At 46.7% G+C, this 576,716-nt stretch overlaps 1 protein-coding gene across 4 annotated transcripts; it reads right to left on the bottom strand.

The window, feature by feature from the left end:
* Window positions 1-158,090: 158,090 nt before the first annotated feature.
* CNOT10 (CCR4-NOT transcription complex subunit 10) lies at window positions 158,091-576,220 on the bottom strand. 4 transcript variants are annotated; one of them, XM_085630583.1, is made up of 20 exons: window positions 575,311-576,211; window positions 569,216-569,310; window positions 558,937-559,098; window positions 524,331-524,481; window positions 520,333-520,407; window positions 458,477-458,625; window positions 445,611-445,694; window positions 435,713-435,796; window positions 393,562-393,679; window positions 392,684-392,833; window positions 353,389-353,591; window positions 267,768-267,889; window positions 262,950-263,123; window positions 228,541-228,621; window positions 188,035-188,148; window positions 181,867-181,997; window positions 181,077-181,112; window positions 180,200-180,327; window positions 168,903-168,978; window positions 158,091-158,369 (listed from the first exon to the last, which is right to left on the bottom strand). In XM_085630583.1, the coding sequence occupies exons 1-20, from the start codon at window positions 575,330-575,332 to the stop codon at window positions 158,212-158,214; spliced, it is 2,313 nt and encodes a 770-aa protein (XP_085486709.1). In that variant the 5' UTR covers window positions 575,333-576,211; the 3' UTR covers window positions 158,091-158,211. The 4 variants fall into 4 exon arrangements, with proteins under 4 accessions (XP_085486709.1, XP_085486710.1, XP_085486711.1 ...); XM_085630584.1 differs by having other exon boundaries at window positions 228,541-228,618; window positions 575,311-576,208; XM_085630585.1 differs by lacking the exon at window positions 520,333-520,407 and having other exon boundaries at window positions 575,311-576,220.
* Window positions 576,221-576,716: the final 496 nt, after the last annotated feature.

Below are 576,716 nucleotides of genomic sequence, written 5' to 3'. Positions count from 1 at the left end.
CTATGCCTTCGGAGTAGCGCACGATTTCGGCCTGCTCTGGAAGGAAAGAGGGTTCTTAACGTCGCATGGAGTACAAATAATGCATGGGGAGTTAGTTCATAATCTTTTAACTGCATTGACATATCCGAAGAAAATTGCCATTGTTAAATGTAGCGCCCATAGGAAGGTAGTCGATAAAATTGGAGAAGGGAATGCGTTAGCAGACCGGGTGGCACGGGAGACTGCGATGCAGCCCGGTGCTACTGCCATGTATGTAGTGAAGTCACAAGTAGAAAGATGGCATGATGCGAAGGAAGAAGTACGAGAAATACAGAGGACCGCTTCTGACAAAGAACGGGAGCAATGGTCCAGTGAGGGAGAACTGGATGATGAAGGTTGCCGGTTGGTCCGGAGTATGTTATGTATCATTTTTGTTACCTCCTGTATTTCTGGCACCTGCATCCTATCATAAGGATTTAAAGTTGTTGAATAATGTGACTGTAAATAGGTATAAACGTACTTTATCAGTTGATGATGTGGATCAAACTGACACCAGTTTACAGCAGTATATCGACTTCAATCTAGGATTGTTTTTCTTCGTTGGAGCTGCCCTAAATAGTAGGAAAATTCGAAGATTAACACGAGTGGTAGAGGCTGTGACAAACCAAACCGCTGCTGCTCTTGGGAATCTTACGGAAGAATTACAGATTACCAGAATTGTTGCATTGCAGAATCGTATGGTGTTAGATGTTATGTTAGCTGATCGAGGTGGAGCTTGTAAAATTATCGGAAGTAGTTGCTGTGTGTTTATTCCTGACCACACACCTTCAGTCTACAATGCAATTAACAGGTTGCATAAAATTGCAGCTGAAATCCATACAGAAAATGGCACTTGGTCCTTTTCTGGATGGTTTTGGGCATTGATCACTGCTTGGGGTTGGAAGGTTTTGACTGGTCTCTGCATAATTATAGCAGTTCTGTTTTCTTGCTGTATCTGTATTCAATGTGGTCCTTTGCTCTGTTCCGTATGTGTATCATTTTGTATCCCCGATAAGAAAGCTATTGCCAATGTCACTTACCAGAAACGTTTAGCTAAGGAAGTAGAAGAGATGATGATAATTGATATATATGATGATTATTCTAACAAGCCGGATGTCTTCAGTAAATGCTGAAAGGGTCGTCTGTTGTAAATTGCAACTTCACTGTGATTAAGCATTTACTAAAGACATGAATTCTCCTCCCTTACACATGTTTCTTTTGTTATGTTGACTGAAGTCTGGACTCCATTTTGTACTGTCATGTCTCCAAGTGCTCAACACAAGGAGAGTCTTATCTTTGTGTTAGTTGCTCTTGTAATCTGCCTAGTAACAGTCTATAAATAGTTCCTTTGTCCGTCTGGCGCATGCCCAGACTTGACCACATCTGTTATCAGTTAGTCCTTGCTTGACCATGTTTTCGCGGGCTTAAGGAGTATGTCAGCTCCGCCCACATATTGATCTTGTATTGAAAATGCCCATAAAAGGTAACATTCTTCGCCTCATGTTGTATCCTCCCACTTATGAGCCCCTCTGTTGTGTATAAAAGGGGACCGTGTATGCAAGTTCTTTGTGCTACTCTATGCAATACTGAAGGGTATTGTATGGATTGTAGGACCACCCTTAAGGGTTAATAAACCTTGTCTTTGTACTTTGCAGTTTCCGTGCCAACTTCCTTATAGATTCCTTTACAGGAGAGCGAACCCTTGTGTCCTGCGGGCCTAGCTGGGGCCTGTATTCATCAGGTGGAAGCAAACTGCCTCACATCTCAGCACTCAGTTTGCTCCAAGGCACTGTAATATCACTGTGTACAAAGTCAAATCACCTAAATCCTATTATTGGATTTGAAATTCTGAAAAACAATTATTGCAAACACAAAGAATTCAAACTAAAGCAAAATGGAGACCATTTCTGTTGTTTTTCTGCCCAGAGACAAAGAACAAATTAAATCTGTCTTTATGACTAGCGAAAGAGCACTTAAAATAAATCGGTCTTTATGACTATAGAAAGGGCACTTAAATTAAATCTGTCTTTATGACTATAGAAAGGGCATTTAGATGATTTCTAGCTAAAAATCATCCTATTATGCCAAGCCTTTGAGCAATGGGGGCCTGATGTATCAAATCATTTTTTCCATCCTGTGTCTATGGATAATGTCTTAGTATATATGGGCTTTCGAGCTCTTGAATCTGTAATGGATACAGTGTTAAGTAATGCAATGTATTAGAGAATGCACTGTTTTCCATTCTAGTCTCTATGCCCCTGTGCTTCTTGGGAGTTTGATGGGAGTGATGTCATACTTGAGAAATGTGGGTTTTCATACTTTATTTAGAATTATGTTTAAGGGTACCCTTATTGCACTTAGAAGTCAATCAATCATTAGATTATTTATTTGATCCATTAAATTGAGATCATAAAAGCACAGATAAAAAGTACAATAATCAACAAACAGTTACTATTCATATTACATAAAGTCCATGTAAACAATTTCAGGTCAAATATCCTATTGATTGTTTTTAAAAAGTCTTATGAAGAAGAATATATACTAAAAAAAAGTCTGGGGTATTTTATACCGTTTTGGCCATATGAAAAGTATATATAAAATTACATATTCATTTCTTCAAATTGATGGATAAATAGGTTGATAAAAATGCCATGCCTCTTATAAGCCCCACACCTTCTTCTTTTTCATACAGGCCCACAATAATTTTGCTACCGAGAAGCAGACTAAAGGATCAGGTAAAGATTTTAAAAAGTTAAGTGCAACCCGACATTGTTTAAAATTGTAACGTTTTAAAATCAGGACAATGTAACTGTTCCTTTCTTTCTTATAGAGCCGCAGAACAAAACTAATTGCAAATCAGATTGGGGAGAATGGTTATCACAGGGACACAGGGTCAGATCTGAGTGCTTAAACCTCCTCTCTGGGTAACCTAGCATCAGTGGTATCAGATTTATACAAAATCTCAGTATTATGAATTTATGCTGTGCTATATTAATGTCTGCTAGGTAGAAAAAACCTCTATTCATCAGGGGCGGGTTTAATTGATATGCGAGGACTGCCTGTTTATCATAGTTCTTTTCCATTCGTTTGTATTGTGCCCTCAGCATAAATGTGTTAATCAGCTTCTGTTTCAGAACCTTTCTGCATGCAGTTGGGTCCTTAAATAATTCTACAATCCCCATAGCAGACAGCTCTGATTCCACACAGCTCAGCCATCTAATCCTACGATAGGTTTCCAGTTTTAGACAGTTTCTTATAAGGTTTTGTGTTAGGTTCACCGTATTCCTACACCAAATCGAGAACCACAGTAGGATCGGGGCTAGTCTGATTGAATCTGAGATGTAGGCCAGACCCAGTTCAGTATGTAGAATATAGTTGGAATAGGAAGATGGGAGAGACACTAGGGACTTAAAAAATCTATTTTCAGTGATTTGCAGCAAGTCTATAGACGCCATACCCGAGACGCCTGCCCCATATACTGCTGCTCTCTTTGTCTTAGCCTGGTAGATGTTTTTAATTGTGACTAATGGTCTGGCGGCCAGTTTTTTATAGAATTACTTTATAGTTGTCAGGCTCCTCTCCATTCCTAGAGCCCTTTCCTCCACCAGATTTGACCATGTTTTTTTTTTTTCAAAAAGGACCCCCAGGTAAGGAAAGGTTACTACCACTTCAATTTTTCCAGATTCCATATGGAGGTGAGGGGGTTTGTCTCATTTGCCAGCCCCTGCTATGATAGCAAATGATTTTGTTTGATTGACTTTCAAATCCAATGAGTCCATAGAATTCGCATATGCTGTTACAAGACGTTGGAGGGCTAGGTCCGTTCTGGCAATCAACACCGCATCATCGGCGTAGGCCAGTATTGGTAACAAATGTGTATCGAACACAGGGATATCCAGAGAAGCACCCAGAAGGGCTACCTCTACACTATTTGTATAGATAGAGAAAAGGAACGGGCCGAGGATGCATCTCTGCCTTACCCTCCCTAGCGATCTTAAATGGGCGGGTGCATTCCTCATTTTTAGAATAGCAAACACATGCTGTGGCGTATGAGTATAGTTGTCGAAAGAAATTGATTATGGCTGGCTCAATCCCCATCTTCTCCATTATATGCCAGAGCTTAGAGTGGGCCATGCAGTCAAATGCTGCTGAAAGGTCCATAAATGCCATATACATTTTCCCACCCTTCACTCTGGTACATTTATCTATTGTTAGCAATAGATTCAGACACTGGTCTATAGTGCCCTTTCCCCGCTGGAACCCATACTGTGTCTGAATTAAGATGTTGTTCTCCTGGGCTCACCCCTCCAGCCTAGATAGGAGGAGTCGGACCATAAGCTTGGCCATTGTGTCCAGCAAGGAAATTGGCCTATAGTTCTTTGGGCCTTTCTCCCGTTTTTTATAAATCGGGACAATTACGCTAGTTTTCCAAGAAGGCGGGGGACCGGTTTGTTATTAAAAACATGGGTCAATAGAGAGACCCGGAGGTCTTGGCTTTCCTGGAAGAAATCTATCGGGACCCCATCAAGGTCTTGGAGCCTTTCCAGCGTTGTAGGCCACCAGCCCTCTTCTCACTTCTACGAGTGAGAAAGACAACGTACCCTGTAATATAGGATCTATATTAGTAGGGAGTAGCACAGAAGAAGCACTGAAGGCAAAGATGTTTTCAAAATGTGCCACCCATGCTTCCTCTCCTACGTTAGTATCCAGTGTAGGGTCCTTAGGATTTCAAAAACAGGGTGCATTTATTTTCTTCCAGAATTCTCGGCTGTTTCCCACTTTTGCTGCAAACTCAAGTTCAGACCACGCCTCCTCCCTCATAGCCCTTTCCCTTGTTCTTCTTGCTAGTTTATAATCGGTGCGTAATGATCTTGTTTGGTCCGCATTTCTGGGTTGGGCTTTCAGGGCTTTAATGAGCGCTTTTCTAGTTTTTGTGCAGGGGGAGTCGAACCAGCGCTTACCCGTTACACTGTTTGGTGATTTTATGAAGGGTAAGTGCCAATTTTATTTTCTCTACTCGATATGATTCCGGGAACTAGTTTAAGCTTGTCTATTTCGGCCCATTTTAATTGAAAACCATTTTTTCTTACCAGGTTTGGGGTTCACATTTTCTGATGCTGGATTACTTCCCTCGTTGCCAAACTTAACTGTAATCTTAGGATGGCATGATCACTAAAGTTCGTGAATCAGTTACCTACACGAATTACTTTATTACTATTGGGATTAGTGACTAAGATAAAATCACTAGTTGATTCATAATCATTTTGCCGGAAGGATATCCATGGGTGGTCTTTTCGAGAATTCAAATTATTAACTATTACCATGTTCCCGGTAAATAGTGTCCTATTAAGACAATTTCCATATTCACTATGGGTGAAATGAAACATTGGGTTTCCCACCGGATCTTCCAAGCCACCAACACGATCATGGTTGTACTTACACGGATGTATGTTAAAATCATCCACCCAAATAATATTTAGAAACTCATTTTTTGTGAGCTTTATGTATTTATCTATTGCCCTGTTCAACTAAAGTACCACTAGGTGCATGTCTCCCCAAACGTGTTATTGTAATAGTTTATTAAAAGCCAAATGCCTTTGTTAGCCGTCTCTGGAGTGAGCTGGTGAAAATGAGCACTCGTACATTTCTATTTCTTGACTTTGATCGACAGTGTTTTAGAGACTAACGTTAGGCGGCTCCCCTTAGCCCTCCCTGATACTGATGGTGTTGCCACTGTCTGAAATGAGCGGTAACCATTTACAAAAATGGCTTCCGTTGCCCATGTCTCCTGTAAGCATGAAATGTCCTGGTCTTGCCAGAGATTTTGACAATGTTTATCACCTAATTTTTGTGCGATGCCCGCCACATTCCAAGATGCTAGTTTGAGTGAATGTTTATTTACCCTCTCCTGCACGTCAGTAATTTTAGGACTCCCTTGGGTTAAGGGATCCGGAGTGACTGATCTGTCAAGGCCCTCTATAGGGTTATTATCATCTGGTGGTAGTCAATCACATGCTTCCAGGTCAGAGAGGGGGGCAAATCTATTCTCAAGGCTCACCCCCAGGGGACCAGTGTTTCCTGCTAAGTTAAACCATGTTGAGCTTCCCCTTACTTGGACTCTACGTTCTTCGGCCACTAAAGAAAAGGGCCAGTAGAAGTATTCCAGCTGTGATCTGTGTGCCTTGGGTGGGACTTTGTGTAGCTGAGCCAGGAGGGATCTAGCTACAAGATCATTATTCAAATTTATCACCACACAGTCACCCGGTATTACTTTTATGGACGTACCCAGCCACCCTATGCTTCTTGCCATAATAATTTGATTAGACAGAGGGCTACCACCTCCCCTCGCGTAAAATAAATAGCGCGACAGCCAATGGAGGGATTTGTCCATTAATTGATTAGTTGTTTCTTGCTGATCCTCTCTCAAGGTCGGTATGTTTGCCAAAACCAGTACGAGTGGGGAAGCTGCCGGTGGGCGATGCAGAGACTGGTACGGAGTAGCAAACTTCCCCGCCTTGAGTCTTTCCAGCCTCAGAAAATCCTCCCTCCCCCCAACCTCAAGCGACGATGCCACCAGTCTATTTGAAATACTACTAGCCTTTGGCTTCTATGTTATATCTTCCATTGACTTCTCAGATTGTTCATTGGACTATGAGGGGTGGATTTGGTAATGAAGGGAGGGGGTAGTTTCCAAGTTCTCAGTTTAGTATGTGAATAGGCCCAAGTTGCCATATGCCTGATCTGGTTGATGTTGCTGAGTTTCAGTTTCTGACAACTGGGACCTCGCCTGTGAGTGTGATAGAGGACCACGGCCCATCCCAGGGCGTAAAAGCTCGGAAGGCTGTAGAATGTTAACGGCCTGGGCCTCAATCTGAGAAAGTCTTCCTTCAATCTGAGTTAGTTTTAGTAGGAGAGGACGCAGCAGCGCGGAGACCATAATTTCTACTTTCTTCCACGTGTCATCATCGATCATCCGTAGGTGTGGGATAGGAGGGCTGATAGTACTTGAGTCAGTTTCATTAGGTACAATCCGTCTTGATTTTACTGTTCGAGTGGCTTTCACTGGCTTTTGCGGCCCACCACCACTTCTTTTTTTAACTGGTGGGTCCGTGTTGGTGTCCAATTGTATTTGCAAAGCCGACCCCCTGGTAGGCATTTTAGCACTAGTAGATGTCGCTGGAGGGAGTTCTTGAGGGACAGTCACCACATGGTCTGGTGGTGCTGTTAAGTGGGGCTGTATGGGTACATTGTCCATACTTTGGGCTCCTAAAGAGGAGCGTTTCTGTGAGGTCTGGGGTTCCAATGATAGGCGCCTCTCTGTGAGTTCGATTTCATGGGTAAGATAAGACGCAGCCCGTGTTAGAAATGCATCAAGGGTACCTGCTACTCCGCCACCCGCCTGGTCGCTCTGACCCTTGCGTTTAACCATTTTTTAAGAGGGGCAGTATATTTAAAAGTGAGAAATAATATTTGTACAGTACCTCACTAGGATTACCATTGTCAGAGGGGGGGCCCAGCCCAGCCTTCTCCGGGCTCCGATAGGCATGGACGGGCCCGCCCTTGGCCTGGGCTTTGCCCGGGCGCATCCCGTGCCGCGGGTCTGCGTCGCGGCTAAATGGCGTTGATGCTGGCCAGAGGAATGACAGGAATCCGAGTTGCAGCGAGAATCCGGTGAACACCAGCACAGGCACCTCTCCTCTGCTCTGCCCCAGCGGCTACCATAGCTAGAAAGGGCCGTGGTGATATTGTCTTTCTATAATAAATATATTAAGCCTATAGATAAACCAAACAATGTTCCGTTGGCGCATGGTGGCTGATACATAAAGCACTATAAATCCAAGAAGATGAATATTAGATGAGGGAAAGATTATGGAATTCCATGGAAAGTCCTCCCATTAGAAAGTTTGTTTGAACCAACACTTGAAAGACACACCAAGGAAGCATCAGCCACGAGATTAACAATGCTTTGGATGTGCTGTGATGAGCTCAAGCTTATGTCGGCCTGTCCCGTAATCTTTCAGAACAGTGCTTAATTTGTAAAAGAATAAGTAAGTGCCAGGGCTCTCGTCAGGAGACCACTGCAGCTTGCAACACACATTGCTCCTTCCATGATGACAATGACAGAACCAACACAGCTACAAGTGAGACAATTTGGACTATTTCTTGCCTCCAAAGCTATAAGAATGGCTTGGTCTGCAGGTAACAGTCATTTTTAATTTACGTTGAATTAATAATTACCTGCAGTGGAAGTCATCTCCAAATTAGCCAGACAGCACCACCTTGTGGCAGACTGTGACAAGTGCCGTTGTTGACAATTAAGTGCCGGTGCTGAGCACCGGAAATCACCGGCTCAAATTAAGCACTGATTCAGAAACCAATTGTTTCCTTGATCTTTGAGTGAAAGGATTGGTCTTACTATTCAGTCTGCTATCCTGGACTCCTGGCTCTCATTGATGACTGGACACACATACCCAGGTTATCTTCCAGTTGTGTGGGGCATTTTGGAATTTGTTAATCAAACCTAGTTTACCCCTCTGTCTCAAGGATAAGATGGTCCTGCAATGACTGGTGTCCACTGTTTCCTCCACTTCCACCAGTCTCACCATCGAGGCTGTTTTCTAGATGGTCAGGTAGAGGGACACAGCTCATGGCAAGCTGAGAGAAATCACTGCTACACTCTACACAGTTTGGTTTCATAAGGAGGGAGCTGTGGCTTTGCTTTCCATATCACCTGCTCTACTGGAAGTAACACTTTTGTTGATATGGGGTTCCAGGCTTCCAAGTGATTCTTTGTTCTATTGAATCTCTCAGGGTTTGTGTTGGGAATCGAAACCTTCTCTGCAGGTTCACTCCCTTCTATACTCATGTCTTGCATCAGGGAGAACATAGCACATGGGTCTGCAGTGATCAGATAGCCCCACAAAGACATAACAAAGGGCCCACTCCTGGAGATGAAGTGCTGCATTTGCTGTTTTCAAGGCTAATCTAGAGCTCAGTTGCATGTTCTCTGGTGGTGGTGTTTAGGCAAAATATTGAGTTCAAAATATCAAAACACATTAATATTGGAAAAAATATTTTGATGCATAAATATCGTGGTATAGAATATCGTTGTCATGAATATAATTTTTTGGGTAAGTTATATTGTTTTTAAGAATATTGTTGTGTTTAATATCACTTTCAGTAATATACTTGTCAAAAGTATCAAATTTGAATGTGTTTTAATTAATATCTTAATTTTATGTGTTACTATGGTTGGTATAATTGTCACTAATTTTTTAATATAAAGCCTGTGAATTTAAGTGATTTAGCATTTTTTATTTAATTGTTATTAGTAATTTATACTGTTTTAGAGAGCTGTTCGGTTTGTAGGAGAATAAGGTGGAAAGCTATTTAAATAAGAAATACATTAATTTTATTATTAATTTATTTTGTATTATTTATTTTTAAATTAATTAATTATTATTATATTTTGGTGTTCACAAGAGAAAGAAAAAAAAACATCCAACACATTTATTCTAGTTGGTACTAATTAGCACCAGTTAAGTGTGAACAATAGTGGGAGCTAGGTGATTTCAGGTAAACAGTTGGCAAGATATGTAAATAGGCTGGCAGAGTTTTGGTATTGTTAGGTTGCGGAGATATGGTTATAAAGAAGGAGCGATTGTGATCTATGAAATGAGGTACGAACCATTCACAGAAATACAATAACAGTGATTAAAACAGATAGGCATATGGCTGAGAGAAGGCTATATGCAGAAACAGAAGGCATGCAGAGGACTGAAGGTAAGGAGAAGGTCACTCCAAAGAAAGAAAGGACACAAATCAACCGGAAGCAAGTCAAGCTCAATGGTTCATGCACGGACTCAGAGGTCTAGTGGGAGAAGGTTTTCTGAGATAGGCAGCAATTTGAGGATGTCAGCTGTAGAAAGAAACAACATTATATTGATCAGTGTCCTGGGCACACAGCTTAAATGTGAGAGTCCAAGAGTACGCATCATTTAAACATTAAGAGCGGGAACCTGCTGTGTGCCAAGCCTATGGCAGCCCTTTTAAATATAGGCCAGACTCTCCCAACCTTAGTACAGGGTCTGTACACTGGGTAAGAGAAGTTGGGTAAGAGAAGTTTGTGAAGAAAAAAGAAAAAAGCGTGACTTAATTATCTTCCCTCACTATTGTGTATTAAAGGTTATTTCACTAACTCACAAACATTTTGTTATTTGCCACTGGCTGAGAGCATCTCGCCAATATCAGATTTATACTTTGTTTGCTACCAAATCTCAATCTTGTTTATAACAGTGGAAAGAAATATACAGCACACCCTTATATTTATCTCAAAAGTCCTTAACTACGTGTAGGACAAATTTGATAGCTTCATGTTTAGTGCGCCAATGATCATATACTGGTTCTTTAACACTATTGAATCATCCAATTCCTTCAATTGTATTCAAAAACCAGAGTCCACATCACTGGATTTTCTTCAAGACGTGATTCTTTTTATTATTTCTTGATGATATATCCCAAAACAAAACTGCCAACACGTGTTTCGTCTCCCCTTAGACTTTGTCAAGGCTGTAATACAAGAGGTATATTTCATTTGTAACTGCCGAGTAAGAGATGAATACTCAGATAGTAAACATTACATCAACAGTCTATTACCGGTATCCAAACATGAATTGGTGTACTTTACATCGTACAAAAATTCTCATTTTGTTTGTTTTACGCATCTCAACCACCTAGTTCTTATTAGACCTATTCTTTCTTTTTGGATACGTCAAAAACACTCATTTGTGTTCACTTTTATCCCTACAAACCCCAAAGAAGAAAGAAAGAGATTTAAATACTCAGTCGTTGCGTGAGTGTATACAAAGGGTCAAGTGCCCGAAAACAATCACCAAAAGGAGTATTAAAATAGTTTTTAGAAACACCCGAATTTGTGAACAGGAAAATATGTTCCATGAGAGAGACCTATTTATGCATAAGGCAGCGAATAGCGAAAGTTTTCTCCAAGATGTGCCAATTAAGACCCAAAGTGTGTAATTATTGACGAATTCGTCCACCTACCAAAAGGCAAACTGTTTCTTGATCAAATAGTGTGTCCCTTAGGCAGTTGGAGTGGTTTCTCATACCACTACCAAGATTAGTCCTCGCAACTCTATTAAATGGGAAGAAAATTGTGTTGTGAGGGCGTATTCGAAATTCTCATAAGTTTTATATCAAATATCACTCAAGCCAATAATGCTACCATTTCAACAAGGTAACATCATGAGCTATCTTTAAAATATTCAAACGTATAAGGCAAGTATATTGTACACTTTATTCTTAATTCCTTTTCGGCCTATGTAAGTACCACAACCATCTCCATCTAGTACTTGTTATATTAAAATAAACAAAGTAGATACGAAGGACGTGTTATAATATGAAACTCCTGTTCGTACTTTCAAAACGACGCACTTAAAAGGTTAGACCTTACATATAAAAACTGAGTGCTGGAGTGAATGTAATGTCTGAAATGATGGAAAATTGTACAATGTGTCCTACAAACATGATTGAAAATGTCTCCATTGTCAATTTATCGAAACATGAGTTATCGGATGCTGAAATTTCTGTTTTACAAAAGGGATTACGTTTTTGCCCAGTATCCAAACCTAATTTTGCCCAAATACATGTTGATCTTTTTAAGTATGTGCGCAAATTAAAATTAAAGAAGTTTTTTGATGCCAACTACAAACCGTGTCAGATACCACTATATACTGTGACCACAAGTGATAAGACAATTAAGGATATACAAGCTCTGCAGATGTTACTGTCATTGATGATAGCATGGGAGCTGCTCCAAGTATAGCAGAAATCTCGGAAGATTTAGAGAGTGACATGGATTATAATTTGGATAGTAGTCTAAAGCCAAAATCAAAGTTTGTACCCACATTACCTATGGACAATATGATAGATTGCTTTTATAAGGCTGTTACACAAGATCTATACAGACTAGAAGATAAAGGTATAAAAAACAGAAGGGCTTTAAGGACAACTTAAACAAAGCAGAAAGAGCAGCACTTGAGAAACTTACAGGCTAGACTGATGTAGCAATTAAAGAAGCAGACAAGGGGGGCAACATTGTCGGGTGTTTCTAAAAACGATTTTAATACTCCTTTTGGTGAATGTTTTCGAGCACTTGCCCCTTTGCATACACTCACGCAACGACTGAGTATTTAAATCTCTTTCTTTCTTCTTTGTGGTTTATAGGGATAAAAGTGAATAAAAATGAGTGTTTTTGACGTATCCAAAAAGAACGAATAGGTCTAATAAGAACTAGGTGGTTAAGATTCGTAAAACAAACAAAATGAGAATTTTAGTACGATGTAAAGTACACCAATTCATGTTTGGATACCGGTAATAGACTGTTGATGTAATGTTTACTATCTGAGTATTCATCTCTTACTCGGCAGTTACAAATGAAATATACCTCTTGTATTACAGCCTTGACAAAGTCTAAGGGGAGACGAAACACGTGTTGGCAGTTTTGTTTTGGGATGTATCATCAAGGAATAATAAAAAGAATCACGTCTTGAAGAAAATCCAGTGATGTGGACTCTACTTTTTTAATACAATTGAATGAATTGGATGATTCAATAGTGTTAAAGAACCAGTATATGATCATTGGCGCACTAAACATGAAGCTATCAAATTTGTCCTACACGTAGTTAAGGACTTTTGAGATAAATATAAGGGTGTGCTGTATATTTCTTTCTACTGTTACAATTGTGTTTACCCAGCCTTTTGGTTGAGTTGTTGGCACCTCTTGGCAGTAGGTGCAAGGAAGAACGGAAAAGCACCCCGTAAAGAATATAGACACATGTGTAAATAACCTCACACTATAATTGTAAATGTAAAATGATTCATGATTGTGCGGTTCCAATCCTGTGAGAGGATACACTACTACCTAAAATCTCAATCTTGGTTGTTTCCACAGCATAGCGAAGCAACCACACATACCAAAGGTACCCAGCACTAACATCCCAAGTGTATGCTGTGTGTGTTTGTGTATGTTGCCGGTGTGGTACATGCATAGTATGTATAAGTGAAGTAAAATAATGTAAGACTGAGGATTCCATTTTGAAAGTCCTTGGCCTATCAGTGTGCAAAGATGGGGCATAGAGGTGAGGTTGTTTTCCCAGACAGTGGGAGTGTATTGCTGACAATCCTGAAGCAGGAGGGGAGACATAAAAGTGCGGACAGAAGAGACAGGGCTTAAGGAATGTCATTAGGTCATTTGGCTGAGAGGAGCTCCCGATAAGTCTACGTGCATCACAGATACTTGGTAATCAAATTATAAAAAATAATACTTTATTTAGACAATAAAGTCTATCAAAGTGCCTAAAATTACAAATAACCTTAGCGTAATGGTTATTATCACAAATTTTTCAAGGGTCTCTATAATTAAACAAGTAGTTCATAATTCATCATCAATACACACTGGTGAAAATGGGTAAAATACATTTCAATGTAAGGTTGGTAACTCCATTAAAATGCCATTGGTTCCAAAGAGAAGCAATACTGTCACAGTATTAGAAGATTAAATGATTAAAAGTGCAAATATTCATAAATCCTCCACTTCCTCGTTTTGGGAATCAGAGTTTATTTTTAGTTGCTTCTCCCCGCATCCTAAACATTTTACCAGTTTTGTGATCACTTGCGGCAGCTCATTGTTCAATAGAAAAGTAACTACGGATGGTAATGTCCGTGTCCCCTCCTTGATCCATAGGAGCCTGAGGAATCTTCTGCACTCAACCGATTGTATAGGACATAGACAGAGCAGATGCATTATTGACTGCTGAGATAGATTACACAGCCGACAAATTGTTGACTCTGGTTTGTCCACCCAAGGTGGAGAGAGATCTATAGATGCAAAAGTTCCCATCTGAAGCTGCAGAAGTTTCTTCTTATGGTAGGTGGAGAATGGTTCGTTAATATATGTTTGCAAGCCTTTTCTGTCGTAACTACTGAGGACCAGGCAAGCGTGTTTTCTTTTAGCAAATGCTCTTTGATCTGATTTTCATGATAACATTTTTACATTTCTGTTCAGGAGTGTTTTTTTAACTGTAAATTAAATAATTTTAAAAGTCATAGCTCCCTTGATTGATTCTGAACAAGGGCTACGTCTAGGGCTTGCGACCATATGTTTGTATGTTTTGTGCTGTCGAAACCCGCGACTTCAAGCCAGATGAGATGTTTTAATGTTCCTTGCACAGCAGATCTTGTAGAATGTAGGTATTTTACTATGCTGCCCCCCATTTGTACAATCGTTTGATCCTGTAGTGTGAATTCCAGCATACTTTGTTCTGTGCCCTATTCAAAAAGGATCCCAGTTTTCCTGTGTAAGCCTCTGAACCAGTCAGTCAATAAATCTTTATTTGGCTTAAACAGCCATAAAAGAAAACAAATAAAAATCATTCAATACATTAAAAACATCACATAAGAGATCCATAAATCTTGTAAATACATGGGGTACAGTGCATTTCTAGTAGGCTTAAAAACAACTAAGTAAACCTCCATAATCTCCCGAAATTCAAAGCCATAGCCTTCAAATAAACACACTTCCTACAATTCAGCATCTGGGAGAGCTTCCTAACACTAATTCGAATTTACAAAAAACATTATCACAGTATAAATTAGCCAACTGGACATTATTTTAAAAAATCCTAAAAGAAAAGGTCATGCGGCTCTTTAGTTAAAACAGTATCACTGGGACAACTAAACGTGTTCTAATTCATATCTTTTCCTATTGGCCAAAGATACTTTGGTGTGACTGGCTATTGCACTACAGATATCGGGGTAGCCAATTTAGCAGGCTCAATTTTCTACAGTACCTCGAAAGAGAACTTATTTGTGCCCTTGGATATTGTCCGAAAAGCACCTTGCAACGAGGCTAATTTTGGTTTTAGTGACTTCAAGTGTAATAACTGACCTTCTTTGTTATCTAACCAACAGCCCGGATATTTATATTGATTTGCGATGGTCAGGCGATTGTTATCAAGGTGCCAGTGATGTTGTTTTCTCTTTTTCCGACCAAAAATAACTATGATTGTTTTTTCATAGTTCATCTGCATATCATTTGCCTGGCAGTGCGTGACTAGGGCATCCAACAATCTTTGAAGTCCCACTGGCGTCTGACTGAGCAAGACGATGTCGTCCGCATACAGCAGAGAAGAGAGTTTGGGAGCATGACTGTTAACTAAATTTAATGCAGGACCCAGGTCGCACATATACAGGTTAAAAAGGGTTGGTGCTAAAACGCACCCCTGTTTGACACCTTGTTCCGTGTTAATTTTGTCTGAAACTGCCATGTGGCCTCCTAGTTTTACTCTTGCCCACGTGTTGGAATAAAGCAGTATAATGCATTGCAATAAAGGTTCTGGGATTTTCTAAGCTATAAGTTTGGTCCACAGTAGGTGACGGTTGACGCGGTCAAAAGCTTTACTGTAGTCAATGAAGCAGACACTTGGTAGATGGCTATAGGGTGAGGGGGGCAGAAAGGGGGGAAGGGTAGGACTGCAGTCTCCATTGCTGAGGGTGAAAATGGTCCTTCAAGTGAAACCAGTCTTTTGTCTATATTCCTGGTTACTGCGAAATATCCAGGTGCTGAAAGTTCACACCTCTTTGTGCATCTCATGTGTGCATTCCTGGGTAGAGAATGACGATTCTCCATTTATTATGCAGAGAGAATCTTTATTTTTTGTCTGCTATTATGTTCTTCCTCATAGCAGGGATTTCATTAAAGACAAAAGGAGGCTAACATTATGCAAATACTTTTATTTGCTGCTCAAACCTGCAGCCCTTTAAAGAATGTAATTACATCACAATATTTAGAACATTAGCAACATAACAAGTAGACAGTGCACGCTCCAATCTTCCTCTTGGCTGCGATGACACAGCTGTACGACGTGATGATCCAGTTAATCCTTAACATTGTTATCTGGGAAAAAACACAAAAGACACTGTATAGTGAAAGGTATAGAGACGGATTAAAAACAACTTATTAGAGATAAGCATTACCGAACCCAAACCTCTCAGGGAGAGGAGGGTGGGATAATATTAGCCTCCGTTTGTCTTTAATGAAATCAAGATTCTCTCTGCATAAATAAGGATGATGGGATCAGCCGCGGGAAATCCGCCGCTAATTCCATTACCCCGGGAAACCAAACCTGGGATTTCCAAAAGAGAGTTACAAGAATGATGGAGCACGACTCTAGTCTCAACCTCTGAATCATTGAGAAGGGGGGAAAGACGTAACTCTTGATCCCCTCCCAAGACTGGAGAAAGGCATCTACGCCTGACGCTTTCGGGTCTAGCCTCCAACTGAAGTATCGCTGGACTTGGTGAGTTAGTCTGCTGGCAAACAGGTCTACATGGATTGGGCCCCAAAGCTCTTGGATCAGGGAAAAGGCTTCGGGATTCAATTTCCAGTTGCTGGAATCGTGGAGAAAATGAGAATTCCAATCTGTTCTCAGATTCTGAGTTCCCGGAATGAATTCTGCCCTGAGAGAGATCTTTTGATCCCAACAAAAATACCATATTCGCTTGGCAATATCTGAGAGATTCTTGGATCTTGCACCCCCTAGGCGATTTATATAAGAGACAGCCAAGAAATTGTCCAAGTGGTTTAGGGTATTTGAGTTCTTTAGTAACTCTTTGAAGCTTATATGTGTTCAAGGCTTCCAGCATCTCCAGAGAGTTTATGTGAAGGGATTGCTCCTCTCAGGACCACCTCCACCCGGTCCCTAAATTGTTTAATCGAGCACCCCAACCATGGTTGCTCGCATCTGATTCTAGGGTAAAATCTGTGACGTTTCCGAAAATAATATAGCTTTCCCATTCCATGCAGGAAGGTTTTTCAGCCACCAGTGAAGATCTTCTCGGGCGTCCTACGAGAGGGGCAGTGAGTCTTTGTACCACAGGCTTTTCCTCAGACCCAGAGCTTTTAGTCTTTGCAGGCCCCTGTAATGAAGGGGGCCGGGAGAAATGGCCTGGATAGAGGACGAGAGGAGACCCAAGACCCTGGCTAGGTCTTTCAGACAGATAGAATCCTTTGAAAGAACAAGTGAGACGTGTTTTTTTTATCTTGGTAACTTTCTTGTGGGGAAGGATTAGTTTGGAAAGAATAGAATTTACCTTGAAACCGAGGAATTCCAACTCTTGTGTCGGAACTATAATAGATTTTTCCAAATTTATGATGAAGCCTAGGTCCCGAAGAAGGTCTGCGGTCATTTGTAGATGTTTCTGTAGTTCTAACTCGTCCTGGGACATAATGAGGATATCGTCTAGGTAGATTATTAGGCGAACCCCTCTCTCCCTGAGGTAGCTGACCACTGGCCGCAGGACCTTGGTGAAGCACCAAGGTGCTGAGGACAGGCCAAAGGGGAGACACTGGAACTGATAAAGAGTTCCTTTCCATGTGAACTGAAGATACTTTCAGAAGTCCTCGTCCATGGGTATCGTAAAATAGGAATCCTTGAGGTCCAGTTTTACAAGCCAATCCTTGGCTTGCAAAATGTCCCTCAAAAGATGGATACCCTCCATCTTGAAGTGTCTGTACGTTAGGAACTTGTTGAAATATTTCAGATTTATGACAGGTCGCCAACCCCTGTCCTTTTTTTGGACTAGAAAGATGGTACTTAAAAAACCTTTTGAAATTTCTGATGAGGGGACTTTTATAATGGCCCCTTTGTCTAGCATTTGAGATATTTCCAGCTCTATCAGTTTTGAATTTTTCTTGTCTAGATTTGTTTTTTTTGCTTTGGACGGCTCTTCGCAAAAATCTATCTTGAACCCCACTACAGTTTCCAAGACCCACGGGTCTTGAGTAATTCGTAACCAGTTGTGAGCAAAATGCTTCAGTCTCCCTGACACCTTCAAGGGGAAGGGGGATTTCAGGCTTACCTTGATAGGATTGGTTGGAGGATCTTGATCTGCCACCACGGGCTCTTGAACCCCTTCCTCTCTGGGGGTAGAAGTTGGAGTTTGAACGGTAGCCTCTATAGGGGCGTGAGCCTTTTAGTCTTGTGTATAAAACTGGGACCTGAAGGAGACGCGGCTGACAGGTTGTCCCCTCCTGTCAGCCTTTCCAAAAAGTGGTTGTCCCCCAAAAACTCTGCGCATATTAGATTGTGCCTTGCTGAAGGCGTTGATGGTGGACATGTACTTGCCCAAGGATTTAACAAAGTTATCACCGAATAAAAGCCCTTTTGCGTCGCACATGTCCTCCTTGGCAGATAGATCTGCAAGCTTGGGGTTCATTCTGAGGATGACTGCCTTCCTCCGTTCGGTGATCAAATTGGCATTGGCATGCCCAACGAAAAAATGGCCCGTTGGGACCATCCTTGCAGAAGTTCGGTATTGACCGGGGTATTGTTGGATCTAACCTCTTCGGTCATGTCGAGGATTTTGAACAGGGGTCCAAGAACGTCAAGAAGCTTGTCCTGACATCGTTTCAGGCATTTTTCAATTTTCTTCCTGGGGTCCCTCCCCGATTTGAAAAAGAAGGTGATAAGCTCGGGATCAAGATTGGGGGTGCTGCAAATCTTGTCCTCCGAAGAGGGGCGAGAGCACTCGTTCCGCAGCAGGTTACGTGTCTCCCTATCCAGTGGTTTCCCCACCCACTGGGATAGGTATTTACCCACATAATCCATGGGCCACCATTCGGTGCTGCAAGGGTGGCGGGTGGCAGTAGGATTAAACATTTCCCTGCCGAGGGGGTCTTTGACAGTGAAAGATGAGGTGGAAGGATGGTCTAAATCCTCATCAAGATCCTCAGGGATATCTGGATCGAAAATAAACTTGTCCATGTCCTCATAGTCTGTACTTTGATGATTAAATAGTAAGGAATCGTCAGTGAAATTATTTGTCCTGTAAAGGGCGCCACGTTCTATAATGCCGCTACGAACACCTCCTCTCTCTGTCCCAAGGAACTGGGATCTCTCTATTGTGCTGCCATGAGCACCAACATCTTTTGTAGGACGAGGGCTACCAATCTCTATTGCATGGGTGAATACCTCTTTCGTGTGTTTTTTTTTTGGGGGGGTACCTTACCCCTTTTTGGGGGACCAGAGGTAGAGGGGGAGTCTCCGTCCGAGAGAGAAAAATAAATCTCCTCCAAAGGGGACACCCTCTTCCTCTTAGACAGAGAAGCGTCAACTGCTTCCCTGATGACAGATTTAAGCTCTTCCCCGATAAGCCTTTTTAGGCTATCTCCCAAAAGCTCCTTAGGGGCCTGTTGAGGGACGTTTGTGTCAGGGTACATTTTAGAGTAGGATAAAATGAGGTACAGTAATAGTCACAGTAGTGCAGGTAAGCACTCAAGATCAGTTGTGGTACAGTATATATATCTTAATCAGTAAAAGGCCTTTATAAGGCTTACTCACAGAAGTGCCAGTAAAGCACTCAAGATCGGTGTCAAGCTTGTTTGCAAGGCAGATTTCTCTGGCAGTATGAAAATTCGAGCACAGCGTGAAAAGAGGCCAGCAGGTGGCGATCTTGCTCTAAATATTGAGTTTCTTTTAAAAAGAAGGGGGAAGAAGGAGGCTCCGGCTCGGTCAGTCACTGCTACGCTCTCGAGACAAGGAGGTGTAACCAAGGCAACCCGACGCCGAGCCGGAGGGGAGCATTACGTGGTGCGCACCAATTTAAGCCATAAAGACACGCTCTCACGTCTCCCAGCTGGTTGCTAAGAGACGCAGGAGTCAAAATGCGCAAGCTCCGGTTCGTTCCCCCTTTTTTCTCTCTTTTTTTAATTTTTTTTGCTGACGCTCGTAAGCTGAAGTGAATAAAGGGCAGAAAAACTACGAAAACAACGAAACGGGCTTAAAGCGGTAGAGAAGCCCGAGTGCCAACAACTGCTCGCATGAGTATTACGAGCAGAGGGGTTTGATCAAGCAGACAAGACACACTTACCTGGTTAAGGAAAATGATCGCGAAGCGATCGGAAGGCATAAAATTAACTAAGAGACCATTCCCGGCCATAAATTGGACAGGGGAGTGCTGAGTAAAGAAAGGGGGGTTAGCATAGGCAGGATAAGGGACACAAGTCCAATACATAGATCAAACAGTACATTCCTAGAAACGTAAAACTAAAAGATATCAATCAAATAATTATCGAATAAGGACAATTAAGTAAAAGTCATGCCACAAATGAAAAAAAGGTACTTAGCTGAGTCAGAGCTGCGAACAAAAGAGGAAGATTGGAGCGTGCACTGCCTCCATGTTAGGTTGCTAATGTTCTACTTATTGTGATGTAGTTACATTCTTTAAAGGGCTGCATGTTTGGGCAGCAAATAAAAGTATTTGCATAATGGTAGCCTCCGGTCTTGTAATGAAATCCCTGCTATGAGGAGGAACATAAAAGCAGACAAAAAATCTAATACATCAAATCACACTTTAAATCAGAGCGAAGTCTGATAAGAGACCACACATTTGTATTTTTAAATACTGTATAAGAGACAGAACTCTAGAATATAAGTAAGCGGCCCATGTGTAATGGCATCACACCTACAAAAGAGAACGTTTTGAGAAGTTCCATGTATTGAGCCATCAAGCCCATGGTCCAGAACATCACACTAGACACGAAGGGGTTTATATACAAGCCCATTGCACCGCCGTTGCATCACTTTTTTAGAAGCACCAGCGGCGCAGTGTGCCTGCCCATATTTACAAGTCCACGTAAAGCCACCCTGTGTGACTTTTCATGGCCTTGTATTTATGTCCCCCTTTAACACCTTAGTCCGCGTGAAAGGGGCGTTCCATGGGTGATGCTGTGGGTGTTCCCTGACAACATCCATGGAACCTGATGCATTCCCAGATTTACAAGGTTTTTGGAAACCTGGGAATTGGTCAAATTCCCCAGGGGGAGACGTAAGGGTGGCGTAACGAGCAAAAATACCTTTATTTCTCCTTGCTTTTCCTTTTTAGGTCTCGCCTGACCCAGCGCATGCGCTGGCCTGGTGAGACTTTTTATGAGGGCTCAAAAAAGTGCTACCACTGTAGCCTAGAGCTACAGTGCATGTGCGCGGGGGCGCACGCCTCACTTTCGCACGGCCGCTTTGATGTTTGATCGCGATGCGATCACTTTCACTTTGGCGGCCGCACGGCCGCTTTGATGTTCTCCGTGAGCCCGTTTTTTTTCTCATGTTTATTACTTCTATGTAGTAATGGTGGTACCCGTGAGCCACCATTACTACAGAGCAGTAATAAACAGTAACAAGCATTGGCATAGCTCACTTTTGGGACCTTATAAGTATTTAGTTATGCAACTGTTGCATGGCTAAACACTTATAAGGTCCCAAAAGCGAGACCTATTGGCTATGCCAATGCTTGTCCTATGTGTGCTGCATCCTGCAGCACACATAGAAAGAGGAAAACACCTCTCATGATTGTTTTTGTGCAGGAAGGGACACCTGCACAAAAACAAACACCCCAACAACGCAGACACCGTTGCACCATGGCGCAAGGGTGCCTGCATTGGCGCATGGCAGCCCATTGTGCCCCAGCACAGGAGAAAAGGACAGGATGCACAATATCTTATAGATACAGAGCATTCCTGCCCTTTTCTTTTGATGCACGGCAGCGCAGGAGGAAGGATGGCCGCGCAACCGTATGTCAAAATATTGTAAATGAGCCCTAAGTCTGCAGTAGATGGAAAATGCCCGAGGTTATTAAAGGGGGTGCAATTACAGCAAAAGTGCAATACAGCACACAGAAGACGGTGTAGCACTGCTGCGCTTGAGTCAAGCCTGGATAATCGACTAAGAACCCATCGTCACATGAAGAAGGTGGCATCATCACTACATTTCAACACACATTTAATGTTTTTTATATATTTATCTAGCAGTGGCGGCTGGCACGGATCAGGGGTGGCACGGCAGGGGATTAGGAGGGGGTGTAGGGAAAATAAATCAACCCACTGTATTTCCGCGTCTCTCCCCCGTCGTCTCTTGTGTTGGGCCGGAAATTGGAAGCACCCAGGCTCCCCTAAGCCAATCACAACACTGTAATGCAGCGTTGTTATTCGTCTGAGCACTGTGGTTCGGCGCGCAGCCAAGGAATGGGAGCCTAGGCATGTTCTCAGACCAGGCTGTAATGCAGCCCGGGTGGAGAACATGCAAAGTGCGCATGACTGTTTGGCCTGCCCAAGACGGCCGGCCAAATATTCATGCGCACCTACAGAGTGTGGCCAGGGCTCCTCCCCCTGCTCTGAGAGCAGAGCAACCTTGCCCGCCCGCAAAGCTGCCGCAGCAGGAAAAAAGAAAATTATAACGTCAAGTTATTATCATTTTTTTGTCTTTTTTTTACACTGCGAAAAGCAGTGGGGCAAAGCTCCTCCGCCTTAGCGGAGGAGCTGTTACTCTAAATCTAGAGAATACAGGATGCTGAAATGATGCCTGGTAAGTGGATTTCCGTACACATAACATGATTTAAGCTACTCTAAATGAGAGACGAACCATTAAAGGGATCAGACAGATAACAGCAGCAAAAAGATACGTGACTACCGTCAGGCTCCGCGCGCAGCTGAGAGGCACGCCCTGCGCCATGAAGCCCCTGAAATGCGCTACAAATGCTGATAACAAACATAATGAAAGGGCTACCATTGATATTTTTTATTTTACATGAAAAACATATTTTAGATTTTCACTGGTTAAAATATTTTATTTCGTGGACTGAAATAATCTCCTTGAGTTATAGAAAATAACTCCCAGATTTGACCTGATTCCCCTTCGGCCAATCATAGCCGACCCTGTAATAGCTGCATAGATGTCTGGTCCGTATGTATGGTTCCCAGGAGACAGTGCGCCCTCACATCCATGTCACCGTTCTTAAGAGAAGGACTGTGTGAGCACTTGTTCCTACCGCGTCCACGAGGCGCAGTTTTCCATCTCTGAGGCGCTGAATGAAAGTGCTTCTCTCAGCATATCAGGCGCATACAGTGTTTATGTACAAACAAAAGCTATTATTACCACAACTGTCCCTCTGGAGCAACTGCAGGCTATGTAGCTGTACAAATATACAATTTACTTGCATGTTTACTTTCGGAATAGCCTTGAGGACCATTTCTGACCACAATGCAAGACAAACTTCCAAAGTTGCATGACTATACAGACACAAACTTCCAAATGAACAGAAAGATGCTTAATGTATAAAGGCAAACCATTACCATATGTTGTAAAACGCTTATTTTGCTTCAAGGCACAGTTTGAGCCTCTGAAGTTCTTGGCGAGTAGGGTCGAAAGAGCTGGAAAGGTTTTGGGCCAACCCCGAAAGCAGGAACAATCATCATGTGTTCAGTAAACATGTGAAGACCGACCCGGTGAAGCAAGCTTTAAGGTACCAAGGGGCACAGAGCGTGAAGGATGCTGGGTAGTGGACCGTCCACTGCGTACCCTGACCGGTCTGTGACCATTCCCCGCCTTTCAAACATCCCAGACCGCCAACTCCCTGTGAGCAAGGCATTAGTTCCAACACCACTTCCTGGATGCATCCGAACTTGAGGGTGCAAAGATTTTTCAAGTCTGCAAAGTTTCATACATTTTCAGATTTTCATATTTCTTCAAAGTTTCCTGATATAAGTTCACTTTTGCCTGCGTAAAGTTTTTCGGCGTGCTGCAGGATCTTTTTCGCCATGTTGCAAGATCATTTTCACTGTAACCAAACCTAGGTAAGATGGACAATGCAAGCACACTTTGTTCTGCAGGTTTACCTTTGAGAACATAATTTCTCATAAAAGTCATGGGGGCATATTTTCAAGAAACACCGTTAAAATTATCGCCGCTTTAGCGGCAGAAAAACTGCCGCTAAAGCGGCGATAATGGGCTTGATAATATGACCTTGAGAATTCCCATAGAAGCCCATGTTCTGGTGTCAACATGGGCTTCTATGGGAATTCTCTGTGGCATATTATCAAGCCCATTCTCGCCGCTTTAGCGGCAGTTTTCTGCCGCTGAAGCGGTAATAATTTTAACGCCGTGCTTGATAATATGCCCCACGGTTTTTATGCAAATGCTGGTAAGCCTAAAACTTTGTGACGGACTGAAATTTGAGAACATTTCGACAGAGCTTGGTGATATCGTTACAACTTCATAAAGCCATAATCCAAGCACCGATGACCCATTCAACTGGTCTCAGACTCTCAACTGCCTCCAATGTACACCTCTCCCTGTTCCCTCTCCTACTAACAGGCTTCCTCAGCTCTGAGCCTGCTGTTGAATGTAGGGGGGAGACTGCAGACTCTGTAGGGAGTGGCAGTCTCTTGCATTCCTGGGGCTCACTCTGGGTCCCAACTACAGGCCTGATTTACCTGAAGTATAAGTTTAGACAAAAAGTCTAACTTTAGTCCTGAAGTCTAACTTAATACTTGAAGTCTAACGTTAAACCTGAAGTCTAGCTTTAGACCTGAAGTCTAGTTTTAGACCTGAAGTCCGAGTTTAGACCTGAAGTCTAACTTTAAACTTGAAGTCTAGCTTTAGACCTGAAGTCTAGATTTAGAACTGAAGTCTAACTTTAGACCTGAAGTCTAGTTTTAGACCTGAAGTCCGAGTTTAGACCTGAAGTCTAACTTTAAACTTGACGTCTAGCTTTAGACCTGAAGTCTAACTTTCGACTTGAAGTCTAACTTTAAACCTGAAGTCCGAGTTTAGACCTGAAGTCTAACTTTAAACATGAAGTCTAGCTTTAGACCTGAAGCCTAGCTTTAGAACTGAAGTCTAACTTTAGACCTGAAGTCTAGTTTAAGACCTGAAGTCCGAGTTTAGACCTGAAGTCTAACTTTAAACCTGAAGTCTAGCTTTAGACCTGAAGTCTAAGTTTAGACAAAAAGCCTAACTTTACTCCTGAAGTCTAATTGTAGTTCTGAAGTCTAACTTTACACCTGAAGTCTAACTATAGACCTGAAGTCTAACTTTAAACCTGAAGTCTCAACTCAGTCTTAAGGTCTAAAGTTAGAACTCAGGTCTAAACTTAGAATTCAGGTCTAAGTTTATCTTTGTGAACCGGGCCCTACATCTTTACCTTGATTTGTAACTCTCTAAGGCCCTTATTCCTCACATTGTAGCTCCTCTGGTTGCCATCATAAGTCCTCCCTTGCTGCTCCTTTCTCTCTTCTGCCCCCTTCTTTCTCCTGCTGCCCCCTTCTCTCGCCTCCTGTTCCTTTCTCCCTTCTGTTGCATCTTTCCCTCTCCTGCTACTCCTTCCTTCTATCGACTTCCCTTTCTCTCTTCTGCTTCTGTTCCATTGTATCTACTACTGCCGCCTTCCACTCCTGCTGCTCTTTTTTCCTTTCTGTCTCCTTCCTTCTCCTGCTTCTTACTCCCTTCTTGTGCTGCTCCTTTGTCTCTCTTGCTTCTCCTTTCTCTCTCCTCCCCCTTCCTTCTCGTGCTGGTTCATTCTCTCTCTTGCTTCTCCTTTCTCTCTCCTCCCTCCTTCCTTCTTGTGCTGTTCCATTCTCTCTCTTGCTCCTCCTTTCTCAGTCCCTTGCTGCCCTAGTCCCTCTACAGCTTCTCCTTTCTCTCCATACTGCCCTTTCTCTACTGCTGGTGCTTTCTCTCTCCTGCCTCCTACTGTCTCATGCTGCCCCGTTCTCTGGCCTTCTGCCCCATCCCTTTCTCTCTCCCACTGCCCCCTTCTCTTCCCTGCTGCTCATTTCTCTCTCTCACTGTCCGCTTCCCTCTCGTGCTGCTCCTTTCTCTCTTCACTGCCCCTTCACTCTGCTGCTGCTCCTTTCTCTCTCCACTTCCCCTTCCCTCTGCTGCTGCTCCTTTCTCTCTCCACTGCCCCTTCCATCTGCTGCTCCTTTCTCTCTCCACTGCCCCCTTCCCTCTGCTGCTGCTCCTTTCTCTCTCCACTGCCCCCTTCCCTCTGCTGCTGCTCCTTTCTCTCCCACTGCCCCCTTCCCTCTGCTGCTGCTCCTTTCTCTCCCACTGCCCCCTTTACTCTGCTCCTTTCTCTTTCCACTGCCCCCACCCCTCTGCTGCTGCTCCTTTCTCTCCCACTTCCCCCTTCCATCTGCTGCTCCTTTCTCTCTCCACTGCCCCCTTCACTCTGCTGCTGCTCCTTTCTCTCTGCACTGCCCCCATCACTCTGCTGCTGCTCCTTTCTCTCTCCCACTGCCTCCTTCCCTTTGCTGCTGCTCCTTTTTCTCTCCACTGCCCCTTCACTCTGCTGCTCCTCCTTTCTCTCTCCACTGCCCCCTTCCCTCTGCTGCCAGCTCTTTTCTCTCTCCACTGCCCCTTCCCTCTGCTGCCAGCTCCTTTCTCTCTCCACTGCCCCCTTCCCTCTGCTGCTGCTCCTTTCTCCCTCTCATTGTCCGCTTCCCTCTCGTGCTGCTTCTCTCTTCCATGCTGCCTCCTACCTTCTTCTGCTGATCCCTTGTCCCTTCTGCTGCCTCTTTACTTCTCCTACCCCCCCAGTCTCTCCCTGAGGTTGGACAAAACACGTGTCGGCTGAATGATCTGTACCTTTTATGATTGAACCACCAGTGGTCCATGTTTGATGGTGCTAAGACACAACTCACCACTTTCCATGAGTTCTGAACTACTGATTTTAAGAGGAGTTTAACAAGGACTAAAATGCCACTGAGTGGCTGAAATTAAACTTATCAGGGTGCCATATGAAGAATTTGTCTTTTTACAGGTGCAAGAGTGCTCCATTATTTATGTGTTAAATGATTTGAGCAGTGGTTAGATTTTGTGGGATCACGCTTAGGTACATGGTGGCAACAGATGTACAATATTGTGGAAGCTCCAATTCATAACAGAACAGTGCTCCAAAGGTGGGAACATGAGACACCCGCACCACAGTTGCCTTGTTTTGTATATGGTAGCTAGAATCCCATGCCCCAATTAACCGGTTAACCAGTAAATAAATGTTTCATTCTGTGACTGGGGGTGAGTGTCTGAAAAGTTTCAGCGCTCCGTCCATCATCTCCTTGTGTTTGCTTTGTTTGCCCTAAAGTGGCAGGGTATGGCCAGACCTGGGTCCCTTTCTCACTTTGCCACTGGATTCAAGCTAGCCTGGCTGATTAAGGGTGTTACCCACAAACTGGTCCCAGGATGCTTGTTTCCGGTTCAGGGAAGACCTGGCTTGGCAGTTCGGGCTGGACTGTTCCCATGAGGCACAGGGTCAAGACTGATTTGCATATGGCTGGGTCTGATCTGAGGTGGCGAAGTGAGCTAAAGAATGATGATGGATTCAACTCAGATCTGTGACTGGGAGTTGAGTGTCTGAAAAGTTTCAGCGCTCCGTCCATCATCTCCTTGTGTTTGCTTTGTTCGCCCTAAGTTGGCAGGGTATGCCCAGACGTGGGTCCCTTGCTCACTTTGCCACTGTATTCAAGCTAGCCTGACTGATGCAGGGTGTTACCACGAAACCGGTCCCAGGATGCTTGTTTCCAGTTCAGGGAAGACCTGGCTTGGCAGTTCATGCTGGAATGTTCACATGAGGCACAGGGTCAAGACTGATTTGCATATGGCTGGGTCTGATCTGAGGTGGCGAATTGAGCTAAAGAATGACGATGGATTCAAGCCAGATCTGTGACTGGGGGTGAGTGTCTGAAAAGTTTCAGCGCTACGTCCATCATCTTCTTGTGTTTGCTTTGTTCGCCATAAGTTGGCAGGGTATGCCCAGTCGTGGGTCCCTTGCTCACTTTGCCACTGGATTCAAGCTAGCCTGGCTGATGAAGGGTATAACACAGAAACCGGTCCCAGGATGCTTGTTTCCGGTTCAGGGAAGACCTGGCTTGGCAGTTTGGGCTGGACTATTCCCATGAGGCACAGGGTCAAGACTGATTTGCATATTGCTGGGTCTGATCTGAGGTGGCGAAGTGAGCTAAAGAATGATGATGGATTCAACCCAGATCTGTGACTGGGGTGAGTGTCTGAAAAGTTTCAGCGCTCCGTCCATCATCTCCTTGTGTTTGCTTAATTTTGTAACCTCCATTTCCCTGAGCTGATCGGCACGTCTAATGTGTAACCAAGCTTGTTTCTGTCCGTTCACAATGTCCAAAACTGGCCCACCCGCACCAGCTCATCTGTGGCATCCCTTATCACATTCTCTTCCCCATTGACACACTTGCTCCATCCATCAGCGTCTTCATCCTACAATCCCTGCCGACCCCTCTCAACAACCGTTTTTCAGGGTGGTTGGAAGGGGGGATTAAAATTGCCAATCAACCCCACTGACTTTCTGGTAGCTGCCGTGCTATGGTACCAGAAAAGGTGCTAACCCATGCCCCCTGCCCACTTACTCCCTAAGCCCCACCCCCCAACTAGAACTAGCCAATCCTAACACTGCAGCCCTTGGACTCCAACACCCACCTGAAAACCATGGGGTAGGGATCCGATGTCGCCTGCTCCCCAATACCCCATTCTTCTCTCTCCTGCTTCATCCTTGCCTCTTCTTCTTCCAGGTCAGCCAATCAAATGCCTGATAGTTGCTCCATTCTGTGAGATACAGGCATTTTAGCAAAGACTATTCTATTCACAATACTCTTTAATCACTTAGCACAGAATAGCATAGCATAACATACAATAGTACTTCATAACACTGCAAAACGTATAGACGACATACTCAGTGCTTTAAGTGGGATGAAAAAACTAGGGGGTCTCGCCAAGGGGCATGGCCAATGTAATTAAGGGCGTGGCTTAAAACACGTAAGCTAAAAATTGGGGCTTAGAATAACAACTTGTATTGTGCTGTTTCTTTCATTGCATCCAGATATATAATACAACAAGTAACATCATACCTATAACAAGTCAGGACTATTGGCTTTGTCAATGGTTGTTAGTTGCATAAGATAAATAAGCAGCAACTATGGCTTGTATATGATATTGAAAAAGCTTCCACTTAAAACCCTGGTGATACCACGACAATGTTGCTGCTCCTGAGTTTCAAAAAGAAAAGGGAAATCCAGAGAGAAAATTTTCTCTTCCCTTACAACGCTCACATGGCATGACGTCATGCCGTAACTTCTCCACTAGTGAGAAGTGAGCAGTGTGAGCACGTTGTCACTGCAGTCCGGACAAAATGGACCGCCTGTGCCAGGGCTCAAAACAGAGCCTGATAGAGACCCGTTTCGAGGCCCCCTTTAAAAAACTGCTGGTGCTGAGCACCGGTGAGACCCGGCCCACTTAAAGCCCTGGACATACTGTAATTCAGCATTAATGGTGACATTACATAACATAGCACTGAATATCATAGCATATATATTGCAAAACGTATCACAGCCTTAGACGACATACTGTAATACAGCATTAATGACATTACATAGAATAGCACTGAATCGCATTGCATAACATAGAATACATTGTAGCCCTGCAAAAGTATCACAGCGTTAGACGACACACTGCAATATATAGCATTAATGACAACATTACATACCACAGCACTGAATAGCATAGCATAACGTATTATATTACGTCATAACACTGCACAACGTATCACTGGCTTAGAAGACACACTGCAACAAAGCATTAATGACGACATTTTATAACAGAGCACTAAATAGCATAGCATAACATTATTTTACGTCATAACTCTGCAAAACGTATCACAATCTTAGACAGCACACTGTAATATAGCATTAATAACAACATTACATAGCATAGCATTCAATGGCATTACATAACATATAGTACATCATAACACAGCACAATGTATCACAGCCTTAGACGACATACTGTAATACAACATTAATGGTGACATTACTTAATATAGCACTGAATAGCATAGCACATATATTGCGTCATAACACTGCAAACCATATCACATCCTTAGACAACATACTGTAATACAGCATTAATGGTGACATTACATAGAATAGCACTGAACAGCATACCATATTATAGTGCATTATAACATGACATAACATTGCAAGACACAAGATACTGTAATATAACATTATATGATGTAACATAGCGCAATATAACTTGACAACATTACATAGCATAGCAAAGAATAATACAACAAAGAATAGCCTGTCATGACACTGTTGGGCAGATTTACTTATTTTTTCACGTAGCACACTGCAGCAGCCGCACTCTATTTCCCTTTCACTAGCGCCGGTGCTGAAATCAGCTGCCGTATGCCACGGAGACATCTTTGCACCATGGTGCAAGGGTGTCTCTCTGAGTCTAGCATAGGTTTTGTACTGGAAGGAAACCTACGAGTACAAAATACTATGCAGAGACTCACTTTAACCCTTTTCCCTCTTTGTATGTGTGGTGTTAAGTGCAGCACACATGCAAAGTTGGAAAAGGAAGGAGAAATGAAAGCATTTCCTTGCGCCTACTTGAAAAGGGTGCAGTTTTCTGACGCTAAACCCATCACCTTTATTTAGTAAATTAGGTTTAGGGTGAGAAACCGTGGGTGATTGCATGGGAACGCCTAGGCACCACCCTTGTTACGCCACATGGCGCCAAGTAATGCTTTACTTTCTGTTCGCACAGTTGGCATTACTTTGCAGTTATTTCCAGCGCTAAGCAAGTTTAGAGCTGAAAAGTAAATTGGGCAAAAATTATTTAGCGTTGATTTGCGTCACTTTTGTGAAGCAAACACGTCTCAAAATCTTAGTAAATCTCCCCGTTTTGCTTAACAGAAAACTACATAACACAACATAGCACAGTCTAACATAGAACTGGATAACAGAACATTAAACAGCAGAGCAGCACTCCCTTACGTTTACTTGCACGAGGTACCAACACTAGTCATAGAACCACTGCTCGTGAACTACATTTTATAAATGAATGTGCTATCCTCCACCCCCTTGCGAATCTCACCATGCCCAGCACCACTCTCACGGCCATTATTCCCAAATATTCTACCGATCATTTTATCACAAATCTCGTTTTCTCTGTCAACTGCATAGCGCTCTGAAATCGCCCAGGGGTTGTCCGCGCTATGGGAATACAGGGCTCCTGTTTGAGGACGCCTCAGTAGCAGGTTTTTTAACTCGAATCTGTTATTACCTCACAACCTGACTTGCTTTTGAAGCATCATGTATAGGGGCCGGGCAGTCTGACCGCGTCGAGATACACGGTCATCCATTATCCCATAGTGAACATGTTCACCAGCGCTCCTGGTGCTGTGTCTCGTGTGAACGGGCGTCACACGGCGTCTTCGTGTGCTGCACGGGTTCTAAGATGGCTTCTGATAGCACTGGGTTTCCCGTCTCTGTTGTTACTGCAGGTTTGTGTGAAAAAGGCAGCTTTATTGAAACAGGAAAACAGGAGCACATCACAGAAAACAACCTTAGCACTACCTTACAAAACTACAACCTCACTATACAAAGTTACGCACCTATGTTAAGCTACCCCCCCCCCGCACCCAAGATATCCCTCCCCTTCATAACAACTCAATACATCAACATTGTATATGCTCCAGGGGTAGTCAACTGCAACTGAGACCTCTAAAATCCCTTCCCTCTTTCTTACATCTATGAACCTCTAGTCTTAACCCATTAAACTTCCTACAGAACCTTAGAGTACCTGGCTCGCCAAGGCGCAAACTTGCCTACCCGTTCCCTTTCAACCTAAACTGCCGCTGACAACAACTATAAACTCCAGTAGACAACTTAACAGCATACCCCTCTGCACACCTGAATTCAACCAATGCGCAGCCGCTTGATAATTAAAGGGAAACAAGAGGAAGACCTAATACCAAAGCCTTAGGACAGGGACGGGTGGGAGGGGCAACAAAGATAACTACCAGGTACCAGCCACGATGTCACCATACAAAATGGTGGCTGGTACCTTAAATGGCCGTAAAGTAGCCCAAAACCAGCCCAAACCCCGAGCAGTCATCTGACTGTTCCACTTCCCCAAACTTCCCGGGGGTCAGACCACCCCAGGTGCGCAACGCCCATAGGGCTCAAAGGGCTTCAGCCCCCCCCCCCACCCACCCCCCGCTCGTTGTGTGTCTCATCCCGGGCTGAGACAGCTTTCCGGGCTGGCTGGTCTAGCGACCGTCTTATTGCAGCAGCACTTAACAGGCTTTAAAAGACCATTTACTTGCTAACGAGACATTGTTGTGTTTTCGCCCCTTCTTAGAGCTCCTAGTGAAAAAAATTGACCCCCCCCCCCCCCCGAAATTTGGCTCTAGTTGCGCCCTATGGTCAGCTGCCCCCCAAATCCCCTTTCTTCCACAGAAAAGGTAAATTGTTCTTATGTATTTCATTCTTGCAGACCTGCAAGTAGACCCCGGTAATGATACGCTTTTAAATACAATATACGGTTCATAGATTTCCCACATCTTTATTGTTCAGAAAGCCTTAGAATTGTAGCATTTGTCAATGACTTTCCTCCTCCCCTTACTTAATCCCACAACCATGATTTCTTCTTCCTCTTCTTTTCTGCTCACATTGTACTTACCCCTCCTTTTCACTACCCACTAGTTTACACTTTTGTTCTTTTTCCCTAAAACTTGAGCCTTCGTTGATTTATCACGTCTTTTTATTTCGTTTTTTAATTTTAATTTCATTTGGCTTTTGTGTAGCTGTCTTGACCCTCTTCAGGATGTCTGTGCATTTTAAAAAGTAAAGAAAAAACATTTCACAGCCAAGATATAACAAATATTTGCCAAATAGTGTAAAACAAGAACCGTATGAGTGGGGTAACGAGTGATATAAAACATATAGGGAGACATGCTATAGCATACTGAATACTGTACACAGCAAACTGATGCCCCCAGATGTCAGGTGACCAAGATATTGAAAACGTTTCATTAAATATTTTCAATGCTATAGGGTGGGATTATAACTAATAAGACAAACATCCTGAATGTTGATTTATATAGGGCTACGGCATTGTATAGTGGGATTTAAAAATGTCTGAATTCCTGAATATATGTATCAAAAATATTTATTGGCTTATTTATCATGGTTTTTCATCGCCCTCGCACCACGCAAGCTGACGCAAACGAGAACGCAGACCTAGAATATAATCTACAAAGCCAAGCGAGGTCACCTTGCACCATGGCTCAAGGGGGCCTGCGTTGGTGCTAAGCAGCAGTTTGTGTGCCAGCACAGATAGAGAAAAGGAATGAGCCATATAATGTTAAATACGGGACACTCCTGCCCTCTCCCTTTCATGCAGTGCTTCGTTACATTGCGTGAATATTTGATGAAGAAGCCCCCGTGCCTTACTCTAGATTATGGTTTTAGAAGGAAGGTAGAACAGGGTGTGAATTATTCACAACTCGTTTTTTTTCACTGATCTGTGGATCGAAGTGTTTTTTCGGCTCCTTTCCTCTCTTGCAGCCTTCTTCCCCTCTCTATTAACTGCCCAACACCCTGTGTCTGACACCGCCCCTCAGGATGGCTTATACCTTTCGTCTCTTGTAAATTACTTATACTTTTGTACCTTTTTATTTGTATTTACCAAATACATTGTATGTATATATCATACCTATCGCTGTACAATATGTTATTGACCCAAACAAATGTCAAGTCTGAACTATGCAATATCCCACAATAGCCTCATAATGTTGTCTGTATCATATTTAATTAGTATTTAATCCTACATAAAGCGTTCTAATGCCTTCCTGGTCTGGTGTGTACTTAAATATAAATACATATATATATATAAATACATTTATAAATATACATATAAATAGTCATAGATATGAATATACATATAGATATAAATATATATTTGAAGCAAATCCAATTGGATTTGTTTCAAATATTTAGACGGCTGCTGCCGCCGTCGCTAGCACCGGCACAGTGAGGCAGGTAGTGAGCAGCAAAATCAGCTGTCATATAATATTATAAACATAAAATATACACATAGATATAAAGAATATAGATATAAATATACATATAATCATAAACGTCTCCCAAGCCAGCTCCCAGGAATCTTCCAAATCGATAATCTAGTGGGGAAAGCAGGAAGAACGGCACAGACCAGTACATCATTTTGAAGATGAATTTATTGTTCCCATATTTTCAGTTTCAAGTGCATAAATAAAGTGCACGATGATAAAAAAAGAAAAGCCTACGGGTTTCGCCCGAAGCCTTCAACTGGGCCATAGAGAAGTCATATCTAGAGTGTCTTTTAAAGGACACTGCCTCTGATTTTCCTCCACCATTTACAGAAACAGCAAGTCTAAATGTAAAGAAATTTCAATATGCGGTTTCACATCAAGTTGCACCTCTTTCTTAAATCCTGCCTACCACAAAAGATCTAGGTCATTACATCCCAGTTATCATTTACAAGAATCGAGTGCAGGATGACAAACTACTTTTTCTAACATTCCTTTAAAGTACAGAATCCCAACTGAAATTGTTGGTTACCTTGTCGTCCTATCCATTACTTTCTGTATTCTAGGGTATTCAAATAGTAAAAAAATATTTTTTGTAAAGTACCTGATTATTGCTATATTCCCCTATTGTTCCAGTACTCCTTCAAGTTGATCTGTATCTGTATTGAAGCCTATTGTCTCTATGATATCAGATAAATCACCATTGTGGGATTTGGAGCAAACGTACTAAAAAGTCATTTATTCCATTCTTTCTTTCTTTTCTTTTATTATAACTTTATTTGTATTGGAATACTATCTTTTTCACTTCAAAGTGTATAAGTCATTTAAGACAAGTCACCCAATCCCAATAAAGTGCTAGATTGTCAATAAAGCTCTTGTGGTACTGTATGCAATGACGTACTTTAAGGTTAAAGTGCAATGTGCTTTGGAGTAACTAATCATATGTATTTGCTATATACTCACTTATAGTTTATAATCCTAGTGAGATATAAGTGGTCTTTATAAAGTGACTAGTGACCAGTTGGTCTACTCTGTGCTCACCTAATAAAGTGACTGGTGCCTAGTTTATATTTAATCCAGTCCTTTAAGAGAATGAATTTCATAGTTAATAATCCTGATAAAATACAGTCTTGATAAAGTGTCTAGTGTCCAGCTGATCTTCTATATAATCTTCTAAAAGGTTACATTTTAACATTCTATATAAAATCATTTAAAGGTAAGAATCAAAACATTACATAATTAAATATTCCATGAACTACTATCCACTTTTAATACCTTGTGCGACTACTTACAAAGGTAAAGTGCAATATGTTTGTGATCTAAATTTAGAGTTTTTGGAATATATAAGATCAAGTTCTTATGAAATTCCTCATTCTAACGAGATCCTACCCACTGTATTGTTCCACTCAAGTGTTCTTTCTGTTCTAATTAACAATGACATTAAAATCATCTCTAAGAAGTGTCCAGTATCTAGTTGACGTACAATAGAATACAAAATGGTAAGAAATGCATTGTCATGGTGTCAATAAGGACTTTCAGATTTGTAGATATAAATATAGAACATCAAAGAAATCTGATTGTATACAGCAGAAAAACAATCTCAGAAACAAAAAGCCAACCAAAATGCATACCCCTCTTTCTGTTCTAAAATCTCAAGGACTCTTGTTCTAAAGATGTACAAATAGCTCAGCATCTATGTTCAAACCCCATGGTACTTCAGTCCCTATGGTTATAATCCATCTGGACTCTGCTCTCTTTAGACCTAATTCACGATTCCCTCCACGCTGCTTCTTCGGGATTTGTTGAATGCCATAATAATTTAATCCATTCAAATCCCCGACATGTTCTTCCCAGATGTGTTTGGCTACTTCACTTTCTGAGAGATTATAGTCCATGATATATCTCAAAGTCTTATCATTTGTAGTTTTCTTTTCCATTTTTGGAACTAATAAGTTATCTCTGTTACAAGTTTCCACTCTACCTTTGGCATGTTCTAAATCAGACATCAGGATACCCTCTTCTTTGAAACCTAGTGAACATGTCTCTGATCTGTTTTTGAATTAATTCTCGTCGGAGCAATTTCTCCTTGCTCTTAGAAATTCTCCGTATGAGCACTATTAGCAAATAAAATACTGTTGCAGTTGGTCGGTTTGCGATACAGTTTGTACAAATCTTGTTGCTTTCAATATAAACTCTGATATCCAAAAAGTCTATTGTAACTTCAATCATTTGAAATGTAAATTTCAGTTTTTGGGGGTTATGGTTTAGAGATTGTAAAAATAATTTCAAATTCATCTTTGGCACCTTCCTATATTAAAAACAGATCATCAATAAAACATACCCATAAACTTACTTTTTTCATGATCTCACTGTTCTTTTCTGTCCAAATATGATCAGCCTCCCAATGCCCCATAGTAAGATTGGCATAAATTTGAGCGAATGATGTGTCCATCGCTCTTCCTTTACTCTGTAAAATGTACAATCAAATAAAAACACATTATTTGTCAGGCAAAATTGCATCATATCAAGAAACATGTGTGAATGTGTAATAAACTTAATGATCCTGTTTGTAAGTAATATTCACAAGCTTTGAGGCCATCCTCATGTGCTATTGATGTATAAAGTGAAACGACATTCACTGTGGCCATGATATATTCTTTCTTCCAAGGTATACCATTAATTCTATTTTTAAAAATCCATGAAGTCTCTACCATATGAAGGCAAATTGGCTACATAAAGAAATAAGATGTCGACAATTCTGGAGGCATACTCCAACAGGGAGTTATAAGAGCTTACAATGGGACATCCTGGGGGATTGTCTAAATTTTTATGTATTTTTGGAAGTACATAAATTGTTGTTGTAATAGTGTGAGTATTTTTCAGATATTGTAATCTTCATCCTCCAGTAGACATTGTTCATGCCATACTTGTAGCTTTTGATGGAATTCCTTCGAGAGTTTTTATCTGTTGAGTCTTAATTCAATCTCTCATAGTAGTTCGGATCGCTTAACTGTCTTCTGACTTTTGATAGTAGTTTAAGTGATCCATCGCCACTATATTCCCTTCTTTTTCTGAAGATTTTATGAAAATACTTTTATCATTCTCTAGATCTTTTAAAGCCCATCAATAGTCTGCAGGCACGTTCCTCTGTTTAGAGCACATATTACTTTTTTCTTTTAATGAGATCTTCTTTAATTCATCTGATATCAGTTCCCGAAAAAGATCTACTTTGTTGCCTGGTGGTAGTTGTGGACAGTATTTTAATTTCGGTTTACATCTGCTGGTCAAGGACTTATCCTTTTCTATGCCAATTGTCTGTAAAAACTCTTGAGTCGATGACCCTTCCAAATTAATTTTTCTTGAGGAATCGCTTGATTCTGATTTCAGGCTAGACAATGCTCTCATAGTCCCTATATCTTTTGCGGTTAATGTTGTTAAAATCTGTGGAGGACTACATTTTCTTGTATGTTGGTTCGTTGCAAAGTATTTTTTCAATTTTAATTTTCTGCAGAATTTATATAAGTCCACTCTAGCCATAGCTATGTCCATACCGACCATAGGACAAAATGTTAAGCCTTTAATGAGTATGTTCTTGTGTTTGACATTTAGAAATTTCAATGACAAGTTAATAACCAAATCTTCATCAAATCATGAGACATCCTTCTTGTTTATTTCTTCACACCTGTGCCACCTTTTCGTTTGCCTCTTCCGAATGCGCCTTGTTCTTTTTGGTTTTCTTCCGTGTGGACTTCTCTGCCTCTCCCGCGAGTTGTTATCCATAAAAGGCGCATTTCTCACAAAAAAATCCATCTTCGACCGTACAAATATAGGCCTCTCATCCCCTGAGCTCACCTCGGAACTTTCCACACTTGATGGCAGTCTTAATTTTTCTTCTTGCAATTGATCCATCGTTTGTTTGTTATATTTCACATCGTACCATCTGGCAAAAGTGTAAATTCTTCTGCTGGCATAATCCACTCTATCTCAATACATTTTTCGATTTTCTTCAGTTGTACCTCTTTTTCATGTTTGTCTAGTCTCTTTTCAAGTTCTTCTAGGCATTTCTTGCCCTCTACTGTTTCTTGAAATTTCTCTAAGGCTTTTTCTAGGTCTTTGACCTTTTCCATCGTTACTGAGAGTCTTCGTTCTGCATGTGTGAAGAGAGTGTTGATCAATTTCATTGAACATTCTGAAGTGTCTGTCTACCATTGTCAGAGTAAATCCGAATCCATATTACTCTATGTTGAAAGTACAAAAATCCTTAAACCTCTTGGTACCCAACCACATTCAACATATTTCTTTAAAGTTGCACTTTCCCACCATTTGTTGATCTCCAATGTCCGGGCTTGTTCCAATTCTCTTAAAAGTTTTTTAGGATTGTCAATATTTGTTCATATTTGTGTCTTTGTCCCCCCAGGGTCTGCTGTTTCCTAAAATCGCCCACACTTCAAAGACTTGGAAATATTTTTAATCCAATCACCTTGTCAAATTAGCACCATCTACTCCAAGCGCAACCCGGGTATTAATTTTAATCCTTACACATTCTCCATTATCCCGGTTCGGAAGACCAGACAGACGGTTAGTGAAACGCCATTTCAATTTCCCACATGAAATTGGATGAAACAAATGAGCGGAATGGGAACTGCTCACTTCCCGACCGGTTCCCCTCCTGAGGAGTCACTTGGCCGTTCCCTCCCACACCGCACCTCTGTGGTTGCGCACTGATTCAAGTATTTCTTCATTTTACCATTCACACTAGCCAGAGGTGGAGAAGCTTCACAACAATATTCTTTGGCGTGCGCCGGTACTTGCTGCCAACTCATATCCAGGTGCACGTTCTATGCGGCCTGACCACTGCAAAAGAAACCATAAACGTCTCCCACACCAGCACCCAATGATCCTCAAAATCAACAATCAAACGGGGAAAGCAGGAAGAATGGCACAGACCGGTACATTATTTTCAATATGAATTTATTGATTACATATTTTCAATTCCAAGTGCATGAATAAAGTGCAGGATGATAAAAAAAGAAAAGCCTCAGCGTTTCTGCCAAAGTCTTCAACTGGGCCATAGAGTGGTTACCTCTAGAGTGTCTTTTAAGGGGCACTGCCTCTGATTTTCCTCCACCATTTAAAGAAACAGCAAGTATACATGTACAGAAACTTCAATAAGCGGTTTGACATCAAGTGGTATCTCTTTGTTAAATCCTGCCTACCACAAAAGATCAAGGTCAATACATCTCAGTTATCATTTACAAGAATTGAGTGCAGGATGACAACAAACTATATTTTCTAACATATATGTTTAAAAATACAAATAGATATAAATAGACATATAAATATAAATATATATAAACATACATAGAGGTATAAATATAAGTGTGCAACAGGTACTGAGATTTGCATTGCACCATAGTTCTAATCGTGTTTTTACTAACTTCTGTCGAAGATATGTTCTCACTGGACTTTCAGTGTGGCCACTGCTATTTTTCAGGGATCATTTCTTTGTTAATTCTCTGCTATTCTGTGATGTAGTTCTTAATTTTGTTAATCTTTTATCCTCATTCTAAGAGAAACACTAGATATTTTACATTTGTTGTTTGTCACATTGGTCCTAAATCTTTTGTCTTTTCTGTGAAGTGTTTGCTCAGCCTAAAGATAGATGCAAAAACAACAGTTGATGGACGGAATGCAGAGCAATGTCATACATTCACCCCAGTACAGAGATCTGGGCCTAAATCCATCGTTTTTTTGCTCACCATGCCATTCCAGTTTGAACCCAGCCATATGCAAATCAGTCTTGACCCTGTGCCTCATGGGAAGAGTCCAGCCCGAACTGCCAAGCCAGGTCCTCCCTGGACTGGGAACAAGCATCCTAGAACCGGTTTCGGGATTTCACCCCTCTTCAGCCAGGATAGCTTGATTCCAGTGGCATGGAGAGCACGGGACCCACGTCTGGGCATACCCGTCCCACTCGGGGTAACAAATGCAAAAACAACAGTTGATGGACAGAATGCATATGGCCCTGTCTGAACGGGGTGGCGGAGTGAGCTAAAGAATGATGATGGATTAAACCCAGATCAGTTGACTGTGGGTGAGTGCTTGCAATGTTCAACACTCCGTCCATCATCCCCTTTGGTTTTGCTTTATTCGCCCCAAGTTGGCAGGGTATACCCAGACGTGGGTCCCTTGCTCACTTTGTACTGGATTCAAGCTAGCCTGGCTGATGAAGGCTGATTAGCCAGAATCCGGTCCCAGGATTCTTCTTTCCGGTCCAGGGAAGACATGGCTTGGCAGTTCGGGCTGGACTATTCCTATGAGGCACAGGGTCAGACTGATTTGCATATGGCCATGTCTGAACTGGGGTGGCAGAGTGTGCTAAAGAATGATGATGGATTAAACCCAGATCAGTTGGCTGGGGGTGAGTGCTTGCAATGTTCAACACTCCATCCATCATCCCCTTTGGTTTTGCTTTGTTCGGCCTAAGTTGGCAGGGTATGCTTAGACGTAGGTCCCTTGCTCACGTTGCTACTGGATTCAAGCTAGCCTGGCTGATTAGCCAGAAACCGGTCCCAGGATGCTTGTTTCCGGTCCAGGGCTGACATGGCTTGGTAGTTCGGGCTGGACTGTTCCCATGAGGCACAGGGTCAGACTGATTTGCATATGGCCATGTCTGAACTGGGGTGGCGGAGTGATATAAAGAATGATGATGGATTAAACCCAGTTAAGTTGACTGGGGGTGAGTGCTTGCAATGTTCAACACTCCGTCCACTATCCCCTTTGGTTTTGCTCAGCCTAAAGATAGAAGCCCTTAAGGCAATCTTCTTCCCAGTTGTTGTTACTATGAATGCTCCCAGTTGAGCTGCCAGAATATTCTGTAAGAGTCCTATACAAAATTATAATAAATAACCCAAAATAGCTGCCAGGAGATTACAGCTAGAATTACATTTTTGCAGGTATCTCTTTCCAAACTTCCATAAGCATCAAGCAGCTTTCTTAATAAGACAAGCAACACAGGCGTTTGTCGACCACTCATTGCTATGTCAAAGCCTCCTTTGGCTGTAAACACAAAATTATTTTGTCCCTCAAGTAATCTGCTAGCTCTAATTGAACAATCAGATAGACAGTTCACACATATACACTTCTATAATACCTCTGAATCCAAGCATAGGAAGCTGCAAGAAATGTAAATGAGATTGATCCACGTCTTTGGACAGCGAGGAGAGCGTGGGTGTGTGTGTCTGTGATGACCAAAATCCAAAATCCTTTCCACAATTATTATGTTTACGTCAGATCTTCCCATACTTGCATACCAACATAAACTGCTAGTCATCTTCACACTCACGATCTCCAAGCTTGACTATGCCTACAACCTATACCTTGGCGCGCCCACAACCACACAAAATACATCTCACCCAAAATGCTGCTGCAAGGCTCTTCTCCACCGTCACCCAAGATTACGCATGATTCCAGTCCTGTAATCACCCCTCTTGCTACCTATGGCTGGAAGGGCAATGATAAAGGCGCTCTACATTGTACACAAAGCCTCAAGCTGAAAAGGACCACTATACTTACAAGTTAAATCCAAGCAATCCAAACCAAACAAAACACTGTTCTCCAGGCGTGAACCACTTATCATCTTACCACCTCACCATAAGAAATTCGTAGGAGGCACTGCTTTCTCAGTACAAGCAAGAAGCTCTGGAATTCACTCGCAGACAGCATTAAAAGCACCCAGGAGCAGCTACACTTCTGAAGACAATTGACGACTTGGCTATTTCCTAGATAACTGCACCATCTGCGTCACCACAGAGCCCAGAACACAGCTGCACACTTAAATGAAACCCTCAGCTTACAAAACACAAATTGCAAACAACTCAACCAGCAAACTGCTTTCAACATGTAGGTAAGCTGACCTATGGTTCGCTGTGGCATTATATAGTTATGTCCTTCCTATATATCAGTTATGGCTCACAATACTAAAACCATAATACAGAGAGGTCAGCAACAAATTGTAACTTTTACCTATTAAACAAGCTTCCTAGGACCGGTTTCTGGCATTTCAGCCGTCAGCATACCCTGCCAACTTATGGCAAACAAAGCTTGTTTCTGGTCCAGGGAAGACATGGCTTGGCAGTTCGGGCTGGACTGTTCCCATGAGGCACAGGGTCAGACTGATTTGCATATGGCCATGTCTGAACTGGGGTGGCAGAGTGGGCTAAAGAACGGTGATTGATTAAACCCAGATCAGTTGACTGGGGGTGAGTGCTTGCAATGTTCAACACACCGTCCATCATTTCCTTTGGTTTTTGCTTTGTTCGCCATAAGTTGGCAGGGTATGCTCAGACGTGAGTCCCTTGCTCACTTTGCCACTGGATTCAAGCAAGCCTGGCTGAAGATGGCTGAAATGCCAGAAACTGGTCGAGGAAGCTTGTTTCCGGTCCAGGGAAGACATGGCTTGGCAGTTCGGGCTGGACTGTTCCCATGAGGCACAGGGTCAGACTGATTTGCATATGGCCATGTCTGAACTGGGGTGGCAGAGTGGGCTAAAGAACGGTGATGGATTAAACCCAGATCAGTTGACTGGGGGTGAGTGCTTGCAATGTTCAACACTCCGTCCATCATTTCCTTTGGTTTTTGCTTTGTTCACCATAAGTTGGCAGGGTATGCTCAGATGTGAGTCCCTTGCTTACTTTGCCACTGGATTCAAGCAAGCCTGGCTGAAGACGGCTGAAATGCCAGAAACCGGTCCTAGGAAGCTTGTTTCCGGTCCAGGGAAGACATGGCTTGGCAGTTCAGGCTGGACTGTTCCCATGAGGCACAGGGTCAGACTGATTTGCATATGGCCATGTCTGAACTGGGGTGGCAGAGTGGGCTAAAGAACGGTGAAGGATTAAACCCAGATCAGTTGACTGGGGGTGAGTGCTTGCAATGTTCAACACTCCGTCCATCATTTCCTTTGGTTTTTGCACTGTTACATATATGACACAAACATACAACCATTTTTTTAAATGTAAGAAATGTAAAGTGCAGGAAAATGTTCTGCAAAAACTGATCCAAGTCTGAAACATTTTTCAGCACTTTACATTTCTCCCACTTAATGAAATACTGTATTTTTCAGTTACACAAATGGCCACAGGGAGCAGGAGGCTTTTTGTAAATACAACACTTTGAATTGGGAAAAAATAAAAATGAAGAGTTAACTTAATCATTAAGTAATTGTTTCATTTTAATTTCCTCCCTTTTAAAAGCATTCAGAAATATAATTGTGTTCTCACACTCCAATATTGAGTTGACAAGTACTTTTGTTTAAGAGTTAAATACCTCAGTGCTTCAGTTGTTCACCTCTGTGCCCCCTCCCCAGCCTGGGTCATGATTCTGACTGAGCACTGCTCGTTATCAGCCCCTGCTATCTGCAGCCTGATGATAATAATGTAAAATAAACACAGCCTTCCCATAACCTCAAAAGGAAAATGTGACCCTGTGCTTATTTAAAAATGAACTGAAGGCTGTGAGCTACTCTGAAGGTGTCCAGGAGTTACAGGTAGCTCGCGTTCGACTGGATGGAGACACCTGCATGTAGGTAAGCACTTTAGCGCCCCACAGAGGGGTAGTAAGCGCTAAAGAAATGCTGCAATACAATACAATACAAGGGGCACTTCAAAATGTCAGCAGGATCCTACCAGGGCAAGAAAACAAAGACTATGGTTTGAGAGATGTTTGGTGAGTGACATATTATTGTATACAAATACAGCAGAAATATCAATATGTCCACAGACCGATTATAGTACACGATGAACACAACCTGGTGGCCGCATGGGGCTTTGGAGATGAGGGGTTCAGTGAATTCCAGGTGCAGGTGTTGGAGTGAGCTCTGACAGTTAAGGTGAGGAGGGTTTCTACTGAAGGTGGCTTGGACAGAAGAACTCAAGTTTGAGGCGGTAAATGGAAAGGTGATGTTGGGCCTCAGGTGCGAAAGCAGCAGAGAGCCATTCTTAAGGACTTTTGCTTTCGAGTTGGTGGAGAGTCGGTCACACACGAGGCATAAACTGCCTAACGTTTGACTGACTGCCGCGGCCCTGCTGGCCTTTCAGAGGCACCGATTTACCGCCCGGAAATGAGTTGATTTCCCCATAAACGCGAAGGCCCTCGGTAATATCCGAGAAGAACCATCTGCTCTCTTGAAGAATGGGGTCCACTTAGAAGAGAGCAGGGGGGGGGGAGAATTTTATTGCTCCCTTTTAATTAATTACTGTGACACACGCTCTAAATCCTGTTCCATTGATTCTGCCGCTCATAACAGAGCTATACAGACAGTCGATGCCAGCTGTGGGCCCCCACCGGCTTACCAAAAAGCTTCCTGGAACTGGGTGATGTACACAAGATGGCGGCGGAAACAGCATGAAAAGAAGCGGCCAGGGAGCGCATTCCATGCAGTACAAGGCAGGCTGTGGGCGCTTTGCTCTGCCCACAAGAAAGCCGCGTGAACTCACCGAAATGGACCCCGGTGTGCCTCACTGCTCCTCTGCGTGACTCACACGGATGGGAAAGGTAAACCCTGACAAGGGCTCGCTGCTTTGTTGCAGCAGCGGGCGCTACCTGCCAGAGGGAATTCCACCCCACACTCCTATATTTTTGTGCTCGGAGCCCGTCCATCCACAGACTTCTTTTTGTTCGTTTTGAAAGGAAGCGAGATGTAGATGTATACAGGGCACAAGTCCTAAAAAAAGAAGTGGGGGGACGCTGTCACCGGAAGTGACGTCACAACAGGAATCTCATGAAAAGAAGTGGGGGGACGCTGTCACCGGAAGTGACGTCACAACTGGAATCTCATGAAAAGAAGTGGGGGGACGCTGTCACCGGAAGTGACGCCACAACAGGAATCTCATGAGTATTCATATGCCTTTAGATGACGGGGCATTTCACAGCACTGCTACCCCTGGTCTGTTCCTCGATGTCCTTTGCAACCCCCCCCTCCCCCCCACTCCCCCGAGGGGGTGCCCCAGTTGCACAAAGAAGTGCTCAAAAGTGCACAAGATACAGAAGGACACACATTCCAAGCGTTAACCGTCAACGCCTGCTCACTCCGCCTCCCAATCACTCCAGCCTGCACACACCACCGGTGCCTCTTAAAGTCTCCAATTACAAATATTAGCATATCTTTGGTAATTTACGGGAAACTTCCCTCCCACCCGGGCTCTCTGCTCACACAATGCTGTCCAGCTTTTGGGCAGGGGGGACGGCGTCCACCCGGAAAAACCTGGTAAAATAAGTGGGGGGACGCCGTCCACCCGCGTGGTACCCCGACTCGAGCCCTGGATGTATAGATGGATGTTATTGCAACACATAGCCGAGTTTAAATTGTATTTTCAAAAATGCCTGTATATATGTTTTTAGGCAACATAAGGCAAATCGTGCTAAAAAACGCATCATTTAGTCCGCATTTCCTCAAAAGGATCTTCGGGCAGAAGAACCCCCAAAGCTTCTGGGGAGAGATAGCTTGGCATACAGTGAAAGGTCTGACATATCACGAGTGCCCCTTCAGGGCCATTGGGCCCAATTACGAGTGACCAGGATTGAGGGTCGACATTTCTTGCACCTGGTAAAATTAAATACCCTCGAGTTTGGAATTTACTGGCTGCTATAAATGCCCTTATAACAAATTACACTTCCAAAACGAGCAGTAAAAGACACATTTTGATGCTTTCTGCATTTTCCATCTAGTTAGTATTGATTTGATCAAATTAACCTGGTGAAAATTGTGGGGGGTCGAATTTTTATTGCACCCAATGAATGTCCATGTGGGAAAGACTGCATAACTAAGAGTTCGGGTACATGCAGTAACTAGGCCTCAATTTTGGCCTAGCAGCCATGTTCTATAAACTAGATGTCTCTGCTGTCCTCCCTCTGTACATTTCACTGTTTATTATTTCTGCAGCACATAGTCATACAGAATCATGTTTGTTTATTTCTTGTCCTTGGGCATTGTTCGTGCTGTTCTCGATTAATCTTCCCCGAATTAGTCCCAAAACTGTAACTATACTTCAAGATCCTTCCGTTAGTTCACTGTTCCCTATTCATTCATAACAGTTTGCTGTTGTTCAATCAATCAGTCAAATAATTTGTAAAGCGCACTACTTACCCGCAAGGGTTTCAAGGCGCTGAGGGTGGGGAGTGGGGGGGTGCTGTTGCTCGAACAGCCAGGTCTTGAGTCGTCTCCTGAACGTTAGTAGGACTTCGGTTTGTCGTAGGTTGAGTGGGAGGGTGTTCCAGGTCTTGGCGGCGCGGTGGGAGAAGGATCTGCCTCCGGCTGTGGTTCTACGGATGCATGGGACGGTAGCCAGGGAGAGGTCTGCGGAGTGGAGTTTCCTGTTGGGTACGTAGAAGGAGAGTCGACTGTTGATCATGCATCTAGTTTATTCCACCATCCCCAGATGGCACTAGCATAGAGAGGGTAGAATTAATATTATGTAATGGGATAGTGCTGAGGTGCTAAGGCAATATGACTCAATAAAACTGTTCTCTGATTTGCTGAGAATGTAACACATTTGATCATACCACAATGAACCTGCAGTTTTAGCGATTTCCCATGCAAAAATAATGTATAAAAAACGCTTGTTTTTGGGGATGAGGCAGAAGACGTTTTTGAAGACTTAGATGCTGCTAGGGAACTTGTCTGTTTCTCTCTTGATTTTGCTGCCCAGTTAGGACTTTAAATATTTTTGATTTTTTTTTGTTGCATATTTATATAGCGCGAACTCGACCCGAAGGTATTGGAGCGCTTTACACGAGCACCGTATTTACATTACACATTCAGGCACGGGGAGATTAAGTGATTTGCCCAGAAACACAGGATGTGGACGCGACCCCGAGGCTCGAACCCTGGTTTCCAGCACCAAAGTCGGCAGTCTAGCCGACAGACCTCATCCCCTCCCCTCCTGATTCTGCACTTCTCTGTAATGCTCAATTTGCTGAGAGTCTTCATGGCATTTATTCTGTACCATATCTTTTAAATTTTGTAATAAATCCTCAACGTTTATTCCACTAATCTTGAACTCAGTTATTTAGTGGGTCCTTTTACTTAATTGAATGATTCTCTGATAAGTTTGATCTGTTGGAGGTGCCTTACCTCAGGGGACACAGTGCCTCATGACATTGAGGTTTAACATTGTCTTCGATTCACGGAATTGTGGGTGTTCTATTGATGTAAAGTGTTGGGGTATGAAAACTGCGAGCTCTTCTGTGCCCACAGCTCTTCCACTTGGTCAATAATGTGGACTCATGTTGGACAGCTTAGCTGTTGTGACTGCTGGAGCCTGGGAGGTTCTGCTTAGTTTTGCCAGCTGTCCGCAGCAGATGAAGGTGGGCACCTCAAATCCCTCCCACTTCCTTTTACAGTGTGAGGTTCATCAACGCTTCTTCCCATCTCCTTTGTGTTTAAGACTTCTTATGTCACTCTTATATGGATGTGATACAAATTGATGTGCTTATAAGTGTTCATCTCGCGTGTCAGTGTCCTTCATAAGGAAGTTACAAATACTGATAGGAACCAGTATCCAAAGCTTGATGGTGTTACATTTGAAGGTTTGCTGGTGCACTATAAACATCCTCAAAATTTGCTGCTCTACCAAGTCTTCTTGGTAAATTTATGAGTTATGTCACAGCAAGGCTGCCAATTTCTCAGTGATTTGAGACAACCCCCTTTTATTCAACCCTACAGATTGGTGTGGTGGTCAGAAATGCCTTCTTTCACTTATATCTGTATTGGGAGGGCGGGGGCTCTCTTTATAAACCCAGAGTATCAAACTAGGGGAGTGGTTTCAATAATTAACTCAGACTGGATTATGTGGGGTTCTGTTCACGTCTTGCTAAATTTTAGCCTCTGTTTATCATTTATCAATATTCAGGGAGAAATAAAAGCTAGCATTTGAGTTTCGAGGAAGGGATTACGAGGTGTCACTCTAAAGGTTGATCTTCATTATTGATACAGTTACAAGGGTAGTGTTAATTTATTTACAAAGTTTACATGAATGAGTCTTGACTGTGTTCATTTAAAAGTCATTTTAAATAGTGCCTTCTTTGTAACACTCTAATGTGGGAAGCTAGATATTAAAATTTACACAGAAAAATGATGGGCTTTGTCAATGCAGTTTATGTACAGGTTTGTAAACGTTTGCAGTCAGTACAAAATGCTAGAGATTGATTGCACGTCTTCTACATGACCATATCTCTACGCCCTCAATCTCTGTATCGACAGCGGTGAGGGGAAGGGGGACTTTCAAAATAGTAACTTCTCTTTAAAATGCCATGGCACTAGTATATCCGGGAAAGAAGATCACCCCTAATGTCTACCCTGTAGAATATTGATGTTATGCGCACTAGGGCCTTTGTGGTTCTGGGGCGGACTCTGAACAGGAACTACATCATACGCGGGGAAGTGTTAGGGTGTAGGGTAATGTTGAGTATGAGATAATGTAGATTTCCCTAGTAATTTAGGAAGGAGAGTCTTAATTTTATTAAAGACACAGAGGCGGGTATTATGCTTCTCTAATGTTTATTGGATAGCAGCAGTCAAGAACTTTAAAACACTACAAATCACATGAGGCTTAGAAAATGCTAATGGGAAAATGAAACACTGTGTGCACCACAACCAATAGAATCCTCTTAACGTGTATAACCCACTAACTTGACTGTGAACAGTCCTCTGTTCTTGTGCAGGAAGTTAATGATAATCAGAGAACAAAGGAAGCATAGCTAAAACAATGGAAAACAGTTCTTTGTAAAAGTACATGAACCTGAGTCTCAAAGATGCAACTGGTAAAGGAAAGACAAGAACGCCAGGAACATTGGTATATGAAGAACTTGTCAGAGAGGAACCAGAAAGTGCGGGAACGTCTTTAGGAGGAAGGTGGTAACAATACAGCAGCTGTCAGGGTGGGAACAAAACACCAAGTTAACAATGTGTGGAGGTGGAATAATACTCGCCTCTGTGTCTTTAATAAAATCAAGACTTTCCTTCATAAATTACTAGGAAAATCTACATTGTTATGCAAGACCGAAGGCTCCTATTTGTTCAAAGCATGTTAATTACAAAAGAAGATGCAGTAGGAACATTTTTACAGCAAAACATACGAAAGACATTATCATTAGTTAGAACAATCAGTTGATCTCAGAATGTCCTGGAGACGGGAACCTGCCCAGAAAGCTTTGAAGGCGTTGACTCCTCTGGAAGAGTGTACACCAAAATTGAAAGTATTGAAGCCTGCTTAAGACATCACCCAATGAAATCCAGCGATCCAGGGTGGGAGACGAAACAGGTCAGTGGGGTTTTCTAAAAGAACTGAAGAGTTAGGAGCACGAGGACGTTCTGAGATCAGATGTTTTGTGTTGGTACACTTTAAGGCATTGTCCAATATAGAGTTTGGGTTGATCAGGAAATTAAGGGTAAAACACAGCAGTTGGATTGGTCTTTGTACGTCTTTGAACTGAGAAAAGAACACCAATTGTGGGTAAATTGGTGAAATACAATATCCAACGCTTTAACATCAGACAGACATTGGATTGAGAGAAGACATAACGACATAGTACGTTTTTCAGATAACATTTTCAATGAGAGATCATTATTATCAGGCCAGGAAATAAACAACTTCAAGAAAACATTCACATCCCACATTTTGCTGTATTTTGGTATAGGAGCATTACAAACTTTTACTCCCTTTAAGACAGATTAGTGGATGTTCTCCAAACGGTATTCCATTGATAAAGGGATGATTTAATGAAATAACTCATCTGTACAGATGTATGGTATGATAAGTCTTGCCTCTACTAGCCTCAGCTGCAAGGAAGGTAACAATGCAGACTATATCTGCTGAAAAGGGATTGATAGCTTTTCCTCAACACCAGCTTGCCCATAAAGAGCAAGCTGATTTGTAAGCCTTAGTGGTACCTGGGGCCCAGGATTTGTTGATATACCCTGAAACTTCTGGCGAAATAAAAGAGCATGACTGGGAGATCCTGCTATTATCCAGGCAAAAAGGCTGAGGGAGTTGTCTAACACTAGTTTGTGATGAAGCCAGGAGGAGGTTGGGAAAGGACAGTAGAAGTACTGGGTAGTCGATCGCCAGTTCCAGAAGAGGAGGGAAACATACCTGTGACTGCCAGAATGGAACCACTAGCACTAATGTTGCCTGTTGGTGTCTGGCTTGTGCTAGAATGCTGTTGATCATCATGAAAGGGGGAAAGCATAGTTGGTCGAGTGGGCCCAGTCTTGTAAGAAAGCATTTGTAGCTAAAGTTAGAGGATCTAGATGCCAACAGAAGAAAAGAGAAATTTGGGAATTGAGTCTAGTGGCAAATAGATCTATGTGGGATGGACCCCATTTGTGCATTAGCGACCTGAGTATCGAAGGGTGACGTTTTCAATCGCTTGAATTGCGGAGATAACGGGAGTCACAATCTGCAATGGTATTGAGATGTCCTGGTAAGTACTCTGCACGTACTGACATTTTGTTGAGAAGATAAAATTCCCAGAAACTCTTTGCTAGCACTGCTAGAGGTCTGCATCTGGTGCTGCCCAGATGACTGATGTAACAAACTGCTGTGATATTGTCCATACTCAGGAGAATGGAATATTGAACTGTTTTTTGCTAGGCTTTTGATTGCAAAGGAGCCTGCAAGCATTTCTAAACAATTTATATGCAATCGGGACTCCTCGTGAGACCATGTACCCCCAGCCGAGATTGTTCCAGATTGGGCCCCCAATCCGGCCGGCTTGCATCGGATACTAACACAAGATTGGGGGCTGATGCAAAGATAGTTCTGCCGTTCCAGGCGTCTAAATGGTCTAGCCAACACTGAGGCTCTAGTTGAGATTCTGGATCTATGTGGGTGGAGTAAGAGTAGGCCAGACATCTGCATAAGTGTAGGATCTTCAGTCTTTGAAGAGCCCTATAATGGAGCAGACCAGGGAAGATGGCCTATATGGAGAAATATTCTCTGTAGAGATCTGAAGGAAATGAAGGAGCTGCGAAGTGTTTGGAGAATTTCTGATTTGATTGCCTTGACCTTTGCCGAAGGAAGATGAAGGGCAGCACAAGATGAGTTTATTAGAAATCCTAAAAACTCTATTTGAGTTGTAGGGATGAGTACTGATTTTTCTGTGTTGCTAAGAAAACCCAACTCTGAAAGAAAGGAACACATGAAATGTAGTAGATATTGCAGAGTCTGAAGGTTTTGGCACATTAAAAGAATGTTGGCTAGGTAAATGATTAGCCTGACCATCCAGTTGTGTTGAAGCAAAGAGTCCCTGAGATGTAATTTTGTTTCCAGCCTGAAATGATGGTAAACAACAAATTAGTTGAGTTTGATATTTATTACTGGTCTCATCTTTTTGTTTTTCTTTTGTAGTCAGAAAATAGAGCTGAAGAAACCTGAAGGATCTGGGGATGAAATTAGCATTGCCTGCTTTTGTAAAAGAGGTTGTATTTCTTGCGAAATTAGGATGGACATTTTGGAGAAAAATTTTGGAGTAGGAGGGTACACAGTTCGGAAAGGCTTTGCATAAAACTCTATAACATAACCTTGTATTGAACTTATAACCCAAGGATCTAAAGTTAGAGTTTGCCATTTTGAAAGAAAATATTGTAGATATTACTCCTACAGGAGTTTGGCCAGAACACGGACTCACCTGGCTGAGAGTTGGCTCTGAAGCTTTTTTGCCCAATACCTCGATACACTCTACCTCTTTGGGGGTAGAACTGATGTCTGTATTCTTGAGAGCCAGAGTAGTAGTTTGAATTGTAGGAGCTTCTGGGTCCCTGGTTACAATACTTACAGCCGGTAAAGCAGCTCCTGCCCCTCTAACGGCCCTTGCGAAAACCTGCTGTGAAAACACTTTGCTGGTGGGATCGTCATCTCAGTCCAACATTAGACCTTCAAATGAGTGTGTTGATCCTCTACTTTTCTCTAATTTGGTGGTCCACCATATTTGATCACCTGGCCCTTCCTCATACATTATCAGTAGTTCCCCCATACAATTGGCACCTAAGAGTCAGAGGCATCAAACATGACTTCTCTAGAGAGTCCATGGTGCTTTGGGATTTAGGAAAGACAGAAAGTGGTAAACCAGGGCCCAAAGCAACTAGATAAATGGGAGATGGAAGGAAGGAGCTAATTCAGATGGTCAGACGGTTGGAAATGGAGATGTGCCATGTAAAGAGTGGACTGATGAATGTAGGGGATGGGTGCACTCGAGAAAATCACAACTCTGGCTGTTGCAGGTTTGAGGGTGGTAATAGGTGTGGCCGGTGTCTAGAACCTTGCTTTGATTATTGCAGTAGTCACCGCTCAGCATGTACATCAAATTTGTATTTACAGTTCTTATAAGACATCGACACAATGAATTCTGCATCACCAAAATTGACATGTATTTCCCTTGGAACACTGTGAGTGGTTAGAATCGCCTAATGGGTGTATGCATCCCTTCCTAGCCTCCTCCTACACCCTACCAAAATGAGGCAAGGATTTTGTGGACATCTGTTGTTTTCTAGAACAAGTACCTCTTGCAACATTAAACGTTATCACGTATAGTCATTTTGCTTGTACTTTTCTTGATTAAAACTCTTGCTGGATCAGGATCTGAGTTCTCCTTCTTTTGCTTAAAAAAAAAAAGAGAGGTGTCTGGAAAAAAGTAAACAGGTTTGCCTTTTAGCTTTATTTTGTTCCTGTAAGAGACCATCTTCAGTACACAATATTTGTGTGTCTTCATCTTTAAAAACTGTATTCTACTCTTCACCAGCAGAGTTTCCCATTTAAGCCTAAAACACCTCTTCACACATCCAGTCAGATTTCTCTCAAACTTCTCCACCATCCAGGGTTTCATATATGCATACAAATAAAACCATCTTCTTTTGAGACTCCCAAGATGTGCAGGTTCTTGTCCCTGGCTGTATTTTTCCGAGAGTTCCAGTCAATGGTCCATGACACTTGAGTGTTTATGCACTATCCTTAGGCCATCTTGAACATCATTGATATCATTTTGAATTTGTTGCCGGGGAGTGCTTGAGTTGCTTTCCCAGTTGTGATACATTTCTCTTTAATGCCATTACAATCCCCTCTAATGTGTCAGATTTGGAGTTCAGGTTAGATGTGTTCTTATTTATTCTATGGAGTATCTTCATCATGCCAGGGTCAGTGGTCCAAACGTCTTGAATGTAGATAGACACCTGTTCTCACAGTCCTCATTTTGTGTGCTATGCTGCTTCCTGGGAGAAAAGAAAAGTGACTCTTTGTCCCCTCTTTCTAGTATCTCTGAGAGGGATTAGGCATTGTGTTAACTGTATTAAAATTCAAGAACCTGTTCTGAAATTGACAGCACTTACACTGCTTGAGAAAATGATGGTCGCCACTCTGTACTGATACTGTGGTTCTCACCCACGCCAGCAGCAAGTGCTGTCTATGGTGTTCCTCTGCTCTACTATTGCATCTCGCCCGCTCATGTGCCCGAGTCTCAGGATTTACCACGCGCCATGTGCACCCTTCCTCACTTGCACCTCTTCCATGCCACCCTGGACCAAGTCATATCACCAGTCTCGCCTTCACATGCCGCCGGGTTTCTAGAAGCCCAGATATGTTTAGTCTTTATGTAACCCTTGTACAAATCTGACTCAAAGCAGCATCAGTCAGCTCACTGGGGGATCACAAACGGCAGACCTATGTCCAGTGTTCCAATGTTGTTCCATCACAATTTTGGCAACCTACCAGGTTCAGTACAATTTTAATCCATTTTTGCAACAATAGAAAGGTCATTTTATCAGGTCAATATATTATTTATATAGTCTCCACTCTGCTTGGTGGTATTATAATTACATGAAGTCCATGTCCAATCAGTCTTCAAAGGACGCTGTTGTCTCTCTCTCCCGCTACTCAGACTCGCACACAGAAAAACATTCCTGGCCTGACGATCTGGGACCACCTCCGAAAATATCTAAGAAAGTAATTACCATGGACTCCAAGTTATCAATGGATACCCAAGTGAACAAATTAAGCAGGTTAAGCTTCATTACTATGCTAACTCTGAGATGCATTTTCCCCCACCTGGGATTTCTACAAAAGGTCCTAGCCACTATCTCTCTAGTACAGTCTAAACATGATTACGCCAATGGCCTCTACCACAGATCATCTTTATCAGCTATGAAAAGACTACAATGGATTCAGAACTCTGCTGCTAGACTACTCCAACATGTAAAGCCACATGTCCACATCTCCCCTTCTTCTCTCCTGAGGCACAGCCGGGAGATAGCCTAGCGTATTGCACAGTACTTTTTAGATGTTTGGAATTGTTGCTCTTTACCTGCTTGTATTGTCTCCCTGCTCCCCTGCCTGACTTCTTCCCCAGCAGCGGACCTAGCGCTGAGGGACAGCTCGTGGGAGTCGTGCAGGCGCCATCGGCCACGCTGTAGCAAGGGACACGCCCCCCTCAAGGCCACGCCCCCTTGTTGTTTTTAAATCGCGCGCTGACTTGAGCTCGCCAGAATACTTCTTCTCTCCTGAGGCACAGCCGGGAGATAGCCTAGCATATTGCACAGTACTTTTTAGATGTTTGGAATTGTTGCTCTTTACCTGCTTGTATTGCCTCCCTGCTCCCCTGCCTGACTTCTTCCCCAGTAGCGGACCTAGCACTGAGGGACAGCTCGTGGGAGTCGTGCAGGTGCCATCGGCCACGCTGAAGCGAGGGACACGCCCCCCTCAAGGCCACGCCCCCTTGTTGTTTTTAAATCGCGCGCTGACTTGAGCTCGCCAGAATACTTCTTCTCTCCTGAGGCACAGCCGGGAGATAGCCTAGCGTATTGCACAGTACTTTTTAGATGTTTGGAATTGTTGCTCTTTACCTGCTTGTATTGTCTCCCTGCTCCCCTGCCTGACTTCTTCCCCAGCAGCGGACCTAGCGCTGAGGGACAGCTCGTGGGAGTCGTGCAGGCGCCATCGGCCACGCTGTAGCGAGGGACACGCCCCCCTCAAGGCCACACCCCCTTACTGACCTATAATAATGTGCATGCACTGGAAGCGCAGCGGACGAGCGCAGCGGGCGCATAAGGCAAGCTCGTCTGCGCTCGTCCGCGCCCAGTCAGGGCCTAGGGCCAGTCCCCCTGCCACCCAGCCCTTAGAACACATACACTACAGTGCCGAAACACTCCACAGGCTTAGGACATCCAATAGTAACTGCAGTCGACACTGCTATCAAGCCGATACCCTCCCGTCTACCTGTCCTGAATGTCACCACTCTTTCAAACCTAAATCAATTATGGTACCGTTACACGACTTCCGCATGTTTTTACTAAACTGCCGTTCTCTTCCTAAACATACAACTGAAATTGCGCTTTTAATAGAGGAACTTACACCAGACATTCTGTTCCTTACAGAAACCTGGCTATCCCCTGATGCCGATTCAGCAGCAGTTATAGAAGCCCTCCCAACAGGCTTCCAAATTTCCCGCCAAGATCGACCTAAAGGGAGAGGGGGAGGCGTGGCGATAGTTCACAAAGAACATCTCCACTGCCGAGTGGTCTCTGAAACCATCATGGATTGTGAGAGTCTTACTTTCAACGTTGAACTATCACCCAACAGTTGCCTCTCTGGCACTCTTGTCTATCGCCCTCCTGGCCCCCCAAAGCAGTTCCATGTCAGCCTACCATCTAGTGTGGCTGCACGACTTAATACCTCATCTAACTTCATCCTGCTAGGTGACTTCAACTTTCATTTTGAGTCATCTTCAGACCACACAGCCGTGACCTTAGCTGAGGATCTAGCAGCTCTGCAACTCTCTCAACGAGTCACCTCCACTACCCATGCGAAGGGCCATTTGCTGGACCCGGTTTTTAGCAACTGTCCTGGCCTTTCAACCAGTCCACCTATCCCTTTGCCCTGGACGGATCACTTTCTGATCCCCATTAATTGGACTGTGTTTAAAACCTCTGATCCAACACCAACCACAAGACTCACAAGAGCTTGGTCCCATCTAGCGGTTGACAAGTGGACCAGCAAACTCAATGAGAATCCACCTATGATCACTAACAATCCCGGCCTAGCTAACCAGGCCTACCTCAATTGGATCACCCAATCTCTTGACACCATTTTGCCTAAAAAGAAAATCACGCTTAAGCGCTCCCACAAAACCGCCCGTGGTATACTGAGACTCTCAGAGATAAGAAAAGACTCTGTAGGAGATCCGAAAGACGTTGGCGAGCTGATTTCTCTATGGATAATAAAATCCTCTATCGAGAAACTATCAGCGAATACAAAACGCTGATAAAGGCTGCACAAGCCTTATACTTCTCCTCGCAAATCCTGCATGCTACATCTAAACCTATGGACATTTTTCACATCATCAGGCAACTCACTAAACAGCCCCTTAGCTTGCAGGTAGACAAATCCACTACCCACTGCAACAACATTGCCCAATTCTTTCATCAGAAAATTAGCTCTATTTACTCTACCTTTTCCCCGAAAAACCCTTCCCCCTTACCCCAGTCCGCGCCCCCCCCCCCCCTCAGCTTACAGCCACCCGCGCTTACTCACTTTCCCCCTTTGGATCTCGCCACTCTGGAATCCTTAGCACAAAAAGTAAAATCTGGTTCTCCTGATGACCCTGCCCCTCCAAACATTATAATGGCAGCCTCACAGGCCACCCTACCCATTATTAGGGAGGTCTTAAATGCCTCCATCTCTTCCGGCACGGTCCCGACCGCATGGAAGCAGGCTATGGTGAGAACCTTATTGAAAAAGCCTAATTTGGACTCTACCAACCTGAGCAATTATCGCCCCATTTCTCTGCTCCCATGGGTCAGTAAAATCATGGAGAAATACATAAACCTTCAACTAATAAGCTTTCTGGAACATCATCACCTATTGGATCCCTCCCAGACAGGCTTTAGACCGAAACATGGGACCGAGACCGCCCTTCTCATGGTCACAGAGGAAGCGAGAAAAATCCTGGATCAAGGAGGATCAGTGGCAGTGATCCTCCTTGATCTCAGCGCGGCCTTTGACACGGTCAGCCATGATACTCTGCTGTACCGTTTATCCCAGGCCGGGATCAAGGATAAAGCCTGGTCCTGGTTCCAGTCCTTCTTAGAGGACAGATCTTTTCGTGTGTTTGAAGGCGAGTCTGTGTCCTCCAGCAAACCTCTGAACTGCGGAGTCCCTCAGGGCTCCTCTCTGAGCCCTGCACTCTTTAATCTGTACATGAGGCCGCTGGCTGACGTCGTCCGCCCATTTGGAATTAAGATCATTTCATATGCGGACGACACGCAGCTGGTGGTCTCTATGACACAGGCAGCCAATCCATCTGCTCGGGGTGGGCTCAGAGAATGCCTGGAGGAAGTGAAGAACTGGATGTCCCGATCGTGTTTAAAACTGAATGGGGATAAAACTGAGCTTATGCTACTAGGCCCTTCGGTTTGTAGCCTCCCTCCGTCCATGTGGCCGCCAAGTCTGGGATCCCCCCCAACTCCTAAAAACAGCATTAAGAGCCTTGGAGTCTGGCTGGACAGTTCTCTGTCCTTTAACGTTCAATCCATAAAACTCTCAGCCACCTGATTTGGCATCATGAGGATGTTAAAAAAAATTCTCCCTCTCCTCCCCCTGGAAGCCAAACAAGTGGCCGTACAAGGCTTAATTCAGTCACGCCTTGATTTTAATAATGTACTCTATCTTGGCGCCCCTGAATCCACTCTAAGAAGGCTTCAGACAGTTCAGAACTGCGCAGCACGCATTCTACTCGACCTCCCCCGTAGACAGTCAGTGAGGTCCGGACTGGCGTCCCTTCATTGGCTACCGGTACGCCAGAGAGTCATGTTTAAAGCTATGTGTATAGCTCACCAAGCCTTCTGGAATACTGGCCCTAGGATTACGCGGGACCTAATTTCCCATTATATGCCCAGCAGAAGCTTACGCTCCAGTCAGACCTTTTTGGCAACAGCCCCCAGAGTTAAAAGAGCTAGAGCCGGAGGCAGAGCATTTTCCCATAATGCTGCCAGGGCTTGGAACACTCTCCTGTTGCATCTTAGAGCAAACTCCAACCTCACAGCCTTCCGAAAACAACTGAAAACTTTTTTATTTCATTCAGTCTAAGTCCCCTTCTCTCCCCTCTTGGGCTTCAGTGCGGATTATGGGTATTCTTTAGCGCTTGGACGCCTCCGGGCAGCAATTCGCGCTCTACAAATGTACATCCTATCCTATCCTATCCTATCTTTCTTTGTTCAAGCAGCCAAACAATGGAATTCATGGCCCCTAAACATAAGATCCACAGACAACTATCTAACTATAGGAAGGTAGGATCCTTCTAGCATGGTTACCCCCACATTTTGCCTGGTGTCAGTGTATTTATGACTTAGTCAGCTGGGATCCTGCTAATCAGGGCACCAGCAACTGTGCTTTCTCCCCTAAATTGACACGGTAAGTACTTTGGTACCTCCACAGTTAGCTACTGCTGTACCCTTATAAGTCCCTAGTATATTGTACTAAGGTACCCAGTGCCTAGGTACACCAGGGGTCTCCCATGGGCTGCAGCATGTATTGTGCCACACATGGGAGTCCACTTAAACTGTGACTACAGGCCTGGAATTGCAGTCTGTGTGAGTTGGCGCTTGCATCTCGCACACCAGGTGTAAGTTTCCTTATATCTGAGGTCTCTGCATTTAAAACCTATAAATCACCCCTATTGCAGGCTCTTCAGTCCTGAGGGCAGGGCACTTGGTTATAAGCACCTGCATGAGCAGGACACCCTTACAAACCCCAGAGTTGATTCTCCAGGCTTTGTAAGTGTGGTCAGCCATTTTTAGACATATAGTGGACATCTGTCATTACAAGATGTTTAACTATATAGTGGCTGCACCAAACCCGGTCATGTTTGGTATCAAACATGTTGGAATCAAACCCCAACATTGATTCCAGTGTTGGAAGTATGATCCCATGTACTGGGGGCTTCCTAGGGGACCCCCTGTACTCCCGGTAACAGCCTTTCAGGATCTTCAAGCAAGCTAGTGCTGCTGCTGACCATAGACACGATTCTGCCCTCCTGCTGCTGAGCTGAGCATGAGCAGGGGAAGGTAGAACAATAGGATTCCTGTCACAGGGAGGTGTGACCACCTTCCAGTCAGTACTTAGAGTATTGGGCTGGGGTGGGGCTGCTTGCCAGCACCACCAGACTGCTTTCACCGGTGCCCTCCTTGCATACTTCCATTTGAACCAGTTCAGGGAGCCCTTGGCTACCACTCTGGTGCGAAACTGGACAAAGGACATGGGAGTATCCTCCCCTCTGTCCAGCCCCTCTTCTGGGAGGGACCCCTGAGTCATCCTAACCATTTACGTAGGGTATTTAAGGGCTCCCCTGTGTGTGTGGGGGAGGTTCTCTGATTCGCAGTGGGACAAGACTCAACCCTGAAATTACGTCGCTCTTCAATTGTCTGGACCACTTCAACTTCGACCGTCTGTGCACTTTGGACTTTGTTGGATTTTGACTGCAACCAAGACTGCACCAAGGAAGGCTCCTGCTCCTCCTGATCTCACTGTTCTTCAAGTCTTCTTTTATCTGTGTCTGTGCTTCATCCAGGTTCTTCAACAGACCTGTGGACATCAAGGACATCCAAAGAAATCTGCCTTGGAGTGATGGAGTCACTCCCCTGCATCTGCAGGTACCGCAACAAAGCTGACTGGTCTCCTGCTCCTGTCGTCCTACGGACTTCTCAAGGCTCAGTAACACAGGAGGCAGTTCTGCAACTCCCTTGAGGCCTGACCTGTCCTCTGTGCAATTTTAAGGCCAGTATCTCTCGTCGGAACTGCTGTGACCAAACCCCTGTGCACCACGTTGACTTGCCGTTACCAAGGCTTGTTGGCTCTGCAAACCAGAGATCTTCGGGCTACAAGAAGCTCTAGCCTCCAGCATCTCTTCCCTTCAAGATCAGCATCCTCACCACATCCTCTGAACCGTGGGCCTTCATCTTTGGTGAGCTGCTCGAGTGCCTCTTGCGACTCCTGTGCCTTCAGCCTGTGAGTCTTCCTGAGGGCCTTCTCTTACTTCAGTGGGCTCCCCTGCTTGTTTGGGCCTGCTCTGACTCTCCTGCTGTTGGTGAGTCCCTTGGACCTTGCTGGTCCCAACGTTGCTCCTTCTTTGTTCTCCACGCCAGCTGCGGCTACCAAGGCTTGTTGGTGCTCTCGCAAGACACCGACCTCTGATGTGGGACACCTCATGAACAGCTGCTGGTCTTCCTCAACTATGTTGTTTGCCGCTGCCAAGGCTTGTTGGTGTCCCTGCTGGACACTGACCCCTTGGCTCTCGACATCCGATGTGGGCCAGCCCGTGAACGGCTCCTGGTCTTCTACAGCGTCGCCTGGTCCTCACAGCTGCAGCTACAAGGTCACCGTCGACTCTTCAGAACCTCTCAACATCGGTGGGCATTGTGTATCCGTGCCTCCTGGGAACCTCCTAGTGGCATAGACTCTGTCCTCTCTGCTTGCAGGTTCTTCACTTCCAGAATCCACCCTTGGATTCCACCAGACTCCTTCACAGTCTTCTCCTTTGAAGTCTTCCATTGTTGTCTACTGCAGGTTCCAACTTCACTTCACTCCTTTTGTACTTCGCCTCAATGGTGTAGGTAACCTGGTTCCCGGGGCATCCACGGGTGCAATGGCTCTCCAGCCTTCTGTCTTCCAAAGGGTTTCTTTGGGGTCCTCTGGGAAGGGTCATTTCTCTTCAAAACTGCAACGCAACTTCTCTATTGATTTACATTGAGTACGTGGCTGTGTTTCTGTAGTGCTCCTTTTTGCGTGGGTACCCCTCAGTTTTTGCCTGACCCATGATGCACTTTGACTTGGTGTGCCCTGGCTCCCTACCAATCAGGTTCCCAGGGCCTGTCTTCTTTCCCAAAGCTATACCTTTGTTCCCACAATTGGCATATCTCTGGCCACAGGTAAGTCCCTTGTAATAGGTACCTTGGGTACCAAGGGCACTGAGACCAGGGAAGGCCTCTAGAGGGTGCAGCACCTATTGTGCCACCCTTAGGGGCCCTGTACCTTAACACCCACACACTGCCATTGCAGGCTGCGTGTTTTGGTGCAGAGAAAAGTGAAGAGTTGACATGGTACACATCCCTGCGTATCATACCTGCAATCCTCTAGGTAAGTTGCCCCTCTAGCAGGGTGCACTATACCACAGGTGAGGGTACAGTTGCATGAGCACTGTGCCCCTACAGTGTCTAAGGCCACTCTTAGACATTGTAAGTGCAGTAAAGCCATAAAGAGTATATGGTCTGGGAGTTGGTCATTACGAACTTCACAGCTCCATAATGGCTTTAATGAAAAGTGGGAAGTTTGATAGCAAATTTCTCAGCACATTAAACCCACACTGATGCCAGTGTGGGATTTAATGTAAAATGCAACAGAGGGTATCTTGGAGATGCCCCCTGAAAAACAACCAGCCCTGGTCTGGTTCCTGAATGGCTGCCCGCTATGTGTCACCACCAGACAGATTTCTGGACCCCTGGGAAGAGAGCATACGCTCTCTGGGTCCAGAAACAAAGCTCATCCTGGGCAGAGGTGTCATGCCTCCTCCCCCTGGATGGGCTGTGTCAACGAAAGGGGAAGCTTCAAAGGCCTGCCACCTTTGTAAGCTGACCTTGCCTTTTGCTGCACTCAGCAACTGGCTCCAACTGGTTCTGACCCCCACTTTCGGCTGGAGAATTGGCAGAAAAACCAAGCTAGGAGGAGAGGAGTGCCCACCTTTGCCAACCCCACCCCTCAGGTGGGGAAGGCAAGGTGAAGCACACATCTCAGATTCCTCCATCTTGGAGGATGGCATAATAGGAGGTGTACTCACCCCAAGAAAGGGACCCATTGGTACCAACCTACAAACCCACACCCCTGTAACACCCCTAAATTTAATATTTAGGGACGACCCCAAACCTTGCCTCCTCAGATTCGAGGAAGAAGGCAGAAGAAGGACCGAAGAGCTGTGCTGACCCTGGAAGAAGAGGACATCAATTGATTTGGTCCCAGCCCTTCCGGCCTGTCCCAACCTGACTACAGCAAGAACCTCGGCATGTCCAGCAGCCCCCCAGAGCCAGGAGGACCGGCCCTGCAACCATCTTAAAGACTCTGTCTCCCGTGAGTATCGCATTTGCTCAAGCACAGACTTCCAACACAGAACCCGGATCCAGCAGGCTCCGCGGTTCTGCACCACTCTGCACCCGATGCGGCCTGAGTTTGAATGGCCCAACAACACAAGGAGGTCTCCCCAACGATCCTAACCAGGGATCTAGTAATCCCTGACCTCCCTCAAGCCTCAAGACAACGCCTGCAGCCTCAACCTGAAGGGTCCCCCTGACTGCGACCAGAACTGGTGAGAAGACCTGATGCCAAAAGACACCCCTGCACCCGACGCCCCACAGCCTTGGGTGGCCCAACCGACAGTGTCCAGGCATCCCCTAAGAACCCAACTTACCTCTCCAGCCAGTGGTCCCCTTCAGGAAGTCTCCCTGCCCGAGCCTGCAGCCTCTTTGCCGAACCGAAGATCTCCATTGGAATCCACAGGGTCCCGACTTAACTTGGCACTCTTCACCCAGTTGCTGATGGTGCAGCTCCTGTGCTGATTGTTGGCCCCTGCAGTGCTGATTTTAACCCTAGGAGCTTTGCTCCCACACCTGAGGGCCTGCTCATAAGGCGCCCCTGACCGGAGACCCCCTTAGCCCCTTTGGCTAACATTGGGCCCCTGCACTCTGCACCCGGCCGCCCCACTGCCGCTGGTGGTGCAATTTGAGTGCCCATCTGAACCTTGTGGAACTTTGGTTCTAACCCCCAAAAACTATTCTTGCAGGTTGTTTACTTACCTGCAAACCGATAACCTTCTTTTTCCCATAGGAACCAATGTTGTTATGTTTTGTTCCTAAAAATGTTGTCGAGCTAACTTTTGTATGAAAAGAAAGTAACTATATTGCAAACCTTAAAAAGTCTTACCTTTGTATTGAAGGATCCACAGTGTGATATCTAGGCCTACCACCCAGAGTAGTCGATGTAATCCAAAAGTAACGCAAAAGTAATCAAACGTAATTACTGTGTAATTTAAACTGTTTTTCAAGCCTGTAATGATTTCAAATCCATTTCCAATTTCATTACTGTGTAAAGTTTTACAATTGAAAGTACATTTTACCTACCTGTACCAAGTCATGCTTCGTTCTAGACATAAAACAGAAGTATACCTTTATTAAATACTTACCAAATTGGTCTGGATTCTCTGTCTCTGTGTGTGTGTAATCAGTTCTTGAGTTAATACAATAAATGCTTAACACACCCTCCTGATAAGCCTAACTGCTCACCCGCACTACCACAGGGAGAGCTGTTAGTACTTGTCTAATTTAGCCTCTGCTATACCTCTGGGGACTCCCTGGACTCTGTGCACATTATACCTTACTTTGGTATAGTATATACAGAGCCAGCTTCCTACAGGTTCCACTCTGCACACAGCCTCTGTGGGGTTCCTGAGTACTTACCTTGGGTGGTTCCTTGTGTCCCCGGATCCTCTGCGTCTTCTGGTCCAAGTCCCGTTCTCCTTTGCAGACTCTTCCCTCTTCTATCCCCCGCATTCTCCTTTTCAATCCAACTAACAGACTCACATGTCCACCACTCAAATTACATTTCACTATACTAAGCCACCACTAATTATTTTTGGGTTCCGGAGTAGCGTGCTACTTGCCAAAAAGCACTTTGACGCCTCATCAGGGGTAGTAAGCACTATACAATTAAAATACAATACAATTTTGAAAATTTGCAGTGGTGCCTTGACCCAATTGCCTACAAGGCTTTCATCAGGGCCCCGGAAAGTATGAAATTTTGCGGCCACAGCGTTGTTGGCATAATTATGGACTTGCTACATTTGCCACATAATCCATCGCCTGCTGCATAATCTGCAAATTTGACCAATAAAAAGTTTCTAGCTCAAACGGATCAAAAGTTACTAAAAATGCAGCAACGCGTGTTGCAGCGTGAAGGGGAAGACTCTTCACAAAGATTCACTGGTCACCTTTACGTTGAGTTAAACAGACACTAAGGAGGTGAAACATATGCTGAGACATTAACAAGTGTGACAAAATAGTGAAGTAATATCAAGCTGTTTAATTCGCACTTTCTTCTAGCATAATTTAGTCAACCCTGCCGCATAATGTGGGCCTCACCTGCCGCATTATTCCAGTGGCTCTGGTTTGAATATTGCATCAGCACTGCTTTTCGAGACGCCTCTAAAGCTGCTTTTAGTTTTTTTTTCTAAGGTAGTCTACACAAAACACGACAAAAACCGTGTTCCGGAAAAGAAGGAACCTTTTTTTTCCTGTTTATATCCTTCAGCGAATTGTTACACAAACATTATGCAATTTTGGCGCGAACATCAGCAGCCGTCATTCATCGCAGGCCTGCGGGCTTCCTAATTACGTAAGAGGCAGGCAAGCCATTGAAATACAAGTACCCATGGAAACACCCCCTCGTTAACTCAGAACATTTACTCACGCAGACATTCTACAAATGTTGTTTACTTTCTTTCACCTTTACCTGTCCCACGAGACTGGGCTGGGCGGGTTACAGCTGCCACTCTTGCTCTTGCGGAAGTATTAACCCGTTGTCAAACCCTCACCCCTAGGAAGATCAAACGCGAAACATTATTGGTTGAAAAATAGGGGCCTTTTCCATCAACCTCACACCAAGAACCCCTAACAGGACAAAAACCTGTCTGTGATTATTGGACATGTTTGAGAGAAGTCTGACTTTGGCAGGCATTAATTAGTATGAGGTTAGCTGGGAATCGAATATTTGCATACTCGGAGCATCAGATGGTACCTTGAGAGATTCTGTGTATAGAAAAAAAACTTCTCTTTACCCAGTCCAGCATCTCCAATGCTCCCCAACGATTGGCGTTCTAGAATGTTCCTTTGCTGATGGCTGCCTGGTGTTTCAGACTCATGGCCCCTGATGGCCTATTTGAGGATGCTTGGAACAGCACGGTGCGCGGATTACCTTGATAAATGCGTCTCTTTTGCTGCACGACACTGTGGGGTGTTTCCGTTTATCAACACTCTTTATTTATTTCAAGGTTTTATAGAAGTACCTACAAGGCCAAATCGGGCATCCGAGCGCTTTACACAGGTCTGTACCCGAAAACTCTTATTTGCTTCCTCACTGAGTCACCTGGTGTCATCAACAGCTGTGTCTTTTGCATTAAATAGGCCCTTATTATATACTGTCTCGGTCGCCACTGACCCTTGTCCTGAGGCATTAACACCGGAGTAATGTCATCAAAGCCACGAGAGATGAGAATTCACTTTCCTGTGCATGGAACAGCACCCACAAAGCTGCCCGGGCCAACTCTTTCACCACATTCCCTTAGATGGGCCATTCAGTGAATGATGTCACAATAGGTCTAAAAACCCTAAGAGACCACATCAAACAAAAAAACTTTCTGGAATGACTACTGGTCATGATTGCTAGAAATGCGGGACTGGTTCAAGCCAACTGCGTTTGTTCTTTACATTGGATTCCTCAGCTCATCCGCTTTCGGCATCTCCAGAGCATGGAGCGCTGCTCTAGGGTATGGGACCCTTGGACTTGGCTAAAGCCACCTTAGCCAGCGGAGTCACTTGGTAGCTTGTTTCCACGTTTCTGAGTTTAACAAGGGTGTGGTAATTTGTACTTTAAGCTCTTAGAGCGTTACGTGTGTGTTCTTTATTCTATATTCTTTAACCAAGCTTTGTTCACCTTCAGCATTTAACACTTGATCCTTGTCTACCTTTGTTTCCATTGGTTCTCTTTGTGGGTATTCCAATCAGCTGGAGATTGTCCTGGCTGATACGTGGATGCTCCTAATAAAGTACAAAGTTCAACTCCTACCTTAGGTGGACGCTACTTCAAAGGGCATAAAGGAAAACATCATACAAAAGCAGTAAAGGTCCTGAACATGTTTCCAACACCTTGGAAAACAAGATGATTAAAAAAATATATTCAAGCTAGTTGACGAGTGGATTTGTTACCTCCTCGCCATCCCTCCTTGCTACAGTAGTCATTTGATGAGCATTAGCTCCTTACACAAAATCTTAAAAGCAAAACAAATTCTAGTTTCTCCCATCCCTCCCCAAGATGGCTGACTTCCTCTTCCCCTGAATTATTATACAAAAAGTAAGTCCCATGTTTTTGTCCTCCTGCTTTTTTGGTTTCTGCAAACGGCCTTTAAGCAAATTGCAGGTAAGTGGATTGATTATGTAATTACTGAAGAGAGGTTTCGCTTAAGCAGACCCAGAAACCCTTTGCTTAAATCATGCTATAGGGAACTCGTTTTTGCTTGAGGCGGTGATGCAGATTGGGGTGTACAAAATCTCCCTACTTCCACGGATAGAGTAATTTCACAGTTACACGCACATACACTCACCATACACTAGGGCCCATTTCACTAACATACACTCAAATACTCCACCAGCATTGAACCTGTGGAAAGAAAACTCCTAAACACCCCACATCTACACTGAGGTCGATAAGACCTAGTTATTGTAATTGTCATAATCTAAACAATCTATACAACAATAATCAAATAGAGTACTCAATAATCGACAAGAAATAATCACCAACACCGTATTTAAAATTATGATTCTTTATCTAAAATTAGTCAAAAGAAATTAATCAGAATAAATCATTTTCTCATAATTACCTATTCTAGCTAAATGTCAGAATGGGTCATCAGGACAAGTCTCTCAGTAGAAGTCTCCCGAGTCACCGTCCTCACAGCATCGATCCTCACCAACGCAGGTTTGGGAAGAAAAATGGCAAAGTGGCCAAGACCCTCTCTAGGCTAACAATTTTTATAGTATTTTAAACAAAAGAAAGCAACAAAAAGTATTCTTCACGTCCGCTGAACCTCTGAGCAAAGCGAGAAGGAAAGGATGTAGCATCGCTACATTTGGAAAATCTCCGCTCAGGAAAATCACAAAAATAAAAAGACAGAACAGGAACCAAAAATAAAAAAGTAACTTTTAACATCCACATTTCCTCGGCGATGACACAATGAGCTCAGAGTTCTTTCTTTATGGCTCCTTTGTCCTCCGAGGCTGTTCCGATACATCTGGAAACTCGCCCAGAACTGCTGCTGTCCTCACGGAAAGTTTTAACCAGGCAAGGACTGTGGTCAGATGTCTCGTGACCATATTCAGCAAGGCCCTCTCATCACAAATCTTTCACTCGAGGCCAGGCTGCAAACGGCAGCCATTTTTCGTTAGGCCAAAATGGACCATCTTAATTAAAAGAGACAAAAACAACGTTACCACAGCATAATGATTAAACAGTGTTAACCCCACTAATACCCTTATGTGTATGTAATTATCTAGCTTTTGCAACACAGAAAATCATTAATTCAAAAGCGTTTCGTGCTTTAAAATAAACAGCACTCAGCAACGTTTATTTCATAAAACATGCACATCTATTAAATAGCAATACGAAAGCATCCCCTCGTGTCGGTTTTCTTCTCATTAGTACGTTGGTAAGTTTAAACATATACACAAAACAAATAATTAGTGATTATTTTTTTTTTTTTAAATTTTTTTTTTTAAAACCTTTATTTAGCACTGTGTACAAGACAAATACGGGCTTACAACCATCCGGCCGGCCTCGACACTTCTGATGCTTGATAGCAAAGTACGCGTCCACTCGGTGGCACGGCAGCACCTAAAAGCATACGACCTATGTTGCAAAATCCACGTGCACTGAGTGGCAGGAGACAGTAAGGTTAATTTTAAAAAGTTTTAAAGTTAAGGAGATACAGAGCTAGAACGGATCAGTGCACAGAACAGACGAACATACAATAAATGGGTAACATCCAACAGGAGAGTCAACTAACAGTGAACATATCTAAAATGGCGGCACGAAACTATAATACCAGGATATAGATACGCAGCGAAATGTGCCTCCCAGCCGCTACCCTCCTAACACCATTCCCCCCCACTGACCCTAGAAAAAGACGTAGGAAAAGGACAGAAGAAAGAAAAAGAAGGCCCATAGTAACAAAAAACGTATCGAAGAAGACCCCCCACCCTACACGCATGCCGAGGCTATGGCCTACCCCCCCCCTAGCTACGTGTCTGTCGCCCCATAGGAACCCGAAATATAGAATTAAGGAAGGAAGAAAGGAAAAAAGACCATAAAGCGGGGAGGAGCCCACCACACTGCCGAACTCCCGGGCTCCCGCGCCGCTCATACATCCTGCGCCATGTACAGAACAGTATCAAAAGACCCACGTAAACCCGGTGGTCCCGATTCAATAACACCCAGCACTTCAGCACTTCACAAGTCCTCCCCCCGGCAGAAGAAGGAAACAGGAGGCGAAATCGCAGCGACATGTAACAAAAACTGGTCATTAAAGACTACTCATCCAAAATTACAAAACGTGTATCAGTCCAGGGCCCCGTATGCCGATCCAACCAAAGCGACAACCGGCATGCCATCACCCCTGTCCGGACCGGCAGATATGATTCAGGCCCGTCCATTGCTGCGAGTCACCTTCAGCCAGGACAAAGAGACAAGATGGCCGCTCTCGAGGAAAGGGGACAATGAAGACGTATCGCACCACAGGGTCCCAAACGCAGCAGTAACATGCCACAGAGGCTCGAGCGATAGGTGCTTTCAGGGTAACATCTGGCAAGGGAAGCGAAAGGCTAGGTCTCAGCAGATAGTTCGTAGGCAGAGTCACAACGTTCAAAGTGAAGGGTGTCCCTGCAACTGTATCCGTGTCGATGGGTTGACGCGTTACATTGTAGCCAGGAGGACTCCGCACCACCAGCCCCCCACTCTGCGACATTGTTTCACCTCCAGGAGAAACCAGGGGCGGCGGGGGATCCTCCAGCCGGGAACGTCCCGTTGCAACCAGTGCCTCATCGATTCTCCGGGTCAGCGCCCGGCAAGTACTCTGCATTGCCCCTTTTAACGCCACAAGGGCGGCCAATACATCCCCACAGGTCGGGTCCCTCTGTACCAAGCATCGGTCCGCACTATCCCGCTGTTCCTCCAATGCGGCAATCAGCTCCGGGGCACATGGGCGCGCAGACACTGCGAGTCCAGGGTCAGCCAGCGTCTCAGCAAGAAGAGCAGACGCCATTGTCATCTCCACTGCGGGCAATTAGTGACGGGACAAAATTGACTATGATCCGAGGATGTAGACACCGGAAAAGCGTCGTGCTCCACTCGGGAGCTGCACCGGGCGAGAGCGCCCCACGGCCACCGCGAGAACCGGCCGTTCGCCGCAGGAAGACGCTACAAAATGGAGTCCGCTCGCTTGTCTTCAGGGTGGCGGAGGAGAGCTCGCATTAGGGGGCTCCGACGTCGTCCACACCACTGCCGGCGCTCGGGGGAGTCCGACCCGGACGGAAGGGTCTGACTCCAGTCGCACGGCCAGCATTTCCTCCCCCGCGATCACCCGCAGTATTCCAGCTCAGCACCCCGTCCACATCCCTCGGCGTCCAGCGGCGGCCATCTACGCAGGGACCCGTGGGAGCGCCGGAGGTCGTAGTAGGCACCGAGTCAGCCACCAAACCCGCCGATAAAGGTGTCAGGAGAACGCCAGTCACTTCAATGCCGGTAATCCGCGGCGGCCGGGCGGCGCAGGTCAGGAGGATTAATCAGGATTAACAAAAGAAGCCGGACGGTCCACGGAGCCGGGAGCTCAGGCGTCCGACCCGTCGGCCATCTTGGCTCCTCCCCAATTAGTGATTATTAATTAGTAATTTAATTATGACAAATAGACAAACCAGAGCTTAAAAACCCAATAGATTTTCATCAGAAAATCCTGCTCCAGCAATCCCCCCTTTGGTGATTTTATCACCAAATAACCCCCAAAAAAAATTTAGTGAAATTTAGTCCCATTTTAGGAGAAATTGGAAATGTCTTTTTCCTCCTTACACAACACTACACACCAGACACTCTTTCATCATCCCTCTTTGTTTCTAAGTAGACACTCTCCCTTAATTCTTCTAATTCAATTTCTTGTGGTTCTCTTTTCAACCTTTTATTTCTCTTTTCATTATTTCTTTTAATTAATTTCTTTTTCCCTCCCCTGTTTTTACAACACAAACACACCAATCTCAATATTAATAAAGCAACAATTATACAAGTTAAAGGAAACAATATCTTACCTATAATAGTACTACCTATTTTTGCAATAAAACTCTTAACAGCTATCACCTTATTAGCTAATTTAGTCCAGATACTTTCAGCTTCAAGTGGTACTAATTCTTCATGCAAATCAGTAATATTTTTTATATAAACCTTCAGGGCTTTGCTTTCGTCTGGAATGTAAGTGCAACAATGTTGAACTTTCAGCATTCCACAAACTCCACCCTCCTTAGCCAATAGAATATCAAGAGCAAGTCTATTTTGCATAGACATGGCACGTACGGCAATTAGTTCCGTATTCACCAAAAGAAACCCTCCAGCGGTATTTGTCGATAAGCGATCCACCACTGTTGACAGTTTGCGAATCCCATAAGCATTTAAAGAAATTCCCACTGCTGGAATTAAAGCTCCAAAAATGTCACCCACTATTTCAGACCAAGTTTCCCTCTTGAAGCGCATTAGTAAATTAATATGTTCTACATCTTCTATCTTATCTATATGAAAAATCTTTGGAAAAACCAGGCCCACATAACACATGCCATACCAATGGTCAGGCAACTTGTAATAAGCCTTGTTCCCACAAACATAATACACTCCTGGAAAAATTGTATCTTCTCCACCTCTGAAACCCCATCCTGTTGCAATGAAGTATGTATCATGACATTCACTAGTCCCAACAAAATATGTATCATATTGGGATTTCCCTCTTGTAATGCACAGCTTACCCTTCTGTGGTGCATCTAAAGCTAAAGTTGGACTAGCTCCATTTCTCAATTCCTTTCCCATCTCAATGTCCCAAATTGTCTCACTCACTTTATATTTCCCTGCCTTTTCATGCATACTCAATCTCCTTTCCTCCACCATGTTCAGGAAAGCTTTCTCCTCTTCTTCCAAACTACAAGTTAAATTATTCTTAAAAATGTAATCTAATGTTAATTCTTCTTTCTCAATAAAAATCTCACCAAAAATGTTAGCTTCTTTAGCTGGATTCAGCTCTTTGTTCATTGGCAAGTGCCCAAAAATACTATCTTTGTTAGACATCTTATAATCTATTTTCCCTAACAGATAAAAAACACTACTTAATACACTACAAGAAATTCCATACGTAGCTGGTAAATGGTGATAAGTAACACCCTCTGAAACGGATGCAGGTAATTGCATACAAACGTAGCAATCCCTAACTTCCATTGTTTTCACATATTCGTATAGCAATTTTGAAAAAACATTACTAGAAAAATCATTAATTGACCTATCTTTATGCATGTAAGTATTACTAATTCTAGTTGGAACTACTTTTTGCAAATTCTTTTCTACATTTGTCTCATTCTCAGTATGTATTTCAAATGTACCTATTGAAACTCTAAATGTAACTAATAAAGCTAAAATACCCCATAGTAGCATTAATAATGCAGTACAGCAGCAGCACATTCTACACCATCTTCTTAAGAAGACACATCTACTTTGATTATTCTCTATGTTAGCCATTTTACTACTTTGACCTTGTCTTTTGACTTAGCCTCTACTACTCCACTACTGTAATTTCTCAAACTTTGGATTACTTCACTTCAGACAGCTGAATTTCAGACTTTCTCCTTTTCACTTTCTCCAAGTGATTTCTTCAGTTCACTCAATTTGGATATTCATCACTTTTCACTCCTCCTTCTTCAGCAACATCAAATTGTATCAGATCATCAACAACATCCTGTGCATCTGACTCTTCTCCAATGTCAGTCAGGATAACTTTTAAGATTCCAACAGATTCTTCCTTTTCCTCAACCACTTTTCTCAAGATCCCCTCCGGATTGTCTCGATTCACTGTTTCTTCTTCTCCTTCTTCAGACAGTGCCACATAAGACCATTCCGGTGATCTGTACTTTTGGTTGGGTCTTCTAATTCTCTTTATTTCCTCAGGTTCTCTTGACTCCTTTTGCTCCTTCCTTTTTACTTCGTTTTGACTCGACACTTCATTCACTTGTTCAGCTTTCGATGTATTCCCTCTTATCAGTCTGTATCTCAGCCTCTTTACTCTGTTGTTAGGCCAAAAATCTCCTCTTACAACCTTTTTCGGTCTTGTTTCTGTATTATTTCTTTCTCCAATCCAAGTTCTCTTTCTCAGAACTCGACCCTCTGATTTTCCATTCTCACTTTCATCCGATTCTGTTTCAAATGCCTCTTGTTCTTCAGCAGTTTTCTTTCGCTCCACAGTCTTTTTCACCACTATTTGAGACTTCCCTACTTCTTTCCCTCCTCGGGTCTCCGACACGCAATCTTCTTGCTGTCTACTTGTCCCTTCACCTAGCTTGTCAAGAATATTCCCTACACCTCCTCGGGGGTCTTCCGCAATCTGTCCCTCTCTATCTTCTTCTGACCCTACTTCTTCAGGTATAATCTCAAGCGGTTCTTCAATCTCCTCCTCTTCTGATTCAGGAGTAATTTCTGTGAAACTGCTCTTTTCTATTCTTTTTCCTCCACTGCTTTTTGGAACTTCAGGCTCTCTTTCAGAATCTGATTTCCTTTCTGAGATTCTCAATGGTTCTCTTGAAGCCTTTTCTGCTTCTTTTCCTGAACTTTGATTTTTTCTCACTGGTTCTGGGTCTTCATCATCACTGGAATCTGACTCTTCAAAATACTCTCTACCAGTCCCATCCTTTGGGTTTGGAACTCTCAGAGTATGACTCGCATGCACCCAGTTTTTCACACCAGCACACTTCACTGCAGTCGTCGTAGTTAGAATGACTTGTCTTGGTCTTCCCCACCTCGGAACCAAGCAATTTCTTCTTCTGTGAACTTTAATCCTCACCCAGTCTCCTGGACTCAGATCATGAGCTTGCTTCTTCTCAAGTGTAGTAGCTTCTTCTCCAATCTGGTGAAACACAGAATGAACTGCGTCAGCCAGGCCTTTACAGTAATCCAAAATCATGTCATCAGTTATTGTCATCAACTTATTGACAGGTACATATGCATGTCGCATTGCACGTCCCATTATGATTTCATGCGGACTTAAACCAGTAGTTCTATCTGGAGTAGACCTAATAGTCATTAGCACTAGAGGCAAGACATCCGGCCGTTTCATACCAGTGGCTAAGCACATCTTACCAATCCTGTTCTTGATTGTGCCATTTATCTGCTCAACCACACCAGAAGCCTCTGGTCTGTATGCACAATGTAGCTTCTGCTGTATGCTCAATGCTTCACAAATCAAACTCATGAGTTCATTATAGAAGTGTCCACCTCTATCAGACTCAATCGTTACCGGAAATCCATACCTAGGAATCAACTCTCTTAACAGTAACTTTGCCACTGTTACTCCATCATTTCTCCTAGTTGGATAGGCCTCAACCCATCTTGAAAACAAACAGACTACCACTAGTACATACCTCAGTCTGTTCACTTGGGGCATTTCAATGAAATCAATCTGCATTCTTGTAAAAGGACCTCCTTCTCTGCCTATTGTTCCCAGACTCACCACTGTCTTTTTCCCAGTGTTAAATTGCTGGCAAATCAAACATCTTTGACAGATACTTTCCGCAATTGTCCTGAACTTTGCATTGTACCAGGTTTGCTTAAAAGACCTAATCATTGAATCCCTTCCCAAATGTCCCTGGCCATGATACATCCTTGCCATTGCTGACAGCATGGAGTTCGGCATTACTGGTCTGCCATCTCTATAGACCCAAACATGGTCTATCTCTCTTGGGGCACAACCTGCCTAAATCCAATCTTTCTTTTCTTCCTCCTCTGCCTCATCCTGCAACTGTTTCACTTCATCCCACGTCTCTAAGATATTAGTAAACATCACAGAACAAAAAGACATTTCACCTTCTCGTTCCCGATTAATGGACTGGTTATTCTTGGCGCAATATTGAGCAATGTCATTTGCATAACGGTTGCCCACTGTCACAAAATCATCTCCTTGTCCATGAGCAGCACATTTTACAACTGCTAATTCTTTAGGCAGCTGTATCGCCTCAAGTAGTTTCCCAATCACTTCAGCATTCTTTTTTGGAGTCCCACTCGACGTCAAAAAACCTCTTTGTAGCCAAAGTTGGCCAAAGTCATGCACAACTCCAAATCCATACTGACTATCAGTCATCACAGTCGTTCTCAAATCTTTCCCAATTTCACAAGCTTTTGTCAATGCCACTAATTCAGCAACTTGCGCAGATTTCACTCCTTTCAATGATGATGCTTCCATTACTTCTGAAACCTTACACACTGCATATGCTGCACATAGCACACCCTCATCATTCCTCAAGCATGATCCATCCACAAACAACACATGATCACTCTCATGCAAGGGAAGATCCCTTATGTCTGGTCTCGGTTTTGTACAGTAATCAAGCACATCCAAACAATTGTGATCATCTTCTGTTTTCACACCCACATTTTCAATATCCGGCAACAATGTCGCTGGATTCACATTCACACATCTCTCGAGTGTCACATTTGATGCTCCCAGAATGACTTTCTCATATTTAGTCAACCGACTATGTGACATGTACTGAGTTCTGCTTCTTGTCAAAAGAATTGCCACATTATGAGGTACGAATACCCTTACAGGATATCCCATTATGATTCCCTCACTCTGTTCTAGGCTTCTGCATGTTGCAGCCACAGATTTCAGACAACCTGGTAAACCCACAGCTACATGGTCAAGTGTCGATGAGAAGTACGCAATAGGCCTTCTCAGTAATCCATGCTTCTGAATTAACACTGAAAGTGCACATCCATTTCTCTCACTGCAGTACAATTCAAATTCTTTTTCATAATCTGGCATACCCAAAGCAGGGGCTTCACACATTCTGCTTTTTAACTCTTCAAATGCTGCCATTTGTTCTCCATCTAGTTCCAATGGGTCTGTCATCTCACTTTTTGTCAGCTTAATCAGTGGCTTTGCTATCAGCGAAAAATTAATTATCCACTGACGACAATAACCCACCATTCCCAGGAACATTCTCACCTCTCTCTGGGTCTTTGGGGCCTTCATTTCCCTGATAATTTTGATCCTGTCATCAGTCACTTTTCTCAGACCTTTCTCAATATTGTGTCCAAGATAATGCACTTCTTTCTTGCAGAATTGCAATTTGGCTGGAGATACTTTTAACCCTCCATCTGCCAGATGATTCAGTAAAGCTATAGTATCTACTTCACAAGCTTCACGTGTCTTTGATGCCACAAGTAGGTCATCAATATACTGCACTAATACTGAGTTTTCAGGCATGATCAAACTCTCCAATGACTTTTTCAATAACTGATTGAATATTGAAGGACTCTCTGTATACCCCTGTGGGATACGACACCATGCTAAAATACGCTGGCCAAATCTAAATGCAAAAATCGGCTGGCTGTCATGATGCAATGGAATTGAAAAGAAAGCATGACACAAATCAATCACTGTATACCACTCAGCATCATGTGGAATCTGATACAAAATCACTGATGGATTTGGCACAATAGGACAACATGCCACCACAATTTGATTAACTTTTCTCAAATCCTGTACAATCCTGAACTTCCCATTAGGCTTCTTTAGCCCCATTATCGGTGAATTACACGGACTACTCAGTAGTTCTCTCAGAACTCCCTGCTGAATCATTTTCTCAATTATAGGAGTTATTCCCTCAATTATTTCTGGTGTCATTTTGTACTGAGGAATGTTAGGATAAGTAATTCCCTCTTTCACTGAAATTTTCACAGGATCTACATTATTCATCAATCCCACATCCTCTCCAGTAAAATCCCAAACTGTCCTTTTCACTGTGTCTCTCAGCTCTTGAGGCAAATCCTCCGGATCAAACACAGCATATGCACCAATTAACTCACTCTCTCTATTTTCTAGAGTCATTCGGTACAAAACATGCTCATCTGGTGTTTCAAAAGCTATTCCATCTGGTGTACAAAAAATTGTACAATTCATTTTACAAAGTAGATCCCTACCTAACAGGTTCACTGGACTTGTGTCACAGACGATAAATCTGTGCATGTCTGAAAATTTCCCTATTTGTACTCTTACTGGTTCAGTAAGACGTGTTCTGATTTGTGTATTAGCTACACCAACTACTTGGATTGCTTCATCCGAGAGAGGAAGATTTCTAATATCTGTTGACCTGACAGTTGATCTTGTCGCACCTGTGTCTACTAAAAAAGTAACACCTTCTTCATTTATTTTTCCATCCACAAATGGTCCTGCCTGGTCTATTTCTAGAGTTGCACCAAGTATGCACTCTTCCTCCTCTCTTCGGCACCGTCAATAATCACCCTCAGATTCACTCCCTTCATTCTTTAACAAGTACTGTTGTACCTGGTTAGAACGCCTTGGTTTGTTTACCTGCTCATCATTGTAGAATCCCGAATCCGGATTATACTTTTGTGATCCTCTATTCTGCGGCAAGGGCGGTTTTGGCTCTTGACTCTGCTGTCTCACAACTTTCTGCTGTTGCTGCTGTTGATTATTCCCCTCTTTCTGCACCTGTTGATTTAAGGATTTTCCCTCATTATTCACTAATGGTGGATTGGTACACTCTGATCTCCAATGTCCCAGTTGGCCACAGTTGTGACATGGGAACTTTTTTTTAGCTTCCTCAAGATTCCCCTTTCCTTTCCCTGCATACCTAGGTCTATTCCCTGCATTATTTCCTGCATTATTCGCCTGTTCCACCAACTGTGCTTCCTGTCTTTCCGCAACTTTCACTTGTGCCCACATTGCTTTTTCTTTCAGCTTTCTCTGTTTTGCTTCAATCTCATCACTGAAGTATTTTGCATGTCCCAGAATCTCATCTATTTTCTTACTCTGCCAATCCACAGTATGCTCACGAATTCTTTCAATAATCTGAGGTCTCAGGCCATATACAAATCTGTATACAAAATGACTCAAATCCTTGTCACCCAGGTGTTCATCTCCACTGAATTGTTTAAATGCCAGTATCAGCCTTTCGTAAAAAGCATGAACTGATTCTTTTGCTTCCTGATGTGTTCGATCTATTTTAACCCAGTCTGTCTCTTTTGGAGGTACTTTATTTTTCAGGTGTACGATCACCTGCTCATATTTTCTCATTACTTCTGGATCTGGTGCTCCTGTTCTCTGATCTCTTGGATATTCCTCAGTAGGCCAACTCACAACTATTTTACACTCAGCCCACAAGTCTGCTGGAACAATTATATCAAACAGACTATTCAGGTCAATCCACAGCACTTTTGACAATTTCACAAACCTGTCTACCTGCCTATACCACTCGACGGGCTTTTCTCTCAATCGAGGGAAATCATTCGTAAATGATAAAATATCCTGTCTGGTCCATGGAACATGTACATATCGTCCTCCAGGTATTTCTCTCATAGGATAAGTATCCACTGGTTTTTCCTTTTCTCTCACAGGAAATGCTGAATAAGTCCTATCCCCTGATTCTTCTCTCTTTTTGTACCACCTATCCTTCCACTTCTCAACATCACCCCATTTTCGCAATAAAGCGATCATCTCTTTAATCTGTCCTGTTCTACCAGTACCATTCAAATTTTCAATATCTTTATCTGTGAAATCCATCCTGTAAGACTTCTGCAAAACTTTCACTTTATCAATGTCAACTCCATAGTCATTTGCTATTGCTCTTAATCTGTCATGTGTATTTCTCGCTCTCCAGGTGATATTTTTACACATAAACAACAATTCACCATCATGATGATTTTTTAGAATTTCTGTTGGAACTGTCCCTGCAACAAGCTCTTCTAATTCTACACGTAACCTAGCAACATCAATTGCTTGTGAATCTTTATCCCTCTTTTGAAGAACTTTCATCCATTCATTCAAATCTTCAGCTGTTATTTCAGTAGATTTTCTCACTGGAACCACTTTCTTCTGCGGTTCTAAAATTAGCATCCCTGAACAACTAGCTTCACCAGCATCCAGTCCTGAATTAGACTGTACCTCTAATCCTTCACTACATGTGTCATGTCTGAATTTTCCTGCCCTTTTTCCTGAATCTCCTGAAGGACCAGCCAAACTTGTCAATCTATTCCCAACATATGGAATAACCAAACCATTCTCACCCGTCCTCTGCTTATCAAAAACAGGCATAACCGGACCTATGGTTACGGGTACCGTAACAGCGTCTAGATTCTTTGTCAGTTCTTTGATCTTTTCAGTCAATTCCGATGTAGTTCTGGCTAATTCTCTCGTATTTTCGCCACTGCTTCTATTCTCTCTTTCCCTGAAAGGATTACCACTTCTTAACTCAGGTGTCACATTTTCTGTCTCAATGATACACACTGTATCTTTTATCGGAGAAACAACTGGTGTACTCTCTTCTGGTTCCGGTCTATATGGAGGTGGTCTTTTGTAAATCATGTCGTTCAAAACCTCATCCTCATATTCATTAACTCCATATCTTCTCACTTCTGCCTCAGGAACCCTTTCTGTTTCCTCTTCAACTGTTCTCATAGGATATAATCCCTCTGACATACTAGCATCTCGCCATCTCGTCATTCGATCATGATGAGTTTCATGACCATGTCTCCTCCCGAACATATACCTATAGTTGCCTCCAGACCTCTGTTTCTCTCGCTCATGCACTTCCTCTTCCCATTCCACTAAAGCCTCGAACTGTGTCGGCCTTGGTCTTGGGTCAAGACATAACATCTTTTCCCGTAAATTTTTCAACACGGCCAGATTAAATGAACCATGTTCTGGAAATGCTAAAACTCCATCTTCCTTGGTATACCTAACCCAATTTTCCAACCATATACAGGTATGATACCCATATCTCGCAGCCATGAAGGATGCAGGCGTTTTCAATGGAGGTAACAATTCACCCTCTCTCGTTTTAACATCTTTATCCTTGTCGAACCAATTTTTAATCTTTCTGAACAAAGATTTTTTCTTTTTCTCTTCTTGGTAATACATTTTAACGCTTACCAAAACTTTCTAATCCCTTCCGTAATACAACTGCACAATATGATTTTTTAACCAATAACAGCGCGACTCACACTAACGCACCAATCCTGGAACGTTTACGTCACTAGAATAGCTCTACCAATCCTTGCGCGGCTCACACCAACGCACCAATCTCAGCGCGAGCACTATTCTGATCTAATATCCAATCAGAGCGCGGTCTGTTTGACGTCAGCAGTCGCTGCAGTCGCTTCTGTCTCCTGTCTCTTGTCACTCGTCTACCCCTCCTTTACAAAATTTCTCAGTAGACTCCGTGTCAAATTTCTACAAAATCTATTAGTTACAACATATAAACATCTCCATTGTCTGCTTCGCTAACCACAGAATAGTAAAGAAAATCTATTTCACAAGAATCCTGTTGACACAGTAGCACATCCCTCTACTCTGCCCTTCTAACATACATTCATTAATTGTTTCCTCTAGGACTTGTCCAAAGAGTCTTACAATCAACTAAATATATGAACATTCACGCACATTCATACAAGAAAATATAGTACATACACACAGAATCCTGCTTTTCCCGAGAACAGCGAACAATCTGCTCCACTACAGAATTATAACACACATTAACCAAGCAGCTTACTTCTACCCAGTTTCTCAAACAAGCTCAGAGAATACCTATTACTTCTCCCGCAATAAGCTTTAACGGCGAACCTTACGGATCCCTGGGACTTAAAACCAGAGTTTCACAGATAACCTTCACTACCATACGCACTCCTTATATACCAGAAATATCTCTAATAGTAACATACGACAATGTCACTGATTCCGAATCCAGACAATGTGACGCGCAACTTCAATTGTCACACGTTTTCTTTTCCCTGCATACATACAGGACCAACAATCCCGTCTTTCCCGAGAGCAGCAGATACTTCCCTCTGCCCTACTACGGAACTGCTACTAGCTCCCAAGTTCCAGAAGCACTACATATAACTCAACATGACGACTCCAACATATAGTATTAGTACATATACCAACATCAATCAATAATCAATAATCAATAAGCTAATGTACAAGCAATCTAATCAGATCAAGACAATCATCAATAACCATCCTCACTCTGCTACCAGGAACTTGATGCAGATTGGGGTGTACAAAATCTCCCTACTTCCACGGATAGAGTAATTTCACAGTTACACGCACATACACTCACCATAAACTAGGGCCCATTTCACTAACATACACTCAAATACTCCACCAGCATTGAACCTGTGGAAAGAAAACTCCTAAACACCCCACATCTACACTGAGGTCGATAAGACCTAGTTATTGTAATTGTCATAATCTAAACAATCTATACAACAATAATCAAATAGAGTACTCAATAATCGACAAGAAATAATCACCAACACCGTATTTAAAATTATGATTCTTTATCTAAAATTAGTCAAAAGAAATTAATCAGAATAAATCATTTTCTCATAATTACCTATTCTAGCTAAATGTCAGAATGGGTCATCAGGACAAGTCTCTCAGTAGAAGTCTCCCGAGTCACCGTCCTCACAGCATCGATCCTCACCAACGCAGGTTTGGGAAGAAAAATGGCAAAGTGGCCAAGACCCTCTCTAGGCTAACAATTTTTATAGTATTTTAAACGAAAAAAAGCAACAAAAAGTATTCTTCACGTCCGCTGAACCTCTGAGCAAAGCGAGAAGGAAAGGATGTAGCATCGCTACATTTGGAAAATCTCCGCTCAGGAAAATCACAAAAATAAAAAGACAGAACAGGAACCAAAAATAAAAAAGTAACTTTTAACATCCACATTTCCTCGGCGATGACACAATGAGCTCAGAGTTCTTTCTTTATGGCTCCTTTGTCCTCCAAGGCTGTTCCGATACATCTGGAAACTCGCCCAGAACTGCTGCTGTCCTCACGGAAAGTTTTAACCAGGCAAGGACTGTGGTCAGATGTCTCGTGACCATATTCAGCAAGGCCCTCTCATCACAAATCTTTCACTCGAGGCCAGGCTGCAAAACGGCAGCCATTTTTCGTTAGGCCAAAATGGACCATCTTAATTAAAAGAGACAAAAACGTTACCACAGCATAATGATTAAACAGTGTTAACCCCACTAATACCCTTATGTGTATGTAATTATCTAGCTTTTGCAACACAGAAAATCATTAATTCAAAAGCGTTTCGTGTTTAAAAATAAACAGCACTCAGCAACGTTTATTTAATAAAACATGCACATCTATTAAATAGCAATACGAAAGCATCCCCTCGTGTCGGTTTTCTTCTCATTAGTACGTTGGTAAGTTTAAACATATACACAAAACAAATAATTAGTGATTATTAATTAGTAATTTAATTATGACAAATAGACAAACCAGAGCTTAAAAACCCAATAGATTTTCATCAGAAAATCCTGCTCCAGCAGCGGCACTAAGCACAAGCTGGAGACCCTGCAATAGTGAGCTCAAAGCCTGAGAAATAGATCCTGTTTTAGCAGATTAAAGGGATTTTAATGCTCTTAAAATACCACAAACATCAAAAGAACTTTCCCCATGCTTACGGGAGTGCTGCTGTTCCAAGCGAGAAGGTGCTCAATCTCAGATAGAGTGCCAAGCTGACTCCAGGCTGCCAATGCAGGTCTTCCTTTTCATATAATTCCAACAAGGGTTGTGACCATCGATGACAGCCGGCTGGGGTAGGGTGCCACCTTGGAGTCCTGGTCAATACAAGCTAAATGGAATCAAATTCAAGCCTTCTATTCTTTGAACTTCTGGGAGCTCAAAGCGGCGCACTTAGCACTGCAGAAACGTTCCCCCATCTGTTAGATCATCATGTCCATATAAGAACAAACAGAGTAGTGATTGGGTACTTGAACCATCAATGGGGTTGCAAAGCCCAGTCTCTTTGGTTATTGACACATGGAATTTTGTGAGTGGGCAGAGTCCACCCTCAAATCCCTGAGAGTGGTGTATCTCCCAGGGAGGATGAACTGGGTAATGGACAACCTAAGCCGAGTCTTTCTCATAATGAATATAATATCATTGATGAGGGATGCATTCCGGAGGGTGCAGAAGATGTTTGGGTGTACGACAGTGGACCTCTTATGCCATGATAGACAATGCAATGGACTTCTCCCATGCTTTATGCACAATTATTCCTTATTCAAAGGCTAGAAAATTGGACGCAATGTCGTTCAAAGGGCCGGCAGATCAGGTCTATGCATTTCTTCCCATTCCAATGATCCCCAATGTACGACATAAGATCGGGGAGGACGGGGCTGTAATCCTTCTAATAGTTCTGGGCTGGGGAGATGTCCCTAATATTCACTTTTGTTGGAGATGACATTTCACAGCCCCTTTGGGAGATCCCGATCCAGTCATACCCCCTAATCGGGACTCCGCTTCCTTTTTTGATGTGACAGAAATTACACCTTCAGGCTTGGCTCTTGAGAGGGTAAAGCTTTTGGCTAAGGGATGCTCGGTAGAGGTCGTAGAATGTATCCAGAATTCCAGACGCACTTCTACCATGAAGTCCTATTCAAGGCATTGGAATTCCTTTATGAAATGATGCAAGGAGGGTGGATATGAAGCTGTATCGGTACAACCTATCAAGATTCTAGATTTTTTGTCAGATGGCTCCTACTACTCCTCGAGTCCAGTGAACAGCACTTAAGGCCTTCTGAAGTCCTCATTTGGACCATCTAGATCTGTCGGCATCTAAAAGAGTTTTTTTCCTGATGAGACCAAGGCTGTTGTATCCTCCATTTTGGGATCTTTCCTTAGTTTTGAGGGCTCTTCAGCATCTACCTTTTGAGCCTTTGGAGAGAGTGAATATCAGGTTTTTAACTTTCAAGGTAATCTTTTTGGTGACCATTTCCTCACCTAAGAAAATTGGGGAAGTGGGGTTATTTTTTAAATTAGAACCCTTTCGAAGAATATTTCAAGACAAAATTATGTTGAGATTAAACCTGAAGTCAGGGCCGTTTTTTATTTTGATAGCTCGTTCGGTTATTGCTTTTGTCACAAAGATCCTTTTGTTACTTGAAGTTCATAAGCAACAATCCTTCTAAGACAACATAATGATCAATGAACTGTCATTAAAGTGCTACATGCAAATTGAAAGCCATAGGTTTACAACCTTATTGTGTTTCCTTCAATGTTTCATCATTCTAAAGTTGCCAAAAAGAGTTCCTTTTGGTATCAATACATTTTTACTAGAGTTATGACTCAATCTTTGTGTTACTGTTATGGGGCAGATTTATTAATACTTTGCACCAAGTGTTCATCACAAAAGAGAAGCAAACCTGGTGCAAAATGTTATTTTGGGGCTTACTTTCAAGCGTAAATCCTGAATTGTGTTTGACAGCAGTCCTAAAGTAACACTAAGTAGCACTATGCGCTACTTTACGTCAAGGAGGCATACCACGCATAGATGTTTCCATGCACTCACCCATGGATTTTGACGCAAATCCCTATTTGCTAACTTTGGTGGAAAGGTATTGGCATAAAAAATTACACCTCCTCCAGGCAGGCGTGCACCTCCTCGAGGCAGGCCTGCAAATATTTTCAACTTTGCATGTGTACTGCACCGCCAGTACAAAAACAAAGTGGTAAAATGCTAAACTTTGTCAAAGCATAGAATATTCTGCTGGAAGGGAACCATTCTAATATAACACCTAAGCTTGATGTTATGCAAACACTGTGGTGTAAGGGTGTGTGCATTGTTGCAAGGCAGCCTAAGTTATGCTAGCACTAGCAGAGGCACAGCAGCACCATATCTTATATGATATGGTGCTGTTGTGCTCTCTCCGTTCCACGCAACGCAGTGCAGCAACTTTTGTTACTGTTCATCAGAATCTGCCCTTTCATTTCTTCTGACCAAGCACTCTTAACATCACATGCCAACCAGTTTGATGACATGTAACTCCTAAACCTTGTAGCCATGATTCCCTTAAGTAAAATTTCCTATACATTGCTTTACACATGTATATGACCCATAGTCTCTGTATAATATTTTTGTAATGTAAAGTGATCTTATAGTCTACTTTGGGATGACTAGCGCTATAAATTAAATGTGAGAGAGGGGCATAAGGAGAGATTGGAGGAACTATTGGAGGGTGGTAGCGATGGAGTCCACAAAGACGAAGGTTATGTGGAGGGTGCCAATAAAGATTGTTGCGCCGTACTCCATGAACGCTAAAGTTGACCCTGCCTGAAGTTCTGTCTGTTTTCTTCCCTAACCCTCAACCAGAGGAGGAGGCTGTCTTTCATTACTAGATGTAAAGAGAGCTGTTAAACTCTATCTAGAGAATATGGAGGCTTTCTGAAAGTTAGATAACCTTTTTGTTACTATTAGTCCAGTAGGCACTGGACTTAAGCCATACAATTCCACTTTGAGCGGATGGATTAAGCAGACGATTCTGCTGGCCTATGAAGCTCAAGGTGTGGAGTTGAGTAGGCATGTTCAGGGAAGGTCAACAAGGGACTTGTCTCCCTCATGGGCATCTTATAAGTGGGTATCTATAGAAGAAATATTTACTACAGCCACATAGTCATCATTACACATGTTTATGTATCACTATAGGCCAGTGCTGGCAGACAACTCTTCTAAGGAATTTGCGTCTGCTGTATTGAATGCAACTGTTAGCCTATAATATGTGAGTTTAACATACCATACTGTGAAATCATTCAGGCTGTTAATGACTAAAGGCTTTATTTTGCATGGCATGCACAGATCACAAGTTTGTTTACATTTGTATACGATCACGAAGCCGATGTATGTGTTGGTATCGGCTCATCTAATGACTACTATAGCGTGTAAGACTGGTGAGGAGGTAAAACCCGGTTTACTTATGGAGAATCTTAATTAATCCAAGACTTCCTTGCCACAGTCAAGTTTCCCATTCCTCTCTACCCTTTCTAAGTCTGCTTCAGTTAATTTTGGATCTGTGGAAAGGGACAGGAGGTGGGAAAGTTGGGACTTCCTTTTTGAATAATAATTCATGGAAAGAGGAAGTCGGCCATCTTGGAGTGGGATGGGAACAATTACAGTGTTTTCTTCTTGGAAGGGTGTCTGTGAGAAGCTATTGCTCATCAAGCTGGCACTTTTGTGCCATCAGACGAGACTTTTTTGATGTTCCTGTGGCGCAATGTGCCACAGGCATATATATAAGGTCACATACGTAAAGCCACGTTACGTGGCTTTTCAAGGCCTTATAAATATGTTCCCAAAAAACTGTGTGAAAGGGGCATTCCATGGGTGTTGCTGGGGGCGTTCCCAGCAACATCCATGGCTTTTTGACACAGCCCCAGATTTACGAGAAATCGTATGTCTGAGGCAGTGCCAAAAACGTATGCCTCCCCAGGGGAGGCGTAAGGGAGGCACAAGAAGAAATATCTTTATTTCTCCTCATTTTTCCTCTTTCTATGTGTGTTGCATTCTGCAGCACACATAGAAAGAGGAAAAAGCCTTTTGTGCTGTACAGAAATAATCATCCCCGTAACGCAGGCACCTTTGCACCATAGTGCAAAGGTGCCTACTATGGCGCATGGCATCCCATTGTGTGCTGACGCAGGGAAAAAGGAAAGGAAATCGCTGTATCCAATAGATGCGACACGTTCCTGCCCTTTTCTTTTGCCGTAGGCCTGCTGCGCTGCCCTACTGCAAAATACCCATAAATGAGGCCCCTAGTGACTACTGTGGCGAGGAAGACGTGGGCTCATAGTAATGAAGATCACGGGTAAGTAACAAGGGCATTACTGCTCAAAACTAAGCGTAAACAAGGAAAGCTAACAATATAGTTCGAAAAAGAAAGTTGGGAGGGTAAACAAACAAACACAAAAACAAACAAAAAAAGGACAAACCATTCATATTTTTATTTTTTATGAAACCTTTACACATTCGACATATATAAGCCATGATCAAATAGTTAAGTTGCGTTTAGCGCGCAGCACATCCCTGATCAATAAACAGCATAATTATCTCATACCATCATCTTGAAGCAACACCAATTCAAATTGAATCGCCCTCATTCCGACCCATGGGCGAATGTCTAAGTTGCAAAAGCCATAATTTCACGGCCCAAGGCCTGGGCTGATCCCGGCTCGGCTCAAGGAAAATACCCCTGAACTGCCACCGATCAACCCATAGTTTCTGATGCTTCTGTTGGTTTCCTCTGGCCTTGTATATGGGTCTCTCCAGACTCATGCAACGGTCCATCCCCCATTCCACTTCTTCCACATTCCTAAAATGTAAGCACAACAACTGTTAAATATTTTAACTTGTGTCTTCATAGAGATGCTGAGTTTCACTTTTATAATGTTTAACATTGTGAGATAAAATCTTATTAGCCAGCCATTTATTTAAATGTTTTTAAAACACAAGCTTGTGACAGAAGCAGCGTCATAGCACTGTTTGTTTGAATTGCTTTATTATTATTATTTTGTAACATAGCTAGGTTAATGGATAGTCGCAGCGATTAAGGCTGGGTAGACTTTGTATACTTTAGCCAGCTATTATGGTCCGAATGTGGACAATGTCACAATATTGAATGATTTGTTTGCTTGCCTTTCAGATTTTGTGGCCCCTTTGATTAAGGGAGGCAATTTCGATGTTCTATTAAATAACACCTTAGATAGGTCGTTAGCCCGCACCCAGATTAATTCACCAAAAAAAAGGGCCTATTTATTGTCCATGTTAGACAATTTAAATTGCTGTGACGTGACGATAGGTAAAAGGTAAGACGAGAAACTAATCCTTTTATAGCAGGAAATAGGGTCACCCCTCAAGGTTAGATTATTTTTTCCTGGAGGCCACAGAAGTAGAAAGGGTAATGGATATTGAATATCAACCCATCCATGTTTCTGACCATGCGACCATACGTTTAAAATTATCATCACGTACTGCTTTAAGAAGATGGACATTAAAAAGAAGGCTACTTTTGCAAGCCAAATTTATGAAAGGGATAGAGGAGGGTGCAATTGAGTTTTTCAGGTGGAATTCGACCTCAGCCCCTACTCACAAGGTGTAGGACGCTTTCAAAGCTTGGTTAAGGTGAACTCTAAAGAGCTCCTCGGTGGCCTGGTTAAAAGAGGAAAGGAAGCAAATCTCTCTGTTAGAAGAGAAATTGGCGTCGGCCGAAGATAACTTAAAGTCAGGATACGTTCAGGGGCATTTAAGGAAGACCTTAGAAGAAAAAGTTGAAGATCTACAAAGCCAGTATAGAGTGAAATTAGAGGAGAAATTACAACAGCAATGGGAAGTGAGTAAATTGAGGGAATATGAGCAGGAGGAGAAATGTGGGAAATTGTTGGCCATGAAAGCTAGAATGGATAGGTATCGCAACCACATAAGGGGAATAAAGGTAGATGAAGAGGATAGAGTGATGGAGGATGCTGAAGGGCTAGAGTAAGCATTTCTAAAAATAATTCAGGACTTATATATAGAGGACCTCGAGGTGGATGAGGCTGAGTTAGATCAATTGCTTCTAGGGAAACAATTACCAAAACTGAACAGTGAGGCCCAGAAGTGTCTCAATCAGGAAATAATGGTGAATGAAATCCTCACAGCAGTTAAAAAGCTTAAAAAGGGGAAAGCAGCGGGTCCAGATGCGATTCCAAATAGAATTTATATAAACCTCGCAGAGGTATTAATCCCCGTTTGGCTTGAAATATTTAAATATCTATTAAGTAGACTCCCTCGTGCCTGAATCCTGGAATGAGGTGGTAATTTTGCTTATTTTAAAGCCAGGTAAAGATCCCGTGCAATGTCAATCATATCCTCCAATTTATTTGTTAAATTGTGCCTTGAAGATTTTCACCAGCATTTTGGCATCCCGTTTGAGTAAGACAGCTCGGGTCTTGATTAATGAAGATCAGAGAGGCTCCCTTACAGGAAGACAGATGAGGGAACTCACCCACACCCTGATAGGATCAATAGATCTTGCCTTCACTCAGGGAACTCCCCTTGCAATTATAACCCTCGATGCCGCTAAGGCTTTCGAGCGCGTGAACTGGAAATACTAGAGATGCACATTAAAGCCTTTTGGGATAGGTGAGACATTCAGGAACCTCCTGGCCAAAAAATACATGGCTCCTCGAGCGTGAATTTTGGTTAATGGGTTCCTTACAGCTGGGGTAAAGATAGGAAGAGGCACCAGAGAAGATTGTCCTCTGTCATCCATACTTTTCGATCTTTATATTGAACCCCTGGCACAAAGCATAAGACAGAATAGCGAAATTAGTCCTTTTAGCATAGGAGCTTTCTCTAGGAAGATTGCTCTGTATGTGGACGACTTGATGTTGTACACTGTGGATATAAGCTAAGCTCTTCCGAATTTGATGGCAGAGGTGAGCGTGCTTGGGAGGCTATCAGGTTATGAGATAAATGATAGTAGAAAAGATGTGATGGAATGGAATCAGGATGATGGTGGCATAAAACTCTCAGAGGAACTGAGATACCTGGGTATAACAATTTTACAGGACCCAGAGGAAATCTCCAGGGTGAATCTAGAGAAAGTTTTTAAGGCGGTAGAAAAGATTCTAAAGAAGTGGCACAATCTCCCTCTTACCCTGTATGGCCGGGTTAACTTGGTTAAGATGTCTATCTTACCAAGTTCTCCTATTTATTCAATAACATCCCACTAGGATTTGATAAGAAAACCCTCTCAAGAATTCAAGGTAGAATCACCTCCTTTATTTCGGCTGTAAAAGGGGTAAGGCTTTCTTGGAAGAAGCTATGAAGAAGGCTAGGGAGTGGTGGGCTGGGGTTCCCGAACTTTCAACTTTATTGTTGGGCATATCAGATGAAGAATAGTAGAATGCTTCTGTACCGGCCGGTGTCAAGAATTCCTGTCATACAAGGGAAACACGCCCTTATGTAAACAGGAGAGCTGTTACATAACTCAAGGAAAACACGCCCTTATGTAAACAGGAGAGGTGTTACATAACTCAAGGGAAACACGCCCTTATGTAAACAGGAGAGCTGTTACATAACTCAAGGGAAACACGCCCTTATGTAAACAGGAGAGCTGTTACATAACTCAAGGAAACACGCCCTTATGTAAACAGGAGAGCTGTTACATAACTCAAGGAAAACACGCCCTATAAAGGGAGGAACCGGGAGGTACAACGCTGTCGGATATTGTGTTCACACCGACGTACCTGCTTCATGAAGAGCAGTGTTCCGGAGTGGTGCTCCAGTAAGGCAAGAACGGAGGTAGGTCGAGTCGTTACTCCCTGGGCCGTGTCTTGCCCCATCGTCACCTGTGATGGACCCGGAAGCTCTACCGGTCAACCATTGAGCTTCGCTTTTTGACTCGGCTGAGTCCAAGCGCAGTGGCGCTTTTGCTGGTTGGAGTCGTAACTCCCAGCCCGACCAGAGACACAGGGACTGCCAGCTGTAACGCACACCAGGAGGTGTTTGCCGCGTTACAGACTCGGAAGTCCACAGGATCGATCGAGCGGCTGCTCTCGGTTCAGTCTTCTTGCTTGTGATTGGGGTATCGGTGACGCATCACCAGGAGGTGACTCCGCGTCCCAGTGCAGTCTGAGGAAGAGGTTGAGCGGCTGCTCCCTTCAGGTAGAGACCCCGGCTGGGTGTTTCCCTGACTCCTCGATTCTCCCCAACACTCTTCGTGCCCCTCACAGCCTACCGATTGGCATTGTCGGCCATTTCATTTCTGCCCTCTGTTGGCATACGCCGGGACCGGCGTATATGCAGAGGACGGTTAGGACCATCCGTGCTGTGGGCTGGTAACGTACTTAGCCTGGAGGATTCCAGTGACTATAACTTGTTTATTCTTTGTATTATATTTGCCTTCATTAAAACAACTAACCCTTCACTAGTGGTTGCGTCCTCATTGTCGTGTCTGTTAAACGATCCTGAGACGTTCAGGGCGTTACAAAATATCCGACCTTAATAACACTAACTGTCTCCCGGTCGATAACAGACATGGCAACACTTGATGATGTGCTGGCTGCTTTAGCGGCCATGCAAGTTGAAGTGGCTGCCTCTAGGCAAGAAACAGCCGATGTAAAAGCCAGACTGGATGCTATCCAATTGGACCCGCTCACGCCCAGCACCTCCCTCACGAATCAGACCCCTGCGGTAGTAGTGGAAATGCCGGTAGCCATCCCCTTGGCGACACCAGAGAGGTACAGTGGGGATCCTAACACAGTGCAGGTATTCCTCACACAAGTGGCGCTACATTTATCGTGCAAACCAAAGGCGTTCCCCACGAGTCAGGCTCGTGTGGCTTTCCTTATATCCTATTTGGCTGGAAACGCGGCACAATGGGCCGTACCTCTGGTGAGCAGGGACGACCCCCTCTTATGTGATTGGGGTGCTTTTCGCGAGGAATTCCTGAAGGTATTCGACAGAAGGGCTGACTCGTACACGGCGGACCGTGAAATGCTTGAGTTGAGACAGGGATCCAACGACCTGGTGCAGTATCTCAACGCGTTCCGAAGGCTGGTTGCGGAAACCAAGTGGCCTGTTGCTAAACAGACGGCGCTCTTCCATCAAGGGCTGTGCGATGAGCTCAAGGACGCCGTGGCTCATATTGACCCTCAACCCAAGACATGTGAGGGCCTTATCAACCTGGTATTACGGCTGGAACATAGGCTAAGTGAAAGAAAGGGGGATCATGGGAGAAAAGGAAAATCCCTTCCATCCTATGTGACGGTGGGAAGTCCTGAAACTTCCACCGCATCCAAGGGAGAACCCATGGACATCGGCGCAATACGAGCGAGCCTCACAGCCACGGAGAAAGAGTCACGCCGTAAACAAGGATTGTGCCTATATTGTGGCAAAAAAGGCCACTACGTACGTGAATGCCCTGCCAAACCGAAGACGTCACGTTATCGGGCCAACCGGTCGGTAACAGCCGTGGTGGACATACCGGCGGAAAACTAGAGGACTCCAAGACCAGAGAAGGGACATCTCGGAGTCACTCATCCATCCCTTCACTTTCCAACTCGGTCACTAAGGGACAACGACACCTGTTTATCACGGTGCACGTGGGAGTGCATGACCAGTGGATACCCGTTGTGGCCATGGTGGATTCAGGGGCCACTGGCATGTTTATGGACCACAACGAGGCATGCAGGCTAGGGCTAGTGCTTCTTCCCAAAGCTGTACCCGAAGACGTCTATGCTGTAGACGGAAGGCGATTGGTGACGGGGCCCATCGGGCAGCACACGGGGGTCCTTCCGATGAGATATGGGTGGAACCATTTGGAACAAATCGATTTTAACATCATCCGAGCGCCCCAATATGGCGTCATATTGGGATTGCCGTGGCTACAGAAACACAACCCCTTTGTGGATTGGCCAACACATCGCATCGAAATGACGTCACCGTATTGCATCCTGCATTGTGGAATAAGAACGGAATCCCTTGACGCAGATGAGAGCGGGAGTCAGACGGTGGCTACAGCGGCAGAAAAAGATGTGGCTCTCCCCCAGGCTTATCACAGTTTTGAGGATGTATTTGATGAGGTGAAGGCGGAAGTGCTACCACCACATAGACAGTTTGACTGCCAGATCGACCTGGTGCCAGGGGCCAGCGTTCCCAGCGGCAGGCTGTATGCCCTGACGGAGCCTGAAAACGTGCATCTCCGGGGGTACCTGGATAAACTCCTCAAGCTAGGATTCATCCGCCCGTCCAAGTCTCCGGCCGCCTCGCCACTCTTCTTCATCCCGAAGGCTAATGGGGAGCTGAGAGCCTGTGTGGACTTTAGGGCATTGAATGCGATAACCATAAAAAATCGGTACCCCTTGCCTCTCATCAGTGTACTTCTGGAACAGGTCAAGAAAGCTCGTATCTACACCAAGTTGGATTTGAAAGGGGCATACCATCTGGTGCGCATGAGGGACGGAGACGAGTGGAAGACCGCCTTTAAGACCAGGTTCGGCCTTTTTGAGTACCTCGTCATGCCGTTCGGTCTGTGCAACGCCCCGGCAGCCTTTCAGTACTTTTTGAATGAGGTATTCAGAGAGGAGTTGGATATCTACGTGGTCGTATATATCGACGACATCCTCATCTATTCGTCCAGTGTGGAGGAGCACGTACACCACGTCAAAGCTGTGCTCCAAAAGCTGAGGGAAAACATGCTGTTTTGTAAACTCAGCAAGTGTGACTTCCACGTCACATCCGTGGAATTCCTCGGAGTGATGCTGAGTCCAGAGGGACAGGAGATGGCAGAACGAAAGATCAAGGCGGTGAAAGAATGGCCGGTGCCCCAAAGCGTGAAGGACGTCCAAAGTTTCATTGGCTTCGCCAACTTTTACAGGCGGTTCATAGATGGATTTTCAGGAGTGGTGGCCCCAATCACACAGCTACTGAGGAAGTCCAAGGAGTTTGTCTGGTCCCCTGAAGCGAACAAAGCCTTTGAGGCCCTGAAAAGCGCCTTTGGTAAGGCGCCGGTGTTGGCTCACCCCGATCCGGATCTCCCCTACGTGGTGGAAGCGGACGCATCGGATGTGGCGCTGGGGGCTATCTTGTCCCAACGCAACCACGACACAGGGGTGCTTCATCCCGTTGCGTACATGTCCCGCAAACTCAACGACGCCGAACGCAACTACCATATTGCGGAGAAGGAGCTTCTCGCAATCAAGGACGCCTTCACCGAATGGAGGCATTGGTTGATGGGGGCAAGACATGTGGTATCGGTGTACACGGACCATCGGAACCTACAGTTCATGACTGCCACTAGACACCTTTCTCCCAGGCAGCTGCGGTGGATGATCTTCTTTGCGGGGTTCAACTTCCGCATCACATATCGGCCGGGGACAGAAAACCGAAAGGCGGACGCCCTGTCCCGTCAATCTGCAGTTAAGGAACCATTGCCTGCGACCGAGCGTTCCATCATTTCCCCGAGGATGGTATTGGGGGTTATTCAACCGGATACTTTCCTGAGGGGAATAAAGAGAGGGATCAGGTCATTCGCATGGCGGAGGTGGCTCCTCAGTCACAGAGAATGGCAGCTGAAGGACGGGATACCCCTGAAGGGCAGGTGCCTATTGATACCCACGCCTCGGCTAAGGAAACAAGCATTCATCTGGTGCCATGACTCTCCATGCGCAGGTCATTTGGGCTTTGAAAAAACGGTGGCTAGCATGGGACGGCATTTCTGGTGGCCAACCATGAGAGTGGATGTCAGGAGGTGGGGACAGGAGTGTCCTACGTGTGCTACCATGAAGGCCGACCATGGCCGAACCCAAGGGCTCTTACATCCACTTCCAACCCCGGATAGACCATGGGATAGCATATCACTGGACTTCGTGGTGGGCCTACCGGTAGACCAGGGGATGACGGCAATACTGGTGGTGGTGGATTACTTGACGAAAATGGGGCACTTCATCCCCTGCAAGAGAGTCCCTACGGCCGGGGAATTGGCGTCACTACTCCTAAAGAATGTGGTACGACTGCATGGATTACCTGGGGTGATCGTGTCGGACCGGGGGTCGCAGTTTACTGCGCAATTCTGGAAGACTTGGTGCACTGCGCTGCATGTTAAGACCGCCCTGTCCACCAGCTACCACCCTCAAACGGACGGCCAAACCGAGCGCCTGAACCAAACGCTCAAACAGTATCTGCGATGTTTTGTGGACCAGGGCAGGGAAGAATGGGTCGACTTGCTATGGGTTGCAGAGATAGCCTATAACAACGCCACTCACAGCTCCACACAGTCATCTCCGTTCTATAGCAACTATGGCCAACATCCCAGGTTCTTGCCATTTCTACATCCGTTCAGAGAGGACAGGATTCCCGCCACAGCGGACAGGGTGGCACACATAAAAGACACATTGATGCGCTCAAGGGCTGTCCTAATAGAGGCCAAGAGAAGATACAAGGCTGCGGCAGATAGGAAGAGAAGGCCCGGGCCACTGTACCGCACTGGAGACTACGTCTGGATATCCACAAGAAACATGAGGTTTCGAAAGAACAGTGTGTTCCATCCCAAGTACATGGGCCCCTATCGAATTACCAAGTGTATGGGTCCCGTGAACGTGAAGGTGTGCTTGCCCCAGTCATTGCGGATACACCCTGTCTTTCATGTATCATTGCTCAAACCAGCACCCTCCAAGCCGTCTGGGACACCTCGGCCGGTATGCGTGGAGTCGGAGGTGGAGTATGAAGTGTCGGGCATACGGGCGTCCAAATGGCGCAGGGGGAAGCTGTGGTACCTGGTTGCGTGGAAAGGCTATGGCCCGGAGGAGCATTCATGGGAACCGGCTGAAGGGGTTCATGCTCCGCGCTTGGTCTCCTTGTTCCATCGGCGTTTTCCTGCCAGCGCTGGACCCGTGGGGAGCCGCTGAGAGGGAGGATGTACTGTCAAGAATTCCTGTCATACAAGGGAAACACGCCCTTATGTAAACAGGAGAGCTGTTACATAACTCAAGGAAAACACGCCCTTATGTAAACAGGAGAGCTGTTACATAACTCAAGGGAAACACGCCCTTATGTAAACAGGAGAGCTGTTACATAACTCAAGGGAAACACGCCCTTATGTAAACAGGAGAGCTGTTACATAACTCAAGGAAACACGCCCTTATGTAAACAGGAGAGCTGTTACATAACTCAAGGAAAACACGCCCTATAAAGGGAGGAACCGGGAGGTACAACGCTGTCGGATATTGTGTTCACACCGACGTACCTGCTTCATGAAGAGCAGTGTTCCGGAGTGGTGCTCCAGTAAGGCAAGAACGGAGGTAGGTCGAGTCGTTACTCCCTGGGCCGTGTCTTGCCCCATCGTCACCTGTGATGGACCCGGAAGCTCTACCGGTCAACCATTGAGCTTCGCTTTTTGACTCGGCTGAGTCCAAGCGCAGTGGCGCTTTTGCTGGTTGGAGTCGTAACTCCCAGCCCGACCAGAGACACAGGGACTGCCAGCTGTAACGCACACCAGGAGGTGTTTGCCGCGTTACAGACTCGGAAGTCCACAGGATCGATCGAGCGGCTGCTCTCGGTTCAGTCTTCTTGCTTGTGATTGGGGTATCGGTGACGCATCACCAGGAGGTGACTCCGCGTCCCGGTGCAGTCTGAGGAAGAGGTTGAGCGGCTGCTCCCTTCAGGTAGAGACCCCGGCTGGGTGTTTCCCTGACTCCTCGATTCTCCCCAACACTCTTCGTGCCCCTCACAGCCTACCGATTGGCATTGTCGGCCATTTCATTTCTGCCCTCTGTTGGCATACGCCGGGACCGGCGTATATGCAGAGGACGGTTAGGACCATCCGTGCTGTGGGCTGGTAACGTACTTAGCCTGGAGGTTTCCAGTGACTATAACTTGTTTATTCTTTGTATTATATTTGCCTTCATTAAAACAACTAACCCTTCACTAGTGGTTGCGTCCTCATTGTCGTGTCTGTTAAACGATCCTGAGACGTTCAGGGCGTTACAGCCGGATAGTAATTTAGTGGGCTGTATGTTTCGTGCTATGCTGGCTAATACATCGAAGGAGGGTTTTATGTACAAATTCGGAGCTCCAAAATTCTTCAAGAAAATTAGGTTGAAAGTTCTGAAGGCCACATAAACAAGCATTTGCAATGCAATAGGTCTCGCATTTGTGAGACTTTGAGCTACTGGAATTGTAAATGACAAACTTTTTATCTATGCGTTGGTTTTGAAAACATAAATAAAAGGCATTGTCATTTACAATGCCAATAGCTCAAAGTCTCACAAATGCAAGACCTATTGCATTGCAAATGCTTTTTTGAAGGTGGTGAAGGGGGAAAGTGTGTTGCCTGTGTTGAGGGCACTCCCTGTAGTAGGAGAAGACATTCGGAAGACCTGCAGGGCGTGTGAGGAGCCCCGAGGTGAACGCGAGGTGGCAGGAGCCCAACCCGCATTGAAGAATGTGCTGTGGAGATATCCGGCATGAAATGAGCCCCGGAGGGGAAGAGATGCAAGGCGAGCGAGGCCGGACTGCCAAGATGCTGGCCGCCACCGCAGACTGCCATGAGGCCGAGTGACGCCCGACAAGTAAAGGGCAGGAGGTGAGCCCGTGGAAGGCGAGAGGTGTTGTGGGGCTGTGGCGAGCAGTGAAGAGAGCCTAATGTGGGAGGACGGAGAGTGGAGTAGCTGCCCACTCTCCCGCCCCCGCGAGGAAGATTAACTCGGCCCAGAATGGACCCAGCAGTCTCCGGTGCCAGCTCCAGCTCCCCCGCACAGCGTGAGTGAAAAGAGAGACAGTGTGAAGCCAGTGGCCGGTCAGAACAGCTGTAGAGAAGTACCCAAAAGGGGAAAGAGGCAGCCGCCTAAGGCATGAGTGGCAGCAGGAGGTAGAATGACCCCATCAGGGTGAGCAGACATATGGTGGAGTGCCACATGTGCGGCGGTAAAGATAATGTGAGGGAGAGGGACGCTGGGCAGCGAGGCAGTAACGGCCTTGTTTACAATAAAAGGAAAAGACTCACTGTTCACTGTGGAGAAAAGGAGGGGCTTCCTGTGGAGTCCGGTCCCCTGTGTTTCCTGGGAAGCAGCCAGATGGGGAGGTGCTGTTGGCCGATAAGGGAGCCTTTGGCAGGCGGCGTGCGTGCAGGAGAGCAGCCTTGGCGGTAGTGCCCCGCCCGTAGGAAGAGTGCGCGCATGGCCGGCTGGCACAGAAGATTAGGCCCCACCACTCCTGCTGAGAGGTCCCAGCGCAGCCGGAGCAACGAGGCTGTAGGAGAGTTGCAGGAGCGGCCGCAAGAATGAAGTGGTAACAGAGCGAGGCCAGCAGCATGGGGCGAGCTGCTGAGGCCTATCTGAACACTGTAGGGACCCTGTCAGCCCAGGAGGTTTTCAATGTAAAGGGTCAAAGCGCACAAGGGGGGCCGGGTGTGTAATGTCTGCAGCCAAGAGGTGCCCAAGCTTAATGTGCACCGAACGACCCAAAAAACAAGAGAAGACCGGCGGAGCGTGGAGCGTGCACTTTGCGGGGGCGGGGGAGCGGACCCTTTGAAGTGCTCCCAAAAAGCGGAGCGTGGTGCGCACCCTTGGCGGGGGAGCGGACCCTTTGAAGTGCTCCCAAAAAGCAAATTGCATGGCGGCACGATGCACGTGATTGTGCGCGTGCTAGCCATGCAATCCGCTTTTTGGGAGCACTTTTAAAACTCACTTACAATAGTCTCGCTTTGCGATCGCTTACGCGATAGCAAGGTGAGACCTAAAAATGTTGTACCAATGTCGATCTCTGATAGGTATTCCCTACTATAGTCTGTGGGCACCAGTATGGGACTATCCTGGAACTCTGGAGTGTTTACTGGATTGTCTGACAACACCCCTGAAAAACTGTGGAATTACACAGTGGGGGAGATGGTGGAGAGGGGTATGTGCCGATCATGGGAGGTATGGAGAGACCTAACTGGTGGCTGACTTTCTAGGTTTAAGTTCTATCAAGTATCTGCTTGGGTAAGAGGACAACAGTGGTCAACCAAGGAGAAAATCCCATGGAAAGGGACCTACAGGATCCAAGACCAAGGAAGAAGAAGGTAGCTCTGTGGTATGGGCACCTGCTTGCAGCAGCAGAAGAGAATATGCGGCCCCCGCATCTGGTCTGGTAAGGCTACCGTCAACTGAAGAGTTGGAGGAATTATGACAAGTATCCTTAAGCACACTTTATGCTGTAATCAAGTCCCCTGCATTAAGAAGGAATCACTTCTTTACTTTGCACAGAATGTATTGGTCACTGGTGAAACTGGCAAAGATAAGAGGTGGTGGAGAGGCTAAGAGTAAAAGATGTGAAGTCTGAGAGACAGATGATAATCATGTGTTCGCCAATTGTCCAGCACTAGAGGAAAGTTGGTAAGACAATATCCGACATTGCGGGCGCAGAGGTAGAGGTAAGATCCACTTTAATTGTGTTTGGCATATGGCCTGAATCTATCTGGAAGGGCTTTTCCATGCCCCAAAAAGAGTTAATATTTTATTTAGTGCTCCTGGTAAGAAGGGAGATATGTAAAAGGTGGTGTCAGAACGCAGCCCCCAACTGGAGTGAGTGGTAGAATTCTGTGCGATACTATAGGGACCTGGATCATAAGTTGAATATGAATAAAAGGAAGCCTGGACTGGGGTCAATGTGGAATTTATTGGACGTTAACAGAATAGCATGAAGTCCTATGATTAAACCTCTTGGTCAGTTCGTGGTGTGAGGCGCTGGGGCTCCCCAGCGTAAACATCGGTGAGAACGGACCCTTGATACAAGCACATGGGTCTGTGGCAATCAAGAGTACGATGGCTTGTAAGAGGTAATACAAGGAAAAAACAAACAAAAAAAAACAAAGCTAGGTTAGAGTAGTTCTCGATATCTTAAGGTAGAAAGAACTAGAGATCTGGGGCTGCTCATCCATTGGAACGTGGGGGTGTTGACCCCCCAAATTTTGAGCCATTACATCCCAGACAGCCACATTACTCACATATTTTTCCTTGAAATACTTTCCCCCCTAGTGCCATTAATGTTACTTCCTTTAGGAGAGGGGCCTCGAAGCTCTCTCTCCAAGCAAAGCAGTAGGTAGGTGTCTGCTATTGCTATGGCGTCACGCGCGATGGGGTGGAATAGGAGGATCGGCTGTGTTAAGCGAACTAAGCTTGTCAGATTGGCCAGTGTTTTTGCTCTGGCCAGCCTGACATGCGCATTTCAGGCTTTCGCAATCAATGCTACCAAGCAGCTAAGAGAGCAGAGACTCAGCCCCATTGGTCTTCGACGATGCGCTGTGTTTGCCTGTCCAAACCAATCCTGGCACTGCTCTTATGCTAGTTATTATAAGCAGCATAAGAGCAGTGCTTGGATTGCCTGGGATGTGATTACCCAAAATGCACATCTTAAGAGTCAGGCAACATGCGAGGTTGGAGGATTTAATCTCGGAAGAGTTTACTGTTCGAGGGTTTGTAGCTGAACATGTGCCAAGGTAACAGTGTTTAATTTGAGCCAGTGGTTTACGGTGCTCAGAACTGGCTCTTAATAGTCAATACCAGTGCTTGTGACAGTCTGCCATAAAGTGAAGTTGTCTGACTTATTTAGAGATGACCACAAAAACAGTTAATTGTTAATTTAATATTCATTCAAAAATGACTAATCCCTGCCACCCAAGCCATTCTTATAGTTTTGGGGGCCTGGAACAGTCTGAATTGTCACACTTATAGGAGTCTGATGGTTAGCAGTTGTGTTGTTACTATCATTGGCAGCAGTGGTAGGGGCAAGGTGCAGTGGCCGCCTTTTTTTTTTTAAATTAAGCACTGCAAGGTAAGATTATGTCAGTAATCTGTAGAATTAGATTGATTTTGCAGGGGTGATCAGGGCACATTGTGCTTATATTTACATGAAGCACAATACTTGACAGTTATAAGCAGATTTATCTTTTATGCACCTTACCACTTTCTAAGGTTACCAGCCGCCACTGCCAGAGTTGTGCATCCAACACCCTGATTGGCCGCCCACCATGCTTCTAGCGGTTGTAGCAGATTTGTATAATCAGATGTGCCCTGCTGTTCGTAGGACCACTATGGACTTGCAAGGTGACAAAACGGTCTCTTTAAGGCACAGGCTGGGTGGCTGATTTTGTAGGTTTGTAGTTTTGCGATCTCTTTCATTGAATCTCTGCCATAGTCAAGGTTACACTAATCCGGGCTCGAAAACACCAAGGTGCTCTGGTAAGTTCACTGTGATATGGATACTGGAGAGGAGTTGAATCCTTCTCAGTGACATGAGATAAAAGTTGGTATTTTTAATTACTGTGGTGATTTGACCATTAAAGGGCAGTTTCTTACCAAATTCCTATTTTTTCTTTTTCTCAGGTATCTCAACTAAGTTGTCCAGTAACAGCGGACGAGGTACTTCTGTGTATTACTTTCAGACAAAGCTCTTTCACACACGAGAGGATTCATTATATTTGATTTATATGGAGCTTACTACTGCAGCTTTGTAGCGCTTTCAATGCACGGCTTGTAGCAGGGCTTAATTTGTTAAAAATAAATTCTGTGCCAGGGCACTCGTCAGATGGCCACTTCTGCTTGCACCACCCATGGCTGCTGTCAGTTCTGCCAATTATAGGAACACCCAAACTCCTAACCGTAACACTCGTACAAGTGCGACAATTCTGACTTTTCCCGGACCCTAAACCTATAAGAATGGCTTTGCCGACCGGTATTAGTCATGTTTAATGTATATTGAATTAATAATCAACTGTTGTTGTACTAGTCTGCAGATTAGACAAACATCGCCACCATGTGGCAGACTGTCATAGGTGCTGGAAACCTCCGGCTCAAATTAAGCACTGGTTTGTAGGCTCAGAAGGGTGAAAGACTAAGTGGAGCCCCCAGTCATTAAGGTCCCGACTTGGAAGTTGCAGGCCAATCTTAACAATAGTTGAGACCACTGGCTTGGTTTACAGCTCCCATCCACATACTTGCCAACATTTGGAAAGAGGAAAGAAGGAGATTTTAAAGAAATACATCAGGGGACTTTATTTTCCCCATTAACTTCCATTGAAGTGAATGCAATTTCAGGCCCTGGGCAGTTAAAATAAAGGCAATTTTGGCTCAAAACATCAGGAGTCCCCCACCTGAAATGGTGTGTTGGCATGTATGCCTTCGTCACCTTGTTGTTATTGCTGTTGACACCCTAAGTGGGACGGGTATGCCCAGACGAGGGCTTACTGTGTCACAGAACTTGAGCTACACCCTACAGGTGATCCCTAAGTAGGGCAAGACTGGTCTGGGGTTGCTAGTGACCCCTTCTGAGGGGGCCTCGCTTGGCCGTTCAGAACGGCCTGTTCCCATGAGGAGAAGGGTTGATACTGATTAGCATATGGTGGGCATTTGTCGAGAGCAGCATGGTGGGCGCAAAACACTGGACTGGAACATATTTATTTTATTGATTTGCTGTTTTACACAGAGCAAAGATGACCAAAGGGTGTCAGAGAGCTTTACACGTAATTTCTAAAAGCGCTACATGTTTTAATACATTATTGTGACGCAGTGCTTAATTTAAGCCAGTGTTTGCTGGTGCTCAGCACCGGCACTTAATTCTCAACACCAGCACATATGACAGTCCACCATATGGTGGCGCAGTTTTTCTATGTTTGAGTTTAACATATCAGCAGCCTGTTTAACAATTAAAAATACATAATAATGAATAATACCAGCACGTCCAGGCCATTCTAACAGCTTTGGGTGGCCAGATATAGTCCAAATTGTTACACTTGTAGGAGGAGTGCGCTGATTAATGGTTGTATTGGTCTGGCCTTTTTCAGTGCTGGCATGGGTGGTGAAACCTGCAGTGGTGGCCTGAAAAATACTTTGGGCCCAAGCACTTACCTTTTTTTTTTTTTTTTTACAAATTAAGCACTGTGAGGCGTGACGTGACAGCTGCAAGTTTGGAAAATGGTCCTGCGTATGCAAGAGACTCATCCAGTATAAAGCTTCCGGCATTAGCTGGAGACAATTCAGCGCATTACAGGTTTCAGGCGGGAAGATTTCAGCCCAGCAGAAAATATGATGGTGTGTTCCAGACCGATAAGAACTGAGCCTGGGTGGAATATTTTGTCCACCACAGAATACCCAGAATCCTGATGTTCCACTTTCTCTAGAAAAATATTAGTGTTCTGCCCTGATGACACGCCGCCACTCCCCGCTTCTGCTCATGCGCAATAACCGAATCTGCAGATCCCTTAGTTGCGTCTTGCTGCCGAGGCGTCACTTACTCCTGCAGTTCCACTCTCGTCTCTCGCTCAGGGAATACAACGTTTTTCTAAATCGTGCCCAGTGAGAGCGAAATTTACAGTGCTTTGTTACCAAATATACTGTAACATTTTGATGTATATATTCAGCAATTCATCAGAATATTAATTGGAATCGCCCCTTGTTTACGATGTCCACAACTTCAGTAAAATACGGGAAATGTGCCTGTCTATCACACCTACAAACAAATGAATCCCGTCTCCGCATTTCAACATTAGGTGTTATTAGTCGAATGAGTGTTGTTCATTTCGTCAATATTAGACGGACGAAAGACCCTGCATATCTCTGCAACGGGCACTTGACCCAGAGAGCAGCATCGCCACGACAACCCAGAGACTCATCTATATATAAAACAAGTTCTCTTTAGTTACCATGTTTCATACTAGTTCGTTCACTTTTTGGTCCGTTGCTCTGGCAAACAGTATTTTTCACCTTTCGTACTCGATGCTTTAGAGATTGTATTCCATTTTCAGGTATATTTATAGTTGACATTACGAATACATTTTGCATTGTATAATAGTATTAATAGCCGTTATTACCCCTCCGCGGACGCCGAAGCGCTTACCCGCGCGGGCTGAGGTAGGGTGTGCTTGTTGCGGTCCTGTTTCTCGTGTTTCTCGCGTTTCTCGCTCGCGCCTATTCGCGGCCGCTCGCTTGTGCTAGGGCGGTAGGTCTTTGCAGCGTTGACCCAGAGCGCCCTCTACCGTGCACACATAGCGCATAGCAGCAAGAAGACAATGTTCTCTGTTGCAGTGGAAAGATACAGTGGAGTAGCCTTCCGTAGTAGGTGTGTGAAGAAGGACGTCACGGGCCGAGGGAAAGACGGATGGTGGCATCTAGAAGGGAAGATACCATGGCATAGGCAGAATAACATGTTACTTGGCACCAAGAAGCCCAGGGGCGTAGGAGACACAACATTTCTGGGGGGACATGGACAACCTTGCGCGCGTGTGTGTGTGCCCATGTGTGCGCCTGTGTGCATGTGTGTGTGTGTGTGCATACGTGTGTGTGTTTGTGTTTTGAGGATGCTCGCTGCAAGAATGGTGAAGCACCTAGCCAAATGCCCCGGTTACTTTCCGGTAATCTTCATTACTCGGAGTATAGTCTTCCTCGCCACATGACTAACAAAGTGAGCTTCAGCTCCACACCAGAACCCTCCAAAGCAAAAAATGTCAGCCTCCCATGCCTCCCCAATATGGCCGACCCATTACACCCTTGACCTCTATCAGAGGCGGGCCGGCCCAACCCTTCAGCCTTTTTTTTTTTTTTGGTTCTGCGCACGATTACTCTCCAGATGCGCGTTCAGGTGAGTGGTTCCTGCTGTTGCAGGTACATGGGTCCCTGGTTGGTGGTCCTGCTCTAGCGGACCTGTGGGATCTAGAACCCTCCCACCTTCCTTCCCCCAGTGTCCTTCAGGGCCGGTTAGGCCCTGCCTTAGCGAGCCAAGGGTTTACAGAGGGGCGGCCGGTGTGGTCTGGGGCTATGCCTTGCGGCTCCCTCTACCACGCGTCCGTGTGAGACAATGGTTTTGGCTTGACATTGACTGTCATACGTTGTTTTTGCCCAAGCTTCCCGTGGGTTGCTCCTGTTGTTTGTGACAGTGTTTTCGGCCTTGCTGTGCATACGGGCGGGGCTGTTTTTTCCCCCCTTGTCTAATGTTTCCTACACGGGAAGGGTGACCCGGCAAGAGGGGTACCTGTTCTTGGCTATGGCCTTGGGTGTTGGGCAGGGGGTTCCGGCGGGCCGTTCTGCAGTCCCCGGCCGCGCCCCCTGTTTTCCTGATGGCGGTGGTGTTCCTTCATACAGGTTCTCCCGCTCACTGCAGCGCTGTGTCCCGCATTGGTGTTCCGCGCGGGACACAGTGGAGACCCGAGGTCTTTGGGTTCTGCGTCCAAACTCCTCGGAACTCAATGGGCTTACCTGTTTGCCGCCGGGACAGGTGCAGCTCCCTGGCCTGGCCTGGCGCTGGCTTGTTCCTCGGTCCTCCGCATTGATCCCTCACCGGTGGGTCTCACTAGGGGTCGAGGTACCCCCGGGGGCCGCATTTCTAGTCCGGCATGCGCGGGCCGGGCCGGGCCGGGCTCATCCCGTTTCCCGCGCGGCCGTTTCACTCCCTGTCCCGTTGGAAGCCGCAGACTCAGCCTAGTCCTTGTCCGTGCCTGTTTGTTTCTGTCTGATTTGCCAATTTAAAGTGGTTTTAGTACTTCATTATCATATGGCAGGTGATGTTTTTAACACCACTTTAAGACCCCTTCCTTACCCTCCCTTCACCCTCTGACCCCTGCTGGCACACATCATCAAACCCATCATTTGCCTGGGCAGCCAAACTAAATGTGATTTAGGGGAGCTCCGGGAGGTCCGGAATGCTTGTGTTCAGGGGCGAGTCCCTGCTTATCCAGCTACTGACCAGTGAACACAAAAGGAACCCTCTGCTGCCTCATTCAATTCACTACTATCAGCAATGGTGCCAAACGTCTCTCGCCCAAGGCGCTATCTTAGCAAAGGCCGGCTCTGCCTGCAGGGCCATTAAAGGTAGCGCTTTTGCACGCTAAAGGCCCTGTGAATTAAAGAAGGGAGAAAAGAAATTATTTTGTCTTCTCGTTCACCCCCCACCCTTGTCGCCTGCGTCCCCCCACTGCAAAATCTGGGGGGGATATGTCCCCTGCATCCCCCTCACTTCTTACGCCGATGAAGAAGCCCGTGCACTTAAAACACATAGAGGCTTATTTACAAGCCCCTTGCGCCGCTTATGCGTCACTTTTAATATGGGAAAATGTGACGTACTGGTGGTGCAAGGGTCTTGTAAATAAGCCCCATAATATGTCATGTTAGCCGATATATCTTTTCCGCTTTGTTCATCTTCCTTCCTCTGTAGAAACAATTTGCTTGCTGAGTCTTTTTTTCCACAGCTCATTCTTTTCAACCCTGATGGTGCAATGAGAGCAAGTGCAAATAAACAAACAAACACTACATGTCCCAGGATTCATCATGATCGATGAAAGCCTTGGGCTGGAAGCAAGGCGCCCTCGTGACATGGAGCCATACTATGCAGTACCGTTGGTGTCCCAAAGCCTTGACTACATTGCACGTCTCTCATTAAGTGCAAGTTTTACTGGATGACTCTCCAATGGTGACGTAGTTGCACAGTCATGACTTGGACTTTGGCTGGCATAGGCTATAATGTGTCTCTCAGCATTTGGATGTTCATTGTGTTGAGCAAGGATCGCGCTCGACCCCACTCGGCTTGCGTCTACAACAATCTCAGTATGTAGCTTGGGATCAAAGTAAGACATTTCAGTTGCATCTTCAATTGCATGTTTGACTTTCTTGAAACGTCGATCACATTCGGAGGACCAGTGGAAGGGAACATTCTTTTTTGTCAACACTCGTAATGGGACACTCACTGTGGCAAAATCACAAATGTATCTGGAGCACTAGCTGGCCATGCCTAAGAAGGATCGCAGCATGGTTACATCTTGTGGGGACAGGTGGATGGCAATGCTTGTACTTTTTCAGAGTGAGGATTCATCCCCCTTTCAGAGAAAATATGCGCAAAGAATTTGAGTTTGTTTTGTGCAACTCACACTTTTCTGCATTTATCATGAGACCTGCATCCGCAAGCAAATGACACACTTGTCTAAGAGCTTAATCATGTTTGTGTGGCCCCAAACACTAATATATCATCATTGTGGTTAAAAGCATGTTTGACAGGTTGGATTACTCAGCGAATGACATCGTCAAAGATTTCTGCAGCCAACGACACACCGAAACGGAGTATTTTGTATCTGAACAAACCAACATAAGTTGTAAAAGTAGTAATGTACCTACAGTTCTCTTCCAGCTCAAGTTGGTGGTATCCTTTGTTCAATTCAAGGCGGGAGAAGACTTTGGAGCCATTCAGCTGTGTAATCATGTCTGCTGTGTGTGGACCTGGAAGTCTTTCTCTCTCGTTGGCCTGGCGCATATCAACACAAATGCACACTGCACCTCCACTGTCCTTTTTTGGCAGTACCACTGTAGGCGAAAACCTTGTCATCAGATCAATGGAGCGCTCGATGATTTCATGCTTTAATAATGTTTCCAGCTTTTTCTCAACGACCTCCTGTATATGAAAAGCAATCCGATGGTGTCACTGAGCAACAGTACGAATGTCCCCTTTAATGTGAAGTTGCACCTTCATTGTCTTGACTTTCCCTAGTGCATGAAATAACTATGGGAATTGACTCACTATTTTAGAATATGCATGGAGGTTGTAGTGGATAGATATCAGTCCCATGTCAGCAGCAGTGCTGAAATTGAGTAGACATGCACTCGACAAAGTATCTTGGAGAACATGAACTGGTACTTGTATCGTCATTTTCCAATGCCTCATGGTCGTGACAAATGACCTTTGACTTTGCAATGGCGTAAGCAGCCCACATGTACACCTTTGTTTTTGACGGCCTTGGACATGGTACTGGAGACAGTTTGTTGTATTTGTATGCCGGCATGATATTGATTGATGCACCACTGTCTATAATGGAAGTTGTAGGGCAGCCATTCATCTTTAGTGTGATGTTGGATCATCGGCCAAATGAGTTGGGTCGCTTCACGTGGTGATCTCTCTTTGACTTGTGTTCTTTGCAAGCAGCCAATCCTACATGAGCATGTTTTTCTGCAGTCGCCATCACCATTGCACGCCCATCTTCATCACTGTCACTCGATGATCATGCTGAAGAACGTTTGGAAGATGAAGTTGATGATGATTGACTTCGTTGAGTCTCTACTTGCCTCAATTGATGTTGCCCTTTAGCCTGGTGGGCGTGGCTAGAAAGCTTGTGGATCTTTCTGGGGCCATTTTCTTGTTGTGACGCACTTAGTTTCTTCTTTGCTTTGCAGACTGTTATTAAATGTTTTCCTCTCCCGCAGCCTTTGCATATCTGTCCAATGGCAGGACATTTACCTCATGTGTAAACAAGAATACACATTGGAAACACAATTTCTTTTTCTTCTGCGACATTGTCTTCTAGCCACCACCTTGTGTTTCTGCTTACTTTTCATTATCAATGCTGGTTCATTCTGGGTTGTTCCAGCTTTCATATCCGCAGCCTGTCGATTTGCATGTTCCACAGCTCTCGCTGTCATCAGTACCTTTCTAGAGGTGTGTGTCTCTCAGCATGTGTCTTTTGAGGGAATTGGAGAGGCAACCATTGATGACTCTAAGATGCATGGTTTCTTTGTCATTAAATTCACTGAAGTTGCAATGCTTGATGAGGGTATCAAGTCTTTCGACAAACTCATCCATTGTTTCACCAATTTACTGTCTTGCCTGGTTGAAAATGTATCTTTCATAGTTGACATTTGGATTGGATTGAACTTGGCTTCCAACGTTCCCTTGATTTGACTGTACGATATTTCATCAGCTTGTGATATTTTCTTGATCACTTCTTTCATACAATCACCTGCAAGGATCTTTAAGTATTCAATGATCTGCTTCTTCTAGAGCATCTATGAAGTCATCAAATGTTTCGATCCATGTTGTCCATCTGGCACCAATATTCTGCTTTTTGGCATTATCGAGTGGCAGTGGATGTTTCAGGAACGCAGCTGCTCCGTATTTTGCACCATTTTCTGTAACCATGGGAGAACTTCAATTTCTTGAAGACTTTTTGAGTTGTGCATAGTGCCCCTAGCTGCCTTTTTGGTCGTTTCTGCCGGGACCAACTGCTTCATCAGCACAACTCTTGTGTTTGCGCTCGAGTTGCCTCTCCAGATTTTGAGGTTGTACGGTGCTTTATCTGTTTTTCGCTGGTGAGTACATTTAACGTTTGTACCTGACTACCACTTCCTTTAGCATTTCTTTGTGCCTGATCGTCTCTGCCTCTAGCACTTTCTTGCACCTGACTGTTGCTACCTTCAGCGCTTCTTCGTACCTGGTTGTCGCTGCCTTAAGTGTTTCTTTGCACCTGGCTGTCACTGCCTTTAGTGCTTCTGCTTTGTATGGATGATGGCTCTGTGTTATGCTGTGGTGCAGAATCTCTTCTTTTGGCCTTACCCTTGGTTTTTCTGGTGGGCTTTCCAACAGTGCTTCTTCGTAGGAGCTTCACCTTTTTTGAGGGCCTTGTACTAGCTAGAGTGGTGCTTTGACTCCACACACGCCAACCATGGCTTGCTTCTTGGGGCGCACATGGCACGCACAAGCAGTTTGCTGGACCTCAGCAAACTCTCAGGGAGGTCAGTCTTGTTTCTTCGGGGCACGTATCCCCTACTCGCCGCCAGTTGTAGCATCCACCCCAGCTTTGGAGCATGGAAATGACTACGCCACACCCAGAGCTCTGTAATACACACCTTTATTCTTCAGAATAAAAACCATTAACTGAACGCACTGCGTCATAGACTTTATTGACCACACCCAGACACACCCAAATACCTCTGAAATGATTACCTAACTTTGTAAGGCGTCGGCTTAGGACCACAAGGGTCCTACTGCACATGATCACACGACACTAGAAGAGCCATAGGCAAAGGAGCGGAGTCAAGCATCAATTGAGAGGTGAGTAGAGGAGTGCATTCTTGAAGGCAGTCAGAGTGGGACGTGCCTTGCGGGACGTATATAAAAAGCTTTCAATGCTGGTGATCTGCATATCTCAGTGAGAGTGTGCCTGTGTGTGTTTAGGATCACATGATATGTCCACCCATGATATAATGGTTGCCCTGGAATAATGGTGTGCACCTGGGAATAATGTGGATATCCATGGCAAAAAGGTGATAATTCTTGGCCATTGAAGGTATGGTGGTGCACAACCCTGGTATAATACAGGACTTGCATAATCGTAGTAATATGTGGCATTTTATGGCCTCCAAATGATGATACACAGACAGGGAAGGAAGAATATATCTGTGGCAGTACTAAAAAATGCCAATTAAATGTTGCGACCACACATGCATTTACAATAAATTACTGGCTGGATGCGAACGGGGCCACAGCACCCGGTACCTAGGTGGGGCAAGAGATGGAGTATTTATTAAATATCTTACGGAGCTCACACACATGCTGTAGAGTTCCTTGTGAGTCCAGCAATTTTGTAGGCAATAATAACAATATTAAGATAGCTCTGGTGGTTAATGTACCTGCTAGAGAGAGATCAGAGTTTTGTCTAGTCCTAATTTTGATTAATTAAAAAGTAACACAGAGGATTAATGTGCCTGCTGCAAAGCACATGTAACATGCATATTACATAATTGTATTTTGTGTTGATAGTTCCTTGAGCTACTGCTTCTATCACAGAGATCCTTTTGTTACTTGCAGGTCTTAATATAGCACGTCTTAATATAGCGCATCCTAATTTAGCAAAAGAGCTATGAACTGGCCTCAAAGAGCTTCATGCAAACCACATGCATAGATTAGAACCTTATGTGTTTTTCCCCAGCCTTTCATTATCCTAAGATTTCTAAAAAGAGTTTGTTGGGGCAGAAATACATTCTTAATAGTAAAGCCAACCCCCACCACTGTTACATTTTAAATCCTGAGTTTGTGCCTCTTCATTCAAGCACTCTTAAAATGTAACGCCTATTAGTATGGATGACATGTAACTCCTGCACCTTGTAGTCCCCATTGTCTTATGGAACATTTTTTATACACTGATTTACACAGGTATGATTCATTGTCTCTGTATAATGTGTGTGAAGTAAAGTGCCGAGATACCCGATATTGGTATGAGTAGCACTATAAAAGAAATGAAATACATGTGAGAGAGGGTCTATGGAGAGATGAGGAGCAGCGTTGGAAGGGGGTAGTGAGAGAATCTGTGGAGACGGTCACTGCGGGCACTAACAAAGATTGTCGCACCGGGCAACACCAGCACTAAAGCCAAGCCGGCCCGAAGCTGGCATTTCAGGACAAATATTTTTTTCATGAAACTCAGAATATTTTTCTAAAACCAAAACTCGTATTTTACAGCAAAACGTGTATGTTCATAAACTGAAAAGCTGCTGGTATGGGGGAAAGTTGATTACATTTTCAAAGGTGTATTTGAAGCTAACATTTGAGTGAAGACACTATTGCTAAGATGTTATCCTGTATAGCTGGTGTAACCTTCCAGGGTCGGAACCGGTAAGGTTTCTAAAACCTGAGCAGCAGCATTGCTGGGCGAACCTGTAAAACCTGTATCTCTGCTGCCAGCGGCCGCAGGCTCTTCTATTTGTTTCCACTTTGCCCCTTGCAAGCAGTTTCTTAGTCACAGCCTGTAACTGAGTGTCTGTTTAGAAGGGGCAAGGTCGAAAAATGAAAATAAGTGAATGCAAAAGGGAAGAAAAGTGATAAAGAAAAGTTGAAAATGACTTTTTACTCTATCACCTCAGAATTTTTTTAAGGCTCATTATGCTGAAAAAGATAGGAAGAGTCATGTTTCCTAGCATCCCTTCAAAACCAATGTGAAATGCACTGTTTGGGTCTGTCCTTTCAACATTTTTTTTCAGTGGGAGTTCCATCTTTGGATGAAAGCAGGCCTTGGAACTTGCTCAGTAAACTTCCTATGAGGTTTCTTTCCCCCCCACTTTCAAAGATGAGCAGGCTCTGTTGCAGCTATGCTATGCTATGCTATGCTATGCTATGCTATGCTATGCAAGGGCTGCCCTTTTCCTAGTTTCTCTGGTTGAAGGGAAGGACAGCAGAGTGAGTTTGATCTGCGGGAGTCGAGAAGCATCAACAGACGTCAGAAGACAAACATCTTCTAGACTCATAAGAACATGCAGCCAGAAGTAATTTGGGACCCCCAACCCCCAGAAGATGGACATGTTCATGATACCAAAAGGACTGCTCCAAAACAACTCCAGACAACAGAGCGGGCAAGGTGCACGCAATAGATAACGAGAGCTGGACACCATTCTGTGGGAGGCCAGTTACCGCTGTAACTGGTCTATAAAGTTATAGTTCAAACAGGAGGCTACTGGAGCTAGAAACGGGCTAGCATCCATAGCAGGTCTGCTGGCGATTTCACCCTTCAGTGGCTGGTCTTTCTTAACTGGCTAGTCGTCAACTGGTTTATTTGATGGGTTTACTCACATAACCTAGTGCACCTACCGCAGGTGATGGCTCCACCTTGCAACAGGGGACCAGGCATTTAGGGTTCATTGCTGAAACCACAGGATGCACAGCAATGGTTCAACCGGTTCCAAAAGCAGAATCACCAGCCTCAGTTAAGGGCGCTCTACCCGAAAGATCTAAGTTGGCAAGGAAAATCAATGTGTTAGTCTGAGTCTGGAAAGTGGGTTTGCTAAAAGACTAGGGGGCAGATTTACAAGCCCCTTGTGACACTTTTGCGCCACCGTTGCGTCACTTTTGTGACACAGTGGCGGTGTAAAAAGTGCCTCCAATTTACAATGTGACGCATCTAGGGAGATGCGTCACATTGTAAAGCCCCGCGTCACATTATACCTGCATCAGGTATAACCAGGGCCGGCTCTAGGGCGGTGCGATCAGTGCGACCGCACCGGGCGTTGACTTGGGGTGGGGGCATCATTTTGAAAATGTGTATTATCATTTTAAAAGCACCTGCTGCCTCGTTCCTGGCCTGAAGCAACTTTCAGACAGCAATTAAAATGTCAAGAGAAGTCAGGTGATTAATCGTTTTTCTGGAAAGAGACCGGAGGTTTGTCTAGTGGAAGTTTTGACTCATCCTAAGGTAGGGCAGAGGGATAAAATGCCTGCTGCTAAGAACCTGTACCGTGCAGATAACGAAGTGTATATAATGTAAAAAGGTCAGTGGGTTACGGCTTCTGTAAGAGAGCTCCTTTTGGTACTTGTCGTTTAAAAGGCAAAATCGTAATACAGAACATTGAGCTATTAACTGTCATCCTAGAGCTGCATGCAAACTGCAAGGTATATGTTAGAACTATATGTATTTTTGCCCAGTCTTTCATTATCCTAATGTTGTGAAAAGGGTTCATTTGGGTAGAAAACAATTCTTACTATGAAAGAGAACCCCATACAATGGTGTTACATTTTAAATTCAGAATTTGTGCCTTTCCTGAAAAACAACTTTAACTATATTGCCTACCAGTATCAATGACATGTCACTCCTACACTACATCTTGTAGTACTGTCTGATGTAACATCTCCTATACAGTGATTTACACACATATGATTGTCTCTGTGCAATGTGTGTGTGGTGTAAAGGGCTCTGACACCTTATACTGGTATCACTGGTACTATAAAACTGAATGAATCTGAGAGACAGTGTTTATGGAGACTTGAGAGGCACTGTTAAAGGATGCTAATGAGGGAATCCGTGGCAGTGGTGGTCATTGGGGGGAGCGCCAACAGACATTGTTGCACAGGGTGCTACCAGCCATAAAGCCGGCCCTGGGTATAATGTATGCAGGGTGGGCGTTCCCATGCAGGAAAGCCTCGTAAAAGTGACGCAGTGAAATCTACAAGATTTCACTGCGTCACTTCTAGGACGCAACTGCGTCAAAACCTTACGCCTGCTTGAAGCAGGCGTAAGGAGTGAAGCAGTGTAGTGGGAATACGCCTCAACATGCATTGCTGGAGTTACGTCGTGCTTGCGACACAACTCCAGCAATGTGTGACTTTTGCCCCAACAGATGCGTCAGAATTTCTGATGCTTCTGTCAATCCTTGCGCCATGGTGCCCGGTATTGTAAATACGGCGCCTCCATGGTGGCACAAGGATTTCTCAGGGTGGCACAGGGAAAGTAATGCATCTCTACAGAGTGAGAACGTGGAAAGACCCAATATACCCTTGGAGGCTTGGGCAGTTAAATCAGTGTTGAGTAAAGGTGCCTACAAGGGATTTTATTTAAGAGATATAACTTCAATTATATTGTACTTAAAATTACTTGATGGTTCAGTCTAATCAGATCTTGAGCCTTAGAAAAATCGATGCATACTCAAAAATTCAGAAATCTAAACATTCAATAAATGTCACAGAAAAAAACAGAAAAAACACGGGGATATCTTCTTGTAAATACACAAGATATTTTGATATAAACCAAATTCGGGAGGGGAGACTCAAAAGAAATTAATTCAGCAATAAATCATGAAAGAGGTATGTGCAAATTATCCTACAAATCATGAATATCAACATCTATTCCAACATAATCAGAAAAGTAACATGTCTGACGATACAGAAATCAGTCACTTGAGTATACTGAAAATTTGGGAAATAGATGATAGAGTTGGCGTTTCGGTCTTTCGTGGTGATTATCCGTTAGACCATCTTCAGGACGATGAGCATTGCATATAACAATGACCCTTATTAAAGATCCGGTATTTGAATTGGACCCAGCAGGATTAAAACAATTTCCAAAGGAGTCAAGTTAGCTCCAAGACTTCAATATCGGAGCTCTCACTGGTCTGGTATTTGAATCGACCCAGTAGAATAATGACAGTTTTCTGGAGGGTCGGATTTGCCCCGAGATTACTATGTTGGAATGGTCGTTGAACTTATGAATGGCTCGCGCACGGGCGTCAGTCCTGTGGCAGCAGTGCGCGAGCCATCATCTATTTCCCAAATTTTCAGTATACTCAAGTGACTGATTTCTGTATCGTCAGACATGTTACTTTTCTGATTATGTTGGAACAGATGTTGATATTCATGATTTGTAGGATAATTTGCACAAACCTCTTTCATGATTTATTACTGAATTAATTTCTTTTGATTGTACCCTCCGGAATTTGGTTTATATAAAAATCTCTTGTATATTTACAAAAAGATATTCCCATGTGTTTCTGTTTTTTCTGTGGCATTTATTGAATGTTTAGATTTCTGAATTTTTTACGTATGCATCGATTTTTCTAAGGCTCAAGATCTGATTAGACTGAACCATCAAGTAATTTTAAGTACAATATAATTGAAGTTATATCTCTTAAATAAAATCCCTTGTAGGCACCTTTACTCAACGCATCTCTACAGATGCGTCACTGTAAATCTGCCCCTAGGACTCCCTGAAGGGGATCATCATGTTTAGGACCAGTCAGTAGCTATGGGACTCTGGGACCCCATGCTTACACACATACACATCCTTTTGTTATGTTCAGAGATGTATAGGGGAAGCTAAGGTGTTTCTGGGGATAAGTAAAAGATAAAAAAACAGAATAGCTTAAGTTCTAGAGTGTGACTTTGGGCCACGTGACAGCTACGGAGAGCGATGTGAATGGGAGATGAGCAAGTGAAGGGAAGCAATAGAGGGTTGGGAGAGGGATTTAGAGGAGAAATGAATGTGGGATGAAAGAGAAGAGAAGCATGGGACAAGGACAGGCACATGGGTGCTTGTGCAAGTAAGGTTTCTGGACCCTTTTGTTGAGCCAAGCGGTTGGGAGAGACCCACCAAGTCATATACGCTGGGTCGCACAAATGTTTGGGTCAGCTTGGGGATCAGGTGAGGTGAGGGAGCAAAAGGGTACCCTAAAACAGAGACACCTCAAAATGTATCTCAATTCTATTTCCCACATTTCACTAGATCAGAAACCTTGTTAAATCGCAATTTCAGGAGTCAATGTGTCCCTGCGTTAAGGCACCTATCAAAACATCAAAATCAGAAAAATACGATTCATCAATTCATCAATTAATTGGGGAGACTGAAAGGCCCAAACAACAAAGCAGTTCAAGGGGGGAGGGTTCAAGGGACAGATTTAGAGACCACTACGAATTGTATCCCCTATCAAACATGTTATAAACCAAGAAATCCTAGGGTCTAATCACAAATCAATAGTAAATGTGAACGAAAATACTTCTAAATTAAGAATGTATCTATAAACAACAATGGAGGTATGCTCATGGGGTAATCTAAGGGCAGATCCCTTTAAGGACGTAATCCCTCACTCACCATAGGTGACATGCTTCATCATAGGGACTCTCCTCCCAAAGGAAACACCTAGTTCCTTTGAGGGCTACAACCCCCTCACTGTGAGGGAGTAGCTCAGGGATGTTTTAATGGAGTGTACTGGGTATCCTAAACCCACCTATGACGAGTCTGACGTGTGAGTGAGGACGCAGCGCAAATGATAAGCTAGAAAAGTGTAAGTGAATGTTAAAACTGATCACTAAGCAAAAAACAACAATTTTAATCAATATCTGCCTAGTGTCAGGATTAAAATAGCAGTACACCAACGGTATAAATTTGAACCGCTAGGGTGTGATGACAAATGGTCGACATGTTTCAGCCGTATCAGGCTTTCATCAGGACCTATGCAAATAATGCTGCTGCTCTCAAAAAACGTGAAAAAGTAAATAAATGATTATAACTTCAAAGAATATTTGAAACCAATCTCTGGTCTCTCAGTGAATAGATTTCTCCATACCTATAGGGGTAAAAAAACATACACAATGAATTCCAACACAGTGTATGTTATGAAGCACTTGAAAGACCAAGGGACCTGACAGAAGTAAGCCCACACAGTATAGAAACTCTTACCCGCTATTGCTGGGTATGAGACCTCACCTACACCTGGCAACCGCTCAGGAAGGGAGCACCGCTCTAGAAATGAACGAGAAAGGAAAGCAAACTAGGTTGAATGTCCCTGAATGTACCAACTATTGGCATGCATAGTTATGTACCATCGCTATATTGCATGCATGAGACCAAGCAACCTGTATAAATTCAAGGAGAGATGACTAAAAGGACAGTTACAGGAAACACAAAATGTAACATCAACACTGGAGTGTGACGTGGAAGCGTAGCTAGACCAAGAAAAGTGTTCTGAAGAGTCCTTCAGAGTAACAGCTCTGTCTTTATATTCATACGCTATAGTCTTAGAGCCCAGAAATATAATAAAACAGACGTGTAATGATCATCCGTATGGCCCAAGCAAGTAAGTGAGAAACGAGTCTGGAGATACAAAAGAGGAGAGACCATCATGGCGGTCTTACCTGTCCGTCGGTACTTCTTGGCAGAATGAGCCTGCTGCCGGAGGTAACCAGACGTATCAGATGTATCAACGGTATGGTACACTGGGTATTTAAAGGCGGGGTTTCACACCGTCTGGTTACCTCCGTCTGCTCCAATTTAGGAATTAATTGAAGGAGCACCTCTTTAAAGAACACTACATCAAAATGCACTAACAGTCCACAAACCAGCTACCGCACTTTTTGCATTTATGCTTGTTGTTGACCCTGTAGAGCAGTTTGCTGCCTTTTGGATTGCTTTGTGCTGTAGGAGTAAAACCTACGTATAAATACCCTATGAATTCACATGAAGCAGGGCTCTCGGTTTCCAGATGCTATTCCTCGGTAGCTCATCTAGTCCAGGTTTTTTTTTCTTTTCATGCTTGTACTGATAAGCCTACAGACCTTATCCGAATACAAAGAAAAAAAACTGGATATACTAAGCTACTCACACTTGGAATCAGGAACCGTGAGAGCTCTGTGGTTTCCAAGGTTCATCCCAGTGTAGGTCATCCAGTTTGGGTTTATTCTTTGCACTCTGGTACTTGTAGTCCTGTTTATCCCACTCGAAGCTCAGCACTGCAGTCAGCAGAATGCAAAGAAAAGCCCTGGATGGATGACTTAAGCACACATGGGCCTGGAAACCAGTAGGCTCGGCCATATTGGATGGAGAGACCAATGCAACTGGTCTCGTCAGCATCCTCTTGATACAGCACTGGCGGCCCCTGTAGGACAGCACCTGCAGCCCGCGCTACACGCGTTCAAGGCAGCGTTTGGCTACCAACACCCTCTTTATCCCTAGGCTGGTTAACCCTTGAGTGCCTACAAGCAAAATGGCAGCAAATGTATGCAGCCTTTACAACCCCTGGCCACAAGTTAGCAACACAATTATATTTTATTTGCATTTTACAAGTGTGCCAACTGGCAATGTGTCATATAACAAAGGGATATTGGAAATGTGTTTCTGTGGCCACAGCATTCCGTATAAACATGGATTTTCCTCATTTGCACATAATACACCATCTGCTGCATAATTTGAATATTCCCCTGAAGGGGAAATTTTGTTTCGGGCTCAAATGGGTTTTAAAAAAAAAGCACATCATGTATTTCTGAGCGGTGGCAAATTCTTTGAAGAGAATATCCAGTGCCCTTCCAGTGCTGGCAGCTGCATTCGGGTGTTACAGTGGTACGAATGTGGCACAGCTCTGGCCAGACACTTTTAAGAGTTGCTAAAATGACAAAATAAATGAATAATACTGCTACTAATTGTGCCACATTATGCTGCATCAATAAATTTCCTTTCCTAGCTGCGTAATATTGTTAACTACTGCTAGATAATTCCAGTACCTCTGCACATACCATCGGCCACTCTGTGCTTTTCATCCAACATGTTGCATTGTGGGCTTGTGATTTTAACGCAGCCATTATAGGTTCAAAACCCAGCACACAAAGTGCTGTTGGGTACAAAGACAGAAGTGGCCAGGGCTGTTATGCAAGCCACTTGTCGGCTATGTTGTAAATGTTTATAAAGTCATATAGTCAATTTTAAAACCTGCTCGTTTCACATCTAAAACAAAAAGTACATTCTGTTCACATATTTTGTGAAGCTTCACTCTTTCATTCACGTTATGCATTAAAACAAGCAGGCAATGCAAGTCATTTTTCCTGTGCTACAATGGAAAGTTTAATATCGAGCTTCATTACACAAAAAAAGTACAACAGGCAGTAGGGCAGTCAGCGTATCATGGCCCGAGTTCAAGGAAGGACACGTCACTTCTGGCCACTGTTGAACTGTGAAATACAGCAACAGTCAGGGTTTAGTGGGTCCTCAGGTCCCTGGGACCCGGTGAAGCTGAGCCCTTGACAGCATGTTGGGGGGGGGGGGGGCAGCAGCGCAACCTTCCCTAACACACAGAATAAGCAACAGACAGGCTGCAGAAGCCAGAAGGACCTCACATGGTTGCCTGAAATGTATTCAACATCTACAACTCAGGTGGCTAGCCCACTAAAGAGGAAGTGAGGCGTTAATGGACTGTTAATACACCTAGTATTCTCTTCCCCCAAAAGCACGCCTGCTCTCGTGTCTCGCTCGGTCATTGATTCTCACAACTACTCGCTTGAATGTGTTTTTATCATTCATCCCCTTCCTTTTTTAAACGTATGAGCCTCACACTTTCCTCTTCTCAAGCCCCCACCTTCCTTTTTCTATCTCACACCTCATCCTCTCTCACTTTTCATTCGCACATCCATTCCTGTCCATCCCCTGAAACGCTTCTCTCTCTCTCCTTCTCACTTCTCTCAGGCTCAGCACACACACTACTTTCAGACAATTGACTCTCATACACTCCTCTCACATCTTGCTGTTACATATTTTCTAGTCTGCCCTTTTCGCACCCTTCCTTTAATGCTCCTCCTTTCGGTGCCACACACTCCTCTTACCAGTCCTTTTTTGTTTACTCCCTCCCCTTTCAATTCTATGCTCCTTCACGATCACATGCCCACATTCTATTCCTTCTTTCAGGTCCTTTCCCCCACCCCTCTTACTTAGCCTTCTCACAAACTCGGCCTCCTGCTCATATCATTCTTTTTCTCAGTTCTTGTTCCTCACAAGCACTTTCCGGTTTAGTCCCCTCCCTCACACAGATTCAGACTCCGAAGGATTGCTGTGTTCTTATGCTTCTTATCACCAGCTTGAATTTTGAATAATCATTTGTGAAAATTCCGCTCGTGAAAACAAAGCTGTGTTCCATAATTTGGCAACATCCACTTACCGGCCCTGCTGATGATGTCTGAAGAGACAATCCTGGGCGGGAAGGTAGACTTAAATCAACGCAGTGATGATTTCAAGATGAAACATGGATATTCAGTTGGGAAATTGGAGCAACATGAACGTTTCTGGCCATTTACAAAGTACTGGATTTGTGTTGATTCTTTGGTTTTCCATGTACTGAGAACGAGCCGTTACCTGGAAACTCATTGTTGGTTGGAGCAGTCTAGACACTAAGGGTCCTATTAGGATGGCGGGCGGACTTTCATCTGCCTGCCACCGTAGCGGTGCTGGGACCGGCCGCCAGTGGTGTGGTGGTCCCGAGGCATCCTCTATTCCCAGCATTGTGGCGGGCGGTGCTCACAGCACCGCCCACCACAATGCTGGGAATGCACGTCGTGCATTGGCATGCACAAGGTGACAGGCACTGTGCGGTGCCTGCCACTTTGTCCGTGCCAATGCAGGGGGGTACCATAGGTAACCCCCATGTGCCCCCCTCATCCCCCCCAACATCCTGGGGGCCTGCAATGGGCCCCATTTGCGAAATTCGCATGCCTCTCGCCACCACGGAAAGGCTTTTCCCTGCATGCACTGTAATATGGATGAAGGTGTCTAACAGACACCGTCACCATATTCAAAACTTTTCCGCCCAGTCGACTCATCTACCGGGCAGAAAAGCAGCGCACGGTCTTCCCGTCCGCCGCTGTACCCCCCAGCCAACATAATCAGGCAGGGGGTAAATTGCTTGCGGGCGGAGTGTAATGGCGGGCGGATCGCCACCGCCATACGGGCGGTGGCGATTTGCCCGCCATTGTAATAGACCCCTAAGTAACTATGATCTGGAGAGGCACACACCTGCCAACCTCTTCATTGATGCTTTGACCGGAGACCCAGACTCAGTGCTCAAGGCTTTAAGTGGGCTGGCTCCTAAAATGCAGGTGCTGGGACGGGTCCCTATCGGGCTCTCCATTTCTGCCCTCACCCCCAGGGTGAAAAAAAAAATATTAACTCTGGACTGCAGCAGTGCCACCCTTCACTGCCTTTGACGTACCTTCAAAGAGACGCGTTATAGTTCTTTCAGTCTCGCGTGTTAGAACTGAAGCATTTTCAATATTATATACAACGAAGCCACAGTAGTTGCTTATTTATCTTGTGAAACTAACAACCATTGGCAAAGCCACTAGTCCTGACTTGCTGTAGGTGTAATGTTAATTATTGTATTATATATCTGGATGCATTGACAGAAATAGCAAAATACCAGTGGGGCAGCACACTATGCTAAGCACAGAGTTTTTAGCTGTCGTGTTTTAAGCCACACACTTAATTACATTGGCCACGCCCCTTTGAGTGACCCTCTAGTTTTTTCGTCCCACTTAAAGCCCTGTCAGTGCCGCACACCTGTATAAAATGTCGAGGCCGCCAGTGTGCTTACACCATGGCGCTGAGATCTGGGGTTTCAGTAACCTATCTAAGTTGACAACAGCCCAGAATAAATTTCTGCGGTCAGCTATTGGTCTTCCACAATCCACTCCGCGAATACCCTTATTATATGATCTGGGAATCCAGCCTATAGAGGATTTGGCAGGCTACAGACCCCTGGCGTTTTGGCGCCGTTTGTGGACCACACCTGAACTATCAATCTATGCTAATGCCCTCCTGGAGGTCAAAGGGTTGGTGGGTTCGCATAGGATTCCTTGGTTGTCTGGTATTAAATCCCTGTTGACAGATCTTGGAATGGGCGACTTATGGACCCACCCAGACACTGCGGCATTTCCGTCGAAAAATGCCCTCAAGGTGGCCTATTGGGGTTTTATTAAGAATAAGAGATATGTTTCCCCCCCAGGGTCTTCAATGTCTGTTTTATTTTTATCTTTTAAGGATGAGTCTGTCTATGAAAGCTACTGGGATACTATTTTGAAGCATTTTGATCGCAAATTGTACCACCAGTTTAGAGTGGGTGCCCTACCACTGCGAGGTCTCACTAAAAGCTGGAGTCCTCTTGGTAGTGACAAGTGCCCCTTTTGTGTAGATATGATTGAATCCTTGGATCATTTTCTCTTTTGCTGCCCAACCTATTTACTCCCCCGTCGTGTTTGGCTTCGACCTGTTTGCAGACTAATGAGCACTCGTTCTGCACAGGTCGCTGGTAGGATCTTGAAAACTGACACAACAGAACCCATAGTAATAGGCGTTGCCAAATTTATTAGTTGGGCACGAAAACTTAAATCAGGACCTGTGTTATAAGACCCTATTTGTCACCAATATGCACTTTATTTGGATTATGAAGTTAAACGGCGTGTCCCTCATCGAATTTTATCATGTTGTGATTACTCTTTAATTCATTAATTTATATTATTATGTCTTAAGATTTTAGAAGTTTTATCTTGTATTGTGTAATAAGAATTATTATTTTTTTTTTTATACATGAATTGTCTTTTTTTAAATTGTGTATTATGTCTTTTATGATGTGAATCGAATAAAGACTAATTGACTGACTGACTGACTGACTGGCTTACACCATCACTCTAACAGAAGGGTTTTGGCATCAGAGTGCAAAGGAGCTGTGTGGGGAGATCTAACAGTGGTGTAAGTGAGTCAACCAATGCAGAAGACCTCTGTTCCATAAAGCTATTGCATTTCCTGTCGTGCCTTAAATGTGCAGGTGCTGTCCGATACGGAGCTCCCGAACTTTTGTAGTTCGAAAGGGAGAGTGGTACCAGTACTTCTCCCCTGGTCTTCAATACTTTTTATAGAAGCCTACCCGTACCTCTCAGTAGCAAACACGTGCTCTGGGACAGAGAACTCGCACGTCTCTTTTTCCATTTCAAGCACTGGTATTCTGCCTTCCTTTCACCTCCTCCCCCATCTCTGTAATTTCCCTCGTTGCCATGGTGACAAGGGGATGCTCTGCTCACTTCCCGCTTGTAAAACATTTTCTTTCCAGACCTTGCATAGTCCAGCGGAGCTCGCCCGTGTGCCTGCCTCTCCTACACAGGGTGCATTTACATGTTGGAGTAAACTTCGTAATAAACGAGCGAGCATCAATCCGGGAAAGCAGACCCAGAACGGGTCAATATCATCACTTTGTGCCATCCAATCAGGGGAGCCCCGACTCCCACAGCGATCTCCACCTGCTAGCAACGGGTCAATGGCCATTACTCTTCGAGTGAGGCGCCTCGGGCCATTAAGCTCACTAATTTAAAAGGGGGAGTAAAAACGAAATTTATAAAATATACGTTAATCTCATTAGCGCCTTTCAGTCATTTGTCTCCCCAAAAAAGTAACGACTCGTTTAATTACAAATATAAATGGCAGAATACATTTCTTCATATATAATCTCGTGTGAACTGATTGGGACTCTTGTCTGTTAACTTGCATCTTTTTTTAATCCCCTCATGTGTGTACATGCACAGTTTTTGGTACAGAAATTGATAGGGGTGTAAGTTTGCTTTTTAAAGCTTCCAGTTTTGGCAGGCATAGCTTGACCTACAAAGTGGAAAGTAATTTGCCCAGTATCATGTAAATTGCTCATATTGCAGAGGTAATTGTCTGTTTTTCCTGTTCCGCATTAGTGGAAAGAAGCTTATCCTCTCACCTAGCCCTAAATCTCCAACCGCCACCAACAATAAGGGCTCTGGGATGTCCCTTCCATGATGTCTGGTTAGGTTGTACAACCCATTGTGACATCATTGACTAAAAGACCTCTTGGACCACTAGACAACATCTCCCTATGCATGGCAGTATCTAAGTGGTCTCATCAAACAGGCTACCCAGAGAGAAGCACTGAACCTACAAGGCCTCCTGTATATATGGCGTTATATATGGGTGCATCAGAATACCTCTCATAAACCGTAACATGTGCAGTGAAAACACATGTCTAAGAGGGAAACCAGTTCTGCGACTCAGAATCCCCTGGTACAAGAACTCCACCACGAAGTGCTCCTTCTTGGGCAATGCCCTCAGAACTTTGAACTCGCAACAAATATATGCCTAGCCATCTCGTGGAGAGCCATTTACTAATTACCTGTAAGTTCAGAATCCATGTAGCATGGGTGACTGGTCTGTCTCTGTCAGTCTAACAAACTTGATACAGCATCTGAGATCTGCTCTTCTCCGATACACACTGGGAATCCTCTTTCCTGCTCTTCTCATTTTGATGTGAAATAGGTTTACAATCTGTAAGATGCCCTGGTCACCCAGTGAGGGTCAAGGGCAGGCTGTATAAAGTCAAACACTTTAAAATCTAAAACATAAATGTAGAAGTTTCAATAAAATAAGAGGTGCTGCTGTAATGGTCTATGCTTCATTCAACATCAAACACTGTATTATTGCTGCTCACAATCATACTTCCGGGTGTTGACCCAAATAACATCCGTACGGTAGCTACCATGCGCATTAAGTGCTCTGGCACTTAACAACCACCCACCTCCCACCAAGTTTAACCATTTGTGCATTGTCAATTATTAGGCACGGGAAGCTGTTAATGGGCACTACAGCAACAAATGATGTATGGAATGCTGAATAAATCTAACATTCTTTTGCGGACTATGCCACCCCAGTTTGGACCCAGCCATATGCAAATAAGTCTTGACCCTGCTCCTCATGGGAACAATCCAGCCAGGTCCTCCCTGGACCGCAAACATCCTATTGTTCTTTTTGCGTTAATGGGTACTAGGCAGTGCAATTACTGATACATGTTGTTCTGGATCCCCACATGCAGACAAGCTCTTACTTGATGGTTCTTACACCAGACTCACTTAACATTGATTGCAAATATTTTCCATGCTGGCCTTTCACATTGGTGCAATTGAACAATTCCTGGAATGCAGAGCTACAAAGAGAACAGACATCCTTCAATCGGGTGTGCTATTCTAATTTCTCTTGTTGCCTTCAAATGGCGAGACCCTCTGCTTGCATAAATGACTTTACTCGAATACTTAAATGTACCAGTGGCCTTAACCCAGGAGGAAATCCAGTACACTGAGATTTGTTCCATGCAGAGTTCTTGCAGTCTCTTGAGAAGGGAGTGTTGATCAGTTGCATCATATAGGGCTGACCGGCTCAATACTAGAAGTGCAGCGATGACATTTCTGTTGGTTACTTTCTTCAAATCGTCCCAGAATGAGATCAGAGTAGAATAAGTGCCTCAATCATGCTAAAATCCAGTTTGTCGCTTGAACGTAGGTTTTTTTCCCCACGAAAATCGCACAGCTGGTTGAATGTGGCTATTTCTATCAGTTTTCCAAGGAACAGACCATTGAGATTGGTCAAGGCTGGGTCAAAGTTGTTGACCAGCTCATGCGCGAAGAAAGCAATAGTCATGTGTATGTTGGTTGGCATCGTCAACTTTGTCTTCGCTTCAGACAGTTCTGAACTAGGGCTCTTGCGGATGAGATCAGTTCTAACGTCTTAAACTGCAGGTCCTTGTCCATGGAGCCTGTGGTGGTCAGCAGGTAGCACAAGTTCTTTAAAGGGCTGCATGTTGGCGCAGCAATAAAAGGTTATTGCATAATGGTTGCCTCTGGTCTTGTAATGAAATCAAAGGATTTGGGAAAGTGTTCTTCCTGCTCTTCAATGAGGTTGAGTAAAGACTTAACCAGGGTAGTGGCTGCTGGGAAGGGATGGGTATGCTTTGGTTCTGAATGGGCTTGAGGAAGGCTAGTCAGTCTAAGATGGAAAGGTTGTCTAGAGTTTAGAGCTAGAAGCAATGGGATGAGAAAGAGGAAGAGAAGTGGTAGGGCCATCTCTTTTGTCCAGACTGAGTGCCGATAATGAATTCCTTTGTTGGGGGATATAAGATGGATAGATACAAAAGGGGGTGTTGAGAAAATGCTGGTCATTGTGCTGTTTCCGAGTATCTGAGATGGTTGTGGAAAGAGCTCGATGAGAGGAAATGATAAATGGGTGTTGTGAAGGGACAAGAGAACCCAGGGCAGCAGGTTCAGAAGGGTCGGTGTAGGCAGGAGAGACAGGGTGCTAGGGACTCCGAAGTGCGTCAGAGACTAGCATAGAGAAATATGCGCAAGACTAGAAAAGCTGTAGGAATGACAGATGTTGGGAAGGTGAAAGACTGGAGGGTTAGGACACAGAAGAAGGATGTTAGAGCAGGAAAGCTAGGGTGGAGGTAGGAGAAGGGAGGCAAAAGTGAGAGGTTGTTACAGACTAAGGCTGGGAAGAGGCAGGATATGTCTGCAGTGGCTCTCATGACCTGTGCTGTGAGACACTGCATTGAGGGATCCCATACCTTATGTGAGCCCTCCATCTTTCCCAATCCGGGGTAAGAGGACATTGCAATAACCCACAGGGTGCGGGTGTGACATCTCCAAGGAGCAGGCCCCCTGGTACCCCTAGGCCTGTCTCCTGACCCCGAATTTTGAGGCCTCTGGTTCATTTACCACCCCTTTCCTACCAACCAACAGCACACAGGAATGCCAGCACACAGGAATGCCAGCACAGAGCACTGCAGACGTCCTACGAGCGAACAGCCTCTTACAGGTCTTACGTGAGCATGCTGCTCTCGTGAGAATGCAGCAGCCGTCTTGATTGTGGTCATGTTTAAAATTGCACCCAGGAACATCACCACCTGTTGGCTTGTTGTTACCCGAGCAGATAAGTGCTGTTCCTGCACACGACCAGGTGTTCTTTGCTTTACTGGGGCTCACTTACCTGTACAGCCTTCCTAGTGCTCCAAGGCTCCTTAGATTTGTCGAGAATGCTTCATTTACCTGCTTCAAACCACTGCCCTGGCACTTTCACTATGTGGCACTGCAAACACTGAACCGTGTGCGAGAATGTGTGTTTGCTCTGAGGCTATATGTGAATTTGAGGTCGTGAAAAACATGCCGTATGGAAAGAAATCCGACAAATTGATTTTCTTCGTTGAAAATATTAATAGTGAAGCATTCAAAGCAATTGAAGAAATGTGCATTAGTTTAATACTTATATGAACTATCAGATGCCTTTGGGTAACCTCCACAAGTTGTTTATGTTGTCAAATTAGAGCTCCAGAGGAGCAAGTGGAGTGCTGAGGGAGCACCTGCGTTGGGCATAGCTCCTATATTACTCCATAGTTTTTATATGTCAAGAAATGGTTCAGGTGTTAAAAAGTGGTGTTGATAGTCTCTTTGACATATCTTCCCATCTTGTAGACCACCTCTAGAGCCTTATGTCATCATCCACCCCTGGAATCAGACAAAGGAGCGCCTGAAAACCATCTAGAGGCCATGAGAAACATTGGCCCTGTACAAAACATCCATATTCCCATCATGCTGCCACTAACGCCTGCAGTTATTGGTGTGAGACGGTAGCACCAGAGCAGCACATCCTTTTCACAACGTGAATCCCCCGGACAACAGGTCCAGGGCCTCGGGACCTGAGAGTTGTTGAATTAGCAGAGATTATTTGTGTTTGAGGCTGAGGTAGTCTAGGGGTACTGAAAGAAAGGTAGCTACAGTCAAGGATGAGGCCAATACTTGACCGGCGACCCAGCCGCATTGCCGCCAGTCGCTGTTGTGTTTACAGCTATTGTTAAAAAATGACAATCAGAGAAAGGTACTCAATTCCAATACTTTACCCACTCATGTATAGCATGAAGATGAAATCAACAACGGAAGCAGTGATGCTGTTGAAATCAATGATCTTCAAAGGAACTTGAACGAGTACAAGGGAATTAAATTTGGTGCATGTGCCAATTGACAGCTACCCTCAAAGTGGTCTGTTAATATTCTGCTTATTTTGAAGCGTGAATAAATGCTGATTTTTGTCCTACTTTGCTTCAGAATCACGATACCCTTTTAGAGTTATTCTAATGCAGAACTAAACCGGAAACAGTTTCTATGAGCGGTAAAGCAATGATCCATTGCACATTTTACCATTCAAACAACCACAATACAATGTAATAATACAGCCGGGCTGTATGACAGCACCTCCCACAGAAGGACCTTCCAAGATCCTTCTTCTGCAGTGCTAGTATTTCTATTCAGGGCGATCAAAGCAAACACAAGGAGATGATGGGCGGAGTGCTGAAACTGCGTTGAAACCATCATAGTTCTCTAGCTCACTTCGCCACATCAGTTTACACCCAGCCATATGCAAATCAGTTTTGACCCTGTTCCTAATCGGACAGTCCGGCCCAAACTGCCAAGTCTGGTCTTCCCTGGACCGTAAACAAGCATCCTGGGACCGGTTTCAAGGTAACTCCCCTCATCAGCCAGGATAGCGTGAATCCAGTGGCAAAGTGAGCAAGGGACCCACGTCTGGGCATACTCTGTCGACTTAGGGCGAACAAAGCAAACACAAGGCGATGATGGACAGAGCGCTGAAACATTTGAGACACTCACCCCCCCAGTCACAGATCTGGGTTGAATGCATCATCGGTCTTGACCCTGTTCCTCATGGAAACAGTCAAGCCCGAACTGTCAAGCCAGGTCTTCCCTGGACCAGAAACAAGCATCCTGGGATTGGTTTTAGTGCAAGTGATTCAACCCAGATCTGTGACTGGTGGTGAGTGTCTGAAAAGTTTCAGCGCTCCGTCCATCATCTCCTTGTGTTTGCATTATTTCTATTTGGCCCTGACTGTATGCTACAGAGGGCAGGCGGTAACCTAAAGTGTATCGTCACGCAGAGGGGAGTGACTACTGCCTCCTCAAAAAGCTTCCACCTTTTGGTGTGCATGTGCCATTGAGGTTCTAGTACATCTCACCATAGGTAACCTCCCAACACATGCTTTGCGTCAATGAGTTTCCCACAAGGAGCCCATCTTTTTCTTGGTCCTTCTCATCTTTGTTCTTGTATTCTGAGTAGTTCCTGTTTTTTTTTGTGGGTAACCCAAGCTTTCTACCCAGTTTTGAAAAAACAAAACCATTCCCTGTCTGCTGATCTGTAACATCCTATGCTCAAGCACTGCACTGCCACAGTATTATCCAGAGTCGCGCAGAACATGCAACAAAGGCCATCAACCATGCAATGTGGTGTGTGTTAAATGCTGGTGTCAATTGCCTGTTCAGTGAAGACAAATTAATTGCAGAAAAAAGTGCCAGTTCTCATTGATACTCTTTCTAGATCTGAGACGCTCATTACATCCCGTCCTCACGCTAACTGGTTGTTACCACCTATTCTGTAGAGAAATTGTGTCAACAATGGTTGCAACATTCCACTTTGTCTGCAGTGAAAAAAAATCTCAGAGGACTTGAATTGCAAGATTTCTTGTTGGATCCTAGGTCTCCACATTTTAAAAGATTTATTTATGTTACCTATAATGAAATATGGAAAGTTTCACAAATGGAAGGTGCTGTGCGTTTAAGACAAATTGATCAAGAACAGTTAGAAAAAGCACTTGCTAGCATGAATACGTTGTCAACTCGTATTTACAATTTGAATAACATTGTAGAGTCTGTTATTGACATTATACAAAATTACATGTCTACTTTATACCATGAGCAGAGTTTGCTTAAGCCAATTATGCAGTTGAAATGGACACTACAGGTCTTAAAATCTTGCTGCGTGCCCTTGAAATACTTTAACTTATATGCTTTATTTATATGCTAATTTTATGTGGAAGGTGAGTCTTTTCACGGCCCTCTTGGGCCAACTTTGGTTCTCCTTTTAGTTTTACATTTTACATATTTTAGCAGACTTTGTCTTAGCCCGGTTACCTTTTAAATGTTTTATTTCTGCTTTATGATTCTAAGTAATGCTGCACATGTTGCATGTTTTTAGAGTCGCTTTTCCTGTGGAATGTGGATTGACGGAAGTACCAGAACCGAATTTACGCCACATAGAAAGCCTGAGCCACCAGTGGGTGCGGATACCTGTTCATCAACTAACAGTTCTCCTTCTCAACATTTATGCATCATCACATTCCAATCAAGAACACGCAAATTAGAATAACACAAAATCTTCCTCTTTACCCATAATCATAACATAGAAATATGTTACTATATATATATTTTTTAAGGAATAGGGGTAATAAGAGAGAGACAAAAAGGAAGAAGGAAAGGATGGAAAATGGGACATACACTAAATTGCTGTACGGAACAGCAAAATATCTTACAATAAATGTAGTAACTTAAACCAAAAAAGATCAGACGTCAAAGGTAATGTCAAGAATGAACCCTCAGCAACCTACTACAGAAAATTCATGTGAGAACTCGAAACCAGCAATAACCTTAAATACACAGGCAGTGTACAAGATCTTCTTTCTTTACTCAAAATACACTTTCATCCATGATCTTGCAGTCCCACATTGTCCTTAATAACAACACCATCCATTGCAAAATGATAATAAAATATTTTGAGAACAAATACATCATCCCTCTTCCGAGTCTCAACATTTTAGGCACTTTCACCACTCTTTTTTAAATTTCAAAACCTTGAGGCGTCTGTTATACTATATTTCGAAATAATGTGATCAATTTCATGTATTTAGAACATTTGAATTGTCTTTTTTTTATCACCTCAGAGTCCTTATCCTCGCAAGGTGACCCTACTCAGCCATTGTGCTCTTAGCTGCATTTCTCTTGATAAACACTCCCTACCTTTCTACAATCCTACTTCTCTATAATCCACTTGCTGCATCCTCACCCATGTTATTCCTTCGAACATCCACCCATGAGGCACACGTTACAGAATGAGTTATTCTGCCCTTGAATAGTTCAAACGGTACTGTCCCGGTAATTGAATGCAAAATCAGCATATACCTGTCCAGCTCCTTCATTACTTCCTCCCTCCAACACTTGTTGCAGAGCCTTGTTCTTTGTACTATCTATTTCATAATCTAAGTTACATCAGTTATAAGTTACATTTGTTGCAAGAAAACATTTAAAGAGCATAGAGGACGAGATAGATGGAGCGTAGAAAAGGGTAGTGGAGTAAGGTAAAAGGGTAGGAGGGAGATCCGGCGGAGAGACGAAGGAAAGTCTGCCTGAGGTCCAGCTGGGTAGGTGACGGCCGAGGGGGAAGTCCACAGCCCATCTCCTCTATAGCTATCAAGGTAGCTTCACAGGGCATCGGCCAAAATGCTAGGTCTCAACAGTCGGTGGCAAGTTCACAGATTCAATGACCAGATGGGGGATATGCTAGAGGTCTGGTCGATGTCCAATTTGTGTCCAAGAGTAGCACATAGTGGTAAAGGACCACTGTGGTGGCCATCTTGTGGTCAGGCAAGGGATAGTCATTCTACTTCTGGGTGCAGATTAATCCTTTGGAGTCATGATACATAATTTCTAGTACATATCGGGGTAACCTCCTTTCTAGTATCATCTACTATGAAGGGGGGCTGTATACTGTTGAACTGGCAATATGACTCACTCACTCCCATTTCACCCCGTTCTGGAGACAACAGAATGGGGGAACCTCTTGGTGTGTGTTTACCGGTCTGTGATTCTGGATGTTTTAAGCGGTCAACCAGTGCTTCCCAGGCTTGGGCTCTATCTATCGGGCCAATGCCTCTCCTGGCTTCTCGCATCAATCAATCAGGGGAATTGTAAGCACGCTACTCACCCATGAGGGTCTCAAGGCACTGAGGGGGAGGGGGAGGGGGGTCCGCAGATCTGTTAGCTGAAGAGCCAGGTCTTGAGGGCCTTCCTGAAGATGTTCAGGGAGGGGGCGCGTCTGATGTCTGCCGGTAGTTCGTTCCAGGTCTTGGCTGCAATGTGCGAGAAGGATCTTCCGGCTGCTCTGGCTCTGTGGATGTGCAGGGTTTCGGCCAGTGCGAGGTTGGAAGATCGGATGTTCCTTTTAGGTACGTAGAAGTTGATTCGGTCATTGAGGTATTTGGGTCCGTTGTTGTGTAGGCATTTGTAGGCGTGAGTGAGGATTTTGAAGGGGACTCTTTTCTCCACGGGGAGCCAGTGGAGTCTTCGTAGGTGTTGGCTGATATGTTCGTGCTGGGGATGCAGAGGACGAGTCTGGCGGCGGCGATCTGTATTCAGCATCAGCAACTCTCTTTCATATCCCACCCATCTCTCAAGTTCCTTCCTCCATGCATTGACACAGGGCCCCCTGCTGATTTCCAATTCCTGATACTTTCCTGTTAAGCTAATATGTATGGCAGGTCTTGGAACCTGCTTGTTACCCTTGTTTTGGAAATGTAAGGGAACCAGCCGAGCAGGTAGTGAACCGGGGATCAAGGGATTTTCTTTCTACCACCCCAGCAAAAGTCGCCATTATCTCTTCCCAATAAAGTAGCAGCTTAGAGAAGTGCCAAACCATATGCACGAGGTCTGCTTCTATGGACCCACACATCAGGCAAGTGACATCTGTTGTCTTAAAGTATCTATTAATAGAATCTGGTGTGAGGTAGGCTCTATGGAGCATGAAAACATTGATTAACTTGAATCTAGCATTCCTGGACAACTTGGGTATTCTGCCTAGGGGGAAACAACCTAAACGACGAAGTTCAAACAACGACTTAGTTTAACAACGAAGTTTTAACAACGAACCACGACTCTTCAACGAGGTACGGAACCACGAAGTCTTGAACCACGACACAACTCTTCAGCGAAGTACGGAACCACGAAGAATTGAACCACGACTCTTAAAGGAATTCCGGAACAGAATCACGAAGTCTTGAAGGATAACGTCATGATTGTATCTGGGAAGTAAGTCAGGAACGTGACTTCTCTCCGCACCCCTACATATCACATGCAGTTTGATTCGGCAGTGTTGGAGTGTTATGTCACTCATCTCCGCCCCCTCACCCCTATGAACTGCACAGTAGAGAAACTGCAAATGACTAACATAATGTGGAAATGGAACCATTTTTGGCACAACAATTAATTTTCGACCTCCATGCCTTCGGAAAAGCATTGCTGCAAACATAACGGGGAGTGAAAAAAGAGTGTTGGGAAGCAGTCTGCATTTATCAAGTTTGGTAGCACAACGTGGGAATAGCGTATGTGTGAATTATTGCCTTTTTCTTGTTCGTCAGGTATTTTAGAGTATGTCTTTGTTTGGAAAAATATGTTTATTTAAGGAATCTTCAATTTTAAAAAAATGTATAAAATATTTAAATATTTTTACATTATTTAAAAGAAAATAAATCAAGAACATGCTGTAAGGATCGCGGATGTTCTGCAGGAGCGTCTGGAGTCGTGAAGAAAGTCCACAGTCGTCCCCCGCGTTCCTCCGACTCTATCAAACTCTAGAGTGCGGAGAACCCACTGGGGAAAACAGGGAAACAAAACAAGGATAGTTGGGGGGATCCGGTGGGTCTTGATGGGTGATTCTGGTAGGAGGAACAGCAGGAGCGGGATGGATCTTGGCAGGAAGAATAAGAGGGCCTCCCAGCAGGAGTATCGTCAGCTGCTTGGGTATTAGTCTGTGGGAACATGCAGGTATTACTCTAGGTAAGTAGTTCCTTCGCGGGCAGCGTGTCTTTTGTGAAGGAGTATGGGAAACCTAACCCCCTGCTCAATGGTCCTCGCAGTAATCACCACTGGATTCCTGATATCAGCTCAGGAGGACGTAGGGGATGGATATGAAGCCAAAGGATATATACTTGGTGAACGTAAAGGGAAGTAAATGATACTGGGGGCGTGATACAGACACAAAGGAAAGACTCCAATTATACACAACCTTGGAGTCGCCTTAACAGCAGCCAACAACACAACTACACACACGCTTGATAAGGCTTCAGTCTGAACTCTCTAAGAAATGTAGCGCGGGGCTGAAGTCACCAAGACAGGAAGCGCTGGCAAGGGGGTTCACGCTCCGCCTATCCCCTTCTAACTCCCAGGTAAGGAGCGACGCGAGACAGGAAACCCCCCGCACGACTTAGCACCCAGCAGACCTTACTTGACTGGTACCACAACCAGAGGGAGCGGGCGTAACCCTCGCAATAGCTCCTGGAGAGAGAGAACACCGCCAGCGCCACGCTCCACCAGGATCCACAACGTAACCAACACCGGAGCTGGGAATCGTCGGCGACTCGCAACAGGAAACTAGAACTACAGCAACCGGAAGTCAGGCAAGAACTCTAGGGACGGAAATGGGGCTCAATGCTAGAACGCGAAGCGGCGCTTACACGCCCTTCGCCCTTTAAATACTCACTGCCTGTAGGGGCTTAACCGCGGGCATGACAGCACTCTCCCCTCACAACGCTCTCCCCCTGGCTTAGGTTTATGGGGGTACCTCCGATGAAACAACCTTACCAACCGGGGAGCATGCACGTCACAAGCAGACACCCAAGAACGTTCCTCCACCCCATAGCCTTTCCAATGTAGTAGATACTGAAGTGTGTTACCAGCGAAGCGGGAGTCTATAATGGTTTCCACTTCGTATTCTTCAGCATCTTGAATGGTAACCGGCGTGGGTCTCTTAGGGAGTCGTGTACCAGGTTCAACAGGTTTGAGCAATGATATGTGGAATACAGGATGGATTCTAAGGGATGCAGGCAGTTCGATTTTCACCGCCACCGGATTGACCAGCCTCACCACCTTGTAAGGTCCGATGAACTTGGGAATGAACTTGCGAGGACCACTGAGTCTTATGTGTTTCGTGGAAAGCCACACCTCATCCCCAGGAGCATATATGGGTTCCAACCTCCGGTGTAAATCTGCCCCCTCCTTGTATCTCACTTTAGCCAAATCAAGGTTTACCAATGTCTGTTTATGTATGTCGTGTAACTTCTGTACTAGATCATTGGCGGCAGGAGTTGGGCTGCTAATGGGAATCCCTATAGGCAACAGCTTGGGGTGAAAACCTTGTGAACAAAAGAAAGGAGTATGGAGGGTGGAAGAATGTGGGCTGTTGTTATATGATATCTCTGCCACCCACACCCACTCATCCCACTCCGCTGCTGAGTGTAGGGCTTGGTTCCTTACATATTGTTCGAAGCATTGATTAACTCTCTCGGTTTGGCCATCAGACTGTGGGTGATGACTGGAAGAGAGTCTAACGTCAATCTGCAGCATGGCACAGAGGCATTTCCAAAACCGAGACACAAACTGGGCCCCCCTATCAGAAATCAAGACCGAGGGAAGGCCATGGAGCCGTACAACATGTTGCAGAAATAGAGAGGCTAACGCTGCCGCTGTGGGTAACCCCGTCAAAGGAACGAAATGGGCTGTCTTCGTAAAATGATCCATCACCCCAAGCAAGGTGTTATTCAATCGTTTGGTGACTGGTAGTTCCACTATGAAGTCAAGTGATACTGTGTGCCACGGGCCAGGAGGTGAAGCAAGTGGGAGCAGTAGGCCCACCGGATTCTGATGGGAACCCTTGGTTTGCGCACAGACATGACATGACTTCACATACTGTTCTATGTCCCTCAACATAGTGGGCCACCAGAAATGCTCTCTTATAACCTTGGTAGTTTTCTTAATCCCCGGATGTCCCGACAAAGGGTGCGAGTGATACCAATCCAAGACATGTGTTTGTAAATCAGAAGTGGGCAACACCACCCCCCCGCGGACACACACCAAACCATCCGTACTGACCCACTCCTCAGACCCCACAAAGTCAGGCATGTCCATCGATAGTTGACATTGCCGAATCAGAGCCCTGAAGTCCTCCTCCCCGAACACCCCCCCTACGACGCGCCCTTCAGGGATGACAGGGGGCGCGACGTCAGGTACATCGGGAAGCTGAAATCCCAACCGGGATAGGGCATCCGCCTTGCCATTCCTCCTCCCAGGGCGGAACCTGATAGTGAAGTCATATTCACAGAAGAACTGGGTCCATCTGAGTAGTCTCATGGACAGGGCTTTGGTGGACTTAAGGTACTAGAGATTGCGATGATCGGTGTATACAACCACCGGAAAACGCGCACCTAAGAGGTATTGCCGCCACTCATCAAAGGCCTTCTTGATCGCTAGGAGTTCTTTGTCCCCCACCGCATAGTTGTATTCCGCGGGAGTGAATTTGTGGGAAAAGTAAGCTATGGGATGGCACACCCCGGTTTCCGGATCGGCTTGACTCAGCACCCCTCCCACTGCCACCTGAGAGGCGTCCACCTCGACCACATAGGGCAAGGCCAGATCTGGATGTCGCAAGACCGGAGCGCGCGTGAAGGCCTCCTTCAAACTCCGAAAAGACGTGTCAGCAGCAGCCGACCAAACATACGGAACCCCTTTTCGCAATAGGATTGTAAGGGGATGTGCCAACTCCGAGTACCCTTGAATAAAACGCCGATAAAAATTGGCAAACCCCAAGAACTTCTGCAGGTCCTTCACGGTAGTCGGGGATGGCCAGGCGAGGACTGCCTCAACCTTAACAGGATCCATACGAAGTCCTAGTGGGGAAACAATAAAGCCCATAAAAGGCACTTCCCGTGTATGGAAAGTGCATTTTTCCAGCTTGCAATACAAATTATGTGCACGTAAGCGTTCCAATACTCGGCGGACGTGGCCCACATGTTCGGCCATGGATGAGGAGAATATTAGTAAATCATCAATATAGGCGATGACATGGAGGTCCAGCATATCCCAGAGGACTTCATTGATGAAGAACTGGAACACAGCTGGAGCGTTACAAAGCCCAAAGGGCATTACTAAATATTCAAACAATCCGTACTTCGTACAGAAAGCAGTCTTCCATTCATCTCCCTCCTTGACACGCACTAGATGGTAGGCGCCCCGCAAGTCTAATTTGGTGAAAAAGTTAGCATTGCGTACTCTGTCAAGGAGAGAGGAAATCAAAGGCAAGGGATACCTGTTTTTAATAGTGACCTCGTTCAATCTCCGATAATCGATGCAACACCGAAGACCCCCCTCACGCTTAGGAATAAAAAACAACGATGAGGAGGCAGGGGATCTGGACGGCCTGATAAACCCTTTCTCTAACATAACGTCCAGGTATTCTCGGAGGTATGTATTTTCCTTCTCGGTTAGGGCGTACACCCTACTGCACGGGATTCGAGCTCCTGTCTCTGAATCTATGCGGCAGTCGTACACCCTATGTGGGGGAAGGACGTCCGCCTCCTTGGGATCAAATACTGTGCTCAAATCACTATAACAGTCGGGCAGCTCAGGTACGGGTTCAGTCCGGTCTACCATGGAGGTCGCAAGGGCTACTGTTACACTAGTATCAAGAGGATCAACATGACGAAACCGGAGTGTGGCTGCCTGCCAGTCAATGATTGGGTTGTGTGTCTGCAACCAAGGGATGCCTAAGAGCACCGGTATCTGAGGTGAGCGGATCAAGTCAAATTCAATAGTTTCGTGATGGTCCGGGTCTATATGCATGTGGAGACTGCATGTCCTGTGGGTAACTGGGCCTGAAACGAGAGAACGGCCATCAATCGTAATGACCGCATTGGGCACCTCTTTTTTGATGCAGGGAATTACATTGTCTTTTGCCCATTTCCCATCCATAAAATTACCAGAGGCCCCAGAATCGATCATGATGGCCACATGCAAACCTAGCTGTTCTACCGAGAGGTAAGCTGACACATAGAGATGAGAGACTGATCTGGATTCAGGGTCAGAGGAGGAGACTGTAAGGTTAGAATTGCCCAGGAGTCCTGTCTCCACGCATCCCAGGCTTTCTAGTTTCCCGAACTCTTAGGAGGTACTGGTTTAACAGGGCATGACCGCAGGAAGTGACCGGCCTTCCCGCAGTAGAGGCAGAGTCTGTTGGTTCGTCTCCTTTGTCTTTCTTCGGGAGTTAATGGCCCTCTCACTATACCTATTTGCATAGGTTCACTATCACCGGGACCTTTAACCACCTCAACACCTTTTGCCTTGGTGGGAACATATCGTGGATCACCCTTCCCTTTTTCCTGCTTCCGTTCCTGAAGAACAAGTTACTTACCTTCGGTAACGATGTATCTGTAAGAAACATTAGTTAGTTAGATTCCTCACCTTAGAATATCCCCAGGCGTCAGACTGGATCCGGAAGATTTTTCGTCAGCAATACCCCTTGCGCGTCGCTAGGCGTCGTCTGCGGCTCCGCGTCCGTCGTCGGCGTCGTGCGCCGGGATGACGTCGTCGGAGTACTTAGACGCCGCCCTCGCGCGCTGACGTCAGTTCTTGTACATAGCCTTCCGCGCCAGGAACGCAGAGCCATGCAAAGACCGACACTGGTGGCAAAAATAAAATCTAGGGGCCTGAAAGGACAACCTTAACCCTAGATGTCAGTTCGCAGAACGGGGAGGATGGGTGGGTCGGTGAGGAATCTAACTAACTAATGTTTCTTACAGATACATCGTTACCGAAGGTAAGTAACTTGTTCATCTGAAAGAAACACGTTAGTTAGATTCCTCACCTTAGAATAGATACCCAAGCAATACCATCCCCGGTGGTGGGTCTGCGAACCAAGATCACACCAGAAAGTCCTGGAGGACAGAACGGCCAAAGAAGCCATCCCTCCGGACTTGGCTGTCAAGGCAATAATGTCTGGCAAACGTGTGTAGCGAAGCCCACGTCGCCGCCTGACAGATGTCCTGCAAAGGGACTCCCCATCCCAAGGCAGTAGTAGCCGCCGTGGCCCGAGTAGAATGGGCGCGCAGCCCAGCAGGAGGGTCCTTTTTAGCCAAGGAATAGCAAATTTTTATACACAAAACGACCCACCGAGAGATGGTCCGTTTGTGCACAGCTTTCCCCTTCTTAGCGCCCACGTACCCAACAAAAAGCTGGTCGTCCACCCGGAACTGTTTTGTGCGGTCTAGATAAAAGGAGAGCGCACGTTTTGGGTCCAGACGGTGGAGCCTCTCTTCCTCTTTGGAAGGATGCAGAGGCGGAAAGAAGGTGGGCAAGGTGACAGACTGCCCAAGGTGAAATGGAGTCACCACTTTAGGAAGAAAGGAGGGACGAGGCCGAAGGACAACCTTGTCCGGATGAACAGACAGAAAAGGAGGCTTTGAAGATAAAGCCTGGAGCTCACTCACCCGTCTAGCCGAGGTGATGGCTACCAGAAAAGCAGTCTTAAGAGTCAGAAGACGAAGAGGACAATTGTGAAGAGGCTCGAAGGGAGCGCACATCAAGAATGTCAAGACCAGATTCAAGTCCCACTGAGGCATTACAAAAGGGACCGGAGGGAACGTGTGTGTAATGCCTTTGAGAAAGCGTGTAACCACAGGGGACTTGAAAAGAGAAGGCTGATCAGGAAGCCGCAAGAAGGCGGAGATGGCAGCAAGATAACCTTTCAGGGTGCCCAGGGCAGAGCCCTGCCGGGCCAGAGAAAGAAGGAAGAGGAGAACCTCAGAAAGAGGGGCGGAAAGGGGATCCACAGCCTTTGCTGTGCACCATGCCACAAATTTGTTCCACCGGCAGGCGTATACCGACTTTGTGGAGGGACGCCTGGCTGCCAGAATGATATCACAGACTTCAGGAGGCAAGTCAAATGGCATCAACTGCCGCCGCTCAATCTCCACGCATGGAGGTGGAGGCTGGACAGGTTCGGGTGGAGGACCGTCCCCTGCTGCTGCGACAGAAGATCCTCCCGAAGGGGCAGACGTATCGGAGGATCGGTCAACATACTGAGTAGCTCGGGATACCAGTATCTTCGTGCCCAATCCGGAGCCACCAAGATGACTTGGGCCCGGTCGTGCCTGATCTTCTTCAGCACTCTGGGCAGAAGTGGTATAGGCGGAAAGGCGTACAACAGACCGCAACTCCACTCGTGACGAAAAGCGTCGCCGAGCGAGTGCCGCCTTGGAAATTCCAACGCGCAGAACTGCTGACATTGCGCGTTCTCTTCGGTGGCGAATAGATCTAACCAAGGCTCTCCCCACTGCTGAAAGAGACCTTGCGCCACTTCGGAGTTCAGACGCCATTCGTGATCCATCATGCACCGGCGGCTGAGTTCGTCTGCTCTGGCGTTCAGAGAGCCCGCCAGATGTTGAACCACTAGGGTGACGCCCTGGTGTTCCAGCCATGTCCAGAGGCGCAGAGCCTCCTGACAAAGGGTCCACGACCCCACCCCGCCCTGTTTGTTGCAATACCACATGGCGGTGGTGTTGTCCGTGAACACCTGCACGACACTTCCCCTGACAGAGGCTTTCAGTGCAAGCCGGATCGCTCTCAACTCCAACAGGTTGATGTGGAGACGAGACTCCGCCGGAGACCAGAGGCCTCTGATCTCCGCCTCTCCCATATGGCCACCCCATCCCAGGAGGGACGCATCCGTCACTACGACATGCTCCGGTTGGGGAAGGGAGAGGCTCTTGCCCTTGACCCACTCGCGGTCCGTGAGCCACCACTGCAACTGTTGTGCAGTGCCCTCCGAGATCAAGACATGGTCGGACAGGTTGCAGTGATGCTGGGCCCACTGAAACTTCAGGTCCCACTGCAGAGCCCGCATGCGCCGCCTGGCGTGATGCACTAGTAGGATGCAGGAGGCCATCAGCCCCAGAAGCCGCAACACTAGCCTGACCGAAACCCGGGACAGAGGCCGAAAGATGGGAATCAGGGCCTGTATATCCCGGACCCGCTGTTCCGGTGGATGGACCCGGAACTGCGCCGAATCGAGAACCGCTCCGATGAAGAGGAGCTTCTGAGAGGGACTCAGGTGTGACTTCGGCACGTTGATGGAAAACCCCAGCAAATGCAGGAGATCCGCCGTAGTCTGGAGGTGGGAGACGACTGCCTGGGGCGAGCCCGCCTTCAACAACCAGTCGTCGAGATAGGGGAAGACTGGAACCCCTGATCTGCGCAGATGAGCTGCGACCACCGCCATCACTTTCGTGAACACCCGAGGGGCACTGGTGAGGCCGAAGGGGAGCACGGTAAACTGAAAGTGCTCTGGGCCCACCGTGAACCGCAGGTAACGCCGGTGGGCCGGCAGGACAGGGATATGGAAATATGCGTCCTGCAAGTCCAACGCTACCATCCAGTCTCCGGGGTCTAGGGCAGCTAGAACCTGAGCCAACGTTAGCATCTTGAACCTTACCTTTCGGAGGAAGGCATTGACGTTCCGGAGGTCCAAGATAGGGCGTAGGCCCCCTTTGCCCTTCTTGGGAACCAGAAAGTAGTGGGAATAACAACCACGACCTACTTCGGGACTCGGAACGCGCTCGATGGCCCCCTTGGCCAAGAGGGCCGAAACTTCCTCGCGGAGAAGATTCAAATGATCCCCCGAGATACGGTGGTGCTGCGGTGGCATGGCTGGAGGGGTCGTCTCGAAGGGGAGGGAGTAGCCCCTTCGGACGATTTGCAGCACCCACCTGTCCGATGTTATGGACCGCCAGTGGAGCAGGTGATGGCGAACTCTGCCGCCCACTGGCGTGGAATGGGCCTGAAAGCTCGGACTAGGAGGGCTTTGAGGCGGATGCTGCCGGGGTGGAGGTGGGCTGACCACGTCGTCCTCCATTTCCGCCACGGCGGAAACCACGTCCGCGACCGCGCGCAGGTTGGTTCTGCGGCTGGTGGCTTTGCAGACGCGAGGAGGCGCCCCTTCCTTGGCCACGAAAGGGGCGAAAAGCGGAGGTGTGCGCCCGCGGAGCCGAGAGGCCCAAGGACTTGGCCGTAGCCCGGGAGTCCTTGAAGCGGTTCAGCGCACTGTCCGCCTTCTCACCAAACAGGCGAGTGCCATCAAAGGGCATGTCCATGAGGGTGGTCTGGACTTCCCCGGAAAATGACGTGGACCGCATCCAGGCGTGGCGGCGGAGCGCCACCGTGGTGGAAATCGCCCTACCTAGCGAGTCCGTGGTGTCAAGCCCACAGCGTATGGCGTGCCGTGCTGCATCCCTCCCATCGGCCAAAGCCTGGGTAAGGCGTGTCCGGGCCTCCTCCGGACACAGGGGCAGCACGTCCTCCACCGTATCCCACAGAGAATGGGAATAACGGTCCAAGAGACAGGCGGTGTTCAAAGACCGCAGGCCCAAACTAAGGGACGAGAACAGTTTCTTGCCAAACTGCTCGAGTCTCTTGGAATCCCGGTCCGGCGGAGCGGTCGGGAAGGAGGATTGGGAGGTAGAGGCCTGGATAACCAGACTCTCGGGGGTGGGGTGTTGGGACAGGAAACTGGGGTCGCCCGGAGCAGGGCGGTGGCGCCTGGCGACGTTCCTATCCACAGGAGGAACTGTGGAGGGCTTGGACCAGGTGCCCTGCAGAACGTCAGTGAGGGCCTCATTGAACGGCAGCAGAGGCTCAGTGGAGCTTGCTGCGGATTGAAGCACCTCAGTGAGGATGTTAGTCCTCACAGCCACGGCAGGCAGCTCCAGCCCAAGGGCTGTGGCCGCCTTGCGCAGCACCACAGAAAATGCTGCACCCTCCTCCGAAGCCACAGTCGGAGAAGTGAATCCAGTGTCCGGCGAGGTGTCCAGCCCACTGGCCTCCCCCAGTTCATCTGCCCAGTCCTGTGAAAGCTGTGACTGAAGAGCCATAGGGTCCTCGAACCCCTCCCAGTCGCCCCCGTCTTCCGATTCCTGACAGACAGGAGGAATGATCGGAGCCGGACTGTAGAGATGATAGGTCTCAAGCGGCGCCGGCCGCGGCGTCGGTCGACGCCGTTGCGGCGTCGGGTCCGGAATAGAGCTAAACTGGGGTTGGACGCCGTCCGGAGTCGGCGCCGAAGGCGTCGGCGGCGCCGGAGGCGAAGGCGAAGGCGTCGGCGGCGGCGTCGGTGGTTCATTCGCCGGCGCCGGTGGAGGAGCGATTAGGTTAACCGGCGTCGACGGGGGCCCAGGCATGGGCCCCGCGGGGACCTGCGGCGTCGAGACCGGAGTCTGCGCCGGGGCCGGAGCCGCCGGCAGGCAAGGTCGCCCAGTCGAGCCCGCGGGGCCCGAAGGCGCGCCAGCGGGCGTCGACGGCGGGGCCAGTCTCCTCATGGCCGAGAGGTAGGCACTGATCTCCGCCGACGTCGCGTTAGTCCCAGGGACCGGAGGGTGTGGGGATGAACGCGGCGCCTGCGGCTCCGCTGGAGCCGCGGGGGTGGAACCACCCTGACCCTCGGCCGTGTCGCGCGACCGGCGAGGGGAGTCCGAAGAGCGATGTCGCCTCTTGGACTTCTTAGAATGTTTGGACTTACCCGACGACTTGGAGCCGGACGATCGGTGGTGGCGTCGGCTAGGGCTCCGCGAGCGATCCTTGGACCTCCTCCTGGACCGGGATCGCGCACGACCCGGAGCCGAGTGGCGAAGCTCGAGAAGCTTGCGGGACCGCTCCCGCCTAGCTTTCGAAGTCAGGGCCTGGCAATCGGAGCACGACTCCGCGTCGTGGTCGGGGCCTAAACAGTAAAGGCACCGGCGGTGGTGATCGGTCACCGACATCAGTCGATGGCAATCCTCGCAAGCCTTGAACCCAGGCATCCTACCGGCACCAGATGTCGACAGACAAGGATCAAAAATGATCAAAAAAGATTTAGTCAAAAAAGACTAAAAGGGGTAGCTCTCCCGGATCTGCGCTTACTGGCGCGGGAAAAAGAACTGACGTCAGCGCGCGAGGGCGGCGTCTAAGTACTCAGACGACGTCATCCCGGCGCACGACGCCGACGACGGACGCGGAGCCGCAGACGACGCCTAGCGACGCGCAAGGGGTATTGCTGACGAAAAATCTTCCGGATCCAGTCTGACGCCTGGGGATATTCTAAGGTGAGGAATCTAACTAACGTGTTTCTTTCAGATTACGGTGTTCAATCTTAACCACAAGGTCTATCAACTCAGGACAGGCTGCAGGAAGGTCCACTATCTGTGAAAGGGCGTCTTTTAAATCATCGCGTAGCCCTCTGTAAAACAGTGCACCACGCTTTTCTTCGGGCCAGTTAGATTCAACTACCAGTCTCTGAAATGTAGTGATGTAAGAAACCAGGTCTTGATTGCCTTGTTTCAAGGCCAATAACTCAGAGTCTGCAGAGTGTGTATATGTGTGCCTATCGAAAAGCTTGCGGAACTCTCTTAAAAGCGATGTAATTATACAATAAAGGGTCATCCCGGTCTACTAAAGGTATGGCCCAGTCTGCGGCCGCCCCACTAAGGTATGAAACCATAAATGCAACCCGGGCCTGATCTGTGGGGAAGCAGGTGGCTTTACAAGAAAAATGCAGCTGGCAGTGGCTCAGAAAGGCGGCGCACCGTGAAGCATCCCCTGAGAACCTTTCTGGAGGAGCTAACGGGATGGATGTAGGGGTGGTGACCTGTATCACCGGGTTGGTTGTATCGACTCTCCCTCCCGCAGCCCCCGTCTCCTGTCGTTGCTGGAGGGTATCTATTCTGGCAGATAATGCCTGGGTTTCCGCTTGCAAGTTGCCGAGCATGCCGGCGACATCCGCAAGCGTAACCACACCTAGTTCCATGACGCTCGGGCAGAATATTCTATTAAGGCTTCGCGTTCTGTAAGGATCGCGGATGTTCTGCAGGAGCGTCTGGAGTCGTGAAGAAAGTCCACAGTCGTCCCCCGCGTTCCTCCGACTCTATCAAACTCTAGAGTGCGGAGAACCCACTGGGGAAAACAGGGAAACAAAACAAGGATAGTTGGGGGGATCCGGTGGGTCTTGATGGGTGATTCTGGTAGGAGGAACAGCAGGAGCGGGATGGATCTTGGCAGGAAGAATAAGAGGGCCTCCCAGCAGGAGTATCGTCAGCTGCTTGGGTATTAGTCTGTGGGAACATGCAGGTATTGCTCTAGGTAAGTAGTTCCTTCGCGGGCAGCGTGTCTTTTGTGAAGGAGTATGGGAAACCTAACCCCCTGCTCAATGGTCCTCACAGTAATCACCACTGGATTCCTGATATCAGCTCAGGAGGACGTAGGGGATGGATATGAAGCCAAAGGATATATACTTGGTGAACGTAAAGGGAAGTAAATGATACTGGGGGCGTGATACAGACACAAAGGAAAGACTCCAATTATACACAACCTTGTAGTCGCCTTAACAGCAGGCAACAACACAACTACACACACGCCTGATAAGGCTTCAGTCTGAACTCTCTAAGAAATGTAGCGCGGGGCTGAAGTCACCAAGACAGGAAGCGCTGGCAAGGGGGTTCACGCTCCGCCTATCCCCTTCTAACTCCCAGGTAAGGAGCGACGCGAGACAGGAAACCCCCGCACGACTTAGCACCCAGCAGACCTTACTTGACTGGTACCACAACCAGAGGGAGCGGGCGTAACCCTCGCAATAGCTCCTGGAGAGAGAGAACACCGCCAGCGCCACGCTCCACCAGGATCCACAACGTAACCAACACCGGAGCCGGGAATCGTCCGCGACTCGCAACAGGAAACCGGAACTACAGCAACCGGAAGTCAGGCAAGAACTCTCGGGACGGAAATGGGGCTCAATGATAGAACGCGAAGCGGCGCTTACACGCCCTTCGCCCTTTAAATACTCACTGCCTGTAGGGGCTTAACCGCGGGGCATGACACATGCTCATTTTTTTAAAAGCCTAACGTGTCTAATATCATTGATTGTGCTTGCGCAGAGGTGCACATTTTGAAGGGTTTGTGATTGTCACTTGTTAGGTGCTTAAGCAGATAAGCACAGCCTTTCATCTCAATCTGCTTAATTCTGCTTGCTGATGGACACATCTTGTACATGTTTATTTAAAAGAACATACTGGCATCAATGAGTAATGGGTCATTTAATCTTTTTTTCGTGGTTAAGGAAGTTGTTATAAAAAAAAGTAGCGGTTAAGTATTGTTCGTTGTTTAGAATTCGTTGTTCAGGAAGGTGTGGTTTAGGGAGTAGTTGTTAAGTCATATAACCCTGCCTAGGATATCTGCCCAATTGCCCTCAGGAATCTGTATTTCTAAGTTTCCCTCCCATTTTGTCCTGAGTGTGTCTAGTGGTAGTAGTGCATATCCTCTTATCGCTTGATATAAGGCTGTCACTGCTCTATAGGTTCCTGAGGCTGTCGCCATGGACTGACAGGTTTTGAGTAGTTGAGGTTCTTCCAGGCCCGTTTTTCAGTGCCTGTGGAATGCTGTCAACGCTGCCCCATGCAATAGGAAGTGGCCTTGTGGTAGGTCAAACTCTGTTCTGTATTCCTCTAAGGGGATCAATTCCCCATCCCGGAAAAGATCTCCCACTTTTGTTGCCCCTGCAGTCAATCCTTCCCAAGTTACCTCGTGTGGTAGAGTATTAAGCATGGTGATGGGGAAGTCAGGCGAATAAGGGATTTTACGCCTTGTCTTTTGGAGGCATCGGGCGAGCACTTTCTCATGACTTGAAATTCCCTCGTGACGCCGACTGCACGATGCCTCATTTGCAGAAGCACCTCAAGCAGCCGGTCCAAGGCAGGAATGAATGGTCCTAATGCTTTCTACGGGTTCTGTCTGTGTGCTACCCACTGCGTAAAGCACTGCCGTTGTGCAGCCAGATAATATGTTTAAAATTCAGGTACCGCCAGCCACCATCAGTGACTGGTCGCTGCAGTGCCGTTAGCGCTACTAGTCTGTGCCCAGCTCCCCATATAAACCTAGTGGTCAGGGAATCTGGTTTCCTAAACAACGCTCTTGGTATCCACAGCAGCAGCACAGTGAAATAGTAGAACAAACGCGGTGGCGCCACCATCTTCATCAGCACCGCTCTGCTGGCCGCGGAGACTGGAAGTGTTTTCCAGAACTCCATATTTTTTTTCAGCTCTTTGACAGCTAGCCTACATTTCCCTCTAGGAGATGGAACAAATTTGTTCCATCGGCAGGCATAGACCGTTTTGGTGATGGGACGCCTGGCTGCCAAAATAACATTACAGACTTTGGGAGGAAGGACGAAAGCTATCAACTGCTGCCGCTCAATCTCCATGCCAGAAGGCGTAGAGTTGACGGCTTCGGGTGGAAGACCCTCCCCGGCTGCTGTGACAGAGAATCCTAACGAAGGAGCAGCCTTATTGGCGGATCGACACTCAGTTGGAAAAGCTCGGTATACCAGACTGTCAGGGCCCAGCCAGGTGCCACAAGAATTACTTTGGCCCTGTTGTTGCTGATCTTCTTGAGAACTCTGCGCAGGAGTGGTATGGGCAGAAAGGTGTACAGGAGACCGGAGCCTCACTCAAGACAAAAAGCGTCTCCAAGCGAGAGCTGCCTTGGAAACTCCAGCACGCAAAACTGAGGACATTGGGACACTGCTGAAGGCGACCTTGTGCCACCTCCGGAGGGAGACGCCATCCATGATCTAATAGGTATTGACAGCTGAGTTAATCCAACCTGGCGTTCAGCGAACCTGCCAGGTTTTGAACCACCAGGGATATGGCCTGCTGTTCCAGCCAAGTCCAGAGATGCAGGGCCTCTTGAAAAGGGTCCACAACCCCAAACTAGCCCTGTTTGTTACAGCACCACATGGCGGTGGTGTTGTCCGTGAACACTTGTATGAGCTTCCCCTTGAAGGAAGGAAGGCTTTCAATGCCAAATGAATTGCTCGGAGCTCTAGCAAGTTAATGTGGAGTCTAGATTCCGCCACAGACCAGAGTCCTCTGATCTCCACCTCTCCCAGATTGCTGCCCCATCCCAGAAGAGATGCATCTGTCATTAATGTGAAGTCTGGTTGGGGAAGAGAGAAAGGTCTGCCTGTGACACAATCGCGGTCTGGCAACCACCACTGCAATTCCTGTGCAGTTCCCTCCGAGATCTGGACCATGTCAGAGAGATTCCCCTGATAATGCGCTCACTGGAACTTCAGGTCCCACTGCAGAGCCCACATATGCTATCTGGCATGTGTCACTAACAGGATGCAGATGGCCATGAGGCCCAGCAGCCTCAGAGTCATTCTCACCTAAATCCAGGATAGAGGCTGAAACATTGGGAGGATAAGAACGAAACTGCGCTGATTCCATAACAGCTCTGGTGAAAGGGAGCATCTTAGAGGGAGTCAGGTGTGACTTTGGCACGCTGATAGTGAACCCCTTCGGGAGGTGGGAGACAACAGCGCTGGGCAAGCTTGCCCTAAACAGCCAGTCATCGAAATAGGGGAAGACTGACACCCCTAATCAGGGCAGATGAGCTGCGACCACCACCAAGGTCAAAGCGGAACACGGCGAAATGAAAATGCTTGTGGCCTATCGTAAACCATAGGTAGCTTCGATCAGCAAGCAGGACGGGAATGTGAAAACAGGCATCCTGCAAGTCCAACCCCACCATCCAGTCTCCCAGGGCGGACAAGATCTGAGCTAATGTGAGCATCTAGAACTTTTCCTTTTTGAGGAAGTAGTTGAGGGCTTGTAGATCTAGGATGGGACAGAGGCCATTGTCCTTTATTGGGACCAGAAAGAAGTGAGAACAACAACCACAGCCTACTTCTCACACTGCAACCCTCTCTATGGCTCCCTTGGTCAAGAGAGTCAGGACTTCCTCCTGTAGCAAAATGAGATGGTACCCCATCAGCCAGTCGTAAGCTGGAGGCATGGCGAGGGGGGCAGACTTGCACGGGAGGGAGTAGCCCCTTCCAACTATCTACAGGACCAATTTGTCTGATGTGATGGTCTGCCAGAGGTAGAGGTGATGGCTGGTCCTGCCATCAACAGGCCGCCCATGATCAAGGGCAAGACTACAAAGGAACCTCTACAATATACAAGACTAATACAACTCAGGGTCCTGCACCGCTCATACTACCCCAGCACATTGCTGTATTGATGGGGAAAAGGAACAGTCATCGCACTGCATAAGAGGCTGCCAGGCTAAGGGATCCTTCTTTCATATTATATGGGAATGCCCAGTTATTAACTGTTTTTGGCTGGGAGTGGCGACAATAATGCCAAGAGTCACGGGAGAGGAGGTACCTGTGGACACCAAAGGACTTTACCTGATGATCAAGGGGGAGGAGGACTGGCCTAGGCACACGAGAATCTGGCTGGCATTAGCCACTGAGTGATAAAACGTAACACCGTGCGCAGGTGGGGGTCACATATCCCCCCCAACGGTGACAGAATGGGAGACCGATCTTGATCGGTGCCACCAAGCGGAGGTTATACATGACAGTAGGGTTTGCATGAAAAAATGTGATAAAATATGGTCCCCTGGGAGAAATATAGAAACATGGGCGAGGAATCAACAGTATGTCAGTCAGTGGGTACACCTGAGACTCTTGAATGAGGAAGGTACAAGACCAAACATACTGCCTACTCTAATTAGGACCCAACTGTGCGGTAACTTACCAGATTTAGACTGAGATGATGGTAGCATATTGACCCTGTTACAATGTAATTTATCATATTTGAACATCTGAATGCATGTGCTCGTCTTTCATTATGTGTAACTTCATGAACCTGTTTAATAAATAGATTTTTTTTTAAAGGGCAAGACTAACAGAGTTTGAAGGCTTGGGAGGGGGGAGATGGGTGATGGACTAACCTGTCACCTGGCCACCCGACCCATGGAGTTGAAACGAACCGCACACTCGGCCGCGCAGAGGTTGGGGAAGTTGCGCGGTCTTGCGGCTGGGATAGGGCTGGCACAGCTGAAAGCTCCTTCTGTAGCCCCGACGGGCATGCAGCCACTGAGAGGCCCAAGGACTTGGCCATAGCCCGTGAATCCTTAAACCGCTCCGGCACCATGTCTGCCTGGTCTCCGAAGAGACAGGTGCCATCAAAGGGCATGACCATGAAAGAGGCCTGGACATCCCCCGAAAAGCCAGAAGCTCTCAACCAGGCATGATGTCAAACAGCCACAGTTGATGAAAGTTCTCTGCCCAGCGAGTCGGTCGTGTCGAGACCACAAATTATGGCGAATTTTGCTTCATCTCCCCCATCTGACACTACTTGGGAGAGGATGGGCAGGGCTTCCTCCGGGACCTGTGGCAGCACTAGCACAACTGTTTCTCACAAGGAGTGGGAATAACGGCCAAATAAGCATGCAGTGTTCACAGGCTGCAATGCAAGGCTGTGGAAGAAAATATTTTCTTACCCCAACTATACAGCCTCTTGGATTCCCTGTATGGGGGAACGGAAGGGAAGGTGCCAAGGGAGGTAGAGGCTTGGATCACCAAGCTCTCTGGGGTTGGGTGGGTAGTGAGGAAGCCTGGGGTGCCTGGAGCAGGGCGGTGGCAGCGGGCAGTTGCCCTATTCACAGGAGCCCCTGTGATGGGCTTGGACCAGGTTACCAGTTAGACATCTGTAAGGGCCTCATTAAATGACAGCAAGGGTTTCAAAGAGGAGACACCAGGCTGCAGGACCTCTGTCAACTTATGAGTCTTGATCGCCACGGAAGGGAGCTGAAGGTCCAGGACCTTAGCCGCCCTTCGTACCACCATAGCAAATGACGCTTCATCCTCCATAGTCACGGTAGAGGGAGAAAGGATGCCAGAATCTGGATAGGTGTCCAGTCCACTGGCTTCACCCAATTCCTCATACCAGTAAATTTCCCGATATGGCTGGTTTTCTAAATGGTCCAGCGACCCCTCCCAATTTTCTCCTACTGCTAGCCCCTCAAAATAGGGCTCAAAATTTCCCTAGGGCCTGGAGGTTTTATCAGCCCTGGTATTGCGTCAGTGGTCACAAAACCGGCTCCGGGTCGTCGGGGATCAAAATGGTGTGGCACCGCTGGGGGCACTGGGAGCATCGGCTTTAGAGCCGGCGCATGGGAAGGTTGCAATGGCATGACCAGCGCCGGACTGGATCTATTCCGGATCCATAGGGGGACATCGCTGTCAGGGCTGGAGCTGCAGAACCAGATGGTGCTCACTGTGATCCCACAGGGCCTGAAGGCATGTCGGAAGGTTCAGGTCACCGCAAAAATGAGGCTGATGACCTCATAAAACTCTCGATGTTAGGCGGGGGTCACTTCAGCTCCCAGAAAATCGGAAAGGCGCGGTGCCGAAACAGGTGCAGGTTCCGAAGAACGAGGCCAAGAACGCCGAGGCTTCTGTCATGTCGGACGACGGACAGGGAAAAGTTGAAGCATGCTTCGAGTTCTTGTGCTTTTTGCTCATATTACCAGAGTGTCCCGATGATTTGTAGTGGGATGAAGAAGCATTGTGATTCCTAGAGTGGGGGGACCATGAACGGGATCTCCTAAGAGTTGTGCAACGCGGTGCCGACTGCCAGGCCACAATTAGCTTTAGGTAGCACTCCCTGAAAGCCTTTGGAGCCATTGTACGGCAGTTGGAGCACAACTTATAAAGTCATGGTGGCGCTCCAGGCACCACAGGCAAACCAGGTGCGGGTCCGTCACCGACCTAGAGCGGAGACAGGTGCCACACGATTTGAATCCAGAAGTCTTCCTAGACGTGAGGAAAACACCTACACACCAAAAAGGGGTTGACTAAAGTAAAAAAAAGCCTGTCAAAAAGTGACAGAGGGTGGCTCTTTTCTCGGATCAGCTCTTGATTGGTGCGGAAAGAAAAGAACTGACATTGGGGCGCCGAGGTGATTTCTACATAGATGACGCAGACATCAATACGCACAGACGATGCAGACCACGTCATATAGAGCCGACAGACGCCACCTACTAGTGTGCAGGGTTATTGCTCTAAGAAAAATCTTCCGGATCCAGCCTTATGCCTGGGAAATCTAAAGGTAAGGAATCTGCAGCTAGCTGTCCATCAGATAACACATCTATTCAGGGGCTAATTCACTAGTAATAAGTGTTAGTATCCACGGTCATCCCGAACTTGCATGTAGGTTGTATGTGTTGTTGTCACGCCCTTTGATGGACTTATTTTATTGAGTCGGGACCAGGGTATTTCTCCATTGAGCCCCCTTGTGTTTGTGTGTAGTCTGAACTTCCCTCGTTTCCTGTTCAAAAGCCTTTCTTGGTTTTCAAGAACTAGCCATTTCAAATTTTTGGGAGTAGGATTCTTCTCAGCTATAGTGGTTGGCCAATTTGGTTGTGGATAGGCAGAATCTAATTGTGCTCTTATGCCAGTTTATTTGAGTCTTCACAGTTCTTATCATGCCTATATATTGCAACAATAAGATACACACAATTGTTGTTACAGTTGGTATGGTGGCGGAGTTGCCAATTATGTGATAGGCCCGGAATTAATTTTGTTGCTTCATTTATACGGCAGATGGTACATAAACTCTCTATAAACATGGTTGGGGTTGAAAATCAGCACAAGAAGGTGCTAACCTGGTGGATCATAATTTAACTGCCCATTTGTCCTAAATGTTATTAAATGTTTGGTCCTTTTTGGAAGTCACATCCCTGACCAGGCACAGACTTGAAGTGTTCCTTACTGACTCCAGATTTATCTGGGAATCTATACCATACCACCCACTAGAGTAAGACTTGCAATGACACTGGAGAAGTAAAATGCCTTATGGGAGCATCTTGCTTGTCTAATTAGAGTGCAGTAGTATTGGTGGAATGGGACTGGCCTCAGAACCTAAGATAATGTCCCAAAGCAGCGTCATTTTCAGACGTCAAAATAGATGTAAAGAACCGTGCTTCAATCATAGCACAAAAAAGTCAAACGTTTTGGCAAATATACCCACGTGAAAGGCTCTCCTTGACATCATTAAGGCCAAACAAGACCTCCTCAATTGCTTTTACCCCGAACAGTCTGCTTGCTGAATAGCCTTCAAGGGCCTATGATATGTGTTATATGTAGAATAAAAATGGCCAGATCCATACCATATTTTCAGACTATCCATATAAACAAATTGTTATGTACTTGTAATCATGGTTCTGCATCATAGGGATCTTCACTGAAACCATAAACAACCAACCCCTCTCTCTTACTGTTATTGAGCTGGGTGCATTGAGGGTTATCATAAGACAAACAGTATACCGGTCTCTCTAAGCAGTTCAACTCAGCATTGCAGCCCATTTTAAATATCTCTTATGGCTTAAATAGAAAAAGTTCTCTAATTCTGACCAATGGATTTTTGGATCATTATATCCTTATGCTTGAGATTTTGGTTAAAGGTAGGCCTAGGCTTCTCCCTAGGTGGCCTTTTGATAAAACCCTTCTTCTGGATCACATGTGGAAACAAGAAATTAGATCTTTTACAATATATTTTACAGGATTATTATTAATACAGCTCAGATATTCTCAGTGTGGAAAGCATTTAAAGCAGGCCTTAGGAGAAAGGTTACCTTCTACGAACCTGTTTTATAAATAACAGGTAAAGAAGATCTGGGAGCTACAAGATGCAGTAGACCTTGCAACTAATCAATATTATTAATTTAATATAACATTTGGCAAAAAGGCCTGGTCGCGAGCGAGACAGAATTTTAGGTACCTTTTTTGCTGAGGAACTACTTAACAAGAAAATCTTTCAACAGACGTCCTACAAGAACAAGCATTGGCATAGCCAATAGGTCTTGCCTTTGGGGCCTTATAAGTGTATAGACAGATCTATTGGCTTTGGTAACGTTTTTAATATGTGTTGTAGAGCATTGTGAATGTTGTGCAGCATGTTTATAAGTTATAATAAAAAAAGTGTTATAACCATTTTTGTCACCTTATATATAACCTAGAAAACATTATATATACAACTGAAGTACCTTAATAAAAACCAGAATTAACACCAAAGATGTGTTCTAGTTTTTTATTTATGCAATGCTGTCAATTTTTCCCTGCCTGTTCTAATGCTTTTTTGTTATAGATTTTATTGTTAGGTGGGGGCAGTTCATCATAGTAACATAACGTGTATTTGTAAAGTGCACTTACACCCTTAAAGGGGCATCTTGGTGCTGAATAACACATCTATTGGTTACCCTACTCAATAGTACTCATTTTCTCGACCTCAAAAAGGACGAAAGGTTGAGTGAATATGCAGGGATTTGGACCTGTGACCATGAGGTCGAACACAGTCCCCTGCAGTGAGCACAAATACATGTAAAATCCGGGAAATATGGTCTAAGTTGAGCAGAGTGCATGTGTGTATAGCACAGAGTAAGTGTACAACACAGAATATACACCACAAATGGAGCACATGGCAATATGTTGTAAAATATATGCACAGCAGAGTTTACAGTAGGGCCCTGTTGTGGTAATACATACTTAGAACTTAGTGTAAGCAAAGCGCAGGGTAGAAAGGGTGCATGTAAAACACAGGTAAGAGGGCGGTAGATGTACAGCAAAGAGACCACAGAACAAGGCAGGCCACGAAACACAAGTTGGTAGTATATTGCACAGAAAACATGCCTAGCACAAAGCACGTGCACACGACAGCACAGAGTACAGAGTACATGTAGAGCATGCAAGGTCGATATGGAAGTCATTCAGGTGGTGGTAGCACGTTTAAAAAGGGTGAAAAGACATAGAAACATCCGAGTACACGTAAATCAAGTACCAGTAGAAGAGAGTACACAGAGTTAAGCACACAATACAAGGTAAACGCGGAGCACGTGCTACACGTACAACACAGAGGACACAGAATGGGTGAAGGAATGAGTGGGCGTGGAGTAAGTTAGTATGATGGGGAGAAAGGGACGAGTGGATCTTAGTGGAAGAGAGCTGGGAATGAATGAGGGCAAGAAGGGGTGATTGATGGCTGGTGGAACAGGGAGTGGAGAGTAAAGAGGGAGAAGGTGAGTGAAGGAATGGGCGTGGCTATGAAGGATGTGGGGAGGTGGTAAAGGAGGAGATGAGGAATGAGGGAGGCAAAATAGGGCGGTGAGGATGGGGTGGATAGTATAAGGAGGGTGCAAATGCACGAGGGGAGGGGTGTGGAAGTGAGATGGGGAGGCAAGATAGGACTCAAGCCAAGAATTGGAGTGTCGGGGGCAAATGAGTATGGGAGGGCAGCGAAAGGGAGTGTGTTACCTTTTCAGGGTGAGGGGTAAAAGGGTAGTGCGGAGTGGATTCCTAGAAGAAACGTGGGAGGTGAAGTTAGGGGTTGTGAAGTGGGCGAGGAAAGCATCTACGGCTGTGGGGGTGAGAGAGAACTTAGGGGGCTAGAGGGACGCTGGGGGGGGGGGGGGAGGCAAGGCAGAGCCGAGGTAGGAATTTGTGAGTGGAAGTAAAGACTGAGTTGACATGAGAGGGCAGGGGGAATGAGAATGAGGGGAAGGAGTTTGGGGGCATTAATTGAAGATGTAAAGGGGAAATAAAACCGAGAAAAGAGGTAGAAGTGAGAGAATACAGATGTGAAACTGCTGGAGATGGTCGAGAGGCTGCGGGGGCGGGAGGAGAGGAGGGAGGCATGGTCAGAGAGGAGAAGTCGGGAGTGAAGAAAAAAAAAAGTGCGGCTGCTAAACTGAAAGCGACCGTGCTGTGTTTAATGATCCACGACGAGGAATGCAGCTGGCACCCTGCGCGCCGCTGCTCGCTCCCAACCGCTGGATGCCGTGGGAGTGAACATTTACTGAAAAGGTGGGACATGCACCCGCCTTTGGCCAATTGCATGCTTTCATTTTTGCAAGACACACGCAAAGGCCAATAGAATGTGTGGAAGTTGAAAAATCAAGCGGACAAGTTTCGAGAAAGTCTGGAGTGATTCCAAGAGGCCTCCCCATAGATCAGCGCATGCGTGCTGAGATAGGCTTGACCTAAAAACAAACATATCGCTAGAATATTGGCATGGTCGATAAAAGTAAGATCTAATATGAACACCCTTCAAGAGATGCTGGATCCAGATACAAATCAGGTAACTCAAAATGAGGTCACACAGACGTTATTTCTTAATCACTATAAGGGGTTATATCAGACCACGGTCCTTGTTTCTCAGGAAAGGAAGGGAAGTTTTCTCGCTTGAGTATGTCTTTCGACACTATCAGCAACAACATTTTAGGACTATGGTAACTTTCAAAGAGATTGACAAATTATTAGCACCGTTAGCAAATGCTACAGCTAGCAGCAGCTATGCCATTCTGATGGAGGCACAAGTTCTTTCCTCATTTGTTTGTTAAAACCAAGAAAGATACAAACGGTAGCATAAAACCTAGTCAGTCACAAGCGATTAGTACAATGGGTTATAATTCGCAGTGGGCAACTAACCTTAAAAGAATGTTGCTGTTTTCCAGACGCATCCTTTCCTTTACAACTCGTCTTTGTCTTCAGATTTATTCCTTTGTGCCTGAGCAATGTTTTCGATGCCAATCTTATTCCACAGGAGATTGGTTACTTTCTTTTTTTATATGTCCCACATTGATAGGTTTTTGGGAGAAAATGTTTCTGTATATCTGCTATAAGCTAGCTAACTTTTTTCACCTGACTCATATAGTTTTATTCAGATACTCTGGGAACAAAGTATCTTATTGAATCTAAACACAATTTTATATTTGTTGCTGTTTCAATCATTAGTGTTGTAACAATGGAAATCGTGTGAAATATCCTCTATGGAACAATGGTACACTAAAAGGGTGCGGGTCAGAATGTCTGAATACTTAGTTATGAGAAGTAATTGTTTAGCTACATTTCAAGAGACTTTGTGCGATTTTGATGAACATCTTGAGGCATAATAAGTATAGCATTCACAGCCACAGTGGTGATAAATGCTATTATGGAAAAATATTATTTCCTGATTATACAACACATCTTTTAATAGTTTTGCTTTCGGTTTCTGATTCTTTTGTAGTATCTAATAAAATGAAAGTACTTAATTTGATGTCGTACTACATGAACTCGATTGGTTTTATAGTGTCTAAGCCTAATCCACTCTACGCATAAAATTATTGGATTGAATTATGTATTTTAAATTCTCTTTCTTGATACAAACCAATAAAACTATTTTAAAATATCTATCCTTGCTAGCCATGCACTAGTGTTCCTGTGGATTTGTTGTTCTTGATCTAGAGGCTAAGCTTGGTCAATAACACTGCTGTGATCCTGAAGTCCTGTGATGATTTTGACTGAGAGTCTGCTTGTATCACCCAGGCAGCGAGATGTAGATAAATAAAGATCTTTTCTTCCTTAAATGAGCTGCAACTACTACCATACTTTTTTTAGAAAGTTTGAGGTGCTGATTTTAGACCAAAAGGTAGCACAGTAAGTAGATAATGCTTGTCTCCTACTTTTGGGGCACACATAAAACAGGGATGTGAATTTGTGTGCCCTGCTAGTATATTCCACACAATCATTCACCTCTTCTCTGTGTGCGGTTAGATTGATGAAGAGCCAACATTCAGATTTTTATTTCATTTTTACAGAAAATGTGTTTATGAACAGTAGATCTAAAATCAGTTGAAATTATTTGGGTTAACTTTTCCTCAGTATGAGAAAATATTATGAGTAGACTCCATTGTTGTGTTGGCTTTATGGAACCTTTTCTTTTGCCCGCGCTTGTAGTAAAAGAGGATATTTCGGTGACGGTTTAGGTGTAACAGGCGGTGGAATAGCCTTGAATCGAATTGAGAAACCCTTTTGAATGAGGCTTAACACCCATTTGTCTGTAGTTAAACACTTCCACTCTTACAAGAATTAGGTCACTGCAACCCCTACAGGAGTGGGAAACTGAAGGTGGGTGTTAATGCATCACGGTCTACTGCCTGAAGATTTTCTCCCTCTAGAGTGAGATGTCTTCGGATGGGGTGGTGAGGTTAGTTTTTGGTACCTTCTTTGATACTGCCACTGTAGTTGTGGGATTTGAACCCTCCCATAGTAATAACTCTTGTTCTTTCGTCTATATTTTTGATTGAAGACCATTTCTGTTCTTCTAGACATATCTTTGTTTGATGAACTTTATCTGTTCTTCTAGACCTACGGCTTTCAAAGTTTCTGCTTCATTCTTAATATCTTTCGTGCGCAGGCAGAGGAGTGTGGATCCTGAAAATGATAAATGAGCAATCTTTAACTGTGTCTTAGCTTTAAAGAGGATACATGAAACCATGATGATCTTCTTAATGAGATTCCATGACAATAGACAGTTGCTAAAAGTTCATCCAAATCCACTGCAGTGCTTATGACCAGGTTATATAGTAGATAACCTTAAACCATCTCCATGAATCTTGTTGCCTACGTGGTAGTGAATCAGAGACTAAAGATTTCATGTTGTCCCAAATTTCCCTGCGGTACCGGTCAAGGAGAACTGTAGCACAAGCATTTTTTAAGTATGTGGAAGCTGTCCCACACATCTTTTTTCTGTGTTACATTTAATCTATTACTTTCTAGCTCTGGAGGTGCAGTGGACCCTGGGGCTGATGTGTATTTTCGCCTGACAGCTGTAACAATGATGGAGTCAGATTTTGGTTCAGATTTAATGACCGTAGGGTTTTGCTGAGGATTATATTTTCCCAGAAGACAAGAATTTGAAGTTTTTAAATTTGCAGTGGTGAGAAATCTTTCTTCTGCAATATGTAGTAGACCCAGCACTAGAAGTAAGAGTGGTCTTGCAGTAACACTAGGTTTAATGGTTTCTAATAGAACAGAACGGCTGGTTGAAGTCTTAAATGGGGTGTTTAATTTTACTGCTCCTCTAACTAGAACATCCTGAAAAGTTGCGATATCGTTCAAGTGAGATGCTCTACAAGGAGAGTGTGAGGGAGAGGTAGGAGTGCAAAAAGTATGAGTGATATCTATTAAGGAGATCTAGATTGTGATCTAGAACAAGAATATAATCTTTGGTTCTTAGTGCTATGTGTTTTGGGGGGAGCGGTAGAAACAAGAAATAGAGGCTTCCACTTCAAATAGAAGCTGTGGATGTGGCTTTTGACACCTTTCTAATTGGTGAAAGGTTCAAGGGCTCCAGAGGTGGAACCTCAAATGGGATTATTTGGTCTTAACGGTCAAAGTGGCAAAGGAGCGGTGTCCGGATATTCCAACTTTGTAACATGGTGACTTTTAGAAAGTGTAGCTTCTTCAGCAGTCTGTGGAGGAGAACTCCAGAATGTATTGAAGGCAATGCAGACCTCTCTGGGGATGACAATATTATCTGAGACCTTTTTGGTGGTGTCAAAAAAGATGGAGATGGCATCATTCCAGTCCTATTTCACGTTGAAGGTGATTGAGACACTGTGGACATAGGCCTTTTCAATATTGGAGAGTGATGCGCAGACAATGATTGAACTAGAAGCGGAGAATTAGTCGATGCAGATCTGATCTGTGCCAATGATGCTGTGCGCAGTGATCTAATCGAAGTCGACAGCAAAACTCTTGACGGTGGAGATCTTGAGTGTTGTCGAAATTGAGGAGTTATAGCTGATGCAACTCATGACAGTGACCAAGTTGGAGCTGAGCCCTTTGACAGCGATGCTGTAGGTCTCCAAATGGATGTTTGGTGTCAGAGGAATTATATTCATGGCTTTATCTACCAGGAGTTTTCTCATCAGAAGATCTCAGTCTGTGGTAGTGTTTCTCAGATGGAGGCACACTGACGGCCATGATAAAAGGGAGCCCTTTCTAGCCTACTCCTTTTTCTTTTTCCTTAATCTACCTGCATATCCTGCATCAAACCTCTCATTCTGACGTCTTTTCTGTCTCTGAGTGCCCCTTTTGACATTTTCTTAAAAATGTCACTCCTTGAATGAATGGTCAGTGGCTGCTTTCTTCCACATGAAGGGCAGTTGGTTAATAAGAATTGCATTCTGACAGAAACTATATATCAGAGGCAGGACAAACAGTTTCCTCAACAGGGCAGATGAAAAAAACGTTGAGTGAAATCAGTTTTAAAACATTTTCTTACTGAAAAAATAGAAAATCTGAGGTGTGAAACTTCACAGTTGTTAAGAGATCCTGATGAAATAAGCAGGGATTAATGTTTACATTGATTAATTGCTGTCAAAATTTGGCATTGAGCACATCAATTCTATGTCAACAATAAGTACATGAAAAAACAATTCTGGTTCCTACTCTTGATACTCTTACATGCAATAATCCACATGTAGGAAACATGTCTGTGTCTCACAGTCATGAAGAGGACCTAATGAGACACTGAAGACTTGCAGATGAACGTGCAATCGCTGCCCCTTGTTTGTCCTTATTTATATGCAATTGAAACAGCTGGAAACTGTGAGAAAATAACCAAGAGCCATGGTTATCCCATTAATCATACATCCTTATTTTGTTTTATACATACACATCTTTATAAAAACGGTTTTGATATTTTTCTTTTTCAAGACATTTACAAAAAAGAGATTAAAATTATTATATTTATTTGATAAGTAAAATTTGATTAAAAAAATAAACTTCCCACACACTAAGGGGAGTCCAGGATGACATTTATTGATGCAGCAGATGAGACCCTCAAAACCCCCTAAGAGTCCAGACAGTAACCCTCCTGTGGGTTTTAGGTGGTATTTCTGTCCATCAAACAGATTGGAGATCACTTCCTCTGCACTGTAGTGAAGGCTGGCATCTGAATAGGCTGCATTGGTGGATGAATCGGCTGGAAGACCGGCTTCTTTCGGACATCTGATAATGTCTTTACAGAAGGCAGCAGCTGGTTTCTTTTGATGATCTGTAGGGCGAGCTGAGTGTTGCCTGCAAGAGAAGACCAAGTTTAAATAGTCTAACATCTTGCATTCAATTTAAACATACCTATTCACACTGCTTTACAAGCATAATATCGCCACATCTTGGCACCAAATGTGAATCTGAAATTTTTTCAAAACTTGCTTAGTGTCCCTGGCATTGTCACTTCTACTTATTCGCACTGCTTTACAAGTATAACCTTGCCACATCTTAGCACCAAATGTGAATCCGAATGATTTTCAGAAATTCCAAATTTTCTTTGGCATTGTCACTTCTGGGCGGCAGAAGTAGCCAATGGAAGAGGTGTCCTTGAGTTTCTAAAAGGCATGTAGTTAATTTACACTGAACACTGGTTGACTATCAGAAATGTACATGGGGTGTAGTGCAGATCTAATTCTAGACAAGTTGCTTTTAAAATTTCTAGAAAAAAATATTTTAGTTTAAAGTTGAGTGTTTGGCGTTTAGTTAGTGCCGGGTATCGGGATTAGTGTCAGGAATATAACCTAGTCTTTGGATTAATATAGGGGTTACGGTCTCACATTGTGTACATTTATAGGGCTAATGCAAACTTAGATGTTAGATATGGACTTACTTAGAGTTAGGTTAAAGGTCAGCGTCGAGTTCCGAGATAGTGCTTGGGAGTATAAATGGTGGGAGGTTAGTAATCGTGAAACAGTCAGGTGTACGTTTTGAGTTAGCCTCTCCTCCACTTCATGGAACCAACATTATAACAATTGTCATCAGGAAGCACTTGGGTCGCACAATTATGTGACATTCTCCAAGTATCCATTCTAGTTTTCCACAGGCCCCCAGATGCAGAGCCTAAAAAAAATAGCTTGTGACAAGTGTGCAGATTCCGAGACTTGGTTTCTTATTAATAGCTAGAGTCCAATTACAGATACCAAAGCAGTACATATTTGGAGGTGTGTCTGTGAGTGGACTCAAACCAAAAGGTCCTATAGGACTAAGCGGCGAAATGCCCCATGGCAAACCTGGCTGTCCAGACAGTAGTGCTCTGTCTAAGTATGGAGTGATGCCCACGTAGTTGCCTGACAAAATTCCAGGACAGAACCTCTGCGTGCCAAAGCAGTGGTAGCAGCTTCCCCCCTGGTGGAATGAGCTCGCAGTGCTTTTGGAGGCTGCGTGTTGGCCAATGCACAGCATATCTTAATGCTGCGCACAATCCTGAGGTGGATAGTCCACCTATGCACGGCCTTGCCTTTTTTGTTCCAGCAAACCCTACAAAGAGCCGATTGCTCACTTGGTGTTCTCTGGTACGATTGCTGTTAAAGCTCAGTGCTCTTTTGGGGTCCATGCGATGGGGTCCATGCGATAGTCTCTCCTCATCCGTAGAGGTGTGAGGCAGAGCATAGAATGCTGGCAGGGTGATTGTTTGACTGACGTGGAACGGCATCACGACTTTCGGCAAGAAGGATGTTTGCGTCTGCAGAACCAGTTTGTCTAGTAAAATGGTGGTTTATGGTCGGTTGACACAGAGAATTTGAAGCTTGCTTACACGCTGTGCTTATGTTATAGTGACAAGGAACACAGTCTTGAGAGTGAGAAGCTGTGGATTGGCTCAAATGGAGTACACCTCAAATATGTGAGGACCAAGTTAACGTCCCACTGTGGCATAACAAAGGGACAGACCTGAAACAGATGTTGTAAGCATTTCAAAAAAACGCATCACCACTGGGGATTTAAACACGGAGGGCTGATCCAGCAACCACAAAAAGGACGAAAGATACCCTTTAATTGTACTGAGAGCAAAGCCTTGCCAGGCGAGAGTCAAAACAAACACCACCACATCAGATAAGTTTGTCTGGAGGGGTCTATCTACTGTGCGCCGCACCAAGTCACAAATTTCTCCCAACAACAGGCGTATACAGTTTTTTTCCCAGAGACATCTTGCTGTCAGGATGAGATTAACCAACTCTGGAGGAAGGTTAAAAGTGCTCAGTTGTCGCCACTCAATCTCCAAGCATGAAGGTGGAAATTGTGTAGGCCTGGGAGCAGAACCTTGTTTAGTTGCTCTGACAGCCGATCCTCCTCAAGGGCCAGCCTGATCAAAGGACAGATGCTCATAACAAGGAACTCTACATACCATTCTCTCAGGGCAGAAAACGAGGACACTAGTATGACTTGGGCCCAGTCGGTCCTGATCTTCTTCAGAACTCAGAGCAGAAGAGGTATTTGCAGAGAGGCATACAGAAGGACCAAGTTTCACTCTAGGTGACGTGCAGAACTGCAGATATTGTACGTTCTCGGTGGTGCCAAACACAACTAGCCAAGGTTTTCCCCGTTAGCGGAAGAGACCTTACACCACCTCTGGGAGCAAATGGCATTTGTGATCTGCTAGATGTCAATGACTGAGTTCGTCCACCATGGTATTCAAGGAGCCAGCCAGGTGGTTCACCACCAGGTAAATGCCTGATGGTCCAGCCATTTCCAGAGTTGCAAGGCCTTCTGGCACAGGGCCACTGCAGAGCTTGAATATCCTACCTGGCGTGCTTGACCAGTAGGATGCTGGCCGCCATCATTCCCATCAAAGTCAACCTCACGGCAATCCAGGATTGTGGCTGAAAGGCTGTGATCATAGCATGAAAGTCCTGAACTCTTCTTTCTAGGAAAGGCGCAAACAGAACCGTACGCAGAATGGATCTGAAGGGGAGCATCTGAGAAGGAGACAGATGTGACTTCAGCACGTTAATGGTGAACCCCAAAGATGACAGGAGGTTTGCTGTAGTCTGGAGGTGGTTGACAACTGCCTGGGACTAGTCCACCTTCAACAGCCAGTCATCGAGATAGGGGAAGATGGCAACTTCTGAACTCCGAAGGTTTGCTGCCATCATTGCCATCACTTGAGTGAACATCCGAGGGGCGCAGCTGAGACCAAAGGGGAGCAACACAAACAGAAAATGCTCCTTTCCCACCATAAACCGTAGAACAAGTTACTTACCTTCAGTAATGCAATATTTGGTAGAGACAATATCTAGACACAGATTCCTTACCTTTGAATAGATACCCAAGCAATACTGTCCCTGATAGTGGACTGCACATGATAAACTATAAAGTCCTGCAGGACCGAACTGGCAAAATGCCCATTCCTGCGGACCGGACTGTCCAGGCAGTAATGTTTGGTGAACGTGTGCAGGGACCCCCACGTTGCTACCTGGCAGATGTTCAGGACTGCGACTCTACTTGCTAACGCAGTGGTTTCAGCTATAGCTCTGTTGAAATGAGCCCTTAAGCCCTCAGGGGGCAGCTTCTTGGCCAGTGCATAGTAGATTTTAATACAGAGAATGACGCAGCGCGAAATGGTTAATTTCTGCACCGTGCCGCCCTTCTTCGCTCCAACATACCCCATGAAGAGTTGGTCAACCACCTGGAACCCTCGTATGCGGCCAAGGTAGAACAACAATGTTCTTTTTGGGTCCAGACGGTGGAGTCGCTTTTCTTCTTTTGAGATGTGTGGCAGAGCGTAGAAAAGTGGGCAAGGTGATGGACTTACCCCCATTGGAATGGGGTTACCACTTTCGGCAAGAATGGAGGCTTGGATGATAAAGCCTGCAGCTCAACTCACCCTACGGGGAGATGCCATGAGAAAGGCTGTTTTGATTGTAAGCAGACTGAGGGGACAATAATGTAAAGCCTCGAAAGGAGCACACATCAGGAATGTAAGAATCAGATTAAGGTCCCACTGATGCATAATGAAAGGGGAAGGTGGGAACATATGTACAAGACCTTTAAGAAATCTATTTACAATGGGATATTTAAATAAACAGGGTTGGTCAGGCAGCTGCAAGAAGGCAGAAACATACCATTTCGGAGTGCCCAGAGCACAGCTCTGCTGGGCAAAGGTCAAAATAAAAAGTTAAATATCATAAAGGGAAACAGGAAGACAGGCAAAAATCCTTTCTGTACAATAATAATACAAATTTCATCCAACGGCAGGTGTATATCTTTTTGTTGGTGGGATGCCTGCCTGCGAAGATAATGGATAGTGAACCCCAGCAAACGCAGTTGGTCTGCCATAGTCTAAAGGTGACCTGGGACGAGCCCGCCTTCAGGCTCCTGTCGTCGGGATAGGGAAAGACTGCACCCCTGATCTACGCAGATGAGCTGAGACCACCGGCATCATATTGATGAACACCGAGGGGTGCTGGTAGGGCCAAAAGAGAGCACAATGAATTGAAAATACTCGTGTCCTACTGTAAACCGCAGGTAACGCTGATGGGCAGGCAGGATGGGGAAATGGAAATAGGCGTCCTGCAACTACAAAGCTACCATCCAATTTCCCGGGTCCAGGGCAGACAAAACCTGAGCCAATGTGAGCATCTTGAACTTCTTTTTGAAGAAGGGGTTGAGGGTTCTCAAATCTAAGATAGGGTTAAGCACTTTTTTCTTTTTGGGAATCTGAAAGTAGCAGGAATAGCAACTACTGCCTACTTCTGACACCAGAACCATCTCTATGGCTCCCTTGGCCAAGAGAGCGGTGACTCCCTCGCGGAGCAAGGACAAATAATTTTCCGTCAGCCGGTAATGAGATGGAGGCAAAGTGGGAGAAGAGGATTCGAAGGGAAGGGAGTAGCCCCTCCGAACTATCTGTAAAACCCGCCTGTATGGGGTTATGAACTGCCAGTGAAAGGGGCAATAGGTTGACTGGGGATTATGCTGGGTAGCTGCTAGGCCCAAGGACTTGACCGTAGCCCGCAAGTCCTTAAAGTTCTCCAGTGCTGAGTCTGCATGGTCTCAGAAGAGAGGGTTGCCATCAAAGGGCATGTCCACGATGGAAGCTTAGATCTCTCCTGAAAAGCTCAAAGCTCTCAGCCAGGCGTGGCGTCTAATTGCCACTGCCGACAAAACCGCTCTTCCCCAGCGAGTCAATCCTATCCAAACCACACCTAATGGTGAACTTTGCTGTGTCTCTCCCATCCGTGACCACTTGGTAGAGTACAGCCCGGGCCTTCTTCGGGACCTGGGGCAGCACTTGCGCAACCATATCCCACAGAATGTGGGACTAGCGTCCCAATAAGCATGCAGTTTTCACCGACTGCAATGCAAAGCTGGTGTAAGAAAACATCTTCCTACCCAAGCTATGCAGCCTCTTATATTCCCTGTCTGGGGGTGCTGGAGGAAACACACCATGGGATGTAGAGGCTTGGACCAACAAGCTCTAAGGGGGTGGGGTGTTGGGGGGGGGAAGTTCGGGTACCCAGGTGGGCAACTGTTCTGTTCACAGGAGCCCCTGTGCTGGGCTTGGACTAGGTTCCCAGTAGGACATCTGTTACAGCTGCATTAAAAAGGAGCAAGGGTTCGGAAGCGGAAGCTCCCAGTTGTAGCACTTCCATCAAGATGTTAGACTTGACTGCCACCGAGGGCAACTCCAGGACCTCAGCTGCCCGCTTCACCACCATGGAATATGAATATCCCTCCTCCATAGCCCTGGAAGGGGGAGAAAGCATACCAATATCTGGAGATGTGTCCAGACCTCTGGCCTCACCAAGCTCCTTACACCAGTCCATATCCTCTTCCAACTTGTATTTTAAAGGGTCAGTGAACCCTCCCATTCTTCCCCAATGCCTAGCCCTTCAGAATAGGGCTCAGGCTCTGACCTGGGAGTCCTGTTGGCGCCGGTCGACGTGTCTCTGTGTCGTTGGTTATCAGAATGGGGCTGGCGCCGCCAGTGGCGTTGGGAGAATTGGCGTCGGGCCGGCACCAGGGAAGGTTGCTGTGGTATGACCGGATCAATGTGAGCCAATCTGAGCGGAGGCCGGAACCAGATGGGTCCCCCTCTGACCCTGCGGAGCCCTAAGGCACGCCTGAGGGTTCCGGCCGCTTAACTACATAATGTATGGCCATGTAAAATTCTTTTATCTGAGCGGGGTTGCCCTGGAAAAGCTGGGAGGCTCACAGTTGGCCCTGGCAATGATTCAGAAGAACCATGCCTCGAACGTAGATGCTCCTTCATCGCGTCAGACAATGGACGAGGGAAGTCAAAGTATGCTTTGACTTCTTGGGCTTCTTCCCGAATGTCTTGATGACCTGGAGTGGAAGGAAGAAGACTTGGCGCTCCTGGAGCGGTCCGACGACCTCCCTCTTGATCAGGTCTGAGATCTCCAAGGAGTCACCCGGCGTCGCCTACTGGGCCGCTATAAGCTTCAGGGACCACTCCCTCAAAGCCTTCAGTGTAATGGCCTGGCAGTCCGAGCATGACTTGGTAGTCACGGTTGCACTCGAAACACCACAGACACACAAGGTGGAGGGCTGTAATCGACATGGTGCGATGACAGACGCCACACATTTAGACCCAGCCTTTCTCAAAGAAATTCGTGACTCAATCAAGAGGAAAAATCCCCCCCCCAAAAAAAAAACTCAACTGACTGACACAGAAAGAAAATAACTGACATCAAAGCGCCGAGATTGCTCCTATATAGGAGTGCGGACCTCAGTTTCGGCGCAGACGATGCCCATGATGCCACGTAGAGCCGATCAACTCCACCTATCAGTGTGCAGGGGTTCTGCTCATGCAAAAAATCTTCTGGATGCCATCTGATGCCAGGGCTATTCAAAGGTAAGAAATCTGAGGCTAGATGTCTCTATCAAATGGTGGCTGATGGGCCTGCAGCTTGGGAATATGGAAATAGGTGTCGTGCAGATACACCACACTCCTGTCTCCAGGGTCGAGGACTGGTAAGGCCTGGGCCAGGGACAGCATTCTGAATTTGTTCTTCCGGAGGAGTTGAACATAGGCTTCAAACCTTCTTTGGCACCCAAAAGTAGTGGGGATAACAACCATGGCCGACTTCTGCCACAGGCACCCTTTTGATAGCCCCTTTGCCAAAGTTGTTCTGGGAAAGGAAGAAGGTGCAGCGGAGTGGCACTGAAGGAAAGAGTGTATACCTTCTCGACAGGCTGCAGAACATACCTGTCCAATGTTACGGCCTGCTAACCCAGCAAGAATCCCTGGATCCTGCCTACATCCAGGTGACTGTGTGCCCCTAAGAGCACGCTTGAGACGTCTGGCAGAGAGCAGAAGAAGGAGGGGTCTGCAGGGGTTCTATGGGGGTTGAGTCAGTAGGCCAACTGGCTAGTTGACCCTGGGTGCTACCTCGGGCATGAAATTGATCGGCAGATTGCTGAGGTTGAAATGGCTGCTGGTATGGGGTGCCTCTGCCAGCGCCATGAAAGGATTGGTTGGGCTGGTGCAGCTGGCCAGGCGGGGCAGATAAGCCCAGGAAGTGTGCTGTTGCCCTGCTCTCTTTGATCTGTTCAAGAGCGGAATCTGTCTGGTCCCCAAAAAGCGAGTCCCATCAAAGGGCAGCTACATAGGGCCCGCCGGCACACCAGGTAGAGTCAGAAGGAATCTAATGAGTCGTGGAGCATGGCATTGAATCCGCCTAGGTGTCGCAAATGGCCCTGAAAACTCAGGTTGTGCTGGGATAAGCTGAGAGATAGGCTTTGAAGGCAAACGGTTTCAGTAGTGTGATCAGGAAGAATGGTGACATCCTTGTACCTTCTCAGGTGTATGAGAGTGGCAGGTTGAGGCCAAGTGGCGCCTATCGAGGCTCTTCATGTCATTTCCTGAATGGAATGGAGTCAGTGCAGAGCCACATGGTGCCACCCATGGGAAAGCAAAGGTAGTTCTGGAAAAGTTGCCAGTTGGGGACGTCTGGGGAATATCTAAAGGGTGAAGACTCTGTGATTAGAAGTCTTTACTAGAAACACTAATCCACTAGCCAACTTGACGTAAAACATTAACACACACACCCAGTGACAACCAAACACTCATGGTCCATAACGCACCGGCATAGGTTGGCAGGAAAGTCACAAGCACCAACTCTAACCATACAAATTCAACCGATCAGAAGAAGACAAGTTACTTACCTGAAACTTTAGCTTTCCAGTATTGGAAACTTTCATAGATTCCCATGCTTGAATCATTCCCCGTCGTCAAGATGGGAGTCCCCGGTATACATAAAATAGCATTAGAAACCATTACAAAAAAGAAACTAGGCCTAGGCCCATTCTAGTTTTGTAACATATCCACCTCTTTTTGTAAAAGAGACCAAATAAAATGAACAACCAATCAGATCAGCCTCACCCTCTAGAACCTTCCTGAGAACCTCAGACCCTCAGATTTTCTACCGCAAGTTGTGCAAGGGAGTCTGCACTGAGATCTGCCTAGTTTTTTCCTGTCAACCTTTTTCCTACAGTTTTTTCACCTGTTTTTCTTCAAGACCTGCTTAGACTACGTGTCAATATGTCTGACAAGGAGAAGAAAGCCCTCTTTAAAGTGTGTGCAAATTGTGCTAAGAAGAGACTTTATGTGGAGGACAAGCACAAAGATTGTATTTACTGTCTGTACCCAGACCATAAGGCAGCAGACTGTAAGATACGCCAGACCTTCTCAACGAAGACTTTGCGAGACCGAGAGGGGCGTCTCTTGACCTGGCTCCAGAAGCTTAAGTCAAGGCAGGAACCAGTCTCCAGTGATAGTGATGAGGTCTCCATCGCTTTATCTTCTAGGAGGTCTGTGAAAAGGGGTAGGTCTTCTCCTTCACCTTCTAAAGACCGTCCCAGTAAAGCCTTGAAAAGGAATTCTCATAGGTCTGGAAGGCGTAGTCCTAGCAAATCTCAACGAGGTGTAAAAGAGAGGGAAGGACTATCAGCAGGAGTGACATCAGAGAGGAAGTACAGCTCAGTTCCTCCATCTTCTCCTCCGGCAGCTCCAAAAGCCTTCATCTCTCTCTTCTGATGGCATGCGGGTGAAGACAATTCACTCGTCGACGACTTTCTCCATCCAGCAAGGCACTGTACCTTCACCTATCTACTACACGATCTCTTTGGGTCCTGCGAGCTGCCTTCCAGTATTTAGGGTGTTGGATGTCCATGTACCATATACTCAAGCTCTCAAGGAGTTACTGGGCTGCGCTTCTTTTGCTCACTTGTTTGGCAGACTGTTTGTTAGATCCTTTGTTTAGATTCTCTAACATAAGCTAACGACTCCCTCCTATGGGTTCCCTCTATTTTGCCACTATATCAGAATTAGAATCTTTATCATTATGTTACTAAAATTGTGAGTGGTTCCTATATTAACAAACATAATTCTAATCTTTCTAATTTAGAAAAATTACAGAAAATATTAACTAGAGCAGAACTACATTCAAAATTCCTTACAGGTTCTTTAAACGCAAACATTGCTCCAGTTGGCCTCCAGGTCAAATATATCCCTATCATTTTTAGCAACAGATGAATTCAAGACAGTTTCACCTTTGGTACAATAAATACTCATGCTAGAAGTAAAAATCCTTGGTAATCAAGGCATAACTAATCTTAAAGCAGTTCTAGACAGATTACAAGCAAATATCAAAGAACTTGAAACAATATTTTAAAATAGACACTTCAGAAGGGCATTAGACGTTATAACAAAGAAAGGATGCATTCTTATTTATGTAAAGAGCTCAATCAATCCACTGGTTCTTTCTGAGAGAGGTACTTTCCTTGCCACCAAAGTAGTGACATTTTCAGACACTGGTTCAGACTCAGACAGCGATTATACCTGAATGTCAACATCGGCATCACTCATTTCTCCGAACCAAACACTCTCCCAGGAAGAAAAAGAGCCTAATGTTGACATTCAAAAAATGATTAGTGGATGTGCAAGACACTTATTTTCCGATGCCAGCTTGGAGGTCCCAAAGGTTTCTGGGACATCTTCGGATTCTGGGGTGTCTTTGCAATGAGGACTCCCTCCTTTACCCCCCCCACCCCTCTCAACTTGAGAGAGACTCAAATGCATACCTCCATTTGCCACCATAAGTATTGCATACAGTGAGTCACAGTAGGATGAAGTGCATAAGAGAGGATGGGCAACAGACCAGAAGCAACAACTATAAATCCTCAAAGGATGATTAGCTCAAGAGTAATAAACTATTTCCCATGTGGGTTATCATTCCTCCCCCCATCTACAACTTCTGCTCTTAAGAGTTCACTACACAAGAAAAACATACAAGAACAGATCCTTTTCTTTTCAAACTGCAAATTCTCAAAGGAGAAAAAATATTTCAAGAGTTGGTCTAGATAGCGGCACTACTTGAGAAAGGTCAGTAGCAAAGGCTACAAGTTGAGGTCCAAATTAATAAAAAAACACCCTGAGACTAATCCAGAAATGTGGGAAGGAGAATTGGAAAAGGAGGCGTGGGGAGACCAGGTTCCATACAACATGGGCATGGGTTCAAGTAATGTAACAAGGTCTCTTGTATTGAGAAAAGAAGGATCTCTTTGCCATGAGAAAAAGATCTTCTTGAAATCTCTATCATGTGTTGCTTCTTCTACAAAAAGCGTCACTATCTCTTCTTTTCAGGGTGCCCAAACATACCAGTTTGTCACATTTACTTAAGGTGACACGCCTATACAGAATAAAAATAAAATCACTTTTACAGCAGTAGTTATGAAAGGGAAAAATAAAAAGATGATGGGTACACAGATCCGAGTTAACATAAGGATGTGTCTTTAAATATGCATTCTACACTGACTTACCGTTCTGTAGTTCAAGATAAACTGCCAGCAGAATAGCCTCGGGTGGAATTTCTTTGGGGTGAATCATGGAAGCAGCCTGAAAAATCCATGAACTGACATTAGCAAAAATACATACACACCGTCTCAAATTGAAGCCAATTTGGAGCTGAAGAAATGCAAATACGGAGATGTGAAAAATTACAATGGCATATGACAGCTCGATACCTGGGTTAGAAAACCTGAAAAGGCAGACACAAACTTTCATACTACCAAGTGGAAGCCATGAGCATCAAAGTGTGATAAGTTTGCCAATCAACATTGCACCTAGAAACATTTCAGTATGAAGTCTATACTACATATTGCCATAATTATTACTTGTATTTACTTCCATAAAAGGTGTTTTACAGACTGACTTAGCATTGTAAAAATTGAAATGGCATTCGTGAATCTCAGTTTACAGGGATTTAATTTGACCAAAGGATTATCTGCAGATAGAATTAAACAAATGATCTGTAGAAAGATACACAGAGGTGCCAGTCCATAATGCCACAAGTTTTGAAACAAGTACACAATTAGAATCCAGGACACACGTAGCCGGTGCAGAATGATATCCTCAATCAATTGTAGAATAGTGCAGCTGTTAGCTTTAGGACAGTTTATCATAAATAATGCAAATTGTAGATCAATCCTAATATCAAATTGATTTAATGGAAGGAAAACTATATCACAATTGCTAATGTAGGATATTTTAAAATTCTGTGCTCTCCCACCATCTCTGAAAAACTCAAGCCTGACACAAGCAAAGCAAACTTCTTAAAAAGAACCCCACTAATGGAAAACCCTCGAGAGCTATCACCGAAACTATGAAAGAGTGAGGAGCCTAGCAATTACAACAGCAGCATGAACACCTGCTACAACCATAAAGGCAAATTTGATTAAAACAAACAACCAGAATATAAGTTCATGTCAAGAGAGCACCAAACCGGCAACCACAAAGGACCCAAACAGAACAAAACATTCTAGCAGCAATCACTTTCACAATCTCAAGAAAATAGATTCTATCTGCATCAGTCATTTTTTGGATGATTAACTCTGAAAGATGGGCATTTTATTACCTGTGCAATTCCACTACTCATTACCAGGAAACAGCACTTAGTGTAATTAAGGATCAGAGAATGAATTATGCACAAGTGGTGTGAACAACTGAGCTGCAAATACTAGCGATACTTGCCTCATCCTACAGAAAAAAAGGATTCACTATCTAGGATTCTGTATCTCTAAATTGGGAAAAGCAAGTTACTATTAATAGCACTCCAAACCTGAGAAAATCTTTCACAAATTGTGCTAAACTGCCCATATCACAGCACAGAAAATTGTTAATTTCTCAGCCTTTTAGCTATGTAACTGGCTAAAAGCCTTAGCTTCACTAAGGGGTTCTATAGGAGCATTTAACAAAATATTCTACAAAAATCGTGGCGTGCCAAATAAGTCTCATTCTTTCAAGTGTGTTGGGTAGCTAATCTCCAGACCTTCACCCACTTACAAATGGTACATTTTCAGTCCACCTGTTCTAAAAATTTGCAAATAAAAAGTAGGCTTTATTTTTCTTCAGTTCAAATAATCTGGATTAGCAATATGACAAGGCCTAGTATCAATTTTAGGTTTCGCCTGAGACAGCACATGTGCTGTTGCTCCAAAATCTTTCGTAACCCCAATAAAAACTTAAACTGGGCTTAGGACCCGCCCCTTGAGAGCTACTGACCTGGCCAATGTTAGTCATTAACTAGGGTCATACAGTCATAGGATCCTTAAATAAGAAGGAAATTCTGTGTCACATTTGAGTGACATAACCTGTGGTGAGCCTATTGTGTCCCCAAGGAAGCCTATGGGGCTCACAAGAGCAGGCATGCAAAAGAGACCTCTCTCCATTTCTTTTTTGTCCACCTATTTAAGGAAAGAACCAGCACTATATCATTGCCCAAGATGACACTTGGGGGTGGGTGATGAAGGAATGTGGCTTTTTGATGGCCGAGCAAATATCTCTCCTGTGCAAAGAGCGGCATACCAGTGCTGGAACACAGCTCAAAAGGGCATTCCGTGTAGTCTGCTATACCAACAGCAACCAGCAAATGAACTGGAACTGTTCTAACCACTTTAGCTCTATGAGCAGGGGACACTTGTATTTCTATGCTTCCCCTGTAGTTTCAAAAATTTGAAAATAGGGCGATTTATTGATCTGTCGTCAGCCAGCGATGGCTTCATCTTAGCGTTTTTTTCTTTACTTTAAAACTTGTTGCACAGCAGTCTGTGCTGATCGGTAACATCACTAAAAAACACTGACCAAGCCAAAAGAGAAACCTATTGGCTTTGCCAATGCTGGTTTAAAACGCATAAAGTTGCTTTCTTCACTTAAACCTTCCAGTTTTTGTTCCTGTACCTTTCAAGTAGAAACTCAGCCCTATAGCATCAATGGAAACATAACTGGATAGGACAAGGTGACAAAATAATTCTTTGGGTTAAACATATCTCACATTAGAAGTACTTCTCAGATCAAGTTTCTGATGGATACTTAGGTGACTATTTGCACCAACAAAGGTACATAGGATTGGCATACGAAAACGATGGGAAAGGTTTTAAAAAAACACATGCAATCATCCTATTGGTGCACAAGACCTCTGCCGACAATAAATCTAGGCACAGACCACTTTCCTCTTATCCAGATCTGCTCTCCAGGTGTGTTGTGCAGGATCAGTCCGTTTAAATATCAATAATTTGCTGGTGCCAGCTACGTAAAGATCCTCAATTTTCTCACTAAAGTATTAAGAACTGAAAGGATGACAGCACCAGAAGAAGGCGAGAGAAAAGATTATTTTTGGTTTTGATGCTGGCATGCAGAAAGGAAAGGAGTCTCAGTTTTTTTTTTAAGGAAGTGCAACATTCCTCAGGAGTTGGTAACGCCACAGATCTACACGCAGGGTCCCTAAAGAGACCAGTTAATAGTGGGCACCACATTCCTGCTGGTGGGATGATAGCAGGAAGGTTTAAAAAAATATATATATATTTATTGCTTTTTAAACTTTGGATAAACATCCGTGCTTCCCACAAGATCCACTAATCAATCATATTAGCGCAAAGCAGCTACAGAACAACTTTCACAAGTCTCTATCAAGATAATGTCCATCTAGGTGATTACATTCCAATCATTTCAGTATATTCTGTGGCGTATAAATGTGAAATAGTGGATAGTTCTCCTTCACCCCTGGCCAAATTACAAACTTATGTCATGGCTATGTGAATTAAAATGGCCTTTTCTGTCGCCTGATCATCTAGAGTTATCTCTAAAATATTCGTCATCTGATCATATCGCACCCACCGGGGAAGAGTCCCAACGTCAGTTCTCACATAAACCCTGTGGCCACCAAAGAAATGTTATTGTCTGTCTGATGTGCGAAGGTAAACAGTTCCCAGATATTTTTCAGTCGGGACAGGCTGGCACAAGAGACCAATATTCTTCCATTAGTTCCTGGCAGTATGCAACACCTTTTAACCATCTTTTTACTTGCAGAGCAGTGCCACATCTCAGTACATAGTCGCTCTTCATTTAGCTAAAAGAAGCATTAACACTGAGTTTACGCACACCAGGTGACATCTCATTGAGGTATCTTAATATCACGACCAGCAGGAAGGGGTGGTTCGAGTTCCCAGTCATATTACCTATGCAGTCGCCAGCCTGTACTGTTTTAAGTTACCAGGTTGGTGGAGGCGACTTTATCGGAGGGAATACTCTGAATAAACCTTTAACCCCTCCAGTGCTCATGACGTCATTAGCACCAGTGGGTGTGTGCTTATGACTGAACCGTTCCATCAGAGCACCCGCCCATGGGGTGCGGGGGGGGTGCCCAGCTAGGCCCCACAAACAAGGATGGCTGCCACCCCGAAGCCCCCTCGGCAATCCCATGACATCAGCGTGGCGACGTCATCAAGAGCCGCTGGACTCGCTGGAAGCCATTTACTTCCAGGTTTCAGAGAAGCTGGAAGGTTTTTCCTGTCCGGGGCGTGGGGTGGAGTTTGGGGGGTTTGAGAAATAGCAGGGGGGCGGAAGAGTTCTGTGTTGCATAGAGGCATCGAGGGAAAGGAAATAGTTTTTCCTCCCCCCAGATGTCTCATTGCAGCAGAAATGCCCACACCAGAGTTTCTTTATTAAGGGAATGGAAGTGACCCCTCGGGCAAGGGTTGCTTCCTAGTGGGGGGGGGGGGGGGGGGGGGGTGTTTATCTTTGTGCATGGGGGCGATTCCTTGGGCAAGAATAGCCTCCCAGTTCTTTTTTTATACTTGTGGCCATTTTCTGCCCCCCATGTGGGGGGATCGGCCCTATTTAAAGGCCCATCTGCCCACGGGGGAAGGGGTGTTTAGAAAACCCACAAGCACCAGGGATATGTATATATTTATGTTTTGGGGTGGCCCCTTGGGCAATGTTCGCCCCTATTGGCGCTAATAATTGTTTTAATTACTTTTAGCCATTTTCTGCCCCCCTCTGGGAGCAGATCAGCCCTATTTTGAGGCCCATCTGCCCCCCCCCCTCCGGGGGGAGGGGGAGACAACCCACTAGCACCAGTGATATGTATATATTTATATATTTAGGTTTGGGGGTGGCCCATTGGGTAAGCGTCGTCCCAATGGGACGAGGAATCGGTTATTTACTTTTTCTGCCCCCTTGGTGGTAGATAGGCCTTTTGGGTAGTGACATAGCGTGTTATAATGTTAATTCTTTTACTTCTTGTCATTTGCGATTGTAATGTTTTATTTCTCCTTTTTTTCTCAAGGTTTTTGCTCTTTTAACTGATGTTCCAGGTTGCGGTTTTGTCACTGGTAGTTCTACAGTTTGTGTAGTTGCATGTGTTTGGTAAGAAAAACGTATTTTGTACTATTTACTCTAAATGAGTATCATTTCCCTGCATGAATGTGTTTTTGTAAATGGTGTAACAATGGCATTATGTTTAGCTTCTGTTTTATTGTGTGTGAAATTCTTTTTGCATTTGTGCTCGATGTGTATTTTGTTGTCTTGGGAGTCATTTGCTTTGTATTTTCTTTCCAGTGGGATATCGTTGGTTTTTGCTGTGTCCCTGTAGAGTAGGTGCTGGTGACTCTAGCTGTGTCTGGCATAGTTTTTGAGTATATAGATCTTTGTGATAAAGCCACACTTTGCTTATTACTTATTTTGCACAGTGTTGGTTGTTGCGGACTTGTTTGTGAAGTCTCCTTTCTTAGTAAGGCTTATGGCTAGCCGCAAGATGACTGCTCTGCAGGTTGTTGGTATGCTTTTCGAGTCTTCCTCTGACCATGATTATGAGACCGACTCTTCATCTGAGGCAGAGAAGGGGTAGAAGATGCTGGCAGTGAATTTTCTGTCTGAGAGGAATCATCGGACGATGAAGATACTCTCAGAGCAGATGAAGTGCCTGTTTTAGAGGAGGACATTGATGTGCTGATAGTGCAGCAAGAGGCCTCTGGACTGCAGCCTGGAACTGCAAGGCTTCCCATTGTAAGAGCTGACCTCTGGGTTGCCCCAGACATGGTGCAGCCGGAGTTGCCTGCCTTTACTTGTGTCCTAGGTTATAGAGTGGATACTGTAAACTTTTTGCCTATACATTTTTTTCAGTTGTTTATGGACGATGTACTTTTGGAGGAGATTGTTAAGCAGACTAATTTGTATGCTGAACAGTATTTGAGGGACAACAGTGCCATACTTAGGTCCCACTCTAGAGCTACCCAGTGGACTCCCACAAATCTGGACGAGTTGAAGTTCTTGGGTTTAGCTTTTTTGATGGGCTTGATAAGGAAGCCATGAATGTTTTCATATTGGTCTACGAGTTCCTTGATGGCAACAGCTATATTTCCGTCAATCATGAGTCGTTTTCGGTATTTGCTTCTGCTTCGGATGCTGCATTTTGTCGATAATGGTTTAGCGTTGCCACAAGATCACTCTGATTGTGCCTGTCTTTTTAAGATTAGCCTATCCTTGATACTTTGTAGATCGAATTTCTAAGATCTATGCTCCAGGGAAAGAAATATCTGTGGGTGAGTCTTTGGTCTTGTTCAAGGGCACGCTATGGAATTAAGATGTATATGCTGTGTGAGAGTAGGACTGGATATGTCTCTAATTTCAGGGAGTAGGCCGGTGGGGATTCCAGGAATGACCCCCTGGTTGTCTGTCCACTTTTGGAGCAAGTGAGAAAATTGTGTGGGAACTTGGTAGAGGACTTTTTAACAAAGGTCACCATTTAGATGTAGATAACTTCTACACTGGTGTGCAGTTGTTTAGGGAATTGGTCAAAGTGGACACTGTTGCTTGTGGCACATTCCGCTCCAACCATAAAGGTTTCCCACAATAACTTGTTTGTCAAAAGCTTGAGCAGGGACAGTGCAATGCGTCGTGTAGTGAGGAACTTTTAGCTGTGAAGTTTGCAGACAGTAGAGATGTCTACATGCTGACTACCATTCATAATGAAAGTACTTCACCTGTGACCGTTTGTGGTCAGGTTGCTGAAGTGCACAAACCTGTGTGCATTTTTAGACTATAATAGGCACATGGGTGGTGTTGATAGAGTAGATCAGAGGTTGGAACCTTACACCGCTCTTCATAAGGCTTACATTTGGTATAAGAAGATGGCTATACATCCTTGACACTTTGCAACTTTAAATGCTTTTTGTTGTGTTCAATAATTGTTCTCTTGAGTCAAGGATGACTTTTGCTAAGTTTCAGGGGTTTGTGATAGGCAGCCTTGTTGTAGTGGAACAAGCAAGGCTCAATGCTGTGACAAAAACTGATGCACACCCAATCCCTGGAGCAGATGAACTAACTGACAGGTTAGGGGCAGCCAAATATCTTAGTGCCTTTGATCTCACATATGGGTACTGGCAGATAGGTCGGACCCCTGGAGCAAAAGAAAAATCAGCCCCCAAATGGGCACTTCCAGTTTACTGTGATGCCCTCTGGACTAAAGAATATCCCTGCCACCTTCCAACGGTTGGTGAACAAAGTCCTTGATGGGCTGCAATCCTTTAGTGCAGCTTATCTTGACAATATTTCTGTCTACAGCTCCACCTGGCAGGATCACCTGATCCACCTTGGCAAGGTCCTTGAGGCTCTGAGAAGTGCAGGCCTCACTACCACGGCAAGTAAGTGCCAGATAGGACAGGGAAAGGTTAAGTACTTGTGTCACCTGGTAGGTGAAGCCCAAGTTCGGCCGCTCCAACCCAAGATCCAGACAATTGTGGACTGGGTAGCTCCAACAACCCAGGACCGAGTCAGGGCATTCCTTGGCTTGATTGGGTACTATAGGAGGTTTGTGAAGGACTATCGGTCCATAGCAACTCTCCTCACAGAACGTACCTCCAAACGGATGCCAAAGAAAGAAAACTGGACAGTGATGTGTCAAATGGCTTTTGACACTCTGCTTCCTTCAGAGTGTCAATGCATCCTTCAGAGTGTCAATGCATCCTTCAGAGTGTCAATGCATCCTTCAATGTGCTCTGCCTCAGTCCTAAAAGCTCTAGACTATACCAAGCAGTTCATTGTGCAGATAGATGCCTCTGAGCATAGGATAGATGCAGTCCTAGGCCAAAGAAATGATGAGGGACATGACCAACCTGTTGCTTTTATAAGCAGAAGACTACTCCCTAGAGAACAGTGTTGGAGTGCCATACAGAGGGACGCCTTTGCTGTGATCTGGGCCCTGAAGACGCTGAGGCCATACCTGTTTGGCACTCACGTCCTAGTTCAGACAGACCACAGGCCTCTCAGGTGGTACAACAGATGAAAGGTGAGAATCCCAAAATGCCAAGGTGGTCCATATCCTTACAGGGAATGGACTTCACAGTGGAACACAGACCTGGGACTGTCCATGCCAAAGCAGTAGGCATTTCAAGGTTCTTCCACTTAGAAGATGAAGACTCTCCAGGGGGAAGGTTAGTTTCATCCCGTTTCATTTTGGGAGGAGGTCATGTGAGAAAGTGCCTCTTTTGCAAGATTAGCCCCCCACTTTTTGCCTGGTTTTGATGTAGTTTCAAATGTAGTGCACAGAGTTCATGCCAACCAGGTCCCCCTGTACCAGTGCTCCTTCCCTAAAAACAAATCCCTAATTGGCATTTCTACACTCTGTAAGTCCCTAGTAAATAGTATTATGAGTAGCTAGGGCCTGGGAGCTGAAGAGGGTCCCCTGGAACCCTCCCCCCCTCACTGGGAGCATGCCACTGCCTTTGCAGCTTGCATGCCCACGTGAGGGAAAAAACGACAGTTGACATGGCACCCTGCCTGGGTACCATGCCAACTAGCACTGCCTGAAGGCACAGGTAAGTCATCCTTCCAGCAGGCCTCAGCCCTAAGGCAGGGTGCCCTATACCACAGGTGAGAATATGTGCATGAGCAGATATGTCCCTACAATATTGGGGTTCATTTTCCCAATTTTGTAAGCGCCAGTGAAGCCATAGAGAATACATGGGCTGGAAACTCGACAACTCGAGTTTCAATGGACCATGATGACTTCACTGAACACATGAGTGTTTACTATCAAACTACTCCTTTCAATAAATCCAAACTGATGACAGTGTGGGATTTATTGTACCTCAGAGGTGCCCTCTGAGAATGGGCCAACCTCAGTGTGGTCTCCGACCGGCTGCAGGCAGCCAGCCACCACCAGACATGTTTCTGGATCGCTGGGTAGAGATCCTCTGCTCTCTGGGAGCAAAAACAATGAACATCCTGGGCAGAGGTGTGATGGCTCTTCCGCAAGGAAGGCCCAGTGCTCGAAGAGGGAAGCTTCAAGGGCATGCCACCTTTGAAAAGTGAACCCCAACCTCTGCTTTGGGCAGGAACACTGGCGAGAAAAATTCAAAAGAATAGGTGTGCCCACCTCTTCCAACCCCACCCCTAAGGTGGGGCAGGCGAGGTGAAGCACAACATTCAGTCCCCACCATCTTGCAGATGGGGAGACCCCTCAAATCAGGGCTAGGTCTTTCCCTCCTCCCAGATGGCAGAATAGAGGGTGAAGTCACCCCAGGTTAGGTGCCCATTGGCGATACCTGTTAATCACCTAAAAATGCCTCGTAAATTTAGTATTTAGGTGGCTCCCCTAGACCTAGAACTCAGATCTGCAACAACTTAAGAAGAAAGAAGATGACCCTGCAGATAAGACAGAAGACTACTTCCTTGGCCCCAGCCCTACCGGCCTCTCTCCAGATTCGGCGAACCTGCGACCTGTCTTGCAGCCAGTGACCTCTGAAACCCCTGGGAGGATTGCTACCTTCGAAAAACAGACTCCCGTGGACATGCAGACCCTGTCCTGAAGAAACCTACTCCAAGGACTCCGGAACCAGGCGGATCCGCGTCTCCTGCCCACTCTGCACCAGACGTTCACGGCGTGAGCTGAGTGGCTCACCTGTGCAGTGAATTCTCCCCAGTGATCCTGACCTTATATCCAGAGTTGGCTGACCTCTCCTATTCTCAATGATGGCGCCAGCAGTGTGAATCCAGAGGCTCCTCCTGACCACGACCCGATCCGGTAAGAACACTCCAACGTCAAAAGGCACCCCTGCACCCGAAGCCCCTGGGCCTTGGTGAGCTGAACAGACGGTGCCCCTACGGACCACCTACATCCCAACTTACCTCTGCTGTTGTTGGTCTTCCTCTTGCAACCTCCAGTGCCACGCCTGTCGCCTCTTTGCCGTAAGAAGAAACCTCATTAAAAACCATTGGACGCCAGACGTCGAAATTACACCCTGCACCAGACCGCCCCTGTGCTGTTGCATGTTTGGTGATGCTTAATCTAACCCCCAAATCCTGGCCCCTGCAACTGATATACTTACCTGCAAGCAATGTGCCTCCAGGCTCCACCCCCCCCCCCCCCCCACTCCCCTCATCTCCACTGGAAAGCATTGGGCCGAACTCCGATTTTAAATGGAAGAAATTTAAAGTGAGTAAAAATGTTTCAATGCTTTCTCTACTTTAAAAGCAAGCCAATTAAGTCTTAATGTTTTATGAAGCATGTTTCTTTACTTTAAATTCCTCACATTTAAACAAATGACTGCATTTTCCTGTTACACATATGGGCTGGCACCATGTCTACAGGCCACTGGGAGTAATATGCCTGCTGTTTGAAAAGACAATTTGACAAGGGAGATAATTAAAACAATTAGTTTTATGTAATCCATATAAACAAAGATAACTCTTCATTTGAATTTTCTCCCATTCCAAAGTGTCGCATTTACACACAGCAAACATCTTGCTCCCGGTAACTGGTAGACACGCTGCCATATTTATAACTGAAAAATACAGTCATTTTTTATTAAGTGGGATACATTTAAAGTGCAGAAAAATGTTTCATCAAGTGCAGAAAAATGTTGCTTATACGAACATTTTTTTTCTGCACATTAAATTTCTCTCATTCACAAAATGTTTGTATGCTTGTGTTGTACATGTAAAAGGGCCACCTATGGCAAAACCTATGTCCTGTGCCACAAATTCATACAACACAGGCTCGCAGTCACCCATACACATATATTCCATTCGTTCACACACGTTCATACATCCCCACACCCCATGCACTCACTGATGTACATGGCAGCCCTATCAATGTGCAAGTTACTTGGCCTTCAGTAGCTGAGGACGATTTTCAGTGATAAGAAGTAGCTCTCAATGTAGAAAAGGTTGGAGACCCTGTAGTAGATACACTCCTTATGAGGATCTTCTGAGTGCAGCCTCTTCTTTCCACAGGTCCCACAAGGTCTAAAGAGTCCTTTCTTCAAGGACTCTGACATGTTAATGTCAGGTGTAGAAAAGTGAAACAGCAGTAGTAATCTGGATAAACTAAATCTGGATAAAAGCTGAAGAACTGAGCAGAGCTTAGGGAGACTCCCTTTCACACAACGTGTGAAAATCTGAGGGAAGATGCCTTGGCTGGGAGTGTTCTAAAGTGTGCTAGTGCCTAATTGGACGGAGATTGGTTCTTTATAAATGATGTAGCTAAGCTATTAACGACAATGTATTTTGCCACTGTAAGCTATGTATACTACTTCTACTGCTTATATCAGAATGTCTGGTGCAGAGTGGGCAGGAGACGTGGACCTGCGTGGTTCCGGAGTCCTTGGAGTAGGTTTCTTCAGGAAGAAGTCTGCATGTCCATGGGAGATTGGAGTCTTTTTTCATTGATTCGATATCAGAGCAGTGGAAATCTAAACCGGTTTGTCACTACTCTAATATCTGATAAGTAAATAAGTTTTCAAATAGACAACACAACATTATAGTATTCTTTTGCCCTTACCTGGTGGAGACACTTGCGTGCTTTGTCGTACTCGCTTCGTAGGCAGTAGGCACTGCCGAGATTAAAAAGCATCATTGTCCGTGCAGTTGTGACTGACGCTGGGTAACAGTGAGGCGTCTGCTTTCCCGCTTGAAGGGGAAAAAAGACAATGAATAATTTCAGCAGCCTAGGGAGACTACAATACCCTCTGTAACTTTTTTTCAAACACTTCAAAAGTAGTCTGAATACTAGGTAATACAAATTAAAATTAATTTTCCACCCGTACCAAGATATTTGACTTGGAAAACTGTGACTAGAGAGAACACCATCAGGAATGATGAGGGGGACTTATTACCTCACTATCAAAATGGTGTTTCATATCACTGCTATGTATATCGTATCACAACAGTTTGAGGCCATGTTGCTTGAACTCTGGTATGATGTACTTCAATTGCAGATTCCGTACTGCTTCACTTCTAGGTCAGAATTTTACCTCAGGATGTCTAACATTCCAATTCAAAAACTTCTGACATTTGTCCCCCAAATTTGGAAATCTAAAAACAGAAGCTACACGGGACATAAGCTATGCCTCTCGCAAACGTAGAAGCTCATTTTGGAAAATGTTTGCAACACTACTACATAAAAGGTAACAAATGCATACCATCAAAGAAAATGTTAAGAATTAATGACTGTGGGGTGAGTGGGAGGGGAATAGAATTTAAGAGAAGCTGAGATACACAAATATGTAATTGTATGGACAATGGTTTGCGATTAATAAAACAACACTATGTAACAAAGGCCCTGAAGCCTATCTTTACAATTCCACAATGCCAGCTACCCCAGAATTGCATACTGTTTACTAGTGAAATTTTCGAATAATCTAAAGCATTTTACTTACAAGATTCTGTTGGCTCAGTTTCTCCTTTGTCAGCCCCTGTAGGGAAGACAACACACATAATAGAAAAGTTGGACTCTGCTAGTAACTTGAAGTCAAATGCCTCTCCAACAAGATTCCTTTAACATGTCTATAACTAAGGTAGTGGTGGATGCAACAACCAGACTCTGTGTGCTTTAAAAAGAAGGTAAAGAACAAGTGCGTGATGAGTCTTTAATTATCTAAGGGCATACAGCAATGGCGGGACCTCATGTTGCTGGTAGCACTTGCAGTGTAGGGGTGCATGGGTGACTATCCTCCAGATTGAAAAACAAGTGTGCGAAGTTCAGCAGGATGCAAACTGGTGGTGGCATATATGTGCAGAGCTTAAATTCGGAGTCAGTCACATAAACTTCCCAAAAAGAAGGAAAGGACTAGAGTATGAAAAACAGCAAGTTGCTAAGCACAAGCAAAATATACTCCAATCCACACAGATGAGCAGAAATAAAGGGGAACAGGCAAAGGTGTGCATCCGCAGGGAAGGAGTATGCCTGCCTTCAGACAGTGGACATATAAATAACGATTAGAACATTGCTGGTTATGCAAAATTTACATGAAAATTAATTTTAACTTCAAGAGTTTCAAAGGCTAACAGCAACCAGTTTCTGAAATGGCAAATACTTGCCAATTTTACTCCAGTTATCCAACCAACAAAATAATGGTCCGTGGTTAGTAATAAAGACCTTCAATTTATGCACAACATTGATTCTAGCGGGAAAATTAATGAAAGCATCACCAGCTTTTTTCAAGTTACCCTGATCCTGGTCGTTGGAGGAGATTCCCAGGGAGACATCTGTGACATTCTCAGGATTTAAGTGTGTGATGGCATCAGAGATTCTGTCTAGAGAGATCAGGGCCTCAGCTGCATACAAGTGGCCCAGAAACCTGCAATAGCCAAAAACAGTGGTCAGTCAAGCACCTTTCACAGAAAGTCTGTTGCAAAGCCTCCATTACGGCTTCAGAGATATTTCGTGAAACATTTGCTGTTAACTTTACAGACAAAACTCACAACATTGCCGATGTTCTTAGGCTCACCAATCTCATATTCTCAAAACTGTACTCACCAGACTCCAACTCTTACTTGCTTCTAGAGTTTTGCTCCATTTCTGGTGGAGACAACTAAGTCTTCACTTTCATCACTTAAATCTTGATGCCCTCTGATCTTGATCTGTAACATTGGATTCTTTTGGCTGCGGATATATTAATTCTGGTTGTGGAAGATCTCGTTAACCTTTCTTTCAGTACTGCTCTCGTTCGTACTGCTTGGAAGAAGGCATTAGTGGTCCCTCTTCCCAAACAGCCATTGGCCCATCTTATTATTTTCCATCACAAAGACTATTCTAGCACCGGCCTTTAGCATCCATACTGGCGGAGAAAGTTGTCAATCGTCAGAAGAAATCATTAGTATTAAAAGCACCCTCAATGCCCCAGAAGCTGGGTTCTGACCTGGTCACTATGGTTTCAGTACTCAACCAACTCAGGTTCACTGTGGATCAAGATGGAGGATTTAGTTCATGTGGATCTCACCTCACTGGAGCCTTTGAAAACAGGATCTCATGGAATGCTCACTTTGCGCTTGCATGAGACCGTGCTAACTACAAGGTTCTGAACTGGTTCTCTTCATTCTTGCTGGTTGCATTGAAGTAGTGTACCTCCTTCAGATTAGTCCAGTACTGCATCTATAACACATGATGCCCCATAAGGCTCTTCACTGAGCCCAATACCAAAATCTGTGTGGTATCTTTGGCCGCACTGATTAGATCATTCAGTCTTTTATTTGTGAGATGTGCAGATGACTCCCAGATTAAATCATAACTTTACAGCAAATCTCAAGTGGGTCAGAAAGCATCTACAATGTAGATTTTTGCTCAATAATCACCTCCTCTATTAGTGCATCAGTACTGTTCAGTTGTTTTGCCAGAATATTCCCCTCAGCACGAGTATGCCTTTGCAAGTAACTGTGCACTTCATTAATATTTTTTCAGGAGCACAGTATGCATGTGTGAAAACATGGGTGTATTATATGGTGTGGTTGTGTGACCTCACTGTGTAATACACTTACCAACCTGCTTAGGTCCAGTAGGTTTTGCCTGGAAAACTTTCAGCTCAACCCTCGGTTAACTATGGCAATGAGTAGCAAGGCTTACGCAGAGAAACTAGTGTCAAGCATTTAAAACACAACGAAAACAATTGCAGAAGAAATTGACACGACACTCAAGAAATCCAACAATTTATAAAAATAGACTATATTTTTATAAGAATTAAGACTAGAACGAAGAAGATCCAGCCAGGGGTTCAGGAGATATAATTTTACAAGCAATAATAAATCAGTGCAAATTCCCTAAACAGTGAACAAGCCTTGGCAAATTCAACGAATTGTAAACTCAGAAATGTTTCCAAAGAAAACTTGGGTAAGTGCCAATGCAGTCAGTTGGAAGTACTTGGGACAACCAACCCCGGTACGGAGCTAGTCAGGGGGGGCACAAAAGAAGCAGTCTTCTAGCAGTTGTAGGTACTTTATCTGCATTGCAATGGATTCTTATAGAGTGGCCCTGATGCAAGGGATGAAGGATGCTGAAGATGCTCCGAGGATGCTACGCAGTGAACGGGGCTCTTCCTGCAGGAATCCTCAGTCCATGAGGATGGTGCTGGGGTACTAGTTGCAGGGTTGACGTTCCACGAAGTCCTCTGCAGTCTGGCTAAAGTCCAGTCGCCACTGGACTACCAGTCTCCGGTTGTCACACTCGCAGGCCAAACCTTCCATGGTCAATAATTTTCTTTCTGAGGGTCCCAGCAACTCTCCAACAGTACTCCCGGGCTCAGTAAACTCAGGTGCAACTCTGTGTGTTTGGTCTTTGTCGCTGCATGGAGGCAGTGGTAGCAGCTTGAAGATTTTGGGCTGCCAACTTGCACCAGCAGGCTTCTTCAGCTATTGTGTCACTGTGCTGCGAACAGGAGGCCAGTCATCTGGCCATTGGAGTTCTCTTGCCTTAATTGGGCTATGGGGACGGTTTCTCCTTGAACCAGACACAGCAGACACAGTCCCTCTCTTCGCTAGCCAGCAGGTGCATTCCTTGTCGGTGTTGCCACTCTTTGCTGGTCCCTCGGTGCAGCAGGGCAGTCCTCCTTCAGCCCTTCTTCTGCATCGGTTGAGATCTGAGTGCTAGGGGTGCCCTATTTCTCTTCAGAAAAGGCCCTCAGGGTAGGATGCCGTTGGTAGCCAATGGGCTACCAAGTTCCCTCCCTCTTGATGACCACTTCCAGGGAAGTGTGGTATTTGGCAATCCCAGGATGCACCATTCTGCTCACTACCAACATGGCAAGACCCCTCTCTCGAAACTCCCGAGCTCCTTAGCCCACCCCCAGAGGTGTGGCTACTAAGGGGCTACATCCCCCTGGAAAAACGTGTTTGACAACTGCCTTCTCTCCTGCCCCCAGTGCCAGCCTGTCTACTTAAACAAAAGACCAGCTCCTTTCCCAAGTGTGACCCATTTTTCCTTCAAAGGCAGCTTCACCTTTCAAGCTCGCCTTTTGGACTAATACCTGCATGGCTTCCTGCAGCAGGGAGGTTAACACCTCTCTCCCATGCAGGTACCTACTGTGCCCTTTCCTGGGAGTCTTTGACACGCCTCCCCAGGAGGGCAGAAAGCAGTCTGCAGGAAAAGCCCCAGGTACATCAGTAAACGAGCACTGGAAACCTTGGGCAACTAAAGTGGCAACTTCTAAAGTTGCACTTTACCCACCAGTGGTATTAAATTCGATTTAATCATTAAATCGGATTTAATGCCTTGATTCTTTTGATACCAAACAGTACCAGCCTTAAGTAGTTCATTGAGACTACTGGGGTCCCAGTCTGTATTTCTGTACTTGCCAATGAGGCTACTAACCCTTACACAGTAAAAACGACAATTTAAGGTTTTCACTGATGGAACATGTAAAAGTATATGTTCCACTTTTCTACATAAGGCTTAGAGCTTGTTAGGCATGCCTTGGGATGATTTCCATATATTAAAAAAGGATTTGGGGGCTTTGCCATTAACTTAATGTTAAGAGATAACAGTTTATAACTGCCCATCCAGTCTGTAGTGGCAAACTGCGAGCCTTGTTTTATCTTGTCCCATTCAGGATGACAAAACAAGTGCTGCAGTCCCTGGGGGACACTAATGGACAAGATCTGGGCGCTCCTGGTATCATATGCTAGGGACTTACAGGTAAGTTAGGCAATGCCATTTGGGGACAAGTCAATTAACCATTTACCATTGTAAGGGTCAGAGCACATGCACTGCGTCCTGTTTAGCAGCGCTCAGGGCATTTCAAAACCATTAAACCAGTACCTAGTAGTCAAAATTGGGGGCAAAAAGTTAGGGTAAACCTGCAAAAAGCCTGCTTCCTTAAAACATGCACCACACACTTACATGTTTAATAACTGCAACAAAGCAACATAGCACAGTAGACATTTTAGAAGGAAAAAGTAGTGCTGAGAATGATCCCTGTAATTATCAACGCAGATCTATTTCATGGGGAGTTATTTCGAAAACGGCGCTTAGCAAGCACATAAGACTGGCATGGAAAAGCTCAGACGACAATTGCTTCTCAGTCTGGCTTTTGGGCAGTGGTTGCAATGGTTCATCAAGCCCCAACGTTTCAAAGAACGCATGGTTAGGCACAGAACAGTTATTTTCAGCCTTTGTGGTATAACATTTTCCATCAATCAAATTTTAGCTGCAACAAACGTTGAAAATGCAAAAGGTGCAGCAGGTGCCACCTATGCAGCTGAGAATGAGGTAACACTATTGCTTTCCAAGGAAATGCACTATGTGAGATTTCTTTTGGCACTGCCCCTGACATCTTCAATCCTTGCCCGGCAGGCTGAATTGGGGAATATGATCAGTCTCCGCCTCCTACTTTTATGGTCGAGGATTTGGATAAATCACAAGTACAAAGTTTCAAGCAGAGTCTGAAGGATTTTATGGACAAAATGAGAGATGGAAATCTGCCACGATTTAAGCATGCCACATAGTTAATTCCGAAGTATAAGTCTGCAAAAACATTACAGAATCCTGAAACATTTTTAGGACTGATGCGGATAAAGCACAAGGCAGATGTCTAGCATGATGATTTCATATTTTGAAAGTAAACAAGAATTTGGCATGGAACCACATTTACATTATATTCTTAGAACATCAACGCAAAACTATTTCATATTTAGCTTGCGAGTCCTCCTGTTCGGATATACGGCAGCACTGTGGTGGCAGAATGTAAATTTGAGTTGTTGTATTTACAAAGGTTTTGGTGACAAATATTTTTATCATTCTCTATTTGTGCCTGAGGTACAAAGAAAGCAGAGACATGGAGGGCTTGCAGTGAACAAATGTTTTACATCAATAGATAAGTAGGCCTTTCCTTGAAATAGCTTGAGGAAGTAGGCACGTAGCTTGAAAACATAGCAGGCAAGCTTTACCTACGTTTTTAAATTAGCCACTTATTATACAAAATCTAGATTCAAATTCAGAAAAAAAAAAAAAAAATTGCAACCCCTGATATAAAGTACCTTCATGCTACAATAGGATTATATTTTAGGTGAAGTTGTCCATTCTCTTCCAACTTTTTTATAAACTGAAATTGTATAATCAAATGAAATGGCTACAGATCATTGCCAAAGTTGGTAATGCCCATGCTTTACAACAGGAACAAAAGGCACTGGCAGAGCCAATAGTCTCAAAGGCGAGACCTATTTGTGTTGGTAATGCTTGTTAGGTCTTGGCAAAACACACATGTGATTCTGAGCAAACCAGCTAATCTCCCAATTAAGGAAAAACGAAGAAAAGGTATGTAATTTGGCAAAAAATTGACACACAAAAAACACAATTATGCGCATGTCCATGTCTTAGTAAAAATACATTTGGAAACAGACAACATCTGCTACAGTAAAAAGAGCGGAGAGCATCAGGTTTTACAATAAGCATCCATTTGAAAGGAGAACAGGGTTTTTTTGAAGTTTGTGGGGCATAATAAAACATAGCTACAAATGTCAAGAGGTTCAACAAGGACAGGGAAAAATAAAAAATAAAAGTAATACCTCAATCACAGCCCAATCAGCAGAAGTACAGCAATCAAGCTGAAGCAATCAGTACTTGGTCCATGCTTCAGCCGAAAGAAGAGGAAGTAAAGCCAGCACGCACTGGCCTATTAGAAGGCAGCAAATAATTGTCACAATGAAGCCAATGAATGTTAAGCAATGGGCTGGCTGCAAGTCCCTTGTTGTATACAATATCTCTCGCAAGCAAGACTGCATCCAGCCCCTGCGCTATCACAGGTGAGACCTAAAAAGGGATAGACTTTCAGAATGACACTTTGGCCCGGTGCTTAATTTGAACCAGTGGTTGCATTTGGGGCCCACCGTTACTCATCAGAAAGGAGGAAAAGAAAGATAGAAACTCAGTGACTGAAAAAAGGGATGAAAAAGAACCTGAAAGAGCAAGATAAAGGGGTTGAGAATGTCTGATGGTGGGTGAAAGGGTATGATGTGAAATCAAACCCTTGCTGCCGTATAGCACTAGATGTGGTCTTCTGAGCAAAACTCTGGGCCCAGGCACGGATTTTAAAAAATAGGCACTGCTTTAGGCCTCTGCATTTAGTCCATATATAGAAGCCGTTTGGCAACTAGGATATCAGATTTAATTATCTTAAGGAGATCAGCACAACCAACACTCTACCACACGTTATTGTAAATCATAACTCTCTGTATTTGTAATAAAGGGCATACATTACAAGACCATACCATGTAAAGCAATGGCAGGCAGAGGGATCACAAGCAGATGGTTGGACAACTGTAAACAAGTGACTCACATAAAATGTTTGTTAATTTCCCGACATAATACTAAACTTAAGTGACAACAGGTGCAGCAGAGGGATGACTTACTTTAAGGAGCCTGATAGTTTTGGTAGCTGAAGAAGCTTTTCCGCATGATTCAAGGCCATGAGGTTGTCTCCCAATGCCAGAGCAACATATGCACTGCAGGCAAGAATGGAACACCTACAATAGGACACAGAAAATAGTACTGCAGTTAAACAAAAGACTCCTTTACAGAGCAAGCCTTCAGGTGTGGGCTGCAAATCTCATTTTACTACATTGAGTGCATAGAGTAGTATAGCTTCTTCAGCAGTCACAACCAAGAATGCACTGCAAAGTCTGCTACACAGTAGTCAACTTATGCTCCTGAAACGAAAAACCTTCATTTATCCACCACACAGAGAGTAAATGATGTATTGTTGAAAGTATTTATGTAAAACCACACTTAGTCACTTCCAGCATTGTTTCCTGGCTAAACCACAACCTCCCTGCTCTCTGGTCCAAGCAAAAGCCTTTACGACATGGACTTGCGGTAATAGGCTCTTCAGCATTTGACATAATCTAATGTCTGGAGAAGAGGATATTAATAATTAAGCGGTCCCAATGGATATACATAAAACACTACCACACAAAAGCAGCCCACCGAGGAGTCCTAAAATATTGTGTCAACACAGGAATTTTTTATGAGTTTCCTGCAGCACGATCATTGCCCAGTATCCGGTGTGCGAAACCTTTAAATGTTATGGCTTAACATCAAACAATAGACATTTTAATGGGTGGGTTACCAGAAATGTCCATGTTCACAGCTTGATTTGTCACAGGGCAGCCTAGCCTGCCTGCCTCTGTGCCTAGAACAGAAACCCTGAATATGCCTTTTCTGAGCTTCAACTTTTCTGCCAGAATCCATTTCAATGTATAACTGGGTCACAAGATCGCAAGGAACAAAACAAAGCCATAATATACCAAAGCATGTGTAGCACTTTGATCCCCTGAAACCTGATAGAGTGGAAGTGATAGGATTGTAAAACATACCTCATATCAGTGTCTTAAAATTGAACTTAAGAGATAATTTAAAGCAGGCTGTATGTCCTCACTGTCAGCAAGACGATGAGAGCTAAATGATAAGCAATGTAATACATTTCAGGACCGTTAGGAGATTTTTTTTTTTTTTTTTTTTTAAGTTAAGCTATATTTAAAGGGCAGGCAACACCAATAGACCTAGCTACCAAATGAAAGTGCTGCATCCGTCACCTTTAAGAATAGGCATTCTAAAACTTATCATCCATGCACTGTCATTCATACTTGCACTCTTGAGCTCTTCCACAATAAAACACTCGCACAAATTGAACAAGCAGACGCAAGATAAATTCTACAAGCAAACGGAGAAAAACTGAAAAATGCAGCTACCTAATGATACTTGCAAGTTATGGCAAAAAATTACATTTAAACTTAGCAGCCGACAGCCATCTTGGAATGATGCTGGGAACAAGGTAGCCGCATTAAAATGTTAACACAGTTAACATGTTTTGATGCAAAGTGACAACAGTCTAGTAACATAAAATCAACGATACCCTATGGACAATGCCACTCTAAGGCAGCTGCTCTATGGCATCTGACATAACTTTCTCTAATGAACCAGTCAGACCTGTTGTATTATCATTGGCTTGTTACTGTAACCAAGGCAGGCTTTATGTACTTAACAAACTTTACAACAATGCAACCACCAAGCATACAGTCCTAAAATTACAAAAATATATAAAAGTACAGCTGGCAAAACAACATGCGCTTACTATTAATATGGCTGAAGAAGGATTGGCATCATGCAAATCTACCCCTAGTGTTTTCCCAGGGGGAAACCATCACCAATACCCTGGCATACTACAGAAAGTTGTGCTTCCACATAATAAATGACCTCTCTGCAGACTTTCTGCTGTCCTTTACAAACCGTTAATATACTGGGAAACTAATTGTAAACTGTACTTAGATTATTGTCCTTACCGGCAAAACCTGTTCCACCAGTCGCTTAAGCACTACAGAATGAGAACTGTAGTCACGATTTAAGTGTTTGTGTCACTGTGCTGGGGCTAGCAATATACTTTCAAATACTATTTGTTAGTTAATGATGCCCACCAGAAGATAGGTTCATTTATTCAATACACGAATCAATTTGTTTTATGAGCTTGGACAGGAAGATATTTTTATTAGCAGGGAGGCAGAAAGCTGATCATCTCTGACAGACAGCCTGATTTTTAGCTCTGGGTTTTGACACCACATTTGTCAAATACATCTACTGCTTGCTATGCATAGAGTGAGTTATGGGTTTGCGCCTTTTAAACCATTGGCTTTCCTAGGCCAGCCTCTTTCAACCACTGGCTTGAGACTTTGTCAATCACGTCTTGGCTCAACCGAGTGAAGCATTTATGTGTCTCATTTTATATGCTTGGCTGCATCCTGCCTCCGCTAGAGTGTTTGCACTGGACTGCTTCAGGGACTACTTTACACAAGCCGCCATCTCTAAAGTCTCCTCCTGGCTTGTGTCCCACTGTAAAGTGCTAACAGTGCATGTGTTAGCTCATCAAACCCAGGCATATTGGCTTTGCCAGCGCTTGTCATAAACCGAGACCAAACACACAGCATTTATGACAAAAAGAACGATTTATTTTATATTTTATGAAGAGAGAGAAAGAATGCAAGTCATTTTAGACAGACAAGAAGCCAGATTCAGTTTATGAAAGTTGATAATCGTGGACAGACACACAGACCGATTCATTTTTAGGTGTCGCCTAGCGTTGCAGCACGCATGTGCTGCAGCACGCATGCGCTTCACGCTCTGCGAGACATTGTGGTAGAGGAGATTTCAGAAGGGGACTTGAAGCCCCGCCCATCATTTTCATTGGCTGGCGTCATCGTTTATGCTAAACGGTGGCCTCCGATTGAAAATGATGCTTCTTTGTTACTGCCGTGTCTCCTTTTAGACCGGCCCATCCAGACTGGATTGTTTGCTTAACGGCTGTCATAAGAGTATTTCTTATCTAAAGGAGACGTGTAGTGACGGATCACTCAAAAGGAGCCACCCTGGACTGGATCATATCCAAGGACTCCGTAGTCAAACTCATCTCTATCGACCCTTGTGACTGGTCCGACCACCACACCATCTCCTTCATCCTACCCGGATCAATCAAGACTAAGCCCCTACAACCGATGATTCCCAAACGCTGGATCAGGGACACCAAAAATCTGGACCTTACGAAGCTGGAGGCTCGCTGCAAACTTGAGCTCTACCCGACCTCGAACATTACCACAATCAATGACCTCTATGACCATTATTCGGCGTCTATGTCGAACATTCTAGACGACCTTGCCCCCCCTGAAACTAAAGAGAACACAAATCAAAGACAGAAACCCCTGGTTCTCCGCCTCCCTCAACTCAGAGAGGAGATCCCTACGTCAAGCCGAAAGAATATGGAGGCAGTACCCATCTACCGAGCACCTCAAACTTCTCCGGCAGGCAAGAAACTCCTACAACAGACACATACTCAACTCAAAAAAAGATTACTTCAGATCCGAACTGGGGAATGCCACGAATAGGCCCCGCAAGCTCTTTGAACTGGTTAAACTTCAATCAAACAAGCTGGCCAAAACCCCTAAAGAATCCCCGAAATCTCTTATATCTTCGGATGAATTCTCCTCCTCCTTCGCCGAAAAAATTGCCTCCCTAGGAATCGAACTTAGTACCGCCTCTTGCGCTCAACCCCCTCATGACCAACTGCCTCCCCATGCACCCTCATCTTCGACCTTACCCAAAAACAAAGCTTGCTGGACTGACTTCAAAGTCTACGACGAAGACTCCATTGCTAAAATCCTACATTAAACCCAAACAACCACTTCAATGACCTGCTACCATCCAACTGCCTCGCTGCGGCCTCCCGTGCCATTGTTCCTTGCTGGACCGCGATGATCAACGCCTCTCTCCAGTCTCCAGCAGGGATCGATTCCGGACCCCTTGAAAGCCGGCCAAGTCCTTCCTATTCTAAAAAAACCAACGCTTGATCCCGCCGCACCAGACAATTTCAGACCCATCTCTAATATACCCCTACTAGCCAAAGTGTTAGAGAAATGCATACAATACCAGCTCAGTCAACACATCGACAACTTCCACCTGCTGGACGACTTCCAATCGGGATTCAGACCAGGGCACAGCACTGAAACAACCATGCTCCACATTGTGGACGACGCCCTCCAAGCCCTGGACCAAGGCAAAACATGCCTCCTAATCCTTTTAGATCTATTTTCCGCCTTCGACACGGTCAATCATGAAAAACTACTTGAACGCCTTAAACACAGGATGGGTCTGGATGGCGTTGTCCTTGAATGGTTCAGGTCCTTCCTCCATAACCGATCTCAAAGATTCCTCATTGACGGCAAACTATCCGCTCCCACCCCGGTCACGGTTGGAGTCCCTCAAGGCTCAACCCTGTCTCCTACCCTCTTTAATCTTTACTTAGAGCCTCTCACTGAAGTTCTACGCTTCGCCAATATCTCCTACCACATGTACGCGGATGACACCCAAATTTACATCAATATCTCCTCACTCAAGGAGGTCCTCACCCTGAACGAAACCCTGAAACTAACCGTTCAGTGGCTTGCCACTAACCAACTAAAACTCAACGCCAAGAAAACTGAATTTCTCCTGATCTCCCCATCCAAAGCCAACCCGGAGCTACAGGTGTGGTTCAAGGCCATCACAGCCCTAAATTGTCCCCCGACCATCGTGGACTCCGCCAAATCACTGGGCATATTTCTTGAATGCAACCTGAACATGCGTGACCACATTAATTCAATGGCCAAGGCAGCCAGATTCCACCTGAGCTACCTCTGGAAATTAAAACCCTTCATCGATGCTCCAGATTTGAAAATGGCAGTCCAAGCTCTAGTCATATCCAGACTGGAATTTGGACGCTCCACCCTCACAGGCCTACCCAAGCGCTCCTTGGCACCGCTAAAAGCCTGTCTCAACGCGGCAGCCAGACTACTCACCGGCACCAGGAAATTCGACCACATCTCTCCACATCTGAAAGCCCTAAACTGGCTCCCTCTAGAGGCCAGAATACAGTTGAAACTGGCGTGCATTACACACAAGGCCTTATACGCAAACTCCCCTGCATACCTTTCACAGAAGCTTGTGCTATCGGGAGAAAACAGGAAATCTCGATCCACTAACAGTCTCCTGCTCCGACCCGCCCACTTTCGTAAAAAAAGAACCTACAATAGGGCATTCACCGGGGCAGCACCAAGAATTTGGAACTCCTTCCCGCCCGTTATCAGAAGAATCCACACTCTTGCTCGCTTCAAGAAGGAAGCCAAAACCTTCCTCATGGGTAAATTCCTGTACTAAGTCCTCCTCTCAGCAGATATGACTTGCTGCTTGATTCCATGACTATTGCATCTTCCGCAACTCTCTAACCGGACTCCATCGAGACCCAAGGGGGCCACGGTCTCCGCCAACCCTAGCTTGAATTTTAAGCTCTCATGTGTGCACCCTTTGCCCCCATGCTCCCTCATCCCCCCCCCCTATATGTTATATTTCTCTGCTTTGGATACTTTACTGTTTGCACTGTTTCTCTATGATGTTTTTTTCACCTGTTAACCATGTAAAGCGCTCTGATACCCTCATGGGTCATGTTCGCGCTCTATAAAACACTAAAATAAATAAATAAATAAATGAATAATAAATGTTTCCGAAGTCTGTTTTTTTTAGCAATGTGATTATGTCAGCCAGTGCCGACATTACAAAACAGCACCGCGCACGCCGAAATAAAACATTCACGCTACTGTATTTTTCCTCACCCTAAATCTAATGTTTAGTCCAAACAGATTTCTGTGCTAATATACATTCACCATCTCCCCCCTCTGCCTCCAGAGCACACGTGTGCACCATGTCCCCCCTCTGCCAGCCGCCAAGGCTCCCTTCATCTCTTTAACCAGTCACTGCTCAACACAAAAATCCAGCCTTCCTTTGTTGTTTATTGAGGTCTCAAGACGCCCCTTCACACCCAAGGGGTTCCTTTCACTTGGCCTTGCTGTAGTGAAGTGCTAACAGTAAAAAAGGTGTGAGATCACTATCACTGCAGATATAGGTGTGAGATCACCATCACTGCAGATATAGGTGTGAGATCACCATCACTGCAGATATAGGTGTGAGATCACCATCACTGCAGATATAGGTGTGAGATCACCATCACTGCAGATATAGGTGTGAGATCACCATCACTGCAGATATAGGTGTGAGATCACCATTACTTCAATTATAGGTGTGAGATCACTATCACTGCAGATTTAGGTGTGAGATCACTATCACTGCAGATATAGGTGTGAGTCCACCGTTACTGCAGATATAGCTGTGAGACCACCGTCACTGCAGATATAGGTGTGAGACCACCGTCACTGCAGATATAGGTGTGAGACCACCGTCACTGCAGATATAGGTGTGAGACCACCGTCACTGCAGATATAGGTGTGAGACCACCGTCACTGCAGATATAGGTGTGAGACCACCGTCACTGCAGATATAGGTGTGAGACCACCGTCACTGCAGATATAGGTGTGAGACCACCGTCACTGCAGATATTGGTGAGACCACCGTCACTGCAGATATTGGTGTGAGATCACCATCACTGCAGATATAGGTGTGAGATCACTATCACTGCAGATATAGTTGTGAGATCTTTCTCACTGCACATATAGGTGTGAGATCACTGTGAGAAAGTGGCTCTGTATAAACTGTTCCTTAATAGGTACAGGGTGTACAGAGTCCACAGTGCCCCAGGGTTTGACAGAGGTTAAAGTTAGATATAACCTTACTCTCTAAAGTGGTAGCTTGGTCGAGCAGTAAGGCAGTATCAGAGGACAGTGTAAAGCATTTGTTGTACACACTCAGTCAGCAAATGGTCTCACACACTCAATAACTGAACTCTAGGCCAATGGTTTATATATAAAAAATATATGCTTGTTTTATTTTAGAACCAACACTTGGATTTAAAATATACTTTCTCAGGATGAGATGTTTCATATAAATACTTTTGTAATATGCAATTGGTTTTTGTAAACAGTTACAAGTGGTTGCAATAGGCAACTCTATTTTAAACACAACAATGCATTGAGCTCAATGATAAATTCAAGTTATTTGTAACAGATTACTTTTTAGTTTACTTTTGGAATTCCAGGACTGGATCCTAGATTCAGTCCTGGGTCAGTACTCAGAATCAAGTGATGAAAGTCGACTTAAGTACTGTAATGATTTTTAAACAATATTTAGCTATTTTAAAAGTTGACACTTAGAAAATATTTCAAGGAAAACAGTCAATGATTCCCTATAGAAGAAAATTAAAGTGCAGGTACAGTATGTTCTAGTTACTTTTGTAATCCAGAACTGGGTGCCTAGACTCAGTACTGGGACCTTTATCCAAAACAGGTAAGTAATTACGTTTTCAGATATTTTACGATTTTTGAAGAATATTTAAAGATTGCAGAAATCGACACTTTGAAGAAATTTCACAGAAAAACAGTCAATGGTTTCCTATGGAAGAAAATTGGGTTACAGGTAAGTACAGTTGTAAGTATTTTTCAGAGTCAGTGCTCGGCACCAAGATCCAGCACTGGGAGCTCACCTAAGAGCAGGTGAGTAATTTCTTTTTTGCTACTCGGCTGATTTTTGGTGAATATTTTAAGATTTGAAAAGTCCACACTTTTTTCAGGAAAACGCCAGTCAATGTTACCCTATGAGGAAAATAGAGTTATCGGTTTCAGGGTAAATACTCGACTGGCAGAGTTGAGGTTCTGGGCATAGACTCAGGGGTCCCCCAGGGTCAGGTAGGTACAGTTGGTTCACCCTCAGCGACTCTAGGGCGGCCGGGTGCAGAGAGAGTTAGGCCCAATGTTATCCTATGAGGGATAGGGGGGGCGTTGGTTGGTGGCTGCTGACTGGCAAGCCACGCGGCTGTGGGAGCTGGGCTCCTGGTCACTTACTCAGGGCAAGTGGGGAAGTAGGTAGGTGTAGAGTTTTCACTGCCTTGGCCACTCGGGCGGCTGGGTGCAGGGTGCTTTTGAGCCTTCGGGCGCTCAATGGATTTGAATGGGAAATCTCCGGTTTAGAAAAAGACTGCAAGCTCGGGGACGAGGACTCTTCAGGTACCACCACCACTTCGAGAGGTAAGTTAGGTAGTTGGAGATTAGGTAGGTACCCCGGGATTGGGCACAGGGGGCCGCGGGGCGCCGCGTGCAGGGGTGCCTTTTGGTGTCGGGAAATCTTTTTTTTGATAAACAATTTTTTATTGGAGATTTTGAAAAACACAGTATTAAAACCTTGCGCCTGACAACCACCACTATACATTCACACAGGTTGAAAGCATGCCCCCCCTCGTCCCCACCCGAGCCCTGCCCCCCACCCCTACCCCCAAAGCACCCAATCACAGTATATTGCCCAACCACTTCCCCCATACCCTACGGTATTTCTTAGGACAGCCCCTCGCCTGATAAAGAGTACGTTCCTGGGCCGCGCACCAGTCCACACCAGCACTCCATTTAGCCAAAGTGGGCGGCCGTGGGTGTTTCCATGCCGCTGCAATGTCTCTCTTTGCCACCATGAAGGCCGTCATAAGGAACAGTTTCTCTGCACGAGTGCCTTGTAGACCGTCCGTGATGCCCAGCAGGGTGTGCCTAGGGTTATGTGGTACCTCCCAACCCAACACCTCCGTGAGGTCGGCCTCTATGCCCCTCCAATAATCTCTCAGGTCCGGACAGGACCACACCATATGGATAAAGTCGGCCGGGTCAAAGCCACAGCGGGGGCAAGATGCGGTGACAGAGAGGCCCGCTCGGTGTAGACGTGCCGGTGTGAGATATGCAGTATGGAGGTAGTATATCTGAATCAGCCGCAACTTGGCCGAGGCCGTCACCAGCCGGGGGGCCATTAGGGCGTCCCTCCAGTCCACCTCGTCCAAGGGCCCCACCCAGCCCTCCCATCTCTCTCTCAAGCCATCCCGAACCGCGGGGGTATTGTTAATAAGTGAGCGGTGTATACGGGAGATACCCCCCCTCCCCAGGTTACCCAGCAAGACCTGAGCTTCAGGGGGACTGTGGTCTGGCAGTCGAACATCTAAAGGAGTATAAGTGCGTATGGCATGGCGCAGCTGGAGGTACCTATAAAACTGTGACGTGTGAAGGGAGAAGCGTTCCTGTAGCTCTGCGTATGAGCACATGCGCCCCCCCCGCCAGACGTCCCCCAATTGGGAGATGCCGAGCAGGTCCCATGACCTAAAGCCTTCCAGGGCAGTAACGTCCCGCAACAGCATCCCGTGCCAAAGGGGAGTGGCGCGAGTCAGCCGCCCAGTCCACCGGGTATGGCGAAGCGCCGCTCGCCAGGCCAGGAAAACCGCCCTAGTGATTCCGGGGCAAGAAGAGGGGATGGGAGCTCCGTACAGGCGATCTAAAATGCAGGGAAACCCCAAATCGGCTAGTTCCAACCTATAGGCCGGGTCGGACCATCCCCCTCCGAACCAATCGTGAATGACGAGAAGGCGAGTGGCCAAATAGTAGAGGTATAGATTGGTCATACCCAACCCTCCATCAAAGGTGGGTAGGCGACACGTCGACAAGGCCAGCCGCGGCCGTCCACCGCCCCAGAGGAATCGAGTCGCCAGTCCGTCCAGCTCGCGGAACCAAGGCCGCGGAAAGGACACGGGGGTGTTTTGTAAGATGTACAGGAACCGGGGAAGGATCATCATTTTGTAGAGTGCCACCCTCCCCAGCGGATTGAGCGGGAGCGGTTGCCAGCGCGTCAGGTCAGCCTTGGCCTTCTTGACCAGGGGAGCCACATTGAGGGCCCAGCTCAGTTCCGGGAGCAGAGAGACCCAAATGCCCAGGTATTTAAAGGACAGCCGGCGAAGGGGAATCCTGTCCTGCCAGTCAAAGCATTCCCGAGAGGGGTGCAGAGGCACAAGGACCGATTTGTGCGAGTTTAAGAAGAGGCCAGACACGCGGCCAAAAAGGCCCAAGAGATGGAGGGCACGGGGACCAGATCGCGCCGGGTCGCTGAGATACAATAACACGTCGTCCGCATAAAGGGCTATTCTGTCGGGCGCAAGACCCGGCCACTCCCAGCCCCGAAGAACAGGGTCTGTGCGGACCAGGGCAGCAAGGGGTTCCATAGCGAGGGCAAAGAGGAGAGGCGACAGTGGGCATCCCTGCCGCGTCCCCCGACCGATCCGAAACGGCGTCGACAACGCCCCGTTAACTAGCACTCGAGCACGAGGGCGCGCGTAGAGGACCCGCACCATTCCGACAAATTTGGGGCCGAAACCCATATGAGTCAGGACCTCAAATAGGTAGGACCACCCAACCGAATCAAACGCCTTCTCAAAGTCGGCAAGTAGAAGGGTAAGATATGGGGATATGCGGTGGCGATGAGCCAGGGCCACGTGAAGTCGACGGAGGCAATGGCGAGTACCGCGGTCCGGCATGAAGCCACATTGGTCCGGGTGCACCAGGTGGGGCAGAAAGGGCCGAAGCCTCTGTGCCAGGACCGCCGCGTAGAGTTTGATGTCCGTGTTGATGAGAGAGATCGGTCGGTACGCTGACCTATCGCAGGAGGGCGGCGCGGACTTGGGCAGGACCACAATCGTGGCCATATCGGCCTCTGGGCGGAAGGAACCGCGTTCAATCGCATCAGCGTAAAGGGCGCTCAACCGGGGGATCAGGAGGTCCTTGTAGGCGGCGTAAAGTTCTTGCGGGAATCCATCCGGTCCCGGGGTCTTCCCCGCCGACGTGCGCCCAATTGCCTCCCCAATCTCCTCCAGAGAGATGGGCACCTCCAGACTCTCCCGGTCACTGGGCCGAAGACAAGGCAGTTTGAAATTGTGAGTTGCCAGCAGCGAGGCTAGAGACAAATCCGACGCCCGGGCCCGGTATAGTTGAGCATAGTATTGAGCGAAGGCGTTGGCCATGGCCACGGAAGTGGACTGAAGCTGGCCTTCTGAATCAGTGACCGCCGGTATGATGCGCGACGCCCCGGGGTAGGTAACCAGCCGGTGCAGCAGAGCCCCATTCTTGTCCCCCCACCCGTAGACCCTCGCCACCGAGGACCGCCAGAGGAGCTTGGCCGCATCCATTGACCGTTGGTGAATCTCGTCCCGCAGAAGCCGCAGTTAACGATCTACGGTCGGATCCCCATCTGCGGACAGAGACTGCTCCAAACGTAACGCCCGAGCCTCGCAAGCAGTAAGTTGCTGAAGCTGCGTCTGGCGGTGCCGCACCACCAACGCCTTGGCCGCCCCCCTGATGGTGGCTTTACCCGCCTCCCAGAAGGTGCCCGCCGAGGAGACAGATCCATCGTTGTCATTAAAGTACTGCGCCAGCGCGGACCCTACCTCTTTGCAGAGTTTCTTATCACGGAGAAACCAGGCGTTGAAGCGCCACATTTGACGGGCCCCGTGGGGCGGGGGCCCCAGACCCAGGAGGACAGGGGAATGATCAGATATCCCTCTAGGAAGAATGCGGACATCTTGGATGCCCGCACACTCGGTGGACGGGACAAAGATTGCGTCGATCCGCGCATGAGTGTGGTGAGCGGCCGAGGTGTGGGTGTATTGCCGCGCGCGCGGATGCCAGATACGCCAGGCGTCGCACAAGCCCTGAGCCTCCGCCCACCCCACCAGCTGTTTAGCCCGCGCGGCGCGGGGCGTCGAGACCGGTCCAGAAGAGTCAAGCAACGGGGCAGAGACAGCGTTGAAGTCCCCACCCAGAACCACAGCACCCGGCGGTAGAGCGGCCAGCAGGGACGCGGCATGGGATAAAGCTTGGGTCAACCCGGTGGGTGGCGCGTAGAGCGAAAGAAAGGTAAGCGGCCGACCTTCCAGTGTGCCACAGACTGCGATCCCCATCCCCTGGGGGTCACGGGCCACCCGGGTAAAGACAAAGGGAACAGAACGGCGCAGCAGGACGGCGACCCCCCGAGACCCGCGGGAGAACCCAGAGTGCCACACCCGATCGTACCCGTATCTGGCCAAGAAGGGACACCTCTCGCCTAGCAAATGGGTCTCCTGAAGAAGGAGCACGTCGATCTCGTTACGGTGAGCATATTTAAGGACTGCAGTGCGTTTGAGTCTGTCTAATAGGCCATTCACGTTCCATGACAGGATGCGCATAAGCGCTTTGGAGGGGAGGTCATCCATGGGAGCGAGGGGAACAGAGTATGCCAGAAAGGAAGCGGCCAGAAGAAGCCAGGACCACGGGTCCTCCACCAGGGAGGGGCGATGGACCACGCGTGAAGGCAGGCGGCAGCAAGGCGCGCATGAATGAATGCAAGGTGAGGCGCAGCAGTGTGTCGAGTGTGGTGTAGTAACAGACGCCCAAAGAAAACCAAAACCAACCCAAACAAAACAGTCCCTTAAGAAGAAACGGCCAACAAACCCCCAACCCCAGACCCCCACCCCCCACCCTACACTTCAAAAACGGAAGCATCTGTCGCCCGAACAACCCAACAGGTACGAGACCCCAAGCCTAGATGCTCGGTTGTGGAGAACGTAGTGGACCCCTCCAGAAGAACGGATTTCAATGATACGTCCCAGGTAGTTGTAAGAAAGCGTAGGAGTGGAAACCCCCTCCACCCCACCATCAAATAAGGCAATCACCCCTCCCCGTAGAGATTTGGCTCAGTCAGCAAGTTACATGGCGGGACTACGGGAGAGGTCAGACAAGTCAGATTGTATGGTGAGGGGGGCGGGAGATCCCCCCGGTCCGGGCGACAGGCGGCGCCGGGGACCCCCAGCCACGTGAGATGATGCACCAGAGGAGGCCGAAGAGTCCCTCACACGCCTCTCAGAAGCATTGGCAGACCTGGTTCGGGCCACCGCCCCTCCGCGGCGCAGCCGGGACTGCGTGCGTTTCCTGCGCCGAGGCCGTCGGGCTCCAAGCACCTCCCTGCCCCGGGCCCCCGTAGCGGGCGATGTCGCCGCGGCATGGCGCAGAGGCTTCTCCTCCGTGAGCCAGGTCCAGGCTGCCCGAGGGGTATCAAAGAAGAGAGTCTTGTCCTGGAAAACAACACGGAGGCGGGCCGGGAATTGGAGCTGGTACTGAAGACCCAGGGAGCGCAGCTTTTGCTTCACCTCTGTGTAGGATCGGCGCTGCTCCTGGACCTCCCGGGTGTAGTCCGGAAAAATCATGATTGTGTGATTGTCAAAGGTCAAGGGGCCACGCACTCGCGCTTCCCGCAAGATAGCGTCCCTGTCTCTGAAGTTGAGGATTCGGAGGATAAACGGGCGCGGGGGAGCTCCCACAGGAGGTTTGGCCGCCAAAGACCGGTGCGCCCTCTCCACCACAAACCAGGTCGACAGCCCGGTCTCCGGCATCCAGGACTTGAACCATTGCTCGAGGAAATCATCGGCGCGGCCAGATTCCACTCCTTCCGGAAAGCCCACCAGGCGAAGGTTGTTACGACGGGCACGATTTTCGGCGTCCTCTGCCCGCCTGTGTAGTTCTTTAGAGTGGGTGGTGAGTTCTCTGACCTGGTCTTGCAGCAAGTGAATGTCGTCTTCCGCTGTGGAAATCCGGGATTCCGCCTCCGTAATGCGGGCCGTGGCGTTGCGGAGGTCCTGCCGTAGGAGCGCAACGTCGACCTTCACCTCGCCAACCATCCCCTCCAGGGAGGTGCGGGAGGCGTCGATGGCCTGAAGGATGACGGCCAAGTCTTTATTCGGGGCCGAAGCCCCCCCCCCCACCCGGAGGGTCCGAGCTGGCAAACTGGTCGATCCTCGTCTGGTGGGACGTACCCGGCAACTTGGATCCCCTCTCCTTGCCCATGGCGGACCGAAGAAGTAGGGGTCCGATCCGTGAGGGGGCCCGGAGGACAGCAGGCGACTCCCGCTCCACGAACGCGGCACCGCTCCACACAGGCCAGCGAGGGAGGAGGTCGGGGGCAAGGAGGAAGGGCACAGGCACCCCCCGACCGCCTCGTCAGGGTCCGACCAGGCCGCCGTCACCGCGGCGCGCGCCACGAGCCAAAGCGGTCACCCGCTATCCAACGGTGGGTTGCTGGGGGCCTCCGAGGCGTCGTCTGGTCAGGGCAACAGGAGACACCAGGGCCGAGAGCCCAGCCCCCCCTAGATCCGGGGGCAGGAAGGGGCTCGAAGGGGGGGGCCCCCCCCGCCAGCAGTGGTCCCGGGGCAGCGATTCGGGGGCGCAGGGGGTCACCACCCCATCCAGCACAGGTTGGCGCCAACAAGAAACAATTAGTCCAAGTGCTGCACCCTACCGGGATTACGCCAGGGAAAAGCGGCAGGAAGGGGCCCCCTCAAGCCGCCACAACGCGACAGTTCCGATCCCCCCGACCTGGGTCTCTCTCTCTGTGCGCGGGCCGACCTGCCCGCCGATGAGGGCTACACCACCCCCAAGAAGCGCCCCTCCAGCTTCTCCCGTCCCGGCTCACCTCAAAGTCACCGCCAACCGGGGCCCAGATCACAGCTCCTCCGGGCGTGAGGCTGCCAACAACGAGCCTGCGCTCCTGTAGGGCTCTCCCGGATTCCAGCAGCCAGGGACCCACCAGGGGGGGCACAGCGGGGCGGGCAAGGAGGTCCACCTCCCAAGAGGCAGCAGCGGCAGTCCAGACCTCCAGGCGGCCCAGCGCCGCCAAGGCGAATGCGGGTCGATCCCCCCGCCGACTAGGGCCCCTTTCCCGCCAGGTGAGCGCCGGTGATCAGCGGCAGGGGCAGGTCAGTCAGTGGCAAGCGTGGGGCCTGTGCCCCTCGTGGCGCGCCGGGGCCTCGCGTAGCGGGCAGCGCCGCACACAGAACCAGGAGGAGGCAGCCAGGTGCCGGCGCGGCTCGCGGGCCGGCCAGCTCCACCGCGGGGGCGTCGGATGTCTCAAAACTCGGGCCGGGGGTAGTGCGTCAGTTCCTCCACCCGCGCCGGTCTGCAGCCAGGACCTGGGACGGCATCAGTGGAGGAGGATCGGCGCTGAGGGGTCCGGCAGCCGGGAGCCTCACTCCGTTGCGGCCATCTTGGCCAGCGCCGGAACCGGAACTCCCGGTGTCGGGAAATCTTACCCTCTGTTGATTGGGGTAGGGGGGGCACCTTGTTCTGAGGCTGCAGGCTTCTTCAGGCGTGTCGAGGGAGGTCCTTGGGTGCCGGACTCGGGGTCACAGTCGCCGTGGGGTCGTCCTCTGGGTCTTTGTTCACTCCGGCACTGGCCAGGCTTGGCTGGTGCAGTGTGCGCTGAATTCGCGGTTCCGGGCTGCTGCCAGGGATTAGAGGTAGGTTTTGAGTAGAGCCTCTACTCATGGGAGTCCCAGGGGCTTAGAGCCAAAAGGTAGCCAGGTCCTCCGGGGTTGGTGAGGTTGCTGGCCACAAGAGATGCCGGGTTGGAGCAGGTTCGAGTGTCGACAGGCCGGTAGGGCTGGGGCCAAAGCAGTTGATGTCTTCCTCTTTTTAGCAGCTGCAGGGCAGGTCTTCTTTCTTCTTGCTCTTCTTTGTAGTTTTGAATCTGGAATCTGGGGAAGGAAGGTTCAGGGTGCCCCTAAATACTAGATTTAGGGGCGTTACAGGTAGGTGAAGGGCAGGGACCAATGGGTCCCTGTCCTGGGGTGGGTACACCCCCTATCCTGCCTCTCTCCTGTGGGAGGGGGCAGTAGCCTAGTCCTGATAGGGTAGGGCTCCCCATCTTCAAGATGGCGAGAGCCCGGAGATGTGCTTCACCTCGCCTCCCCCACCTGAGGGGTTGGGTTGGTAGGCTGGCACATCCCCTGTCCTTATTTGGGGTTTCCGGCCAAAGCTTCCTGCCAGAGTGGGGGGTTGCAGTGGCCTGGGGAAGCTCACAGAGGCGGAATGCCTTTGAAGCTTCCTCCTGTCCATCCTGGGTGAGGAGATTTAGCACCTCGCCAAGGATGTGCATTGTTGCAGGCCCAGGAGAGCAGGGGCTCTCCCACCCAGGGGTCCAGCAACATGTCTGCTGGGTGGCAGCCTAGGCAGCCTCAGAGCAGACGTGGATTGTAGGTTAGGTTTAAGGGGGCACCTCTAAGATGCCCTCTGGGGTGCTGGGTACATTAAATCCCACATTGGCATCAGTGTGGGTTTAATGTGCTGAGAAGTTTGATACCAAACTTCTCAGTCTTTAGTGTTGCCATTATGGTGCTGTGGAGCTCGTGTTTGACGAGCTCTCAGCACCATGCACTCTTAAATGGCAGCACTGCACTTAGTGTTCAGGAATGGACCTGGGCACTGTAGGGGCATAGGGCTCCTGCTCCTGTGCCCACACCATTGGCATAAGGCACCCAGCTAGAAGGGTGGCTGGTGTATGCCATGGGAGTGTAGGTGATGGGCATGGCACACAGGGATGTGTGCCATGTCGACTTTGTTTTTGTCTTGCACCCAAACACTCAGTCTGCAAAGGCAGTGTGTGTGTGTAAGGGTACATGGCCTCTAAGGGTGGCACAATGAGTGCTGCAGCCCTTAGAGGCCTTCCCTGGTCACAAGGTCCTGGGTACCTAGGGTACCATTTACCAGGGGCTGACATGTGGCCAGGGTTTGCCAATTTGGGTTTGGTTTGTTTTAGGGAAGGAACATAGGCCCTGGGCACCTGATTGGCAGGAGCCCAGGGCACACTCAGTCAAAGTAAATTCAGCAATTAAGCAAAAAGTGGGGGCATACCATGCAAGAAAGATGGCACTTTCTCAAAATCACTATCACTGCAGATATTGGTGTGAGATCACTATCACAGCAGATATAGATATGAGATCACTATCACTTCAGATATAGATGTGAGATCACAATCACTGTAGATATTGGTGTGAGATCACCATCACTGCACATATATAGGTGTGAGATCACCATCACTGCAGATATAGGTGTGAGATCACCATCACTGCAAATATTGGTTTGAGATCACCATTACTTCAGATATAGGTGTGAGATCACTGTCACTGCAGATATAGGTGTGAGATCACAATTACTTCAGATATAGCTGTGAGATCCCCATCATTGCAGATATAGGTGAGATCACGATCACTGCAGATATAGGTGTGAGATCACTATCACTGCAGATATAGGTGTGAGATCACCATCACTGCAAATATTGGTTTGAGATCACCATTACTTCAGATATAGGTGTGAGATCACTGTCACTGCAGATATAGGTGCGAGATCACAATTACTTCAGATATAGCTGTGAGTTCCCCATCATTGCAGATATAGGTGAGATCACGATCACTGCAGATATAGGTGTGAGATCACTATTACTGCAGATATAGGTGTGAGATCACTATCACTGCAGATATAGGTGCGAGATCACCATCACTGCAGATATTGGTGTGAGATCACCATCACTGCAGATATAGGTGTGAAGTCACCAACACTGCAGATATAGGTGTGAAATCACTATCACTGCAGATATTATTTCAGATATAGGTGTGATATCACTATCACTGCAGATATAGGTGAGATCACCATCACTGCAGATATATAGGTGTGAGATCACCATTACTTCAGATATAGGTGTGAGATTACAATCACTGCAGATATATGTGTGAGATCACTATCACTACAGATAGGTAGAATACCCACGTGTTCGGTAAATGGGAGTTTAAGCTACTGGCATTGTAAATGACAATGCCTTTTATTTATGTTTTAAAAACAAAAACAAAAATAAAAGGCATTGTCATTTACAATGTCATTAGATCAAACTGGTGTAAATGCGAGACCTATTGCATTGCAAATGCTTGTTTGAAGAGAGCAGGGACTTTTAAGGCATGGACAAAGCAGGCAAATGCCCTGGGGACCACCTTGTAAGCCCCCCACCCCGAAACTCCGCTTTCCTCCGGTAAAGTGAACTTTTCTATCTCACTTGCATTTCTATATCTCAACAGCTCTCTTGTTTCTGCACACCTGTACCGGTCTAGCTTTCCCAAGTATAAGGTTAAGGATGTTAGGGGCCTCTGGAAAGACCTATTTTAACTGTTTATGTATGACCCAATTAATCCAAGTTTAACATCTTGTGGGCCTGAAATAGAAGACAATAGATAATAAAATGTAAATTTGTTCGGAACTGTCCCACTCCCCTAAAAAGTATCCTGCCCAGGCCCCAGAAACTGACACTGGTAAAGAGAGGCCAAAAGTCGATCATCCAGTACAGGCAGGCAAAGACTGGCTGGACAGACCATTCGAAGACCATGGATCCTCGGACGGACAGTGCTTGCGGACAGTTAACCAGACAGAAGACGGCGAGGGACACTGCTCGGGTGGTCCATCAAAGCTGCGCTCGAGGCCCCACAGACGTCACTCCGTTCGCGCAGGCACGTGCAGGTCATGAAGCATCCCGTGACCCCTCCCCCACCGGCTCGGCCTCCTGTCCAGGGCCCAGATGTCGCGTCAGATGTGCGCACACAAAAGCTTCCGATTCAGACAACAGAACGCGCCGTTTGTCAAGGCTGTCAGAAAGGAAACCTCTGAAAGGGCCAGCGCCTAGAGGAAATCGTTGGTCACGGGCCGCTTTGGGTGGGAGGAGGCGACCAGCTGTTTGACGCGGACATGAAAGGACGTCCGGCGAGGGCTTCTGGAAGCAGCGAGAGGCGATGGAAACGTCAACATCTTCCTCACACTGAGGAGAAGCATGACCGCACTCGCAGAAATCTGCTTTATTATTGCAACGTCATTACATTACTCAGGACTTTTTAAAGATGAATACACTTTAAAAAAAAAATTACACTGCATGACAGTGAAAATTCATTCCCCCTCCATGAATTATTTTTAAGCTTAAGCAATTTCTATCTGAAATTTCAATAGAAAATACATTTGTGAGCACGTGTCTGTTCGTGTGTCAAAACATGTATGATGTTATGTGGTCAGTTGTTGCACCACATCTATTGCACAACGCTTTGTAGGTTAATTCACGCTCATTAGGTCCATGTTCATACGAGTTCGATTTTATGGACAGCGCTTAGAAACAGCAATTCATGGCAGTGTTTTTGTCACTGTGCTGGGGCCAGCAATGTACTTGCAAATACTATCCGTTCGTCAATGATGCCCACATGGGAAACGAGACCCAGGGAAACTACGTGGTTTGGCTAGGATCACAAAATTTAGGCAAGTAAAACCGGAATTAAGCAGGTCTTTTGGCTCTAAAGATCAACAATTTTACCACCAGACCGTAAGTGAGTTGCACCGCGGGTCTTTGCACACAAGTATTTACCTTCCTTTGCTCAAGTGCCGCGTGGCGCCTCCAGGCCGCCCATGCTGTATATTCAAGCTGGACCCGGTATAATCATTCATGGTGGGAAAGTGGGAGGATGGACTGAGGTCTAGGGTACAATGGCCGTGATCGGTTGGATTTCTTTCTAACCTGGCCTTACTGCACGTGTGCCCGGCATCAATTAGCTCTGTGATCAAAGCCTGTTCTTCCACCCCTCTGGGGGATTCCCATCCTGCTGCAAGCTCGAGTCCACACCACTCTGGTCACGGAGGTCGTCCTTTCCCGCACTGACTAATGCAATTGAGCCTACCAAGGCATCCTGGCAGAAAATGGCACACAACATAGACACATGACTCCATCTCGGTCTTAAAAGATCTCTTTCCACTGACTCCTAGTGGGTGGGGGATGTGAGGGCGAGCGCGGAGAGACAGCCCGGGACCAGCTATGTCCCATCCCACCCCCCCCGGATATCTAACGCAAGCCAAGCCTCTCATACCCGCGCTGTTATATCAGCATTGGTGAGGTCTACGAATAGCCTCACATAACAGCCTCGGAGGCTTGAGATCTACCCTGTATTTTTCGGAGGCGCGGTGGCTGTCGGTGAACGGGCACTACTGCGGGCTGTGGCTGGGGCAGACGGCCGCTGGCTGTGGCTGGGGCAGACGGCCGCAGGCTGTGGCTGGGGCAGACGGCCGCAGGCTGCGGCTGCGGCAGACGGCCGCAGGCTGCGGCTGCGGCAGACGGCCGCAGGCTGCGGCAGACGGCCGCAGGCTGCGGTTGCGGCAGACGGCCGCAGGCTGCGGCAGACGGCCGCAGGCTGCGGTTGCGGCAGACGGCCGCAGGCTGCGGTTGGGGCAGACGGCCGCAGGCTGCGGTTGGGGCAGACGGCCGCAGGCTGCGGTTGGGGCAGACGGCCGCTGGCTGCGGCTGCGGCAGACGGCCGCTTGCCCGCTGGCTGGGGCAGACCGGCTGCTGGCTGGGGCAGACCGGCCGCTGGCTGGGGCAGACCGGCCGCTGGCTGGGGCAGACCGGCCGCTGGCTGGGGCAGACCGGCCGCTGGCTGTGGCTGGGGCAGACCGGCCGCTGGCTGTGGCTGGGGCAGACGGCCGCAGGCTGTGGTTGCGGCAGACGGCCGCAGGCTGTGGTTGCGGCAGACGGCCGCAGGCTGTGGTTGCGGCAGACGGCCGCAGGCTGTGGTTGGGGCAGACGGCCGCAGGCTGTGGTTGGGGCAGACGGCCGCAGGCTGTGGTTGGGGCAGACGGCCGCAGGCTGTGGTTGGGGCAGACGGCCGCAGGCTGTGGTTGGGGCAGACGGCCGCAGGCTGTGGTTGGGGCAGACGGCCGCAGGCTGTGGTTGGGGCAGACGGCCGCAGGCTGTGGTTGGGGCAGACGGCCGCAGGCTGTGGTTGGGGCAGACGGCCGCAGGCTGTGGTTGGGGCAGACGGCCGCAGGCTGTGGTTGGGGCAGACGGCCGCAGGCTGTGGTTGGGGCAGACGGCCGCAGGCTGTGGTTGGGGCAGACGGCCGCTGGCTGTGGCGGCGGCAGACGGCCGCTGGCCGTGGCGGCGGCAGACGGCCGCAGGCCGTGGCGGCGGCAGACGGCCGCAGGCCGTGGCGGCGGCAGACGGCCGCTGGCCGTGGCTGGGGCAGACGGCCGCAGGCCGTGGTTGGGCTGACAGCCGCAGGCCGTGGTTGGGCTGACAGCCGCAGGCCGTGGTTGGGCTGACAGCCGCAGGCCGTGGTTGGGCTGACAGCCGCAGGCCGTGGTTGGGCTGACAGCCGCAGGCCGTGGTTGGGCTGACAGCCGCAGGCCGTGGTTGGGCTGACAGCCGCAGGCCGTGGTTGGGCTGACAGCCGCAGGCCGTGGTTGGGCTGACAGCCGCAGGCTGTGGTTGGGCTGACAGCCGCAGGCTGTGGTTGGGCTGACAGCCGCAGGCTGTGGTTGGGCTGACAGCCGCAGGCTGTGGTTGGGCTGACAGCTGCAGGCTGTGGTTGGGCTGACAGCTGCAGGCTGTGGTTGGGCTGACAGCTGCAGGCTGTGGTTGGGCTGACGGCTGTTGGCTGGCAGCCTTGGCACTTGGTGTACCTGGAGGAGGCTGAAGTGGAGGAAGCAGGACCCGGCAGGGTGAGCTCACCCACCCACCGATAAAAAAGGGACACGTTTTAATCAAGCTATAAATATATACATACATGCATAGACTTGCCAAACTAAAATAAGCTCACTTAACTTACCCTGCAAAGGCCCCCAGACGCCTGAGAGACACCCCGAGCACTGGCACATACCTGGCACATTACCCAACGGAGATCAAGCCAAGGCAGGGTTGTGTCCTCAGAATTTTCCAGAGAATAGCTATCCCGACACCTTCAAAAACAAATTAACAATTCTACTACCATTTTCTTTCAAATGGCCAGCTGCCACCATCGACAGCGCCAGAAGCATTCTAGCTCCGACTGCATGAAGTGTCAAGAAGGCCAGAGCCCCTGAGTTCAGTGGCGCCTCCATTTAATCACCTCTCGCAAAAACCATAAAGAGGTCGAATTAGATCCAGAGATTTTTAAACAATAGAAAAATACAAAAGAGGACCCGTGTAGTCCCCACCTGAAGGAAAGGCACATAGGCCTGAAGCCTACATACTTGTTACATCATATTTTACTTCTCTTTCGGCATCTAAGTGCAAACTCTTCAAAGGAGAACCCGCACCGCCCTCCTGTTAATCGCCTATGATAGAGAGCAAAATAGGTTTAGAAAAAATAAATTAATAAACAAACCATCTGTTTCGCTCATCACATAAAGAAACAGGAACCAGAGTCTGCCGTCAACTACTGACCACAACTCGGGGCAAGAGATCGTAATTACAAATGCACTAAGCCGTCAAACCCAAGGCAAATCAGCAGCGCCAATTACTGCGAAACCTCATGCTAAAACCGAAAAACCCAATACGAGTATATTTTAGCTCCTAGAACAACAAGGAGAACCACGTTAATGCCCTAGTGGGCACCCAAGGTTTTAGCTGAAGACCTACCTTTCCCTAAGACATGTCCAATATGGAAATGGAAAACACCTCCATGTCCCCTGCATTGATGGATGTTTGCCTGAGCTAGCTTTTACTAGGGCCCTCAGTGGCCTTGAGTCCTCCCCTCCTGTGCCGCCAAAAAAGGGGCACAGGGGGGTCCCCTGAGGTTAAGCTAATAATAAAGTACCAGGGGGAAAATCACGATTCCACTGCGTCAATCGGCCAAAGTCCATCACTCATTGCACAAATCTAGCCCTAAGGCAAACCCACTAAATGGAACACTGCTACCTACGGAAGGCACGCTCGTCACAACTTATTCCTGGACGGATGTAGGGAATCACCAACATTCAGGCCTCATGTCAGGGCAAGCGGGCCTACTTTCAACGCATCAGCTCATGCAAGGAATACCGCAGAAATCCAGGAAATCTCAGAAGAGGGACCACGCTGCAGACCAGAAGCACACCAGTGAATCCAGTCTTGGAACCAAACACCACCTGAACTTCTGAGGCATACATACAAAAGTGCGGCCTCCGACAGACAACGCGACTTAGGGTCCCAGAGCTGAAAAGAAAAAGTGTGCAGAATTGATTGATCTTCAGAGTGATGTAAGGACCCTATAAGTTAGCCAGACTTGTTGCGGGACGTTGGTGCCAGCAGAAAAAGTAGGGCCATGCTCTAGCTGATTAATTAGGGCCCCAACATGTTCTTGTTCTTTGATTTGCAAGCGTGTAGGATTTCAATGCAGTCTTGCTGATTCCTTGCACGTTGTGCCTCCCAGATAGCATTTTTCAACTCCTTCCTTAGCTCTGAGAATACAGGCAAGTGAGAGCCAGATGTTTGTACGTGTTGCTTTGCCTTTACTACTTTTAGTGCTTGCTTCTAATGTTTAAGTGGACTGTTAAACTACCTGCTTTTAGCCGACCGCAGGTAGAGCAGCTGTTGTCATTTGTTTGCTCCCAAGAAGCCTTTAAGTTCTTCTTGCATGATTTCCCACAACGTGCAAGGAATCAGCAAGACTGCATTGAAATCCTACACGCTTGCAAATCAAAGAACAATAACATGTTGTGGGCCCTAATTAATCAGCTAGAGCATGGCCCCACTTTTTCTGCTGGCACCAACGTCCCGCAACAAGTCTGGCTAACTTATAGGGTCCTTACATCACTCTGAAGATCAATCAATTCTGCATACAGATCACAGGAGTGACATGCCAACTCTCTCCTTCTCCCAAACTACAACTGGAACACTAATAAAGAAAATCAGAGGAAACGGGGTGCCAGGCCCAAACGGGTTACCAGTCTCAATTTACAAGCACATTCCAGGCTTGTGGAGCAAGCTATCCTTTCAACAATACAACTTTTGTCTACAAGAAAATTCCATGCCCGAGTCCTGGCACGGGTCAATTCTCCATCCAGTTCACAAAAAAGGTGGTTACTCGGACCCATACAATTACTGCACGGTTGAGCTATAAGACACTGACTCAAAGATGTATGCTGTTATCTAGTTACAGAAACTGGAAAACTGGGTGGAAGAAACTGGTCTGAATCCACGCATCCAAATAGGCTTTCCACGCAAGTCCAGCACGACTGGCAGTCTTGTGCCCTTTCTAAGCTTATAGAGAAACACATTCAGAAAAGGAAACTCCTCTACAAATGTTTTTTTTACTTTTCAAAAGCTGTTGACAATATGGACTTGAATTTGCTGTGGCATAAATTGGTATCTTGGAACATCCCGGCCAATCTTCTTTGAGCAATGAAGCTTTTATGTTTCGAAACCTGGGCAAAGGTGAACTTGAGCACGAACAAGGGCCTAACCCTTCCAATCTCAACTGGACGAGGCTTAAAGCCCAAACATTGTTCACACTCTTCATTTCAGACCCGAGTAGAACACTGGAAGAGGCATGCTCACACCCTCCAAAATTGGGACAACTGCGGACTGGCTTCCCTTATCACTGCTTTTCAAAAATTACACAGTAAAATGCCTATGCCAACTTGGAAACCATTTCTGGTGGCTATTAAAGCAAAACGGATCCCAATTTTGGCCTAAGGGGCAGTAGGCTTCCCAGGAAAGCGAAACTAATTTCTGAACAACGCTCAGAGTAAGGTCTTCCGCTTTGGGTTCCATCTACCGAAGAACACCCCAGCTGCACAAATTCACTAAGAGCAAGGACTGGCCACCAAAGCACCCTTCTTAAGCACTAGTCATCTCTAAGAACGGTCGGCTCAGATGCAGTAAATGTCTCATATGGAACGAGTTTCAGGACCGCAATAAAACGTACAGCTGGGCACATGCCAGAAGTGAGGCTTTAGAGGTGCAAGTCTCATCACCTCTGGGAAGCATCCAAGGCTACGAGTCACGCATTATACAAGAAAGCACCAGTACACACTTGTTCATCAGAAAATTGTTGTGAGTATTAACCATGCACATAATCAGCCCTGTGTCTCAGAACTGCTCTCCGAGCTTGAATCACTATCATCATGGAACATACCCAGCAAATGAGTCCACAAAATGATGGCATCAGCTGCCCCTTACTCAGCACAAGACACTCATGTGCTGTTCTTCTGCCACTCCCCAGTCCAAGAGATCTCACAACCAATGGTCCAACAGGGGGACTCTCGTGCTCATCCACCCAATGGCCACCCACCTCTTCGTCAATAAGAGGGCAAACTGGGCAAGTCTGTAAGGGATTTTACTTCCTTTAGGGTGCACCACCACTCCCGACAAGCAGGCTAGTGGTGTTAATGATATTCTAATTCCGATGGCTGTCTCTCTGCATGGCACTACTTGTCCCCAAAAATCCAGGACCTTTTCGTATTCCCACGATAGGTGTATGAAAGTAGCCCCAATCTCATCACAGATCCCACACTTGGCTCCTTCAGTGGGATCTATTTTATTCAGACTATGTGGAGTGACATAGGTACAGTGCAGAAAATGAAAATGTAGTAGCTAAAATCTGTTGTTGCAGGACACAGTATGCACAAGGCCAGATGCACAAACCCAATCAGAATCTGAGATGGGCAGGCCCAAATCTCTTTCCCAGGCCACACGTACTGTAAAGTGTCGAGGTGGCATATCACTCCTAAGCCTTGTAAAAGAGGGCAATTAAGCGGGGTCCATCTGCCCACCTAATAAGACTATCAAGTACCCCCTGAGGGGTGCGGTGCCACCGGGAAATCGGTCCAGAGCTCCTTTGCTACAATCTCCAATTTAGCATAATATCAGAAGTGGGCTGGTCCAACCCCAAAAGAGTCCTGAGCATCCTGGAAAGTAATAAAGGAGTCTTCGGGGTACATATTACCCGCTACCAGACACCTTCCTTTGTTACATAGACGTGTCTATATCTATATTCCTAAAGAAGCCAGATCCCACAAGCTTACCTCCCTGCTGAATGGTGCCCTACGGAGACCCTTATGGGCTACTTTCCGCCAAAGTTCCGCTGTGATTTTAATTAGGTATGGAACTGAATGTTCTGACCTGCCCCCTCGCCTCAACAACTAAGGCAAAGTATCACCTCCGAACTCGGTCCCCAGGAGCCATTTCTCCCAAATCTTAGACTCTGTGAGCCATCTAGCGGCATGGTGCAAGTGTACCATATAATAGTAGAACTGTATATCCGGCACCGCTAATCACCCATCCTCAAAGTCCTCCTTGAGTGTAGCATAGAGCATTCCTTTGTATGCTATAAAGGCGTCTTCGTCTGTGCACATAGTGGGGCCTTCGGCCAGACCATGCTCTCAACATTCTGTTTTTCTAGACACTTGTCTAGATTCTCTTATTGTGTTGCTCAACATTCTGTTGACATTCAGCCACGCTGTGCACAGGCTTTGGCTGTCCACAACTGCGGCGGCCTCCCAATCCCCACCGCTCATGTTTCTCCTCCCCCCCCCCCCACCCCCCACCCCCCGGATTGTCATAAATCTTTAAATCCTTGTAATGGGTTTAACTTGCTAACTACCGGTCACATTTGAATATTTAAGTAGTGCTAAACTTATACGCCACTGACATTTTATTGCCTCCATTTAACTTTGCCCCTTTGGTGAACTAGCACAAAACGAGACATACCAGTCAAAAACCAAACCTTCCAAGCCCAGTGCATATTCACATAATACAGTGCCAGCGCTATTAGCAAATGAACACTTTTTGTTTTCAAAATCACCCACCTTTTTAACTCATGCCCCCTGTTGGTGGATCAGCATGAACTTAAAAATACTAAATGAAGGTTAAAGATGCTCTGACAAATTTCGTGCAGGTACATCAAAAGCAACAATGTAAATATTATTAGTAAATCAAAAATACTTTGCCCCGTTTGCTGGACCGTCACAAAACCTAGTATACCTGCACTGAGTATCACTCGTTAACCACCTACCAACACTTGACATGGGTTAATCAAACAGCGCCAAAGTTATAAGCAAATGAACATTTACCGACCCTTCGTGAACTATACCACCCTTTTCTGGATTGGCACAAAAAAGGACTAACCAAAATATAATAAAATAATCCTTATTAGCTTCTTCCAAATTTTGTGCAGATTCATCACACAGTGCCAAACGTATTAGCAAAAGAACACTCTACCACCTTTTTATCTGGGCCCCCTCCTCATGGATATGCACAAATCTCAAACTACCAATAGCAATCTGAATGTATTTTCTGCCAAATATCAGATCCATTCGTCAAATAGTACAAAAGTTATGAGCAAATTAACAAATAGTTTTTCAATTGGCAAGATATACAAAAGTGTTAACCCTTTTAAGCCCACCTGGCACTTTTTTCAAATGCTTATAGATCAATTTACTTTTAAACAGATCTTCACCAAGAAATAACTAAAAACAAGCGTTTACAATGCAATGGTCTCGGCATTGTTAAAGTTAGAGCCATTGGCATTGCTCATGACATTATTTTTGTTTATGTTTTTGTTTTTAAAACATTTAACCCCTTGTGTGCCCCGCCCTTTCCCCGCCCTGTGCCGGGCGTTGAATTAGCGGGCGGGGTTCATGACGAGATAGTCTCGTCATGGGCACAGCGCAACCGCGGCCCATGACGAGACCATCTCGTCATGGGCACTCAAGGGGTTAAAGAAACGGCATTGTTATTTACAATGTCAATAGCTTAATCTCTCTCAAATGCGAGACCTATTGCATTTGCACCCACACACAGAGCCACACACACAAAGCCAGCTACCCACACAGAGCCACCCACACAGAGCCACCTACACAGAGCTATTCACATAGAGCCACCTACACACAAATAGAGCAACCTACACACAAATAGAGCCAACCACACACAGAGTTACCCACACACAGACAGAGCCACCCACGCATAGAGCCACCTACAAAAAAAGCCACCCACATACACACACATAGAGCCTCCCACACACACACACACACAGCCACCCACACTTACACAGAGCCACACACACAAAGCCACACACACAGAGCCACACATACATACACAGAGCCACATACACATACACACACAGCCACACACACATACAGAGCCACACACACACACATACAGAACCACACACACACACATACACATAGATCTAGACACATACACATTGATCTTGGGAGCCAAAGCAGAAGTGGCACCGTTATTTCTAGATCTTTGCATTTATCACTAAAGATTAAGGATTTAAAAAAAAAAAATAACTAATAAAAGTTGACAGATTATCTAAAAGGTGGAAAAGACGTTTTGAGAGTTATGATTTTTGAAGCAGCGAAATAAAAAGGAAAGAAAAGTGTGCGTCTGTGTGCGACACTCATAGAGAAGGAAATACATATCTACAAGAATGGAAAGGAATTGAGAGGATGAAAGAAAATGAAGTGGGAAAGAAAAAGAAATAAGAATAATATATGAGAAAAGAGGATAAGAAGAAGCAAGAGAAGGAAAGTATGTGTGTTCGGGTGAGACTCACTGGAGCGTCATTTTTCATGTGCACAGATCTCTGTCCTAAACCCGTGCGATGTCTACTCCCGGTCGTGTTTTCAGCCACTCACTGGGGCTCTAATAACGGCTGGTGCAGCTGTGCAAGTGTTAGCGTGTGGTGAGACACGACGCAAGACACACCCTCTCAGTGAAGGGGGGGTGGGGGGGGAGGGGCGGCTCCGGGGACACTCGTGCATGAGGCAAGGAATCAAAGTGCTGCCCACCCACAGTTCCCCAACAATTTTAAGAAGTGTAAACAATGAAAGCGCTTTAACTGGTCTGGGGATAGACTTTGCCAAAACACTGACGAAATCTAGAATTAATACTTGTTAACCATCTGCGCAGCGAGGTTATTGCTACCAGAAAGGCTGTTTTCATTGTCAGCATTTATAGTGAGGCCTTGTGGATGGGCTCAAAGGGCGCCTTCATAAGTTCCGTCAGGACTATGTTGAGGTTCCATGCCGGCAGCGGAATCCTCTTTGGTGGCACTATCCTTTTTGCCCCTTCCAGGAATCTCTTTACTACTCGTGACGTAAAGAAACTTTCTCCCGTCTCACCTCGTGTGTAGGCCACAATCGCCGCTAGGTGGACTCTTAGCGAAGACTAACATAGTTTGTCTTTTAGTAGATGCGTGAGGTATCTAAGCACTGTTGACTCCCTTGTCAACTTATTTTGCAGTTTATTTTTTCTGCACCACAGTGTGAACCTCTTCCACTTTTCCCCATAGCATTTCCGTGTGGTCGGTCTCCTTGCCTCCCGGAGCACTCGCATAGTGCTTTGAGGTAGCTTAAGGTGTGCAAAATCTATGTCTTCAGGAGCCATGCCGCTAGGCAGAGGCTCTCTGGCTCTGGGTGTAGAACTTTTCCGTTCTGCATGGAGAGTAAGTCTTTTCTTTTGGTGAACCTGTGTGGTGGCCCCTGTGCCATTTCCACTATTTGCGAGTACCATGTCTGTGTTGCCCACAGTGGTGCCACTAGGATCAGCGTCATGTTGCTGGTCCTGCACTTGTTGAGTACCCTGTGTATCAGTGGAAAAGCGTAGGCAAATATTCTTGACCAATTTATCCATAGGGCATTCCCCTGGGATAGTTTTCCTGGTTGTCTGGATGCGAAGTTTTGGCATTTTGCATTCAGGTGTGTTGCAAACAGGTCTATTGTAGGTGTGTCCCGCCTCTTGAATAGTTTTTGCGTTTCCTGCCCATTGAGTTCCCACTGGGATGCTGAAGACTGCCTGCTGAGCCAGTCTGCTTCTACATTGTCCTTCCCCGGTAGGTGTATGGCCAGCAGGTCTATTTTGAGCGTGATGGCCCATCTCCAAATTTCCTGTGCCAGGTTGGACAGGGGGAACAATTGTGTCCCTCCCTGCTTGTTTATGTAGAACATAGTTGTAGTATTGTCCGTTTGTATCAACACCCTTTGGTTGTACAGTTTTTTTCTGGAAGGCCTTCAGTGCTAGCAGTACGGTCTTTAATTCCAGATAGTTGATGTGTCTGACCGCATCTGCTGGAGTCCACAGACCCCTCACTCTGAGCTTGTTCATATGTGCTCCCCATCCTATCTGGGATGCGTCTGTGGTGATGGTCACTGTTGGGCTTGGTGGTGTTAAGGGCTTCCCTATTGTTATGATCTCCCTGTTCCACCATGCTATTTCTTCTTGCACTGCGTACGTTACAACCACTAGATCCTCCCAACTTCCATTTGCTTGTGACCATTGCTGTTGCAGCCATTCCTGGAATGGTCTCATGTGTAGGCGCACATTGGGAACTAGGTGAATGCATGACGCCATCATCCCCATGATCTTGCTCGCTGTTCTCACTGTCAGAGCTCGCCCCTTCTGGTAGAGGCGCGTTTCCTTCAGCAGGGCTAGTGTCCTTTTCTCGCTGGGCATCACCGTTCTCTTTACGGTGTTGATCTGCGCCCCCAGGAAGATTTTCACTTGTTCTGGTTCCATTGATGATTTCCCCCAGTGTATTGAGAACCCCAGCTTTGTTAGTGTTCTTGTGACACGCTGTGCGTGTTCCCCGCATTTTTCGCGTGAACTTGCCTTTATAGCCAGTCGTCGCGGTAAGGATACACGTGAATCCCTTCGCTCCGCAGGTACGCTGCTACTGCTGCAAGGCATTTGGTGAAAACCCTTGGTGCGGACTTTAGACCGAATGCCAAGGTTGTGAATTGGTAGTGATCCTTGTTGATGGTGAACCTTAACAGATTCTTGTGCTGCCTGTTCATTGGGATGTGCAGGTAGGCATCTTTGAGATCCACGGTGGACATGAAGTCTCCGTCTCTCATTTGTGGGAGTAATTCTTGTAGGGATGTCATTTTTAATTTTTCCGTCCTTACGTACTTGTTTAGGAATCGTAGATCCAGGATGGGTCTTAGTGTTTCGTCCACCTTTGGTACCAGGAAGTAGCTTGAGTACACTCCCTTGTTCCTTTCTTTGAATGGTACTGGTTCTATGGCCTCCTTTTAGAGTAGCTGTAGTGCTTCTTCTACGAGTTGCGCTGGCTCTTGTCCTGAGTGTTCCCTACTCTTTGGTATTTTGTTTGGAGGTCTCCTTTCCAACTCTATGCAGTATCCGTACTGCATGATGTTGAGTATCCATTTGTCTGTTGTTATTTTTCTCCATTCTTGGAGGAAAATCTGAGTCTGCCGCCCACCGGTGTTGCATGCTCGTAGGCGTTTGGTTTGTGTAACCCTCTTTTGTTGGTTCCTTTGTGCTCTACCCTTGGAGGGATGCTGTGGGTGAGCACTCTCCTCCGTGCAAAATCACTTTGAGGCGGGTTGGTCTCCCCCTCTTCTTCTTTGGCCTCGTCCATTTCCCCTACTGCGAAAGGACTGGCCCCAAGGCTGGTACTGCCAGTTCTGTTTCTGCTGCCCCTGTTGCCCGTGACCCTCGCCTTGCTGGAATGTTTGATGTGACGTTCCCGGCTGGATTCCTCCCCTTCATTAAGGTCTCCGTGTCGGGGTACCTCTTCTCATCCCTCTGACTTGCAGGGCCCCCATGGACCTCGCCGTCTCATTCTCTTTTTTGAGTTGGGTGAGTTTCTCATCGACTGGTGCCCCGAACATCGTTTCTCCGTTGAAAGGGGTGTTCAGGATGTTGTTCTGTACCTCTTGCTTGAATCCTGAAATTCTGAGCCAGGCCTTTCTCTTTTCAGTAATTCCTATTGCCATCAGTCTGCTTGATGTCTCTGCCCCGTCCAACGCTGTTTTAAGGCATGAATTTGCTATATTCTTCCCCTCTTCCACTAGATGCGAAGCTCTTTGTTGGTATTGCTCGGGGAGATGCTTGATTAGGTCCCCCATTTCGTCCCAATGTTGGTACTGGTGCCTGTTCAGTAGTGCATTGGAGTTCGCCATGCGCCAGTGCATTGCCGCGTTTCTCTCTATTTTTCTGCCAGTAAGGTCCATCCTTCTGCTCTTCTTGTCAGGAGGTGGTCCAGAGGTTGCCGGAACATTGGCCCTCTTTCTGGCTGTAGATGCGATAATGGAGTCTGCTGTGACAGATCCCTTGATGTATGGAGGGTCCTGAGAGGAATGTTTATATTTTTTCTCTGTTCTGGGTGTGATGGATCTGCATGTTGCAGGGTCCTTGAACGCCTCCTTACCCTGGGTCATGACACTCTGAAGCATGGGGAGGAACTGGCTCCTAGTTTGGATGGGGAGCAGTGTCTCTAGTAAAAAGTCCGCCCTCTGTTTTTCCTCCTCTAGTTTCACGCCAAAAGCTGCAGCCGCGCTCTTTACAACCATGTTGTAAGCCCCAATATCATCTGGCGGCGAAGGCCTCGAAGGATAAGTCTCCACGGGTTCTTCTGGATTTTCGGCGTCGAGGTCCTGCCATTCCAGGTCTTGCGTAGTCGACGGCGCCGAGCCGTAGTTCGATTGCTGTTCCTCCTCTTCTTCTCCCTCATAGTAGAGATCATCTTCCTCTTCTTCGGGAGTTTTCGACTGCTCTTCGGCGTCGAACTCGTCCTGCTCTTCGACCTCGACGATAACCGTTTGTGGTTTAGTTGGGATTGTAAATTTCTTCATCTTCTCGTCGAACTCCTTCTTCCTTTGAAGGATGCTCTCCATCTCCGCCTCGAGCCTTCTCTTTTCCTTCTCCATTTCGGAGGCATGTTCGGCATCAAGCGCTGGCCTTTTCGACGGAGCTTGCGTTGACGCGACCTTGTCCTTCGTCGTCGAACGCCCAATCTCGTGGGCCTGTTTCGACGAACTTTGTTTTTCGGCGGCCTTCGGCACCTGGGAGTCCTTCTCGAAGGATCCGCTGGGCCTTTCGTCCTTGGATCCACTCGCGGTCGTCGAAATATTCGGCGCCGGTGTTCCTTTCGAGGACTTAGACTCTGGTTTTCGAGAGTCAGTCTCTGTTTTACGGGGCCCTTTCGGGGTTTTTGTGCTGGACGTCTCTCCTACCTTGTCAGACGTCTTCTTATCGGTCTCTGCGACCGTGAAGTCCTCAGGTCCCTCTGCGACGTGGTCTTCATCGTCGGTGGAGAGGCCCAGGTCGTACAGAGACGGGGCCTTACCCTTGCCTTCCATGTTGTAGTTGGCTCTCCTCTGCCTCTCTCTCACCCTGAGTGTCTTCGGTGTGAAGGTGGAGCAGGCGTTGCAGTCTTTGCTCTTGTGGTCGACTGGCAGGCAAAGGTTGCAGACCGGATGTTGGTCCTTCTGCGCGTACTTGTGGTGGCAGTTACGGCAGAATTTAAAAAGGTGTTTTGTCCATTCCTGCGCTCAGTGTCCATGAGTGCGCATTCTCCGTTGGACGTCGAAGATCTCGAGGTTCTCCTCCTTCGTCGTTCACGGCTCGATGTTCTTCCTGTCTGTAGTCTCCTTTAATTTTCCTTCGATGAAACTCGTGCTCTTCTTCTTTCTTCGTTAAAAAACTCTGGAGCTTCTCGGTGACGATCCAGACGCAACGGCGGAAAAAAGAATCTGAAGATGGCGCCCCAAGGTGGGACTTCCGCAGGAAGCATGACGACGTCACGAGAAGTACATCAAATGGTGGGACGTCGACGCCCACCTGGGCTACAAAAAACCCCCCCCAAAAAACCAAAAAAAATTAAAAAAAATACAAAAAAAACCAAAAGAAAGACTACGATTCCGGACCCAACCACCAGACTGCGGAATAATGCACAGCATAGTGAATCCAGAAAGATTCACGCTGCAAAAGTGTCATTTTGTCCAGCTGGAGAAGCGCTGCATTGACGCAGACGACCTGAGTGGCTCACAGACCTCTCCTCCCCCAGCCCGTCTGGAGAAGCCGAGCAAGCCTGCGCATTCCAGTGATGCACCGAGCGCCTCGGGGACTCGTGGCGATACCCTCTGCTAGTCTATTACACAGGTATATTAGGGCGAGATTGGAGCCGGTCTGGAGCGACTTTTTCTCTCCTCGCCTTCATTTGTCTCGGCTGCTGTAAGAGCGGACGGCACAGAGGAACCCGTGAAATCCTTAACCTGGACGTGGGCAGGAGGCGGCGGGAGCAGCCATCGGGGATTGTTGCTGTCGCCCCCTCGCTCCTCCGCCGCCTCAGTGGACAGCAAGCCTGGTTGTGCCCAGCTTATAGACATAGCTGTGCAGCTTGCTGCTTACATCTTGCCTTTGGGAAATGTCTGCGGTCAGGGTTAGATTAGAGTAAGGGCACGAAACTCATCGAGCCTAACTTGGAAAATGATGCTAAATACGATTCAAGAGCGGACAGGAAAGGGACGTTCCCACGGTCACACAGTGCATCAGCCAGGACCAAAAGCAAGCCACCCGAAACGGAAAAGGAGAAAATCGAGTGTAAAAGAGAAAGGGGAAGAGAGAAACGGGAAAAGGGAAAGGAAACAACGAGAAAGTAAATTAAAAAAAGAAAGTAAAAATAGAAGAAAAAGTAAAGACGAAAAACTATTTGACTTGACTTGAATGGAAGACATTGGAAAGTAAAACGGGGTAAAATGGGGAAAACGTGAGAAGTGCACGAAGGAGACACGCAAGTAGAGGTGCCCCAAAGGAAACCTCCGCTTGCCGTCCAGGGCGTCACTGGTGTCAGTGAGCCCGGCCACCAGGGGAGGCTCCAGACGGTGAAGTTCACTGGCTTACAACAGTGCAGATATGTACACTGGCCAGCCACTAGGCAGGGCGAGATGCTGCATATTCCGACTCACCACTGAAGGGTCGTCCCTGCTGATGCCACCCCCGGCAGATCACTGCGCTCTCCCCACTGGGCTGTGGGCAGGACCACTGGAATTATGTGGCGGCAGATGACCACCTTATGCGGTAGGAGTAATCACCAAAAGAAAGCCGAAGCAGCACAAAGGCGAATTAAAAGGCACAATGTGGAACTTGGACATTTCAGTACACGTTGCACAAAAGGCGTCTCCACCTTTAAATAAAAGGGGAATTCTTACGTGCTTCGCGATTTTGTCTGGCATCGAATCACTTCACGCCATTCGGTTTATACTGCCCAGCCTGCCGCCCGGAATAAGGCAGTTCGTGCTATCCTGCTGCCATTGGGGGCGCTGGCAGTGACCTCACTAACTTCTCCGTGTAGCGGTGCTGCCTTGTATACGTACCTGAAGCTTCTGTTAACAAGTCTTACGTGCTGCCGCAGCGAGCGAGCCCAGCTGCCAGTCGTTGAGGGAATCGCCCTGAACACCACCATGTTTCTCCGAGGTCAAGCAGAAATGCCTCGGAGAAACGCAGCGGCATTTTCAGATTCGGGGGCGTGTTTTTCTTTCTCTCCTCTTGCCATTGGCTGGAATGTTTACATTCCAGAGGAGAGAAAGAAAGTAAAAAACACGCCCACGAATTCGAAAAAGACGGGGCTTGTTTGGAGAGACAAAGCTCTTCTCCAATGGCTGACCAGCATTTAAGAGGCCAGCCAATGGAGAAGAGGGGCGGGTTCAAGACCCTCTTCTGAAAAACATTAAATCTCGGAGCGAGACTGCGCAAGCGCAGCGAGACCTAAAAAACTGCTTTAGAATTAAAGTTGTACGTTCATGCCAACTTTGGTGTAAATCTGTTCAGCAGTTTTTGCTCCATCTTTCAGCAAAATTTCCGATGGGAGCGAAAATGTGAAATAATGCACTTTCTAATCTCCATCTAACTTTTGTTCCAGTGGACAGATCTTCATGAAACTTGCCATGCCGAATTTTAGCGGGCTTAATTAGCAAAATGCCAAGTGTCGAGCAAATCTGTTCAGAGGGTCACAAGGTATAGGAAAATAAAAAAATGCCATTTCTATGGAAATACCACCTCAAACGTAACTACACAGTGGTAACACCCAAAACAAATAATATATAGGCAATGGCAATTAGCATGGGTGACGTTAGTTTTTTGAGAGTTCAGTAAACCTATATTATGCCCATTTCTAGAAACCACCTTTGTGACTGCAGCTGTGGTTCTGTTGCAAGATAGATACCAAAACAGTTTTTTTCACAGAGGGAAAACAAAGTGTCATGGGTATCTGTATGTGCCTAAAAGGTCTGGGTCATTCAAGAGGGCAAAAGGATCCCTACAGTGATATCCTAAGGGTCAGAAGGACCCTAGGTATGTATAAAACTGAAAATCCTACTAGGTGCTCCAAGTAAATCCTACCTGGGATATAACCGCCAGGATTCTGTAGATGACCCCTCCCTGTTGCTTTCCAGCGGCAGGGAGCGGAAACTCTCAGGTTGATAAGAGGGGTGTCACTTCTGATGACACTATGAAGGATACCACCCCCTCCTTGACCAGCCTACTGGTTTCCCTAAAGCCTAGGGTCATCTACGGAATCCTGGAGGTTATATCCCAGGTGGATTCACTTGGGACACTTAGTAGGTGTTTCAGTTTTATGCACACCTAGGGTCCTCTGACCCCTAGGATAGCACTGTAGAGATCCTTTTTTCCTGATGGATGCCTCGGACCTTTTAGGCTAAATTGCGAGGGCAGAAACATTTTGGCAATTATAGGGCGGGCATGAGTCATTGTACTCTGCGCTACCCGTCACAAGGTTTGTTTTTAACATTCCAAGTGTCCTCACGAATAAAAGTGATAACCAAGGAACACGTAGGAATTTTTTACTTATCTGAATCCCGGTATTGTCCAGTAGTTTTATGTAAGAACTCCCTCCTTTCGCCAAGTCTACATGGAGGTCGAGTTCTCCTCGGGGTACCATCTTACCGGGGTGGGGAGAGGATGCTGATGATGATGCATGACACTATTATGTGTGCTAGGCATCCTCTCCATTAGGGATGGCTTTCCCATTCTGAATGGCCCTCACACGACTGACTAAGAGGTGCCAGACCGCACTTATGGTCCCGAGCCCCTTTGTGGGATACTGGCACCCTACTACTTTGTGATTCTGGTTGGAGGACGGTAGAGGTGCCCGTTTCCTCCTTTCTTTTCTCTCTTCTGTGATTACACTATTCAGTGCCATTCAGTATCTTTCAGTGTCTGGAATGCAGAGGCTCCAATGCTTGCTCAACGGTATGAGGCCTTTTCGGTCATAGGGCAGTCACAGCTACTGAGCAGTGTCCAGTTTGGGTTCTGCCAATTATAACTAATATCCCAGAGTCAAGTTTGCCACTACACCATATTAATCCCTTTAGGTACCAGACGCTGCAGGAGCAGCAAAATTAAGTACGCAAGGCTTACTTTAAGATGTGGTAGGGATTAGAACATCATACACATCAATACACAGTAAATAACCCTCAAAATCAATATCCAGCCAGTGCTATATACTCAAAGAAGAACACAACTTGTTATAGGTACATAAAAAAAGCAGGGACAGATATGACAGAGAAAATCAGAAGGTGCTATGGCTTCTGGGGCAGAGATACAATACTAAGTGTTTTTATTGCATTTCAGATGCTTAACTTTCTATAACATGGTCTTATGAACAACCTAAGTCTAACAGACTGAGCTTCGGTTGACTCAGAGAGCCTCGATACTAGTCAGTTTTTCTTTTTACAATAGTGATTATAGTCTTTTTATGTTCCACTGAATGGCCAAAATGTGCAATACAAAACTGTCATGATGAAGCAACCTTACTATGATATTTCTGGTCCTCGTTTCAATGGCTGCTGCTCTGGATGCAATGCTGCACAACTTTGTGGGCTAGAGCACCAGCAGCTTTGTTGCCAGTAACCAAAACGAAAAGCAAAATCTTTCTGAACCAAAAAGTCCACCACCCAAACAACAAAGGTTCTAACTCAAATCACAACTCCTACAGTCTTGGCGTCCAAATCCGAGGTGACCAGTGGTCCGGTTAGCAGTTTCCACTTAGGACACAGTTTATTATTTTTCAAAACTACACAAGTACTTTTAGTCTTTAGCTAAGGAATAGATGTAACAGTCGATCAATACAAACCATAGAGCCAACTAAAGGATATCTGTCTAAGGAGCTTGTATCTCAAACATTTGCCTCTGGGAGCATAGACTAGATGCCTAGGCCAACAAAAATGCAACCTTTTTTTCAAAATTTCAAGTCATACTCTATTCAGGGAGAAATTCATTTTGTATCCTAATTTCACAGACTTCTGCTCACACCTGCCAGAGCTGGTTGAGGTCAAATTGTTGATCTAAAGCCAGAATGAGCTGACATCCACAAATAAATAGTTTGAGGGGTAGAATAAACAGAGAAATAGTATTAAGGATGGTTTCACTAGAGCAGGGGAAAACCTTCTCTGAAAAAGGGAAGGTAGATCGATACATTCTTCACTGAACTAGGTCCTCAACAACAACAAAAAGGTAGCCACCAGCTCTTCTCTGGATAAATCAGCTTGGAGGAGAACCACTATTTATTCATCCATGCACATGTTGTCCCAGTGAAATCTACACAGACTATAGAGATGTTACCTACTCATGTTTTGCACATTGGATTGGTAGGCAAGGGAGCCCAGTTATATAGGACTTGAAGGCCACAGAGAGGGAAGAGTTGGTAGGCAATCTCCCTATAGGGACAGTGGTAAAAAGGTATTAGTCCTGAACTTATATCATGCTGCCACTACTGTTACCAATCCCGTAACACCCTGGCATGAGGAAGCTGAAGTCATTCAGTTTAGCGGGTTGGGCCTATACCCTGCTGACGAACAACACAGTAAAGCATGGAGTACCTCTAGCAAGCTCAGAGTTCTTTGGAGGAATGAAACAGGGCAGGCCATCAAAAACACACAGAGCAATGCAGCTTTTCGAAGTCATGGAGAGGATTTTCGTTCATAGTACTGCAGCTTCTGAACCTATGTATAGTTCTGTGACGCCTGCCTTATGCATCGAAGGTGATTCTTTGTGTAACTTCAGGATGATTCACTTGAGGCTTAAGCAACTGGGTGAGAGAATCCAGGATATGCGGAGTCTCCAAATGTGATAGGAAGCAGAAATTGCTCTCTATTTAGGAGATACCCCACCTCACTTCTGGTATTAACCTAGCAAGACATATTGCAACTGTGTCAAGAAAATTACATTTTTTAATTTCTGACTGGACAGTATCGAGAACCTTGGATGCTCCCTTGTGCACCTGCTTTAGGTTCCATCAGGTCCTACCTCTCAATGACTATAGCCTTGTTAATTGTATCTATGTCTGTCAAGTGGTTAAAATGAGACTCTGTGACTTTGCCGAGTGGTAAATTCAGTAATGATGTAGAGCGTCTCAGCAATAATTTCCTGCGTAAGGTTAATCCTCAAGTCTATCGTAGAGTTAAATAATTTCTCTCACCAACAGGCAGTAAATACCCCTGTCCTGGGGAACCTATGGAACAGCCAAATACCAGAGTCCTCACTAACAAACAGAAACATTAACAAAGCAGCAGCATCAGCTGGAACACATTTCACTGAGCATTTAGATCAGTTACTTCCTGCAGTTAATCTCTTACTAGTAAATAAAATCTTTCTGTAATGTTTAGAGATTTTACCTGCTTGAACCAAAAGCTGGTATTCTGGTGAAACATTTTAGCTAAGCACATCACAGTTATTGTTAACTTCTCTTCTGTGCACAAAGACAACCAAGTACAGTGACATGTATACCTGCATGTCCAGCAGTGCTCTGATCATCTAGACTTGGAGAGCTCACATGAAATGTTGAATGTGTTTCTGCGTTTGGGCTGATCGATCAATGAACAGAGGATGGCTGATCAACTGTTCTTGGTGGAACTCCTAAGCATTTCCAGACTGCTAAATAACCGAGGCATAGGCTTTGTTGTTCTACCAAACCTTCACAGTTATGCACGGAGTGGGTAGTGGCATAGAATACCCCATGAGATGGTCATTGCAAATATACTTGATCATCGTTGAGGAAGACCCTGACTTTTTAATATGGGTTCAACGAAGCGCTGTGTCTAGTTCCAGCTAGGCTTTAGTGGAGCCAAATACAATGCTTTTTTCATTTATTTTTTTTTAAGGATAATGGGTTTTAATCTTACACAAAATAAAAAAAATCAATTAAAAAATACCCTCATTTCTCAAGAGCTTTCCTACTGAATACGCAACAACAAGAGGTCAAATAGGAACAAATAAAAAAAATATGAATAAGACTTCATTTAAGCCAGGTGGTTTCAGTTTTATAGGTTGTGTTATCACTCCATCCACTCCTGGATTTTGCTTTGCATTCTGGAACCGGTCCTGTGTATCCCATTCTAAAAGAAGGGCTACATATTTTAGACTACAAAGAAATAACCTGGATTCAAGGATCTACTTGAGCTTGGACCTGAGAAATATAAGAGCTCTGTCTACAACGGCAGATGGATGGTTTATTGGCCTTAATGAGGGCTGCATTCTAATAACTCAAAATGGCAAATGGTGCCAACAATGAAGGAATATTTTTGAAATATGTAAGACAAAGTGTCACTTCGTATGTGGTATGCAAACAGACTGAAGATAGAAGAGGGACCCCCCCCTTTCCCTGGCGCTTAACAATAAAGAAAGTGTCATTTGATTTATGGGGATAGGCTGACTTAACAGGGCTTTTAAGTGCTGGAACGTTTTCCGAAAAGATTAAGCAGATGTCTGTTAAAAGAAAGTACAGATCGAAATATGATTCAGGGCACTGAAAGCATAGAAGCAAGTGGGTGAGATGCAAGAGAAGCAGTTCCTATTTTGGAAGGCCTGGTATCCTTGCAAAGGTATGCATTTGTGTTTGATAGCATGAAATACACACTTAAGACCCATTTGAATTCCTTGAATTTCTTTGCGTAACACAACATCAACCTCTTCGCCCAGTGCTCTTCCATCATTCTCTGTAACATTTGTACATTTTGTTCTTCCATTCGTGTATGCCCAAGGCACAATTAGCTTTTGCTGCAATGGACATTTGACTCTGTGCATGTGCTTTTGGTTAGTTTCATCTATTACTTTAAATGTCAAAAGACGTTTTGAGATGTGAATGGATTCAGACATGATCCATGTGCACTACACATTGAATTTTATCTCTCTAAAGTCTCTCAATCAAAACATACCTCAAGTTTTCCAGTTCCTGTTTTCTTAACGGGGACGAGGGTGGAGCTGTGATGAAGGCCTCTCCTTCATGGCTTTTACTGCTGGAATAAGACAACATGTCAATCTAGGCCAGTTGCCTCGATGCCTCAAACCAACAAAAGCACAACTGCTGCAGTTGTCTATGTCATTATTAGTACAATCTAAAAACAAATACAGAACTAGAAACCATGTTCAGTTTTACAAATTCTTATAATTTCCTGAATGGAACAAAGTATTTAATGAACAAAGTTTACAAAATTAGCCTGCAATGAAAAAGATATTTTGGAAGTTTAAGAAAATGGGTGGGGGGGGGCGAAAATGAACAATTACTTATATATTTCATACCACTTTGTATTCAATTAGAGACCTGGGACATGCTAAAACGTATAAAGATTCAATTGTGCCTTTCTGTATACTTTCTTTGCATGTGCAGTATATAGACGCGAGGGAGATTGGCTAAATGTCTGTTTTTATTTCAGCATACATTCTAAATGGTATGGTCAAATAAACAAGTTACTTACCTTCGGTAACACCTGATCTGGTAGAGAAACTAGCTGCAGATTCCTTACCTTAGAATTATCCCCAGGCTTCAGACTGGATCCAGAAATCTTTGAGCAGTACCAATGCATGCTGGTAGGTGGCGTTGTTTGGCTCCACAATGGTCACGGCAGAAGTGACGTATGCGCTACCTATATTGTCGCCACCTCGGAGCGTTTATATCAGTTTATTTTTGCGGCCTTCCCCGCCAGGAGCACAGAGCCACGAACAAGAATAACCATTGGGCGAGTTTCTAGTGCTCTTTGTGAGGAGAAAGCCTCATCCTTTAATCAGGTCGTAGAATGGGGAGGATCAGTATGAAATCTGCGGCTAGACTAGAGTCTCTACCTGATAAGAAGTTATCGAAGTTAAGTCATTTGTTCATCTGATAGAGACTTCAGCCATATATTCCTTCCCTTAGAATAGATACCCAAGCAATGCCTCCCTGGCGGACAGGTCTGTGAACCAAACTTTGACCAGAAACTCATGCAGGATCTAACGGGCAAAATGCCCATCCCGATAGACCTGACTGTTCAGGCAGCATTGCTTCATGAACGTATGCAATGAAGCCCAAGTTGCAGCCTGAAAGATGTCCAGGACTGGAATCTGCAAGCTAATGCAGTGGTCGCAATGTTCTCTCTGGTAGAATGAGCCCGCGAGCCCTCAGGTGGTTGCTTTATGGCTAATGGGAGAAGGTTCATTTCTGAATAGACTTGCATTTCTTGACCCCAACGTACCCTACAAAGAGCGGTCATCCACCCTGAATTCTTTTGTGCAGTCAAAGTAGAATGACAATACTCGTTTTGGATCCAGACGGGGTCTCTCCTCTTCCTTAGAAGGATGAGGTGGGGCAAAATAGGTAGGCAGGGTGATCATCTGGCCTACATCGAAAGGGGTGACTACCTTCAGGAGGAAGAAGGCACGTGTCCATAGAACCAGTTTCTCAGGATAAAAAATAGCATAAGGTGGGTGCACCGAGAGAGCCTGCGACTTGCTGACCCTCCTGGTTGATGTAATGACCACCAGAAAGGCAGTCTTGATGGTTAACAGCTGAAGAGGGCAGTTGTGCAAACGCTCAAGAGGCGTGCACATCAGGAAAGTGAGGACCAGGCTCAAGTCCCACTGGGGAAAGAAACAGCCTGGGGGAAAAACGTGTTGCAAACCTTTGAGAAGTATCGTCACAAAGGGTGACTTAAATAAGGAAAGTAGGCCCGGCAACTGCAAAAACACTCAAATGGCAGAAAGATAGGCTATAAATGTGCCCAGAGCAGAGCTCTGTTGGCTCAAAGAAAAAACAAATAATAGTATTGGAGAGGAGGAGATATGGGATCAATGCTTTTTGATACACACAAAGCAACAAATTTGTCCCAGTGACAAGCGTATACCGATTTGGTGGAGGGATGCCCGTCAGCCAGAATAACATGACAGACTTCAGGAGGCAGGCCGAAGGCTATCAACTGTCCCCACTCAATCTCCATGGATGAAGGAGGAGATTGAGCAGGCTCAGGTGCAGAACCCTTGCCTGTTGCTGCGAAAGAAGAGCATCAAGAGGCAGCTTAACTGGAGGACCATTGCTCAAGCTTAACAGCTCAGGATACTAGTCTATCCATACACAATCTGGAGCCACAAGAATGACTTGGCCCTGGTTGTTTCTTTTGAGAACTATGGGCAGGAGTGGTATAGGCGGAAAGGCATACAGGAGGCCGGAGCTCCAGTCGAGAGAAAAAGTCTCTCCGAGTGAGAAATGACTTGGAAACTCCAGTGTGCAGAACTGCTGACATTATGCATTCTCGGCGGTGGCGAACAGATCCAACCAAGGCTCTCCCTACTCTTGGTAGGGGTCTTGCACCACCTCCAGATGGAGAGGCCATTCGTGATCTGCTAGACATTGACGGCTGGCTTCGTTAGGCCTCAGTCAGGTGTGGTGCCGAAGGGCCACCGACGAAGAAATCGCTCTGCCTAGTGAGTCGGTCGTGTTCAGACCACGACGAATAGAGAACTTTGCTGCATTTCGACCGTCGGCAATAGCCTGAGAAAGTATGGCTCGAGCCTCCTCAGATCATTGGCAGCACTTGCACAACTGAATCCCAGATAGTGTGGGAGATAAGGCCCAACAGGCACACCTGAAAACCGCAGTGCTAGACTGGTGGAAGAGACATTCTCTTGCCAAAGGTATCCAGCCTCTTGGATTCCCTATCCCCATATATCTAGAAGTGAAATCGCCAGGGTAAATTCTGGAGGTGGAGGCCTGGACCACCAAGTTCTCTGGTGTGGGTAGTGGGTGAGGAAACTGGGGTCCTGTGGAGCGGGGCATTGGCCAATTGTCCTGTGCACACTAGTCCCTGTGCATGGCTTAGAAAAAGGCACCAAGGGCGATGTCAGTGAGGGCTTCAGTAAAGGGGAGCAAGGGTTCATAGGGGCAGTCCTTGGTTGAAGCACCTCTGTCAAGACGTTAGTCTTGACTGCCACCGAGGGCAGCTGAAGGTCAAAGACCTCAGCCGCACTACGCAACACCTTAGTGAAAGAGGCCCCCTCCTCCTCAGCCACAGTAGGAGGGGAGACCAAGCCAGTTTAGGTGAGATGTCTAACCCACTGACATCCACCAGATCCTCATACAAGGTGTCCTCCTATCCACCAATGGCTGCTGATATTTACCAGGATCACCATATCTCTCCCATTCATCCCCTGTGCCATGCCCTTCATAGACGAAAGGCCCTGGCTCCAACACGGATGGCATGGCTCCAGATGGCATGGGAACCGGTGTTGTGCAACGCTGGTCCTGTTCAGTGTTTGAGTCGAGGACGATGGGGATGATATCAGCGCGGGCGCGTGATAAGGCGTTGGTCTTGCTGGCGGCCCACTCTAGATATAGCACTAGATCCATGGGGACCGACTGGCACAGAGAGAGTACCTGCTGGCTGGAATCTAGTAGGGGCCCCTCCTGAATGTATGGGGCCTAAAGGCGCTCCAGAGGTGCCAGGCCGCCTTAAGATTAGGTGCATGGCCTCAGAACTCACACCATTGGGGCGGGAATCACTGCAGGGAAATCTAGGAAGCCCTCTATGTATCTATATTCATAAGAATCCATGCAGTAGGACACTCGTGCAGGGCAAAAACTGAGGTGAACAAAATGTTTTATTGCACTAGCACCATTAAGCGTTTCAGCCGAAAAACTGCTTTGATCACACAGCTTGTCTCAATAAATCCATACTGATAGCAGTATTGTGCTTATTATGACATTCACCCAGATGGCACCTTAGAGATCCCTTCTGAAACTTACTAGCCCGCTATTGTGCTGGCTGACTGGTCCTGTCCAGCCTGCCACCACGGACGCTTTTCTGATCCCTAGGGGTCCTTGCTCTCAGGAAGTCAATAACAATTCCTGCTCTGGCAGGTGGTGTTATAGAGGGTGTAGTGACCTCAAAGGTAAATAGCAGATTGGCTACTACACTTCACTCCCCTGAACGTCCCAAAAGTTAGTATTTTGGGGAGCCCTTGGCACCAGAAGACTAGAATCGACTGACTCAAGAAGGACAAAGAAGAGCAGAAAGAAGCAAAAACTGAGGACCTGCGACTGACTTGGTGCCAAACCCTGCCAGTCTGACTGCTTTTCCCAACCACTACAATGACTCTTCCTGCCACTGTGCGACCTCCTAAAGCCTGGGAGGACTGCCAGCCCTTCGAAAAACAAGCATCTTCTGTGGAGTAGCAAAGTTACTTCCCTGCATCTGAACGAAACGCAAGCTCTGGTTTACCATCCTGCTGACCACTGGACTCTCAGTCACAGCAACCCCCCCCCCCCCCCCAGGCGGATGTATTTTCTGCTACCAGAGGTCAGCCCCATCTCCCCAGCACTAAAAGACAAGCTAGACCCTGCAGCACCAATACCCAGGGTACCGACCTCTTGCAGCAGCTAAGACTTGTTGGTGAACCAATCGGACATGGGCCCTACAAAAACAGACCAGCCAACGAGGGACATCAGCCCCGCATAGACCAGCACCAAGAGTGACCGAGCTGTCCTGATAAGTCCCCATCTTCAGGTCAACCCCCGCAGCAAGAGTTTCTGACCACTGCAACCCGACACCTCAAAGCACCTGCATCCGAGCCCCACAGCCTGAATCCATGTGAACTGATCGTGCGTATGGGGTTCTGAGATCCTTAAGAGCTGAGTCCCTCTTTGAGTTTTGCTGGACTGGTCCTCTATTCCACGCCTGCAGCTCTTTTGTATAAGACGGACATCCGCAAGAGCCTAAGGCAGCGTGACCCGCCAGACAAAGCAACACTGCACACACATTTCTATTATTTTAGACACCAAAATCTTCATGATCAGGTAGGAATATGCTACTTACCAGTATGCATCTGTTCTTGGCATGTAGAGCTGCAGATCTACACACTTTTGCATAGATCCCCATCTGGTGTTGGGTCCGGATGTTTGCACTTGTTTTTGTCCTGGAAAGTCTTTGGAAGTCACGAGGTATGTGACTCCTCCTTAGGATCATAGTGCGCATGGGCATCGGCTCCATCCTCAGATTGGTTTTCGCCAGCAGGGAAATGATGGAGCTTTGTAATAAACAGGAAGATGCCCTTGTATAGTGTATCTAAAATAAGATAATACTGGAACAGATAAAGGAAGCTGGGGAGGCGGGTGGGCGTGTGTAGATCTGCAGTTCTACATGCCAAGAACAGATGCATACTGGTAAGTAGCATATTCCCTTCGAGGCATATGAGCTGCAGATTACACACTTTTGAATAGATTGTATAGCAGTCCCACGTCTAGCGGCGGCCACCATTATCTGCTGCAGTAGTCTGAAATAGGGTTTTGAGTACAGCTTGGCCTACACTGGCTTGTTGTTTCGTTTGCACATCTACACAGTAGTGTTTAGCGAACATATGTGGTGTAGACCATGTAGCTGCTTTGCAGATATCATCTAATGGAATGTTGCATAAGAATGCCATAGAAGCTCCTATTTTTCTTGTAGAGTGGGCTCTAGGAGGAACAGTTAAAGTGCGTTTTGCTTAGTGGTAGCAAATTTGTATGCATTTAACAATTCATCTGGCTATCCCGGACTTAGATATGGGATTGCCTTTGTGTGGTGGTGAGAAAGAAACGAAAAGTTGTTTCGTTTTCTGAAAAGGTGTGTACTTTCAATGTAATAGAGTAATGCTCTTTTAACGTCTAAAGTATGAGAGCTCTTTCTGCAACTGTGTGTGGTTGCGAGAAGAAAACGGGCAACTCCACAGATTAAGGTTGAAGGGGGAAATGACTTTAGGGAGGAATTTAGGATTAGTGCAGAGAACTACCTTATTATGATGCCTTTGTAAGAATGGTTCCTGAATAGTTAGGGCTTGTAGTTCACCAACTCACCAAGTTATGGCCACTAGGAAAGCAACTTTCCATGTTAAGAATTGTAGCTCACATTTATGTAGAGGTTCAAACGGAGGACCCGTCAGTCGTGTGAGCACGATATTTAAATTCCACACAGGTGAGGGTGGAACTCTGGGAGGAATTATCCTTTTGAGGCCTTCCATAAAGACTTTGATGGCAGGCACTCTAAATAGCGATAAATGTTGTCTATTTTGTAGGTATGCTGCTATAGCATCAAGGTGTAGCCAAATAGACGTGTAGGCTAAATTGCACCTTTGTAGGTGTAGTAGGTAGGTTATGATGTGTTGGATAGACACATCTAGGGGATTGATGGTATTGTTATGGGAATATATCACAAATCGTTTCCATTTGGCTGTATAGCAGGCTCTAGTGGTAGGGCGTCTAGCCTCTTTGATGACGTTCATACAGTCAGGAGGAAGGTTAAGGTAACCGAACTCTAAGATTTCAGGAGCCAGATCGCAAGGTTCAGCTGAGCTGGGTCTGGGTGTCTGATCTCTCCACGGTTCTGGGTTAAGAGGCGTGGTGAGAGGTGTTATCTTTGGTGCGGGACTATTGACAGTTCCAACAATGTGGTGTACCACGGTGGTCTGGCCCAAGTTGGAGTACCTAGAATTAGAGTTAGTGAGTGTTGCTGTAGTTTGCGCACCACCAGTGGTATGAGTGGGAGAGGCGGAAAAGCGTACGCAAATCTGCCTGACCAGTTCATCCATATCGCATTGCCTTTGGATAATGGGTGTGGGTATCTGGCGGCGAAGCTTGGGCATTTGGCGTTTTCGTGGGTGGCGAAAAGGTCTATCTGTGGTTGCCCCCATATATGAAAGTATGGTTGGAGAACTTGTGGATGGAGTTCCCACTCGTGAATCTGTTGTGTTTGACGACTTAACAGATCTGCTATGGTGTTTTGGACTCCTGGGACGTGTTGGGCTAGGAGAAATATATTCTGAGGTATAGCCCACCTCCATATGTTTTGTGCTAGCTGGGAGAGCTGAAGGGAGTGTGTCCCGCCTTGTTTTTGGATGTAGAACATGGCTGTCATGTTGTCTGTGCGGACTAAGACAGCCTTGCCCGATATTTGTTTTTGGAATGCTTTTAAGGCTAGATATATGGCCAGTAATTCCAAGTAATTGATGTGGAATAACTTTTGTTGAGGTGTCCACTTGCCTTGTATGGTGTGATGTAATAGGTGAGCTCCCCAGCCGGAGAGTGATGCGTCCGTTGTTATGACAATCTGAGGAACTGGCTCTAGGAACGGTCGCCCTTTGGAAAGGTTTTTGGTGTTCCACCACTGCAGAGAGCGGTGAGTGCAACAGTCTACCAACACCAGATCTGTTAGCTGACCTTGAGCCTGGTTCCATTGTCGTGCTAAGCACTCTTGTATGGGAAGCATCCGGAGTCTGGCGTGAGGTACTATGAAAATGCAATCCTATGAGCTGCATGAACACTCGAGCTGGGAGAGAGTGATGCGGCTGAAATTTGGGTAGGAGAGTGAGGATGCTTGCTATCCTTGCTGGACTGGGATAGGCTAACGCTTTTGAGGCGTTTATTGTGGCACCGAGGTATTGTTGTGCGTGAGAGGGTTGCAGATTAGACTTGGTGTGGTTTACTGTGAACCCTAGGTCGTGGAGTAATTGGATAGTCGCGTGAGTGTGACAAACACACTGGTTGTATGAGCTGGCTTTTATGAGCCAGTCGTTGAGGTATGGGAAGACGTGAATGTGTTGTCTTCTTAGATGGGCTGCGACTACTGCTAGGCACTTGGTGAATACCCTTGGTGCTGTTGTGACTCCGAAAGGGAGTACTTTGAATTGATAGTGCTGCCAGTCTACTACAAACCTGAGATATTTTCTGTGAGCAGCGTGTATAGGAATATGGAAATAGGAGTCCTTGAGATCTAAGGTGGCCAGGAAGTCGCCCTGTGAAAGTAGAGGGAGGACTTGCTGAAGTGTGACCATGTGGAAATGGTCTGATTGTATGTACTTGTTTAGTGGTCTGAGGTCTAGAGAGCCATCCTTCTTTGGTATGAGAAAATATACGGAGTAAACTCCCTTGTTTTGTTGGTGCAGGGGAACTGGTTCATTGCACTTTTTTGTAGTAAGGAAATCACCTCCTGTTTGAGGAGGGACAAATGGTCTGCTGACATTGGACGCTGTTTGGGTGGAATGTTTGGGGGGGTAGAGTTAAGTTCAAGACAGTAACCTGATTGCACTATTTGTCGCACCCACCTGTCTGTGGTGATGTTGGTCCAGACAGGAAGGAACTGCTGTAGTTTTCCCCCGACAGGAGTCGAATGGTCCGGGGGAAGCGGAGGGAAGTCATTGGGCAGGGGTGGAGGCAGAGCAGGTGTTGTTGGTCTTGCTTCTGCCCTTGTTATTGTTACCTCGGTATCCTCCTCTGTGGTAACCTCTGGTGAAGGTGGATTGGGTGGGAGACTTGTAGGTGGTGGATGGGGTGTCAGATGAGTATCCCCTGGAGTTGCCCCTGTATGATGAGCGACGAAAAGAACGCCTGGGAGCTTGCGATTGCAAGGTTCCCATTGATTTGGCTGTATCTGTGTCCTTTTTCATCTTCTCGAGGGATGCATCAACATTAGTTCCAAAGAGGTGTTGCTGGTCGAATGGTTGATTTAGTATAGAGCTTTGCACCTCAGGTTTAAACCCCGAAATGGGTAGCCACGCGTGCCTGCGAAGAAGGACGCTTGTGTTCACTGCTCTGGACGCGGTATCTGCTACATCAAGAGCACACCGGATAGAGGTATTGGTGATAACTTTGCCCTCTTGTATTAGGTCGTTGGCCTTCTGTTTGTATTTGTCTGGGAGGTGTTGGAGCAGGGACTCTAACTCATCATAGTGAGCCCTATTATATCTGGCTAACAGGGCTTGAGTATTTGCGATGCGCCAAATATTAGCTGCCTGGGACGCTGTTCTTTTGCCAGAGGCGTCAAGGAGTTTAGACTCTGTCGGGTGGAGGTGCATCCCATGTTGTCTGTGAATTAGCCCGTTTTCTAGCATTTGAGACGACCATGGAGTCTAATGGAACAGGGCCCCTAATGTAAGCTGGGTCTGTAGGGGCAGCTTTGTATTTCTTCTCAATTCTAGGGTTGATGATTCTAGTCCGGACAGGGTCTTTAAATACTTCTGTAGCGTGTTTTATCACCCCTTTAAGCATGGGCAAAGTGGATGTGGACCTTTGGGTGGTGTCGAAAGTGCCCATTAAAAAATCATCTTCGACTGGATCTGTATGGAGGTGGACCCCTTGGTACTGGGCAGCTCGGTGTATTAGCTGATTAAACCCCATGGTATGTTCTGGTGGTGAAGGCCTAGAGGGATAGATGTCTTCCTTTGGTATATTACGGACATCAGGCGTATTATAGTCATCCCATGGGTCAGGAGAGCCTGGAGGACTGGGGTCATCTAATGGCATGTTGTTGTCACCGTCCCCTGTCTCATCATATGTGTAGTCGTCATCTACTGGTGGAGGGGATGGCGTAGGAGACCTAGGCGGGAGGGGTGGAGGAGGTGTAGGAGGAGGTGGTGGTGGAGGTGGAGAGGGTACCCTAAGAGGTGATGTGGCTATATCCCTACTTTTAGGTGGTGGAGCTGGTGCAGGCATATTCAGTGGTCTTTTTCTGGAACTGAGAGTCAATTGACCGGTTTTAGGGTCTTTAGTTAAAGTTTTTTTGTTGAGGGTCTGGTTGAAAAAGCTTCTCCAAAGAAGTTTGGGTGTTCGGTTTCGACGGTGTCGGCATCGAGGGCTTTTTCGGCGCTGGCTGCAGAGCTGTTTTGGGCTTGGAGCCATGCGATTTGTCGGTTTCTGTGAGTTTTTTCGGTGTCAATGCCTTTCTCGGCTCCGAAGAACGTGAGTCCGAACTTTTGGGGAGTGGCTTCTTCGTCGGCTCCGAGTGTTTTTTCGGTGCCGGGGAGTCACTAGTTGGAGGCTTCGGTGTTGAAGTAGCAGTCGGTCCGAGGATGGGTGCGGCTTCTTTTTGGGTGCAAATGATTGGTTTTGGGCACCGGTAACAGGCAGACTCGAGCCTGAGTCGCCGGAAGGCTTGGTAGGCTTCTGTGCCAGGCCCGAGGGCGGGGCATGGGAAGCAGTGTGTCGGTGTGCACCTGAGCCCGAAGGTGAAGGTGTGACCGAAGCCTTTGTTGTTGTAGGGAGTGGGTCAGGGTCGACGTCTGTACTTACGACCCGTTGAGCTGGAGTCACTTCTTCGATGTCGGAGTCATCGGCTTCGGAGGCGCTGATGATCTCTTCTTCAACCCGCTTCTCTGGCACATCGACACCCTCGTGGAAGATGTCGTCGGGGATCGAACTGGACGAGCGAGCCATGGTCCTTCGAGCTAGTCGATCCCGGATGGTCTTCTTCGAGCAGAAGGAGGCACAAGCAGGAAAGTCTCTGGCCTCGTGCTCGGGAGAGAGGCAGAGGTTACACAATTCATGCAGATCGGTGTGGGGAAACTTCGGCCCACATTGAGGACACTTCTTAAATGGCGTCCTTTCCATGAGCCAGATGCCAAGGCTCGGGTCGGCCCGAAGGCCTGCTTCGACGACCGGAATGGAAGATTAGAAGAGATGCGCGCCAATTAGGGGTCGAGTTCGAGACAATACCGTCGAAAAGGTGAAGGATTGCGCGTCGAAACTGGAATCGGTAACGGTTCCGAACTGGAGCGCGAGAGAAACATCCGAACCCGATGGCGGGAAAAAACAATCTGAGGATGGAGCCGATGCCCATGCGCACTATGATCCTAAGATCGTTGAAGACGGCTGAAATGCCAGAAACCGGTCCTAGGAAGCTTGTTTCCGGTCCAGGGAAGACATGGCTTGGCAGTTCGGGCTGGACTGTTCCCATGCGGCACAGGGTCAGACTGATTTGCATATGGCCATGTCTTAACTGGGGTGGCAGAGTGGGCTAAAGAACGGTGATGGATTAAACCCAGATCAGTTGACTGGGGGTGAGTGCTTGCAATGTTCAACACTCTGTCCATCATTTCCTTTGGTTTTTCCTAAGGAGGAGTCTCATACCTCGTGACTTCCAAAGACTTTCCAAGACAAAAACAAGTGCAAACATCCGGACCCAACACCAGATTGCGATCTATGTAGAAGTGTGTAATCTGCAGCTCATATGCCTCGAACACTACTTTTTAAGATAGGTTTTCAGCATTTTGTAAATTGGTGTCAGATTTCAATATTGAGTGTGTGCCCCATTTATTGACTGTGTGCAACAAATGCTAAACACTCTCCTGTGATAAGCCTAAAGCTGCTCGCCCACTCTACCACTATTAGAGCACTTTGGGATTGCTAAAGCACGCCCCTGTAAACCAATAAGAGTTGTCTAGACTCTCTATACAGTCTACCTCGTTTGAGTGCAATATGTATAGGGCCAGCTTCCTACAACATCTCAAATTACATCACTGATGCCATCACTGATGCCATATTCCAATGAGTGTGCTAGTTTGTTTTATAGTTTATGTAGTGGCTAAGTACCATATTACTGGTTTACCTAGTTTTGTACAGCATGGGTCCAGCTAATGGGTGTGTTTACCTAACACATCTGCTCCTAATGCACCATAGGTGTGTAGAGGTATTGAATGCAATATAAATCTTTTTATTGAAGACTAACTATGTGTGCAGGTGACAGTTGACGACTTGTGTTCAATATGTTCCACACAAGTTTTTTGGTACTGCAGAAAAAGTTTTCAACAGGAGTAAGAGTCTACGTAGTAGATACTAACTTTTCTAAGCAGCCTTAAGTTATTAGACAGAATAGTGTCAGCATGATGATTTCTACATAAATAAGAAGACTATGTGCATCAGGTACTACATTATATACATGTGCTTGTTTTGCTTGAGAAGATGGGCTATCTGTAAAGTTTTCATGACAATATCAAGGGTGCAGGTAGTAGGATGTTTAGGACCTTCAGATCTTGGCTTTTGTAAGCAAATAGTGTCTTTTTTGACAACTGTTGCATAGAGTGTATACTGTTCTTAGCAGATGCTTTTTAATACTTGTGGTATGTTTCTTATGAAAGTTTTACTATTTGCAAACAATGTGGTATAAAGTAAACTCTCTCCATACAGTAAGGACTGTTTATAATGCCCAGTTTTCTACTGATATCTACTCAATTTTTTATTTTTTTTTATTTTTTTTTATAAAAAACCTTTATTTCGTCAAGAGTCTGGACACAGCTATTCAGCCGACAACCCGGAGGTTCGGCAGCTTCGACAGAGAAGGACAAAGAAGCGTCCACATTGCATTAAAGGAGCAGTGAAAAGATTCCATTTTTAAATAAACACAAACACACAACAAACCCCAGCAAGGCAAAAACACTGAGTGCCCATGGTGAAAGCCCCCCAGGGGAGGTCAGACCCCAATCATCTAACAGTCACAGTTCTATGATAAGAGAAAGAAGGGGGACAGCAGAGGCCCAAGCAGTCAATTAATCATCACATCTTATATACTGAGCTGGAAAGAATATCAAGAAGAAAGTTGTTCCTCGGGGGGATCCAAATCAGGGGCAAGACATATTCCCCCCCTATATTGATTCCACCTCCCCCAGATGGCGTGCCACTTCCGAGGGCGGCCTCTAGCGCAATACACTGTCTTCTCCCTGAGCATACTCCAATCCATTTTTTCTTTCCACGCGGTCAATGTGGGGGGCCCCACGGATCCCCACAATCGCGCTATATCTCTCTTAGCGACCATGTTACCCAGAGTCACCCATTGGGTCTGCGCCGCATTGTGATCAGTGGGCCCCCAGACATTCAGGAGACAACACCGCGCTTCCGGCTGCATAGCAATGCCCGTCACCTCCCCCATCACTGCATGGACTCTCCTCCAGAATTCCGCGATGACACCACATTCCCAGATGATATGCAGGAAGGTACCCACCATACCGCATCCCCTCCTACATAGGCCTTCCTCAGAGAAACCCATATGAACCAGCCTTGGCCCCGTCACATACACTCGATGCAGTATTTTGAGCTGCACCAACCTCAGACGCGACGGGATCGCAACCTCCTTGGGAGAGGAAACAGCAGACTGCCAATCCTCATCATCCAACTCGAGTCCATCCCTAGTCCACTGGTCCCGCAGCCCCAGAAGCGCATCCGCCCGGACGTTTATCAATTTCTTGTAGATGAGCGAGATCGTGCTCTCAGGCATATGGCCATCAAGGATCCGGTCCTCCAAAGGAGAAAACTCAGGCACCTTCTGACCCTCCACGAGGACTGACCGGAGGGCATGACGCACCTGAACATAGCGGAAAAACTCGGAAGCCCCCAGCTCATACTCCTTCTGCAACTCTTCAAAGGACTTCACCCTCCCCTTAATCAGCACATCTCCAACCCTGGAGATGCCGATCGGGTCCCATTTGTCAAAACCTTTCGTATGCCAAAGCCTGCCCAATCTTTCAGATTCAAACAACAGGGTAGCGAGGGTGAGCCTATCCTTCCAGCCCAGCGAGTCAGTTGCCATCTTCCACACACGCACCGCCACCCCAGTAGGCCCCGTGAGGGACGAGTCCAGAGACCGCGAGTACAACGCCCTGTGATAGTTACCACCACGCAGCAACCACCTATCCATGGCATAACCAGGGCTGAGGGCAGGGCCATAGAGACCATGATTAATCGCGCTCAGCTGGGTGGCCCAATAGTAGCGTCGGATGTCTGGAAGCGCAATACCCCCATCATACCATGGTAGCGTCAACTTAGCAATTGCTATTCGAGGCCGCCCGTCCCACAACAACGTTCGTTGGAGGCTTTCGATCTCCCGAAAGTATTTGGCCGGTACCCAATCTAAAGTATTCTGCAATGCGTAGAGGAACCGGGGAAGAGACATCATTTTGAACAAGGCAGCGCGCCCAACGAGGGAGAGCGGCAGCCTCCGCCAGCCCTCTACATCCCGCCGCAGTCGCGCCAAGGGAGGGAGCAGGTTCCTCTCATACCGCAAAGCGGAGTCCGTGGAGATAAAGATCCCCAAATACACGAAGCCCTGCTGAGCGATCTGGATTGAACAAGTTCGCGGGATCGGTGGAACCTCGCCACTCAGAACATATAAATACGATTTACTCCAGTTGATGACGAGACCCGAATTCCTACCGAAAGATGTAAGAACGTCACAGACCACTATCAGTGATTTCTTGGGCGAGGCAAGATACAACAGGATGTCATCAGCATATAGCGAAATGCGGTCCTCGTGTTCGGGCGACCATCTAAGTCCCCGTATAGCCGGGTTCCAGCGTATCCACGCCGCCAATGGCTCAAGGGCGAGGGCGAACAACAATGGCGACAGGGGGCAACCTTGCCGAGTGCCCCTCCCAAGCTGAAACGGAGTCGACGCCCGGCCATTTACCACCACACTCGCAAAGGGTCCCTCATACAGCAACCTCACCCAGCTCACAAAGCCATGGCCAAAGCCGAACTTGGCCAGCACCGCCCACAAATATGCCCATTCCACCGTATCAAAGGCCATCGTGGCATCGAGAGACGCCACAACGGCTGGTTCACGCAGCGTGCCCGCCCTGGCGATCACGCCATGAAGGCGCCGAAGGTTTAACGCGGTGTTATGATGCGGAATAAAACCAGATTGATCAGGGTGGACCAAGTCTCCAATCACCCTGACCAATCGGGCCGCCAGGACTTTAGCCAGAATCTTCGGCTCGGCGTTAAGAAGGGAGATAGGCCTATATGAGGCACACTTATCTCGGGGTTTACGATCTTTGTGTATAACAACAATCGTCGCCAGTCGCTGATCCAACGGGAGTGTCCCACTCCCCCGCGCCTCCACGAACATGGCGCGCAGGTGAGGGGCAACCATATCCGGAAACAGCTTATACAGGTCAACTGGCAAGCCGTTCGGGCCCGAGGCCTTGCCCGAGTTCAGCGCGCGGATAGCTCCCGCCACCTCATCGACCGTTATGTCTCCGTCCAAATCGTCCCTATCTACATCGGAAAGACAGGGCATAGCAATATCACGCAAGAGGTCACGCGAGTCCTCGGGCGGCCTATCCGACACGGAGGTATAAACCATACGGAAATAGTCCATGAAGCACTGCACAATCCTCTCAGGTTCCACAATCACCTCTCCCCCCTCTCCCGTCAACTCCGGCACTACTCTATTAACCCGTTCTTTTTTGTCCAGCCAAGCTAGGAGTTTCCTGGCCTTGTCACCAACATCATACAAACGGCCCTGCTGTTCCCTACTGAGGGTCTTAGCGACATTCGTCACCAGGTCCTTATACTCGGCTTGCTTCAAGCTCAGCTCATGCAGGGAGGCCTCTGTAACCTCCTCCTCTAGCGCTCCCTCCAAAGCCACAATCTCCTCCTCAACCTGCATGACCTCGCCATCTCTCCGCCGCTTGGCCGCCACTACAAGGGAGAGAGCCTCCCCGCGCAGCACGGTCTTGAACGCTTCCCACAGCGACACTGCCGAGTCCACGGATCCCTGATTATCCTTGAAATTTTTTTTAACTGTCTTCACCAGTGCGCTGCGCATCTTGGGGTCTCAGAAGTACCAAGGGTTAATAGGAGCCACTCTTCCCCCTCCCTCACGGCCAACATCCAGCCTGACCCACACTGGCGAATGGTCCGATATACCACGCGCCATGTGCCTGGCCTCGGACACCATTGAGGCGTGCGCAGCCAGAGTGAGCAGGTAATCAATCCTAGAGAGGCTACCATGCGCTCCGGAGTGGAAGGTGTATTGGCTCTGTGTGGGGTGCAGGAGCCTCCAGCAGTCTATCAGGCCAAGTGTGTCAAGAAAGTCTGGAAGCCACTTCTGAGCCCCCCCCGTGTCTCTGGGCGGGTATCTATCCAGCAGCCCAGAGCCGACAGCATTGAAGTCACCCCCCACCACAAGCATACCCCCCGGGAGATCCAGCAAAGCCCTACCCAGATCTGTAAACGTGGAGGCCTGCAGGGCCGGCGGGACATAAACCGAAACTAAAACCAAAGTTCTTCCTTCCCACCGCCCCGCCACCGCCACAAACCTCCCCCTATCGTCAACAATGGTGGAGTCCACCTCAAATGGTAGCGAGGCTCTGACTAGGATGCCCACACCCCTGGACCCAGAGGAAAATCCCGAATGTGCTACGAATTTATAACCCTTCCTATTAAGAGCATAGCACATGTTACCTATAAGGTGCGTCTCCTGCAGTAGGGTGACATCTGGTAATGACCGTTTCAAGAATTGCAAAACAATCCCGCGCTTAATGCGATCCCCCAAACCATTAACATTCCAGCTAATAACACTTAAACCCCTACCCCCCATCCCCAAACGTAAGGAGGCCCACCCCACACCCGAAGAGCCACCATGGAACAGCCCTGGAAATAGTCAATACGCCTTGCATAAACAAACCCCCCAACAACGAACCCAAAATCCCAACTATCCCCCCCACCCTGCACCCCTGCTGCAGCTTACAAAGCCCCCCCAACTTGCAGTGTGCCTGTCGCCCTACCGAACCCAAAATCTACAAAAAGTACCCTAAGGGAGGAAAGAGCTCCCCTCGTCCTCCCACAACCCTCCGTATTTACTGCATTCTGTTCAAGTCATTAACTGGAGTCAAAACGAGTCAGTCCGGTTCCGAAGACATCAACCTTGTTCATCCCGGCCACTGTCCCCATCTGCGGCAGTGTCCTCTCCCGTCCGTCGTCGGGGCAGAGCGTCCAGCCATTCCTCGGCCATGACAGGCGACTCAAAAAAGAATGTTCGGTCTTCGTACACCACACGTAGTCTCGCAGGGAAGAGCATGGCATATTTCAGTTCCCTCTCCCGAAGCCGCCTCTTCACCCCCAGGAAGCCCTGCCTCTGCCTCTGCACCTGCTGGGTGAAGTCAGGATAGAAATTCACCGAAGCGTTCTGGAAGGGGACCGGGCCCGTCACCCTCGATGCTTGCAGGATAGCGTCCCGATCTCGAAAATGAAAGAGCCGGGCGACAATCGGCCTCGGTGGGGCTCCCACCTTGGGCCTACCACCCGGCACCCTATGTGCCCTCTCAACTGCGAAAAACTTTCCAAGACCCTTAGGCTGCAGATGATTAAGCACCAAGTCCTCCACTAGCAGGTCTACAGAAGGCTCGTCCGAGGACTCCGGGACCCCTATAACGCGCACGTTGTTGCGCCTGGCCCGGCTCTCAAAGTCCTCCAGCCGACGGGCGGCGAGATCACTCTCGGTCCGCAACTTACGGACCTCGGTCTGTAGTTCCGAGACATCAGCGGCGAGGCCCGTGGTCTTGAGGTCCAGGGTTTTAACTCGTTCATTCGTTTTGCCCAAATCCGCACGGATCAGATTAACGTCCACCAAGATGGCATCCACTTTGTGCGCCAGGGCATCAAACTGTCTCCCAATCGAAGTCTGCAGTCCGTCGAGCGCTCCCATGACATCCTGGAGCGAGAGCTCCGGGGCCAAGGGTGAGGCAGCCTTCTGTGCATCCGGCGACTGGCTCGGTCCACCCGGTGACCCCTTCTGCTGGGCGTAGCGGTCCATATTGTTGGCCTGAGTATAGGCTCCCCGCCTGGTGGCCTTAGGCTTCGGCCGATCCACCTCTGCCTTGCCCGACATGGTTGGCTCAAGCAGGTCGGTTCAATCAGGACGACCCTCTCTCAGCGAAAGGAGGCAGGAGTGCGCAGTCCTGCGATGGGCCACCAGAGTAGCGTGCAGAGCGTCCAAATAATAATAAGGCAGCCGAGAGCACTCCCTGGGCAGGGCCAACAAAGGACGAGAAAGTGAAAGTGAAAGGATGTAGACCTCCGTCCGGTAGTTCACACCTCGCCTGGCCGCTGTTGTTCAATTAGAGGCCGGGCATCCTGCCAACTCCAACCCCTGGCATCCTTCGGAGATAGGCCTCAATCTTCCGCCATGCATAACTCCGGTTCCCGGTGGGCGATCCGACCGCGGGTAGCATCAATCGCCTCCCTGACTAGTCATCTGCACGATGCCATGCATGCAAACAGGATTAGAGACAGGATAGTCGACGGAGGGCACGAGGGTCTCGGGAGCTCAAAGCTCACGCGGCCATCTTGGTCAAGCGCTAGGCTCCTCCCTCTCTACTCAATTTCTTAATGTAGGTTTAGTAAGTTTCAGGTGTTTGATACAGATAAATACGGTCCATAGTACAGCATTTGTTTTGAAACAGACATTCACAATTTTTGGGATCGTGACTTTCAGTTGTATACAGACTGAACACCGTACTCAATGAGGGTCTGCGGTTGATTGTTAGTGTAAACTATGCTGACTGTAATGCGCATGGTATAGGGTCAATGTTGTACATAGTGCATGCTTTCTACACCTAATGGAGTGGTGTCTGTGATGGCAGTAATAATAGCTGATATTAACCTGAGCTATTTTCTACTTACGGTGAGGCCTCTAATGCTGTAGTAATTTACAGACCAATATGTGGGAAAACGAAGCTTGGATAATGCCATCAGTGATGTCATAAATGATGTCATAGAACATGTCACTAGTGATGTCATATGTGAGGTCATAAGCAGTGCATGGTATGGGCGCAAGTTATAGAACTCACCTGGACCGATCACTCCGTCATCCAATATTTACAGGAGGTAGTGGTGGTATACAAGGTAGCACATCAATTCTAAAAGATATAACAGGTTTATTCTCTATACGTTCACTAGTGATGGTGCCTCTCAAGGTAACCAGAAAACAACACCCCACTACCACAGATGTCACCACTGGGAAAATCAAAATAATTTCCCTGTAAAACAATACACTATAGTTGTACCTCAGCACTCATTAAATTACATATTTCCATTCATGTATGGGAAAACATAGCTCCTGATCCAAAATTCAGTATAACAACTCACAAGAAAAAGACAATTTGAGAAAAACAATTATGCAAAAGAAGAACACCTATTTATTTCTCATTGACAGAGTTTCATACTATACGTGGTATTCAAGTACACAGTGTACACGTAGACCAATGACAGAAATAATTTTGTATCTTGTGCTGCTGTTTATAAATCAACACGTAGAGGTCTCATTATTGAACCTTCTTAGTTGGTGTGAGAAGGCAGCAGCCGACACGTGTTTCGTTACAAACGTAACTTCTTCAAGGCTTATGTTTGTACAATTGAAGACTCTATTTAGCCCGAAACAGTAAGTGGAGTAGTCCCAAAAAGGGGACTCTGGTAGGCATGGTTGCTGAAAACGATTTCATTCGGTTTCAGAACATCCACAGTCAATCAAAATAAACCCAAGAGACGATATATCCAGCCTACAGTATTGGGCAAGTAGTCCTTCATGTTTTTGTATATGTCACGTTCCCTTTTTAGGTCAGCTGACGAGGGACATTGATAAGGGACATATAGGTTTCATAGAGAGTAGGCAATTGTAAACTTCTAACGCAGTATATAGAAGTGATAGGCTAGAAGTAGGCCTTTGTAATGCGCAAAGCGAGCGTCGCGCCCCTGATTTTCACCGTGTCTCTTCCGGTAGAGTGCAATCAAAAATAAATAGGAGTTCTTCATTTGCATAATTGTTTTTCTCAAATTGTCTTTTTCCTGTGGGTTGTTATATTGAATTTTGGATCAGGAGCTATGTTATACCACTCCGTCATCCACTTCACCATCACAGGATTACCATGCACTGCCACCAGCCCCCCCCTTAAACACCACCTTCTGCAGCTGGAACTAAGTGGCACAGACCCAATGGATGGACGCCATCCACGCCACCCAGCCCGAACTCACAACCAAAACGGAACAAGCAGTGCAGAACTTCACCACCTGAATCACCAACGCCGCTGACCTAGTCACCCCTTCAAACAAGCCAAGTCCTGCAGATCCACCAAACAAGCCAGCGGGTACACACCACAACTCAGAACAATGTAATCCAGCTGCAAACAACTGGAGAGAAGATGGCGCACCAGCAGAGAGACCACAGACTGAGCCACATTCAAGTTAGCTCTCAACCAGTACCACCAACAACTCAAAGAAGTGAAAAAAAGACTCCCTAGCAAACCGTATAGAAACAAGCGCCAACCACACCAAGGAACTCTTAAGCATTGTCAGTGTTCTCCTGCCCCACAGACAGAGAGCATACAATCCCTCCCTCACAGGAACTCTGCGACACTCTAGCGGACCATTTCCACAACAAGCTATCACACCATCTACTGGAATTTCGAACCACAATACTCCGAACTCCACATTCTCCACACTCCAACAGTAGCCTCCTCCAACAAGCCACTCACCGCATGGGAACAGCTCACCACACAGAACACCACAGTCATCATGAACTCCATCCACTCACGAGCACCCATGGACCCCTGCCCCCACAGCCTCCTCAGGAAGCAAGGAATCTGCTGCCAACTCACCACCATCCTCAACTAATTCATCTCCTCAGCCACCTTTCCTGACGCATGGAAACACATAGAAGTCAGACCTCTCCTCAAGAAACCCTCCACAGACCCCAGTGAACTTCAGAACTACCGCACATAAAGTCTTCGAGAAGGCCATCAACCAACAGTTCACCGAACACCAGGAGAGAAGCAACCCGCTTGACGTCTCCCATTCCAGTTTCCATGCTAACCACATCACTGAGACTGCCCTGATCGCCGCCACTGATGACATCCACATCCTCGACACAGGAGAATGGGGGGCCCGGATCCTCCTCGACCTCTCCGTAGCATTATACACTGTATCCCACCACACACTCATCAAGAAACTGCATCACGTCGGGATCCAGGGAAATGCCCTCAGATGGATTGCATCGTTCCTCACGGGACGAACCCAAATAATCCGCCTACCTACCTTTGCCTCAGGACCCAAGAGCACCATCTTTGTTGTCCCTTAAGGCTCGTCCCTCAGCCCCACCCTCTTCAACACCTACATGACACCTCTAACCGACATCGTCTGAATCCATGGCCTCAACATCATATCCTATGCTGACAACAAGCTAATCCTCTCGCTCTGTGCAGACTCCACCACCAGTGGATGTGTGTGTGTATATATATACACACACACACACACACACACACACACACACACACACACACACACACACACACACACACACACACACACACACACACACACACATATATATTCACTGAAGAAAATCAAAGGTTACAGGAACGTTACAGTTACACTTATCTCAAAAAACTATAACTCGTGCCCTAAGGTAATCTATAGTTTTAAACATATTGTAATTTGATTTTTAAACATATACAGTAGTGTCAATAGGACAATTCAATTCACAATATTACAGTGAATATCATCGCACAGACTAATTGCCCCCATATTATATCACTCATGACATCTTCTATAAACACGTAATGTAGTGAAGACTGCTATTTATATACGTACAATGCTAAGTTAGCACAACTGCGTTAGATGTTAGAAAGCCATCTTGCCACTTTTGCTGCTTTTGCACACAACACTGTAGTTACATGTTATTAATTAAGAAATGCTTGCTCGCCTTTGCTTCACATGAGAACTGTCTGTTGTTCACATCCCTAACAGTGAGCTGCGACCTTGGTCTGAACATTGTGTAAAGAAACAGTCTGGGTCGCTAGACGGTGCATGTTGTTGGGTTCAGGTTGATCGGCCCACTATTTAGCCATAACACGCACGCTGCTGCAAATACCTGAAAGTCGAGTGCTTTTAATATTGCAGGCTGCATGTTCTAGACACATTCGGAAGAAGAGCTTTCCCAGGAGCAGAGTCTAGCTGATCCTGTGATGTGATTCCACTAAGCTGATCTTTACGGTATGGGGTTCCCCATTCAAGCCTAGAGACCTTCTATTAGTCTAATAATAATAATATTAGTTTACTAGCGAAAGGAAGGTGGCTGTCATCCACTGTCATTTTATTATGATTTCTCCTTTCATTTTTCTATGGTATTGTAACTATGCTGATGGTTTTGATCTTAATCATTTGTCTGCTTATGTTAGCCAAAGTACTGCATCTTAGGACACAAGGTTTATAAAATAAACTCTTTAAACTTTACTGTGTCTCTGTTTATTCTGTTGTGGACTGATATGAGAATAATTCCGAACAGGTATTTCTGATTCCCACCATTCCTGAGAATACACTAAGTCGCTTGTTCTGGGTTGTCTATACATTGGGACCGCCGAGATAAAACTCGGATAACGAATGGGACACTGATGCTGGTCGGATAAGGGGTTCTGGGTTCTGAGGTGAGTTTTTGGTACACCACAATTCACTGAGGTCCTGGTTTCCTGTGCATAGTTCTGTGCATAAGCAGAATCCTTGCAACAGTAACATGAGCATATAACAGCAGTTCTTATATTTGGCAAGGATGACTCCATCTGGTCATCCTGCACTTGTACTTTGTCCTACACCTGGGGCCGTATTACATAAGGTGCCCCGGGGCGCAACGGGAGTTTGCGCCCGCTTTGCGCGCCCTGGGGCATTTTGGTATTATAGAAGGGCACACAGACTCTTGTGCATCCCCTTCTATAATACAGATAGCGCTGGCGCACTTAAAGCGCCAGCGCTATCAACAGAGGGTGTTCCCTCATTTGCATAGGGGCGTGCCCTATGCATATGAGGGAATTCCTTTGACTCTATGCCTGTTCCATATTACAGATGCGGGCACAGAGTCAAAGAAGCCCTCAGGAAGCGTCATTTAAAAGTTGGCGCAATGTCGGTGCGTCTCCTGACAGCAGCCCTCTGCAGGGGGTAAAGGGGGTCCAAGGGACCAGTCAGTGACTGCACCTGCCTGCAAGAGGATCTCTAAACCCCTTTGAAAGTGCAGGCGGGTGCCGCCTGCACTGTGAAAACACGGATCGGCTGCTCCGTATTTTCACATGAATGCGCTGCCCCCAGGGCAGCGCGAGGTCGCGGCTGCCCCCAATGCGGCGCAAACAATGTCAATACGTAATACGGCCCGTGTTCTGTCTGCAAAAAAGTTAGGAGTCTTCTTTTGTTTTCCACTCAAAATAAGCATGCAGCCGTCACCTGTTTCAAATTTCATTACAAGACCGGAGGCTACCATTATGCTTACACTTTTAATTGTGTCACCAGGACAGCCGCATACATCACAAAGGAAGTATTCCAAATAGAACATTAACCACAGTAAAAGGCAGGAGCCCACAGTATTCTGCTACTTTTAAAAGCGGCTCCAGGACAGATAAGTTCTCTCTTGTGATACCTTATCTAACTTGTCTTTATATTGGTTGCTCAATTCATGCGATGTTTTAACCTATTTTGATGTATCTTATTGGGTGTCATCTACCTCTATACCCTGCCTGCTCGCAATCTTATGTTCTTCGTGCTTTTGCACCTTCACACGCTTGGGCCTCCCGCCCCCCATTTGATTCCTTTCGGGACTTCGCCCCCCCCTCCCTCGGCACAGTTTCTCTCCCTCCCGCCTCCAATTTATGGAGGTTGGACCCTACCTTGCGCTGTTTCCTTCGTTTCTTTGTTTTGCGCCGCTCATAGTCGATCTCACTTCCCGCAGCCCGCCCCACGGTGCGCTCTGCTTTCCTGCGTCTTTCTGCCCTTTCGGGGGCTTACAGCGGCACCTTTCCCCTTCCCTAATGGAGGAATGGACGTTGGCAACGCGACGCTAACGTCGTCGTGTTGCCAAGGATCATTCCTCGAATCCCTCTCAGTCTGCAATACACGCGTCAGGCGCGCCATGGCAACCAGGCCATAAACAACCTCCGGTGATCGCGCTCGAGCACGTTTCGATCACCGGAGGAGGACAGTTGATATCCAGCGTTTTCTCTCCAGCTTAAGTCCCTTTTTTAATTAAATAACAAATTGCACTGAGGATTTAGAAACTAATAGGCTTTTCAGCTATTCCTTATTCAAACCTAATTCTCAAGCCGGATTTTTAAAATTAATTTATAAAAAAAAAAATATATATATAACTTAATATTATTTATTATCCCCATTATTATATTTAAAAAAAAAAAAAAAAGAGAGAGAGAGAAGGAGAGCATTTTACATATTAATATTTAATTAATAAATAATATTATCTCTACCTTTATCTATCATGTCTGATTTCGACTCAGACGAAGCAGAGGCTAGTGCGCCTACCCCCACTTTAAATAATGAGGCTTTTAAAGACATCATTCACGAGGAAATGAGATCATGTATGTTGGAGACCTTGTCTAAAGTGATGACTTCTAAAAGATCCTTCCTATCTGATGAGGAGTTTACCTCCCTTGACCAACATACTCTCCCTAATGATGATCTCACTCACACAAGGGGAAAACGAGCCAACAAAAGTAAAAACATAGAATTTTTCCCCAAGAGCACTGAAGGGGCTAGTACCTCTTCTTTTACGGGAAGTCATCGTACCTCTTTTTCCCTGGGTGTCCCTAGCGGCACAACATATAAAGGTGTCCCTAGCGGCACAATACATAAAGGTGTCCTCAGCGGCACAAAATATCATGGTGTCCCCTGCGGCACAAAATATCAAAATGCTCTAAACAATGACCTCGCTACTGATGATGATCTCTATATTGATGACGCCTCTGACTCACCGGACGAATATGTCCTAGACCTAGATCAAGACGATCTCGAATTCAACTCTCTAGATGAAGACCTCTCTCACTCAAAAGATACCATCCTAGACCCTTTGGGCCAAGTGAAGTTTTCTCCTCTCAACATTAAATACCCCAGGAGCTCAGATTGGATTCCTCACGATCACGTGAGCAAATTTATAAACAAATGGCTGAGAAACCCCCTTGATAGAGATGCTCGGAACCTACTAAGAGCTGAATGCTCTCGACCTTCCATTGCAGATAAGACTTGCCAGACTCCTAATCTTGACCCAGAACTTATCAAGTACCTCTTCAAACTCGGAAGAGATCCTAGAAAGGGCATGGAGAGATCCTTAAAAGGCTGCCAAGATAGGGTCCTCGACATTCTGGGCCCACTAGCAAGAATCATTGATATTTCTGAAGAAAGCCATATTAATGGCACTCCCCTCGACACAGAACTCATTAGAGAACTTAGTCAGAGAGCCCTTGTTCTGTTAGGCAACGCTAATGCCAGCCTGAATTCTGAGAGGAGAAGAGTAGTTCTAACCAAGATTAGCCCGAAACTCAGTGATCTAGCAGACAAAGAACCTTCTGCAAACCCTAAAGCATTGCTTTTCGGGGAAGACCTCATTAAGACCCTAGGCAAATACGTTTCTACGTTCACAGCCCTTGATAAAGCACATCAGAATATGAAGAGAGTTTTTAACTCTAATAACCTTTTCGGAAGGGCCGGTAGACGGGGCCAGTCTTCCGGCCGATTCAACAGAAGGCCCTATCCTAGAGGAAGAGGATTTGGCGGAAGGGGTTTCTTCAACGTAAACACTCCCCAATTCTTTCCGCAAAGAGGAAGAGGGTTTCGCTCAAGAAGCTTCAGATCCCGCGGAGCATCTACCGACAACAGCAACCAAAGTGAGTATAATTTCTACCTTTTCTCCCCACCCTCCTATCCCCAAGGTGGGTGGAAGACTCAAACTCTTTTTCAACAACTGGAAGCTGATAACACAAGACCCATGGGTTTTAAATACTGTGAGGGGATTCATGATGGACTTTATCCAAACTCCTTACCAATCTTCTTTCCCAAAAGAAATGCCTCTTTCCCTAGATCAGGAAAAGATTATAGAGGAGGAGATCTCCTCCATGCTTCAGAAGGGTGCTATAGTAGAAGTCCCCTTAGAGATGCTAAAATTCATCAGCACCCTGTTCCTTGTCAAGAAGAAAGACAAAGGGTGGAGACACGTCATAAATTTAAGAGCCCTCAACAAATTCCTTGTCTACAGACATTTCAAGATGGAAGGTATTCACCTTCTGAGGGATTTACTTCTAAAAGACGACTGGCTTGTAAAGTTAGACCTAAAAGACGCCTACTTCACGATTCCTATGGCCAAAACCCACCAACCCTTCCTTCAATTTCTTTGGAAAAACCGTCTTTTCCAATTCAAAGCTCTCCCCTTCGGACTTTCTTCAGCCCCCTGGTGTTTCACCAAGGTAATGAGATCAATCGCTTCCTGCTTAAGAGGGAAAGGTATTCGCATGATACTTTATCTAGACGATATCCTCATCCTCTCTCAGGACCATTGTCAAATTCTCCAAGATCTAAATACTGTGATGGACCTTTTGGAAAACCTGGGGTTTATTATAAACAGAGAAAAATCCATCCTTTCACCTTCAAAAAAACTGGAATTCCTTGGTTTTTCAGTAGATACCACAAGTTGTCTTCTACTTCTTCCTCCAAAAAAGATATCCAAAATAAAAAAAGAAATAAGACATATCCTAAAACTTCAGAGTTTTCCCCTAAGGGAACTAGCCAGATTACTAGGTCTCCTTTCCTCTTCGATTCAAGCCATCTTCCCAGGCCCTCTAAATTATCGTGCACTTCAGAGGGTGAAAGCGAGGGCCCTTCAATCGGGCCTCTGGTACGGAGACCTTATCTCGCTAGACCAGGAGGCCAAGGTAGAACTGACCTGGTGGTTAGACAACCTAGAGGCATGGAACGGGAAAGCAATTTTTGGCTCAACTCCCGAATTCGTTTTAGAATCAGATGCCAGCCTTCATGGCTGGGGAGCATGCTTTCAAGGCCAGAATACTGGTGGAATTTGGTCTCTGGAAGAATCCTTACATCATATAAATTTTCTGGAATTGACAGCTGGTCTTTACGCCCTGATGAGTTTCAAACAATTCATTCAGGGCAGGTCTATCATCCTGAAAATGGACAATATCTCCGCCGTCGCCTACATAAATCGTCTAGGTGGAACCAAATCTGCCGACCTTTCCAATCTTGCCAAGAAACTTTGGATGTTCTGTTTGGAACACAAAATCGCCTTAAGAGCCGAATATCTCCCAGGCAAATCCAATGTATCGGCAGATTGGAATTCAAGGTTCCTTCTGGACTTCAGCGATTGGAAACTCAACGTCTCCGTCTTCAATTCCCTCAACTTCTAATGGGGACCTCTGGATTTAGACCTCTTTGCCAGCAGACTAACCTTCCAAATCGTGAATTATTACAGTTGGATGCCAGATCCGGGTGCTCTGGCAGTGAACGCCTTCCTCCAATCTTGGCAAGGCAAAAACAGCTACGCCTTTCCCCCCCTTTTCCATGATTCAGAGAGTGCTTCAGAAAGTCAGACTCCACAAATGCTCAATCGTGTTAATCACTCCTTTCTGGCCCTCTCAAGCCTGGTTCCCAACTGCCCTAGAGATGAGCTACGACTCCCCATTCCTAATTCCCTTCCTTGCGGACCTTCTTACAGACATAGACGGTCATCTTCACCCCATGGTTCAATCAGGGAAACTGAACCTTCTTGCCTGGAGAGTGTCAGGAGATCCAATGATCTCTCAGGACTTTCGTCAACAGCTTCAATTCTCCTCGGCGAATCCTGGGCCCCTGGCACACACTACCGATACAACAACATTTGGAAATCTTGGGTTCGTTGGTGCTTGGAAAGGAATCTGGATTCCGTTCAGGCACCTATCGTTGACAATCAACTTTCTAGTGGAACAATTTGAAAGAGGCCTTAGTTATAGATCTATCAATTGTTATAGATCTGCCATCTCCGCTGGCCACTCCCTCGTCAACGGTAAAACTATTGGTAAAAATGCAATTATTTGCAGGGTCCTTAAAAGTATCAGACTCAGAAGACCTCCTAGACCCAGATATCAATCCCTTTGGGATGTGAACCTAATCCTTGACCTTTTTTCAGATTGGCCCATTAATTCACTCTTAGACAATAAAAAACTTTCTATTAAACTAGCTACTTTACTTTGCTTAATTTCCTGTCGTAGAGTCTCTGATGTCAAGGCTCTGGAGATATCTAATAGATCTTATAACATGTTCGGAGTAAACTTTGAGCTCTTCAGAAGAACAAAGACCATGTCCAATTCTATTTTTTACCCTCGTTTTGATGATTATCCCAAACTCTGTGTAGTTGACTGTATGAAAGAATACGACTCTAGAATGAATTCTCTTCGACCTCCTAATGCAAACCAATTGCTCATCTCCTTCGTTAAACCACATAAACCTGTTTCTTCCAGTTCTATCTCTAGATGGGTTAAAATTGTGATGAACCTAGCAGGTATCGACCTTAATATTTTTAAACCACACTCTATCAGAGGTGCTATGGCCAGTAAGTCCTTCTGGTCCGGAGGTAAGTTGGATGATATCCTCAAGGCTGCTGATTGGTCTAATGCTCGGACCTTTGCTCATCATTACTGTAAACCTATCCCGCATGTGTCTGATGTAGTATTACAAAGCTACCAACAAGCATAATTGTAGCCTCCGGTCTTGTAATGAAATTGCGATTCTCCTATTAACATGACCAGAGAATCTGGATTTCATTAAAGACACGGAGGCTAACATTATCCCCCCCTCCTCTTTCCCTTTGGAGGTTGTTATGCTTCTATAGAAGTTATTCTAATGTTTATTGTTCAATTCTATAGATTTTGGTTGACTTGACATTGTTGACCTGACTTATGTTTTTCATACATTGTTGTTTGACATCAGTCTTTTGCTCTTGTCATACTTGCACTAATTTTCTCTCTTTTGCAGATGCTCTCGAAAGAATTTTGGATTAGAGTCTTTTCCTTCTTCTCCATCTTCGGTGTCCTTCCTTCTGTGACTTCCTACGTTTCATCAAGACGTTTTCTCTTCACTTACTAAGTTCAAAGGATTTTATCGAACTTATCCTGTTTTCTTCGCGATTTAAAAGAGGCAGAATACTGTGGGCTCATGCCTTTTACTGTGGTTAATGTTCTATTTGGAATACTTCCTTTGTGATGTATGCGTCTGTCCTGGTGACGCAATTAAAAGTGTAAGCATAATGTTAGCCTCCGTGTCTTTAATGAAATCCAGATTCTCTGGTCATGTTAATAGGAGAATCGCAATTCCTAAGAATTCTGCGGAAAGTCCTCCCCTTGCTTTCTTTGCAATCCCGCAAAAGGACTCCAGACACTTACTTCCTCCAGGGTGAGCTATGGAAACTCCGTTCCCCATTACCGATCTCAATGTCTTCAAATTGCAAAACTCCGCTGCAAGCTTATTTTTTAACTTTCCACCAGCACGTGGTTCTATTTCCTCTCATCTTGCCAAACTTGTGCTTGTTATCCATATACCAACGGATCATTTTCAAAGTTCTAAATTTCCCTGACGAGTCATCAATGTCGTTCACCCGGTTTACTTCACCAAGCATTCAGCATTAAACAAATTGTCCCACAAATTAAACACTGCAGGCAAGACAGGCAATTTCTTATTCTACTTGGCTGTTTAATTTTGGAATGCATCCCATTGACATCTGTCCTACTCTCAAGCTCTTCCGTAAAAAGCTAACAACGTGGCTATTTGTGGAACTAATCTTCCTCTTTGGAGGCTGTGTCTTGTAGAACCAAATGCCTCCGGCTATCAGTTGCGCTCTACGAAACTATTTCATCACCATCAGGATCTTTAACTATCAGATGGCCATTAGATGCAGAACACCCTTCTCTACCACATGGTTCATATTCTGCAACAGACTGTGCCAAAATTATTACAACTGCAAATTTCAGTCAACACTTAGTCTTTATGCGCTATTTCGTCACAAATGAACTGGATGACCGGTGTGCACAGTGTACAGCGATACAGATGCACACCTGCTGTACAAGTGGCAAGTACAATATCACTGCATAAAAGGACTGCTTGACAATGTACTGCATTAGTGTACATGCTTACACAGTATGGTGCACGTATAGCAGCACAGATACCCCGTCTCAGCCCAACTAATTGATTTATGGAGTAGGTGGCGCAACTGGATATTTTTACAAGACAAGTTGTCAGGATGAGGCAGGCAATTGAGACAAGACACAAGGGCAATAGAAAGGTGAGCTAAGTAGTTAGTCATGGTTTATGACTGGGAACCTGATGCTGGATATGGCAGGGCACAGCTGAGACAGGACTGTGGTGACTCAGGCTGAAGAATGCACCATGTCCTAGACTTGCTGGGAATCAAGACAGAAGAACACACTAATGATTGTTACAGAATGCCCTGGCCTTGCTGGGAATCAAGATTAAAGTACACACCAATTACTGTGATAAATGCCCTGGCCTTGCTGGGAATCAACAGTAAAGTACACACCAATTACTGTGATAAAATGCCCTGGCCTTGCTGGGAATCAAGATTAAAGTACACCCCAATTACTGTAATAAAATGCCCTGGTCTTGCTAATTGTTAGGACTAAGAATGAACTGCAGAATAACCAAGAAAACAGACAACAAGGATTGGAATACAATGCCTGGTGGAGTGTCAGGGCTAAGAATGAGCTGGTAGAAGAATAAAGAAAACAATACACAGCAGCGGTTGGGACACAATGCCCTGGCTACGAATGAACAGTTGAAAAAAGGAGAGCAAGGGCAACATTTATTTAGCACCTGAGCCAAATGAGAGGCCAATAAGGCTGATGATTCATGACAGTCACGTGACAAGAAAGGAGGAGTTTAGAACGCAATGATTAGCGAATGTAGCTTAACAGACCAAATATGCAAGTTACCAGGTCTGTGTGATTTTGCCTTGATAACTGTTGCTAACAAATATCAAACTATTATCTTTGTGGGTAAACAATGCAGAAGTCTGCTATTGTTGTGTCTGTCTATACAGGCATCATGGTAGAACTGTTTCACATATGCTGAATAAAGATTCTCACACCTTACTAAGTGTTCAGTGTCCAGCTGGGTGTATGATGGACTGGCAGTAAGCGTGGAGGTTGGTGGTAATCCAGAACATTCCCAGTCTAAGTGAAGAGAGTGTACTCAGGGTAGGAGATGCTATATAACCCCTTGGCCCTCATGAGAAGAGTTATTGAGTTTTCTTGTCCGACATATTGTTGGCAGCAGGAAAGGAGAGTGTAGCCTGCCTCTCAGTTCAGCTTATGCAGCGATTATTTGGGAAACATCTAGAGTAGAGGAAGGGTGATGTCACCCATCATAATGGATGGGGAACAATCAGGACTGCATCGAACAAAGAATGACAATCAATGTAGGGTATTTGCTTTGGAAGGTCTGCATATTCTGTGAGTGGCTGTAGCTTGGAAGTACCCGGAGTCTCAAACACTGGGTCAAATTATGGGGGAAGTTGTCTATGTGCATATCGACAAGCACATTCAAACTAAAGGAAGCAAAAGATCACAAATGTTTATATGAGGTGTGGAGGGCACTCCAATTTACAGTCGATGAGTGAAAATTATTGGTCACACAGTCCACTTTGGGATTGCAAATGGAGGAGAAACTGATTATGTACTGCCAACAAAGTGACAAATCGAAATACTATTTGTGATCTTGCGGATGATATCAAGGAACTGGAAAGTAAGTTATGGCATTTAAGGGATAGACATAATGAAGTAAAGAATAACTTCCTTCATTATATAAGAACTCATTCAGATAAAGGGGGTCGATTTTGGGGTTATTACCAAAAAGGCAGCGCAGCACCCAAATAGTTTGCTACCACAGATTCAACAGACATATCAGGTGACAGATGGGAATGTCATCCCAGAGGGTGAGATGTAAACTATTTAGAGAACATCCCTGAACACCAGGTAACAAAGCTGAGATAATCAGAATATGCATGTATGGAGTGAGGCTGAGGATGCTTCCAAGTGGAGATTGACAAAGGGGACACTACAGAGGCTGAGGAAATATCTGATCTATATAGTGAAGCAGAGCAACACATAGGATTTTTCAGGCAAACTCAAGGCACCTTCCGAGTTCACACCCGAGTTACTAATATTTTCTGGCCGTTTGTGGACAGGGAAAAGAAACTGGAGCTATTGTGTCCGCAACCCTCCTTACAGTGTTCATTAAAAGTATCCAAAGACCTAGAGAAGGTGGCTTCCAGAGAAGGGTGACAGTAAGAAGATTTGTGTAGAAGGTTGGATAATATGTGGTGTACTGGCCAGCCCCAGTGGTAGCTGCAATGATCGAAGAAGAGAGGGAAGGTGATGCGATTCTAGGCAAATGCTGGGACCCTAAAATAGGCACCTTTATGAGGATGAGAACACTGTTCGACCATGCTTTCAAAATCAACAGAGGCATACAAACAGTTCACATATGCAGAGGTAAAACTGGACACACTAAAGAAGCAGTTGAAGGGCATAGATCAGGTGCAGGTGGCTGCAGCCAGGTGAATGATAGGAATGCTGATTCCTTAGTGAGGAATCATACCAATGGAGTAGCTTGGGATGGAGAGTATATATTCTACAAACCAGTGGCAAGTCACATGTCTCTTTATTTTGTGGCTGCCTTACAGTTAGTTTTGTGGGTCAGACTAGAACTACAGGCATGCAGCGGTGGGAGCGGGTTTTTCTCCTTGAGGTGCATGAAAAACCTTCACGGACCAGGAGGTTGGTTAGTAATTCAGAGCCTGCCACTCTCCTGTCCTAAAAAGCAAAGTGGCTCAGGACATAAGCTATTAGGCAACTGCATGGCCCTGTGAGAATGGATACTGAGTTTTCTGGCCTGACAAATTAGTGGCAGCAGAAGATTTATTACTTTCTGATTTAGTCTGGCAGAGCATGAGGAGAAAAGGAGAGATCACTCATAACCATGTGTGTCATTTAGCGAACAATGGGCAGTGTACAATTAGGAAGATAACCCACAAGATATATGTGGTGCGGAAGAGAAAGGCAATTTTAGGTTGTTACGTAAAGCAGGTTTGTAAAGGAGTTCAATTGTGGAAATCTCACATTTGAGCAGTGGAAGAAAGATTCAGCATATAAGATGTAGGTTAGTGAAGAGTCATACATTTTGAAGGTTTATGGCAAACAATAAAACACATGAGGTGGACAAATCCAGTAATGTACTAGGTGAAAAATCTTTTAGATACTGTTTAGCAGCAGCTGAGACACTGCGCGAGTCAAATGAAGTTCACCTGACAGAGGACTTGGAGTGATTGCCATGCATATTAGTGGCTGGTAAATTGGTTGAGTCAATGACAATGTGTGAGTATGTGTAGGACTTGAAAAACAAATTCTGGGTGGACAGACAGACTTGCTGAAATATTTCAACTTTATTTAACAAGGTTAGACAAGTAACAGTCCGCCACATCATTTGTCTGTCTATCATCAGACTGTGATGCACATAGTTTGGTGCAACACCAGTTCACGGTCATGCTTGTTATCAAGGGTCGTTCTTAGTAGTGTTACATACAGCAGAACAGATTGTTTTTAGATGGCTAAATGCCAGGAGCTATTCACAAGATGAAATGTTGGTGTGCCAGGAATGGAAGAACTGCATGATACAAGATTGAGCTTGAAGTTGGATACATTTAGAAAGTGGCCGCTTACCACAAAGTAAAGTGGCAAGTTAAGGTTTGGATTTCACTTACTTGTTGCATACCATATCAAAAGAATCTCTGCATTGAGCAATAAGGGCGACTGAAGCCCAGGGTTAGATTTAGATGTAATGGCTAAGTACTCTTCAAAACAGTATCACTATTTCCTAAAAGACAGATCTCACGGGTGCACGCACATCCACAAAAAGCGGTGTAGCCACACACAGGAGATCAGAGAGCAAGAACACAAGATGTCAGTCACACACAGAACAGCAGAGTAATCAGACAAAGGTGACTGGAGAACAGGCAAACGAGATCCTGCAAAAGTAGGAGAACAGGGCTGCTACACAGGGAAATTAGAGAGCAACCACACACCAGATAAGACACCAGCACTAGAGAGAAGTGAGCAGTTTCACACAGGACAACGCCAATAGTGACCTCTTCACTAGAGGCAGAAGGTGCTCACAGGGTTCAACCTCTGCCCAGCACAGCCCAGAGGAAATGAAAACATATGCATGCACAAAGTACACAGTCATACCCTATCCAGCCATGTGAATGCTTGTCTTTGTCAGTTCCCTCATTAATTAGGAGTATATAGATAGGTTATATTTGATTGCCAGCAGCCGCATTAGGGAATAAGACAGAATTTCTGAATTATGCAGACATGATGATAAAATAGAAAAGTAAACCACACTGAGTTTCTACCAAGTATGATGAACCACAATTTCAATATAAAATTAAAGACAGATATTCTTTCCTTAATCCTATTTTATTCACGGTTTGTTTCATTTAATTAGGTGGTCTGGATTTTAATTGAAGAGTTGGTAAAACAGATTCTCGACAGCAAGTGCCATCTTTTCAGAGACTGAAGCAGTTCACCAACATGCACATGGTGAGAATAGTACTGGATTTAGTGATTGATTATTTTGGTATTCCTATGATGGCTCATATGATCCAAACAAGGACAATTGAAAAGCAATTAAAATATCTATGTTTATACATTTAAAACTTCATAACGTCAACAATAAATCATCAAGTGCAATGCATTACAAGCACACCGACAGTTACAATAACTGAAGTATTCAAGATGTTTTTATTTTTTGCAAATCTTAGTGTAATCTCATTTTGAAATGTTCCAAGATCAGATCCCTACTTCTCACTGGGCTGTTCTACCTTAAAATGGACATTAACAGTATCTCAGAACATGGTGGCTTTACCTGCAAGCTTCACTGTTTTCACTGCAGTTATCTACATTCCCTTGGCTACTGGCTTTAGAACCGTTCTCTTGCTTGGGGTCTTGCTGGTCTTCAGGAAGTAAAAGCAGAGCATTTCTTAGACAGATGGCTGCAAACTCCATGCTGGCTACAGGAATAGCGGAGGACTGCCCATCGCTTTTGGGGGGGGGGGGAAAAATAAATTACAACTTCAGAACACATTATTCATATTGCAGGGTTTAAGCACAACGAGGTCTGACCTTAGAATTCCTTCCACATTTTTCAAAGGGTCACAGTAAGAAAACAGTTAAAGGTTTTTGATACTATGCCTCATCTGAATTACATGTTTGCTACATTAACAGATATTTACAACACTTATGCCTCAGGAACAATTCACTACGAACAGTTTATCTTAAAGCAAAAGACGACATTATACTTGCCTGCAACAATGTTTGCACTACATCAGTCGGCGATGCATGTTATCAAAGCACTAATATTAGAAACAACAGAATAAGCTATTACATGAGACTTGAAACTATCATTGCGCTTTAACGAGCCAGACAAGATGATCTTCCTCCCTCCTGATGGTCACCTCAGACTTCCATTTTAAAAGACCATTCTTCTCTGGCAGTAAGATACCTTCCCCCATGAACAAAGCAAGCAGTGGCATTCTGCACCATCTGGAGCCTCTGCTGTAATCTAGTATACAATATACCGAAGCCTTTAGAGCCGAAGTACTAAACGTGAGTTTGAGGAAATGTAGGATTCACCTTACGAACATAAGTCAAGAAACAAACAGTAAAAAAAACAGCTGTGATCTGAGGGACCATAGACAGTTCTGTTTCAGTTTCTAGTATGACCTCTAAACTCTATCACTCTCACCGGCTAGGGCATGACACAGGCTTTAGAAACCAAAAGGCTGAATCCCAGGTGACTTGAAAGTGTGTTATGTGAATATGATAGTGTTGTTGAGAGAGAAATAGAGCAAAAAAGCTATTAAGACTTTTGAATTTAAGGAGATATAGTGTTGGAAGAAAGCCCAAAGACTGCACTCATGCAAGAAGAAGTGATCACAAAGATCAATAGCCTAAAACTCACTGTAACACTTCATGTTCCACATGAAAGTATAAATTCAAGGGTATTCCTACCCACCTACTACAGGCCATATGGAGCTCTCCATAACCAGTTATAGATGTATAGGGACTCCGCTACCCCCACAAGGTCTGGTGAAAATAACATTTGTAAACCAAAGAACAGGACCCTGGTGTAAAGGCATTAGATTGCACATAATCTGAAAGGCCACAGAGATCAACGAGAAGTCAAAGACACTAATGATGATATGAGATTAAAGAAACAACAATGTGGCACGTGTCCAAAGATAAAGATTCAGAAGCTTGATACAGATCTTCAGATGCTTTGAAACGGACTCTAAAGAGACAAGCCCCAAAATGGTGCAGGGACATAAAGAGCAGCTCCACAGTTCTGCTGGACTGCAATATTGCTGTTTTGGGACCAGAGGAGGACTCATCCATTGTTCTTTATTTACGTCTCCAAGGTATTAAATTAAATGGGGCAATTTTCTTTTGAACTTTGCTGGGTAAATCAAGTACTAATCCTTGTTTTGGATTTCCATCTAACTTAAAACAAATTCACCATTAATGTGATAGAAAAATAAACTTCAAATATGAGTCTATGATTCATGTTTCAACTATGTGCATACCCATCCCCTGCTCTAACTCACCAAAATCAAATAAAATTCCCAAAAATAAAAAACAGACGTCTGTAGCCAAATCACTTTAGTAGCATTAATCTAAAAGTCGGATGCGGCAAAAGTGGACTTAAGTGTCCTTCCCAGGGATATGGGAGTGCTAACTTTCTTCTCATCACGATCCTTTGATTTTTAAAAAGAGATCTAAATTCAACCTGTTGTGTACTGAACACTCCTACTGCTTAAAGTACACAAAGTCTTCATATAATCACATACTCTGAACAAATGCGCTAAACAACTGCACAGTCACTGTAACTATTAAAATGCACAGGATGGCTAATCAACACATCCATATAGTTTAGAGTGGCGACAGGTTTAACGCACCCCTAACAGGAATCGAAACAGGAACCTCAGCTCTCACCTGCAGACAATTTACCTGGGCCATTAAACCTGAGGGAGGGGTACTAGGTGCAAGAAACATCAGAAATGAAGGCGAAACCTATTATCAATGATGTCTATAAAATGAGTAATGTATTGGCCAGACGTTGCTGTTGTATTTACTCAGATTGATTAACCCTGACCAAAATGAGTTTGTACCAGGCTGTAATGCTTCATTAAATATTAGGAGACTGTTTCATGTTGTAGAAGAAACACCACTGAAGTGGCCACATTTTACACACTTCACCCTGAACATTAAAAAGCTTTTATTGTGCTGAGCTGGTTATATCGGTTTCAGGTACCGTGGCAATTTCAAATGGGAAGAGGCATGGTAAGATTGATTTAACTGTTGTATGCCTGGTCCATGGAGAAGATCAAACTTAGTCAGACATACCCGGTGTCACGTCACGAGGCACCACAGATGAATGTCTGCAATCTACACGGTCAATAGCATTTGTGCTGGGACCTGTAGCAGCTAGGTTGCGGTAGGAAGGTCAGCAGTGAGGTGTTCTTTAATAGGAGGCATTCACGGAGTCTCACTCTATGTAAACTACATACTGATTTTCAGTGGTCAGGACCAATTTATCTCCAGTGACAGAAACCCTATGTGAATTTGAGAGGGTGGAGGGATTGAATGTGAACTGAACAAAGTCTTGCCTCTTCCCAACTAGATGGGGATTAGTTCAAAATAGTGTGCACCAGGAGTATGCATGTATAAGATGGGAATCTCATACTTTATGTTAGTTGGGAATTATGGTGTGCAACTCACAAATGGTAAACTTGGAGTGACAACTGCTGAATTGAGCCTCTGTGTAGCCTTCTGGAAAACACTGGAAAACACTGCCATTGACAGTGAGAGGGAGCATTGCGCTATCTGAAATCATAATGCTCCCGCCTCCTATACCATTTTGATAACCCGTCAGTATTGGTGGTGAAATCAAGCTTTTGACACCTCAACTGGGGAAGCAAATATGGAAAACAGGCTAAACTGAAATTACCAGTGACGAAGGGTAGCAAAGGTACCCCGATTTTGAAATATATAGTTGCCTGGGCTTCCGCTGCAATGGAATGTGCAATGGCTCTATTTTACAAACATTTCAGAAATGGGACTCCCTCAAGTCACCCACAATATGGGCACTTCCTAGATTGAGGAGGTTGGCACTGAGTTGTTATCAAAGCTCAGTTCGGGACACCAAGAGATCTTTCATATCCCAGAAATTCCACTATGGTGATTACCCAAAGATACTGGATACTATAGCACTAGAGAACTAACTAGCTGGGAGTTGGTAGGGATAACTACAGTGAGTGATTTATTTGAAGGGGTTTTAGTTACACATCATAAAATTCATAAACATAAGACTAGATCATATCACACAAGATTATGAAGACTCATGTTCACAATTGTTACACTAAATGTGAAAGTCAATGCAGAATTAAATACATATTATGGATAGCACCAATATGATATGTGGAACAGCTGATGAAAGGCACATCTAAAATATGATGTGTGACAACAGCATGAACATAGAAAAGTATGTAATATGTCTTAATGTTATACAACAGTCTTGTCAACCTAATAAAATGTGGTCCAAAACAAGAAAGGAAGAAGGCAAGACCGAGGTAGGAAAGCTAGGCAGCAGCATTAGCTGTCAACATACATTAAAAACAGTACTGGCACTGCCAAAGGTACTAATGAAAAACAATGGCAACTGAGCTGCTGAAAGGTAAGCTAGGCTAAGCAATGGTCACATGTAAGTCTTTGTTCAGAAACTGCCCAGAGTCACCTAGATACCCAATAGCAGCTCACCTACACCATGTCAGGATGGTTGCAAGCATTGGTGTGCTCTCAGACACACAAACACACATAAGGGACAGAGTTAAGGCATCAGGATGCAGAGAGGTTGACGCAGGAACTGTGCAAGGGGGACCGGGATCTTGACATCTCAATACACTAACAGAGGCAGAGGTTGGATATGCCTTGGGTAGGGGTGGCAGACACTAAATATTCACGTGCTTGCTAAAGATTCAACAACACTGAAAAAATAAGGACAGTGAATGCAGTTTGATCATTTTGTACATGAAACTAAAAAATAACGACTATATATTTTCGCTTACACAGATTTCGCAGGCCTTGCTGGTGGATAAATCTGAACATATTTTCCACACTTTTATATATTTTGCTCTGACAGTGATGATCACCAGTATCTGGGCCATCCAGGTGCAGAAGGAAGTATGAACTGTGCTGATTATTTCTAGAAGCAACAGTAGTGTGCTTGCACAACGCTGGTTAAAGCTTAAAACATTTAGATATCAAGAAAACATGTATTTTCAGCGAAGTCATTTTTTAGGATGTTTGGTTTGGCCCTAGTTCAGGAGAATAAACTGAAATCAGCATGACAAAAGGAAGCTCTAATCGTCTCAATCGTTGAATCAGGTGCAACTTTGCAGAAGTGGGTTTTTACCTGGGTATAAACTAGGCTCAGACTCACAATCGGAAACTAGGCCTCTGGTGTGGAGCATTTACAGTATCCAGCTTGTGTCCTACACTTGTTGACTGAACACTTACGGAGGGAGGGAACAACTGAAAAACTCTGAATATGTCAGTAAAACCCGTTCTACTAAAAGAATCTCAAGAGGCATCAACAAATCAATATGGTAAAGAAAGAAACACTCACTTATAGACAACATTCTGTACAGACTGTGATGCGAGAACTATTTTTCGGTGATATCCTTGGCCTACGATGGATTGTACAATACCCTTTTTGCTTGGAAGACCTTTTAGTTCCTGCTCGGAATTCTAAAGGGAGAAATACATGACACTTAGGAATGAAGAGCATCTGCTGAAAAAGCATACTTATTATTTCTACATAAACCAAACATTTAACATTCCAAAAGCTATAAATAATGCACTAAACAATCACAAATAAGTAATGTCTCATGACAAACATTTAGGACAAAACCAGGTAGAACACTATGGAAGAAACTGCAAACAATTTAGACTGACCACTGCAAACCAAAGGTACAGAGTAGCTTAAAAACACACAGAAGAACAAGTTACTTACCTTCGGTAACGATGTATCTGTAAGAGACATATATTAGTTATAGATTCCTTACCTTAGAATTACCCCCAGGTGTCAGACTGGAAAAGGAGAAATTTTTGTAGCAGTACCCCTGCGCGTTGGTAGGTGGCGTCGGTCGACCTCGTGTCCGTCGACAGCCTCGTGGTCGCCGGGGTGACGTTGCGGTGCCTACTTAAACGCCGCCCCTGCGCGCTTACGTCAGTTCTGACACGACTTTCCACGCCCGAAGCGCAGAGCCATGCAAGACACTGACCACTGGTGCACATACTCGGGCCCTATAAGGGAGTCCCCCGTCCCTAGAAGTCAGTTCGCAGAGGTTGGGTGGGGCAATAAGGAATCTATAACTAATATATGTCTCTTACAGATACATCGTTACTGAAGGTAAGTAAATTGTTTATCTGAAAGGGACTATTAGTTATAGATTCCTTACCTTAGAATAGATACCCCAGCAATACCAACCCAGGAGGTGAGTCTGCAAACTAAGTTCACACCAGAAAGTCCTGGCGAACAGAACGGCCAAAAAAGCGGCCTCTCCGGACTTAGCCGTCCAGGCAGTAATGCTTTGTAAATGTGTGCAAAGATGCCCATGTGGTTGCCTGGCAGATGTCAACCAGCGGAACTCCAAGTCCCAAGGCAGTAGTGGCTGTCGCCGCCCTGGTAGAGTAGGCGCGTTGTCCTACTGGAGGTTCCTTTTTAGCCAAAGAATAGCAGATCTTAATGCATAAGACAACCCATCGAGAGATGGTACGCTTGTGCACTGCCCGACCTTTCTTGGTGCCCACATAACCCACGAAGAGTTGATCATCCACCCAAAAGTCTTTAATGCAGTCAAAGTAGGACAGCGCATGTTTTGGGTCCAGACGGTGGAGTGTCTCCTCTTTTTTGGAAGGGTGCGTAGGCGGGAAGAAGGTGGGCAATGTCTGACCTATGTGGAAAGAGGTAACCACTTTGGGCAGAAAAGAGGGCCTAGTACGAAGAACCACTTTGTTCCGGCTGGACAGCAAGAAAGGGGGTTTGGAAGATAAAGCATGAAGCTCACTCATCCTGCGAGCAGAGGTGATGACAAGCAAGAAAGCAGTCTTCAAAGTAAGGATACGAAAAGTACAATTATGTAGTGGCTCAAAGGGAGCACACATAAGATAAGTGAGGACAAGATTCAAGTCCCCCTGGGGCATTTCGATGGAGGAGGAGGGGGGGAAAGAGATGAGTAATGCCCTTCAAAAATCAGTTAACAAACGGGGACCTGAAAAGAGAAGGCTGATCAGGAAGGCGAAGAAAGGCCGAAATGGCAGAAAGATAACCTTTAAGAGTGCCCAGAGCAGAACCCTGGGCCAAAGAAAGAATGAAGAGGAGTACCTCTGAAAGAGGGGCAGAAAGGGGATCCACAGCCTTTGCTGTGCACCATGCCACAAGTGTGTTCAATCTGCAGGCGTATACCATTTTAGTGGAGGGACGCCTGGCTGCCAACATGACGTTACAGACTTCAGGAGGAAGGTCAGAAGCGGTCAACTGTTGCCGCTCAATTTCCACGCAAGGAGGTGGAGGCTGAACATGTTCGGGTGGAGGACCGTCCTCTGCTGCTGCAACAGAAGATCCTCATGAAGAGGCAGTCTGATCGGAGGATCGATGCTCAAGAGCTCGGGGTACCAGACTCTTCATGCCCAGTCCAAAGCCACAAGAATGACTTGGGCCCGGTCGCGGTTGATCTTCTTCAGCACTCTGGGCAGAAGTGGTACAGGCAGAAAGGCATACAGGAGGCCGCAATTCCACTCGCGATGAAAGGCATCACTGAGCGAGTGCCGCCTTGGAAACTCCAACGCGCAGAACTGCTGACATTGCGCGTCCTCTTCGGTGGCAAATATCTCTAACCAAGGCTCTCCCCAGTGCCAAAAGAGACCTTCCACCACCTCCGAGTGAAGACTCCATTTGTGATTCATCATGAACCGGTGGCTGAGTTCGTCCGCCCTGGGGTTCAGGGAACCTGCCAGGTGTTGAACCACCAGGGAATGTTAATGTTAAACTTTTATTTCTATAGCGCACGGCTACTCCGTGGAGTGTCCCGGCGCTTTATCGAGGCAGCTCAGTAAAACAGAAAACATAAAACAGACAAAAGAAAAAGACAAAGAACCCCTAAAGGTTAAAAAGCCACGTCTTGAGGCTTTTCCTAAACAAAAGGAGAGAAGAGGAGGACCGTAGGTCCAAAGGCAAAGAGTTCCACAACTGAGGGGCCCTCAAACTAAAAGAGCGACCCCCAGTGCGGGCCTTCCTCACTCGAGGAACCACCGCGAGAAACAAAGATTCTGACCGCAGAGATCTAGCTGGACGGTAGAAAGACAGTCTCCGCTGTAGATACTTTGCTCCAGCGCCAAAGAGCGCTTTATGCGCCAGGGTCAGTGCTTTAAACATAATCCGCTTCCGGGTAAGTAACCAATGAAGCGATCGCACCAGACCCGAAGCTCTCGCTCGCCTATGGAGGCCAAAAATAGCCCGGGCCGCGGAGTTCTGCACAACCTGCAGCCGCTGAACCAGATATTCCGGAAGACCTACATAAAGGACGTTCGCGTAGTCCAATCTGGAGCCTATCAAGGCTTGCACAGTGATCTTTCTATGCTCTTCTGTGAGTAAAGGCAGGAACTTCCGGAGCATCTTAAGAATGCCGAAGCAGGTACCCACCAGGCCAAAAATATGTGAGCTCAGTGACAAATTATTGTCAACCTTCACTCCCAGATTCTTAGCCACGAGCGATGTCTGGGCAGGGGGATCCATACCTAATGGCCACCAGGCCTGCCAGTCAGGGTCCAGAGAGCAGCCGAAAAACAACACCTCCGATTTGCTGGAGTTTGCCTTAAGGCTGTTCCGCTGGAACCAGCCAAAGACCATCTCCAAGCAACCCCGGATGTTCTCTCCATCAAAAGCCTGATCTTTCCCACACGTGAAGAGCAGTTGAGTGTCGTCAGCGTAGGACACGATCCGGGCCCCAGATGCCCTGATGTTCCAGCCATGTCCAAAGGCAAAGAGCCTCTTGACATAGGGACCACAATCCCTCCCTGCCATGTTTGTTGCAGTACCACATGGCAGGGGTGTTGTCCGTGAACACCTGCACTAATCTCCCTTTGACAGAAGGAAGGAATGCCTTCAGTGCAAGACGAATCACCAGGAGCTCCAGAATGTTGATGTGGAGCCCGGACTCTGGCGGAAACAAGAGGCCTCTGATCTCTGCCTCTCCCATGTGGCCACCCCATTAAAAGAGTGACGCATCAGTAACCTCTGGAAACTATGGTTGGGGAAGCGAGAGGAATCTGCCGCTGACACAATCCCAGTTCGTGAGCCATCCTAGCAACTGACTTGCAGTCCCCTCAGATCTGGATGACATCAGAAAGATTTCCCTGATGCTGCGCCCACTGGAACTTCAGGTCCCACTGCAGAGCCCATATATGCCATCTGGCATGATCTACCAGCAGGATGTCATGAGTCCCAGCAGCCACAGGGTCATTCTCACCGAAATACGGGATAGAGGCTAAAACATCGGTATCATAGCCTGAATATCCCAGACTCACTGCTCGGGCGGATAAGCCAGAAATTGCGCTGTATCCAGAACTGCTCCAATGAAAAGGAGCTTCTGCGAGGGAATCAGGTGCGACTTCGGCAAGTTGATAGTGAACCACAGCAAATGCAGGAGGTCCACCGTAGTCTGGAAGTGGGAGACGACAGCCTGGGGTGAGCCTGCGTTCAACAGCCAGTCGTCGAGATTGGGGAAGACTGGAACCCCTGATCTGCGCAGATGAGCTGCAACCACCGCCATCACTTTTGTGAAAACCCGAGGGGGGGTGGTAAGGCCAAAGGTGAGCACGGTAAATTGAAAATGCTCGTGACCTACCGTGAACCGTAGGCAGCGCCGGTGGACAGGCAAGACGGGGATGTGAAAATAAGCGTCCTGCAAGTCCAACACTACCATCCAGTCTACAGGGTCGAGGGCAGACAAGACCTGAGCCAAGGATAACATTTTGAACATCTCCTTCCGGAGGAAGCGATTGACTTCCCTGAGGTCCAAGATAGGACGCAGGCCTTTGTCCTTCCTGGGTACCAGGAAGTAGTGGGAGTAGCAACCACGACCTACTTCTGGCACAGGGACTCGTTCGATAGCTCCCGTGGCCAAGAAAACCCTAACTTCCTGGCAGAGAAGGGCCAAGTGATCCTCCGACATGCAATGGAGTGCTGGTGGCATGGAGGGAGGGATAGACTCGAAGGGGAGGGAGTAGCCCCTTCGGACTATTTGCAAAACCCACCTGTCCGACGTGATGTTGCGCCAGTGGGGGAGGTGATGGCGGATCCTGCCGCTCACTGGCTACTGGTGGCCCTGAAAGGTTGGACTAGGAAGGTTTAGAGTCTGCTGCGGGGGGATTGGTGGACTGACTTTCCCGCTGGGCCCCAGACCCGCGACGCTGGGTCCCACGTCCCCGGCCTTGCATGTGGCACTGGGTGGGACGTGGTGGGGCACCCCTTCCATAGCCACAAAAGGGGCAAAAGGCAGACTGCATGGGGAGAGAAGTTGCTGCGCGGCCCAAGAGTCCTTGAGGCGCTCGAGCGCGTTGTCCGCCTTGTCACCAAACAGGCTACGGTCATCAAAGGCCATGTCCAAAAGTGTGGATTGGACATCCCCAGAGAAGCCAGACGTTCTCAGCCAGGCGAGCGCCTCAGGGCTACCGAAGGGGAAACCGTCCTACCCAGCGAGTCGGCGGTATCCAGTCCACACAGGATGTGAACCTAGCTGCATCCTGACCCTCAAACGGCGCGGGTGAGCACGGGCCAGGCATCTTGGCAGCACTTGCGCGACCATATCCCACACTGTGTGTGTATAAGGGTCCAAGAGACATGTGGTATTCACCGACCCTAGTCCTAAGCTGGTGGAAGAAAACATCTCCGAAGAGGCTGCTGCCAGCTAAAGCACATCAATCAGAAGGTTAGTCCCAACAGCCACCATAGGAAGCTGGAGGCCCAAGGCCTCAGCGGCCCTACGCAACACCACAGTGTAGGAAGCTCCCTCCTATGTAGTCACGGTAGGGGGAGAAAGCATACCAAGGTCTGGGGAGGTATCCAGACCACTGGCATCACCCAACTCCTCTCGCCAGTTCAGCTCCTCAAGTTGGCCTGCTAGAGGGTCAACAGACCCCTCCCAGTCCTCCTCACCCTCCTCTGGCTGCTACTCAGGGTGGTAGGGAGCGTCAGGGATGAACAGCGGTACAAAAGTAACCTCTGGCGCGGATACAGATGTCGGTCCAGCGCCGTGTCCAGGTCGAGGGTGAGGCTAGGGTCGACACCGGTTGGGGGCGCAACCGACGTCGAGGGCATTGTCACTAGAATTGGTGCCGGGGAAGGTACTGTGAGGTCGACCGGCCCTTATCGGGATCCAGGCCTGGATCCTTGGGGACACTGTGGCGCCGAGGCCGGAGCCACCGGCATCGAAGGCCCAGGGCTACCATCAGAGTCTGTGGGGCCTGAAGGTGTGCCTGTGGAGTCGGGCTGCCCAAAGATGCTGTGCAAGGCTTCGTAAAATCCACGAAGTTGGGCAGGGGATGCTCCGGGAAATGGAGGTAAGCGCGAAGCCCTCCCAGCGGGCTCTGAAAAAGGAGATGGAGAGCGACGATGCTTCTTTGCCTTCTTCTTGTGCTTCGACTTACCCGAGCAGTGCGAAGACTTTCAGGACGAATGGTGGTGACTCCACGACCGGTCCGGATACCTTACCATCGACCGGGACCTTGAACGGCACGGAGCGGGTCGTGGTCGCGCTTCAGGTACCAGAGACACACGAGGTGCGGACTGGTGACCGACATCAACTTGTAACAGGAGTCCCAAGGCTTGAATCCGGGCCGACGACTGGACATCCCTCGTGCACCTGGAGTCAAAGACTCAAAAAGATGTCGACAAACGTCGAAAAAGGGTTAGACAAAAAGTGACTAAGGGGCACTCTCTCTCTGTATCTGCTCTGGCTGGCGCAGAAAAAGCAAGAACTGACATCGGCGTGCAGGGGTGGCGTCTAAGTAGACATGCGACGTCATCCCGCGACTACGACGCCGACGACAGTCGACCGACGCCACCTACCGACGCGCAGGGGTACTGCTACGAAACAATTTCTTAGGATGTAGACTGACACCTGGGGGTAATTCTAAGGTAAGGAACCTATAACTAATAGTCTCTTTCAGATCCATATTTTAGTAACTGAGAAACACAAAGAGAACACTCAACTATATTAAATATATACAAGAATGGATTAATAATCCAACTGTAAAAACTCTGCAGAACGATGGGACTGGGGGATTTGAGACCAATGATGGGGCGACAGGAAGGTCAGACCGTAAAGAGGCCAAATATCTCATGATATCTTACTGAACAGCGATTAACAAAGGACCTTTTATTACCCATCTCATCTGTGAGAAACAAAGTGCTGCATGGCAGAATATGGTACTGTTTCTGAGCAGCCAGCTTCCTTCCTTGGCTTCTATCAACTATGCACCTAAGGCGATACTGATAAAGAATAATGTGCTTTGCAATGGTGCCCTTAAAGAATAGTTTACTGAAACAATGGTTTGCTCTTACTCCAAGATCTGCTTTCCAAGCTGTCATGATGGTGGTGAATATGGCCCTGCTACACCTGAGCTATTATTGACTTCTTGTTAGAATTGTTATCTCTTGAATGATTTTCAGTTAAAAAAGCATTTCTCAATGCTTCACAATTTGAGTTGCCACCTGTTCTTAGGATCTGTGAAAATAGCTGTTGGCACACCTATAAATTTGGAACACCCCTATAAAGTTACTGTGTGCAAACCATCGGTGCAGCAATGCCTACACCGTAGTAAGTCATCCTTGCAGACCAGCCTTTCGAGCTCCTTTGTCTGCAGGTACACAGCAACCATGCTGCCACCAACAGTCAGTGTGTCATTTCCAGCCACCTCCAATTCGAAATATGACCTCTTCATTGAAGGAAGCAGGACACATGATCTGCACTTAACATGGAAGGTAAAACATTTGTTGTAACCCATCTTAAGCCATCTAACTTTCACAACACGGCTCTTAAATCCAATGTAGGTGTACAGCACAATTTAGTGATTTGTCTAGTCCAGTCATCCAAGCAAGGCATGCTCACCTGATGTCCTGGTCATAATGTTAATAGGATATTCTTAATATAGTAACACTAAAAATGATCTAGTTCCTGCCTGTAAGTTTAATCCAATACATCACTGCTGTTGACTAAACATTATGAATCACTCCTGCTTAAAGGGACAGAAGTGACCATAAAAACCACCATGTATTCTAGACCTACCTTTAAACATTCTTCATTAAAGGATATTTTCTGCTTTGCCGGACATATAAAGCTACCTATAAGGGAGCAACATGAAGCTGCAGACACAAGCCATAATTTTTTTAAGAAGACAACCTCCTCTAGTTTCCAGGCTCTATTTGTTAAAAAAACAAATACTTCTTGGTGAAAATTCAGCTTTCAACATTTACCGTAATCAGATCCTCCTTCCGCCCTGTTGTATTGTATCAGTTTTCGTCGCCAGATTCTCTTTTAGACAACAGAAAAGGAAGTCCCTACGAGATTTCATGTAAAAGTAAGCTGCTGGATTGGAGGCTGAGATGTTCTGTTAAATGTGCTTCAAAACTATACTTTGTACACATACATATTAATGTACGCTGGAATTCCGCAACATGCTCTCTACCAAGGAGCGCTCTCAAACTAAAGATCCCTGCCTCAATGTTATTCTACCCAGTTCCATTGCCCTCTTCTGGACCGGCAGCTCATTGACTGAGTTTTACCACTGACAAACCACCCAAACCCTCAAACATTAGGACTCGCACACAAAATTCTCTTTTTACCTAAAGCCAAGCTTATCACCAGGTATCTCCAGAACTATTCTACCTTCACCATACTGGCCACCTACCTCGCCAATGACTTGCTACTAGCTACTCTCCAACTTCATACATGTTGTCTCCACAATTCCAATTTGAGAAAACCAATGTTTACACCACTACAACTTCATCAACAAGCAATAGGGGGTACAAATCAAAATCGCAACACAAGGGACCAAACACAGAGCCTCAACGATGACGCAACCTTCAGAAACCTCTCATTCACTTACATCAGGACTCACCAGTCCTTTCTGCAAACCCAGAGACTAATAGGACTAAGATATTCCATCACCAGCCTCCCACCAATGCTGCTACACTGGCTGTCAAGTTTACCCTTTCCCATAGCATTCAGGTGAAAGGCTGTGCAGTTTTTGAGTAGACCCATGCTTCCCGTTGGCAAAATTACCTTCTGATAGGGGTGGGGGTGTGGGGTGGGCACCAACTAACCTAACAGCCCCATTTACCTACACCTCCCCCACAACTCTAACTGTTCCTCCCTGTGATCAGAGAGAGGACTAGCAGTTGTAATCTAGTATGTACCCTAGACGGGGCAGAGGCTGTCACAAGATGTCTTCCAGGATTCCAGAGACCAGTCCACGTATCAGATTAAGGAAACTACTGCTCCAGAGCAGCAACAGGTTCTTCAAAGGAAGACAGTACCCCTGTCACATGCAAGGATTTCTTCCTTGGTGAGTAGACGTTACTGCATACCCTGGTATGGGAATGGCCCATGTGTGTTTATTTACACTGTCCATTCTTCCCTAAAGTACAGATAATAAGGTGGTGCTTGTTTGTATTCAACAGCTAAGGGATTCTGAGGTGCAAAATGCATAGTGTGATAGGTATTGCTTATCTTATTGTGCATGAGTACTGTATAATAACATCCCATGTTCTTGCCCCAGGGGGGTTCTGAGGCTCGAAGTGAGGCATACATTTGACATGAAGTTGCAGAACCATAAGCAACTTCTTATAGAGGCACTTACCCACGGCCTTTACCTCCTTCCTAACTCAGGTCACCCCATACGACCTAGCTGATTCTCTTCCCCCCCATGAAGTGTTCTAGCAGAATATCGAGGGCAGAATATCGCCTTGCAACAATTTCCAGTGCAGACCATCAACTGCCACTGAATTGTCAAGATAAGTATAAATAGGAAGGTACTTTCTCTACTTTTATGCATGTTGACTACATATAAATACACACACATATATATTTATCTTAAATAGGTAAGCTTCCTCTTTTCCTAAAGCCTGATGAAGGTCTGTTTTATGTTCTGTGTGTTGCATTCCATGTTTCTCTGTGAAAAGAGAGAACTGATATCATTTCTCATTATGCCTGCACTTTCTTTTGCAAGGTCAGGAAAGTAAAACCCACGCCTCCTAAAAACTAAAGACTCCATGTTACGGTGATCCTTTAATGATGAAACACAAGTATGGATGTGGCTAAGCCATCTCACTAAGGAGATCTCTTTTGGGAGGGATCAGAGCCACTGAGATCCTAGAGAAAGGGGTGAATCTTCCACATAGATACTTTTCTGGGATAATTCAATCTGGGGTCCAACAGGACTTGCACCAGCTGCATATTACAAATGGTATTACCTATCCCTAAAATGTCAAGGATACCTATTTCTAACCTATCTGGTTTATTGTCTAATCTCCTGCTGAGTGGTCCAGGACACCTCACCCTAACCTCTCTGGTCCCTACTATAGTTTACGGCTGTGCACTGCAGGATACCTCACCACTTGACCTTTGTGGCTTTGCTAGCAAGGCCTCTTTACTGCTCTACTAGTACATGGGATCAGCACTGTGGGGCAAACATAGGATACTACAGCCTTCTACTTCACTATCTAGGGTGATACATTAATATTGTGCTGCAAGGATTCCACTGCCAGGACTAGTTAGGAAGCTTACCAGGCATTGCCCACCATTCCAAGTGGTGGCATCCAACTAGAACAAGGGAGACACAAGAACATTTGCACCTAATAACCCACTGTGTTGGTGGTCATAAAAGGTCAAACTCGCATGACTAGCCACCCACTGTCCATTATCAAAAGAGTTGTATTGAATCAGACTCCGTTCCAAGCCACTCAAGTCGAATCATAGCCGTAGGGCCAGGCCTCAGCTGGGGAACACAATCCAATGAACCCTTATCCAGGTCTGAGATTATCCCAGGGTCCGGTCTCAGAATTTAGGCATGTCAAGGGAAGAACTTCACTGCAGATGCTGAAAAAGCAGCTAGCTCTCTGGACGCTCTCCAAAACCAACTCTCCTCCTATGTTCTCATAAGGCTTATTGCACTGACTCACTTAGCAACTTATGCAGCAACACACTTGCATGTTTGTAGATGTATGTATATGGTATTTCTATAGCTCAAAGCTAGCCAAAAGACAGTAGAGTGCTGTACATGATCTAAGACAAGCATGAAGTCAACACTTACGGAGACCGGAAGCTGGGATCAGTATGGTTCATGCATTGTGATGTAGAGTTATTAAAAGAGGCAAGTCTTCAACTCTTTCCTGAATTGAAGCAGCGTTGGGGCAGTCCTGATGGATATGGGGATGATGTTCTAGATGCTGGGAGCATCGATGGAAAAGGTCCTCTGTCTTGTTTTACCTTTTTTTTTCTTCACCTCTTGGTCTGCCGTCTGATGGTGTCCTGACTGTTGGTACGACAAGATCTACCAGAGATAGCGAACTTATCGGCAAGATAAACGCGAGTGCTGATCCTGATAATGTTGTAAAATATGCGTCTGGTTTAGAAGATGATGAGGGCAGGAAAGTGATGTGATCATTTTTAGGTCAAGCCTAGTTGCGTGCATGTGCTGCTCAGCGAGGCATGTAGTATTTAGTCAGGTTGGTTAGGCCACGCCAACCGCTTTCCATTTGTTCCTACTTGTGCCTTTCTTAATTCCTTTATTCTTATTGACAAGACGCTGCTCTTTGGCCCGTTTTTGAGTGTGTTTTTCACTTTATGGCGGTCAGGTTGGTTAGGCCACACTCATCGCTTTCCATTTGTTCCTACTTGTGCCTTTCTTAATTCCTTTGTTCTTATTGGCAAGACGCTGCTCTTTGGCCCGCCTTTGGGTGTTTTTTTCAATTTGTTGGGACGACCCGTGTTACAAATCCCCTTCTGATCGTATTTTCCATGTTTGCTGCACTATTTTTTTCACTCAATTGGACCTGTGCCGTGAACACAACAGCTCTTTGCGTCTTCCCTGCCATGCACCTTTCACAAAAGTTCAACGTGTATTTATGTTTTTGCACCCCTGCCGCACACGTTTCAAAAGTCCTTTGTTTCCTATTTCTTTACATGCTAAAAGCAGCCGCCCGCAATGTCCTCTAGTTTTCATTACTTTTGTTACAATCGTGTCACCCGCGTGGGTGCCATGATTGCATCAAAAATAAGAAATAGAAAAAAAGGGCTTTTCTATTTCTGTACTTGTTATGCAATCGCGGCACCTGTGCAGTTGACGAGATTGTGACAAAAGTAACGAAAACAAAGGAAATGGCGGGCGGCCGCTTTCAACATGTAAAGAAATAGGAAACAAGCATTTGAAATGCAATAGGTCTCGCATTTACGCGCGTTTAAGCTATTGCATTGTAAATGACAAAGCCTTTTTTTTATGTTTTAAAAACCAAAACATGAATAAAAGGCATTGTCATTTACAATGCAAATAGTTCTAAGTCGCGTAAATGCGAGCCTAATGAATCTCAAATGATTGTTCTTCAGGCCCTGGATGAGACGTGCTGCAGCATGCAGGATTCCTATAAGGCGTGCCGTCTGGGAGGCCATGGAGAAGGGCATTACCACCATCCAGATGTAAGATAACAAAAGGCTTGAACAGCAGTTCTGAAGCTGCTTTCTGGAAGAAATTGTATGGCTTTCTTTAGAAGAGAAAGCTGGTACCAGCTTGTTTTATTTATGCTTGGCCACGTTTTCTTTGAGGGTGAAGCTGGTGACTTGAGTGAATTAAAGTGACTTGGCATTCGGTGAAAGTTAGGGGTTAGAAGCAGTTAATGTTCATGCCATTGAGCAGGTTTGTACTATATCCTAATTATGGTGGATCAGCTTCAGGCAGACAATGGACATCCAGGTATGGATGATGCGGAAGCAGTGTTTGAGGTGTTGGACATCTGAAGCAAAGGAGACTTTCAATGCATCATGTATATTTGCAACCAGGCACATCCAACACAAGCTCACAGGCCATGGGGAGATTAAAATAAAATACTACTGAGCTATTTTTAACCCGGTCTATGATATTTATGAATAGTGCCACCTAACATGGCACTGAGGCGCATACACAGAGAACTGCGTTCTATTAATGACACATTCCTATGACAACTTCACAGTACTCCCTGAGCCCCTCACTCTATAGCTGGATTCCTCACACCAAAAAACACCTGAATGGATTGAACAATGCCTTTCAATACAGTGTCCCAGAAAACAATTCAGAAGCCTGAAATGTACAGAATTCAAGAAATCAAGTTCACCGTTTACCTGAAAGTAAGGACTGCCATGAGGCACAAGTTTTAAAAGAGCCTCACTGACAGACATTTACATGCAGGAACAATGCAAGGGTGTTCAGTGCTGGAGCACTCGTACGTTCCATTCTCATGCTACCGACAAATATCTGTCTTTTTTCAGCTTCTTGCAAACAGAAACTTTTAGGCAAGTATATAAACTTTGGGATGGAAGAAAAACGAATTTTCAAGGCAAAGTTATGTTCCTCGGGGGCTTGAACTTCAGCTTAATTTGTGTGCTTATAGTCCGTATTCACGACAGAGACCTAATGCATACACATAAGAGACCCAAAAAGATGCATAAAAGTAAATGCAGTACTGCCTGAACTCAGGAGGACTTCATGAACTATGAGACACGGGTTTGCTGGTGTGTTGAAAACAATAGATTTTGTGATAACTTATTCTGTAACTACCTTGCACTAGAGATGGGTGAGTCACTGAAGACTTGGGCAAGATGCTTCATGTGGTTTTTATGGTTTCTATCTGCCACCTACACTCTACCCTCATGCACCAAGAACTCATGACCAAGTATTAACCTTTGATGTAAAACAGGAGAGAGAAAGAGATATATCCCTCTAGTGGCTGAACTGCACAATGTAAACCCAGAAAACCTGGGATCAATTCCGGCTTTCCTGCTTGACCAAATTGTGTGATCCTACGTAAATATTTTTTCTGTGTTTGACTTAATAGACTATCCTATTAATCCATGTATATATAATAAGAATCTAGGCCACATATAGGATCACATGGCAACTGAGTTTTCTCTTAATAATGGCAAAGTCATCAGGACAAGAAGGCATGAATTTTTCTAAGTTCATGTTTAAAAACTTTTTAATACATGGCTTTCAATGCAATGATGTAATCTGATGTATTTAGGTGAGACGCTTCAGCATCTTAAAGAACACCAGTCTGTACACCAGCATCAAAAACACAGCATTACAATGAGCCTATTTTGAAATGAAACCTTCATCGGATGTATGGGCTGCTGTTGATCAAAAAAGAAAACAAGGCATACAACTTAGAATTTAAAAGCGAAATACTGGAACCTCTACAGCATGCCTATAGTTCTTCTGAGCCACCGAGAGGTGCTTTAACCTCATCAAGAATCGTAAACTTGGGAACATTCTGTTCCCAGACTACTGCCCTAGGCACCTTCTAACAGGTATTTAGAAAAGAAGATTGACAGACTAAGTACGTCTCCCAAGGCATAGTTTATGAGAAGAAGAATGCACATAGAGCAGTGGAAATGCCATGTTCGGTTCAAAGGGTGTATCACATCTTCAATCTTGTCAGGCAAGATTCTTAGTACCAATAGGTGTCCCATGTACAAAGGACCAAACACACAGCTGGCAATTTTTTTCCAACCAGAGGAATGTCAGACACACCTGTCTTCCACTGGAAGACAAACAGCATACTTCAGATGCCACTGCAACTTCACAACTACCGGGCAACCTGTATCATCCCAGCCCTGGCAGAGAAGGATAAGATTTTATTAAAGACAAGAAGGTGGATATTAGAAATAAAAGTAGCTGTGAGTCAGGCACTGTCCTTCTGCGTAGCTACAGCGGTGCTTTACTTTTTGTTGTACTGATACATTTGCAGAACATTTGACACAGTAATACTGTACAGACGTTACATCAAACTGCACAATGCTACTTGGAGGAGGATGGTAAGGGAAAGCCAGTTGTTGGCTTGAGGGTGGACAGTGCATCAGCAGGCGAGCCTTACACCAAAAATTACACATTAGCATCTCTCTAAATGAAAGGTCTGCCAGGGGGATGTGAAGACAAGGGAGGTGAGGTGGGGGAGGGGATTGGGGGACGGCATCTATTTTAAAGATAGGTTGATTTAAGTACAAAGTTCTCAGTGATATATTCCATTAAACTGAAAGGAAGAGGGGCCTCAAAGAGTAATGGTGTTAAAAAGCACAAACAGTGCAAGAGAGTTGAGGTGTGGTGAAGAAATATGGATTTGTAAACCAGGGTACAAATCAAGGGTGGGGAGTGGTCTCCACAGGGTAAAGTTATGTGTGTCCCTTGCCTGACTCCAGTGATGCACTGAAAACTTTGCATAGGCAGGGACCTTTAGTACACGAAGTCCAATTACGTGGCGCATGGAAAGGAGAGCAGTACTGGAGGACTGACCGGGGCGCGAGTGGCACATTTAAGAATCATTTCAAGCACTTGGATGGGAGTCCTACTACTGTAGCCAGCTGACAACTACTGATTTGATCAGGTTAATAGCAATGGGGGGGGAGGAGCATTTGGTTAGTTTACGTGTCACACTCAATGAACACTATTTTGACCACAACCAGTTGAGCTTGCCCACCATTCATTTTTATCTACGTAGGTGCTCCAAGATTACACTAACAGTTGGCCTTGTTCTTTTACCAGAGACAGAATTAATTGCTGGCAGGGTGCTATGGCCTCAAGCGCTCGGTGTTCCTCAGCTTTGGCATCCCTGCAGGTGTCGGAAGAGGACATGTGCTCTATCCTTAAGGTGATCATGTACAATAACTCACAGGTGTCAGCCACTGGATGGGGTATACAATTATAGCACATTTCTATTTTGGAGGGACCCCAACAAGTCCAGTCAGGTCGAAAGCATTATGAGTGACAGTTATTTCTGCTGAGCAGCAGGAGAGTTTGCCATGAATGCGCGGAAACACTGATTTTGAAGAGTACTCTGTGGAGCTTGAGGGCCTCAACATCTCATTAAATTTAACTAGGTAATCTCCTAACAGCCAAAAGTCTTGAATAGCAAGTGACTTGGTTGCTAAAAGCTTCCTCCTCTTGGCATTAGGCAAAACCTTTTGTGTAGAAAACCTTACACTGTAAGTCACTACAGCGCTGTAATGCAGCACCGAAGATGGGATCTGAATACTACACTGCCACAAAACTACTCTTTCCTGGATGCATATTGTTCAACCCAATCAGATCCAGTTTATTGGGATTCCTGTAAGTAAATTGGCGAGGAGAGTGGGAAGTGGTGTTTATACTGAAAGGGGACTGTAACTAGTGACACGATGTACAACTAATCTAAAGCCCGTGAGCCTTCCAATCACAGATTTAAACAGTCAGTTACCACAGTAATTGGTGCAACAGTTGTATATCTTTCAAGGCACGAAAGTAACAGTTGCAGAAACCTTAGGTTAATATTAAGCGCAGTTTTGTTACATTCTTCCCACACCAGCCGAAATCCAACAATCAATGTAATAAGGGCTAGGTGAATCCTTATCTTTCAGATTTTCTACAGCATAGAGTGATTTTTTACATCATAACAGCTCTCCGGAGGAATGCCTGGATTTTCCTGCACTGTAGCAACTTCACAAGGCAGCCAGAGACGAGGCTGAAGACCAAGAAAAGTGGCAGGTGAGTTCCTTACAAGTAAGATCAGGAGAGGCTTGGAGGCAGCAGTATCCTGGGATCTTACCCCTGAAGCATTGACGAAGTGGAATTGGCACAGGATACATAAATGTTGTGTGAATGTAGACGTAATATCGGAATAAATTGTGGTGGTCTTGGTACTTAGAAGTAGTCCCTCTTTTCTTTTCCCTCCTGCTTCCATTTAAGAGCAGGAGAGGCTTTGATATGTACGTAGACCATATACTGTGTGCAACACTATATCAAATGAAGGACTCTAGGCCCTCTCATAACTAGCTGACAGAGTAGCACATGTACAGAAGAGCATCAAATGTGCTAGCTGCTTTCCTGTCACATGCCCACTCCATTCATGGAATCAGAAGCCAAGCCTTTCTAACAGTCTCTCTTTTGGCACAGTCTCAGAGCAAAGTATGGACAGTTGGCGCGGCACTGTGGGAGTGCAGCATCCAGCACTGCGATTTCCTCCTGTGTGGGTAAGAGGAGAGTCACTTTGAGCTACATAGCTCATGCTGATCACCACGGAGCATGGCTATGCAAAGGTCTGCAAGCTCCAATGCCACCAGCAGGAAGAGCTGCTGCCTGTGGGAATGGCCCAATCGCCAGTGGTTCCCACATGGAGTGCAAGGCTCTTTTGATGGAAATAATATCAGGAAGACAACAGAGACACAATCTTGGTTGAGGGTGGAAGCTTGCAGGAGAGCTTTTACACCTATTGTTAGTAGTTCTACCATCAGTATTGGCTACGGTGTTAAAGAAACCTGAACTAGTGCTTAATTTGAGCGATGGTTTACTTTACATGTTGTCCACTGGTTTTCATATAAATTAAACATGCATTGCTATTACCTATACTGTATCTAGAGAGAGCTTGCTCTCCTCTTTCCCTCAATCCCTACCTCCCTTTGTTCCTTGTGGGACTCTTAATGGCTGGCTACTATGAAATATCTACAACTGGTGTTTCACTGCAACAATACTGGTGCACTCCAAATAAGTGATTAAGTTACTCCCACTCAGCACTTGCCTCTCACAGAGTAGCAGGGACAAGTAAACAAGGTTTATTCCAGGAAGTGCAGGGAGTTCGAAACTCCAAAACAGTGCAAGGGGATATCTAATGCACAATAACATCAATGTAAAATCTGTTCTTTACTTTAGAAAAATGTTTAACTGTTAAGGTAAATTAACAGTTAAAACAAAGACATACACAAAAAGCAAATACCCCTCTAAACGTTATTTGCATTAGGTTCATAATACCCTATCCCTACAGCCAATAGTATCTTAGGAGGTTCAGTTGAGTTCAACTCTTGTCACTTATGCTTTGCAAGAGCTTTTTTCTCCAATTCTTAGGCTGGTCCTCCAGTGCAATTGTAGTTTACAGGCCTTTAATGCAAACTCCCACAGATGCGCTTGTTTTCCCAGTAAAAGAGGCACCCCCTGGAGTCACTTGTCCAACCAGAACCAAGTAGGATCGGGTCTATTAGGGTAAGCTCTTGACAGTGACTACAAATGTCTATATTTAAGGATTAGGACGCTATTCCAAATGTTTTAGAAGTAAGGCAATATCCTACCGTCGGCAGAACAAGGCCCCATGCTTTAAGTTTGTGGAAAGGCTCACTTCCTCCAGTGGCTAAAGTGGAGGAGGACACACGCAAGGAATGAGTCGGGGATGGTGCAGCCTAAGCACTCTTGATGTCGGCTTTTGATGAATTAGCTTTACGACCTAGATGGTACTCCTAAGTGTTTCTTGGTTTCTCCTGAAGAGCTGTGCTTTGGTGACCTCCAGAATCCTGGTAACACCCCCATCTAGCCACCAAGACCACTCCATGTAGATCTTCTTAGCAGCTGGGTCTTTCCCAGTTCTACCCATGGATCATATTAGATCCCTGTTCCCGCCATTGAGGAGGTTCTTATGCAGACAGGTAAGCTCTCCTACTCTCCACAAGTCACAGCAGCAAATCAGGTGGCATTACTTAGTCTATATTGAGAGTAACAACCATACAGGGGTCTTAGAACCTACCTAAACGATCTGTGGACATCCTCAAAGAGGCTAGAAGAAAAGCACAAGGAAGTGCTACACAGAAAAATGGCAGAGGTATGTCCTGCGGTGTAGAGACAAAAGAATGTTTCACAACAGATTGTAGGACACCACAGTGATTAGATACCACACATAACTGCTTGAAAACATATGGCATATGCCTTACTGAAGGTAGAGTTGGCGGCAATAATAGTCTACCCAAGGACAAATAGGAAGAAGCCTCTTAACAGCTACACTTATCAAAGGTTCCTAGATGGAGCAAAGAGAATAGGTCCACCCAGGTCAACTCTGATGCCAATGTGGAACCTCAACCTGGTATTGACACAACTTATGAAAGCACTCTTTGAACCGCTACACAAGGCGGGGCTAAGGCTCCTACCCTTGAAGACCGCCTTCCTAATTGCAATCAAGTCACTGGCAGGGTGAGCGAGCTACCGGCACTGATCAGCCAAGAACCCTCCCTACAAATACACAAGAAAGGGTAGATATGCGAAATAACCTACCTTTCCTCCCCAAAGTCATACCACAATTCCACATAAGAGAGCTATTGGCTTTCTTAATGACTTTTACCCATGTCGTGTAGCAGCATGGCTACTGTTCAACATGGCTAAAAATCGGGGAAAAAAGCGATATGACGCTGCTCTACAACTTGGCTAAAAGACATCAAGAAAGCCAATAGCTCTCGTATTGATGTATTTATATATTCAAGAACTGTTTATTCCATCATTTAAATCGCATGCACATCAATTCATCTATTCATTTATTAAGTCATTAATTAATTGGTTCTTCATAGTATGCATTAATTCATTCAAGAACGCCTTTGTTTATGGTCTATTAATTCAATCACCCATGCATTTGTTTATCCATGCATTCAATCATTTCCTTGTTCAGTCATGAATTTAACCATTCTTTCATGCATTCAGTCATTCTTCCAAGCTGTTGTTTATTTGTGCGTTTAATCGTTCATTTAAATATCAATGCATGGTTTCATAAATAGATTTAATAATTCACGTATTCATTCACGTATACAATATTCAATGCATTTGTTAGTTCGTGCATTAAATCCTTCATTTAGTTATCGGTGCACACTTTAATTTACCCATATATTTATTATGGCATTGAACCAACCCAAGAGGTCATCTAGCACACTAGGTCCCTGCCTAGAGGAGTTTGCCAAATGGATGGAACTCTCATGCTTCAAACTCAAAGGGGATAAGACCGAGCTTATGCTCTTTGGCAACTTCCCCTCCTTCAATCCTGCTCTGCTCTGGCCTAATTGTCTCAGTCCGGCACCAGATCCGAAGATCCAGATAAAGAGCCTTGGCATGTGGCTTGATCGCTCGCTCAGCTTCAATCACCAGGCTGCTAAGATCTAAGCCACTTGCTACGGCCTTCTGAGGATGCTTTGCAAGATCCTTCCCCTTATCCCTTTCCAAGCGAGAAGGATCATGGTCCAAGCTCTCATCCTTTCGCGCTTGGAATATGGGAATTCCCTCTATCTGGGAGCCCCCCAATCTACCATCCATAAGCTCCAGATCATTCAGAACGTATAGTTACTTACTTGTCTGTGTAGTTTTGCAGCTTGAAGACTTTCTGGATTCACTATGCTGTGCATTATTCCGCCATCTTGTGGTTGGGTCCTGAATCGTAGTATTTTCTCCCTTTTTTTTTTTCGTGGCCCAGGTGGGCGGCAACGTCCCACCATTTGGTGTCCTTCGTGACATCGGCATCTTTGGATTCTTTTTTTCTCGTCTTGTGTTAATCCTGTCTTCTCTGTTATTTTGTAAAGTCTTGTTTATCATTAACCCTTTACTTCCTGTCTCATCTTTCTGGCGGAGGAGGGAGGGTTCGCTAGTGAATCCAGAAAGTCTTCAAGCTGCAAAACTACACCGACAGGTAAGAAACTATACGTTTTGCAGCGTGAATCTTTCTGGATTCACTATGCTGTGCATAGACTTTGTAGCGGTTTGTCCTTATTGTGGTGGCTGGGTGGAAGATGAGCACTGGTTGCTGAAAGTGTTGAAAGACCTTCTGTCCCACTTGCGCTTCCTTGTTCATTTGAATATCCACACAGTAGTGCTTAGTGAACATATGCACTGAAGACCATGTTGCTGCTTGGCAAATGTCTTGGATAGGTGTGTTCGCTAGAAACGCAATTGTTGCTCCTTTCTTCCTTGTTGAGTGAGCCTGAGCTGCTCCTTGTAACTGTTGTCCTGCCTGCTTGTGGCTGAGTTGAATTGTCTGCGCAATCCATCGTGCAATGGTATTCTTGGTGACTGGTCGTCCCAGGAAACTGCTTGTGAAGAAGACAAAGAACTTTACAGCCCTTCTGGCCTCTAGAGTGTGTAGAGCCCTTTCTGTTTTTGTGGTCGGTTTTTGGAAAAAACTCGGTATTTTGATTGTTTGGTTAATATGGAACCGAGACACCACCTTTGGCATGAAGTGTGGGTACGTCCTCATTACAATCCTGTCCTTGTGTATTTGTAAGTAGCGCTCTTGGAGTGTGAGCGCTTGCAACTCACTTACTCTTCGTAGTGACGTGATCGCCACTAAGAAGGTCGTCTTTAGTGTGAGCATGTGCAGTGTCGTCTGGTGAATAGGTTCAAAGGGGGCCTTCATCAATTGAGTTTTTGTAAAGGAACAATGGTCCCATTCAAGTAGAGTAAATTAAGATGCCACAATTAGTACAATGAAAAATTGGGTTTAATGTTTGAAGACAGTGCAGAAATTACTGGTAAATTACAGTAAATAGTGAGGGAGAAAAATATAAAACAGTGAGTGAGTTGGTGGCAGGGTAAGAGGAAATCAGCCGATTTCCGGTACCCAGGCAAGTGATTTAAAAGGTGACTTTTTGGTGCACGAAGGTAGTTATTAACAAAAAGACAGTAAGACATTTCATACTCCGACATTTCAATTTGCAATACAATGGAGTTTAGAAATGGTTGTCGACGACGTTTCGATCCCTTTGCGAGTGGTGGGATCTCTTCAGGACAGGAGAATGACAATTAGTTGCCTGGGGGGAAGCCTGGTAGGGAGGGGGAGAAGAATAACAGTATGCAGAGTTAGGAAAGGAGGTTAAAAAGAAATAAAGAAGGCGCAAGGAGAGTGGAATAAAAGGGGAGCGAATAGTAATATACGAGGAGAGAGGAGTGCCCCAGGGGTGGTGGAGAACAACTTAATATCAAGGGGAAAGGAACTTACAGTGCAGGGAACGGGAAGGGGAGATGAGCCACAATAGGTGGTGTGTGAGGCGCAATTCCGTCTCATACGTCCGAACCGAACGCTGGTGTTGAAGGCGGGGACTCGTTGGATGGAGAGAATTCCGTGGAGGCGGGAAAGTTAACCTGCGGGGGAACCGGAGGGTAAACAAAGAGGTAGGGAAGTGCGTGAGCGCAAGCTGCAAAGAGTAGTGAGTCCTGCTAGGGCTTACCAGTGAATTCAGGTGAGCCACTAATTGAATAATATGGCCCGTCAGATACGAGTCCGGCCAATTCCTGGAAACGTAAAAGGTTCCGAGGGAGCCGGCACGTCCGTGTTAGTAGCGTTAGGAAACGCGATGAAGCCTGCGGGGAGGAAGGAGGGGTAATGAGCAGGGGTAATGAGCAGCAGGGTGGGGGTTGGGGGGTAAAGGACACGAAGGCGGGAAAGTGATTTGGACTCACCTGGGGGCGAGAGCCCAGGTACTGACAACGTAATAGTTGCGAGGTAGCCGGCACATCCGAGGCAGAGGCGTGTGATAACGCGAATAACCTGCGGGGAGGAGGGAGGGAAATTGAGCAGAGTGGGGTTTTTTTTTTTAAGTACAAGGAACAAGGTATGGGAAGAGCGGCGTGGACTAACCTGGGGAGCTTGCGAGGATCCGGGTAGAAGTGAAGGCTCGGGCTGTGTGATCGAGGGTAAGGCCTAACTGGGACAGAAGTAAAAATAGAAACGCCCAGTAATCATCAATTGAGTTAGCACTACGTTGAGGTTCCATGCTGGTGCTGGCATCCTCTTTGGGGGGGGTGGGGGGGGGGCAATTCTCTTGGCCCCTTCCAAGAATCTCTTAACCACTTGAGAAGTGAAGAAACTTTTCCCTGTTTCTCCTCTTGTGTAGGCCACCACCGCAGCCAAGTGCACCCTCAGGGATGTGTAGCTTAATCCGCTTTGTAGCAGGTGCATTAAGTACTTTAGTACTGTTGATTCCCTTGTGACCTTCCGTTGTAGTTTCTCCTTGATGCACCATTGGGAGTACCTCTTCCATTTTGCTATGTAGCACTTCCTTGTGGTAGGTCTCCTTGCCTACCTGAGTACTGCTATAGTACTTGCTGGTAGTTTTAGGTGCGCAAACTCTAGGTGTTCAGGAGCCATGCTGCTAGGCTGAGACCTTCTGGTTCGGGGTGAAGCACCCTGCCGTTCTGCACTGTTAACAGGTCCCTTCTTCTTGGGAATGTGTGTGCTGGTTCTTGTGCCATTTCCACTATCTGTGAGAACTAGGACCGCCTGGCCCACTGAGGTGCTATCAGTATCAGCATCATGTTGCTGATTCTGCATTTGCCGAGTACCCTGTGTATCAGTGGTATCGGGAGAAAAGCGTATGCAAAGCTCTTTGACCAACTTATCCATAGTGCATTCCCTTTGGACCAATGGTCCGGTTGTCTGGATGTGAAGTGTTGGCATTTTGCATTCTGGTGTGTTGCAAAAAGGTCTAATTGTGGAGTACCACATTTCTGGAAAAGCTTCTCTATTTCCTGCTGGTTGAGCTCCCACTCGTGAGATGCTGACATCTGTCTGCTGAGCCTGTCTGCTTCCGCATTGTCCTTCCCTGGGAGATGTATTGCTAGTAGGTCTATTTTCAGTGGGATGGCCCATCTCCAAATTTCCTGTACTAGCCCCGATAGTGGTACTGATTGTGTTCCTCCTTGTTTGTTGATTTAGAACATGGGGGTTGTGTCGTCTGTTTGGACCAACACCCTGTTCTCGTACAGCTCTTTCTGAAAGGCTTTTAAGGCTAGGAATACAGTTTTTAGCTCTAGGTAGTTGATGTGTCTGACCGCATCTTGCTGCGACCATAGACTCCTCACCTTGAGTTTTTTCATGGGTGCGCCCCACCCCAGCTGGGAGGCGTACGTTGTGATGGTCACTGTTGGAGTTGATATTTGAATGGCTTCCCCTGTGATAGGTTTTTCTTTTGCCACCACGCTATTTCCTGATGCACAGAGTGCGTGACAACCACAAGATCTTCCCAACTCCCTGTGGCCTGTGACCATTGCTGCTGGATCCATTCCTGAAATGGTCTCATGTGTAGTCGGATATTTGGGACTAGGTGGATGCATGACGACATCATTCCCATCAGTTAGCTCGCCGTCCTCACTGTCAGAACTTGCCCCTTGCGGTAATGACGTGTTTCCTTCAGTATCGCCAATGTTCTCTTCTTGCTGGGGAACACTTTGCCTGTATGGTGTCGATCTCTGCCCCTAAGAATATCTTAATTTGTTCTGGTTCTGTTGACGATTTTTCCCAATGGATCGAGAAACCCAGTCTTGTCAGTGTTAGTATGACCTGCTGAATGTGTCGTCTGCATTGGCTGTACGAACTTGCCTTTACGAGCCAGTCGTCGAGATAGGGGTATACGTGTATCCCTTGCCTTCGTAGGTGTGCTGGGACAGCTGCTAGGCATTTTGTAAACACCCTTTGTGCGGATTTGAGGCCAAATGCCAGTACTGTGAACTGGTAGTGGCTTTGATTGACCATAAACCTTAGCAGGCGCTTGTGTTTGTGGTTGATGGGGATGTGCAAGTATGCGTCCTTTAAATCTATAGTAGCCATGAAGTCCCCTTGTTGTATTTGTGGTATTACCTCTAGTATGGAGGTCATCTTGAACCTTTGTGTTCTTATGAATTTGTTCAGGAACCTTAGATCTAGGATAGGTCTTAGTGTCTCGTCCACCTTTGGCACCAGGAAGTAAGTTGAGTAAACCCCTTTGTTCCTTTGGTACCACCTCTATTGCCTCCTTGCTGCGCAGTTCTTGCGCTTCTAGCTGCAAGAGTGAGAGTTCCTCTGCTGAGTGTGCCCTGTTTCTTGGTTTTCTGTTCAGAGGCTGTTTTTCTAACTCTATACAGTATCCGTATTGTATGATGTTTAGTATCCATTTGTCCAATGTGACCTTTCTCCATTCCTGGATGAAGTCTCTTATTCTTCCCCCGACCGGTGTTGAGTGTTCGAGGTACGTTGAACGTTTGGCTGTAGTTTTCCTTTATGTCCTTCCGCCCACCCCGAAATGTTGCTAGGGTGGGGGCATCTTCCTTGATGAAGTCACTTGGTTGAGGGCTGTTGGCCTCCTCTCCGTGTTTGTCCACGTCCGTTTCCGCGCCCTCTAAAGGACTGTCCCCGGGGCTGGTACTGCCAGTTTTGCTGCTGCTGTCCCTGCTGCTGCTGGCCTTGGTTGTTCCATTAGTAGCCTTGCTGGAACGTTTGGTGCGATGTGGAGGGCACGTTGCCACCTCTACCGCCCAGCCTTCTCGTGGGTGTGCCTCTTCTCATTACCCTGAACTGCAACGCTCCCATGGACCTTGCTGTTTCGTTGTCCTTCTTGAGCTGTGTCAACTTGTCGTCGACTGGCGTGCCGAACAGTTGCTCTCCATTAGAAAGTGCGTTTAGGATGTTGCTTTGCACCTCTGGCTTGAATCCCGAAATTCTGAGCCATGCGCGTCTTCTCTCAGTCACTCCTATCATCATTAGCCTGCTTGATGTTTCTGCCGCATCCAAGGCTGATTTTAGGAATGTGTTTGCCCTGTTTATCCCCTCTGCTACCAGGTGCGTAGCTCTTTGCTGGTACTGGCCCAGCATATCTTTTAGGAGCTGTCCTACTTCGTCCCAGTGTTGGTAAGCGTGCCCGTTGATCAGGGCGTTGGAGTTAGCGATGGGTCATTGGATTGCCGCATTTCTCTCCCTGTCAGATCCATCCTCCTATTCTCCTTGTCTGGAGGTGGTCTGGCATTAGTGGGTACATTGGCCCTCTTCCTAGCCGTTGCTGCAATTATGGAGTCGGCTGGCACTGAAACTTGGATGTATGCAGGGTCCTGTGAAGAATGATTGTATTTCTTAGCAGTCCTAGGGGTCACAGCTTTGCATGTTGCAGCCTCTCTTCCTTGATCCAGCACACTAGTGAGCATGGGCAGGAATTGGCTCCTAGTTTCTTGTGGCAGTAGAGTTTCCAGGAGGAAACATGATTTTGGCTTCTCTTCCTCCATTTTCACGCCATAAGTCTGTGCAGCCTTCTGCACCACCATGTTGTAGACCCCTATGTCGTCTGGCGGCGAGGGTCTCGAAGGGTACGTGTCTACCCCTTCTTCCGGCTATTCTGTCTTGAGATCTTGCCATTCCATGTCTTGTGCCTCCGAGGGTGTCGAGTACCGGTAGGATTGAAGGTCCTCGTTGCCTTCTCCCTCAAAATAGAAGCCTTCGTCCCGGAGTTCCTCGACTGTTTCGAGAGTTTTCGGTGGTTCGGTGTCTTCGTCGTCTATTTCAACTTTGACTGCGGGTTTCAGCGGGATGCTGTATTAGCTCATCTTCTCGTCGAAGTCCTTTTTCCGCTGAAGGATGCTCGCCATTTCGGCTTCGAGCCGCCTCTTCTTCCTCTCCATCTTGGCGGCATGTTCGGCGTCGAGGGTTAGAGCACTTCTCTTCGTGGCCGTCGAAGTCTGCCCTTCTTTTCTTGGCGCGGAGGTGTCCTTTTCGAGGGGAATCTTCGATTAACTTTTTCTCGAGGGCTTTCGCCGATTGGGAGTCCTTTTTTGAAGGATACACTCGGTTGACTGTCCCTGGTAGCTGTTGCTTTCGTCGAGTGTTTCGACGCCAGAGCTCCCTTCGAGGATTTTGCTTCACTTCTGTGAGTGTCGCTCGGGGCTTTTGCTTCACTCTTTCGAGTGTCGCCTGAGTGTTTAGGGGTCGACGACTCCCTTACCTCCTTCGACGTCTTCTTATGGACCCCGACGACTGTGCAGTCCTCTGGTCCTTCGGCGATGTTATCCTCCTCTCCACTGGAGAGACCCAAGTCTCGGAGTGATGGAGGTGGCCCCCTGACGCTGCATGTTGTGGTTCGCCCTTCTCTGTCTCTCTCTTACGCTGAGGGTCTTCGGTGTAAACGCCGAGCAGGCGTTGCAGTCTTCGCTGCTGTGGTCGAGCGGCAGGAAGAGGTTGCAGACTGGATGCTGATCTTTCTGGGCGTACTTGAGGTGGCAATTGGTGCAAAACTTGAACTGTGTTTTGTTCATCCCCACGCTCAGGGTGCCCCCTGCGAGCGCATCCTCCGTCGAACGTTGAGGTTTTGGTCACCAAACATCTCCCTTGTCGCTCCGGTTACCTGACCTGCAGTCCGGTGTCACTGAAAACGTTATGTTTTGTCAATTTTCCTGGATTCCTCTTTCAAAAACTCTGGGAATCTTCGGTAACGATCAAGACCTAACGGCGGAAAAAAGAATCTGAAGATGGTGACCAAAGGTGGGAGCTTCCGCAGGAAGCATGCAGACGTCACGAAAGACACCAAATGTTGGGACGTCGCCGCCCACCTGGGCCACGAAAAAAATAAAAAAAATAAAAAAGCAAATTCTACGATTCCGAACCCAACCACAAGATGGCGGAATTATGCACAGCATAGTGAATCCAGAAAGATTCACGCTGCAAAACTGTGCTTTTCGCATGCTTCGGATACCCCGACAGCAATCTGCAAAACCAGCACTAAGGAGCCTTCATTGGCTGCCAATCAAGGCGAGGATCCAGTTTAAGGCCATGTGCCTGACCTAGGATTATAGATTACGAGTGGAATTGAAGGTCCTCTACACTGCATTCAAAATCCTGAAATTTTCCTCTCTGGCCACATTGTCCAATCTGCTGTCACCTTACACGCCAACTTCGCTCAACTGGACAACATCTGGTGACTGTACCTCGCATGAGGAGGGTACAGTCTGGCGGGCGCTTTCCGTTTCTTGGCTGCCAAGCTCTGGAACGCTCTGCCATTCTATATTCGCGCAATGGAGAACTACATGGTCTTCCGCAGAACTACTAAAACTCATCTCTTCCCCACAGCCTAGTGCCTTCTTTAGATCCTCCAGCCTCTATGTTCTGCTTATGCGCTGGGACGCCTCTTTGCCGAGGCAGCTGTGCGCTATTCAAAACATGTTAACATAACAGGTAAGTAACTTATCCTTCTCTTCCGGGGATCCTCATCAATAGTCGCAAGCACTGAATAGAATAGCAAGCCCATCTTCTACCTGTGGGCAAATGAGAAAGAATGACCCAACCAACAAGCAGAATAAATCAGTTGTGGAACAGATTCCTCAAGGAGGCGTGGCCTACTTGGGTGTCCGCTCTGGTATCAGAATCAAGACAATAATGCCTTGTAAATGTATGTATAGATCTCCAAGTGGCTGCTTTACAGATCTCGGAAATCGGTACATTGTTAAGGAATGCAGCAGTTGCTGCTTTTCCCCTAGTGGACCGCGCTTTTGGTCTAGATGAAAGAGTCTTCTGTGTTAGCTGATAAGCCAGTTTGATGCATGAAATCCTGTCCTGATCGAATCGTAATTGATGAACAGTTGATCAGCTTCCCGAATTGATTTAGACCTGTCCAAGTAAAATTTTAAAACCCTCTTCAGGTCTAGTGAACGAAGAGCCCTCTCAGCAGGGGTAGAGGGATTTCGAAAGAAGGTTGGTAGCGAAATGGTTTGATTCACATGAAAATCCGACACCACCTTCGGGAGAAGGGCAGGGTTGGTTCTCAGAACAACCCTATTGAGGTGAAAAACAGTGTAAGGTTCTTTTGAGCAGAGGGCCAGGATTTCGCTCACCCTGCGAGCTGAGGTAATCGCCACAAGGAAAGCCAGCCGGTTCAAAAGGGGGACCCACCAATTTAGAAAGAACAAGGTTCAGTTCCCAGGGGGATGAAGGAGGCCGAACAGGAGTATAGACCTTCTTCAGACCCTGTAAGAAATCCTTTATGACCTGCAGCTTGAAAAAGGAAATCTGAGAAGGGGAACGCCTATAAGCTGTAATGGCAGCTAGGTGTACCTTAATGGAAGAGAATTTCAGGCCAGCCCTAGCTAAATGAAGCAGGTAAGGTAAAATTACTTCTTCCTGTCCCTTGGTAGGACGAAAATTATTCTGAATACACCAAACATAAAAGCGTTTCAATTTACAAGCATAGGAGTGCCTTGTGGAAGGTCTCCTAGCCTCTTTCAGGATGGTCAAACAGTCCTGAGGAAGTCCTAAATGACAGGAGGAACTCAGGAGCCTTGCTGCCAAGTTCAGTGATGGAAGGTTGGGGTGATAGATGCTACCGTTCATATTGGTCAGCAGGTCCGGTCTGCACGGCAGTCTCCTGTGTGGACGTTCTGACAGGTGAAGAAGGTCTGAATACCACCACTGCCTTGACCAGTCCGCAGCAATTAAGATCATTCTCGCCTCTGAGTGAGAGTGCTTGGCCACAACCTTCGGAATAAGTGGAAGGGGAGTAAAAACGTACACAAATGCCCCTGACCAACTGATCAAGAGGGCATTCCCTTTTGACCCTGGTAGGTAGTACCTTGAGGCGAAGTCTTGGTATTTTTTGTTTGAGTCGTCTGCGAATAGGTCGATGGTTGGACGACCCCATTCTTGGAAGATGCTTTCGATGACCTAGTCGTTTAGAACGCAGTCCTGCTGGTATTCGAAGTGCCGGCTGAGAGCGTCTGCTTCTGAATTCTGCTCTCCTGGTAGATGAATTGCCGTTATGGAGAGATTCCTCGCCAGGAGCCAATGCCAGATAGCTTGCGCTTCCAGAGACAGAGACCTCGATCGAGTTCCTCCCTGCTTGTTCAGATAGTACATGGAAGTCGTGTTGTCCGTCTGAACCAGGATGGAGTTGGTCTAAATCGAAGGAATGAAGGCGTTCAGAGCAAGATGCACCGCTCTCAGCTCTAACATGATGTGGTACAACTCTTCTTTTGCTGACCAACGACCCTGAGTCTGAAGCAACCTCATGTGGACTCCCCACCCCTGGAGGGAGGTGTCTGTGATCAACGACTGAGAGGGAGGTGTCTGATGGAACGGAATCCCTACCAGCAGATTCTCATCCACATCCACCACAGGATTGATGCTCTGGCTGTCTCTGACAGCTGTATTCTGTCGTCCCACCGAGCAGAGCGTTGATCCCACTTGTCCTCTAGGTCTTGCTGTAGAGGACGCATTCTGAGCCTGGCATTGGGGAACCAGAAAAATACAGGATGCCATCAACCCCAGGAGAGAGGCAACCTGATGAACTGAAGGCAAGCAGTTGTGGAAAATCTGTTTGCCCTTCAGAATGATAGATAATAGTCTCTCCTCCGAAGGAAACACTTTTCCTATTGTGGAGTCTATTGTTGCCCCCCCGATACTGGTTTCTTTGTGTGGGCTGCTGCGTCGATTTCTCAAAGTTGACTTGGAGACCTAGCTGCTGGCATAGATTCAGACATTGCTGAAAATGTTTCCCTACGCTCTGGGGGGAGGGACCCTCCAGAAGCCAGTCGTCGAGATAGGGGTACACGAAGATGCCTCTGTGACGTAGAGCGGCTGCCACCACTGCCATGCACTTCGTGCACACCCGAGGAGCTGACTTCAATCCGAAGGGTAGGACTTTGAACTGGTAATGGGTTGATCCCACCAGAAAACTCAGGAACTTCCTGTGCAGTGGACTGACCGGGACATGGAAGTATGCATCTTGCAGATTCAACGAACACATCCAATCTCCCTTTGGCAGATGCAGATATATTTGATGGAGAGCCAGCATGCAAAACTTTTCCTTTTTGATAGACTTGTTTAGGGCCAGAAGATCGAGAATGGGCCTGTATCCTGCCTTCCGATCTTTCTTCCTCACGAGGAAGTATCTGTAGTATACTCCTCGACCTCCTTGCGACATAGGAACCTCCTTGATGGCTGATTTTCGTAAGAGGATGGCAAATTCTCACCTGAGTATTTTCATCGGACGACACGTTCTTGGAGGGATCACAGGAGGTCGATGCCGGAAACAAAGCGAGTACCCATTCTGTAGTTTAGTCAACACCCACTCATCTTTTGTGATCGCATGCCACTCTTCTAGATGCTTTGCAACACTTTCCCCCCACTGGAGTGGATAACGGCAATGGGGGAAGCAGAGGCTCATTGTTTGGCAGGTGTTCTTGCTGAGGTAGTAGACTGCCCGAGGGGTTCCTCTTCCTCTGGGGGTGCGACAACCCTGATAGTGTGACTTGGACTAGGTCTGTTGATGTTGCTGCCTCTGCCAATGGGGGGTTTGAACCCTCTGGTGGAAGGGCTGCTTATCGTACGGTCTGTAACGGCGCTTGAATTATTTTCTTTTCTCAAGGCCAACCGCCTTCAGAGTATCCAGCTACGTTTTCATCCTCAACATCTCCTCATCAGTGTGTGTTCCAAATAAAGATGTCCTTGAGAATGTCAAATTGAGGATGCGAGATTGCGCTTCTGGCTTTAGAGCAGTTAACTGGAGCCAAGATGATCTTCTGGCACATATTCCATGTGCACAGGCATGTGCCGACAGCGTAGCTCCATCAGCTGCGGAGCTGATCACCTGATTTGCCACCAGGCTTCCCTCTTGTAATACCTCCTCAAAGTCTTTGCAGTCCTCCTTTGGGAGTTTTTCTGTGAGCCTCTGAAGCAAGTTGTAGGATCTGCTTCTTATAGTTACCCCCACTTTTTGCTGATGTGACACTGTTTTCGACTTAGTCTGACTAGGATTCTGCTATCCAGGACCCCAGTCTAGCTGCTTTCTCCTCTAAATTGATTGCATGTACTTTAGGTACACTCCAGATTGGATTCTGGGGTACACTTATAGGTCCCTAGTATATGGTATACTATGTACCCAGGGCATAGGTACCCCAGAGGCTTCTCAGGGGCTGCAGCATGTATTATGCCACCCCTGGGAGACCATTCAGAATGAACACACAGGTCTGCAACAGCAGCCTGTGTAAGGTGGTGCATGCACCCCTTACTTAGCTATAGGTTCACTATATCTATCCAATATCACTGCACATATAAACCTATCAGTCACCCCTATGGCAGGCCTTATCAATCCTGAAGGCAGGGTAGTGGGTTTTATGTGAGAGGGTGCACCTGCATGAGCAGAGCCCCTCTGCAGCCTTTGAAACTTATAATCCGGGGTTGCAGCCAACCATATACTCTTAAGTGCATTATAACCTTGCGGTAAATGCTAATTTTAAAACGGCTGCAAGGAAACATGTGTTTGGTGTCAAACACCTTGGAATCATACCTCCCAGCCAGTAACTGGCGGGGGAGGTATGATTCCACCCTCCTAGAAGGAGAAATATGACAACACTGGTACACCTAGTACCAGCTTTCTCGACCCTAGCATCACAAAATGGATGCTGCCAGCCACAGATACGAGTCTGCCCTCCAGCTGCTGGACGAAACTCCGGCAGGGGAAGGCTTGACATTAGGTTTCCTGTCACAGGGAGGTGTGACCACCTCCCAGACAGGCTTTAGTGTATGGGGGCTGGGTGGGTGCACTCAGAGTGCTTTGATGTCTGCACTGGGGGCACATTTGGTGTCCCTGTGCATAGTCCAGCTCAAACAGGTTGCAGGAGCCATTTGCTCCTGCTCTGGCGCGAAACTGGACAAAGGACATGTAGCCACTCCTCTGTCCTGATCCTCCCATAGGTGGGTCCCCAGAGTTTGTGGCACCCCTTCCTTGGGTATAAAGTAGGAACCCCTGACTACAGGACTTTAGATTTTACCTGGACTAAACTCTGCTACAGAAACCAAGTACTTCGACGATCTGCACAATGCTGAATGACTGAAGAATCTCCCTTGGAGTAAAGGAGTTACTCCCCTGCAAGGCAGGCACCTGAAACGCATCTGACCGGTTTGCATCTCCCGAGCTCCAGAGGACTCCTAAGATTTCTGCAACACAGGAGGTGGGTTCCCGTGGTCTCCGTTGTTGATCTGCCCTCTCAGCTATTCTGAGGCCTGTATCCCTCGTGGGGACCGTGCAACCCAAACCCCTGTGCACCGTGTACATTTGCAGCAGCATATGCTTATTGGCGATCACTTAGGCTGTGCTTTGGGCTACTTGTAGTCCTGACCCCGAGGAGTAATTCCACTGAAGATTTCCAGCCTACACTCCATGAGTGTTCCGTGGGCTGGTATTTTGTGATTCAGCTCGAGGTCTCTTCGCGACCCCTGGTCCGTCAACCTGTGGGTCCCTGTGAAGGTAACTTTGACTTTCCGTGGGCTTTCCTGGTTGCTCCAGACATGCCCTGACTCTCCATAGCTTGGAGAGTCTCCAGGACCATGCGGGTCCTCACCGAAGCATCTTTCTTCTGACTGCGTGGGTTGCAGTTGCCAAGGCTTGTTGGTGTTCAATCCGGACACTGACCCCCCCCACCCATGCCCCCCCCCCCCCCCCCACCACTCGACATCCTTCATGGGACAGCTCACCTCCGGAATTTGGTCGTCGTCGATGTCTCCTGGTCCCCGTGGCTGCAGAGTCAAACTTCACCTCTTCTCACCTGAAACACCCGACATTGGTGGGCATTCGTCTATCGTGCCCCTGGTCACTGTGAAGTGACCCAGACTCTGTCCCCTATGCTTTCAAGTTCTTCTCAGCTCTGATCCAGGCTTAGATCACACCGGACACTTTTCATCTTCCCGGCAGCAGCACTTCTTCGCATCACACCATTGAAATCAACAAGCATTTCTGACACCACTTGACCCCTATGCACCCGGCTCCTCTGGGATAGGTAACAAGGGTACCTCGGTATTCACAAGGGTGCTGGCCTTAGAACCTTCTATGTTCCAAAGGGTTTGCTTGAAGTCCTCTCCGAAGTGTCCTTAATCTTTAAAATTCCAACCACCACTTTCCCATAGACTTGTACGGAACTCGCGTCTGTGTTCTCACACTGCACCCGTCCCCTGTGTCACTACCTTGTGTGGTTCCTTGGGGTCCCAGCGATTCTATGTGCTCTAGGCACTGTGTCTAGTCAAGTCGTGGTTGTTATACCACTTTCTTAGTATATAGTTTGGTCTCCCCCTGAAGCCCACTGTGTATTGTGCTATTTACTGTCGTTCTAGTGATTTAATATTGTGTGCTTTGTTCTCTAATCTCATAAAGAGGTTAGTAGAGAGGGTGTAGTAATAAATACATATATTTTATATATTCCTTGTGTGGTTCTCCTTTGATTTGGTCATTCAGGAGGTTATAATCTGGTAAACCAAGCTGCTTTACATTCCTTCGAGACTTAGCCTGAAGGCTGCTCTCCATAGCTACCACTAGGAGAGCTTTCAATAAAGGTGGTCTTTAATCTAATCATCAATAAGGGTTGTTTGGACTGGTACAAGGTGCCCCCTTTAATCAGTGGTCAGCATATACCAGGCAAAATTCTCACAGGAGTCCCACAGAGATCTCTTGTAGCACCCTAAAAGCGCTGAGGTGCTGGATACTTTCATCATGGAGACTGACGTGCCACAGACCTTCATGCCCCATGAATCCTGTGCCCCGCTGTCCTTATCTGGAGGGACAGATGATGAAGAGGCCACCGCATGGGTCTTTTTTGCAGCTGCTATAATCACCCAATCAGGTGGAGGATCCGATCTGAGGAACAAAGGATCCTCCTGCGGGGGTCTATATTTCTTTAAGATTCTCACTGGCACAGATTTGAGTGTTGCAGGCGTCAGGAAGACATCCATAACTGGTTGAGTAAGGCCCGGCACCAAGTGCAACAGTGGTCTGGATGCTGAACTCTGCTGCAGCGTTTCGAATATCACAGAGGATGAAGTCTGTTGAGTGGTCATAACAATGTTCAACTTATTTGCCCCTCTGGCCAGAACGTCCTGAAAAGTACTGACATCATCCACCGGAGAGATCCTCGACGGAGGGTTGTCAGTCAAAGTCGGTGAATAATCCCTCTTCGAAGAATGAGTGGAAGAGGGCAAAGTTGTGGGAGATCTGTGCCTTTTCCTGCGCTGCCGAGAGCTGGATTTTCTTCTGGAAGAGGATGCAAGAGTATGAGTCTGCTTTCGACCCCTTAGTGAAGCAGTAGGGGAGAGCTGTGCAAAGGGCTGGAATAGTCCTGATTGCCTCTTGCTTGTCCCGTACCAGATCTCTGCCAGTTATGCAGGGGTAGCATCCATCTAGGAGATAGATGAATTGATGGAGGCTTCTGCCTTTCATCCCGTGCAGGAGATACAGCTGCGCGGGATTGCACTGGGGAAGGAGCTGGACTGCTCTATGTTGAGATTGAAGACGACGAGTGCCTTGAGACAGTATGATGGGTCGACACCGAATGGTGAGAGTGTCTCGACGTTGAGTGTCTCAATGTTGAACGAGGAGTCACTGTATGACCCAGAGTTGGAGATTCTGCACTCGGTGCGGGTGATGGTGAGGACGAAATGATCACCGACCGAGATCAGTGTCTCGGCGTCGAATGATCTCTGTGTGTCAATGTCGATCGTCTCCTGCCTGGAGGCGGGGGTAGTCTCGATGTCGAATGCTTGTGGTGACGCCGACGGAGTCCTGTGCTTTGATGCCGGGTGATCACAAGAAGACGCTGGCGGGGACCTCTGCCTCGACACTGAGCGCCTCTTCGTCAGCGACCCATGTCTCGACGTCGACTTATGAGGGGAAGCCGATGGAGTTTTCTGCTTCGACGTCAATCTCCTGAGTGACAACAGTGGGGTCTTTTGTCTCAACATCGATCGATTCTGGGTATGCGACGACGGAGACTTTTGCTTCCACGTCGACGATTGGACCTACTTCGACCTCGATGGAGTCTTTTGCCTCGACGCCGACCGCTTGCGCGAGGTGGCAAACGAAGACCTGTGCTTCGACGTCGACCAGTGCTTCACGTCGATCGCCTGCGAGAGGCCGCCGATGAAGCATCATGTCTCGACACCAAACGTTCCTCCAACGCTGGCGGAGACCTGTTCCTAGACGTTGATCGTCGCCGGGTTGACGTCAATGGAGGCCTTGTACTTGACTCGACGTTGGGACGGCCTTCGGTCTTGAAGTCGATCGGTGCGCCTGCACCGTCGAAGACTTCGATGTCGCCTTCTTCTTCGCCGCTGGTAGGTTCGACGCCGATCCAGACGCCGAACAGAGTAGAATCCTGCTCCTCGACGTCGATCTAGCTTTCTTTTTCTTCTGTCTCACTGCAGACCTACCTCTTTCAGAGAGCCCATAAACACGGATTCTGTCCCTGACAGCTTTTCACAATGCTGACAGGTCTCTGGAGAATGAGAGTCAGGGAGGCAGAGAATGCACACAGAATGTGTGTCAGTTCTAGCCTACCTTCTTGCCACAGGAAGGGCATGGGTCAAAAAGAAAAGGCATTCTGACAGAAAATAAAGCCTTTTCTATGTCAACAAGCATTGGCATAGCCAATAGGTCTCGCCTTTGGGACCTTAGTGCTTAGCCATCCAACAGCTGATGTTGTTGCACCAAGGATATTGTGCAGGATAACTTTACACTTATAAGGTCCCTAAGGCAAGACCTATTGGCTATGCCAATCGTTGTTCAAACTAGTGTATCATCTGCTCAAAGCATTATTTTCTTCCTCGCAACTCCAGCCGCCTGTGAATGATTGGTTGGGAGAATGCTCATTACGTTGGTTCGTTCGGCTCGGTGCCCGTCTGCCATGATGTGACTGATGTTATAGATAATGCGAGGGACTTGTCCCGGCTTGAGTGAGACACAACAGAGTGCACAGAAAAAAAATTGATGAGAGCGTGCCTCCGGCTGGTCAGGAGAGGCGACTTTATGAGAAGCTCTTCAAGATCCTGAAAGAAAATGTTGTGCAGAAACTAAACTGCTCAGACACACGCATTTCAACAAGAACCCTTTAAACACATCAGCCAATCAGCATTCTGCACCTCAGGGAGACGAGCACGCTAACTGCCACTTCAGTGTTAAAAACGTGAGGGGTAACTTCAAAACACATCTAAACCATGCAGGATGCCCTCCTTCAATAAACACATTACATTAACTCACTTGGCGATTGCTCAGTGCACCTCACACGTAATACGAAGTCATAGGTATTTATGAACGTGCTGAACTAATGAAGTTTCAAATACCCTTGAAAGTTTACATTCATTTTTATCCCGCACTTTAAATGTTTTGGAATACTAAACGCTTATCACAGGTTCCTGCTCCACACAGTTCACCCGATACAAGGAAGGCCTTTGAAAGTGGAGCTAAATCACACGCCACCAGGTGGTGCATTCTTTCTACGCAGCTGGAGTGGATTCTCAAGTGTTTCGGAGAAATGAACTATATCGAGGATTATCACGCATAACGCAAACAGGGATACTTTATGTTACACAGCGGGAGCAGAAAATTCACATGATCGTTCGAGTATGCATATTTCAATAAAGACGGGGAAAGAACTTCATAATGTTTTATTGTCTCCTGCCTTCACATGTCAGTTTTCAATTGCAAAACGGAGTCATTCTGTAAGCACCTGAATGCTTTGAACAGGCATGTAAACCTACAAAATGATGCAGTCCGAGTATTCCAGAGAAGCCAATCTATTTCCGATTGTATATGCAGGTAGTATATAATCAAATACATAATAAAGTAATCATCCCCTTCTTACCTGACATCGTACAACTAAGTTTCTGAATGTTGTTTTGGTTTAATAACTAATGGCAAGGTGAAATTTGTGGGTGTTAAATTGTCATACGAGGCTAGATTTACTTATTGCTAAGAATCTTTGAGGAATATAAGAGGGTCACATATATATGTCTAAAACATAGAATTGTAACTGGGTGTACTTCTTCACAAAAGTGTATATTTCTTCTCAATGGCAGTCAGAGATCGAAGCAATGCTACCAATCAAGTTGCAGGAGCTTATCCTCGCCCCAGAAGTGGGACGGGAGGCCGTGCTTCACTATCAACTCTGCACAAATGCTTAGTTAAACAAGGAATGACGGCATGCAGCGGATTTGTGCACACTTGCACGTCCTTGCCACAGCATGGATATCCTTTCAGTCAAATCTGCGGTTCAGCGTGAAATGAGCGCTGTCAAAATCCTCATATGCACGCCGAGTGCATCAACAGGCCCTTTCTGATTCTGGCCATGGTCTTCAAAAATAAAGAAACATGGTGGTCTCTTGAGGGTCTCGTGCCTTGCTTACAACCCGAAACGCCTATGTACACCAACTCAAACAAGAAAAAGAGAGCGAGAGAGGAGAGAGTGCGAGCGAGAGAGGAGAGAGTGCGAGCGAGAGAGTGAGTGAGGGGGGAATGAAGACAAAAAAAAGGGCGGGTCGCGCTGTGTTTAATGACTGTGAATGACTAATGCTGGAGCAGCAGCTGTTTTCAAGCACACTCGTGCTTGTGCTGGCCTCCGCCTTGCGGGAGCGAGCAGCGGCGGCGCGAGAGCCATATGTTTTCAATTACCACGCGCGCCGCTGCTCGCTCCTGCAAGGTGGATGCCAGCACGAGTGTGCTTGAAAAGGAGCGGACCGATGGCTAAACGCCCTCCTAGAGGAGCGCATGCGCGCTGCCTAGGCGATATCTAAAAATGACGGTACTTCACTCTAAAGCTAAAAAGACGTCGAGTGAAGAGAAAAACACTAGATTTTGAAAACTATTTTTTGACAACAAAGTCAAAAAGTCAGAGCTGTGAATTCCAGGGTCCTGACTGAAGGAGCCGGAAAGAACAACTGATCTGTCACCCCTGAGGCATGATGGGAAGCAAGGGGTCATGGCTGTCTTAAATGCACAGGGCCAGTGTTTTTGTACAATTGCTTTCATTTTCTATGCCATTGGTTTACAATGCAGCCCGTAGGCTAACAATGCCTGCTTTTTTGCAGTTTTCATGAGTCTTGCTCATTAAAAGAGTTCAAGTGTCACTTGCCCGCCTGTGGTCTATATATTCATTATGTGTTTACAAATGCAGTAATTTATTATTGCATTGTTTAGCCTCCTATATGTGGGCTGCATTGGTATGAAAAATGATATATGTGTATATGCCTTTCATATATATTTATTATTATTTCCGGGGTCCCCACACATGGGCGGGAATATTCAGTGCTTATGACTATTGAGGAGGATCCCCTGGAAGAAAAACAGGTTAACATTATAGTTAGGTAATTTCCAAAGCAACCATCATACCATCACAATCAACAGGATAAGAAGGGAGCATTTAGTATGGCTGAAGAACGTTTTTTTTTTTTTTACAAGCAACAAACCACAAAAGTGCCAAATTACTTCTAACACTTGAGTTTTGATTAAATCAATCGTATTTAAACAAGGTAAAGAATTATGAATTTCTTCTTGGGCAAAATCATTTTGAAAATTGTGCACAAGGATGAAATCTATCCAGAGCAGTTTATCGAATAAATGCTATCCCCCCTGTCACTTGATATTTTTTCAAAGTGTGTTACAAACTGCAATAATGTTCATGTTATCAGAACCTGCTTATAAGTCACCACTTGTTTCCTGGGACATCTATGCAGCTTCCAATCCACCAATGTTTTTACAGAAATTATTGGGCACCAACTGCAAACAGCAACTAATACTGGGGGCTCCCTCCTAGTTTGTGGGGGGGGGTGGGCACATCCCAAACTATCAGGGTTCTAAAGAGGACAAAACATCAACTTTTTGGAACACCATAAAAGAATAGCTTTTCGGAAGAGGGAAAACTGAGTGCAACATAGACGTTCATGTATTACGAGAGGGACAATAAGGAAAAAACATGGTGAATAAAAATGAAAAAGTGTTTTGGCAAATCCATCCTTAACATGAAGCGTTGGGGTACGGATGCCACATTTCATGTTCATTTTAAGAATGAACATGATGAGAATGAGCCACGAGCTCGATTTGTTTGTTCACAACAGACCCTAGGACCACGTTTCAATGTATGGCTGGGGAAAGGTACTTACAAGTATGTGAATAGATGATGACACGCCATACAAACGGTTCTAAACACAAACCCAGTTTAAAACAGAGTTTGTCATCTTTTGCCACTTATCTTCTACTGGTCTTCCTCCTAGAATCCACTAGAAGTCTGACCCTGTGCTCGGAGAAATCCGGACTAAGTTTTAATGGGAGCAAAACAACAACACTGGATTCCTTTGTGATGCAAATAGGAGGAATCTCCAAGATATCAGCCCCCAAAAAGCGCATCATATGTTTTACAAGGCTGTGGGGAGAAGGCCAGTGTAGTGTGCATATTACAGATGTCACTAAAACTCAAAACTGACTTATCTTTTTATATAAAACATATTGGTTTGGCTGTTGCTGACAGAAATAGGTATTTGCATGGCATTTTGTCACAGACAATATTTACAATGTGGTCGAAAGGAACAGTTTGCCAAAATACTGAGCAGATAAATTGGTCAGAAAGTGGTTGAACATTAAACAAACGGGATAGGAAGCAGTGCTGAGTGGAGACATTCCCTGTATAACTTTCTGCAGCAGTTGCTGCAAAAGGCTGGTCAAACCCTAGAAACCCCCGAAGGGGGAGCAGTATTATAGAAAGCCGGGGACTGACCAGGCACTGGAACCAGCTCTCAGTGTACTCCTCCACCATTCTTGAAGCACAAGATTAGAGCTCCACTGCAGAGTGCTGCTAAACCTCCATTTCCTCCCACCCCCCACTTTCATTTTACCTCCCCTCCCCTCTGCTAGAGTTACAAAATCATGTTCTTGATGAAACTTTTACATCTTAGGAACATTTCCCTCCACTGCTGCCCGGAGATCTTTCTACTGCTGCCAGGAGTGGTAACCAAGTTTCTAACTTTCACGCTTAAATTACATTCAGATTGCATTAAAGTTATGAACGTATTATCAGCCACGCGTACTGGTCTAACCAGTGGTCGAAGTGTATAAAACAAGCTGAGGGACAGCAGCGGCCTTGCTGGTGGCAGCCCAGAGGAGGTGTGGTGCGGGGACAATGGGAGTGGGCAGCGCTGGAGGCTGCAGGTCCCGGCTGGGGCAGCAGGAGGAAGAGGTGGCTGAATCCCCTGTGGGCACAGCAATGGGGCAAACAGGAGCTAGGCAGCGGCACAGGATACAAAAAAATGAAAACACCTATTGTCGCTAATTAAAACACCACTGTTCCTGCCATGTGGCAGGACCGGTCATCCATTAAAAACAAGCATTTGCAATGCAATAGCTCTCGCATTTACGCGAGTTTGAGCTATTCACATTGCAAATAACAATGCCTTTTATTTTTATTTTCGTTTTTAAAACATAAATAAAAGGCATTGTAATTTACAATGCCAATAGCTTAAACTTGCGTAAAGGCAAGACCTATTGCATTGCACATGCTTGTTCTCATTTGCTGTGTGTGCATGTGTATACTGTTAATGTTCCACAGGCAATATTCTGTTCCTACTCTACATTTAGAATAGGAACACCCAGCATGTTCCTCATGTTTGCCTTGGTAACGTCTCCTCCATTGCTACCGGTCTGTTCCATCAGCTCTCATGTCGCCCTCATGCTCCATCACTGTTGCCATGACAAACTACTACTGCTTGCCAGCCTCCCTTCTGCTTGCCTTCCCCATCGTCCCACGGGTCACCCAAGTTTCCCTTTAAGCACCACTCCCCATAAACCCTGCCTCTTGCCCCTCTCCCTTACAATCTCGTGTGTCCACCACAGCCTACAGATCTCACATTACCCTGGAGTTTCCTGCATGCCCTCTCTATGACTTGCGATAAAGTTCCTAATGTCCTCCATTTAGGAGGACAGTATTGGGACGCGGTGTAAATATTTATCAACTCACAGGTCTTCAAATAATCATCTGTGCTCTCTTCTTATCGCTCTTGAGTCCCTGAAATGGCCTTCCTCAACGTATGTCCTACCTCATATTTGCCTTTCCATGTCTCTAGCAAAAACCAAAGGAAATGATGGACGGAGTGTTGAACATTGCAAGTACTCACCTCCAGTCAACTGATCTGGGTTTAATCCATCACCGTTCTTTAGCCCACTCTGCCACCCCAGTTCAGACATGGCCATATGCAAATCAGTCTGACCCTGTGCCTCATGGGAACAGTCCAGCCCGAACTGCCAAGCCATGTCTTCCCTGGACCGGAAACAAGCTTCCTAGGACCGGTTTCTAGCATTTCAGCCGTCTTCAGCCAGGCTTGTTTGAATCCAGTGGCAACGTGAGCAAGGGACTCACGTCTGAGCATACCCTGCCAACTTATGGCGAACAAAGCAAAAACCAAAGGAAATGATGGACGGAGTGTTGAACATTGCATGCACTCACCCCCAGTCAGACGTGAGTCCCTTGCTCACTTGCCACTGGATTCAAGCAAGCCTGGCTGAAGACGGCTGAAATGCCAGAAACCCGTCCTAGGAAGCTTGTTTCCGGTCCAGGGAAGACATGGCTGGGCAGTTCGGGCTGGGCTGTTCCCATGAGGCACAGGTTCAGACTGATTTGCATATGGCCATGTCTGAACTGGGGTGGCAGAGTGGGCTAAAGAACGGTGATGGATTAAACCCAGATCAGTTGACTGGGGGTGAGTGCTTGCAATGTTCAACACTCCGTCCATCATTTCCTTTGGTTTTGCTTTCCAAGTCTCTACCCATCAGCTGCCCTTGTGCACTCATCACCTCATGTGTCCTGGAATATGTGGTATGTATGTATAGATAACCTACCATCACACCCTTTCTCTCACCCCCATGTCTTTGAACCAATCCTCCATTACTCCTGTGACCTTTATTAGCCGCCATCTTCACCTCTGTGCACCTACATCAGTTGATCCTCTTCTTGTTCACTGCCTCTTTGTCTCCCAATTAGCTCCCAAAAGTCCTCAGCAGCCATCCTCATTCCCCAATGAAAAAGTTTAATGTTATCATATGTGCATAGGGTATTATTCAGTGTCCTTGGGCAACCCTGGATTAGGCACTACTTCAGCTGCATTGGATATTCCTTATATTTCAGAAAACTGGCCCATGTGCACCAAGATGCCTGTATCAAGGAGAAAGGTCAGGGTTGACACATTTCCTCTGTGCTTCAGGTGTGTACCTAAAATAGATCTGGGTTGCCTCATGGAGGGTGGACTTGGTGGCTGATTGTACTGAATATGAGGTCCACTAGACATGTGATAGATAAGAGACATAATTGGTCTAGTAACCTGGGAGGCTGTAGGCTCGGTTGAGGCAACTCCATATTTTTTTCTGTTCTATTATTTTCTATTATTTTTTCTATCACAATTCACTGATTTAATTCTGTTCACTTCAACAAACGCTCCATTGAGCGGGGTTGAGTGCCAGTTTTGGACATTGAGGGTTTGCACAGCACGTTTCCTGGGAGTGGTGCAATCTGAGTTCGCAGAGCCTAGTGTGCGTCCGCCTCCCAATTAATGTATTCTTCAAACTGGAAGGGTACCACGCCTTTGTGTCCTTTTTCTGATGAATATATGAGTGACAGTGCAGCAATTGCTTAGCGATTGCGCGTGATGCAACCTCGTTGATTTTCAATCTCAGACTTTTCTCTCCACAATAAATCACGTGGAGTGATCACGTCTGCCGGGTACGGTTAAGCTGCCGCCATACAAATGAGGCCTCGTCTTTGACACGGATATCTCACTGTGCCTTGAACGTGTGACGCTTAATGTGATTTGCGAGTTAGCATAATCTCAGTTATTCCAATAGACACTTCTGACAACAAACCTAGCAGTGCGAGCGCGAACACTGCTTACAACTTGTCTGTTCAGCAGAACTAATCGGGGAGAACAGTTTAGCCAATATTTTGCGCACATGATTATGACAAGCTTTCGACGGGGAACCATGGCTGAGCTGCAGGGAGTGTTTATTAGGTGCTGCTAACTTCGCTAATAATAAAACATCGAGCGCACCTCCGGCCAGCGTGCATGTCTGGACACCGATGTGGGAAACAGCGCCGCTGCTGAGCAGTGTGCGGCTGAATGAGACAAAATAGCACTCACCGCCTAACTATCGAGGACCGTGTAACGCCGCAAGCAAACAATCCAGCCGGGATGGGCCGTCGCAGAATGAGACAGGGCGATAACAAAAAAGCCTCATTTGCAATGGGAAGACAGCGTTTTGCGTAAACGGTGACGCCAGCCAATCAAAAAGATGGGCGTGGCTTCAAACCCTACAGAAATCTTATCGATTACAAGAGGCCTCGTAGAGCAAGGAGTGCATGCGCGCTCTAACGCTAGGCAAGACCTAAAAATGGAAAAAAGTTGTCCCGAAAGAATGGATGAAAATGGCCCCTGCATATGTTTAAAAGTACTTGGTTGGTGCTCTCAGGGAGGGCTAAACACTAAAGAGGCCTAACATGCATGCCCTTGACAAATGGGGAAAACGAAAAATGGAGCTACGATGGTGCCAGCAAATGGGAAGCCTATGGGCGGACTGTAAGCTCTTAAAGTAGATATAGTATGTCTCTTCCTGAGCAGAGAGCTAAGAATAACATCTTTATATAACACTAGGCACCAAGATCATAAAAATCAGGTAAGCACAATTTGAGTTAGGAATTTTTACATTTTTTTTTATAAATGGACAGTGCAATTTCTGAAGCGGTAATGTTATCCTATGAAGGAAAGGCATACACTGCATACAGGTACTTCACAGAGACTTACGGGACCACTCTCTTGGACTGAAGGTAAATGTGAGGCAAGGTCCAAGGCAGCAACAACAGGACACCTCGGGCAGCACTGGGGCGGCCGGATGCTGAGGTGCTTTTCAGCGTCGGGTGCCCAATGTTATTCTATAGGGGAAAAAGATGTATTGCATTCAGTCACTTCACAGCGACTTACAGGACCAATCTCCTGGATTTAACGTCAGTATGGGGGCAAGGCCCAAGGCCACACTAACAGGTCACTGTGGGAGGCTGTGGAGTGCCCAGGTGCAGAGGTGTATTACGGTGTCAGGTGTCCCATTCACATTAATAGGGAACGGTCCAGTCGCAAAGAGGATGCAAGCTGGGACTGGGAAACCAGTCAGGCTGAACCAACAAGGGGTTTCATGTCTCACGATGCTCCGGGACATGGGGGCACATTTGATCCTCTTTTCCGAGGGCCAGGACTGTTGGGTGCAAAGGTGATCTAAGGCATCGGTTTTAGGCACCAGAGACACTTGGGGTAGAGGGGTGCTGCACAAAGAGGCTGCACGCGGTGTCAGTGAGTCCATTGTGGGCAAACCCATGGTGGGCTTTGATTCTGGAGGGTCGGGGAACCACGCTGGTACCGTTAGCCCACTTCAACTCGGGCTAGGGGCATGGGTACAGTGGTCCTTTCCAGTGTCAGGTTTGCTACGGTCCGGAGTCCTCACAATTCTTTTGCAGGGCCTGCATGAAGCAGGGAAGCAGCTCCGCTACTCCATGGAGTTCCTGGGTCTATTTTGAAGATAGGTAGTCCTCCCAGGCTTTTGGAGGCACAGCAGCTGCACGATGAGACTTAGGTGCAAGTTTGTCAGGAACAGAAGACTGGAAGGCAGGGTTGGCGCCAAGTAAATTGGTTCTCCACAGTCCTTGCTTTTCGCGGCTCTTCAGTGTCCTTCTTAGGTCAGCAGGAATCTGATTTCCTAGTGCCAGGTGCTCCCTTAAATACTAGATTTAGGGTCGTTAGTGGAGTTTAGAATAGTAGCCAATAGGCTACTTACCCCTGGGGTCACCACACCTCTTATATGATCACTTCCTGTGGGAAGTGGGCATAAAACTGTCCCAGAGTTCCTAATTCTGGCACCACCAAGATGGCATACGTTTAAATTTCGACTCAACATCTGGTAGCCCACCTTAGGGGTCAAACTATCTGGAGGTTGAACACGCCTCACTGACTACTCATTTTCCACCTCTCCTGGTGCCAAATGGGCTCTGGTCAGGGAGACTGTCTTCCCCACACCTCTGAGCGAAGCCAGATTTGCATACCAAAGGTGGTGGGCTCTTTGAAGCTGCTCCCTGCCTTGGAATGCTAATTCACTAGCTTTCCTGGAGGAGGTATAAACACCTCCCTCCAGAGCAAGCATTGTTCCTGACCTCCTAAGACTGTGGACTCTCACCCTTGGGGGTCATAAACTAGTCTGTGGTGGCAGACTGGAATGGACTGGACTGGACTGGAGTAGTCAGCCAGCACACTAGAGGGCTGGTATGTTTCAGAGGGTACCTCTAAGGTACCTTTAGAGTGCATGTATGAATAAATACATCACAGGAATCAGTGTGTGTTTAGTAATACGAGGTGTTTGATACCAAATACCATATGTTTTAGTGAAGCCATTTAGTAGCTGGGGAACTCGTTTTGACCAGTGTTCTGTAAATAGCTTAAGGTGGCTTCCCTGCTCACTTGCAATATCCAGTAATAAAACTAGACATCCAAGGGGCATATTTGCTCATGCAGATATGTCTTCATATAGAATATAATGCACCCTGCCTTAGGGCTTAAAGGCTTGCTGTAGGGGTGACTAGTGACCTTGGCATGACATACAGGAGTGTGTCATGTCATGTTGTCACTCATGGTTAGGAACCATATCACACAGCCCGCAATGACAGTCTGTGTGGAATATGCGTGCGGGTCCCCTAGGGTGGCATAATATATGCTGCAGCCCTTTGGGACTCTCCTTAGCACTCATGCCCCAGGTACCTGAGATTATAAAACCTCCCTGGTCATTTACAAAAAATTAATATTAGAAGAAAAAAGCAAATACTTCACTCGAAAAATAAATGAGGCAAAGAATTCTAGCAAAGAACTCTTCTCCACAATAAAAAAAACTAACGAAAATAGATCGCACCAAACACTCAATACTGTTATTGAGCTCTAAATTTTGCAATAATTTGGGCCAATTTTTTGTGGATAAAGTGACCGCAGTTTATGAGTCCTTTAAGATGACAGCCAAACCTATTCCCACACGGTCCATCACAGAACCTAATGAAGAAACACCTCCACTAAATTCGAACCCCTTATTTCACTTTCTGCCACCATCAGTAGAGCAGATTCTTCAGGTGGTTAGGTCAACTAAATCCGGGGGCCTAACGGACCCTTGCCCACCGAAGGTGATGCACTTATTCCCTGAACTACTGAGCGAGCAATTAGGTCGGCTATTCACAGAAATAATCAATTCTGGCCACTTTCCAGAGGCATGGAAAACAGCCTCAGTGTTGCCGCTACTTGAGAAACCAAGCTTAGACCCACAGGAACCCTGCAACTACAGGCCCATTGCGAGAATCCCATTCACTGCTAAAGTTCTGGAGAAATTACTGAATAGACAGTTGTCTCAATTTCTCTCGGAGGCAAATGCCTCCGACCATTCGCAATTTGGCTTCCGAGAGGGACATGGAACGGAAACAGCCCTGCTCATGGCAACTGAGGAACTCAGGAGTGTACTGGATGCCGGAGGAAGGGCCGCCTTGATCCTTTTGGATCTCTCGGCAGCCTTTGACACAGTAAGCCATGATACACTCCTGATCTGACTAACCAAAGCAGGAGTACAAGAGTCAGCTCGAACACTGTTAGCCTCTTTTCTGACTAACAGAACGTTCACAATGGAGCTGGTAGAGGCAAAGTCCAAACCATTTAACTCTCCGTGTGGTGTACCCCAGGGGTCCTCTTTGAGCCCCACTCTATTTAACTTGTACGTGGCACCTCTGGTGGCAATAATAAGGAACTGTGGCTTCCTACCGGTCTCTTATGCTGACGACACCCAAATCGTGGTGTCACTCGCAAACAACGCCAAAGAGACGGCAGACAGGTTTAAAAAATGCATGGAACAGATTAATCAATGGATGCAGAGCAATTGCCTAAAGTTAAATGGAGACAAATGCGAAGTCATGCTGCTGGGGACAGACATGAAAATCTGATCCCAAGATTGGTGGCCAGATAGTTTAGGCGATTGCCCATCCCCAGTCAACAAGGTAAAAAACCTGGGAGTGCTTCTGGACAATAAACTGTCTTACGATGCTCAGTCAAACAAATTAGCATCCAATATCTGGTACATCCTGAAAATGATAAGGAAACTCTTGCCGTTCATTCCCCATGATTCCTGTAAAACGGTTGTAACAACTCTGGCCTTATCAAGGCTGGATTATGAAAACGCTCTTTATGCAGGGATACAGGTCCAGCTCTGGCAAAACTGCAGCGCTTGCAGCTGCTGGACATTCCCAGGTCTGAGCCTATTGCACACAGGTTAAGATCCCTCCACTGGCTTCCAATAGGAAAAAGAATACAGTAAGTCATTGTGTCTGGCCTACAAAGCCCTGCATGGGACGAGTTTGCAGTTTTTGAAAACCCACCTGAAATTGTATGAGCCATCCAGGATCTTGAGATCCTGAGATCCAGCCAATTAAAACTTATCCAGGTGCCAAAATACAAACAGGTCAGGTTGGGGGGGAAGAAGCTTTCTGTTGCACGCAGCTAAGGCGTGGAATCTGCTTCCAATTGCAATCAAAAATAGCCCATCTCTGCTTTCATTCAGGAAAGAGATAAAAACCTCATGATTCAACGCAGGCTAGAAACATAGACTTGGCAGCTCTCAGGTCTCTCTGCATCCTCCTAGCGCCAAGACGCCCATGGGCAATCGCGCGCTTTATAAATATACAAATCAACCTGGGGAACCATTTACTAGGGACTTACGGGGGTACTAAAGTCCTTAGTAAATTGTAGCACCTTGTTTTGGGGAAGGAGTACTGTCACTGATGTCTGATTAGCAGGCCATGGTGCACTGTCAGAGTAGAAAATCAGCATCTAGTAGCTAAAAAGGGGGCAAAAAGTGTGTGTGTGGGGGGGGGGGGGGGAGGGGGGGGGGAGGGGGGCGGATAACTGCAACAAAAGCCCAGTTTCCTACAGTGTTCTTTTGTTCTCAACTTTTCTTTGGTCGCCGAGTTCTTTGTTGAAGAGGTAGTCTTATGTGACTTTGACTCTGAAATCTTTGGCTCGGTCCTAGAGTGTTTTTCTAATGTTACCTGGCTTTGCTTCGAAGGTTGAACCTTTGCTGACCCTTATTGCTTGGCCCCCATTACCTGTGGTGGTGTTTTCCTGCTGGTGTGCGGTGTGGTCCCTGGCAGCCTGCCTCTCTTCGCCGCTGTGGTCTTGGCAAACCCGCCGAGCGGAGTAGCATTGGACTACAATTCCCTACAGCCTTAGCGGCGGACCCGGAAGCCGCCGGACGTTCTTTCGCGCCTGGAGGCGCTCAAATTACACCCGTGCCGCTGACAGAGCGGGTGAACCTTTGCTGACCCTTATTGCTTGGCCCCCATTACCTGTGGTGGTGTTTTCCTGCTGGTGTGCGGTGTGGTTCCTGGCAGCCTGCCTCTCTTCGCCGCTGTGGTCTTGGCGAACCCTCCGAGCGGAGTAGCATTGGACTACAATTCCCTACAGCCTTAGCGGCGGACCCGGAAGCCGCCGGACGTTCTTTCGCGCCTGGAGGCGCTTAAATTACACCCGTGCCGCTGACAGAGCGGGTGAACCTTTGCTGACCCTTATTGCTTGGCCCCCATTACCTGTGGTGGTGTTTTCCTGCTGGTGTGCGGTGTGGTCCCTGGCAGCCTGCCTCTCTTCGCCGCTGTGGTCTTGGCGAACCCGCCGAGCGGAGTAGCATTGGACTACAATTCCCTACAGCCTTAGCGGCGGACCCGGAAGCCGCCGGACGTTCTTTCGCGCCTGGAGGCGCTTAAATTACACCCGTGCCACCGCATCGCGGGTCCGCGCGCGGGTCGGCGCCGGGAGAAGCCCGGGACAAGGGCGGGACCGTCCAGGCCGGGCTGGGCAAATCCCCCTTTCCATCGAGTATAAGCAGTAAGTCGCCGGAGGATTTGTCTTACGACCATTGACATTTGTGTTACCCAGCCACCATCAATATATATTGGGCCCCCACTTGCACGGTGTCAAATGACCGGGAAGGGGAAGCGTGCCACGGCCTCTACAACAGTGTCTGGTACCATGGACCAATTTATCACTCGAGCCGTCTCGGTACTTGAACACGAAATTGCTATCACCGAAAGACGCCTCTCTATAGATCCCACGCTTGCTAGACGCTCTTCATTGGGCCCGCTAGCTTTTGTTAAATCACCAAATAAATTTAGAGAGCATACACGGGGGGATGCACCTTCGCCTATAGAGCCTGAAATACTGTACAATTTGTCATCATCCACCGGGAGGCTCTCAGAATCCCCTGTTATGACGGACGTTGTACCAGAAGTGGAATCTGTGGCCACACTTAAGTCTAAAGCCACTCGCCCTCAGACCAGGGCAGGGGCCAAACCCTTTAGACCAGTTAATCAGAAAAGGAAAAGGGGTGGGGCTACGGATGGTGTTAGGCAGGCGAAAATATCCAAGTCATCTAAAAACATGGTACTCCCCGACACTTCAAGCCCCACAGCCTGTCCAACTATGGTCGATGCCAGTACACACACTCCTTCCTCGCCAAATAATCACGACATGATCTCCCAGTTAGAACACACCGTCCGTTCCTTAATCTTACCACTACTGGAAAGGATCAAAACGGTTGTAGAAAAAGTTGATAAGCTGGAACAAACTATTCTGGACAATTTTTGCTCGTTAAAGAATGTCGTTAAGCTGTCTACTCGGGATATTGGCTAAATTAATTGCCCTCATGGCACAAACCCTATGACCTTTGTACCGCCCCTAATTGACAAACCCCCTGCCTCAACCAATACAGGCATCGGCCCAGGTATAGATTTAACTATACCAGCGCCAAATACGCATCAGTCACCAGAGCGGGAGGGAGTGTTAAACACCCACCAGTCACTGGGGCGGGAGGGACGGCCAAGTAACGCACCCTTGGGCACTAACACCAAGAAATTTGTGGGTATGAGAACGGATAATGATACAGCCCCCTCAGGCAATGCACCTAGGCTACCCTCAACTCAAATACACTTACCACCTGAATCTCTCCCCTATGTTGTGGTTTTAACCGGTGTTCCCGAACTTTCAACTAATAAAACTGAATCCTTTCAGCAACTAAAAAACAAAGCGAGTCACTGGCTTAACATGCATAGACCAATCCCTAATTACTTGAATGGGCGGCTTCTATTTGCTAGAAGAGTACAATGGGTAGGCTCTCAACCCAAAAACATTCAGGGAGATTGCATTATTGTCAATTTTGAAGATCCATGCCTCCCAAGGTTCATCACTGAATATACACCCTACGGGCCTAGATCAGGGATAGAGGCCCATAACTTAAACTTCTTCTACAACTCAGGTCTCCGTTATTGACAATCCCATAACATGAATATCGCCTCACTTCCTTAGATACTGAGGGTAAATGAAAGTACACTTACGGCTGGCCACGACGTCGCCTCCCTGGCTTTGACAGGGCCGTCCGTAACACTCAGGGCCTTACCGCCGACTCAGCCTAGGTTGGGAGTGAGGGAAAATGTACCTAGCCAGATCGCTGTGCATCACATTACATTGCCTAGTAACCACCTAGGCACTCTCTTGTCTTGGAACTTAGCTGGTATCAAGACTAAATTAGATTCACCTGAATGGATTAGATTTGTTAATAAATATGATGTCTGCCTTCTACAGGAAACATGGACCTGTGAGGCTCGGTTCCTGCCGGGATACTTGAACTTTCACGTCCCAGCAACCCAAGGCCCGATAGGCCGTCCAATGGGTGGACTAATCATTTGGGCTCGCCAGGACTTATTTTCAAGTGCTGTCATGATTGACACGGGTTCCCTGGATATTCAACTAGTGAGATTAACTCTTGACCACAGGGGTTCATTGGATATTTATAACTTATATCTCCGTGGCACAAAAGGGAAAAAGTCAAGGGAACTGGACATCCTGACCAGCCTTATAGAAACTAAATCGTGCAATAGGGACCTGATCGTTGCTGGTGACTTCAATGTCACTTTTGAACCCCTTTTAGACCCGGACTCAGAATGGGGCCTAGACCCCGAAGAGGACCGACTTTGGGGTATACCAGCCCTCTCACTCCCCCCCATTAAAAGGTGGTCTACGGTAGCAGTGCAGGTAAATGCACTTTGCCTCGAGAGAGGCTTAAGGGCCTTGAATGGCAGAACCTTAGGGGATAGGCTGGGAGCACCCACCTTCGATAACGGCCGCTCAACAAGCAGGATCGATTATGTCCTTTGCTGCTCGAGGCTGTGGCGCCAATCTATTGATATGGTGGTCGAGCCAAGAATAGAGAGCGACCATAACCCTATCTGCGTCTCCCACAGCTGGTGGGGGAATCCCCGCTTGGTGAGCGAGGAACCAATATTGGCTCCCACTGGCTGCGTCCCAACTAATAATATGCGGAGGTTAAAGTGGTCCCAGGTAAAGACCAATGCCACAGCTATTGCTAGCATCGACACCGAGCTCTCCGTAACTATTGCGAGACTGGAGGATGTTCTGAGGGTCAAAGAAAATAATGATCAAGCAACTAGATTACCCGAGTCCTTCTTTGAGGGTCTACGAGGCTTTTTTCTCAAACAATTAAGAAAGGGTAACAAGCCACCGTGCAAGCGATTGAGGTGGTACGACAAAGAATGTAAACGTGCTAGAAGAATTTTGACACAAGCCCTCTCTAGTGGGAACAAGCCATATATTCAACTAGCCAGATCCTCTTATAAGAAGTGCCTCACCCAGGCAAAAAAACGATGGGACGAATTGTATTGGCTTGACCTGAAGGAGGCTTGCCATGCCCGGGACACCAGATTGTTCTGGAATGTGATCAAGTGGAACAGAGGTGGCTCTCCTGAAAATCCTTCAAACCACGTTATTTTTTTTTTATTTTTTTTTTATTGGCATTTGTTATAATTTACAAACAAACAACAACCAAAACATGGTGGTCACAGCACAGCAGCACCCTACATCCATGTCACCTTTTCATTTCCTGGTCAGAGGACTGTTATACACATCTTCCTCCCCCTTGCGCACTAATCGTTCGCAGACTCTGTGGAAACAGTTTGCAAATATTGGGTTAGGTATACCCAGTAGTCTCTGGGCGCAGACCCCGCAGGGAGTTCCTCTTCGTAAGTTTTCAGGGTATCTCTGCAGTACGTTAAGTCTATAAGCCAGTCTTTCGGCTTCGGGCTCCTCCTCCCATTCCAGCATAGCGAGACCCTTCGCTTGGCCATTAGTAACGCAACCACACAGAATCTACGCTTTAGGGCCCGCAAGTCGGGCAGCAGCCCCAGCAAACAGGTTTTGGCCTCGCATCGCACCCCACCTCCCACCATGGCCCCCAGTATTTTCGTCACCTGCTCCCAGTATTCTCCCACTGCTGCGCAGGACCATGCCAGATGCAGGAAATCTGCCCCTTCAGACCCACAGCGTTTACACCTAGAATCCCCACGCAGCCCATACCGGTGTAGTCTAGCCGGTGTGTAGTATGTCTGGTGTAGGTATTTGAAATGTAATATGCGGAGGTTGCCATTGGGCGTCAGCATCCCCGTCAGTGTGCAGGCCGTTGTCCACTCCTCCTCCGTTAACTGCGTGTCTAGGCAGCTGCTCCACTTGTCCATGGAAACGTGCGTGTTTCCCGCTATGTCCTCCTGCATTTTTATATATAGTGTTGATACTAGGTGTTTTTTTGCAGGTGTGGTTATCAGCCATTGCAGCGCTGTTAATGTCTGCGGTTCTAGGGGGTACGTTGGATACAGCTGCTTTACAGCTTTTTGTAACCTATGATAGTTAAAACGAAAAAGTGTAGACATATTACTAATGTATGTTAATTGTGCTAGTGTTTTAAACGTCCCCTCTTCGTACAAGTCTCCTACAGTGTCGATGCCTACTTGGCGCAAGAGGTCCAATCCCAACTTTTCTTGCGTTACCGATATGGACGGATGCCATTGAAGCCTGAGCGCCGGGGCATACAGCGGCAGTTTATTGGCCATTTTGCCCATGGCGTGCCATGCTTTATTAGTGGCGTCAACAGTATTTATGTCTCGCGCGTGCAAAGGGGGCCTACGGTGAGTAATGATCGCCTCAAGTGGGATTGGCAATGCATCTCCCTCCTCAATCGCAGTGTGGGTGAGAAATGGAATCCTATGGTACCAGTAATGTGCGTATTGCGCCTGCGCACAGAGGTAGTATAGATAGAGGTCTGGGACCCCGAACCCTCCCTGACTGTATTGTAATGTGAGCGTCCGCATCTCCACCCTAGCTGTCTTTCCCGCCCATACAAGCTTGTGGACCATCGAAACAATCCTGCGGAATACCTCCCGTGGGGGGTGTATGGGGATGTTGACGAATAGGTAGAGTAACTTCGGCAGTACCACCATCTTTACTATAGCAATACGATCTGCCAGTGATAAAGGCAGTTGAATCCATCTCCCCACCTTCTCCTCCAGCGTGTCAATCACCGTCCCGTAGTTAGCCCTGATCACAATTTCCGGGTCCCTGTGAAACCATACACCCAAATATTTTACCGGGTCCGTTTTCCACTCCAATGGGTAGTCTATGTGGTGCGGGTGCGTGGTGTCAGTCAAGGGAATAATCAGTGATTTGGCCCAGTTTATAGTGACACCAGACTGCCGCGCGAATTTTATGTATTCCCGCAGCAGCGGGTTCAGATTGGTCTGCGGATCTCTCACATATAGCAGCATATCGTCTGCATATAATGATATGTGCAATGGCCTTTGCGGAAACTGCAGGGCCGAATAGTGATGTCCCTGCCTTATCCTGCAGGCAAGAGGTTCCAGTGCTAATGCGAACAAGAGAGGGGATAGCGGGCATCCCTGCCTCGTCCCCCTCCGGATAGCTATGGTGTCTGAGATATAATTATTTACCTTAATCCTCGCCACAGGTGCATCATACAATAGATGAATCCACTGGAGAAACATGAGCGGGAAGCCCATCCTTCTCAGCACTTTAGTCATATATGTCCATTCTAACGAGTCAAAGGCTTTGGCCGCGTCTAGAAAGACCGCCGCGGCCTTCGTCTCTGGTGTCAAGTAATGGGAAAGCGCAAACAGCGTTCGTGTATTGTGCGCTGTGGAGCGCTCAGGTATGAATCCAGACTGGTCAGGTAAGACCAGTCTGGGCATCAGCGGGTTCAATCGGGCAGCCAGTAACTTGGCCAATATTTTGTTGTCTACGTTTATGAGGGACAGTGGTCTATATGAGTCGCAGAGCTCCGGGTCTTTCTGTGGCTTGGGGAGTGCCAATAGTAAGGCTTCGCGTAGGGTTGGCGGCAGGCGCTGTTGCTCATGGGCATTACCATACATTTCCACCAACCGGGGGGCCAGCTGGTCCACAAACGCCTTATAAAATTCGCACGTGAAGCCATCAGGTCCCGGCGCCTTACCATTCGGCAGCGACTTAATTATTTCTGTGACCTCTTCCACCGTGACGGGCTGGGATAGGTATTCACGATGTGCATCCGAAAGCCACGCTATCGCCACATCGTCGAGGTACTCCCCGACTTCAGCCTCGGAGGCCGTAGGTCTGGAGGTATACAGCTCCCCGTATGCAGTCATAAATTCCCCTAATATTTCGCGCTCCCCATATTTCCGCTCTCCTAGTTGTCCGCGTATCACCTGTATGTTCTGCGGTGCACGTCCCTCGCATATGTTAGTCGCCAACCGCCTACCTGGCCTGCCGCCCTCCCCGTATGCCCTCGCCACCTGCCGTTTCATGGTATATTTAATTTCATCGTCCGCAAGCTTTTGGAACTCGGTCAGAGCTGTCCGAATGTCCCCCAGTGTCCGAGCATTTTGAGTGCGCTCGTATTCACGCTCCAGTGCTCGGAGCTCGTCCTCTTTGGCTCCGATTTGCTTTTGAATATCTTTAAGGATGCCCGCATTAGTGCTGATGCAGACGCCACGTATAGTGATCCTTCAAACCACGTTACCCAAGAAGATTGGTTGGGGTACTTCAAACCCCAATATGCATGCGACCCCCTCTACAGAAGCTTGGGGCTAACCCCATATGTCTTCTACTCGTCTGGTCCCTTTAGCCCCAAGGACGTCCTAGCTGCTTTGGCCTGTGTAGCTGTAGGGCGGGCACCAGGCTTGGACGGTGTTCCATCCGATCTTTTTCTCAAGAATAGGTCCTCCTGGAGCAAGTATATCGCCCTAGTGGCCAATGCTGTGGCCGTAGGAGCCCCAGTGCCTAAATCTTGGGGGGGGGCGCAATTATAATCCCAATATTTAAAAAGGGTGATAAAACCCTCCCAGGAAATTATAGGCCCATCAGCCTAATTGACACAATTCAAAAAGTCATTGGGAGGATGGTATTGAATGAGGTACTGGCTTGGATCGAAGACAATCAGATTCTCTCTAGCCTCCAAGCTGGTTTTCGTAAATTTACCAGCACTGTGGATCAGGTGTTTCGCTTCAAACAAGTGCTCTGGAAAGTTGTTACGTTAGGCAAAGGTAGTCTCTATGTCACTTTCGTGGATCTAAGAGCTGCCTTTGACCTTGTCCCCCGAGAGCAACTCTGGAGGGTCCTCGAAAAGCTTGGGCTCCCCTTGGAACTCTTGACCTTAATTAGGAGGCTCCATGAGCCTAATTTTGCAAAAATACAGTGGGGAGGCCCGGGGGACACAACCCCCGAGTTTCCGGTTGAGCGAGGTGTGCGCCAAGGTTGTGCTATGGCACCCACGCTTTTCTCCCTGTACATCAATGGAGTGGTCGACTACATGCTTCAAGTCAACACTGATGCCCCCAAGTTGGCCGGTGTTTCTACTCCAATATTGATGTTTGCCGACGATACTCTTATAGTATCTAAAACTCCGAGAGGCATGCAAAGGGCCCCGATAGTCTTTGAATATTTTTGTAAAAAACACGGCTTGGAGGTCAATGTGACCAAGACTAAACTCATGACATTCAACCCGCACCCAAGTTACAGAACAGGCAAGCTTATAATGAATGGCCAAATTCTCGAGGAGGTAAAAAAGTTTGTCTATCTGGGCATACATGTGACTCAAAACAATAAGTGGAATAGACACTTGGAACTGTCTACGCTAAAACTTACCCAGATTACGGGAACATTGGTCAACGAGCACAAAAAATCCCTCACTAAGCCGGTCAAACCCGTGCTTCAAGTATATGAGGCAAAGGCCCTTAGCTCAGTGCTGTATGGGGCCGAGCTTTGGGGTTTCGACGCATTACCATCTTTAACAGTCGCCGAAAACAAATTTTTTCGTTGTATAACCGGTCTTCCACAAAGCACCCCTCTGGTCCCACTACGTTATGACCTAGGTAGAATGGCCATTAAGGATCTGGCCAAACTCCGCCCGGTCTTATACTGGAGGAGACTATGGATCACACCAGAGCTTCGGCCTTATGCAATGGGCATCATGGATGTAATGCAGGCCGACAAGTTTCACAAGATTGGGTGGCTTAGGAACCTCCGAGAAACCTTGCTAGACCTGGGATTGGAAGGCCTATGGAGCGACCCAGTTGCTGCTGGGTTTCCCGCTAAGAAGCTTCTGAAAACGCTCTACTGGGAGTGGGTAAATCATAGAGTGTGGAGCGACTCTATCTCTCCTACGATGACCAGCCGATTCTTAGAGGCAAAGGCAACCCCACTCTTCGAACCTTATTGGGATATGATTACCATACCAAGAGACAGGAAACTCTATTTCCAACTTAGAGCAGGCTCTCTTCCACTCAGGGCCCTAACTAGCGGGTGGTCTGGTGTAAGTATAGGTACCTGTCCTGTCTGTGGTGCCAAAGAAGAATCTATTGCCCATTTCTTGTTTGTCTGCCCTGTATACGCTAACCCCAGACGATTCTGGCTTGCTCCTTTGTGTAAATCACTGGGCACAAGGAGCTCCGCTACAGCTATTAGAGTTTTAAGCACAAGCACTTTCCCAGTCCATTCAATTGCCTTAGCCAAATACTTGGGCTGGGCATGGTCTTTAAGACGCAATGCCCTCCGGGGTACTGAGGAGGCTCCCTCGTAGGGCTCCATCCTTGGTTGTTATTTGCCAAAAATATTTAGCTTTACATACTGTTTTATTCATCTGTATTGCACTTCATCCTAAGTCTGCTGAAATGTTTAATTCTTTTCTTAAATCTAAATTTTAGTTATTTATAGAAAGATTTTATACATTTTTTAGCGAATGGGACTCCCTATAATTCTGTTTTACGTATACGTTTGTGTCTTGTATGAATCATTTTTAATTCGAATAAAGACTATGATGATGATGATGATGATGCTTCTAAGGTTCCCCCTGCTTGGGGTTCTTTGTTGGCTGCTTTGCCTCTGTTTCGCCAACTTACTCTACTTCAGAATCGGGGCCTTCCGCCTGCGTCCTCTTCCTCACTAGACAGTTCGAGGTCTCTCAGCAACAAACCCCCTCTATTTTGCATCAGCATGCTTGAGTGGTGTTCTCGCCTCTGCTTTTCCTTGCTCTTTGGGTATTTGGCTTGAATTGGGAGTACACTTTGCAGGTCTTCGTGTCGTCGCCCCTAGGTAGGCAGAGGCTTGCAGTTTTCGTGGGTGAATTCTCGGTGGCACTTGGGGCAGAACCTAAAAGGAGTATTTTCCATTTTCTTGGATGGTTCTCTCTCTCCCCTTCCATGCATTCTCTGCCTGCGTAGCCAATGATTTGACCTGTCTGCTCCGTTCGCCTGTGCACTGCTGTTACCTATTTGGTGTTCTTCTGTGTTTTGTTGTTCTCACCTTCTATTATTTTCATTCGATGATCCGTCGGTATGTGATGAAACATCTAATTTTCACCCTCAGAGCTTCAGCTGTTGCTTCCAGACCAGACAGGCAGAAAAAAATCAAAAGATGGTGACCAAGCCCAGGGGCTACCGGGATGAATGTCAGTCGTCATAGGAAGATGGCTTAGCACCAAATTGCTACAGACTACGGCCAGCACACACAAAGAAAAATTGAGAATAGAGGACTAACAAGAAGATTTCGAAGCCAACCACTAGATGACGGAAAGGATTCATGCAGCAAAACTACAAATTATGTAAATAAGAACTACAAAAAAAATGCCATGATTTGCCAAGCTATTCCCCCCCCATTCATTCGTCAATCCGCCTTAAGCACCTTCCACATATCAGTCTGATCAGAAAAAAATTTATTTTCCACCTGATCAGAATCCATAAGTTTTGCTAAATAAGCAAAATGTTTGTAAGAAAGCGGCTCTGTACATACTGCACCAAAGTAAGGTTCAGTGTGTACAGAGTCCAACAGTCCCCAGAGGTTTGGCAGAGGCTAAAGTTAGATATAACCTTACTCTCTAAAGTGGTAGCTTGGTCGAGCAGTAAGGCAGTATCGGAGGACAGTGTAAAGCATTTGTTGTACACACTCAGTCAGCAAATGGTCTCACACACTAAAGAACTGAACTTTAGGCCAATTGTTTTGCATGTAAAAATATATTGTTGTTTTATTTTAGAACCACAAGTAGCTATAAAAATACTTTCTCAGAATGAGATGCTCTAGTTGAATACTTTCAATAAGCAATAGACTTTTCAGTGCAATAGATACAGTTGTTGCAATATGCAACACAATCCTAACACAATAATAACATATTAGCCTATGGCGGGTAGGGGGCCTTTGGTTGGTGGCTGCTAGCAGGCAGGCCACGCGGCTGTGGGAGATGGGCTCCTGGTCACTTACACAGGGCAAGTGGGGAAGAAGAATAGAACAGATGCTGCACTTCCAGGGACACTCGGGCGGCTGGGTGCAGGGTGCTTTTGGGCCTTCGGGTGCCCAATGGATATCAATGGGAAAGCTGCGATACGAACAAAGGCTGCAGGCTCGGGGACGGAGATTCTTCAGGTGCGACAACCACTTTGAGAGGTAAGTTGGGAAGCTGTAGGTTAGGTAGGCACCCAGGAGTTGGGCACAGGGGGCCGCAGGGGTGTCTTTTGGCGTCGGGAAATCTTACCCTCTGCTGGTTGGGAGGAGTCCCTGGAGTTGAGGCTGCAGGCGTCGTCAGGAGCGTATAGAAGGGTCCATGGGTGCTGGATTCTTGGACACAGTCGCTGGGGGGACGTCCTCGTGGTCTTTGTTCACTCAGGTACAGGCCGGGCTCGGAGGCTGCAGAGTGTGCTGGATTCGCGGTTCCTGGCTGGCACCAGGGATTGTTGCTGTTTGAGCAGAACCACTGCTCGTGGGAGTCCCAGTCTTTAGATAAGCAAGGCAGTCAGGTCCTCCGGGGTTTTTGAGGTTGCTGACCACTGGAGACGCCGGGCTTTAGCAGGAGCAGGTTCGAGGGTCGACAGGCCGGTAGGGCTGGGGCCAAGTCAGTTGGTGTTGTCCTCTTATTAGCAGCTGCACGGCAGGTCTTCTTTCTTCTTGTTCTTCTTTGTAGTTTCGGAATCGGGATCTGAGGAAGGAAGGTTCGGGGTGCCCCTAAATACTAAATTTAGGGGCGTTACAGGTAGGGAAAGGTCAGGGACCAATGGGGCCCTTACCTGGGGTGAGTACACCCCCTATCCTGCCACTCTCCAGTGGGAGGGGGGCAGGTGCCTAGTCCTGATTGGGTAGGGCTCCCCATCCTCAAGATGGCGAGAGCCCAGAGTTGTGCTTCACCTCGTCTCCCCCACCTGAGGCAGTGGGGTTGGTAGAGGCTGGCCCACCCCCTTTCCTCACTTGGGTTTACCCGCCAGAGTGGGGGTCAGAACCGGTGGGGACCAGTTGCTGAGTACAGCAAGTGGTCTGGGGAGGCTCACAAAGGCGGCATGACTTTGAAGCTTCCCCTGCCCATCCTGGGGGAGGAGGCCTAGCACCTCGCCCCAGGATGTGCATTGTTGCAGGCCCACGAGAGCGGATGGCTCTCTACCCAGGGGTCCAGCAACATGTCTGCTGGGTGGCAACCTAGGCAGCCTCTCAGTCAGGACGTGGATTAGTTTCAGGGGGCAACTCTAAGTTGCCCTCTGTCGTGTATTTTACATTAAATCCCACACTGGCAGTGTGGATTTAATGTGCTGAGAAGTTTGATACCAAACTTCTCAGTCTTCAGTGTAGCCATCATGGTGCTGTGGAGTTCGTGATGATGACCTCCCAGCACCATATACTCTTAATGGGAGCACTGCACTTACAGTGCCCAGGAATGGACCTGGGTACTGTAGGTGTACACCTGTACCCACACCACTGGCATAGGGCACCCAGCTAGAGGGGTGACTGAGGTATGCCAGGGCAGTGTGTTGTGGGCATGGTACACAGGGATGTGTGCCATGTCAACTATTTGTTTTGTTCTGTGCCAAGACACTCAGCCTGCAAAGGCAGTATGTGTGTGTCAGGGTACAGGGCCTCTAAGGGTGGCAAAATAAGTGCTGCAGCCCTTAGGGGCCTTCTCTGGTCACAGTGCCCTGGGTACCATTTACCAGGGGCTGACATGTGGCCATAGATGCCAATTGGGTTTAGGTTTCAATACAGTTTTAGGGAAGGAACACAGGCCCTGGGCACCTGATTGGCAGGAGCCCAGGGCACACTCAGTCAAAGTACATCAGCAATTCAGCAAAAAGTGGGGGCATACCATGCAAGAAAGATGGCACTTTCTCACAATGTTACTTTCCCTGTAAGCATCTGTTTGTGGCATGTAGTGCTGTAGATTCACATGCTGTGCATAACTCCAGCCATCTAGTGTTGGGCTCGAATGTGTGCAAGTTATTTTTCTCTGAAAAAGTATTTCGAGTCACGAGGCAGTGTGACTCGTCCTCTTGTTGATAATGCGCATGGTCATAGACTCCACTGTTACATTGTTTTACCACAGTCGGGTGAGGATGGAATGTGAAGAGAAGAACAGAGAGATGTCCATGCAAATGAGGGAAACAAAATAGCAAAAGAGATTACAAACCGCAACAGGTGTTCGGGTAGGAGAGTAGGCTAATGTGAATCTACAGCACTACAAGTCACAAACAGATGCACACGGGGTAAGTAAAATTTTCTGTTCAAGGCAAGTGTGGCTGTAGATATACATGCTGAGCACAGACTGTAAAGCAGTCCTCCCAAAAAGCAGTGGCATGCCTGTCGATGTTGTAGTGGGTTGAAAAAGTGTACGAAGTACTGCCTGACCAACATTTGCTTGTTGGAGAGATAGTACACCCACACAGTAATGTTTTGAGAAAGTGTGAGGTGTGGATCAGGTAGCAGCTTCTTTGCATACATCAGCTATTGGTATGTTCCCCTGGAGGGCCATAGAGGCTCCCTTCTTCCGAATGGAGTGTGCTCTTGAAAGAGTGGTCAACGTCCTATTAACTTTAGCATTTGACGTTCCATCTAGCAATGCCTGACTTGGATAAAGCCTTCCCTTTGTGGGGTTTAGAGAAAGCGACAAAGAGTTACTTAGTCTTTCTAAATAATTTATTTCTATCAATGCAGTACAGGAGGGCTCCCGTTATATCCAAAGCACAGAGAGCCCGTTCTGCAACAAAATCGGGTTGTGGAATAAACACAGGAAATTCAATAGATTGATTAAGGTGAAAAGGAGATACCACCTTAGGGGTTGGTACAAGTCTCTATGTACTTGGAAGAAAGGTTCTCTGCCTGTAGCTAACTAACACGCCTGAGTCAAGTGATAGCAACAAGGAACACCACCTTCCAAGAGAGGAACTGAAGGGTACAGGAGTGGAGGGGCTCAAACAGAGGGCCCATGATCCTTTTAAGTACAATATTGAGATTCCACATCTGGGCCAATGGAACCGGAGGAGGAATTATACTCTTGACACCCTCCATGAAAGCTTTAATGACTGGAATCCTGAAGAGATGTGTTGTGTATTCTGAAGATAGGCAGCCAATGTATGGAGATGGAGGTGAAGGCAACACCAGAAACCTGCAGATGTAATAGGTAACAAACAATGTCCTGCACTCTGGCTTCAAAAGGATCAATGTGTTTTGAGTGACAGCAGCACACAAATCTTTCCCACTTTGCCACCTAGCAGGCCCGGGAGTTAGGTCTGCGCACTTCCTTAAGGATGCTCATACATTCCGTAGGAAGGTTGAGGTATCCCAATTCTATGATCTCAGGAGCCAGATTGCAAGGTTAAGAGTTCTGGGAACTGGATGCCAGATTTCTCCATGGTTCTCCATGAGAAGGTCCAACCTATTGGGGAGCCCTTTGTGCGGAACCAGAGAAAGTTCAAGCAGAGTTGCAAACCATGGCTGGCAAGTCCATGTGAGAGCCATCAGGATGAGAATGAGGGACATCTGCCGAAGTCTCCCTACAACAACCAGATGGAGAGGGAGTGGCGGAAAAGCATGGGCAAATATCTCTGCCCAGCTCATCCATAGTGCCCTGTCCATAGATTGTGGGTGTGGGCGCCTGGAGGCGAAGTTGGGACATTTGGTGTTTTCTGCGGTTATGAACAGGTCTATTTCTGGAAAGCATCACATGAAGAATCAAAGGAGGACTTGCAGGTGGAGTTGGCAATCGAAGACTTGCTGCCACATCCTGCTGAGTAGCGCGGAAAAGTCATTGTCCATCCCTCAAAGGTATTTGGCTAACAAATGAATTTTGTGATGGAGAGCCCAACGTCAAATGCTCTGGGATAACTGCGAGATTTGTGGGCAGCGGTTGCCCCCCAGTTTCTGAAGTTAATACATGGCTGCCACATAGTCCGTGCAGACAAGGACAACTATGCCTATAAGGTGAGGTAGGAAAGCCTTCAATGCTAGATGGATTGCTAGAAGAACAAGTTACTTACCTTCGGTAACGATGTATCTGTAAGAAACATTAGTTAGTTAGATTCCTCACCTTAGAATATCCCCAGGCGTCAGACTGGATCTGGAAGATTTTTGTAGCAATACCCCTTGCGCGTCGCTAGGCGTCGTCTGCGGCTCCGCGTCCGTCGCCGTGCGCCGGAATGACGTCGGAGTACTTGGACGCCGCCCTCGCGCGCTGACGTCAGTTCTTGTACATAGCTTTCAGCTCCAGGAACGAAGAGCCATGCAAGAGACCGACACTGGTGCCAAAAAATCTAGGGCCCTGAAAAGGATAGCCTTAACCCTAGATGTCAGTTCGCAGAACGGGGAGGATGGGTGGGTCGGTGAGGAATCTAACTAACTAATGTTTCTTACAGATACAACGTTACCGAAGGTAAGTAACTTGTTCATCTGAAAGAAACACGTTAGTTAGATTCCTCAACTTAGAATAGATACCCAAGCAATACCAACCCCAGTGGTGGGTCTGCGAACCAAGATCACACCAGAAAGTCCTGGAGGACAGAACGGACAAAGAAGCCTTCCCTCCGGACTTGGCTGTCTATGCAATAATGCCTGGCAAACGTGTGCAGCGAAGCCCACGTGGCCGCCTGACAGATGTCCTGCAAAGGGACTCCCCGTCCCAAAGCAGTTGTAGCCGCTGTGGCCAGAGTAGAATGGGCTCGCAGCCCAACATGCGGGTCCTTTTTTGCCAAGGAATAACAGATTTTTAAACACAAAACGACCCACCGGGAGATGGTCCATTTGTGCACAGCTTTTCCCTTCTTTGCACCCACGTAGCCAACGAAAAGCTGGTCGTCCACTCGGAACTGTTTTGTGCAGTCCAAATAAAAGGAGAGCGTACGTTTTGGGTCCAGACGGTGGAGCCGCTCTTCCTCTTTGGAAGGATGCGGAGGCGGAAAGAAGGTGGGCAAGGTGACAGATTGCCCAAGATGAAAGGGGGTCACCACTTTCGGTAGAAAGGAAGGACTAGGCCGAAGGACAACCTTGTCTGGATGAACAGATAGAAAAGGAGGCTTGGACGATAGAGCCTGGAGCTCACTCACCCGTCTAGCCGAGGTGATGGCTACCAGGAAAGCAGTCTTAAGAGTCAGAAGACGAAGAGGACAATTGTGAAGAGGCTTAAAGGGAGCGCACATCAGAAATGTTAAGACAAGATTCAAGTCCCCACTGAGGCATTACGAAAGGGACAGGAGGGAACGTGTGAGTAATGCCTTTAAGAAAGCGTGAAACTACAGGGGACTTGAAAAGAGAAGGCTGATCAGGAAGCCGTAAGAAGGCAGAGATGGCAGCAAGATAACCTTTCAAGGTGCCAAAGACAGAGCCCTGCTGGGCCAAAGAAAGAAGAAAGAGGAGAACCTCAGAAAGAGGGGCGGAAAGGGGATCCACAGCCTTTGCTGTGCACCATGCCACAAATTTGTTCCACCGGCAGGCATATACCGTCTTTGTGGAGGGACGCCTGGCTGCCAGAATGATATCACAGACTTCAGGAGGCAAGTCAAATGGCATCAACTGCCGCCGCTCAATCTCCACGCATGGCGGTGGAGGCTGGACAGGTTCGGGTGGAGGACAGTCCACTGCTGCTGCGACAGAAGATCCTCCCGAAGGGGCAGACGTATCGGAGGATCGGTCAACATACTGAGTAGCTCGGGATACCAGTACCTTCGTGCCCAATCCGGAGCCACCAAGATGACATGGGCCCGGTCGTGGTATAGGCGGAAAGGCGTACAACAGACCGCAACTCCACTCGCGACGAAAAGCGTCGCCGAGCGAGTGCCGCCTTGGAAATTCCAACGCGCAGAACTGCTGACATTGCGCGTTCTCGTCGGTGGCGAATAGATCAAACCAAGGCTCCCCCCACTGCTGAAAGAGACCTTGCGCAACCTCTGAGTTCAGACGCCATTCGTGATCCATCATGCACCGGCGGCTGAGTTAGTCTGCTCTGGCGTTCAGAGAGCCCGCCAGATGTTGAACCACTAGGGTGACGCCCTGGTGTTCCAGCCATGTCCAGAGGCGCAGAGCCTCCTGACAAAGGGTCCACGACCCCACCCCGCCCTGTTTGTTGCAATACCACATGGCGGTGGTGTTGTCCGTGAACACCTGCACGACACTTCCCCAGACAGAGGGAAGGAAGGCTTTCAGTGCAAGTCGGATCGCTCTCAGCTCCAACAAGTTGATGTGGAGGCGAGACTCCACCGGAAACCAGAGGCCTCTGATCTCCGCCTCTCCCATATGGCCACCCCATCCCAGGAGGGACGCATCCGTCACTACGACATGCTCCGGTAGGGGTAGGGAGAGGCTCTTGCCCGTGACCCAATCGCAGTCCGTGAGCCACCACTGCAACTGCTGTGCAGTGCCCTCCGAGATCAAGACATGGTCGGACAGGTTGCCGTGATGCTGGGCCCACTCAAACTTCAGGTCCCACTGCAGAGCCCGCATGCGCCGCCTGGCGTGATGCACTAGTAGGATGCAGGAGGCCATCAGCCCCAGAAGCCGCAACACTAGCCTGACCGAAACCCAGGATAGAGGCCGAAAGATAGGAATCAGGGCCTGTATATCCCGGACCCGCTGTTCCGGTGGATAAACCCGGAACTGTGCCAAATCGAGAACCGCTCCGATGAAGAGGAGCTTCTGAGAGGGGCTCAGGTGTGACTTCGGCACGTTGATGGAAAACCCCAGCACATGCAGGAGATCCGCCGTAGTCTGGAGGTGGGAGACGACTGCCTGGGGCGAGCCCGCCTTCAACAACCAGTCATCGAGATAGGGGAAGACTGGAACCCCTGATCTGCGCAGATGAGCTGCGACCACCGCCATCACTTTCGTGAACACCCGAGGGGCACTGGTAAGGCCGAAGGGGAGCACGGTGAACTGAAAGTGCTCCTGACCCTCCGTGAACCGCAGGTAACGCCGGTGGGCCGGCAGGACGGGGATGTGGAAATATGCGTCCTGCAAGTCCAATGCTACCATCCAGTCTCCAGGGCAGCTAGAACCTGAGCCAAAGTCAACATCTTGAACCATTCCTTCCGGAGGAAGGCATTGACGTTCCTGAGGTCCAAGATAGGGCGTAGGCCCCCTTTGCCCTTCTTGGGAACCAGAAAGTAGTGGGAATAACAACCACGACCTACTTCTGGGCTCGGAACGCTCTCGACGGCCTCTTTGGCCAAGAGGGCCGAAACTTCCTCTTGCAGAAGATTCAAATGATCCTCCGAGATACGGTGGTGCTGCGGTGGCATGGCTGGAGGGGTCGTCTCGAAAGGGAGGGAGTAGCCCCTTCGGACGATTTGCAGCACCCACCTGTCCGAAGTGATGGTACGCCAGTGGAGCAGGTGATGGCGAACCCTGCCTCCCACTGGCGAGGAATGGGCCTGAAAGCTCGGACTAGGAAGGCTTTGAGGCGGATGCTGCCGGGGTGGATGTGGACTGACCGCGTTGTCCTCCAGTACCGCCTCGGCGGAAACCACGTCCGCGACCGCGTGCAGGCTGGTTCTACGGCCGGTGGCTAGGCGGACGTGAGGAGGTGCCCCTTCCTTGGCCACGAAAGGAGCGAAAAGCGGAAGTTTGTGGCCGCGGGGCCGAGAGGCCTAAGGACTTGGCCGTAGCCCGGGAGTCCTTGAAGCGAGCCAGCGCACTGTCCGCTTTCTCACCAAAAAGGCGAGTGCCATCAAAAGGCATGTCCATGAGAGTGCTCTGGACATCCCCTGAAAAGGACGTGGACCGCAGCCAGGCGTGAAGTCGAAGCGCCACCGTGGTAGAAATCGCCCTACCCAGCGAGTTCGTAGTGTCGAGTCCACATCGGATTGCATGGCGCGCTGCATCTCTCCTGTGAGAAGTTGGCCTGATGTATGATGTCACTAGTTCTAGGGTTGGTATTGCTGGGGTATCTATTGTAAGGTAAGGAATCTATAACTAAATGTTTCTTTCAGATGAACAAGTTATTTTCCTTCGATAACGATGTGAGAAGTTGGCCTGATATATGATGTCACAAGTTCTAGTGTACACCCTGTATCAGTCCAAACAACCCTTATGGTGATTGGTTGTAAAGTCAACCTTATAGACCAGCTATCCTAGTGGTAGCATGGACAAGAGCAGTCTTAGGCTAAACTCTGAATGGCATGTGAAGCCAGCTGTGATACCATATATAATCCCTTGAATACCAAATGAAAGGACACCACAACAGATATATATATAAAATAAAATGTATTTATTCTAGTCAAGCCCTCAGCACTCTTTATGAGAATAGAGGTAAGTACAACACAGTCTTATTTAAGCATACATTAAGTCACACAGGTAAGTAATACAGTTAGGCCCTAGGGGCCACGTAAACCATATACTAAAGAAGTGGTATAAGGACCACTGTCACAGAAATAGGATAGGCCACGGGATTCAGGTGCAGAGTGGAAACACTCACGCGTAATGCGTATAGTTGATAGGAATAGTACAGTTTTGAAATAAGCAGTTTAAGGACACTTCTGAAGCAACTAGGAAGTCGAGACTCGGAAACTAGACCCTAGGATAGTCACTACCCTTGTAAGCACCGAAGTACCCAAGTTACCTAGCCCAAGGGCTGCGGGTGCATAGGTGTGAACTTGCGTCGGGTTTCGTTGTGGACTTCTATGGATGCCTGAAGGAAAGTTGCTGACAGGCAGTCAGTGCAGAGTGTCCGGTGGATCCCAAGGCCAGGATCAAGAAGGAAGGGTACCTGCAAGCAGAAGGGACAGAGTCAAGGTCACTAGCCAGTGACCACGTGGAACCAGGAAGAAACCAGGCGATGTCGTGAAGATTGCAGGTGAAGGGTGAAGCTTGTCGCTGCAGCCACGGGTACCAGGAGACGTCGAGGACGACCAGGACCAGGAGGCGAGCTATCCCACGAAGGCTCTTGCTGTCGGCGGCGTCGAAGTCGAACTAGGACTCACTAAGCCTTGGCAAGCGGAACCCACGAAGAACAAAGGACTTGCTTCTGGTGCAGACCAGGAAGGTCTGGGGTGCTTCTCTTTTGCAAAGAAGCGGGAGCCAGTCTGGAGGAGCCAAACCAGCGGTGAAGATTTCAAGGTGTGTCGTCACAAAGGCCGCTAGCCAACGGGCAAGCAACCGGACAGACGCGGCAAGCAGGAAAATGCAGAAGGGCCCCACGCAGGACTCGTGGAGTCTGGGGGGCTGATCTTCGGTGCAGATGGTGCTTGGGGTTGGGGCTTCTCAATCCCCGGTGCACAACTTCGAGGGTACCTCAGAAGCTGCGCTGGAAGATACTCGCCACTTTTCCCAGGTAGCCGGTCCCACGTCTCTCGTCGCCTCCACGGATCTCAGCTCGGCTGTGGATGTGGATCAGGGTCGGAGAAGTCTGGAAGTCAAGGCTCTGGTCGGGCTCTGCAGTCGGTCCCTCGTAGAACTTCAGCAAAGCAAAGGGTAGTCTCTTGATGGTGCCTGTTTGCACAGGGTAGCCACTCCTTGGCCACAAGGGAGATTCTTCAGTCTTCTTCTTTCGTCGAATGTCGAAGGTCCAGAGTTTCTGTTCAAGTTGCAGGTTCAGGATAATCTGATCTCCTGGGGCCCAGCTACCACTCTTATACTAATCTGGGGGGCTGGGTTGCCTGCTAGGTCACGCCTTATGGGTGGGACCTGGGAGGGGGGTGGTTACACCCCCTTCCCTTTGTCCAGTTTCGCGCCAGGACTGGGGCTGGTGTGCCCCAGCACCGGTTTGAACTGGACTATGCATGGGACACCTTGTGTGCCCCAGGCAGTGTCTCGTTTCATTCATCCTTCCCTGCCCCAATACACTAAGGCCTGTCTGGGGTGATGCTCGCACCTCCCAAGGCAGGAAACCTATTGTCCAAGCCTCCCTTGCCGGGATCACTCCCAGCAGCAGGAGGTCAGACTTGTGTCGTGGCAGCAGCATCCATTTTGTGATGCTGAGGCTTTGGTCAGAGGCTAACAGTTGAAGTATGATTTTAACATGTCTTCTCCCTCTAGAAGGGAGGGATAATATCCTCATCACCAGAAATGGCATGGGGGTATTATTCCAAAGTGTTAGACACCTTACACGACATGTTTTGATAAAGTCAAACCATAGTTACCATAACCGTTAAGATTATAAGGCACTTTAAGAGTATATGGTAGGCTATATCATAGAACAGCTATAAGGACATGGTTCCGAAAGCTGCAGACATGCTCAGCTCATGCTAGAGCACCATCTCACATGTTACCAAGCACTCTGCCTCCAGGATTGTTAAGGCCTGCCATAGGAGTGGCTGATAGGTACACATGTGTCTATATATAAGTTAGGTCTAGGAATACTACACCTAAGCAAGGAGTGATTACACGACCTTGCCCCAGCTGAGCGATCAGCCAGTTGTGTCATAATGGAAGGCCAGGCCAGGGGTGGCATAATACATGCTGCAGCCCCTGGTAGGCCTAGGGTACACCTATGCCCTGGGTACCTAAGGTTCACTGTACAGGGGCCAATAAGGTGATCCTATCCAAATGGGTTATGCACCTAAAGTACATAGTATCAATTTAGAGAGAGAACAGCAGGGCTGAGGGTCTGATTAGCAGGCCCACAGCCACATCTAAGTCGAAAACCAGTAAAGCAAAAGCAAAAAGTGGGGGTGAACATAGAAAGCAGACCCTACTCTCCTACATTTCCCATCGGCCAGAGCTGAGGAAAGCCGTGCCCGGGCCTCCCCCGGGCACAGGGGCAGCACGTCCTCCACCGTATCCCACAGAGAGTGGGAATAACGGTCCAAGAGACAGGTGATGTTCAAAGACCGCAGGCCCAAACTGAGCGGGGAGAACAGCTTCTTACCGAACTGTTCCAGTCTCTTGGAATCCCTGTCCGGAGGAGCGGACGGGAAGGAGGATTGGGAGGTAGAGGCCTGGATAACCAGACTCTCGGGAATGGGGTGTTGGGACAGAAAACTGGGGTCGCCCGGAGCAGGGCGGTGGCGCCTGGCAACGTTCCTATCCACAGGAGGGACTGTGGAGGGCTTGGACCAGGTGCCCTGCAGAACGTCAATGAGGGCCTCATTGAATTGCAGCAAAGGCTCAGTGGAGCTTGCTGCAGACTGAAGCACCTCAGTGAGGATGTTAGTCCTCACAGCCACGGCAGGCAGCTCAAGCCCAAGGGCCGCGGCCGCCTTGCGCAGCACCACAGAAAAAGCTGCACCCTCCTCCGAAGCCACAGTCGGAGGAGAGATGAATCCAGTGTCCGGTGAGGTATCCAAACCACTGGCCTCCCCCAGTTCATCTGCCCAGTCCTGTGAAAGTTGGCCCTGAAGGGCCAAAGGGTCCACGGACCCCTCCCAGTTGCCCCCGTCATCCGATTCCTGGTAAACAGGAGGAATGATCGGAGCCGGCCGATAGACAAAATGCGTCTCTAGTGGCGTCGGATGCGGCGACGAGCGGCGTCGCACCGGCGTCGGGACTGGACAGGGGCTGAACCGGGGATCGACGTCGACCGGAGTCGGCGTCGGAGGTGGCACCGGTGTCGACGCCGGCGGAGGAGGCGTGACGAGGTCGACCGGCGTCGACGGGGGCCCAGGCCCGGGCCCCTCAAGGACCTGCGGAGTCGGGCCGGAGCCTCCAACGGCGCCGGGGCCGGAGCCGCCGGCGCGCAAGGTCGCCCAGTTGAGTCCACGGGGCCCGAAGGCGCGCCAGCGGGCGTCAACGGCGGGGCCAGGCTCCTCATGGCCGAGAGGAAGGCACTGACCTCCGCCGGCGTCGCGTCAGTCCCAGGGACCGGCGGGTATGGGGACGTGCGCGGCGCCTGCGGCTCCGGCAGAGCCGCGGCGGTGGAACCACCCTGACCCTCGGCCGAGTCGCGCAACCGGCGAGGGGAGTCCGAAGAGCGGTGACGCCTCTTGGACTTCTTGGAGCGCTTCGACTTACCCGAAGACTTCGAGCCAGACGAGCGACGATGTCGAGTGCGGCTCCGCGACCGATCCTTGGACCTCCTCCTGGACCGAGTGGCGAAGCTCGAGAAGCTTACGGGACTGCTCCCGCCTAGCTTTCGAGGTCAGGGCCATACAATCGGAGCACGACTCCGCGTCGTGGTCGAGGCCCAAACAGTACAGGCACCGGCGGTGAGGATCGGTCACCGACATCAGTCGATGACAGTCGTCGCAGGCCTTGAAACCAGGCATCCTACCGGCACCAGAGTCGAGAAAGTGACCGAAAAGAGTCAAAAAGGTTAGTCAAAAAATGACTAAAGGGGTAGATCTCCCGGATCGGCGCTTACTGGCGCGGAAAAAAGAAGAACTGACGTCAGCGCGCGAGGGCGGCGTCTAAGTACTCCGACGACGTCATTCCGGCGCACGCCGCCAACGACGGCCGCGGAGCCGTAGACGACGCCTAACGACGCGCAAGGGGTATTGCTACAAAAATCTTCCGGATCCAGTCTGACGCCTAGGGATATTCTAAGGTGAGGAATCTAACTAACGTGTTTCTTTCAGATGCCCCAAGTAATTGATGTGGAGCCCCTTAAGTGTGGACTCCTATCGGCCTTGAAGAACAAGTTACTTACCTTCGGTAACAATATATCTGTAAGAAACATTAGTTAGTTAGATTCCTTACCTTAGAATATCCGTCCGTCGTCGGCATCGTGATCGCCGGGATGACGTCGGAGTACTTAGACGCCACCCTCGAGAGCTAACTGTTCTTGTACATAGCTATCCGCGCCAGGAACGCAGAGCCATGCAAGAAACAGACACTGGTGCCATGAATCTAGGGCCCTGAAAGGCATGACCTTAACCCTAGCTATAAGTTAGCAGAACGGGGAGGATGGGTGGGGCGGTAAGGAATCTAGCTAACTAATGTTTCTTACAGATATATCGTTAACGAAGGGAAGTAACTTGTCCATCTGAAAGAAACACGTTAGTTAGATTCCTTACCTTAGAATAGATACCCCAGCAATACCAACCCCGGTGGTGGGTCTGCGAACCAAGATCACACCAGGAAGTCCTGGAGAACGGAACGGCCAAAGAAGCCGTCTCTCCGGACTTGGCTGTCCAGGCAGTAATGCTTAGCAAACGGGTGCAGCGAGGCCCACGTTGTTGCCTGACAAATGTCCTGCAGAGGGACTCCCCGTCCCAGGGCAGTAGTAGCCGCTGTGGCCCGAGTGGAATGGGCCCTCAGCCCCACAGGAGGTTCCTTCTTAGCCAAGGAACAACAGGTTTTAATGCACAAAACGACCCACCTAGAGATGGTCCGCTTGTGCACTGCCCACCCCTTCTTAGCGCCCATGTAGCTAACGAAGAGTTGGTCGTCCAGCCAGAACTGTTTCGTGTGGTCCAGATAGAAGGAGAGCACACGTTTTGGGTCCAGACGGTGGAGCCTCTCTTCCTCTTTCGAGGGATGCAGAGGCGGAAAGAAGGTGGGCAACGCAACAGACTGGTCGATGTGAAAGGCAGTAAACACCTTAGGGAGAAAGGAAGGACGAGTCCTTAGAACAACCTTGTCCAGATGGAGAGAGAGGAAAGGAGGTTTAGAAGAAAGAGCCTGGAGCTCACTCACTCTTCTGGCAGAGGTGATGGCAACCAGGAAAGTAGTCTTAAGAGTCCGAAGACGAAGAGGGCAACTATGAAGAGGCTCAAAAGGAGCGCACATCAGTTAGGTTAACACCAGGTTCAAGTCCCACTGAGGCATTACGAAAGGGACAGGAGGAAACATATGAGTAATGCCCTTAAAGAATCTAGCAACAACAGGGGACTTGAAAAGAGAAGGCTGATCAGGAAGCCGCAAGAAGGCAGAAACAGCTGAAAGATATCCCTTGAGGGTGCCCAGAGCAGAGCCCTGCTGGGGCAGGGGAAAGAAGAAAGAAGAGAACTTTAGAAAGAGGGGTGGAAAGGGGATCCACAGCCTTTGCTGTGCACCATGCCACAAATTTGTTCCACCTGCAGGCGTATACCGTTTTAGTAGTGGGACGCCTGGCTGCCAGAATGACTTCACAGACTTCAGGAGGCAAGTCAAATGGCATCAACTGTCGCAGCTCAAACTCCACGCATGGAGGTGGAGGCTGGACAGGTTCGGGTGAAGGACCGTCCCCTGCTGCTGCGACAGAAGGTCCTCCTGAAGAGGCAGTCGAATCGGGGGATCGATTGACAGACTGAGTAGCTCGGGATACCAGTACCTTCGTGCCCAATCCGGAGCCACAAGAATGACTTGGGCCCGGTCGCGCCTGATCTTCTTCAGCACTCTGGGCAGAAGTGATATAGGCGGAAAGGCGTACAACAGACCGCAACTCCACTTGCGACGAAAGGCGTCTCCGAGCGAGTGCCGCCTTGGAAATTCCAACGCGCAGAACTGATGACATTGCGCATTCTCTTCGGTGGCGAATAGATCTAACCAAGGCTCTCCCCACTGCCGAAAGAGATCTTGCGCCAGGTCAGAGTTCAGACGCCATTCGTGATCCATCATGCACCGGCGGCTGATGTTGAACCACCAGGGTGATGCCCTGATGTTCCAGCCATGTCCAGAGGCGCAGAGCCTCCTGACAAAGGGTCCACGACCCCACCCCGCCCTGTTTGTTGCAATACCACATGGCGGAGGTGTTGTCCGTGAACACCTGCATTACACTTCCCCAGACAGAGGGAAGGAATGCCTTCAGTGCAAGCCGGATCGCCCGCAGCTCCAATAGGTTGATATGGAGCCGGGACTCCGCCGGAGACCAGAGGCCTCTGATCTCCGCCTCTCCCATGTGGCCCCCCCCATCCCAGGAGGGATGCATCCGTCACCACCTCATGCTCCAGGTGGGGTAGGGAGAGGGATCTGCCACTGACCCAATCGCGGTCCGTGAGCCACCACTGCAACTGTCTTGCAGTGACCTCTGAGATCAGGACGTGGTCGGACAGGTTGCCCCGATGTTGGGCCCACTGGAACTTCAGGTCCCACTGCAGAGCCCGCATCCGCCACCTGGCGTGATGTACCAGCAGGATGCAGGAGGCCATCAGACCCAGCAGCCGCAGCACCAACCTGACCGAAACTCGGGATAAAGGCTGAAAGATCGGAATCGGAGCCTGAATATCCAGACCCAGCTGTTCTGGAGGATAGACCCGAAACAGCGCCGAGTCCAGAACCGCTCCAATGAAAAGAAGCTTCTGGGAGGGACTCAGATGCGACTTCGGCACGTTGATGGAGAACCCCAGCAAATGGAGGAGGTCGGCCGTAGTCTGGAGGTGGGAGACGACTGCCTGGGGCGAGCCAGCCTTCAACAACCAGTCGTCGAGATAGGGGAAGACTGGAACCCCTAACCTGCGCAGATGAGCTGCGACCACCGCCATCACTTTCGTGAACACCCGAGGGGCACTGGTAAGGCCGAAGGGGAGCACGGTAAACTGAAAGTGCTCGTGGCCTACTGTGAACCGCAGGTAACGCTGGTGGGCCGGCAGGACGGGGATGTGGAAATATGCTTCCTGCAAGTCCAACGCTACCATCCAGTCTCCAGGGTCTAGGGCAGCCAGAACCGGAGCTAAGGTGAGCATTTTGAACTTCTCCTTCTGGAGGAAGGCGTTGACGCCCCTGAGGTCCAAGATAGGGCGAAGGCCCTCTTTGCCCTTCTTGGGAACCAAAAAGTAGTGGGAGTAACAACTCTGCTCTGACCCCAGACCGGGGCTAAAACTGGGGACGACGTCGTCCGAAGACGGCGCCGGGGGCGGCACCATAGGGGTCGGCACCGGCGGAGGGGTCGTAAGGTCAACCGGCGTTGACCAGGATCCAGGCCTGGATCCCACGGGGCCTGCGGCGTCGGAACCAAAGTCGATGACGGCACCGGGGCCGAAGCCGCCGGCTCACTAGGCTTCCCAGTCGGACCTGGGGGGCCAGAAGGCGCGCCGGCAGGCCTCAACGGCGGAGCGAGACTCCTCATGGCCACAAGGAAGTCCCGAATCTCGCCAGAGTCGCATTAGACCCAGGGACCGGAGGGTATGGGGTCAGATGCGACTCCTGCAGCTCCGACGGAGCCGCGCAGGTGGTGTCACCCGAACCCTCAGCTGAGTCACGCGACCGGCGAGGGGAGTCAGAAGAGCGATGTCGCCTCTTCCACTTCTTACTGTGCCTCGACTTGCCTGAATGCGAGGACTTCGAACCCGACGAGCGGCGATGGCTTCGGCTCCGCGACCGGTCCCTCGACCTCCTCCTCGATGGGATCTCGAGCCATGTCTACATCCGTATTGAGAAGGGCTCCCAAATAGGGTTGGATCTGGAGGGCATGGAGGTGGGATTTTTCAGCGTTGATGGTCAACCCAAATATGTGGAGCAGATCTATTGTGATTTGTGTACACTTGCGACATAGCTGGTGAGTGACACACTTGATTAGCCAGTAGTCCCGGTAAGGGAAGAAGTGAATGCCCTGTCTGCGCTGGTGTGTGGCCACCACCGCAAGGCATGGTAAGCACCAGAGAGGAAGTAGTAACCCTAAAAGGGAGTCCTTTAAATGGATAGTGTTTAAGGCTGACCTTGTTGTATTGGTATATGGAAATAAGCTTCCTTCAGGTTGAGAGCAGTCATGAAGTTGCCCTAATAGAGAAGTGGAATAACATCCTGGAGGGTGACCATATGACAGTGTTCTGATAGAATGTATTCGTTTAGTGATCTGAGGTCCAAAATAGGTCTGACGGACCCATCCTATTTAGGTATTAAGCTGTGCACTCCTGTAACCTGTTGATGGTGGGGAACGGGTTTACAGCTCCTTTAAAGAGTAGTACATGGGCCTCTTCTTTGAGAAGTTATAGGTGTTTTGGAGGGAGTCTGTTTGAAAGGTGGAACAGTGGGAGGCGTGGAAGTGAGCTCCAGACATTAACCATGTTGAATAATATCCAATACCCACTGGTCTTAGATGATGGACTGCCATTTGGGGAAAGAGCCTGGAAGGCACCCTGACAAATGTTGTGTAGTCTGGGGGAAGAAGGGGCAAGTGAGGGTTTGGTGGCGGATGCAGCTCCTTTGGGGGAGCCACCATTTCCTCTGTGTGAGAAGTTGGCCTGATGTATGATGTCACTAGTTATAGTGTACACCTTATATCAGTCCAAATACCCTTATGGTGATTGGTTGTAAAGTCAACCTTATAGACCAGCTATCCTAGTGGTAGCATGGACAAGAGCAGTCTTAGGCTAAACTCTGAATGGCATGTGAAGCCAGCTGTGATACCATATATAATCCCTTGAATACCAAATGAAAGGACACCACAACAGATATATATATAAAATAAAGTGTATTTATTCTAAGCAACCCTCAGCACTCTTTATGAGATTAGAGGTAAGTACAACACAGTCTTATTTAAGCATACATTAAGTCACACAGGTAAGTAATACAGTTAGGCCCTGGGGGCCACGCAAACCATATACTAAGTAAGTGGTATAAGAACCACTGTCACGGAAATAGAATAGGCCTAGGCCTAGGGAATCGCTGGGGCTACACTACACTAGCGTTAGTTAGGAAGTGGGAGGCCCACGGGATTCGTGTGCAGAGTGGAAACACTCACGCGTAATGCGTAAAAGTCAATAGCAATAGTACAGTTTAGAAAACGGTAGATTTAGGACACTTCCGGAGTAGCTAGGAAGTTGAGACTTGAAAACTAGACACTAGGATAGTCACTATCCTGATGAGCACCGGAGTACCCAAGTTACCTAGCCCACAGGCTGCGGGTGCATAGGGGTGAAGATGCGTCGTTTTCGTCGTCGACTCCTATGGATGCCTGAAGAAAGACGCTGACAGGCAGTCAGTGAAGAGTGTCCGGTGGATCCCAAGGCTGGGATCAAGAAGAGAGGAAACCTGCAAGCAGAAGGGACAGAGTCAAGGTCACTAGCCAGTGACCACGTGGAACCAGGAAGGAACCAGGCGATGTCGTGAAGATTGCAGGTGAAGGTGAAGCTTGTCGCTGCAGCCAGGAGGACCAGGAAGCGTCGAGGACGACCAGGACCAGGAGGCGAGCTGTCCCACGAAGGCTCTTGCTGTCGGCGGCGTCGAAGTTGGACTAGGACTCACCAAGCCTTGGCAAGCGGAACCCACGAAGAACGAAGGACTTGCTTCTGGTGCAGACCAGGAAGGTCTGGGGTGCTTCTTCATTGCAGAGAAGCGGGAGCCAGTCTGGAGGAGCCAAACCAGCGCAGAAGATTTCAGGGTGCGTCGTCACAAAGGCCACTAGCCAGCGCGCAAGCAACCGGACAGACGCGGCAAGCAGGAAAATGCTGAAGGGCCCCACGCAGGACTCGTGGAGTGTGGGGGGCTGATCTTCGGTGCAGATGGTGCTTGGGGTTGGGGCTTCTCAATCCCCGGTGCACAACTTCGAGGGTACCTCAGAAGCTGCGCTTTAAGTTACTAGCCACTTTTTCCAGGTAGCCGGTCCCACGTCGCTAGTCGCCTCCACGGATCTCAGCTCTGCTGTAGATGTGGATCAGGGTCGGAGAAGTCTGGAAGTCAAGGCTCTGGTCAGGCTCTGCAGTCGGTTCCTCGTAGAACGTGGGCAAAGCAAAGGGTAGTCTCTTGATGGTGCCTGTTTGCACAGGGTAGCCACTCCTTGGCTACAAGGGAGATTCTTCAGTCTTCTTCTTTCGTCGAATGTCGAAGGTCCAGAGTTTCTGTTCAGTTTTGCAGGTTCAGGATAATCTAAAGTCTTGAGGCCCAACTCCCACTCTTATACTAATCTTGGGTGCTGGGATACCTGCTAGGTCACGCCTTATGGGTGGGACCTGGGAGGGGGTGGTTACACCCACTTCCCTTTGTCCAGTTTCGCGCCAGAGCTGGGGCTGGAGTGCCCCAGCGCCGGTTTGAACTGGACTATGCAAGGAACACCTTGTGTGCCCCAGGCATGTCTCATTCCTTTCAGCCCACCCTGCCCCAATACACTAAAGGCTGTCTGGGGAGGTGCTATCACCTCCCCAAGCAGGAAACCTATTGTCCAGGCCTCCCTGGCTGGGATCACTCCCAGCTGCAGGAGGTCAGACTTGTGTCGTGGCAGCAGCATCCATTTTGTGATGCTGAGGCTTTGGTCAGAGGCTAACAGTTGAAGTATGATTTTAACATGTCTTTCCCTCTAGAAGGGGGGAATAATATTCTCATGTCCAGAAATGGCATGGGGGTATTATTCCACAGTGTTAGACACCTTACACGACATGTTTCGATAAAGCCAAACCATAGTTACCATAACCATCTAAGATTATAAGGCACTTTAAGAGTATATGGTAGGCTATATCATAGAACAGCTATAAGGACAAGGTTCCGAAAGCTGCAGACAGGCTCAGCTCATGCTAGAGCACCATCTCACATGTTACCAAGCACTCTGCCTCCAGGATTGTCAAGGCCTGCCATAGGAGTGACTGATAGGTACACATGTGTCTATATGTAAGTTAGGTATAGGAATACTACACCTAAGCAAGGGGTGATTACACGACCTTGCCCCAGCTGAGTGATCAGCAAGTTGTGTCAAAATGGAAGGCCAGGCCAGGGGTGGCATAATACATGCTGCAGCCCCTGGTAGGCCTAGGGTACACCTATGCCCTGGGTACCTAGGGTACACTGTACAGGGGCCAATAAGGTGATCCTATCCAAATGGGTTATGCACCTAAAGTACATAGTATTAATTTAGAGAGAGAACAGCAGGGCTGTGGGTCTGATTAGCAGGCCCACAGCCACATCTAAGTCGAAAACCAGTAAAGCAAAAGCAAAAAGTGGGGGTGAACATAGCAAGCAGACCCTACTCTCCTACACTCTGCTTTTAGTATTATTGCTCAGATGGACCCTTAAAAGTATTCCCTGGGAGAGGATTGCTGTCCCTGGGTGCGCTGGTAAGACAGGTGACTTCAGAGGAGGTGGTCTTCGAGCATCCACAATAGGAAGTAAGGTAAAAGGAGCAGGTGTTTGAAGTGCTCCCATCGTCTTAGCTGTCCCTGTATCCTTTCTAGTTTTTAATAACATTTGGTCAACTTGTGGACCAAAAAGGAGCTGGCCTTCAAAGGTCATGTTTAGCAGATTCTTCTGAAGGATAAGTTACTTACCTGTAATCCTAGTTCTCTTCCAGGGGTATTCTCATCAAAGTCATAAGCACTGAATAATCCCCACCCACGTGCAGGATCCCGGAGCATATAGAAATATACATATATATGTGTATGTTCGGGCCCACAAGTGTAAAACACTTGCGAAACATACATACATATATACATATTGTTCGTTGTTTATCCAATGTACCCATTCGCTTGGAGCGCTCTCCAGCTGGTGCTCTACGTAGGGGTCGGATCCAAACCCAATTTTAATATACAAAGCAAGGAACGTGGCACTCTGGAACTGGTTTAAGGCAAAAATGTATTCTTTTTGCAACCTTCACAAACCAAACATATATGTATATACACATATATAAATATGCAGCCTAAAAATTGTCCCAATAGGGCAAAATGCCAAAATTACCTAGGTTTCTCTTGTATGAAAATCTCCTAAATACACCTTGTAATAGAGAACATACACTGTATTAGTGTCATACAAGCATCCTTTATTTTCAGAAAGAAAAAAACAAGTGATAGCAGGCAGTTGGCCCATAGGCCACCAGTTGGAGACCCACGTTGAGGTGTTCTTGCTTTCGATCACAATTGTGTTGAGCTTGAGGCAGTTGGCTTTTCTCCAGTTAGGGACTTCAATCATGCGGGCTGTGAACATTTCCCTTGTGTTGGGGGACTGGTCTGAGAGGGAGAATATGAGTTTTCTGTCATCAGCATAGGAGAGGATGTTGATGTTGTGTGTGGAAGACATGGGCCATAAGGTTCATGTAAGCGCTGAAGAGGGTGAGGCTTAGCGATAAACCTTGAGGCACTCACAGATGGGTTTGCGGGCTTCCGAGGAGTAAGGTGCTAGGCTGACAGCTTGTTTTCTAGTCTTTAAGAAGGAGCAGATCCAGATGAGAGTGAGGCCTTGGATGCCAGTCTCGTGCAGGAGCCTGATGAGGATTGGTTTCGAGACATTGTCAAATACTGTAGAGAGGTTCAGGAGAATGAGGGCCGCCATGACTCCTCTGTCAAGGATCAAGTGGATGTCGTCTGTGGCAGAGATGAGTGCTGTCTCTGTACTGTGGTCAGACCTAAACCCAGACTGCATTGCAAACAAGGGCTGATGGGTACTCAGATGGTCAGTGAGGCGTTGGTTGATTTGTTTCTCTAAGTCCTAGTCCGGGTATTTATAGAAGTGAGACGGGTCTGTAGTTGGTGAGTGTGTTTAAGTCAGCAGGTGGTTTCTTGAGCAGGGGCATTCCAGTGGAGTGTTTCCAGCTGTTCAGGAATGTGACTGAGTTGATGAGGCATTGTGGACGGGTGTTAGTGCTTATCTGATTGGTAGATATCCTTTGGTGAAAACGTGGTAGCAACAAGGATAAAAAAGGGCCCCCGAGTGGATGGTCTTCATGGTTGCAGGGGTTTCAACAGTATTGACTGAAGGCCACGTGGTCAGGGTTAGTTCTTTGTCCGTGATGGGAAGATGAGTTGCAACAGTGATGGTGTCCGGTTGAGGGTTGAAGTTGCCATATATGGAGATGATTTTGTTAGAGAAGAATTCCTAGAGTTTGTTGCAAAGGTTTTGTGAGGCGGTGCTGTTGCTGGAGGTGGCAGAAGGCACAGTGAAATCTTTGGTGATGGATATGATTTCCTTGCTGGGAGGATTTGGATGTGTTATATGGTATGGCTGTGTTGCCTTACCATTGAAAACAATTACAACAACTTTCTTGGGTCCAGTCAAGCTCGTTTTAACATCCTTTAGCTCAACCCTGGGTAGCTATGACTTCAAGTAGCAAGGCCTGAACAAAGAAATTGGTGTAAAGCATTTAACAGTATCAAACAACAAAGTAAGAAATCCACACAACATGAAAGAAACACAAAACCAATTTATAACAAATATTATATTTTTTATGCATTTTTAGAGTCCTTGATTAACAAAATCCACCAGAGGGTTCCGAAGATACTCGTTTGTAAAGATTTATTCAACCGTAAACAAGCATTGGTCAATCAAATGTTAACAAACTTTTCAAATGTTTGTGACAGTTAGTTTGGCTACTCCGGCCCAGCTTTGGTGACCAAATCTAACAGGGAGAAGGTCTGAGGGGCCTTTGGAGTAGAGTTGGAGAGTTAACTGGCCATCAGAGCATTTTCTAGTCCATTTCCAGACTTCATGGCATGAGCGCCATAGACTTTAATTGAGTGATTTTGATGCTGTGGATACAGCAGGCAAGGATGCTCAAGGATTCTCCGGTTAAGGTGCAGTCAATGAGGGTGCCTTTGACATGAATCCTTGGTCCACTGGTCTTGTAGGGCAACTTTGGCCACAAAAGTCGTGGTCCCTTGAAGTCATTTTTGAGACCCTGGAAGTACAGCTGCGGCAGGGCTACTGGTCTCCATACTCCACAGTCCTTGCAAAATCCTTTAGTGGGGGCTTGTGTCTCGCTTGGGCAGCCAGTCAGGAATCTAACGACACTCCCGGGCACAGCCGATTTGGGTGCCACTTTTGACCGTCGAGAATCGGTCTCTTGTTGGCGTCCAGCAGCTGTCAGTTGTGATTCCTCCGAACTGGCTACCAATTCACCAGTTTGAGCTTATTCAACTTTAATGTTCCTGGTGCTGTTCCAGGAGGGCAGCCAACTGACCCTTGGAGACATTACTACTGTCTGGGGCTGTGGATTGACTTTCCCCAAGGCAGCTCAAGACAGATTCCTAATTTCGCTAACCTAAAGTGCAGCAGGTGCAAACCTGCAGACGATGCGGTCTCTCTTTGTGCAGTCCAGGGTCCACAGGGCAGTCTTCCTTCAGTCCTTGTTCCTGCTCCGACCTGAACAGAGGTTCAGAGTGCCATACTTAACCTGAGAAAGAGCCCTAAGTGGACAACACGGTCACAACCCAATGGGCTCCCAGGTCCCCTCGGTCTTGGTGATGATTTTCCGGCAATGTGTGGCATCTGGCAATCCGAGAGTGCACTATTCTAGCCACTCTCAAGACGTCTGAAACTTTTCTCAACTGTGAGAAGGTTGGTAGCCCTCCCTAGAGGTTTGGCTACTTGGGGGTACATGCCTACAGAAAAACCTGTTTGGGCACTGGTCGTCTAACCTATGTGGCCCTGCCTCAAGCCTGTCTACCTAAACAAATGGCAGCCCCTCTGGAGTGTTATCGCCATTTGCCCACCAAAGTCGGCTTTGCTTTGAAGCTCCCCTTTTGGGATAACACCCTGAGTGGCTTCCTAAATGGGGAGATGACACCTCTCCCTGCAGCTTGGTTGCTATTGTTGTCAAGCCTGGGAGTCGTTCACATTACTCCCAGGGAGGTATTAAGCAGTCTGTGGGCCAGTGCCTGTGTGAGGCCACTGGACCAGCTGGATCACAAAGTGGCAACTTTCTAAAAGTTGCTTTACTTTAATAGTGACATTAAATTTGACTCGGGTTTCAGGTCTGGTTTAATGTCATGATTAATTGGATACCTTACAGCACCCAGTTACGCAGTCCCATTTAGGAGTTAGCTAGATACTGTAATCGCATTCTGGATTTTTCACAAGGAGCATATCCACACACAAAATAGTTCCCTTTATTGCCTGGGACTACTATGCCAATGTGCTTTGAGAATTAATATATATATTTTCTTTTGAACTTAAAATCATTTTTTTATATTTGTGAGGGCCTGACAGCTTTCCCAACAATTAAATTCTTTCAGAAGCGATAACAAAACAAACGGTGACAAAGCCGAGAGGCTGGCAGCTAGTGCCAGATCTATTGGCGTTGCTAATGCTGGTTTATATCCATGTTGGCTGGTATAAGATGGCCATATATTCCTCTTCTAGGTTTGTCCTTAATTAACCTGTTTGTAGCATGTGCCGTTGTAGAGACACATGCTCTGCGTACTCCTGCCATTTAATTTTTGGTGCAGATGTTAAAGTGGGTTGTTTGGATCCCACATTATACCATCGTCCAGACAGGAGAAATTGGATCCACTGTCTTAGGGCTTCAGAACATGTTTGTGTCGGCTCTTTAAAATGCAGCTTCCCTACTCCTTTCAAGACAAAGCCTTTGTGTAAAGTAATGACTCTCACAGCAAGTAGTAGTGGCTCAAAGCAGAAGTAACCACAGTGAACTGTGAGCTCTCTGCTCATGGCTTTCCCCTCACCTTCCTGAAGCAGTAATCCGAGACGTGCAGGCTCTGCCTATCAATTTCCTTACCTTGAAAAATAAGCTGCAATCTGCTCTGCAACCCAACCATATAGCAAATGGCATGGTTTAAGACGACCTAATCAGCGGTTCTTTGCATACAGGAACTTAAGGGAATTTCTAAAGGTATCCCTATCTCTAGCCCTCTACACTTTAATGTCTGTATCTCCAGCCATAGGAATGTAGGCAATACACTTCATCCGTCTTTGGTAAGCTGTTTCCATCCTCCATATTCTGCCATGCTAAATCAAGGGCTTCCAAAATTGATCCCACTTGCCTCAGAACTCAGATTCACACAACACTCTCTCATATTTCACTATACTAATTCACCACTAATCCTTTATGGGATCCGGAGTAGCGTGCTACTCGCCGAAAAAAAACGCTTCAACACCCCATCAGTGGTAAAATGCACTATATAAATGTAAACCTTTTTCCCTCTATCCCTCCGCTATCCTTCGCAATTTAAATAACTAATATCCACCACTCAAATTACTTTCATATTTCACTATACTAACTCAACACTAATCCTTTATGGGCTCCGGAGTAGCGTGCTACTCGCCGAAAAAGAGCTTTGACGCCTTGTCAGGGGTAGTAAGCGCTAAAAAAATGCAATTACAATACATCAGAATTGCTGGTTGATGCCGATGGTCTGGGCCAGAGGGCACCTTCGTTTTTGGCACAGAGTCTGGGCGGCGGCGAGGCACATGTAGTGGATACCAAAGGTCAGCTTCAAGAGTTTCTTCGGCACTGACGCGGAGCTAGACAGAGCGTTCGAAGTAAGTGGTCGGTGCCAACCATGTCCTGAAGGCAGTGGCTGTTCGAAACCCTGCGTGGCTGTGTGCATCTTGGAGGCGGGCTGCTCGACTTGAGTGATGGGGAGGAGGTGCCATACTCACAGAATGTTGAGCTGGCGGCAGATCCTCAATTTCACGCACAGAACCGGAGCTGTACCCGGTGGAGAATGCTTCTTGATCTACAGCAGAAGGTCATGGATGATGATTCTCTTGATGTCCTCAAGGGGGACAAAGAGGTTTGAAGTGTTGTTGCCACCCCTGCGTGACATCTCAAGGCGTTGAGCTTGACAGTAACGGAGAAACTTTTTGGACTGAAATGAATGGCAGGCATTGAAGGTGGCCTTGTTGTGCTCAGGCGAGAGACATAACTTAAAGACCTGAAAGACATCACTGAAGTAGGGGAGGAATTTATGTAGACAGAATAGCGTACCACAACGGTGTAAACCTGGAGCATGGAAGCACACGCCCAAACCGGACGACAGAAAGAAAAAATCCAACAATAGAGCCAATGACCATGTGCATTACCAGCGAGAGGAGGAGTCACACTACCTTGTGGCTCGAACAACTTCTTCGAAGAAAAACAACTTGCATACATCCAGGCCCTAAAAACTAGTTGCCAGAAGTTATGCACAGCAGGTGTATTTACAGCCACACATGCCTCGAACACAACTTTGTTCCTTTAGTCCCTTCATCTGCATCCTTTCAGTTCAAAAAGCCTAGTCTAAAATACTTTATGCACCAATAACAGACATTTTCACATCTGCTTTAGATAAATTCAGAAACTCCCCATTGATTGTTCTTCTTTGATATATCCCAGTATCTTTGATAGATGTAGTTTTCAAACATCCAGGACATTGCATCGGCTAACATAGGCCTCCTTTTCAACGTTAAACTGCACTATGCAGCAACTGTTGATCTTTGGCACACTGCCACCATGGTATTGATCTTTTTTTAACTCATTACAAAGAATAAGCTAGAATAGTGCTGCTTCTAAGTGGGCTGTATTAAAAGCAGTTTGTGAATTGTTCCCTGTAGCACTTCCTGTACGTGTTTGCATCTGCCTCTCGTTACTTTGAGGATGATCCATCATAAAATTAGGCAACTTGTATTTTCACTGCCATTTCTGAGGTTATCGATGGATTCAACTAGGACCTATAACGTTCTGCAGAGCTCTCTAATGTGTATATAGCAGCCCCATGTCTAGATTCTAATGACCAGAGTTCATCTTACACACCGTTTTCCATTACTTGTATGTTGTTTTTATTCAAAACTTCACACACGGTGCAATTCCACCTTTTACCACTCACTGCCACATTCAACTGGAAATCACTTACTATGCTAACAATAACATAGGAGGTCAATGAGCTTTATTCATCGGCTCCAGATTTTCAGATGCATAACTCAAAGTGTGTGTAAATTACTGCAAAGGAACTCCCAAGTTTCTCAATATTTTTTGACAAATTCATCCTGAATATATTTAGACATAGTTGTGGTTATGGGCCCCACAAGTGTTACACCACTAGCCTACTTCTCTTGGGTACTACACCCATTCCAAGGACTAAAGGAGAAGTCGTAAACATCTGACAGAACCATAAGATTATCCTTCCAAAATAAGCTTATGATGGATACTTTTTAAAAAAGCAGTTATTTGGAACAGTTCTGTATTACCAATATTTGAGGTCCTTTTTCTGTTACAAAAGGCAATCCTCTTAATGTTATTCGGCAGTTACATTTTAAAAAGCCTGTTAATCTGTGAACACACTAGTTTCAAAAGTTAATAAACACTGCAATGCTGCCCTATAGCAAATCTGTTTTTCGCATCTTTGCATAATGAGATATACTGATTATGCAGCAGTTAAATGTTGATTATACTGCTATATATTTAATATACTCTGTTATCACTTACCCCCTTATTTGCTGCAATGCAGCATTCGGCGAGTCTGAGCCAAAGACGTGGATTTGAGTGGTACACCTGGACAGCTTCTATCAAACACTCGAACGCTGCCAGGGGCCTGCCAACGTGTAGCAACTGAATCCCACAGTTGTACAGCAGCTCATACCGCTTATTGGTCAAGAGTGTGCACATGGGTCGGCCGGAAAATTTCTTACCTAAGGAGAAAGAACCAGACATTTTCGAAATGTAACATCAGGAGAAAAAAAAAAGATTCAATTAGGGTGATTTAAAGCAGCTTTTAACATCATTTTTTCACACAAAGTGAAAAAATATGTTTGCACACTGGCTGCTGTGGCTCACCAAAGAAACCAAAGGAAATACAAGAACTATGACAGGCATGTGGACTGAGAGTTACGATCTCAGCTCACCACTGAAAGCCTATGAACATGGCTAGCCAGGTTACAAAGTCCATTCAAAGGACTCACTACTTAATAAATTAACATAGGAACATTTATATATACTACTTGCGCTGGGCTTTTTTTAAATTTCTGAAACATCTCATACACTACAAATATGTATAGATTTCACCCTCGACTCAACCACATGCAGATATGCAACAAGTTAAGTAAATAAAGCCCCACAAGCAGAGGGTCTAGGATCTGGAAAGGCAGTTAATCCCCTCATGGTTCACCAGGAGTGCATTCAGGCAATTCCAATGAAGAAAGAGCTAAATAGCTCTAATAACTTTGTGAACAGTTTATACTCGTTCACATTCTTTGATTATTCCATCAGAAGGAAGATCAACAAACAAGTAGGAAAAGCTATCTTTACAGATTACTCTATTGTCTTTCCACTGTCTGACATTCTAACGATTTCTTTATTTATTTAGGTGTTATGTAGGGAGCGGACTGTCATCTTGTTATCATTTGTAAGTGCTATAAGTGCTATATCCGCTCACCTTGATCAGGAACTCCTGCTTCCGCTTTCAAAAATAAAAAGTATGTATCGTGCTTCAGAAAAGCATTTAACATGATATTCTTTGGGTTCTCTTCCTCAGTGTGAATCATTGGCCATTAAAGCAGGGGAAAGTCAAAGGTTTCTGCAAGAAGTTTCCAATGTTACCAATGTGCAGAAGTGTCCCAAGGTCAGCGGGGAAGGCGTCGGACAAGGGGGTGACTGGTGGGAAGCCCGTGAACTCATGGACCCTATGCTTTCTTCTCACCAGGGGGACTCGTGGCAGGCTTCCCAAACAGACATATCAGACTCTGATGCTGGTCCCTTTAACTGGGACGTGCTGCAGGAAGGCCCCGCCCCCTTTGATGACGTCATCGGCTGGCACCCAATAAGGAATCCCGGATATCGGAATGCGGTGTGCATGGACACCGGAGGGAGGCTAGAGCAGACGGAGAACGAAAAACCGAGAGGTCGAGACCCGGAGGAGCTTCCAAGACGCCCGGAGAAGACATCCAGCCCGAACAGAGGGAACGAGAGCAGAGACGGGAAGCCGGAGCCAGGAGGCCTCCGCGACCACGCTTCGCCGAGCCATGCCCACGGAGGAGCGTGGCTGACCCAGGTACGGGAAAGATTCTCGGGCTGGGTCGGGAGAAGTCCGAGGGCTGATAAACGTTGCCGCTCGCCGTCTCCTACTTGTAAATAGTAACACCCCGCCTTCACTGCCACTCCTCACCGCCACCCGTCTAAACTCCTATCTACTCACTGGTGCACAGGCGTGTTTCCCTCACTCCCTACCCTCTTGAGGTTGGTCAAACGGGATGCAATATTGACCTCCATCTTTCTGTTGTGCTTCCTTTTCTTCGCGGACCTCGGAGCATTCCCCTCTGTCTCTACCTGACGTTTAAGGGAGGACTGAGAAGACAACCAAAACGAACAACTCCCCGCCCGAGACGAAGAGGAAGACTCGTCGTTGTGCACCTGTTGGAGAGTGTTTTGGTCCCTATGTTCGTGACTCGTTGAGTTTGTTACTTGAAACTGGCATCCCACAGAAGACACGACTATCTCAAAATAAAACCTTCCTTGTCCCGACGTAGCCTGTTGCGTATTCCTTCTGACACGGCTACACAGGTGGAGAATGCGGGCATAGAAAACCCCATCTGTGAAGTAAAGATGGATGCGTTGATCCAACATTTGATTAAGGGTCAGGAAAAGCTGGAGTGGGCTGTCGAGCGTCAGATGGCCTCCGCAAAAGCAGACCGGGATGTGTTCAAAGACACCATTGCGGCGCAGATTGAGGGTCTCCAGAAAGCGGTGACAGAGCCCCCTTCCACATCCTTTTGGGAACCCCGAAGCCCCAGTCACCCCACCCTCGCTGGGGTCTCGTTACAGAAATATACATGGGGAAGATCCAGACGCCTTCCTTACTAACTTTGAGAGGGTAGCTAGGGCATGTAGCTGGCCCCTGGAGAAGTGGCCATTCTTTTTAGCTTCTCTCTTGACAGGAGAGGCTCAAGCTGCCTACCAGGTAGCTAATGCCACCGAGGACACCTCTTATGGTGACATAAAAACAATTATCCTGGACCACCTGGGCCTAGACGCCGAGGCCTACCGGGTACGCTTCCGGAAAGAGAAGGGAGCGTCCGGTGAGAATCCAAAAACATTATTTTTTAGGCTCAAAATGGCAGCCGACAAATGGCTAACCCCGGGCACTAGCTCCAAGGAAGAGATCATGGAGGAGATATATCTGGAGCAGTACTTGGAGGCGCTTCCATATAATACACAGAGGTGGGTGCGTCAGCACACCCACCTGATGGCCCAACAAGCCATAGAAATGGCCACCACCTTTTCGCGAGCACAGCCGAAGGTGGGCGGTTGGGAGGGAGAGTAGCCGCGCAACCTAACCTTCCGGATGGAGAAAAGACCGAAGATCTCGGAATCGACAAAACCCCGACAAACGAAATTTGAACTACCCATCATAAAAGGACCCCAGTGCTTTGAGTGCGGGGAGTGGGGTCATATTGCCCAGGCATGCCCTAAGAGGAGACCAACTGAGGAACCTATGGAAGTGGGTTACATCCCCAAGTCCATCATGTACACCGCTGAGATGGGGACCGCGTTTCATGTAAGTGTGCAGGTGAACGGTAAGAGTATCCGAGCCCTTCTAGACTCCGGCTGCAAGCAGTCTGTCATTCAGGGTATGTGGGTCACTCGTGAGCAACTGATGCCTGAGTCCTCTGTGCACATTCGTTGTGTGCATGGTGATGTAAAGCCCTACCCACTAGCAGTCATACCTCTTAAACACTCCGCAGGGATCAGAAGCCAGATAAAAGTTGGGGTCCTAGATAACCTTCCCGAGGATCTCATTATAGGGACAGACAACCCCGATTTCCTTGCCCTCTTTAGACGGGTGCTACAAACCACAGCGGGAGGGAGCCCACCACAGGGTAATGGCGCTAACCCTACCGCCCCTGCCCTGATAACCCCGGAGCCATGGCTCCTTGACCGCAGTTTCAGGTTCGCACAGGCCAACGATGCCTCCCTATATAACGCGTGGGAACAGGCCCATAGCACTTCTGACGGCGTTCCCACCACGTTTCCCCGGTTCCTCATCAAAGACGCGCTGCTGTATCGACAGGCTTCCCCTTAGGAACCCCAGCAGTTACTGGTTCCCGTGTCCTTTAGGGACCAAATCATGTTCTTCTCCCACTCTCACCTCACGGCAGGGCACACAGGGTCCGAAAAGACAACACAGAACGTAATGAGGCATTTTTATTGGCCGGGGGTTTATAAAGACATCAAAGCACACTGCCAGGCCTGTACTGTTTGTCAAAAACGGAACACCCATAGGCCCCCAGCCGTCCCACTACAACCCCTACCCGTGATAGGTGTAGGAGAGTAGGGTCTGCTTTCTATGTTCACCCCCACTTTTTGCTTTTGCTTTACTGGTTTTCGACTTAGATGTGGCTGTGGGCCTGCTAATCAGACCCACAGCCCTGCTGTTCTCTCTCTAAATTAACACTATGTACTTTAGGTGCATAACCCATTTGGATAGGATCACCTTATTGGCCCCTGTACAGTGTACCCTAGGTACCCAGGGCATAGGTGTACCCTAGGCCTACCAGGGGCTGCAGCATGTATTGTGCCACCCCTGGCCTGGCCTTCCATTTTGACACAACTGGCTGATCACTCAGCTGGGGGCAAGGTCGTGTAATCACCCCTTGCTTAGGTGTAGTATTCCTATACCTAACTTACATATAGACACATGTGTACCTATCAGTCATCCCTATGGCAGGACTTGACAATCCTGGAGGCAGAGTGCTTGGTAACATGTGAGATGGTGCTCTAGCATGAGCTGAGCCTGTCTGCAGCTTTCGGAACCTTGTCCTTATAGCTGTTCTATGATATAGCCTACCATATACTCTTAAAGTGCCTTATAATCTTAGACGGTTATGGTAACTATGGTTTGGCTTTATCAAAACATGTCGTGTAAGGTGTCTAACACTCGGGAATAATACCCCCATGCCATTTCTGGACATGAGAATATTATTCCCCCCTTCTAGAGGGAAAGACATGTTAAAATCATACTTCAACTGTTAGCCTCTGACCAAAGCCTCAGCATCACAAAATGGATGCTGCTGCCACGACACAAGTCTGACCTCCTGCTGCTGGGAGTGATCCCAGCCAGGGAGGCCTGGACAATAGGTTTCCTGCTTGGGGAGGTGCTAGCACCTCCCCAGACAGCCTTTAGTGTATTGGGGCAGGGTGGGCTGAAAGGAATGAGACATGCCTGGGGCACACAAGGTGTTCCTTGCATAGTCCAGTTCAAACCGGCGCTGGGGCACTCCAGCCCCAGCTCTGGCGCGAAACTGGACAAAGGGAAGTGGGTGTAACCACCCCCTCCCAGGTCCCACCCATAAGGCGTGACCTAGCAGGTATCCCAGCCCCCCAGATTAGTATAAGAGTGGGAGTTGGGCCTCAAGACTTTAGATTATCCTGAACCTGCAAAACTGAACAGAAACTCTGGACCTTCGACATTCGACGAAAGAAGAAGACTGAAGAATCTCCCTTGTAGCCAAGGAGTGGCTACCCTGTGCAAACAGGCACCATCAAGAGACTACCCTTTGCTTTGCGACCGTTCTACGAGGAACCGACTGCAGAGCCCGACCAGAGCCTTGACTTCCAGACTTCTCCGACCCTCATCCACATCTGCAGCAGAGCTGAGATCCGTGGAGGCGACGAGCGACGTGGGACCGGCTACCTGGGAAAAGTGGCTAGTAACTTACAGCGCAGCTTCTGAGGTACCCTCGAAGTTGTGCACCGGGGATTGAGAAGCCCCAACCCCAAGCACCATCTGCACCGAAGATCAGCCCCCCACACTCCACGAGTCCTGCGTGGGGCCCTTCAGCATTTTCCTGCTTGCCGCGTCTGTCCGGTTGCTTGCCCGCTGGCTAGTGGCCTCTGTGACGACGCTCCCTGAAATCTTCTGCGCTGGTTTGGCTCCTCCAGACTGGCTCCCGCTTCTCTGCAAAGAAGAAGCACCCCAGACCTTCCTGGTCTGCACCAGAAGCAAGTCCCTTGTTCTTCGTGGGTTCCGCTTGCCAAGGCTTGGTGAGTCCTAGTCCAACTTCGACGCCGCCGACAGCAAGAGCCTTCGTGGGACAGCTCGCCTCCTGGTCCTGGTCCTCCTGGCTGCAGCGACAAGCTTCACCTTCACCTGCAACTCTTCACGACATCGCCTGGTTCCTTCCTGGTTCCACGTGGTCACTGGCTAGTGACCTTGACTCTGTCCCTTCTGCTTGCAGGTTTCTTCTCTTCTTGATCCCAGCCTTGGGATCCACCGGACACTCTTCACTGACTGCCTGTCAGCATCTTTCTTCAGGCATCCATAGGAGTCGACGACGAAAACGACGCATCTTCACCCCTATGCACCCGCAGCCTGTGGGCTAGGTAACTTGGGTACTCCGGTGCTCATCAGGATAGTGACTATCCTAGTGTCTAGTTTTCAAGTCTCAACTTCCTAGCTACTCCGGAAGTGTCCTAAATCTATCTATTTCTAAACTGTAACATTGCTATTGACTTTTACGCATTACGCGTGAGTGTTTCCACTCTGCACACGAATCCCGTGGGCCTCCCACTTCCTAACTAACGCTAGTGTAGTGTAGCCCCAGCGATTCCCTAGGCCTAGGCCTATTCTATTTCCGTGACAGTGGTTCTTATACCACTTACTTAGTATATGGTTTGCGTGGCCCCTAGGGCCTAACTGTATTACTTACCTGTGTGACTTACTGTATGCATTAATAAGACTGTGTTGTACTTACCTCTAAACTCATAAAGAGTGCTGAGGGTTTGCTTAGAATAAATACACTTTATTTTATATATATATCTGTTGTGGTGTCCTTTCATTTGGTATTCAAGGGATTATATATGGTATCACAGCTGGCTTCACATGCCATTCAGAGTTTAGCCTAAGACTGCTCTTGTCCATGCTACCACTAGGATAGCTGGTCTATAAGGTTGACTTTACAACCAATCACCATAAGGGTATTTGGACTGATATAAGGTGTACACTATAACTAGTGACATCATACATCAGGCCAACTTCTCACAATAGGGACCCCATTCGAGCGAGTAGGGATGGATCTAATAGGGCCTTTGCCCCGCACAAAAAAGGACACCTATATGTGCTAGTAATAGTGGACTATGACACCCAGTTTCCCGAGGCCTACCCTCTTTGTACCCCTACCACTCGCAACATAGCGAAACGGTTCCTGGAACTCTTTTCGAGTAGAGTTCCCTAAAGAAATCCTGACGGACCAGGGTACACCGTTCGTATCCCGTCTAATGAAATTAGTATGCCAGATTCTGGACTTGCGTCACATAAGGACTTCCGTTTACCACCCTCAAACGGTTGGGTTGGTGTAACAATATTATGGAACGTTAAAAACGACACAAAAAAAAATGTTAGAGGTGAATGGCAAGGAGTGGGACCAACTCCTACCTTTGGCTTTATACGTTATAAGGAGCCAGGTACAAAGCAGCCTAGGCTGCTCCGCCTTTGAAATGCTATATGGTCGCCAAACACGGAGCCTCCTGGAGATGACAAAAGAGGCCTGGGAGAAGGAAGAAATCCTGGAGACCAGAGGAATGCTGGAATATACTCAGGGATTGAAGGCAAAAATGGGGAAACTCCGCGACCTGGCGTACTCCAGCCGCGCCAAGAAACAAGAGAAGGAGTAGTTTCTTACCTGTAACTCCAGTTCTGTAGTAGGGGTATCTCTGTTATAGTCATTGTGAGAAGTTGGCCTGATGTATGATGTCACTAGTTATAGTGTACACCTTATATCAGTCCAAATACCCTTATGGTGATTGGTTGTAAAGTCAACCTTATAGACCAGCTATCCTAGTGGTAGCATGGACAAGAGCAGTCTTAGGCTAAACTCTGAATGGCATGTGAAGCCAGCTGTGATACCATATATAATCCCTTGAATACCAAATGAAAGGACACCACAACAGATATATATATATAAAATAAAGTGTATTTATCCTAAGCAAACCCTCAGCACTCTTTATGAGTTTAGAGGTAAGTACAACACAGTCTTATTAATGCATACAGTAAGTCACACAGGTAAGTAATACAGTTAGGCCCTAGGGGCCACGCAAACCATATACTAAATAAGTGGTATAAGAACCACTGTCACGGAAATAGAATAGGCCTAGGCCTAGGGAATCGCTGGGGCTACACTACACTAGCGTTAGTTAGGAAGTGGGAGGCCCACGGGATTCGTGTGCAGAGTGGAAACACTCACGCGTAATGCGTAAAAGTCAATAGCAATGTTACAGTTTAGAAATAGATAGATTTAGGACACTTCCGGAGTAGCTAGGAAGTTGAGACTTGAAAACTAGACACTAGGATAGTCACTATCCCGATGAGCACCGGAGTACCCAAGTTACCTAGCCCACAGGCTGCGGGTGCATAGGGGTGAAGATGCGTCGTTTTCGTCGTCGACTCCTATGGATGCCTGAAGAAAGATGCTGACAGGCAGTCAGGGGAGAGTGTCCGGTGGATCCCAAGCCTGGGATCAAGAAGAGAAGAAACCTGCAAGCAGAGGGGACAGAGTCAAGGTCACTAGCCAGTGACCACGTGGAACCAGGAAGGAACCAGGCGATGTCGTGAAGAGTTGCAGGTGAAGGTGAAGCTTGTCGCTGCAGCCAGGAGGACCAGGAAGCGTCGAGGACGACCAGGACCAGGAGGCGAGCTGTCCCACGAAGGCTCTTGCTGTCGGCGGCGTCGAAGTTGGACTAGGACTCACCAAGCCTTGGCAAGCGGAACCCACGAAGAACAAGGGACTTGCTTCTGGTGCAGACCAGGAAGGTCTGGGGTGCTTCTTCTTTGCAGAGAAGCGGGAGCCAGTCTGGAGGAGCCAAACCAGCGCAGAAGATTTCAGGGAGCGTCGTCACAAAGGCCACTAGCCAGCGGGCAAGCAACCGGACAGACGCGGCAAGCAGGAAAATGCTGAAGGGCCCCACGCAGGACTCGTGGAGTGTGGGGGGCTGGTCTTCGGTGCAGATGGTGCTTGGGGTTGGGGCTTCTCAATCCCCGGTGCACAACTTCGAGGGTACCTCAGAAGCTGCGCTGTAAGTTACTAGCCACTTTTCCCAGGTAGCCGGTCCCACGTCGCTCGTCGCCTCCACGGATCTCAGCTCTGCTGCAGATGTGGATGAGGGTCGGAGAAGTCTGGAAATCAAGGCTCTGGTCGGGCTCTGCAGTCGGTTCCTCGTCGAACGTTTCACAAAGCAAAGGGTAGTCACTTGATGGTGCCTGTTTGCACAGGGTAGCCACTCCTTGGCTACAAGGGAGATTCTTCAGTCTTCTTCTTTCGTCGAATGTCGAAGGTCCAGAGTTTCTGTTCAGTTTTGCAGGTTCAGGATAATCTAAAGTCTTGAGGCCCAACTCCCACTCTTATACTAATCTGGGGGGCTGGGATACCTGCTAGGTCACGCCTTATGGGTGGGACCTGGGAGGGGGTGGTTACACCCACTTCCCTTTGTCCAGTTTCGCGCCAGAGCTGGGGCTGGAGTGCCCCAGCGCCGGTTTGAACTGGACTATGCAAGGAACACCTTGTGTGCCCCAGGCATGTCTCATTCCTTTCAGCCCACCCTGCCCCAATACACTAAAGGCTGTCTGGGGAGGTGCTAGCACCTCCCCAAGCAGGAAACCTATTGTCCAGGCCTCCCTGGCTGGGATCACTCCCAGCTGCAGGAGGTCAGACTTGTGTCGTGGCAGCAGCATCCATTTTGTGATGCTGAGGCTTTGGTCAGAGGCTAACAGTTGAAGTATGATTTTAACATGTCTTTCCCTCTAGAAGGGGGGAATAATATTCTCATGTCCAGAAATGGCATGGGGGTATTATTCCCGAGTGTTAGACACCTTACACGACATGTTTTGATAAAGCCAAACCATAGTTACCATAACCGTCTAAGATTATAAGGTACTTTAAGAGTATATGGTAGGCTATATCATAGAACAGCTATAAGGACATGGTTCCGAAAGCTGCAGACAGGCTCAGCTCATGCTAGAGCACCATCTCACATGTTACCAAGCACTCTGCCTCCAGGATTGTCAAGGCCTGCCATAGGAGTGACTGATAGGTACACATGTGTCTATATGTAAGTTAGGTATAGGAATACTACACCTAAGCAAGGGGTGATTACACGACCTTGCCCCAGCTGAGTGATCAGCCAGTTGTGTCAAAATGGAAGGCCAGGCCAGGGGTGGCACAATACATGCTGCAGCCCCTGGTAGGCCTAGGGTACACCTATGCCCTGGGTACCTAGGGTACACTGTACAGGGGCCAATAAGGTGATCCTATCCAAATGGGTTATGCACCTAAAGTACATAGTATTAATTTAGAGAGAGAACAGCAGGGCTGTGGGTCTGATTAGCAGGCCCACCGCCACATCTAAGTCGTAAACCAGTAAGGCAAAAGCAAAAAGTGGGGGTGAACATAGAAAGCAGACCCTACTCTCCTACAGTCATAATCTATGAATAATCCCCGCCCATGTGCGGGGACCCCGGAGCAATCAAAAATGTCTCTTAAGCTGTCCCGCATTTGCAAACCTGCAAAGACACTTAAGAGACAGACAAAATAATACAGCCTAATCACAACAAGGCTGCACTGGCCAGCACTTCCTCTGAAGTGAACACAAAAGCCAAAATAAAGTTGAAATGTCATTTTTATTCACATTTGACATGTTCCTTTATTATTATCACACACTCCCTTCACCAAAATCCCTTTAAACAATAGAGAGGAAGGGGTGGACAGACAAGCCCTATAGGCTGTCATTATGTGTCTGCTAAAGGGATACCGTGCCTTTAAGAAACTCTCCAGAGACCCCCGGTATCCCAGGATGCACAGCCAACACAAGTTACTTTCAGTTCTTTTTGAAGGTGTATAACAACAGGCCTGATACTGTCAGGTTACTCCACCGGGGAGGAGGGAGGGTCGCTTATGACTATAACAGAGATACCCCTACTACAGAACTGGAGTTACAGGTAAGAAACTACTCCTTCTGTAGTAGGGGATCTCTGTGTATAGTCATAATCTATGAATAGAATGGCAAGCCCATCCCAACCAACAAGAAGCGGTGGAGTAAGTCCAACCACCAACAAATCACTGTGCAAACAAATTCCTCAGCGAAGCCTGTCCAACCTGCGCATCTGCCCTAGCATCAGAATCCAGGCAGTAATGCTTTGTAAACGTATGGACTGACTTCCAGGTGGCAGCCTTACAAATGTCCGCAATGGGAACATTCCTAAGCAAAGCGGTAGTAGCCGCCTTGCCTCTAGTCGAATGTGCCGTAGGCTTACCCCCCAATGTTTTATTAGCTTTTTGGTAACAAAGCTGAATACAGGAAACAATCCATCTGGAAATGGACTGCTTTGAGGTAGCTAAACCAGTTCTTACCGAACCATAATTAACAAACAGTTGATCCGACCTGCGGATATCTTTTGTCTTATCCAGGTAGAATTTCAACACCCTACGTACATCAAGTGAATGCAGAGACCTCTCCGCCGGAGAGGAAGGATGCTGAAAAAACGTAGGCAAAGTTACCATCTGATTCACATGGAAATCTGATATTACCTTAGGCAAAAATTTAGGATGGGTACGCATCACTACTTTAGAAGCATGGAAAACAGTATACGGCTCTTGACAACACAGAGCCTGAATCTCACTCACCCTCCTTGCCGATGTAATGGCCACAAGGAAGGCAGCCTTCCAAGACAAATGCTGCAACGAAGCCTTAGGGATAGGCTCAAAAGGCTCCCTCATCAATCTAGATAACACCACATTCAATTCCCATGGTGGAGAAGGCCTTCTAACAGGGGGAAACACCTTACGCAAACCCTCCAAAAAATCCTTAATCACAGGGATTTGAAAAAATGAGGTTTGAGAAGGGCCCTTCCTATACGCAGTCAGAGCTGCGAGATGAACCTTAATAGACTGAAAATTAAGCCCAGACTGAGCTAACTGCAGCAGATAAGGCAAAATAACATCTTCTTTACAGGATGTATGGTCAAAGTCCTTTGCCTTGCACCATAAGCAGAATCTCTTCCACTTATAGGCGTAGGAAGTCCTCGTAGACGGTCTCTTAGCCTCTTTCAAGATCTCCATACAGTCCTGAGGCAGGTTCAAGTGTCCATACTGTACTAGCTCAGGAGCCATGCTGCCAAACTCAAGGACGAGAGATTGGGGTGAACCATCTGTCCTCCGAACTTCGTGAGAAGGTCCGGCCGACACGGCAGGCGTCGGTGTGGCAGAACAGACCGGTGAAGAAGGTCGGTGAACCACCATTGCCTCGGCCACTCCGGAGCAATCAGGATCATTCTGGCTCTGGATTGCGACAGCTTGATCAGCACCGCCGGGATCAGGGGAATGGGTGGAAAGGCGTAGAGAAAGCTGTTGGACCAGCTGATCCATAGGGCATTCCCCAGCGTCCCTGGTTGGTAGTACCTGGACGCGAAGTCGCGGCATTTGCTGTTTTCTGCCGTAGCGAACAGATCTATATCCGGAGTGCCCCACTCTGCGAAGACGTCTCTTAGCACGTCGTCGTTTAGCACCCACTCGTGGTTCTCTTGAACGAGCCTGCTGAGCGCGTCTGCTTGGGCATTCTGCACTCCCGGCAGATGGGTCGCCGTGATAGTCAGGTTCCTGGCCACCAGCCAGTTCCAGATCGCCTGTGCCTCCCGAGACAGGGTGCGTGAACGTGAGCCCCCCTGTTTGTTGAGGTAATACATGGTCGTAGTATTGTCCGTCTGAACCAGCAGGGAGTTCGTCCTGAAGGAGGGATGGAACGCCTTCAAGGCCAAGTGTACCGCTCTGAGTTCCAAAAAGTTGATATGGTAAGTCGTCTCCATCTGCGACCATATCCCCTGAATCTGAAGAGGGCCCGAATGCGCTCCCCAGCCCTGGAGAGACGCATCGGTCACTATGGTCTGGACCGGAATATCCTTGTGAAAAGGAGTCCCCTTGCAGACATTCTCTGGGGCACACCACCATTTCAGAGACTGCCGAGCGTGTTGAGACAGCTGGATCTTGTCCTCCCAACGCCCCCGCCTCTGGTCCCATTGATCCTCCAGACATTCCTGTAGGGGCCTCATATGCAGACGTGCATTGGGAGTGAGAAAGATGCAAGAAGCCATCGACCCCAGTAAGGAAGACACCGTCCTCACCGTAGGAGAGCGGGCTGAGATGAGATGCCGCGCCTTCCCACGGATCGATAAGCGTCTCTCCTCCGAAGGACACATGCTTGCGGTCAAGGTATTGACTGAGGCCCCCAAGTACTGGAGACACAGGGATCAGCACTGACTTCGACATGTTGATGTGCAGGCCCAGGCGATGCAGCAAGGCAGCTGTCCTGTTGAAATGGCACTGGGCTTCCTGGTTAGTGGACGCTTTGATCAACCAATCGTCCAGGTAAGGATACACAAACACCTTGGTCTTCCGCAGGTGTGCCGCGACCACCGCCATGCACTTGGAGAACGTCCGTGGTGCAGACTTCAGGCCAAACGGGAGTACTGAATACTGGTAATGGTTGTTGCCAACCAGAAACCTCAGGAACTTGCGATGCTTTGGTGCGATCGGCACATGAAAGTAAGCGTCCTGCAGATCTATGGCGCACAGCCAGTCTCCTCGATGCAACTGAGGGTAAATCTGATGCAGGGACAACATACGGAACTTTTCTCTGCGGATCCACTTGTTGGCTTGACGCAGATCTAGAATAGGCCTGAACTCGTTCTTGTCCTTTTTTCTTACGAGAAAGAACCGTGAGTAGAGACCTCTTCCTTTTTGCTGCAAAGGAACCGCTTCTATCGCCCTCTTTTTTAACAGAACGTCTGCCTCCCGCTGGAGCTCCCTTACCATGTAGGAGGAGCGCACTGGTGGAATCTGTGGAGGCGGGCTGGTGAAACGAAGACAGTACCCATTGCAAACAATATTCAGCAACCACTTGTCCTGCGTTATTGTCCTCCACTCTGCCAGGTAGTGTTGAATACTTCCCCCCACCGGAGCGGGTAACGGATGAGGGGGAAGTAACTTTTCAGGGCTTCGACCCGGCCGGGCCTTTGTTCCCTGCCGAGGACTGATGCTGGCCTCTGCCCCTCTGGCGCTTCTGAAAGGACTGCCTCGGGTACTGCTGCTGTTGCTGGGGCTGTTGTTGGTGGCCCGACTGACGCCCTTGGCCTCTCTGCTTGGCGTAGCGCCTGCCCGAGGATCGGAAGGACCTCCTCTGCTCCTTGGGCCTCTCCAGCCCCACCGCCTTCAGAGTTTCCGCCTCAGCCTTCATGCGGGCCATCTCGTCATCCGCATGTGACCCGAACAGCGTCGTGCCAGAGAATGGTAAATTGGCGATCTTCTGCTGTGCTTCAGGCTTGAGCGGGGTCAGCCGCAGCCAGGAATGCCTCCTCATGTGTATGCCGTGGCAGTACCCATGGGCCGCCAGCAGCGACACATCCCCCGCCGCACTGATGATCTGATTAGAGACCATCATGCCCTCGTTCAGCACCTCCTGAAAGTCCTCCCTCTTGTCTCTAGGCAGGGAGGCAGCGAACTGTTGCAGGGAGTCCCAAAGAGACCTGTCATAGCGCCCCAACAGAGCGGAGGCGCTAGCGGCCTTCATCGTAGTGGCCGACGTGGAGCACATCCTCCTCCCCAAGGAGTCCATTTTGCGACTCTCCTTATCCGGAGGAGCCGTGGATGAAGGCGTCGTAGAGTGTTGCTTACGAGCCGCCGCCACGATAACAGAATCCGGTGGAGGATCCACTCTGAGGAACGCCGGGTCCGAGTCAGGAGCCCTGTACTTTTTTAGCAGTCTCGAGGGCGCCGGTTTCACCACGGCCGGCGTCAAGAACACCTCCATTGCAGGTTCCTCCAACCCCGGAACCAACGAGAGGAGGGGGCGCGACAGATGAGCCTTATGCAAAGTCTCAAAGATCACAGAAGTAGTGGGAATAGGGGTAGTGACTGATATCCCCAACTTCGCAGCCCCTCTCATCAGCACCTCCTGGAACGTGGCAATGTCATCCACCGGCGAGACGCAGGTGGATGACCTGCAGCGAGGGCGAAAACCGGCCAGCCCCAGAAGAGTACGTGCCCCTCGAGCCTCTGGAACGAGACCGATACCTCCGTCGTCCATGTCCAGAGCGAGTGGACGATCTGCGCCTACTCCGTGATCGCCTGCGAGGGCGAGAGCGAGATCTCTGCCTGTGAGGAACCCTCGGGGGCGGAGGCGGTGGCTGTGGTGGCGAAGTAGGCAGCTGAGGCACGGGCAGAGGCAACGGAGGAGGGGGCGGAGGGAGAGGAGGTGGAGGAGGAGGAGGAAGGGCAGGCACCGGTGGAGGCGCCGGTGGAAGGTCGGGCACAGGAGGCAGAGGCGGCTGCTGGGTACGCAGCGGGGACAGATGTTCCGAAGCCCCATCACTCCTAGCAGGCGAGCCCCCACCAGAACTGTCCGGGCTCGCGGCCACTCTCCTCTTCTTGGCGGGCCTGTCCCGCGTGGAAGCCACCGACGGGGAACGTCCGCGTCTCCCCGATCCCCGACTGGAGATCGTAATCACTGAGGACGTGTTCCCCGATGTCTGTGACGTCGAGAGGACGCTCGCCGTCGAGAGTCCCCTCGCCGTCGAGAGTCCCCTCGCCGTCGAGAGTCCCCTCGCCGTCGAGAGTCCCCTCGCCGTCGAGAGTCCCCTCGCCGTCGAGAGTCCCCTCGCCGTCGAGAGTCCCCTCGCCGTCGAGAGTCCCCTCGCCGTCGAGAGTCCCCTCGCCGTCGAGAGTCCCCTCGCCGTCGAGAGTCCCCTCGACGCCGACTTCTGCCTCGACGCCGACTTCTGCCTCGACGCCGACTTCTGCCTCGACGCCGACTTCTGCCTCGACGCCGACTTCTGCCTCGACGCCGACTTCTGCCTCGACGCCGACTTCTGCCTCGACGCCGACTTCTGCCTCGACGCCGACTTCTGCCTCGACGCCGACTTCTGCCTCGACGCCGACTTCTGCCTCGACGCCGACTTCTGCCTCGACGCCGACTTCTGCCTCGACGCCGACTTCTGCCTCGACGCCGACTTCCGCCTCGACGCCGACTTCCGCCTCGACGCCGACTTCCGCCTCGACGCCGACTTCCGCCTCGACGCCGACTTCCGCCTCGACGCCGACTTCCGCCTCGACGCCGACTTCCGCCTCGACGCCGACTTCCGCCTCGACGCCGACTTCCGCCTCGACGCCGACTTCCGCCTCGACGCCGACTTCCGCCTCGACGCCGACTTCCGCCTCGACGCCGACTTCCGCCTCGACGCCGACTTCCGCCTCGACGCCGACTTCCGCCTCGACGTCGACTTCTGGTGTTTCGACGTCGAACGCTGGTGCCTCGACGGCGACCTGTGCCTCGACGGCGACCTGTGCCTCGACGGCGACCTGTGCCTCGACGGCGACCTGTGCCTCGACGGCGACCTGTGCCTCGACGGCGACCTGTGCCTCGACGGCGACCTGTGCCTCGACGGCGACCTGTGCCTCGACGGCGATAGTCTCCGCCTGGACGGCGGGCGCCGGGATCTCGGCGTCGACTCCCGTCAGCGTCGAGCCGTGGGTCGACGGCGAAGGTGGCGAGTGAAGTCCATGGGGCTCGGTACGACGTCGATGTGTTGTTGACGTCGACCGTGACACCTGCGTCGGCGACCCGGTCCCGGGTCTCTTCGGCCCCTCCCTCGACGTCGAACGCCGAGGCTGCCGCGACCCAGAGCCCTGGATCGACGGCGAACATACCGGTGCCTTCTCTCTCGCCGTCGTCGCCTTCGACGTCGAACGCGACCTACCAGCCGGTAGGTGCCGTTTCTGCTCCCTGCTCTGCCCGGAGGTCCCTCCAGGGGCTGAAGCATGGGCGGAGGAGGGGGAATGAGACCCTCCATGCCCCGAAGTCCCACCGGTCCTCTGCTGCTCCTGTCCCTGAAGGCGAATCTTCTCCCTGTCCCTCAGGGTCCTCTTAGAAAAGGTTTTGCAGATGGCACATGTAGCTGGGACATGTGAGGGCGAAAAGCAGAGGATACACACATCATGTGGGTCCGTCTTAGCCTTTTTCCTCCCACACTCAGGGCAGTTATCGAAGAAAGCCATGCTAAGAGTGGGCCAAAACTGCTCCAGATTGCAGGCAGTAGTAGACAAAGGCTCTAGACGTCGAATGAAAACACTATTTATCCAAAAAATCCAATTTTAATCAAGTAAACCACCCAAAAGGGTAGAGCTCAAGCTCCAGGGTCCTGCTAGCAGGAGCCGGAAAAAAGAACTGAAAGTAACTTGTGTTGGCTGTGCATCCGGGGGTCTCTGGAGAGTTTCTTAAAGGCAAGGTATCCCTTTAGCAGACACATAATGACAGCCTATAGGGCTTGTCTGTCCACCCCTTCCTCTCTATTGTTTAAAGGGATTTTGGTGAAGGGAGTGTGTGATAATAAAGGAACATGTCAAATGTGAATAAAAATGACATTTCAACTTTATTTTGGCTTTTGTGTTCACTTCAGAGGAAGTGCTGGCCAGTGCAGCCTTGTTGTGATTAGGCTGTATAATTTTGTCTGTCTCTTAAGTGTCTTTGCAGGTTTGCAAATGCGGGACAGCTTAAGAGATATTTTTGATTGCTCCGGGGTCCCCGCACATGGGCGGGGATTATTCATAGATTATGACTATACACAGAGATCCCCTACTACAGAAACAGACTCGCTATTACAATCGAGGGAAAAAATGGAGGTCCCTAAACATGAACGACTGGGCCTTGGTGCTGCTGCCCACGTCTACCCACAAGTTCAAAACCGAGTGGAAAGGCCCTTACAGAGTCGTCGCTACCATTGGGAATACTACGTACAAACTGCAGCTAACGCCGAATCGTACCCCGATATTCCACATAAACCTGTTGAAAAAGTGGATAGGCTCGCCACCAAAGACCACCACCCTCACTGTGGCCACCCTGACAAGTGATAACAACACCTTGCAGCACTTAGTCATCAACACCAAACTCACCACGAAAGAAGAGGGGGAGCTGAGAGAAGCCCTTAACTCTTATTCATCGCTGTTCTCCGACCTCCCTGGGAAGACCCACCTCGCTGAACATCAGGTAGACACTGTGCCGGGAAAAGTAATCAAACAGCGTCCGTATAGAATACCCGCGGCCAGAAGGAAAGCAGTCCAGCAGGAGGTACAGGACATGTTACATCTAGGAGTGATCAGACCTTCCAGGAGTGAATGGTCTTTGCCCATTGTGATGGTGCCAAAGCCGGACGGGAGCACCCGTTTCTGTATGGACTTTCGGGCTCTCAATGAGATATCGTCCTTCGATGTCTACCCCATCCCACGTATAGACGAACTAATCGAAAAACTGGGGGAAGCCAGTTACATCACCACACTGGATTTAACAAAAGGGTACTGGCAAGTGCCCTTGCGGGAGGAGGATCGAAAGAAAACAGTGTTCTCAACCCCTGATGGACTCTTCGAGTTCACAGTGCTGCCATTCGGACTGCATGGTGCCCCAGCGACGTTCCAGCGACTCATGAACACGATCCTCAGAGACCACCACGCCTTTTCATCAGCATATCTAGATGATATTGTGGTCTTTAGCCCCGACTGGAAGACGCACATCAGCACCTTCATGCTATCTTTCAGACTCTACAAAAAGCCGGCTTACATGTTAACACCAGGAAATCATGGGTAGCCTTCCAAAAAGTAAACTATCTGGAGTAAGTACTCGGCCACGGCCTCATAACCCCACAGAAGGAAAAAGTGAGGGCCATCACCGACACCCCCTTTCCCTCCACTAAACGAGACATGAGGGCTTTCTTGGTCCTGATAGGCTATTATAGACGATTCATACCCAGGTTCTCCGAGGTAGCTTCTCCCTTAACCAACACTCTCCAGAAAGACGTAAAACCCCAGGTCCTCCTACACCCCACCGCACAGATGTTACAAGCCTTCCATACATTAAAGCACATCATCACCTCTAGCCACGTGTTATCCTCACCTGACTTCTCACGCCCCTTTATCTTACACACCGATGCCTCCAACCAGGGCGCCGTATTGTCACAGAGGGCAACAGATGGTATAGAGCACCCGATAGTCTATGTCAGTAGAAAACTGTTTCCGAGGGAGACGAGGTATCCCACTATTGAGCGTGAGTGTCTTGCAATCAGATGGGCCATAGATAAACTGCAATATTATCTCGAAGGCCGTCATTTCACCTTGTACACCGACCATGCCCCCCTCCAGTAGATGAGCCGGGACATCGCTAACAATCCATGGGTACTCCGTTGGTTCCTCTCCCTCCAGCCCTTTTCATTTACGGTTCGACATCGCAAGGGGTTGGAAAATGGCAGCGCGGACTATCTGTCCAGGACATTTCCTCTCCCCAATCGGGAGAAACCAATGGTGGAGGAGTGTCACAAGGCCAGCGGGGAAGGCGTCGGACAAGGGGGAGACTGGTGGGAAGCCCGTGAACTCATGGACCCTATGCTTTCTTCTCACCAGGGGGACTCGTGGCAGGCTTCCCAAACAGACATATCAGACTCCGATGCTGGTCCCTTTAACTGGGACGTGCTGCAGGAAGGCCCCGCCCCCTTTGATGACAACATCGGCTGGCACCCAATAAGGAATCCCGGGTATCGGAATCCGGTGTGCATGGACACCGTAGGGAGGCTAGAGCAGACGGCGAACGAAGAACCGAAGAGTCGAGACCCGGAGGAGCTTCCAAGACGCCCGGAGAAGACATCCAGCCCGGATGGAGGGAACGAGAGCAGAGACGGGAAGCCGGAGCCAGGAGGCCTCCGCGACCACGCTTCGCTGAGCCACGCCCACAGAGGAGCGTGGCTGACCCAGGTACGGGAAAGATTCTCGGGCTGGGTCGGGAGAAGTCTGAGGGCTGATAAACGTTGCCGCTCGCCGCCTCCTACTTGTAAATAGTAACACCCCGCCTTCACTGCCACTCCTCACCGCCACCCGTCTAAACTCCTATCTACTCACTTGTGCACAGGCGTGTTTCCCTCACTCCCTACCCTCTTGAGGTTGGTCAAACAGGATGCAATATTGACCTCCATCTTTCTGTTGTTCTTCCTTTTCTTTGCGGACCCCGGAGCATTCCCCTCTGTCTCTACCTGACGTTTAAGGGAGGACTGAGAAGACAACCAAAACGAACAACTCCCCGCCCGAGACGAAGAGGAAGACTCGTCGTTGTGCACCTGTTGGAGAGTGTTTTGGTCCCTATGTTCGTGACTCGTTGAGTTTGTTACTTGAAACTGGCATCCCACAGAAGACGCGACTATCTCAAAATAAAACCTTCCTTGTCCCGACGTAGCCTGTAGCGTATTCCTTCTGACCCGGCTACAAGAAGATTATAGTAACAGGTTTATGTTTACCAAAGCCTCAACATATTTTCCAGGAGTTGCCTATTGTTGAGTGATTTTTTTCCCGTAAGCTAGAGAGAGAAAGCTGACTAAATCATTGTGGAGTGGAGGCTCTGCAAGGAAGGTGAGGATGAATTTCAAGTTCCATTATCAAACATCTCAAGAGTTTCAAGGTCTTCTCAACCCAAACTAGAAAAGGAACCCCACCACTGTACACAACACAATCTTTCCTTACGCAAAACTTATACAGTGCTCATGAAGTTGTACACTAGGTGTGCACTACAAAAATTGCAATACATTACAGGATGGGAGGACTGCAAGTACTAAACCTTTGAATCTAAAGCAGTGCAGCGTCGTACAAATACTAGGGATTGATGGGACGGCAACTGTAGATACAGCTTGTCTTGCACAAAGCTATTAATGTGGTAGGTAACATGGTAATGTACAGACCGGAAATATTTTATAGTAACGCCTTTTCAGGGTTAGACTATTACCTTTGCTATTTGCACCACAGTATAAAGTATGGCCAATGGGTCTGCCTACTCAATCCACTGGCTTCCTTGCTTTGTGGATGATAGCATTTTACTTAATCACTCGTGCAAATCCACCTAAATAATCTGCGCACTTCTGTACTAGTGCTTATGGACAAATACTTTACGCTGTCAATGCCCTTCTCTTTAAATAACGTTTTTTTTTTTAGATATCACTGTGTTTACACCAAGTTTACAGACTACAGAAATTCAAAGCCATTGCTTTTTCCTTGTGTCAGTAAGAACATGTTTCCCTGATTCTTTAATGATTGTTTAGTTTTGTAGCTGGCTTGAAGGCTGGAGCACATATAAGTTGGGCTGGAGTCCCATAGTACTATAAGCTTTTCAAAGGATATCCACAGTACAGTGGACTGGGATGCGACACACAGTTGATAAAACCCAACCCAAATGGGAGTTCCTTTGGCCAGGAAGAGGGCTGGTCAGGAATGAAAGTGGATACTGCATCGAACCACAAAAAAAGTTTACTAAATTGCTGCTTCAATCTACTTGATCTTGTCTGTTGGGCACTCGCACACTGCCAGATGGGCTGTATTATAATGTCCAGTGTATGGTTTTTTTGGTCCCATGCGCCTTTTTTTTGGTCCTGAGGGCCAGTTTTTATTTGCGGCAGCATCCAGCCTACTCTGTCACTATGCAGTCAGTAGGGAGCGCTGCTGTGGTGCGCTAAGCTCTGGCCAGCCATGCCGTCGTGATCAAGCCTTGCCAGTATTGGAACGAAGTGAGGTTGTGGTACAGGTGTTAAAGTTTTAATCCGAAAAGGGCTCTCCCCCACTTCACAGGTACATTCCTTCCATAGTGATGCTGGCAGTACAGGCACTGTGGCCTATATATAAACATTGCACACTTGTGGCACCGATTTGGTTTTTTCGCCAGTGGGCAGGCTTGGTGTTTTCTGTTACGAGCTTATGGCTATGGTAGCTCCTCCAATCAGCCCAGCGCTGTGTTGCGCTGGAGGAGCCAATAGGTTTTATTTGACTGTTGGCACTTTCGCTGCACCTCAAGTTATATCCTGAGAGGTGGATGGGTGGCCGAAGAGCCACTTCAGAGAGGCACTGGCCAAGTGGCCTTCAGGTTCACCAATACCACTGGGCATCTGAGCACCGGCACCAGGGGTCCCAATTATAGTTAAGTGCGAGGATGTAACAACTCAGTGATACCTGAAGTAAGCAACTACATTGGGTTCCATTGTTCCAAATACATTTTCTTCTGGAAGCTATACATACCATTTCAGGAAACTGCATAAAACTGACTAATCTCTCAGCCTGGAGGTTTTCTGAAAGCATATGGCTGATGGGAGTGTGGTCTGTTACAGTACTGCATAAGAAAACGTGGATTTCAGCTCGCACAGAGTGTATCGGGTCCTCTCACAGCCCACACTGGTAAGAGATTCTTGATTAGCACTCACTGGTGAAAATCAGTGGTGCAGAAGCAGGGAGAAGTAATGATGGAGCTTCCGCAACTATGGTCCTTCTCTATTTTCACTAAAAATACTTTAATTGTGCCTGACCCAGATCATTTTCTGGAAAGTAAAATAATATAATCCATGGATTAAATCAGTTTCACACTCTTCTGAAAAAGGAAATTAATTTTGTGCACTAAACCATAATGTATATTGCAGGTGAGATTGTGCTGGTACAAAGATTTTAACTCATATCCTGAGGTTTTGTATGCCTTTTATTATTTGTCTTCCTTAAGCCACGAGACCTCTAGAAAGCTAAAACCCACTCATGGCAAATAATTACCATTTGACACAAACATATTGTGTCTTCAAAGCCCTGCACAAACAGACAAGTGAGATTTTAGTCCTACACTGAGATAACAAAATCTTTAATCATAAAGTTGAGCCATGCCGCACGTTCTTCCAACGCTTAAATATGTGACTCTCACTCTCTTTTAGCTGTAAGTCTGATGGCAGTCAGGATGTGTGTGGGTGTTAATGATGGGGAAAGATTGAGACCTCTGGAGCAGCGGGTGGAGGTAGTGCAAGTTTCACAATGCCAGTCAGTAGATCATGAGACTTAAAACATGGGTATCTAATCCTTGCCCTCTCTGCAGAGCACACATAAGGTTACATTTGTGTCAATTCCAATTATCTTATGTGAAAGTGTGTAAAGGTGGTACAAAGCTATCAAAATACTGACCGCACCCAAGGAAATGATGGTTTTACGGGTGAGAAGAGAAACTGTGTATGACAGCGAGAGGGCCTGGTAATGGGAAGATGTAGGAAGGAAATACATGTAGAATGAGAGTGAACGGACAGAGATGAAGCGGAAGGAGGAACAGATGTGAAATACATAAATGGAGGATTGCAGAACCAAGGCAGGAGAAAAAGGGTGTAAGTGCCAAACAAAGGAAAATGATGTGAAGGGGAGAAAGGGAGTGCTTGCTACTTCAAAGACCATTAATTCTTCCAGAGACCCTAATAACGTTTCATTCACAGTCACAGATTTTCAGAAGTGAAGCATTCTAAATTTTCATAACAAAATCATTTTTGTTACTCATTGCCCAGAACGAACGTAAACTGTTAAAGCCCAAAATGGCTTGTTTTAGGTGTAGGTCTGTCAGTGTATGATTACTCTGGATGCATTAACAGAAAACTCACTGAGAGGCACCAAAATATTTCTCAGAAGGCACGGCGTTTAAAGAGTGAGACTTTACTTCTCATGTTTTAAGTCACACCATTAATTACACAGACTACCTCCTTTTGGAAAGAACGCCTACGTACGGGCTTTTAATCAGGGGCAGGTTTTTCAAAAGTCATTGTTGGTTCACTTTATTTTGACTCTGCATAAAAAGCAAGGACTGAATATTCCTACTGACATTTACGAACAAGGTAAGGGTCTACAACAACTAGTAAAACAGCTGTATAACAACATGGGTTTTTGGTCGCTCACAGTCTAAGTCACCTCAAAATGCTGAATGGGACAGGTAAGGTAAGACGTGACAAGAGAGACAATAAGGGGGGTTAAGAATGAGGACATGAGGAAGGTTCCCATGCATGATAGTTTCTAACTGAAGATACTGTCAACAGGTCAATATCACAATGTGATTAGAAGAACAGGGATGTGTTGTTATATTTTTGTTAAGCAGAGATCATAATAAATTTCACTCATGTATATCCCCAGTATTGCACATTATGCAAGCAGCAGCCAGAAAAGAAATCGTTACTTACCAGTAGGAGTAGTTTTGCAGCTTGAAGAATTTTCTGGATTCACTTGCTGTGCATTATTTCGCCATAAATGCCAGAGTCGCTCCCTTTTTCCAAGTGGAGTGAGCTGTTGGTCGTACAGTTAATTCTTTGTTAGCGGTGGTATAGCATAGTTGGATGGTTTGGACTATCCTTCGTGAGATTGTTGCCTTTGTGACCTGTGTTCCTGTGTTAGTATGTGCATAGGCAACAAACAACTGTTTGGTCTTGCAGGTTTGTTCTGTTTTCTGTAGGTAATACACTAGTGCTCTCCTTACATCCAGGGTACGGAGGCTTTTTTCCCCTTCTGTTTTTGGCTTTTTGAAGAAAACCGGAAGGGGAATACTTTGATTTAAGTGATATTTGGATACCACTTTTGGTAGGAACTGTGGGTTTGTTTTTAAAATAACCTTGTCAGTGTGGATTTGCATGTATGGTTCTTGTATGGTTAACGCTTGTAACTCACTTAATTTTCGTAAGGATGTAATGGCAATGAGAAAAGCGGTTTTTAAAATGATGTGTTTGAGTTCTGCCTTATGCATGGGCTCAAATGGTTTTGTCATAAGTTGCGTGAGCACTGTATTTAGACTCCACATGGGAACTGGAGCTGTTCTAGGGGAGCAATTATTTTAGATCCTTCTAGGAATCGTTTTAGGACAGGTCTTGTGAAGAAAGTTTTGCATGTTTTTCCCCTGGTGTACGCTACGATGGCAGCGAGATGTACCTTTATGCTTGAGTAGTTGATGTGACTGTATAGGAGATGAGTTAGATATATTATCACTGTTTGTGTTTTGATTGAGTTCATTTGATTGTTAGCTGTGCACCAAGTGGTGTATCACTTCCATTTTCAGCATATCATTTTCTTGTAGTTTGTTTTCTTGCTTCTTTTAAAATTTCCATTGTTCGTTGAGGCAGGTTGAGGTGACCAAACTCTATGCATTCAGGTGCCAAGCCGCTAAGTGTAGCGTCGTTGGTTCCGGATGAAATATTTGGCCCTGCTGCATTGTCAACACGTCATTGTCTGCTCTGAGTTTGAGTATTTGTCTCCTGGACAGTTCTAGCAGGCTTGAATACCATGTCTGTCTCGGCGATTTTGGGGCAATGAGAATTAGGTTTGTCCCCGATTGTCTTGCTTTTTCTAGTACTCTTTGGATTAGGGGTATTGGTGGAAAAGCGTAAGCAAATGTCCCTGACCAATTTAGTGACAGGGCATTCCCCTTTGACAGGTGGTGAGGAAACCTCGAGGCAAAGAACTGGCATTTCTTGTTCTGTATTGTCGCAAACAGGTCTATCACTGATGTTCCCCAGAGTTTGAAGATGTATTGTACTGTTTTGCCTTTCAATTCCCACTCGTTTTGCCTGCTCAGAAGATCTGCAGTTGTGTTGTATACTCCCGGTAGATGTATTGTTTGCAGATTGATTCCTTGAGAGACTGGCCATTGCCAGATTTGTTGTGCTAGCTTGCTTAGCGGAAATTATTTTGTACCTCCCGGTTTATTGTGGTGGTGGTATCTGTTTGAATTAAGACAGTGCTTTTTTTAATGTATTTTTGGAACGCTTTCAATGATAGGAATACTGGTTTAATTTCCAAGTAATTGATGTGTTTTATGGAATCTTGGTCCTTCCATTGACCAAGTACTTTCAGTTAAGTGCGCTCCCCATCTGTCGAGGGATGAGTCTGTAGTGATCGTCACAGAAGGAGTTGGGTTCTTGAAAGGTCTGCCCTGTGTTATGTTGTTGGATGCCCACCAATGTATCTCTGCTTGCAGCTTGTGCGTAACAACCACTAGATCCTCCAAACTCCCTGTGGCTTGAGACCAGTTGTTGGTAAGCCATTCCTGGAAGGGGCGCATATGTAGGTGTGCATGAGGGATGAGTGGGATGCATGACACTATCATGCCCATAAATTTCATGACTCTCCTCACTGTCAGAGATTGACCCTTCTGGTAGAGGGAGGTTTCTTGTTTGATAGCTTATATCCTTTTTTGTGTCGGGTAATCCAGCGCGTTCTTTGAGTCTAGCCTTGCACCAAGGAAAATCTTTAATCTTTCTGGCTTTGTGGAGGATTTCTTATGATATATTGAGAAGCATAGTCTTTTTAGCGTGTGGATTGCTGTTTGAATGTGGCTGAGACATTTTTGTTTTGTGCTTGCCTTTATGAGCCAGTCATCCAGGTAGACGTGCATTCCATCCTTTCGCAGGTGTGCCGCCACTGCGGCTAGGCACTTGGTAAAGGCACGTTGTGCTGATTTTATTCTGAAAGGCAGTACTTTGAACTGGTAGAGTGTTCCCTTGTGTAGAAACCTGAGATATTTTCGGTGGTTCTTGTTCATATGTATAGGCGTCCTTGAGGTCTATTGTTGCCATGTAATCTCCTTTTTAAATTTGTGGGATTATCTCTTAGAGAGTAGTCATTTTGAAATGTTGTGTTAAAATTAATTTGTTTATGAACGTTAGGTCCAGGATTGGTCTTAGTTAAAAAACCTGTTTGGGAACCAGGAAATAAGGTCAGTAGTTTCTTTGAAAAAGTCTTGTCTTGGTACCAATTCTATATCTTTTTTTTGGAGAAGGTCTTTGATTTCTGCATTAAGCTGTATGAGTTCTGATTTGAAGAACTTCCTTATTTTTGGTGGATATGCAGGACATGTTTTTGTTAGTGCTATGCAATATCCGTATTTTACCAAATTTAATATCAAATTGTTTGTGGTGATTTTTCGCCACTGTTGTCAAAACCAGAGGCAAGCACAAACAAGAAAAGAAAGTCTCCGGTCTCTGACAGCGAGAGAGCCCTCGAAGTCAAGAAAAGAGAAAATGACCCGAAGCCGAAATGGCGACGCTCCTCCCGAAGGAGTTCGACACTTCGCTAAAGGACTTCCGAATTCCAAAAGTCCCAGCCACCGAAGGGGACAACGTCGACAGGGCAGAAGACACCAAAGGGGAAGTAGAGGAGATTCACCCCCGAACTTCGCAAGGAAGATCTCGAGGAGTACATAGGCAACGGCGGAAAAAAAAATCTGAAGATGGCTACCACGCACAACAACCTCCAGGGCGCAGACGTCACACAGGGGACGTACCTGGCAATAAAAGGTTGTCGACAACGCGCGCATAAAAACAATAAAAACACACAAAAAAAAAAAGACTATTTCGGACCCAACCACTAGATGGCAGATTAATGCACAGCATGTGAATCCAGAGGACGACTCCTGCTGCAAAACAAGTGTTTTCCGCACCACTCAAAGACCATCAAAATGATGTGACAAAGGCCGACAATCTGCCGGGAAGGGCTACATTTTCTTTTTAGTATAGGGACGCATTTTTTTACCATGAAGGACATTATATTTCGTGCGCGGCCCTACTTTATGTTCCAGTCCGACACTGTGTGGCATACCCACATACCAGCACCATATAAGACAGTGCAGAAAGTTGCTTTGTTGCCGAGTTCAGGGGTGGTGGGAGTATTTCTACAAGTAAAAAGATGCTTTGGCACACTTATGAGACCCTTAAGTCAGAAGGTATGCATTTCTGGCTCCGATTTACATGCCTGTACAGTTGTTACTGCTTACTGCACCTTTTGTCCGCTTTCATAAAAAAATAAGCTGGTCCTAAATAAGTTTTAAGACTCTAGGCGAGGAGGAGCCTAGCGCGCAACCAAGATGGCCGCGTAGGTGCGAGGCTCCCGAGGACCTCCGCGACCTCCTGCATAAATCCTGACCATATCCTGTCCTAGACGAGGGGACTGTGTTCGTGAGACCGAGCTGAGGTGCCACCCGTTTTCCGTTTCCAAATCGGACCTCGGACACCGGCGGGAGCATCGATTGAGGTTTGCGGCCTTCTCCACGCCGGCCGCCGGCCCCCCGGATTGGAGTTGTGGGGCGATCCGGAGACAAAGTGAACAACAGCGGCGGGCGAGGCTGGGCGATTCGCGTACCCCGCACTTTCACTTTCGCTTTCGCGCCCTCCTTGCTGCCAAGCGAGGTAGGGTCGCGAGGCGGCGTGCGGTGGTGTGGCTTCATCGGGGTGCCCTGCCGGCCCGCCAGCTGTGATCCGCCCTTCGGAGCTGTGGTCGCCCTCCCCCGGAGCCCGTGAACTGGTCTGTCAGCCCCTTTCAAGGAGATTGGCACGATTTGGGGACTGGAGCCATGTCCACGAAACAAGATGGCGACCAGGCAAAGGTGAAATCGACCCGCCGTGGCGCAGCCCCTCAGTCTAACAGCATGGACCGCTACACCCTCCAGAAGGGATCTCCAGAGGCGCCGCGTAGGTCCCCTGTTGGCCCGACTGATGCTCCTGCTCTGCCCGCGGATCTGACCCTCCGGGACGTCATGGGCGCCATCGCCGAGATGAAGGCCTCAGTGGACCAGCGCTTTGACACTCTGGCGCAAAAGATTGACTCGGTCCTCGTGGATGTGGGCCTGGTGAGGGCCGATCTGTCCAAGACGAATGACCGGGTCGACTCTTTGTCCCACACCACCTCGGGCCTCACAACGGACGTGGCGGCCCTCCAAAAGGAGGTGCGCCGACTGGGCCAGGCGAGCGCCCTGATGGATCGTCGACTGGAAGATTCCGAGGGTCGGGCCCGGAGGAACAATGTTCGCATTGTCGGGGTGCCGGAGGGACGTGAGGAGGAGGCGGCGGATCTGTTTGTGGAGGACCTGATCCTCACCCGTCTCCAGCCCCGGGGGCTGAGTAAACTCTTCGCAGTGGAACGTGCCCACAGGGTCCCCGGAGGGAGACCTAAGATCGGAGCCCCTCCGAGGCCTCTCATTGCCCGGATCTTCAACTTTCGGGACAGAGACGCTATCCTGCAGACTTCTAGGCAACAAGGACCGGTCAGACTCGACAATATGGACGTAAACTTCTATCCTGATTTTACTCCGGCAGTCCAGAAGCAGAGACTGAGTTTTCTCGGAGTCAAACGTCGCCTACGGGACCTGAACCTCAAGTATGCGATGCTTTTTCCAGCGAAGTTGAGGGTAGAGGTGGATGGCCGCACGCACTTTTTTGATCGTCCCGAGGCGGCCGGGGACTGGTTGGACACTTTGCCCGGGGATCGGGGCCGGGGGGGTGGGGGGGGCGCGGTTGGTGGGGAGGGCTTGCCGGATCAGGACTGAGGGACTAATAGTAGGCCTTGCTCTGGACAACATTATTGTCATCATTGACTGATTGTGTAAGTTCCCCTCCCGTGGAGGTCGTACGGGGTCTCTTGGGGGCTTTCCCTCCTCCTCTGGGGGACTAGTTAGTGTTTTCATCTATGGGGCGACAGGCACACTGCACTTTGGGGGGGCTGTTTGGGCTCATGCAGGGGTGCAGGGAGGGGGGAGTTCTGTTGGGACGGGTGGGTGGGGGGGTGTTGTTCGTTTTTACCGCAAGGCAAACCCTTTACTGTATTGGTGTTTTTGAGGTGCTCTCGGGGGGACGAATGATGGCTTCTGTATGTGATGGGGGGTAGGGACTTGACTTTGTTGTCTTGGAACGTTAATGGACTGGGGGATAGGATTAAGCGAGGTGTGGTCCTGCAGTATCTGAAACGAATTTCGTCAGATGTGGTCTTTCTGCAGGAGACACACCTTATTGGTAATTCCTTCTGTGCCATGAATCGGCGTGGCTATCGTTTGGTGGCCCACTCGGGCTTCACGTCTGGCTCGCGGGGGGTGGGCATTGTAGGAAGGTGGATATCTGACTATGGTTACCCCCAACTTTTTGCCTAGTGTCTAGCTGGTTTTTCGACTTAGTTGGCCTGAGATCCTGCCATTCAGGGTCTCAGGCTGTCTGCTCTCTCTGTAAAATGGACTCCATGTACCCTAGGTACATAACCAATTGGTAAGGATCACCTTATTGGACCCTGTACAGTGTACCCTAGGTACCCAGGGCATAGGTGTACCCTAGGCCTCCCAGGGGCTGCAGCATGTATTATGCCACCCCTGGCCTGGCCTTCCAGTCAGACACAACTGGCTGATCACTCAGCTGGGGCAAGGTCGTGTAATCACCCCTTGCTTAGGTGTAGTATTCCTATACCTACCTTATATATAGACACATGTGTACCTATCAGTCACTCCTATGGCAGGCCTTAACAATCCTGGAGGCAGAGTGCTTGGTAACATGTGAGATGGTGCTCTAGCATGAGCTGAGCCTGTCTGCAGCTTTCGGAACCATGTCCTTATAGCTGTTCTATGATATAGCCTACCATATACTCTTAAAGTGCCTTATAATCTTAAACGGTTATGGTAACTATGGTTGGGCTGTATCAAAACATGTTGTGTAAGGTGTCTAACACTTTGGAATAATACCCCCATACCATTTCTGGTGGTGAGGATATTATTCCCCCCTTCTAGAGGGAGAGACATGTTAAAATCATACTTTGCTGTTTATCTCTAACCAAAGCCTCAGCATCACAAAATGGATGCTGCTGCCACAGACACAAGTCTGACCTCCTGCTGCTGGGAGTGATCCCAGCCAGGGAGGCCTGGACAATAGGTTTCCTGCTTGGGGAGGTGCTAGCACCTCCCCAGACAGCCTTTAGTGTATTGGGGCAGGGTGGGCTGAAAGGAATTGAGACATGCCTGGGGCACACAAGGTGTTCCTTGCATAGTCCAGTTCAAACCGGCGCTGGGGCACTCCAGCCCCAGCTCTGGCGCGAAACTGGACAAAGGGAAGTGGGTGTAACCACCCCCTCCCAGGTCCCACCCATAAGGCGTGACCTAGCAGGTATCCCAGCCCCCCAGATTAGTATAAGAGTGGGAGTTGGGCCTCAAGACTTTAGATTATCCTGAACCTGCAAAACTGAACAGAAACTCTGGACCTTCGACATTCGACGAAAGAAGAAGACTGAAGAATCTCCCTTGTAGCCAAGGAGTGGCTACCCTGTGCAAACAGGCACCATCAAGTGACTACCCTTTGCTTTGTGAAACGTTCGACGAGGAACCGACTGCAGAGCCCGACCAGAGCCTTGATTTCCAGACTTCTCCGACCCTCATCCACATCTGCAGCAGAGCTGAGATCCGTGGAGGCGACGAGCGACGTGGGACCGGCTACCTGGGAAAAGTGGCTAGTAACTTACAGCGCAGCTTCTGAGGTACCCTCGAAGTTGTGCACCGGGGATTGAGAAGCCCCAACCCCAAGCACCATCTGCACCGAAGACCAGCCCCCCACACTCCACGAGTCCTGCGTGGGGCCCTTCAGCATTTTCCTGCTTGCCGCGTCTGTCCGGTTGCTTGCCCGCTGGCTAGTGGCCTCTGTGACGACGCTCCCTGAAATCTTCTGCGCTGGTTTGGCTCCTCCAGACTGGCTCCCGCTCCTCTGCAAAGGAGAAGCACCCCAGACCTTCCTGGTCTGCACCAGAAGCAAGTCCCTTGTTCTTCGTGGGTTCCGCTTGCCAAGGCTTGGTGAGTCCTAGTCCAACTTCGACGCCGCCGACAGCAAGAGCCTTCGTGGGACAGCTCGCCTCCTGGTCCTGGTCGTCCTCGACGCTTCCTGGTCCTCCTGGCTGCAGCGACAAGCTTCACCTTCACCTGCAACTCTTCACGACATCGCCTGGTTCCTTCCTGGTTCCACGTGGTCACTGGCTAGTGACCTTGACTCTGTCCCCTCTGCTTGCAGGTTTCTTCTCTTCTTGATCCCAGGCTTGGGATCCACCGGACACTCTCTCCTGACTGCCTGTCAGCATCTTTCTTCAGGCATCCATAGGAGTCGACGACGAAAACGACGCATCTTCACCCCTGTGAGAAGTTGGCCTGATGTATGATGTCACTAGTTATAGTGTACACCTTATATCAGTCCAAATACCCTTATGGTGATTGGTTGTAAAGTCAACCTTATAGACCAGCTATCCTAGTGGTAGCATGGACAAGAGCAGTCTTAGGCTAAACTCTGAATGGCATGTGAAGCCAGCTGTGATACCATATATAATCCCTTGAATACCAAATGAAAGGACACCACAACAGATATATATATATAAAATAAAGTGTATTTATTCTAAGCAAACCCTCAGCACTCTTTATGAGTTTAGAGGTAAGTACAACACAGTCTTATTAATGCATACAGTAAGTCACACAGGTAAGTAATACAGTTAGGCCCTAGGGGCCACGCAAACCATATACTAAGTAAGTGGTATAAGAACCACTGTCACGGAAATAGAATAGGCCTAGGCCTAGGGAATCGCTGGGGCTACACTACACTAGCGTTAGTTAGGAAGTGGGAGGCCCACGGGATTCGTGTGCAGAGTGGAAACACTCACGCGTAATGCGTAAAAGTCAATAGCAATGTTATAGTTTAGAATTAGATAGATTTAGGACACTTCCGGAGTAGCTAGGAAGTTGAGACTTGAAAACTAGACACTAGGATAGTCACTATCCTGATGAGCACCGGAGTACCCAAGTTACCTAGCCCACAGGCTGCGGGTGCATAGGGGTGAAGATGCGTCGTTTTCGTCGTCGACTCCTATGGATGCCTGAAGAAAGATGCTGACAGGCAGTCAGGAGAGAGTGTCCGGTGGATCCCAAGCCTGGGATCAAGAAGAGAAGAAACCTGCAAGCAGAAGGGACAGAGTCAAGGTCACTAGCCAGTGACCACGTGGAACCAGGAAGGAACCAGGCGATGTCGTGAAGAGTTGCAGGTGAAGGTGAAGCTTGTCGCTGCAGCCAGGAGGACCAGGAAGCGTCGAGGGCGACCAGGACCAGGAGGCGAGCTGTCCCACGAAGGCTCTTGCTGTCGGCGGCGTCGAAGTTGGACTAGGACTCACCAAGCCTTGGCAAGCGGAACCCACGAAGAACAAAGGACTTGCTTCTGGTGCAGACCAGGAAGGTCTGGGGTGCTTCTTCTTTGCAGAGAAGCGGGAGCCAGTCTGGAGGAGCCAAACCAGCGCAGAAGATTTCAGGGAGCGTCGTCCCAAAGGCCACTAGCCAGCGGGCAAGCAACCGGACAGACGCGGCAAGCAGGAAAATGCTGAAGGGCCCCACGCAGGACTCGTGGAGTGTGGGGGGCTGATCTTCGGTGCAGATGGTGCTTGGGGTTGGGGCTTCTCAATCCCCGGTGCACAACTTCGAGGGTACCTCAGAAGCTGCGCTGTAAGTTACTAGCCACTTTTCCCAGGTAGCCGGTCCCACGTCGCTCGTCGCCTCCACGGATCTCAGCTCTGCTGCAGATGTGGATGAGGGTCGGAGAAGTCTGGAAATCAAGGCTCTGGTCGGGCTCTGCAGTCGGTTCCTCGTCGAACGTTTCACAAAGCAAAGGGTAGTCACTTGATGGTGCCTGTTTGCACAGGGTAGCCACTCCTTGGCTACAAGGGAGATTCTTCAGTCTTCTTCTTTCGTCGAATGTCGAAGGTCCAGAGTTTCTGTTCAGTTTTGCAGGTTCAGGATAATCTAAAGTCTTGAGGCCCAACTCCCACTCTTATACTAATCTGGGGGGCTGGGATACCTGCTAGGTCACGCCTTATGGGTGGGACCTGGGAGGGGGTGGTTACACCCACTTCCCTTTGTCCAGTTTCGCGCCAGAGCTGGGGCTGGAGTGCCCCAGCGCCGGTTTGAACTGGACTATGCAAGGAACACCTTGTGTGCCCCAGGCATGTCTCATTCCTTTCAGCCCACCCTGCCCCAATACACTAAAGGCTGTCTGGGGAGGTGCTAGCACCTCCCCAAGCAGGAAACCTATTGTCCAGGCCTCCCTGGCTGGGATCACTCCCAGCTGCAGGAGGTCAGACTTGTGTCGTGGCAGCAGCATCCATTTTGTGATGCTGAGGCTTTGGTCAGAGGCTAACAGTTGAAGTATGATTTTAACATGTCTTTCCCTCTAGAAGGGGGGAATAATATTCTCATGTCCAGAAATGGCATGGGGGTATTATTCCCGAGTGTTAGACACCTTACACGACATGTTTTGATAAAGCCAAACCATAGTTACCATAACCGTCTAAGATTATAAGGCACTTTAAGAGTATATGGTAGGCTATATCATAGAACAGCTATAAGGACATGGTTCCGAAAGCTGCAGACAGGCTCAGCTCATGCTAGAGCACCATCTCACATGTTACCAAGCACTCTGCCTCCAGGATTGTCAAGGCCTGCCATAGGAGTGACTGATAGGTACCCATGTGTCTATATGTAAGTTAGGCATAGGAATACTACACCTAAGCAAGGGGTGATTACACGACCTTGCCCCAGCTGAGTGATCAGCCAGTTGTGTCAAAATGGAGGGCCAGGCCAGGGGTGGCACAATACATGCTGCAGCCCCTGGTAGGCCTAGGGTACACCTATGCCCTGGGTACCTAGGGTACACTGTACAGGGGCCAATAAGGTGATCCTATCCAAATGGGTTATGCACCTAAAGTACATAGTAGTAATTTAGAGAGAGAACAGCAGGGCTGTGGGTCTGATTAGCAGGCCCACAGCCACATCTAAGTCGAAAACCAGTAAAGCAAAAGCAAAAAGTGGGGGTGAACATAGAAAGCAGACCCTACTCTCCTACAACCCCTATGCACCCGCAGCCTGTGGGCTAGGTAACTTGGGTACTCCGGTGCTCATCAGGATAGTGACTATCCTAGTGTCTAGTTTTCAAGTCTCAACTTCCTAGCTACTCCGGAAGTGTCCTAAATCTATCTATTTCTAAACTGTAATATTGCTATTGACTTTTACGCATTACGCGTGAGTGTTTCCACTCTGCACACGAATCCCGTGGGCCTCCCACTTCCTAACTAACGCTAGTGTAGTGTAGCCCCAGCGATTCCCTAGGCCTAGGCCTATTCTATTTCCGTGACAGTGGTTCTTATACCACTTACTTAGTATATGGTTTGCGTGGCCCCTAGGGCCTAACTGTATTACTTACCTGTGTGACTTACTGTATGCATTAATAAGACTGTGTTGTACTTACCTCTAAACTCATAAAGAGTGCTGAGGGTTTGCTTAGAATAAATACACTTTATTTTATATATATATCTGTTGTGGTGTCCTTTCATTTGGTATTCAAGGGATTATATATGGTATCACAGCTGGCTTCACATGCCATTCAGAGTTTAGCCTAAGACTGCTCTTGTCCATGCTACCACTAGGATAGCTGGTCTATAAGGTTGACTTTACAACCAATCACCATAAGGGTATTTGGACTGATATAAGGTGTACACTATAACTAGTGACATCATACATCAGGCCAACTTCTCACAGGCATCATGGTTAAGAACTCGCTCCCGCTGGAAATAGATGAGGTGTGCCATGATGAGAGGACGCTACACTGCCTTGGTGGGGAGAATTGAGGGCAAAGTGGTTGTCTTTGTTTCAGTGTATGTCCCACCGGGGCTACAGTCTACCACTTTTGCGGACCTGGGGCGCCTCCTCCTTGACCTTCCGGGGGGGCTTCTGGTGGTTGGGGGGGATTTCAATGCGGTGGTTTCTGGGACTATGGATCGTCACCCCCCTAGGGACCTCCCCCGGGCGCAGGCGTGGCTGTCCGGCCTCTTAGATACATTGGGATTGGTGGACTGCTGGCGCTTAAAACATCCCACGCAGCTGCAATACACCTTCCATTCGGGTGACCATGGTAGCCTCTCGCGGCTTGATCATATCCTTGTCCCTGCGGCCTATGCTGGGAGGGTGGGAGAGGTGCGCCATCTGGCGCGGGGTATTTCAGATCACTCCCCGCTCCTGTTGCACTTTGGTGTCCTCCCAAGGGGGGAGGGCAGGGTAGCTCCAATCAATGCCTGGTACCTGCGCGACCCCACTATTCGTGCTGACCTGATTAAATCCTTGCAGCGGTATTTCGAGGAGAATGTGGGGTCTGTCCCTTCGGCTATCTCCCTTTGGGAGGCCTTCAAGACAGTTATTAGGGGGGAGGCCCTCTCCTTCATATCCCATGCCCGGAGGCGCGAGCAGGAGGAGGTGACCCGAGTGGAGGCCGAAATTACTGAACTAGAGGGTGATTTGGGGAGTGGGGTGACGGATGCTGCACTGCATGTTCTACACCTTAAGCAAGCGGCCTATAGGGCCCTCGTCACGGAGGCAGCCAGGGGCCTCAGTAGAGAGCAACAGGGGCGACTGTATGATGTGGGTGTTAAGGCTGGTAAATTGATTGCGTGGTTGGATAAAAAGGAGAGAGCGAGTCGTGTGGTTCCGCTGATTGAGGGGATGGATGGTGTACGTGTCACCGAGCCAGAAGACATTGTCTCTTGCTTCGCGGATTATTTCCGCGAGGTGTATTCCCCGGTCTCTCCCTGCTCGGAGGCGGATTCTCATGCCCTGCTTCGAGATATCGCGCTGCCCTCCCTTTCGGTGGAGGACAGGGAGTCGTTGGATGCTGCTCCTACCTCGGACGAAATTGCCCTCGCTATACGCTCGGTCGCATCTGGCAAGGCCATGGGCCCGAACGGCATCCCTATCGAGTTGTATAAGCTGCGACCGGACGTACTGGCACCCCACCTCCGCGCGATGTTCCTGGCGGCCCACTCGCGGGGCTCCCTCCCGCCGGACCAACGTCTGGCTACAATCGTGGTGATCCACAAGGAGGGGAAACCCCGAGACCGGGTTACCTCCTATCGGCCTATCTCGCTCTTGAATGCGGAGCCCAAAATCCTTGCCAAGGTGCTTGCCAACCGGCTGGTCGGCGTGGTGGGCGATTTGGTCCACCAAGACCAGTCTGGCTTTATCCCCCATCGCAACACGGCCCTCAATCTGCGGCGCTTGCACGGGGTGCTCGCGCGTGTTCCGTTTGTGCGGGAGCCGGCCATCTTGGCGTCCTTAGACGCCACCATGGCGTTTGACACGCTCGAATGGCCATACATTTGGGCGATGCTGGCGAAATTTGGATTTGGACCGGGATTCATCAGCTGGGTCAAATTGTTGTACTCGGGCCCGTTAGCGCAGGTGGTAGTGAATGGGCGAGTCTCGGCCCCGTTCGCGCTGGGACGGGGCACGCGACAGGGTTGCCCCTTGTCGCCGCTCCTGTTTGCATTGGCCTTGGAACCCCTGGCGGAGTGGCTGCGGTGGCACCCTTCCATCCGTGGTCTCCGTTGGACCCCCGAGTATGAGGACCGCGTGTCCCTCTACGCTGACGATATCCTTTTGTACCTAGCCTCCCCGCGCAAATCACTGATTGTCCTGGTTGATGTCCTGCGCTCCTTTGGCCGTAACTCAGGCCTTGTCATCAACTGGGCTAAATCATGTGTCTATGTGCTTTCCGGGGAGGCTCCCGTCCTCCCGCGGGGATGTCCGATCCAGATTGCCTCGCAGGGGTTTCGGTACCTGGGTGTCTATATCACGCTGGACCCGGAGGCCCGCTACGAGCGAAACTTGCTTCCCCCCCTCCAGCGCTTGAAGGAGGACGTCGCGCGCTGGCGGCGCCTGCCGCTTTCGCCGCTCGGCCGGGCGGCATTGTTTAAGATGATGTCGTTGCCGCGCTTCCTGTACGCTCTCCAGAACACTATGGACCTAGTCCCGGCGCGATACTTCCGTGAGGTGGAGAGTCTACAGCGCCGCCTGTTCTGGGACGGGAGGCCGCGTATAGCCCTGGCGAAGTTGACGCTCCCGTGGTATGACGGGGGGATTGCCCTCCCGGACATTAAGCGGTATTACTGGGCCTCCCAGCTAGCTGCAATTAATCATGGCCTCTATGGGCCCGCCTTGAACCCGGCATTTGAAATGGACAAGATGCTCCTGCCCGGTGGCGACTACAATCGAGCACTCTACTCTGGCGCGCCGGATCCCCGCTTGACGGGGCCCACGTGTGTCATGGTGCGGGTGTGGCACGCGGCCAATGCAGCTATGGGGTGGAAGGACCGTTTGACCCGGGCGTCGCCGTTGTATGCGCCTCAGCGGTTGGGCTCCCTGTGGACCTCGAAGGGCTTCGAGAAGTGGGACACGATTGGCATCAGTAAAGTGGGGGACCTCTGGACGAGAGGGGGATTTAAAACATTCGAGACGCTGCAGACGGAGTTTCAGCTGCAGGGCAGTGAATACTTTCGGTACTTGCAGGTCCGTCATGCGCTGGGCTCCGTCTTCCCAGACGTCGCCTCCATCCCGGAGTCTTCCCCCCTGGAGGATAGAGTGCTGGATGGCCACGTTCCGGATAGCACGATCTCCCTCATTTACAAAAAATTGATTAATGACCGCTCGGGCCTGCTGACCGGCCTCCGTGAGGCTTGGGTTGCCGACGGGCTGGAGTTGGACGACGAAGACTGGATTTCCGCGGTGGCCTCTCCGAAGGAGGTGGCCATACCGGCTCGCCTTCACTTCGTCCAGCTTAAGATACTCCACCGGGTTTACATGACGGGGCCAAGGCTTCTGCGTATGGGTTATGCGGAGGATGGGTTGTGTAAGCGTGGGTGTGGTGCTTTGGCGACTTTTTTGCATATTTTGTGGGAATGCCCGAAGGTGGAGCGATTCTGGCGTGGTGTGCATGAGGTCCTGCGTCTGGTTACGCATGTCGCACTGTTGCCTGAAGCGAGGAGATGCTTGCTGAATGTGTGGGAACCAACTGATTACTCGGTTCCGCAGACGCGATGGGTGACTCTGGGATATATGATAGCTAAGCGTGACATCGCTCAACTGTGGGGATCCCAGCGGCCCCCGGCGGTGTCGGCCTGGAAAGAACATATGGATTGGTGCATGTTCCGAGAAAAGGTGGTGTATGTGGCGAGGGGCAAGCCTGGGGCGTGGGTGAAAATATGGGGCCCCTGGAACGCCTACCGCGGGGGTATCTGCGAGCCACCACTGCTGCCTGCTGCCTCACCGGCTCCGTCCCCCTAGTTGACCCCCTCCCCCAGCCCCGGGCACAGAGTTCCCCCAGTCCTGGACTTGTTTCCCTTCCCCCTCTTCAGATTCCTGTGGATGGTCGGGGTCCCTCATTTGAGGAGCACGTGTGGTTACCTTCGATTGCGGGTTGCCTTGCGGGTGTGGTTTTTCTATGTTGTTGTGTGTGTATAAAATGAAACCGTATTGTGGGCTTAGAGTCATGTGGCCCACGTCGTTGATGCCTCCTGATTTACTTCTCTGCAACGCCAAGTGCCCTTTTGTAAGTTTGTCAGGTGCTCCTGTCACTCTAGCGGCCGGCCGGAAGGTTGTAGGCCCATACTTGTATATACTTGAGATTGCAATAAACGGTTTCAAAAAAAAAAAAAAAAAAGACTCTAGGCGTCCATGTACTTCTGTCAATGTTCTCAAAAGGAGACAACAGCAAGATGTTGCTGGAACTCACCTAAGGCACAGCGCAGGTGGCACAAAAGCCTGTGTACTAGGCTACAGACTTCTGACAGTGTGTCTTGCCAAATGACTGAGACGTAAGCTAAATAGACCTGTGCTCTATCGCCCAAGAGCAGCCCCCCCTCCCCAGTCTCAAATTAAGCTCATAGCCCCTCTGATCCAAGAAATGCCTACTGTGTAGGCAAACGAGTACATCACTCCAAGGTCACTAAACTCTCCCTCCTCCTTAGCAATTTTAACCTTCAGATCTATGCAAAGAATGTGCTTTTAGGATGGGGGCTTCTCTTTCGTTGTGACCCCTTGAGTTCTCATGCAACATTACCCTTCTGCCCTCTCAAGGTCATACCCTGACAGCTGCAGTTAGAGGTGACTGCCTCTATAATGAGCGTATGACAAGCTACTAACATTATATTTCCAAACTAGGAAAAATTAAGTGCCCAAAACATCTGAAGGTAAAAATGCAATGCTTTAACATAATTTTGGAAAATTAACATGCATTTTCAATGTATAGACATACCTGGATCTGTTGTCATCGCTGCCAGTTGTGCACAGGCAGTGTCATTTTCCAGCAAGGCCTTTTTAAAGTAGAAAATTCCCAAATTATGCTTCCCCATGGCAAAATGGATGCAGCCCAGATTGTTCCAAAACATACATCGTAAGCATTCACCTGAAAGTATTACAATTTGACAAAGAAACAGAATGAATGGTTTAGCACTACATGACAGTCTACCAAGAATCACCATTACCAAAATGGTTAAGACAACTTCCACAACAACTCGCAGCATCTGTGTAATGAAGATCACTGTTGATTACTGCCCACTTCCTAAAGATTCCTGAAAGAATGATCTATTATCATCTATGAGTAACCATAACGAAAAAGAAATGGATATAAGTGGAGATTTAGGGCCTGATTAAGAGGTTGGGGACAGGTTATTCCATTGCAAAGTGATGGATATCCCGTCCACCTTATTACAAGTGTTATAGGATATAATGCAGTTTTATTTTACATTTGTCAAAGAATAACCCATCCATCAAATTCTAAATCAGGTCCTTAATCTGATTTTTATAAAAATCTACATTGCTTCCCTGTAAAGACCCCTGTGTCACCGCAATCAGAACGTAGGCAAGATAGGCATCATCTCTAACATCTCTGACACAACTTACAGAGTAATAGAATCATCAAAACAAGGATTAGCAACTATACTAAAGAAATTCCTCCTAAAGTTAGAATGAGAGGAGTTAGTTACAAAGGGACTCCAGAGGCAAAAGGGCAATTGTTCAAAGGGATATGCAGTTTTCAATACTCAAGAGTTTCCAACGATAATTCCCAAATGGAACACTATGCCATAAATGCACCCAAGGCAGTATCAGGATGACAGAATATTTTAACTTCACCTGTTTTCATGTAACCTGGATGTTCTGCAATATTTGAGCCATTGAGAAGCTTCACTGCTTTCCGATAATTGCCTCTTAAATATTCAAAGTTACTCTTAAGAAACAGAGAAGGAGGAGCCTGTGAAAACAAGACAACAGTTGTTGCATTAACATATTGAAGTTCTCTTCAATTTGCAGGTACTCTAAATGCATTGGGATACATTAGAAAAAAATACAAAATTAACTGCCAAGATATAGAACTATGCTAGTGCAGTTTTTACAAAGCATTCATACATGAATGTTAATCATCAATAAGGAACTAGCTACTTACCTGCAACAATAGACAACCTTCAGATTTTATCCCAATGTTTTATTTTTTTATATTACTGGGGTTCGTGAATTGTCTCATTTTGCACCTTCCAAGTCTTCTAGATTCATATCTAGTGGTTGGGTCTGGAAATTTCCTTTAAAGAAGTTTAACTTTCAGGTGTTGATCACAGAGAGAAAAGGTAAAGCTCCAAGTGATGTGGAGTGCAATTCCCAAATACCCAAGTACATGAAAACTGTCTTTAGATCATTTTTTCTACTCATAGATTTGGAAGCAAGCAGAGGGAACTGCATAAAATGTGGTCACAGAGGGAGGAGTTTCTGCAGAAATTGACACTGACCCTGGCATCAATTGAGACATTTTGTCAATACATGGATGTCAAACAACAGGTTTTCTTTGTAATCTTTGGATATATGAGGTCAAGGTTGGAGAATTACTTTTTAATAGTTACAATTCTCAACTTTAGAATATTTCCAGTTACGGAAAGAACTATGTTTAGGCTCTGTCCCAATTGCCAAAGAAAATTTAAATAGAGGGATTGACAAAGGTATGCACTTGATGTCGACATCAAAACCAAATGCTCTTGAAATAAGAAAGAAACATTGCTGTGTATGCCACAACAGGCACAGATGAGACCCCAGCATGGATCATCCCAAGGCATCAATGATGAGACAGACTTTGATTCCAAGTAGTATGGGTCTAATCATGGTGAGGAGGAGGCACAAAGAAAAACCCACTGTTGGTATCAGATCCTGCACAACAGTGCCTTGTAATTGGCGGTGCATCAAGAAACAGCTGCATCACATTACATTTTCTTCCATGCTGCATCTTATTTATTGCTATCTTCATCAAATTGTGGATGCTTTACTTAGCTTAGTGAGATTTTCGTGTGGCTAAATATTGTAGGAAGCTGGCTCTCTATATGCTGCACTAATACGAAGTACACTGTGTACAGTCCAGGCAACCCGTATAGGTTTATAGGGCTTTCTTCAAAAAATCTCAAGTGCTCTATTTTGTGGTAGTGTGGTCGAGCAGCTTAGGCTAATCAAAGGGGAGTGTTGAGCATTTGTTGTACACAAACAGTCAATAAATGGGACACACAGTAAAGAAATCCGACACTAATTTATAAAAAATAAAACGGATTTCTATATCATTTGAGGCACAAAGCTCTTCGTGATCAGGTAAGTACTTTTCAAGATAGGTTTTCAGCATTTAAATAGACAATACTGTATTTGCGTTAATGTTAATCTATGGGGGAAACATGTACTGCACAGGACCACTTGTCAACGACTTGTAGGACTGTTCTCCAGGACTTAAGGTGAGTAGGGGCCAAGGTCTAAGACAACACCAACAGGTCACCTCGGTTGGCTCTGTGGGGGTCCGGGTGCACAGGTGCTTTTTGATGTCGGGCGGCCAGCTGAAGTCAATTGGAAATGGTTCCTGCAAAAAGAAGCAGACAGCGGAGACTGGGGACCAGTCAGTTTGAACACAAAGGGGGACTCAGGCCTTTATGGTCTCTGAAGTCAGGATGCATAGTTAGTTGATCTGGATTCAGGCTGTGGGGCTCGTGTACAGTGGTCTTTCATTTGATTTGCGGCGGTCAGAGGTACTCGGTTTCGGTGAGCCTGCAGAAAGAGGCTGCAGGCAAGGAATCGAGGACCGGTCCGCCAATACCCAAAGGTGAGCTCATGCCTTGGGGGTCTCGGATGCTATTGCATTGATTTACTTGGACTTGGGCTGTGGGTCACGGGTGCAGAGGTGTTCAAGGTCAGAGACTCTTGCTTCAGGTGACGACCTGGAGATGTGGCCACATCAGGACAGCTGGGTAACTCTGGATGACATCTGCAGTGCTGACGTCCCTCGTTGGCTTGTTGGTCTCTGTAGGGTCAGTGTCTGGATTGGACCATCATCAAGTCTTGGCTGCTGCAAGGGGTCCGGTACCCTGGGTATTGGTTCTGGAGAGTTCTAGCATCTCTTGACTCGCTAGGGAGACGGGGCTGACCTCTGGGAGCACGGAACACCTCCTACTGGGTGGCCGCTGCGTTGAAGAGGCCAGGGGTCAACAGTTCGCCAGCTCCAGTTTACCGTTTCAGTGCCTGCAGGAAAGTAGCACAGCTACTCCATGGGAGATGCTGGCTGTTTTGCGAAGGGCTGACAGCCCTCCCAGGCTTTTGGAGGCTAAACAGCTGCAGCACGAGTTGTCTTTGTTGCAACTGTCAGGGACAACAGGCCGACCGACAAGGTTGGCACCAAGTTAGTTGCTGCTTCTCAGTCCTTGCTTCTTGCGGCTCTTCGGTGTCCTCCTTCTTGTGTCAGTCAATTCACATTTCCTGGTGCCAAGTGCTCCCCTAAATACTAGATTTAGGGGCGCTAAAGGGAGAGAAAGGTAGTAACCAATAGGCTAATTACCCTTGGGGACACTACACCTCTTTCTTGTGAGGAGCGGGCATTACCCTATGCCAGAGTTCCTAATTCCAACAAACACAAGATGGCGGAATCCTTCTTTCATGGGTCACATCACGCTGCCCACCTTAGGGGTGTGACTGGCCTGGTAGTGCACCACGCCTCTCTGCATATCTAATTACCCGCCTATCCTGGTGCCAATGGGTCCCCAGGGCAGGGGGTGGCATTCCCCAGGTCTGAGGGAAGCATGGGTCGCATATCAAAGGTGGCAGGGATTTGGAAGCCCCTGGCCCTGATATGCTAAATCACTAGCCATCAAGCTGGAGGAGGTGTTAACACCTTCCTCCAGAGCAGACATTGTTTCTGGTCTCAGAGAGAGTGCATTCTCACGTGCAGTGGGTAAGAAACCTGTCTGCGAGGCCAGGCTGGACTACAACAGTCAGCCAGCACACTAGAGAGGCTGCTACGTTTCAGGGGGCATCTCTAAGGCGCCCTATGGGTGCATGGTATAATTAATCTTATACTGGAATCAGTATAGATTTATAGAACCAAGGGTTTGATACCAAACGCATCAAACTCATAAGTATCTCACTTAGTGTGAAGGGTGGTGATCAATTCTAGAAAGAGAGAAAGAGAAAAGGGTGGGTGTATGGTCTCCACCGTGGCTCCGCTCTGTTCAGGGATTCCTTGGAGAAGCGGAATAATTTTATATTTCTAGTTAAGCCCCCTGGTCTTTTCTTTGTAAGAACTCCCTGGAAAACGGTAGAGCCCACCCTGACCTTTAGGAGTCAGGGTGAACCAGATAATGAAGCATGACACTTCTAGAGTGTGTGAGAGTTATTTAAAGAAAAGGAATTTTTTCCTTCTCCGCACTGAAAAGCGGGGAGCCACGGTGGAGATTATACACCTCCTTTTCCCGCTCTCTCTCTTTCGAGAATTGATCATACCCGACACACGAGGTGGAATAGAAGTTTGATGCATAATATTCTTGGAAGGACGTATTGCCCGAACCCCTTTCAATTGAGAAAGGACCTTTCTACCCTCTGGATCAGTAAAGGGTTTCCCTGCTCAGATCTAATTTGAATACGAGTTTGATACCAAACACCATAGATTTCTGTAAGCCATTATGTAGCTGGGTAACTCGTTTTGACCAGTGCCCAGCACATACCTTTAGATGGCTTCCCTGTTTACTTGCAATATCTTGTATTTGAACTAGACATCACAGGACCATATTTGCTCATGCAGATATGTCCTCACATAGTATATAAAGCACCCTGCCTTAGGGCTGTAAAGCCTGTTTTAGGAGTGATTTACATATATCCTATGCAGCGACTTGAGCACGGCACACAAAGGGGGTGTGTGCCATGTCGTGTTTTCACCATGGTTTGCACCATGTCACGTAGCCTGCAAGGGCAGTCTGTATGCAATTTGTATGGGGACCCCTTAGGGTGGCATAAGACATGGAGCATCCCTTAGGGACCCTCTGTGGTACCCAAGGGTACCATTTACTACGGACGAACAGGGGTGCCACAGTGTATGCCAATTGTATCTTTCACCTTGTTTTAGGGAAAGAGCACTGGTATGGGGGCCTGGTTAGTAGGATTCCAGTGCACTTCCAGTCGAAAACATCTGTATTGGAGAGCAAAAAGTAGGGGTGACCATGACAAAAATGGGCACTTTCCTATAAATATGGTCGCATTTGTAGACTAGTTACTGTGATGTAGACCTTTACCTGACCTTTGCCTCAAGTGCCACAGATAGCACCATTGTAGATATTTAAAAATGTGCCTTGCTACACATTAGCATAGTAGGAAGCATAGGAAGAAACTTCTTCACCCTTTGTAGGAAAGTAGGTTTCTGTTGCGGTAACCCCCCATTTTTTGACAGATTTCTGATGCACTTTGAGTGAGTGCGCCCTGGGACCCGGGGGGGGGGGGGAAATAGCTTAAAACCTTCCATAAAAGCTTTAATCACTGGTAAGCAGAAAGAGGAAAAGTGTTCTCTATTCAACACATAATATGCAATGGATGCTAAGTAAAGTTTAATGGCGGTGTATGCAAACCCAAAATGTTGCAGATGAAGGAGGTAGCAAACAAAATCTTGGAAAGCAGGTTTTAGGAGATCTAGGTGTTTCAAGATACTGTCACTAACAAACCTTTCTATTTGGTAGCATAATATGCTTGTTTTGTCAGCCTGTGGGTTTCCTTTAGGATGCCCATACGCTCCTTTGGAAGGCATAGGTACCCATACTCTAGGACCTCAGGTGCCAAATCAGTAGGTTGAGCTGCTTGGGGTCCAGATATCTGATTCGTCTTTGGTTTCTGAAGAGAAAATACAACCTGTTGGTAAGTTTCTTGTGGGGGCTCATTAACAAGTGAAGTAGAGCAGAGTACCAGGGCTGCTGGCCCAAGTGGGGAATACATGGATGAGTACATGAGATATTTTCTGTACCTTGCACATCACCAGTGGAAGGAGCGAGAGAGACAGAAAAGCATAGGCAAATATCCCTAACCAGTTCATTCACAGTGCATTGTTAATGGACTGTGGGTGCCTGGATGGGAAGTTTGGGCATTTTTTCAGGAGTGGTGAAATTGTCTATGAGAGGAGTTCCCCAGCGAAGGCATTAATTGTGAGAACTACAGGACTGAGTTCCCATTCGTGGCTTGTTGAGCAGGTCTGCTAGGTCGTTGTTCACTTCCATCACACTCTTAGAAGAAAGGGACGAGAAAATAAAGCTTTCCCCAATCCTCCCTAAGTCGTACATCTAAACACACGTAACAAATGGAATGTCCCTATGGTTTAAAATTTTTCACAATCTGCGTTAGGGAAACCCTTAGGGTTTGTTAATACTGCCTTCACCCACTAGTCAGTGGCATGCTTCATCAACATACAGGGTGGAGCGCAATTTTCTTTTGGGGGGGGGGGGGGGGGGGGGGAGGACATTCTAGGGATCTATTTATGCCGAGGCAGTAATCCGACTAAAATTATCTAGGAGGGTACCTTCTCTCTTACTTTATTCCTGGGTCCTTCCTGATGGGGTTAAAAATATATGTTGCGGGTGTACTTAGGGAATTATCGTCCCTGTCACCCTCTCTGATTGTATCGACATGTTTCTGGCAAATTCTATAGCTCACTAGAGGTCATTGGCATTCCTCAGGATATAGAGCCCGTTTACTAACCTCCAAAAATATTTCATTTTAGTGTTTACCTAGCTTTTTTGCTATGGTAACACACCAGGAACTTCCTGTAATAAAATAATAACCTTCTTAGTCTTAATCAATACAGCAGAGGGATGATGTCCTAGAGGTTTATGTGGAGTTGCTTGAATCCTCCAGATGGTATAGAACTTGGAACTGGGGAATGGAATGTGTTCTCTTGAAGGCAAGGGAGTTGAAGATTGGAAACTGGAGAAGTAAGCTGGAGGTACTTGATAAAGAATAAACTTACTTTTACTCTACATATGTCTATGAGAACCTCTACATAATTGGCGACGAGTTGAACCCGAGGTCTGTGGAGGGGACATACGTGACGTGCCACCCCCGGACAAGGAATTGTAAGGATTTTCTTTTTGAATTTTATATAGCGCGAACTAGACCCGAGAAATCGGGTATCAGAGCGCTTTACACAAACACCAGTTTCGTTACAGAAGAACACATTCATTTTTTGTTAGGCACAGGGAGATTAAGTGATTTGCCCAGAATCACAAGATGTTTTAGCGTCGTTGCCGAGACTCGAGCCAGGTTCCCCAGCTTCGAGGTCGACCGCTCTAGCCATAAGGCTACATCCTCTCCCCATTTATTTAATTCTTTCTACGAAGCAATCTACAGTGGAAACTCATGGTGCCCTGTACTCCAACCAATGTTAAAGGAGCATCTGCTATCTGGACTCTGAGGTGGATTTGCGTTTCTGAAAGTCACCTTTGACCATGAGTTCACTGATTATTTAACTGTGTATTTTACAAAGCCTTGCTATAAAGCGAAGAGAGTGACAATACGCCTAATAGTGCTGAATTGCGACACGCGGCGGCTCAATTATAGATTAAGGAAATGGATAAGTGTGGTGGGGGTGAGTTATCAAGAGAGCATTTGGCCAAGGTGATGGAGGTGCATGTAACAATTGATGAGAGTGGTTCTGTTCAGACCTCAAGCCAATGGTTTAGTGGAAAGAGTCAATCACCTGTTTATGGAGAACATCCATCTCTTTGGCAAATGGTCAGCCTTGGTGTGATGAGGTGAAGAAATTAATTTGGACTTAGAGTGACTCCCCATTGGTGACTTGAACTCTCAAAGGGAAAGAACCTGGCTAAAGGAGGTTCCAGGGTGGCTAAGGAGCAAAGAATGTGTATGGGTAGAGCGCACCACTGTGGAGAGCGATGTTGCTGAGAGACAACGTAGGTCCAAGGAATATCATAATACTAGGAGGGGTTTTGCCAGCAAGGGGGAGAGCAAATTTCCTAAACCCATCCAAGTAAAAGAAGCAAAGAAAAGTGATCTAATTTTAGTGGGCGGATGTGTGTGGAGTGTGGGGAGTGTGCGCAAATGTCCACAACGTGTTCTGGATGATGTGTATGAAGGGTGAAGTTTTCTTTCCTTTGTGTCTTCCTGGGGGTAATCCTTATTGCCAGGAAGAAAAATAATGGAGAGAATCTGGATGTATATTTTTGGTACTGGAGGTTATTGAACTGATGAAACTTTGTAACCAAAGTTCTTTGGTTTTCTTTCTGTATTTATCAATGTTTACATACTCACAAGCCTGCGGTGTTGTCGGACTGTTCGGTCCTGTGGCCTCATGCACAGGTGTTGCTCTTCCTCCTCTGCATTGGAGCCAGAAGAGAAGACAGCCTCTGGCGACAGCAGATGTGGTGAGACGCTGCAGGTTCGGGCTTCCTCGATGTGGATCTCTGAGGTCTCTTCCCCAAACATTTCTGGGGCCTCCTTCGAGGAGCATTTGTACATCTTGTGATGTCCTAGCGCCCTTCTCAAGGAGGAATGTTGGAACGGAGTTCGTTCCATCACCAATTCGGCATTCTCCAAGCGGGATGTTATTGAGATGGAGCTCTGGGGGTCGAGGCCCGAGCCTGGTAGTTTTTAAGTGATAGTTGATGACTAGACGGTGATGGAATAACCTCTTAATCTGCTATCAGTGTTGAAAAGAAGACCGGGAATGGTGGAAGAAAGAGTTGAGAGGCACCTCGATTCTGGAGCTCAGGTCATGCGCGTCTGAACCCGACAGCAGAAAAAAACAATCTAGTATACAGTCAGTGTCCATATGCAATGCCAGTCTAAGGAGGAGTCACAATATACAATTTGACTCGAAAGAGTTCTTTGGATAAAAACAACTGAAAAACATCTGATACCAACACTAGTTGGTAGGATTATGCAGCATTATCTACAGCAACACACGCTATGAACATGTTACTACAGTTTTCAGGTTATTCTGCCTCAACTTCACCACTCCTCTGGAAACTGCCACAACCCCTTCAAATCCCTGCCCCCACTTCATTTCACCAAAAGACTCAAACCTATGTCTTTTTTGACCGGACTCTTAAAGCCTTAAACAACCGTCCCTTATGCACATCAGAGACGCCAGCTCCATCTTAGAATTTTGCAAGAAACCTGAAAACATGGCTATTGCAATAGGCCTTAGTCAGGGCAGCCTCTCTCCGCCCCCTTAGGTGCCAGGATACCCTCCTGGGTGATATGAGCACCATACAAATCATCATAACATCAAGTACATGCTAATGTCGGTGATCTGCTATCGCATGCACTACCTCAGGAACTGGGTGTATGTACTATTGCTACACAATATGCACTAGCTCTTCCACTTCCGTGAGGTGGGAAAAAAATTAAAAATCAGGAAACAACAAAGTAAACTTCCCAAACAACAACAAGATAGCTGACGGAGAAGGCTCCTGAGGTAAGGGATCGCCATAAATCCCTGCAAAACCCTACGCATTGAGCCTTACGAACCAAGCAATCAGCTATAGGAGAATAATAAATTGCTCCGTACCTTCAATCTCGATTCTCCAGTCTCATAACACGAAGGATTCAAGCTACGACCCCCGTCATGATCTCTCCATGGCGATCTCTGACCTGCACTGGCGGGCTGTCTCAGCAGGGATCCCCGAGGCAGCTCCCCTCTCCGCCAAGCAAGACTCGACGTCCCCAACGACAATGGGACCAGGAAGTCGCTTGGCCAACGGAAACTGGTCCCACGCCCGTTGCCCTGCCATCGGACCGGAGGCTAAGCAGGGTACGGCCCGATCGTTGTGCTGAACTCAGCCGACCTGCCAGAGGACTCTTCACAGAGCAGATGCCCTCATCAGTGGGTTGAACCCTGTGAGGACCCCCTCACCACCGGATGCCTATCGCTTTCTCAGCCTGGCTTGCACAGCCTGGCTTACACAGCAGCGGGCCTCTGGAAGAGGATTGGGCCCTGGACTTGCCGCACCCGACGCCCTCCGCAATCGATCCGAGGGCTACTAATCAGATGAACTGCTGTGATCCACCTTACAACGGCGGTGCCCTCATCAGCTTGCTGGAGCCTCGCGAGGACCTTCTCGCTTTTTGAGACCCATTGCCGGCCCAGCCTGGATTGCTGCCTCTAATGGCAGCTGGCCCCGGGAAGAGGATCGAGTCCGGAGACGCCCTCATCGCCCGGCACCCTCCGCGGTCGGCCTACAGGCTAGACGGTGGGGCCCCACTTGGACCTCGCCTCACCTCTGGAAACGTGACGACCCCTGCCAAGCCACCGGAGACCACCAGACCACGGGGGTGGGCCACATTGTGGAGGTACGTGGGAGCTGCACAATATCACTGATGTCCCATGGCCAAGATCTCCCACTACCTAGTCAAAGCGGTCGACCTCCCGGGTCCTCATTCCTCTGCTCTCCACCCCCTTCGCGGGCTCTGACTCCGACTCTGGGTCTTGATCAAGGGAGGGTGCAGATGCCACCAACACTATCAAATACAACACCCGATCCAATGTAAGCTCTGCGCTGAGCTCAGCGCTTAACTCCGCCTTGCTCCATACCTCAAGGGAGTCCCGGCCCTGAACCGCATCAAGCACGTCATCCGCGCAGCACCGGATCCGCCTACGCCTTCCACCAGTGCCTCGCATTGCTAACCCCCACCTATGCCCTGTTGGTCTAGGGACCAAAATGCAGCTGCTCAGCCCATAACTTTGGTGATTCACGCCACATTACCAGGTGGTGGTGGTGGAGATGATCAGGAAAACAATGTAGGTGGGGGCATGCAGCACAGAACTTGCTAGATATGCATGGCACAGACCATGACCTTAGAGAGTGCCTGAGGAAAGACACCTCTAACAGTTTCTGACAGGCCACTCCTCCTCCAACGCGGCAACATTCATAATGGCTGAATTTATAAATAAAAACAAAAGTAAAAAAGGACTAACCAGCACAAACTAAAAGACTATTGAAGACGCCTACAAAGTGGCAGACATCTTGTAACGGCTCCCAACATAGTGGCAGACATCTTGTAACGGCTCCCTACTGTTAAACTGTGGCCCCCCTCCCAGCACAAGGATTATCACACAATGGCAGCCATCTTGGAGCGACCCCCAACCTATTGTTTAATTGTGGTTCGCCTCACAGAACATGTAATAGCATATCATGGTCTGGACCACTACTTTGAGATAACTGCTAAAATTACCATTTCTGACCAAAGGTGCAACCGCAGGTCATATGACCTCCTAGGAGACTGCACTTTCCCGCTGAGCTCCTACATTGGGATATCATGAATGCATGACCACGTGTTATTTCAAATATTGAATTATGATAACTTTATTCGAAAATTGCTAACATGAGAACTTGGTGTGAAAATTGCTAAAATGCCAGCTCCCTAAGCAAAGGTACATCCGCAGGTCATATGATCGGTTAGGTCCAAAGATGCAACGGCAGGCCATTTGATCTCCTAGGGGACCTCACCTACCCGCTGGGCGCCCGCTGAGCTCCAACAGCGTGATATCTTGAATGCATGACCACGTGTGATATCCTATTTTGAATTAGCCAACATGGCCGCCCCCTGAACAATGGTGCATCCGCAAGACACTTCCTCAGGTAGGTGTACACACTGGATTCTTGTTCACTCCGACCTCTCAACTACTCCGCGCATCCTAATCGCTCTCCATCATGCCATTCCTAGCTCATTTCAGAATGGACTCCAGATTAGAAAAGTTTGGCTCTAACAGCTACACAATCAACCAACCGACCAAGCCCAACAAAAACGCGGTTAAATCTTTGAAACACTACTCAAAGCTAACCCAGAAACCCTTATCTCTGACCCCTACTTCTGCCCAAAAAAAGGTGCTATTACTAGCGACCTGATTTTCTATACTAAAAGAAGAGCTCAGTGGAGATTGGCCTGCCACTCTTTAATCAGAATAGCTTCGGCTAAAAAGGTTCCTCACGGTCTTAGACTCCGGACTATGACGTCTCCCACATTCAGAGCAAATGCTACTATATCCATCTACAACAATGGGACTATACTAATTCAGACCACCAATCGCAACCTGGGCATCTTTGATGACAAATTTGCCTTCTTTAAAATATTGTTGGACATTAGTGACACCCCTACTCACTCTAGAAACGTGCTTCCCCTAAACCAATCTCAGGTCCACCCTGATCCCTCTCCAATGGGCCACAATCACCTGAGGGTTGCCCCACACACCTCGATCAACACAGACAGGACCCCAAGCCCACCCTACCAAGGCCCCTCTAACTATCCAGGAGAGGAATCGCAGTGTTTTTGCACATTTGTACTGCTCGTTTTTAAAAGGATTTTAAACCTGCATTGAAATTGTTTTAATCATTTATAAATTTGATTCACTCATTGCTGATATAATGTGTTGTATTGGAGGCTGTTGCTTGGGGGGAAAAGTCAGCAGTACTCTCCGTGATTGTTCGGAGCTGGACCACCATTTTGGGGGTAGTGTAGGTCAGCGGGCTAGTTTACAAACCCCTGACACTACATATGGACGCGCGACCGCGCATTACCATAGACTCCTGAGGCTTGAGCCGGGAGAGGAATCACAGCGTTTTTGCACATTTGTACTGCTCGCTTTTAAAAGTATTTTAAACCTGCATTGAAATTTTTTAATCAATTATAAATTGGATTCACTCATTGCTGCTATATTGTGTTGTATTGGAGGCTGTAGCTTGGGGGGGAAAGACCGCGGTACTCTCCGTGATTGTTTGGCGCGGGACCACCATTTTGGGGGTAGTGTAGGTCAGCGGGCTAGTTTTCAAACCCCTGACACTACATATGGACGCGTTAACACGACCGCCCGCCGCTGGAGCGCCAAAGGCAAGCCCGTCTGCGCCGGGTCGCCGCCAGACCCTCTGCCCAATCTACAGTTGCGCCACTCAGGTATTCACGTGCTGAGCTTTTGTTGTTGGACACTAAATGCTCTACTTTGGCCTGGGTTCCCCCGGCTGGTTCCTTTAAGTGCAAGCAATGCCCTTTTCAAGTCCAAGTAGATGGGTCAGGTTCACTGCCTCCTGATTTCGCGGAGTTCAAGTTTCTAAGCCTAAATTGCCGGTCGCTGGGTAAGCACCACGCAGAGGTCTTCGACTTACTTATAGATGAGTCTCCAGATGCATTATTCTTAACGGAGACCTAGCTTACGCAGGACTCCGTCGCGGAGCCCTGGTTGGCTCTCCCTCAAGGTTTTATCATGAATCAAGTTAACAGATCAGGAAATAGAGGGGGTGGCATTGCAGTAATTTACAAGGAGTCTCATCACTGCAGTTTTATAAAGGAGGACATCCCGACTGCGAAAGCGCCCTTTTCAAAATAACTTTAAATCACAATCGCACTGTCACTGGTCTTCACATTTATCGACCTCCAGGGCTATCTAAAGTGTTCAGGGAAGAATTGTTGAATAAAATTATCCTCTACGCCAGCAAAGCGGCGAATTTTACTATTTTAGGTGACCTCAATTTACATCTTGAAAACAATAACAAATCGGGGATTGCCAGTTTTCTGGCAGATTTAGAGGCCTGTCAGTTGGCTCAATGTATCTCTAAGAGCACACAACTGGACAACTCATTTTCTCATCCCTTTCTCCCTGCGGTGGCAAGGAAAGCCTGCTCTGAACTGCTCCTTATCAGTCTTAAAACGTCCTTGGCACAAGTTAGACATAAATCATTGCTTGGATTTACTGTTAAGCCACAAGCCTCAGCTTCCACCTGATATTGATGATGCAAATATGCGTTTTCAGGATTGGCTGACGCAAGTTTTGGACAGTTGCATCCCTGCCAAACTGAGTGTTAAAAAAAGAGGGCAGTCTAATCCCTGGTTTAATGATTCGCTGATTAAAGCTAAACAACACTGCAAACAACTAGAGCGCGCGCGTCTGGAGGCGCACTTATGATGTTGAAGCAAAAAATAAATACAGAGCGTCTATTAAGCTCTATCATAAACTGGCCCGGACAGCCAGAGCAGAGTTTATAGCCGGTAAAATCTCCGTGAGCAATAACCCCTCTAAAACAATCTTCACCCTACTTAAGGTTATGAAGAGTTCTGGGTTGAAGGTTGATTCACCTGTCACTTCAAATCTCCAGTGTGGCGATCTGGCCAGTTAATTTTTCCAGTTTCGTCAGTTTCATACCATTATTACGCCAGTGAGTAGGGATTTGGGCAATCTATCTTTAACCGCAGCGTCCGTACCATCTGCATGGAAGCACGCTAAAGTTATACCTCTCCTGAAGAAACCGTCCCTGGATCCATCTGAGCCGGGTAATTACTGTCCTATTTCCCAGCTGCCAGAATTGCATAAATGACGAAAACTTCCGCAGTTCCCCACAGGCCGGTCCCGGAAACACCCAGCTGGGAGAACCCCCCACCGGTGGACCATGGACTGGCAGGGACTGGACGCAACATCATCCAGGGAAATTCAGGATCTCCCGGGGAGTTTAATCTGTAAACCGAGAGGTGGGCAGGGCAGCGCGCCCTTCGCTTTCACTCTGCAGCAGGGCGGGTTCAGTGCCTGCTGCTGCCAAGTCTGGGCGCCGCGGGAACCGAGGCCCCGAGACCTCACACACGCCAGCCAGGGTACGGTGCAGGGTAGAACACCCCCGGCAGGGGGCGCGCCCGACCACTGGAGTATAGCTAACGCTGGCCCCCACTCTTGTGGCTTCAACGCGCTCTAATTATCATTGCCTTAACGGTCGATGAAAAGGCGAAGTTGCTACAGGAACCTGTGACCCGTATGCAGCAGGCGCATGAACCCGTACGGCTACACTTGCTGCTGTGTAGGTTACACTAGGCGCTCTGCAGCAGAAGGATTAACACACGCAGTCACCCCTCGAACTAGGATCTGAACCCAGACTTTCAAGTTACGCAGAGATGGCCACAGTGGGTGTACTGCCGCTCTCACCTATCTGGAAGAGGTGGGTTTTTGGTATGTAAATGATTTTTTTTAGGATTAAACGCTTTTTAAGGGAAAGTATTGAGCAGCATAGAGCCTGAAATCTGTAACCAGTAATAGTATTACCTTTAACAATAGCAATAAAGACACATATAGTGAGTACGAAATGCCATAAGAGTGACCTAGCCAATAATAATGTGACCATCACGAAACCGAATACATAATGCATGCTTATTTTTGGAAAATTTTGAGTAAATAAAAACGAAGGGTAAGGTTATATAGAAGTGGAAAAGTATCACGGATACCAGAGTATTGATTAACCAAAGGCAGCCAGAAAGAGCTACAATACAACTTATGTATAAATACCGAGATATCAATACGTAAACATAAATATTATAGCAATGTATAAGTATAGCAGATAATTCAGATATGTCATGGGGGCTTAAAAGTGTAGAATCTTAAGGTCCCTCAGTAGTATAGGGTGCATTGTCGGCTTTGGCAGGGTTTTAAGTGGGATGAAAAAACTAGGGGGTCTCTCAAAGGGGCGTGGTCAATGTAATTAAGGGCGTGGCATAAAAACACGTAAGCTAAAAATCTGTGTTTAGTACAGTGTGCCGCCTGACTTGTATTTTGCTGTTCCTGTTATTGTGTCCAGATATATGATACAAGTCACTTCATACCTACAAGTCAGAACTAATTGCTTTGTCAATGGTTGTTAGTTGCATAAGATAAATAAGCAGGAACTATGGCTTGTATATAATATTGAAAAAGCTTCCACTTAAAGCCTGGTGACACCAGGACAATGTTGCTGCTCCTGACTTTCAAAAAGAGAAGGGAAATCCAGAGAGAAAATGACTCTTTAAAGGACTTCCCTTCCCCTACAACGCTCACCACGCGCACATCAATGTGCCTGCAGTCACTGAAGTCTGGATAAAAAAAAAGCATTGGCATAGCCAATAGGTCTCGCTTTTGGGATTCTATAAGTATTTAGTTATGCAGCACAATATCCTTGTTTATAGTTCATCCTCGATCCTGTGCTTGTTTTGGAGGTGTGGGTCTTGATGTCAGTGTGGTTGAAATCTGCATTTCTACGAATGTGTGTGTAGTAATTAATGCTGTGTATGTACGCACTCGTAGTAAATATGATGGGGCCAGACTATTTTTACCATCTCATTTCTATATGCAGTAGCCCTCAAATTTGATTTCTTTTGATAGCCTAATTCAGAAGACATTAGCATACCTTCATTTTAAAGCATTAATGCTCATTACTGCTAGGGCAGGCTTCTTGTCTTCATAATAGGTTTACACTACTCAACAAAGCCGATAAACAAGTGGCTATTTTTAGCCACTTCACTATTATGCAGTTCCTTTGAACCAAACACAGAAACAGTACTTCACAGTAGTAAGTGGATAAAATTGGTCACAAATTAGTTCTACTCTGGAAATATGTTAATGGGAGAAAGTAGAATCAGGGCACAGTGCAGACTATTCTGAACTGCGCCATTCACAGATGGCTGGCTCACAAACAACAAGCATTAAAAATGCAATAGGTCTTGCATTTACTCGAATTGTAAATGACAATGCCTTTTATTTATGTTTTAAAAACGAGAACATAAATAAAAGACATTGTCATTTACAATGCCAACAGCTCAAACTCTCGCAAATGCAAGACCTATTGCATTGCAAAAGCTTGTTGACATGGTCACCCCGCCACTTTTTATCTGATATTTGATGCAATTTTGACTGGAAGTGCAATGGGTTCCTGCTAACCAGGTCCCCAGTGCCAGATCTCTATCCCTAAAACTGTGCAATCCGCCCCCCAACTGGCAATACTTTTAGCATCCCCTGTAGGTCCCTAGTAAATGGTACCCCTGTTACCTAGGTCATGGGGTACTAAAGAGGATCCCTAAGGGCTGCAGCATGAATTGTGCAATCCTAAGGGACCCCTCACCAAGCACAGACAGACTGCCATTGCAGGTTGCGTGTCCTGGTGCAGACAAAAGTGAAAACACGACATGCATATACCCCTGTGTGCCATGCCCACAGACAGTGCATGAAGCCTGGGTAAGTCACCCCTACAGCAGGCCTTACAACCCTAAGACAGGATGCATCATACTGCTTGTGTGGACATGTCTGCATGAGCAGATATGCTCTTGTGCTGGTCAGTTCAATTGCCGCCAGTACAAGAGACCAGGGAAGCCATTATAAGTACATGTGCTGGACACTGGTGAAAACGAGTTCCACAGCTACATGATGGCTTCACTGAAACCCAAGATGTTTGTTTTCAAACATCTCGTATTAATAAACCCACACTGATTCCAGTGATGGATTTATTAATACATGCAGCAAGAGGGAACCTTAGGGGTGCCCCCTGAAAACCTACCAACTACTAGTGTGCTGACTGACTGGTCCTAGTCAGCCTGCCACCAAAGATAAGTTCCTGACCTCCAGGGGTGAGGGCCTTTGCTCTCAGGGGGTCAGAAACAAAGCCTGATCAGGCACGGGGTGACCTGCAAATTAGCATTCCAAGGCAGGGAGCTTCAAAGGGCTCACCGCATTTGGTATGCATATTTGGCTTCCCTCACAGGAGAGGATACGGAGCCCCCTCTTCGGGGCCCATTTGGAGCCTGGACAGGCCCGAAAATCAAAGTCAGAGAGGCGTGTTAACCTTCTGGCTAGTTCCACCCCTAAGGTGGGCTACAAGAAGTGAATATGAAAATCAGAAGTCTGACATCTTTGTGAGAGCAAACTTAGGAACTCTGAGACAGGGTTATGCCTACTTCCCACAGGGAGTAGTCATAAAGGGGGCGTAGTGACTTACCCCAGGTAAGTAACCCACTGGCTACTACCCTACACTCCCCTAACACCTTTAAATCTAGTATTTATGGAGACCCTGGCACCAGGAAAACAGATCCTTCTGACCCAAAAGAAAGCCTGAAGAGCCACGAAAAGCAAGAACTGTGGAAGGAGCAACCGACTTGGCCCCAACCCTGCCAAGCTGTACGCTGCGCCGGACATTCACGCCAAAGTGGACTCATCATGTGAGCTGCTGTGCCTCGAAAGCCTGGGAGGACCGCCAGCACTTCTGTCAAGACTCAGGAACTCCCGTTGAGGAGAGAAGCTACTCCCCTGCACCCTTCAGGTACGAAAGAAGGAAAGGTGAGGACTCTAGACCGTGTAAACCCGACACCGCGAAGCATCACTGCACCAGTCACTCCAAGCCAGAGGTAAAGTGAGGTAAAGGTGCCAGCGTGGTCCCCCAGCTCTCCAAAGAAGAAGCCCACTTAGGGTTTGCCAGGAGGGGACTCCTCGATGCTGCCTTAAGTCTCTTTGTGCAGCCCCCCCGATCGCAAGTGACTCGACTGTGAAACACCCAAAGCCTCAAGACACCTCCGCACCCGTCGTCCCTGGTCTGAGTGGAAGTGGACAGAAGGTGTCCCCGAACATCATGAGGCTTGAGCCACCCAGTTCGTTCAGACCCATTGGCCTCCCAGTGCAAACCTACAGCCTCTTTCCGACCGAACCAATCCCCATGACTAACACTGTGCATCCGATGATGTACTGCACCTCTGCACTTGGCCGCCCCAGTGCCGCCCGGGGTGACCACTTTGTGCTCGTAGCGAGAGTGAGAGAGAGTGAGAGAGTGACCAATGTGGTTTCATTATAGGTTGCAGCCTGAGGGCTAATATCTATTATCTGCTGAGTTCATTGACCTGGTTACCACCAATAACATTCCTGCGGATGTAGTTGTGTAGGATGTGGAGAAGGTTTTTGACCTTGTGAGCTGGGTCTTCTGTTTAAAATCATGGAGAAATTAAATTTTCTGTCCCAACTCACAGGGTCGATAGCAAGACTGTATGTGAACACCTCAGCTCAATCATAATAAATAATTCAAGCATGGGGACAGTTTTTCCCAGCAGAGGGACTCGCAGGGTTGCCCCTTATTCCTTACCCTATTCATCGAACCACTGGCCCAATACATTCACTTGCATGACAGTAGTCTTCCACCTTTTCACAGCGCTGCGAAAATAGAATTATACGCGGATGATGTCTCTTTGTATCTACACCTGAAAAGGGAGAATATCGAGACAGCTCTACAAGCAGTCCGGTGCTACACTAAGTTGGGGGGTTTATAAAATTTATGAATCTAAGACCGAATCTTTATTGTTTAATACCCCCACTGACGTGTTACCACCAACCAGATGTTAGGCGGAATTATAATTATCATCCTAAAAGATACTAAAGGATATTTCACCCAGTTAATATCTAAAGTCCATTCACTCTTAGAAAATCTCACTCTATCTCCGTGATTGGCCGGATATCATTAATAAAGATGTCAATTTTACTCCTAATATTATTTCCTTTAATGAATGTCCATTGCAAGTTGGAAGCTGGCTTTATTCGTAGGTTGGAGAGTAGTTTTTTATCTTTCATTTGGGGTAACAAGTGATTTAGAGATAGTCTAAAAATTCTCCAACTACCCATGTCAGAGTGCGGCCTGGCACTCCCCTGCCCTAGGACTTATTGTTATGCTTCCGTCACAGTACAGCTGTGCTGCTTCTCTGTGTGTGTGTGAGGGGTTTCTCATTTTGACAATTTGGCAAATCGTTTTATATGCTTGACAGCATTACTATAGTCAGTTTGCCGAGAGCCATGCATCAACCCAAACTACCAACGCAAGCGAGGTAGAAGACCCTGCACAACATTAGCATTGCAAAGCGACAATTGTATTGCAAATTTAAAATACCTGTGATTCATTGAGAAACTCCCTTGGTATGCAGCTCGCATCCTTCCCCCTACCTTTCGCCCATGACGTGGGAAAAGATCCGTTCGTTTAAGATCGGAGACTTTTTAAATCAAAACAGAATAAAAGCAATGACCAAGATTTGCTCCCATGACACTACCTATGATGCATCTCTCCAGTTTTCTTATAGACAAATGGTCTCTGCTCTGAATAGTTTGGCTCTACCCAAGGTTCACTGTTCTGTTGGGCTGGTTGGGAAACTTTTTCAGCTGGATATGGTGAACGACTGAGTTGTTCACTACCAGACGGCTCTACCATCAATATCTGGGCAAAATGGAGGGAACGGACAGAGAGAGATCAATGGGGTCATGTGAACAAAGTATTTTGAGTATGGCTTCTCGCTGTTGAGGTGGGCAAATGTTCACAGGATGAGGTTCTGTAATGCCTGGATGCTTTACTATACTCCAGAGAGGCTGAATAAAATGTTTCATACTTCTGCTAGAACATGCCCGAGGTGTAAGGAAGTTGAAAATTGGGGACATAGGTTCGTTATTTTGGGCCGTCTTGGAGTTTAGGTCTCAGATCTTTCACTATATCTCAGTAAAGGTGGGACGTGAGGTCAAACCCCTTCCCAGTACTATTCTGTTGGTCCTCACCAACCCCTCACAGTTTGAGAAGCAATGTGCACAATGTATCTATATCTCAACCTTAGTGGTGCGTTCCATTATTACTAGCCATTGTAAGTCCTCTGAAAAGTCAACATTTGCGGAATAGTTAAGCAGGATGAGGAGAACATACACCAGGAAATATTGATACCATGCTCACATGAATAATATACGTCATAAAAAGATATGGGGGCATTTTTTAGGGAAGAGGCAGTAGAGCAGAATTTGATATAGATTTCATTGTAGCACTTTAGCCGTCAAGTTTGGAAGTTAAATGTAATGATTATAAAATTTGCATTGTAACTTTAATTATGTTTTCTATTTCCAGATGGGTTCTGGACAGAAGGAAGAGAATTTCTCCATCTACCTCTTGCACTTTCACTTTATATTACCAATTATTCTTTAATTTAGGGCCTTTCTGCACTGAAGCCCTATGACTGTCACACAGCTAAACGTACTGTACTTGCACTCTCACTTTATTATGTTGTCCATCTCAGGATCCTTTTGTGGTTTTGAATGTTCAAGAAGGGGAGGAAAAAAACTCAGTATAATATCGTTATTTTATTTCATGCTGGATATATCATCATACTGTATTGTGTTGGCACTGTCACTTTATCCACTGCTGGAAACTGTATGCAATAATATTGATCTGTTTAGACATCGTATCGAATAAGTGTAATGTATGATTTTGTTACTGAGATCTGTCAAAGGGGTTATTGTTTGTACTGTTTCCTAAGCAATATACAATTTAAAACAAGCATTGGCATAGCCAATAGGTCTCGCTTTTGGGACCTTATAAGTATTTAGTTATGCAACTGTTGCATGCAGTGGTCGAAGTGGGGGAAAAAAAGTAGGGGAACTGTGGGCGGAGAACCAGAGGGCAGGAATAACCCAAGGATTGGCTCAGTGGGCAGAGCCAGAGGTGTGGCCAGAATGCCCAAATATACCAATTTTTAGTATTTGTTTGGCATTCCACTGCCCAGTTTAATCAACCAATGGATACACAGGATTATATAAGGTTTAAGAGTTATTGACATTAAAACACATTCACAAAGTGGGATATGCTTCTAATCACAGAATGTCCCAAATACGAAAAAATGTGGAAGCCCAAGCCATTGGTCTCCGAGCCATGGAGTTTATCATCAGCACTTCTCCCTTTTTTCACAACAGCAGTTCAAACATGAACGGCAAAATATCCTAGTTTGCAAACGTTTTCTATATAATTATGGCTCTGCCATATTTGCCTCCTAATGCAAGATCTGCTGCATGATCTGACCATTTAAACTAATAAATTGTTTATAGCTCAAACGTATCAAAAGTTAATAAAAAATGCTGCGGAGTGGATGGCTTATTGCAAAGGTTGATTGATCACCTTTCTCACTGTTGCATTTGTATGTTACACTGGTACTAATAAGGCAAAATCTTTCCAAAGACTGTTAGCATGTGTACACATGTCAAAATAATAAAATATCAGAAAATATACTGCATTACGCTGCAGCCTTTTTTTAAATGCATCATTTAGTCAACACTGTGGCATGGATTCCCTCACTACCACCCTTTAACAGCGCCCCTCAAGTCTCCATAACCACACTCTCTCTCACATGCATTTAATTTGATCTACAGCACCACTCATACCAGTGTAGGTTGTCAGAGCACTTTACATCACACACATTACTCAGAGACAATCAATATGTGTATAAATCACTGTATAGAAAATGTTACACAAGACTAAGGACTAGAAGGTGTATGAGTCACATGACAACCATACTACTAGGCCGTATAGTTTAATAGTGATTGGTCTGGAGAAACAAACTCAGAATTAAACGTAATACCATGGTTGGGCGTTCTCTTTAACAATCAGAAATGATTTCTGTCCAAAAGAACACTTTTTGCAACATTAGGATAATCAAAGACTGGGGGGAAAAACAGAACGCTCTAATTTATACCTTGCAGTTTGTATGCAGCTCTTAGATGAACGTTAATAGCTCACTGTTGTATGTTAGGATTTTAACTTATAAACTGCAAGTAACAAAAGTATCTCTCTGACAAAAGCAGTAGCCCACTGACCTATTTACATTATGTGCACTTTGTGATCTGTGTAGGAAGGTGGAATCTGACTGCATGGTTGCCCCCACTTTTTTCCTGGTGTTTTGCTGGTTTTCGACTTAGTCTGGCTGGGATCCTGCTATTCAGGACCCCAGCCTATCTGCATTCTCCCTTAAATTGATTACAAGTACTATAGGTACACTCCAGATTGGAGTCTGAAGTACCCGTATAAGTCCCTAGTATATGGTATACTATGTACCAAGGGCATAGGTACCCCAGAGGCCTACCAGGGGCTGCAGCATGTATTGTGCCACCCCTGGGAAGCCTTCCAAAATGACACCACAGGTCTGCTACTGCAGCCTGTGTAAGGAGGTGCATGCACCCTTTACTGAGATATAGGTTCACTATATCTCTCTATATCACTGCACATATAAACCTATCAGTCACCCCTATGGCAGGCCTTACCAATCCTGAAGGCAGGGTGCTGGGTTTTATGTGAGAGTGCCAATGCATGAGCAGAGCCCCTCTGCAGCCTTCGGAACCTTTATTCTGGGGTTGTTTGTGATGCAGCCAAACCATACACTCTTAAGTGCATTATAACCAAACGGTAAATACTAACTTTGGGATGGCTGCACGGAAACATGTTGTATTTGGTGTCAAACACTTTGGAATCATACCCCCACACCAGTAACTGGTGTGGGAGTATTATCCCACCCTTCTAGAGGGAGAGACATGACAGCACCGGTATACCCGGTACCAGCTAATAGAGCCCTGGCATCACAAAATGGATGCTGCCTGCCACAGACACGAGTCTGCCCTCCTGCTGCTGGACGAAACTCCGGCAGGGGAGGCCTGGACAATAGGTTTCCTGTCACAGGGAGGTGTCACCAGCTCCCAGAAAGGCTTTAGTGTATTGGGGTTGGGTGGGTGCACTCCAAGAGTGCTTTGAAGTTCAGCACTGGGGGCACATTTGGTGTCCCTGTGTATAGTCCAGCTCAAACCGGTTGCAGGGGCTACCAGCCCCTGCTCTGGCGCAAAACTGGACAAAGGAAATGGGTGTAGCCACCCCTCTTTCCTGACCCTCCCATAGGTGGGTCCCTATAGTTTGTCCCACCCCTTCCTTGGGTATAAGAAAGGAACCCCTGGATACAGGACTTTAGATTACACCTGGACGAAACTCTGATACTGAATGCTGGAACTTCGACGATCTACATTGAACTAGATGAGTGAAGAATCTCCCTTGGAGTAAAGGAGTTACTCCCCTGCAAGGCAGGCACCAAAGACATATCTGACCGGTTTGCAGCTCCGAAGCTCCCGCCAGACTCCAAAGAATTTTGCAACACAGGAGGTGGGTTTCCGTGGTCTTAGAGGTCGATCAGTGCCCACAGCAAGTCTGAGGCCCGTATCCCTCGTGGCGACCGTTCAAACCGAACCCCTGGACACCATGTCACTTTGCAGAAGCATCAGCTTTCCAACAACTCCTGCAGCTGAGCTTTGGATTACTTATATCCCTGACCCCGAGCAGCATTTGCACTGAAGATTGCCCGCCTACACTCCACGAGTGTTCCATGAGCTGGCCCTTTGTGTTTCCTCTCGAGGTCCCTTCGCGATCCCTAGTCCGTCGCCTGGTGGGTCCCTGTGAAGGCAACTTTACCTATAATTAGGATTACCCGATTGCTCCAGATGTGCCCTGACTCTCCATTGCTTGGGGAGTCCCCAGGACCTTGCTGGTCCGCACCAAAGCCTCTTCTCTCTTCCTGCGTGGGTTCCTGTTGCCAAGGCTTGTTGTGTTCAATACGAGCACCGACATCGCAGCACTCGACATCCTTTGTGGGACAGCTCAAATCCAGCTTCTGGTTGTCGTCGACGCCTCCTGGTCCTCGTGGCTGCAGAGTCAAGCTTCGCCTCTTCGCACCTGAATCACCCAACATCTGTGGGCTTTCGTCTACCGTGCCCCTGGTCACTGGTCTGTCCCCTCTGCTTTCAGGTTCTTCTGATCTTCGATACAGGCTTGGATCTCACCGGACACTTTTCTCCTTCCCGGCAGCAGCACTTTGCAGCAGATCGCCATTGAAATCAATGACGATCCCCGACACCATTTGACACCTATGCACCCGGCTTCCCTGGGTGAGGTAACTAGTACTCCGGTGCTCCCGTGGGTGCTGGCCCTAGAACCATCTAAGTCTAGAGGGGTTTGCTCAAAGTCCTCTCCTAAGTGTCCTTAACTTCTAAAATTCCAACTGCGACTTTCCCATAAAATAGTACGGGGCTCGCGCCTGTGTTCTCACACTGTACGCGTCCCCCGTGGGTCTCCTGTGTCACTACCTTGGGTGGTTCCTTGGGGTCCCAGCGATTCTACGTGCTTTAGGCACTGTGTCTAGTCAAGTTGTGGTTCTTGTACCACTTTCTTAATATATGGTTTGGTCCGCCCCTAGGGCCTATTGTATATTGTGCTATTTACTGTCGTTTTAGAACTGTATTATTGTGTATCTTGGACTCTAATCTCATAAAGAGATTAGTAGTGAGTGTTTAGAAATAAATACATATATTTTATATATACCTTGTGTGGATATCCTTTCATTTAGTAATTCAAGAGGTTATAATCTGGTAAACCAAGCTGCTTTACACTCCTTCAAGACTTAGCCTAAAGGCTGCTCTCCATAGCTACCACTAGGATAGCTTTCAATAAAGGTTGTCTTTAAACCCATCATCAATAAGGGTTGTTTGGACTGGTACAAGGTGCCCACTATAACTAGCGGACAGCATATACCAGGCCAACTTCTCACAATCTGCATGGTACTTGTTCTTTGCAGCAGGCACATTAACCCTGTGAGCTACCTTTCCATGAATCAAAACTTCCACTAGACAAAATGATCTCTCTCTAGGAAGAACATTAAACACCAGAGTCATCATGACATTTTTATTGTTGCCGGAAATTGTTGGAGGCCAAGAAGGAGGCAGCAAGCGCTTTTAAAACCTTAATATACTTGCAAACATAATGCCTTCACCCAAAGCCAGCACCCGGTGCGGTCACACCGGTTGCACTGCCCTAGAGCTGGCCCTTCTCAAGTGTCCTGTGACCTCAGTGACAGAGCGGCGTAACTCCTGAGGCTTGAGCCGGTAGTCTGTCGCTTTGCGCTAGCTGAATATCTTTGAGCATTGGAGGGGGTGCAGAGTGGTTGTACTGTACTGTTTACGTGTTTTTAAGCTTTTTAAAATCGTGTTGTCTGATTTCATTGTACTTTTGAAAAAACTACTTTAATTACTCACCAAGCGGCTACATTACTTTGAGCTTACTCGCATTTCATTCAGTGGAAGGTTCTTCCCCCGCTCCCGCTCCCCGGTACCTTTCCATCTACCCGACCGCCATCTTGGGGGTAGCGCAGGGAGCAGTCTAGTGTCTGCTTCCCTGACGCTACTAAAGTGGGGCATGGTGCGAACGCGCAGCGGCGTAACTCCTGACCTTGAGCCGGGAGTCTGTCGCTTTGCGCTAGCTGAATATCTGTGAGCATTGGAGGGGGTGCAGAGTGGTTGTACTGTACTGTTTACGTGTTTTTAAGCTTTTTTAAATCGTGTTGTCTGATTTCATTGTACTTTTGAAAAAACTACTTTAATTACTCACCAAGCGGCTACATTACTTTGAGCTTACTCGCATTTCATTCAGTGGAAGGTTCTTCCCCCGCTCCCGCTCCCCGGTACCTTTCCATCTACCCGACCGCCATCTTGGGGGTAAGCGCAGGGAGCAGTCTAGTGTCTGCTTCCCTGACGCTACTAAAGTGGGGCATGGTGCGAACGCGCAGCGGTCGCGCCAAAGGCAAGCCCGTCTGCGCCCTGACGGGACCCAGGGCCACCCCTCTTTCTTCTGGTTCTCTGATCCCTAAACTCACGTATTCACGTTCTGTTCTGTATAGCCTCCAAGTGCCTTTAGGGCCTCAATGCTCTCGAATATGCTGTAACGATGTCCCTTTGGTCTGCCCCTCATGTGCCCTAGCTCTTACATCCCTCCCCTCGGAGTTGTGTATCGCCTCTGCCTCCTTTTGGAAAGCTACTCCCTCTTCAGTGACAGCATACCCCTCCGACCTCGCTCCCGATCTTAGTTTTATTAACCTAAATTGTAGATCCTTGCCCAAACACAAAAGGGACATATTCGATCTCCTTACATTATCTAGTCCGTCAGCCCTGTTTTTAACTGAGACCTGGCTTAATGATAGCTCCGGCCCTGATATTGCTACTGCTCTCCCCGATGAATACACGTTTGTGGGACGTAATCGAACGTCTGGGGTAGGTGGTGGCATCGCTATCATTTACAAGAGGTGTTATTCCTGTAAATGGGAAGATCTGGACATCCCCAATTGTGAAGCTGGCAGTTTTAAATTGTTATTATCCCCTAATTTTACTCTGTCCGGCGTCCTTTTGTATCGTCCACCTGGTGCGGCTGCCGCTTGGGCAGCCTCCTTTCCTGAGCTCATTGCTCCCTTTCTGTTGGAAACTACCAATTTTATGTTGTTAGGTGACCTCAATATCCATTTTAATGATACCCTATGTTCTATCAGCGCACACCTTATACAGGATCTTGCTGCTATTAATTTAAGTCTGCTTAATTCTGGCCCAACTCATAAAGGCGGTAATCTTCTTGACCCAATTTTCACTAATTTGGACACTGTAACTTGTTTACCCTCTAGGCCTATTATTTGGTCAGACCATTTTATCGTAGAGTTCTGTATTAAAATAGCGGGTGCTACTTGCCTTTCCGACAATACTCACCCCCCTAGAATCCGTAGGAACTGGCAAAAACTCAATTTGGAGCACCTTAATAATTCCCTTTTAAAGACCATGCCTCAACTTCTTAACATCCCCACGGATGATGTTATGACAATCAGCACCTGGCTTACTTCTGCGCTCGACCTCTGCCTTCCAGCACGCAAATGTAAGCAAAATTTTCTGCACCCCCCTGCCCCCTGGTTCAACGAACAATTAAAAATGGAAAAGTCCCGTTGCAAAAGACTGGAGCGTATTTGGAGATCTAACTATTCTCTTGCAGACAAAGAAAATTATAAAACTGCACTCCACAAATATCACGCTCTTTGTAAAACTACTAGGGCCAATCATGTTAACAACACTATATTGAAAGCCCAGAATCGCCCCAAAGCTCTTTTTAAGACAGTCCAGGAACTATCAGGTATGGCCTGTGCTCCCAAAGCCCCCTGTTTGGATAGCATTCAAGGCAATTCCTTGGCCGACTTTTTTATGCAAAAAATTGATAACATCTACGCGGGTTTTGGAGCCCCACTATCTACCCCACCTTCATTCAGCCCACCCACACAGAACTATGACCAACCACTTCTTCTGGATGATCCGGTTCAGTCTTCACTCCCTCTCTTAGATAAGTGGGACCTCATTTCTATGCCCGTCTTTCAGAAATTGTTGGCAGAGATCAAATCTGGTTCTCCCTTAGATCCCATGCCCCCACAGATTTTCTGTTCTCTAGCCCCTGCTTCACTTGACTGCATTTTGGCTCTTCTGAATGCTTCTCTCACCGAAGCTATTGTCCCTAATGTCTGGAAACATGCGATGGTTGCTCCACTTTTGAAAAAAGCTAACGCAGACCCTAGTAATCCAGCCAATTTCCGACCGATCTCCTTACTTCCCGGCCTCTCGAAGGTGCTAGAGAAGCACGTTAATCGTCAGCTAACTACTCACATTGAGTCGGCGAACGTTCTCCACTTCTCCCAATCTGGCTTTCGGACAGGCTTTTCCACTGAGTCCACCCTTCTGGGAGTTACGGAGACAATCAGACGTCAGGTGGATGGAGGAGAGACGGTGGCACTCATCCTTTTGGATTTGAGTGCCGCTTTTGACACCGTCTCTCATACCATCCTCCTTTCTGCCCTGAGGTCTGTTGGGATTTCTGGCTCCGCACTTGCGTGGATTTCCAATTTTCTTTCGGACCGCACTTTTCAGGTTTTTTCTCCTTCTTCGGTGTCCTCTGTTCATAATGTTCTGCACGGTGTCCCCCAGGGCTCTATTCTTGGCCCCCTGTTTTTCAATCTTTACATTAGACCCCTTGCTTTTCTTGCTGTACAGTTTGGACTATCTATTTTTTCGTATGCAGATGATACTCAAATCATCTTCTCTCTCTCTGCTAATCAACACTCTCCTTGTTCCTCTCTTAGTTCAGGGCTCACGAACATCGCCAATTGGATGACGACCAACAAATTGAAGCTGAATGGAGATAAAACGGAGTTGCTCCTGTTTGGGCCTGACTCCGCTCTCTGGGGCCCTCAACATTGGCCTCAGCAAATGGGTCCTTTGCCGGTCCCGGCAACTACAGCTCGCAACCTTGGGGTCCTCTTTGACAATCAGCTATCCATGAGACAACATGTGATTAAAGTCGCAGCCACCTGTACTACTATTATCAGGTGGCTGAGGAAGATTACGTGGATGCTTCCTCATGACACCCAGAAGCTTGTGGTCCAGGCCTTAGTGACATCACGGCTGGACTACGGTAATGTTCTACTTCTGGGCGCCTGCAAAGAGGTCTCCCGGAAGCTCCAATTGGTACAAAACATGGCTGCCCGATTACTGTGCAATTTGCCCAGATCTGCATCTGTTTCCTCTGCTCTGCTCAGCCTGCATTGGCTACGCATAGAATCTAGATCTAAATTTAAAGCTTTATGCTTCATGCATCGCATTAAAGCTGGTAAATCTCCCCATTACCTATCCACTTTAGTTCACCAATACTGTCCCTCTCGTACTCTCAGATCCTCCTCTCAGTGCAGATTTGCTGTCCCTCGTTTTAAGCGCACCAGAATTGGTGGGCGCTCTTTTTCGTACTTGGCGCCCTCCCTCTGGAATTCGCTTCCTATTCCTTTGCGGTCTGAAATGTGCTATCTCAAGTTCCGCAAAGGAGTGAAAACTTGGTTGTTCTCCTCGTAACTTTCTCTTTGTACCCTTGCCTGCTCTACATTGCTATGCTTCAGCGCCGGGAAACCTACGGGTAGCTGTGCGCTTAATAAATTTATATATAATAATAATAATACTCTAGGGTGTGCTGCTTCATATGCCTGTCTGCAAGACTGGAGGTGAACTTCAGTATGGATTGTGGTGGACAAACCTTGAAGGTTAACCCACACTTGCCACTGCTAGGGTTAACCTGCTGGTGCTAAGACACCATAGCTTCTAAGGTCTTACGCAGCCTTCTAAGGTCTAGCATAGGAATGTGCTCCCTCAGGAGAGTGGTCTGGTGGACTGGGTATTAAGGCTGAACCTGATTCCCCAGTTACAAATTCAGTAGCTCTGGCCATAGTGCCACATCCTCTCCCCCGCTGAGCACCATACTGCCCCACTGAGAAAAACTCACACTGCCTTCAACTACAACCCAATTGCTGCCAGCTATAAACACCTGGATGCGGCTCAATTTAAATGACGCACTAGACAAAAGCAATATGCGGCCTACAAAAAAAAGTAACAACATCCTGGAAAAAGCAAACCCTCATAGGGAATGTAAAATTTAGCAAACCATGTGAAATGTAAGCAGGCACAACATGGTTACCTTAATGCGTTTACACTCACTATTCAGAAATCAGTGAGTGCTTTTGCCTGAAAAGTTAAGGACATGACTACAGGGCCCTGAATGGACCCATTTCAATGTCCATTGCTTATACCCTTACAAAACGTAAGCAGCAGTATGGTAAAAAGACCACATCCCTGGACGCAGAGCCGCAGAACACATTTTGTTTTCCAATCCACACATTGCAGTACCTCCAGGGTTGGTGCACTAGTTGCAAGCCCGGGGAAAACAGACAAGAAAACAAAAGTAGTGCTTCACTGGCAAACTCTGTAAAAGTGGTGCTAATGTGTTTGGGTGTGTATAAAATCAATCTGGTCAGTTTGCTACCACTCTGTCTTACTTGATTTAGTTATTTTTACTATTTTTAACCTTTTATTCCAGATGCTGCACTTTGGAATTAAAATACGACATTTCCAGCAAAAAGTATTTACTTTTTTGGATCCATTTCACAGGGGAGCAAATAAAAGAAAGGAGAGGAAAGAGTGTGAAAACCCGTCTTGAAATCTTGGTTTTCTGTAAGAGAAGAACTGCTAAACAGAAAGAGAGGGAAGAAAGAGAGTGGTGGGGGGGGGGGGGGGGCGCAACTGAAGAGACAGAGCAGAAGTGGACACTGTATTTTTCTTCTCTGTGTAATTAGGAAAAGACAGAGTCCTGTTACTTCTCTGCCGCCCTTCCTCGAACGCCGAGCTTTATTTATAGGCGATGGTGATTTCTTGCGTCCTGGGACGCATTTTCAAAATAAAAAAGTAGGGGAACGGAATCCCTGGAATTGAAGAAGTAGGGGCACGCCGTGCCCTGCCGATCCCCCCCACTTCTACCACTGGTTGCATGGCTAAACACTTATAAGGTCCCAAAGGCGAGACCTATCGGCTATGAAGAGGACTTAAAGAGAGGGCGAGCCACAATGGATGCAGAGTAGAGGAATAATACAAAGGAAAGGGGACAAACAGTACAGTAGAATAAAAAGATAGAGGAAGTGATAGGTAAATGCTGGAGAGCCAGGATGAAAACAGAGATTAGAAGATGTGTAGGGAAATTGAGGACAGCAAGAGACACAGAGTACAATATGAAGGAAAGGGAGGAAGCCAGTCAGAATGTAAGGAGAGAGGAACTGGAAGGCAAGAGGAGGGTGCGCAGGAATAGGAAGGAAAGTACACCGGGAGGCGAAGAGGACCAAACCGATCAAACATCAAAGCGGCCCTGCGGCCGCGAAAGTGAACGCGATCAAGCGCGGCCCGCGCACATGCACTGTAGCTCATGATAGCATTTTTTTTACGCCAGACCAGCGCATGCGCTGGGTCAGGCGAGACCTAAAAATGAATTAAAAAATATATTACCATAGTAAGCAAGCGTAGGAAAGTGGGTTTCTGGCTTTTTGTGCAACTTATGTATAGTACTGGGTCCCTGCTAACCAGGTTCCCAGTATGAGTGTTCTTTCCCTAAAACCATATTACAATTGGCAACACTTCAGTTACCCCTGTAAGTCCCTAGTAGGTGGTATCCCTGGTAACTAGGGCAGGGGTACTGAGGAGGGTCCTCTGGGGCTGCATGTCTTGGTGTCGAGGCAATTGAAGAGTTGACATGGAACACATCCCTGTATGCCCGTGGTTCCCAAACTGTGCGCCGCGGCACCCCGGTGCGCCGTTTGTAGCAGCCAGGGGCGCCGAGCACATCTTTGGAATGTGCAAATCATGTAGTGAGCAATTTTAAAATGATGCGTCTTTTGATGCCCTACCTGTCAGCCGGCGTCAGGAATCGTGGTATGGCCCAGTGTTCTATTATTATCAGACTCATGCATAGGTCTTCCCTTTTTGCCAGTTTCTGCTGAGCTCGCAGTGAATCGAAGATAATTGCATTTGTTTTTTATTTATACCGGCAGCCTTGGCTTTGTCATCAGCCTTCCAGCAAGTGTGCCTCATTTAAATACACTCCGCTGCAGCGCAACATACTGGGGAGTTACAAGCGCCATCTGTAAAGTCCGGATTCATTGTTTGGCCCAAGCGCGCAGGGCCGCCTTCCGCGTGTACGTGTTCATGTAGCCTCCGCATACGCAGGATGACTGTCGAGCATTATTGCTGCCCGTGTTTTGCAGCGCCTCTGGGGACCCTGTTCACAAGTTACATCAAGTAGGTTGCTAGGATAACTGTAAAGACAAACTTGTGACTATTAGGCCGGTGTATTTTTAAAAGTTACATCATGTAGGTTCCTAGAGTAACTACAAAAACAAACCACCAAGACCGTGTATTTTTAAAGAGGCAATCATCTTTACCGCTTTCCTAGGGAGAGAAATTAAAAATGAAAATGTGACGGGGTAAATCGGTTAACTACAGAAATATCCAAACTGTTGAGCATATAATAAGAAACTTATATTTCTCTACATTTGTTACTAAGAAGTACTCGATATTGGGGCAGACACGAAAAAGGCAGCGCAGAGTTTTGTCCGGTTTACCTGGTAAAAGTAAACATAAAACGGCCAATCTTACAAATGTCCTGGTATGTTAAATTCTGCTAAAAGCCGAGTGGGCCCATAAGATCATGTGTGCCATATGTCTATTTTGTTTGAATGTTTCACATACAAGTGATATATAAAATGAGGAGGGCAAGGAGGCTGATGCAGTATTTCCGCTCCCAAATAAAATTATGATTGTTGCAAATAATTATCTGTAATTTTGGGAAACACTGTTATTTTGACATTGACCTTGAAAAATGCTGATTTACTTCAGGAATTGCAATTACCACGGTGCACACATTTGTGTGGCAATTTTCCATTTTCATCTGATTTCTCACCCAGACATTTCACCATTTTTAGCTCATAAAAATGCTGGGGGATGGGTAAACACCAACAGGAGATTATTCTGTGGAAATTGTAATCCCCATTCAGCTGGTAACTTGTATGGCCGAATCCGGATTACCAAAGCAGAGATAAACAGGATGGTTTTTTACCCCTGCATGCACTGACATGAAGACAGGCACAGCAGCCTGAGCTCTGCAGCACTCCGAGCCCTTACCCACCCAGCAACTCTCTGGCTTTGCAGCACTTCATGGCCTCACCCACCCAGCTTCTCTTCTGGCCTCTGGATCTGCAGCACTTCGAGCCCTCGACCCGGGGCAGCACCGGTCTGACTGACACTATGGCACCCCTAGCTCTCACCCTGGCCGTTATCTCTCTACCACTGGAGCAACCTAACCAGACCTAAAACCGGACCCCCAACATCTCTAGTGTTGCATTACCCCTGATAAACACCTACACAGTCCGGCAACTCTCGCACTGCAACATTCTGACCTGAACTTTCAACAGGGCCAGCACTTCTCTAGCGCTGCAGCCCCCTAGAAATCATCTTGTGTGGTAAATCCCTGGCACTGAACTTACATCCAAGCCAGCACCTCCCTATATCACTTTAGCAACCCTAATCATCACCTTATCCGGGTCCTCTCTAGCTCTGCAGAACCCCAAACACTCACCCAGGTCGGCACTTCTCAAGCACTGCAGCACCCAAAACCCTCACCTAAGCCTGCACTACTCTACACAGCCTGAGCACTCTGAGGACCCACCTAATACAGCACAGCAATATTTCTCATCTCTAGTATTGTAGCAGCCATGGCCACCATCAAGGGTGGCACCTCTCTGGCATGGCAGTTTCTTGAGCTCTCGCAATCTAGCACCCCCTCTAGTGCCCCAGCACCTCTGGCTACTGCTGCCCTTCAGGCAGAAAACGAAGTACTCCCTAGGTCGGGCATACATCCCCACCCCGCCCTTGTCCTAAGGCAGGGTGCCCTATATATCCTGGAATTACATATCTGCATGATATGCCCCTGCAATATCCTTGTCGATTCCTAGATATTGTAAGTGACCAGGGCAGTCATGGTAACTACTCACCATTACGAGTTCCCCAGCTCCATGATGGCTTCACTGAAGTATGGGATGTCTGGTACCAAACATCGTAGCATACTAAACCTGCACTGAATCCAGGGTCAGATTTATTAAAAAGTGCACACAGAGAACCCCTTACAGGCGTTCCTGAAACCTACCAATCCTTTGTGTAGTCACTGACTGGCCTAAGCCAGCCTGCTTCCACCAGACAGTGTTCTGACCTCATGGGGATAGTTGCCTGCGTGCTCTGAGGTCGAGAACAATACCTTTCCTAGGTGGAGGTGTTCACACCACCCTCTGGTCAGGAAGAGCCATCTGTGGTGTGGAGATTCAAAGGCTTTGCCGCCTTTGTAGGGAGACCCCAGAATCTCCTGTTCGAGGAAGCAGGCACCCTTCTTGTCCTCACCCACTTTTTGGCGGGAGGACATGCGGAAAACATAGAAAAAAAATAGGACGTGTGCCCCCCTCTGCCACCTCCACCCCTCAGGTGCTGGAGGCGAGGTGAAGTACACTTTTCAGTGCCCACCATCTTGAAGATGGGGGAACTTATCCAATCAGCGCTAGGACTATGTCCCCCTCCCACAGGAGGTGGGCATAATAGAGGGTGTGGCTTAAGAATTATCAGCACACATAATTTTCCATTTATAAACATATAAAGTATACTAATTGAATCATGAAATGCATGGACTTCATTTATGTGCATTTCTTTTTTAAAGGAATTTCTTTATTCAAATCTTCTTAAAAATGCCCTCCTCAATGTGGGGTCCATTGGCCCTTAACTGTCACTCTCTTGTAACACCCCATAATCTAGTATTTAGGTGGCATCCCAGACCCTGAACTTCAGTTCCTGACGACCTAAGAAGAGCCGGACACGACAGCGGCGCACCAGCAGAGAAGACTGCAGAGCACAACTGGCTTGGCCCCAGCCCTACCAGCCTGTCTGCAGCCCTCAACGATCCTGCACCAAAAGACGACCGGTCCTGCAGCTCAGCAACCTCTAAAGCCTTGGGAGGACTGCCTGCCTTCAATAAAGAACAAGACTACAGAGAATAGCAGACCTGTTCACCAAGCAATCATCTTTAAAGTAAGGACTCTGTGACCTGAAAAACCACGTAGCCTGCCCCCGCTTCCACCTTTGCATATGCCGCCTACGGCTCAAGCTCAATTGGTCACCGGTTCCAGCGAGGTTCCCCAGCACTCCAGAGCCAGAGCCCGAGCCCATCATAAGCTGACCTCCCCTGGATTCCTCAACATCGCTTGCAGCTTCTGCACAGAGACCCCTCCTCCCCCCAATCACAACCTGCTACGGTAAGCCATTTCAGACTCCAAAAGGCTACCTTGCACCCTTCTGTCCTGGGCCTTGATGAAGAGGACAAAAGATGTAGGTTTTCTTCTACCAGCCTCCTGGCCTGGGCTTGCAGCCTGTTTCCGATTTTGGCTTTCTCCATTGCTTTGTATTGGGCCCCCCGACGCTGAGTTGGCACCCTGCACTCGGCCACTGGCGGTGTAGTGTTGGTGTTGCTTTGGACCATGTCCAGTGCTTGCTTCAACCCCTGGAAGCTGGTCCCCAAGCAGCTGCTTTTCACCTGTAAGCAGCCTCTGACCGATTGCCCCCAATCCCCATTTATTTGTATTGGGCGTCCGACCTCAAACTTTCCATGCATCCAGCCGCCCCTGTGCCACTGGTGATCAACTGTTGGTGCTGTACTGAACCTTGTCCAATACTTACCTTAACTTCCGAAGACTGGTCATGTAAGTCGATGTTATCTCTATGTATGCTGAATGCTTTCTTCCTCCCATAGGTTAACATTCCAAAGTCTGAAAATTGCACTTTTTAAAACTGAAAAGCGTTTTTTTTGAAAAAAGTATTTACCTATGACGAAGTTATGTGGTTCTGCAAAATTAATATAACCAAGTACTATTTGCATAAACTGATCAGCGATTTATTCATTGAGTGTGTCTCAATTTTTGTCACTGTGTGTACAACAAATGCTTAACACTGCCCTCTGATAAGTCTACCTGTTCCACAAACTACCACAAAAGAGAGCATTAGTATTATCTAATTTAGCCTCTGTAAAACATCTGGGGATCCACTGGACTCTCTGCACACTATACCTCATTTTGTACAGTATACAGAGAGCCAGCTTCTTACAGCAAGGGTATTGGTGTTGGCCACCCAGTCTGACAAACCCTGTGAGTAGAAGATTTTCACTGTGATGATTACTTATTAAGCACTATTGAAAGGGATTGTATATTGTATTGTCAACTGTAATTTTGTACATAGTTGTAACTTAATGTGTATGTGTAATGGCTGCCAGTTTATGCACACTTCAGCAGATTACTGGTTACCCCATGTGACAAACCCTGTGTATAAGAAATGTGCACTGTGAGATTCACTGCTAGACCCTCTTAGGAGAGTTTGTATGTATCTTTGCCAACTGTAATTCCATACACTTATAACAATTTTATGACTGTGATCCAGATGGTTGCCTTGTACAAAAGCTTAAACTCAAAACAGTCAGCCCGAGTTGGTGGTAATAAGCCAATGATAATAGCCGATTGTCTGATTGGTTCACACACAAATGATAATCCAGATGCCATAGGTCTAATCTTCTTCTTATGAAAAGTGACAACAAAAGCAGCATTTCTGGTTTATTTATTATGGAACACATATTAAAGCCCACGTTTGGATAGTTTTTGTACCATGGTAAAGCTTGCAATCTGGTATTTTGTTGAATAATATCTTACAGATTACCTTTGCAGGGAAGGATTTGGGTGTTTGTTATCCCCAGCAATAAACTGTAGGGATAGAAGTTAGTAATAATACTTGCTAGAATCTCTTTGGATGTCCTGACAGGTTAACTGTCTGCTAGGATCTAGAAATAAAAAAACTAAATCTAATACATACATACACATATATATATTATCTACTGGCGGTCGCCAGTAGATAGTTATAGTTAGGACCGTGTTTCCATAGGAAATCTCAAAATTCTATTTTGAATAACTTTGGCGCCGGTTGACGAATCCTCGCGAAATTTTCAAACCTAATGGGGAGCTCCGTTCAGCTCCTACCCTGAAAGTCCTGGCGTGATTCGTCAAGCGGGGGCCGATAAAAAGGGGGGGGGGGTCCCAAAACGCGTTTTCCCCATGCATTTTTCCATAGGACCTTTAGTCGCAGCTACAGCCCGAACGGCTGAACAGAATTGCGTGAAATTTGGCAGAGAGGTAGCCATAAGGTCAAGGAAGTGCCTTTTGCAGGTCTGGTGTAAATCTGTTCAGTATTTCCTGAGAAAATAGCATTTAAAAGCATATCAATATCTGTACGCGCGCACCCTGCCGTGCGCAATTCTGATTGGTTGTTAGATGTCGGTAAACATTCGAATCAGTCGAAACCAGGAAGTGTCGGCCGCCATTTTGTCTCTCGCAGTCTGAGGGGGGGAAAAAAAAGGTGGAGAACGTGAAAAGGGGGCAGAGTGGACAGTTCCTGACCCCCTAGCCTTGGTCAGGGGGTCACAGAAAGACCCCCAAGGGCGAAATTTTTTTTTTTTTTTTTTTTTAAATCGCGAGGTGCGCGCACGTTGCGCGCACTGCGATCCGTGGGTGCTCGGTGCGCACCTCACGATTTAAAAAAACAAAAAAAACATTTCACAATGCACGCACGGTGAAAAACCTGAAAACATTTTTTTTTATAAATACATAACTTAGCATTTAAAAAACCGTACAAATTCACTGAAAAAACCATAGGTTTCATACACGTTATAGTTACGAATTAGCATTTAAAAAACCTTGCAAATTCATTTAAAAAACCATAGGTTTCACACATGTTATAGTTAGCTGGACATTTCACTCGTAAAAAACCAATGAAATTCCCCCGTTATAGTTAGTGCAGGCAACTATAACTCACGCGACCGCAATCCTCTGCTGATGACGTCACATATTACGTCACTGATGACATGTGTGTCTTTATGAAAAATAAATATTTGTAATATATGTATAGCTAAAGATTAATGGAAGAAGACATGGGTAAATAAGTGTCTAAATACAATGATGTAATATGTGACGTCATCAGCAGAGGATTGCGGTCGCGTGAGTTATAGTTGCCTGCACTAACTATAACGGGGGAATTTCATTGGTTTTTTACGAGTGAAATGTCCAGCTAACTATAACATGTGTGAAACCTATGGTTTTTTAAGTGAATATATATATATATATACATATACATATATATATTCACTGAAAAAACCATAGGTTTCACACATGTTATAGTTAGCTGGACATTTTACTGATAAAAAACCAATGAAATTCCCCCGTTATAGTTAGTGCAGGCAACTATAACTCACGCGACCGCAATCCTCTGCTGATGCTAATACTGTATTTAGACAATTATTTGCCCATGTCTTCTTCCATTAAATTTTAGCTATACATATATTACAAATATTTTTTTTTCATAAAGACACATATGTCATCAGCAGAGGATTGCGGTCGCGTGAGTTATAGTTGCCTGCACTAACTATAACGGGGGAATTTCATTGGTTTTTTTATCAGTAAAATGTCCAGCTAACTATAACATGTGTGAAACCTATGGTTTTTTCAGTGAATTTGCAAGGTTTTTTAAATGCTAATTCCTAACTATAACATGTGTGAAACCTATGGTTTTTTCAGTGAATTTGCAAGGTTTTTTAAATGCTAATTCCTAACTATAACGTGTGTGAAACCTATGGTTTTTTCAGTGAATTTGTACGGTTTTTTAAATGCTAAGTTACTTTACGCCATTCGTGGCGTGCGCGCCCACTTAACGCAGTTCGTTCCGTGCGCGCACGGTGAGCACGCGGTGCGCTTCGCGCACCGCGCGCCCACTTTACGCAGTTAGTGCCGTGCACGCAGGGTGGGCACGCGGTGCGCTACGCGCACCGCGTGCCCACGTTACGCTGGATGGGCCATGTACGCACGGTGCGCTCCGCGCACCGTGCGCACATGGACGACATATTATGCGCTTCGTTGTGAAAGGTAATGTTTGCTTTTTTGTTGTGCTATGGGTTACTATTACCTACTGGCGACCGCCAGTAGGTATATATATATATATATATACACACACACACACACACACACACACACACACACACACACACACACACACACACACACACACACACACACACACACACACACACACACACACACACACATACATATTCCATTTAGATACACAGAAGGCCTTTAGAAAAGTCCTCTTTTGCCATTGGTCTACGAGTGTCCTTTATAATCTGCCTACATCCATTACGTTACAAAAGGGGGTGGTGATGGACGGAGCATCAGAACCAATCAAACACTCACACCCAGTCAACAGATCTGGGTTTGATCCATCACCGTTCTTTAGCCCACTCTGCCACCCCAGTTCAGACATGGCCATATGCAAATCAGTCTGACCCTGTGCCTCATGGGAACAGTCCAGGCCGAACTGCCAAGCCATGCCTTCCCTGGACCGGAAACAAGCTTCCTAGGACCGGTTTCTGGCATTTCAGCCGTCTTCAGCCAGGCTTGCTTGAATCCAGTGGCAAAGTGAGCAAGGGACTCAACGTCTGAGCATACCCTGCCAACTTATGGCAAACAAAGCGGGACAAAAGGGGGTGGTGATGGACGGAGCATCAGAACCAATCAAACACTCACACCCAGTCAACAGATCTGGGTTTGATCCATCACCGTTCTTTAGCCCACTCACAGTGTACAGCATGGGGTAATGGTTCAGTCCACAGCAGTCATTGGTACTCTTGCCCTGTGAGTGATGGCATTTTCTGGTCACACGTGCACATGCACGTCCGTCTTAAAAATAAAAAAAAAAGTGTGCTTCAGTGTCTAGGCTGGCTGGCCCAGGTCTTTAGTTTTCAATTTTCTCCTTATATACCTGCCCTTTAATTTCTTTGCTTGCAGCATTTTTATTTTTATTAAGAGGATTCTGTAGCTCTGCAGGCATTGCTAATGGACTGATTGTTTGCCTCTCATTTTATAGCAGTTTCCCTCGTGGCCACTTGCTCAACCATTATGGAATGCTGTTGTCCATAGTGTATCATATCCCCACGGTGTTTAGGCAGCAGCATGTTTATTGTTTGATACTTGGTCTTTTATTAATTTTGAATATGTTGTTGAGACTATGTGTTTTATTGTAGTTGTGTCAGAGGGTGTATGCAAGAAAGAGTCATTGAATGGATGATCGAGTAACAGTGTAGGTTTGATGATTTATTAAGTGCCTAAACCCATCAATGAAAACAAACATCATTTCAACCAAAAGCCAGACCTATTGGCAAAGTTTTTCGTAAAAAAGAAAAGAACCAATAAACCGCAAAGTGCCAACGTAAATCTAATAAATCAGAAAAAGTGTCCCCCTGTTGACCCACTTGCACCAGAAACTGTTCTGCCTCACAAGGCCAGGAGAAAGCAAGGACAGTTCCCTTTCACGCTGCCACATTTAAATACCTAAATATTTCCTAGGTTGCTGAATATCTTACCCGTGGTCACTCTCAAATCTCCCATATTTCCTAGGACACTAGACCATACATAGCAGTTGGAAGCAGGTTCAGGCACACGCTATAGTTTAAGTCTCTGTGCCAACAGGTCAGCTCATTCTTCTTTATATATGGACTATTAGCCATTATTGTCCATTAGTCTACAGGAAGAGTTCAGAGGGTCTGACTCTTAGGAATAACTTCCAGTTCTTAGGCACAAGTAGGCAGGAGGTGTAACCTTCATCCTTCTCTTAGGCAGACAAGAGAGCAGGTTCCACTTCCTTTGTTCTTCAACACGCCCAGTTGTGTTCTGAGAATCTGGTCATGGGAAGCTTTTGTTTTCAGGGCCACGAGCCACTGAATGGTGAAAACTCTAAACCCAGCCCTTGAAAGTTATTTTGGTACAGTAGTTTCTGTTGCTTTCCAGAAACTCTACACCACCAGAATTATCCGCTCTAGAGTTCTATCAAAGTCGCATCATTTATTTCTTTCCGTCTAGAGACTCCCAGCGAAAGGACTACTAATAATCAGAAACTTTCCACTCCTCCTACTGGAACAACAACTATGACTCTACTCAGGAAAGACAGCCAGGCCAGGTTCTTGGCAGCTTCAGAGCACTATTTAGCATCAAAGATGCTATCTTGGACCTTCCTGTCTGTCCCGATTAGGTCTAAGGACCTGTGTACTTCCTGACCCTCAATATTCCTATTCTAAGCTATGTGGGGTAGTTGTTAAGTGATAGACTTTCCCACCACAAAAACTCTCATCAGACCCATGACCTTTGTTCTTTAATGTCTAGTGAAAGAATTAATTGCGGTCACTGAAAAAGGAGAGCCTGGTCAAACATAATTAATTGCTGCTTAGCCTCTTAAGTAAAGCATTTTACATAATCACCTACACAATATATTTACCAGAAAAAACATAAGTCAACATGGAATTAAGTTTGCATAAATATTCCATTGGTGCGAGGATCATCCCTGTAGTGTTTACCACAAACTAACTTATGGAATTTCAACACTTAATAGGGAGAACCTGCTGCAGCGTATGAAATAAAACTAGACCTTTAAGCCAGTCAGTGCAGGGACACAACAATATTAATACTGAATATTTTACATTTCATGTCGCGCACCAAAACACTGTGGGCTCCAAGGCACTCTAGGGGTGACATATCTAGTGTAAAAAGCAGCCTTTTCTACATGGCAAAATTGTTTCCTTTGGCTTGCTGGCTCAGTTTTTAAGTTGCATCTTCAAGTGATGCAATGAGAGGACTGCACATATGCTGAAGCCCACGTGTGACATTTAGATTTTACTACCCATGTGCAGTTTCGGCAACATAATATTGTGATCATTCACATATGATCAATATGCCAACTTCGTATAGCCAAACTTTCAACATTTTAGGCTCACAGCACATGCACTGGGTGACTGTCCAGCAGCCAGTGTCCATAGTCTAACATACCAGCAGAAAACAGTTATAAAAAGGAGAACAACCCAAAAAGATGCTCTCCTCGCTGTCTCCCACAATAGCACCAAAGGATTTTGGTGTGAAAAACGTCACTCTGAAACATAAGCAAGACTAGTTTGTATACCAAGAAGACAAGATATTGTAAAAAAATCGAAGTCTGTTGCTTTGCCCCAATGTCAACCTGTCCTTAAGAGGTATGTAACTGCGCATACTAACTTACGGCAACAAAACCAATCATATCTCGATCTATAGCATCTGCAGTGTCCTGGCTTATTTGCAGCAGTTGCAATGATGCTCTCTTTTCCCTGTGAAAGCCCAAAGAAAAACTCCTCAGCTACCTCTTGAGGCACAAATTCCACAAACTGTAAATATTACAGACTGTAACATCATAACGGATGTCGAATCAATGTGCTAATGAGACTTTTCCCCCTGTGATTCACATCCTTACCTCTTCCTTTTCTGAGCAGATCCAAACTAAACGAACACATTAGTTACAACAATAAAGTGCTCATCTTTGGATGTGTCACACAAGTCTATAGATTTGTAACTATAAAAACAAAATAGAAAATTATGTGTCTTTGAGTATGAAATATATGAAAGAATGAACAGAGCTGCCCCCAAAAAGGTAGATGCACTGCAACAACCTATTCTTGATAGGCAGAGTAAACATGAAATGTGTGGGGACAACTGGTGATGTATCTGTAGAACTAAGTCATACCTGCAGATGATTAATAACGAAAGAGGATTTAAAAAAATATTCAAGGCAATAGTATTTTTAGAAGCTTTCCAGTGCTGCTGTGTGTAGACAATATCCAACCAATGCAAAATAAAGGACAGCAGGATGTCAGGTTAAGGAGGATTGGTGTGTGGTAGAGGTGAGTAATAGGATTAGCACCAAAAGGGAGCCGAAAACTAGGCTATTTTGATTAAGGAGGAGTGTATATAACAGAAGTGAAACACATAGCAAGAAAATGGCAACATAAATGAAAGATATGACAGGAGGGATTATTTAACGTTCTGGTTGCAAATAGTTATACGCGAAAAATGTCCAATGAATGTCAAGTAGGAACCTCTGTTGGTTTATTATAGTGGTTATGAAATCAAGAACAGGATAGTCCACATTTTATTTAAGAACCAATTATTAATTTACTATGTGCTGTAATGGAAGGTAATAATGCCCAATACTTACATTTCCAGCTGTATTCATAACAGACTTTATCTCCCTTTTACATGCTTTCAAAGATTTCATTTGGATGTAGGCTCTCACTTTATACTGAAGAAATAAAAAATATGCAATATTAAAACACTTAAGAGAATGCATAACAGGACCGTCACTACAGTGAGACAGAAGAGATCACAGTTGTGTTATTGAATAAGGTAAATTAGTCAGAAATCTTTATCCATGTCTACAAATGCACAGTCATCATGGAAGACAGCAGTTACAGTACACCAAATGAAGGTTATCCCTTAGGGTGAGAACTAAAGCAGCAACTCAAGCCAGTCTCTATAGTCAATGAGTGCAAGGTGCACCAAGCCAGGGAACAATATTTATTAGGTCTATAGACAACAGACAGTGAAAAACATGACTGAAAGATATGAGCAAGTGTTTATGAAAAATTGTGTATAATACATTGATGCCATCTCTGCAGCCTTCCGTACTTCTTAACAATGCCATTAGAAAATACCTCTAACTCATGAAAATGTATTCAAGCCCTTTTGCAAAAGAGCAATGCAGACAGAGTGCTAGAGCGCGTGTCTTCTACACACAACACATTCTCCCAAGTGCAGAAGGCATATGTACTAAAATATCAGAGTTTAGGTGAGAATATGGCCAGCTTCTTCTCAAATGACACCGAAGAGATTTTAAAATGAAAAGAATGCTGCTCTAAGTCCACAAAAGTAATTGTTCAAATTGACCAAATATCCAACAAGGAACTTTTTTTTTTTTTATTGATTTTCAAGCAAAGGTAAGCGGCATTGCTACCATGCAAGACAGCTTGTGTATAAAAACAACTAAAACAAAACCAACTTGTGATTGATCAACACAGAAGCATTACATATCAATTCAAAGTCTCCATTGTACATCTGGACAGATAAAACGTTCCCATGCAGAAAACTAATCTGCTCCAGATTGAGGGTCAGCCACAGTTTGTTGTTGCAAGAATTTACGCAAGGGCTCCCAAATGTCTTTGGGCTTAGACCATGTAGTGAGTTCTTCTGCATATAGTTCAATATTTTCTTTGCAGTATATCAGGTCTTTAAGCAGATTATCAATTTTTGGGGCTTGTACTCCTCCTCACTTAATAGCGACTCGACGTTTGGCCATTAGTAGCGCAATTCGTATGAATTTTCTCAATGCCCCTTTCACATGAGGAACGTAACACAACAGACACACCAGTGGTGTACATTGCAATTCCGACCTAGACATGTCCCGTAGTTTCTGTACCACCTGTCTCCAAAATCGCGCCACCCTATCACATTCCCAGGCGAGATGCATAAAATCAGATTCCAGTTGCCCACATCGTTGAGATCTACTGGAATCATGCAAACCATATTTGTGTAAGCGATGAGCCGTGTGATATGTCTGATGTAAATATTTGAAATGTATGATTCAGAGGTTCCTATTCGGCATAAGCTTACTGGTAAGATTGCCAACATGTTCCCACTCAGTGAGTGCCATGGGAGGGGGGGGGGGTCAGTTGATCATTCCATCTAGCAAAACTCTTATCTAAGCCAGTGGTTTTCTCTGCTCTTATTGCCCTGTATAGTTTTGTGATTAACTTTCTCCTTGTGGGTGTCGTTAAGAGCAACTGTAGAGACTGTAGAACAGGAGGTTCTAGCGGATATGTAGTTTAATGCGATTTCATCGCCAGTCTCAGCCTATGAACAGTGAATTGAAAAAGTAGAGTGGGGTTAGTAATATATTGGAGATCGTCCGCATCGAAAAAAGTGCCGCCCGGGTATAGGTCCTGCATTGTGGTTATGCCTGCCTCCTTGAGTAATCTCAGGGGGCCTGCCTCTTGTGTCACCGATATAGCAGCGTGATGCATCAAAGGCATTGCTGGGGCATATATAGGTAATTTGTTAGCGAGCTGGCCTATTGATTGCCATGCTACAATTGTAGTATCTAGCGTGTTTATTTCGGTTTTTGGAGTCCCTCGTCGCATGTGAGTCCCGGTGAATCCAGATCCCCAGATACTTGACCAGGTCTGTTGTCCAAACTAACTAGTAGTCCATAGTTGGAGGGGGGGGGTGTCTGCCGTCTGAGAGATAACCACCGACTTGTCCCATTTAATATTCATGCCCGATAGCAGTCCAAACCTAATGTACTCTCGTAATACTTGTTCCAGATATTGAGTAGGTTCTCTAATGAAGAGCACCATGTCATCACCATAAAGGGAAATACCGACCGGTCTGTGATTAAAGTTTAGTACGGTTTCCCTGTGCCGTTGGCGTATCACACATGCCAGAGGCTTAATTGCAATAGCGAACAGTAACGGTGAGAGGGGGCACCCATGAGTGCCGCATTTGAAAGAGATTGGCTCGGACGTCAGCCCTCCCACACAAACATGTGCCGAGGGGTCTGCGTATAGCACCCTCATCCAGCCCAAGAAGAGCGGAGGAAAACCCATTCGCTGGAAAATGTGGAACATATAGCTCCACTCGATGGAATCGAACACTTTAGACGCGTCAAGCATAAAAGCCGCAGCACTGAGCTGTGGGCTGAGGACATGCAGCATCGCAAAAATGGTCCTCAAATTATGTGATGTGGATCGCTCCGGAATTAAGCCAGACTGGTCCAGACCTCATAGAGATCCTAAACAAGGGTTTAATGGTATTGAAACAAGTGATCAGTGCTGCAGCAGACCTCTTTATTAGCTGTTCGTGAATACTACCAGAGTAGCTCTACGACGACACTCTTGGCTACGCCCAACATCCCTAAAACCAGAGTCACAACAGAGAATTTTGAATCTGCCTTTTTCTAGAACAACTTTTTTCAGGGCTCATGCCGACAAAGAAGTGGCAAGAATGAAGGCAAAAATGGAAACTCCCAAGGAAGTTGGCCTAGAGGTCCCAGGGAGCAGAGAAAACCTTTCTGTCCATGCCAACGCTGCTTCTGTTACCAGAGAGGCCAGTCCTCTCAATGGTATGAGGGCCACTAGCAAAGCAATGTACAGCAACAGCACCTGCATCCCTCTCAGTTTTACCAACGATGGCAGCCTTCAGGGAGGTCTACCTAACATTTTGCTCAAGGGCCTTCTGGGTGGAAGCCCAGAATTATTACTTACCCCCCAGAGAAGTGGGGAACAGAACAAGGGGAAGCATACAAAATTACCTGGCAGAGTGGCAAAACATAACGCAAGATGCCTGGGTGCTGAACATTGTTCGCAATGGATAGTGTCTGCGGTCCATTAGTCATCCACGACCATACCTCTGAAGTCATCCAACTACCAACTTCCACTATTACAAGCAGAGGTCAACATCCTTTTACAGAAGTTGGTGGTGGAACTGGTTCCACTCCAAGTACGAGAAACAGGCATTTACTCCAGGTACTTTCTTGTCAAGAAGAAAGACAGGAACGAATTCAAACCCATTCTCAAACTCAAAACAGCCAACAAGTGGATTCAGCGAGGAAAGTTCCAAATGTTGGCATTACACCAAATCTACCCCCAATTGCACCAGAGGGATTGCCTCTGCTCTATCGACCTACAAGACACATACTTTCACATTCCCATCGCCAGAAAGCATTGGAAATTCACCCAGAACATTCTCCAAGTGCATGGCAGTGGTGGCGGCCCATCTCCGAAGACACAGGATATTCCTCTACGAAAACCTAGACGACTGGCTAATCAAGGCGTCCACGTCTCAAGAAGGTCAGCTTCATTACAACTGGATTTGCTCTCTCCTATGGAGGCTGGGCCTTCAGATCAATCACAGCAAGTCCACCTCTACTCCAGTAAAAACCTTACATTATCTGGGAGCCTCCATCGACACTTTAGGGGCAAAAGTGTGTCCTCTGGAGGAGAGATGCTTATCAATCCGTCGGAAAAGTCAGGCTCTCAAGACAGCTTCCCATCAAACAGTAAGGGCAGTGTCCTTCCTTCTCGGATCGATCTCACACCGAATGCCCGTCTCCACATGAGGCTTATACAGAAATGTCTCCAAGACCAGTGGGAACAACTGACAGGCAACTGGGAAAACAGGCTACAACTGTCCCTTCATGCGAAGCTATCCCTCAAATGGTGGTGTTCTCCAACCAATTTCCTCCAAGGCACTCCGTTTCATCATTAGATTCCACATCAAACCATAGTCACAGATGCTTCACTGCTGGGTTGGGGATCCCACATGGATCACCTCCAGATCCAAGGAAAGTGGTCGGAGAAGGAATCAACATACAATATCAATCTCCTCGAGCTCAGTGCATTCCATTTGGCGTTGAAAGCCTTTTATCCATCGTTCACCTCCCGCTACCTGCTTGTTCAGACGGACAACACTACAACCATGTACTACCTCAACAAGCAGGGAGGGACAAGGTCAGGCCCTTGTCTCACGAGTCCCAGACTATCTAGAAATGGCTTCTAGCCTGGGGCCTTTCGATCACAGCAACACACCAGCCAGGTGTCCAAAATGCACAAGCAGACTCACTCAGCTGACTCCTGCAAGAAAACCACGAGTGGGTCTTAAACGAGGACATGGTACAAGACATTGTTCAATGATGGGGAACTCCCGCCATCGGCTGGTTCACCACTGCAGAAAACAGCAAATGCCAAAGCTTTGCATCCCAGTTCTTCCAGACAGGGACTCTGGAGAATGCCCTATAGGTCAAATGATCTGGCAGATTTCTCTACGCTTTTCCGCCGATTCCCCTGATCCCAGCAGTTCTCATCAAGCTAGCTCAGTCCTCGACAAAGAGGATCCTCATAGCTCCAGAGTGGCCAGGATAATGGTGGTTCATGGACTTCCTTCACTGGCCTATCCGTCCATATCGAAGGCTGCCAAGCAGACCAGATCTGCTGACGAAACTCTAGGCTAAGCGGCCTTCTACACTTTCTGCATACACCTTCAAATGGAAGAGATTTTGCATATGGCGTTCATCTAAGTACTCTACTACTTTCAAGGAAGATGTTATTCTTCCATACTTACTCCATTTGGCTAACTTTGGTTACCAATTTTCTTTGATAAATTTCACCTGGCAGCTCTGACTACATACAGGAAATGTCCTTCACAAACGTCTTTTTTCAAAATCCCAGTCATCAAGGAATTCCTAGATGATTTAAAGAAGGTTTTTCCTCCCATCAGACGTCCTTTCCCTCTTAATTAAAGCTTAATGAAGTCCTTTAACGCCTTATGCAGGATCCATTTGAACCCATTCACAAAGCTGTTCTCCAACACTTTCTTGGAAAACCGCTTTCCTTGTGGTGATAACATTAGCCCGCAGGGTTTGTGGGATCCAAGCTCTCTGGTCTCAAGAACCATATACTGTGCTCCATTCTAGCAAAGTGGTTATGAGAACTCCCCCCTAAGTTCCTCCCTTAAGTGGTATTGGACTTCTATGTCAACCAGACAATCTCTCGGTCTACATTCTTTCAGAATCCCTCTACTGCAGCGGAAAGAACCAATCATTCCCTGGAAGAATTATGAAATTTTATTTAGATAAAACAACGGCCATCGGCCAATCAGACCAATTATTTATCAGCTATGGTCCGGTCCGTACAGGACTAGCTACTTCCAAACAATCCGTTTCACGATGGAAAGTATCTTGCATTTTAATATGCTACCAAAAAGCTAATAAGAATATTTCAGCTAAACCTAGGGCACACTCCACTGGGGGGGAAGGCAGCTACTGCCGCTTTAATGTGCAATATTCCTATTCCAGACATCTGTAAAGCAGCTACCTGGATATCAGTACATACATTCACCAAACACTACTGCCTAGATTCTGACGCTAGAGCAGACGCTCAAGTAGGGCAGGCTTCCCTCAGAAATGTCTTTGCATGACTTATCTGCATTATACTCTGATACTCCACTGCGTTATTGGCTTGCTACTCTATTCAGTGCTTATGACTATAAATGGAAATCCCCTATGAGAGAAGGAATTGTTTCTTACCTACAACACCTTTTCTCACGTAAGGGTATTTCCATTATAGTCATAAGCGGCCCTCCCTCTTCCCCGGTGAACTGAACAGAGGAATTTTCTTATTTCATATCTTTTCACTTATGCCTTCAAAAAGAACTGAAGTAACTGCCACCTGATGTGCATGATGAGATTCTGGTGGTGTCTGGATTTTTAAAGGTACAGTGACATATAGTGGCAGCCTATGAGGCTACTTTGTCCTATCCCCTTCGTCTCTATCATAAAAAAAGGGATTGTGAGAGATATAGTGCTTTGAGACCCTCGTGGGTGAGTAGCTGCATTCTACAAACACCGGATTGATTGATATTTATACTGTTTTGCACTAAAATTATCTTAAAATTGCTTTATTCTGGACCCTTTTTTCTCTTCAAGAAAAGGAATCTGGCCATTGTAGCTTAGGTAAATAGGTTGCATAAACTGTCTCAAGCGTCTTTTGCAGGCCTTCATGAAGAAAGGCAAAAATCTACACTTAAGACAATATATATGTATATATATATATATATATATATATATATATATATATATATATATATATATATATTCACTGAAAAAACCATAGGTTTACACATGTTATAGTTAGCTGGACATTTTACTGATAAAAAACCAATGAAATTCCCCCGTTATAGTTACTGTAGGCAACTATAACTCACGCGACCGTAATCCTCTGCTGATGCTAATACTGTATTTAGACACTTATTTGCCCATGTCTTCTTCCATTAAATTTTAGCTATACATATATTACAAATATTTTTTTTTCATAAAGACACATGTCATCAGCAGAGGATTACGGTCGCGTGAGTTATAGTTGCCTACAGTAACTATAACGGGGGAATTTCATTGGTTTTTTATCAGTAAAATGTCCAGCTAACTATAACATGTGTGAAACCTATGGTTTTTTCAGTGAATTTGCAAGGTTTTTTAAATGCTAATTCCTAACTATAACGTGTGTGAAACCTATGGTTTTTTCAGTGAATTTGTACGGTTTTTTAAATGCTAAGTTACTTTACGCCATTTGTGGCGTGCGCGCCCACTTAACGCAGTTCGTTCCGTGCGCGCACCGTGCGCGCACAGTGAGCACGCGGTGCGCTTCGCGCACCGCGTGCCCACGTTACGCTAGATGGGCCATGAACGCACGATGCGCTTCGCGCACCGTGCGCACATGGAGGTCATATGATGAGCATCGTTGTGACAGGTAAAATATATGTTTTGTTTATCTCTGATGAGCCATGCAAAAAAGGTGCCCTTCGGGCACCTTTTGCACACGGGGTGGGGAGAATGTGGATATATTTTTTTTTTTATTATTATTTCTTACCGTACGCATACGGTAAGCGTAATCGGCGAAATTTTCGAAAAAATTAAAATTGCCGTTTTTCACTTGGGGGATCGTTGGGGACTCCCTCGACATGGCTAGGTGCTTGGGAGATGTGTAAACAGCCCCTTTACATGATTTGCACTTTGTTTTTCAACCCCCTGTCAGAGTGCGAGAGATAAAATGGCGGCCGCCGCTTCCTGGTTGCGACCGATTCGAATGTTTACTAAGATCTAAGGGCCAATCAGAATCGCGCTCGCGCACGCCACCGTACGCGTACGGTAAGCGCACCGTAAGCGCACCGTAAGCTGGCTCAGATATATATATTGATTTAAAGGCTATTTTCTCAGAATCTACTGAACAGATTTACACCAAAAGGCACTTCCTTGACCTGAGGACTACCTCTCTGCCAAATTTCAAGTAATTCTGTTCAGCCGTTCGGGCTGTAGCCCTGTCTAAAGGTCCTATGGAAAAATGCATGGGAAAAACGCGTTTTGGGACCCCCCTTTTATCTCAGCCCCCGCTTGACGAATCCCCCCGAGACTTTCAGGGTAGGAGCGGAGCGTAGCGCCCCACCTATTTTGAAAAATTCGCGAGGATTCGTCAACCGGCGCCAAAGTTATTCAAAATAGAATGTTGCGGATTTCCTATGGAAACGTGGTCCTAACTATAACTACCTACTGGCGACCGCCAGTAGGTAATATATATATATATATATAACAACTGCTCAATGGTCCACGCACATGGACGAGACTATTCAGCGCTTAGGACTATAATGGAAACACCCCTATGAGAGAAAAGGAATTCAGGTAAGAAACACTTCCTTTTATCGCTTAATTTACTTCATAACTCACCTTTCCTTTGCCACAAACTTAGGCAACCCTGCTGTACAACGTCAGTAGCCCTGACCTCGTGGCTCCTAACCTATTACAGAGGGGTTTCTGCTTTAAATCAAAAGATGGTACAGGGGACCGTTGAAGGAAAGGAGCTCTTAGGTCTCTTCAATGTCACTCCCTACCAAACCACCCAACCCACCTGACATCAAAGGGATTGCAGGCACTCCTGTGTTCTCTACCACAGAACTTAAGCTGCCTATTGCAACAATGATTCAGCACTGGACCCCTTCTAAACTGTTCACTTCCAGAAAGGCCATCTCTCCTCTTACTGGTTGGTGTAGCGTTCTCTTTCAAGCAGTGCAACTCCAAAGAAATTCTCTTAGTAACTGTCAACAGACAAGAAGCTACAACTTGCTCTACTGTGCATAAGTGAATTAGTTATTAAGGACGATCAAGCTAAAGCTAAATGAAGTAATCAATCTCCAAGTATACAACAAATGTTATTTGCAAAGTGTTTATATACAGCCAGATTATAATAGAGATGTTTTGAAAGAATTAAATGATATCAATTTAATGAAGTGCACTGTTACTGAACAGGGCTTCCGAGCCCTAGGTATATTTAGAGAGGAAATAAGTTGAAAAATTCCAACTATTCAGATATTCCAGGGGGAAAGTCAAGTTGTCAGTGGATTGTGGAAGGCAAAATTAGTTGGGTTGAGAGATAGGCAAATCATTTCATAGCCTGGCAGTTAAGAAAGAGAAGGATTGGAAAGGATTCATTATAGGTCCTTAAATATTTAACTTAGAGAATTACTAAACTGGCCTAAGGCAAAGATGGCAGCTCACACAGGGGACTGTGCTTCAAGTCATGTTGACAAGAACACAAGCCAACTACTGTTCTGAGATCTATGATCTGAGGGGAGAGGAGTTGGCCCAACGGCTAGGGCGGTCGACCTTGAATCTGGGGAACTGGGTTCGAGTCTCAGCAATGACGCTGAACATCCTGTTATTCGGGGCAAATCACGTAATCTCCCCTTGCCTAACAAAAATGAATGTGTCATCATGTAATGCAACTGGTGCTATGTATAGCGCTCCGATACCCGATTCGGGTCAAGTTTGCGCTATATAAAACTCTGTAAAAAAATAAATAAATATACAAACCATTTTATAGGCAATCCATTTAATAGACAATTTATGAACGGGACACAAGTGAAAACCATTGAAAGAACACCGAAAATGTCTTGAAAAGTTCAAGAATGAGCTTAGCTGGCACATTATAGATAACATTCAGACCTACTGCTGCTGAAGTTCCTATGCTATTGATTCTGAGTTCTATGCCACTCCACCAGCTGGAAGCCATGACAGCTCAGGGAGGGTACAACCAGACTGTGCCCTCCCTTTCCCATAGCCCTAAAGCTTACTGTGCAACAGCTAACACTTACGAAAGAAACAGCATACAAAAATGGAGCTAGACCCCAGTTCCAAGGCAGATACAGAAATGGATGCAAGAATTAATGGGAAATATGGTGCATTGTGTCCTATATTAAGACACTATCTATTTTCTTTTCAATCAATAGTGGACAATGTTGCTATTATAGAGGTTAGTTTCAATTGATTTTTTTTTCAGGGCAGTATCCTGGACATGGAGCCAGTATCAGATAAGGCAAGGCACATGACACAAAGGGCAGGTTGGCCTTTAATTTGAAGAGACATTCAGACAGACAATTCTATATTGAATTCGTTTTCAGCTTTGCAAATTCATACTGCAAAAATATATATATTGTGCCTAGAAAGAAAAAATACTCACCTGGTGTATTTTGGATTTTGCAGCTTCTACCTGAGCGCCCCCTTCATTTTTCTGGTTAGAGGCATCTTTGTTGTTGCTACCAGTCTGTACGTATGATGAAAAACAAAGCAGACACTTTTATTTGGACTTGTGTGCAGTGGTTTACATGTCCGAAATTATTTATTTTGCATCTCTAGGAACTAGTGTAGCGTACAGTTAATTGGGACGCAGGTACAACTACACAGGTGCTAAATACCAATATCAGCCCAACTGCTACTACTACATCATACATTAAAACAACATTACACAAATGGTAAACTAAAACATTTGTGTCTTATCTTGTGTCAAAAATGTATAGTGAAGCATTCCAATGACAATAGAAGTCACTACAAAAATTTGCAGTTGAAGGGGCTTAGCCAGTGAAACAAGTGATAAATACCTAAAACAGAAATAAATGTCAGTGCATTGCTGCTGGGCCCATCTAGTCTACCCTTTTGCGTACGTGCTCTGAAAACGAATAGTTTCTTACCTGTCGGTGTAGTGTTGCAGCTTGAAGATCTTTCTGGATTCACTATGCTGTGCATTATTCCGCGGTCTGGTGGTTGGGTCCGGAATCGTAGTCTTTCATTTGTCTTTTTTTTTTTTTGTAGACCAGGTGGGCGTCGACGTCCCACCATTTGGTGTACTTCTCGTGACGTCGTCATGCTTCCTGCGGAAGTCCCACCTCGGGGCGCCATCTTCGGACTCTTTTTTTCTCTTTTTGAACCCTAGGCAATTTTCAGTATTTCTTCTTAATCATATCCTTGCTCACATTTCTTTTTAAGTCTCTTTTTGTTCTCCATTCTCTGTCTTTCCCCCCTCTTCTCCAGCCTCATCTTTCTGGCGGAGGTGGGTGGGTTCGCTAGTGAATCCAGAAAGATCTTCAAGCTGCAAAACTACAGCGACAGGTAAGAAACTATTTGTTTTGCAGCGTGAATCTTTCTGGATTCACTATGCTGTGCATAGATTTTGTAGCGGTTTGTCATCTTTGTGGCGGCTGGGTGGAAGATGAGCGTTGGTCGTTGAATATATGCTGAAGCACCTTCTGTCCTACTTGTGCTTCCTTGTTCATTTGTATATCCACGCAGTAGTGCTTAGTGAACGTGTGCACTGAAGCCCATGTTGCCGCCAGGCATATGTCTTGAATGGGTGTGTTCGCCAGAAAGGCGATTGTTGCTCCTTTCTTCCTCGTGGAGTGGGCCCGTGCCCCTTCCGATAGTTCTTGCCCTGCTTGTTTGTGGCAGAATTGTATCGTTAGTGCGATCCATCGCGCGATGGTGCCTTTTGTTACTGGTCTACCCAGGAAGCTGGTTGCGAAGGACACAAAAAACTGCTTCGTTTTCCTGTGCTCCTTGGTTCTCTCGATGTAGTGCATCACCGCCCTTCTAGCGTCTAGAGTGTGCAGTGCCCTTTCAGCGCTTGTGGCTGGGTTCTGAAAGAAGCTTGGTATTTGTACTGACTGGTTCATATGGAATGCCGACACCACCTTCGGCATGAAGTGTGGGTCCGTTCTCATTACGACTCTGTCCTTGTGTATTTGGATGTAAGGCTCGTGCAGCGTTAGCGCTTGCAGCTCGCTGACTCTGCGCAGCAAAGTTATTACCACCAGAAAGGCTGTCTTCATTGTTAGCATTTGAAGCGAGGCCTTGTGGATGGGCTCAAAGGGCGCCTTCATAAGTTCCGTTAGGACTATGTTGAGGTTCCATGCCGGCAGCGGCATCCTCTTTGGTGGCGCTATGCTCTTCGCCCCTTCCAGGAATCTCTTTACTACTCGCGATGTAAAGAAACTTTCACCCGTCTCACCTCGTGTGTAGGCTACAATCGCTGCTAGGTGTACCCTTAGCGAGGATGAGCATAGATTAGCCTTTAGTAGGTGTGTGAGGTATCTCAGCACTGTTGATTCCTTTGTCAACTTGTTTTGCAATTTCTTTTTGCTGCACCATTGTGTGAACCTCTTGCATTTTTCCCCATAGCATTTTCGTGTCGTCGGTCTCCTTGCCTCCCGGAGCACTCGCATAGTGCTTTGAGGTAGCTTAAGGTGTGCGAACTCTATGTCTTCAGGAGCCATGCCGCTAGGCCGAGGCTCTCTGGCTCTGGGTGTAGAACCTCTCCGTTCTGCATGGAGAGTAAGTCTTTTCTTTTGGTGAACTTGTGTGGTGGTCCCTGTGCCATCTCCACTATTTGTGAGTACCATGTCTGTCTTGGCCACTGTGGTGCCACTAGGATCAGTGTCATGTTGCTGGTCCTGCACTTGTTGAGTACCCTGTGTATCAGTGGTATTGGTGGAAAAGCATAGGCAAATGTTTTTGACCAACTTATCCATAGGGCATTCCCCTGGGATTGTTTTTCTGGTTGCCTGGATGCGAAGTTTTGGCATTTTGCATTCTGGTGTGTTGCAAACAGGTCTATTGTCGGTGTACCCCACCTTCTGAATAGCCTTTGCGTTTCCTGTCCATTGGGCTCCCACTCGTGGGATGCTGAAGTCTGCCTGCTGAGTCAGTCTGCTTCCACATTGTCCTTCCCTGGTAGGTGTATGGTCAGCAGGTCTATTTTGAGTGGGACGGCCCATCACCAAATCTCCTGAGCCAGGTTGGATAGGGGAATTGATTGTGTTCCTCCCTGCTTGTTGTATTGTCTGTTTGTATCAACACCTTCTGGTTGTACAGTTTTTTCTGGAAGGCCTTCAGGGCTAGGAATACGGTCTTCAATTCCAGGTAGTTGATGTGTCTGACCGCATCTGCTGGAGTCCACAGACCCCTCACTCTTGAGTTTGTTCATATGTGCTCCCCATCCTATCTGGGATGAGTCTGTGGTGATGGTCACCGTTGGGCTTGGTGGTGTCAAGGGCTTCCCTATAGTTATGTTCTCCTTGTTCCAACATGCTATCTCTTCTTGCACTGCGTGCGTTACAACCACTAGATCCTCCCAACTTCCGCTTGCTTGTGACCATTGCTGTTGCAGCTATTCCTGGAACGGTCTCATGTGTAGGCGTACATTGGGAACTAGGTGAATGCATGACGCCATCATCCCCATGATCTTGCTCGCTGTTCTCACTGTCAGAGCTCGCCCCTTCTGGTAGAGGCGCGTCTCCTTCAGCAGGGCAAGTGTTCTCTTGTCGCTGGGCACCACCGTTCCCTGTATGGTGTTGATCTGAGCCCCCAGGATGATCTTCACCTGTTCTGGTTCCGTAGAGGATTTCCCCCAGTGTATTGAGAATCCCAGCTTCGTTAGTGTGCTTGTGACCCATTGTGCGTGTTCCTCGCATCTTTCGCGTGAACTTGCCTTTATTAGCCAGTCGTCGAGATAAGGGTACACATGAATCCCTTCCCGCCGCAGGTACGCTGCCACTGCCGCTAGGCATTTTGTGAAAACCCTTGGTGCGGACTTTAGTCCGAATGCCAAGGTTGTGAATTGGTAGTGTTCTTTGTTGATGCGAGAACCTTAACAGATGTTTGTGCTGCCTGTTCATTGGGATGTGCAGGTAGGCATCTTTGAGATCCACGGTGGACATGAAGTCTCCGTCTCTCATTTGCGGGAGTACCTCTTGTAGGGACGTCATTTTGAATTCTGCGTCCTTATGCACTTGTTTAGGAACCGTAGATCCAGGATGGGTCTTAGTGTTTCATCCACCTTTGGTACCAGGAAGTAGTTTGAGTACACTCCCCTGTTCCTTTCTTTGAATGGTACTGGTTCTATAGCCTCCTTTTGGAGTAGCTCTTGTGCTTCCTCTACGAGTTGCACTAGCTCCTGTCCTGAGTGTTCCCTTCTCTTTGGTTTTTTGTGTAGTGGTTTCCTTTTCAGCTCTATGCAGTATCCAAACTGTATGATGCTGAGTATCCACTTGTCTGTTATGTTTTGCCATTCCTGAAGGAAATGTCTCAGCCTGCCGCCTACCGGTGTTGCATGCTCGTTGGCGTTTGGTCTGTGTAACCCTCTTGTTTTGGATCTTTTGTGCTCTACCCTCAGAGGGATCTTGTGGGTGAGCACTCCTCTCCGGGCGAAGTCACTTCGAGGTGGGCTGTTCTCCCCCTCTTCTTCTTTGCCCTCGTCCGTTCCCCCTACTGCGAAAGGACTGGCCCCGAGGCTGGTACTGCCAGTTTTGTTTCTGCTGCCCCTGCTGTCCGTGATTGTCGCCTTGATGGCCCTGCTGGAATGTCTGGTGTGACGTTCCCGGCTGGTTTCCTCCCCTTCCGTAAGGTCTCCGTGTCGGGGTACCTCTACGCATCCCGCTGAATTGCAGTGCCCCCATGGATCTTGCCGTTTCGTTCTCCTTTTTGAGCTGTGTGAGTTTTTCATCCACTGGCGCTCCGAACAGCGTTTCTCCGTTGAAAGGGGTGTTCAGGATGTTGTTCTGGACTTCTTGCTTGAAGCCTCAGATTCTGAGCCAGGCTTGCCTTCTTTCTGTTATTCCTATTGCCATCAACCTGCTTAATGTTTCTGCTCCATCCAAGGCTGTTTTAAGGCAAGAATTCGCTATATTCTTTCCTTCCTCGACTAGATGCAAAGCTCTTTGTTGGTATTGTTCGGGGAGGTGCTTGATTAGTTCCCCCATTTCGTCCCAATGTTGGTATTGGTGCCTGTTCAGTAGGGCATTGGAGTTCGCCATGCGCCAGTGCATCGCCGCGTTTCTCTCAATTTTTCTCCCAGACAGGTCCATCCTCCTGCTTTCCTTGTCTGGTGGTGGTCCAGAGGTAGCCGGGACATTAGCCCTTTTCCTGGCAGTAGATGCAATGATGGAATCCGCTGTGACGGATCCTTTGATGTATGGAGGGTCCTGGGAGGAGTGTTTATATTTTTTCTCCGTCCTGGGTGTGATGGACCTACATGTAGCTGGGTTCTTGAATGCCTCCTTCCCCTGGTTAATGACACTCTGTAGCATGGGGAGGAACTGGCTCCTCGTTTGGATGGGGAGCAGTGTCTCCAGTAAAAAGTCAGCCTTTGGCTTTTCTTCTTCCAGCTTAACGCCAAAAGCAGTTGCGGCGCTTTTGACAACCATATTGTAAGCCCCAATGTCATCTGGCGGCGAAGGCCTCTTAGGGTAAGTCTCCACGGGCTCTTCTGGATTTTCGGCGTCAAGGTCCTGCCACTCCAGGTCCTGTTTCGTCGACGGCGCCGAGCCGTACTCCGATTGTTGTTCCTCGTATTCCTCTCCCTCATCATAAAAGGTCCTCTTCCTCATCTCCGGGAGTCTTCGACATTTCCTCGGCCTCGAACTCTTCCTGTTCCTCGACTTCAACGATCGACGGTGGTTTCGTTGGAATTGTGAATTTTTTCATCTTTTCGTCAAACTCCTTTTTCCTTTGTAGGATGCTCTCCATTTCTGCCTCGAGCCTCCTCTTCTTCTTTTCCAGTTCGGAGGCATGTTCGGCGTCGAGCGCTGGTCTTTTCGACGGAGCCGTCGTCGACGCGACCTTATCTTTCGAAGTCGAGCGCCCAAGTTCTTGGCCTTGCTTCGACGACCTTTGCTTTTCGCCGGTCTTCGGCACCTGGGAGTCCTTCTTGAAGGATCCGCCATGCCTTTCGTCCTTGGACCCACTCGCGGCCGTCGAAATTTTCGGCACCCTGTCAAGGGTTTAGTGTTCGACGTCTCTCCTACCTTGTCAGACGTTTTCTTATTGGTCTCTGCGACCGTGAAGTCCTCAGGTCCCTCGGCGACGTGGTCTTCATCGTCGGTGGAGAGGCCCAGGTCGTACAGCGTCGGGGCCTGTCCCTTGCCCTCCATGTTGTAGTTGGCTCTCCTCTGTCTCTCTCTCACCCGGAGTGTCTTCGGTGTGAAGGCGGAACAGGCGTTGCAGTCTTTGATCTCGTGGTCGACTGGCAGGCAAAGGTTGCAGACCGGGTGTTGGTCCTTCTGCGCGTATTTATCGTGGCAGTTACGGCAGAATTTAAAGGGTGTCTTGTCCATTCCTGCGCTCAGTGTCCCTGAGTGCACATTCTCCGTTGGACGTCGAAGATCTCGAGGTTCTCCTCCTCCTTCGTCGTCCCGGCTCGATCTTCCTTCTGTAGACTTCCTCAACTTCTTCTTCGATGAAACGCGTGCTCTTTCTTCCCAAAAGACTCTGGAGCTTAACGTTGACGATCCAGACCCAACGGCAGAAAAAATAATCTGAAGATGGCGCCCCGAGGTGGGACTTCCACAGGAAGCATGACGACGTCACGAGAAGTACACCAAATGGTGGGACGTCGACGCCCACCTGGGCTACAAAAAAAGAAAAAAAGACAAAAGAAAGACTACGATTCCAGACCCAACCACCAGACCGCGGAATATTGCACAGCATAGTGAATCCAGAAAGATTCACGTTGCAAAACTAACTGTCACCACTTTACAATTTATTGTGATTTCGAGTTCTAGAACCTTTCGCCTGAAACAATGCAGCCCTTTATATATTACGGGGAAATGGTATCTCCAGCGCACCTAGCACTTACGGCCTGTCACATAACTAACTCTTAGTAAATTAGAATCGGACGGCAAGAGAACCAACTTTCTACTTCTTTTACAAATAGTCCCACGCCCGGTTCACAGAATCCAGGTTGGTGAATTTTTCATGCAAAAGGTGTATTTGAGAAAGCATAGTCTACCAGTATGCTGAAGCTTCACTATTTGCAACCTTAGATATAGGGGTGGGCACTCCAGGGAGTGGTCAAATCCTTTGTTCATGGCCCCATGGTAACACATTTTACTTAGAGACCTTACTGAAATGTCTGACAAAGTAGTCCAGACTGGTCTGGCGTAACCCACTCAGTAATAACTGAAGGAAATTGGGTACTGATCATATAAAGTAGTCAAGACTACCGTGACCTACTATTCCTTGCTCATTGTTCTGTTCTTTCCCAACACTAGAAACCAAAGCTGATAATAGTTCAGACCACACATTCCAATAGAAGCAGAGGAAGACTGCCTCCCGGCAAGAATCTCAGGATATCCAAAAACTACATTCACATACAATGAAACAACACTCAGTTACACAGTCTACGTGTATGCCAAACATCTAATGCAAATCTAGCCTTCTCGGACCAAGGTAGCACATTTCTGGCTTAGACCAATCATATGCCCCTCATACACTTCAAGTGAACATCATGGAAAATATAATGTGGATATCTTACAGACTGCTCTTGTTTCAGATAGGTCTCAGCAAATCTACAGATATTCCTCTGGATCTTTTGGAACAGACAGAAATTTCAGGGTGCACAAATCCTAGATGCTGAAAGGGTTTGAGATGCCGAAAACAATGCCACAGGCAATGAAAACTAGCAATATCAATCTGCCTGGAGTTTTGGCAGCAAAGGTGACTGATCTGAGGCACTGCCTGAACTTTTTAATGCAAAGTAAAAGTCTGTGCCACAATTACTACGTTTTGCAGAATTTCAGCAGAACTCCATATTAAAGCATGTTTTAAAGCAGTCATATAGCAAGGAATCTTTGCTTTTATGCCTGTCAATAGAAATAATCTGTGGTGATAAAATGGTGAAAATGAGCGAAATCCATGCAGGTAGACATTAACGCTTTTTTGAGAGCACAGCTTTGGCGACATCACCTTAGTAAATACCTGTCCTACATATCACATGGCCGCTTCTGCAAAATATAGACACTTAAAAAATATAAAGAGAATCAAATATATAACACACTGGTTAATTGCTACAACTGAATATCAATAATTTGCACTGAAAATGTAACATCCAAAACACAATATGAACATATACAAAACAGTCATTACACATAGGTTAAGAAGAAAAAAAAACACAATCTAAAGCTTAAAAGCTTTAAAACATCTGTTCATCCAGTCTTTGTGCTTGGATGCGCTTAACAACTCTATACCTACAGGAGAGTTAGCACTACCTTTGGCTTTGTACTCTATCGTATGTAAGGTCATTTTGACGGGCCTTCATTACCTAAGCTTCTAAGGCCAATATCTCAGAAACGGTGTTACCAGAAACTGACAATAATTATTGCTATGCCATGTCTTCTTCTAAGGACGAACCGAAATATGCGCCAGCTGGAGGAAACTGAGTGGTAGCATTTAACTTTCTACACAGTTACCTTCAGGGGCTGTAGAATGCCACTGTGAATGAGAATTGAGAGAAAGCAAATATGGTTCTAGTTTGTATTGAATTGTGTTTATTTAGAGCTTACTACCCCTGATGAGGCGTCTGAGCACTTTTCGGCGAGTAGCTCGCTACCCTGGAACCTAAAAAGGATTAGTATAGCGGAATTTGAGTTACTCTGAGCAATGGACATGAGTCTGTTAGTTGGATAGATAAAGAGAATGGGGGATAGAGGGAAAAGTCTAGAAAGTGTTAATTGGGAGATCATAGTAGTAAGATGAGGTTTGGGATGAATATAAGAAGAGATGGAGGACGGTAGAAACTTTAGAAATGGATTAGGGAGATAATGGTAGTAAAATGAGTTTTGGGATGAGTCAAAGGAGGGATAGGTGAGGGCAGAATTTAGAAGGGTTGTTTGGGGGATCATTGTATTAAAAAGAGGTTTGGGTGATCCAAGGAGGGATAGAGGAGGGAAGTCTAGAAAGGGTTAGTTTGGAGATCACAGTAGTAGAATGAGGTTTGGGTTGAGTCAGAGTGTGGAGGTAGAGGATATATCGAGAGAGGTAGAGAATGAAATATATGGTACTGCATTGAAGAGAGTCAAAGTTTTTTTTCTTCTTTTTCAGTAAGAGTAAAGTAATAAATATATATAGATAGCTAAGTACATATTATACATATTTATATCAAGAAATACACATAGCTAGCTACATAAATATAATCAAATTAACTTTAATTTTTATATACACAGGGATATGCTGTACATTTGTGTTTGAGTAGGGTGGTTATGTAGGAAAGATCCAACTCTTGAGTAGTCTTCTTAGGATAAGATAGTTACCTGTGGATCTTGTGTTTGGGGGTAAGGAATTCCATAATGTGGTTGCTTGAACAGAGAAAGATGTGTCACCTGTGGTTTTTTCTTGTATGTTGGGATTTTGAGGTGTTGTGCCAATCTGTCTTTCCTTGGTTGAATGGATGAATTGTTGAATGATTTTATTCCTGATGGAAAGCGGCCTTGTTCCATGTATTGCTTTGTTGGTGTTACAAAGCAGCTTGAATGTAGAACTTTTGGCAACCGGTAACCAATGTAGGCCCCTCAAGGCAGGAGAGATGTGGACATGTGGCTTTACATGTAGAAGTAGTCTGGCAGCAGGGTTCTGAATCCATTGTAGACTTTCATAGTTGACCAAGATGATCCATGGTAGAGGCCACTGGCGTAATCAAGTTTAGACTGTACAAGAGAGATCGAGGCTAGGAGCTTGTACCGAAATCCCAGGTGGGGGAGGATGCGTCTCAGTTTTTATAGTAATGTAGCTTGACCGTGCTAATTTGTCCACTTGGGCATTCAATGATAACATGGAGTTCATGGTATATCAAAGGTTTCTTACTTCCTTAGATATTTTAGGAGATGGTCCCAGAACCTCAGGCCAGGAATGTTTTTCTGTGTGAGAGTCTGAGTAGCAGATTAAGAGAGGGACATACCACCAAGAAGATTGGAGACTATATAAAAATATATTCACCTGATAAAATTACCTTTCTATTTTTGTAAAAAGGATTAAAACTGTACTGAACGTGGTAAGCTGGACATAGGTCTGCCCTGTTTGATCCCCCCAGCTAATGTTAAGTTTATTTGTAGAGCGCAACGGTTATCCTGGGGTGTCCTGGCGCTAGTTACCTGTCATTTCAGCTATCACCAACAGAAAAATGTAATTGTTGAACAGCCATGTTTTCAAGGCCCTTCTGAAAGCCAACAGATCTGTGGCATTTCTGAGATGGGCCGGGAGGTCATTCCAAGCCTTGGCCGCTCCGAAGACAAATCTTCGTCCTCCCCATGATACTTTTTCTGTGGGCGGGACTATAACCATTTTGGCTCCTACTGAGCGTAGATTTCTTGTGGGTATGTACCGATTAAACTGTTTCTGTAAGTACTCCGGTCCAATACCTTGAAGTGCTTTGAATACGGTGCACAAAGATTTTAAAAGCACTCGCTTTTTCACCGGGAGCCAATGTAGCTTTTTAATTTCGTTGGAGATCGCCGCAAATTTGGGCACCCCAGTAAGTAATCTGGCGGCCGCATTTTGTATCCTTTGGAGTTTATTTATAAAGCGTTCTTGAATGTTTAAATAAAGGCCATTGCAGTAATCAAGTTTTGACAAAACAAGTGCGGTGACCACTGTTTTCCGGCTCCCCGCTGGCAGGAATGGCAGTATTTTTTTCACTGTTTTGAGAACAAAAGCGGGTTGATGTTGAAACTGCATTGACTTGGTCGCCCAGGTTTAATTTGTCGTCTACTAGTATTCCCAGGTTTTTTACTTTCTTCATGGGAACAGGAAGTGATCCCATTGTTGATGGCCACCAGCTTGGGTTCCAGAAGTTAGGACCATTCCCAAATACTATGACTTCCGTTTTATTTGAATTAAGCTTTAGGCAGTTTTTTGCCATCCAACCGCCCACTGCTTCCATGCAGTTATGAAAACGGTTGTCCATACCCACCTCCTTTCCTGGCAAAAGAGACACCACGATTTGGGTGTCATCCACATAGGAGGTGAGATCAAAACCAAAGGTGTTAATGATAGGGGCCAGAGAGGAAACATAGACATTGAAAAACGTAGGGCTCAATGACGACCCCTGCGGAACCCCGCAGGGCAGAGCAAAGGGTTTTGACTGGTATTCACCCAGGGATACCACTTGTACTCTATCCGCAAGGAAGGACTGCCAGAGATTCCAAGCCAGTGAGTTAACCGATGATGCTTTGAGACAGATTTGTATAAAGGCTAAATAACAACTGAATATATCTGGGCTTGTAGAAACCCTGTGCCATGTGAAGGCATGAAAAGTGACATGACTTGCTCTAGGTTGACATGGTACAGGTGCAAGTGATGCAGGCTGTGCCTGGCAAGTCCAGAGACTCAGGCAGATGAGCGGGAGAGACCCAACAGCAGAGCAGAGAGAGGAAAACCATAGACAGCACTTGCTGCTGGCGTGGGTGAGAAGCACAGTATCAGTACAGAGTGGCGGCCATCATTTTCTCAAGCAGTGCAAGTGTCAGTGGCGTCCATTTCAGAATATGTTCTTGAATCTTACTACAGTTACCACAATGCCTAATCCCTCTCAGAGATACCAGAAAGAGGGGACAAAGAGTCACTTTTCTATTCTCCCTGGAGGCAGCATAGCACACAAAACGAGGGCTGTGGGAACAGGCGTCTATCTACATTCAAGACATTTGGACCACTGACCCTGGCATGATGAAGATTTTCCATAGAATAAATAAGAACACATCCGACCTGAACTCCAAGTCTGACACATTAACGGGCATTACAGAGAAGAGTATCACAACTGGGAAAGCAACCCAAGCACTCCCAGGCAACAGATTCAAAATATCAATGATATTCAGGGTGGCCTAGGGACAGTGCATAAACACTTAAGTGTCATGGAACATTTACTGGAACTCTCGGAAAAATGCAGCCAGGGACAAGGACCTGCACACTTTGGGAGTCTCTGAAGCAGATGGTTTTTTGTGTATGCAGATATGAAATCCTGGATGGTGGAGAAGTTTGAGAGCAATATGACTGGATGTGTGAAGAGGTGTTTTAGGCTTAAATGGCAACCTCTGCTGGCAAAGAGTAGAATACGGTTTTGAAAGATAAGGACACCAAATATTGTGTACTGGAGATGGTCACTTACAGGAGCAAAATAAAGATGGAAAGCAACCCCATTTACTTTTTTTTCCAGACACCTTTCTTAATTAAAAATAAAATAAAAATGCAGATGCTGACCCAGCAAGAGTTTTAAGCAAGAAAAGCACAGGCAAAATGACCATACGTGATAAAGTTTAATGTTGGAAACGGTACTTGTTCTAGAATACAACAGATGTCCACAAAATCCTTGCCTCACTTTGGTAGGGTGTAGGATGGGGCTAGGAAAGGATGCTTCCTTCGATGGCAGACACCAATTAGGTGATTCTAACCACTCACTGTGTCCCAAGGGAAATATGTCAATTTTGGTGATGCAGAATTCATCATGTCCATGTCTTATAAGAACTGTAATTAAAATTTGATGTACATACTGAGCGGTGACTATTGCAAGACTGCAATAATCCAAGCAAGATTCTAAACACAGGCAACACCCATGACCACCCCCGAAACTGCAGAAGCCAAAGTTGTGATTTTTTCAAGTGCACCCATCCCCTACATTCATCAATCCACTCTTTCCAATGCACATCTCTATTTCCAACCGTCTGGCCATCTGAATTAGCTTCTTCCTTCCATCTCCCATTTATCTAATTGCTAATGGCCCGGTTTACCACTTTCTCCCTTTCCTAAATCCCAAAGCACCATGGACTCTCTAGAGAAGGCATGTTTGACGTCACTGACTCTTTGGTGCTAATTACACGGGGGCGGGGGAGGGGGGTATGGGGGAACTACTGATTGTGTCCGAAAAAAGGCCTGGTGATCAGATATGGTGGACTACCAAATGAGAGAACAATAGAGGATCAACACACTCATTTGAAGGTCTAATGTTGGACTGAGATGACGATCCCACCAGCAAATGTTGTGTTATCTATTTTTCCTATGGGAGATCTTGTTGTTTTCTTAGGTTATCTCTGAAACCAATAAATATTGCTATACATACAGTCAATCCATTTAGTTACACCATCTCTATTCAGAGGCAACCTACACACATGGGGAAAAAGTGTGGGCACCTGGGAAACATCCTACGCAAAGTAAATTAGGGATGAAAAAACTGCATCTCCCTGAAGCATCAGACCCAAAGCACTACTTAGTGCAGCTCTGCAATAACTGACTCACCTCGTTATGTTTCCCGTTTTTAGTAATACTGCTTCCCTGCAAAATCATCTTCTCCAGGACCACGAGAAGATGCAAGGCTTTCTCAGTTTGATGGGTCAGCAGATACAGGTCCACCAAGAGGAAGCAGACAGCCTGTGCAAACTTCTCTTCTGAAAAACAAGGGAAATAAACTGAATATATGATGCAGAGCTAGATCCTGAAAAAAATAAAAGATAAATCACAACACAATCCTGCATGCATCATTAACCATCACAATTACTATTACTATCGTATATATCTAAGACCTGTGTTTCGCTTTTGGGAAATGTCACTATTGTCCAAATATATGCACCTTCCAACCATGTCCCAATCCTAGGGGTCATGTAACCAACTAGAAAATGATGTACCTTAAAACGGGAAAGAAAAAATGCCTTGACGCATTTACTAACTAATTGGTTACTGACCAGTAGGAGTAATTCCTGAAACACGGTGACCCTGGGCAGTGGCATGATGACAACTAAGTCTGTCTTTAATCGTAACTGTTTCAGTTTAACATTATGCATTAGCTTAAAAGGTTCTTGCATTAGCTCTATGAGCGCTATGCTTAGATTCATCAAGGGAGTGGGTGGTAACCGTGGTGGTGCGATCCTCTTTGCTGCCTCTAGGAATCTCTTGATGACTTGTGGAGTCAAGAAACCCTTCCCTATATGTCCCTTAGTGTATGCCACAATTGCTGATACATGGACCTTAAGTGGGAAGTTGACTTTTTATGTAGCGTGCCAAAATGAGGTACACTATGTAGAAAGTCCAGACAACCCTTATTGGCTTACAGGGATTAAATGAATAATCCCAAATGCTCTCTTGTGTGGTAGTGTGGGCGAGCAGTTTAGGCTTAGCAGAGAGTAGTGTTAAGCATTTGTTGTACACAAAGAGTCAATAAATGAGACAGACACTCAAGCAGTACATCGAAACCAATTTTGGAAAAAAAAAACACTTTTACATAATTTTAGACACCAAGTCGATTAGTAATTAGACGTCATCAAATTTTTCAGTAGAAAATTACAGCTGTCAGATTTAAGTCATGAGCCTCGAACGCAGTATTGTTATCCTATGGGAGAAACATTCACTACATAGACACACTAACAGACTACTTACAGGAATGTTCTTCTGGACTTTAGGTAAGTAGGGGCCAAGAAAGCCCCAACAGTTTAAATGTACCTGCCCTGGGGCGTCCAGGTGCAGAGGTGCTATCAGCGGTGGTAGCGTTGAATGCTACACATTAAAGTCAATTGGGAAAAGTACCTGTAAAAAAAGTCTGCTAGAGGGGGACTGAGGGATCATGCCAGCAGAACCCATAGGGAGGGAGGGTTTGGGCTAAGCTCTTGAGGGTCCCAGAACCATAGACACCGCTAGTTTACTTGAGCATGGGCTTGAGAGCTCGGGCGCAGATATGTTTTGTCCTGCTCTCATGGTTCTCGGTGTTCCTGCTGAAAAGGAAAAAGGGAAAAGAAATACAGCGGCGTGCAGCTGGCCTCTCTTAGAGTCGCTCGACGGGCAGTTCATTTTTGGAGGCGGTGGTGTTCTGCCCGAACACAAACAAGCCTAGGTGCTTGTAAATGGCTCCAGTACTCGGGTCTTGGTGCAGGGCGGCTCCTGGGGGTCCTGGCGTCTCCAAACTTGGCAGGGAGCCGGATTTGACCTACTGGAGCACGAAGACCTCTTGCTGGGGTGCTGCTGTCAAGGTGGGGCTAGGGGTCCACAAACGCTGTACCCAGCAGCTGCAATTAGTGCCTGCTGTTGCAGGGAAGTGGCTCTTCCTCTCTTAGGGAGATGCTGCGGGGTCGAGGAAGAACTGGGCAGTCCTCCAAGGGTTTGGGCAAGCTGTTCCCCTTCTGGAGTCGATGTCGGTGATTGTCGGGAGAGCAGCAATCAGGCAGGGTTTTGTACCAAGGTAGATGCTGGTTCACAGTTCTTACGTCTTCGGCTCTTCTTTGTCCTTCTTCTTCAGGTAGATGAATCTCAGTTCCTGGTGTCAGGGGGCTACTAAATAACTTATTTAGGGGTGTTAAGGGGAGTGAAGGGTAGTAACCAATGGGCTACTTACCCCTGTGGTCACTAAAGCCCCTATATTACCACTTCCTGTGGGGCGAGAGCATAGCCCTGTCCCAGAGTTCCTAATTCCACCAAAAACAAGATGGCAGAACCCTTCTTTCGTGGAGCACATCAGGTAGCCCACCAGTCTAGCAATTAAACTAGACAGCACAGGGGTGTATCTGCTCATGCAGATATGTCCTCACATTTAATATAATGCATGCTGCCTTGCTGTAGGGGAGGCTTACATATATTATATGCAGTGACTTTGGCATATGACACAGTGAGCGTGCCAGGTCATGTTTTCACACATGGTTTGCACCATACCATGCTGTCTGCAATGGTAGCCTGCAAGCAATTTATAGGGGGGGGATCCCGTAGGGCGGCATAAAACATGCTGTAGCCCTTAGGGGCCCTCTTTGTACCCATGGGGTACCAGGGGTACCATTTACTAGGGACTTACAGGGGTACCAATTGTAACGCAAGTAGACCCTTTTACCTTGTTTTTATGGAAAGAGTACTGGCACTGGGGCCTGGTTAGGGGAGACCCAGTGCACATCAGTTAAAAAACATCAGTACCAGTGGCAAAATGTGGGGGTGGCCATGACAAAAAGGGGCACTTTCCTACAATACATAGGTGAGGTTGCCATCTAGAAGGTAGGTGGGGTAGCTAAGGACTGTAGTGCCCTGTGATCTGCTATCCATGACCTGGTCTCTGTTGCAGCAGGGAGCATATTGTAGGAAGCTGGCTATGTATATACTATACCAAAATGAGGTATAGTGTGCACAGAGTCCAGCGGAACCTCAAAGGTAGGCAGAGGTAAAAGTAGATAGCACCTTACTCTCTATTTGTGGTAGTGTGGGAGAGCAGTAAGGCTTTATCAGAGGGTAGGGTTAAGCATTTGTTGTACACACTCAATCAGCAAATGATGTCAAACACTCAAAGACTGTACTCAGACCAGTTTTGTTTGGGGATTTTAGATCATAAGATTGCTCTTTATCCTTATTTAGTAAATTGCTGCCACCATTGATGGCAGCTAAGCCCATCTCTGCTCTCTTCCTCTAGAGCCAGCAGTCTGGTCTCTAGAACCAATCTTTTGGTCAACCTTACTAAAAGGTTGTCCTCCTCATTGAGGCTGTACTTGGTGTCTTCAGCAGCACCCGATCCACCTGTGTGGGCTCTAGGTGCTGAGAGGTTTATTCTTAGAGTCAAGGGCACTTGGGCCCTTCTATCCCTATGAGGGGGGAGGGGGGTTGGTAGTTATCCTTATTCCATCTCTCTACTTCTTCATCTGAGAGGTCCTCACCATTCTCAGAAGGATGGTCATTAGCATACCCTGCCAAGAGCTCCTGGAGCTTTTGTTTAGAGGGATGGGACCCCATGATTATATTTTTAGGTTTGCATAGAGACCTTAACTCCCTAAATTCTTTGTGGAGATAAGGGGCGGGGTTGAGCTCCTCAACCTGATTTCCTATGCCATTGTGGTTTTCTTCACTAACAGCTGGGTTCTTGTTAAGAGACATTATTAAAAAAAACTTCTAACCCCTCCTACCCCTGACTAAAGTGAACTTTTATTCTTCCAAAATTCTAAAGGGACTTAACCAAGGCCCTAACAAGACAGAATTTGTCAATTCAAAAAAATCAGAATTCTAAAGACAATTTAAGAGTTCTGTTGTGTGCTCAGGTGGTAACCAAGTTAGTCCAACAAATGCAAAGTTGTATATCCCACCGCTGATCCACCAATGTAGGAAGCTGCCTCTGTATATACTATAACCAAAATAAGGTATAGTGTGCACAGAGTCCAGTGGAACCCAAAGGTAGGCAGAGGTACAGGTAGAGAGCACCTTACTCTCCATTTGTCGTAGTGTGGGCGAGCAGTAAGGCTTTATCAGAGGGTAGTGTTAAGTATTTGTTGTACACACTCAATAAGCAAATGATGCCACACACTCAGACAGAACTCAGACCAATTTTGTTTGTATAAAAATTATTATAACATTATTTTATTTCTAGAACCAAGCCAAGCCTGGCACAGGTAATTGAAATAAATGCTTTGCAAAATCTTATGCAATGTTTTACAATTGAATGCAGGTTCAAATGCAGTTGATTGGAATACAGGTAAGTCAAAATGTCGAAATAACTTTTCAGATTACTTTTCAAGTTACTTTTTCTACTAAGTGTGATGTGCCTAGATATCACACTGAGACATTTCCTAGAGAAAAGGTAAGTAAAATCAGTTTTGCGCAGTTGTAGTTTTTCCAGTTTTTATACTGATCAACTCCACACTTAGAACATTTTTCAAGTGAAAACAGTTAATGTATTCCTATGGAGAGAAATGAAGTTATCGGTTAACAGGCAAGTACTCGGTCTTTAGGACTGAGTTTCTGGGGTTAGAACAAGGGTTCCCCTAGTGTAAAGGATGCACTCTCAAAGCACCCTCAGCTGCACTAGGGCAGCCGGGTGCAGAGTGCTGAGGCCCAATGTTATCCAATTGGGGATAGGGGGCCTCCGGTTGGTGGCTGCTCACAAGCAGGCCACAGGGTTGTGGGAGCAAAGCACCTGGTTTAACGCACAGAGCAAAGGGGAATCCGAGTTAGCACCCAAAGTACACACGCAGCAGCGCAGGGGCAGCTGGGTGCAGGGTGCTGGTTTTGTGTCGAATGGCCTGTTGATTTCAATGGGGATTCTCCGGTTTCAACAAAGACTGCAGGCTCAGGGCCGAAGATCTTCTGGAGGTGACCACTGGTTGGAGAGGTAAATTTGGAGGCCTGGGGATGTTCGGACACTGTCGGTTGGGCCACCCACGGCCGTGGGACTTCGGGTGCAGAGTTGTCTTTAGGCGTAGGGTTTTCCTTACCATCTCCAGTCGCTGGGATCCTCCAGAAAGAGGCTGCAGGTTTCGCTGTGAGATTCGAGGCAGGTCAGAGATCACCAGATCTCAGGTCAGGATCGCCGGGAAGACCTCCTTGGGGTGTTGGGCCACTCGAACTCGGGCCGTCGGATGCAGAGTGGAGCAGACTCGCGGATTTGGCCGAAGCTAGAGTCTGTGGGTGAGCAAATCCAGTGCTCACAGGAGACAGAGTCTTTTCTGTGGAAGGCAGGGGTTCTTGAGGTTGCTGGCTGCAGAACACACCTCCTTGGGGTGGATACACCCCCTATTATGCCACCCTCCAGTGTGAGGCATATGCCCCCCTCCAACTGGTTGGCTGGGTCTCCCCATCTGCAATATGGCATGGACAGAGTTGTGCTTCTCCTCGCCTCCCCCACCTGAGGGGTGGGGTTGGCAAAGGTGGGCACACCTCCCTTCCTCACTTAGTTTTCCCACTGATTCTCCCACCCAAAGACGGGGTCAGAACTGGTGGGGGCAGTTGCTGGAAGCAGCAGAAGACCTGGGGAAGCTCACAAAGGTAGCAAGCCTGTAAAGCTTCCCCTTTGAGGACCCTGCCCATCCTTGGGAAGGGGGCTTGGCATCTTATTCCAGGATGTGCATTTTTTTCAGACCCCCAAGAGCAGCAGGCTCTTGACCCAGGGGTCCAGAAACATGTCTGGTGGTGGCAGCTAGCGAGCAGCCACTCAGCCTGGACACTAGTGTTAGGTCGTTTTTCAGGGGGCATCTCTAAGATGTCCTTTGAGTGCATTTTTCATTAACTCCCACACTGGCATCAGTGTGGGTTTAATATGCTGAGAAGTTTGATACCAACCTTCCCAGTTTTCAGTAAAGCCATTATGGTACTGTGGAGTTCGTAATTACAAACCCCCAGCACCATATACTCTTTAATGGCATTTCTGCACTTATGTCTAAGAATGGACTTAGACACTGTAGGGGTATAGGGTTCATGCACCTGTACGCTCACGACTGGTATAGTGCACCCAGCTAGAGGGGTTGCTGACCTATGCCAGGGAACTGGGTTGTAGGCACAGCACACAGGGATGTGTGCCATGTCGGCTCTTCACTTTGTTCTGCACCAAAACATGCAGCCTGTAAAGGCAGTGTGTGTGTAAAGGTACAGGGCCTGTTAGGGTGGCACAATAAGTGCTGCAGCCCTTAAAGGCCTTCACTGGCCACAGTGCCCTTTGTACCTGTGGTACCATTTACAAGGGTCTGACCTGTGGCCAAAGAGTGCCAAATGGGTTTTGTTTTCAATGCAGTTTAGGGAAAGAACATAGGCCCTGGGTACCTGTTTGGCAAGAACCCAGGGCACACTCAGTCAAAGCAAATCAGAAGTTTAGCAAAAAGTGGGGGCACTTTCTTACAACAAAAGAGGATGAGACTATCCTTTCCCAAGAGAGTCTTCATTGTCTAAGTCGAAGAACCTGGAAAGTCCATCTGCATTGGCAGTCGGTGACCCTAGCAAAAGACTCCGGTGAGTCGACAGTACAGTTTTCCTCTTGTCTCAATGATCTGGCCGCATGGATGTCGAACCACTGCCTTAAATTGAATGGCAGCAAGTCAGAGGTCATGATTATCAGGAAATCTCCCTCCATATGGGGTACAGCCTGGTGACCCCAGGCAATGGGGCCTATCCCAGAGCCCAAAACTGAGGTAAAAAACCTGGGAATATGGCTCGATCCTAAACTCTCGTTTGAGACCCAAACTAGAAAGGTGGTAGGGAGATGTTTTGGCACCCTTAAGATGTTAATAAAAACCCTAGACATCCTTCCTGTATCAGCTAGGAAAACCATAGTTCATACTCTGGTGACCTCGCAACTTGATTATGGGAACGTCCTATATCTGGGTGCGACAAAAGACTGGGTGCAACGACTCCAACGTATTCAAAATGCAGCTGCACTTTTGTTCTTAATTTACCTAGTCGATCTTCAACGACACAAGCTCTCGATTCCCTCCATTGGCTGCCAATCAGGAAGAGAATTTTCTTCAAAGCCATGTGTTTGTCATAAGAACCTACAGGGGAAAGGCCCCAGCTACCTGCACAACTTTCTCACCCTGTACATTCCTGGCCGACAGTTAAGATCAACAGGAGCACAATTACTCAAGATTCCCAGGATAAGGAAAGTTAGGATGGGCAAACAATCTTTTGGCTATCTGGCAGCCAAGAACTGGAATACACTTCCTCTCTGGTTACGAGCTGAGAAATCTGAACCAATCTTTCGCAGAGGTCTGAAAACCTGGCTTTACAAACTTTAGTCCAGTTATTCATCCTTTCCTACTGTAGGGCTTCAAGCAGGGACACACCTCCGGGGGTAGCCAGGTGCTCTATAAATGAACTATTATTATTATTAGGTCTGTGTTCAACTACAAAGTCCATTCCCTGTAGGGAGATGGACCACCTCAAAAGTTTTGGATTTTCACCTTTCATTTGTATTAGCCATTTGATAGTGAGTACCAAACAAGTATGGTCTCAGCTTCTTCAGGAACCAAACCACAAGAAAGGCCTCCCTCTCAAAGGCACTCCAACGGTGCTCCCTGGGGAGAACCCTTCTGCTTATAAAAGCAACAAGTTGGTCTTGGCCTTCATCACTGGTCTGGGATAGGACTGCTACTATCCCTAGCTCAGAGGCATCAGTCTGCACAATAAACTGCTTGGTATTGTCTGGAGCCTTGAGAATCGGTGTGGAGTGCATTGCCTCTTTCAGGGTATCAAAAGCCTTTTGATAGCTAACTGTCCAGTTCACCTTTTTGGGCATCTTCTTGGAGGTAAGTTCTGTGAGGGGAGCCACAATGGACCCATATCCCTTCACAAACCTCCTGTAGTACGCAGTCAGGCCAAGGAATGCCCTGACTTGTGTCCGGGTTGTTGGAGCTGCCCAGTCCAGAATGGCCTGGATCTTGGGCTGGAAGGGTTGCACTTGGCCTCCTCCAACAAGGTGGCCCAAGTATACAACTGTTCCCAGCCCTATCTTTTATTTGGATGCCTTGATAGTTGTGCCTGCAGTTTGCAGGGCTTTTAAAACCTCCCCCAGGTGGATCAGGTGATTCTGCCAGGTGGAGCTAAAGACAGCAATATCATCTAGATATGCTGCACTAAAGGACTCCAATGCAGCAAGGACTTGATTCACCAACCTTTGGAAGGTGGCAGGGGCATTCTTCAAACCAAAAGGCATAACAGTAAACTGATAATGGCCATCAGGTGTGGAGATTGCTGTCTTTTCTTTTGCTCCTGGTGCAAAGTCAATGATATGATATAAGATATTTGGGGACCGCGCAGCTACTCAAGAAGAGTGTCCCGGCACTTGAAGAACTTCGGAGCTAAGACCTTGAAAGGAGAGCGAAATCCTTAAGACTGTTGCTGGAACAGCCAGGTTTTCAACATCTTCCTAAAGGGGAGTACATCAGACACTTGTTTAAGAGTCACCGGTAAGATGTTCCAGACACATGCCACCTGAACTTGGAAAGAGCGACCTCCAGCCCGGGTGTGGGAAACTTAGGCACAACCGCCTGATTCCGAAGGATGACCTCAGAGTTCTGCAGCAGACATAATGTGTAACTCTCCTTCTAAGATAGTGTGCGCCCGTACCTTGTAAAGCCTTGAAAGCTAAAACCAGGGCTTTAAAACATATTCTTTTTCGGACGGGAAGCCAATGCAGCTCCTTCAGTGGGGTGAGATCCGGGCTCTCGGTCCAATCATGAGGACAGCCCTGGCGGCCGCGTTCTGGACCAACTGAAGTCTGTTCAGAAGGTACTCCAGAAGGCCAAGGTATAGGATATTGGCATAGTCCAGCCTAGAGATAATGAGGGCTTGGACCAGTCTTCCTGTGGGTGAGAGGCAGTAGGGGGGAGACATTTCTTAAGCATCCGCAGAAGGCCAAAGTAGGATCCTGCCACTGACTGGATTTGGGCCTTCATGGACAGAGTATCATCCAACTTAACACCCAGGTTCTTAACCATGTTACTTGAGGCGAGAGGAGGTGACATGTCTGATGGCCACCATTGTTTCCACTAGTCCCGAGATGGAGAGCCGAAGAAAAGTATCTCAGATTTCTCTGGGTTACATTTAAGTTGTTTCGCTCTGAGACATGTGAAAACCTCGGTCAGGCATTCATTGATCTTCTCCCCTACAAAGTTCTTGCCCTTTCACATGAAAATAGAAGCTGTGTGTCGTCCGCATAGGCTATCAGTCGCGCCGCAAGCTTCAGCCAGAGGAGCAAGGGGGGACATGTAAATATTAAAAAGTGTCTGGCTCAAAATAGAGCCCTGAGGGACACCCACCTTCAGAGGAGGAATGGGGGTGGCAAAATGAGGAGAACCACTTGAGCAACCAAGGCAGCACTCCTGCAATCTGTGCAGTAGTCGGTCATGTGGCACGGTGTCAAAAGCCACGGAGAGATCCAACAATATCAGTACCGCTTTCCCTCATTTATCTAGCTTCTCCTTAATGAACTCAGAAATTTCAAGCAGCACCGTCTCTGTGCTGAAATTAGATCTAAAACCGGATTGGCTCTGGTGGAGAAGATTGTGGGTTTCCACATGGTCCGTGATGATTGAGTTCACATATTTCTCTAGTACTTTGGAGAAAAGTGGGAGGAGTGAGATCGGTCTATAGTTGGATGTCACAGAGGGATCGGCCCAAGGCTTTTTTAGTAGTGGTAAAATGTTCGCTTTTTTCCACCTGCTTGGCACTTGGCCATTCTTCAGTGAGGAGTTGAGGACAGAATTTGCAGTTGGGTTAATAACCTCAGCCACCATTGCTAACACTTTGGCAGGGGTCCATAGGGGAGCCTGATGTAAGGCCTTTCATAATCTCCAAGGAAGTTTCCATTGGAAGTTTCCATTGGAAGAAACGGGAACTGTGTCAGAGATGGACCCTCTACGGAAGTGCCGAGTGTTAGATATTTTGTGCTCCTTCCCTCCACCGCAAGTGTCTCCGCAAAGGAGTCTCGGATGGTCTTAATTTTGTCGTGGAAATATGCGGCAAGTTGGCTAGTCCATCCCATCGTAGGAGTGAAAGGTCTGGTTGCCGCCTTCGGAGCAGAGAAATATTCTACAATTTTGTAAAGGTCTTTGCTTTTATTTCCAGGTGACTCGGTTTCAGAGGAACAAAATGATTTTTTTGCCTCATAGATATTATTGTGGTGGACTTTTAAGGCTTGCTTATAAGTTACTTTATCCTCGGAGCTAAACATTTTGCGCCAGACTCTTTCCGCCTAAGAGCTTCATTGAACCAAGGTGCGGAAATTCTCTCTGACTTATGGGAGTGAGCGGAGGGAGGTGCGAGCATTTTATCAACTTACACACCTTAAAACTAATCAGGTAATGATCAGACCATATTAAGGGTAGAGGCGCATCATTTGGAGCTCTGCATTCGATAAGATCTGTTTGAGTGTGTGACCCTTATCATGGGTGGGGTGACAGACATATGGGTGCAGATTGAAGATGGCAAGGGACTCAAACAGTGAAATGGTCTCCTGCTCTGTTGGTTTGTTCATGTGGATACTGAAGTCACCGAGTACCAAAAAGTGCTTAAACTTGGGAAAAAGGGGTGAGATTGACTCGGTAAAGGACTTGAGGAAATTGCCAGCTGGACCAGGGAGCCTGTATATTAAGACTCCAGGCAGTGATTGGTGTGCTGATAATACACAATGGAAGCCTAAGCATTCAGCCCCGTCCAGCTCTCCTGTATGGATTATATTTCCCGAGATATCACTTTTAAAGCTAATTGCAACTCCACCCCCCCCCCCCCCATTTACCCCCCGCACGCTCCTTCCTCAGGATCTGATATCCTGTGGGAATGGCCATAGCAATGGTGGGGTTAGAGACTTCGGTTAGCCACGTTTCTGTCAGAAACATTATGTTTGGGCTGGACTCTTGCAGCAGCTCCGAAACCTGCGTTTCAAGTTTTCTTAAAGAGCGAGTGTTAAGTAAGAGTGCCTTAAAATGATCACCTTTTCTGTTAAAGGAGCCCATTCTGTAGCCCCTTTCTACATAATCTTCCCTCCCCTGGTTGGTTCCACCATTGTTGTTATAAATCGCCCAGTTACAATGTGTACACTTCAAAATGGTTCTATCAGGATTTATAGCAATATGGTTGAGGCAGCATAATCTCTTACCAATGTCTAGAGGCACGGCACTGCTGTAAGTAATACGCTGTCCGTAATATATGGGAAGATAGTCAGCCTGGCCGGCGCCGGTCGCCTCCGGGACGCAGACAGGCCGGCCTTAGGTGGGCCTTTTGCGCGCCAGTGGCGCGCCCGCTCAGCCACAGATTAAGTAGGCGGTGGGATGCAACGACTGGACTGCGCACCCCACTGGAAGTAAGACAAAATCGAAAGTGCGTCGTGAGCCTCAGACTACCGTCTGTGCAATCAGCAATGCAGACGTGACGGAACGGGGCTAGAGGCAGGAAAGAGCGCATAGAAAGCAGGAGCAGGTAAGAATTCCTAATACAAATATCGAACTAAGCTATAAAAATAGTACCCTGTTAAAAGTTACAAAGTGCGATGAATAAAATCAAATCAATATGAATAAAATCCAATTATTGCATGTAGCAGCATGAATATGTTACTTGAGTGGGGTCACGGAGTTGAAGTGCAACAGCAAGCAGCGTCAAGGTTCTAATGCTGTCTGCCAGTACCCTGCAGTTAAGTCAAAGGTACTTAGAAATTTGGCTGCACCCAATTTGTCTATCAACTCATCTGCTCTTGGGATAGGGTGAGCATCTGTCTTGGTGACAGAGTTGAGCCCTCTATAGTCCACACCTCATTTCTTTCTTTCCACCCGGTCGATGAGGTTTGGGGACTAGAACCACTGGGCTGGCCCAATGGCTCTCAGAGGGTTCAATAACCCCTAACTCCAGCATCTTGCTGACTTCAGCTCTGATGCTTTCTTTGACTTGATCAGACGGTCGATAGATTTTGTTCTTGACACTGTCACTACATCATGGGTACCCCAGTTTGTCTGACCAGGGGTCAAGGAAAAGAGCTTAGCATACTGCTGCAAGACGTGCTTGCAATCAGCCTGCTGTTGGGCAGAGAGGGTGTCTGAGTAGAAAACTCCATCTTTGGGACTGTAAGAGAGTAGGTCAGGGAGAGGTTCACGCTCTGTCTCCTGATCCTCATCGGTCACCATCAGCATGGTGATGTCCACCCTGTCATGGAAAAGATTAAGGCAGTGCACATGAATTACCGTTTTGGACGTCCTGCTTGTGCCTAGGTCAACCAAGTAGGTGACCTCACTTTTCTTTTCTAATATGGGGTAAGGGCCACTCCATTTGTCCTGGAGAGGCCTTGGAGCCACTGGCTCCAAAACCTACACCTTTTGCCTTGGTTGAAATTCTATCAGTGCAGCTTTTTGGTCATACCAGTGCTTCTGGAGCTCCTGGCTGGCCTCAAGATTTTTGGAAGCTTTTTCCATGTACTCTGCCATTAGGGACCTTAGGCCTAGTACATAGTCCACAATGTCTGAAACCACCTCATTAGGAAACCCTACCCTGGTGAAGACACCAATGAGGGCCTCGGCTACTGAAGGAGCTGTAGTAATCCTAAGGGCAATTGCCTCAGGATACCTAGTGGCATGATTCACTACCACTAGTATAAATTTGTTTCCGGATGATGTGGGAGGTTCAAGTGGACCCTCTATGTCCACACTTACCCTTTCAAAAGGAACCCCAACCATTGGTAGTGGAATCAAGTGGGCCTTTGGGTGCCCACCTGTTTTGCCAATGGCCGGACAGGTGACACAGGAGCTGACAAACTCCTTTACTTTCTGAGACATCTGGGGCCAGTAAAAGTGTCTAACTAGCCTTTCCTAGGTTTTGGTTTAGCCCAGATGTCCAGCTAGGGGGATGTCATGAAGCTAAAGTTAGTAAGAACTCCCTGTACTTCTGAGGTACTACCACTCTCCTAAGGGCTCCAGGGTTGGGGTATCTGGCCTCAGTGTACAGTAGTCCCTCTTCCCAAAAGACTCAATGGGTACCACCAACATCTCCCTTTTCCTGTGCAGCAGCTTGCTGCCTCAGGCTTTCAAGAGTGGGACAGTCTTGCTGTCTAAGGCACAGCTCTTTCCTATAGGGTCCCCCTGGACCTAAGAGCTCAACCTGGTAAGGGTCAAGCTCCATGGGCTCAATTCCCTCTGGGGCTTCCAAGTCCTCTCCCTGAGGAGAGGGGTCCTGATCCTTTTTGCTGTACAGAAGCTGGTTTCCCAGTCTTCTTACCTTTTCTCTTAGAAGGTTGGGCAATTCTTTCAGGCTCCAACACTTTTTTCACCCTGCTTACAGCTCTGTGCTCTAGTCTTCTCACACACAATCTCAGGGACGTCCAGCATTGCTGGATGGGTTTTTAATTCTACCTCAACCCATGCTGAGGTTTCCAGGTCATTACCAAGCAGACATGCAGCTGGAAGCTTTGGAGAGACCACTACCTGTTTCTGGCCGGTAACCCACCAACCCCCACCACCCCAGTCTAATGTCACCATTGCCATGACATGGTCAGTGGTAACACTGTCAGCGTTGGTGACTGGGTAAGATTTCACAATCAGGTATTGCTCTGGGGAAACCAGTGTATCTCTCACCATAGTGACACTGGCACCTGAATCCCTCAGGGCCTCTATTCTAGTCCCATTGGTCCAGGGGTATTGTATATTATTCTTTAAGCTGGGTGGCCACACAGCTAAAGTGGCAAACTCAAATTCACCCTCTCTGATTAGAACTACTTCATTGTGACTCCTGATTTGTTATGGGCACACTGTTGATCCCATCTGGAGACTATGCCAGTAGTAGCTGTAGGAGGACTAGGGGGCTTCTTATTAGGACAAGTAGCATCTCCAGTTAGGTGTCCCAACTTGTTACAGTTTTGACACCAGTCCTTTAAATGATCAGAGTTCAGAGGGAGCGAGTGCCAAGGACCTGAGGCTCCCCCGCCAATGAGCTAATATCCTCGTGGGGCCTGCGGACTGCAGCAGCAGCAGCGGCTGGATTGGCAGGCAGGCAGGCAGGCAGAAGCGGCGGCGGGAGCAGGAAGAAAATTACGCCGCCATCAGTGCGGCATTAAAGCAGCAGCGAGAGGTAGCAGCGCTAATGACCCTGAGGCTCCCCGGTAACGACCCCCCCACGGTCCGCGCTACACCGCATACGGGAGGCATTGGGAGGCATCACATTCCGGGTTCAGTGAACTGTGGACAGCAGCTGGAGTGGCAGGAGCAGAAGGGTAAGCACAAGACCGTCAACAGTGCGCCCGGTCACTTGTTCCCCCCTCTCAGCCCCCCTGCCTCCTGTTTTTGGTCGCGGTGCGGTTCTCAGCAGGCTTGGAGGGCTGAGAAACTGCGCAGTGGGATAGGGGCTCGGGGGCCTGGCGCAGCGGAGGAAGAAGCAGCTGTGCCCTTACAACCACCTGCAAGTGTAAATGCAAGTGCACTGAAACCCATGAGCTCCTGTACCAATCCCCTGTCTGTATTCCCTTGAATCCTCCTGATATCCGCCGAAATCTGGAACGCGGACGAGGTGAGAGAGTGCTGCCCTAATGTGAATCATGAAGACCTGCTCTCTCAGTAGGTGAGCCTTCTCCGTGTCGCGTACCTGTGTACCTTAGATCTCTGGAGTTTCATTGGTCAAAGTTGAAGTTTAACCCTGTGTGACCTGACCTGACAACGCTGCAAGGACAACGGCTTCGCTCCTTTCTAGCTGCCAGCGCCGTGAGGAGTACGGTATCCTTCTCCCTCTTTGTACGATCTATACTGCACCGTGAGGGCTACGGCTGCAGCAGGGAACCACATCTTCCAGCCACCCCAGCGACGCTATCGACGCCCACGGAGGCGTCATAAGCGAAAGGAACGCCTCCTGCCTCGCGGGGCGTGTGCGGGTGGCGCCGGGAGAAAAGCCGGGACAGGGGCAGGTGCAGGACCGTTTTAGGCCTGGCTAGACCTCCCCTCTAAGAAGTGAGGTGAGTGTATAATTTAATCATGGGGAAACGTACTGCCATCACATCTGCCCAGGGTTCCAGAAGTTCTTCCATCATTTCGTCTTCCTTTGAAAGCATGCTTGAAAATGCTTTCATGTTGGTTACATCCAAAATTGAAAATACTGAACGGAGATTATCCCTGGGCCAAACAGCATCGTCTCTACACATGCCTGGTGGTCCCGAGAATGTTGACCTTACAGCCCCTGTGCCGTTAACACCAAGTATAACAATTGTCAATCCCACCCATCATGAAAATCTATCTGTGGCCTCGGTGATTGATAAGAACAGTATTGATACTGTTGATGTTGCAGACTCCCAGCAGGTTACTGAAGTTGATCCTAGCACCACTAACTCAAAACCTAAAGATCGCCGGGGGGAAAAGGAAGAGAGGCCATATCAAAATGCCTATCAGTAAGAGGAAACAACCCCCTCGCAATAATAAAACCCAACCAACCCCTCAGAGCATGTGGTTACGAGGAAAAACCACAGCAAGTGGTGTTAGTTAGCACGAGTACACAACCAGATGGTCTAACTAATAGTACTGTTGATTTGACCACAACTATAGCAGAATCTAACTCTATGTGTACAAAAACTGAGCCAACATTTGTAAATGGCACGCAAGGAAGGCCAAATGAGAACCTAATTGACACTATAGTGGATTCCACTTTTAAGCAATTGAAAAGTCTTATGGATAAACAGTTTAATCATATTTTTAAACGTCTGGACAGATTGGAAAGCCTGGTGAAGAAAGAAGATACCAAAAGGAAAGGGACTATCATTATTGATCAAATTAGGGGTGAACGGCTACTGAAAGATATGGAGGCAATCAACAAAGGCATTGTAGGGGGAAGTGGCAAATGGATTATACCTGGTGTAGATAATATATGTGAAAAGTGCAATGGTAACAAGAAGAGCTTGCCTTGCAATTCCATGCTTAGCACTTTGGTTAGTACATTGCCTTTGTCAAAAGTACCTGTGGTAAATAAATCTCCTTGTCACACCTCACTGCCAAAAGGAGCCCTTCCTACCCCACCTGCCACAGCACCCACAAAATCAACGCCATACCCAAATAATGAGCCTATTCTTGTTACTCGGGCTAAAAAACATGACGATGCTGTACTCAATCTGCCGCCAGAAGCATGTCCTTATGTTTTAGTTTTAGCTGGAGTACCCCCCCCCCCTGTATGAAGACCAAAGTGAGTCTTGGGATCAACTCAAGAATAAGTGTATTGATTGGCTATCCAAGTATAAGGGGATGGGTATGGAGATTGCTAACGAAATCCTGATGGTGCGACGGGTGGGATGGGTAGGACCCTCGACTAAAAATATTATGGGCGACTGTATAGTTGTGAATTTTAGGCACCCTTCTCTGGTGAAAGGTATATTAAAATGTAACATCAACCACTTTAGTACCCCAACGGCTATAATTTCACTACCACTTGGCTTTTTTTTACAGACCTCAAAGAATCCACCATCCACCAATTTCGATATATCCTGTACATAACCGGTTTGCTGCCCTGTCTGACTTAGAGGGACAGGACTGACTACCGAGCGAATCTTCGAACATTGTAGTACAGTCCCGGGATGCACTAATGGTTAACCAGGCTACGATTAAATCCAACCCTATAGGGAATTTTTAAATGGCCCGCCCGGTAGAACTGTTGCCTTTCTGCCCTGTCACCAGTGAACCCATGTCTTCTGATCAACATCTAAAAATACTAAGCTGGAATATCGCTGGTCTAAAATCCAAAATGAACATAGTAGAGTGGACCAACATGGTCAGCAGTTTTGATGTTTTGATGTTTCAGGAGACATGGAGTACTAGTAGTTTGCTTCTTGAGGGTTTTGTCTGCTATAATAGTACTGCCCTTAGCCCTGAAGTTGGCCGACCTAGTGGGGGATTATCCACATGGATAAAGATCACTGCAGGAAGCAATACCAAACCCTTGGAAACAAATGATAGTCACTTTCAGGCCACACTCTATTCGAATGGGATCACGTTATGTTTTATACATTTTTATAATAATGATTTTAGATCACTGCCAAATAGGAATTTTATCACCTTATTTGATTTTATTGATAATATGTTAGAAGGAAAAAGGTTTGGCAAATTGGACGGAATTTGTTTGGGGGGTGATTTTAATGCGCATTTGCACAAAAGAATGGATAATATTACAGTTACACCTGTCCCGGTAATTCCGTGTAAAAGAGGGGAAGAATTGTACAATCATCTATCGACTAGGGATTTAACCAACGTTATGGAGAAAGTTGGTTGTATGTCTGACAAAGGCCCATTGCCTACCTTTAGAGGTCGCGGCTGTTCATCGACCATTGATTATGTTTTTATATCATCATCCCTTGAGAACTGTTTAGTTAAGGCTGAAGTTTTATGCACTAGCTATAGTGACCACAACCCAATTTTGACAACTATCAGATTTGTTAATAAATTTATTAAACGGAAAGAAATAGGGGCAAAGAATCTGGTTGCATCCACTGACAAACTTAAAGTAATCTGGAAGGGCATAGATAATAAAGCCCTATTCGCAATAATTATATAATCCTATCCCTTACTTGTGGAGACGTGCTTGTCTAGTGGATGCCCTGACACAGAGATCATTCAGGCCTTTACTGGGTTATGTGTTGGCATCAAACAGGAAATTTCTAAACCTGTTAGGAAACAAAGTAAGAACCCTAGATGGTTTAACGGGATTTTTTCACGGGCAAACCGTGACCTTCGCGAGGCATTAGCCGAAAAACCCAGGGACATGACTTTGGTTAAAGCCTTGAGAGGACGTTATAAGAAAGTAATTAAATTGCGTACTGAGGAGATATTGAAGGAGAGGTGGGACTCCCTTGTATGCACTGCTGCACTTAAAGATGTAACTGGGTTTTGGAGTGAGGTGAAAGCCATGAGGTCCATGGGATCCAATGTAACCCCTATTAATTGTAACATACCTAGTAAGTCATTGTAGGAGCATTTTGCAAGAATATACACAGCCCCAGCAATAACTACTGACTTTTTTTGTCCAGCTAATAAGGTTGTTATATCTATAACCGAAGTTGAAGATGCCATAAATCAAAGTGTAGGGAATAAAGCCCCAGGCCCTGATGGGTTATCAATCGACCTTATTAAATCTGAACCCGATTTCTGGTCCCCTTTACTTTGCAATGTTTTTAATAATCTGTCCAACACTACAATTCCGAAAACCTGGTCAACCAGTATCATTGTGCCCATCTTTAAGAAGGACGATCGATCCAATCCTAGTTGCTACCGTCCTATATCTTTAATAGATAATACACTGAAGATTTTGGGCAGAGTGATTTTTAATAAAATCAGGAATTGGGCAGAGGATAACCAAATTTTAAATTGTCAGCTGGGATTTAGAAGCAATGTGGGAACCGTAGAACAGTGTCTGAATCTAAATCTTATATTCGGCAAATATACCATCGCCAAAAAAGTCACTTTGTATTTGGGTTTTATGCACTTATCGTCAGTCTTTGATTTTGTCAATCGATCACGATTATGGGAGATTCTTTTAAATTACGGGCTGGATAAGACACTTGTTTATTTTTTGGTACATTTGCATAGAGACCTAAAAGCTCGGGTAAGGATAAACAATGAAGGAGAGGTCTCCGGGGATATTTTAATTGGTAGGGGGGTCAGACAAGGTTGTGTCTTGGCCCCCCTACTTTTTATCCTTTATATAAATGAATTAAATAAATCCCTGTTTAAATCTACATGCGATGTACCGAAAATTAACGGCAAACTACTCCCCGTACGTTTATATGCGGATGATGCGGTCCTGATGGGCCGCACACCTAAAGCACTCCGCATTTTAATCATCGGTTTTGTTTCTTTTATGGCAGATTTGGATTTGTGTACCAATTTTAAAAAATCATACATTATGTCTTGCGGGCCCAAAAAACATCGTATCAATCATATAGTGTCAGGAGACAATGTTCTAAAAAGCACTGGCACTTTTCCGTACCTGGGTTTAGTTTTTTCAGATTCTGGATCATGGTCAGCACATGTGGCTCATGGTAGAAACAAATTTGGTAAGGCAGTTAATTCAATCATTAGCCTACGACAGCCAAAGCGGGCGGAGGTTGTGATACCTTTACTACAGATCTATAAATCACAATATCTACCAACCGCAACCTATGGTGCCGAGGTGTGGAGGTACACAAACTGCAGTGGTATCCAAACAGAAGAAAATAGATTCTGTAGAAAGGTTCTAGGGGCCCATATCTCATCACCCACTTACATATGCCATAAAGAATTAAACTTGTATTATGTCGAGGATTTTATCAAATCTCGGCCAGCATTGTTCTGGCTAAAGATATGGCGAAACCCGGCAGCAATTCTAACTCAGGAAATAATCAATGATTGCCTTAAATGCGACAGGGGTAGTTCTATACCTTGGCTTAGTGCTGTTAAGAAAAGTCTAGTCAGTGTGAAACTGGAATATATCTTCTCCCATCCCCTAAATATAGACGGCATGAACACAAAAACTGTGAGAGAGGCACTGTATGATTCATTCTGAAGGGAAAGAGGACACACGGAGCTCTATAAACCATCAATAATTAGATATATTTCCATTTTGACACGCCCAGGCAATAAAAATGACATGCCACAGGAATACCTCAAGAAAAATATCGGAAGATGGAACAGGAGCTTGCTTTTTCGCCTCAGGGATGGGAGCATAAAATACTCACTCTGTTTCCCACTTGGCTTTAACAAAAATCTAGAGAACTTGTTCTGCCCATGCGGAAATGGTCAAAAACAAACAATTTTACACTTCCTGTTCTTCTGTAACTTTTATATCAGTTACACTAAACAGTATTTGATTTCTTATTTTACGTCACATGCTATTATTGATTATAAACTGGCATTTGATGAAACATTGCGGCTAGGAAGTGATGATATGATTTTCAGAGTAAGTTCATTCTTGCAATCTGCGGTACGTTCGCGAAACACTATAGATCGCATTTTATCTGAGGCCCTTTTATTTAGTTTAATATTCACGGACCGTTAATTTGTACATTGATACAGCTAGGTTTGTCGTCTGTATAGTGTACATATCGAACCTGTTAGCACTTTACTGCTATTTTGCACAATTGTTTTGTGTTATTTAACGATGCTGATTTGATAAATCCTACTCGTTTTCTAACTTGGTGGTGATGATTTGCATCTAAAGACATTTTACATCTAATGCTTTTGGATTGCCAATTTGCACAAATGTAACAGTTGGTTTGACGTTCACATGTCGTACACATTGAACTTATCTGCACTTTATTGCCATCTTTGCACATTTGTTCATGATATTAATAATGTTGTTTTGATACCCAACTTATTTTTAACATATGTTTTATGTTATTGTATATTTATATCCTATTGGTGGTGATGACTTGTACTTTTATGGATATTTTATATCCGAATAAAGACCATTTGACTTGACTTGACTAGATCAAAGTTCTTTCCCCTGTACCCATTATTGGACTGGGAAGAGTTTTGGGACCTACCCCCCTTGTGCAGGTTTTGAGGGCCCTTTTGAAGGCTCGGGCTTTTTATCTTGGAGATTCTCACCACCTTTCCCATGGGGAGGTTTTGTAACCCCTTTCTTTTGGTCACCCCCAGTGGCTGTTTTTGTCACCCTTGTCTTGACCCAGTGGTCTGCATACTTTCCCAATTCTTAGGGAGAAATTAGACCTAGGTTTAAAATCATGCACATTATTTCCAGTTAACCAACCATCTAGTGTCTTAACTGAGTAGTTAAAGAAGTCAATCCAGGACTGATTTTGGGTTTTGTGAGCCCCACTGAATCTAATTCTATATTACTCAGTTGTGAGTCTAAAGCCCTCAATCAGAGTACTCTTCATGAGGTCATAAGACGCAGCATCTGCCCCTGTAAGGGTCAGGAGTCAGTGCCTGCCGTTCCCAGTGAACAGTTCCCAAAAGAGTGCCCCGCAGTATGATTTCCTAACTTTTCTCATTTCACAGGCCCTCTCAAAGGTTGTGAACCATTTTGTGATATCATCACTCTCCTCATATTTAGGGACATTCCCTTTGGGGATTTTAGGATCATAAGATTGCTCTTTACCCTTATTTAGTAAATTGCTGCCACCATTGATGGGAGCTTAGCCTATCTCTGCTCTCTCTTTCTCTAGAGCCAGGAGTCTGGTCACTAGATCCAGTTTTTTGGTCAACCTTATTACAAGGCTGTCCTCCTCACTGAGGCCGTCCTCAATGTCCTCAGCAGCACCTGCTCTACCTGTGTGGGCTCTAGGTGCTGAGAGGTTTATTCTTGGAGTCAAGGGCACTTGGGCCTTTCTCTCCCTATGAAGTTATCCTTATCCCATCTCTCTACTTCGTCTGAGAGGTCCTCACCTTCTCAGAAAGATGGTCCTTAGCATACACTGCCAACAGTTCCTGGAGCTTTTGTTTGGAGTGATAAAACCCCATGATAATATATTTTTAGGTTTGAATAGAGACCTTAACTCCCTAAATTCTTTATGGAGATAAGGGGCTAGGTCGAGCTCCTCAACCCGGTTTCCTATGCCATTGTGGTTTTCTTCACTAACCGCTGGGTTCTTGTTAATAGACATTGTTAAAAAAAACTTATAACCCCTCTTACCCCTAACTAAAGTGAACTTTTATTCTTCTAAAATTCTAAAGGGACTTAACCAAGGCACTAACAAGACTTTTAGTAATTTGGAAGAATTTGTCAATTCAAAAAAATCAGAATTCTAAAGACAATTTAGGAGTTCTGTTGTGTGATCAGATGATAACCAAGTTAGTCCAACAAATGCAAGGTTGTATATCCGACCGCTGATCCACCAATGTAGGAAGCTGGCTCTGTATATACTATACCAAAATGAGGTATAGTGTACACAGAGTCCAGTAGAACCCCAAAGGTAGGCAGAGGTACAGGTAGATAGCACCATACTCTCTATTTGTCGTAGTGTGGATGAGCAGTAAGGCTTTATCAGAGGGTAGTGTTAAGTATTTGTTGTACACACTCAATCAGCAAATGATGTCACACACTCAAAGACTGAACCCAGACCAATTTTGTTTGTATCAAAATATTATTAAGTTATTTTATTTCTAGAACCAAGCCAAGACCGGCAGAGGTAAGTGAAATAAATGCTTTGCAAAATCTTATGCAATGATTTACAATTGAATGCAGGTTCAAATGCAGTTGATTGGAATACAGGTAAGTCAAAATGTTGAAATAACTTTTCAGATAACTTTTCAAGTTACTTTTTCTACTCAGTGTGATGTGCCTAGATAGCACACTGGGACATTTCCTAGAGAAAAACTAAGCAAAATCAGTTTTGCATAGTTGTAGTTTTTCAGGTTTTCATACAAATCAACTGCACACTAAGAACATTTTTCAACGGAAAACAGTCAATGTCTTCCTATGGAGAGAAATGAAGTTATCGGCTAAATGGCAAGTACTCGGTCTTTGGGGTTGAGTTTCTGAGTTTAGAACAAGAATTCCCCCAGGGTCAAGGATGCAGTCTCAAAGCACCCTCAGCGGCACTAGGGAGGCCGGGTGCAGAGTGCTGAGGCCCAATGTTATCAAATGGGGGATGGGGTCTCCGGTTGGTGGCTGCTCATGAGCAGGCCACAGGGTTGTGGGAGCAAAGCGCCTGGTGTTAGGCCCAGAGCAAAGTGGGATCCGAATTAGCACCCAAAATACACCCGCAGCGGGGCAGGGGTGGCTGGGTGCAGGGTGCTGGTTTGGTGTCAGGTGCACTGTTGATTTCAATGGGGATTCTCCGGTTTCAGCAGAGACTGCAGGCTCGGAGACGAAGATCTTCTGGAGGTGCCCACAGGTTGGAGAGGTATTTTAATGAAAATAATAAATGTGATTTTTTAAATGATCATGTTGTAATGTTATATATAAGTGTTGTTGTTAAATGTAAATACCCATACTAGATTTAATCTTTGGTAAAAGTAATATAGTTCTAAGGGGAGTTCTTTCTGGTTCTCAGAGGTAAGTTGGGATGCCTGGGGATGCTGGGACACTGTCGAATGGGCCACCCAAGGCCTAATCGTTCACGTTAGGAACATTAAGTCCTGTCCACTAGTGTCTAGGGAAAGCCAAATGTCCTGCGCATGCTTCTGGAGAGATCTCCAATTGATTAAACAGGCTCCAACTGCCGACTGACTGTTGGTGCTGGGAACTGTGAGTCCTATTCACTCTTGATAACCCTACTGCTTTCAGGCCTTGCAACAGTAATCTCTGTTCTCAGTGGAAAGGTGAGCTATGATCTTACCCCAACATTTATTGGTGTTCATAGCAAAAGCGATTCTCTTGACCAGGTAACGGCGTAGCCGCTGTCATTTTGGGCAGCATGGATGGCGCTGGCCGTGGCCTGGACGCAGACGGGCTTGATGATTTATCGGTGGGTCGAATGGGGGCATCATTCGGGATAGAATTACATTTAGCTCCCAATGGAGAAGACAATGTTGTAATCAGAGCGAGATTCTTCTTTGATACCCCAGAAGCCCTTAAAGTATTAGTCAGTAATACAGTAAAAAAAGAAACCTATTAAAAGGCTTTGTCAGTAGGCTTGAGAGTTACCAAGCACACCTAAATGTTAGAGAATTGCAGGCCAAACTTTGCTACAGTTATCACGGTACTACTCTATCCTGACAGAAGACAACATGTATCTTTAAGTTTCATATGCATTAACTCTTCCATTTGAAAACACGAGACCCTGTTCAAATGGCATTTTGTTTCCCTCAGGCAGTTCATATATTCCTGAGGTGCATTTTGGTGGCCTTATCAGAGGAGTTCATGAGCTATGTTGGAATCTCAAGGAAGGAAGGCTTAGGTGGAAGATCTCACCTTGAACCCAAGAGATAAGAGCCAGTCCCACCAGCAGTATTATGTATGGTTTCTAACATTTGTAGATGTGGCCACCGCAGCATCTCGGCTGCCTGGGCGCCCAAGAAGCACAGTAATTTGCGTAATCCTGAGCTTCCCAGGTCTCAGGAAATACCACATGAAGCCCGCAGCTGCAAGTATCACTCACCTTGGGCTGCCTTCCCTTGTGCTCTTTGGCCACCCACTGCTGCTCCTTGCTCCTTAAGGCTCCAAAAATGGCAAGACTGAGGTGTCTGTAAAATGACTTCAATAATTACTAGAGGGTTAGATGCATTATCCAGAGCATCAGGAGACTAATGCAATGGAGATTATTTCTGAAACCAGGTGCTGTGAATATACATATTCATGAGGTGCCATCAGAATTACAGTCTGGAGTGGGATCGTTGATAAAAAGTGCTTCATGTCATTCGGTTCTCTACAAAAGCACAATGAAAGGAGTTATTGCATCACTGATTGGCTGCAACGTATCCTTGGTCCCTTGATAGGTCATTACAATGATTTTCCAGACCCTGTTGCCATAGACTCACATTAAGTTGCATATTCATCACTAATAGCATTCTTGAAAGAATGAAGCCCTGAACAAATGATATTTTGCAAGTTAAGGATGAGGAGTGAAGCGAAATATCTGACATTATCTTGAACAGAACAAGGTCTCTCCTCCAAATGGCACACTTTTCCTTTAACTGTGATGTATGTAACCCAAAGATAATGAGGAGTTGTGCTGGGGTCAGTGTGGTTTTAGAAAGATTAATCTTGGGTCCCAGACAATGGAACAGAGATGCCTTCTGAATACCATGCTGTATTTTGTGTGGAATAGCAGTTTAGGCAAACTAGGGTAAAAATGCATTGAAATCTTTTTCCCTAAATGCCCAGCTATGCTAGCAATTCTTGCGTTGTGGGAAGTATGGGACTGAATTTCAACCAAATGATAGCACTTGGCATTGGAAATGGGCATTTTGCGCTGTGACTCAATGGATACTGGATATGACAGTGTGTGTCACGAAGCTCAATGGTGCACATCAAAAAGGTTCCAATTTTATACCTTTATTCAATGGAAAGCATGTTTGCAGTGGTTGATGCTAAGATGCCAAAGTCCTTGACATTGTTGCAGAATGGTAGCAAAGGTGAATACCTTTTTTCCTATTTTCCTCTTTGAAAGTTCTTTAGTGTGCTCAGAGATGGATAAGACTCCTAGCAGACACGCTCTTAAGTGATCCAGACAGTTTCAGGCTTTAGGATGACCTGTTACTTCAGGCTCTGCTTGATGCCTTCGTATTCCTTAGTGGCTCATCTGGAAATATTCTGGCATAAAGGGCACTTTCTTTTATGCAAGACTATAAAAATAACACACATAGGTAGTCAACTGATTTACCACTTTATCAGGAAGAGCCCCTCAAAAAGTATGCACAATTTCTCCTCAGGAGAAACAAATTTAGAAGAAAGAAACATGCCAGTCATCAAGTGGCAGGTCAAACCACTAAAAAGCATTGGCATAGCCAATAGGTCTCCCCTTTGGGACCTTATACGAGATTATTAAGGAAATGTAGAGACCTGTACTTAAAGAACAAGTTACTTACCTTCAGTAACGCTTTTTCTGGTGGATACAATATCTGCCTGTGGATTCCTCACCTTTTGAATACCCCCTGGGCCAGCATTCCGCGGGAAAATTCTTTCCTAGCTCTCCCACGTTGACGAGGACGTCACAATGGACCGGCTCTGCTCGCGGCACCGTATGACGTCATCGGAGCCACAAAAGGACCTCGTCGGCGTGCTGACGTCAGGACCGACACATTTTCAAATGCAAACATAGCATACCAAATATATACATGTATATAAATTCACAAATGCATAATCAATAAAGGTATAGAGAAATAGCAACAGAATAAGCATTTCTCATTATTAAAATATAAACATGATTAATACATATTAAAATAAAATATTTTTTGGTAGAAACAGGTGGACAACGGGGAGGCGGGTGGGAGCGCGAGGAATCCACAGGCAGGTATTGTATCCACCAGAAAAAGCGTTACCGAAGGTAAGTAACTTGTTCTTCTGATGGATATTTATGCCTGTGGATTCCTCACCTTTTGAATAGATTCCCAAAGCCGTACCTCTCCCGGAGGAGGGTGTCCACCTGACTAAACCAAAAAATCCTGCAAAACAGAGCGAGCAAAATGGCCATCCCTCCTAACCTCAGAGTCCAAGCAGTAATGCTTTGCAAAGGTGTGGAGGGAGGCCCAAGTTGCTGCCTTACAGATATCAAGAACAGGAACACCCCTTGCCAAAGCAGAAGAAGTAGACTTGGCTCTGGTAGAATGAGCTCTGAAACCTTCAGGCGGTTACTTCTTGGCCAGGGCGTAGCAAATCTTGATGCACAAGATAATCCACCTGGAAAGCGTCCTCTTGTGCACTGCCTTGCCTTTCATTTTCCCAACATAGCCGACAAAGAGCTGATCGTCCAGCCTCAGATCTCTAGTCCGATCCAAATAAAAGCCGACAGTCCTCTTAGGGTCCAACCGATGCAGTCTCTCTTCCTCCTTGGAAGGGTGAGGGGGAGGATAAAAGGTAGGTAAAGTGATGGATTGTCCCATTTGAAAGGGGTAACCACCTTGGGAAGGAAAGCAGCCCTGGTCCTTAGGATCCAACTTATCCGCATGAATGGTCAGGAAAGGATGTTTCGAACTAAGAGCTTGAAGCTCACTTACCCTCCTAGCCGAGGTAATGGCAATCAAGAAAAAAGTTTTAAAAGAAAGAAGCCTCAACGTGCAAGAGTGAAGAGGCTCAAACGGAGAACCCATTAAAAAAGGGAGTACTAGATTCAAATCCCACTGAGGCATAATGAAAGGTGTGGGAGGAATCTTATTTGTAAGGCCCTTAATGAACCTCATGACAATGGGGGACTTAAATAAAGACGGCTGATCCGGCAAACATAAAAAGGCCGACAAAGCCGATAAAAACAGTGGCTACAGCACAACCTTGCTGTGCTAAAGAAAGAGAAAACTCCAAAATATTAGACAAGCGGACCTTCAAAGGGTCAATGTCTCTCTCTCCGCACCACTTAACAAATCTGGACCATCTGGAAGAGTAAAAAGACTTAGTGGAGTGTCGCCTGGATGATAAATAACATCCACTATATCCGGCGGGAGAAAGAACTCAGGTTGCCCCGGTCAATCTCCAGGCATGAAGGTGCAGGCTCTGGAGGTGGGGGTGTAGAACCTGCCCCAGCGAGAGGAGGTCTGTCCTGAGAGGGAGACGGAGCGGAGGGTGCGACGAGAGGTCAAGTAGGTCTGTGTACAACACCCTTCTTGGCCAATCCGGGGCGATCAATATAACTTGGACCCGGTCTTGGCGAATCTTCCTCAGAACCCAAGGAATCAAGGGTATGGGAGGAAACGCGTAAAGGAGTTATGAACTTCAATCTATCTGAAACGCATCCCCCAAAGCTCCCTGCATCGGAAACTGGAGACTGCACAATAACGGGCAGTGCGCGTTCTTGTGAGTGGCAAACTGGTCCAACCGAGGAGATCCCACATCTGAAAGATGCATTGGACCACCTCTGGATGAAGCCGCCACTCATGATCGGCCGAATAACGCCAACTGAGACTGTCCGCACGAACATTCAGCACACCGGCCAGATGATTTGCAAACACACAAATCCATTGACCCTGAGCCCAGGACCAGAGCCGCAGAGCCTCTCGACAGAGGCGATACAACTCTACACCTCCTTGTTTGTTGATGTACCACATCGCGGTAGTGTTGTCTGTCAGGACCTGAACCGACTGACCGCGAAGGGAAGGGAGAAAAGCCTTCAGTGCCAAACGTATCGCCCGCAATTCCAGAAGGTTGATGTGAAGCAACCTTTCTTCTCGAGACCAAAAGGTCTTTGACCTCCAGATCCCCCAGATGAGCACCCCACCCTAGAGTGGAGGCATTCGTGATCACTGTGGCCACCGGCGGAGGAGGCTGAAAGGGCTTTCCTTGAGACAGGTTGCCCTGCACACTCCACCAAGACAGCTCCGCTGCAGCTTCTCTGGAGATTCTGATATTCTCCCCGAGATCTCTGTTGTGCTGATACCACTGCCTGCGGAGGCACCACTGGAGTGCCCTCATGTGCCAGCGTGCATGGTTGACCAACAGAATGCAGGAAGCTAACAGACCGAGCAGGCGAAGAACCTTCAGGACTGGAACAACCGCTCCATCGTGAAATAAAGGAATCATTTCCTGTATGTTGAGTATCCTCTGCGGAGGTGGGAATGTTCGGCAAACAGAAGTGTCCAGAATTGCCCCTATGAACAGGCTGCGCTGAGAAGGCATAACGTGAGATTTGTGTACATTTATCGAAAACCCCAATTTGAACAACAGATGAGTTGTCACTTGCAAGTGGTGCGAAACCAACTCTGGAGACTCCGCTTTCAACAGCCAGTCGTCCAGGTAGGGGAAAACAGGAACCCCTGACCTTCTGAGATGAGCCGCTACAACCGCCATCACCTTTGTAAAGACTCGAGGCGCGGAAGTGAGACCGAACGGGAGAACCGCAAACTGGTAATGTTGCGATCCCACTGTGAACCGGAGATACTTCCGATGAGACTTCAGGATGGGAAGATGAAAATACGCATCCTGCAGATCGATGGACACCATCCAGTCTTCCTGTAGCAGCGCAAGGAGAACCTGAGCCAAGGTCAACATTTTGAACTTTTCCTGCCTGAGGTAAAGGTTCAAAATCCTGAGGTTCAAGATTGGTCTCAAGCGACCATCCTTTTTTGGGATCAGGAAATATCTGGAGTACCAACCCTGACCCCTTTCCTGCTCCGGAACCACCTCTATCGCACCCTTTTGGAGTAATGCAAGAACCTCCTGCTTCAAAAGTAGCAAGTGGTCTTCTGAACAACCACCTTGGCGAGGAGGGTAAGGAGGAGGAAACTCCAAAAATGGGAGGGCGTACCCATTCTCTACAAGATTCAAGACCCAACGATCTGAAGTGATCAGTCTCCAATCTTGTAGAAAGTGGGACACCCGACCTCCAACTGGACCAACATGTTCTAAGATGGGGGATCTAGAACTGCTTTCCTGATGTACCAACGGTGGCGGGAGGGGAGGTAGAGGAAGAGGAGGAGGTCTGTTGTCGATTTGCACCCGAGGCCTCTCTTATTCTTCCCCCTGTATGATTTGTACAAAGGATTCTGCTGTTGTTGGCTCTGCTGAAATTTTTGGCGGCCACAAAAGGAAGCCGATCTCCCAAAGCCCCGATATCTTTTGTAACCACAACCTCTAGACTGCACCTGGAGGCCTAAAGATCTTGCGGTAGCTCTACTGTCCTTGAAACATGCCAAGGCTGAATCCGCCTTTGTTCCAAAGAGCCTTGACCCATCAAAGGGCAAATCCAGCAAAGGCGCCTGAACATCAGCCGAAAAACCAGAAGACCTGAGCCATGCCTGTCTCCTTGTAGCCACAGAAGATCCCATCACACGAGCCACAGAGTCAGCAATGTTCATCCCTGACTGAATCACTTGTCGTGCTGCGGCCTGTGAATCCGAAAGGACTTCCAAGAAGTTAGCACAATCTTCCTCAGGCAACTTAGGAGCCAATTGTACAACAGAGTCCATCAATGCATGAATATATTGTCCAAGAAGGCAAGTTCCATTAGTTGACTTTAGAGCCATACTTGCAGAAGAAAACACCTTTTTTGCAGCTTGCTCCATCTTCTTCGAGTCTTTATCACCCAAAATGGTAGGAAAAGCACTAGAAGATTGCTTCGAGCAAGAAGCTTGGACAACTAAACTCTCTGGTGTCGGATGCGATGACAAAAAAGCCGGATCACCAGGGGCAGGCCTGTACCATATCGAGATAGAACGAGATACACCCGGAGCAGACAAAGGCTTCTGCCACACCTCCAGAGTTGGATCTGTTAAGGCATCTGTAAAAGGAAGTAAGGGCTCAGAAGTTGACGAAGTATTGAAAACTTCCGTTAGTATGTTGGACTTTATCTCCGCAGAGGGAAGTTTAAGGTCCAATAAATCAGCCGCCTTTCTTATAACTACATGGTAAGGTGCAATGTCTTGTACAACACATCCACTTGCAGATGGTTAAGTCATACTCAAGGGAAGTATCTAGGCCACTAGCTTCCTGCATGCTTTCAAACTCATCCACAGAGTCCACAATTTCCCCTTCCTCCTGATCTTGTAAATACTTCTCCTCCTCAAGCAATCTCTGAGACTCTCTCCTGGAGCGTTGCTTAGGCAATGGCGTCGGTGAAGCCACACGCGGCGCCGGAGAAGACACCAACGGCGTCGATGGAGGAGCCTCGACATCAAACCTCGACGTCGACCGAATTCGAGGTGGAGTCGACTCAGCAGATGAAGGAGTCCGGGGAAATGCCAAGCCGGAGTGGACGGCATAAAAGGCATGAAAGGAGCCTGGTGATAGAACTGAGGCACACCTAGGTTGAAAGCCAAAGGACCCACGGGGCCTGAAGGTGGCCGGATGGAGTCGAGGCTCTGGTAAATAAACCAAACATTGCATTGAGAAAACGCGAAGAGTCAGCCCCAGGAGCAGGAAAGGCGGATATGGATCTGTACCTTCCTGTAGGGGAGTCACCCGAGGTCGCACTGGAGCCTGCGGAGCCGGCGACGGCGCCCGCTCAGGTGAAGCCACATGGCCTGGAGAGGACCCACCCGGCACCGGTGACGTCGCTGGAGCCGGTGAACCTTCATGTAGCAAAGAAGCCTCTGAAACCAGCGACGCCGCAGCCGGAGGTGGTACTGGCGTCGCTTGAGGAGAAGGAGTTGGAGAGATAAAGTCCCTTATCCGAGGTCGCTCAGCCGGAGTAGGCGACCTCGATCTCGACCTCGAGACCCTGGCCTTCGAAGAACGATGACGAGAGGTACGTCTCCTCTTGGATTTCTTGTGCTTCTTCGACCTCGAAGTGTGAGAAGACGAACACTTCGCCCTCTTCCTACCTCTCTTTTCCTTCTTGGCTTTCGCCATAAACAACTTGGCTTCACGTTCTTTGATCGCCTTCGGATTCATTTTCCTGCAGCTCCTGCATTCCTCAACATCGTGGTCCGAGGATAAACACCACATGCAGTCATCATGCGGGTCCGTGATCGACATGTGCCCGCCACACACTCTGCAGGGTTTGAATCCGGTCTTCCTGGAAGTAGCCATTCTGAAACAAACTAAGAGATACAAAGTTTTCCACTATGAAAATGGAGAGCCCTGAAAAAACCGTTAAGCGTCGATGGCGCGGAAAACAGGGAACTGACCTCAGCACGCCAACGAGGTCCTTTTGTGGCTCCGATGACGTCATACGGTGCCTTGAGCGGAACCGGTTCATTGTGACGTCCTCGTCGACGTGGGAGAGCTAGGAAATAATTTTCCCTTGGAATGCTGGCGCCGGGGTATTCAAAAGGTGAGGAATCCACAGGCAGAAGTATCCATCAGAAAGTTGGTGCATCTTGACATTTTCCTCTGGAGCCAAGAACCACAGCAGAGCAGAGGGGGGTAGGCCGGTGTTCGACAGATCAAGCTACCTTGTCTGGCTTTCCTGAAGAGAGCAGCGCTCCCGAGATCGGCCGGTGTGCATCGGCAAAGCTGCCCCATTTTCCATGCACACACACCATGCCCGCCATCTGCTGTGCAAGCAGTAACCAATAAAGTCTTATACAAAAAAGTGCAGTCATGTTGAAATTGTGCTCACGGCACCGCACAAATTCAGTGAAAAAAAAAGAGTGCGGAAAAAACATCGGAGTGTAAGGGGACATGTAAATAACCCTGGGCGTAGAGTGTGTAGCAGGTCTACGCGGAGGGATATGGAGTTGGAAACAAACTCTGTGGAGCTTCGCAATGCCGCCGGCCTCCACCCCCCTATTAAGATATAAGTTACCAGTAATTTAAAAAAAAATTAAAACCACGTACCTCTTTACAGTGGCGTCCCGGGGCTGCCCTTCTCTTCCTTGCCATACAGGCACTGCTTGAGAAAACTGCGCCTGTGCCCGAGCTTTTCTCGCAAGAAGCTCTATCATAAGTAAAGTAATCCATCCACATCAGCACGGGTTTATACCTGGAAGAGGAACCACTGAACACGTCCATAGAGTAATAACACTTTACGATGCAGGAGCCATCTCAGAGGACCCTATGGCACTTATTTTGCTTGATGCTAAGAAGGCGTTCTATAGGGTCTCCTGGGACTACCTGTGGGGGGGACTCAAACGGTATGGGCTAAGAGAAGGATTTATTAAGGCAATCATGGGTCTTTATCAGAAACCGGTGGCCCGCGTTAGAGTTAATGGGGAGTATGCGGAAACAATACAGATCTCGAGGGGAACTCGACAGGGGTGTCCCTGCTCCCCCCTACTCTTTGCTATATACATTGACCCGCTGATACAAAGAATTGAAGGAAACCGTATAATCAAATCAATGAGATTTCAGGAGCTGGAGACAAAAATCTTAGTATATGCGGACGATCTGTCAGTTTTCACACCCAACCCCCAAACCGTAGTTAACGAAATAGGCAGCGAAGCCGCAACATTCGGGTTAGTCTCAGGTTACAAGCTCAACCAGCAGAAAACTCAAATCGTTGTCAATAGGGTGTCTGCTTTTGCTGATACATGGGTCTAAAAGTATGGCTACATATCATGGGGTAAACATTACATCGGAACTTGAGCAAGTAGTAGAGGTTAACCTCGCCGCAATAATAAGCAAAGGGAAAAAGGATTTGGATAGGTTGCATAATCTTCACCTATCTATTGTAGGTAGATGCAATATAATAAAGATGCTGTTTCTCCACAAGATACTATCTCTCTTCAGGACTATCCCTCTTGAGTTTGGGAAGTCCTGGTTCAAAGAAATGGAAAATATGCTTAATAGGTTCATTTGGTCACACAGTAAGACTAGAAGAGCACTCAAATAAATGACATTAACAAGGGAGAAAGGAGGATGGGGGGTCCCTGATCTAAAACTATACTATTCGGCGGCCACCCTTCAATATATGCATGTACTACTGGGAGGGAAAACAGAAAACAGAGAAACCAACCCAGGTCAGAGGATGTTTACGAATTATTATTAGGCGAGGCCGCACGGGGTTGCTTCCTGAACTTTAGTGAGCCAAGCTATTACAAAAAAGTAAGGTTTAAAACTTTGCAAGCAGCTTTTAAGATTTGGGCATCCCTTAAACGAAACGTTGGGCTTGGCCGGCTGAATTACTATAAGCAACACTTTAAAAATCCAACTATGCCAGAGATCTTTCAGGATAACATCATGGCAAGATGGGAGGATGCAGGAATCCGGTCGATAGGGGACCTTCTAGATACATCGGGTGTTTTAGCATTTAGCAATATACAAACTAGATTTGGGATACATACTAGGGATTTTTTGTAAATATCTGCAGGTCCGGAGCTATCCAAGTCAAAAGAAAGGGGGTATAATGGACTTTAATAATGTTGGTGTTGTGGATGTGGTTCGATCTGAAGAAGGGTGCACCATTAGTCAGGTTTACTCGCAGTTGATCACGCTCACCCAGGATGACCTGGAGAAACATGGGTCTAAATGGGACCAGAAGCTGGGCACAGAATACAATATATTTTTAGAGTCTCTGGAACTCGCTAGGACTGTGCTCCGGTCGGCAGGGTTACAGGCACAACATTACAAAACATTGTTCTCATTATACTATACCCCTGCCAGAATTACTCAGTGGGGCGGTCAGGATGGAATCACATGCCCTCGCTGTAGTAGCACGCAAGCCGACATGACACATATGTTTGCAGCATGCCCTGTTTTAGGTACTTGGTTAGGCGAAATATATCACTGAAAATAAAAACGAATCTAACAGCCCAACTTATACTGCCGGGAATCAGCAATAATGATATGTTGGAGGACTATTGTCTTTTTCTCTTCATAGCCATGGCAGTGGTCAGAATATGTATTGCCACAACTTGGTTGGATCCCCTGGCACCTGGATTCCAGCAATGGTTGGGTAGATTATTAGCCACCTATAACTTAGAACAAGCATTTACAATGCAATGGTCTCGGCATTGGTAAAGTTAGAGCTATTGGCATTGCTCATGACATTATTTTTGTTTATGGTTTTTTTTTAAAAACATTTAAAGAAACGGCATTGTCATGAGCAATGCCAATAGCTCTCTTCACTGCAGCGGGATGTAAATTAACAAAGACACACTTGGACACTCACTGCAGGAGGATGTAAACAAAGCCACACACATGTGGACCCCCTCACTACAGCGGGATGTAAACAAAGCCCCCCCCCCCCCCCCACACACACACACGAGGGCACCTTCACTGCAGCGGGATGTAAATAAACAAAGACACACTTGGACACTCACTGCTGAATGATGTAAACAGACACACACACTCGCTGCAGCGGGATGTAAACAAAGTCACACACAGGATGGCACCTTCACTGCAGCGGGATGTAAATAAACAAAGACACACTTGGACACTCACTGCAGAAGGATGTAAACAAAGCCACACACACGTGGACCCCCTCACTACAGCGGGATGTAAATAAACAAAGACACACTTGGACACTCACTGCTGAAGGATGTAAACAAAGTCACACACACACGAGGGCACCTTCACTGCAGCGGGATGTAAATAAACAAAGACACACGTGGACCCCCTCCCTTCAGCTGCATGTAAACGAACACCCAGCCAGCAGGCCCTCGGGACAGGATGTAAACAGCCGCACGCAGTGAAAGGCGCCCCTCTCAAGTGGGAAAATCCACAGCCCATCAGCCCTGACAGCCCCACAATGGGGCCGCATCGCCCCAATGAGGAGACAAAGCCCAGCCTGACGGGACACAAGTGGGTCTTGTAACAGCCGCCCTGGGGGTCAGAGCCCCACGCCTCATCGGAGGGGGGGGGTGGGGGGTCGAGGTCTTGTAACAGCCGCCTGGGGGGGGGGGGGGGTCAGGCTCCCACGCCTCATCGGAGGGGGGGGGGGGGTTCGAGGTCTTCTAACAGCCGCCCTGGGGGTCAGAGCCCCACGCCTCATCGGAGGGGGGGGTCGAGCTTTTGTAACAGCCGCCCTGGGGTTCAAGCCCCCACGCCTCGTCGCTTGGAGGACACGCGTGGGGTCAGATGAGAAGCACATGCTCAGGGGGCTGTGTCTGCTCTGAAACTCATATTACTGTCCTGAAAGAAACATGCTTTCAGTGGAAAAAGGAAGCGCTGCAATCCGGCTGTGCCAAGGCGCGCAGAGGAAAGGGTCAGACGCCCGAAGGAGATCAAGGGATTGGGTAATGCTGTGCAGCACTGCTTGCTTTATCCAGCCCGCCACACTACAGAGGATAGGCAGTGAGGGCCCCGCCTGAGCCAAGGTTCTGTCTCCGGAAGGTTTTATCTGCTCTCCCTAGAGTACCGTCCTGATTAATCGGAGCGGTCCTCGTCTCAGCCGAGCTCAGCTGATGTCCGTGACTGCCAGCGCAGGAGCCGCATTTACCACAGGGTAGGGCTCAGAGGCTTTCGCTTTTTGCTAAATGCTTTCAAGGTCTCTCAGGAAGACGTTGCAATTTACGACCAGAACAAATTAACTTAAAAAAAAAAAAAAGAGGGGGGGGTAAGTATTTTCAGATTTGAGGCACTAGCGTGCAGCTATTTTTCCTTGAAGCCTGCCAAACCCAAGACAGTGCGTTTAAATAAGGGTGGAGGGGAATTACGTCAGGCGATGGAAGGGGGAGGGTTACACCGGGAGCCTGCTCTTTCTACGCTTTTGGGATTCCATGGATTTGTCCGTCTCCAACAGGAGGAGCCGCAAACCTAGGTGTCCTGGCCATACTCCAATAATAGAGGCAGCTTGTGACGTGAAACGGGCACTCCTGGCTATGGCGTAACGGAGGAGGCGGGAGGGCGCCTCAGTGTAAACACGCTCTCTGCTCCAGTTTCCAGCTCATCGGGACACAGTGCTGTTCCGTGATCCACCACTGCCCTCGTAAGAAAGCTTCCTGCGTGGCTGGGCGAGGACGACCATGTTCTGCTGCCATAATAGCAGGCTTCCCAGTCGTGCTGAGCATACGCGACCCTCGTAGCTGTCATCTTCCTCTTCACAGCATTACAATAAGCAGGTTTATTTGTCCAACTAACTGTATCTGGCACGAAGGAGATCAGGTGAGGGAGCAACGCCGGGACACCACCGCCTTTCTCCGAGGCACAGCAGAAAATGCCTCGGAGAAAGGGAGTGTCCTTTTCGGATTGGGGGGCGTGTTTTGCTGTTGTCTCCTCCCTGAGACTTCTCGCAAAAAACACGCCCCCCGATCCGAAAAGGACGGGGCAGGATTAGAGTGACGGGACCTCTTCTCCAATGGCTGGCCAGCATTTACTAGGCCAGCCAATGGAGAACAGGGAAGAAGAGGGGCGGGTTCAAGCCCCTCTTCTCAAAGTCACTCAAACTCATTAAATCTCGGAGCGAGACTGCGCAAGCGCAGCCTTTCGCAGCCGAGACCTAAAAAGGGGTATATGAAAAAAAAGGGCCAAAAGTAAGAAGGAAAGGAGAAAACATATGGGGGCCCCTCTCAAAAGATGGTAATTAAATGTACCATAAGGGTCTAGTATGTTACCGGATTGTATGAGAAAGAATTGTCATTTTAATTATTTGTTCCTAAATGCGTTTTTTTAAATATATATAATAATGATGAAGCTGGTACTTTGCTCCCAGCTCATATATGGCTGTTTAATGTTTACCCTCGTGAAATCCTCTTGTATTTAAAGCAATGGTGAAAAATAAAAAATAAAGTGGCACAAGCAGGAGCGTGAGCATCACATGGTCCGCAAGTTATTTTTAAAAAAAATATTGAGCAAGTGAAATCGGACCAAAAAGTGTCTCTCTTATACAGCACTTAATAAAAAAATGTTTAAATACCAGGGCTCTATTCAGGAGCCCACTGCAGCCTGCAAGACCTACTGCCTCTGACAACGCTACTAATAACAAGTACCAGCACAACTACTAACCATCGCACTCTTACAAGTGCTAAAGGCTATTCCAGGCCACATAAAGTTATAAGAATGGCATGGAATAGTCTGAATTGTCAACTTTAACGTAAATTGAATTATTAAACGCTCTTGCTGTGCTCATCTCACAATTAGACAGACAGTGCCACCATGTGGTAAACTGTCAATAGTGCCGGTGTTGAAAATTAAGTGCTGGTGACAAGCACCGGAAACCTCTGGCTCAAATTGAGCACTGCTCTTATGCCTATGAAATCATAACGAAAAAGAACAATTAATGGACAAAATGCAGAATAATGTCAATCGGAGATCTGGGCTTAAATCCATCATTGTTTTGCTCCCCATTCCATTCCAGTTTGAACCCAGCCATATGCAAATCAGTCTTGACCCTGCTTCCAATGGGAACAGTCCAGCCTGAACTGCCAGGCCAGGTTCCCTGGACCGGACATAAGCATTCTAGGACCGGTTACTTAGATGCAAAAGCCACAATAGATGAAATCCTAACAAACAGAGTGATTCAGGAGATAAATAGGGTGAATGAAGGGGGAGCGTGGCTAGCCAGCCAACATGGCGGACGCAAACTCTTAGCGCTCCAGCCGAAATCCCCTATTATCCGCAATAATCCTCCTACCTGTGCGCCATCCGCGCTGGTAATGTGTGGACTCCGACTCTGGTAGAGCTGCTGCTGCCGGATCGGACCCACTTGTACCCTCTTCGTTGCTGTGGCTGCGGTTGCAGACAGGAGACTAGACACGGCTCCCGCGTGGTGAGGCCGCGCTGCTGCGACCCCCGGAAGGCGGAGGCTGCCCACGCTGGGACTGCTGCTGTGCCCGAGTGGTGCAGCTGTATTGCGGTGACCCTTGGAAGGCGGTGGGCGCCCGGCTGAGACAGCCGCTGGGCTGTGAATCCTCCGGAGAGGAGGGCAGGACCTAACCCGTGCTCCTGGGCCCAGTGTTGGAGGCGGACGAAGCTGCGCCCTGCCGTCAGCGGTGAGCCACCCGGCGGAGGCTACACAACAGCCTGAGGTACTGGGAGGCCCGCAGACCCCTGGGCGACAGCAGATCTGCGCCCTGTGGCAGTGTGTCGGGCGGGGAACGAGCAGAGAAGGAGGTGGCTTCTATGGTGCGTGCAGGCGCTGAGAGGTAAAGGCTGCCCTTCAGGGAAGAGACAAAACCTGCGCCTTACCTCGTAGAACCCCCCCCCCCCCCCCCCCCCCGAGGCGTGAGACGCTGCGGCCCTGGTGACGGAGGAGGGGGAGCGGGCGCCTATAATGTGTGACCCCTCAGGTGTGCCTGCCCTGGACTTCTGGTGAGCGCTGAGGAGGTGGAGCCGTGTAGGGTGAAAGACGCGCTCTGGGCCTGTGTGGCGCTTTGTGCTGTGGCTCTGTCGGCGCAGACTCCGCACCTGAGACCGGCGGAGCGTGGCTGGGGGAGTGTGCCCGGGCCGCAGTCAGACCTGCTGTTAGCCCCCCACAGAGAAGGTTAGACCTGCTGAGTTGCGCAGGCGGTTGGCCTGCAGCGGGAGACATACATAGCAGCTGCACTGACGCCCTGGCCTTTCTCTGCGCCCCGCAAACAACGTTCGGTGGTTGCTGCCCAGCTGATGGGGGCGGTCACGGGGAGCGCAAGCATTGCTAACAGGCTGTTGCATGGGGTGCAACACTGCCCCTTGACGAGGAACTCACGTCCCGCTTACGGACCTATGCCTGGAACGTGCTAGCCCCTGTTGGCCCACACATGCCGCCCCTTCTGGTCCCCACCTGGTGCCAACCCATAGACACGTGGTTGTGGGCTCGCTCGCTGTCTCCGCGGGAAGAGGCGCAACTGGCGGGCTGGAGGCACCCACATTTGAAACACTTCTGCCACTACAGTGCCGTGACAGAGGACCTCCGTGGGTGCGGACCTGCTGCTGGGGGCTGCTGCGGATCATCACCCGCGGAGCAGACGCGAACCCGGTGTACTGACGGCCTCCCATGCTGGGGAAGCACTTGGGGCCTCCTTCTGAGCACATTACTCGAGAAGCGCACATCTGTCAGCCAGTCGACCTTTCTTCGCCGCAGCCACGCCACAGGCACGCCCACTCCGCTGGACGCTGGCTGCAGATGCCCACGGCACAACAACTGGTGATGGGCCATATGCGTGGTACGATGTAGCAGGGACCGCTGCGCACGACCACTCCCGACCATACGCACTTGCAAAGCAAGAACGATGAAGGGCCGACGTCCGCAGCGCTCGCGGACAAAATGGACTCGGTCCTTGCAGCAGTGGAGAAAATAGGGGCTGCCTTAGACAACACCAGGACATCTCTGGAAAACCGGATTGACAAAGTCACCTCGGATTTCACACTCCTGCATGCGGATCACCGCAAACTGGCAGATACAGTCATCGCCCAAGGGCAAACGCCCAAGAAACTGCAGCCAGTCACCCGCAGTCATGCCGCTGCTCTGCAAGATATGTTGGATCGCATCCACGCATTAGAAGACAGGGCAGAAGATGCGGAAGGGTGCTCCCGCTGCAACAATATCTGCGCTGTGGGTCTGCCGGAGGGAGAAGAGGGGCGAAATCCAGAGCAGTATGTGGAGACCTGGCTTTGCGCACTCATGCCGCCGGGAAAACTGTCGACCCAATTTGCGGTGGAAAGAGCCCACCGGGTACCCACGCAGAAGCCCCGGCCGGGAGCCAGACCGCGCCCATTCCTGTTCAAACTCCTCAACTACAGAGACAGAGATGCGGTACTATTAGACGTTTGAAATATAGACGGTCTCTCTGTGGGCGGCAGCCAGGTCATGTTCTTCCCGGACTATACTGCTCTTGTGCAACGTCGCAGAAACAACTATATGGCAGTGAAACGTCAACTCAGGGAACTGGCATTGCCATACTCGCTCTTGCTCCCCGCCAGATTGCGAGTGGTTGAGAAAGGTAAAACCCGCTACTTTGATTCGCCTGCGGAGGCATGGGACTGGCTCGAGGAGTCCGGGCTGTGGACGGGAACGAGGCCGGCTGATCCAGGAGACAGCACCCAGCCGGGCAAGAGAGACAGGCGGCGCAGACAGCACGGGACCACACGCGAGTCAACGCCGAGAACAGCAGCCCCAACCCCAGATAAAATGAGACTGGAACGTCAAAATGCGCTGAAAGCAGTTACAACAATCGCCAGCCCAAGTCCCGCGGACCGTCTGGACTCCTACAAGCGACATGCGGTGGTGGTGAGCGGCTCATCGTCACTGTCAACTGCGATCTCTGAGGACTTCTGCGGGCCAGAAGTTAGCCCGCAAACTGCAGACGGTATCCTGGACTGAGAAAACGCTAATGCTACACCATGCGGTGCACCGCTCATGCAAGTAGCTCACCGTTTGTTGCTGTGACCGGCGAGGGGCGGGGGAGGATCGGCAATGTCACCAATTGTGTGTGCCCGCTGGGTTGGTTGGGGGAGTCACCCGGTTTACCGCCAGATGCCCCTCGGGTCTCTCCACGAATCAGTAGATTGCGCACGAGAACCCTCTTGCTCCTCACCTGTATCTTGCAAACCACACAGGCGACACTTATTAATGGCGCACTGAACACACAGGACATGGGGGGGGGCCAGCAAGCCGTTACCTACACACACACCCCTCCGGGTCACACCCTGACCTAGTTTTCACCTACGCAAGGTAGCGTATGTTTGGACGGACGCACACGCAAAGTTCGCCCCAGCCGTTATGTTTTTCACTGTTCACATATTGTTACCTCAGACCGGTGCTTTCACACTCCACCACATTTCATGCTCACTGGCACATGCCCCTACCCTGGTTCCCCCAGCGACCACCCACTCCAGCCATGACGCACGTTAACATGCTCAAATGGAACATGCGAGGCATGCACACCCCCACACGGTGATACTCCATCTTTGCCTACCTTCAGCGACACTCAGTCGGAATCGCTCTCTTACAAGAGACACACATGACACAGCCGGAGTTAGATAGGCTGTGGAGGCGTTGGAGAGGTCAAGTGTACGGTACCGTGTATTCCGCGCATGCTAGAGTCACCCTCATATGGGTTAGGGCGGGTGTCCCGTTCGTTAGTACGGGCGTGACCATAGACCTTGACGGCAGGTACACCCTTGTACGGTGCACACTCAATGGTCAACCCTTATTGATGGCTTCAAACTATGCCCCGAATGTCGACCAGATACCCTTCCTCACGCAACTGTCGCTGGAACTGACCCCCTACGCAGGGTTCCCCTGGCTGATAGGAGGGGACTTCAATTCAGTGCTCGACGTACACCTCGACAGGTCCTTTCCTCCTCTTCGTACAACGTCAGCTGTCTCCACGGCGCAGGCACTCACTGACTGGCTCTCACACTGGGCAATACTAGATACCTGGCGGCCCTTTACCCCACCAAACGCATCTACTCCTATTATTCAAAGACGCACGACCTACATGTGCGATTAGATAGAGTGGTGGGATCTCAGTCTTTGCTACCGCTGGTTGTGAAATCAGAATACTTGGGGCGGACACATTCCGATCATAACCCCCTGTGGCTCCAGTTCAGCTGGGACGCTGATCGGCCTCCCATACCCACATGGCGGCTCCAACCTACTGCGTTGGAGGACCCCGAATTCTGCTCCTCATTGGGGAATGCTATTCTTACATACTTTGAACTTGACAAAGGCACAGCGATAAATGCGATGGTGGAATGGGACGCCCTTAAAATAACGCTTAGGGGGTCACTGCTTGGGGGCCACATGGAATATGCGAAAGCAACTGGCGCAGTCACTCACCCACCTCGAATCCCAACTGTTACAGTATGAGCGGGAGGGGGATGGCAGTGGCAGGCACGCGAACCGCTTGGTGGACCTTCGGACGCAACATGCAGCGCTTTTGGAGCGCTTGAGGTGCCTTAATTATGCGGCACATACAGCCCGCACGCACGCCGCGGCAGACAGGGCAGGACGTCTACTCGCCTGGCTCTTAAAACAAGAAGGCACCTGCACCCTGATCACAGCTGTGCGCACGTCGGAGGGAGACCTTGTGTATACACAAAGGGAGATTCACCTGGTTATGGTAGACCACTACACACAACTGCACCGATCAAAAGTCCGTTGCTCGGGGGACGACCTAGAGCGCTTCTTCGAACAGGCCCAGCTGCCCACAGCCTCCGATACACATCAAGAGGCCCTCAATTGCCCCCTCACCCTGGAGGAAATAGGAGACGCGCTCTCCTCCATGACCTCTGGGAAGACACCGGGTCCGGATGGCCTACCCACAGAGTTCTACAAAGCCTTCTGGGAGTACTTAGTGCCGCACCTCCACACGCTGTACGCAACGGTGCTCGAGAATGGCATGTTACCCCCCTCGATGCGCGAAGCCTACCTGATGTCTTTGCCCAAACCAGATCGGGACCCCACAGACCTGGGATCCTATAGGTCGCTAGCACTCCTCAACGTTGATTGTAAGATCCTCGCCAAGGTGTTGGCGGAGCGTTTGGCGCCAGTGGTCTCCGACCTGGTCCACGGGGACCAGAACGGCTTTGTGCCCAAGCGCAGCACGTCGTTGAACCTGAGGAGGTTTTTCAGGGTAGCCGCAGATAGAATACAGGAGTGGCCCAAAGCGGGTTGCCTAATATTGGACCTGGAAAAGGCATTTGATTGCCTGGAGTGGCGCTACCTCTCGGCGTTACTGATTCGCTACGATCTTGGATTGGGCTTTCTACAGATGGTGGGCCTTTTATATAAGAATCCCACGGTGAGGGTGCGATTGGGCCCGCACATCTCTGGCGCCATACCAATCTGCAGGGGTACCCGGCAGGGGTGCCCACTCTTGCCACTCCTATTCGCTTTGGCTCTGGAGCCCCTGGCGGCGACCTTGCGCGAAGCGCTGGAAGGATGGCATACCACTAGGGGATGCAGTGCACCAGGTGTCGCTCTATGCCGACGACCTGTTAGTGTATGTGAGGGACATAGACTATATCCCACCCCAGTTGGCCCGCACCTTGCAAGACTTTGCTACTATCTCGGGTCTTCGGGTGAATGCCAGTAAGTCCTGCCTTTATGCGTTCGGCGAGGGGAGGCAAGATACAGGATACACCCTAAATGGTACTAGGGTACAGTGGAGAGGAGATACATTTCGATACTTGGGACTCCCGAACTACCGTCAGCCGACAGACCTATTTGATGGCAATCTGGGCAGGGCCTTCACGGCCATTAAGTCACAGGTGCGGTTTTGGGGCACATTGCCGCTAACAGTCACGGGTAGAGTAGCACTGTCCAAAATGGTGATCCTTCCACGGTTACTGTACTATTTCGCTAACCTGCCTTTACATGTCCCCGCGGCCTTTTTTCCTAAACTGTCGCAACTACTTAGAGACTTCATCTGGGGGAACAGCAGACACAGGATGTCACTAGCGAAACTATCTCATCTCCCCACGGACCAAGGGGGCCTGGCCGTACCCTGCTTTGAGCACTAATATTTAGCTGCTCAGCTGCAGTGGATAGCTCGCTGGTTGGCGGATAGGGGTCGGGAGGACACCGCATCCACACTACCACCACGCTCTTTGGAGCAGCTACTGGTGCTGTTCCACCCAGCCACCAAGTCGGCGACGCCAACCCCGCTCCTCCTCGCGTTGGCATACCGATGTTACCGTAGGAGCTTATTCCTCACTAGAACTTTGGTCCCCTATGCGCCGGCAATACCGCTGGAAGGCTCCCCTAGTGGGACAGGATCGCTCACCTCCCTCGCGCTTGCACACTGGCGGGATGCAGATATACAGACCTTGGGCGACCTGTACCGGGATGGCGCGCTCCTCCCATATAATTCTCTGGTCGAGGACGGGGGATTGCCACCGGGACAATTCTTAACTCACCGCTCATTAATCAGGACCCTGGCCACTAAACGGGGTAATATGGCCACAGAACCCAGCCAACGCCTAACCATACAGTATCTACACATCATGGGGCGAGGCAGACACCTGGTCCGTTGGTTCGCGGCGTCACTACGCACACATTCGGTGATCACCCTAGAGCCTTTCCAATGCAAATGGGAACTAGATCTAGGGAGACAGTTGGCGGATAAGGAGTGGGAACGAGTGTTGAAAGGTCCGGTACGCATACCCAGAAACATGCGCCTCCGACAGATACAGTTGTTCATTGTACACAGGGCATATCTCACCCCTGCGGCTCTTAACAAATACTTTCACCACACTGACGCGGTGTGCCCTAGATGCGCCGAGCCAGGGGCTGATCTAGTCCACATGCTGTGGAGTTGCTGCAAATTACACACATACCGGCACACAATCAGCGAGTCACTGCGCATAAGTACGGGTCGCGACATACCCTTTGACTGGACAGTTTACCTGCTGCAGCACTTCCGCAGAACCCCGACCACCAAAGTGACGTCCCGGTTTCTTGACCTGGGGCTTGCGGTCGCAAAGCGTCTTCTGACCCGGAGGTGGAAAGCGCAGGACCCACCTCATCCACAGGCATGGAGGTGCCCGCGTGGGCCGGAGCAGAAGGAACCGCCATTTGCCGGGAGGAGACACTGGGGTTGAGGAAGACGCCCATAGCTGCACTATGGGAGGAATTGCTCGAGGCACTCCGGGGAACCGAGGAGGCAGGCCCAGGGGGTCGACCTGAGGGGAGGGATACACATCCGGGATAGGCAATGGAAGCTCTGCTGGAGCGAGATCGTAGTGTTCCACGTATGACCAATACCTAAACAGGCAGCATGGGAGAGCGCAGCTAGAAACATGGTTGGGAGAAACAGCTAAGCTGCTGTACAGCAGAATGGGGGGGATCAGGGGGGCGGTGGGGATAGGTACATTCATACTGGGGATAGGTACATTCATACTGGCACTGGTCTATGTTGAGGTTGTTGGGTTTTTAACTGTATCACTTAATTGATATCTGTTCAGAAGTCCGTACCGATTTGTTTGAGCGACCTCATGCGTTGTATTGATGTAACTGTGTTTTCATTGTACTGTAACCTGCTATGTTCATGATATGAGCTGTTCATGGGACTCACGAACATTCTGGTGCGACAAGCACCCCAGGGACTGCTACAACACTCTACCTCCTTGCACCTGATATGTAGTTCCATTAGTAATACGTGCTCTAATACATGGTTCAGTACAGGAGCAAGCCGCATTGATGTAAATGTCAATAAAAACAGATACAAACAAAAAAAACAAAAAAAATAGGGTGATTGAAATAAACCATGATAAAAGCAAAAAAACAGATACCAGCAGGTCTTGTGGAAAATGAGACCGGAATGAAAGTTACAAGGATACAGATGCTTGGTTTACCAACAGAGTCAGGGGGTGATGATCACCACACAAGTTGTGGAGGAACAATGGTTTGAAGACCATATGGACTTCGCTCGAATCTGCTGAAACCCGAAGTGGTGAGCCATTCTCGCTTTAGATAAACTGGAGTACTATTGGCCTGTTCACATTTGACAGGGGATGCGAGATCCACTTTAAATCTGGGAATTAGCAGGGTGGACCGAACAACAACTCATGAGATGGGGTAGCAGAGATTGAGCATTACCATGAATAGTCTTATGCTAGTCTGAACGCAAGCACTGCCAGTGTTATTGTATATATTTGTAGTGTTAAAATGGAAAAGGGAGATTCGTGGTGTAGCCACAGTTAATAAAGAATTATTTAAAAAATACTATCAACCTTCACAATTACCCAATGCATGATAATTAGCATATAACTGAGACACTAGTCTTTTTCCTAGAGAATAAGCGTGGATGCAGAGTGTACACTTAATTACTGAAACAATACGGTGTCTATAAGGTAAGCTCTAATAAAACTGAAAAACTATGGAAGAATTTAAACCTGGCGCAGAAAAATAAAATAAAAATTAGTGCTGTAGATGCAATATGTTTTATAAAATATCATGCATGGAAAAAAAAGGCACATGTGAAAGTCCAGAGACGCATTTTTGAAAACGAAAAAAGGGACCCTCTGTTCCAGAACTCACTAAGATGATCGGGTCTTTTATCAAAAAGGGTTTTAACGTCTACCAAAAAGAAAGTAGGACTATGCCCTCCAACATTAAAACAATGTGTATACAAAATGCATCTCTCCTATTACGTCAACCATCTTCAAAGATCATCAGTTTTTAATGCAGTCAGACTTTAAAGGCTATGTAAAGTCATATACAAGCTTTTGTGAATTTTATTTTTAACTACTTTGGTATGGCTGGCACCGAGGCATATGAACCTAATGTCCATTATTTAATTTTAAAATAAAAAAATCACTGACCCAATTATCATTTGTTTTCTATCTACCAGACAATTAATCATGGAGAAAATAGATTGACCTCTGTTTCTTTCACATCAATAGGAGCAGAGCCATGTCCAGCTTTTGCAATGCACATATAAGAGATTGTTCTGTAAAGATCTGGTGCTCATTTAAAAACAGTTTTAGGAAAACTACTGTTCTGAAAATTCATATTTTAAACTGCTTTCTCTCTTCCAACAAGTTACTTTCACTTGAAAAGGAAAAGTTGCATACAGTGGCCTCCTCCTACTGACATCATAGAAGGAAAGTGCAGTGAATGTATCAATAAGATGGTAGATTTCAGGTGGTTCTTCACAAGGAAGTGTTCTTCTTAGGGGAAAGATTATCCAGAAACCATCATGCAAAGGATACTATATCTGAAATTTGTGACTATATCACACAAGCATCTTTCAACCTCTAACTTGCAATATATTCATTGTAGCGCTATATAAGTAACTTAACAGAATTGTTAGCCAAGTTTTTTTTAGTACTTGTATGAAAAATGACAAAAGGTTGAAGCTATTTTGATAAGCTTACCTTCTACAGAACCACATCTCTTCAATGTTCTGCTAATCACACAGAACACTGCCTATTCTGCCTTATACGACCACAATACATCTGAAGCTAGATCTGTCAGAAGCACAGGACTATGAGACTATTTAATACTTTAAAATGCAAAGCTTGTACAATTGGTTGTTTAGTTTGTGATAGTGATAAACAGCCAACTACCCTTCTTCAAGACCATTGAAAATAAGTGAAGATAGTAACTACCGCTCTCTTACCTGGTGGAATCACTCCATCATCTTGGAACTGGTACTATGACCAATCATTTCTGCATATATAGAGTTGGTGACATACTAGAAAAAACATCTGCACCAATAAAATGATATTCAAGTCTATCTCTTTGTCATGTGTGTTCAAGACCAAAAGGTTCAATGTACATAACAGTATGTTCGCCAATAACCAATGCTGAACGGAAACTAAGTACTTACCTGTAACAATATTTGAGCACTTTAACCTAGTAGATTTACATGCTGTTCATATCATGCTTTCTGAGTCTCAGGTCCAGAAATTTTCTTTTTAAAATACATCAAGTTTTACTTTGGGCGTCAACCAAAGAAAGTCTATGTAACTCATTACAATGTCAACTAAACTAATCTATCTTTAATCTATTATTTTCCCACCTTGTGATGTCTGGCAAGCGTATAGTCTGTGTTAAATTACACTATTTACTGTCCTCATTTACACTATGTACAGTCCTTATTTGCACTCTTACTCTTTGCTGGTAAGGCAGGATGGTTGCACGTGTGGCTACAAAACCCTCAAGTGGCAAAACTATTTTTACTGGTAAAAACTACATTCTTTTGGAGAGTGAACATATTCTCGAGTCACACGTTGTGAATCAATTCAACAGCAATAGGAGTGGGGGTTTTAACAGCAATTAGTGGCAAACAAATGTCTTAATACGGTCGGTCGCACAGCTGCTTCCCGAAGTCATTAAATATCTACATAAAAAAGCGAACCAAGTATTTTGTAGCAATAGAAATGCCGCTGATAAATACACCCTCTACAAATACGAAAGAAGTACACGCCTACCATACAGAATGTGGCACTGGAACACCTTTCTAACTGAACAATAACTCCGAATGTTTCCTGCAATCCATTCCACAATTTGACTATTAGCATCTGACTTATCCATTAAGTCTAAATAATGTTATATAAAGGTGTTGCGTATCTCAGATTTATTTTTAATTTACTATCCATAAGATTCAGATCAGAGAATGTACAAAGAAACAATGGTAGTACATTAAACAATAAGGGAGGTATGGTGGTTAATATTTGTAGGAAGCTGGAACACAGTCAAAAAATTATACACACACATACACACACACTCAATAAGGAAATCCACACCAAATTAGAAAAATTGCTCGTATTTTTAAATAATTTTTAGCACCAAGAACTTCGTTTTTGGGTAAGTACTTTTTAAAATAGCAGTTTTTAAGCAAACAGGTAAATATATTTTGTATGGTCTCCAATGGGGTAATGTTATCCTAAGGGGAAAAACACATACTGCATGCAGGTACTTAGCAGCGACTTGCAGACCAATCTTCTGGAGTTAAGGTAACTACGAGGCAAGGACCAAGGCAGCAGCAACAGGTCACCTTGGGAGGCTCTGGGGTACCCGGGTGCAGAGGTGCTTTTCGGCGTCCGGTGTCCCGTTGGTTTCATTGGGGAACGCTCCTCGGACAAAGAGGCTGCACTTAGGGACTGAGGGGCCAGTCTGGCTGAACCAACGGGGGGCTCAGGTCTCACGATGCTCGGGCACGTAAGGACACCTTCAGTCCACTTCTCCTCGGGCTGTGGGGCTCGGGTGCAGTGGTGTCTTGAGGCATCAGGTTTTCACTGAAGGAGTCACAGTAGAGGGGTCCTGCACTTAGAGGCTGCAGGTGGCAACTTGGAGTTCAGTCCGGGCAAACCTAAGGTGGAGTTCGATTTTGGAGGGTCTCGGGACCTTGATGGCACCATTGGCCCACTTAAACTCGGGCTGGGGGGCACAGGTGCAGTTGCGCTTTCTGGTGTCGGGTTTTTGGAGATCCGGAGTCCTCTCGGTTCTTCTTGGGTGCATCAAGAGTGCAGGGGAGCAGCTCGGCTACTACACCAGGGATCCTGGCTGCTTCTCAAGTTGCTGGAAGTCTTCCCAGGGTTTTGCAAGCACACCAGCTGCAGGAAGAGTTGCCTTTGGCGCATTGTCGGGGACTGCAGTCAGGCCGACACGGTTAGCGCCAAGTGAGTTCCTGCTCCTCAGTTCTTGCTTTTTACTGCTCTTCAGGGTCCGTCTGTTCTTCAGGTCGGTACAATCAGCTTTCCTGGTGCCAGGAGATCACCTAAATACTAAATTTAAGGGAGTCAAGGGAAGTCTAGGGTGGTAGCCAATGGGATACTTACCCTTGGGGTCACTACACCCCCTATATGACCACTTCCTGAGGGAAGTGGGCATAACCTTGCCCCAGAGTTACTAATTCTGCCATCATCAAGATGGTGGAAATTTCTGAAAGGGTGGCACATTCGTCATTTCACCTTAAGAGTGTGACTGGCCTGGTATTGCACCAGGGTTCTCTGCATATTTAATTTTCCGCCAGTCCTGGTCTCTAATGGGCCAAGGGCAGTGGGTTGGCATTTTCCCTGTTTGGGGAAGCCGTAATCACATATCAAAGGCGGCAGTGGGCCTCTGAAGCCTCCTACCTTGATATGCTGATTACTTGGCCATCCTACTTGGAGGAAGAGACAACACCTTCAGCCAGAGCAGGCATTGTTTCTGCCATCAGTGTGTAGGCTCTCACCTGCAGGGGTCAGAATCCAGTCTGTGGTTGCAGGCTGGTCTACATCAGTCAGCCAGCACACTGGAGGCTGGTAGGTTTTCAGGGGCACCTCCAAGGCACCCTCTGGGTGCATGTATTAATAAATACACCATTGGAATTAACGTGGGTTAATTAATACAAGGGGCTTGATACCACACACCATAGATGTCAGTGAAGCCATCATGTAGCTTGGGAACTCGTTTTTACCAGTGTCCTGCACATGTACCTAAAATGGCTTCCCTGTCCATTTGTGACATCTAAGGATTGGCTTAGACATCACAGGGGCATATCAGCTTATGCAGATATGTCCACACAAAGTATTGTGCACCCTTCCTTAGGGATGTAAGACCTGGTGTAGGGGTGGCTTACCTATACTGTATGCAATGTCTGCAGGCATGGCACACAGGGATGTATGCCATGTCATATTTTCACTTTTATCTGCACCAAGACACACAGTCTGCAATTGCAGTCTGCATGAGAAATGGGTGAGGGGTCCCTTAGGGTGGCACAATACATGCTGCAGTCCTTAGGGACCCTCTTTAGCCTCCTTGCCCTAAGTACCAGAGGTAAATGTAAATGTAAATTTGATACTTGTATAGCGCACTACTCACCCGCAAGGGTCTCAAGGCGCTTGTACGAATACCGCTGTGGAACCCATCCTGGCTTTCCCTGTGAGGCATCCACTCCTGGGCACCCCCAAGGTGGAGGCCAGGCATCCTTAGCGTTGTGGGGGCCGTTGTGGAGATTAAGCAAGCTATTGCCCAAAGTTGCAGAGTGGGACTCCATGATTGGAATAGGCACCGAGGCGAGAATTATCAGGTCCGTGGAATTTTTGAGCCCAAGACCCACCGAGGTGGGGAATTGAACCCTGGTCCCGGGCTAGACCTCTGCATCAGGGTCTGCCGCTCTAATCATTGAGCCACACTTCTCCACTTACTAGGGACTTTTGAGGGTGCTAAAAGGTACTGCCAATTGGGGAAAATATTGTACAGTTTAGGGAAAGAGATCTGGCACTGGGAAGCTAGGCAGCGGGAATCCAGTGCACGTCTGTCAAAATTGCATCAAAGACCAGGCAAAAATTGGAGATGACCATTTCAAAAAGGTGCATTTTCCTACAATATTAAACCAAAGTGATGAGGATTAATTGTGCCAGTTAAATGGATGTCACAGACAAACACATCTAAGTAACTCTTAAACTAAAGAGAAATTCAGATGAAAAATATATACATATTTACAGGGGTATGGAGCATGTGAGTAGAGGACATGCAAGTATGTTGGTGGTACAGAGTTCTAGTGCAGAGGTCCTGCTAGCGAAAAGGAAAGGAGCACGAGGAGGCACAAGGTGGCTTGTATAGCCTAATAAATGTAATACATTATTGCCCTTCTAAAATTAGTGTGATGCTGGATTAGATTTTGAAATAAAGTTCGCAAGTGAATAACTAAATAATAAAAAAGCTGAAATTATCTTTGGTAAACATTTTTGGCTATGTCCTCATAACTGATCTGTCCTTATGTGCCAGTAACTACAGTAATTTAACTGTTTAATGTTTGGAACTCGTCGATTCTAGGTAAGGAGGTACACACTTTCAAAAATGCTGTCTTCAGAGTCAGGTGTTTTATTATTTCCTTAAAGTTTTGGTTCAAAAGGCGGTAGCGTTAACTAACATCATACTGTGTTCAAAATCCATCCTGGAGTAAATTGTTTATGAAGAGGAAACCCCTTTTTTTTTTACTCCTACCAAAAAAGCATGTTTTCAAGGAATGGTATTGAGTGAACTGTTCTTGGATTATGTCATGCAAGCTGATACCGCAATAAAGTACACTCGGATTAATGTATATTTTAAAGTGCTATGGACCAATGTTTGTAAATATTTTAGGAAATCTGCCTTTTCTGCATGTTCACCCAGTTGTTCACCTTTTACTGGACTTGATATTTTTGATGGCTTTAGAACACTGAGCTTTATCTATGCTAACAAGTAGTAAAGTTCATGTGCTCCCCTATTAAACATAGTTGAATTGGTATACTTAACCCACCTATAAGTCCCTAGTATATGGTGGCAGATGCACCTATGGCTTGCAAGTTAAATGGCACTAGTGGACTGCAACTATTGTGCCGTCCACGACAGTGGCAGTGCAAACATGGTGTCAGGGATACCACTGTAGCCTGAATGCCGTGTAAAAAAGCTATTTTTCACATTGGCAGGCCTGGTTAATTATGTAGCAACCCAGAGTAAAAATGAGAATCCTAAGACTGTATCTCAGGAATGTAACTAGATAGGAAAATAATTAAACAAGTATTTTTAATAGATATTAAAAATTCAATTCAATAGCGAAGTCGGTTTTCTAATAATTATGAAGGGAAAGAAACTTTTAGAAAGTTATCTTTTCCTTACCTAAAGTTCCTGAAGGCTAAACATTTGCTCCCCAATAGCTCCCCAATATATCCCAGTCAGGGATTAGCATCTGAATAGGTGAGAAAAGGATGTGAAACACCTCCGAGTAGCTAAATATTCGGTCATAGTGTATTTTGACAGTGTCAAATCCTGTTTGAGAGACAGATTGTAGTTCACAGGTCTGCTGGGTTTACATATAACACTGGGGCAAACTAGAAAGGATGGGAAGCAAGATGTCAAGACAGTTCTTGTGTGTCCATTGTGTGCATTATGTGGCTGCTGGAATCCCCTGCTTTTCTTGAATTAGACGTCTTTCTCTATGTTGTTTGTGGATATAGTGGGTGTTTCAAACTAGATTTTGGCGTTAGATGTGGAGGATACTAGGATTACAATCGTACCCTCTCCCCACCCCAAGAAAATACCCTCAGCCCTTAGAGCTCAATTTTAGAGTGGTCAAAGACAATTGGAATCTTGAAAATGCCCAAAGTACAGATGGCCCTGGGAACTTTTATCCAACTGGATAGGGCATGCCAAGGAGTCAGTCCCACCCACTAGCTTGTGCCAGGCATCAATTTGACACCTGCAAGCACCCACTTCAGAACACTTTCTGGACTTCAGAAAGAACAGGAGAGGGCTGGACCTGCTATCTGTGACCCAAGAGGAACCCTGAAAGACTGGACCTGCTCCCTCTTGTACCCAGAAAAAAGAAGTGTCCTCTAAGGGTCATAAGGCTGACGTCCTGTTGAAGCTCCATGGATACAAGCAGCTACAAGATGACTTTCCTGCAAGTTCCAAACTGACCAGTGGCAACTGGACCCTGCTGTTAGTCATTGCCTGACACCCTGCAAGTCTCAGAGTGCCTCCCCTGAAGTTCTGTGGGGCTTTAGAAGTGTACTATTGGGATGGATTGGGACTGAAGACTAAATCAGAAGGTAAAATCTTTGAACAGGACGAATCTGATTGGAATACCCAACACACACTCTATCGCAGTCAGCCTCAAATTGCGCTTATGTCCTAATCTACCGCGACCATTGACTACCATTGGCAAATTGAACTTCTTGGCAATATTCCCATTTCAAACTTTCATATCTTCGGTTCCCCTTACTGGATTTTTACAATTTGGTGTCATTTGTTCATTAAATTTTACTCTATTTTTCTAATTTGGTTTGGAATTTTATTAATTTGCATTTCAACTTTATGATTGTTTTGCTAATGCACACTTTACATACTGCCCTAAGTATATACTCTTTGCCATAGCTACCAGGAGCTCAAGCTCCAGTTAATTTAGTGACTTTCATGTTGCACTCTTCGAGTCTCATAAAATATGCATACATCTTAGCTACAATTTTCGCTGTCTAAGCTTTAAGCCTACACAAATCGTGTAGCTAAGTTCATCTTGTGTGGTCTAATAAGGCTTTCTTTGTATTGTGAGTACCTAGTAATTGGTGGCATTTTTCACGGTCTCGACATATTCATTAGTTGTCATTACCATGTCCCGCCTGTCCACTCTGGTTTAATAAGTATTAATGCTATGTTTGATCACCACCATTATTTTCTTTACTGTTTACTACTTTTGGTGTTTTCAGGTTATACTTTGAGCAACTGTACAAACCGTTGTTGTAGTGGTTGAAAAGTTGCATAAATCATACTCGTCCTCTAGGGGTTCTTGGAAAGCAGAACCCTAGCGAGGCCCTGTCGCACAAGTTACTACTTGTGTAACAATACATCTGTAAGAGACATTAGTTAGTGATAGATTCCTTACCTTAGAATAATCCCCAGGCGTCAGACTGGATCCGGAAAGTTTTGCTAGCAGTACCCCTCCGCGTCAGTAGGTGGAGTCGTGCGGCTCCGCGTCCGTCTCTGGCGTCGTAAGCGCCGAGATTACGTCACGGAGACTACTTAGGAGCCACCCATGCACGCTGACATCAGTTCTGTACACGACTTTCCGCACCAGGAACGCAGAGCCATGCAAGAAACCAACACTTGTGCCAAGAAAACTAGGGCCCAGAAAGGGATGACCTTAACCCTAGAAATCAATTCGCAGAACCGGGAGGATGGGCGGGACGGTAAGGAATATATCACCAACTAATGTCTCTTACAGATATATCGTTACACAAGTAGTAACTTGTGCATCTGAAAGAGACACGTTAGTGATAGATTCCTTACCTTAGAATAGATACCCCAGCAATACCAACCCCGTTGGTGAGTCAGCGAATAGATTACACCAGAAAGTCACGGAGAACAGAACGGCCAAAGAAGCCATCTCTCCGGACCTGTCAAGGCAGTAATGCTTGGTAAACGTGTGCAGCGAAGCCCACGTAGCTGCCGGACAAATGTCCTGCAAGGGGACGCCGCATCCCAAGGCAGTAGTTGCTGCCGTCGCCCTGGTAGAATGGGCACGCAGCCCCACAGAAGGCTCCTTCTTAGCCAACGAGTAACAGGCCTTGATGCAGAGAACGACCCACCGAGAGATGGTCCGTTTCTGCACAGCCCGAACTCTTTTGGCGCCCATGTAGCCAACAAAGAGCTGGTCATCCACCCGGAACTGTTGTGTGCGCTTCAGGTAGAACGAGAGCGCACGTTTTGGGTCCAGACGGTGGAGCCTCTCTTCCTCTTTGGAAGGATGCGGAAAGAAGGTAGGCAAAGTGATGGTCTGCCCGATGTGGAAGGGCGTGACAACCTTTGGCAAGAAAGAAGGACGGGTCCTTAAAACCACCTTGTCCGGATGAACAGAAAGGAAAGTAGGTTTAGAAGAAAGAGCCTGGAGCTCACTCACTCTTCTGGCAGAGGTGATAGCTACCAGGAAAGCCGTCTTGAGAGTAAGAAGACACAAAGGACAGGTATGAAAGGGTTTGAAGGGAGAGCACATCAGATATGTCAAGACAAGGTTTAAGTCCCATTGAGGCATGATGAACGGCATGGGAGGAAACGTGTGCATAATGCCTTTCAGGAAACGCTTAACAACCGGGGACTTAAAAAGAGAAGGTTGATCTGGAAGCCGTAAAAAGGCGGAGATGGACGAAAGATAACCTTTGATAGAGCCCAGAGCAGAGCCCTGCTGGGCCAAAGAAAGAAGGAATAGAAGGACTTTGGAAAGAGGGGCAGAAAGGGGATCCACAGACTTAGCTGTGCACCATGCCACAAACTTGTTCCATCTGCAGGCGTATACCAATTTAGTGGAGGGACACATGGCTGCCAGAATGACATCACAGACTTCGGGAAGAAGATCAAAAGCTGTCAAGTGTCGCCGCTCAATCTCCACGCATGGAGGTGGAGGCTGGACAGAATCGGCTGGAGGACCGTCCCCTGCTGCTGCGACAGAAGATCCTGCCGAAGAGGCAGTCAGATCGGGGGATCGATCGCCATGCTGAGTAGCTCGGGATACCAGTATCTTCGTGCCCAATCCGGAGCCACAAGGATGACTTGGGCCCGGTCGCGCCGAATCTTCTTCAGCATTCTGGGCAGAAGTGGTATAGGCGGAAATGCGTACAACAGACCACAACTCCACCCGCGACGAAAAGCGTTTCCTAGCGAGTGCCGCCTTAGAAATTCCAACGCGCAGAACTGCTGACATTGCGCGTTCGCTACAGTGGCAAATAGATCTAACCAAGGCTCTCCCACTGCTGAAAGAGACCTTGTGCCTCCTCCGAGTTCAGACGCCATTCGTGATCCATCAAGCACCTGCGGCTGAGTTCGTCCACCCTGGCGTTCAGAGAACCTGCCAGGTGTTGAACCACCAAGGTAATACCTTGATGTTCCAGCCATATCCAGAGGCGCAGAGCCTCCTGACATAGGGTCCAGGACCCCACCCCACCCTGTCTGTTGCAATACAACATGGTGGTGGTGTTGTCCGTGAACACCTGCACCACACTTTCCTGGACAGAGGGAAGGAATGCCTTCAGTGCAAGATGGATCACCCGAAGCTCCAAAAGGTTGATATGGAGGCCTCTGATCTCCGCCTCTCCCAAGTGGCCTCCCCATCCCAGGAGGAACGCATCCGTCACCACTGTGTGCTCCGGTAGGGGAAGGGAGAGGGATCTGCCATTGACCCAATCGCGATTCGTGAGCCACCACTGCAATTGTCGTGCAGTGCCCTCAGAGATCTGGACATGATCGGACAGGTTGCCCTGATGCTGCACCCACTGGAACTTCAGGTCCCACTGCAGAGCCGCATATGCCATCTGGCATGTTGCACTATCAGGATGCAGGAGGCCATCAGGCCTAGGAGCCGGAGGGTCATCCTGACTGAACTCCGGGATAGAGGCAGAAAGATTGGAATCATAGCCTGAATATCCCGGACTCGCTGTTCGGGAGGATAAACTCGAAACAGCGTCGAATCCAGAACCGCTCCGATGAAGGGGAGCTTCTGAGAGGGACTCCGGTGCGACTTCGGCACGTTGATGGAGAACCCCAGCAAATAGAGGAGGTCGGCCGTAGTCTGAAGGTGGGTAATGACTGTCTGGCGCGAGCTCGTCTTCAACAACCAGTCGTCGCAGTAGGGGAAGACTGACACCCCTGAGTCCTGCGCAGATGAGCTGCGACCACCGCCATCACTTTGGTGAACACCCAAAGGGCGCTGGTAAGCCCGAAGGGGAGCACGGCAAATTGAAAATGCTCACAGCCTACCGTGAACCACAGGTAACGCGGGTGGGCCGGCAGGACGGGGATGTGAAAAATGCATCCTGCAAGTCCAACGCTACCATCCAGTCTCCAGGGTGAGGGCAGCCAAGACCTGAGCCAGAGTCAACATCTTGAACATCTCCTTCCGGAGGAAGCGATTGACGTTCCTGAGGTCCAAGATGGGGCGCAGGCCCCCTTTGTCCTTCTTGGGGACCAGAAAGTAGAGGGAATAACAACCACGTCCTACTTCTGGCCCAGGAATGCACTCGATTGCCCCTTTGGCCAAGAAGGCCGTGACTTCCTGCTGGAGAAGCACCAAGTGATCCCCCGACATGGCATGGCTGGAGGGAGGACTGAAAGGGAAGAGAGTAACCCCTGCAGATGATTTGCAACACCCACTTGTCCGATGTGAGATCGCTCCAGTGGAGGAGGTGGTGGCGGATCCTGCCACCCACCGGTGTGGGGTGCTCCACAAAGCACGGATTAGGAAGGTTTGGAGGTAGAAGCAGCGGGGGCAGAGGTGGACTGACCCCCACACTGATTCCCAGACCTGCCCCTGCGGTAGCCGCAGCCGCGCTGAGGCTGGTTCTGCACAAGCTTGGTGAAGGAACGTGCCTGGGCGCCTCTGCCATGTCCACGAAAGGAACGAAACCCAGGAGTGGCGGGGCTTTTAGCGGAAAGACCCAAGGACTTGGTCGTGGCCCGCGAGTCCTTAAAACGGTCCAGTGCACTGTCGGCCTTATCGCCAAACAGGCGAGTGCCATCAAAGGGCAGTCCATGAGCGAGCTCTGAACATCAGGCGAGAACCCGGTGGATCTCAGCCAGGCTTGATGACGAAGTACCACCGTCGTAGAAATCGCCCTGCCGAGTGAGTCAGCGGTGTCCAAACCACACCGAATGGCTAACTTGGCCGCATCCTTACCCTCAGCAACTGCTTGGGACACCACAGCATGGAGCTCCTCAGGACACCGAGGCAACACCTGAGCAACCGTATCCCACACCGTGTGGGAATAGCGGCCCAATAAGCAGGCGGTGTTCACCGACCGCAGCACCAAGCTGGCCGAAGAGAACAACCGCTTTCCAAACTGTTCCAGCTTCTTAGAGTCCTTATCCGGCGGAGCCGTGGGAAAGGCACTCTGCGACGTCGAGGCTTGGATGACCAGACTCTCAGGCGTAGGATGAGTGGTCAGAAATGCGGGGTCACCAGGTGCCGGGCGGTGACGTCTGGTGACATTCTTATCCACAAGAGCCCCTGTGGCTAGCCTCGACCAAGTGCCCAACAAGACGTTAGTGAGGGCGTCGTTGAAGGGAAACGGAGGCTCCGTTGAAGTGGACGCCGTCTGGAGCACCTCAGTGGAGAGATTAGTCTTGAGGGCCACCGTAGGAAGATCGAGGTTGAGGACCTCAGCTGCCCGACGGGTCATCATCATGTAGGAGGCATCCTCCTCCATGGTAGGCAGGGGAGAGGCAAACCCCGGGTCAGAAGAGATATCGAGGTCGCCGGCCTCCTCCAAGTCGTCCACACAGTCCTGCTCAGAGTCACACTGACAGGCAAGAGGGTCCTCGGACCCCTCCCAGTCATCCTCCACCTCTGTTGCAGGGGGAACAGACTGCGGCAGCAGAGCTGGATCCGGAGAAGGAACATACGCGTTGGAAACGGAACCGGTCGGGCCGAGCCGGCGCCGCCTCCCAATGCGGATCCCAGGTAGGAACGAAATGGTCCTGGAACCGGGGCAAGGGCGGAACTGCACCCACTGCAGCGCCGGAGCCGAGGTTGGCGCTGGGGCCAGAGCCGGCAGCGCCGGATCCAGTGGCGCCAAAGCTGGATCCGCCGGCGGCGCAGAAGGCCCAACGGGATCTGGACACGGGACCGCAGCGCCCGAAGGCGTGCTGGCGAGAGCCAGAGGCCTAAAAAGGTGGTCCATGGTGGCAAGAAATTCTTGCACCTGTTCGGGAGTCGCAGACGGACCCGGGTAAGGCGGGTAGGTCGCGGGACTCCCAGGCTCCAAAGGAGCCGCAGGGGCAGAACCCCTGTCCCCCTCGTCCGCATCCGAGGACCGGTGGGGGACGTCGGAGAGCGAACACACTTCTTCGACTTCTTTTTATGTCGTCGCATACCGGAATCTGAGGGCGAAGACTTGGAGCCCGAGGAGCACCGACTGCGGCCCCGCGAGTGTTCCCGGGAACAGTCCCTGGAACGGCACTGGGGCGAGTGCCAGACCTCCAGCAGCTTCCGGCACCGCACCCTTAAGGCCTTCGGGGCCATGGCCCGACAGTCCCGGCAGGACCAGGAGTCGTGGTCAGTCTCCAGGCAGTAGAGGCAAACATCGTGGGGGTCCGCCACCTACATATTGTGACGGCAGGCCCCACAAGACTTAAATCCAGGCATCCCTACGTGCACCAAGGAGAAAAAGGGAGACAAAAAGTCTCAAAAGTGTAGTCAAAAAGTGACTAAGGTTCGTGCTCCAACCAGATCTGCGCTTGCTGGCGCGGAAAAAGAAAAAATTAACGTCAGCGCGCATGGGTGGCACCTAAGTAGTCTCTGTGACGTCATCTCGGCACTTACGACGCCAGCGACGGATGCGGAGACGCACGACGCCACCTACTAACGCGCAGGGGTACTGCTAGCTAAACTTTCAGGATCCAGTCTGACGCCTGGGGATTATTCTAAGGTAAGGAATCCATCACTAACGTGTCTCTTTCAGATTATACTTTAAATCAATGACAAAAACCTATAGAAAACAATGCATTCTCTACAACCTAGAAAGCCTTTAGTCTTAGAGCATGATTTAGAACTTGGCAAACGGGTTACTCCGTCACAATGGTGACAGATATCCCATCCGCCGAAATATAAATCCCATGATATCCTATAGCATTTATATTTAGGCGGATGGGATATCCATCACTGTTGTGACAGAGTAACCTGTCTGCCTAAATCAAGCCCAAAGTCTTAAAAAAATTACCAGCGATACACTGTCCTTCAGAAAGGTGTCTTGCGACTTTCAAGTCATGATCTTTTTTTCAGATGTCCAACTGACAATGTTAACTGTTAACCAAAAAAATCTTCTATGTAGTCGAAATCCCAAAATGTTTCTGAACAGTCATGCTTCATATGACTTAACCCAACCTAGGGTAAAAAGAACCTAAAGATGTTGGGCACTTACTGGGGAACTGTAGGCTTATGGTTGCTATCGCAATGAATCATAGAGATACCTCCTGCAGTTGCAACCCAGAGAATAACATACTGTATTTATGTACTTATTTAACAACCATTTATGGACCCAAATAAATAACGTGCAGCATGTTAATGTAGAACAAGTTCACAGTGCACAATTAACAAAAAGCAAAATTGCTGCTGACCTGCTCTAGAATGGCTGCCATAGCGTGGCCAGCTAGGAAACTGTCTGGGCTCTAAAAGTGGGGACCTCAAAAAGAGACTTAGATGTGACAGTTAAAAAGTGATCCAGACGATTTGTGTTCAATCTTTGTAATATTATACAAACAACAGAAGGTCGTAGGTATGGCTCTATTTTAGGTTTGATCAACAAATACTTTCTCGCATCAAGCAGAACCCACCATCCATGCATTTTTTTTTTTTTAAAGGATTTAAAATGACAAATCATTCTCTTTTAAACAAAAAACGTTCAGCCAGAGTTTATTTTAGAGCTTCAATAGGGATATGTATTTCAGGCTACATGATCTTAAAAAAAAAAAAAAAAAGGCATTACCACCTGCCACAAGACGGGAAGGCACACATGAAATTTATTGTAAAGAAGGTATTGGAGAAAAGGAGTATAAGGCACCCCATAATCTTTACTAGGTGTCGCCTCCAAATAATCTCTGAAATTCAAGAAGGCAGACTTCATATAATGACAGATGGTGGTTTGGCACAAAAGTGATTCGTACCATGGATGGTTTAAATGCAATTAGCACTCATACCACAGTTATTTAGGTGGCCAAAAGTTTGAACAACTCTTGCAGAAAAAATGGTCATAAGGCTAAGGCATTTGGTTGCAGCAACTGGCCCCTTCTGTGATTTACTATGCAATGAATGAGGCATTTAGCGAGTTCCTTAAAATGGTAACATTTTTGTATTCAAATCTGCAGGAGAAAATTAACAATAGACAATTACTCAATCAGCTCAATTGTAACCGAACGTGGCATTAGATAGGAAACCTGTTTCTGCCACAATTTTAACATTTTGTTAAACAAACTGCAAACGGTTTTCACAAATGGGAAAACGTACCTAGGAATGACAAAAATATTTATTTCAAAAACTAGTTTCTTTGCAGATAACAAGGCCAGGTTGAATAAGACCAATAAGCATCACTTTAAGTTAAGGAAGAAACAAAATATACCAGTAATCTCTTAGCTGTCAGGCACAGGCTGTATACTGTAAGTTAAGACCACGGTTGATAGGCCCAGTTATCAGGCCTTTCATTTAAGCACTAATTCTTGCCTAGTTAGAGCGCGAGGTGGCAACAATATGACCATATAGACCATCTACCAACTCCAGGACCACTGAAATATGGCATGGAGACCTGTATGGTGAGAGTGATGAGCTTAACACAGCTCCGGATCAGGCTGGCTGTTTGCATGGGACACCACAAAAAAGATCTGTCCTTCCTTTTGACAGACAACTTTGCACTAATGAGAAGATTAAACAAGAGAGCTCTAAACATCAGGTTCTTCCTCTTAACGCAGGTCTGAAATTCTTAGCCTAGCAAATCAATCTTATTGGCTTTTCTCACTTGAACTGAAATGACCTGTAATTAGTGTCTCATAGTAGCAATATGGCATGCTGCTTCTGAGGTGAAAAAAAGTTTACACTTTCACAATATCTTCTTTCATAGTATCACACTTAGCACAGCTTCTGCAATGTACTAAGAAGGAGCTGAAAGCCAATATAAGGACTCCTGTATCTCTTATTATCCACTCCATGGGTTTTCAAAACCTCTCATTATTGTGACCTACATTTTCCCATATTGAAACTATCACCCCTTTTCAACAATATTGAGCTAGTTGGCACTTATAATTGATAAGATTTGGCTCCTCCAAATAAGCCTTTTAGAAATTTTGCTGACAATCTGTGGTGTCCCAACTTGTGAGTTTGAGAGATCTCACTAATACATTCTGTTTAATCTTGACCGTCCTCTCCCCAAGTGCCACATGACCTTGTAGTCGAAGGGAGTGGATAGAGCTCTAAAAGATGTGAAAAATGTTACATGTTACAAAGAAACTCTACATTGCAAAGCATTCATTCATGCAAGTTGATTAGTTTAATATACAAGACATACTTATGAAATTGTGAAAATTTGGAGTAACTGTTTTGATCACACCTAAATACATACAAGCAAGTTGATTGCTGCGTGAAGGAAATAAAGTTTGTACTGCAATTAACACTGAGCTATAGAAGGCAACCCAAAGATTAATAGCTGTGAAGTTTCACCTCGTCTGTTTGGAGTAATTGGTCCATTAGGGCTTTGGGCGGAAGGTCTAGACGGTTTCAGACAAATACGTCTACCTAAATTTCAGCCGTAAATACAGCGTCAAAAAAAGAAAACAATTTCCACAAATTACTGTGCTGAAAAGTGATAGGCTCTTAAAAAAACAAATTCCAAACAAGGATCTTTATCACCCAAACCATGAATATTATAATAACAATATATCAGGATTTTTGTGTAATCTAATGTATTCATAAGCTTTTAAAATTATAGCGCTTTCCACAGACACTGCTTTTAGACGGGAAATAGAAAAAAAGGCATGCCTTTTACATGTGACAGCAAACTAAAGAAAGTAACTAATCTGATGCAAGTGTGGTCATTCTAACCTCTCCCAAAAGTAGCTGAGTGCACACATAAAAAAACATAGTGATTATATCAGTATTCCTCCCTCCCCACAATCCATAAAAGCTTGTCTAAGTTAACAATACTTGAAAGTGTAAAACTTGCTGGCCAAGTGGTTTCCAATGACAAAAGGAAACATTAAAAACATGGGCTTTTCTTTAACCAACTGCTGACTTTCACTTTTTCATAATTTTTGTGAAGCATGCATTTCCTTAACCTTTGTGGTCCATCCACCTTCTCGTCTACCTCAACAATAACAGTCTACTATTTTGAATTTTCACTTTAACCTATCTTCCTAGCACTCCAATCTTGTCATTACAGAAAGGCAGCTTTCACAAGGAAAAAGCTGAAGTGACATTATATATATCTAGCCTTAAAATATTGACAACACATAGACTACCCAATATTTCCTATGAATAACCAAAGTAACAGTACACAGGAAATAACAAAACATTTTAAAAAACTGACCCTTCGAAGGAAAAAACACAGGTTATTTGTAAACTTATTAAGACCAATCAGTTAAGAAAATTAGAAATTGCAAGGCCATGTATACATTTCCTGAAAGATGGACACGTTCCAAAATATTTTTTTATTATGTGCCACAAGCAAAAAGATCATATTTAAATTACAGATAAAATAGGGAGCCTATTTGGAATGGGTTATCAGTCATGTTTTGTTTTCTGCAAGAGACTGGAAGAGTAAGTGAGTTATTCGATTCCACAGAAGGTTTGCATGTATCTAAACGTGAACGGCAAAGAAAATCTCTCTAGTTGCAGAGTGGAAGTCTTTGTAATAAAATATTAGTATCTCTGCACTTTGAAACAAAACATTTTACAAAAGACTTCACAACCAACCACTGGTGCTATATACTGCACCGCTGGTACTTAACCTGTGGTCTAGGGAAACCTGGGAGTCCACGGAGCTTACTTAGGGGTCCACAACTGATTAGAAACTTAAATATTATTCACAGATTGAATATAAAGTGTATATAAATAAAGAAGCAAAAGGCACAACTAAAAATTAAGTTAGTCTCCTAAGATTAATTCATGGAAGCAATACTAGTGCATCAAACAGTATACAGTAAGGACTTTGAGTAGTCTCAATTGAATTTAGAAAATCTCCAACCTTCCCATTAAAATTAAAGTTTAGAGTTTTTTTATATTTGCTTGTGAATTTCAAAAAATAATATTTCATCATTTGTATATTTGCTTGATGAATACATGCTTCTATATTTGTTCTGCATATTTTTGTGGTTCAAATTGTCGAAAATGCTTCAACTGGAGTCCCTGGCTTCCAGTAATTACTCAGTGGGGCCCTCAGATTCTGAAGAGGTTTCAGTGGAGTTCCCTCGGTTCTAGTAATTATAAATTGGGGGTCCGCAGTAGACAAAAAGGTTAAGAACCACTGTGCTACACGATTGCAAAATCATTTGTACATGGTCAAATTACGACCATTCATGCCAAACTGTGATTATATCAGCTTACGTTCAACATCAAGCCATGTTCAATTATATTGCGTTCAACATGGAGTCTTGCATGAATGAATTGTGGTCAAAAATATTTAAAAAAATGAATGAACTAAGCAGGATTATTATTTGTAGATTATAAAAAAACGTATTTTAGTGAATTCATCTACTTCTGTTTTCTTGTCAAAATAGTGCCCCTTTTATTGATTTCTACTGCATTTCTACATTGACGTGTGGAAAATATTAACTTTTCATTATAATTGGGGGGGGGGGTTGTTGTTTACTCATTTTTTTACACGTTTTTGTCATCTTACTTGATGGTACAGACCTAGACAGAAAAACCTTTAACAAGCTCATTTGTCTGCAAGGCCTTAAAATGTTCTTATTATTCCCTACAGCAAAAAACAGTATTTCAAGGACAACAACATTAATTAGGATAACAAGCTTTTTATAGCTTTGAAAGAGAGCATTTGAAACGAGCTGTCAAACGTTACACCGATAACCTGCACAAACAATAACAAAAATTATCTACATTGAGGCCTAGTTTTTATTTACAAGTATATATTTATATGTTACTTCTAAATCTGCTATGCCCGTCATCAGCGGCTTCAGAACCATTCTCTAATCGTCGAGTGATCATTTAAAAAATGACAGCACACATAGATGATTTGGAAATCACATGAGAGAAATAATATACAGGAGAGAATTTGGATTGTCACATTTTTCTTCATTACCACTTATAGGTAACCTCAAAGAGCTCCTAAACATACAGCAGAATGTGGTGAATTTAAAGATAAAAATAAAGTTACCACAATGCCCGAGGTCAATTTTGGAGCAAGGCACACATTAGCTTTTAGTCTAACATACGTTTGCACAATAAATTTGACTAAACAATATTTTAAAGTCAGTCCACAAGACGACACAGAAAACAAAACATACATAGTGGTGAAGATCGAACATGGGCAAACCAACCGTCGACAGAATTCAAGATTTGTGTCCATCCCATTCTCCTAACTACCTAGCATTGGTAGGCTGCGAGGACATGATGCACCAGTAAAGTCTACCTTTTTTCAAATCATGCATACATAAATCATATACACAACCAATATTTCTCTTTTTGTATCGATTCTTAGCTTCCTAGGCAGATCTGAGTTGAAGTGTTTATTTGGGAGCACAAAATATATGCTGAAGGTTTAGTGCAATTAAACCATTCTCCAGCTTTCTCCACAAGCTCAGAACCTTACAATTTTATACTTAGTAGTATTCAAAGTAACATCACAACTAACGAAAGGGTTTAAGCCAAGTAGGTAGCAAGATGTCAGCTTCAAAATTCTGCTAAAGCTATGTTAATGCAAAGCAAAACACTAAATATAAATATTGCAACTCCTCTTTCAATGACAGCACGTGCTCTGAGCTACAGCTCAAGAACTGTGAGCTTCAAACTTTAATGGACATAAATTTAAATTTATAACCAGATAACGTCAGCAAAACTATACATTTTAAAAGGACAAACTATTCATGAAAGCATACTGTTGAGAACAAATATGCTTTCAGAACATTTTTTTACTACATTTGTAAAGAGACAGTGGTATGGGGAAGAACTGCATAACCATATGTTACAGCCCTTAAGGGTCACTTGTGAAAGACAGCACTGTTGTGTGGGCACAGATGTCTCTGCTTTAACCTGATCACTGACTTACTGGCACAGGATAATCAGGACAAGTGCATGCCAAAATGCCCCCAAAAATGTCTTCTGTTAGACTGTATTGCAAAGGTATAGTGCTAATGTAGATTTGACTAACTTCTAAATCAATTTTGCCAATCATGAGGCACGTAATCTTTCAAGCAAAAGAAGACCATAACCAACAACCAAACTGACAAAAAAACATTTTAGAAAAACATATAGCTGGGATGTGTGTATGGCTGTGTTAATGCCACACATTGCAAGGACTTGCCAAAAATGTCAGAGACGGATTGTGACAGATTTAGAGTCTGGACATTTAAGAGGCTTGAGAGAGTACTGCTAAGCATTAAGGGCACACTATGCCTTATAAGATTACCTGCTATTAACAAACTTGGACATCCTTATTTTTGTTTTATATGATTATCTAACCTCCATCTCGAAGGCGCACATACCAAAAGGTTCAATGAACTGGTAAAGCTTCTCTCCGATAGATATTGCTTCGGAATACTGCCGCAAGTGATACAGAATGACAGCCTGATTGTAGTACAGCATACTGTTTTCAACATCATCCAAGCTATCCATCTCTTCAACAGCTGAATGGACCTACAAAACAAAATAAACACTTTTACAAGATGCTTTAAATACACAAATAGCAACAGCTGAGCAAACAGTGTGGCTAGACAAGCAATGTTTCACTCTGGAAAGGCAAGGGAAAGACGTCTGACAAAGTAGCAAGAATGCTAAACAGAAGTGATTTGCTTGCTAACAGTGCTGGTGGGGTTGAGAAGAGAAGCTGGGTAACCAGCAGTTTTCCATTTAATCTATCTTGTCTGTATAAGATGCCATATATGTGCAGCCCTGGTTCCCGTCTCCTTTCTGTAGCTTTCTTCATTTATTTTATCAGCCCCTTTGGGAGCGGAGGCAATAGAATGAACAACGGGGATGGAATCAAATGGGAGACAACTAAGGGACAGTGACGTTGTCCAAGACTGAAGTCTGTATTCCTTCATCTACATTACATTCATAGACTAGTAGCTCAAGGATAAGTGTATTTTGTCATCTGCCATAAGCCTGAACACAATTACTGCTCTGGGACACTGGGGCAGTAGGGGGTGGTACGGAGAGTGTCACTTTATGGTCGCTTTATCTACTCACTTGGTACCCAATTCTTTAACAGGTGGAGACTTTCAATGCTCAGTCTACAGGCCCCTCTCCACTCTGACTTTTACATTACCTCTTGCTGGAGCAACATATGCTTTCATTTTAAATTCCACTTCTTCGAGGACTCAGAATTTTTATTTCCCTCCTAAGCACTCTCCAAACCTGTGTCAGACAACTAGTCTTCATTTGTTATTGGATGGTCGCTTGCGGTCCCATGAGCAATTTAGCAATGGCTGGTTTTCAACTTCTACCTTCTGCCACCAGCATCACTTCTACATGTAAAGTGCTAACCGCTGTTAAACAGTTGCACGTTCTGCCACAAACATCAGCTTCTATATAGTCAAAACTCTGATTAAAGAGTTCGTGCTCGGTAACGGTTTTATAACTTGTGCCCATTCGTCTTCTACTGCCACACAAAGGGTGGACTAACATCCACTCACTGTATACACCCCAACACGTCAATCTATTTATAGCACCCTACCTCAGCCCCACACCTAGTCTGGAGGGATTCAAAATAAACCCCTAGTTCACAGTCTCTTAAAAAACTCACAATTCCCAACCAATGCACCTCCCCCTTGCTTGGTCCTTTGCCCTAAGGTAGTTTCCCCACATTTAAACACACTCCACTATACCATCACCCATGGTGCCTTCCAGCAAAACCTAAAACTCTGTCATTTGAGACAAGACTTCCACAGTGCTGGCAACACTCAATATGCCAATTTCACCTCTCCAATGTCTTGAAAATTCTCATCTACATTTGTTTTACTATCCTACCAACTTGTAACTAGAAAGTGTTTACTCCTTCTACTGCAAGCCAATGAGCTAGACAGTTCCCAAATAGATACTTCAATAAATAAATACAAATACTGCCATCTATGCCCTAGTGTTGCCCTTTGACCATATTTGCAACATACATTGAAACCAACTTTATGTGGTTGGATAAAACAGACATATAAATGCAAACATACAAATTAATTTGATAGCATTCTAGGCATAATCTGACTGAATCTAACAAATTAATAAGCACACAAGAGAAGCTACACCCCTATCCCTTAAAAGGGCACTACCATCTGGGATCACCTTTTAAACCACTTAAGGAAAGACTTAATGACCTCAGCCAGCAATTTAATTAAAGAAATAACACAATCCAACACTATTTTCAAGCTGGTTCTTGCACCAGAGAAACATTTCATAATGAAACTTGCTGCAAGAAGCTAGGTGCCTCTAAACCAACCAAGTCTCCAAACTTTTTAGGTCTTGCCTAGCGTTGCTGCGCACATGCGCAGCTCGCTCGGCAAGATTTAATGCAGATGAGTATTTTTAGAAAAGGGTTTTACGCCCGCCCCTTATTTCCGTTGGCTGGCGTCACCGTTTATGCTAAACTGTGGCCAGCCATTGAAAATAAGCTATCTGTGTTGCCTCCCTTTGGCTTTTTGTGCCAGCCCACTTGGACTGGCTAGCCTGCTTTGCATCTGTCGTAAGCGATTTCTTATCTTTATGGGGCCATGCGTTTCTAACACATGACCCCATAAAGACAAGAGATCGGCTGCAGCGCGGTCCTCTTTCACTTTTGGGACCGCGCTTTTTTAACAAGTGGAAAATACTTTTGCCAAAAGGGTCAGGGCCGCATTATGTCCTACTTCACATGACGCAGAATGTTAATGCAAAGGGGACATGCTATTATTAATAACATGATTTGGGTTGAAAACCGATTGAGCGACATTGCTTTATACACAAAGAAAATGTAGAAAACAATCTTCAGCGCCTGATGTTTTAATCCCTTCGCTCACCTTGTGACGGGGGTAGAGGCGAGGAGTTTATTTGGATTTCCAAGTGAAATGTGTTCAAGGTGAGAAGTCACTGTGTTCCCCTGTAGCCCAGAGTAACCTCTCAGCCCCCCATCTCCATAATTCAAATTGCGAGCTCCAGGGGTCACCGGCATCTGTCCTCTCCCCGCACAGTGCGGCTCCCGTTGCTTATTGTGCCTTTTTTCACTTTCCACCCTCTGTCAGCCCTTGTAAATAACGTAATTACAAGCAGTGGCTTATTAAATTATTTACCCCGCCTCGTGCGAGCAGGAGGCGCCGCGAATGGATCGTTTGCTACTAACTGGGGCGGGTGACGCCCGCCCCCCACCGTGCTTTATAAATACCAGGCCTCCTATTGGTGATCGATAACATGTTAATTGTAGCTGTGAGCATTCAAGCGAGCTTCCGGTGCTCGAAGTGAGATACCACTGCTTTGTAAATATGTATTCATTTTGAAATCGAACTGCTGCTGATTCGATTAACATATGGATCGCTAGAAATGTTGTCGGAAGTCTATGCAGGCATTATGAATTATTGTACCGTTGCTTAGATTTATTCATTGAGAGGGTGTTGTGGCGCACAGTGTAGGAAACATGTCTACGTTGCATCAGAGCCTCCTGGCCTACGAAATAGTGATGCCTCATGTTTTGTTTTTTGCCCATCGTGTTATCGCTGCAATGATCTCGACCCTCTTTGTCCAAACCCTCACCAGCGTCAATTAACAATGCGGTCTTTAATTTAGCCCATAAATAATGTCTGAGGCCTAGTCCTAATACCCCACCCACCAAGCACCCGTGAGAAGCCCCGCCTGCAGTTGGCCCACTCCTGACTCGGCACACGTCACATCCACTGTAAGCCTGGGCTCCAAACGGCTTCCAGGATGGTGGCGGGGACAAGGTGATGCTGTTGCAGAGCCCTTGCCTTCCTCTCATTGTGGTCCAGGCCGCTATCGAGGCCCAGAACAGAGATGCCATTGGCGCTGAGCGCTACCAAACTCCCCCCTTGTGGTTTGGGCTGACTTCGAGGCCCAGCACGGGGCTGTGATTGGCAGAGTGAAGACGCCTCCCCCCCCCCCCCCTTTGTGGGCCAGACAGACTTCGAAGCCCTGCGCATAAATGATATATTGGCGGAGAGCCCAGAGAATAGGCTGGGCGAGGGAGGGGCTATTCCGATATCAGGATCCCAGTCTTGGGAAGCCAGCTGACTAACAGCTGAGTCAGCACCGGGCCTTTGTTAGAGCTCACTAATCACATTTCAGAGTTAATGTGGTTAAGAGACACACGCTGTCTTAAAATAACCATGTAGTGCGTGCAGTGGACTAAAATAAACAATGGGAAAGCATGCTTCTTACGCCGCCGTGTGCGCTGCCAGTAAACATGGCGTTTGTGTAATGTTTGCAATTCCCGAACAAGCTTGGGGCAGGGGCGAGGTCGTCTTCGTCTCGACAGCCACATGCAAATATTTTTTTTGCCCAGCGTAAGCAATTAAAACAAAAGCGTGAAGAAGTGTCCGAGACGTCGCCTGTGGGTGCACTTAAATATTTCTCCAAATGGTTGGAAGCACCTTTTAAATCCAGTGTGGTTCACCGCTCAAGAATGAGTCTAGAAGCTGTCACTACAGCGATAGGTGGGCTGCGGCTCAGACAACGGCATATGGCATGAGGGGGGCTCCAAGGTGACAGCTGGAAGGGTGTCTTACTAAAGTGATGGTGGTGGAGCAAAGAGGCCGTTTAAACCACTGGTAGTGTGGCTGTGTAGGACCCTTGAGGGTAGCTGGGGGAGGAGCGGCGAGGATGAGGGTGTCGTGGGATGTTTACGCTGGTGGGCAAGACTATATATTCAATTCAGTTTGCCTTTAGTCACCAATCTGTCACGCACTGATGGCATGGACGTCGTCACCTAAATGAGTCTTGAAAGGCTCGCGATGCAGCACGTCGCTCACGTTCACAGTGCACGCTGTTGCCATAGTTACAGGACCCTGTCCATTCCACTGAGTCATAAATGCTGTGTGACTCAGAGCATTGCATCTCGTTTCCAAAACTGTGTAATTTGTAGTTTTGTTTCTCTACTCCGCCCTTCTACTATTCTTTCATCACGTTATATTGGATTCTGTTCACGGTCGGCAAAAGGAATTCCCCCCCCGAAAGAGGTTGTTTTGGGTCCTTTTTGTTAGGAATATTTAATTGAGTTAGTCGCACTCCTGCTCCTATACATTGGCAAACACGGTCAGTGGAGAGGGGATGTTTATTTAGACACCTTAAATAAATATTGTCTGAGCAGTCCCTTCGGCATCCTGTATTCTCATGGGTCTCCTTCTCTGCTACAATGTACCGATTGTTACTTTTCATAAAGGGCAAATATTTTCTCATGAATAACATTCCAGTACGAGTAACACTTAAGACTAGATGTGAAGGTTGGTACGGTTTTGTTAATATTGATTTAACACAAACTCGAATTAAACTGGCGTGGAGGGGAGCGCTTGCTTATTAACTTCTTCCTTGAGCAGATGGCGATGGTTTACGGGTTGCCTGGCTCCTGGAACTAGGCACCACCATGGCAAATAGCCCAGATTGGAAATTTGCCACATAATGTAATTTCCGCTCAGTCTGCTGATTTAAGCAAATATTTTGCTTTCTTGTTTAGACAAAAATGGCTTCTATCAGGAGCTTGATGTTGTTCTGCCCAAACGAGTCTTTTAGCTCTTGTGCTGCAGAAGTTTGGATTTAGCATCTCAAAGGTTGTGGAATGAATGGTGTTAACAATCCAGTAAAACGAACCATCAGAATTCCGAAGTAGCTGACCGCAAACAGGACCCCTTAAAATAAGGATAGATGGCAATTTACAGGGCCACCACTGGAATTATACGGCTATTGAGGAATCAAGTGCAGAAAAAAGGCAAAATATGCTGCACGTTCTGTGGCGATATTGTTTTCATTTTAGCACAAATTGATACAGTCTGGTTAAAGGTTTCACCTTTTAATACCAGTCCAATGCTTATATACAGTAGTCGGCATCTAATATCTGACGACTTAACTTTCGCAAAGATCAAACACTGCACAGTACCACATGCGTTGCTATTTTTTTTTTTACTAACTTTTTATCTCTTTGCGCTAAACATTTTACTGATGAAATTGCATATTATGTAGCAGATGTTGAATCATGTGAAACTTGTGGTGACAATTATGCGAACAACCTTGCAGCTATGGACCGGCATAATTCCAGTGGTCTGGACTAAATAGCAACCAACACATTGATCGCCCCTCAGCTACGAGGCTAGAAACCCAGATACAAAACATCTTTAGAATAAAATTGTGTACATTTTCCTAATATCTGTGCCCTCAACCCCATGGTTTGAGTTGGAATGCCCGCCTTTAACACCAGAGAAGAAATGCATCTGGACACAGATGCTTCTGTTTTGATTGTAATAGTGCCGCTAACCCAGGCTTCTTTAATTGGGGGCTACCCTGTAGTCACTCTAGGGTACCCCAAGACGACAGTATGGTACCACCAGCAGTAATCTGTTGTGCTCTCTGTGACCCCAAGATTTGGCCCTTCGAATGTACCTCAATTGGGCTTACTGCCCACCTTGTTGGATTTGGGGTGCAGAAGCCTTGTTAGGGTGAGCCTGGGCAGCGCTTGCGCTGCTCTGCGAGGCCTGCTGTATTCAGGTAGGGACTTGAAGCTCCGCCCATAATTTTTCATTGGCTGGTGTTACTGTACACTGTAAACTGTAGCTGTTCATTGGTCGATAGGTTTAGTAGTCCCCGTTGCCCCCCTTAATACCGCCTGGTCTCATTTTGTAACATCCCATGGCGACACCGCCTGTTACGTGTGTTGTTACTCGGCAGGCTTTAATTACAGCCTCCAAGCACCATTTTCTGAAATTGCTTTGTCCTGCCTGCTATTGCAGGCAGGACAAGCTCTCTCCTAACGTTTAAATTTTGTTTTTTATACCACAAGCGCCTAACGCATTTGCAATAGGTCTCGCATTTGCAAGAGTTTAAGCTATTAGCATTGTAAACGACAATGCCTTTTATTTATCTGTTTAGAAAAAATGAAAGGAATCGTCATTTACAATGCCAATTGCTCAAAGTCTCGTAAATGTGAGACCTAATGCATTGCAAATGCTTGTTATGTCTGTGAGGAGAGAAGATATCACCTGCAGCTTTTGCACAGTTGATACCACCGGGCAGGAGTCAAGCTGGTACTACTTGTAAATGTAAATGTATGGATACTTGTATAGCGCACGACTACCCGGAGGCCTCTCGGCGCTTGTACGAATACCGCTGTGGAACCCATCCTGGCTTTTCCCTGTGAGGCGTCCACTCCTGGGCACCCCCAAGGTGAAGGCCAGGCATCCTTAGCGTTGTGGGGGCCGTTGTGGAGATTAAGCAAGCTATTGCCCAGAGTTGCAGAGTGGGACTCCATGATTAGAATGGCACCGAGGCGAGAATTATCAGGTCCGTGGAATTTTTGAGCCCAAGACCCGCCGAGGCGGGGAATTGAACCCTGGTCCCGGGCTAGATCTCTGCATCAGGGTCTGCCGCTCTAATCATTGAGCCACACTTCTCCACTTGTGCAGATAAAAAACATGATTTTAGAAACTGAAATTAAATGATTTTCGTGAAAGGAACAGTCCTGAGCCTGTATGCAAGGGGAAGGGGGGTGGGGTACTGTTGGTTCGTTGTAAGTTGTAGGTGGGAGGGGGGCCACCATATTTTTTTTTCATAACTGCAACACCCTGACTATACAAACAGAATATGTGCTCCTGTTGATACGGTAATGTAATGAATATCTAGATGTTATATTTACTAGAAAGTATGGACGGTAAGAAGCAAGCACGTATATTATACATTACTAAGATGTATACCATTGATAATGGCTGATAAAAAAAATGTAAACATATATATTTTTTTTAATGATTTTCTTGAAGATTCAAGAATGCCAATAATTTGGTGAAATTACACTTTTAGGGCGAAATATGATTGGAGTGATTTTGTGTGCCTTTTTCCACCGGTGCAAAAATGTTGCACGAGAAACCAGCAGTAAACTTATGTAAGCAGAAAATGGCTCCTGGTGAGACATTTTATGAGCGAACGAGTCAGCCAGATGCAAAAAATTAGACAAAACTGCAAATAGAAGAAATTATGGCTAATAAATTTAGGAAATACTGATGCGTAATTAAAATTTCGTCTAAGACTTCCACTAATATAGGTTTTAAAAACTGCACAGGAAATATTAGTCTTGACTGCGGCTGGTTAATTTTATACGCATTGCAACAGTTGAAGGGGGAGTCCATTCTCTCCCTGGTATAAAAGGGAAGAAGGGTTCATGCCCACAGACGTATGTTTTAAGCAACATGTTAACCAAGAAAGTTCTAGTTGAAAAAAAGACTCAGAATGTTGTACCAGTGATTTCTGTTTAAATGTTTTCCTAAAGTCTCGCTAAAGTAGCCAAACAAAATAAAATCATAAACCTCAAACCCATACTGAATTAATAATCGAATAATATTTTAGATCTCTACATGACACAGGCCCCCCTGAGCTTTGAAAAGCCCCCGCATAGACTTGGTGTGGCCCAGGCCGTGCCAATTAGGCCTCAGCACACTCTGCAGCGGCCTAAAGTTCAGCACAGCCCTGGTGATGGCGGTGCATACAGCTTCCATTGCTGAGGAGCAGCAGGTGAGCATCACGTTTTCTCCCCCCTGGCTGGACAACCGCGCCTTGCTACGCCCGGGGCCCTGCCTTAAGTGATTGAGATCTCCCCTCTCTCCTGACTGTACACGGACTTTGGGGGTTGGCACCTTCCTCAAGACTGCCTGTATGGGGACCTCTTCCCAGCTTTGTTCCCCCTCATGATGGCGCAGTGAACAAGGGGCAGCTGTCCTGTGAGCGCGCTCTCGGCCCTTGGGGATGGGGGGAGGGGGGGCGGGGGGGGGAGAGGAGTAGCTTATCCTGGGAGAACCAAGCATCATAGAGGAGCCAGAGGTCCACACGGTCTCGCTGCATTGTTGAGCCAGGTTTCTCAGTAGTGAACCGAGTGCTGGGTGCACTGACTGCATGACCAGGAAATGTCTGAACATTAGCCCTTGCTGAGACTGTCTACCTCTTGCACCATTGACTCCAGGGTGCCTGGCCTGATCGTGCTTCCACCTGCCTCACTCTACTACCATAGATGGGTGCCCTTCAACATCACTGATCTCTATGCTGCGAGTGCTCCAACACCTTGCTTGTAAGAAAGTGGGTTTCTGTTGCAGTAACCCCCGCCTTTTTTACCTAATAGCTGATGCACTTTTCCTTGTTGTGTCCTGGGCTCCTGCCAATCAGGTGCCCAGGGCCTGTGTCCCTTCCCTAAAAACTGCCTAACAGCCAAAACCCAAATTGGCAAACCCTGGCCACATGTCAGCCCCTAGTAAATGGTACCCTAGGTGCCCAGGGAAGGCCTCTAAGGGTTGCAGCACTCATTGTGCCACCCTTAGAGGCACTAACTAACACACACACTCTCTCTCACACACACACACACACACACACACACACACCCCCCCTCTTGCAGGCTGAGTGTCTGGGTCCAAGACAAAACAAAGTCGACATGGCACACATCCCTGTGTGCCATGCCAACCACCTACACTGCCCTGGCATACAACAGCCACCTCTCTAGCTGGGTGCCCTATGCCAGTGGTGTGGGCACAGGAGCATGAGCCCTGTGCCCCTACAGTACCCAGGTCCATTCCTGGGCACTGTAAGTGCAGTGCTGCCATTTAAGAGTACATGGTGCTGAGAGCTTGTCAAACACGAACTCCACAGCACCATAATGGCAACACTAAAGGCTGAGAAGTTTGGTATCAAACTTCTCAGCACATTAACCCCGCACTGATGCCAGTGTGGGATTTAATGTACCAAGCACCCCAGAGGGCATCTTAGAGATGCCCCCTGAAACCTAACCTACAATCCACATCTGGTCTGGGAAGCTGCCTAGGCTGCCACACAGCAGACATGTTGCTGGACCCCTGGGTAGGAGAGCCTCTGCTCTCCTGGGCCTGCAACAATACACATCCTGGGCGAGGTGCCAAATCTCCTCCCCCAGGATCGGCAGGGGGAAGCTTTAAAGGCATGCCGCCTCTGTGAGCTTCCCCAGGCCACTGCAACCCCCCACTCTGGCAGGAAGCTTGGCCGGAAACCCCAAATAAGGACAGGGGATGTGCCAGCCTGCCAACCCCACCCCTCAGATGGGGAGGCGAGGTGAAGCACATCTCCGGGCTCTCGCCATCATGAAGATGGGAAGCCCTGCCCAGTCAGGACTAGGCTACTGACCCCCTCCCACAGGAGAGAGGCAGGATAGGGGTTGTACCCACCCCACTACAGGGACCCATTGGTCCCTGACCTTCACCTACCTGTAACGCCCCTAAATCTAGTATTTAGGGGCACCCTGAACCTTCCTTTCCCAGATTCCGAAATCTGAAGAAGAGCTAGAAGAAAGAAGACCTGCCCTGCAGCTGCTAAGAAGAGGAAGACACCCACTGCTTTGGCCCCAGCCCTACCGGCCTGTCGACCCTCAAACCTGCTCCTGCTCAAACCCGGCATCTCTTGTGGCCAGCAACCTCACAAACCTTGGAGGAGCTGGCTACCTTTTGATTCTAAGCCCCCTGGGACTCCCACGAGTAGAGGCTCTACTCAAAATTTACTTCTGATCCCTGGCAGCAGCCCGGAACCGCGAACCCAGCACACTACACCCGCCAAGCCTGGCCTGTGCCGGAGTGAACAAAGACCACGAGGACGACCCCATGGCGACTGTGACCCCGAGTCCGGCACCCAAGGACCTCCCTCGACACTCCTGAAGAAGCCTGCAGCCTCAGAACCAGGTGCCCCCCCCAACCGCGATCAACAGAGGGTAAGATTTCCCGACACCAAAAGGCACCCCTGCACCCGGCGCCCCGCGGCTCCCTGTGCCCAATCCCAGGGTACCTACCTATCCTCCAACTACCCAACTTGACTCTCAAAGTGGTGGTGACACCTGAAGAATCTTCACCCCCGAGCTTGCAGTCTTTTTCCAAACCGGAGATTTCCCATTGAAATCAATTGAGCGCCCGAAGGCTCAAAAGCACCCTGCACCCAGCCGCCCGAGTGGCCCTGGCAGTGCAACCTCTTCACCTATCTACTTCCCCACTTGCCCTGAGTAAGTGACCAGGAGCCCAGCTCCACAGCCGCGTGGCCTGCTAGTCAGCAGCCACCAACCAAGGCCCCCCCTACCTCTCATAGGATAACATTGGGCCTAACTCTCTCTGCACCCGGCAGCCCTTGTGTCGCTGAGGGTGAACCAACTGTACCTACCTGACCCTGGGAGACCCCTGAGTCTATGCCCAGAACCTTAACTCTGCCAGTCGAGTACTTACCTTTAAACCAATAACCCAATTTTCTCCATAGGGTAACATTGACTGTTTTTTCCTGAAATTTCTTCTAAGTGTGGACTTTTCAAAACTTAAAATATTCACCGAAAATCAGCCGAGTAACAAAAACGAAAATACTCACCTGCTATTAGGTGAGCCCCCAGTGCTGGATCTTGGTGCCCAGCACTGACTCTGAAAAATACTTACAACTGTACTTACCAGTAACCCAATTTTCTCCCATAGGAAATCATTGACTGTTTTTCTGTGAAATTTCTAAGTGTCAATTTCTGCAAACTTTAAATATTCTTTAAAAAATCATATAATTTCTGAAAACGTAATTACTTACCTGTTTTGGATAAAGGTCCCAGTACTGAGTCTAGGCACCCAGTACTGGTTTACAAAAGTAACGAGAACATACTATACCTGCAACTTGAATTTTCTGCCATAGGGAATCATTGACTGTTTTCTATGAAATATTTTCTATAAGTGTCAACTTTTAAAATAACAAAATATTTTCTAAAAACCACCACAGTAATTAAGTCGACTTTTATCACTTGTTTCTAAGTACTGTCCCAGGACTGAATCTAGGCTCCAGTCCTGGAATTCCAAAAGTAATCCAAAAAGTAATCTATTGCAAATAACTTGAAACTTCCATTGAACTCAATGCATTATTGTGTTTAAAATTGTGTTGCCTATTGCAACCACTTGTAACTTTCTACAAAAGCCAATTGCATATTGCAAAAGTATTCTCATAAAGCATCTCATTCTGAGAAAGATTTTAATACCTATTGTTGGTTCTAAAATAAAACAAGCATATATTTTTTTATATATAAACCATTGGCCTAGAGTTCAGTTATTGAGTATGTGAGACCATTTGCTGATTGAGTGTGTGCAACAAATGCTTTACACTGTCCTCTGATACTGCCTTACTGCTCGACCAAGCTACAACTTTAGAGAGTAAGGTTATATCTAACTTTAGCCTCTGCCAAACCTCTGTGGACTGTGGACTCTGTACACACTGTACCTATTTGGGAACAGTGTTTACAGAGCCACTTTCTCACATTGCTCTACTAGCCATCTACCTTCGATCAGCAGGAAGTACAGACTAGAGCAAAATATTGAGCTCCAGGCTAAACAGAAAGATCTAGAGAACCAGGGGCCGATGCAACAACCTGCATATAAGAGGCATCCCTCGCAAGGAGGACATCATGTCCTTCACTAGGGAACTGCTGATGTCTATGCAGGGCAATTCAGGAGGGGGGCCCTGGTCCGTGACAGAGCACATCGGGTCGCAGCCACGCCTGGCAGACCAGATGCACCCCCAAACATTCTCACCAGGGTTCACTTTTTCCAGGACAACGATGCTGTGCTCAGGGCGGCGGGGAATAAAGTGGATATGGAGCTTCACGGCCACATATGGTGCTTCACGGCCACACCGTGCAGATCTACCAGGAACTCTCCCCACTGACTTTGAAGACAAGATGGGAATTTAAGCCAGCAATGGAGTACTACGTACTCAGGGAACCAAATATCAATGGGCCAACCCCTTTGGCCTGCTCTTCACCTGGAATGGAAAACAACGTATGGTCCGATCTCTCATTGAGGCCAAGACCTTTCCTGGCTACCCAGGGGTTCCCCCCTAGCAGAGACACCTTGCCCTCGCCTTCTGCCCATCTGGATGCCTGGTAACCTAAATGCACGCAGTCCAGCGACACAGACGTAACCGCAACAAGGCTGCACAAGATGCACACACGGCTAAGGCAGACATTATTGCACACCTTCAAAAGATGAAGGAGCTGGACGTTCATCTCCCTTGACCCCCTCCCCCCCCCCCCTCCGTCCCCGGCCTCCCGGTACTCCTCTCTTTAGCGGATTGCTCAAATGTTCTGACTGGAGTTTTCCCGGGGGGAGCCTGATCCGCACTGGTATCCCTCATAACTCGCCTTTTGTTTTTATTGTTTTTCCTTTTGTTTCTGTTATTGTTGGACTGACGCTTGCTGTTCTTCGAGAACTATTTTGAGCCACTGCGGGGCAGTGCCCTGGGAACTGACTGTAGCCTGGATATGTGTATATTTCCTTATGTACCTAGCGGCCGGCCCGGGTGGTTGTAGGCCCATACTGGTAACCGAATTATTGTTTAATAAAAAAATTTTCAAAAAAAAAAAAAAAAAAAAAAAAAAAAAAGAAGATGAAGGAGCCCTCTCACTCCTCGACCGAAGAAAATTAAACAGAATACATCCCTGCCTCCCTCCTGAACTGCTCTGGACACTCACCGGCCCACCGAACATCAGCCCACTTGGCAGGGCTCGGGGCTCTGTATTTGAACTCCTAATACCTATTTGTCGCAATTTGCAATTTCCTTCTTCTCCATTACAGGACTGGTTTGTCACGCAATGTTTTGTTCTGCATTTCTTCTGGCCTCCTGCCCTCCCTTACTGAGCTTTTCTCCATTTAGGGTGACACCTCAATAGGGTCCTGTAACCTTCTCCGAATCCTATATGGAGCAGGGACGTCTTAAGAATTTTGGGGGCCCTGGGCCAAACGTATTTTGGGGGCCATCGTTCAGAACAGCTTTGAATTTATGATCCAGTTTCAACCCCATCATGCCCTCTTTGGCCAGGTCACTGACCCTGCACAGACGGAATAGTCCAAATTCGAACTGTTTTTCCATCTAATATTCAGGGATAGTGATGTGTGTTTTCAATAATGTAACACATCAGCAGCTCACTTATATTATTGCAAATAATCTCTGTGACCCCCCCCCCCTCCCATTTCTCATATGTGAGGTCCTATTTTGATCCAAAAGAAACGTTTTTATGGGTGTTGTATGAAATATAAACACATTTGTCAGAAAATGTCTGTAATAGGCTCACACACATTGCCCACATTCAAAATAAATTAATGGGAAACAGCTATTTACAACAAACTGTTTAAGAATTATTCAAGGTAATCGGGGCAAGACTCTCAGGCACCCACTGAAAAGTTGAGGCCAGAGCCCACTTTGCCCATGCCTTAAAACATTTCTGATATGGAGTGGTTCACAACGTTTGCCCCTGGTGGCCCCTCTTGCTACCCCCGCACAGTCCTATACCCTTACACTCCCTTACAGGTCTCTACACTGCCTCCATGGTCTATGCCACATCCTGGCAGCTTAAGGGTGGGGGAGGTGAGACTCTCTCCACCAAACAGCACTCACGAGATGGCACTGAGCATTTTACCCCTTACATGGGTACCCCACGTGATTTGAAGTTGCTCTCCCTTAATGTCTGTGGGCTCAACTCCCCAAGCAAACGGCGCAAGGTCGGACGTTCTTTTATTCAACATGACCTTGACGTTATCTTCCTGCAAGAGACCCACCTGCTTAGAACCGATTGCCACAGCACAGCTCACCTTACGTACTCTCACCAGCACTGGGCATCTACCAACTCTAAGACCCTTGGTGTTGCCATACTTTGCAGGAGGGGCTTCTACACAAAAGCTGTGAAAATGGCTAGGGACCAAGGCGGGAAATTCCTCACCCTGCCTGTGACACACTAACACTCCTCAACCTCTTTGCCCCTAATCAAACACAGGATGCATTAATAGGTCAAGTACTCACAGAACAACTAAGGCCTGTTAGGGGTAATTTCAACTAGTCTGAGAATTCGATTTAGACAGAAACACAACACACATCCAGGGCACAGGAGCTATGTATAGGATACTTAAGAGGGAGCTCCGAGACGCAGGTCTAGTTAATGCCTGGCGATACCTACACCTGGACACGAAGGGCTACTCATTTTATCCCTAGTGCACTTATCTTACTCCGCGTTGACTACCTGTTTATCACCTCTTCCTTACTGAGTAACCTCACATCCGCAGCGAACCCAACATCTCTATTTCAGATCACACACATGTTGAGCTTACATGGACACCGCGCACACCCGCGCTGGCACCTCCCCCCTCAACTGCTGAGAGACCCAATCGACAAAGCAGATATAAAAGATGCCAACACTAAATACTTTGCACTTAACTCTCTATACGACACTTCACCCCATACCCTTTGGGACAGGTTTAAAGCCATTATACCCGGTGTGATGACCTCTGTCTCTATAGTCAGAGATCGAGGGCCACTCCTGTTTGAAGCAAAGCTCACAGAAGACATTCTCTCCTTAGAGCGAACTGATAAGCAGTATGGCTATACTGCGGGGCCAGCTCCGGACACACAGGTTCAACAAAGCTGAGCGCTCCCTCTTCCCACTTAAACAAATGTATTATGAGAGAGGGGACAAGGTGGGTTCTCTTCTCGATCGTAGTCTGCACCACCAACAAACATGCTAGGTCCCACATTGAAAACAATTCAGACACACGTTCCTGGCTGGGCTATCAGGGAGTGAGACAAACAAGAGCATTTCCAACCAGTGCCTTTATACTTCCAGGTGAGAGGATCGAACTGAGATAGCCAAGTACCTCCAGAGCTGCCCCTGGCAACCACTAGACCCATCTCTGATCCTCGACCTGGATGAACCCTTCTCAATGGCCCTTAAAGAGCTTCCCAAGGGCAAATCCCTTGCCCGGACAGCCTTACCCCGGCTGTCTACGTGGTCTTTTTGCCACAGCTTCAAGACCACTTGCTCATGCTCTACAACTCACTCACCCATGCCACAGGCCTTACACCTACTTTGTCCAATGCCGAACTTACACTAGTTTCCAAGCCTGGCAAAGACCAAACACTGTTCATTTTACCATCCAATAGCCTTATTGAATACAGACGCACAGCACTACACTAAGATAGTGTCCTACCGCCTACAAACTCCGATATCAGGTTGGCTTTATACGACGACATCGGCAAGGGTCAGACAATGTCTGACCCCTCGCTCACATAGTCAAAAAGGCCCAACAACACGCCAGCCCTACTCTTCTCTCCCTCGATGCCGAGAAGGATTTAGCAGGGCAAGCTGGGCCTTCTTAAGAGTGGTACTCCAGAATTTAGGACTGGGCCCAGTTGTGGTCAGTAGTATAATGGCCTCATACTCGTCACCCACCGCCGCTATCCGAATTAATGACCAGGCGACTCGTTCTTTCCGTCACTAGGCAGGGCTGCCTTTTATCCCCCCTATTATTTGCCCTCGTGGTGGAGCCACTTGCCATCCATCTGCAGCAACCTTCAGGCGTTGGGGCATTCCCTTTGAGGGACAAGATAACAAAGTACTGCTGTATGCAGACGATCTGCTCCTTGACCTGACTGAGCCAGACACTTCCCTCCCCACAGTGGTCTATCCACGCTCTACAGAGCTATGACCAGGTATCTGGGTACAAGATTAACTTGGCCAAGTCACAAGCAATTAACCTCACTCTCCCACTGCAACATCTCCAACGCTTACAGGCACTTACACCCTTTCAATGGTCCTCTCCCTCCTTTCAGTACCTAGGCATCACAATCACAAACTCTCTAACCACCTGGACGCGGGCTAATTGGTCACGCTATCGTAAGACAATACCTGAAGACCTCCGGCACTGGAGACCGCTCCATATTTCATAGTAGGCCGCATCAATGGGGTAAAAATTCTTCCCCGGCTTCTATATTGATTCTAATCAATCACTGCCCTTCCCTCCAACTATATCAAGCGACTGCAAAGGGGTCTTCACTCCTTCATAAGGAAGAGGAGGTGCCCCAAAGTTTCTGCTGCACTTTTATGCTTCCTAGAAACCAGGGAGGGCTCGCCTGTACCAACCTCCACGATTACTACTGGGCTGCCCATCTATGCTACATCTCTGAGTGGGTGGTACGGGAGAGCAAGAAACATTGGGTACACATGGATCGAGCAGTAGCTTGTTGGCCGCTTTGGGACATTGCCTGGCTTCAGAAGCAGGTTTGTCCTTGCAGTGCTTACATTGCTACCCGACACACATAGTACTATATGGGACAAATTGGCCAGTGCAGGAGTCTGACCACATTCCAGTCCCCAAACACTCCAATTGCACGGAACCCGCCCTTCTCTCCTGTTCTCCTTCGGGATTCCTTCTAAAGATTGGGTCATGGAAGAGTGCAGACTCCTACAGGACCTATTCTAGGGCCAAACCCTTCAACCAGTGCAAGAAAGAGTTCCATCTACCCGTCACCAATACTTCAAGCTCAGACACTGGGCCCTCCACCCCCCATGCAAAAGCCGCCACCTGTCCCCTTACCTTCTTCAAACAACTTGTTTGCAGCTTTGAAGGGACCCGTGGTCTGGTTTCTAAGATGCACAATGACCTAAAACAATATTGCCTCCTCCCCTGCCATCCATACCAGTGGAAATGGGCTCTAGACAATACTCCTGACATCACTCAGAAACAATGGGAACTGCTATGGAGATATCCCACGAACACATAGAAGCAGCTTTCAGCAAGAGACAGCCTATTAGGTAATGCTCCAGTGACACTATACCCCAGCCCATCTTCACTCCATTTACACTGCAGCCCCAAGCACGTTCTGGCGTTGTGGGGCGCAGGTGGGCGACTTTCACCACATATGGTGGCCGTGCACTTCTCTTACCATTTTTGGAAGGAGATTTTGGGTCATATGAAGGGCACCCTGGGCTATCCTTTATAAACAGACTATCACGCAATCATTCTGGGTATCCGCCCCACATCATTGGCTGAAGAACCAAGCCGACTGGTATCTCATACGCCATATGACGGGCGCTGTCAAACAGCTTATAGCTCAAGCCTGCAGGTCTCGCTCGGCAGTGTCTTGTTTTGCACAGGTTTGGCACACCATTGCCATGGAGCAGATAACACACAAATTGTCCTTCACAGATAAGACGTTCCTGCGACTCTCAGCACCTCTTGTTGATTACATGTCCCGCTTAGACTACTTATGCATCTAACCACCCCAGACTGAACGCCCTTCAACTGTTTGGCACATCGGCATAGGAGAGAGTTTCCTGCCGCTCCCTCTGGAGTCTAGGTGTGTGGTAATTACATTGAGACCAGCGTCCCCGCATCCTCTAACACTTCTGTAGCCAAGAGTGACCGGCTGGAGACCCCCTGACCTTCCCCAACATCCCCCTCTTCCCCTTCCTCCCCCTCTTCCCCTTCCTCCCCGTTTGTTTATCTGTTTCATTCTTAATATAGGCATGCACTGATACAGGAGCAAATCACTCTGTCCTCCCCTTAGGTTCTCCTGGTTTTGCTAAAAGGAGCAAATGAGAAAACCGCAGGCCTTCCCCTTCCCTGTGGTTTGGGCAGCTTCAATGCGTGTCCTGCATATCTTCCTGTAAGTACTGCTCCTGTAATGCAAATGCCTATTGATAGTACAAATGTGTTGTAATGTTATGGAAAACTCAATAAACAGATCTTCAGCAACAACACAAAAAGTCGAGTTTTTATTTACGTCAAGAGATAATTACTTTTTAAACAAAAACCTGTTCAACAGCACCCATTAGTCAAAACAGTCCTTAACTACTAAAATGTAGCAAACGGCAATAGGTGTAAATGGACCAGACTGCAACAAACAGGACGACATTCGGTCTTCACCCCCGCAACTGTGGATGGCCCAGGGACTACAGAAGTGCAACAAGTTATTTGAATGGCCATAACACAGGCAAAATAGGCTCAAGTTCTTTAAGTAGCAGACATGTCAAGGGCACCACAAATGCATCCAATTCGAACGTACAATCTTAACAATATGTGCTTAAGTAAACAGATTCCCGGCATATAGACGTCAGAGGTTGCACCCCTATATATTGGGTCAACCATACTTATTTGTCTCTAGAAGCGATGCAATGATGCGACTCCGATGGAGGGCACTGTTGGAGAATGGGGGCAAAGAATGAGGGCTGTTCCAAAGGAGATTGTCTTAGTCTGGGCAGCAAAGTGCTGAAGTCAACCTATGTGCATCCTCAATCCAGACAAGATTGGTGAAATGCTCGTCGAGGCACTTGAGGTAGAATGCACCAGTAATAAAATGTGTACGCTGGAGGCCTAGGAATGATATGCTAAGCCAACTTCCTGGATGCGAAACTCAGTGACATAGTTATTGAATATAACAGGTGCTGAAGAGACCTTTGAAGGTCTGTCAGACGTCTTATGGAAACAAGCATTGGTAAAAGTCAATAAGTTGCCCCTTTGGCACCTATTGGCTCTGCCAATAGTTTTACCAATTCTGGAGAGCATCCCCAATGATGAGCAACATGGCTAAGGAATTTGAGGGGGGGGGGGGCGGGGAGCGCTTTTGACACAGCCATCTGCATTATTTTGCAGGTGCACGTTTTTGTTTAGTAACCTACCCGAGCTGGATTAGTAACTGAAAAGAGAAGAAAAACGTTTGAAAGCTTTATTTTAAAGGGGTTAGGGGCAAGCAACATGGGAGAAGCAACACAGGGAATACGGGTGGTGGGCAGATTTTCAAAGTGGGTGAGGAAAGCAACATGGGGCTGCAAAAACAACATGGAGGGTCAAGGATGGTGGCAGAAGCAATACAAGGGATGAGGGGCGGAAGTAACATGTGGACAATGTGGAGCTTGGGGTGAAAAGCACACTAGCTAGAAGGCAACATGGGGGCGAGGCTAAGAAGCTCATGGGCAAGAACGGAACACAGAGAACGGCAGAGCAGAGGGGTGTTGAGAAGCACATTAGGGAGATATCTGGGGCAAAATAAGGGATGAGTTTCCTTGACCACCAACACATGCGTGAAGTTTAACATGGAATCAGAGGGTCTGGAAGGTTATAAATTACTGACCTTCAGTAATAAATAAAAAATAATAAATAAAAAAAAAAAAAAAGGAGGCAGTGATTGGTGTGAAAGGGGTTTGCATAAAGAGGAGTCAGTTTCTCAGTCACCATAATCTCCTACTTTACCTTCGTGATTTGTTTTTTTAAAAGGCAATTAAGCTCTTTGCAGAGTGGTTGAGAAGGGACATTTTAACGTCCGACATATCTGGAGAGACAAATGTGCCCACAAGCCGTTTATGGCGAATTTTAGAAGATCATTTTTCCTCCCGAAATGTATAATAACTTTGCTTCTTAGGGAGCCAACATTTCTATGAAAGTACCAACGCAGTTAACATCTTCTGCATAGATTAATAAAACACTATGATAAACATACAGCCCATCATCACCCCAAAAAAAACCTCGCCACCATGAAGCTCATCTACTCAGGGGTCCCCATCAGACACCTGTTCCCACCAGGCCTACTCCAGAGGACTGCAACCCATCAGTGTCATGCTAACACCTATTCTGCATGGCTCCATCTCTTCTGTGACCTAACTAGGTGCTTGGAAACATGCAACTATCCTCCCATTGCTCAAGAAACGCTCTGTGGGCTCTTCGGCACTCGCCAACAACAGACTGATCTCCCTACAACCATTCCCAGCCAGTCTTAGACAAAATCATCAACAGATGCCACACCAAATGCATCAATGAACACCAACTCCTTGGGCATCAAAAACAATGTGATGAATGGAATGCTTGCATTGATCTCAGCCACTGGTAATTGTGTGGGCCGTATCCCAATTCATAATTTTCCAACCACAATGCCACCTCAGGTTTGACCTAGCCATATCTGAATCAGTCTTGACCCTGCTCCAACAAGGCCTGGCCTGGCAGTTGGGTTGGACTGTTCCTCTTAGAGCAGGGACAAGACTGATTTTCATATGGCCAGATTCAAACCGAGTTGGTATCGTGTGTAAAATACCAATGGGCTGGGATGTTGCACAGGTAATTACCAGTGGCTGAGATTGATTCAGGAAATTCATCCAATTTTTTTTTATATACTTCAGTGGGACGCCCTAAGTGGGAAGGGTTTGCCCAACAGTGGATCCCATGCACACTGTGCCACTAGAACCACAGGCCTAAAAAATGATAAAAAAGTTACCAGACCTGCAGGTGTAGTGACTTGAATAATCTACTTGGCCCGTTAACGGGACCAAATTGTGTGATCCGTGGTCAATATTATATTTTACAGTCAACATTTTCTTCATCACATATGAGAGCACCTTCAAATACGCGAGTTCGGCATTCCTGCTGTACAAAAAAACTAGTCTGATTTAATAAGACTAAATTTTTGCCCCTCGAATGATAAGAATCTATCTTACATATAGGGTACGACTCCTGACTTGCTACTTAGTTCACCAATAGCATTGTCATCAGGACAGGGGCTGGAATTTTTCTCAGTTCATATTTAAAATTCACTTTTAATAAATATATTACTAAAGTATGACGTGGTAGCACGCTGTCACTTACAGACAGCACATTTTCCATTGAAATGTTCACATACTTTCCGGCTAACATGCCATTTTGCTGACAAAACTATATAGCATATAAACAAGTGTGTGAAAATTGGGTTTCAGCAAAAGTATTCATCATTTGCACATCACCTATTAAAATGTTCAGATTTGTTTTCATCCTATTAAAATCTGTGTCCATCACACAGAATTACCAAAAAAATGTGTATTCCTAATTTCCGAAATACATATTTTGAAATATTGATGCAGTTCATTCACAAACTGTTTAAATGTGTAGCCTTCTACAATAGGCCCTAAAAATTGCTTGCCCTGATAAAATCAGACTTGCCATATCAAGTGAGCGAGTAGATTTCCTTTGACCTGAACCAGGCTATACCCGACTGATGAGCCCATAACTAGGGTGAAACAAGTTCTGGGTTGCTCGAGTTCTGGTTGAATGTGAACCAGGACTGGCATTTCGGGCTGGACTGTTCATATTGGAGCAGGGTTAAGAATGATTTGAATATGGCTTAGTCCATACTGAGGTGGTATGGTATGCAAAATATTAATTGACTGGGATGCGGCTTCTATCTTTACCAGTGGCTCAGATGGAGTCAACCATTCCATTCATAATTTTTTATTACTTCACACCAAAACCTCAAGACCACTCAGTCTGGTTTCAGACCCAACCACAACATGGAAACTGCCCTCATCACCTCCATGGATGACATCTGCATGACTCTGGATGAAGGAGCTACAGCAGACCTCATCTTCTTGTACCTCACCGCAATGTTTGACATGATCTCCCACTCCATCCTCATTCAACACATACAAGACATTGGAATCCAAGGACACACACTCCGATGGATCAGCTCCTTCCTCAATGGAAAGATTCAGTGAGTCAGCATGGCACCATACACCTCGGACAACCATGAGAACATTTGCGGAGTTCCGCAAGGATCATCCCAGAGCCCGACCCTTTTCAACACATACATGTGCCCTCTAGCCAGCACCATCTGCTCTCATGACATCAACCTGCTCTCCTACGCCGATGACACGCAACACATTCGCTCACTCACTCACCCAAACTTCAATTCCTGCATGTGTGAAATTACCCACTGGATGTAGACCAACTGTCTGAAGCTGAACACCGACAAGACCAAAATAGTTAATTTCGGGAAGAGCACTTCACTGTTGGACTCCACCCGGTGGTCAACAGAGCTAGGACCAACACCCACTCCAAGAACCTCAGAATCATCAGACAGGAAACTCAACATGACTGCGCAAGACAACGCCGTCACTACTTCACACTTACATACCCTGAAGATGCTGAGGAAGTTTTTTAAATGGCTCCTAATCAGCACCCGGAACACTGCGCACACACCCTCCTCACAAGCAAACTGGGCTACGGGAATACCCTCAATGTGGGATCAACAAAACACTCAACAGAAGACAGACCTTTCAAAACTCGGCGGCCAGGATCACTCTCAACCTCCCACTGTGCACTCGTATCACACTACACCTGAAACAGCTCCGCTGGATCCCCATACATAAACAAGCAAATTCAAACTGCTCATTCACACTTTCAAGACTAGACATAACACTGGCCCTGCATACCTCAACAATAGCTTCTGCTTTCACATACTTTCCGGACACCTCCGCTCGTTCAGACTCCCACATGCACACATCACACGCATGCAGAAAACCAGATCAAGCATTTCAGATTTCTCCTACATCCCTAATAAAAGCGCGGAGAAACCTGCTACTACACATAACAGCTTCCTCCTGCTCACTTCTTCAATTCTACAAGAAGCTGAAGACCTGGCTTTGAGAAATTTCACTGGGCCATGGGCTTGGTTAGAATCATATCTGTTCAGCGCCAGGATACCCTTCCAGGCGAAAGACCATGCTACAAATCTGCATAAGATAACATAACAAAACACAATACGGATACTAAATCATTAATTGGAGGAGGATTATCTTTGAGAGGAAAAAAGAAAGGGTGATCTGTGCTTTAGGAAAGAAAGATGTGGACTGTCGCTCATGCATGGCAATGGAAGGGGCTACTGTTTTTTACCCTAGTTGTCAGAGCCTCGAAGTAAATGACAGAGACATAGCTTAGGAACGGAGGCGAACCTGTGGAACAAATTCTTTAAAAAAAATCAAGTTGAGCATGTGACTTTCACATTGAGTTGGTCAAATTACCAGCTGGGTTTTGCCAAAGTTATCCATGTTTAAATGTTAAACTATATGCAGGGCAGCAAGACGAAAGGTTGAAACAACCTAGCAATATAAAACAGCCACAAAAACAAAACAGGGAACAAGCACTGGTAAAGACAAAAGATTTTGCCTTTATACTGTAGAGCAAAGCTGTTGGTTTTGCCAATGTTCGTCTGTAAAGTAAAAAAAGGAATCAAAATACAGAAGATAAAAAACAAAACGTATACCTTACGGTATCTCAAAACTGTACATTAAATCCAATGTTTTCAATCTCCATAAATAACTTGGTTTATTGCTCAAGTACTTTCACTCAGGAAACTGCACAGAATTTAAAAAGAAGGCAGCGTCAGAATGTAAAGGGAAATGCTTGACAAGACCTAATATACTTTCCACAGGATTTAGCATTTGGACCTCTGTAGTTGTCCATGGAGCAGATTTACAGGACTTCATGACAGGTGTAATGCTAACTACTCCATCTGCCCAGATGCCAGCTCAGTAAGTGCAGCAGATTGCCTTCCCCCAGTTCAATAAATGCCTTTGTGTGTCGAAGACTGTGCTTTCACGCAACCCGTGGGATGACAGGGATAAAACAAAAATAACCCTTAAAGAGTGCTCTTCAGCCATACCCCAGCAAACATATCCCTGTTGCTGTGCTTTTACAGCAGAGGGGGGGGGGGGGGGGGGGGCGTCAGTATTTGAGGGGGGCTGGTACTTGCAACGAGAGCAGCGCATGAGGGAGAGTTAGAACACACATGCAACTCTCATGGAGTGCTGAGTGAAAAAGAAATAAGCATTGGCATGCCAATAGGTCTCACTTTTGGGACCTTATGAGTGTTTAGACAGAGCTATTGGCTTTGTTAATGTCTTTTAGCTGTGTTGTAGAGCATTTTGAATGCTGTGCAGCATGTTGAAAAGTTATAATAAAAAAAGTGTTATAACCATTTTTGTTACCCTATTTATAACCAAGAAAACTTTTTGTACAACTGAACGACCATAATAACAAGCATTGGCATAGCCAATAGGTCTCGCCTTTGGGACCTTATAAGTGTTAAGCCATGCAACAGTTGCATAACTAAATACTTATAAGGTCCCAAAAGCGAGACCTATTGGCTATGCAAAGCGGCAGGGCGGCCGCGAAAGTTAAAGTGATCGCGATCGGGATCACGACCAAACATCGAAGCGGCCGCGAAAGTGAAAGTAATTGCGGTAAAGTGCGGCGCGCGCGCACGCGCACATGCACTGTAGCTCTAGGCTGGCCTGGTAGCACTTTTTGGAGCCCTCTCAATAAGTCTCGCCAGACCAGCGCATGCGCTGGGTCAGGCGAGACCTAAAAACAGAATTAACACAAAAAATGTGTTCTAGTTTTTTTGTCCATGTAATGCTGGCAACTTTTCCCTGCCTGTTCTAATGCTAATTAGTTATCGCTTTTTAGGTCTCGCCTGAGCCAGCGCATGCGCTACGAGACATTTAGTAGGTGGGTTTTGAAAGTGCTACCCACATTTTGGTGCTGGCTACAAGCTTGAGTGCACGATGGCGTGCACACGCACAGCTGCTCCCCGAATTCCCCCCTCCCTTCTCGCCCAGCCATCTGCCTTTCCTGCGCCAGCCTTCAGCACCATTTCCGCCCCTCCTCCCGCTTCTGCGCGCGCATCCCTACGTGCTTTAGCGCGCGATCGCGATCACTTTCGCTTTCAGAGTGATCGCGATCACTTTCGCTTTCAGAGTGATCGCGATCACTTTCGCTTTCAGAGTGATCGCGATCACTTTCGCTTTCAGAGTGATCGCGCGGCGTCGCTTTTACTGCCGCGCGGCGTCGCTTTTACTGCCGCGCGGCGTCGCTTTTACTGCCGCGCGGCCAATGCTTGTTCCAGCTAGTACTGCCGCCACTACTTCTGGTGCACTATGTGATTTTAACATGGCAGCTCGCAATCTACCAACACATAAATGGGTGAACGCTCAATGCTTCTCTACAACTTTTTACAATATGGCGACAGAGGTTTTCCAAACCCGATTGTTGCTGTGTTCACCTTGCATCTTCCCTTGCCGCCAAACTGCCACCCCCCGCCCCCCCCATGTCGGCTCGTTGCAACTTTTGGTTGGTTTACCGAAGTGCTGTTGCCCAAATCTGAGGCAAGCGTCCTGATTTTCATGCCTGAAATTTTTTTCTTTATTCTTCATGGCTGACATACCCCTACCGTGTATCCCAGCACAACCGAGCTACCCTGCATTTCCCCTCTAGCGCTGCCCTTTCTCGCCACTGTAGCGCTGGAGAATACAGTAGTACTGTAATGCCCCCCCTCTGAAGTACTACATACAATTCTGCTCGAGCACCACTGGACATCTCGAGTGCAGAGCTGTGTCCACCGCTGATGCAGCACTGTAGTCCACTACCCTGTACCACTGTCTTGCACTACACTATAGTAGTGTCATCCTCACCAGTCCTGTGCAGCCATGAATTACCGAGGCTGTACTGATAAGCATCCCGTCCATGTTGTGTACCCTCTACTATTTCGGTGCATCGCCCTACAGTACTGCTGTGCATCCCGGCCTTAGTTGTGCTTTGCACTCTAGAACGGTGACATGCTCAGTCTGCAGCACTGTTCACCCGAGTATTACCTTGCACGGAGGCACACGCGCATGTGCTTCAGAATGAAAACACAGCTTCTCACACCACTCAGAGCTTCTATATGTACTCCTTTAGGCTAAAATTGTTACAGCTTCGCTAGTTAACCATCGCCCTTGATTCGCCCATTGCGATGCTTGGAGGTGGAGATGTGCCCCGGTCCGTGCTTTATTCCTCCTGTGACTTGGTTCTGTATTACTGCACCCCTGGACATGTGCATGGTGTAAAGGTTCTTGGGCGCCAGTGCAAACAGGAAGAAATGCCTTGGGTACCCTGGTAGGCTAGTAAAAGTTTGTCATATTTAGTGTGCTGTGGGCGCAGCTTAACCCTGGGCCCCAGTGCCACTGCACATGCTGCACTGATGATACCTATGTCCCTGAATTCAACACAACTTAAACTGTGACAGGCCCTCTGCCCCCTCGAACGGCATCTGCGAAAGTGTTATGCCTTTGGCAAGGAACTGGTAACAGGCATAGCGGGCGCTGCAGGCCACCGACCAGATGTCAGTGTTAAAATGTACAGCTAGATGGAGATCAGCCTAAACGCAGTGCGACAATGTACCTATTATTGTCAAAGCTTCCATGTAAAAGAACAGTAGATGTTGCAGCACCCAGGATAATGTGCTGCATAGTGAAATACTTATACGGTTCCAAAGACGAGACCGATTGCATTGCAAATGCTGGTTTGTTACTAGGGAGCATATGACTCATGGGTGAGTTTTATTGCATAATCTCATTCACTGTATGTTTCACTTTTGGGAGCATCCTTACTCACATGGTGCCAAGTCCACGTCTTGGAACACAGACTCACTCATTTGATGCATAGTCTCTCTCCCACATTTCATGCCCAGTTTCATTGTGTAAAAGTTAAACCCCTTGCTACATAGTTTCTCTTATTAGGTTTATATCGGACTCTTTGAGCACAGTCCCATTCACTGGGTACTGGTTTCAATTCTTGGAGCACGTTGCCACTCGCTAAGTGTGTGTCTTACATCTCTGGGCAGTGTCACTCACTGAATAAGAGTCTTACGCCTGGGTCTCACTCATTTAGTATGTGACCTATATGTTGATGCAGTTTCACTCTGTGAGAGTTTCACTTAATGGCGAACAATGTCATTTTGACAACTGAGAGTCTTAATTCTTGCAACAATAGAGCACAACTGTGATCTAAAGAGAACCCCTGCCATAATCCATGTCGTCTGCTGACCTACTATTACTAATGTTCACCAGCAAAATCAGCGATAAAACTGATGCATCCTTATCTGGTCTCACTGCTGGACAGACTGCACATGACATGTAGCAACTGTTTATTGGAGAAAGGAATTGCTGTTCATGGCATGGCATCCTCAAACTCCACAAGCTGAATTGGGCGTGACCTCCAATTGTCTCGCAAGATCTTTTTGGTCTAAAATAATTTTAGGACGGTGTGTACTGGAAATTCTACTACATAGTCTCAAACTTATCAATGTGTTGTCAACATTTGCACCGAGACATGAGAACAGACAAATAAGGTACATCTAAGTAACAAGCATTGGCATAGCCAATAGGTCTCGCTTTTGGGACCTTATAAGTGTTTAGCCATGCAACAGTTGATGTTGTTGCAAAAAGGATATTGTGCTGCTTAACTAAATACTTATAAGGTCCCAAAAGCGAGACCTATTGGCTATGCCAATACTTGTTTGTTATGGGGAGGGGGACATAAACAACGGGAGGGTGGAGGTTGGGAAATAGTACCTCAATTACAATAAGAGCAGAGGAGTGACACTTGGGGAGAATCAACAGATGCCAGATTCCGAGTGCAGACTGAGGTGGTGCGGAGTGATGCTGAGGTGGTGGTGACAGGTGATACTGAGGTGATGCTGAAGTGGTGGTGTGCTGGTTTGGAGGTGATGCTCAGGGGATGCTGAATAATACTTAGGTGGCACTGAGTTGCTGAGTGATGCTACGGTGATGACTCATGCTGAGGTGGTGGAGCTGAACTGGTGCTCAGGTGATGCTAAGTGATGCCGAGTTGGTTCTGTGCTGAGGTGGTGCTGTACTGATGCTGAAGTGGTGCTACGTTGGTTCTGAATTTCTGTGGAGGTGGGGCTGCGCAGGTGGGGCTACGCTGGTGGTGGTGCAATGATGTAGAGGTAATGCTGCGATGATGCGGAGTTGGTGCTGCACTGGTGGTGTTGCACTGATGAAGAATTGGTACTGTGCTGATGCTAAGATGGTGCTGTGCTGATGCGGTGCTCAATTGGTGCTGGGGTGGTGCTGAGTGATGCGGAGGTGCTGCTGAGTGACCCTGTGGTGGTGTTGAGTGATGCTGAGGTGGTGCTGAGTGAAACTTTGGTGGTGCTGTGCTGGGCTTCAAGTGGTGCTGCACTGGTGCTAAGGGGATTCTGCACTGGTGCTGTTGTGCTAATGCTGAAGTGGTGCTGCACTGATGATGAGTTGCTACTGAAGTGGTGCTGCGCTGGTACTGTGCTAATTCTGTGGTAGGGCGGAGTTGGTGCTGCATTGATGCTATGCTGAAGCTGGGGTGGTGCTGCACTGGTGCTGAAGTGGTACTGAGTGATACTGAGGTGGAGCCGTGTGATACTGAGGTGGTGCTGAGTGATGCCGAGGAGGTGCTGAGTGATGCTGGGGTGGTGCTGGGGTGGTGCTGGGGTGGTGCTTTGGTGATATTCAGGTGATGCTGTGCTGGTGATGCATTGGTGCTATGGTGGGGATAAGGTGGCGCTGTGCTGATGCTGTGTTGGGGCTGCGATGGTGCTGCGCACGAGATGGTGCACTGATGCGAAGGTAGTGCTGTGCTGAGGATGTGGTGTTGAGTGAGGCTTAGGTAATGCTGCGCTGGTGCTGAGGTGGTGCAGAGTGATGCTATGGTGGCACTGAGTGATGCTGCGCTGGTGCTGTGCTGAGGCGATGATGCTGCACTGATGCGGTTGTAGTGCGGAGGTGCTGCACTGGTGCAGTGCTGGTGTTGAGGTGGTGTGCTGGTGTGGAGGTGGTCTGCACTGTTTCTGAGGTGGTTCTGAGCTTGGGCTGAGTGATGCTGAGGTGGTGTTATGCTTCTGTTGGTGTTGTTGGAGTGCAGTTGCGTGCAGTGGCCTTGCGTAGATGACTGGCAATGAAGGCAACTCTGCTCATAAAAAACTGTGTAGCTATGCAAAAAAATGCCTTTTTTCTTCGATATACAAACACAAGCTTAACAGAAAAGTGAATGTAGTGAAAAAGGCCTTAACACAATTGCAATGCACCATGCAGTGTTTCATTTTTCAAAGTCAAAAGCATGTTTGCCTTTGGAGCAATCCCCACATAACCATAAAAGGGAGAAAATGCATTTTTAAGTATCTGGCATCACAGCTAAGCTGCTCTCTTACCTTGCACTATGAAAAGAGAAAGTGTGAAACCCAGCAAATGGCAGAGAACAGTTCGTTTGTTAGGGAAGGGAGATCTTATTAGACATGTCTAACACTGTCATTTTATATGTGCAGATTACATTAGGTTCATGCATAAAGTGTAAGCATTTTGATCTATATGATATTGAGAAGTGTCCTAGTGCATCATGGGTCGCACAAAAAATTACCACAAGTCTCTATACCATCGTAAATGTTTCTTTGGGTGTCTTTAGAATGAACTTTTTTTGTTTTTTGCAAGAAAACACAACGTTTTGGTTTGATCCTTTAAATCTTGGCAACAATCACCCAGTAATTCTTTCTCTATTGAGTAACAATAAAGAACAGCAAATGTGGCTTGCTATCCCCAACCAGCAACTTAGCAGCTTAGAAAGTAGGTTTTAGTCCCGGTGGGAAGCTTCAGAACTAGTGATTTACAGCAGTCCACACAATGTTTACGTACCAAAAAAAACCACACATATGCAGGTCATGGCGGGGAGAGCAATCTTTACAGCTATGCTAACTTTCTCTTTAATATAGCACAAGTATCTTTCTAAACACAACTATGAAGTAATCAATCGTACGTCACTCCAAACTTCTTGCTCGACCGTTCTTGCTTTAAAAAACCAAAAAGGTGTAAGAGCCTCACAATCAGCTTAAATCCTACGGTAGCCTAAAGGCTTAAAAATACAAATTTTTCCTTTTAAGACATCTGCAGTAACATTGTTTTTTCACCCAAACAATACAAAATTAGAGTCAGGGAGTCTGAAGTGGCGAGAAGGGGTTAAATAGTCTGTAACTGTGTTAAGAAAGGAGACAGCCATGCTCGACTAACCAGAGAATTAGCATAGCCGTAAAGAGCTCTATCATTGCTGTGACAAAGAAACTCTTCAAACCTAAATAAGAAATTAAATAGATAGCCAAGCTGCCTTCTCAACAACAAATAAGCATAGAAACGCACGAAACTTTCACAAATACATTTTTAAAACTCGGTTACAGCTCTTCAATTTGTAAGGAAAGGCTGTGAATAAGGCATGGATGAGGAAAACAATGTACCGACGCATCCGAAGGCAAGGGTATGGAGGGCACGGAGGGTTAACCCTTTCTATCAGCACAGGAAGCACTAGCAGTAGGCTCTGCATGTGTTTGCAAGAAGCCTGTGTAGTGAAATAACTTTTCCTCTCACTAATTCAAAGGCTCATGAATCAACCACAATAGGCAATTCTGGTGTCCAGTTTAAAAGTCAAAGAAATACAATAGACTTTGTGATAAACTTGTCTGGCTGCTCAAATACGAAAGATGAATGACAAAAATGTGCTCTTGTTAAACTAATGAATACACTGATTGTTTCTCGTTAAGCGGAGCGCAAACTTAGTCGACTGTCTTCGTGGCGTACTAAAACAACCTAAGGTGTTGTTTTAACTCAGAAACTATAAGTATGTCCTCGTCTAACATAACTGGTGCTCAAGTAAAGCGCCCCAATACCTTTGGGTCGAGTTCACGCTATATAAAACTGCAAAAAAAGAAGAAAAATAAAAAGGAAACTAAGCCCACAGGATAAGGAGACCATGTGTCCGTTACTTACGCGGACTGACCGGTGAATTCAATGTCAGGACCAGAGGCTCAGAATACGGTTCTCAAGCTTGACAGCGAAAAACAGCAGACAAGAACATTTTGAAAACTACAACCACTAGTGAATTAACTCCTCACGTACATTACGGATTACTTTAAAAAATGACATGTCAGCACATCCGGGTCACGCGACAACCAATCCAATGGCTGCATATATTTTTGGAAATTGACTCGTAGCGTGTAAAATACCGTGGGGATTGGAGCATTGGCATCACCTCAGCCAATTACCTTGTGCTATACAGAATTCCGACGTGCACGTGCCTCTATGGTGTACAAACACCCCCTAAGCTCTTCTCTGTCAGTCGGGGTATCTTGCGGTTTGCAGGAGGCTGGTCTTGGCTGCTTTGTGACATGAGGTGAGTCAGTCGTAGACCTGATCGTGAACTTCAGTCTAGCGGTGATAGCCGTTCTTGTTTTTAACTTGCCTTTCTGATGCCATCCGCAATTCCGGGCGGTTGGCTGGGAGTGGGTAGGAAAGAGGGAGGGCGGCGCAGCTTCAGTGTGAGTTTTTTAATAGTTAGACAAACCGACTGTTTGTCTAATAACTAAGTGCCGATATTGTGACTGACACCTAGCCTGGTTTTCCGCTGATTATGTGTGAAAAAAGTTAGTGGGCTGGTCATGCCATACAGAGAACCTATGCACCTGGAGGGGCTTCAGTGGCGCTGATGTGCCATAGTTCGTCTTCCCACTTAAATGGCAACATTTTTATTTATGAGACAGTGAATAATTATACAGCCCTTTCCAATCATATCTTTTTATTTGCCAACAATTTTTATTTTAGTGTTGTGCAAGAGAGTTTTTAATCTTTTAAGCGCTTATTTGCTTAAAAAATATATTCAATTTGAGCGATTCCTTTTTTTTAATCTGTTTTCAGACGGGGTGGAAAATTCTGTAAGCTATGATAATATTTTAATGACATTTTAATGTTTCAAAAACAGTCCGGTATTTTATTTTAGCGGTGCTGAACCATGAATTTTAGTAATCAACATTTTTGTGAATGGCGCACATCATAAAAGGAGGCTAACTAATGCTATGCGGAACATACGCGAGAGGTAACTTATTAGCATTACAGGGTGCTAGCAAGAGAGCCCAGGAAGGAAAATATGGAGAGAGTGGCTAAACTAACAAGATCATTTTTTAAAGAAGATATTAACATTTCTTCATTCATCACTGTAAACAAGAGAAACATTACAGCCCCTTCAAATACTGATAATTCAATCATTGTGTTGAAAACAAATGTCAAAAATGTTATCTTCATACATTTACAGCTCATTACATAACAAGCATTGGCCGCGCGGCCGCGAAACTGATGGCGCGCTGCGAGCCCTGCGCTTAATGAGCATGACGAGGAAAGCCAGATGGCGCCTCTGCTCGTAAGCGCGCCCGCGCACGTAACCGCAAGCTCTAGGCCGGCCATGGTAGCATTTTCTGAGCCCACTTACTAAAAATGTCTCCCCAGAGCAGCGCAGGCACTGGCTCACGCGAGACCTAAAAAGTAGACTCCTAAATGTAAACAGTGGAAAGATACAAGTCAGCCAATTAAAAGGATTGTAAAAAGGTTATGCTCCAGAGCAGGGAGAAACAAAAGTAGAGGAATGTATGCCATCAAGTAAGAAGCAAACAAATCAGAGTGGTAATAAAATCAAGCAATGGGTGGACTGTAAGACCACTGTAAGTTCACAATAGGTCTTTCTCAACCAGACAGCTTGCGCTGTCTGGTAAGCGAGACAAAAAATGAAAAACTCCTTAAGAAGCTCTTTGCTCCTCCCAGAAGGCCAGTAAACCTAGAGCAAGAAAAAGTTTGGGCTCAAATGCTTCAGTCAGAAGAATGCATTTTAGAGATTTGGGAGCATGACAAGCATTGATAAACATAAACCTGAGTAAGTCTTTAACCCCTTCCATGCTGCGCAGATTCCGCCGCTGTGCTGACGGAATCTTGCGCGGGCGTGGTCATGACGGAACGGTTCCGTCATGAGCACAGCTCAACCGTGGCTCATGACGGAACCGTTCCGTCATGAGCACCGAAGGGGTTAAGATGACCCCCAGATGTCCCCAATGCAGTTACATTATAAAATGAGTAAGCAACATCTGTTAGGCAGAATGTAGTAGTGAAGTAGGCAAGTTTAAGAGAGGACTACTAATCGATAGCATTCTGACGACAAAAGTATTGAAAAAGAACAAACAAAAGGGGCTAGACTTGCCAATGACATGAGGAAAACAGAGTAAGGATGAGCAGAGCAATGCTAACCCAGATTACACCAGCATGTGATGCACGACAGGTTATGATCATACACCAAGCAAAATCCATATGGCTGCAAGGGGCAGTACTTTGGACAAGCTGTTCCTGGATGAACAAGTGATGCTTAAAATTAAATCATATGAGCAGGGACAATTCTTGCTAATTGCATCTGAACAGGGCCACACTGTATAAAATGGGGAAAGCTCAAACTCCCACTTGTAAGAGATGCAATACTTCAGACAGTTCCTTCTCCACTACACAGTGGTCCTACCCTAGGATTCCACATTATTGATAAGTGGTCCTTAAAGATCTAAGTGATGTCTTGGGAAAGGAGATCCTGTGCAATCCCCAATTTGTGCTGCTTGACCTCTCATGGAAAAAACAAATATGCTGCTCATTAGTCCTAGTGCAGACAAAAAGTAATATGATCTTAGGCAAAAGACATGATCTTTGGGGGCCTCAGCACTAGCCCCCCGAATTGGGAGCTCTGGTCGAGCCTGTGAATAGCGTTAAGAATATGGGATTCATTATGGATGAATCTCTGTCTCTGAAACAACAAGTAGCCAAGGTGTCATCTACCTGCTTTGCAGTCCTGAAATGGTTAAAAAGGATTCTATGGCTGCTTCCCCTCCCAGCACAGAGGGGTTTAAAGACTTGGTGGTTTTAATCAAGTGTCTCTCTCTCTCTGTGTCTCTCTCCCCCCCCCCCCCCCGGGAAACCCCTCGGGTAGCTGTGCGCCTAACAAATTTTGCAATAATAAATTATATGAATGCATGCATGGGGGCCGAAAAAGTGGTCTACGCAACGTAAGGTTGTCATCTCAAGTTTGAGAAAGGCTGGGGGGGAGGTGGAAAGAATTTTATAGATTAGAACTTGTGCACCCAGATATCCCCACACGCCAGAAATCACACAACAAATATCTATGGGCTCATCACCCAATCCTATAGGGGCCCATGAGCATCAATGATATGCTCCTAACAGTTACAGTATAAATGCATCACTGTCCCACAGGGCACACCCAAAGGATCGCCCACTTGATAATGCCGTAGAGTATACTCTGAAACTTGCATGCCAATCTAGTAGCAGGACCATTGGAAGCATCTTGTAATATGCTTATTGTTTTGCATTCATTGAAATTTAAATACACATTTTAAAAAAGGTTGGCAAAAAAAATATTCCTGGTTGATCTGAATATTCAGTTTGATCCATCAATAGGCTGTTTCTTATACTTACCATTACTCCACCGTAAAATACCGCCACACTAAACAAAGGCAACAATGCATAATCCTGAATGTGGCAAGCACTCAATGTCTCAATCAACCAAGAATTTTGCCCATCAATGTAATTTGAAATGAAACAAATAGGAATAGAAAATACATCTGGCTTAACAGTGATGTAGACAACTACATGCAATGTAATCTTACCTGGTTCTTTAGTTGATGAAGTGTTTGTTTTAAATTGTCAGTGATGGTCTGTTCACTTTTATAAAACTCTGCAACAGCAGTATTTAAAAGTATTTTATAGTCATCTTTGTTGATTTCCTGAAGACAGCTGAGATGCTGCAGACATGCTTCATAGTTTGCAGCCTGGCAGAAATAGAAGTACAATAAATAAACTGAATGCAGGTAGACAGGGATCAGGTTATGTAGATCATATGGCAATACAGAGATAGCATGAAGTTTATTTTTGCACCAGAAATACTAAGTTACTTATGTATAGCTGGGGTTCCCAGAGGTTTATGGTGCATGCACATTACCACTCTTAAACCAACCACCACTTCATAAACAGTTGGAAAGGGAAATGATGTCACAATAAGGCCCTAATCAAAGCAAACCAGCACAAAAAGTCGGAATGGAGAGGGAGTGCCAACTTCCAAGAAAGATGAAATATGAGAGAGTACAGTTAGAATCAAGGAGCACATTAATTCCCTTAGCCATATGGTGTATGGAAATTCTGAGTCATATTCCAAATGATAATAACCACATGCCCCAAAACCCAGGATACAGCTTTGCGATCTCCAAGAGACAAACATTTGTAAATCAAATATGGATGCAAGATGTTGTAGTCCCTTGCAAATAAACTCAAGTTAAATCATGCCTGAATGCAAAGTAGTGTAGCAATTACAGGAAAAGGGAAAAGCCTTTCTGTCATCAAAAGCATGGAACAACATCTCTGCAATGCATGAAATGCAGCCATTAAATCAGATTTTGCATTATCTTCTCCCCAATCGCCCTCCAAACCACAAAAAATCATTCAATCCACTTACAGGTCTACCATTTGTCAAGATAGGCTCTTGAACCTTATATACAGCAGTTCATCCCCTAAGATTTAAAGTAAAACTCCTATCCTCTCTAGGGTAACTAATTATTCTTATTTTCATCGATCTGTCATGTATTCCTTCTTTTGACATCATTTAAACTATTCATATTTTTGCCATTATTTGAAGTATTTTTTATGTTAGACATATTTCTCCCTACACGATTATTTACTATGGCTTACTCTTTTCTCTCGCGTTCACTAGCCAATTCATAAAATTCCACTACCCTGCTGCTAGGATTTGGACAGTTCGACTGACGGTTACACAGTAGTAAAAGGACCATAATCTAGATGTAGCAGATGGTGGTTTGGGTGCAGTCAGAAGATTCTGGTTGGCAGATAAAAATGATATGGGATTGGAATGATAAGACGGCATTCAGGTCCTGAGTTAAAAGTCTCTTTACAAACAAGCCTTTGGAATTTGTACAGGACCCTCTTTTTTGTTGCCATGTGCCAGCCAGCTGGTTATAGGAGGAAGAGGTCTGACTATGGCTGGGGAGATTGTCAAGTATTCTTATTGTGTCGTTTAATGAAGTGTCTGTGGCTTTAACCTTGGAACTTAATTTCAGCTTTTCTGGAAAACCCAATAGACAATTACAATATTGCAATGCTTTACTCCCCTAGCGCCACACCATGAGATAGCTCTCGGACCATGCTTCTGCCCTGGATAGGCATGTTGAATATAGGATGAAATTAAATGAGGCATTTATAGAGCGCTACATATACCAGGAGGTGCCTAGGCACTACCTTCAGAACAATCGGATTGTATAGAGTTAGCTTGGACTCCCCCTTTAAAAATCCAAGTCTTTAGACCCTTTCTGAATTTTAACAACTTAGTTTCTTTTTTCATTATTGTTGGCATGGAGTTCCAGAGTCTGGTTGTGGTATGAATTAACCTTTTGCCCCCCATTTGACTTTTCGGGACCTGGGACAAGGTTCCCGCAATCCACTGACCTAAGTGGTCTAGCCAGGGTGTATGGCTTCAGATACTGTGACATCTGCTCCGGCCCTGGTCCATGCAAAGATTCGAATGCTATGCATAAGGCCTTAAACTGGATACACTTAGCAACTGGCAGCCAGTGCAGTTTAGTCAGGGCCTTGGAGGCGCAATCAAATCTCGTAATCCCCAGAAGTACCAGTGCTGCTGGGTTTTGTGCCATATGGAGCTTGTGGATACTTCACTTATTTGCACTAGTGAACAATGCATTACAGTAGTCAAGCCTAGATGAAATGAGTGCAGTGACGGCTGTTTTTTTCAAATCGAAAGGAATTAGAAGAAATATTTCTCTCAGAATTTTGAGAATAAAGAAGCAAGCAGAAGTAGTGTGGTTAATTTGAGCTTCAAATGACAAATTCGCATTGAATAGTACACCAAGATTTTTTACTTTATTCGACAGGGTTGGCAAAGGGCCTAGTTGAGACTGCCACCAACTGTCTGTCCAGACTGATGAGCTGTTACCGAAAAGAAGTACTTCGGTTATTGATAAATTAGGTTTTAGATAGTGGTCTAACATCCAATTGCCTATATGACACATGCAGTCGTGGAATCTGACTGCTGTTGAGTTTGATGAGCTATTAATTGAGACAATTATCTGTGTGTCATCTGCATAAGACACAAATACCAAGCCATAGCTTTTGATTAATTTGGCCAGAGGGATGACATGCAGATTAAATAATGTCCGACTCAGGGAGGAACCCTGAGGTACTCTGCAGGGTAGTGAGAAGAATGGGGAGATATAGTCTCCAAGAGCCACCGCTTGGGAGCTACCTGATAAGAAGGATGAATGAACTGCACCCTTTTTCCTCTCACGTACCACTATAAAACACTGCACCAATAGTAGCAGTGCCAAGTTCACAGCAACATGACCAACCACATATCAGGCCCTTGCATAACTCACCCAACTATTCCCACACGTCACACTACTTACACACGTCGCTTCCACCAACATACAGGCCTGCCGCCTCGGCCTCGGTTGCTACCAGGCGCTCTTCCAGATTTGAAACTCTGTCTCCGGTATTGGCACAAGCCTTAGAGAGTTTCCTGACCACGCCCTGCATCTTCCTCATTGCGGTCTGAGCTTTTCTATTGTCCTGGCGGGTCTCCTCTCTGTGTGCAATTATCTCTTGATGAATTGACTCCAGAAGTGACAGTTGAGTGTTATCGGCACCCGGGCTGCCCTGAAGAGACAGGCTAGTAGGTTGCTCCTGGCTTAGACCCTGGAGCCTATGGCTGTGGCTCTGAGCCTGGCTCCTTGACGCCATTAGTGGCCTTACGGCTGTTGTAGGAGCCTCTAATTCTGGATTGCTGCCTGTATCACCTTCTGATTCTGAGTTGAAGCTGCACTCGTCGTCCTCAGACCAACCTATCCCTTCGGACGTAGAAAAGAAGCATTCGCTGGGGTCCTTCTCCTTTTCACTGTTCGTGCCTAACAAATCTGGGTCCGATTCCCCTCTCGGGAGCCCCATATCAGGTAGGGACACAGGTTGTATCGTTATCTGCAGTCCAACGTTAGTCGAAATAGAGTCTAAACCTGATTCCTCTGCCACCCCTGGTGTCATATTCTGGGGTGGTAGCATATTGCCTGCTTTGATTAGGGGCATAGGATCAGTATCTGCCGTTGTAGAGGGCAACACCTGTCTCAGAGATTCCTTGCCGCAGGCTAAAGGAGTCTCAACAATATTATCTCCGAGTTTTGATTCCTCTACTAGGCTTCTTGCTGCCGACACAATACCGCCCTCTACTTCCACCTCGTCAGCAACCTCCTTCCCCTTCTCCTTACCGGCTTTAGGAAAAATGTCCGCGATTGAGGTGGCCCCCTGTCGGATCCTTCCAGCGGTCTGCTGGCCCTTTTTGGCTTTCTCCGTAGGTGTTGATCCTGTCACTGGGGGGGTCGCTCCCCTCTGTCATGCCTGCAGCTTCCTCTCGTGGTGCTTTCCTCCTTGTAGATGCAGGTTTTGATCCGGCTGCTATTTTAGGTGTCATCCTTCTTTTTCGTCTAGGGCTGCAGCCGCCACCGTCGTCGATTCGCACCAAGAGAGGATCTGCTCTGCTCGCCCAAAATCTACTGCTGAGTCTCCGTCTTTCCCGTAGCCGCGCTGCTCCACCTAAGCCCCGCCCAGAATTTTCGCGGAGTCTGCAGAGTCTGTGTCCGGTCAGGGGAGCAGAGAACGCCAATACAGCTGTCCCAGTTACAACGTGAAAACTGCTTTTCAAGGTTCGCGCACACAGCAGCAACAACATCCTGCGAGGTCTCAGTCCTTTCATAAGACCTCGTATCTATCTTCTATCGGCCCCATCTCCTCTGCCCTCTCAGCACCGACCGCTGCGACCGCTACGGAGCCGCCATCTTGCTCCTAGTCTATCCCAACCGAGGCCGAGGCAGCTGAGGCCTCCCTCAAAGTCAATGCTCACTGTGCTCAGGTGATTGACCTTCAATGGAAAATGGAGGAGATGGAAAATCGGCTGCGACGGAACAACCTGAGGGTTCTGGGAATTCCGGAGGGGGCCGAGGGCTCTGATATAAAGGCTTATATCATCAGACTCTTTGAGCAAGCGTTCCCTGATCTCTCCAGCTGGAACTGGGCCACTGAGATACAGCGGGTCCATCGTACCCCCTTTAAAGTTCGGAAAAATGTAAGAGAAAGCGACAAACCAAGGGCGGTCCTGGTTTTTTTTGGGAACTTCATTCTGAGACAGTCCATCGTGGAAAAAGCAAGACCAGATGCTCGGAGAACTGGTGAAGGGATCTCTTTTTTCGTCTGTCCCGACTACTGCCATTCTACGGTAGAGAGGAGATGGAGATTAAGGGAAATGATCAAGCCTTTTCAGGATAGGAAGGTTCAAGCTTTCTTGATTAACCCAGCCCAGCTGAAAGTGATCAATGATGGCAAGATCTTATTCTTCACCTCAGAAATTAAAGCTAAGGAGTACCTGGACTCTAGAAGTAGTTAGTTTCGGAGTCATGTATCTTTATGGATAACATCGATTTGTTTATCTCCTTCTTAGACGATGCTATAGTAGTATGTCATGGTCTCGGCTTTTTTTTTTTTTTGTATATTTATCAATCTGATATCGGTCTAAGGGTTTCATATCGGGTGTTTCACACAAACAAGAAAACGTCTGCCCTCATTGCAAAGCACCGTCAGACCATCACGAGCACAGACTAGGTCTGAGCGCTCCACAGAGCGGGTCACGTCAGGGTAGTGAGGGGGGGGGGGGAGGGGATTGTGGGGGTTGGACAGGGGGTGGTAGGGTCGGGAGGTGGGGGAGGGGGGTCAATCTTGAAAACGGGGGAAAAAGATGCAGTTTGGTATATTATGAATGTTTTAATGGTCAGTGTAAGGATGCAGCAATTGACAATCAGTTAAGGTTTCAGATAATTTCTGTTGTTCAAATAAAATGTCAGGATGGCAAGCATTAGGGTGTGCTCAATCAATATAGGTGGGCTGAATGATTGGAAGAAACGGCAAAAATTAGCCCATTTCCTGAAATATAATAGAGTGGATGTTTTATGTATACAAGAAACTCATCTCCCTTGGGCTAAAAGGAATCTTATGTCTGTGAGAGGCTACGAGTTAGTAGCCTGTTCAACGCAATCTTCGATGAACAGGGGAGTGGCAGTCTTGGTCAGAATCTCCCTTGGAGGGACTAGGCGCACTAAAGCAGATAGTAACGGGAGATGGGTCTTAGTCGAGTTGTGTATAGTCTACGGATCTAATAATGATGATCCTGAGATTTATGACTTTCTTGAAGTAGAGTTAGCTACCTGGTCAACCCCCATAATTCTGTGTGGTGATCTGAACATCTCAGCAGACTGGGGCCCAGAAGCAGTATACTTAGGTCGAAAGCCAAGGGTGTTCAGGGCCGTAAAATCCCTCATTTGTTCACATGGGCTGTTAGATGTATGGGGAATCAAGGAGCCAAAAAATCCTGGCTATACATATTTTTCACACCCATCTCAGAGATATACAAAGTTGGACTATTTCTTCGTGTCTGCTTCAGAAATAAATAGGGTAGCAATATCTAAGCTCCCAAAGGTATTATCGGACCACAATCCGTTGGTTTTAACATATGAACTTGACGGGTCAGAAAGAGCAAGGAATAGATGGACTTTAGAAAGGAGACTTCTGCGGGAAGAAAGATTTGTAGAACACATTAGAAAGTGGGTGGGGGAATTTTTCTCAGCCAATAGATATAGTACTTCACGAAATGTGGTGTGGGAGTCATTTAAGGCAGCCCTAAGAGGTGAAATAATAAGCTGTGCGGCTAGACTGAGAAGAGAGGACAGGAACGAGTTTGAAAGACTAACAATAGAATTAGTAATGGCAGAGGGGCAACACATTATAGAGATAGTACAAGGCCGGGACAGCACGGAGAGCCAAAGGAAATTGTTGGCAGCTAAAGCTGATTTACAAAAAATGGTTACGCAGAAGGTGAAAGGCGAATATCACAATTCAAGGGTGAAACGATATGAATCGGGTGAACAAGCAGGTAGGCTGTTGGCACTACAAATTAAGCAGGAAAGAGTTAAGAATATGATTACTAGGATAGAAGATAATGGTAAAGAATACTCAGAAGCCAAAGATATACTGCAGGTCTTCAGGAATTTCTATCAAGGCCTTTATACTGAGGATAATATAGGCAGTGGTCAAGGCGAAGAATATATTGATAGCGGCCCTCGACTCGATAATGCTGCTAGGGAAGAGCTGGAGAGGGATATTGGCGAGGGAGAGATTAGAGCAGCCTTGCAAGAACTAGCTACGGGTAAGGCCGCAGGCCCTGATGGGATCCCTCTTGAAGTATACAAATGTATTGAGACAGAGATTATTCCGCTCCTCATAGACTTATTTAATGGCATTGTATGTACAGGGGTGGCCCCCGAATCATGGAGGGAAACAAACATAGTTGTTTTTCACAAAAAGGGGAAACCCAGCGAGCAACCGGGATCGTACCGCCCCATATCGTTGATTAATGCGGATACCAAACTTTATTCCAGAATCTGGGCAAAAAGGTTGAGCGGGATCATAGGAGGTCTCGTCTCCCCGTGGCAACATGGGTTCGTACCTGGGCATGGTACCATAGATCACATCAGAAGAGCAATAGCTCTGTTCGATGCCCAGTCCACTGAGGGAGACGGGATGTCCATGATCCTGCTCGATGCATAGAAGGCTTTTGACCGAGTGGTATGGAGCTTTCTCTGGGGGATTTTAGAGGGGAGGGGTTTTGGAGAGAAATTCATAAGAGCCCTCAGGGCAATGTATGCCAACCCGGTTGCAAGAGTGGTGGTTATGGGGGAGAGCTCTGATAAAATCATCATAAATAGAGGCACCCGTCAGGGTTGTCCCTGCTCCCCAATCCTTTTCTCTCTGTACATTGATCCGTTTATCCGAAAGATATTGGGCTGTGCAACAATTAGACCTGTGGTTTGCAAGGGGCATGAAACAAAGATTCTAGCGTACGCGGACGACCTGGCGGTTATTACTCCAGAACCACATCAGGCACTCGCGGTTTTGACACAAATGGCAAACGATTTCGGTGAGCATTCGAGATATCTATTAAACGAATCCAAAACAGTAATAATTTGCAAAAAAATATCGTCCAAACCGATGCAAGATTTGTGGAATCAGCGAGTTATCTGGGGATAAGAATAAACGCCTCCGTAGATAAAATAGTAGCTGAGAACTTTGGTCCGTTGAGTAAATCTATAGAGGCAGATTTTAAAAAGAATCAATGTACTACACCTTTCACTGATAGGGAGGGTAAATGTATTGAAAATGACGATGTTCCCTAAAATTCTTTATCTGTTCCGGGCCATACCCCTCCTAATCGAAGATAAAATAATCAAAAGTTTGGAATCCATTTTTATAAAGTATATCTGGCAGTATGGGAGAATAAGGCGTTCTACAAATCTTATGTCTCTCCCTAGGAATAGGGGTGGTCTGGCCTTACCAAATCTGCGGTTGTATCACTGGTCGTGTTTACTAATACATATGTCCATTCTGTTTCAGTCAGAGCCACAATCTAGTCGGGGAAACCACGATACCCAGGCACCCCCCTCAATCTTTGAGTTATTAGTAGGGAGAAAAGCCTTTGGTCTTCTGATGTGTGAAGTAGAACGTAGATACTACAGAAAAGCTCGTTTCAAGGTATTGGGAGGTGCATGGGGGGTTTGGAGGGCAATATCAAAGTTCTGCGGTATCCCTAAGGTAAACCGATACCTTTATCTAAATAATTCTAGTTTATTCCCACAAATGGTAGTCAATAGGAATCTGCAGGGATGGGAAGAACTAGGAATTAAGACAGTAGGAGATGTAATGACGGGAGATGAGATTTTGGGGTTCGATGAGCTGCAGAATAGTTTTGGTATTCCCACAAAACATTGGCTGTTGTACGCTAAAATAGCATGTTGGCTAAAGGCAATAAGGCCGAGGACTTCATTAGCAGCGGAATTCCCTACAGTAGATCTATTGGTGAAAGGGTGTAAAAAAATTAAGGGAATGAACAGTCTACTTAATGGAGAAATCCAAGATGACATAGAAAAAACGGAATCCGCTCTGGCTATTAAATTAGGAAATCCCGATGTTGATCTGGACCTGGCCCTCCTACTGAGTAAGAACATACTCCGCTCCACCAGTCTGAGGGCACAGCATTACAAAACCTTGTTTAACTTATATCATACGCCAGCTAAGCTGCATGCCTGGGGGGTAAGGGCGGACGATAGCTGCCCCAGATGTAATGAGAGTCAGGCAGATCTGCTCCATATGTTTTTCAATTGCAGGTCTCTGGCTGGTATTCAGAAGGAAATACAAAAATTCTAGGCCAAAAAAAATCGACTTATCTCCTACCCTTATGGTACTAGGTAGCGATGACTGGTTGAAACTTGAGAAACCGGAGGAAGCCTTGGTCTTTATTTTTGTTGCTGTACTCCGGATTCTAATATCCGCTGGTTGGAAAGACACTGTAGCTCCCTCATTCCAAATGTGGCTCTCCAGGTTACTCGGATTGCATAACATTGAGATCTCTTTGTATGCTCAGAAGGGGAAGAAATCAAGAGATTTTGGGGAAAGCATCTGGGCTCCTATCTCAAAGTGGAGAGAGGCCGGAACTGGAGAGGAGGAGTGAAACACGACAAGTAATGATTGTAAAAAAAGCGTTATACAAAGAAAACGTGGCTCTTCATTTCGATTATAGTTGGGTCTGTAAGGCTAAAGGATGATTTATTGTGGTATTATTATTTTCATTGAATTCTTGCACTGTTGCATTGATGTAACTTAATGTTATTTGTACTAACTGCAAACTAAATAAAATTTAAAAAAAAAAAAAAAAAAAAAAACATACAGGCCTGCCAGTAATCTCTCCAGACAGTTGCAGAGCCATGATTCACACTTGTGGAAGGTGTGTGCTACACAAGGGCCAGACAACATTACAAGTGGTTAAACTCAACAGGCGATCACAGGACATGCTTTTTAAGGACAATAATTCAATAACTTCTGTAAATATGTGGGGACTTGATACTAGAATCAAGAAGAGTGTAAAAGCTTCAGTACACAAGCTGAGAAAAGAATGTTTCATAGCACACTCCTACATCAGCACACAACACAAAGGCCCTCATTACAATGTCGATCTGACCACCTCCAACAGGCCGTCGGTGGCAGTTTGACCGACAGACAACCCTGCGGCCCGACTACTGGATTTCAATACAGTCGGTCGGAGCACAAGTGGTCAGAGGGGAGACTGCCGCCTCCGCCGGGATCATAGATCCCAACGGGGCGGCAGTCGGATTCGCAATCCCTGAGTAACAGCAGTGCTGAGGCAGGCACCATCATCTGGATTACAAAGTCTCTTTCACACAGCCTTTTCATGGCAGTCCTGACCGCCATGAAAAGGCTGTCCGAAAGGGACTTTGGAGGCCCCAAACAGGGCTCCCATCCCTCATGGGCCACTGCATAGTGGCCCTGGGGGCACATGTAGTGCCCCCACCCACATCCATGCACAGTGTGCTGTGCACCACATGGTGCATGGCACCATGCACTGTGTGCTGTGCACCACATGGTGCATGGCACACGGTGAAGGTATGTGCACAAAGTTCTCTTTTACACTGCAGCTTGAGCTGCGGCCCTTGGCCGCAGCCCAAGCCATAGTAAAAAAGAGCCCTTTCCCACCGCCAGCACAGTAGTCCCATCCTAATTCGGTGGTTGGACTGCTACCTGCTTGTCGGGTGGTCTCTTGAACGCCGCGATAGCAGTCGGTGGTCCAACCGCCGACATCCTAATAAGGGCCTAAGTCAGGGATTGGATTGGAACAAAGATGGAAATATTTATTTTAGCAAGATCATGCCTGAAACAAAGTATGCATTTCATTTTATTATAAGCCTTCCAAATCCTTACCAGAAAAGCTTGCAATGCGCTATTTGACAGCTCCTTTTCCTGATCGGTGATTCCAGAGCAAGTGGCAGAAGCGTCATGCTTTTCTGTTCCCTGATCTGGAAATACAAGCAAGAAAAAATTTCACGAATGATCCAAGCTCAATTTGAGGCAAGCATGTTCCTGTCAAAATACTGTCGTCCTCACTCTGTGTTCCATTCACTATTATCATATCATACCTAGTCCATATAATAAAAATATATTGCATACACTTTCGCTTACCACAGATCACCGAAGGTTAAATCATAAGGAGGGCTCTTGGCTTTCATTTCTTTTCATTTGCTTGATTCTGAATGTTTATTGGTAATAAATCAGTCAGTCAGTCAAAAAACGTTATTTCGGTTACACAAGTAAACATAAAAGTCACATTATTAGACTTAACAAGCCATTGTACATAATACAGCAAGTAAAAACACAGAGAGAATGTACAAAATATGAGCTCAATGCCAAAGTATAAAAAACCTCTTAGGTCCTCCATCATATCTGGCCGAAGCCAGACCAGTCCTTATCGGGTCCTTACTTCTTCCAGCTGGTATGATCACAAGTGCAAATAAAAAATAGGGATGATTTTCACAAGACCCAATGAACACTTATAAATATATATAAAACAAATGACATACAAACCATAAAACCTACATAAAATCCTTTCATAGGTAAAAGAAAAACAGAAAAAAACTACAGGCTGTCCTTAAAGTGCCGATACCTGCCCAACAGAAAAATCTAATTAAAACAACATATTTTTTCTTCAATTAATAGCACATTTTTAGAAGAAACAAATATTTACACAGTTAGATGGGGAGTTAAGTTGTTGCAAGTAAACCTCAGTCAGGGAGAGTGAATGCCGACAGAGCAGGCTGGGTAACGCGATTTTTCTTTCTCCCTCTTCTCTGCTCCAGTTTGGCATTGCCGAAGCACCGCAGCCAATCGCCAGCCAGCCCCGTCTATGAGCATCCGGCAGCTGGTTTTGGCGGGCCTGCCCCTCAGCCTGCCAGTGCCGGTCCTTTGCCTGCCTCCGTACCCGACTGCTGCTGACTGCCGCTCTCCACAGACAGCGGCCCCTCGACTGGTTATGAATCAAAGTAAGCACCATCATAAGTTGCTCTCATGCTCTTGGGGATTTACTGACGCTAAAGAGACTAAATACATTGAGCAAAAAAAGTGGAATGGCCCTCCAGGTAAAGTAGTTATGTATTCTTTGTTCAGAGCAAGTAAAGCTACAGAGAAGGAAGCCAGCTGGAACTTAAATAACAGTAAGCAGATTGCACGTCAACAATATTCCTCCAAATTCGTCATGTTTACTGGATAGTTAGAGGTCCCTATGTTAAAGAAGACCATTGAAAAGGTTCACCCACAACACAATGGTCAACAAATAACCAAGCTGTAGCAAGGATGACCTTGGTTCCACTTTTAGAAAGTCAAAAGAACAGCAAGAGGAGTCTGTGGTAGAGGTCATACATCAGCACGCCCAATTTAGAAATTACAACTGGGAGCACAACGAGTAAGGTGGACAAGCAACTAATTAGAGGTCCAGGGCACTGGGGCAATAGAAGCAGTGAAAATGAACAACAGAAACAGAACTAGCACGAGCCAACTTAAAGGGAGAAAACACTGGAGATTCAAACGTTATCTATAGGTGTGAAATCAACGCTGAACTCGTCAAGTAACATATTCAAACATACAAATATATTGAGCAAAATGAACTGTAAAATGAATCAATCATTCCCATCTGAAAAGAGATAAATGTTTTGAATACATTCGGGAATAAAAGAGGGTGAAACTTCCAAAGATGCATATATGGGAATAAGCATAACCTCTGGATCATGTGCTACACAGAGGTAATTTGGCATCTCACGAATGGGACAAATCAGCAGCAGGTGAGACTAAACATCAATTAAGTCAGGATTAGCTGTCAGTGGTAGAAAGGAAGTACTGAAACCAAGATTTCTAGACAGGAACTATCCGAGTCTGCCTTATAAAACAAATAACAAATCCTAGTTGAATACTCCAGAACTCAACCGATAAAAAACAGTGGTAGATTCTCAACTGCTGGCTCTTTGACGTAGAAATGTATTTCCTTCAGTCTAAGAGCCTGCTCGAACCTTACTCCCTGTCTGTGGGTGCAAAGATTGACTTGCAGTTCTCCACAATATCACTGTGCCACAGACATACTCCACATTTCAGTCAAAGGAAAATACAAATATCTTCCTTAGCAACAGAATTTCTAGTCATGGCAAGCATTTTCACCTTGATTGGACATACTCTTTTTGGGCATGTTCTCCATAACCTTTGGACATCTTTCTAAATACCAAAAACAAGGCTTCTAATTTCCTTCGTCTTGTGCTTAGAAACAATATATCTTCTCTCCAAATAATTCTGCTATGGGATGGGTTCGAACGGCATAGGACGTTGATGTAAAAGTGCACGTGGATAAGTTCTTCGACCACAACTCAAGAATGAATCAGAACTTCAGAAAGCGCACCCAGCTTTGTTCACCCATCAAAGCAGCGTGTTTTCAGCTCAAACAACCCTCACACAAGTAGTTAGGAATCGGCACATCTTTATCATTTGAACTTTGGACAAAATAATAATAACGCCAATGCAACAACGGAGTCAGTGCTTGAATTTACTGCCAGCTTAATGCTGTTGGCTGCCCAATTGCTGGTCCAAAATGGAGAACCCCCCCCCCCCCCCAAAACTTCAACCTAACACAATTATTTCAATGGCTCTATAAGAGCCAGACAAATGTGAAATCTATAGATCTCATTTACGCAAAACGGAAGCATACCTTAGAAGTGTTTTGTAACCTGCCAATCAACGTCTGCCATGCATTCCCCACGTGGAAATCATAGGGAAAGGTAACCTACCGCCGCTACCCATGCAACCATTTTCTCAGGAAAGCTATTTAAAACCTCATGGTTTAATCAAAAGTGTGCTTGTTACATATCACACAGGACCAGCTAATAAGAACCAACTAATAAAATGGGGCCCGGTGCAGGTAATGGTACGGCTGCCACCGTGCAAACTTGTAAAACATTTTTTTTTTACAAAAAACAGGTAGATGGTACCTGAAAAGGTAGTAGTACTATTATAGTAGTGAACGCATTCTCAAATATTGTAGATGCATATTTATCCAACACAAATAAGTACAGCAGCTAACGGGAGAGTACAAGGTCCAGTAGAATTAACCTCAACCAAACCTACAAAGATTCAAGTAAGACAATCACAGAACTACTGTGGAAATGAAGAGGGAAGGGAAAGTCATCCTTATGGAAGAGGAAGCGTCACACATAAAATTGTGTCATGCTTCTTCATCAGCAACCTCTCCCCACACAGGTAGGATGGTAGTACCATGGCGGTCTCGACCTCCTGTTGGACTCAGCACAGGAGGGAGTTCTTAGATAAAAGCTACTGGATAAAGAAGGGATCCAGATCTGTGGGAGGAATTACCACTAATAAAATTTACAGCTTTTGATAACATCATATCAAGACAGTATTAGCACCAATGTATATACATGTTAGACTTAATTGTCCGCTGAAGAACCAGTTACAAATAGATAAAACAATATTAAACAGTATATCAGAGGTTTCCTCTTTTTAGTAAAATACCATTTAAAGTACCAATCCAAATTAATTTTTCATATAAAAGAAAAAACTTTACCATTCTACAATTAAGTTGGGGTAAAAATAGCTTATGTTTTACAAGCAGATTGCCTTTTTGGTGGAAACTATATGCAAGGTTAAAAATAAGAGGGATGGTTATTGAGCGCCATGGCTCACACTGTCCACAATAGCTAGGCAGACATGTTTCTTCCCATATTAGAAGCCCTTACAGATCTGGGGCATTCCTCAGGGCCCGGGATCCTCAAGTTACCTTCTAAAGGCCACTATGCATAGAGTTCTTTGAGGTAAAATGCAAAATGAAAAATTTAAGGAAAACTAAAGAGTGCTCAGGTGAGTCCTACCTGAGGATCAACGAATTTGATAACCCTAAACTTTAAAGGACATCAAGCTTCCTGGACAGAAAGTGGGACGATGTCCTTTGTAGTCACACACCTAGACGTTAGGTGATATTGGCTTCCTGGTCACAGAGTGGGACGATGTCCTTCCGGACTCGGTGGTGAGGGTAGGTCTAATCGGATGACATGAGCTACGGAAAACTCCTACTTTATGAGGAATTATTGCTCATGTTGCACCCACCGAGTACCGTTGTGGTCTGGATTGATACTAAATAGGGTAATACCAGACACCAACAGGTATTTTATTAGGAGATACTTACTCGTTACACACCATTCAATTGAGAATACTAGTAGTATTACATTCTCTCCATTTGTAGATAGTTTTTTCATAGGTCCTGAAGAATCGCGAGTGTAATAACTAAGCGAGGAACATGTTGACCATTATAACATAAGCCACTCCCATATGAGACATTATACTCTGTTGAGTGCTACACCTTCACGTTTTTAATCAGGGAAGGAGGCCCCCAGAATAAAATTAATTCCCAGCTGGCACTCTCAACCCTGTTTTAAATCACTTAGTCACATCTACATCACCCAGGCCGCCACACCCACACTTCACCATACGGCAGTTGGATTGAAGATCTCCGATAAAGTGCCCCTTATTAAGGGAGCCCGTTAGGCATTGCACCGCCGGCCCAACGAGGAGCAGCCCATATGATGAAGCATGACACCTGAAAGGGTGTGCGACGGCATTATTATCCAACAAATGGATTACCAACTCTAAACATATATTGGATGTAATTGGTTCCAGCCTCTCACTTGACTCTTCTTCTTCCTCTTCTTTCATATATTGAGGAACAGCAGGAATACCCTTTTTTGGTAATGTGCATCCCTGGGGCATCCATTCTTGCTGGACCTCCCGCTCCCTTGTGAGCGGAAATAGCCCCTTCTGTCCCTCTTTTTGTAGTTCACGATGTCCTTTGTAGTCACACATTCATCAAAAGAAACATCGTGCCAGAGCACCTAAATCAGGCCCCTCTTAAGTTTTACTTACATTTTTCTTTTTGCATTTTACCCCACTGGACTGTAGGCATAGTGGCCTTTAGGAGGTAAGTTAGGGATCCCTGGCCCAGAAGAATGTCGGTATGAGCTTTTAATGTGGGCAGAAACATGTCGGCCTAGCGATTAAGGATGGCGTGAACCAGTGTCCTCAATAACGGCCCCTTTTATTTTTAACCTTACCTACAGCTCCCACCAATAATTGCAATCTGCTTGGGAACCATAAGGTATTTTAAACCCACCGATATGGGTCCTATCTTTATCCAGTGGCTTTGATCTAAGAACTCCCTTCTGTGTGGAGTCCCAACAGGAGGCCGAGTCCGTCCTGGTGGTTCCACCCGTCCGTCCTGGTGGTTCCACCCTACCAGGGTGGGGAGAGGTTGCTGATGATGAAGCATAACACAATTTTGTGTGTGAGGCTTCCTCTTCCATAAGGAGGACTTTCCCTTTCCTCTGCACTTCCACATTAATTTTGTGACTGTCCTACTTTGACACTCGCAGGTCTGGTTGAGGGTAGTTCTACTGGACCTTGTACTTTCCCCTTAGCTGTCGTACCTATTTGTGTTGGGTGTCTTCAAGGAGTGGGTACGGTGGCTCACCTCCTCAATGGGTTAAGAAGAGATGCCTATTTATCACATATTATGAAACCTGCGATGTAACAAACTTTGATCTAAACCAAAATATTACCGCAGAGCTAGACTTGAGTTAGTTTAAAACGCTTGAAAATTCGGCAGTAAGAAGCGATTTTTCCCCTTCATTAAAGTTCTGTTAACACTGCCATTGCACTGTGCACAGTAGTTGAGAAAAACAACTTTGTGTATCGGTTTCCTTATCTGTCGTAACCTGAACAGCTGAAACATAAGCACTCAAATAACAGCACTCACTAAATAAACTGGTTATTCAGCTTTCCGTCTTCCAACTACTACTGAGTAATGAGATTAAGTCAGCCATCAGCTGATCACATCCAACGTCAATTTAGAACATCACTTAAATTGAACTAAAGGAGAAAATGGTAATTTATCTTTGAAAAATACAAATAAGTACCTCCTGCCTTGTCTGCAGCCATGGTGTTTTACTCTCCCCTTTATTGTTAAATACTATTTACAATCTGCGAAATATTAACTTGCTGGGCCTGCTATGCAGTTTCTGTTCGCGCAGATTTCTCCACCGCTTAGGTACAGTGCCCTTTTCCTCACACAGAAATCTTGCTTCCTCAACTTCGATGTTGAGAAGTTTCCGATAGCACTGACGTTGCTTCCACTGCTGATGGTTGTCAAACTGGATCTCCTATATCCGTTGTAAGTGCTGTCCCAATTATCCACCTAATTGTGATATGCAATGTATCCTTTCAGGCATCAACGGTGTGTGCAAATGCGCCGTTTATCACTGCTTAAAACTCTTTCAATTGCACGCCTTAGTATCTCGAAGTAGGTGACCCTTTCAACAGGGTGCCAACATTTGTGTCCTGGCATGGGCTGATGCTTCTGTACAGTTTATGGCACACACATACTCAGCTGTGGGGTTGTGCTCCTTGTCTACGTTATGTGCCAGCACATTCACTAGAGCAGCTCGAAGTAGGCGCAGTTTCTGTCGCTGATGCGTGACTGTCAACGCAGTCACATCACATTTTCTGTGGCGTTTCAGGATACAGTCACTGGGGCAATCTCGTGCTGACGTCGTGTTTGACACAGATTAGGACGTTATAGGATACATGTACAGACAGACTCCCCTTCCCTCAGGCTCTCGGCGTTCTCTCCTCCCTTTGGGTGGGCCTCTCAGTGCCCGAATATTTCAAGCTCTTGACGGGACTCCTCTTTCAAACCTCAACCACTCTTATGGTTCACCGAACCCTCTGCGGTCCCGGGGCACCCTCTCCTTCTCATAGACAGCCTAGGTGCTAAGATCGGAAGCTTCTTACTTCCGGCGGCGCGTAGGATATGGCGTCATCGTCTCCATGACCTGCGACACAAACCCGGAACGAGTCGAGAAAGTGAAGATAGAAGAAGGACACAATCAATTGTCCAACACAATTTCTATGGCAACGGGCACGCAACATTGCAAACTATTTGACAGAGCGTGGAAGTCTGCTGTCACAATCACGCGCTGTTCAGTTGTTCTTTAGTCGGAATTTAGATGAATGAGAAACTGTGACGCCGATGATTGGAAGACGAGAAGCTGTACCCACAGACCTTCCTTCTTAGAACTGCCTGGCGTGTTTTGTTTAAACACATGACGACTATGGGGTTTCTTCCCTTGTACTAAGCCCTATTTTGATGATTGGGAGTATTATGGGTAGAGGCTGAAATGACGGGAGGCTGAGACCGGACTGCAAAATAATGTTTTATTCTGATAACAAGATCAAGTACCGGAACCCACGGCCACACAGCATACAGACTGGCCAGCAGAGACAAACAGAACCCCTGCTAGGCAACTCACACCAAAGGCTCCAA

Source organism: Triturus cristatus, chromosome 10, assembly GCF_964204655.1.
Source record: "Triturus cristatus chromosome 10, aTriCri1.1, whole genome shotgun sequence".
Taxonomy (NCBI): Eukaryota; Metazoa; Chordata; class Amphibia; order Caudata; family Salamandridae; genus Triturus; species Triturus cristatus.
This window is presented reverse-complemented; position numbering and strand designations above follow the sequence as displayed.

Bases quoted from the DNA above. Each gene is read 5' to 3' on its own strand.
- CNOT10 (XM_085630583.1), bottom strand. From the start codon at position 575,332: ATGGCTGCAGACAAGGCAGGAG. The intron at 435,797-445,610 runs GTGAGTATTTTT...TTATTTCTTCAG, and splicing joins CAAAATCCAAAATACACCAG to TATAAAGTGAGAGCCTACAT. The intron at 188,149-228,540 runs GTATGTTTTGAT...GTCCTATTGTAG, and splicing joins CAGGAACTGGAAAACTTGAG to GTGTTCCATTCTTGCCTGCA.